Here is a 576,716-nt window from a genome sequence, read left to right on the forward strand (position 1 = left end):
AAGAACCCGATTTGACAAGGTTTTCATAGATCGGACTTGTCTAGAAACCTTATCAGGGGAGGAGAGAGGAAAGGCAGAGAAGGGAGGGGGGTGGCCACAGGGGGGGCCAGAGGAAGAGGAGAGAGTGGAGGGAGAAGCTGGAGAGGACGAGAGACAGGATGTCCTGGGTTTTAGAAATGAAATGAGAAGCCAGGGCCATACAGAGGGCCTGGGAGGGGACAGGAGAGGTAGAGACTGCAGCAGGATTGGCCAGCTCCTTGCAGATTTTAAAGAGTTTGTCCGATTTGTTAGATGCTGCAGAAACGCGGGCTTGGATGTGAGCTCTCTTTTTAGTGCAGACATAGTCAGTATTGCCTTTGGAGCAGGCGGCAGGACAGTTTGTCAGAGGATGTACAAGATGCCAACCATTTCCTCTCAGCCACCCTATACTTGCTTTTAAGGGTGACGAGGTCTGAGTCGTATCAGGAGATGCAATTGCCTTTAGGCTTCATGCGGATCCTCATGACAGGGGCAAGTTCATCAAGCGTGTCAGAGATAGCAGAGTGGAGCAAGGAAAAGGCTGTGTCAGGGTGTGATTCAGCCAGAGGTGCAGGAGGGGGAGAGAAAGAGGCAGTGAAGAGGTTTAAGAGGTGCAAACCACAATAGCGTCTTTCAATCCACCTCAGAATGGTGGTGCTGGAACCTGGAGGGGAGAAAGTCAGCTTTGCAATCCAGTTTTTGCGGCAGCTCAGAATCAGGCCTTTACTTCTGGAGCTTGAGATCTCCTTTTGACATGTTTTCTTCTTTTTTCAGGTACATCAGTTCTGGCTGAAACCTTAAAACGGGAGAAGCCTAGCTCTATAATCGTCCCACGCCAGGTGCTGCTTTATCCATGTGCATTTAAAATGGGGGAAGCAAAACCACAAGTCCCTGGATACAAGGGAAAACACCTGGACTGTATGAGCAACAGGAGGCTGCTGAAGTGGTAGTATAATGTTTAAGTGGTCGACTGGCCAACCTGGAGAAACACGTGTTGTACCCATTACCACCAATAGGCCCAATCGAATTATCCAGGATCATCATTTTAATCTCACAGTCCTTCTGTTCCTGTACATGACAACATTAGAAGTGCTTAGAAACCCACTGAACACCCGCATTAAGCACATGTTCGAATTTTACTTGTTCGGAAGTCCTTTTTTAGACAAACAGGTGTACACAAATGTGTAAGTCCTTTTTTAACAAGCATTGGCAATGCCAACAGTTTGGGCTTTTGTGTAGGCATGGAAAAGGCCCTTGGTCAGACACAGCCATAGTGATATTGACTACCCATTGTTGGTAGCAGGTGAAAAATGGTGCGAGTATCTAATAGCAGCGCCTGGCAAACCCTTACAAACCGATCAAGTTGGCCCATGTCAGGCGTAAGTGGCTAATTCAATCCGGGTTGTATTTGCACTGCATTATGGTCAGGGACGTCCTCTGAGGATCACCAGGGGTTGCACCTGAGGCCTCCCTTGCTACCCCTAAAAAAAAAGTATTTCTTTTAAATAAAAAAAACCTCCTGGGCTGTGGCCAGCGCCATGTGGCTCTTTGTTTCTGGAGTGGCTGGCTTTCTTGTTCAGGCAGGCCTCTTAAAAAACAGGTGGTTCCACAAGTAAAACACTGAGCATTTAGAGTACACTAAGCATCCATTTCGGACTATGGGCCTGATTCATGGAACGTTTTCCTATGGAATTGCGCCATTATAAAAAACTTCCATGATTCAGGCCCTATGTATTTTTTTTTCTCGCAAGTTGCAGTTATAGCATCTTTTTTTCTTCCGTTGTCTGTGTTACGATCATCACAAGACATTCCCTCTCGTCCTCAGTCACTTGACAAAATACTTGTGCCTAAAAGCTTGTGTACAGTGTAGAAATATTTCACCATAGCACATAAAGTGGCCCTTGATTTTATTGTGTTACAATTAATGCTTTGTTGTAATGTGTCTATCTTTCCTATCTCCATGGCATGCTGTTCAGGATGTTTGTTTGCATGTAGGAGGTAACGAGTGCCCAGAGTACAGGATGCCATGTGAGTGAGCTGCTTTCCCAGCGCTACTCCCAATTCTTTAATACACAGTTATGAACCCTCCCAATGGTATGTATTTTGACAACCTCTGAAGCCTGAAAAGTAGATCCACGCAGGCTTGACATGTGGCCAACTTTGCCCCAGACCTGCAGATGAACTGGCCTGCTGTTAAATCTCAGTTATCAGTCTAATGGTATCCACTAGAGAGAGTAATTTGCATTCTGACTTTGAGAACATTCAGACAAGTAATTGATCATTTTGCTATAGCCACTAAGATAGCTATGGTCGGTAACATAGCTCAGTGGGTTCAGCGATGTGTATGTGTGTGTGATCTGCAGGTTGGAATCTCGGCAAGGCCAACTCAGCCTTTCATCCTTCTGAGGTTAATAAATGAGTACCAACACAGGTTGGGTGATATTGTATGTACATTTGTTCTGCATAAAGCTCTTAAGCGTAAGCGTCATATAATAATACATCAACTTTCTTAGACGTCTGCTTGCATTCACAGTAATTTGGTAATATGGGCCTATACACACTGATATTAACGATACACATAGTGATTCTTTCTTTGATAAATGTATATCACATTACAGTGATATCGTAACCATATTTTTCTTAGTGTATTTAGGAACAATGCTATGTGATGCCACTTCCTGTTTTGTCAAGTGGTGAAAGGTGGTGTTCCATCGCTTCCCATGATGTCACATCGGGGTGGGGTCAAAAGATATCACTTCCTGTCATGTCATCAGAGGTCAAGGGTCATGTAATGTCCCTTTCGCTACCCCTGGCATTTTCGGGAAAATGGAGTCACTGATTCTGGTATTTGTAGTTTTGCTTTTTTAATAAATGTAGCTATACTAGTCCCAGACTGCAATGAAAACCTTCTCACACCAGACGTGAAACAACTGAAAGGCTTTAGTGCTCTCTTGATCACTAGTTCATTCTGACATTGATCCTGCAGTGGTCCTTACTGTTTCCACTTGTTAATTTCAACATTGAACTTTAATGCCTTTTTTAAAACCCCAATCCATGGTATCCATTTAGATGTAGTCCGAGCATACTTAGGGAGATAGCACGATGGGTAATGCACCCGCTGCAGAGATGTGTGTGGTGCTTTAAGGCACTAACTCTGGAGTGTCGGAGAGCTCTTTCACAGAAGGTTATTAACTGAACCACAAATGAAAACTAGCAGTAAAAACCCTCTTTAACTAAACATAAGAAGGCACCACTTGTTTTTTTTTTCTCCAAAATATTTTTATTGGCATTTGTGAACTCGAATACATTGCTCCCTGCCCTCCCCACATCCCTTCCTCCCCCCCAAACGTCCCCTTAACAGCTGTTCCCACCTCTTGGCCCATAACATTACATGGCCTCAGACCAACTCTGGCATAGCCCCACTGTGGAGAAATAGTCACTGCGGAGGAAAGACAGCACCACGCCCCAATCGGCCCCACATTTCTGCAGATCTCCCTGCAAGGAGTAAGTCACACGTTCCAAGGCCACACAATGCCAGATCTTTGTCAACCAGTCGTGGAGTAGCATTGCTGCTATGCTGAGGATCACACATGCCTTCTTCTGAGCTCTAGTTGGCAAGGATTCCCCAGCAAGGCCTCCTAAATGTCTCCATGAGCTTGTATGCCAAATATGCCCGGCATTGTCTTTCGTATACCTGGCCAAAACGGCCCCAACCTTCCAGAAGACCAACAAATATGCCCCCAAGTGCCCCGGGAAGCGCACCCTCTCCAGCATCTGTCTGAAATCGCTGGGTAGCACTTGTGCAACCTTACTGGAGTGAGGTGCCACTGAACCATGACCTTGACCCACATTTCCCTAATTTGGACCGCCGTGGTCAGGCGGGGAATATCCCTCCACACCTGCCCCACTGCATCCTCCCAAGATTTCATGCAAGGCCATCTCCACATTTCTACCTGGGACACAAATATCCTGTAAATGCCCTCTGCCCGGGACACAAATATCCTGTAAATGCCCTCTGCCCGGGACACCAATATCCTGCAAATGCCCGCAATAATGTGTGCTTCCCCCGTGTTGCTCGTTACATACTTCCCAAAGCCAGTGAGGTCCCTTATTGCCGCTTCTACTAACCCCGAGCTTTTCACCCAGTGCCTTATTTGAAAATATCCGAACCTCTCATCTTCCCCAAACTGAAAGTCTTTTTGCCAATGTTCATATGTTTTAACCTCCCCCCATCCATCAGGTCCCTTAACACCTGGCACCCCAGCATTTCCCACTTCCCAAACGCCCCCACCTCCCTAACCAGGGAAAATTGTGGATTGTTAAATATTGGCTCAGGGGGGATGGAAAAGTCGTCGATCCAACCTTCGTAACCAGGGCTTCCCAAGCCTCGCCCACTAGGGCCGTGATCTGACTCCTGTACATATTTTAGAGTCAAATCCCTTTAGTTAGCCCTCACTATGCGTAGAAGCCAGTCTACCAACCCCACAGCCTCCATTGTGCGGAAGAGAAACGCCCACTCAAACAGGTCGACGGCTTTTTCTGTGTCTAAAACCAAAACCGTTGCAGGAGTGCCGGTCAAGGTAGCCATCTCTGTGAAATGGCATACTCTGCGTGTATTGTCCGAAACGTGCCTGTTTTTAATGAATCCTGATTGGTCCGCACCAATAAACTGCGGGAGGTTGCTCCTTATAACGGATCACCGATATTGTGGTGTATAATTTCGTGTCCGGGTTGATTAGGGAGATGGGACGATAGGTCCAACAGAGTTCCGGGTCTTTGTTAGACTTCAAGAGCTGAACCACTTTTGCCTCCTCCATAGACCGAGCGATTCTCCCGATCCCTCCAAAGGAATTGAACAAGGATACCAAAATCAGTATCAGGACCTCCTGGAATGTTTTATAAAATCTGGCCAAGTAGCCGTCTGGCCGTGGGGCTTACCTTCGGCAGCGACCGGATCGAGGCCCGCACCTCCCCTGGTGTAATGCCCCCCAACTTCCCCTTTCCTCCTCGGATATCTTATGCAATGAAGACCTCGCCAAGTACTCTCTGTGGGCCCCTTCCTCTGGTAAATCTATTGCATACAGGCTGGAGTAGAATTCATTGAAGGCGTCTAGTATGTCCTCATTTGAGGTGCACTCCAACTTACTCCCGGACCTGATTTTCACTACCATCCTGGAACCCTCTTTTTTTCCTTAATTGTCTAGCCAGTAATGTATCCGCCTTATTAGCCTTCACGTAAAGTTTTTGTTGGCGGTATAGAAGAGATTGCTCTGCCCTTTTAGTTTGGAGGTTGCCAAGCTGGCCACTAATCACCCTATATTCCTTCCTGATTGCATTACCTGAATCTTTCTCCATTTTGGACATTAGCACCTTTAATTGTTCTTCAAGATCCTTCTGTAGTGAGTTGCTTTGCCTATCCCTCTGCACTTTTCAAGCTATCAACTCCCCCCTCATGGTGGCTTTAAATGCATCCCAGACGGTGTGTGCTTCCATTCCCTGTGAGGTGTTTGTTGCATAAAAAATCTTTTATCCAACTCCTCAGCTCTTGCCAGACCACTGGTTTCCATCTCCAGCATCCCAGGCCTCCCCTCTGCCTACACAGTGAGATGATGATCGGTGCATGGTCCGACAGTGCTATTGCTCCTACCTCAATCTCACTCACTCGTTCCAACAGGGTGTGAGCCACCCACACATAGTCTAGTTTTTAAAAAGACGTATGGACGTGGGAGTAAAACGTGTACCCACTTGTCCCCCTCCTTTAGTTCCCTCCATGTGTCCACAGGATCTAGACTCTGCATCCCCTCTTTCGTTTTTCTGGTTGGGGCCCTCTGATAAGGTATATTCTTGTGCTCCTGTCTCTGTCAGGGTCCCACGCCAAATTGAAATCTCCCATAAGTACTATCGTACCTTTTTGAAACTTCTCTAGCTCTCCCAGAGCCATTCGCAGGAACCCACCTTGCCCCGCGTTGGGGACGTAGATTGTCACCAATGTGTACCCCTCGCCATCCCGAATGATGATGGCCATAATGTACCTCCCTTTGTCTCTGTAACCCATAGACCTGGTTGTGCATGAAGGGCCAGGAGCACTCCGCTCCACTTTCCCTTGTCATTGCCCTGAAACAATTGGGTGTACCCTCTCAACCAGTGATTTTGATTATCCGCCTTCCGAACATGTATCTCCTGAAGCACTACCCTGTCCGCGTTCTCCATCCTCAAGAATTGTTCAACCTTTCTTCTTTTCCCCGGTGAGTTAAGGCCTCTCACATTAAGAGTGATTAACGTCAAATTATGTATGCAATCTGTGGTGAATCAAGCCTGTACACTCCTAGTTGAACAGCCTTTCCCCTCGTCCCTACCCCTCATAACTCCCTTCCCCTACCCCCCCAAATGCTCCCATGCCTTCTTCCCCTTCCCCTCCACTCTGGTCGGGCTTGGCCAGACTCTAGCCCCCCGCACCCGTCCCCGCAGTCTCTGGGAGCCAAATCCCTATAACATGCCAGAGTAATACCCTGTGGGTCCACCTAAACCCATAACCAAACCAAGATAACAGCCCCCAACCCAGGTGCCTACCTATATCACCCTCTCCTGGTCGTGATTCCCTGTTACTATAAAACCCACCATAGTCTCAGACCGGCAGTATCGCTTGCTCAGCCTCCAGCTGGGCCATCTCTCCTCTCCCATCTCCCCCAGGTGAATGCACCCTGGGCCTTGAGGAGCTTGTTGTTTAGCTCCTTTCTTTGAAATTGTTGTCCATTCCCAGTTCTTCCTTTTGATCGGGTCACCCCTTGCTCTTTGCTCGCTCCTTGGAGGTCTCTTTTCTTCCATCCATAGGATCTGCATCCCCTCTGCACACATGGCGATTCTATGCTGCTTTCCCTCCCATTCAAAAAGCAGTCCAAAGGGAAAGGTCCACTTATAAGTCCACTTATAACATATTTTTCCACCCGAGTCAGAACCTGCACCACTGGCCCCATCATCCTACGCTTTGTCAGGGTGGTTTGTGGCAAGTCCTGAAATAGTTGGATCTCTGACCCATTGTATTTTATCACTTTAGCTTTCTGAGCCACCGCCAGGACTCTCTCTTTCTGTCCATACTGATGTAAGCCACCTGTCATGGCCACAGGCCCCAGACATAAAAACCACACCATCCAGTAACAGGGCCAATGGGTCACTTGACTCACTTATGTCCCTTTGAGACTCATAAACACAGGGGCTCTGGCTGGACTCAGTCCTGGCGCCTTTGGCGCCAGGCTCATATAGAGATTTGAGCAGGAACACTTTATTTCAGTGCAGGTGTGCTTTTATTTTACTTCAGTGCACACTTTATTTCAGTGCAGGAGTGCTTTTATTTTACTTCAGTGCTGAAGTGCTTTTATTTTACAAGAACTTTCCAAGTGCTGGAAGCCTTTATTCCAGAGAACATCCCCATGTGCTGACTCATCGGGCGTGGCTCCCTAGGCCTGGTCTTCAGGTGCTGACTCATCAGGTGTGGCAGGGCGTGGAAGCAGGCAGTCCAGAGCTACTGGGCGTGGCCTGGAACAAGACTATATAAACCCACTGATCCCTCAAGCAAACGCTTTGCGTTACGTTGCACCTCTGTGCAACGTGACGCTCACTGCCGCCTGGACCAGCTACTTACCTCGTGATCCTGCAACAACAGCATCCTTGCATGGTCCCTGGCTCGCATCTCACGGCAACGCTCCATCTTCTAGGTAGATCCCGAATCGACGCTGCAACACCTGCGCTCTCTGTCCCAAGAAGCCGAAGTCCTGAAACGAGAAAAGAAGACAAGACAAGGTTAGAAAACACCCAACCCAAGGACGTGCTGCATTTAAACCCCAACGCACACCCTAAGGCACCATTAAAGGCTACTTACCAGCTGTTGGACCATCTCAGCCCCGCTCCTCCGTACTGCCGGCTCCGCTTCTTCTACCACAGCTACCGCTGGCACCACTACACCACCTGCAAGGGGAGAGAGCAGAGTAAAGAGACATTACATACAAAGGACAGAGGAAGAACTTTACAAATACAATTACAACAGGCGGGAGACAAGCGGTCAAGTGGAAACAAGGGAAACACTTAACCACAGAAGAAGTGGACTAGTCGCAGCTGGCCTGGACTTCCACGACAAGGGACCAGTGAAGGAACTCGGTTCCCTTCAACAAGCGCCCCTGCCAGAAGCAGCAGGACGGAGAGCTCATCATCATCATCATTCAGCAGGTGAGCCTCAAGAGTAGTGCAACCCCAGGGAAGCCACATCCAGGGAGAAGAGGTGAGGAGAAGGGGTCTGGGACCACAGGCTGCATACTCATATGACCCCCCTTATATTCACGAGGGAACCGCACTGCTCATCACCGCAGTTCCCTACACAGACACAGAGGGAGGAACAGACAAGAGGAGTTTCATCCCTGGGAGGGCTGCGACCATGCCCCAATGCCTCTGCAGAGACCAGGTGAGCGTAACACCACCACAACGTCCCTGGGTCTGGCCCGGGGCTCACCCTTTCTAGGATTCATGTCCAACAATTGCAGAGTTACGCGGTCAGCAGACACCATGCGGCTGATTTTCCCCAGGAGCAAGCGAGTCAGAGGAGGAGGGTGTTCCTTTCCGATACAGGCTGCACGGGCATCGAACAATCTCCCTAGTAACTCACGAATAATTAGCAACCCATTATTATTCAGGAAACAACTGAAAACCACCCTGTTTAAATAAGGTTGTTAGACTGCCACCATCCAGGTTTCTTAAGCCGCTTTCTTTCTGCACTTTTGCTAGCGTGAGCTTGAGTGAAGGAGAGTAGGGTATCAGGATGTCAGAGGATGAAACCAATTAAGATCCCTCCAGGGGGTACATTTACCCTGGGCTCTTAGGTTGGCCAGGTTTTGCGATCTTCCACGTCATCAGAGTTTGCCTTGTAAGGGTGAGAGAGAGCGTGACAAAGGAAAAGGGCAAGAAAGAGAGAGGAGAACTGGCAAGGAGGATGGATGCGTGAGTCTTCTCTTCCTGAGCTGTGAAGATGGATTTCTCATAACCAGGGCATTTGTCCATTTGTTATGCCAATTTACATCACCAACACTCATTCGCTTCTGCCCCTTTCTTTCCCCTCCAGTAAGGTGCAGGATGAGACATGTTTTCTTTTTGGCATAAAAAGGCTGCAGATTTATTTTCACATATAATAACCACAGCAAACAAATTAGTGAAAATAGCTCCAAAGGTGCAGCGACTGCTCCATATCCAAAAACCCTGCTTCGCCCATTTTCTCCACATCCATAATAGGCCCAACTCCCCCAAGCACTTTGTGTCTGAGAACCGCCTGGCCCTGCAGGTATTTCTGGACTGGGGGAGGGCCGTTTGTTGGGGGGAAGCTGAGCTCTCATTGCTACCACCAGATGCCCCGCCGTTTTAGGCTCCCAGGAGGGGCTGGTCCGAATGAGCGAAGACCCTTCCGGTTTAGCAACGGCTCATTCGGAGTCTGTCTCTTATCATTGGTCACCAAAACACTGCCACGCCAAAGGTGGGTTACCGCCCACCGCGGCTCCCCCTTTTCCTCCTTCATAGCTCCGAAAGTTTAGTGCACACGCTCCAGAAAAACAACTCCATTCCCAATGTTGACAAATGCACTCCATCTTTTAAGTAATACTCCAGGGATTTCAGGTTGATCAATCCATGTCTGATGTGAGGGAAACCCCTGCCTTTGCAGAATTTCGCCATAGCAGAAGTCAACTTCCTCCTTGAATTCTCCACCGCTGCGTGACTTTCAGCACCCCTCCATTCCTGCCTTGGAATGATTTCAGACCTTACGATCTCGGTCTCACCCAGCTGTGCTGCCAATTCCTGCAAGGAAGACATAATTTCCCTCAACAGGCTCCCTCTCCCCAAACTCTTCAAATCGTTGCCACTGAGATGAACCACCAGAACCTCAGGTTTTTGCTGCTTACCCAGCAATTTGCGCACTTGCCCCCGCAGTTGTGCCCATCTCATGCCTGGCACCCCGTGCCACCATACCCGGTATTCAACGGCGGTCAACTCCTCTTGCTTGGCTGTCCAGCTTGCCCCGGCCCTTGACACAAATGAATGGCCCACCACCCAGACGGAGCGTCGCCTTCTTTGTGCCGCCGCTACTATGGAGGAGATGAGAGGGAAGATGTTAGCACCACATTTTTACCGGCCTGATGTACCTTTTAAAACACCCCGATTTCCATCCTCCTATTTGCTTGATTGCCTCTGCACCTGACCCCATCCCTGCTGCTGAAGTGGTCGCCCCTATCCTAAAGGAATGTGTCCCAAGCACCCCTACTGAATACCCGGCTTTCAACAACGCCATGTCCATGACCCCCCTGAATTGGAACCGGTTCAACGCTGCTCCATCATCGTGCACTAGAAATGGCGCCCCCACCCCCGTGAGAAGCTTCATTTGAAGGTATGCTGCCACGCACCCCACTGGACAAACTGTGCTGCCCTAAGTGCCCCCCAGGGTGATGGTCCTGCCCTTGCCTTTCTGATCAGTCTTGGATTTTCTAATCAAGATGCTCAGCTAACCTCCCTCCATGCGCACGTCGAAACCCAGAGCCCCTGCCCTCCTTATTCTCAGGCACCAACTCGCTCACCCTTAGCGCCCCAAAGAACGCCAATGAGAAGGCCACCGAAAACAAGACCCTCTCATACTCGTTTCGGCACACCCCCGCCAAGCACCCGATCATATCGTGCAGCTTTCCTACATCGATAGGCCGCAGTTCATCAGATTTGATCTTAACCTGCTTGGCCCAACCCCTCATAGCCATGACGATGTAATGCTCTTTTGTGGGATCAGCCTTGCCCCCCAATTTGTAGATGTGTCCAATTGCCGCCAGGTGGTATCCAACCAAAGATCTGGACCTCCCCTCCTGCCAACACCACCCCACAAAGGCACGGACTGGCAATTCCCTCTGTGTTTCTGGCAGGGTGTTGCTCTGAAAGGCTAAGAAACGCTCCCAGCACCCTTTGTATCTTCTTTCAGTGTCTGGTGCCAGTGCGGTGTTGATCAGTGAACTCATATCTCCTCAATCATGCCCCACCATTGTGTTTTGAAAGGTGTCATCATTGCGCTTGCTTCCGGATAGCTTCCCCAAAACCTTGCCCACTGTAAAAAAAAGTTTACCCCTGGAATATGTCATGCCCTCACCTCTGTATTCAGCTACAGCATGCTCCTTGGAAGCTCCCTAAGCAGTTTAAGCACACTGCCTTTCTTGCACGTGCCCTGATTAATGATCTGTACCACCGCCAGGTTGTCCGACCAGATCATCACCTTCTTGTCTTGCAGCTGTCTGGGCCACAAATTAAACGCCACTACAATTGGAAACAGTTCTAACAGTGTAATATCCCTGGTGATCCCTTCCTCCTGCCACCTTGTTGGCCATGGTTGCCCGCACCATTTACTCCCCAAAATGGATCCAAAACCTTGTGCACCAGATGAATCAGTGAACAGTTTGAGGGCCTTGCTGCAAACCGACTCGTCTCTCCAGAGCAATACACCATTAAAGTTCTCCAAAAAGGCATCCCACATCCTGAGGTCCTCCTTGATCTCTGTCCCCAATGGTACATGTTGCCCTGCATGCTGTAACCCCACCGTTTTCAGTTCAACACTCTTTGTAAACACCTTACCCACCGGGGTGACCTTTCCTGCAAAATTCAAGTTGCCAGCCAGTGACTGAAGCTCCCTCAGTGTGGCTTTCTCTTTGCCCAATAGTCCCTTAATAACCTGTTTCAGTTTCAATACTTTGTCCCTCGGCAGCTGGCATTCTCCTGCGATTGTGTCCATTTTGATCCCCAAAAAGGTCAACGTTGTGGCTGGACCGACCGTGTTCCCCCTGGCCAGAGGTACCCCCATCTCCACCATCAAATCTTGAAATACCCCCATGAGCACCTCGCAATCGTGTGTCCCCTTTCTGCCGATAAACAAGAAGTCATCTAGGTAGTGTAGCACCCCCCCGGCCTTGGATCTTTGTCGTACTGCAAATTCCAAAAATCAGCTGAATTTTTCAAAATACACGCATGAAATCGCACAACCCATGGGTAAACATTTATCATAGAAATATTCTTGCAGTAACTTGAAACCCAGCAGGTGATAGCTTTCCTTGTGTATAGGCAACAGCCGGAATGCAGACTCTATGCCCGACTTCCCCATTAAGGATCCACCCCCTGTTGCTTTCACCATTTCCACTGCCTCATCAAATGATGCATAATGCACCCTGCATTGTTCCTCTGCAATGCCATCATTCATTGATTCACCCTCAGGGAAGGAAGGTGTTGAATCAATCTGAACTGCCCAACCTCCTTCTTGGGCACCAAACCCAGAGGTGATACAACAACATTCTCCACAGGAGGAGAGGGGAGGGGAAAGGGCCCGCCACCCTTTGCAATTGCATTTCCTTCCCCACTTTCTGTGCCAATACCTCCGGCATTGTCAATGCCGACTTCAAATTGCATGCCTCCCTCAGTCCCCTGTCCCCGGTGAAAGGAATCTTAAACCCCCACCTAAAACCTTCCCAAATACATTTTTGCATTGCCCCTGCCATGGTATGCATTTAAAAAAGGAATCATGGCCTGCAATCGTACCGGTGTGGGTAAGTGATTTTTAATCATGCTTGGCTTTTTCTTTGGGTTTGACACTGCTCCTCGGTTTTCCTTCCCCGGCTATGGAGCTGCGCCCCCCTGAACCTTTGCCCTTTGTGTGCTTGAACCTACACGCATTGCCGTAGGTGCACTTACCCTCGGCAAACAACCAGCATTCTGCTTCCTCCCCCTGGAAGCTGGAACGGTTGTTGCAGGAGGAGTTCCCTCGAAAAGACCCCTGCATCTGTGCGAGTAAGACCCTCTGTTTTTCCCGTACTGTGGCCTCTCCCCTTGGACCTTCTCCCCCAATTCCCTGGCCGGTACCATTTTATGTATGTACCCGCCCACATCCAATTCATCCCAGATCATAGCTGGCCACACCTGCATCTTGAGTCTGAAACCCCTATCATAGTTAATCCAAGCATCTCCACCATGTTTTAGATACTGCTCATGAATGTACTGTTCTTACGCGATCATTGCCACCCCATCCTGAGGGAACTTCTCAAACATGATGGCAGCATACATTCGAAAAACCCTCAACCAATTATGAATAGTGGCCTCCACTTTCAGCCTCTCTCTCTCTCTCTCTCTCTCTCTCTCTCTCCTTCTTTGCCCTTTCCCTCTCGGTTAATTCCCTTAAACCAATGGTTCCATCCTCACCAGATCCAGGATTTCCAAGAACTCCTTTTGCTATAACCTCTCCTTGTATGCTAATAGTATGTGCCAAACTAATGCGTTCACAGCCACTCTGGCTGGTGCAAAGCCAGGCATGGGCCTCCCAAATACCGTGACATTGCTTGCCCCTTGTTCCTGCACCTGCCCTGCAGCTTGTGTCCCAACTGTCGGCCTTCCCTGGCCATCCATCCCTGTTGGAAGATTACCAGGCTTACCCCCTTCTATTGTGGGCCCTTGCCACCACCAAGGTGCTCCTAAGGGCTGTGTGTCTGTTGTAGCTGTCATCCCCTGTGACAACTGCCCTGCTCCCACTGCCTGGCCTACCCAAGATGCCTGCTCCAACCTGCCCTCGGTTACTACCCCTTGACTTGTGGCCATGGTACCCCCATGATGGTGGACCGCCTCAGCGTCCCTACCCAGCTGGTTGAATGCATTGACATTATTACTTAGCATCTGTCCATTCACCCCAATCCCCCATGCTTGCATACATTGCATGAACATACCTCTAACCATCTCCACGGTGGTAGGACCCTCTGCTGCTACCGCTGATGTGGCTACAGGTGCGTTGAGGGGGCCACCCCGGTTCCTTGCGCCCTCCCCTTCCACTTGGGGGTGACTGCCTTGCGTCTCCGGCCAGCTTCCGCCTGTCGTTGGCTGTCTTTGGCTTTCGTAGTCATGACCCTCTTCCTCTTGCTGACTGGTTCCTCTTCCTCAATGTGTTCCTCTATCTCCTCTTCCCTTTCTTCCTGGGAATGCACTTCAACCCATACCTCCTCCAGCTGCGTGGGTGGGAACAAAAGAGGAGAGCCCGCCCTTTGGCTGCGCCCCGCAACCTCGGCCCCCATTTGGGCTGCCATCCGCTCCATCCAACTCGTGCCATATCTGTCCGCCGCCATCCGAGCCATGGCGAGGAAGGCATCCAGGTCCTTCTGTTGGCCCTCCAGCCCCTTTCTCTGGCCTTGTGGATCCATCCTTCTTTTTAAGCCCGCTTAGCGCAGCTTAACTGGGTACACAGTCTCCTTGCCTGTGCTTTGTCAGCCACAGAGCCCGCTTAGAGCAGCCCTTCAAAAAACACTTTGCCGCCCTCTGTGTTCTAGCAGGACTGAAAAGTGCCCCTGCTAGCAGAGCCCGCTTTGCGCAGCTCAGGTGCTCTTTCTGCTTCTCACTTGCATTAGGGTTTAGAAGCAGTTTTCTTTAGCTGGTCCTTAAGTTACTATCTGCTACATCCTTCGCTTTGGAGCTCGGCGTGTCCCCAAAAGCTGTCCAGGCCAAGCCTCTTCCTTTCACCCAGGCGACCCGCTCCAACCGCAACTTTTCCCAAAAATTTCAGCCGTTCCTTAACCCCCCAGGCGGCCAAGTACAGTTGTCCGCTCAGCTTCTCTCCTCCCAGCAATGTCTCATTATGCTGCTGCACCTTACCCGGATGCTCTTCGTGCCAGGGACCGCCCCCTGATCCTCGCAGTACGTTGGCCGCGCTACACTGCTGCCAGGTTCCCTTCCAGGTGTTCTATGAAGTCCGCTGGTGCTGCGACGTGGATCTGCACCTTCCTGCTCTTCCGCCGTCAGCGATGTTGTCCTCCTCGCAGCCCGCCGATTCCTTGCTGCAGACCGCTCACCGAATCGCGCCGTTCTTCTCCGCTGCTCTGGTTGCTTCATCCTTCTTGTGCTGCTCGCCGCCGCAAGCTGCTATTCGCGCCCGGACCCAGCCACCAAAGGTATGGCGCGAAATCCTCTACAACACGGGTAACAAAGCGATCCTTTCTTTCTGCTGGCGGGTAAACAACATCCTCTCCTCCTTGGCGGGTGTCCGGCTGCTGGAAAACTGCAAGTGCCTTCTAGCCGGACGACCGCTGCTTATATTGGGCTTGCCCCGTCCCTTCCTTTTGTTCGCCCTTCGCGGGCTTTCTATGCGCTTTTGGCGCTCTTTGGGGCTTCACGACCTCTCCCGTTGACCCAGAGGGGGGTGGAGGGGGCGAGAGAAGAGGAGGGAGGCCCCTGCCCTGTTTATCGGGGTGCCGCCTCCATTTTGGAATATCTTTCTGTCGTCACCTTCAGTGCGGGTATGAGTGTGAGTGGTGAGCCATGGGGTTAGGGCGTTGGGAAAGAGGCCTCTTCTAGCATGGAGTGAAGCTACCCCCATCCTCCCCGTGAGTGAGTGTATACTGGGGTCAAGTGTTCCGTGTGTCTGAGAGGGATCCTGCCTGCTGAGGCTGGGTGGATGTTGGTCAGCAGTCCTGAAGCCACGGAGTGACCAGGAGTCGTGTGTGTTTGTGTGTACGTTGCTGGAGGAGGAAAGAGGTCTTTTGGAACTTTGCTGGATGACTTTCAGGAGTATTCTCCTTGTGGCATTACTGTGCTTAACAAGCTGGCGAGTTTGCTGGCTGCATGCCCATGTTTAGAACATGAGTGATTGTTTAAGATGCGAGGGTATGTATGCTTTTGGGATAGCTGTGCTCTGCATGGTGCATCGATTTTTTTCGGATGCATGAATTGCATGTCTATGACCCTCCCATGTTCACTGTGCATATTGTGCAATATCAAGGGTACCTACTTGCTATTCTAGTTTAGAAAAACTTTGTGGCTGCGAATTACATGTGTGCCAGGTTAGGCTTTGGTCTTCCAAACAGGGACGTAATTTCACCAAAATGCCAGGGGTAGGGGAAGTAGCATCACACAACCCTTGACCTCTGGTAACATCACAGAAAGGGATGTCATTTGACCCCACCCAGAAGTGACATCACGCGAAGTGGTGGAACACGACCTTTCACCCCTTGATAAAACAGGAAGTGGTATCACATAGCATTGTTTCTAAGTACACTACGAAGTGATATACATTTCATACAAGAACGGATCACCATATGTATCATTAATATCACCCAACCTGTGTTGGTACTAATTTATCAACCTCAGCAGGATGAAAGGCTGAGTTGACCTTGCCGGGACTCATACCTGAAACCTTCAGATCACACACACATTAAACTGGTCTGATAGCACAGCGAGTAGAGCACTTGCTTTGACATCTGTACAGAGACTGCTCACGCAGGTTTGAATCCCAGCAGGGATAAATGAGCACCACAAACCGTGGGTAATAATAAGCAGCACTCAGATGCCTGAGGGTTCGTAGCGCTATATAAATGCAAAATTATTATTATTATTATTAGCAGCGAGCGCTCAATCCACTGAGCTATCTTACCTGCTATAGCTATCAGAGAACCAGCTACTCCAGTAATAAATAGCCACATGTTGCTGGACGCCTCAATTTAAAATACTTTTTTGTGCACATTTTTTAGGGGCTGCAAGGGAGACCACATGGGTAGCAAATGAGACCTCAGGGATCACAGTTGCGAACCCTGGTGACCCCTAAATGACATCCCTGCTTCCAAAGGACACACAAATGCCTCTGTAAAGGTTACCTTAACAAACACACACTTTGAAAAAGCCATGCCTTATAGATGATGCAACAGGATTAGAGGATGCTATGGCATGCGACAGGTGCCAGTGCAGTTTGATGAGGATCGGGGTGATGTGGTTGCAGGATAGAAACTTGGTACCAGCCTTTTTGTGTCTTCCTTGCTATGTGATGTTTAGAGGTGAGGTGTCTGCCGATATGGAACACAAGGGACTTGACGCACGTGGCCAGCTGGGGTATGACCCGCTCAAGCTTCATAGCAGAGAGCCAGGTCTGGCTGTCCGCATGTTCAGTGTTGTTGGTCAGCAGTAGGAATTCAGTCTTGGAGTGGTTGGGCTTCAGGTAAGCAGTGGACATGCATGACTGAATCAATGTGAAGCAGGCCTTGAGCCTGTGGATGTCTTCGATGAAGCTTCCAGGAACTACGTGTATGAAATGTCAATGGAAGATGAAGAGATCGCACCCCAGGGAATTGTGACAGCTGGGGTTGAACAAAAGTCTCCAGAGCAACTCAATATTTTCTACTAGTTTTTCTGCTCGTCTTTAAGGGGATTCGGGCTGTCTGGTGGGAACAGAAAAGATGGAGCAGGCACCATGGCATCCAGCCATCTCCTTAACTCCCTATAGGACCACGGTCTTCACGCCTTCCCTCCCTCCTTTTCTTGAAACCCGCTTCTCCAGTGGTTCAGTTACTCACTCAAAGTCTCTGGTATTTTATGTTTTTCTGGTGTCTTTCTTGGTGGCTGCAGAGGTCATCAGACTCTAACCTTGCTCCTCCTGGGTGCACGTATCAGGAACCCCCACCCTGTGCCCTTTGGTTGTCTGAAGGGGGTCATATGTCAACCAAGTCTCAACAGTTGGACCTCAGTGTATTGGCACCTGTCCCCTACTTTCTCAATGTTAGGGCCATCATATAGTTAATCTCTATCAAGAGGTTGAGTGGTCTCCACGAAAGACTCAACGTTTGTAGTAAGTTTAACAAAGGTGTAATTTGGGAAATGAACACAAAATGGGGACATGATGGTGTTCCATAGCAAGCACCACAGGTTAGAATGGCAGTTCTTCTGATGGGCTTCAAAGCAAAAACGAATGTGTCTTGAAGGTCTCTCCCTGGCATCACTCACGATCGTGGTTCTCTTTTGATGGCCGTGTGATCCGCTCAGAGATTGTTGTTTGATGAAGATGGACTGCAGGTTCCAAAATCCTTGCCAGAGATGCTCCAGCAGATGCCAAGCAGCCTACACCCCCCCCCATGTGAGGAATTATGGGCGGGTCACTGGGCTACTGACCACCTGACTACTGCCCCAACCAGCTCTCAGTCTGTTCCTCTACGGGACCTCTCTCTTGGGCACCTGACTCTTCACGGGCTCCTCAGCATCACCAGATGCATGTACCTCCACCCAACATCTCACACATCGGCGACCGCTGTAGTATAGGGTTCATTTTCCTCTCTTTCAATCTCTTGCTACAATCTTCTGACTTGTTGCTCCTTAGCTTTACTGGTCTCAGCCTCCATCTTTGTCGTTCCTCAACGTTTCAAAACTCTTTCATTCGCCACCCTCTCTTTCCCACCTTTCACTCCTCTTCCTTTCACCTCTTCTGTTCACCCCCTCCTTTGATAGTAATCTCTCCCCCTGCTTCTCTGCTCCTCCAGAATCTCCTTTCCCCAGGATCCACCAAACTTGCGCCATCCTCTTCTTCAAACCTGCACCCTTTCCAGGCTATTGCATCCTTGTGTGCACCCTTTTCCCCATAGGCCTGTCTCTCTATCCGGGTTTGCAGGTGTGTGTGTGATGTGTTTCACTAATACAGGATTAGCTGGATTTCAATGTGTTGTCACACAGGTGCTTCTAATGGAAGTGTATGATGTTTGCGCATCCCCCAGACCATGGATTTTAAGACGCCAGCCCGCCGATTTATTTTTCAATCAATAACCATGTTTATTTCAGATAAAAATCGATAACACTTTGTGACATGGCCAGTAACGTTGCCCTGTCAATAGGGGCGGAAGGAGCCAAACCCGACGTCTCTTGGGTGCCTGGATGTGGACAGGCCCCCGCCCCAACCCAGTTTACCTGCAGCGACGGTGGCCTCTGGGCCGAGGAGGAGACGGGTAGCGCCAGCCAGCAGCCACAGCCCAGGATGCCGGAGAACAGCGAGGGCATCCCTTTCACGGGGAGCGCCGACACAAGACTGGTCAGCAAAAGCCCACACAGAAACACCGCCACTAACCCAGCAGGTATTTTTTTTATTAAAATGAACGCCCAGGAACGTCTAAAGCCACTACACCACCAGGGATTATAATTGTTCTTAAAAGGCCCTGCAGGGCCTTGTATGTTCCGGTGTCCTGGGGCCCAAGCAGGGTCCATGTTGGAAAGGGGGCGGGGCTTAGCAGCCCTTTTGGGACCTCCTATGTCGTTCCCCTGTCAGACCTGCGGAGGCAGGTAAACTATTGGTTAAGGTAAGTGGCCAATCCTGTCAGGGGTGGAGTATTTAAGGAAGTGTGTTGGGTGAGGAGAGAAGGTGGTGGAGGACGTCTGGGAGACCAGAGGAGGCAAGAGTGTTTGTGTGTGAGAGAGAGGAGTGCGAGTAGTAGAGGCAAAGTAGAAGTAGTAGAGTGGGGTAGTAATGGCAGAGGTAGTAGTGATTGGGTGTAGAGGTGGTCGGTGGTGGGAGTAGTGAGCAAAGGCCATTAGGGGTAGAGTGGGAGTTAATAGTAGAAGGGCGAGCATGGCATAATATCACTGGGTTTGAGAAGGGTGAGCAGGGCACGAAATCCTTGGGAGTCCCTGATGGTCAAACAGGGGCTACTAGAGAGGGTAAGCAGGCTCCATATCCCTGGGGTCTATAACAGTGAGAGTGGTGCGCAGCGCACCTTATCTTGGAACAGTAGAGATAGAGAGTGGTGGTAGCAGAGTGGGAACAGTAGTTGTGGTAGTAGCGGGAAGAACCACAGTGAGTGGAAGGATAGGAGTAGATGTTGGTATAGAGTTCAATAGGAGTTAGAACTAGAAGAGCAGTAAGAGGCGGGGAAGTTAAGTGAGAGGAAGGAAGGAGAAGGAACATAGGAAGAGGAATAGTTGGGGATATAAGCAGCAGTAAAAATAGGAATGGGGAAGGGAAGTAAGATCGGAGGGTGGAGGTGGAAAGGCAGAGTGAGAGATTGGAAGGGACAGTAACGTGGTGGGAGGCGAATATTTTACGTGGTCAGATTAGTGAAGGGTCAGGAGTGAGAGGTTGCGAAAGGAGTGTACGCGGCACTGGGTGAAAGAAGGCGATATTCCCTATTTTCCCAGCAACTAACCAACGTTAGGAGAGGGAAAGCTAGAGGTTCCCTAGGGAGTCAGGTAGCCATTGTATCGGGCAAACACCAGAAGAGAAGTAGAAGTCAGAGAGGGGTTATCAATCTGTAGATTACTAACAGCCTGATAGGGACGTCCGGGGCTGGGAGGTGGCTTCCCAAGCCCAGGGAAAGTCGAGAGAGGAAAAGGACGATCCTAGCGCCAATCATCCCCAGTCCCTTAGACCTCAGAGAATTAAATAAAATAGGTAAATGGTGGGGGGAATTTGGGGGAACTCCGCGGCCCCCCAAAATAATGTAAAACAATTCAAAAGGTTTATTGGGAAAAAACTAAGTGGAAAAACACCCATTGTAAATATGAGGTGTCGATGAAATGACATAGAACCCTATCTTGTATGTTAGGTTTACTGACGCATGGTCACTATAGCTATTCTCTTTTATACTCATTCTGATGTTATTTATAAATACTAAGGTTTTAACAAAGAAGTGTTCCAGGGTGCCTGTTTATCACCCTCCACACAATCATTGGTCATCCTCATATCACAATCTCCCAGAAATCACAACCCACTAATACCCTCCTTAAAGGGACTATCTTGACCGTTCATGCACCTAATATCAGCAGGCGGGTAGGACCACCTTCTATCTTTGCCAACACATCTGCAATTAAGGTCACCATATAGTATGATCATTTCATTAGGATCCCCATTAGACCAGTCCACTAACGTGTCAAACTATTCATTTTGGATCAGTTCGCTCCTCCCGGTGGAGCAGATTTTCAACTGCTTATATTTTTTGTTAAAATCAGTCGCCTTAAATCTGCACGCCCCCCTGACTCCCCTCCCTAGAAATGCTTTGGGTTCCCTAGGGCGGCCAACCAATAGGTGGGGTGGGCAGAAACAATATTTTTAATCCAGGGGGGCTTGGTATGAAAAGGTGTGAATACCGCTGCCTTAGAAAAAGGCGAACAAGACAAAGGAGCATTTGCCTTTCAAAAAAATGATTCTTCAAAATAATCAGAGAGAGTAGAATTTCCAATAACTATGCTGGCAAAGCATAAAAGATGCCCACCAAATCCAACAATTTATGATGATATAGTCCATGGAAAACAAAATACAAATATGAGACGTGTACTTTAATGACACTTGTATTGTGTTCTTGTGGGTAAGCGTCTGCACTCGAAACAGGATACCCTGGGCTGAAATCATTAGCTGAACACTTGAACAAGCAAAGTTTTTTTTTTTTAATGACAGCCACAAAAACTCCCTACGGGTGTTGCGTCTGCCCTCGGCTGTCCACCTACATGTATCCTTAACTTGTGACCCAAAATCAACACAGGACCAGAAGCAGGGAAATTAACCCGGCCAGTCTCCAGGACGGCATCCTCTCTTGCCACACCCGCTGCAAATATTCATGACTCACTTGCTGTCTCATCATTTCCACTCCTCACCCCCATGTTTGACTTTCAACCATACTCTGTTTTATAAAGTACTTACACAAATCTATAACTCCTTACAGAAATATGCTAGGCAAAAGGAGTACAATTGTGGCATTATTCGTCCCACCTTGAATGGAAGACTACAAATACCAGAATGCAATTCAATAATAGGCCAAAATAAATGCCATGTGGATTTTGTCAATGTACTTTCAAGACTTAAAAGACTTGTAAAAAAAAAAAGGTAAAGTTTCAGTGTTACCTGTTTGTGTTTCATTGTTTGACAAAGTGAAAAACACCATGGGGACCAATAAAAGGAATCCGAAGCCAGCGCGAGCACGCTTGACAGCAGCTCACTCGGCTAATGCTTCTCGTGCTAACAAGACATACGGTAAGAAAGGGGTCTGGGAGGAAACCATGCCATAATTCTGGTGTTTCCAACAGTCTAGTAGAAGTTTGTTCCTCTTTCTACAGAGACTCTATGAGTACTATCCAGCATACACATAAGAAAATTACAGTAATCCGGGGAGGACGAGCACCTTAGTTTTACTTCTCCGTTTAAAATGCAAATAATATTTAATAGCATGTCAGCTAATGGATAATGGGTTTTTATTTTGTTTTCTGTCCACTTTGGTGCGCACGGATTATTTCTACACGAAATGGTATGTGATTCTTTATTGGCTAAATATTAAAGGATAGTTCCGGGACTTTTTTTTTATTGTCCCTACGGTTCGGCCATGTGTTTTTAAGCATAAATCGGTAGATCGTAGAAAACTTTCCTATGGACCTTACCCGACTTTTCGTCCATTAACGCACTCAAAATCAGCCGCCATTTTCTGATAATCCTATCATTTCCCCCCATCGCCCTGGCTCACCTGCTTTTGCGGCACTAAATCAAATCCCCCGCCCCTGAAACAGACTTTATCAAAACATTCATATTCCCCGCCTCTATCCGTGACGTGACTGTGCTGCGTAGGCAAACGCGCCCAGGCGTCTTCTACGCGACTACAGACAGAACCCGGAAACCAACACAGATCAGCTCACAACACAGCGCGCCACAATTGGGAATATGAAACTGTACTTTTAAATCAAACCGCAAGATTGTAAATTTGGTAAAGTACATTTATTTGACATCAAATGTTTAGAGAATATTCAGCGATTTGCATTTTTATTTGCTCACGTTCCAAAAAGTTCGTTTTGAGGCACGCAATGTTCCTTTGCTGTACACAGGGTCTTAGATCATCTCACAATACAGCGCCACAATTCGGAATATGAAACTGTGGTTTAAAAGCAAACGGCAAGATTGTCCATTTGGCAAAGTACATTTATTGGACATCAAATGTTTAGAGAATATTCTGCGATTTGCATTTTTCTTTCTCTCGATCCAAAATAGTTCGTCCTGAGGCAAGCGATGTTCGTGTGCAGTACACAGGGTGTTGGTTTACGATAAAATAAGCTCTTCGGTCGCACTGATAATCGCATGGCTGTTCCAACAACGAGGCACTAGGCCACCACAACGGTCTGTATGTTGCATCTAGCCGTTAGTACCGCGTAAGGGCATACTTGTACTTGGCGATCGTCCCATAAAATGGTCAGGGTGGTAACGTTGTTCACGCGGAGAAGCAACTGGCGGTTATAAAAGCCATCCGCCGGTGTCTGGTACTCGTGACACATACAATAATGAAGGATGTACCTGTTTTAAAAACATAAAAAATGAAATTAGTCTCACCATCAGATCTTTATTAAAATTATTCATTTTATATATTAGGTCGGGAAATTATTTCATAGCTAGGACAGTGCAACTGGGTATTATACGTCAAGGGGGGGCTGTAGGATACTGAGACAGTCCCCCAGTGTAGGGGTTGACAGGGAGGCAGTGCAGGTGGAGAGTGGAAGGGCCCAGGACCGAGGTCGCAGACAGTGGACCAGTTGTAGCAGGGGAGAGGGAGAGAGAAAGCAGAAGCAAAGAGGAAGGTTTTGAGGTGCTTCCGTAAAAGGAGATGGTTCTCCTGAAGATAGTGCGCGGTACAAAACAATATGCCACATAGAACGAACAAGTACAACTTAACCCGTCTTTAAAGCTACTGTGTAGTAATTAAATTGCGGTATAAACTCATCTAAAGATTTACTTACATTATATTTGCATTTTCCATGCAAGGTTCGTTTTGGTTCTTGGAACTATACACGTTATTCACATGCGGATAAGTATTTGAATAACTTTAAAAAAATAGAAAGATAATTTGACTAAACTCAGAACATGTGACTAGTTCCTTGCATGTACTGTCTTGAACGAAAAGAAATTGGACGCAAAATGATTATGGTACATGGCCTTACCTTGACGAACAAACAGTTAGATGCAGGGATCAGAGTAGTTTCTTGTCGTAGAACAGGGAGCAGTTCACAGGTTGCAAACTGACGAGTTTCCTCGAAGTGGTCACGGAAGTTCACAGAGACGAAGAGCAGATAACCAGCACCTTCACGGGTTGACTAGCAAAGCGCAAAGAAGTTCTCATTAGAAATATGAAGTGGGTTATAAAGAATTTGAAACAGGGATGTGTTTGTGAATGAATGACGTGTATATGTCGTGGCATTATGCGGTTTGCAGGGGGTCGTCCAGCGTGAGGGGGGATGCTTGGCAGGAGACACGGGGTCTGGAGGTAGACATGGGAACAACAACCCATGCTCTATAGACCACTTTGAAGTGTACATGGTCTTTGGCACCTCTTGGCCTTTATCGCTCCCTGACAGCTCCACTTGCCAGCACAACTACCCCGGTGCGAACTGCCTTTGATAGGGCAGGGGGGGGTGGATTGGGGCGGTGGTCATGCAGACAAGACACAGGAAGACTCGTGAATGGAGACACACTTATGTGGATTGCAGGGGGCCGTCCAGCGTGAGGGGGATGCTTGGCAGGAGACACGGGGTCTGGAGGTAGACATGGGAACAACAACCCATGCTCTATAGACCACTTTGAAGTGTACATGGTCTTTGGCACCTCTTGGCCTTTATCGCTCCCTGACAGCTCCACTTGCCAGCACAAGTACCCCGGTGCGAACTGCCTTTGATAGGGCGGGGGGGGGGGTGGATTGGGGCGGTGGTCGTGCAAACAAGACTCGTTTGCCGCAGGGCCTCACCAAGGAGAGGCCATCTAACTGCATGTAAGAGGCAGGCTGCAGGATCTAGTACATCAAAGGCATCGGGGTGAGTTTATAAATACCTCACCCTCCCAGGAGAATATATGGGTGCAGTTCACCCTGGAGACCCTGGATGCCTAGGCAGCTAGTCAGCAGCAGGCTGGCCTGTGGTGGCAAGGCGGCACGGGCCAGAGGGGGTCATCTCTGTACCCGGTGCCCAAAAGGATGATTTATTATGATCAACCATATGGATTATTTACCTATAACCATGTTTTGTATCAATAAAATCCAACGGCCTTCCTTTTATTGCCAACGCTTGAACAAAGTGGTGTGGTAAGTATTTTTGGGGGAGGAGGCAAGGCCTGGAGGCTTGATGCCAACCCGCAAAATAACATATGTATGTCTGCTGCATATGGGTTCAACGGTTATGTGGATTGAAGGTGGGCGGCCAGCGTGAGGGTGGATGCTGGACGGAGACATGTGGTGTGACAAGACAAGGCACAGGAAGACTATTCAATGGAGACACACTAGATTCATTTAAAAAATCAAAACAACCATTGTTAAAATATATGTTGGGTTTTATTTTAGATCTTAATTTCAATTGAACATAAATAATAAACATTACACATTGTAAAGTTCCGGTTGCAGCACATCCAGGGAAAATCTGCGGTATTGTCCACTGTCGCTGGGGAAATGTTGTCTAATGGCAAGTACCGCACAGGCAGGTATTACTCTCCGAACGCGGTGTCCGAGCCTCCCGTGAAGCCACCAAGTGAAGCAACGATAGGCCACCAGCCTGTACCACCTGTGAAAATGAAAGATGCAAACTGTATTAAAATGACAAAACTTTCTTATCACTGTCGATTCAGGTAAAAAATGTCATTCTGCTTTGAAAAAAATTCTATCTAGAAAATGCACAATATCGAACCAATTTACATGCATTCGAATGATATGTAGATGTAATTTTATATGTGGGAGACGACCATGACATAGTAGTGGCATCACTGACATCACAACCAGAGTATACTTACTCGTTACTCGGATTACGCGGACGAACAGTGCCGCGAAGTTCGTGCATAAGCACCATCATCATCCTCAACACGGTCCGTGAGAGGCAGGCTTCCCTGAACTCTGGCAGCTCGGTGATGCATTGCGGACTTGGCTCGCCTTCCGAAATGTAGGCCAAGCACCCGGAATTTTCACGGCAGCAGCAGTTCTCCTCCTCAGTTGGCATTAGCTCGCACCGATTGCACGTGCACCAGGTGGAGACGCCGTCCATGCGACATGGCTCTTCATCCGTTGACTGGTCCTCCCAACTGCCGTCCGAATCCCCATCGTTTTCGCGTGCTTGCCTTTCCAGTAGTTCTTCCTCGGTGTACTCGGGCTCGTACATATGCGGCATTATTGTAGCCATTGTGTGGTAAAGAAAGTAAAATAATTTACAGAGATGGTACAGGTGTTCACAAGGCCTAGAAGCGGCGAAGGTAGCTGACCAGAGCACAGAAACGAGTCACAGAATACTCAAAGTAACAGAGAGAGAGTAATGGAATCGAAAATCTGCTGCTGTGTGTTGTGAAACGGTGTGTTTATACTTATAGAGGAAAGAGGCGTCCTGCCATTTCCATGGCGACACTTCATTAGCTGAGCCGCAGCGATTGTTGACACAAAACGTGCTTTGGCGTTGGGAAATGGGCGGTACGCGTCTGCTAATGTCAGGCTCAGGGGCGGGGGATTTGATTTAGTGCCGCAAAAGCAGGTGAGCCAGGGCGATGGGGGGAAATGATAGGATTATCAGAAAATGGCGGCTGATTTCGAGTGCGTTAATGGACGAAAAGTCGGGTAAGGTCCATAGGAAAGTTTTCTACGATCTACCGATTTAAGCTTAAAAACACATGGCCGAACCGTAGGGACAATAAAAAAAAAGTCCCGGAACTATCCTTTAACTACATGGTTTGCTAATTTGCCTAAAATGAAAAAGCATATGTTTTTATGGAAATTTAGACATATGTACTAAAGTATTGCCTACATACTGCCCTGAAGAAGGTTTAATCCGAAATGCATTGGCAATTAAGTATTATGGGCAACTTGGGATGAAAACTCAATCCTTTATGAACAAACGTTGCTGTAAAGAAAACAACAGGAATGTGAATTAAACATATCCCGTTACTAAAAATCCATTTTCCAATTGACTTTTTATACCCTGAGCAATTTTGTTACAAAATGTTTTTTACCTACTATTGGTAGAAACCTTATGGGGCAAACTGAGAAGCGCCATTCCTAACAAGGTGTTTTTCACTTTGTTTTTTTTGTTTTCGAGGTTTGGATAGGTCCTTGTGCTATAGGACAGATTTGGACTGGCAGCTCCAGGCTAAAGTATTGGAATGCTAAACTGAATTCAGTTATAGAATTGGAGCAACATACAAGTATCATGTGTAGTGCCCTCCTCTCCACGTTTTCATCAATGTTTGACAAAGTCATGCTTCATATATAAATGTGAGAAAAATGTGACATTCTAACTATAATTGTCGCTTTTGATGTGTTAAACATGAACCTAGCTGGGCTAATAAGGCAGATAATTACACATATCACACAAAACAGTTTTAAACTGTCCTGGAGGCGGGCACATATTTTAGGCAGCTGAATTGTACTTTGTATGTGCTCTTTCAAAATAAAAATGCTCCTTTGCGATTGTTAACAAACGTTAAGAACGTCTTGTCCAAAACAATTGTCTCTTAAATTAACCATCACGTGTAAATCGCTCCCACTTTAAATACTCTGCTCAAGTGACTTAAGGCAAAGGTGTCCTGCTGCTGGGACAATGAGTGTGCTGAGCAGGAACACGGCACTGCTGCTCAGCACCCTCATTGCCCTGCCAGCAGGACCCCTTTCCCATTCAGCACCCCTATTATCAATGAGGGTGCCGAACCGAACGAGAGATGTGCCCCGCTCCCAAATGTCCCGGTATGGCCCCTCAAATAGCTACTCAGGGGGGGGGGGGCAAGCTGACCTTCCCCGCCCGCCACTCGCTATCAGCGGACACTCACCATTGACGGCCTGCGGTTCTTGGAGCCCCGCGTTCACGGACCTGCAAGCATCAGATTTTGGATTTCCCAAGTTCCTTCCGTCTAAAGACAAAAAGACAGCATGGTATTCATAGCTTCCCAGTGAAGGCTGCTAAACTATGGAACTTACTGCCACAAGACTTGAGAGCTGACCAACCCTACCTTCACTTCAGAAAAATGCTATCAAACATATTATCTCCACTGACCCCTAGTCTCCTACCCTTTAGGCTGTATTCCTACTCACCCGCTATTCTCACTTAATTCTGTGTCACTGCTTTTAAGTTCATGTGTAATCTAATCTATTTTTTAGATTCAGTGCTATACCCAGTGTGACCTGTATATTTGTACATTATATATTGTTGTATCTACATAAGCCATTATATTGTATATTGTATATTTTGTATATTGTGTAACCTAGAAAGCTTTGCATTTTCTTATTGCTGCGCCCTGCTTCCTACGGGTTTGGTACGCATAAAAAGTGAATAAACAAACAAACATTCACAGGGCAGTAGAAGATATCGAGCACATGAGGCTATGGACGGGAAGGCGGCTCTGGTGGATCCCTTGTGTTCTGCCCTCAAGGACATCACAACCCCTACAAGAGTGAAGGGCTCATCCCATAGCCTCCTGCATGTGACCTTCTCACACAATCCAACAGCCATCACTGTACCAAGAAACACAAATAGGCATGGCTGAAGACAGGATTATAATTATAAATATTATATAATTATAATTGTTCTTTTATAATAAGCTTAATACAGGGACGGGGCCCAGGATTCGAACCTGTGTTGCTTCCAAGACGAACGCGTTGCCCTCAGCTATCCTCCTGGCCATGATAAAGCACTTTGCACAAGAGGAACAGAAAGGAAGGTAGAAGCAGGGAAGCACAGTCACAAAGTGAACCAGCAGGGAAAGAAGGAGCTGTTTGTGTAGTGCAAGATGATACCACCTGTGTAAAACTGTAGCAAAAAATGACAGAGAAGGAACAAACAAGAAACAGGCCACACCACACAGACTAGAACAAATGCCAGAAATAGAAATAAACAGCAGAAGAGGCAGACAAGGGAAAGAAGAACAAGTCGGACAGAGTGGAATATGACAGAGGCATGGCAAGAGAGGAGAGGAAAAGAACAGCTGGGGCAGGTGATTGCAGAACAAACAGCAAAAGGGGCAGATGCAGAGAAACAATGTAAACTGCCATGGAAGGATCTGCAGCAAAGCTGCCTACAAAAAGGAGATGGGATCTGGCAGAGGCTAAACACAGGAGGCACAGTAAGCAAAGGAGATGTTGGCAAATGTTACAGCAGCAATGTACAGCAAGCGCTTGCCTAATGATTGTGAGGTTTTCATGGTTACCCCTGCTTGCCTTTGAGAGCCAGTAGTGCAGTGACCCTAAGGGCATGTGCACCCCTTGAGCTTCATGATGGTAAGCCCAGAGTTACTGCACTGCACCATTATCGCTTAGCATGAGCCCCTTAGATGGATACATTTCCCATAACGCCACGGGACCTGCAACAAAAATAACAACCCTGGAAGGTGGCCCTAGGGAAAATAGGGTCAAATCCACCCCGGGTCAAAATGTGTGCCGGTCTCTTTAGGGAATCCCCCAGATAGAACGGCAGACATTATACAAGCCCCCACGGGACAGGCAAGGGTCCATTTAAGGGAACTGAGGAGAGCAGTCCCACAGAGCGAGCAGCAACTGTTTAATCATAAATCTACAAGAAGACAGAATTAGCAACTCCAAGATGGCGGACTTACTTCCTGAGGCTGCAGTCCAGCAATCATTGGAGAACCACCCAGGCCAGAGAATTACAATTCCAACCACCCTTATAGCAAGTCTGCACACATGCATTTCTTTACCCCCAAACAGAGGCTGCAAGGAGGAGTTAAGGCACTATATAAGCCCAGACTTCCAATCCGTCAGTGTGGGAGCTTGAATGAAGGAGAATGGTGGCTGGGGTAGGAGCAAAAGGAGTTTGAAGGGAGCTGGAGGAAGGAACTGTACAGATCCTGGAGAAGGAGACAGGAGAGGCGGCCCTGGTGGAGGATGGCGAGGGTAAGGAGGCAGAAATTAAATTTACATTTGAGGGGGCGGGGAAAGAGCAAGTAGAGGTATTACTAGAATCTAACAAGGAGGGAGGGATGTGTAAGGAGGCTGGTGGGAAAGATATAAAGGAGGACATTCAAGATTTGTTGTTGGATGAGGTTGTTCAATTAAAGGATGAGGTGGGAGAATTTATGGAAGTGGCTGGCTGAGTCAAGGAGAAGGTCAAGATATTGCGGGATGAGTTTGGCAAGTTGAAAGAGGAGGTTGGGAAAACGCTGGAGGAGGAGATCGGAGACTTGGTGGATGGGTTAGATTTCTTAGAGAACGTGGTCAAAGGAGGGATACAAGAGAGTACGCAGGAGGAGAGTTCAATGAAGTTGTAGGAAGGGAGATCAAGGTGGCAGAGGAGAGTACTAAGGAGTTGTTTGGCAAATATATTGAAGAAACTGTGGAGGAGATTTGGCAGGTCAAGCACGAAATCAATAAAAAGATACAGTATAATCAGAAAGAGGGTCAAGATCAAAAGTGTGAAGAAGAGACTGAGAAGGACGATAAGGCAGAAAGAGATGGACAATGGTTGAGAAAGAAAAGAGAACTTGAAGTGAGTGATAAAGAGTTTGTACGAGAAATGATGAGAAAAATAGAGAAGATGAGGGGGTGGAAGGCACTTGAGAGAAATGACAAGGAGATTAGAATTTGGAAAAAGCTGTAAACAGAGCTATTTAAAAGATATCAGAATGAGATGGCGCAAGAGTGGGGAGACCAGGAGAGCTATATAGTAGGAAAAGGCTTTAAGGCAAGACAGGTATCCAGAGAACATCAGGAGGTACTAGAGGGCAAGTCTGGCCCTATGTGTGACGAGGCAGAAGACGGTGGCGAAGCTGCAAGGAGGGAGGTTTTCATAGACTGGTGCCGAAGAGACGGGTGGCCAAAACCAGGGGAAAGCTTTGTCACCCCAGTAGAGAGGACATAATTCCTAGGAGGCCATCAACACAACCTAAGCCAGGCCCCCTCTTCACAAGAAACAGCGATGCTCCTTTCATGGAGCCCAGGAACAATGAGCTACTTAGGGTTCAGGAACCCCGTAAAACACTTTCACCTGGAAGACCCAAGAAGAGACCATTGTAGCTGAAACCCCATATCAGAGAGCGAGAGAGGGAATTGGGACGTGACCCCCCAGGAGACCACTGCTGATGAACGTTTGAGAGACTTTCTGGTTACCTTCATCCACCCAGTATGTTGCTTTGGCTGCAACCTGAACACAAATAAACTTGTTTCACTTTCAGCCTGATTGTCTGTTATTCAGTGGCGGCAGTCCTAACACTGGCCAGATTCTTTCGTCTTCCCAGTGCAAGCATATGCAAGCAAAACAAACTCTCCGAAATTAAAGTTCGAAAATACACTTTCTTGGATACTTTCCACTGCTATGCCTTCAAACTCGAAAATAACATTTGGGAAAAAATCTTCGTGCATGTATTTGGTTAGTGTTATGTTAGAGGTGTCTCTTTGCTACCCACCACAAATGACTCCACCCCGGCCTGCTTTCTATCCTCTTATGTATGTTCCTCACCCTGTGTTCATGCACTTGATTTCAAATGCTCTAACAGGGTCCACCCACATTACTCCTCATATAGCTTGCTGGCCTTTCCATCTAATTTAGCATGTTATACCAATTGTTGAAAGGCCCCACTGGTCTGCAGAAAGCACCTCCCATAGGGACAGACCACACACGACCGACCGCACCCACACCCCGTCACCAAGGGTGGTGGGTTACGCCAGGAGGACGAGATGCACATGATGCCCCAATACCTAATGCCGTGTTGTACATTTTCTAAAGGTATCAAAATTGATGATAATGGAAGTCATAATGATCAGTATAATTATCAGGGCATCCATGCCATTCCTTCTGAGGAATATCATTTTTCTGTAGTAATATGGCAGCTTTTAGCTACATGAGTGATTTTGAAGTTGTGACGCTACCCATTCCTTGGTTGTAGCCCATCTTAACTTGACTCTGGCTAACTCAATGTCCGAGGTCCCACTAACATTGAGGTTTCCAATAATGGGTGCAAGATAAGATGGAATCAAACCAAAATCAAGAAAATGACTACAAGATTACAACAATTTGTGTGTCGATTATCCTATGATACGTCTCATTTAGATTGGGAGGCAATAGGCACCCTTTTTAGAAAATGGACTAATGAAGTAGCCTCTGTGTGTGGCACCCCGATCGTTGTATCTGGTAAGAGTCACGAGCTCCCATATGACAGAGTGTGTGATTAAAAGACGTTTATACTGTTGTGAACTCTGTAATTTGACGAGATCTTCATCCTCATTGACGGAATATGTCAAACAAAGCCAGCGCTTGAAAAATAGGTATAGGGGATGGTGCAAGCGTCTTCGCTCTGAACAAATCATTCTTAGGTAGCAAGGTTTGATTGCAACCATTCAAAAGGGCGATAGCAGAGCCATATGGAAAGTGTTAAATAAAGCTAGAGGGTACAGCTTGTCCCAGTCTCTGAATGCCATTGGTGAAACGACATGGGTAGACTATATCTCTGCTAATATGTATGACACCCAGATAGTGGAAAAAGTCGCCCGCACAACAGAAGCCTGGCCCCTGGCATTTAACAGAAATGTGATTATTAACATTATAGGCAAACTTAACAACTCCCGAGCTCCTGGCCCTAATGGCCTCGTCTCGGCTGTTGTAAAACATGATCCTTTAAGCTGGTCGTTGGTCTTGATGACATTATATAAAAAGGTTTGTCTAGAAAAAAAGAATACCCGAGTCATGGACCACCTCGATTCTGACCCCTGTGCACAAAGCCGGGTCCAGGCCCATGCCTGGTAATTATAGAATTGTATCTTTACTTGGCACAACAAGTAAGACATTTTCCGCCATAGTTCTCAATCATTTCCAAAGCCGGACAGTTGAGAATACGATTTTTCATCCTTTCCAGTCTGGATTCCGAGCCGGGTCAAGTACTATGTATAGCATCCGTATACAGGAGGCAATTATGACCAGGGCTAAACGGCGCGGTAATCCCTCCGTTTATGTTACTTATGTTGATTGCAGCTCTGTTTTTGACAGGGTCAACAGCAATACATTTTATGGTAGATCCTGTCATCGTATGGCTGTCCTATATAGCTACTAGAAATCTTGATGAAGTTGCATCAAAACAACACAGCCCGAGTTCGACTTGATAACAACAGACGATTAACTGGTTTAATAGAAATTAAGAAGGGAGTCAAACAAGGCTGTTTATTAGCTGCTCTGCCTTTCAATCTGTACAGCGCCGAATTAATTTGGCGCATGGAAAAACATGCACATTGCTCTATTAGATTTAAAACCACTAAGGTCTCAGCGTTACTGTACGCTGATGACCTTGTGATTACTGACCATACTATAAAGGGCATGAAAGCCATATTGGAAGAATTGAGCAGATTCACAAGTGAATATGTCATGACTATTCATTTTAAAAAGACCAAGACCATGCTGGTAGGATCAAGAAAAGTTAATAGACCTGCAATGAATATTAGCCGGGGTGTTATTTTTTTTTTTTTAATTGGTTGGTTGGTAATCAACCTTTCAATTTAATATATAACACAAATTAATCACATTGAACATCAAAATGAATTAAAAATAAAATCAAGCTCAAATCAGTACCCAACAAAACCCTACAACCCCTCTACTTCAGCATTTCATCATTTTACAACAACAAAAAGTGGCAAAATCATAATTCTGGGGTGTTATTGACTACACATGCTCCTATAAATATCTTGGAGTAGAGATGGACATTAAATCTTGTTATCAGCCATTAATAGAAAGGAAAACCCAGTGCGCCAGCCACATTACTAATTTAGTAAGCAACCATGGTTTGCAATATAACGGGTATACATGGAAAGGAATTATGCTGCTTTATACCCAATGGTTTATACCAGTGTTAGTCTATGGCCTTGAAGCCCTTACCCTTGACAACTTATTATGGCTGGACAAAGTTAAAGGACACTTCTGGCAGTCTATATTAAGCCTACCTCCCTCTTGTCCTATTCAATATATAAGAGTGGAATGTGGTCCAATTTCTATAAAAGCCATTATTCAATATCCAAGAGACTTACTCCCGTTAAAAGCAATGTGTCATCCGGTCAGTGATATGCTGAGAATCATGGGAAAAGTAGTCTTCGATCTAGAAAGAAGCAACTATCCAGAAAAGTATTATCTACATTGTATGGATTTGTATGCGGCTCTTAACTGGTCATTAGACCGCTCGTTCTGTGGTAGATACGGTGCCATTAAGAGAGCCTTTATACAGAAATCTTTGATGAAAGATTGGGTTGATAATCTTGAGCGTTTGGGTAAACTGCATAACTATGTATATCTGGAGGGGATTGTTGTGTTGCTTCTCCTTAGGGGAGGAAACCTTCCCATCTGAAAGGTATTGCAAGAAGCCTCATATGTGAAGAGGCCATCCTTTGTGATGTCATGGAATGTTGGTGCATGTTTCTTGTTTTTGTTCTAGGATTGTCAGTTGGTGGAGAGAGCTGAAGGGAAGGGAGCCCACGAGATGTGGGGTTCTTCTTTTCCCATAATTAACCTAAATAAATCCTAATTCCAAACTTATCTGCCTCTGCCGCATCGTCATAACAATGGCGACGAGGATGGGATGCGAGGCCATGGAAGGCAGGTGAAGGGAAGACCCCCAGCTGAGAGCTCTGCTCGCTCCGCCGAGCCCCGCGTTGAGCGAGGCCCTGTGAACTTGTCCCCTGCGTCCTGCCGCCTGCCCCTTTCAGGTTTTGTCCACCATGGCTTGGTAGGTGTAGGGAGACCGATCTCGTTGTGGACGAAGTGAGAAGATCATTGGTGAAGAAGAAGTCAGAATGGGTCACGCGTGAAAACTTGAGGAGAGGGAAAAAGGAGTTATGCGTGGAGTGTGTTGACTGGGTCAGGATAAAGAGAGGAGTGATAAAGAGGAAAGGGGACTCCCTTTATTCGGATCCTGTCATAGGTGTGGCAGTCATGAAAGGGGCAGTGCGAGTTGCCGGAGGGCAAGTGTGGAATAAAGATAGAATTGCCACTGTGAGGAGAGCCCATATGTGAGGGCCATGTGTGAGACGATGTCCGGGAGATGAACTTAAGGAACTGATAACCGACCCATTCATGGCGGCCTGTTTTAAATCAGTTTTATGAAATGTAGCCTAGTTGTTGTAACACATATAAAAGGAGTAAAGTGATCTAATGAAATGTTACATGAAATGAAAAAGTGAGTAAAAAAAAAAAGGGAAGATGTGTTGTGTTGCTTCTCCTTAGGGGAGGAAACCTTCGCATCTGAAAGGTATTGCAAGAAGCCTCATATGTGAAGAGGCCATCCTTTGTGATGTCATGGAATGTTGGTGCATGTTTCTTGTTTTTGTTCTAGGATTGTCAGTTGGTGGAGAGAGCTGAAGGGAAGGGAGCCCCATGAGATGTGGGGGTCTTCTTTTCCCATAATTAACCTAAATAAATCCTAATTCCAAACTTATCTGCCTCTGCCGCATCTTCATAACAGGGATCACTTACATCTATCGTTGTCCTCAACGGTACTTGATTAGATGTCCGCCTACAGCAGTGCGTAGATTTAGGCTGTTTATGCGAATCAATCAACTCCCGGTGAGAGCAACGCACGGAACACAATGGCAACAGGCAACATGGCAAAGGTATTGTCGTATGTGTGATGTTGAAGGTAACCCAAAAACAATAAGACATATACTGACTGCGTGCCTTAAACGTATACCCCTATATAGGTGTATGTATAGCCACAACGTACATAATTATGAATGTGTAGCATCTATACATTACTGGCACTTATGTTTAAATACTTCATCTGAAGTTATGATCATAGCGTTGTACCCTGTATAGAAGATGGCTATGTACATCATTAAAACTGACAAATTCATAAGACATGTATTTATAATTTGCTGCTTGTGTTATGTTACACAACATATGCCCATTGGGCTATTGAACTTGTATTTTTCGATTGCAATATTTATGATATGTACAGTGATGACTATGATCCTTGTTTGTCAACGAGAGTCCGAAAAATAGTAATTATGTTCTCTATGAGAACTATTAATGGTCATTAGAACTATGGTAGAATAGAACTTATTTGTATGTATTTTCATGTGGTTTAATGAATTAACACCTAGTGATATTATGATATTGTTGATATCTAATGTATCTAATGTGTTGCTGATGATGTTTGTGATTATTATATGTGACGTATTTCCTGTTATAAAAGTTAAATTCGAACTATAAACAATAAATAAATAATCTTTCCTTTGGTTTAAACTGGGAAATCAGGTAACAAACAATACAAACTTTAAAACCCTCATCTAGATGTATGGTTAACCAACAGAGTGAGTTGTGTAATACTAAAACCGAAATGTGTGATGAATTGAAGAATCAAAAGGTTGGGTACTTCAAGTCACATAATACCATAAGTACTGGGCCAAGGAAGAGGAGCTCAGACACACAGAACTGCAATACGCAGTCTGGTGTTCTGAACAATCAACACCCCTCAGGTGCGGGTGGATGGTAAGAAGTGGCAGTAATAGTAGCAGAAGACGTTGTTTGTGACCGTGTATGCAGCAGGGGCAGAAGGAAGACGATGGGACCACTTCTGTGTCTCTGGTGGATAATCATGCTGAGAGAGTTGTGAGCCAGAGAAGCTCAAGTTGCAGAGATCACGCAGTGGGAAGCACTGTTTTTGCAGGTGACCCAGTGGGAGAGAAGCGCTCTCTATACTTTGTGTCTGCCACCAGTGGCTGGCAAGCACCAGGACACGAGAGAAGTAATAAGAACTCTTACTCAGGAAGGCGCAAGTCAAGGGACCGAAACCAGGTGCTCCTGAATTGAAGAGCAGAGTAGAAGCAACAGCGGAAGCGAGAGACACTGATGAATATACTTCCAGGGCACCAGTGGTGCAGGGATGAATATCGGTTTCTAAACCATCAATCAGCCCCACACCTCTAGTACACCAGAAGGGATCCAAACAGATTGGAAACCCGAGTCAATTATAAACCTCCTTGTCCGATTTTGGCAACGTGGACGGAATGGCAGGCTTATTTCTGAAAGGTTGTGGATCGCTGGTTAGTTGCAACACAGCAAAAATACAATTATTACCCAATGAGAAAAGGTACTGTCCAGTCAAGGCTGTATACAAATATGTACTTTATTATTATCACAACAGACAGTTCTAGCAAACTACGAAATACAACCCACCCTGTAAGGAATGGAGAGGACAGACAGTTTCAAAAAGGAAACGGGATGCACTCTGGAAACTGACAGGAGGGTAGTCGGTATAGTAATCCATCGCAATAGTTCAAAGATACTTGGTTTCAAAACAACGGGAGAAATGGGTCATAAAATGTCACTAGGGGCCTTCGGAGAAGAACCAGAGGAACAGACTCACTGTAGATGTTCTTGGTGCTCAACACGGTCGAATCAGTTTCAGGACGCTTGGCAGCTTCTGTGACAGAGTTCAACACGGGTCACAGCTTTGGCTATCAGGCGGCAAACAGCTTGGCGAGCGAGGCTGGATGGACAACTGCAGGCTGGCCTACCTAGCTGCTCGGGATCAGGAATCATTGTGTCAGTGCTGGTCGGCGGTTCTGAAGCACTGGTCATCCTGGTCGAGGCATCTCGGCTGGCTTTAGCAACTGCAGGGTAACATTCAGCGGTGCAGTCGGTTGCAGCTAGAGGGGCTCTACTGGCTCGAAAAATGTCCTTTAAGGCAGACATCGGTAGATGCTTGTCGATGCACTCCTCCTAGCTTCTTAACTGGGCTCGTGTCATCCTTTAAGGCAGACGGCCCAACGCTGAGGAGAGTGTTGCAGGCAGCTGCCTTGTCCTTGGGTTGATTCAGAGACTCTCTGGGACTTCCCACCATTGGAAGCTTGCTGCAGAGCCTAACAGGGCATGCTGTGTGCTGGCTAGGTACAGGTTCTGGAGATGCTGTAGGGTCTTCTGTGTTCAGTATCTCCCCTTGTTCGCTGGGAGATGTTTAGGGGAGGGATCTTGCTTCCCTCTTGGAGGTCCTGGCCTTCCTTCACTGGTGGAAGATGGAAGGCAGACTGTACCTTCAGCGAGGGTCCAAGGCCTAGTTCTTCTTGCTACTCCTTGCAAAGTCTTCAGATGATCTCCCTAAAAGAGGAGCTCAGCCTTCTTTTATAGCCAAATGGGCCACAGCGATTGGTGTAGGCTAAGCCCATCTTAATGAACCAATCCTGGGTCCCCACTGTGAGAACCCTGAGGGTATTCTCCCAAGTAAACCCTGCTAATCCCTTATTAAGGTGACCAGGGAAGAACTGGCCCTGAGACGAACAAAGGAGGGTCTCCTGAGTAGGGGAACTCAGGGTTATGCTCAGGGGAATGCCATAGGTGAGAGGCAGTATTATACCGGGGAAGGAAGAAAGGAGGACGAGATCCCTAAAACCTTTGTAGCCTGTAATACATCTGCTTCCCTTCTTCCCATTGAATCCCTCTTGTCCAGACCCAACGACCCCTCTGTATATAACAAATCCCCTAGGATCCCAAACCACGCTGCACCCAGAAACTATTTCTCCCAGAATCCCTGTTTTTCTGTTTCCTACCCAAATACTCCCAATCGTTCTTGCCCACGTCCCTCTGGTTATTTCCCCGAATTCCCAATCTGCTTTTATAAACCACTACCGTTCCCACAATCCCCCTTATTCATCTCACCAACCTAACAACCCTCACCTTTCCGAGTTAACCGACTACCCATTTCCTTAAGACACCTTTTTTTTAACACTTTCCCTTTCGTACACTGTAACAGATAACAGACTGACACCAGAGCCATTTACCTGACATGTCCCATCACACGGGTTAGGCAGAGTCAGGCAACTGACAATCACGCACACCTGATGGCCCTCTAGGAGGGAAATCATAAGACCGGGAGTTACAGCTGGCGTGCAGAGCAACAGATGTCAATGGTACAGGGGGGCCTCCCGCTTTGATAACGCAGGCAGAGAGGCAAGCTGGCTACCGTGGTACTATCCTTGACTCCAGAGAACAAAGAAGCCAATGGGTTCAGCACAGACAGTGAGTCGGAGGAATCTGATATCAAACCGAACTATGTTAAACCCAAGGTTGCGAGAAGCAAAATTATGAATGCAAGAAGAAAGAACTTGTGTGTATGAAGAAAACCCAGTTGAGGTCCAGGTGCAGAGGGGTTCAGCGCCACGTGGGCGCTCAATTGAAAGGCTCTGACCAGGACCTGTTTTGTTTAAAAACTACATTAACCCGAAGGCCCTACGAAAAGGGTGGCGTAAGGCGTTAGAGTGGTGCTACAAGGGTCACGTCAAATCCCTTATACCATCAAAAATCTCTGACCTGTTACCAGTGAAAAGTTAGGAAGAAGGAACCCCCGTTTTCCACAACAATTGTGAACTGTGAACCCAAAAGAGGGATGTCGAAAGAAAGCTAAAGAGAAGGAAACCCTGATTTTCTGATAAAACTGAGATAAACATGAATTGTATTAGGAATGCATACACTGTATACAAGAAGGGGGCCATAGTGAACATGACAGAGGGAGGCCCATTTGCACAAGAAGGATCCAAGCCCAACAGAGGGAGATCACAGGAGCGAGTTTGTACAAGAGGGATCCGAGACCGGCAGAGGGAGAACCCAGGGGCGAAAAGTAATCGTCCAAAGAACCTTTGTTAATTTTGTTATTTTACATCAAGAGTAATACACCCATGAGCATTATGTCGACAAGAGTAACCCCGGTTGAGGGTTGTCCACAGTAGGGAATTGCGTAAAAATACATTTGAGTGATATAAGCAATATGTGAAAGGCTGTAGTTAACCCAATGGAGGGAAGCCCAAATTGCAGGAAGGATCTGAGCCCGGCGGAGGGAGATCCAAAGGGCGAAGAACAATCACCCAAGGTACAAGAGTACCAACGAAACCTGTTTGTTTGTTTGTCATTGTGAAGTACCACAGGCCTTCTGAGACAAGAGACTTTTGCAGGAAAAAGACTTGGCCTAAGAAGGTTTTTGATATTGTTGAAATGAGCTGTGAACCTCATGCTAACAAGGCCAAGGAGTGTGCTGTGCTCGAGAGACCCTCCTTGTCCCGTGATTCAAACGCAGGGAAGGGAGACCCAGCCTTACCATCCTGACTTTCATTTGGTGAACACTTTTCTTTTCTGGTGAACATTATCCCACACTCTTTTTTGTGTGTAATTTAGTAGTAAGGATTGGCAATCATTTTTTTTAGCTTAGGCCCTTTTTATTTGACAAGACGCCACTAGGACTGCCTCATTATTATTTGATGGTCATAGCTGGCTCCCATCTTAGATTTAGGTTTAGATTAGGCCTTTATCTCACCCATTATAAAGTTCAATAAACACCCTTGAACTGTGATCACTTGTGACTGTCTTTATTGTTGCCACCATGAGTTCCTTTCACCACCAACAATCTCCTGTATGCATAAGGTCATAACCAGAGTGCTTTGCAACAGAAAAGGTAAAGGGGTGAAAACATGTAATACTAAGTCCCACCCAACAGTCTGTCTGTTGTGGATCAAAGTGTCTCTTTAGTTAATGGAGCCCTCTGTGGTTCCTGATTAAAGCAGCAGGTCGCCCTTGAAGCTGCAGCGAGAACAGACTTTCTGTCTCTGACAAACCACATACTCCTACCTTCTGAATGGGGTCCCCCTGTGGGGATGACTACTGTAATACATGCAGTCCCAGGCATGACATTTCCCTGTCAATCAATACGGAATGCACAAGCTTGCATCAGGTTGACACAGTGCCTATGAAAGGGTGTTGGGGGTTTCCGGTCCCCTTTGTTAGCCTCTGCAGTGAGGCCCCATGTGGGCCTGTTTGGATTAAACTCTGATTAGTATGTAAAGCTGCCATAAGCAACAGTGCTACACAAACGGACAGGGCAGATCCATGGAGTCTTTGATAGTTAATTAGGCTGGCCATGGCAGGGGGAAGGTTTTGCCCTCCCCCTTCTGAGATGACATGGTGTAATCCTGGCTGTCATATCCCAACTAAATATGACAGGGGGAACTGTGCCTGTAGGCAGTGTCCACCCACAGTACACAGGTCTATGTGTATGTCATGCGGTGAGCATAGGAACATGTGTGAAGATTAGCCCCACACATTTTCCGGAGGTTAATCTACCATCATTCAATTTCTTTTAAAATTTCAAAATACCCAGGTGAATGCACACCCACCGTGCAGATGGGCGAATTCCTCACATGCCCCACAGTCTCAAAATGTGAACCACCACCATACTGAGGGTCTGGTTCATCAACAAGGTGTCAGGTGCTGCTTCATTTCGTCCTCCGTCAGAGCTGCTGAAACACAACTGTTCAAACTTAACTTAACTGATGAAAGGCAGTTGGGAAAGGTTTTCACCTCCAACCAGTACTCGGTATTCTATTGTGGAATGTTACTGTGGCAAGCCACCATTTTTTGCCCTGGGTTACAGCCCACTCCTACATTTTGTGAGCAGGCACATGCTGATCCCTGGAAAGAACAGCTAAGGGAAAATAGAAGCATTTTCTTTTGTCCCCAACTCCCTGCCCCTGACTGAACTCTACAGCGCCTGGATTTTTCCATGCCCAGTCTAGCTCTTTTACCCTACCTTCCGGTCAAGTGGCACAGCGAGTAGAGCGCTTGCTTTGACACCCGTGCAGAGCCTGTTAACGCAGGTTCGAATCCCGGCGGGGCCAAACTCAGCCTTTCATCCTTCCGAGGTCGATAAATGAGCACCACACACCGTGGGTAATAATAAGCAGCGCTCGGATACCTGAGGGTTTGTAGCGCTATATAAAAGCCTAATTATTATATTCCCAAGACCATGACAGTACCCCCACCACAAGGACCTATCCCAGGGCCTTGCCTCAAAGGGTACCTATGATGAAATCTAGTGAGAAGAAGCGGGGCATGGACAGCCTCAGCAAATTCCCAGGATCTATCTTCAGGACCAAACCCCTTCCAATCTATCATATATTGCAACTTCCCTCTACTCTGGCGAGAATCAAGTATGTTTCGGACGTCAAATTCCTCCCCCTCAGAATCAATAATCACAGGAGCCGGTCACTCTGACAGAAAAGTACATTCCACAACTGGTTCAATTAAGCTTACTTATCTTTAGCCCCTCTGGCAATTTAAGTTTTTCAGAAACTGGATTCAACACTTTCTCAATCTCAACGGGCCTATGAATCTCAGACTGAACTTATTTCTAGATTTTAGTTTCAAATTCTTAGTTGATAGGCAAACCTTGTCTCCAATTTTATACTCGGGACTAGCCTAACGATGACGGTCTGCAAATCGCTTCATGGTCTCCTTGCTACCCTGTAAAGCTAACCTGCCGGTTCTACGCTTTCCTTCATAAGGAGTCATCTTTCTTCTACCTCCGGGCACAAGACATCACTGATGGGTTCATGTAAAAAAAAAATTGGGAAGAAAACCCTGATTGCAAAAGAAAAGTGACATTTTTGTAGAAACTTTGGTGACATTATTGAAGCAAAACTCTGCCAACCAAATAATATCCACCGGACCACCATTTGACTGATGGAAATGTTTCTAGCTCTTGATTCACTCTTTCAGTGAGACCATTGGGGTCTGGGGTGATAATCAGAAAACAAGCTGACTTCTATTCCGAGCTCATTGCAAAATGCCATGCAAAATTAAGATACAAATTCGGACAACCTGTCGGAAATTATGCGAGTTGGCAACCCATGTAATTTCACAACTTCTTGCAGAAAGGATCTTGCCAAACTAGAAGCTTACACTTTTCCTTTCATAGGAATAAAATGCCCGGCCTTTGACAGATCTACTACGACTAAAACTGAGGTACACACCCTTTATCCTGTGGTAAATCGACAATAAAGTCTAGCGAGAGTGTATGCTAGGGTTGCAGTGGTACTAGTAACGGATGTAAATAGCCAGCTGGTTTATCATGTTCTCTTTTTGTTCGAGTGTACATTTCACAGGTTTTTACGAAATCGAGCACATCTGTTCTCATCCTTGGCCACCAAAAATATCTTTTAGTCAACTACAAAATTTTACTATATCCTGGATGCCCTGTTAAACAGGTTTCATGGCATTCCTTCAAAGCTTCTTCTCTCAGCCCCTCACTCGGCAGAAAGAGGCGGGTGTCCACCCTGGGTAATCCCTCCTGAATGCTTTGGGCCGGGTCAACCCCTACCCATTCTTGCATTTCTTCCTGATTCATTTGGCCAACTGCAGGGTTTTCTTGAAAGCAACAATCTCCTGAATCCCAAACAATCGGGTTTGATATCTAAACAAGGGACGGAGACTGAGCTCCTAGACCTGAAATCGAACATTGCCAGCACGGTAGATAGCAGCAGTCGGGCACTTCTGATGCTGCTTGATCTATATGCCGTGTTGACTTAGTGGATCGTGCACAGCTTGTTACCAGATTGGCAGAACAGGTTCACTGTTTTCAGTCTGCATCGGCCTGGATCTCTTCCTTCTTAGGGCTGAGAAATGCAAGAGTGGCTAATCCCACACTAATCACATGTGGAGTGCCTCAGGGGTCTTGTTTCTTGCCAACCTTATTTAACATTTATATCATGCCCCTTCTTTCACTCCTTGATGACCTGGGTGTCCGGTATACCAATTATGCCGATGACACTCAGGTCTTTATCAAGCGGTCAGGCTGCTATGCTAGAAATACCCAACGTGTTAACTGCATATATCATGCCATACAAGTGTGGATGGTGATGAACTCCCTAGCATTAAATGCCGACAAGACTGAATTCCTAATAATAGCATCCAGAAATAAGATTTTAAAAACATGGTCCCGAATATGAAGGTTTCACCATCACCAGCAATATTATTGAAGTGTCTAAGTCAGTCAAGACCCTGGGTGTCATCTTTGATGCCAAACTGTCCATGAAACCCATGTGGACCAAGTTCGAGCAGCTTGTGCGCATACCGTTAAACTGCTCAACTATATTCATCCATACATTTCCCTAATAAACAGGGCCCTTCTCGCTACAGCTCTGATTAACTCCGGTCTCGATTATGGTAATAATCTTCTGGTGGTAACCTCCAAAGCCAATCTCAATGTGCTTCAATTTGTTCAAAATCGCGCCGTAAGAGCCGTTTTCAGTCCCTTTTAAAAAAGATCATGTAATGGAGGCCAGACGGGAACTTCAATGGCTCCCGGTTAAACACTGGGTCATGAACAAGATTCTATCTTTGACCCATGAATGTTGTAACAAGTGCAATATCTATGCGATCCGCTGACCCCTCTTATGTTGAGCCGTCCCCTATGCTCCTTTGATACTACAAAACATACACAGCCAAGATTAAGGCTTATGAGATTCGGTGGCACAACATTTGATGTACAAGCACCAGCAGCCTGGAGCAAGTTACCCCTCCATCTCAGGCAGGAAAATTCACTGACCTCATTCAAAAAGGGTGAGAAGACCTTTCTCTTTAATTTAGCTCCTGATTAAACCCTAGATCTGCCTTTCTTCAATGCTGTCTCTGTCCTCTGCGTCCTGTACATATCTATGTACGTTTTGAGGACTATATGCGATTTAGCGTGTTACAAATATTATAAACAAACTTGTTGTTTTTCTTTAGCTCCAAAATCTAACCTTTCTCTCAAAGTAGCACAGGCGAAGCGTTCTTCAGAAATCAAAGGGGTGGATTTATCCTCCTCATTCTTCAAACTGCTTGGAAATTCACGTGAAGGGGTGTTTGCCTTGCCATTTTGTCATCCAGGTTTAAAAGTTATAATGAAATCAAACGCTGAGAAAAATAAAGACCACCACAGCTATATCGGGGTGACAGTTTTAGCAGACTTCAGAAACAACAGATTTTCGGTGATCAGGTAGGACAGTTACTGTACGACGCGTGTCTAAAAGATAGTGCCTCGATTCCTGCTGCTTTTATGGCCAGCAACTCTCAATCTGTAACCATGTAATTTATCTCTGCAGGAGCAACCTTCTTTGCGAAGTATGCTACTGGATGTAATTGACCAGTCTCCTTATGCAGCTGGGACAATACCGCTCCTACAGCCAAATTGGAAGCATCAGCCTGTTACGCTCACCTGGTATCCACAGGGACGCCACCCAGCTGGGTTACTCGCTTGTATGCTTCTCAGCTTTGCCCTGATGTGGTCTGTGGGGAAGGTTCTGCCTGAAAATACAGGAGGACTGTGTTCAAGACTGACCGACTGGGGTAAGTATCCTCCCTCCACCCCCCCGTATGCTTTCAGTCCCTCTGGCACCCTCTCCTCACCTTGTGGTAGAATTAGGCATGCTCTCCGTCCTGCCTTCTTTGCAGGGGCGTGTTGTCTTTCATGGGCGAGTGCGGTCCAGTTACTGACGCCGGCCCTTTTAATATTGTTCAGGTAGGTCTTATTGCTGTTCTTTAGTTTTGTTGCTATCCTACATGCCTTTCTTTGTTTAAAATGTCTCTTTTTTCTCCCTTAGGTATGCAGGGCTTCAGAGCGGCGAACTGGCTTGGTTGAGCCCCGCTGGTAAATGATGGCGCTTTAAGAGCGCTATGATGCGGTAAGTAAGAGCTATGCGCAGCGCTGCAAAGTCTTGCCTTTTCTAACCTGTGTTTTCCTTCCTTGTAGGTCGCGGTGTTCTTCAGCGCGAGTGGAATGTCCGGAGTGGTGCCAGCCAAGATGGGACCAGCCAGGTAAGCCTTTTGAGCAGTTCGTAATTTGTAAATGTTTCTACAGCTTTCTTTAATGTTGTCTCTATCTTCCTCTTTCAGGTCGTTCTGTCCGGGAGGCATGCAGATTCGAGGAAGATGTTCTCAGTAGCTGCGAGTGTTTAAAGATGAAGACTGCAGATAAGATGCTGCTGCTAATGATGTTCCTTTTGTCTCCTTGCAGGTATTGCTTCTCCGAGGTTCGAGGGAATAGCTGGACACGGTGAGCGTCATGTTGCAAGCTGCAAAGTAACACGAAGCATGTTCTGCAGTCAGGGTGTGGTTTATATAGCCCAGGTAAAGTAGCACCAGGGAAAGTAGTTCCAGGCCTGCCACACCCAAAACACTAGACCGCATAGCTAGGTTCTTAAGAACCAAGCTATGTGGATGCCTCAATGTTGGCTGACAATACAATAAAGTAGTTCCCAAGCACATTGTTGTTCATGGTGTATGAGCCTGGTGCCATAGGCGTCAGGACTGGCCCCATGAGGGCTTTTGAAGAGGATGCCAAGCTCTAAAAGGCCTGGGTCCTGACTCCACCAGGTCAATGGGTTTGGCAGAGGGGGTTTTGGGCGAGGGTCGTGACAGCTCTCTCCCCTAAGTCCCCTCCCATGGTGTTCCTTCTGTCTGGCCCAGGTTTGGTTGGGAAGTTCTGATGGAATTTACTGATTAGATGTGGTGCATGGATATTCTCACTGGGCTCCCAGGATCTATCTTGTGGTCCAAATTCTTTCCAATCGACGAGATAATATAGCTTGGTCCTAGAGTATTTAGAGTCCAAGATATCTTTGACTTTGAATTCTGGTTCTCCGCCAACAAGTATGGGCTTAGGTGGTGTCCCCATCCGTGTGCTGGGTTGCATTGGTTTCAGGAGGGACAAATGGAATACCGGGTGGATATGTAGATTAGGTGGTAAATCCAGTTTCACGGCTGCTGGGTTGATAATTGCCTTAATGGTATAGGGTCCTAAGAATCTGGGATGAAAGGTCCGGGTTCCCTTGATGGGTACGAATTTAGCGGCTAACCAAACTTTGGGCCTCATTACACGGTAGGTGGTGGAGCAAGGTGCTATTAGCACCTTGGTCCATGCCGGTAAAATACCGGCACCGCCTTGGAGGAAAGGGGAATTACCGCCCTATTCCAAGGTTGGCGGGGCAGTAATTCCCCCTTTCCCCATTGCCCTTCCCCATTCCCATTTTTGCCCCATAGGGCATAATGGGAATGGGGAAGGTGCTAATTACGGTACCACAAATTGCGGTACCGTAATTAGCACCCTGGTCCCTTTGCGGGTTGGTTTTTAACGCCTGCTAAAAAGCAGGCGTTAAAGTACCAACCCGCAAAGGGACCTCGTAGTAAGGCGGTAAGGGTTAACGGTCACCGGTACCATTACCGGTGACCGTTAACCCTTACCGCCTTCCGTGTAATGAGGCCCTTTGTCTCCTACTTGATAATCAGGGGCCTTTTTCCGGTGTTGGTCGGCGAATCTCTTTTGTTTTTCTTTGGCATGAATAAGGTGTTCCTTTGCCCTTTTGAAAGCCTGAGTAATGGTTGTGTGTAGAGTCTTTACCGCTGGCATTTCCAAGCTGGCTGGAAGATCTAGTTCAGAGGTACATGGATGTCTGCCATGAAGGGTATAGAAGGGCGTTTGTCCCGTGCTTGAATGCAAAGAATTGTTATATGCATATTCGGCTATCCATATTAGGTCTTTCCAATTCCTTTGTTCGTGGTGCATCATGCACCGTGAATACTGCTCGAGTGTCTGATTGGTTCTCTCGGTTTGGCCGTCCGTTTGGGGATGGTGACTGGTGGATAGCCGGATATCGATCTGCGCCATTGCACAGCATTTTTTCCAGAAGTTTGAAACAAACTGGCTGCCTCGATCAGAGATCAGAACCGAAGGGAAGCCATGGAGCTTAACCACGCCCTCCAGGAACACTTCTGCTAAAGTGGCTGCATCTGGGAGGCCTTTGAGAGGAATAAAATGGGCCATCTTCGAGAATAAGTCCACAACTACAAGGATGGTGTTGAACCCTTGGCTTGGAGGTAGATCAGTGATGAAGTCAAGGGAAAGAGTGTGCCATGGAAATGGAGGAATGTCCAATGGTTGTAGGAGACCAGATGGTTTTTGTTTCTGTGATTTATTTTGTGCGCAGACACCGCAGGACTGAATATACTGAATGATTTCCTTACGCCAGGTAGGCCACCAAAGGTTCTCTTTCACCTTAGCTAGGGTTTTGGCGATCCCAGGATGCCCTTCAATCAGTGAATCATGATAGTTTGAAATAATATGCTGTTGTAATTCCTTCTTGGGTACATATAGGCGATCCCTAAAAAAGGGTAGGTGGTCCTTGATGGTATATTGTTCTCCTTGAGTTTTCCATGCGAGGTAGGCATCAGGATTCATTGTCCGTTGGATTTCTTTTCGTAGTTCTGCTTGTGTTAAGGCTGTCGTGATACCCAAGAGTTTGTCTTCAGGTATAATAGGTACTGGGTCTGGAGTTGTATATACTATTTCATCTATGCCCATGCGAGATAAGGCATCTGCCTTTCCGTTTCTGAATCCTGGTCGAAATGCGATTATATAATCATATTCGGCAAAGAAAAGGGCCCACCGTAATTGGTGCAAGGACTGGGCCTTGGCTGTTTTGAGATATTGCAGGTTTTGGTGGTCTGTGATGACTGTAATGGTGTGTCTGGCCCCCAGAAGGTAGTGCCTCCAGTCTTTAAAGGCGGATTTGTTAGCCAGGAGTTCCCTATCCGTGATGGCATAATTAATCTCTGGAGGTGAGAACTTTTTCGACCAGAAGGCCACAGGATGTAGCTGGCCGGTTTCCGGGTCTGTCTGTGAAAGGACAGCCCCCATTGCGAGACTGGACGCATCAGTTTCAACAACATAAGGGAGGTCTGGACGAGGATGTCACAGGATTGGAGCAGAGGTAAACCTTTGTTTAAGTTCCTGAAAGGCTTCTTCTGCTTCTTCGGTCCAAGCAAACCTTTTATTGTTTTTTCGTAATAGTACTGTGATTGGGTGCAAAACCTGAGAGAAGTCTGGGATGAACCGGCAGTAGAAGTTCGCAATGCCCAGCGTGCTTTGTACCCCTTTCAGAGACGTTGGTGAAGGCCATTTCAGAATGGCATCTACCTTGTGCACGTCCATTCTGATGCCTCCTGGAGTAAGGATAAAACCAAGAAATTCTACTTCGGTGACATGAAAAAAAGCATTTTTCAAGCTTTGCAAACAAGCGATGTTGACGGAGCTTGGTGTGGACTGAACGAACTTGCCTGACATGATCTTGTTCCGAGGCTGAGTATACTAAGATGTCGTCTATGTACACTAAGGCGCACACATCAATTAACTCCCTTAAGACGTCATTCATGAAATATTGGAATGCCGCAGGAGCGTTGCATAACCCGAAGGGCATGACTTGATATTCAAACAAGCCGTACTTAGTACGGAAGGCGGTTTTCCATTCATCTCCTTTTCTGACTCAGACCAGGTGGTACGCTCCTCGAAGGTCCAATTTGGTATAAATCTGGGCATCTTTAACTTGGTCTAGCATCTCAGGGATAAGTGGCAAGGGGTAGCGGTTCTTCACAGTGATCTGGTTCAATGCGCGGTAGTCAATACAGGTTCTCAAGTCTCCTTCCTTTTTCGGTAGGAAGAACAAAGGACTGGCTGCGGGGGACTTCGAAGGACGGATAAATCTGTTTGCAAGGTACTGGTCTAAATAGAATTTCAAATGAAGGTTTTTTGGCTCGGTGAGAGCATAGATCCGGCCGCAAGGGATTTGTGCACCAGGAACAAGGTCGATCTGAGAGTCATCGGGCCTGTGCGGCGGAAATGTATTGGCTTGGTCCTTTCGGAAAACATCCTGGAAATCATGGTATTCACTTGGCAAGGTATTAGTTGCTCCCAGGGTTGATACTGTTGCTCCGGGAGTCATGGGGATACAGATGTCGGGTTTCTCCTCTTGGTAATAGCAGGCAGGGGAGCAGTCACCGGGAAAGGTTCATTTTCGTGCACACCAGTCTATCAAAGGGTTGTGAGCAACCAACCATGGCATCCCTAGTATTAGCCTGAACTGAGGTGCCTTGATGAGATCGAATGAAATAGACTCCCGATCTACGTCCTGACACAGCAAGGTTACCCTGGCTGTGCACTGGGTTACTTGTCCGGAAGCGATTTCTGTCCCATCCACGGTGGTTACCTTGTCCATATTTGTCTTAGAACACAAAGGAAGCCCCATCTCTGCTGCTAGTTCTTGATCAATATAATTTCCAACTGCTCCGCTATCGATGTATGCTTCAACGGCATGCATTCTTGACGACTGTTGGTGGTTAATTAAGATCACTGGTATTGCAAAGTGCGAGGTCAGCAACTCTTTCTTCTCACTCGACAAACTGACCTCTATGTTTGTCGAGCTTGGTAGTTTCCCGATTCCTTAGCTTCATCCTTCTCTGTGGTCCCGACTGTTCTTCTTGGGGGTTTTACTGGACAGTCCTTCAGGAAATGTCCTGGTTTCCCACAATACAAATAAAGCTATTGTTGTCTTCTTTTTGTTAATGGAGGCCGTATCCCTCCAATCTGCATGGGTTCTACAGCATTTTCAGGTACGCGGCCGTCTTAGACTGGTCTGCCTTTCGGTCCTGCAATCGGTGGTCTAGCTGCACGACCAGACTTATGAATTCTGCAGTCTCTGGGTGGGTCAACCACCTGGGCTAAGACGTCCTTTAATTCGCCTCATAAGCATCGATGGAATAACGTGGTTCTTTTGTTTTCTGGCCACCTTGCTTCGGCAACCAGTCTGTTGAAGGTAGCAATGTATGTTAACAAGTCCTGATTCCCCTGTCAGAGGGACAAGAGTTCATTGTCTACTGCTTGTTCCTGGGTATGGCGAGCAAAACGTTTTTTCCATTTCTCTCTGGAACCCCCCAAAGCCATGTAATAGAGGATCACCCTGGGTTACCAATGGCACCAACCAATCTGCTGCACTACCACTCAGGTATGATAAGACAACAGCTACCCGAGCTTGGTCATTTGGAAATGCTCCAGGCCTACAAAGAAAATTAAGGCGGCACTGATTGATGAATGCCGCATACTTCTGTGGGTCGCCTGAGAACCTTTCTGGTGGTGCCAGGGGCATTGTTCCAGGTCACGTGATCTGTACCGGAGTGGGTGGTATGGCAGGGTTTTGCATCATTGGATTGCTTCCAGGTAGAGGCGTCTGTCCTGCCTGTAATTGCAAGTATTGCCTGCTAATCTCTTCAGTGCGTTTTTTGGTCACTATGAGGTCTCTCCGGAGGGCATTAGTCTCTTGTCGGGCAGAATGAACCACGAAGCTCTCCTAGTAATTGGGCCAATTGGTCCATTTCTGATGTCTCCATGGCGCCCAGGTGGATTTGTTATGGTAGGCTTTGTGTTCTGTTACACTCACCTGGTATCCACAGGGACGCCACCCAGCTGGGTTACTCGCTGGTATGCTTCTCAGCTTTGCCCTGATGTGGTCTGCGGGGAAGGTACTACCTGAAAATACAGGAGGACTGTGTTCAAGACTGACCGACTGGGGTAAGTATCCTCCCTCCACCCCCCGTATGCTTTCAGTCCCTTTGGCACCCTCTCCTCACCTTGTGGTAGAATTAGGCGTGCTCTCCGGCCTGCCTTCTTTGCAGGGGCGCGTTGTCTTTCATGGGCGAGTGCGGTCCAGTTACTTCACTGACGCCGGCCCTTTTGATATTGTTCAGGTAGGTCGTATTGCTGTTCTTTAGTTTTGTTGCTATTCTACATGCCTTTGTTTGTTTAAAATGTCTCTTTTTATCTCCCTTAGGTATGCGGGGCTTCAGCGCGGCAAACACATTGGTTGAGCCCCGCTGGTAAATGATGGCGCATTAAGAGCGCTACGATGCAGTAAGTAAGTGCTATGCGCAGCGCTGCAAAGTCTTGCCTTTGCTAACCTGTGTTTTCCTTCCTTGTAGGTTGCGGTATTCTTCAGCGTGAGTGGAATGTCCGGAGTGGTGCCAGCGGAGAGGCAACCAGCCAGGTAAGCCTTTTGAGCAGTTCGTAATTTGTAAATGTCTCTACAGCTTTCTTTAATGTTGCCTCTATCTTCCTATTTCAGGTCGTTCTGTCCGGGAGGCGTGCAGATTCGAGGAGGCTGTTCTCAGTAGCTGCAAGTGTTTAAAGATGAAGACTGCAGGATAGATGCTGCTGCTAATGATGTTCCTTTTGTCTCCTTGCAGGTTCTCCTTCTCCGAGGTTCGAGGGAATAGCTGGACACGGTGAGCGTCACGTTGCAAGCTGCAAAGTAACACGAAGCATGTTCTGCACTCAGGGTGTGGTTTATATAGCCCAGGTAAAGTAGTACCAGGGAAAGTAGTTCCAGGCCTGCCACACCCAAAACACTAGACCGCATAGCTTGGTTCTTGGGAACTAAGCTATGTGGATGCCTCCATGTTGGCTGATAATACAATAAAGTAGTTCCCAAGCACATTGTTGTTCATGGTGATTGAGCCTGGCGCCATAAGCGCTCGCACTGGCCCCATCAGGGCTTTTGAAGAGGATGCCAGGCTCTAGAGGCCCGAGTCCTGACTCCACCTGGCCAATGGGTTTGCCAGAGTGGGTTTTGGGCGAGGGTCGTGACACAGCCTCCAGGATAAATGGTTGACTTGGATCAGGGTGAATCAAAATTGGTACCGAAATAAAACTCTTCTTTAGTTCAAGAAACGCTTGTTCCACCTCTGCTTACCAATTGAACTTCACCCCCTTTTTGAGTAGCCGGGGAAATGGGTGTTACCTTCATGGAAAAGTCCTTAATGATTAGTCGATAAAAACTGGCAAATCCTAAAAAACTCTTTACCTTCTTCACGCAGTTGTGAGAGGGCCAGGCTGCTACATCCTGCACCTTTCAAGTGTCCATTTTGAAACCTCTAGGCGAGATCACAAAACCCAGAAATTCCACCAATACAGTATGAAATTGTGATGTTTCCAGTTTAGTAAATACATTGTGTTTGTTCAGTTTTTGTAAAACCTTCCTTACATGTTCCTAGTGTTGGACCTCGTCCATCGATTAGATCAAAATGTCATTGATATAAACTATTACGAATGTCATTGATATAAACTATTACGAATACGTCCACAAATTCTCGCAGGACCTCATTAATAAAGAATTCGAAGGGTGGGGGTGCATTGCACAACCCGAATGGCATCACCAGATATTTAAACAATCCAAATTTTGTTTTGAATGCTGTCTTCCACTCGTCTCCTTCACAAACTCTTATCAGATGGTACGCATGATAAAGATCCAACTTGGTGAACATCTTTGAACCCTGAATTTGATCCAGCATCACTGATATTAATGCAAGGGGATAGCGACTTTTGATGGTTATTCGGTTGAGTGCGCGGTAGTCAGTGGTCGAAGTGTATGAAAAGAAGTAGTGGAACTATGTTCCCTGCTGGTCTGCCCTCTCCCCACAAACCCCATCCCTGCGCCCCCCCAAACACAATCCACACCTCTAAACAAACACACCTGCTATTTATGAGGCTGTGCAGTGCAGTGCACTGATGTGCAGGCTTCAACTTCTTTCTACACTTTTATTTTAAAACGAAACCATTCCAGAATGGTTTATTTTTAAAATAAAAGTATAGGAACAGTGAAGCTTAAAAATAAAAACTATGGGAGCACCGCTCCCGCGCACTTCGATCTCTGGCGGTAGTTCTAACGGTATCTTTTTTCAGAATGAAAAACAGAGGAGAGGCTGCACAGGACTGAAATTGACGGATGAAACCCTTTCTTCCAAATAACATTTTAGATGCTAATTTTCTTCTCCAGTAAGGCCATAGATTCTGCTGCAAGGAATGGGGGCTCCAATTTCCAGATGTATTTTACAATCATAAGGTCTATGTGCTGACAATTCCCCAGCTTACTTCTCGTAGAACACGGTTTATAGTGATAATTTCGAATACCAAATTGTCGAAATTCATAATTTCAACAAAAAAAATAATCGAAAAAAAAAATATCGAATTTCTTTTTCAATATGTTTTTGATTCAAAAAGGGGGGGGTTCCCGCCCAACACCCCTTTTTTTGTGTTACCTTTTTTATTTACTCGCGAAACCCCAAACAAAAATATATAAATAAAAAAATAAAGAATTTGATATTTTTATTCAACATTATTTTTTCGACATTATTGTGTTTCGACATTTTTTTTCGAAATTATGACTGACCATCATCGAACACACTGCAGAATTCGTCATAGCAACTAGGCAACTCACCCATAACGGCACCAATAGTAATACCTGTGACCCCTCCTTCCACGAAACAAAGCCTCATTCCCTTCGCTCCCTTCTAAGGTCACCTGCTCATGTCGGAGCCTTACAACCATAGAGTGCATGGAACAGAAATTTGAGCCAAAACGTAGTCCTCGCTTTTCCCAATCTACAAATGGGTTGTGTAGTGTATACCAGGGCTTTCCCAAGAGCCAAAGCAATTGTGGTGCATTAATTAGCTCCCACACTAACTCCTCCTCATGGCCTTCCTTGATCGCCATCCATAGGGGAACAGTCTCATGAGTGATTGGTCCTGAAGAGAGTTGTGAGCCGTCAACTGTCCCAACTTGTTCTGGATTCGATTTTAGAACGTCAGGGATTCCTAATGACTTAGCCAAGCCCCAATCCATAAAAAGCCCTCTGGCCCCCGAATCCAACATTACTGGGCCCCTACCCTTGATTTTCCCAGCCAAGTATAAGGATACAATCAATGTGAAATGAGGGAGTGTTTATTGTAATGTATTCACCACTACCTCGGAGTTCAAAACTGACATAGAGACCCTATGTTTTACTTTAGGAAAATCTTTCAACAAATGCCCTGCTCTGCCACAATACATACATAGTCCTTCTCTAACTCTGTTCTTGTTCCTCCTTTGACAAAGGCCCCCTAGGCTTAGATGAAACTTGTTTGTTCAGGATTGAGGGTCTAAACTCCCAATTTTCTACTGCCCCCTTAGCTCTTTCAATTCTAAAATTCTGCCTAACCTCAGGACTAGTTCTTCTACGTTCACCTTTACGTTGACTGAGACAAACATCCAGTTGCATAACAAGAGTAATCAGATCCTCACATGAAGAAGGCCTATTCACCGCCGAAGATACAGCATCTTTAAGCTCTTCCCTCAACCCTCTACAGAATAAGGTTGCCCTTTTTTCCCTCTGCCATTTAGTCTCTAACATTAGTGATTTAAATTGACAGATGTAGCTAATCAACTCCTTCCCTGTCTTAACTCCAACAACTCGCGGTCCTCCTCCTGAGATACTCGACATCTGTCAAAAATGTTTCCAAATTCTTTCAAAAATTCTTTTAAATCACTTAGAGTGGACTCTTCTGGCTAACCAGCAACACTCCCCAAGCCGCTGCATCTCCTACTAAAACGAAAGCTACCGTAGAAGCTCCTATAGGGAATACCTTGGGCCGACATAAAAAATGTAACTGACACTGAGTAATAAAGGCTCAGAACTTTCTTGAATCTCCTTCATAACGTTCAGGAACAGCTAACGGAATAGGATAATGACGTTCTCTGCTCCTCAGTATTTTATTTTTACTTGTCACTTCCAGGCCCTCCTCTTGAGTTAAATCCAGAGGGTCTAGATCATCAAACATGTCCAAAGGTAACGCAGTAGCCTGAGCCTGCATCACTTTCACCTTGTCACCTAAACCATCTACCTTTTGACTCAAAGATACATTGCCGCTTCTTATCGCCCTCAGTTCCTGACGTAACTCCAAAAGGACCTCACCCAACGCACTAAGAGAGAAAGCTGTGGGGTCCATAGCAGCTCAGATGGGAAAGATGAACTTGGGCCTTTCATACTGCCAGGTGCTGCTTCATTTTGTCCTCTGTGTGAGCTCCTGAAACACGACTGTTCAAACGTAACTTAACTGATGAAAGGCAGTTTGCAAAGGTGTTGTAAGGAAGACATGGTACACACAGTAAGACAGACACACGTGACCACAGTTCAAGGGTGTTTATTGAACCTAAAAAAAAGGGTTTGAAAAAAGGCCTTTCTAATCCTAAATCTACAGATGGGAGCAAGCTACGACCATCAAATAATAATGACGCAGTCCCAGTGGTGTCTTGTCAACATAAAAGGGCCTATATTAATAAACCTATTGCCAATCCTTACCTCTAAATACAAATTGTGTGGGTAACAATGTTAGAGACCACTTCGATGTACAGTTCTTTGCCACTCTTTCACCTTTCTCAACTCTCAGTTTGATACCTTACAGAGACCTTCGAATGAGCCCATGCATGGTGCCGGACCAGTCTGTCAAGGGTATCTTATCCTTGTTTCAAAGTTCAATCACTCATCTGTTGTTCAATTTTTACTCATGTTGGTTTTCATATCTGGTATCAGTTTCCCCAACTCACCGGCTGTGTTGATCTCACTGGCGCTGATTTGTTGTAGGAGCCAAGGACAAGCGATTCTCCCTGCCTTGGTATATCGACGTGGGAGGGCCCCAGGTACCTCCGACACATAATGCAGGGTTCTTCCGCCTGGTTTCCTGGTCTTATGCTTTCTATTCTCGAGGGTTTGTGAAAGTAACGGTTCCTTGACAAACAGGTCAAGGGCACTTCCCTCCTTGCAATCCCCTTCTGTACTGCTGTCTTTCTCCTCATGTTGAACTGCCATCTTGGAACTGCTACTTCCTTGTGTGCTTTGCCTTGCTCAGAGTGTGCTCTTGTGCTCTGCCCTTTATCCATGTGGGGAAGTGTAATGGAAGTCGGGTGTGTGTGATGGTCAGGAATTGCCTGACCATTGTATTGGGACATGTCAGTTATACGGCTCGGGTGTTAGTCTGTTTTCTCTCATAACGAGCTATCCGTGAGAAAGTGTTTTTGTTGTGAAGGGGGGGGGGGTTGAGTTCCTAAATATCCTACCTGGTAGGATGGGGTAAAGGTGTTACAGGGAAGGGGATGCTGCGTCTCGTCATCCGGTGTCCCACTCACCGAAGACCCCTCACCCAGGTGATTCTCCCGCACTGGTCCACCCCCAGGAATTGGATCCAAAAGTGATGGCCGTGTCCTGGCCATCTGGATGATAGATCCCCGGGGACTAGCGGGTGAGACACCTTGAGGTTTCTCACAGTGTGCACGTCCAAACCCTCTCTTTCTTTCTCTTCGGCAGTTAACTTCTTTCCCTTTTTCTCTTTGTTTTCCCACTCCGCCTCTCTCTGTATTAAGGGTTTCCACCCTTGCCAAGAGTCCCAAATGTCTCCCCCCCTCACCGGAGCTCTCCTTCTCTCTGCTACTTGTTCCCCTTTTCCAAGACCAAGGGTCTCCACCTCTCTGTTCTTTTAATCAGAACAGAGGGGTGGAGACCCTTGCTCACCCTGCTCACCCTGCCACGTTCAGGGATATAATGCCCTGCTTACTTTACAGGGATATAATGCAATGGTATCTATGTGATTAATGTGACCCCAAGAAGCCTGACGGACGAAAATTGCGACTTTATTTTTCAACCCCATTTACACTGCATACATATGTGGGGGGAGACGTCCCCTGCCCCCGAATACTTGTATTATATCCAATACCACCCACACATATATGTAGTGTAAGGGGGGGATCTGAAAAAAAGTCAGAATTTTTGGCTGTCGGACTTCTGGGGGTGACATTTTTGTATTTTCCGTGCAATTCTCACTTTCTCGCTCTTCACGGTAGCAAAATCTGCATCTGGATTCAAGTACTTCTCTTCTGTTACACATCCCCTCTTCTGGGGTCAAATTCACCCTTGGTCTTACTACTTCTCACTACCCCTTCGCTTGGGTCAGGGGACTCTTCCTTTTGGCCTTAAGGGGCTCGTCTCTGCCTCAACACGGGGACCCGCCTCTTCATGTGTCCCAGGGGGTTGCCTCTTCTTAACAGGAGCATCCCCACCTCTGGTATTCGGACAAGGTATTCTCTTTCTCTATGGAGTACAACCCTCTACTTGGGTTTGGGGGTTTCTCCCCCTCACTAGAGCACACCCCTATTCTGGTGTTCAGAGGGCTACTCTCCCCCTCACTTATGCAGATCCCTCTTTTGGGGTTGAGGTGGGGCTCTTTTTCCCTCACTGGCACAAACCCCTCTTCTGGAGCTTCTCTCCCTCTCACTGGAGCAGACTTCTTTTGGAATTCAGCAGGGTTCTACAAACCCTCAGTGGAGCACACCCCTCTTCTGGGGCCGAGGGAGCCTCTCCCCCTCACTGGAGCAATCCTGCGGAGTCCTCACAAAAACCATATCTAAAGTCACCTCCCAGGTGGCCAGGGAAAGGCAGACACTTCCTGATTGTGACCCTGGCAGCGGTGTTAGCAGCAGGGAGGATCACCTGGGAGAAGGGTCCCAGGGGAACAGGAGAACTTCGTAGGACGAGACGCAATATTTACCTTCCTCAAGGAAGGGAATATCCATGATGCCAGGGGTACGGAATGGCTTGCTGTCAGAGAAAGCTTTTATTTTCTCAAATTGACTGTCAGAATAGTGGTGAAGACAATTATAACCTGTCATGTATTAGAAGTAAGAAAGGCCATTTAAAGGTTTCTGACATTAATAGAAATGAAAGCTCCCATGAGTCCCAGAGAAATAAGGAAGAGGAGTCTTTAAGTGTTACCAATTTAATCCTTAGGAAACATCCTTCTTCTGTAAAATCAAATGCTTCATGGAATGCTTATAGTACTCCTTTGGGGATTATATATAAGGAGAGTTATCGAGTTGGTGATGAGAAATTCCTAGAAATAGCTGAATTTAACTGTGTGGACTTCAAGTTCCATAATTCCAAAAATACTGGGACGAAGAAGTGGACTGCAGAGGTGCAGGACTGAAAGTTGCAGTCAATTAGGACTAATGACCCTCACTGGAGAGCGACTGGGAGGCATAAAAAGCCCCCTTGGGTGGAGACATAGAGAAGAAGGTGAAGCAGAGCAGTAGTAGAAGCTGGGATCGTTTTTCTACCTCTACATGGCAGCAGAAGCAGACACCAGGACCTCAGAGGCGTGTGGAGTAAATTCCAGTCATGAAAGGGTCTTCTGGACATGGGTTTTCAGCTGCAGAGGTCACGCAGTGGAAGGCACACCTTTTTGTAGTTTTTCCCACTTTCAGCCCAGCAGGCGAGCTCTGGATCGCTGTGGGAGCCGGGAGATCTCGGTTATTGGTAGACGCAGGCTGTGGGAAGCAGCAAGGAAGAGGTTGCCGGGCCATGCAGGGAAACCAAAGCAGAGGACCCAAAAGCAGTGAGGCGAACGGATGCGCACGCCAGACCCGGTGAGTTCACTGCTACATTGTGACCTCGGAGAGGTCCATAACCGCCCGCTGGCTGAGACCAGGAATATATACTGTAAAATAGTAACAGTAAAGAGAAGGAAACCTTTTGAATTCCGAAAAGATGTGAAGCAGGCTAATTCATTTGTTATAAACCATGATAATTTAAAGAGACGCAGATGGCAGAATAAGGCCTTGATACTCTTCCCAGGAAAGTGTGATTGTGTCACTGTGGGGCATAAAAAGAGCCATCACTAAGAAAGGGCAATATTCTTAGGGAAATAGACAAACCATCATTGCCAAAGCCAAAAGAGAAATGTAGAGCAAATTGGAACTATGTGTTATCAAGTTGGAACTAAAGAGTACTGACGTGGAACTTTGTTGTGACACAGGATTTCCCTAACCTTTTTGGAACTGTACAACAAAATCCTTTTTGAATTTGCAGAAGGGGAAGTCACCCAGATTAGAAGGAGAAACAGTTGTTATGTTGTGAATTTAACTGTCATATTTCTTGCTATTGAACTGCCATATATTACCTTTTTATTTTGTTGTATGTTTAAGTATGAGGGACAGAATCCTTTTGTTACAGTGTTTCCTTTAGTTTATTTTATGCAGGGAAATCATTGTCAGTGGAGGGATAGTGAAGGGTTTATCCAAACTTTCGAGTTAATAACATGGCATCATTTGAAAAACCTTTACAAAGTTGTCAGCCTAACGTTTCTGATCCCTCACAAAGGCCATCTCAAGAAAACATCTAGTAAGCACCCACCTGTGAAAAAAGTTTCCTTTGGGAAAGGGTTAAGTACTTAGTTCTCTTTTTAAACGCTGAAGCTGCAGGAGAGGAATAAAACCGTTCTCGTTCACAAGCACTACTGCTGGAGGGCTAAGGGGTGCTCGCCTAAGTTTGATTATTTTTCAGCTTTTCGTTTTGAGAATCTGCACCTGTTGACTTAAGAATCTCTCTGAAAATGCTAGTCTTCCCCATAGAGTATGTTTCCATCAACACCTGAAAGACACTCAGGAAGTGACGAAAATTGCAAAATTCAGAAAACTTAAAAAAAAACATCTTTATTAATGGTGTGAACTGTGCATTACCAGCGTGCTGTGTGGAAACTGTCTGCCCACAAACTGCCCTCTGCAGCTTAATTAACACTCTCCTCCCAGATGGCTACAAGACCCTCTCTGCACCCAGATCCTCCTGGTCCGGTGGGGGGGGGGGGTAGAACTGATCTTTCCTGAGTGGATTCCTACCTCTATCATTCTCATGCAGACCTACTGCTCTTTTGAATGCCTTGTCTGTTGGCTCTCTCTCTCTCTCCTAGCCATTCTCTTACCATGGCTACCATCTACCGGCCTCCTGGTCAAATCACCACATTTTTCCGAGTGGTCGGCCCTCTCCTCCTCCCTCCTGGCCTCTACCACTCAACTTCTCCTCCTTGCTGACCTCAATATCCATCTGTATTCTCCTTGTTCCTCCTATTTACTCTTCTGCGACCGCTGTGACTCTCTCTGCCTGTCCATCCTCCCCTCTGGTCCGACTCACTCTGCAGGGCATACACTGAATGTCCTGATCTCCTCTTACCTCCCCCTCTCCATCCCTCTGACCACTCCTCTCTCCTGGAGCGATCATTCCTTCCTCTCTCTCTTCCCTCCAGGCCAAGCCTACCCCAACATTGCCACCTATCTTCTCGGACATCTGGCCAATGAAGCGTGTGTCAGTTGAGGCTTTTGCTGCCACCTTCTCACCCCCTCAACCCTCACCTCTGGCTGACTCACATCCTGATACAGCCCTGTCCTTGCTATACTCTTCTATTTCTGATACTCTTGATGTTCTTTGCCCCTGTCATGAGGATCCATTTGAAGTCCAAAGCCAAGTACAACTCCTGGTATGACTCCGACCTAGCTACACTTAAACGTAAGTGTAGGGCGGCTGAGAGAAAATGGAAGGCTTCTTGTTCATCCTCTGACAAACTGGCCTATCGCCTGCTCCAAAGGTAATACCGACTCTCTGTCCTCAACAAGAAGAGAGTCCACATTCAAGCCCATGTCTCTGCAGCATCTTACAACTCGGCCGAACTCTTTAAAATCTGCAAGGAGCTGGCCAACCCTGCTGCAGTCTCTACCCCTCTTGTTGCCTCCCAGGCTCTTTGCAATGCTCTTGCCTCATACTTTATCTCAGAAACGCAGGACATCTTGTCCACCCTCGTCCCACCTCTCCCCTCTCTGTCCATGCATGCTGACCCTCCTTCAGCCACCCCCCACCCTCTTTCTCGTCCTTTCCTCTTTTCGCCTATGACAAGGTCGCTAGACAAGTTAGATCTATGAAAGCTTTGTCGAAACAGGTTCAGCCCTGTTCCTCTAAAACCTTCAAGGACCACATTGATACCCTCGCTCCGGCCCTTGCTGATTTCTGCAACCTCTCATTTGCCTCAGGATCCGTCCCCTCCTCTCTGAAGCACTCTCAAGAAGCCCACAGCTGATCCTTCTTTTCTGGGAAAACTCCTGGAAAAGTTGGCCATCTCTCAGCTTAACCTTCATTCCGATTCTGTTGACTGTCTCCACGACCACCAGTCTGGCTTCAAAGCTGCCAGAAGCATGGAAACTGCTCTCCTGAACATCTGTGAAGATCTGCTCTCCAACCTCAACTCTAACATTCATTCCCTCTGTCCTCATCCTACTCAGTCTCTCGTCTGCCTTCGACACGGTGAACCATACCATCCTGCTCAACCATCTCCATGATAACCTGGGTATCACTGATCAGGCTCTGGCCTGGCTGACCTCTTTCCTCTCTTATAGACCCCCCTGCGAGGTCCAACTTGGGTCCTTCCTATCCTCTATGTCCCTCTCTACCTGTGGTGTTCCCCAGGGGTCTAATCTCTCACCCTGGCTTTTCAACCAATACCTGGCAAGACACTCAACTCATTTTCAGGCTGCCCTCGGCCACCTCCTCTCCTTCTCTTATCTCCGATTGCCTAACTGCCATTCAAAATTGGTGTGCCACCAATGATGTTTGTCTGAAGCTCACCTCCACCCTCCTTTTCCCTCACTCTCTGGCTGGCCTACCTTGGCCCTCCTCCTACCCCCACCTGCGAGGCTAAGAACCTCAGGGTCATCTTCAACTCAACACTTTCCTTCTCCGCACAGATCTCTGATGTCGCTAAAAAGTCAAACTTCCTACTGCACCTCCTCAAAGGTATTCTGCTTTTCCTCGCCTTGCCCCAGAAGCTCACTTTCTCCCAAGCTCTGGTTCTCTCTAGGTTGGACTATTGTAACAGGCTCTTTCTAAGCCCACCTGCCTCTACTCTCCCCCTCTTCAACTAATCCAGAACAGACTGCGAGACTGGTCCTTGGCCTCAAGCCGTGGGATCGTATGTCTCCAGCTCTGAAATTTCTCCACTGGCTCCCAGTGGAGGCAAGGATTACATTCAAAACCCTCTGCATTGTCCACAAGGCTTTCTGGGGTCTGGGTCCAAAATACCTTCATCTATCCCTCTGCGAATACCTCCCCTCTCGAGCTCTTCGCTCCTCTAACTCCCTCAGGGTCAGTCATTTTTCAAAGAAACGAGCTGGGGTAGATCTCGGTCTTCGGCTGGGGCCTCCCTCTGGAACAGCCTCCCTGCCACTCTGAAACTTGAGGAGAACCATCTCCGGTTCCGGAAGCAACTCAAGATCTTCCTCTTTGCTTCTGCCTTCATCCCCCCTGCCCCCTCTGCTGATCTGTTCTCTCTCGGCACCGTACACCTGGCTGTCATGGCCACAGGCCCCAGAACACAAAAACCACACCATCTAGTGATGGGGGCAATGGGTCACTTGACTCACTTATGTCCCTTTGGGACCCATAAACACAGGGGCCCTGGCTGGACTCAGTCCTCTCATAGAGATGTGAGTAGGAACACTTTATTTCAGCGCAGGAGTGCTTTTGCTTTATTTCAGTGTAGGAGTGCTTTTATTTTACAAGAACTTTCCAGGAGCTGAAAGCCTTTATTCCAGAGAACATCCTAATGTGCTGACTCATCGGATGTGGCTCCCTAGGCCTGGTCTTCATGTGCTGACTCATCGGGTGTGGCAGGCAGGCTGAACCTGGTGGGCGTGGCTTCAGAAGCTCAGATATATAAGCTGCTCCATCCTTAAGGCCGGTGCTTCGCGTTACTGTGCACTCGCGTGCAACATGATGCTCACCGCCGCTTGGATGTAACGCTCACCTGACTCCCACGGGGGCGCTGGCCTGGTTCGCGTTGCTGTGACCTCGTCTAAGGTGATGCGCAGGGTTCGGAAGACGGACTGGACAGGGCCCCAGATCTGGCTTGTCTGACTCGCAGAAGTATCCTTCTGTAGGTGAGAATAGGGGGTTAACTGTCTGCGGGGTAATGCAATCGGCCTCCCACTTACCCCTCTCACCCTCCTCAAAACCCTTCTGTGCTTCCCCGTAGCGTCTCACCTTAGGGTCTGGAAGGACGAGCTCTCCATCCTGCTTCTGATGCAGGGGCGCGTTGGTATCCAGTTACGTCACTGGATTTTCGGATGGGTGAGAACCAAACTTGCTTGGCTTCCAGGTAAGTTTTTCTATAAGTGGTTCCCCTTGTGTCCATGCATTAATGTTCTAATGCTAGTGTCTTTTTCCCCATAGGGGCCGGGGTACAGAATGCCGGGGAACAGGCACCGACCTGAGGTGAGCGGTGAAATCCTTGTGGAAATCAGTTAAGTCTTTAATGAGTGTTTTGGTAATGTCTTTTCATTCACTCATTAACGCTGATGTCTTTTTCCCCTTAGGGGCTGGGGTCCGAAAATGCCTGGATGCGGCGCGGACCCGAAATGAAAAGGGAATGACCCAACAGGTAAGTCTTGACATGGAGTTTTAGCTTCCCTTTTCCCTTCTTTCTCTCACCTTTGTTCTTGTCTTTTTCTCCCTAGGCGCGGGGGCGCGACTGCGAATCCGGATGGTCGCTGCTGAACATGGAGGCGCCCTGTAAAGGTGAGTAGAATGCGGCGCTGCAGCGATCGATGCGATGTGCTTTTAAAAATAAATGTCTTCCTTTTCAGGATTGTCGGCGAAATGTCTCTGGGATGCAGATTTAGCAGGTGAGGCCTTTTCCTTCTTCTGTTCTCTTGTTCCCTTCCTTTGCAGGTGATTCAGGATGCTGGCAGGTGTGGCAGAAGTCAAGATGTAGGAGCAGACACGGTGAGCGTCCAGCTGCTAGATGCAGAACAACGCGAAGCACGTGTGGCTGATCGGGTGTGGTTTAAATAGCCTTGGAAGAAGTTCCTAGAATGTGTCCTTCCTCCAATCAGGTATGTATCCTTCCCCGACCACGCCCGGGTGGTAAATGAGTCCCACAGGTAAAGTAGTTCCTTTCAGGCCTCAAGGAGGCCGGGGTTCTGCAGCATGGTCTGCATCAGGTAAGTACACCCAAACACTTTCATAATGAGCCTGGCGGCTATGGCGCCAGGACTGACGTTTTCTATGAGCCTGGCGCCATAGGCGCCAGGACGCTGTCCAAAGGGCCCCTATAAGGGGTTGCTGGGACCTTCCCCGGGGACTTGATGTCCGCTTTTGGGGACGCAGGGCCTGAGCCGGCTCCCCGGGAGCGGGCATCGTGACAGCACTCCCCCCCCAAGGCCCCTCCCAAGGTTGTTCCCTCCGGGGGTTTTGGTTTGTTTGGGAAGAGTCAGTGGAATTTCCCGACTAATCGAGGTGCATGCACATGGTCACTGGGTTCCCACGACCTCTCCTGAGGTCCGTACCCCTTCCAATCAATTAGGTAGAAAAGCTTTGACCTAAACATTTTTGAATCTAAAATGTTCTTCACTTCGAATTCGGGTTCCCCATCTATTTGAATAAGTTCTGGAGGTTTGAGTAGTCGGGTTCCGGGTACCACTGGTTTCAGAAGTGACACATGAAAAACAGGGTGAATTTGCATATTAGCTGGGAAATCAAGTTTAACCGCTACTGGGTTAATTATTGCCATAATAGAATAAGGTCCCAGATATTTTGGGTTAAAAGTTCGAGGCCCTTTGAGTGGTAAATGTCTGGTAGCTAACCACACTTGATCCCCAATCTAATACGGAGGTGCTTCACTCCGATGTAGGTCAGCATTCTCCTTGTATTTTCTCTTGGCTTGTTGTAAATGCGTGGTTGCCTCTTTGAAGGCTCGGGTAATGGTAGAATGCAGATGTTCTACTGCGGGCACTCCGAGGTTCTGAGGTGAGTCGAGGTTTGAGGTTCGAGGGTGATGTCCAAACAAGGTATAAAAAGGACTATGGCCAGTTCCAGAGTGTACCGAATTATTATATGCGTATTCGGCTATCCAAAGAATGTCTTTCCAGTTGCTTTCAGATTGCTGTAACATACACCGTAAGTACTGCTCAAGGGTCTGATTTGTCCTCTCGGTCTGACCATCGGTCTGAGGGTGGTGACTGGTCGATAATCTTACGTCGATTTGTGCCATTTGACAACATTTGCGCCAGAAGTGGGAAATGAATTGGCTTCCCCGGTCAGAGATTAGTATAGATGGGAATCCATGTAGCCGAACAATATTTTCGAGGAATTCTTTGGCTAGGACAGAAGCTGAAGGTAAACCTTTCAAAGGAATGAAGTGGGCCATTTTGGAAAACAAATCCACAATTACCAGAATGGTATTGTATCCCAAACAAGGAGGCAAGTCCGTAATAAAATCCATTGATAGGGTGTGCCAGGGTGCTGGCGGTATGTCTAGAGGTTGAAGGAGACCGGCTGGTCTTTTCTTTTGACCTTTATTTTGGGCGCAAACACCACAGGACATCATAAAAGATTTAACATCTTTTCGCCAAGAGGGCCACCAGAATTGTCGTTTCACCTTTTCCATTGTCTTGGCAAAACCGGGGTGTCCCTCTATTAATGTATCATGATAACCTGAAATAACTAGTTCGTGTAAATCCTTGTGCGGCAGGAATAAGCGTCCTTAGTAATAAGGTAAACCATTATCTATGGTAAAGTCTGATCCCTTTTGTATCCAATCCTGTAGGACTGTAGGGTCCAGGAGTTGTTTCACTCTGACTTGAATGTCTTCAAGCGTCTGTAACGAAGTCATGCCTAGAATTCTCTGTTCGGGAATTATTGGTACTGGTTCTGAGTTTGTATCAGTTTCTCCCATTCCAATTCGGGATAAGGCATCTGCTTTGCCGTTCTTGCAGCCAGGTCGATAGGTAATCACGAAATCAAATTCAGCGAAAAACAAAGCCCATCGGAGCTGCCGTGAAGACTGAGCCTTGGCGGTTTTCAAATACTGTAAATTCCGGTGATCAGTGATCACCGTGATGGTATGTCGAGCGCCAAGCAGGTAATGCCGCCAGGCTTTAAAAGCGGACTTTATGGCTAACAGTTCTTTGTCAGTGATTGCGTAACTAATCTCTGGTGCCGAGAATTTTCTGGACCAAAATGCTACGGGATGCAGTTGGTTGGTTTCAGGATCTCTTTGAGACAGAACTGCTCCCATGGCTAGGCTGGATGCGTCAGTTTGGACGACATACGGGAGATCTGGACATGGGTGTTTCAATATAGGTGCGGAGGTAAACTTAGCTTTCAAATCCTGGAAGGCCTGCTCGGCTTCTTCAGACCATTCAAAACGTTTATTTTTCCTCAAGAGTGCAGTAATGGGTTGTACTATGCGTGAAAATTCTGGGATAAACCTGCGATAGAAATTGGCAAAGCCGAGCATGCTTTGAACCCCTTTTACAGAGCTAGGTGATGGCCATTTGAGGATGGCATCCACTTTTCTTGAGTCCATTCGGACTCCTTTGGGTGTCAGGATGAAACTGAGAAACTCAACTTCTGTGGTATGGAAAACACATTTCTCCAGTTTAGCAAATAGTGTGTGTTGGCGCAGTTTTTTCAGAACTTCCCTAACGTGTTTTCTGTGATCAGATTCCGAAGAGGAGTACACTAGAATGTCATCGATATAGACGACAACACAAACATCGATGAGTTCCCGAAGGACATCATTCATGAAGAATTGGAAGGTAGCAGGCGCATTGCACAACCCGAAAGGCATTACCTGGTATTCGAATAATCCATATTTTGTACGGAAGGCTGTTTTCCATTCGTCGCCTTCTTTTACTCGCACCAGATGATATGCCCCCCGGAGATCTAACTTGGTGTATATGCAAGCGTCCTTCACCTGGTCAAGGAGTTCAGGAATCAGAGGCAGAGGATAACGGTTTTTAACCGTTATCTGGTTCAATGCACGGTAATCGATACAAGTTCTAAGGTCGCCTTCTTTTTTAGGCACGAAGAACAAAGCCGAGGATGCCGGGGACTTTGACGGGCGAATAAAACCATTGGCGAGGTATTGATCCAAATATTGTCTCAAATGCAGGTTCTCAGGTTCGGTAAGGGCATAAATCCTGCTACAAGGGGGTTGTGCACCGGGCACCAGATCGATTTGGCAATCGTACGATCGGTGAGGAGGTAACGTGTTGGCCTGTTCCTTTTGGAAGACGTCCTGAAAGTCCTGGTATTCCGGAGGTAATTGCATGGAGGCAGAGGTTACAGATGCTAGATTAATCTTCAGGTTTTCTAGGTAGCATGTTTGTGCACAATCCGGGAAGGTTATTCTCTTAGCTCGCCAATCAATTCGAGGATTATGTGTCTCTAACCAAGGAATTCCAAGAATAACCTGAAACTGTGGAGCCTTGATTACATCAAACACAACTGCCTCCCGATGGCCATCAGGACCAATAAGAGTCACCCCAGTAGTGGAATGTGTTACCGGTCCAGAGGCAATTTCAGTTCCATCGACTGTGGTGATGACATCTTTGCTGGTTTTAGGGCGGAGAGGGAGGTTAATCCTAGAGGCCAATTCACGATCCACATAGTTTCCAATAGCCCCACTATCGATGTATGCCTTTATTGCATGCAACCGCTTAGGCTTTTCTGGATCTACGAGAACCATTGGCACAATGAAATGCGAGGTCTGAGAGTTAGTTTTCAAGCTCGGCAAGCGGACCCCTACGCTTGTCGGGCTGAGTCGTTTCCCGAAACAGAGTCTTCATGGTTTTTATCAGCGGCTCCTACCGCTTTTCGGGGCGGTTTTGCCGGGCAATCTCGTAGAAAGTGTCCAGAGTTCCCACAACAAAGACATCATTTTAACTGCCGCCTCCTTTCACGTTCCTTTTGAGTTAAGGGTTCTTTAACCCCTCCAATTTGCATAGGCTCAGAGACATCAACTCCCTTGGGGTTAGCGTGGGTCTTGACCAACACCCGGGTCTCAAACCTGGACCGATCTGTTTTTCTGTTTTGACGTCTGTGATCCAATTGGACCACTAAGTCTATATATTCTGTGCATTCTTGGGGCGGATTTACAACTTGGGCCAAGACATCTTTAAGTTCTCCGCGTAGACCTCGATAAAATAACGTGGCTCTTTTATCCTCTGGCCATCCCGTTTCCACAATAAGTCTATTAAAGGTTGCAATATAGGATAGAAGGTCCTGATTACCCTGTCACAGGGATAGAAGTTCGTCATCCAGAGCCTGCCCCTGAGAGTTTCGAGCAAATAACTTTTCCATGCTTGCTTGAAATCCTTGAAAATCACGGAGAATCGGGTCATCTTGAGTAACCAGTGGAACTGACCAATCGGCAGCGCGGCCGCTGAGATATGACAATACAAAGGCTACTTTGGTCTGATCATTAGGGAAGGCCCCAGGTCTGCATAGGAAGTGCAAACGACACTGATTCATGAATACGGCGAATCGTTTGGGGTCCTCAGCAAAGCGTTCAGGTGGGGCCAGCGGCATGTTTCCAGGTAGATTAATCTGCACAGGGTTACTGGGAACCACAGGAGCGGGGTTCCCTCCGGAACAGGGTAGAGGAGTTTGTCCAGCTTGACCTTGCAAAAGCTGTCTGGCCAGGTCATCAGTTCTTTCCTTTGATATTATTAATTCCCTCTTGAGGGCATTAGTCTCTTGACGAGCGGCATGTACTTCGGCCCTTAATTCCCCCAGTAATTGGGCCAACTGATCAGTCTCAGAAGTTTCCATAGCGCCTGGGTGGGAATTTGTAGGAAGGCTTTGCGTTCTGTAACGCTCACCTGACTCCCACGGGGGCGCTGGCCTGGTTCGCGCTGCTGTGACCTCGTCTAAGGTGATGCGCAGGGTTCGGAAGACGGACTGGACAGGGCTCCAGATCTGGCTTGTCTGACTCGCAGAAGTATCCTTCTGTAGGTGAGAATAGGGGGTTAACTGTCTGCGGGGTAATGCAATCGGCCTCCCACTTACCCCTCTCACCCTCCTCAAAACCCTTCTGTGCTTCCCCGTAGCGTCTCACCTTAGGGTCTGGAAGGACGAGCTCTCCATCCTGCTTCTGATGCAGGGGCGCGTTGGTATCCAGTTACGTCACTGGATTTTCGGATGGGTGAGAACCAAACTTGCTTGGCTTCCAGGTAAGTTTTTCTATAAGTGGTTCCCCTTGTGTCCATGCATTAATGTTCTAATGCTAGTGTCTTTTTCCCCATAGGGGCCAGGGTACAGAATGCCGGGGAACAGGCACCGACCCGAGGTGAGCGGTGAAATCCTTGTGGAAATCAGGTAAGTCTTTAATGAGTGTTTTGGTAATGTCTTTTCATTCACTCATTAACGCTGATGTCTTTTTCCCCTTAGGGGCCGGGGTCCGAAAATGCCTGGATGCGGCGCGGACCCGAAATGAAAAGGGAATGACCCAACAGGTAAGTCTTGACATGGAGTTTTAGCTTCCCTTTTCCCTTCTTTCTCTCACCTTTGTTCTTGTCTTTTTCTCCCTAGACGCGGGGGCGCGACTGCGAATCCGGATGGTCGCTGCTGAACATGGAGGCGCCCTGTAAAGGTGAGTAGAATGCGGCGCTGCAGCGATCGATGCGATGTGCTTTTAAAAATAAATGTCTTCCTTTTCAGGATTGTCGGCGAAATGTCTCTGGGATGCAGATTTAGCAGGTGAGGCCTTTTCCTTCTTCTGTTCTCTTGTTCCCTTCCTTTGCAGGTGAATCAGGATGCTGGCAGGAGTGGCAGAAGTCAAGATGCAGGAGCAGACACGGTGAGCATCCAGCTGCTAGATGCAGAACAACGCGAAGCACGTGTGGCTGATCGGGTGTGGTTTAAATAGCCTTGGAAGAAGTGCCTAGAATGTGTCCTTCCTCCAATCAGGTATGTATCCTTCCCCGACCACGCCCGGGTGGTAAATGAGTCCCACAGGTAAAGTAGTTCCTTTCAGGCCTCAAGGAGGCCGGGGTTCTGCAGCATGGTCTGCATCAGGTAAGTGCACCCTAACACTTTCATAATGAGCCTGGCGCCTATGGCGACAGGACTGACGTTTTCTATGAGCCTGGCGCCATAGGCGCCAGGACGCTGTCCAAAGGGCCCCTATAAGGGGTTGCTGGGACCTTCCCCGGGGACTTGATGTCCGCTTTCGGGGACGCAGGGCCTGAGCCGGCTCCCCGGGAGCGGGCATCGTGACATTGGACCAGTTTACTTACCTTTGAAACCAGGCGTTCTCCTGCATACTCACCTCCAGGAAATTGGTGCTTCATCGCTTCATCTGCAGACTCATCTCCTAACATCTAGTGATCTTGATCCCGACGCTGCAGCACCGCACTTTGCATCCACAAACTCGGACCCTGCGAAGAAGAAGAAAGACAAGGTTAGAGCATCCGTCCTAGGGCCGCACCACATTTGAACCCCGCGCGCCCCCTAGTTAACAATTTACCAGCTACTGTACCACTGCAGCTTCCTTCCTTATTCCCTCCGGCTGCCGCCTCGAGCTCCGCAGCTTCTGCCGGGCTGGCAACATCACCTGCAAGGGAAGAAAGCAAAAGAGCAAACATCAAAAGTGGACCGGACAGCAATACAAGACAGCAAACTTTACAATCCAACAAAAACAGACGAGGAAAGACAAAGTCAAACGGAACACTTACCTGAAGTATAGTGGCTTAGTCGCATCAGGACTGGACTACCACAAGCAAGGGACCAGTGAAGGAACTCGGTCCAGATCATACAAGCACCCCTGCAAGAAGCAGCAGGACGGAGTGCTCCCCAAAACTAATCCACAGGTGAGCTTTCCAGGGACAGCGCATCCCACGGGTACCACGGTTTGGGAGAAGTGGTCTCGAAGGGGATCAGGCGCACAAGCTGGCATACTCACGCCCCCTATTCTCCATGCAGGAGCACTCCAGAACAGCATCACCTATTAGCACCAGTCATCACATAAGCACAGAGGGCGAAGTCGGACCCGAGCAACCTCGCCCCCGGGAGGGCTGCAACCATGCCCAAACGCCTCCCCAGAGACCAGGTGAGCATAACACTGGCCTACCCTCGGTCTTCCGGGTCCAGGTACCTGCTTGCCCTGCCACCCTCCTGCACTGCATCCAGGCCACCCTTGCACTGGGGTCTTTATCTGTACCCATACAGTGCCCCCCTTTCTTCCTGCACTTATCAGACATACCCTGTCTGCTGCCTAAACCCAGCACTTGCCTCTTGCTGGCTGCACTACCACTGTTTTTGCCTTAATTATTTATCTGTTTCTCCTTTGCTGCGCACTTACCACTTCTCCCCCCCATCCATGCACTTTTCCCCTCTCCCTCGCAACGTTCTCAATGTCACTGGGCCTAGTAAGATTGTTGTTTTGTTCTCCCCTGTTGCCCTCCCTTGCCTTGTCGCGCTCTGAAACACTTGTGTACGAGCACGATAGAAATAAAATATCAATCAAGAACAATCCGATACGAGTTTTGGATCTCGAAATCTGATGCATTTTAGGAAATGCAGTTCCGAATACCCTGTTACTCTGGGACATGGAAGTGTCTAACTAGTTGCTCTCTCATCGGGTTGGGAATTGTTCACGGCTGGTCCAGTCAGTCCTACTGACACAAGGACTAGGGACTGAATACAACATTGGCACTGCAACTTTGTTACAGCTCCAAGATAAAGATAGATAAATGAATAAAGTCGATGAGAGTGCAACTACAAATAGAAGATGTAATAATGAGAGGAGTGTTAAATGGAGAAGAACTAGGCCTCATTTTAGCACTAAGACTGTTAATCTGTAAAAGAGAATCCCTCTTGAATAATGTGAATGCAGGCTGTGATTAATCCTACAGATCCCTCACTAATTCCCTACCTAAAGTCTCCTCCTTGGTGGCCATGGAAAGGTAGATGCTTCCCAGTTCCGACCTTGAGGGTGGTGTACTGCGGGAGGATCACCTGGGAGGAGAAAGGGACCAGGGGTAGTGGGGGCGCGAGAGGAATCCGTGGGATGAGACTTTGTATTCATCATTCTCTATAGACCTCCATACAAATAAGAATAACTCACTCATGCATTCCTGGACTTGGAAAGAAATCAAGATACTTCTAAAGTTCAGCAAACCTGTAAAGCAACGACCCTCCCTTACACCCAAAGAGGCAGTGAAAAGAAAGCCAGGAATGACAACAATATGAAAAAATTGCCTTTTTCTATACAATCAGGTTTAATGACTCATTCGTATAGATGTCCTTTAAAGAATGTTACCCAGAACAAAGCATGGTTTGACAGTAGAACAGAAGAAAATCAAAATGTTCCTTTAGGGACTTCAAGTCCCAGAATTCCTTCAGTACTGGGAAGATGGGTGCAGAGGAACACTTCCCTTTTTGTCACAGCTAGGCTTCCCAAAGGAAAAACTAACCAGCCAACTAACAACTTTTATGAGTAAAAGTATGGCAGCGGTCCAACAAATCCTTCAAATTAAAATTTTAAGGACCTCCATATACCAACCTCAAATGGGCAGCCTGGTTGAACACTTTAATAAAAAAAACAAAAAGCGTCCTTAAAAAACTAGTGGAAGCTGATGGAAAGAATTGGGACACAATGGTCCCTTGGGCCCTATTCACCATCAGGAAGACCCCCCCCCAAGCTTCCCTTGGTTTCTCGCCCTTTGAAATCCTTTATGGGTGTGACCCCAGGGATGTTTTGGACATTCTAATGGAAACCTGGGAGGAATGGGAAGAAGCTATCCTACCCCTATCCCAAACCACACAGGTGATTAAGGAGCATATGGCTGTGGAAGGAATATCATCTATACTCAACTAGCTAAGAACCAGAAACATCAAAATGCCAAGAAAGCAGTCACTAGATCTTTTTCTGTTGGTCAGAAGATCCTATTGTTGCTTCCTACCTCGGAACACAAAATGCTGTTCCGTTGGCATGGCCCTTATGAAGTATTAGAACCGACTGGCCCTTGTAACTATCACATCTCCTAACCTGATTGAAAGCTTAAGACTATGTTATACCACATTAACCTCCTAAAAGAGTGGAAGGAGGACCCAGTAGAATTGTCCTCCGTGGTAATGGCCAGTCTTTTGTCAGAAGAGACAGATGGGCCCAATTTAGTACTGGTAGACCTTCCACCATCTCCACAACAAAATATTCAAGAGCTTCTAGAGCAGTTTACTGATGTCTTTAGTTGCAAACCTTGGATAGTGATGGGGATTTACCATCACATGTGCACTCCCTCAGGTAAAGGCATTAATCTCAGGCCCTATGAAATCCCTGAAGTACTAAAGGAAATATTTCCCCAAGAGGAGGAAAAAATGCTGTCCGCAGACATTATCAAACTATCCCAAAGTCTGTGATCCCCACCAATAGTCCTGGTGGCAAAACCCGATCAATCGTGGAGCTTTTGCATAGACTTTAGAAAGCTCAATGCTGTGTCCCAGTTCGAGAACTACCCGATGCCACTAATAGACAATGTCATTGATCGATTGGACCGATCCGTCTATCTATCCATGACTGATTTCACCAGGGCTATTGGCAGGTGCCATTAAATCCAGACAAAAGGAAAACCCTGAATTGTCCACCCCTAGAGGAATATTCAATTTCAAAGTCCTTCCATTTGTGCTCCATGTTGCTCCTACAACTTTCCAGATGCTAATGGACCACATTTTGTGACCATATTGTAGTTTTTGTGGCGCTTATCTGGACGATATTGCCATTCATAGCAAAACCTGGGAAGAACATATGTATCATCTAAATGAGGTTACTAGAGCCCTGAGATGAGCCGGCCTAAATGTCACTCCCAAGAAAGGCCATTTAACACAATCAGCAGGTAAATACTTGGGTTTCTTTGTGGGAAATGGACTGGTTCAGCCACAGTTGGAAAATGTCCAGGTTGTTAAAGAAACACCGGTCCCCAGAAGTAAAAGGTATTTGAGGTCTTTCCTAGGTCATACCGGGTGCTATAGGCCTCCCTAATGAATCCACCATTACCAACAGTTTAAATGATAAGTTAAATAACGTAGAGCCACAGAAACTAAGATGGCAAAAATAAGACTAGGCCTGTTTTGATAAATTGAAGTCAATTTTATGCAGCAAGCCAGTCTTAAAAGATCCCAACTTTAAGTTTGTGTCTCTGACGGATACGTCCAAAGAAGGGGTAAGGGCAGTTTTATTGCAAGAATATGATGGTGCGGAACCTCCCGTACTTTATATCAGCCAGAAACTGTTCCCACGAGATAGAAACTATGCCACCATTGAATTGGAAGCTTTAACAATAAAATGGGCGACAGGGTACCTCAAATAGTACCTAACGGGTAGGAAGGTTAAGTTGGTCACAGACTATTTACACCTTACATGGCTTAGTCTTAGAAAAGACACTAACCTGATGAATAATGAGCTGGTTCCTGGATCTTCAACCCTTCTGTTTTAGTGTTGAAGACAGAAAGTGGAAAGAGCAAGGGCACGTTGATTTCTGTCCTGTTTTGCCTCAGAAGATGGGGAAGCTAGTAGCATTAGGGGAAGGGTATGTGACGAATCTCGAGATGTCATCACTTCTCCCTAGGGGGGAGCCCCTTCCCAAGAGGCCAGTGTGGTGAGGCTGCTACCCGATAGTCCCCCTGGGGTGGTAATCAGCAGGAGGATCTCTCGGGAGGAGACCTACCCCCTGGGGACAAGTGAGAACATCTCGGGAGACCACAGTATGTACACCCTCCACCAGTATCCTACACAATCCCTGAGTCATTAGACCCCTCTGTTAACACACACACCCATGAACAGGCTAGGTTTATGTACTTCTGTAATATATGTAAAGTTGAAGGTACTGGGACGAACAAGATCCTTAAGAGCCCTAGGGATTTGCCTGACACTAGTACTCGGATCAGGTGGCTCCTAGGAGGAGTAAGGATTGACTTGTCAGCCCTAATGCAGTTGTGGATGCTGGGCCAGGGTGGAGTTTCCATGATACAAAGGAAACTGATAAAGGACTTGGTGTCTGCTCCTTCGGCCCGCAACGAACCCGGGAGTTTCAAATCACGTGCAAGAAAGAAGAACCAGGCAGAGCGGCAGACCAAGGCAAGCAGCCGTGAAGGTCCCGAGGAGGTCACGCAAGAGGCAACCTCCTCGCCCATCTTGAGAAATCATGTGGAAGCCCCAGGAAACTGAAAGCAGAGAAGAGAACCGCAGCCCCAAGCAGCCAATGAAAAGGAACACTGGTGCTACTTTGAGGGCGCCCATTCCCAGGAAGGACCGGGCAGCTACTTGACCCCAGTAGCAGGTAGAAGGGTGGTCGTGAGGTCCGGTAGGGACACAGGCAGCTGGCAAGAAGGCTCTGCAGGCGAGGAGTGCGTTCTTGGTCCAGTGGAGTCACGAAAGCCACTGACCACCAGAGTGGGGTTTGGGAACCAGATTGAGAAGTGAGCCATCTCACTCACATCAGTACTTGGTGGGAAGACGATCCAATGGAGCCATGCATAAGAAGGAGAGAAACCGGGGTTCGGGACCCCCACCGAGAAGCAGGGCATCTCCCTTGCATCCCTATTTGACAGGAGAGCGAGCCAAGAACATAAAAAAGTGAACCAGGGGTGTGGGACCCAAACCAGGAAGTGAGGTGTCTTCCTAGTGGTCTAACTTGGCAGAAGAGTAAACCAAGTGGGAGTCATTCTACTGGTAACCTGAAATCAGGAGAAGGGAGTCATTCCCTCATTGGTTGTGTTGAACTGTCAAGATACTAGGAGAAGGGAGGCATTCTCCTAGTAAACAAGATGGTACAAATTCAAAAGTCAAGATACCAGGAGAAGGGAGTCATTCACCTGGTAGCCAAGGCCAGGGAGTCATTCCCCCTCTTTGTGTGGAACATTGCCTTTTTGTATTGTAACATGGGAAAGGTAGCTATTCCCTTTATCTGACAAGGAGAACTGTTTTGAACTTTGCCTTTTGAGTGTGTTTCGCCCAAAGCAAGGGAGACCTCCGCCTGGCATTGTGAAAACATGGAGAATAAGAGACCTGAATAGGGGAGACATTCTCCAGGACCCCAATAGTAAAGAAACTATTGGCAATAAGGAATATTGACGTTTGAGACAAACTTTACATTATAAACTTGAACTCAGAACCATACTGTGGGTTAGCATTACAAATTTGAACTTTGTGTTATGCCTGAAAAAGGAATTTAGACCTGGGGAAGGGAGTTGTTGACACAGGGCAGTGAACTATTTATTTGCACAGACATTCTGACAACACCATTAGTTTCTAGTTTTGGTAAAACAACCCCTCTTACAGTTAGGGCAAGATAGGTTTTCTCTTTATTTTCTGGTGCAACAAACATTTATGCCAAAAATCATGCTACCTGTGTGTCAGTCTCCTCCTTCTGCACCCTTAATAAATACAAAACACCAATAAAGTTATCGTGGGTTTAAAAAGGTTTAGAAAAAAACCCTTTCCCCTGAAATGTACACACACATACATTTATTTTCTTACTGTGTCAGTCACCATCAAAATGTCTGAACAATGCCTAGGCGATGTGTGCAATGGTATAGCCTCCAGGGGAATTGGTAGGCCAAGTTCCTCCACAATTGTGGTTCACACATGCAAACAAAGCTGCAAGCCTATTGAATGTGGGGAATCTGTGGGTATTACTCTGAACCCAGCCAAACCTCTTCTGTGTATCCCACAGTATGTGTGACAAATCTAGGGATTCAGTCACTTCTCCCCAGAGGGGGGCCTCTCTGTGAGGCTATGGAGGTGAGCCTGCTATACAATATTCCCCCTAGCGGTGGTGGAACACGGGAAGAAACTCCCCTCTTGGGGACAAGGATTCACTGTCCTTTTGGGAACTCCCTAATGCCCTCTTGAGGGAACCCCCAATATCACCCAGACCTTCCAATATAACAATCCCAAAAGTTTCTGATGTTGCACAACAAACCTATATAAATGGCAAAAGTACTGAGAAGAAGAGGATAGTAATACAAATGAAGAGGACTCTGTGGTTGGCATCCAATCATACTGAGCCAAAGAAGATGTGGAGAGGAGTAAAGAGTGCTCCAAGAAAACAGAACACACTGGTAAGGGACCAGCTGACCGTAGATAAAAGGTAAGAAGGACTAACGCAGGAAGGTCAGGAAGCTCGGGAGCCTCAAAAGTAGAGATGCAGAGAGAATCCAAGAAGCTGAAAGAACCACGGTCAGGACGATGTCTGGAGCAGCACGACCAGCAAAGAAAAGGGCAGGCAGGAAGCTGGCCCGCACAGAAGAAGCAACAGAGCTCAATCTGGTTGCAGTGACCCAGGAAGGGTGGACTGGCTTGTCCATAAACTGCGCTGAGGCCGCTGAGGCCCAGACTGCAGGGGCCAACACCCCGAAGGCAATGGAAACAGAAGATGCAGAAGCAGAAGATGTGGAAGCAGAAGATGCAGAAGCAACGTGTCGGGAAGGTGTTCTGGTCCCCCAGGAAGACTCGGAGGTAGACCTGGTGATGCTCACCCACAAGACAGAAGGTAACCGGTGTAGCATGAGACCTGGGAGGGGACCAGGATATTGTTTCGGGACTCCTCCTACTTGTTCCAGTAGAAGTGTGGGTGCATATTGGAAGGAGAATAAAGAGTATCAAGGGACCAATCCTACTCGCCCCAGTACCAGTGAATGTTGGAAGGGTAGCAGAGTTAAGAAAGATTACAGAAGGACCAATCATACTCATCCCATTGCTAGTGAACATTGGAGGATTAAAGTAGATTACCAAAGGACCAATCATACTTGTGCCAGTACCCGAGAAGGGTGTGAAGTTAACAAAGATTATCAATGGACCACTCATAATCGACCCAATACAAGTGAATGGTGTAAAGATAAAGTCTACCAAGGGAGTGACCAAACTCACGCCAGTGCCAGTCAAGGTTGGGAAGAAAAGGGAAACTATCAAGAGGACAGTGTTGCAAGGTATAAAATAGACGAAACAGTAAAAGAGAGAGAGAGAAGTGGACAGGGATCAATTGTCCAGAGATGCTGGAAGAATTGTATGTGAACCTAAACCCACAGTACAGGGGAAGATCCCAGGTATTTCATAAGTTGACAAGGAACAGAGAGACAGTTACTGGTTTGGAGGATAGCCAGGACCAGGATCAGTGGCTAGAAAAGCTCGAAACGATGCCAGTAGTATGAAAGAGAAGTCCCAGAGGGACAAGAGCCCCTTTGAAGAATTAAAGGAACTTTTTCACAGAATCACCAAATGCCATTCCAAGAAAGACTTGCTGAGGCTATAAAAGCCTATCCAGGAGAAGGGAGTCATTTTCTTGGACATCTCTTTTTCTTTGAGTCTTTTTGAATAGTGATAGGGACAGAATAGGGACAGAATAGGGTATCTTGCAATGGAGGACAGTTTATTACTTTAGACACTGTCAATGATGATGAGCATCCTAGTTAGATTTGCGTTAGGTAAGGCATACATCATACGATTAGGGATAGATAGGTCTTTTACTTTATTATTTAAATAAAACAGATTGTTGAAATGCCACAGTGACTTGGTCTCCTTCTGACCTACCCCATCTGCTATTTCAAAAGAGGCAGGAATAGCAAAAACTGTAATTGAGCTGTTGCTTCAGCAAGGAATTATTGTTCCTGCCCAGAGCCCTTACAATACACGTATTTTACCTGTGAAAAAACCTGGTAAACTACCTTCTCATTTTGTGCATGACCCGCCCGCAGTTAATGCAGCTATTTGGCCCACTTTCCCTGATGTGCCTAATCCTACAACTGTGAGATGTTACATTAGTAGATTTGTACTCAGCATTCTTCTCTTTATCTGTACATCACGTTAGTCAATATTTGCTTGCTGTTATGTATAAAAACCTTAAATTCAAGTTCATGGGACTTCCACAGGGGTTCGTCGAGAGCCTGACTCCCTTAACCCAGATCTTTAAACAAGATTCTGATATGCCCGTCTTCAAATGTGGGGGTCTGTTTTGATCCGGTAGGTTTACTTTTTGTTGACGCCCCGCTCACTTTAAGCCTGTCAACAAGATGCTCTCCGTTTGCGAACAGCTCTTGCTTTGAAAGGAGAAAGGCCTCAAAAGCAAAGCTTCAATTGCATCAAACCAAAATCCATTCTCTTAATTATGATAACTGTAACGCTCACCTTGTATCCACAGTGACGCCCCTCGACTTGGCTGGATCGATTCTGGGCTGAGTTCACCTTCCACGGGGACTCGTGCCGCTGTGGGTCTATTCTTGTATTTCGATAAGGTGCGCTCTCCGTCCTGCTGTTCTGTGCAGGGGCGCGTCATGGCTGGGCACCTTTGGCTGAGTTACTTCACTGGCGTGGGCCCAGAGGTCCAGTCCGGCTGAGACTCCACTCTTGAGGTAAGTCTTTAGTTCTTTAGAGTAAATGTCCGCAATAGTTGTTGCCATGGTAACCTTCTCCTTCTCTCGTAGATGCAGAAGGGTTGATGAAGACGTCGAGCTGATGGAGAGGGCAATGCTCGAGAAGGTAAGAGAATGCGCAAGGCGCGGCGCTATGAGCGTCCTTTGAATCGGGCTAACCTGTGCTATTCTTCCTTGCAGGTCGCCGAGAAGATCCTGGAAGATAGTGTAACGCTCACCTGAATCCCTCGGAGGCGCAGGTCCGGGCTGGGCGATTTCAGTGTCTTCTAGGGTCACGCGCAGGCCTCTGGTAACACCCTGGATGGGCCCTCTCCTCACCGTAATTTTGACCTGGAGGGTGAGGTGTCTGCAAGTAGGAGAACAAGGGGTTAATGTATGTCTGATTGGCCAATCTGACTTTCCCCTTTCTGGACTCCCCATGTTATTCGTAGGCTGAATGTGCTCACCTTAGATAGGTGAAAGCGGAGCTCTCCATCCTGCGTCTGTGCAGGGGCGCTAATGCCAGTTGCTTCACTGGTTAATAGCCCAGCCTCTTGATTGCAGAGGATGAAGTCGGGGAGCAAGGCCGTCGTTAGCCGCACGAACGGTAATTGCTTGAATATGGAGTTTTATTTATATGTCCACTTAAATGTCTCTTGCCTTTGCAGGTCCGGTATGCAGATAAGGTAAGCGAGAAGAATGCCGGAGCTCATGAAGGCACGTAAGCAAAAGAATGTTATTCGAAGTTAAATGCACTTCTTAATGTCTCTTTTCCCTTTTTCAGGCAGCCGTAGCAGCCGGCGTTGGAGATGGACGCCGAGGTACGTGCCGTAGTATGGGCAAGCAGATTACAGCTAGAAGGCACGTGAGTAGTGATGGCGTACAGTGCCCCTAATGATGTCCTTCTTGTTTTTGCAGGTGCGGTTAAACAGCGCTTGGCGGAGATCGAGGCGTACGTGGCACAGGTAAGCAAAATTATCACGGAGGTTCACTAACCAATGTTCTTCGTTTCCGCAGGGTTGCCGGAGTATGAAGAGTGCGGTACGCGGCCTCGGAATGCACCGATGGACGAGGCAAGTGCAGCGCTGGTTTTGCCTTGTCCTAACCTGGTGTCCTTGTTCTCTTTCAGACGCTGCTGAAGACTGAAGACTGGTTTTCCGGGAGGTAAGACTGAAGATTTCTTGTTCACAGATGCAGAAGCTGAAGATTCTCTGGAGCTGACACGGTGAGCGTCCTGCTGCTAGTGCAGAATAACGCGAATCACATTGCACTGATCGGGTGTGGTTTAAATAGGCCACTGGAGTGCTTAGGTGTCTCCTTCCACAGCCTCGCCCAGGCAAGAAAGAAGTTCCAGCTTCCAGAACAGTTCCAGTATCCAGTCCCAGGGAGTGGTGCTGGCCACACCCAGAAGGTAAAGTAGGTCCAGCCAGGAATGGATGAGGATATCATCCTACAGGTAAGTGAGCAGCATGGTCTGCAGCAGGTAGGTCCACCCAAGCACCATTCCTCTCAATATGAGCCCGGCGCTTCCTGTGCCGGGACTGGGTTCCCTTATGAGCCTGGCGCCACTGGCGCCAGGACAAGGTCCAAAAGGCCCCTGTGGGGACCGGCTGGTGCCTGGAATGGAAGTTGTGACCCTGCTTCCAAGGATGTTGGGCTGGATCTGACTCTTTGGAGGCAGCGGTCATGACAGATAGGCAGCCAGACGGAAGCGGAACAGTGCGTGGAAGATGTCCGGACCATTGTTGGATTTCAGGAGAGCTTCGGTAGGTAAGTGGAGGATGGAAGGTGTGGAATCGGGAGATGAACGCTTATTAATTGTCCTCTTCTTTTCTCTCCTCTCTAGGATGTTGCTCGCGGATGAAGACGAGCTCCAGGGATGACCCCCCAAGCGATTGAGGAGCTGGTTGCTGAGCAGGTAAGGAGGAATAATGGTGTTCTTCTTTTCCCTCGTAGATGCAGGCCAAGGATGCTGCGAGCAGGTCTCGGTGAACGTCACGCTGCGAGTGCAGAACAACGCGAAGCGCGTGCCTCAGCTTGGGCGTGGTTTAAATAGCCAGCAGGTATCCCAGGTGCTTTTAGGGCACACCACGCCCTGGATGCTAGACTGCATGGTGCAGTTCCACGCCGAACCTTGTGGGGCGACCCTGTTGGTCCATTCCCCAATGGAAACTCCACCTGTCATATGAACTCGGCACCAAAGGCGCCAGGACTGGCTCCAGGACAGTCGAGAGGGGCATGATTGGGCCCTTGGGGCCTTGCGGGAATACTGTGGCGAGGGCCAGAGACCCCGAGTTCCAAGGGGCTATGGTCATGACAATAACTCAGCTGGAGGGAGACACTTATCTGAAGCCTAAATTAATGTGATTCTCCATGCACAAAAACATCAAATCGTAAAACAAATAAGAGATTTCTTGAATAGTTGGAGTTGAAAATGGTCTCTCTTTCACTTGTGAAAACACTACAGAACCTTAACCTTGATTCAACACCTGAAACCATTCCATGGTCCAGTGAAGCAGACCACGCTTTTATTAAAATCAAAAGAATTGACGAAGGATCTGGCCTTGGGTTTACCAAATTATCAAACATTTCTTACCAATTACTGTGATGAACGTGATGATTTTGCTTGGGGTGTCTTGACACAAATGCATGGTGACAAGCAATGGCCTATCACTTACTATAGTGCATTATTGGATCCCATTGCTGCGACGTGCCACCTTGTTTGCATTCAGTGGCTGTCACTGCTCTGTTAGTAGGTCTCAGGTCTCGCCTAGCATGTAGTGCGCAATGAAACCCTTATTTTATTTTTGTCTATAAGTTCAATATTCTGAATGATATACCACTCATATCACACCCTTCTCAAAATACCCCCCAGGTCACACTGAACCAAGAATCAGGCTAGTTTGTAAAAGCAAATATTTATTTTATTTATTTAATATTTAAATGACACATAAATTTTATATATATATATATATATATATATATATATATATATACATATATATATATATATATATATGAGACAGCAATCACCTACCGGTGACAATCCAATTCAGAAAATAAGCAAAACAATTGAATTCACTCATAATGATGCAGAATAGAACACAGGACAAAGAACAGTTTTGGGTTGTGAACAGATAGCATTTAGGTTAATATTCCCCCTGCAAAGTTTTGTTTAGATACTAATGAGCAACCCTACCAAATGTGAGTAATCAGCAGGTATTCAGGAATGAAGACCATGTCTAGAGTTTAAATGCAGTCTTCCCTCCCCAAACCAGAGAGAAAACCGTTTTTGGAAAATTACACTTTTAAACTGACAGGTGACAATTGCTTTGTAAAATAATGCAAAAGGGTGCAAAAATGCTTAAATGGATAGAAATTCTGAGAAAAGCAACACTAAACAGGTCCTAACACACATGAGCTATAATATAAACAACAGGACACAAATTAGATCAGGATGGGATGGAAGAAGCACTCTGAAATGGGAAAAAGACACATGTAAATTTTTGAAAACTGCAAATTCGCAGCAAACTTTTACTATGCGATATTGAAGAAGTATGGGTCAAATAAACTGGTTTTAGTTGTAGCTAAGGGTCTTCGGTATCAGTGAGAGTTGACATTTCGTTTCTATCTTTAAAATTGAAGAGGTTTTAGTGAGAGGTGTTTTTACAAAATAAGCGCGGAAATGGAACAGGAATTCAGTTTTGAAAATGACAGATAAGTTTTATTACCCTATATTAATGACTATGGAAAAGAGGAGGCCACACATGAATCTTCACAGCTACGTGGCCAGCGCAACCATTCAAGTGGTGGATACTCAATTTCGTTCTGGGATTTACTTTAGTTAAGCAAAATCACTAAGGAGTTATGGTTTTGTAACACAGATGAGAGAAATCAGCGCAAGAAGGATTCTAACAATACTAGGGTTCTGAATTTAAAGATGGGATGGATTGAGATTGGGATAATACAATGCAGATATACTATGGGTCACTATTCTTCCTATTAATACTTACAGACCTTAGTAATTAAATTGGACCGTCAGCTCTGGTCATTGGATCGGGTTGGGTCTACGGGTAGCAGGGCACTTCTGGAGGGATTGGATCAGCAGCGCGGTTCTGGTCAATTTTAGACTGCACCTCTGACTGGATTTGGATGGGCCCTTCTGGTCCCTGGACACGGCAGATTACAGGATGCAAGTTTCAGCAGGCAAGCCTTCATGGTAGCGAGCCAAGCTGAATCATAATTATTCTTTTAAGTTTTGAATGTTTGAAATTATGGCTGGTTAGCAAGAGTTCAGCAATGCTAAAGTCTAGAGTCTGCAAAGAAATCTGGATCTTCAAAGAAGTCTGGAGTAAGCTACAAGATGAAGAGTTCTGGAACATGGTGCTGCGCGGGAATCTGGATGGGTTCTGCAAGCAGTATCTATGTGGAGTGAAGTTCCTATATTTATCATCAAATGACATCACCCAGCTTTATGATGTGGGCAGAATTTCAAAACACACCCCCACAGCTGCTAGTGGCTGCAGGCATATGCTTTTTCCTGGTTGGCGGTCTGAACAGAGCGGTCATCTTTGTGATGCAATTTAGGAACTCCCACATTGATTTTGACCACTATTTAGCTTTCCCATAAATACACATTTTTACAATTATGCCCTCTACTAAAATCAGACACATGCATTACATTTTTATGGTTTATCCTGGCTTCCAATTCCCATCTCTGTGAGAGCTGTCTTTCTCATTCTATGGATTTTTATCAATTTTGACCATAACAGTTTTGATTAATCATTTCTAATTCGGTACATCTCTGGCCGCTTATCAGTGGATCATATACATAACTTCTTGGAAGACACGGACTTAGTAAATAAGATATATCTCCTCATTCAGGCTTGGATGGCATCCCATGGCCTCTGCCTGAACGACGACAAGACTGAGCAACTGATCATTGGCTCAGCGTTGGCTATCAAAAAACTTGACCCTAACTATGCCTCATTTAACATCGACAATAACGTCATCAAAGTGATGCCTGCAGTCAAAACCCTCGGGGTTTATCTTGACTCAGCGCTCACCTTCAAAAAACAAACGAACTCTCTAGCATCCTCCACGGCATATACTTGCAAATTGATCCGAGCATGTAGACCTTTTCTAACTGAGACTAGCTGCATCACATTAGCCAATGCTCTCATCATATCCAAGCTGGATTACTGCAATGCCCTCTATGCAGGCTCTAACAAGTATATCCTTGACAAACTACAAACTCTCCAAAATAACGCTATCAGAGTAGCTTTAAATATTCCTAACAGAGCCCACATCTCCACCTTTAGGAAAAATATCCATTGGCTAAAAATCAAAGACAGGATCACCCTCAAAATACTCTCCCTCACATCCAAATGTCTTAACAACATTGCCCCCCCCTATCTGGCCAATAGAATCCACAGGAGAACCTCAAACCGTCCCACTAGACTGACCAACGCCTTCACCTTAGTGATGCCTAGATACAAAAAGAGTACAGCCGGCGGCTCTAGTTTCCCAATCATAGCTGCGCAAACTTGGAACAAACTCCCTTTGGATCTCAGAATGGACCAACCTTACTCTAGTTTCAGGCGAAAAGTCCTCACTTGGATCCATGCCAATGACACTTAGCTTGACCTTCCCCTCCCACATAGACACTAGACGCCTGCAACCAGCTGAATGACATCCGATCAACTAGACTGAACCGTAGTTCCGCATTTTCTCTTCTTTTCCTTCTGCTTTCCTTCTATACTTACCTTTGATCTAACGTGAACTGTATAAACTGCACTTTTCTTGATTTAACTGCGAACTGCATAAATTGTATTTCTCCTGTAACTAAGTTCTTAAGTAATCTTGTACTGTTTGCGCCCAGCTACCCCTTCGGGTTTGGTTCTGCGCTATACCAAAATACAATCTTAGGGTTGCAACATTAATCGTTCTGCTACAATGAGAATTTTTTCATAACTTTGGTTCCTTAAATGGTACAGGTTTTATAAATGTCTTTAAAGCAAAAGCCTAAAATTAGGTTAACATCTACCAATTTTCAGACTTATCCTTCTTTAGGTTGCACAGTTAAAGAGTTGCAAACTTAACCACAAATACAGATTTAAACACCAAGAAGTTCAGAGTTTTTTTTTCTCCTTTCAACAAACAGCTGTCAGAACCCTTTGATCAGGGTGGGGTGTAGAGGGAAGCATCCTGTCCCTCCCCTGCAGAGCCTGTCATTTGTTTTTGGCTCAGCCACAAGACGAATGTCTAATGAAGTCTCATTGTGCTCCTTGTTGTCAATATGCGGGAACCATTAAGCAGCCATTAGCCTTCCTGTAGCAGTTAAGTGTTGAGCTGAAATGTGAATCTTTCCCAGGCTGGGCTGTCAGATCAGAATTAAATAGTTGATTAGCTCTAGACTGGGTTCCTTTACATTAAAGTCTTTTCATTTCACACATATAAAATATAAGCACGGTTTATAAGGGATTTGGACATTTGAAAAGAATTAGCCCTTCACAAACATGCTTTAAATAGGCGTATTTTGCAATCTCTTCAGGAAAAAGAACACTTTTAAACTGGGTTTGACAGCGAATTTTCTGATGCAGCGGTCAGTCAGTGAGGCCTGGATTCCTCTGATTGCACTGGAGAATCTATGATTTCAGCACACTTTTCCTTTCAATAATTCACAGGGAGAATGACTGAATTTAGTGCCAAAACAACATTTTGAAGGTTGCTATTGATTAGTAAGCTGTATTTAAGGGCAATTTCTGATTTTAGCCCACTTTTGTGGCCTTGATTCATGTGACAGGTAACAACACCCACTTGCATTCTCTCGCAGGGAGTTCTTGCTTTGACATCAACTTGCCTGTGTGTGGCATGGTGTGCAGCTTTTTTGTGGTTTATGAAGCATGCACAGTTTTTCAAATTTGTTGCGCACGTGGGTTAGTGCCTCCATTTTTGGCAGTTTTCTTTCCCCATTGGCAAAGGGGTGTAGTAGGGTGCATTGGCATGGGTAAAAATATTCCACTCATCCCCCCTCCCTGACTCCAGCTTGACGTCCAGTCATGGGGGAGTCGGGCACATGGGATTATTTTCCCTTCGGTCCATGTGAAGAAATCTGCTTGCTTCTCCCGTCAGTGATGGATGCGACACGCTCTCCTTGCTGGTTCTGGTTGGAAGTGGGGCGCAACACTCCAGGCTTTTGGGTTTTTTCTCCTTTTCCCCTGAGGAGTCCTCCTTGGTGATAAGGTGGTCCAATACTAGAAAACAGAACATAGCACAGTTATGGAAATTTCCCCACTACTGTTCTCCGAGCGGTGTAGTGGGGTGGATTCATGCATTGAATAACAATTTACAATATTCCCCACCTATATTTAATAATGGTCTTAACACTCTTTTCTCGTACGTACTCAATGGACATTTAATAATTCTTTTTAGGTCTCTGGATTTTCCCCCTCTGGGGTTCCGGTAGGCTCTTCTATTTGCCGCAAAGTATGCCTGGGATGGCAACTCTTTAGCTGGTTTATGTGGACCCACTTGTCTTCCCCTTCTGTCAAATTTCCCTTGTGGATGCAGATTCTGTAGGCGACTGGTGAAATTCTGTCCACAATTTCAAAAGGACCCCGCCAACTTGGGAGGTATTTGCGCTCTTTGGCTGGGTTTCTTCGGAAATTGTACAAGTAGACCCGGTCTCCTACTTGATATTCCTTTTTAGTTGTATTAAGGTCATAGTGGGTCTTCATACTGTCTGCAGATCTTTCAAGATTCTGCTGAGCATACGCAAAAGCATGTTGAAGGTGTTTTCTCAGATTCTCAACATACTCATGAGTTGTAGAGGCATTTATCAAGGTCTGCTCTTGGGTTCTGTAGAGCAGATGCTGGGGTAGCACCATCCTTCGTCCAGTCATCAGCTCAAATGGAGACATTTTTGTTGCAGAAGAAGGGGTAGATCTGATGGCCATCAGGACAAGGGGTAATCGAATATCCCAACTTGGCCCAGAATCTGCCACAAACTTTTTTAATATGCCCACAATAGTTTTATTGTACCTCTCAACTCCACCACTAGAGGACTGGCGTTATGCAATGGGTAATTTCCTTTTTACCCCAAGTATCTCCCACATCTTTGTCATCACTTCACTAATGAAGTAACTACCTCGGTCTAACTCAATCCTTTGGGGTAGTCCAAAACGCGAGAAGATGTGATTGATCATCAGGGCAGCTGCTGTTTCTGCCTTGCAATTTGGGGCCGGGAGACATTCCACCCATTTAGTAAACAAGCATGTTACGGTTAACATGTACTTGTTCCCCCTAGAGGAGCGAATCACGGGCCCGATGAAATCGACTTGCAATTCTGACCAAGGCAGTGTCATCCCCCTCTTTTGGAGGGGAACACGGTGTGTGAGTGATGTTGGCTGAAATTGTGCACACATAAGACACCCCTTCAAGTATTGGTCGAGGTCCTGCCCCATGTGTGGCCAGTATGCAATCTTGTAAGATTTCTAATGTCGTATGAAACCCCCGATGACCGGCCGTGTCCGCATCAAGGGCGTGACTCAGCATCAGGCTTCGGAATGAGGTAGGGACCACCCACTAGATATGGATCTCCTCACAAACAAACCGTCTTGGATTCGGAACATTTCTGGACATTTCATCAACACTCTGAGGTCCTCTTTCCGAATGCAATCGGTATCCGTCAGAGGAAAGTTCTCAAGGTCCTCAATGTGGTGATAAAACATACCAATTATTGTATCCCTTTTTTGAGCTGTAATCAAATCAGCATCTGGAGTCTCCTTACTCCACTGGGCATGTGAGTTCATTGTGAACATTTGTCTGGGACCTAGTGATAGCAGTGACCTGGATTTCCCCCCAACAGGGACTCAATCTCATGTCGGTCCCCTTGGATGGCTCCGGTTTTGGCCAGCTGATCAACTAGGTCATTTCCAGTTTTGTCTGGTCCCTCTACTTTAGAATGACCCTTGATCTTTTTCCAGTAGATGGCCATCCCACTAGAGGTGACAAGATCATCAATATTCTGTATTAGTTTTCCATGTTTTAGTGGGTTGTTATTAGCACATAGCATGCCTCTGGTTTTCCAGTTAACCAGGTGCTCCACGAACCCGTTCCGGACATAATCTGAATTAGTGAGTATGACCAGTTCGTGGAGTTGGTGTTGGACAGCAGTGAGGATGGACCGATTTTGTACCCAACGGAGGGTTCTGAGGCATCATTCACCCATGCATTCCCCACGCCAGCCACAAGTTCCTTTTCCCTCGTTGTCAACATGGTAAGATCTCCCATCCACATAGACAGTGGGCATTCCCTCACACTGGTCTTCTTCATAGACTGTGTGGGGAATTGAGGTATGTCTCCATGTTGTCCTTGATTTTAAGACTTTCGTCCTCGAGACAGTTTCCTCTGGCACAATCATGCAAGTCAGCCAGACCTTGCGCGAAGGGACTCTTGTTTTGCCCATATCTGACCTCCACAGGAAAGTCTTGCATTGACAGAATCCAGGAAGTAATTCGGGAATTACTCACATTTCCGGCCCGGATTCTGTCGCTTTGAAGATATTGCAGAGGCTGGTGTGGAGTCTCCACTATGATGTGTTCCCCCTTGGATGAACGGGCGGTAATTCTTCAATGCCCACACCGTTGCCAGGAGTGCCTTCTCACAATCGTTGAATTTTTTCCTCCGCACAGGATAAAGTCTTACTCACATAGGAGATGACTTTATTAACCATGTCATGTTTTTGGTATGATACTGCAGTCACGCATGTATTTGAGAACCTTGTCTCCAAGAAGAACTCCTTGTTTTTGACAGAGTAAGCTAGGCAAGGCGCTTGTAAGAGGCTTCTTTTGAGTCGTCTTACTGCCTTGGCTTGTTCTGGACCCCACTCCCACTTGACCTCCCTCTTCAACAGATGGATCAGGGGTCTTGTGATCTCTGCGTAATCCTCAATGAACTTTCTGCTGTAATTAGTCAGCCCAAGGAGGCTCCTTAGCTCCCGCAGAGTTGTGGGGTCTTTTAGTTTCTGGGGTGCTCCTGCTTTCTTTTCCTGGGGACAGAGACCCTCAGGAGTTATCTCATGCCCCAAGAAATTGACACGGGTCATGCGCCACTGCGCCTTTTGGAAAGATAGTTTTGCTCCGGTAGCCCTCAACTGTGTCAGAACATAACAGATCTCCGCTATGTGTTTCTCCACAGTTGAGCTTTTGATTAGAACATCATCTACATAGGCCAGGTTACCCCTTTCACCCAAGTCGGGCATGGCCTTATGCAAAAAGATATTAAATTCATTGCCAGAGTTTATGTATCCAAAGGGAGTCCGGGTCCAAGTGTACTGCTGCCCCCCGAAGTTAAAGGCCAGCTCGTATTGGTCCTTCCTACTGACAGGTACAGTCCAGTACCCATTGGTCAGGTCAATGGCAGTGTATACCTTTGACCCCTGGATCTGGGCCATCCCTTGGTCAATGTAGGGAAGAGGCCATCAGGAATGGATGCGAGTGGCAAGCGATATTGCTTCACAAACACTGGAGTCATGCCAGGGTCTGTGGTAATTGTTGTTGTATGGATTTTGGTGCGACCACAGTCATATTTTTGTCCACCGCAAAGAGATCCTGAAAATCTAAGAAAACTTGTTTCAATTTTTGCTTTTGCTCCAGAGTCTCACAGGCATCAGCTAGGTTGACTCTCTCTTCAACCATCTGCCTGAAGCCCGGAAAGACTTCTGGTTTGGCTATCTCAGCGGCCTCCTCCAGCTGGGTGAAGTCCCTGGTTAAAGTACTGACTTGGACTGATGGCTTCAAGTGGGGAAGGCAGTCCTGGTGGACTTGAAAGATCACCTCATCCCTCCTGAAGTCACAGGTCACCTCTTCCTTACCATAAGGGCAGGAAGAGTACACCAGGAAATTCCCCCCATGCCGGGTGACGATCCAGTCTGGTGTGGTGTCATTGTCGCTATCACTGTCAAAACAGTCATTGGGAATTGGTCCTATCAGTTCATTACCTAAATCTATGGAAAAATGTTGGTTATCAACCGCCATTCCAATAAGGGTGCCTGCGCCCAGAGTGATACTCCCGAGGTCACTGTTATCCACCACTATTGGAATTGTGTTGTGTTCTGTATTGACTAATGGTGTTGGGTTTAACCCCAACCCTTGCTGTTGCAAATGGGCATTGAGGTGAACATATGCTTTAGGATTTTGCAGTTTATGTCATCTTTTAATTTTTACTTGAAGTGGGAATTGTCGGGTCCATTCTGGGATGGTGACTTCCTCTCCAATCTGAACTTCAACTGCATATGGCAGCAGTTGAGCTGACCGAAATGCTTTCTGTGGATCATCAAAGTCCATGGGATTACTCGCTAATCGGAACCGGGCTTTGAAGTTTATTCTCTGGATCATCAAAGTCCATGGGATTACTCGCTAATCAGGACCGGGCTTTGAAGTTTATTAGGTCCAAACTAATGGCAAAGTGATTGAGAATGTCACTGCCTAAATAAAATGCAGCAGGGACATCTCACACGACCCAAAAGTTATGGACTATGCTCTTGTTGCCTGTGGAAATTTTGAGCATACACCTCAAGTTTAGAATTGGGTGTTTCCAGGTCCACTTCCCATTTGTCTATCAATTTAAAGGTGGGAATGGCTGGACCTTTTGGGAGTTTTCAGAACATGTCTTCGCTGATGAAGCTCTTACCGTTGTTCACGCACACTCGGGCGAGAACAGAGTCCTTCCCTCATTTAACTGAATAGGGATAAACAACTGTTCTCCGATTTGTCCTCCCCTCTCCCGGATTGGGCTGTCTGGACTCAGGAAAGTGGGGAAAGAAAGGAGGGTTGTTTCGGGGGTTGAAGTTTGGCAGGTACCGGGGAAAGAAGCTCAACCCGGCATTTGGGGGGTTACTGCCCTCTTGGGGAAAATTAGGAGGGAAGTTTCCTGGGTTGGTTGCTACCTGGTTGGACCCCCCCTAGGGCTGGGGGAGTCCACACATAGCCCAGGATGGGTCTGTTGCCCTTGTAACAGGGGCTGATGTAATCACGGGAGTTAGGGGTCCCATTTGTGGGATTACCTTCCTGAATACCTGTTTGGGATTGGCCCGAGGGCCTTCTGGTTCTTTGATTAGAGGACGGATTCTGTACAGGAATATATTTAGGCCCCCCATCTCCAGATCTAAAATGGGGGCAACCTTCACTTACGCCACCTTGGCAGCAGCAGGGGTGTTGGCTGGTTTGGGGTTTTTATTTGTATTTTTATTCTCTACCGGTTTCTGCACTTCATAAATACGAGTCGCCTGTTCAATGACTCAGTCTAGTGATCTCTTCTCGTGAAAGTCCCTCACCAGCTGGGTCGTGATGTATTTAGGGAGTGTATGAAAGAAGGTATTAATGAACTCCCTACTGTCTGTGCGCGCCCTCCGGGTGGTCTGCGCAAAGGCACGTTTTAGTTCTTGCACAAATTCTTGTGGGGCCTGGTCTTCCCCACACTGCAGATTGTAGGCCACCTTGCAGGTCTCTTGGGGGTTCCTATGTACCGAAAAATGTTTTAAGAAGGCCGCCCTGTAGGTGGACCATCTTGAGTGATTTTGATCCTCCAGCCCCGCAAAGAAGCTGGAGTATTCAGGGGAAAATGTCATATTGGATACAATTCTGGCTATCTTTCAGGTGGAAAGTATCCATCATTTGCTTGTATAACTCAAAGTGCTCCCAAACTGAATACTTGGCCATTAGGAGCATCATAACTCCCTACCATAAAAATGCCTTGATCTGTTTCAAGGGATCTTTCAGTAGGGCCCTCTTAATTTTGTTGGCCTTTTTAGCCTTAGTCACCCGTGTCCACTCAGCCTCTGACTCAGAGGCACTGCTACAGGAGGTGGATATCTGATACTCTAGGCTCTCCCTGATTCTGCGAGCTTGGGAATGGCTTGCAGATTGTGTGGGCCTAGTTTCTTGAGACCTGTGGTGCTCGGAAGTGTCTTCTGACTCTCCCTTGCTGGTGTCCGGTCAAAGGGTTGACTACAAAGGATCGAATGGTCAAAGGATCGACACCAAAGGACCGAAAACAAAAGGATCGATTTTTTTTTTAATTCCTTTTTTTGGGGGGGGGGGGGGGGGGTTTAGTTTATGGAAAAAAAGTGGTTGGGGGGGGACCCCCCAAAAAAAGGAAAAAAAAATGTGATCCTTTTGTTTTCGGTCTTTTGGTGTCAACCCTTTGACCATTCAATCCTTTGGTTGTCGATCCTTTGACCTACAACCTCCCTTGCTCCCAGGATTGGCTGAGTACCCCCTCCCCCCCCCCCACTACCATAGCTGGGAAGAGGTCTTGAAGATACTCTTTATGGGCCTAGTTTCTTGGAGATCCCCACCAAAGTTTACAGACTGATCCTTTGGTAGGCGGTATTTTTGAGGATCCAATTTCCTGATTCTCCCCTCACCGGAGTCTTCCTGATCAGAGAGGCTAGCCCAAACATTTGGGAATCTCTACAGAGATACCCGCCCATCCGTTTCTGGTAGGCGCCGATCTGTCAGTCCCAGGTTTCCCATTCTGCTGAAGTCTACCATCCCTGTGGCCCTTGGTTCATATGAGCCAGTGGACGTGAGGGCGGCAGAGTCCGTGGTACTGAAGGGGTTAAAGTGCCTGATGACAGGGGTTCTGATGTTATGCTCAGGGGTTTCTCTGTCCCTTCCTACATCATCTCTTTCAGCCCCTATTCCCCGGTGACATGTCAAAATCTGACTTTTGCTCCTCTATTAAGATCTTACTGGTCTTAATGATTTGCTCTTGCATGGTGGAGCCTGTCATTCTTTTCACAGAGAGCCACATTTGTCTCTCTGTGCTTCCTGACTGGATTGGAAATACTGGGCCAATTTTTGCTGCGAGACTCACCTCCTCAGTTTTGTCATTATTGGTCTGAATGTTCTTTTCCAGAGCATCCTGCACCCGCCTGGCGTGCTCTAGTAGCTTCTCATGTACAGTTTTAACTTCACTAAACTCCTGAAGGGCCAGCTTTCTTTCCTCTAACGTAGTTAGTCATTGGCTAACTTCCTGGCCTAAGGCGTCCCTCTCCTGACTTAGAGTGCCCCTCTGTTCATCCAGGTCGTCCCTCTGTTTTTTAAACACACTAGATTTCTGGCACTCATCAAATTTCTCTTGAGAGTGGATGTCGTTAATAATTAATGTATTATTTTCCTCTTTCAAGGATTCTGTGTGGTTCTGTAATGTGACTATCTGTTCTGCGCAGCCTCTATTATAATTTAATTGATGCGCCAGTTTCTGTTGACTCTGTTTTAAAGAGTCAACCCTTTCCTGATGCTCATCTTGCAGTGTCTGTAATTTGGTATCTTGCTCTGCCTTCTCTTGCTGTAAGAGAGCCAGATCTACCTTTAGTTTGGTAATATACTGCCTAGCCTCTGTTTCTGATTCTTGGCTCTTCTGGAGCCTTTGCTCTGCAGAGTCCAGATTAGTTTGGATTTTCTGCAGTGTTTCCCCATGCTTCTTTGCCAGATCTATGTTGTCTGCATGCTTTTCCTTTATTATTCCTATGTGGAGGTACAGGTAGGCTGCTATTTTGGCAATTTTACACTGCTCCTCTTTCATTTTTGGGGCCAGGTACAGTTCGCTAAGCGCTTGGTGTAATGGACCCTTGTCCTGCCATATATCTAGGTCTATGGCAGTGACTTATTCTTTTATTTCCTGTAGCCATGCCTGTTCACCCTGATCGGCCCACTCACCCCTGACAAACAGTTTGTGCAGGAAGTGTTCTCTAGCAATATTAATCTTTACTGGGGTCGCCATTTTAGAAATATCAATTTCCTTATGGCTTATTTTAGCGTTAATTTACTTTTGCAAACAGGCCCAATTTTTGGAGTATTTCTTTTGAGAGGTGCTTGTACAGTGTAGCGCAGTACACCAACTCAGCAAGGTGTCTGTACCCTACAGGCTAGTATGCTGTGTTAGACTGTCATGGGTGATATTTCAAATTCAGAATCACGGTACGAGCCCCCAAGCTGTTAAGGATTTCAATCAGGCACACACACAGGTCTCGCCTAGCATGTAGTGCGCAATGAAACCCTCATTTTATTTTTGTCTATAAGTTCAATATTCTGAATGATATAGCACTCATATCACACCCTTCTCAAAATACCCCCCAGGTCACACTGAACCAGGAATCATGCTAGTTTGTAAAGGTAAATATTTATTTTATTTAATATTCAAAGTTTTATATATATTTTAAAAAAACTGAAACCTGATCCACAATGGAACCAGGAAAAAGTTGCCGGAATGCACTCCTTAGAACAGCAGAGAAAGCCAGAATGACTCTTTGCAAAAAGACAGGAACACCAAAGCACTCCCAGACTGACAATCCTTTTATTATATATAAGTCAGCATGGCAAGGAAAAACTGCGAAAACAACGCGTTTCACGGTAGCACACCGCTTGATCACGTTGGCAGTACAAACATAGTAAAGGTGACTTTAAGAAGGCTCATCAGACTCTAGAGTGTCTCCATTTGAAGCTTAATGCTTCTTTAGTTCCAACAAGGCAGACATCTTTACACGTACAGTTAGTGGCGTGGTTACCGAAACCTGATACAGAAAAGTTCTAATCCCATTGCTTAATATTCCAATAGTTTACATTCATTCAAACACTTTAGAAAAAATACAGGTAATTCATGTAGCAGATTCTTGCCAAGAAATGTTTGTGCATAGTGCACAACATTGAACGCGATCAGTTGCTACGTTTAATTTAACTTGTAATAGCCATCCATGCTAGTCATAGATGCAAGCATTGTAATATGGCACTGAATATTACCAATAATATCTGCAAAAAAGAATGCTGTGATTTGTTGCCCATGTTTGCAGCCAGTGCAAGTAAATAGTACACATTTAAATGGCTTAAGTATGAATATAAATGGCAAGAAACACTGGCCACACTAATATGGAAGTGTCTAAGGACTGAGACAAGCATCAGTAAATAAAGTGCTTAGTGCAAGTACACATTAGCATGGTAAACAATTTGACTGGTGCAAATATGCAAAGCAGCATCTAACTGGGATATGTATTACTCCCAGTTAGATATTTACAAAACGATAAAGTGCTTAGTGCCTATAAACATCTCTTGTAAACATTCTGACCAGTGCAAACCAGCAAAAATGTAATGACTATGTATATATGATGCTACCACAAGAGCCGTCACTGCAAGGACTAAAATGTAAAATAATGTGTTCTTAATTACTTACATTTATGGTCCTCACAGTCTAGGGCCTCGTGCTCAGTCCTTGAAAAATGTATCTATATATAGCAATTTATTAAAAATGAACACCACAATGACGCAGCGTTAAAATCTGATAAATATGGAAAAGAGCCTGCCAATGTTAAGGAATCAAAAAGAGTAGAAAGGGAGAGTAACTGATGAAAAGGTCCCAATATGTTAATAACCTCTGTGCACTCCCAAGGGAACAAAGTTAGAAAATAAAAACCAATAGAAAACTATATTTGAAAATTCTAAAAAGCTATAATGAATAGTATCCTATAAAATGTCACCGGTATGGCTTCCAAGAAACTCAGCAATGTAAGATAATATCTACAAGTCAACCAAAAGTATAAATCATAAAGTAACCTGTGACGGTACTGAGCAAGCTCAAGCAAACCCTCAGATCTAAAAAAACAAACAAAAAAAAAAAAGCCCCATCTGGACCAGGGCTCAGGGAGACAGGGCCATATAACAGCAGAAAAGAAAAGACGGAAGTAGAGAAAACCTATTGTGTACTCTTAATAGAGAAAAGAAGAAGAAACAGACAATACAGAAATAGAATATCATGTCAAAAACTTCTAACAGAGTTAATATACAAAATGAGGCTTTGGGCGTATAATGTACCAAGTAGGCTGGGTGCGACCAAAATATGGTTGTGGAAAGGCATGAAAACAAAGCATCACAAAGAGGCGAAGTCCATCTATATGGCTAGAATGATCATATTAATAGATCAGTCCATCATCGTTTGGTTCCTAAAAAGGTATAGTTCTTCATCTAAAATTGTGGCCTCTTGGTTTTTTTCATTTCTAAATCCAGGATGCATTTAGTTTCCAATTGTCTGAGTGTCAATTCTCTGTTCCAACCTCTTGGGTGTTTGGTTATCGTATAAATGACAAAAAATGTAAAGCCATCCAGCTTTTCATTATGTACTTCCTTAAAATGCACAGCCATAGGGTACGTTGGATCCACATTCTTAATGGCCCGAATATGCTGGAGCATACGCAACTTAAGTCTTCCCTTGGTGCTCCCAACATACCATTTGTCACAGGGACACACAAGCATGTAAACCATGTACTCGGTGTCACACATGATTCGTGATTTTATGGGAATGCTCTTTGTCAGGATAGGGTGTGCATAGTTGGAGACATCTTTGGCGTACTGACAGGCCTTACATTTCCTGCACTTGAAAAAGCCTGCAGAGGATGTGTTGAGCCAAGTTAGGCCAGTGGTTAAGATAGGTGAGCTCATGAAGCTGGAGACTAAATTATCTTTTAGGGAGATAGAACGTCAGAATGTGATATTCATCCGGTCACCCAGGATCGCCCCCAAATGTTCATCCAGCTGTAAAACAAGCCAGTGTTTCCGCATGATCTGCCGTATATGCTGGGAAGTCCTGCCATAAGTGAGAATGAGTCGGGTCTCACTGTTGCACATTTCTGGTGATGGCAGAACTTTAGTTAATAAAAGTGAGGAGTGTTCTTGGTCCCTACCTTTATGATAAGCTTGTTCAAGTATTCTTTTTGGGTATCTACGTCGTTTGAATTTCAGGGCCATTCGTGCACATTCTGCATCAAATTTCTCCAGCTTGGAACAGTTTCTTCTGATGCAAATAAATTTGCCATATGGTATACTCCATTTGAGGGAGGTGGGGTGATTGCTTTTGTCGTGTAGCGGTATATTCAAGCTTGTCGGATTCCTGTACAGTTCTGTGACAAGTTCTTCCTGAGCCACCTTAACAAGAATATCCACATACACGATAGCAGTATTGTTATGGCTCTCCGTGAACTGAAGATTTAATTCATTGGTATTCAATTTCTTGATGAAATCCAGCCGTTCCGTCCCAAATAATTAATAAATCATCTATATACCGCAACCAGAGTATTATTTTGGCTGTGTCACAATTGTTCTCTGTGCTCCAAACAACAAACTTTTCCCACCACCCTATAAACAAATTGGTGTAAGAAGGGGCTAACATGGTCCCCATGGTTGTGCCCTGGAGCTGTACATAAAATTCTCTGTTAAACAGGAAGCAATTGTTAGTCAGACCAAGATGGATCATGTCTAGTATCATTTGACTGTGTGATAAAAAGTTCATGGACCTTATGTGTAGAAAATATTTGCACGCCCGCAGGCCATCTTTATGCTTGATGGAGGTATACAAGGATACCACAACTAGGGTGGTGAGCAAGTATGCAGGTTCCCAAGTGATGTCATCAATTTTGTTCAAAAAATCTTTGGGGTCTCTCAGGTAAGATGGAAGTGTAGTCACAAAGAATACCAAAGTCTCATCTACAAACGTAGAGGTGTTCTCATATAATGCCCCACTAAGTGTCACAATGGGACGTCCCGGGGATTTCCTCATACTCTTGTGCACATACATATATGTATATATATATATATATATAGAACAGCAATCACCTACCCGTGACAACACAATTCAGAAAATAAGCAAAGCAATTGAATTCACTTATAATGATGCAGAATAGAATACAGGAAAAAGAACAGTTTTGGGTTATGAACAGATAGCGTTTAAGTTAATATTTCCCCTGCAAAGTTTTGTTTAGGTACTAATGGGCAATCCTACCAAATGTAACTAATCAGCAGGTATTCAGGAATGAAGACAATGTCTAGAGTTTAAATGCAGTCTTCCCTCCCCAAACCAGAGAGAAACCTTTTTTTGTCATGAACCATGTCATGTCCATTCTGGACTTCATGGTCCCTGACCCAGAGGACTGAATGCAGTAATCCTCCCAACATGGCCACCTGATACGGAACGCAACCTGCCAGTCTTTGCACTCCACGCTTTGCACACTACAAAACAGACACGCCCCTGCGGCGCTCAGCGTCTCAACACTACCGCTCGCTGCAGTTGGACGTGTGTTGTCGGAGTTCGCTCGGGGCTTTTTCCTCACTCCCGATTCCCAGTTCCTTGAATCCGGCTACTTCCTTCCTTCCCTCCCTCTAACTTACCTCTGAACTTCCTGGATTTTCGCCCGCGCTCGAGTCACGGCGTTCCATGCCTCCGAGCCCGGACACTATTCCTTCCTGGTTCCGTCCTGGACTTCTGAACGTATCCTGGAGTATAAACATCTTTCTCACGCTGGAATCTGAAGACCAGCGCACGGGCTTGTATAAATCCCGGACCGTGCGAAAGAAGTCACCAAAGAAGGTCACAAGCAAACAAGAAAAACAGGTGAGAAGGGGAGAGACTTGTGACAGATTGAGACGCCTAAAGAACTATACAGCTACAGAGATGGAAGCCGCGGTCCAAGATCTCATGCGAGGCATGCAGGAACTCACCACAGAAGTTCAAAATCATAAGGAAGAGAATGCTGCTTTAAAGCAGCTAGTCTGGTCTCGTGATTCTGCTACTAAGGAAAGGTGTTGTTGGGTGGAGTAGTGGACAAACATGATGGTTCTCCAAAGACCCTTTGTGCCTTCCTAGATTCATGTTTGGTACATTTCACCTTCAAGCCCTACTACTTTTCCACCCCTAGAGCAAAAGTGGGGTTTATGATATCACACCTCTCTGGTAATGCCTTGACCTGGGGAACCCCCCCTAGTCAATTCAGGCGAAGCCCTCCTGGATAACTACAATGGGTTCGTGGAAGCCCTAAAAGCCATGTTTGACCGTCCTGAACAGGTTTACAGCGCTCAAGAATGTCTACTTGGTTTTCGACAAGGATCCCAGGATATGCTTACCTATGTGACTCGTTTCAAACAACTTATGAAGGAAGCTGATTGGTCCCAAGAGGCCAGTTTCACCCTCTTTCGAAGAGGCCTGAATGAGGAAATAAAGGACGGATTAGCCAGGGTAGCTTGCCCAAATTCCTTCCAGGCCCTTTTGGACCTTTCCCTGCAAATCAACTTTCGAATCGAGGAAAGAAGGGCGGAGAAAAAGAAGTCAAATCTTCATTCCAAAAAACTGCCATAGACCATCCTACCAGTCCAGAGCCTGCAGTCTCCCCGACCTCGGATCCAGAACCCATGCAACTGGGGGCCTTCCGTGGACCCATTACCCCACAAGAAAGGATGCGCCATATTCACACTGGTCTCTGCATGTATTGCGCCTCCGATAAACATCTTGTGAGAGTGCCCCATCGCTCCCCAACGGCTTTCGGGAAACGCCAGCTCCCGATCCTAGATGGGACACAGTTTCGGGAGAGTGGTGTCTGCTCCACATCTATTCCTTCCTTGAACTCTCCTGGACAAAACAGCCTTGTGATTCTACAGGCATTCCTATCGCCTTCCAAGAAAGAATCCTACCCCATCATGGCATTAGTGGACTGTGGAGCCATGGGCATATTCATAGATTATGATTGGGTCACTACTCATCACATTGCATATGAAACACGAGAGACTATGCAGCCTGTTGAAGCGATCGATCGGAGACCCCCATCTTCAGGACCCATAACCCTTTAAACCAAGGAGCTTCTTCTTTCCATTAACCACCACCAAGAGAGGATTAAATTTGATATTCTAAGATCTGCCCACTATGCTATGGTTTTAGGCATGCCCCGATTACAGAAGCACAACCCCTACATCAATTGGGCAGCAGGCTCTTTGTTTCTTGGTTCGGAACATTGCATGTCCCACTGTTTGTCCCTAAACACCTTACCAAAGCCCCCTGATGACTTCCAAGAAACTCAGCAAGCACCAGTCACCGTCTCTAACGTCATCCAGATTCCCAGGGCCTACCAGGCTTACACAGATGTATTCTCCACAGCCATTGTTCAACCCTTACCACCCCACAGACCTGAGGATTGTGCCATTGATACTGAACCTTCAGCAGTTATTCCCTTTGGAAGAATGTTTATTTTGTCAGAACCTGAAAAAAGGGCCCTCTGGGAATACCTGGATAACAATTTGGAAAATGGAACTATTGGCCCATCCAAATCCCCAGCGGGCACTTCTGTTTTTTGTTCCCAAGAAGGTTTCCAAGGAGCTTAGGCCATGTCTGGATTACCGCGGCCTTAACTAATGCACTCTCAAGGACCGTTATCCATTCCCTCTCTTCTCGGACATCCTGGAAGCAGTCAGGGATGCAGTCATCTTCAAAAAATTAGATCTCAGGGGTGCCTACCATCTTATTCGTATAAAGGAGGGTGACGAATGGAAAACAGCCTTTAGAACACCCTTCGGCCATTTTGAATACCGGGTTATGCCCTTTGGACTTGCTAACGCCCCCGCAGTCTTCCAACATTTTATGGATCGGGTATTTTCTGACATGCTGTTCCTCTTCGTCATTGTATATCTAGACAACATACTAATCTACTCCAAGGACCATACAAAACATGAAGAGCACCTAAGGGCAGTCCTACAACGTCTACGTGAACACAAACTCCTGGCCAAACCCGAGAAGTGCCTTTTCCATGTATCTACTGTTCACTACCTCAGATTCGTTCTTAGCAAAAAGGGGATTGGAATGGACTCTTCGAAGGTTGATTCCATTCTTTCTTGGCCTGTTCCCACTACTGTAAAGCAAATTCAATCCTTCCTGGGGCTTGCTAACTTTTACAGAAAATGTATTCCAACTTTTTCTGAGACCTTGCATCCTATAGTTACATTACTGAAATAAAGACACTCCTTTTCAGTGGACTTCAGCCCAAGATTGGGCGTTTCAACGGTTGAAGTCAGAGTTCACACAAGCTCCCATCCTTGCTCAACCCGACACTGACCGACCCTTCATTGTTGAAACTGATGCCTCCAACTAGGCCATTGGGGCAGTCCTGAAACAGGAGCTTGCTGACAAGTTAGAACACCCCATCGCCTATCTTTCCCGCACATTGACTCCCAGTGAAACTCATTATTCCGTCCTGGATAAGGAATTGTTAGCCATCTGTCAGGCCTTCACTAATTGGCATCATCTCCTTCTAGGAGCCAAACATCCAGTACAAGTCCATACAGACCATCGGAACCTTCACGTCCTACAATCTCTAGAATGCAGAAACAGTCGTCAAGCCCTTGGGCCTTCTTTTTTGCCCAATACCAATTTCAAATCCACCATTTCCCTGGAACACAACATTATAGCCGATGCCTTGTCCAGACCTCCTGATTATGAAACCCTTGAAGACCGGACCTTTCCTAAGATGTTTCCCAACACTATATTTGTTGCTCAAGCAATTACTCTCCTGGAGGATATCCGAATCCAAACTCACTCCTCGGAACTTTGGAAGGAATTTAGGAGAAACAACCAATGGAAACTCAAAAAGACGGATATCTATTCAAGGATAATCGATTGGTTATCCCTACTCCTGGATTGAGACAAAAGATCACAAGCTTATGTCATGATACCTTCCATTCAGCACACCGTGGCATCACCAACACCCTTCATCTAATACAAAGACAGTTTTGGTGGTCAAGGATGAAGGACATTATCAAGATCCACGTCCAGACTTGTGCAGTCTGCAACCAGAACAAACACGACAATAAAAGACCAGCAGGTCTCCTGCTCCAACCGGCAATATCAACAAGACCATGGGAAACCATTGCCACGGATTTCATAGTGGAACTACCGTCTTCCAGAGGCTACACAACCATAATGGTTACCATCGATTTGTTATCACATATGGCTCATTTTACGACCTTAAACAAGCTACCATCCTCATCCGAACTTGCTGGAATTTTCCTAGAACACATATTCCGACTTCATGGACTACCTTCCAAGATAATTTCTGACCGAGGACCCCAGTACATATTGCAGTTCTGGAAACAGTTATGTCATATACTGGGAATCCAACGTGCCTTGTCTTCGGGTTATCACCCACAGACCAATGGAGTTACTGAACGAGTAAACCAAACCCTGGAGCAATATCTTTGTTGCTTCGCCACCAAGGTCCAGGATGATTTGTCACTCCTAATACCTGTGGCCGAGTTTGCATACAATTCGGATCATTCAGCTACCAAGACTAGTCCTTTCTTCTGTAGTCAAGGATTTCATCCTTCTGTACTGCCGTCCAATCTTCCTCACCCTACCCCAGTTCCCGCAGTAGATTCCTGGATTGAGATATTAATCAATGTGCACAAGGAAGCTAAAGAACACCTAGAAAAGGCCGAAGAGATGTTAACCATTATGCCGACTCCAAAAGAAGACCACGACTTTCCTATTCAATAGGCGATAAGGTCTGGTTATCCTCAAAACTCCTACCACATCACCTACGTCCAAATAAATTGGCTCCCAGGTTTTACGGACACTTTTCTATAAAAGAAATCGTCAATCCAGTGGCCTTTCGACTCCGACTACCAGAATCATGGAAGAGGATCCATACAGTCTTCCACACTTCTCTATTGAAACGATATGTTCAGCCCTCTCGAACCTCTGCAAGATCTACCCCAGTGATTGTCAATGACCAACTCGAATACAAGGTCTCCAGAATTTGTGACTCTAGGTACTGACGCGGTCAACTACAATATTTGGTAGAATGGAAAGGGTATCCTCCTAGTGAACGCACCTGGAAACCCATGTCAAACATTAATGCCCCGAGGCTGATTCGGAGATAACATCTTATCCATCCAGGCAAACCCAGAGGAGCTGGGCTTCAGAGGAGGCATACTGTCATGAACCGTCGCCTGCATCCATTCTGGACTTCGTGCTCCCTGACTAATAGAGGACTGAATGCAGTAATCCTCCCAACATGGCCGCCTGATACGGGACGCAACCTACCAGTTTTTGCGCTCCACGCTTTGCACATTACAAAACAGACACGCCCCCGCGGCGCTCCGCGTCTCAACGCTTCCGCTCGCTGCAGTTGGACGTGTGTTGTCGGAGTTCGCTCGGGGCTTTTTCCTCACTCCCGATTCCCAGTTCCTTGAATCCTCCTACTTCCTTCCTTCCCTCTAACTTACCTCCGAACATCCTGGATTTTCGCCCGCACTCGAGTCACGGCGTTCCATGCCTCCAAGCCCGGACACTATTCCTTCCTGGTTCCGTCCTGGACTTCAGAACGTATCCTGGAGAATAAACATCTTTCTCACGCTGGAATCCGAAGACAAGCGCACAGGCTTGTATAAACCCCGGACCGTGCGAAAGAAGTCAGCAAAGAAGGTCACAAGCAAACAGGAAAAAACAGGTGAGAAGGGTTGAGACTTGACATTTTTGGAAAATGGTGACAATTGCTTTGTGAAATAATGCAAAAGGGTGTAGAAATGCTTACATGGATAGAAATTCTGAGGAAAGCAACACTAAACAAGTCCTAACACACATGAGCTATAATATAAACAACAGGACACACTTTCGAGCAGGATGGGATGGAAGAAGCACTTTGAAATGGGAAAAAGACAAGTGTAAACTTTTGAAAACTGCAAATTCGCAGCAAACCTCTACTATGCGATTTTGGAGAAAAATGGGTCAAATACACTGTTTTTAGTTGTGGATGTAGCTAAGGGTCTTATGTATCAGTTCGAGCTGAAATTTCGTTTCTATCTTTAAAATTGAAAAAGTTAGAGGTTTTAGTGAGAGGCGTTGTTACAAAATAGGTGCGAAAATGGAACAGGAATTAGGTTTTGAAAATGACAGAAAAGTTTTATTACCCTATATTAATGACTATGAAAAAGAGGAGGCCACACATGAATCTTCACAGCTACGTGGCCAGCGCAACCATTCACGTGGTGGATACTTATTTCGTTCTGGCCTTTACTTTAGTTATTCAAAATCGCTAAGGCGTTATGGTTTTGTAACACAGATGAGAAAAATCAGCGCAAGAAGGATTCTAACAATACTAGGGTTCTGAATTTAAAGATGGGATGGATTGAGATTGGGATAATGCAATGTAGATATACTATGGGTAACTGTTCTTCCTATGAATACTTACCGTCCTTTGTAATTAAATTGGACCGTCAGCTCTGGTCATTGGATCGGGTCGGGCCTACGGGCAGCAGGGCACTTCTGGAGGGATTGGATCAGCGACGCGGTTCTGGTCAATTTTGGACTGCACCTCAGATTTGGAAGTGCCATTCTGGTCCCTGGACACGGCAGATTACAGGATGCCAGTTTCAGCGGGCAAGCCTTAATGGTAGCGAGCCAAGCTGAATCAGAATTATTCTTTTAAGTTTTGAATGTTTGAAATTAGGTCTAGTTAGCAAGGGTTCAGCAATGCTAAAGTCTAGAGTCTGCAAAGAAATCTGGATTTTCAAAGAAGTCTGGAGTCAGCTACAAGATGAAGAGTTCTGGAATAAGGTGCTGCGCGGGAATCTGGATGGGTTCTGGAAGCAGTCTCTACGTGGAGTGAAGTTCCTAAATTTATCATCAAATTACATCACCCAGCTTTATGATGTGGGCAGAATTCCCAAGCACACCCCCACAGCTGTGAGTGGCTGCAGGCACAGGCTTTGTCCTGGTTGGCGGTCTGAACAGAGCTGGCATCTTTATGATGCGATTTAGGAACTCCCAGATTGATTTTGACCACTATTTAGCTTTCCCATAAATACACATTTTTACATGCCCTCTACAAAAATCAGATGCATGCATTACATTTTTTTATGGTTTATCCTGGCATCCAATTCCCATCTCTGTGAGAGCGGTCTTTCTCATTCTACAGATTTTTTTTATCAATTTTAACCTTAACAGTTTGGATTAATCATTTCTAATTCGGTACATCTCTCGGCGATTATCAGTGGATCATGTCATACAATCTTAGGTTTGCAACATTAATCATTCTGCTACAATGAGAATTTTTTCATAACTTTGGTTCCTTAAATGGTACAGGTTTTATAAATGTCTTTAAAGCAAAAGCCTAAAATTAGGTTAACATCTACCAATTTTCAGACTTATCCTTCTTTAGGTTGCAGTTAAAGAGTTGCAAACTTAACCACAAATACAGATTTAAACACCAAGAAGTTCAGAGTTTTTTTTCTCCTTTCAACAAACAGCTGTCAGAACCCTTTGATCAGGGTGGGGTGTAGAGGGAAGCATCCTGTCCCTCCCCTGCAGAGCCTGCCCTTTGTTCTTGGCTCAGCCACAAGACGAATGTCTAATGAAGTCTCATTGTGGTCTTTGTTGTCAATATGCGGGAACCATTAAGCAGCCATTAGCCTTCCTGTAGCAGTTGAGTGTCAAGCTGAAATGTGAATCTTTCCCAGGCTCGGATGTCAGATCAGAATTAAATAGTTGATTAGCTCCAGACTGGGTTCCTTTAAATTAAAGTCTTTTCATTTCACACATATAAAATATAAGCACCGTTTATAAGGGATTTGGACATTTTAAAAGAATTAGCCCTTCCCAAACATGCTTTAAATAGGCGCATTTTGCAATCTCTTCAGGAAAAAGAACACTTAACTGGGTTTGACAGCAAATTTTCTGATGCAGCTGTCAGTCAGTGAGGCCTGGATTCCTCTAACTGCACTGGGGAATCTATGATTTCAGCACACTATTCCTTTCAATAATTCACAGGGAAAATGACTGAATTTAGAAGCAAAACAGCACTTTGAAGGTTGCCATTGATTAGGAAGCTGTATTTAAGGGCATTTTTGGATTTTAGCCCACTTTGGTGGCCTTGATTCATGTGACAAGTAACAACACCACACTGGCATTCTCTCACAGGGAGTTTTTGCTTTGACATCAACTTTGCCTGCATGTGGCAGGGTGTGCAGCTCTTTGGTGATTTATGAACCATGCAGTTTTGCAGATTTGTCGCACACGTGGGTTAGTGCCTCTATTTTTGGCAGTTTTCTTTTCCCATTGGCAAAGGGGTGTAGTAGGGTGCATTGGCATGGGTAAAAATATTCCACAGGAGCCTCACAACTACCATGAGATCACTGAAAACCTTTTAACCCCCATAGACGATTTGAAAGATAAAGCAAAACAATAAACTACTTTGCAGGGTATGCGCCTACCAACATCATGGCATTTTTCCAATATCCATATTTCAGTAGGACACTAAATACAACTGTAGACATTACATTTTTATAGAAAAACGATTTGATGTTCATATGCAATTAAATAGATGCAATGTTTTACAACCAATTAAAGGATTTGTTATTCTTTATAGCTATCTTATCTGAACTCATAACCCTTGAGTACTACTGTCTTAATCGCTGGCCAAAATGTGTTGCACTCTTTTCTAGAACTTTGTGATCTTAATGAGACTGTACTCAATTGCTTTATATGGTAATCTGCATTACAGCTTAGTTCAAGTAGCTATAGATTTCTAATTTTTATAAAGGTATCAGGATGATCCAACTTCTTGTTTTTCAATGGATTTGCTCAATTTAAATAAGGCTTCTGTTATTGTAGGTGTATGCTTCCTAATGTCATCGATCAGAATTCACGCTAGAGTGGCGTTTTTAATTCCATTCACGTTTGGACCCAGTCAGAATCTTCTGGCACTTTGGACCATGTTGTAGACTCCATTGGAAGTTGGCATGTTTCATGAGGTCAATAGCTATGCCCAATGTGATTTATTCCTGGAGTCTGTTAGTTCAGTTTCTTAAGCCATATTAGTAGCCGTGGTCTCACGCCGGTCCTCAGTCCAAAAACCTATTCGCTATTTGTCCCTACCACTGTGGAAAAACAACAAATTAAACCAGCACACTATGCTTCTGGGCCAGGCTTTGTTCATCCCAGGTTTCGGTAATATCTCTTAGGATATTATTCTCAGTTCCAAATAAAATGTTCAGTGTCAGTTCACCAAAGAAGACTCTTTAACTCCCCCTTTACCTTCCTTAGGAAGTCTTGATAAAAATCCAAATTCTGATAAGGATGTTTCCTTCATTCCTTTTCCACTGGTATGGTTGTTCCCCTCTTGGATTTTATTTTTCTTGTGTGAACCCTCCAGGTTCGCTTCTACTCAGATACTTTATGTCACTTGTTTCAATAGGGTTCTCCTGACCTCTGATTCACTAGTTTAGGTGATCTCTGTGGATGTGGCCAATATTCAGGACTCCGTTTCTAGAGCAGCTCTAACCAGTTCAGGCTTTCTGCTCGCTTCTTTCCACTCTCTTCCCTTTGGCCTGTGTAAAGACTGGTAGGGGGTGATCTGTACTTCTGCTCTCTATAATGTAGAGGGGAGGCACAGAGGACCCCAGCCTAGATTCTCTATTCGGTAGCTATGGTCGAGCAATCAAGGCCTAGCTTCTCAGGAGGTGATGCAGGCTGGTTCTTAAGTACAGTGTAGTCCCCAAGCCCCCACAAAGGAATATCCACACACTGTATTGGTTAGAACAGTCTTTATATAATCAATATTCAAGGTTATGTACACTTATCATAATAAACTCACTTTGTACTTAGGAAAATCAACAATGGCAAATATATACAATATATATACAATTCTAAAGTGGTACCACACTTTGTATTAGATCTCATTAAAGTGCAACAATACTGTAACAATGTCACACAGATCAATAGAGTGAAACCAGCAATAGAGAGAGGAGAGAAAATAAGATGGTTAGCAATAGGCAGAATACTGGCCCCTACCACTAGACACAGTTCTGTGTGGAGATCCCCCCACCTGGGCAACCAGTAAAATAAAGATATAGCACAAGCCCAGTCCATATATTGTTCTGCAAGTCTTATTACCTCCTATAATGTTTTTACCCCCCCCAATGTACCTGGTGGAGTCGGGTTCTTCGAAGAGGCGTCGACAGATCCTTCTTGAGTGACCCCCCTTTCAAGCGGGAGTCACGGATCGTCGAGAAGCGTCGAGAAACTCGGCGTTCAGCGGCGGGGAATCGACAGCCCTTCTTGAATGCCCTCCCTTTCAAGCGGGAGACACGGGGCGTCGAACGTCCGACAACAAACAGGGTAGAATGGCGTCAATGAGGCGGCAGCTTCGATCCAAGCGGTGCTCGTCGACGACGGAGCGTTGGCGTCCTGCAAGGCAGAGGCGTGCGGGGCACCTCGATGACAATTGTTCTGGCCCGCAAAGATTGTGAAGACGGGGGCCCAGCAAGGGCGTCGAGTCGTTCGAGTCTTTGTGGTCTTCGGGTGGCGGGAAACCCACCGGCAGGTTTCTCCTCGGCGCGTTGGTCGTCCTCGACTTTCTCCGGCAGGATAAAGTGGCCGACGGTGCAGACGAGGGAGTCCTTCGATTCAACTGTTCTTAGGCAAGGAGCGGACGGCGTCAAGTGGCTCCCACGGCTGGGCAACACAACTTCCACGGGCCTCCAGCGGTTACACAGACCTGCGAACCCTGGTCGACGGCAATGGACTTCGACGGTGGCGATGTCCGGGTGCTTCACTTCGATCTCCTCAGCGGTCCCGTCTCGGGTCGGCAGCCTTTCGAGGGTCTAACTTCCAGGGCGCTTTGGCGAAGATGTAGCGGTGCTCGATGATCCCTCGGAGCACGGGAAGAGGGCGCCTTACCAGGTCCTCTCTCGGGTCAGTCCTCGACGAATTCGGCAGCTTTCAGATCGGTCGAAGCAAGTGCAACAGCAAGTCTTCTTCTTCCAGCTGGGCGTCGAGGATCAGCAGCTCCAGTTACTCTTAGAGTGGAGACTCAGCTTGTGAACAATTACTAGTGGTGAGAGGTCCCCAGATATACTATTCTGTCTCTCATCCACACTGCTGGCACACACTCAGCAGCCCATCATACAGAAGGGCATTCATGCAGTCAGTCAGCCAATCAGGCACACAGTGCATTCAGGCCACACTCCTCCCTTTCAGACACTCACATCAGGAATGTGGATTGGGACAAGTACCCAGCCATTCAACACTACACACTGCATTCAGGCCAGTTTCGGGCAGGGCTGTCTCATTCTTTGTCTCACATGCCAGAAACCAGACAACCACAACAAGGAGTGTATATTGGTCACACACTCCATTCACCCAGGTCCCACCCACAGGAGGTACCCACAACATACAGTCACTGGGAAGGCTCCAGTCAGTCTAGCTGGCCTTCACAACAACACCATATATGGAACTTCCACCCAACAGCCAGTCAGGGGGAAGGGACAGAGTCAGGGCTTCCCAGGACTTTGGGAAAACAAGGTAACAGGCAATAGAAAGCAAGAGGCCACAGGGCCATCTTGTTTCCTATCAGGAATCAACTGATCCCAATGGCAGGGCCTGGGTATCCCAAAATGGAGGACACCCAGAGCACCTGTCAAATTCAGCATGGAGCTGCCACCAGCCCATACCCTGCTCTGTGGGCCACCCACAGGTGCCCAAAAACATACACTAGGGGCACAGGGTTGTACCCCTACCCATGGGTGCCATAAGGGTATCCCATGGGTCTGTTCACCAAACCAAAAGAGAGAGCTGCACTGCCAGGAGTCCCACATGGACTCCTGGGCAGAAAACACGACAGAACACACAATAAAAAGCAGTAAAGGACAAGGATTCAGAGGCACTGTCCCTCTGATGCATTTCCAGCATCACAGCCTGGGCAGCCCTTGTACCTCTGCTACCATCAAGTCTGCTCCTGTGGGATAGCATACAAGCGTGGTGATTTTCACTCGTTCTCCTCACTGGCTTCTTCGGAATATCAGCGCATGCTCTCTGGATTCTGCGTGTCTCGGTAGTTCCCTTCCTCGTATTCGGATCAGAGGATACATTCTTTCGTGTCACCCTGGTTTCGGCATCATTCTGCAGGCCACAGATCCACCACCAGGAGAGTTGGTACTTGCGTCCCGTCTCAGTCACAGCTCACTTGCCACTCTCCATGATGGCCTTCCAGTGTCCTTCCTTGCTCCCCTTCTGCCTCCACGCTGCTGGTAGCTTCACTGTGCAGTGTGGCTTTGCCCCTCCAGGACATTCTCACATCAGAGGCTCACCTCTGCATAGGAGTCCATCTCCTCCATTCAAGGCTCCTCGTCTCTTTATTTCAGCTACCATATTTGAAAGGGGCGCGTCGTTCCTCTTTGACTGTGGAGTTCAGGGGGAATCCAGCATTAACTGAAGCCAAAGAAGCCCTTCTATTCCCTTAGATGCCGAAAGTCTATTCTTGATAGGAAACTCCTTATCGGAATGGGAGTCCTGGTCCCCTAGAGGCGAGTCACTCCCAGTGAGGTCCCACTTTCCCCATACTACTAGGGGGTGTCTGGATTAGCGGGCTCACCTCCTTACCCTCAAAGGGCGTGGCTCCCCTGTGGGGTGAAAGGATGAATAGCCCAGATTCATCACACCTGGTGGTGTCACAGGGTCTAACTGCTGAACAAGAGAAGATGCAGAGTTCTCTGAAAAACTAAGATATGTGAAAACACACTGTGGTGCAGTCCAGATGGCAGCCTGATAGCATTTAGACAGCTTCTGTCTTATCTTGGCTCACTCTACTTTTCCCAAAATATGGCGGCCGTGAATGCCAGGCAATGCAAAACCAAGAAAGGACTAGCGTAACTATAGCAACGCTAGTATACAGGAGACTAAAAAGAAGGCTGCATCCATTTGGAACAGAGCCGACGCACGAAGGCTAAACAAGATACATTTCAGGTAAGCCCTAACTCGGCTAGATGAATCGCACGACCGATGCATCTCCAAATATATGTGGGCCTCACACGAATGAATAACAGGGTTTCAAAATACCAAACGGGTCTAACAGTGCCAATTGTGTCACACGCGGCGGTAACAGTAACTAAACCTTACCCCTGCACTAACATTGTATTGGTTATCCCACACAGAATGTACTGTAACCCGGGCTAACATAATTATGATACAGAATGCGCAGAATACCATTACGTCGCTAGTAGCCCTAGAAATTAACATCATCTTCACCTTTTTTTCATATGGAAACAGAGTCTGCCAAGCGCAGAACAGTAAAAGAATGAAAAGTCATATACAAGTATTCTCCAGAGTCATTCCAACAAGATGCACTATATATGTTCTCTAGGAGGGATTTTACCGTGGACACCCAAGCAAGCAATGACTGTAGACATACATGGTCCTGAACTAACCCGAACAAAAAGATTCTACTGGTTAGAAAATGGGTTTCTTTGTGACACCTCAAGACCAATTTATAAGTTAAACAAACAAAAACACCAAAACAGTTACCATTTTCATGTTGTTTTCTCCAATTTTCTTATTTCCAAAATCTCCACCCCTTTCCCCATTCCAAATCTCTGGGGCAAACTGTGCACAATATGACTCAATGTTACAAATGCATTTGACTCTTAAAGTGTTTTATTGAATTCGTTTTTCATTATGTTTTTCATTGGTTGCATTTGCAATGCTTCTTTTTGTACTGTTTGATTTTTTGTTGTTCCACTTTGAATTTTGCATTTTCTTCAAATATATTTGCCAATAGCCCTGATTGAAAAAGGCACAGTACGTGCCGAAACACACGTCTCAAATAAGGGCTATGATATATTAAAACAAACACTCACTACAATTAACTTCTGTTGAAGAGTTTTTTGCTATAGTTTAAGTTTCAAGATACTATGACTATAACAGAGCAGGGGTAACTCTGTACCTTCAAGGGCAGGCGACACACTTTCAAGAATGGGCGCAGGGCATCCAGTCATACTCTTATCAGCGAAGTGCTCAGAGATATTTGCAAGGCTCTGAATAGTTCCCACCATTTCAAATGTGCACAGGAGTAAAGTCCTAAAAAGAAAAGTGAGGGGGCTCATTAACATAAGCAATGGAATGGGACGCCACCAGAAATTAGCATATCAAGGTGCAATATGCACATTTCCTTCTATTGGCTTTGCAAACCCATACAAATAGCACAGGACGAATGGCATTTGCCTTTCATAAAATCAACACACAAAAATCAAGAGAGGATATTTTCTTCTAATAGTGTTTTGAAAATGTTAAAAGGTGTGCATGTTTCAAACTCCAAAAATCAATAATGTTTTCCCTGAAACATACAGTCCTGAAAAGTGACATTTCATCTTTAGTTGTTTATTATTTTTCATCAGCTTTGCACAGACTTCGAACCTGGCAAACGCGGTTTGAGTCCAGAGGACGGTGTAAATTCAGAAGTTGCAAAAAAGACAGTCACTCGTTATGAGTGACTTCGCCTCTAAAAACCCAGGGTGACAGCATCCACCCTCTGAAAAAAGTGGTGACGCCATCCATCCTAGTGTACCCTCGACTTGAGCCCTGACTGTGCATATCATTCCCAATCCAGTAGGATAGTAGAATGCAAAAATGGATATATAAATATTTGGCCAACATGTCAAGAAACTGCTGGCCTCTGCCATTAGTTCTGTTTAATATCTGAAATAAACCCAACCAGAAGCTCAGACTGTCGCTCCACAAGATAATAACTGGACACACTACGCATATGGGTATGGCCCCTCCCCCATCTTCAGACAGCGTGAATCTCCATTTAGGGTATTAAACAGTTGTAAACTATTGCAAATCCCTTGTAAAAGCTATCCGATTTCTCTAACCGGAGGTAAAGGAAAGTTTGTCAGAATCGGCTAACAGACCCTGTTCCTCCTTTTCAAACGAGAAGATTGTGCATGCAAGCATGTGCACAAGAAAAATCAGCACTTCAGCGACATTGGCAAGGACCCCTTCAGATTCCTGCAACCCCAACAACCATAAAGGGAGAAGGGCATCCAGCGTGGGTTCATGCTTCTTCCTGCAGAAAGGTGTAGCATCCAACAGAAGTATCAGACACTACTACGGCTTCTAGAGACCCTGCTTCTCTCTCTCTGCTGGAGCGATTACAGCATCCGGAAACCCCTCATCTGAACCTGTGGGCATATACGATTCTGATGGACCTTCCAACAGTTATTCCAGATCAGGACGCACCTCCAGCATAGGCTTCATTATCAGCTTCAGTCGACAGTGTTGTTTCACCACCAATGAACCCTGATATGTAAACAGAGGTAGAGCATCAATGGGCCTCTGTTCTCCAAGGTTTTGATCCTTCATTTTATTGCAATTATCATTTCCATCTTCGCAAAGGAAGGTGATGCCTGTTGTCGGCCCCTTTGAAAATTCATTACTGCCAACACAAGATAACCCTATTGACATAAAATCATAGCTAATGAAGTGACAGAGTGTAAGGTAAGGAATACAAGGCAAAGAAGTAAAGAATGTCTCTGCACCAGATACTCCCACTCTATAATATCATCACTGGGATGATCATGCTCACTGTTGGAATTCCAATTTTGATACTGCCAACTTCCTTGTTTCACTTTTAGCACATCCAGATGACCATCTCCGTTTATGGTCAGCATTGTTGTTTTTTCTACTCAGCTGCTTACCAGCTCACTGAGAAGCTGTTAAGAACATTAGAACCTTCAAACGTCACCTGACATTTTATACCAGTAGAGATTTGAGTTCAAAGCAAACACTAATAAAGATCTTTAATATTTACTGATCTTATTGTCAGCCTCAACTGCAAACTCTTTCCACGCTTTCTGTCAACCCATTAAAGGGCCCAAATGCACATCCTTGAATGAAAGCAGGAATAGCGTCCAGATTGTCACCTAGCAACATGCCTGTATACAGAATATGACAGAATGTTGGGTCTGTCCACATCTTCCTCCTGACATTTATTCAGGATTTGCAATGGCAGTTATTTGTAGTGGCTTAAGATTCGTTTCCAAAGCCTCGGGTCCAGAACCCTGCTCTGGCTATCATTTAATACTTTTTCTTCCAGATCTAGTCATTTCTTTTGCCTCTTCATTAATAGCTTTGCTAGAAACCTGCTATCAGACCATCACCTCCTGCAATCATGGCACATTGTTTACGGGGTGTTTGCAAAGAGTTTATGTCCACTGAGGGGAAACATTGATATTCCTGGTGTATCTTTCACTTTTGGCAAAGGGCTTTCTTTCATTGAATCCGGTTATGCAGTTTACCATGCTACTTACTTTATAAGGCTTTTCAGCGTACAAGTGGCTTTCAATGAATAGGGATGGGTTTGTAAGGTGTGCGTAAGGATCCCAGTTTTCCACATAAATACAAATGCAAATCATTCTGTTTCTTTACAAACGCTCACATTAAAAAATCTGCTGCCATCCTGCATTCAGAAAAAACACCTTTACAGGTTTGCCCTGGCTCACTGATTCAATTGGATCACTTTGTGCTTCGATAACTCATGGCATTTTACAGGTGTTTGCTATTTTCGGCGGAATGTATCGTCTATATCTGCCAATCAGATGTGTTTTCAATTGTCTGGGGGGGGGGGGGGGGGGGAGTATTGTGAATAACTAAGGTTCAGGAGTGGCTGATGCTTATGAAGATGACTGAAGAGAAGAAGTCCTAGTATTTCAGAAAGAGAATGGTTATTTATGAGTGATCATTCAGACCATTTAAGAGTTTGAGGCTAGTTGATCACAAAGGTAGGATTCTCTGAAACAAATGTGAATATATGTACTAAGAAAGTCGATGAGAAGTGCAATGCATTTTGGCATAATGCTATAATGAGATGCAAGTTCAGATGAGAAAAACTAGGCTTCAGTTTAGCACTAGCCTTAACTGAGCAGAGAAATAGAATCAATACTAAATGTGAATGCAAGCAGAATGGAAACCAATAGCTTTGCGATTAACGATTTATTTACTCACATGTTTGCAACTGCTGCACCAGCACAATTGTTAAAGGAATGCTCTCACTGTTAACATTATATATGGGCATACTGATAAAGTTGCTTACGGACGAACAGGTTTGGAGAAGCTTCAATTGTAGTTGTATACAGCAGCGAAAATGTATAAAATTAAGGCTTGGTTTTGAACTTTGATGACTTGGAATGGACAGCCTTTTGGAGCCTGGCAAGGGGTTAATTTGAAAAGATCAAAACCCTCCTTGATGAAGAACTAGTAAGATTCTGCTCACTGCACTGGAACCAATGGAAAGAAAATGAGATGTTGATTCAGGGGTTGGGGGAACAGTTTGGAATTGCATGGGGGCTGGTTTGTTCTTTTGGTCTGTGTTCACCTGCAGTGCTGGAATTAAAGATTTGATAAACAAACCTGACCCGAGATAAGAGTCTGTGCTTGTTTTGCCGTGACAGACAGATGAGGCAAACCACTAAAGAGCTCCATGGATATCAACAGGGGTTAGAATAAGAGAAGAGTGGTCCACCATATAAAAGGCAACCAAGAGGCCAACTAGGATTAAGGTGGTGGATAGTTTGGAGTAAATAGCAGAGGTTATAGAATTAGAGATGTGGTGAGGAATGATTCTGTGGAGTTAAGGCTTCGATAACCATGTTGGAGCAGGTTTTTAGGATTATTAAAGTCAAGGGAGAGAGTGAGAGGAGAGATACAGGCCGATGATTGCCAGTACTCAGCTCACTCACCATCCTCCTCAGAATCTGCTCCTTCTTTTGCCACTGATGGCTGGTGTGTACCATCCCAGGAGACAGAAATGTAACTGAAAGAGAACAGGGGGACACTCGTAAAGCATCAACCAGAACAACTTTAATAGCCAGTGTACATTTAACAGTTTAGTAATGAGGTAACGCATTATGTCCTGGCTTCAATGATCTGTGAGCAACCAGCATTTGTAGCTTTACATCCCGCAGAGCCAAGTCAGCACTTCTTTTCATGGACAATACATTGAGTAAAATTAAGTTGGGTAATACGAACACCTTTCTTTATAGCACTTGGAAGCAGAAGGCATCTGCTATGAAGCGCTAGCGCGATATTAAAGTTAAATTGTAATATGGTGGTTACACTACCCTAAGATCAAAAGGGGGAAGAAGGAGGGAAAAGAGGTGTTATGAAAGGGAACATGGAGCCTAATGCTTTGTCGGTTTGGCTGCATGTAAAGTGCTTTTAAACTTCCTACGCCTGCTTCAAAACGCTCAAGGGGAAAGAGAATTAGGGGTTGTTGCAATAGAAAGATGTTTGTTTTGGCTGCTCAGAGGGGCTCCAACAGTGGTATTGAAACCTTTTAATGCTGAACTTCCCTTGAGTAAAAATATTGTTGCCAAACCCACCTTGCGTAAATATATTGCTGCTCCCCAGATGGCATTTCTGCATATATTTTCCTGATAAAAGCAGTCACTGTACTCCCTTTTGCAAGAGCCTTGCGCACCCCATACCTTGGTTGGGGGAGTGCAGGGGGGCAGCCCACAGTTTGAAGACCACTGCTCCATTAGCATTTCGAAATACAGATTCAAAAGGATCACACCACGGCAACCGCAGTGTGCCGAAAACTGCACTGGGGCACTACAATGCCCGTTATATAGGCAGAGTAGCTGTGCGACTACGAGGACACAAGTCCAAAATTGAGAATTACATACAGAGTAAAAAAAGAGTGGTCCACCATATAAAAGGCAACCAAGAGGCCAACTAGGATTAAGGTGGTGGATAGTTTGGAGTAAATAGCAGAGGTTATAGAATTAGAGATGTGGTGAGGAATGATTCTGTGGAGTTAAGGCTTCGATAACCATGTTGGAGCAGGTTTTTAGGATTATTAAAGTCAAGGGAGAGAGTGAGAGGAGAGATACAGGCCGATGATTGCCAGGATTGATCGGGTCAGCGACAGCTTCTTTAGGATAAGCAGGACAGTTGGCACATCAAGCAAGCGAGAAAGACACCACGGGTAAGAAAGAACATAAAGAGGGAGAAGAGTGTGAGAGGTGCAATCCCCTTGTCTATGTGGGGAAAATGGGTTGATGAGTGGAACAGAGGTTGTCACTCAAGAATGGGACATCATTTGAGATAAGGAGAATGGGCATACGGAGGAGGTGGCAGAACTAGATGGAGGGGGAGAAGGCAGCATGGAGAATAGCGAGTAGTGAGGGTGTCCTGGGTGTTTTCCATTTTAGACCGGAAGTGGAGTAGTGGGCAGTCACTGGAGGAGAGAGGAAAGAGATTGCCCTTGGGCAGTCAGCATAGGCTTTTGGCACAGAGGAGAGTTTACATGGATGAGAGCATAAAGTGGTGATATGATAAGTGAACTAGTATGCTTTGGCAAGATTAAGGGCTGAGGTAATGGAGAGGGGCATTCTTGTACACTGGGGAAAAAGGAGGGGTCATTCTTTACACCACTTCTTGAGATACTACTGCATTACTGTTTTGAGGGGGCGAGTATCAAGGCCAATCCAGAGGTCTGGGGGCAGGGAGTAGAAGGAGTGAATGTACAAGTGGAAAAGTGGAGGTTAAAGGGTTGGACCAGAGTTACCAAATTAAACAGACCTATTTATCAGATCCCAGACACATACACACAGGTAGTGCATTAGTATTGCACAGATCTCATAGAAACACATTATCATTCTTCACAAAATCGCTTACCAGGAGAAGCATGCTTCAGTCACGTCTCATATGGAACACAAAACAATGCTCATTCCATCAGGCAAACCGACTTGACATTCTGATTGCAAAGTAATGCTGCAGAAACAGATGCAAGCAATATGATCTCTCTGTGAAAGAACGATAGGAGACCGAGACACCATACACAAATGTGCATTATATTATGCAACATACTTCCGTTAACTCACACTCTGGGATTCCATTACGATGGTGGGAGAGCTAGAAGTCTGATGGTGGATGTTCAGCGACCACCCACATCCCTACGTGGGACAGCCAGGTTGGATGACGAGGTCATGAGAGCCTCCCCGAGGCAGATCGATCACATAGGGAAGCAGACATTCATTTTCCAGTGGGCAAGGCTGTTCAGTGTGGTCGCTTGCACTTTGGGATGAGAAACAAGGTCAACTTGTTCTACTATCTGAGAATAAGTAAAGCACCACTCCCCTTTTCCCTGCACTGCAGTCTGTGAACAAAAGGAGGTGATGTGAAGTAGTAAATTAAAAAAACATGAAACCATTTTACTGTGAAGAACGGTTTATAGTCATAATGTCGACAAAAAAATGTCGACAGACAAAAATGTCGAAAAAATAATGTCGAAAATAATAATGTCGACATTCTATACTTTTAATGTAAAAAGTCATAATGTCGAAAAAAAAATGTCGACATTTTTTTTTCGACAATATGACTATAAACCCTTAACACTATCAACACCTCACCCAACACCCTCCTGCAACCCCCCCACACCCCACACCACCACCCTCCCACCCCTCATATGCAACACATTCTAATTATTTATATATTTATTTATTTATTTTTTCAATAAATAACCAACAAAAAGTATCATTTACTATGGGGGGGTCCCCCCCCAACCCCCCCTCACCCAACACCCCCCTGCCACCCCACCACACCCCCTAACCACCCTCTCACCCCTCATACTCAACAGAATCTAATTATTTATTTATTTATTTATTCAATAAATAAATAACCAAAAAGAGTCTAATTTACTATGGGGGGGTCCCCCCCCAACCCCCCCTCACCCAACACCCCCCTGACACCCCCCCACACCCCCCCAACCACCCTCTCACCCTCATTCCCAACACATAGTAATTATATATTTATTTATTTATTTATTATTCAATAAATAAATAAACAAATAAATAAAAAGAATATCATTTACTATGGGGATGTCCCCCCCAACCCCTCTCACCCAATACCCCCTGCCACCCCCCACCCCTCATACTCAACACATACAACACAACAATAAATATATATTTATTTATTTATACAACATTTCGAAAAAATGTCGACATTAATGTAAAATGTCGACATTTTTGTATGTCGACATTATTGATTTTCGACATTAATTTGTCGACATTTTGACTGTCGACATTATTGATGTCGACATTATGACTGCACACCGTGAAGAACAAGAGGAAACAGTTAAAGGAGGCAGGAAAGCAGCAAGTACGAGGAGCATTTGGTTACTCTGGATAAAATTCCAGGTGGCATCGGGCAGAAACTTCATAGAAGTTCATGGATTCCTGGTGCTTCTGCTCTTTTGCCAAGTGTGATGAGGGTGTCCATTGCTCATCAGTGGATCGGTGGAACAGGGAAGAAGAAATGTCAAACTCACACAATGATGGATGATCCTATGGGCATTGGGGGATCCCCAAAGAGGCCAATGTCTCTGAAAGATCAGTAGGCTGAGGGGAGTTGCTGGACTTGCAGTGAACTGCTGAGCCCTACTGGCCTGTGAAGGCACATGTCTCACACCAATTATGCCAGGCTCTGGATCTGTCCCTCCATCAATGCACCGTCCTGCCACTGGAGTCTCATGGGCTTTTCAATGTAGAGTCTAGAGCAACCAATGACAAAGACAGTAAACTCTGCTGAGAATATGCGGACAAAATCAGGACACATCCGAAGCGTTACCAGTCACCTCTTCCTTGGAAACTGGCCCTGAAGGCTTCCTCTTTTTTTCCTTTTCTTCCTCTTGAGGTTGCCAGAGTCCAGAGCACCACCATCCTGGGGGTCGCACCCTTGCTGCACCTGAGTTACGGCCCCACCCGGCACAAGAACTGTGCCATTGGCCCCGTCCACTTTGGCTTTCTTTTTCTTCTTCTTACATTTCTTTTTCTTGCCCTGGTCTCCAGTAGCGCCCTTCCCAGTGGCTGTTGCGGGGACTAGCTGTGGTACAGGAATGGCACTGTGCTTCAGAATGTCTGTGCCGGATATGGCTGCCTCCTGGCATCTCTGCCACTCTTCATCACTATCACTGCAGGGTGGGCAAGAAAGAAGGCGGGTGTAAGGGGATATCAATCTTTTCTTGGGTTTCTTAATCTGCTGCCATACCACTGTTGTGCCTGCTGCAAATACTGGGATCCCCTGGCCTCCTGACCCCAACTATACCTCTGCCACAAGGACCAACTAGCAACCCAGAAGTGATCTACCTCCCTCAGGGAACCTCCGGCCCCCACTCAGTGATTTTAACCCTGCTTGAATTTTCCCCATGCCTCCTTTTTGCCAAATTATCCCTTGCTCCCAGCCTGAGTAAGCGCCTATACCCCCTACTCCCCCCCCCCAATCAGCCCTTTACCAACCACAGGTAGCCCCCCTCTCCCTCAATACCCTGGCTCCACATGCCTCAAAGCAATCCCCCCCTTCCACTATTCACTGGGAATCAGTTTTCAGCCGGGCTGGAGTTATACACCTTGGACATGTCTATGCAAAACAGAGGTCACAAGACCAACCATGGGTCCCAGGTCTCACCTGGAGCTGGAAGGCAGTTGACGCTTCTGAGGTATTGGGGTAACATCTTCAGAGCACCCTGGAACGGAGGAGAAGAACAAGCGGAAACCTGAGGACAGAAAGAAAACCATCACAATGCAAGATGACTGCAGCTGGTATGCTGGTGCCCAATTCAACCACATGTAGATAGCTAGTACTCAGCTCACTCACCATCCTCCTCAGAATCTGCTCCTTCTTTTGCCACTGATGGCTGGTGTGTACCATCCCAGGAGACACAAATGTAACTGAAAGAGAACAGGAGGACACTCGTAAAGCATCAACCAGAACAACTTTAATAGCCAGTGTACATTTAACAGTTTAGTAATGAGGTAACGCATTATGTCCTGGCTTCAATGATCTGTGAGCAACCAGCATTTGTAGCTTTACATCCCAGCAGAGCCAAGTCAGCACTTCTTTTCATGGACAATACATTGAGTAAAATTAAGTTGGGTAATACGAACACCTTTCTTTATAGCACTTGGAAGCAGAAGGCATCTGCTATGAAGCGCTAGCGTGATATTAAAGTTAAATTGTAATATGGTGGTTACACTACCCTAAGATCAAAAGGGGGAAGAGGGAGGGAAAAGAGGTGTTATGAAAGGGAAAATGGAGCCTAAGGCTTTGTCGGTTTGGCTGCATGTAAAGTGCTTTTAAACTTCCTACGCCTGATTCAAAACGCTGAAGGGGAAAGAGAATTAGGGGTTGTTGCAATAGAAGGATGTTTGTTTTGGCTGCTCAGAGGGGCTCCAACAGTGGTATTGAAACCTTTTAATGCTGAACTTGCCCTTGAGTAAAAATATTGTTGCCAAACCCACCTTGCGTAAATATATTGCTGCTCCCCAGATGGCATTTCTGCATATATTTTCCTGATAAAAGCAGTCACTGTACTCCCTTTTGCAAGAGCCTTGCGCACCCCATACCTTGGTTGGGGGAGTGCAGGGGGGCAGCCCACAGTTTGAAGACCACTGCTCCATTAGCATTTCGAAATACAGATTCAAAAGGATCACACCACGGCAACCGCAGTGTGCCGAAAACTGCACTGGGGCACTACAATGCCCGTTATATAGGCAGAGTAGCTGTGCGACTACGAGGACACAAGTCTATTTAAGTCCAAAATTGAGAATTAAACATTAGTATTCCTGCAAGCACCTATAACAATTCAGAACAGGTGGTTCTGCCTGCTGGGGAATCCCATAACATCCCACTAGCTAGGGCCTACCCATGGCTAGGTTTTGCAACCCATACCTGCCATCAAGAACCCATTGCATGTGTACCCTGCTCAATTTAGCAATATTAGTCTATTCCGGACCTTTATGCCACCGAGAACCAGCTTGCTACTTCTAGCTCACTGCTACTAACCTAGTCCTGGTGATGGGTTACTAAAATCTGCTAGTCTCAGACGCATATCACCTGAACTCATATAGTGAGCCCAGCCCGACCTAGTCCCATCATGCCCCGCCAGTAGGACCTCATTTCAGTTGGTTACACCGCAACCCTTCATGCCTGGACTACTGCCCTGTACAGCAGGCTCATTCACCCAGGTGGGCCTTGCTCGACTCAAGTGCCCCCGGCACCGCCCTCTCGCCTCCCAAACACCCTTCCTCCCTAAAGCACCCCCTGCCCTCCACCAAAAACAGGGGCTCACATTGTCGCACCATTCACTACCCAGCCCAGAGAGGTTACACGCCCCATACACCTAGCCAGAGCCCCTTTAAACACCCACCACACTAGCACCACCACCGTACCAGCTACCATTACCACATGTCTAGGTGCATAACGCCCCATTTCTAGAACACCAGCCACACCACCACTCCCATCCACCCGCCTCATTTTAGGGTCCGTAAGGTGCTCCAGGCTCTCCTCACGTACTGGCCCACACCACCCCCACATGTCCACCACAGATTCATCCCCCAATTTCCTACTCTGCAGAGTCTCCAGGAATCAACACAGCCGAAAACACAAGCCAGCAAGTCCAAGTCTCCTCACAGCCCGAAAGGCTTACCCCACCCATCACCCCCGACATACCCACAGACACCTCTTCGCCACAGGCAGCATCCAACCCCAGCCTTAAAGTCGCCCTTCTCGATGTGCAATCGCTAGGTGCGCATGCTATCGACATTCACGACTTACTTCTGGACCAACATCTAGACTCGTGACGGAAACCTGGCTTCACCAAGCGTCTGGCCCTCTATTAGCCCTAGTCATCCTGCCTAACTACCATTCTAAGGCCGACCGAAAGGATACCTCTGGAGGAGGTGTGGCTATGATTGCCAAATCCACACTACAGTTCAGATCCTGCGCACTCGACCCAATACCCGGTTACAAGCTCCTACTACTCTAATTTACAACTGACCCTAAAACCACAACCAACTTCCTGATCATTTACAGATCACTGAATAATGCCAACCACCCGGAAGCCGATATCCCATTACGCCTCACACCTCTCCTCAAGCCGAATACTAAATTATCATTTTATGTGACCTCAACCTTGGATTTAATGACAAACTTTATCACAAGGCCACTGCATTCCTTGCAGCCCTTCAAGAAATGCATTTCACCCAATGGGTTAATTCACTCATTCCAAGGGTAGAATCCTGGATTGGATTCTAACCCAAAATGCCAACCTATCAATGGATTCCATCTCCAACATCTCGTGGACGGACCACTACCTAATAAGCTTCATCATGCTGACTCCGATCACTCAGAACATACCACAACCCACACTTGTCCCCATTATGGTAAGAAATACTCGTAAACTCACAGCAGATAATCTCACCCCTCTACTGACCGACTCCCTCAAGACACTTCCCACTGCATCCACCAATCCTGACAATATTTCCGCTATCTACCATGACTGTGCTTCCATTAACACAGCTGCCCCGCTCACCTCCAAAATACCCTGTAGTGCCAAACGAACTAACTTCTGGTTCAATGAAGAGCTCATTGATCTTCGCTGACACAAGAGCGCTGGAGCACTCACACAAAAAGACCTCGACCTCCGTCTCAGCCAACATACTCCAGATAGCAAACAAATCCTATAAATCAGCAGTCCTACCACATAAAGCAAACTCCCTGAATTCCTGCATAAACAATACCTCCAACACCAAGGAGTTATTCTCTATACTTAGAGAACTGAAAGCCCCCCCCCCCCATTACCGTCACCACCCCCCCATCAACTCTAGCAAAACGTGGTGCCCTACCACCCAAAAGGCACTTGCCTCCAAAATCCTCACACTTCAAAACCGAATACAAATTAAAAGGAACCTCTTGGCCAGCAAAAACCTTCCCTTCCTTGTGCCGGATGCCTGTGCCTTAGAAACTGCCACCTAATTCAGATTCACCAATGTCTCCCAAGACCAGGTGCTGAACACTATCTCCACATTGAAACCATCCAACTGTAAAGGCGACAGCTTCCCAGCTCGCCTAGTCAAACTTTGTGCCCCTACTCCAGCACCCATCATTAATGCCTCATTCAACACCAATTCTGTGCCCGCTAGCATTAAAGAAGCATGGGTCACCACTCTTAGAAAACCATCCCTAGACCCTGCCATACCCACAAATTACCAACCCATCACAACTTCCTTTTCTGCTGAAAATAGTGGACAAGATAGCCTACACCCAGGTCCAAGAATATCTTGAAAGTAATCTCATGCTAGGAGCCAGACAATCTGGCTTCCGTCCCAAATGAGGAAAGTTTTCCTACAGGACTGGTCTACGCTTAAATGTAAACATAACAGCTCCCCTCCACCAAAGTACGAATAAATAAAAAATGAGCACTTTTGTTCTTTCCTACCTACCATGTACGCCGAAAGAGAGTAGTAGACTGAACCCAGAGTAAACAGGGGTCACACTTGTGCACAAAAGGAGTAGGTATAACCATTTTTATTTTGGGATCAACACAGAGTAAAGGTCATAGGTACACAGGATTCAACATGAACAGAAACGGCTTACATGCACTGTGGCATCCGTACCTCTAACACCAAAAGCTCTACCCTGCAGAAGTTGTCGAGTAGGAATAGGAGTGGCTAATCCCTAGGATAGTACGGTAGCTTTCCCTGATTGCTCAAGCCCATCTTGGTCTAGTTGGGAATCCTTTGTTTGAAGTTGCAAGGACCTCGTATTCCCTCCACATCAGTCTTCGGGTCAGTGCAAGGTGAGAAACTTCCCAGGTCCTAAGGGGGTGAGTGCAACAACAATAATAGGGAGGCTCTATGGGCAGAGTGTCCGATATGTAGGTAACCGAGTAATGTCCTATTCTAATTGGACCTAGTGTCAAGATTCCACTGACCGTTCCTAACCTAGATGACATGTTCCTGGGGCGTCAAACATACACGCGCTTTATGTGTCCGAGCACATTTCTTTGTTTTGGCCCTGTCAGAAAATCCAGACATTCCAGATAATCCAACCAGGATGCTGTAGCCATTAAACTCATACTGAGACACGTCTTGTTACCAATCTTGCCCTACGGGTTCCTAGGATGCTTTACAAAAAGGTGGGACCTTTGGCTTTCAGTCTTGCCCCAAGGGCTTTCCAGTATAAGAATTTACACCCACCCCCACCTGTGTGCTCATCAGGCTGCAGTGCTTACGATGCCTCCCACCCACAGCGAGCAGCTACCACCAGTGTCTGGGCTAGTGCACCCAGCTACCTATTCCCCACCTCATAATCCCTGCACCTGCCAGCCTTTGTGCCCAGGGTCCTAGCAGGCTTTCTAGAGTAGGCTTCCCTTTCAGCCTGGCCTGTTCTAAATTGTGGCTCACTTGGCTTACTCTTCTTGTGTTCAATACGTACCCCAATAATTAGCCTATTTTGCTTGGCCAATGCAGATTCTACAAGCCCTGCTCCTCCACCATTCACTGCAACACAACTCACACTCTGCAATGTCAAACTACCATCCAAGTCAGGACGGATATGCCTCATTGTGATCTCTGCTAATATGTGTCCCAATGAGTGCACTGGTTGGTGGGTTCTTTTCCCAATTGGTAGATTTGCTCGCAACAGGTTCTTCCATAAGTGTCCTCCCCACTGCCTCCCCAGTTCATATGTGAATTTGTTTCCTGCTCTCAGCAACCTCACGCAAAGCACGGAAGCTTGATCTGTGAGTTTCTGGTATTATCATGCTGAGGCTTGCGCACCCGGCACGCGCTGTTCACCAAGTCCAGCTCTGTGTGAGGAACTATGTACAGGGAGCAAAATGCTGGTCAGATCATTCGCTTGAATCCCATGAATGCTAAATCTTTGCTGGCACTGGTTTCCGCTGTGTTTCTTTCTTCCTCTGGGAAGTTGTGCTGACACTTAAACACAACGCTGGAGGCCGACCCCACCCCCACTTTGCATTCTCATGAGGCACATTTCCCCTGGGGATGACATGACTTGATACGATAGGTTATTTATAAGGCTGAATACCCAGAGGTTTCTTAGCACGGCCCTGGGGATCGAACCTGTGTTGCTCCATGTCGTCTTACTTCCAAGGCGAGCACATTACCACTGAGCTATCCTCCCGAGACATGAGAGGGCTTCCCTGACCCTGGAAACAGCTGCACTTAAGGGAGGGCCAGGAAGGCAATGGGAGATCCTTAATTTACCTCCTCGAGGGACTGCATCAGGCGGCACCCCCGGGAACCCCAAAGATCACCAGTCTCCCTTCTAGGGCAATGCAACAGTAACCTAGGGGAATTGCCCAGCTTGGTCCTCACGCAGAACTTTACCGATCTAAAGCTCAGGAGCTACTCTACCCTAGTACACATCCTTGTTGCTCTACAGAACCCAAGAACTTTAAGCAAGGGTCCTTTCTCTTCAAGCCCAGCTCACCCTTTTATGTCATCATCCCTTTCATTTAATGAAACATCACCTTGCAATATTATTTTAAAGGAGACACAAGTTCATTTGCATTTTTCAACCTACCAGCCAAATATGATACACGTCATCCTGGGTTGAATGCTGTTCAAGCACGAATGGCATCCTGTTCGCTCCAGTTAAATCAAGGCCAAACCAAAGATAAGAAAATAATTTACTCAACCTCCAGCTCTCTCAAAATCTTTTGACTCTACCTACATGTCGCAAGAAGCGATTTGTAATGTGTTTTTTTCCATCTTTGAACTCTCCCCTACTTCAAGGGCATCTACATACTTAAGCAAGTTGAGTGGAAAGATGCCTGGGGGCCTGCAGATCTCAGGCAGCATTCTAAAAACAAGCATTGGCAAAGCCAATCCGTTTGGACTTTGCGTAACATTTTACAGTTCGAGGCAAGAACATGCAAACTGAAGGGACGATCAGCACATGACTATTATTATACTGAGCCATTAGCCTCAAGCGGCCGGATTAAATATTTTGAACATTTTTAAATATGCAGCTGAGACGTGACGTCTCTAGATTACACATCCATTTACGGAGGGTCATGAAATGCTTTTGATCCCTGCATCATCTGGCATGGTATCACCAATAATATTGAAACACACCTTTAAGCCCCAAATACCCAAGCTGTAAACGATGTCCGGCAGAACAGTGCAACCCCAAACAATCGGCTTACGTCATCTCAAAAAAGTAGGATCGTACCACTCTGAAATAGAATACAGTCATGTATAATACCCAGAACCATAAGTAGCAGAGAATGTACTTCTAAACAACTTTCGTTTGCAGAAACATGAGAATATTGTGTTGAACCAAAACACAGCACAATTTACCAGCCACGCTCAGGAATTCTGGGCATCAACATTCATGCAAACATGCTATTTACGAATGACTTAAGCAAGATAAAACCGCGTGGAGGCCATAGGCTCATTCCCAACTGAGAAACATTTGATCAGCATTCATGCATTTCATTTACTTCCGGAACAACTGGAGCAGCTGCTCTACTCAGTCCTTGCCTGCAAGTGCCACGCTCAATAAAATAGCCTAAGTTCCAAGCATACCTCAAGACTTCCAGTCAGGGCTTTAGGTGGGCGGGGGCTGGACGGAGCCAAGCCCCATCAGTCTCCAAAAACGACTTGCGGAGTGGCCTCTGCTGGGCTCCCATCGTTTCCACCCACTCATATATATATATATATATATATATATTTTCTGGAAATGTTATTGCATCAGTCTTCAGTCACCGGCAAGCAGATAAAACGTGAAGTGTATTCCCGATTGGAACCTCTTTATAGGTTTTGGAAAGAATACATGTGGGTTGATCATCGCGAGTGTAGAGCAGCCAATGTAGAAACTCAGCTGGGTGTGGAGACGGGGATCCTTGTGGCAGGTGCCAGAGCAGAAGGATGATGGGACTCCCCCCCGCCCCCCCCCCCCAAGAGCCTGAAAAAGAAGCCAGAAGCTGCAGAGCCCACCAACCCAGGACTACAGACACAACCCCAAGATAAGAGTAGCCGCTTTCCCTTCAGCAACCTGCATTGACTCTTCTGTCATCTGCTATGCCCAGGGAAGATTGTCTCAAAGTTGGCTTTTTTGCCTCCCGATCCAGCCTACACATGGATGTACAATGAGAGTGGAGCCCACTGGACTCTACACCAACTTCCCTAAAAAATACTAAAGTACAATAGACTGGGTACATTGTTTTGCTTCGAGACAAATTAAAAGTCCACTTGAAGCACTGCATCCAGTTGTCAAATGTAGAACTACCACAAGCAAAACCATATGCAGGCTTAGGCAGTGGTAGCTTCAGCATAAACAGCAAACATCTCTTAGATGGCTTCATATTTTATGCTTTCTGTGTCCAGCCACCTTAGAAATAATGTGTACAGCCTTTCATTATTTGCCTTTTCTTGACCCACTTCCACCGTAACAGGCACTACACTTTCCAGTCAGAAAAAGGGAAAGAGAGAAAGAGTGCAAGCAACAGAGAACAAGAGACAGCCAGCAAGAGGGAGATAAAGATGGACATATGGAGGGGCAGGGGGGGGGGGGTAAATGAAAAGGTAGATGAAGTGATGCAGAGTGGAGAGAGAGAGCAGAGCGACTGTCTTAAGACAGACAGCGACCGCGCCAGAAAATATCTGACTAAGATAAAGGTCCAAGACAAATTAAAAGGTAAGTTAATGTTTTTTTTTTTTTTAAACGTGTTTATTTTAAACAGGCAGGTTATGGCGATACAAAGCTTAATCACTTGCGACATGTAGCATACAGTAATACCATTTGACGCTCCTCCCACCCCACCCCTCGGACTCAAGTGCCTTCTTCACTTCCCTGTAGGGGGTCTCCATCCCGAATAGTTCTGGCCAGTTGGGGCTTGAAAGTCAGGGCTGGGAACCTTTGGTCAAACTCCAATACCGGACCCCAGATGTTGCGAAAGCGATGCAAGGTGCCTGCTCTGGAAGCCGTCACCTTCTCGGCGATCAGGATGTCCCTGACTTTCATCCACCAGAAAGGCATGAGAGGGCCTTCCGTTTTCCAGGTGCGGGCTATCACGTTCCTGCCCGCAAGTAGGCATTGTGACAATAGTTTGGCCTTGGGGCCAGACCTGGGGTAGATCCCGGGGATCGGCTCGGGGGCCAAGGGCAGTCGCACCTGAGTGATGTCCGCTATCGTCGCCAGGCATCGTTTCCAAAAGGCTTGGGCCTTGGGGCAGGTCCACCACATGTGGAAGAAGGAGCCTATTTGGCCGCATTGCCTCCCGCATTGAGAGTTGATCGTGGAGTTCATGTGGTGGAGTCTTAGGGGAGGGTAGTACCCCCGGAGGAGGATCTTGTAGGCGCACTCTCTATTCGTGATGCATGATGAGGAAGTGAGAGCACGGGACCAGATGTCAACCCACTGTTGATCATCAATCGGATGGCCCAGGTCCGCCTCCCATAGGGCCATATACCGGGTCTTGGAGGTTAGGAAGTCCGTTTGGAGGCGCCTGTACAGCATGGAGATTCTTCCTCGAGGCGGAAGCTCCTTAAGGGTCAATTCGATGGCTGTGGGGGGACAAGTAGCCGCCTGGCGACTCTGAGGATGGGTGCACCAGTGGCGTAGCTGGGTATATGTGAACCTATCTCGTTCCTGGATCCCAAAGAGTTCTTTGCATCGCTCAAAGGTGCAGGGTTGGCCCCCTTCAAAAAGTTGACCCAGGGTCTCTAGGCCTCCTGCAATCCAGGCCTTAAAATTCCGTGGAGACAGACCAGGAGAAGGTCGGGTTCATGAACACTGGGGAGAGGGGGCTGAGCCCCGTCAGGATCCTCTTCTGTTTCAACGCCTTGTCCCACACCGAAATGGTGCGTTTGGTGGATGCCAGGAGATTCCGCCAATGTCGCCGTTCCAGGGGGGGGGGGGGTACATGCGGGAGAAAGCATAATGGGAGGGGCAGCTGCGCTTGCTCGAGGTCTACCCATCTGGGGCGGTTGGTAAGGACTTGCAGGGATGAAGGTGCTGGTCTTAGACCAAGGAGAAGGATTTAAAAAAAGGACTATGGCAAAGGAGAAGGACTAGATGAGTTGCTATCTTGAAGGATTATGGTGAAGGACTAGGATAAAAGATCTATGAAGAAATAGGAATATGAAGAATTATTTTAAAAATAAAGGGCTATGGCCAAGGAGAAGAAAAGAATAAATGGCTGAAGGAATATGAGGGACAAGAACTATGATGATGGAGTCTGACTAGGATGAAGGAGAAAGACTACAACAAAGGAGAATTAATAGGATGGAAGAGTATGTTGATTGGGAAGGAATGGGACAAAGGAGTATGTTGAAGTAGGTCTATGGCAAAGGAGAAAGTAGGAAGATTGAGGAGGACTAGGACTAAAAACAGAAGGAAGGATACAGAATAGGACATATGAGGGGGAAGGAATAGGATGAAGAACTAAATGGGAGTAGAAGGAAGGGGATGAAGGAGTATGTCAATGGAGAAGGACTATGACAAAGAAGTATGGTTAAGGAGAAGGACTGATTAATGACTGTATGAAAGAAGGACTAGGATGAAGAAAAGCGATTAAAAGGAAGGAGAAGGACTAGGAGAAAGGAGGAGGAGACTAGGACAAAGGAGAAGGAATAGAACAAAGGACCTGTGAAGTGAAGTAGAAGGCAAAGGATGAAAGACTGATGAAGGAGGAGGACTATGATGGAGTATGGCGAAAGAGAAGGACTGCGACTAAGGAGTAGCTCGACTGAGAAGTACTATGGTTGGAGTATGTCAAAGTAGAACGACTATGATGAAGGAGAAGGGCTACGTCGATGGACAATGATGAAATACTATGACTAAAGACTGCAACTAAGGCGTATGACAAACATGAGAGACTAGGACGAAGGACTAAGACAAGGAAGGACTAAGACAAAGGACTAGGCAAAAGGAAAAGGGCTAGGACAAGACTATGGAGAAGGGCTTGGACGAAGTACTGATGATGGAGGAGTAGGATGAAGGACTACGAGCAAGGGGAAGTCGTCAGACTAAAGATTATGCCAAAATAGAACCCTGCCGAATGACTATGAATGGGCTATGATGAAAGTGCCAGGACAAGGGAGAAGGACTATAATGAAGAAGCACTAGGATGAAAGACTAGCATGAGGGAGAAAAACTATAGTGAAGGATTATGACAAAGGAGGAGGACTGAAAGGTTCATGCCCAAGTAGCGCGAGATGGAGTTACTGTGTGACACATTGCTATACAAGCAACAAGCGTGTTACAGTCTTATGTAGCAACAGTCATGTAACAAACACAGCCCCTCTAAAGAAATCATGTACTGTGAGGCAACTGCACTCTCGGACAAAAGTTTAACATACTACACTAATCACCCCTTGTTCTGAGTGCCAGTCTTTCAACGTATCCTAGAATGAGGCAACAGATTCACAGCAACCCATCTTTCCCTTTGTTCTCCAACTACATTTACTTATAAACACAATCTACACAATGCATTCTTGATTGGAGCACAAGTGGCGCTTCCTAGTTAATTATGTAAATTTCATACTTCATCAATATATTTTGCAGCTGAGATGCTACTTTTGAACCTCTAAATACGGTCTTAAAAAATGTATGCACAAATAATTATGTTATTTTAGTTGGCTTTTCACATGTGCTAGTCATCATTTATGCTATGTTAACATTGTATTATACTGCACCAGTTAACGCGCAGAGAGATTCACGTTATGGTATGTGATAAGGAACAAGTTACTTACCTGCAACTGTTGCTCTCCAGCATGGGTCTGGCATGGATTCACATGCTCATGAATATTCCGTCGTCAGGCTGGGAATCCTCGGTAAAGAAAAAAATCAATATCAGTTTCGTTTCTGATCTGTCTTTCTTAGTAGTAACCAATCACTGATCTCTGGGTCATACTGCCCCCAGCCAATGACTGCCCTCTCCCTAAGTCCAGCCTCTGGCAGCCATCCTCAGATTTGGGTGCACGCAAAGTGGCAGTATGACCAAGTGAAGAGCCGCAGAGGGGAAGGCAGGAGGGTTCACATGTGAATCCATGCCAGACCCATGCTGGAGAACAACAGTTACAGGTAAGTAACTTGTTCCTTCTCCAGCATGGGGTCTGGCATGGATTCACATGAATAAAAGAATACATAGCAGTATACACATGCACAACCACGGGAGGTGGCAAAGGCTCAACATTAAGCATTACATCCAAAACTCAACATTAAGCAATTCTTACCTCCTCATGAGGCTCACCTTAGGCGAACAGGTTGCGCAGCACTGCTTGGCCGACCCTGGACTCCTCCCTGGAGTCCCGATCGACGCAGTAGAATCTTATGAAGGTGTGCGTCGACCTCCACGTAGCAGCCCTGCAGATGTCCAGCAGGGGCACACCAGACAGGAACGCCGTGGTAGCGATGATCGCTCTGGTCGAATGGGCTCTCGGACGGCCGGGCAGCGGTCGGTTTGCCAATGGGTGACAGTGCATGATGCAGCCAGAGAGCCATCTGGAAATGGAAGTCTTCGAGAGAGCCTTCGCTTGATTCAAAGACCCAAAGTTCACAAACAGCTGACACGTCTTCCGAAAACTTTGTGCGGTCCACGTAGAACTTCAGCGCTCTAGCTACATCCAGCAAGTGCAAAGTCCTCTCGGCCGGCATCGAAGGCGACAGGAAGAAAACTGGTAACACCAAGGGCTCGTTGAGGTGGAAGTCCGACGGCACCTTGGGCATGAAAGAGGGGTGCATCCTCAGCACCACCCTCGTGTTATGAAAAGTCAAGTATGGAGGCTTGCAAGATAGGGCCTGGATCTCTCCCACTCGTCGTGCGGAGGTGATGGCCACTAGGAACGCCGTCTTCCATGACAGGAACTTCAAAGGCGCCAAATGCATAGGCTCGAATGCCCCCCCCCCCTCCCATGAGCCTGGTCAGCACCACATTAAGCTCCCACGCCGGGGCAGGAGCCTTCACCGGCGGGAACGATCGGAATAGTCCCTTCATAAATTCCTTCACCAGGCGATGAGACCACAAGGACGCCCGTCCCGTAGTCCTGGTATATCGGGAGTTGGCAGCCAGATTTATTTTGATGGAGGCGTGAGCCAGTCCAGCTTTGGCCAGCGACAGTAGGTACGGCAGTACTTGAGGGGCCGTAATCCGCAGAGGGTTAATCTTCCGTGCACGGCACCAGACAGAGAACCTCTTCCACTTATGACGTAACACTTGAGAGTTGAGGACGCCCTGGCTTTTGCAAGAACCTCTCTGTAGTCAGCCGGGATATCGTACCCTCCAAACTCTAGTGCTGCAGGAGCCAGGCCTGCAAGTTCAGCGACTGTGGGTCGTGATGAAGAATGGCGCCTCCTTCTCTGGAGAGAAGGCGGAGCAGCAACGGCAACGGAGGGAACGCATATAGAAACAGGCCGCCCCAAGGGAACGAGAAAGCATCGCTCATGCTCCTCGGCTGCGGGAACCTGCTGGCGATCCTCTGGCACTTTGAGTTTGTCGCCGTCGCGAAGAGGTCGATCTGGGGTTTGCCCCATCGTCGAAAGAGCCAATCCACCTGGTCCTGACGCAGTTCCCACTCGTGGCACGAGCGCAGATCCCTGCTGAGTGATTCGGCGATGGTGTTTTTTATTCCTGCCAAGTGGAAGGGAACCAGTAACATCCCCTGGGCGACGGTCCAGTGCCAATAACTTGTAAAATTACTGTGTTGAAAACACTTGGAACTATTTAAACAGTACACTGCCATGGTCTGAACATACATTATAAATGGAACATTACCTTGCAGAGAAATGTAATTGCATAGTAGTGTACACTTTCTGCAACTAAGAGTAACTGAATAATCTAATTTCCTTATCTCACATACAGTGGATATATCCGCCAGCATATGAGGCACGCCTTGCACTGGCCTCCGAGGCAGCCCTCATTTCATTTTCTCACTGTGGCTCTACCACCCTCTGTGTCTCGGCCCACTCTACTTAGCCTCCCTGTCTCTCCTATCCGTCTTTCTTTCGCACTCTCTCTTTCTCTGTGCATTCCTTCTTTGGCCATCATCTCTCCATCCATCCATCCATCCATCCATCCATCCATCCATCCATCCATCCATCCATCCCCTTTGTCTTTATGTCCATCTCTCTCCGTTCCCCTCTCCATTTCTCTCAGTCCAGCTCTTTCTGTGTCTTCTCGGTAGCTCTCCTCTCCGTCCATGTCGGACTCTCTCTTCCTCCGAATCCATCACTCTTGCTTTATCTACCAGGTTCTCTTCAAAAGAAAATCCTTTTAATTGCAAGGTTGGTAGAGTGGAAATGTTTTAGCATGAACTTGCCTTAAGTGCAATGTTAAAGTGAACTCTTTTTCTTAACAAAAGTGAAGGCATTGTTGCATGTTTCAGCTCTCACTTTGTTGTGTTTAATTAGGTTGGAGTGTCTTGTGGAAAGAAATCTCACTGGCATATTGCACTGATATTTATTGAACGCTAAAAATTAGGTCTCGCTTCCATGGCGGCTTCTGCAACCGCAATGCCTGCCATGCAGTCAATAAAAACAGGCATTGCCTGCATTGCCAACACTGCGATTGCTGAGAGGTGGTCAGTAATGACTTCCATGTGCTAATAATAGATGCTGGTTTTACCAAATGCATTGGTTTACATTTTACAGACTATTGAGGGCTGGAGAGCTGAGTTGGTGTCTGCAGGTTGCACAGAGATCACTCGACCAAGCGCTGAACTAGTTGAGCATGGAGGCAGAGAAAGGCACAGCCCATTTGAATGACATCTCAACCACGCCTCACTAAGGGCAGACAGTGGGACTGGTCCACCGAGTACTTAAAAGGAAGACCACAGAAAGGTCCTGACTTTGCAAAGAGTGAAACTCCAGGCATATTGTTCTGCATTTTATAACTTTATTCCTCCCCACGCGACCCCCAGTGATCAGCTGTTCCAGCACTACGAGCTCAAAAGAGCTCTGCTCCAGCTTGCTTTTTCCTTAACTTAAGCGCATTAAAGTACAGTCAAGGGTCGATGACTACAGACGAACAAGTTACTTACCAACTGGTAACGTTCTTTCGACTGGATGTTCCTCCAAAGTATTCCACATCTTTGACATATTATGCCCACAGCTGTGCTGCTTCGGAGATTTTTCAGCAGAGGGAGTCCTGCGTCGAGTCAATGTCCCCCGAAGGCCTCCGTCGAGGGTGACGTCATCGGAGGTTATAAGTAGCACACACGGCGCCCGTAGCCTCAGTTCTGTTTTTCCGCAAACTTGTTTGCTTCAAGAACTCGGCGCTCCTCATGTTATCTTCTTCGATGAAGTCTTCTTCGACCCCGCGGTCTGGCTTTAAAAAATGCAGGGACTGCAACTCCAAAATGTCCAACACGGACCCTCACCGTATCTGCTCATGGTGTCTGGGCGAGAACCACGATAGGGACGACTGCTCGAAGTGCCAGTCTTTGACTGCCAAGGCCTTGCGGGAGCGTAAGGGGAAATTGCAGGTAGGTCGGGTGTCAAAACCCCCTAAATCCACCCAAAAGTTGGAGGACACAATCCATTCGAAACAGCAATGAGTGAATGACTAGTGCTACTTAGAAGGTATTAAAAAGAGGAGACGAGGGGGTGCATAAACTGCATGCCTTGTGACAGAATGTCTAAAATCAGTGGCATTTCCTGACACTGCGTTTCTTTCCGGAAGCATTTATTTTTTGTTTAGTTCACATTCATCTGCAAGCATGCTGGTAATTGTAGGCTTACATACAGTATGGTAAAAATAAATCTAGAAACATACTCTCTTTAATCAAATGTATCATCAAATGTGTTTATTATGTTGTAGTGTAGTTGGCCTTGGCCGAGTCACTTGATGGGGGAACAAGGGAAGTGACGACAGGGAAAGGGTGGGGTGGTGGGCAAAAGGGGCAGGGTGTTGAGGGGAGTTGGTCAGTTGGAGTAACGGTATGATACAATAAAGTAATTGTTCAAACCGCTCCTGTTTCCGCCCCTTATTTACACCTGCGGTGGATCGGGGAGCCGTGTGGGGGTCCATGCTGGCAAGCGCATGCTGTCGTCCCGTGTGGGACATTAAGCCAGCAACGAAGTGGGCAGCCGCAACGCGATCCCCAATAGGGGGAAGTGGGTAAATCAGGTGGGCAGGCGCACGCAGGGCTGCGTCGCTGCTCGAGGGACTGAGCGCCCCGCTCACATCCTGCTGGAGAAAACAATACGAAATACCGGCGTTGGCCGGGAAGGAGCAACGTGAGGGTGCACAACGGAGAAGGTGCAGCCTGCTCTGAGACGGCTGGGAGTGCACAACCCGAGCCTCCCCGCCCATTCCATCCCCATCGTCACGTTGGCTCTTCCACCACGTGACACTGACTGGGGGAAGGACGCAATCAAAAATATACAAAGGCACGCTGCCAGGCTGGCAAGATCCATCTGGCGGCCTGTTCTCTGCGACACGTACCACACTCAAGGTGATGAGCAACAGGGAGCCCCAACATGTCGGGGGAAGAGGAGAATCTCACTGTAGCCATTACCCCGCCTGCAAGTTTGCCATCCCGACTACAGGTCACTCAACTGCCCAAGAATTTTGATCTGTCTGAGACCAGCAGCCTAAGCCCAAGATGGAAGCGATGGGTGAGGGACTTCTACATAAAAGCCATAGGACCAGTGGGGGAGGAAAAAAAGCACAGCCTGCTTACCCTCTCCATTGGCCCAGATGTGAGAGACATAGTGGACGAACTACCCAGTGGATTCACCGACACCTACACCAATCTGAAACACCCCACACCAATGTGGATTACGAACATCCACACAACAAAGCAAATGAAGGGCGAATCCATGGACACGTACATGATGCGTCTGCGCATCCGGCTCAAACACAGCGACTTCAAATTTACTCAAATAATGAGGCGTTGTGGTCCCAGATCATTGCAGGATGCGAATGTGCAGACTTCAGAAAGCAGCCGCTCCAGAAACCATGATCATTAAAGAGATCCTTCGCGTGGCAAGATCAGACACAGCGTTAGCACTCCAGGTGGAGGGCCTCAATCAAAATTTCTCAAGGAAAATCAGAGATTGTCCAGAAAATGGACGCTATGACACCACACAAAGGCAAGAGAGCCATTCTGTTACAACTGTGGGTACAAATTGCCCCACGAAGGTACCTGTCCTGCCGTTGGCCAGCAATGCTCAGCCTGCGCAGGGGACAGCCATTTCAAGGCCGTATGCCGCATGTACCGCAGTCAGGCATGTGGTAAAGGGGGCGGTGGCAGGCCAACAGAAAGCAGAGACAAGCCGACAAAGTCCCCCAAGGGCTGCAAGCCAATAATATGAGCCACCTCATCAGAAACAGAGAGGGGGCGGACACCAGAAAGAATGCCGGCAGAATGGCGCTCAAGCAAGAAAACAATCTCTAAACCCAAAGGGCGATCCAGAAGGTATGCCTGTTACCTGGTAGAACAGTCACAGACAGACAGCAGGTCCAGTGCATCATCTGAAGAAGACTCGAGAAGGAGAGAGCCCTGTTGCGACAAATCCAAACGAAAGGGCTACCTATTTGCTGTTCTGCTCACCTGGTCTCTGCGGGGGCGTCGGGGCACGGTTGCATCCCTCCCAGGGATGAAACTCCTCTCGTCTGTTCCTCCCTCTGCATGAGGAACTGCGGTGATTAGCAGTGTGGTTCCTGCGTGACTAAGGGGGTGGGGGGGTTGTACGAGTATGCAGCCTGCGGTCCCTGACCCGTTCTCCAGACCCCTTATCCCTGGATGTGGCTTCCCTGCGGTTGCACTACTCCTGCGGCTCATCTGCTGAATGAGGATTATGAGCTCTCAGTCCTGCTGCTTCTGGCAGGGGCGCTTGATGAAGGGAACTGAGTTCCTTCACTGGTCCCTTGTCATGGAAGTCCCGGCCAGCTGCGACTAGTCCACTTCTCTTGTAGGTAAGTGTTTCCACTTGCCTGCTTGTCTTCCGACTGTTGTAGTTGTAAAGTTCATTCTCTGTCCTTTGTATGCAAGGTCTCTTTTGTCCGCTCTCTCCCCTTGCAGGTGGTGTAGCGGTGCCGGCAGTAGAAGAAGCGGAGCCGGCGGTACGGATGAGCCGGGCTGAGATGGCCGACAGCTGGTAAGTAGCCTTTAATGGTGCGTGTTGGGTTTTAAATGCTCCGCGACCCTGGGTTGGGCTTTTTCGGGAGTTCCAACCTTGTCTTGTCTTTTCTCATTTCAGGACTTCGGCTTTGTGGGACAGAGGGCGCAGGTGCTGCGGCGTCGATTCAGGATCTGCCAAGAAGATGGAGTGTTGCCGTGAGATGCGAGCCAGGGTCCAGGTAAGGATGCTGTTGTTGCAGGATCACGAGGTAAGTAGCTGGTTCAGGCAGCGGTGAGCGTTACGTTGCACAGAGGTGCAAAGTAACGCAAAGCATTTACTTGAGGGGTCAGTGGGTTTATATAGTCTTGTTCCCAGCCACGCCCAGTAGCTCTGGCCTGCCTGCTGCCACACCCGATGAGTCAGCACCTGAAGACCAGGCCTAGGGAGCCACGCGCGATAAGTCAGCACATGGGGATGTTCTCTGCAATAAAGGCTTTCAGCACCAGGAAAGTTCTTGTAAAATAAAAGCACTCCAGCAGTGAAGTAAAATAAAAGTACTCCTGCACTGAAATAAAAGTGTTCATGCTCATATCTTTATATGAGCCTGGCGCCAAAGGCACCAGGAATGAGTCCAGCCAGCACCCCTGTGTTATGAGTCCCAAAGGGACATAAGCGAGTCAAATGACCCATTGCCCCGTCACTAGATGGTGTGGTTTTTGTGTTCTGGGGCCCGTGGCCATGACATATGCACTGGGGAACCCCACAGGGACTGAACCGAGTCCAATTCTACTCCTCCAGATGAACAAGGCAGCTGAATGCTTAGTCGACACGGAAGCCACTGTAAACGTCATCAGCGAGGAAGTGTACCACAACCTCCCACAGGCTCCACGACTCTGATCTGTGGAAGTGAACCTGTATCTCTATGGGTCGGAAACTGTTGCTGTGTAAAGGCTACTTCATGGCACACTGCAAAGCCAAAACTCAAGAAAAAAGGGTACCCATGCACGTGATGGAGCCGCAACAGACAGTGGATGCATACTAAGCTTCAAGGCTGCAATAGACATAGGTCTCATACATGTACTGTACCGACTCATGGCGCACAAATACATTGATCCATCGGCCAAAATAGAACAACTCTTCCCCAGCCTATTCAAAGGTCTGGCCAAACTCAGAAATCACCAGATCAGACTACACAGATGACAATGCATTACTTACCGTAAAAGCATTTCTGATGGTTGTATCTGCTTAGATTCACATGCTGTGCATAGGTCTGACATCCGTGGTCACTGCGGAGTATTGCATTTTGTTTTTCGTAGTCGAAAAACTACCGGGGCATCCCAGTGAACATTCAAAGGCAAGTGGAGGAAGAGCTGCACAAACTGTTGGCCGCAGACATCAAACCAGCGAGGGGACCCACTCTATGGGTATCCCCAATTGTTCCAGTCCCCAAAAGAGACTCAAGACATCACGCTATGTGTAGACATGCGACAACCCACCTAAGCCATTCTGAGATAACGTCATCAGGGTCCACCTGCTGAATGGCGCCACTGTATTGTCAAAATTAGACCTAAACAAAGGCTACCACCAGCTAGAACGGAGTGAGGAATCCAGGTACATAACGACATTCGTTACTCACTTGGGACTCTACCGTTACAAGCGGCTCAGCTTTGAAGTTTCTTCAGCCACTAAAATCTTCCAGGCCGAAATAAAGAAACATATTCCGAACTGCCTAAATTATAGCAAAGACATTCATGGCCCTGCACATCTCACACTCAACAGCGACAAGTGTGAGTTCGGTAAGCACCCGCTCCAGTTCTTTAGTCACGTATTCTCGGCTCGAGGCATGACACCAGACCACGAGAAAGTAGCTGCTCTTAACGAGGCAGACCCAACCACCAATGTGTGGGACCTTAGGTCCATTTTAGGACTCACCAGCTATGTCACCCAGTATATAAAAGACTTTGCATCAGTAAGTGAGCCGCTGAGAGCACATACAAAGCAACATGCAACGTTTGAGTGGTCGGAAAAGTGCCAACAAGCATTTGAATTCATTTGACAATGGATAGTCGACGCCAAAAACATGGCTTACTTCAACATGGCGAGAGAGACTGAGTGGTGGTGGACGCCAGCCCCATAGATTTGGGGGCCATACTCACACAAATTGACCCAGTGGAAGGCGGGAAGCATCACGTCGTCTCATACGCCATTAGGAACCTCGAGTACAGAACAGGCCTACTAGCAAACGGAAAAAAGAAGGACTAGTGGTGGTATGGGTGTGCAAGCATTTCCATGTATTCCTCCATGGGAAACCATTTACGGTAGTTTGTTTGGTTTGTTTTTTATTATTTATAAAGTAGTCACGGGCCATCAGGCACTGCTGTTCCTATCGGTAACCCACAGGCAAAATTGCCCCCCAAAATTGCGAGGTGGGGTCTAAGACTCCCAAGACTACAGCTTCTGCATCATTCACCGCCCAGGAAAGGAGTACAATCCAGCCAATTTTTGTCTCGGCTTCCATGCAAGAGTTCCACTTCACCACCCCGAGAAAGTGGATCAATACATACATTTCGTCATACATGCAGCTGGACAGACAGGGGTAGACTTGACCCGCATTGCACAAGAGACTGAAAACGATCAAGCCATCCAGATCATCTTCAAATGCATTCAATCAGGCTGATGGAAACAGGCCAAACAGATGGGAGAGGGCATGAGTGCAGAGAAAACAGGACCTCGGGAGCCTGATGACAGTAAGGGAGGAGGTGACCAGATCAGAAGACTGATTGCTACTCAAGGGCACCAAGCTCGTCATCCTTGGGATGCTGCAAAGGAAGGTTCTTGAACTCGCACACGAAGTACCTTGGCAAATCGTATCCACGAAGAGGATGCTACGGCAGAAGGTCTGGTTTCTGCAGTTGGCCACCCGGTGGAAATGCTCCTCAAACAATGTGCCACATATATTTGGCCCCGGACCAGACCAGACCCTTTACACATGACACACTTACCTGAGAAGGCATGGGATGAGATAGCAATTGACTTCTTCAGACCCAGTATATACTAGTGGCATTGGATGAGCACTCTAGGTTCCCGGACGTGCAGTTTGTACCCTCCACAGCGGCACACCACACCATACAGGCGCTGGACAGGTGGTTTGCTGCTTATGGAATACCAAGAGTAGTCAAGTCAGACAATGGGTTCCCTTTCACTGGGCAAGATTTCAAGGCCTTCGCAGAATATATGGGGTTCACACCGACAGATCACCTTGCTGTGGCCTCAGGCCAATGGGACTGTAGAAAGATTCATGAGCAACATAAAAAGAAACCTCTACGGTTTACACGCCTGACGTGAGAACCCATAGAAAATATATTACACCAACTCTTACGAGACTACAGAAATACTCCTCACAGCACCACTGGAAAGGCACTGTCAGAGGTAAGGTTTGGGAGGAGCATTCGCACACGGATACCCCATGCTGCGGGCCCAGGAGAAGAATACAAAAAGGACTTTTAGATGCAGAGACAAGACAGGGATGCCAAGGAAAACATGAAGGTGCAAGCTGGTAGGGCCAGGAAGGCTTGTGAAAATGATAAGTAGGGGATGTGGCGATAGTGTGCTAACCCCAGACCCACAAGCACACTGCTGCTTTCGTAAGAGAGCTGTTGACGGTCACCCAGGTGAAGAGATCCCTCATCACGGCGGAGGAAAATAGCTCTAAATGAATTGCACTTCGAGAGAATGCCTGGCATTGTCGTGACACGAACCCAAGAGGAGGACGCTGACCCAAGGGAGTGGGATGCTCACACTTGAAGGAGATGGACAGGGCACCAGTGGAGAACAGGACGTAGCGCCTGCGCTGAGAGGTCCAAGGCAGTCACAGGTGAGTGAGACCGGAACACCTCAAAGGGCCCGAATGCAAACACAGAAACTCAGAGAAGAGATGGATTAAAGTAACGTTTTGTTAAGAAAGGGGTGTGGGGGGGGGGGGGGGGGGGGGTTTGTGGTGTAGTTGGCCTCGGCCGAGTCACGTGATAGGGAAAAAATATAGTTATTTCCATTCTGTGTTTTTTTGGACACTTTTTAGAAATGCATCACTTGCCTGCCATGACTCCATCCCAATCACCCTACCCTCCTGTGTAATCCCAGTGTATTGGTCCCCTTTTTCCAGAGTTGCTTGCCCCTGCTCACAAACATTCTGTGCCTAATCCTCCCACCTCGGACCTCTCTGGGAGGTTGTATGATAAATGACGCGCCAGACAGGCATACGGAAGTGGCCACAGTCCGTGCGCAAAGACGCATTCCTGCGTGCTGTGACGAGGTATCGCCTTGCCATGATAATAAAAAGGAGGGCTTCATGTGCATTGGAGTTAAAGCTACAAAGGCGAAACGGATTCAGTTATTATTGTTAATCTAGCACACATGGTTTGTTATTGCTCTTAGCAGTGCTGAGGAAGTAGGCCACGCCCACCTGGTACAACCCAAGGTCAGAGAGGTAGGGCACAACAACTGGCAAAGAGGGGTGAAAAATGGAGGTAAGGCCACACATACTCTCTCACCTGCCACCCCCAAGTCAGCTTCAAGAATTGGAATTTAGAATACAATATTTCTCAGGTGCTTGGGCTCAGGTGCCAACAACCCTGTCGACTTCCTGCTGTGCCATATCTGAGAAGCCACTGCACAAGAAGAAAAGGCTGCAACATGATGGTGGCAGCGAGCACTCCAAAGGGATTATTCAGTAGAAGAAATACAAAAGGGGGGCTGCTTCCCCATGCAGTACATCAGCACTGACTTTGGGTCATTACCAATGGGCCAGTACATCCTGTGGTAATTTCATGTGAGTTTACGCACGGATTTCAGCAGATAAAGACCACGCTGGATTTGGACTTTCCGCATTTCAGAAAAATACAAACCCCTTATTTCCTCTCTGCGAGGGACCTGTACTGTCTGTTGTCTAGTTTCCTCCTCGATTTTCCGGATATCAGGTAAAGCATTTACCTTGTGCATATTTATATAATGTGTCTAGTTTCATGCATTACCCTATTGTTCTTTGTCTTTGCAGATACCTGGGGACGGTGCAAGGGCATAGGATCCTGGAGGGGCCACAGCTGGCTGGAGGTTTTTTGGACAATACTCTTTCAGTCACTTGTGATCTAATTGAGGTTTGTGGGGATAATTGTTGGCTCTATCCAGATCCCGACAGATTGAGGCGCCTCCTTTCCGCCTCTCCCCAATCAAGCACCAGACCCAGTGGCTGCTATAACACAAGCCTTGGCGGCCTTGCGTGCAAACATCAACATGCTAAACGCATGCCTTGATCAGATAGACCCTCTTGCCTCATGCAGCCCCCAAATTAGACGAAGGGGCGGCGGCAACTCCCCCTGGGTCACGGCTCCAATGGTAGGACTCGGAGGCACCAATCCCATAATTGCTCTGCCTTTTACATTGGCTCGACCCGAGCGCTTTATGGGGATGGTGAATCCCAAGTCGTTCAGGGCTTTTCTTAAATCAGCTGTACTTTGTAGGTCGTCCATCAGCTTCTAAAGCAGCCTTTTTGCTATCATATCTTGGAGGTGTGGCGGCTACATGGGATAACTGAATTGATTAACTACCACACGGAGTCAGTAAGTAGAATTACAATCATGTATTATTTGGCAGCGAGACGGCACAGCATCATCTTTCCAACTCTTCCCAAGCTCTCTCTCCCAACTGTCTTCCATCCCACGTTCCACATTCCAACCCCTCGCGACAGCACTAGCACTTCATACAAATGCCTACCAAAAGAATAACACCCTATCAGAGAGCGATGCCCCCCACCCCCCTTCTACACGACTTGAGAGGCAATTATTAAAAATCCTACAGTATCTGATACTCATAATAACTTGCATCAGGCTGCAGACATGAAGTTGTTGGAGTTGAAACAAAAAGACATGGACCTTTATCAGTACCTGGCACCTTTCAACCAGTTAACTGCCACTACCGTTGACCGGAGCACAAGAAAACAGTTTATTTTTATTGTGGTCACCGTAAAGACAAAAGATGCCTTATCTATTGTTCCTTCCATGCCCACCCCATTAATGGAATTCCTCGACCTAATATTACAAATAAACAAACATGGATATATACGGAGCGTCACTCCCCTACGTTTAGGGGAACCGTACCATCACACTTGTCAGGAACTGGAGAGGAGACCCAGAGACGAACAAGAACCCATGCAAATAGGAGTCAGGGGATCTTTAACCACCCAAGAAAGAGAAAGGCAGATTAAATCCGGTTTGTGCCTCTACTCTGGCAAGGTAAGCCATTTCATACTTGAGTGCCCCAAAAGGTCGCTAGGGAAGGCGGGAAACACATGCACCCTTCACTAAAAGGAAACCAAGTATATGTGTGGTTCCTTTGGAAGTTCCCGTTTTGCTATCAAAAGGTTACAAGTCTCGGTACCTCATGTCATTGTACCGATCACTCTATCCTGTGATGGTTTGCCACCTATTGACACAGTTGCATTATTACATTATGATGCTACTGGCAATTATATTGGTATTGCATATGCTAGATCCTTACATATACCCACATTGACAAAGGAAGTACCTGAACCCATACAAGTTGTGGAAGGAAAGGACTGGTCATCAGATCCGGTGGTGAACACACCAGAGTTTCATAGGACATGTAATGCGGAACATCATGAGCTCTTGGCTTTTGATTTGATAGACGCTGTATTGTTCGGGGTTACGTCTGTGTGGTCACGTCTATGTACTGACTGAGAAAGAAGATGCACATCTTTGTCGTTATCTGGAGGACTGTTTACAAAACGGCTTAATATTCTAGTTGTCCCGCGGCTCCTACTTTTTTGGCCCAAAAAGGACACTGACGAATTACAACCTTGTATTGATACATACATACATACATACATACATACATACATACATACATAACCAAGCTGGACATTCATGGTGCATATCATTTAGTGCGCATATGAGCAGGAGACAAATGGAAAATTGCTTTCTACACCCAATACAGTCTATTTGATTATTAGGTAATGCATTTTGGGCTATGCAACGATCCTGCTACATTCCAGCATTTTAACAATTTATTTAAAGAAGCATTAAACTGCTTCATGGTAGTTCACCTTGACGACATCAGGTATATTCGAAAACATTACCCAGACATAAAAGGCTTATCCTGTGGGTGCTTAAGACCCTCCAGGAAAACCATCTGTATGCCAAGCTAGAAAGTTTTACCTTTCATCATACCAAAGTGGAGTTTCTCAGGTTTGGTTGTGTGGAGTTTTCGCGAGGAGGGACGTGAGGTGGGTCTGTGGATGCAGAGCTGGTGTCTTTGTGCTGGTGAATCATGCTGATTTTGTCGATGAAGATGTTGATGGCATTGGATTTTTCAGTGGAGTATGGCAGGGGCGGGTATCAGGCTAACGCAGTACTTGACCACTTTGAAGAGGGCTCTGCTTTTGTTGTCAGCTTCTGCTATGGTGTTCTGATAGTAGGAGGCCTGGACTGTGTTAATTAGCTGTCGGCAGGTTACTCAGAGTTCCTTGAGGAGTGCCATGTCGCATGCGGTCATGCAGCAGCGGCAGGTTTTCTCTCGTTTCCTGAGGACTTTTGTGTTGAGGTCGAGTTCTTGCATGTACTCTTGCTCTTGTCCGTACGGGAAAATGTATGGTTGTCCACGAAAGACCTACACATCGCTGAACTTATTAAGCTGAACTATGTGGGACCCTACATGATCACTCTGATGATCAATCCTGTAGCCTATGCTCTTCGTTTACCTCAAAAATGGCATATATCTCCAGTATTCCATAGATCCCTCCTAAAGTAGTATCACCCAGGTACACATCTGCCTCCTTTAAACAAAGAATGGGTTCCCCCTCAGATAATGAATATGAAGTTGAATACGACCTTGCAGAAATACTAGACTTGCGCCTGTACAGAAACCAACTACTGTACTTAGTGTACTGGAAGATTACGGAACGGAAGACCGTTTTTGGGAACCCGCTGCCAACGTTCATGTTAATGATTTGGTGGCACGATTCCATTGCCGTTTTCCTACCCACCTGTGCTGTACACGAGCTTTGAAAAGGGCAACTGTCATTTGCGCATCCCTGCAGATCACTCCTTATGGGGTACTGCATGCCTTGTGCCCAAGCCGGCACTGGTTATTGTGCAGGGGCCGGGTCCATGGGATTGCGGCATTTGCAGGGAACACATTCTGCAGCCATACGCAGATGATGACATGCATAACATACGGTGCAGCCACGCATTCTGAACTGCTTATCAAGCCAAGTGCATTGTACTTTGGTGCTCCTCAACGTCTCCTGTTTTTAGCGTTTCATTGAGGAGCCTCTTCACGTCATGGTATCTCCTTGCCTCTTCATGTCATGGTATCTCCTGGCTTTTTGGATGTTTTAGGTGAGAGTTTATACACTTCTTTTGGATTTCTGCAGATAATGCTAGATTTGGACTTCCGTCTTAGGATCAAGTTGTTCTTTAGAATAAAACAAACCCCTGGCTTCCTCTCAAGAAGGAATCAGGCGGTCTGTTTAGTTTGCCACTGAAGCATCTAGTTTCCTCCTCGATTTTCCGGATATCAGGTACAACGTGTTCCTTGTGCATATTTATAAAATGTGCCTTGTTTCATGCATTAATCTATTGTTGTTGGTCTTTGCTAGCTGGGGACGATGCAGGGGCATAAGATCCTCGGCCCCTTAGGGGGTACACAGTTGACTAGGGGTGTCACGGTATTGGTTTTATGGCGGTATGATAACCTTGTTGCCAAATGACGGCATATCATGGTTATCGCAGTATAGCAGGTGGAGTTAACTAATCTTTACAAATATTTTCTTAAAGGTCATAAATTGAAACTTGTCTCTGCACATTTTTTAGCTGATTCTCCAGGAATGTAAGGCGGCTGCAGATGTTGGTCTTTCATGGCGCTCACTCTTTGATCGCCTTGAATGAAAGAGTGACTAGTGGAAGTGTTAAAATGCACATTTTGAGCAATGTGCTTGCTGCTCAGTCACAGGTCATCGCTTTGAAAATCGGCCTCGACCTGCATTATGTTGGAACCACATGGCATGGGCATCATGACCCTCGCTGCTATCAGTCTTAAATGTTTGTTTTGATAACGCTTTACCCCATTAAAAAGGGAGAAAAGTCACTCATGTGAGGTCAAAGCCCATGTCATTGTGTTTCTTTTGTCAAAATGTCATAGCCAACACACACACTCACCGAAAGGTTGCATATTGATCAAATCACTATAGCTGGTTTACCATCTGCCTGGTGTATTATAAAGGTCTGATGTTGGAGTCACCACTGAAAATGTAATCCTAACAGGACAGCGTTCAGTGGGCGCTGTTTATTTGTTTCTTGATTCTTGCAATACATGCTCATTTACCTTCCTAAAAATAGTGGCACAAAAACCTTTTGAAAATGACCAAGTTAAAAAAACAAATCGACACAAATCTGGCCTAGACCACCACAGCTCCACCATTACCATTTTCCGACAGGTCTGAGCGCATTAGGACCCTTGTCATGTGAGTTGAGACGGAGGAATGCTTTCATGGGTGGGGTCACAAATCAAGGATAGACCTGAGAAATCTCTCACCCCCCCCATTACTCTGGATACTTCAAATTGAACGTAGAATCTGTCCTTCCTGCTGGAGTCCAGTGCCATATGCAGAAGGCAGGTGAAGGATCGAGCGAAGCAACAACTCTAGTGCCAATGTGTAAATCTACACGGAGGACAGTGCGGGGCGGGGGAGGCAGTTTATATACTAGCACAAAGCACTGAAAGCTCTGTAGACTGTATGAACACTGGACCTAATGTTTTTTGTGGACATGCATCAGAAGGGCATCCAATTAATTTCCCCCTTTGAATTCTGGGATGTGTAGTTCCCCATCTTTCAAATTGGTGGGAAAACTACAAATCGGCTGATCTTTAACCCAACTCTACTGATCACAGAGAAAGAGCGGTCACAGCATCAAAGCTGCATTTACTAACGTGGCCTCACTTTCCCTATGCTCTTGTCTGCCAAACGCCGCAACCCACAGTAAAAGTTCCAGAATGCGCAGCACTTGCTTACTGCAGGCTTTCCAAATCAGATTGAAAAGCTCACTTACTAGCTGCAGGCCCTAAAACGGTATACCGGTATAAACAACGTGACGGTTATTATAGTTCAAAACTGTTCACGGTATCTATAACGGTATACCCCTACAGCTGACTGGAGTTTTTTTTTTCACTCCTAGAAACACTTGTGTACAGGCGCGTTATAAATGACTTATCATATCACATCAATACTCAGTTTGTGATAGAATTGAGGTTTGTGGGGAAAAGCGGCGACCCGACCCAGATATTGACAATTACGTAAAAGTTAATCTTCCTAAGCACGACGTATTTCTCAATCAGTATAAACAGTCTAAAACACTGATCTACTGTGCTTGTGCTCTGTCGAAAACCTGTCTGTAGGTGGTTTATCAATCCCCTTTCATCTAGTCTTGACTTTAATCTAGCAAGCAGTACTCGTGCAAATATTATTCTCGTAGAGTCAGGCAGGAAAATGGACGATCGTGGACTGCTCTTGCCTACCTTTCTTATAGAACGGCACGATTCCCGCCGAAGTCCAAGATTGTGGGACACAATTGCATACCAATATGGCATTGAAAAGCAGGGGTAAGTAAGGGGCCCAAACAACCTGCTCAGATTTCAAAACGTTCATGGGTATGTAATCGGGAGTAGGTGCTTTATTGTTTTTGGGAATTCAATATTGTGATGAATCCAGTCGAATCATCACCGATTTCCTGGCCATGACCTTCCCCTATGGGGCCAGGGAGCAGCAGCTGCTACCCGATCCCGACCCTGGGGATGGATATATGAAGGAGAATCACATGGGAGACGACAACCTCCGGAAAGATGTGGCGCCATCGGAGGAGACATGATATCCCCCATTTTCACCTGAAAATATCATCCCATGTCTGAAACTGTCATGGCATATTGTCATGTATCCACTCCTTTTCCTATGAAGAGCAAAACCCTTTTACCAAATTGGACGACCAACCTTCCAACCTGGGACGGGAGGATAGCTCTGTGGCAATGTGCGGGTCTTGGAAGCAAGTAAACGCAGGTTTGAATCCTGAATCCGCACTTGGAGAGAAAAAAAAAAAAAAAAGCGCTTTATAAATAACCTGCAATTAAACTAGTGCCTAGATATCTACAGGTTATGTGCTCTGTAAATAAATGCTAAAATAAACCTTGGTCTACCTTGCCAATGTGATGAAATCCCCTTCCAATTCCTATAACTGGCGTACCATCAAAACCTTTTAAAAATGCTCATCCAAATTCTATAAGTCAATCATTCACAATGGATTTCTGTTGCCAGATTTCACGAAAAATACTGCGAAGAAGGAGAAATGTGGAGCAAAAGAGATCGTAAGCCCAGTGAGTGTTCTAGAGTTTTCTGGCACATACCTGTGCCTGGGAAATTTAAGCAGCCCAAACAGAGAATGGAAGACAGCTGCTGTGGTGACTGGCAAGAGAGGGCTCCACCTCTCCATGCGGAGGGGGGAGCCGAGAAGCCAGGACCGGCGTGGTGGAGGCAGGAGGGTCAAACACTGGAGGAAGAAGCAACTGCTGCACCGAGAGATGCTGCAGGAACACCAGGAGCCAGTGAAGAACTCATGGGCATTTGCAGAGGTAAGAAAACATTTTGCTCAATGGAGCGAAGACGACAGCAGGTGTGGGAGTCGAAGAGGACCAGCAAATGAAGGAAAGGAGGACGCGAGACGGAAGCAAAGGAAATACTTCACCGGCCCACCGCAAGAGAAGAGTCCTTCCAAAAGCAACGGGAACACTGGGGCGTATCGGCGAATATGCCGAGTGGGAATGATTTAAAGTTACCTGAGAGAGCGAGAAGAGAAATGGACATATTGAAAAAATGTTAACGTAACCGTTTTCTAATGTGTAAATGTACACAGTGCCAATAAGAAAAAAGCAGAGAGAAGATAATCCCATCAGGTAGATACATTATCCAATACTATATACAAACAACTTTGGGAGCGGGCGAAAAACCTGAATGAACAGAAGTCCTGGCAGGGGAGTATACCAGGCATTTGTAAAGGATTGCGTTAAACAAGAAAGAAGTAAAACACGTTTTGCGTGCAAGTGTTCTACTTGGCCAAGAGAGGTCCAAAGAACTGTTGTGAACAGAAGGTCAAGGAGTGAAGAAGAATTCAGAGGAAGGGAACCACCCACTGGAACAAAGGCCTTTATCCTTGAGAGGTCAAGAGAACATCAGTGTATGAAAACCTCAAGGATTAAGGGAGAATCTAGGGGAAGGGAACTAACCTCTGTAAACAAGCACTTTATCCTTGAAGAAACTTTTGTTTAAGTAATTTATGCTTCCTTTATGAACACTTTTCCAAATCACTGAAGGTTAAAGACGCTTCCCTTTTTCACCTTATAGTTCCGTTTATAGTGCGAGAGTCAGAATAGAACTTGGACACAGGACAGTTTTTTTTTTTTTTTTTTTTACATCCTGATACAGACAGAGCCTTAGCTTTGTTTAGGTAGGGAAATTCCTCTTAGCGTAGGGTCAGAGAGGCCCTTTCCCAACCCCTTCTGTTTTCAATAAACGTCTTTAACGAAAAACATGGCAAACTTGTGTCTGGGTTTCATTCCAGACTCCTCACAATATCCACACCAACCTCACTCAGCATAAATAACAAAGGTTCTGTCAGCTAATCCTCTGATGTAGCAGGTCTATAATTGGGAACACCAAGTCTCTATTCTCACAGTACAAATCTCTGAAGTGGTCAAACCACAGTTTCTCAGAGATGTACATTTACTGTGTCCTTGTTTCTTAGAGCTGCATGTTACTTCTCATAAATATTCTACATATTCTCTTTTTCCTTGTGATGACTTGCTTATTGTCTAATCTTGCAAAGCGCAAGTACCCACTATCTGTCTTCCCCCATGTTTTTTGCACACTGAACTAGATGTTTTGCGTCGTTTCAATCCTTATCATACCACAGAGACGTCTTAGTCACTAGGTTCTTGATTACTTTATGGGACCAAGTAACCAATGGCTTGATCCAATCCACAAGTATCTTGAACATTCCTAATAACACACACTGGTCCATTATCTTTCCCCAGTGCCACTTCTAGGGAGGGGGGGGGGGCAATTTTTATTTATTGGGTATTTATAAAGTGCCTATTCAACAAATGTTTTAAGGCGCAACAAAAAAAAAGGGGGGGGCCAAGGAACAAAACAGTAATGTTCTTACTAGGCCTTGTGTCATTTGGATCATGCAAGTGCAGTAACAGGAAGTACAGGGGGAGGGTAGTGGGGGGCCAGTGCCGGTCGGGGAGGAAGGGATAATGCTGGGGTGGGAGGGAAGTGCGGTGCAGAGTGGAGGCATACCAATGTGGAGGGGAAGAAGAGGGCCCGTGGGGCTAGGCAAGTGCTATGGGGAGGCCAAGTGGGCAAGTGCCAGGGGATGCAGGGAGTGCTGGGAGGGAAGACCACATGCTAAGTGCGAGGACGGGAGTTGTCCAGGCTCGGTAGGGAACCCTGTCAGGCTAGTGAGGGGAAATGGGCCCAGAAGGGCAGGTGCTGGTTGGTGGTTCGGGGGAAGACTGGGCAAGGAGGGATTGGTGCCCTGTAGGACTCAGAAGGGACCAGGCAGCCAGTCAATGAGGCAGAGGGGGGCATTAGCAGGGGTGGGGGGGAAAGGGAAGGAAGAAGAGAAAATGAGGGTAATGAGAAGCCTTTAGAACTTAAGGAGATCTGGGTCAATCCGGAGAGGGGCAGGGAGGCCATTCCAGAGAGAGGCTCCTGCTGAAGAGAGATCTATCCCCAGCTCTCTGCTTGGAAAAGCATCTGATCTGCAGGGAGATGGACTACTGGGCTCTAGCAGGGAGGTATTTGGGGAGAGAGTTGGATCTAGCTGGGTCCCAGGTCCCAGAAAGCATTCTTGATGATGCACATCATCTTGAACTTGATCCAGCCGCCAGGAGTCAGTGGAGAGATGGTAGGGTTGGAGAGATGCAGTCCCTGGGCTTGAGGCCAAGGATAGGTCTTGCAGTCCTATTCTGGATTAGTTGAAGGGGGGGGGGCGAAGGGAGGATAATAGGCAAATTGAGGAAGAGGCTGTTGCAGTAATCCAGCCTAGAAAGGACCAGAGCTTTGGAGAAATTGAGTTTCTGGGGGAAGGTGAGGAAAGGGAGAATGCCTCTGAGGAGGTGCAGCTGAAAAGGGGCCTTTCTTGGCAAGTTTAGCGATGCAAGGAGAGAGAGGAGAGAGGAGAGAGAGGAGTGGAAGATGGCGCCAAGGTTTTTAGCCTCAAAAGTGGGTGAGGGAACCCATGGAGAGCGTCCAGAGAGTAGAAGAGAAGGAGGGAGCAGGGGTCACAATGAGAAGGATCTCAGTCTTACTGGCATTAAGGCAGAGATCGAAGCAGCGCACCATACCTGAATAGCAGTAGGGAATCGGAGAGGAAGAAGAGGAGGCAGTGGAGGGAATCTTGAAGGAGAGTTCTATGTTGTCCCCATAACACTGGAAGTGAGGAGAGAAGATGGAGATCAAATGGGCCCGAGGGGCAAGGTAGATATATGCCTAGGATAGATTTCGTTATATTTCCTAGGCAAAATGTTTTCTTGATTTATTTTTATCCCATTTTAATATGTGCATAGCATGCCCTCGTATGACAATTGGTTTATTCCTTATATTTTCCCTACCCGGTGAATTGATATTGAATACTGCCAGAAGGGGTACATGACAAATTCTCCAGTTATCCTGAGGTGGAAAGTGTAGACACCACTGTTGCCGCAATGCTAATAACTAAGCTTTGAAATAAACCATGTACAAAAAATAAAAACAAACAAAAAAAAAAGCCACTAAGCTAGAGAGGATATTTGCAACCCATGGACTGCAAGCCACCTTGAATGGCGGACAATGTTCCCCCGTTCCAGGAGAATATGAAGTTGTTCCTGGACTAGCTTAAAATGTGTCACTGGGGAATCATCCTATGCTGGCTGCAAGACAACCGTGATGCCGAAAGATTTATGCATACTCTTGACAAAGTGCCGAGACATGCAGTGGATCAACATGATCATTCAGAAAGATCCATATTCAGCTGGCCAGTCTCCTCCTAGGCCGAACACCCATGACAACTATTCCCATACTGCCCTTATGAACCCTCTGGATAGGACAACAAAGCTGTGAGGCAACGCAAAGGAAGAAACCAAGAGAAGAGCACAAAGAGGAGCGTGAGCGAGCCAATGTTGCAAAAACCAGCGTGGCCATGGGAAACTCCACATTCCGTGAGGGCCCCGTGAAGGCATCCAGCTCAGAGCATCACAGAGAGTTGCCAGCCATCTTAAGACACTTTTCAAGGTGATCAACAACACCCGGGAAGGGAGAGATAGGGCCATCGTGACAGGCGAAACACAGCATAAGCTAAGGAGGCGCAGATAGATGTGCCAACCCGAACGGATGCAAGTGCAGGGAGAGTGGTCACATTCCACAGGAACTCCCACAACAGTTGCACCCAAATACCCACCTGCATTTTGAGTGCAGAAGAGATTGCCAGATTAGACTATTACTGTGCAACTCTTGACAAGACAAAGAAAATGCCAGTGAAGGCAACTGAACTTTGATGTTCAAGACCTTATTGGATGGTGAGTGGTGTGGTGTGGTGCTGCATGACACATGATGCACCGGGCCAAGGTACTGCAGAGGTCAAATCCTGTGTGTCCACAAGCAAAGATGCATTCCAGAACACTGATGAGGGATCTCCTCACTGTGTTCATAAAAGGAGGAAGGTATCCCGTGCAAAGGCGGGAAAGCTGCGAAATAGGAATCAGTCATTGACCTTAATTCAGCTTAAACTGTTGCTGATTGCTACCAGCACCCAGACGAGGGGGCCCCCTCTGGCAGAACCCTGGACAGAAAGGTTGGATACAACACTCAGCACTCTTCCCCTTTCCAAACTCTGCCTCTGGCCATGCTTCCGCCCACATTCAATCTTCTTCACTTTCTCTCCCTTTCTGCCCCCCACTCTACACGGGTTGCTTATTCCGATAGATCCACGTCGCCTCTCCATCCACCTAGTGCCATATTTCATCTGATGCCCCTTGTCCACACTGCATACATTACCTGTCTAGCATTGCACCCAGCTTCTTGGCCACATGGGTTCTGAATTCGGGGGTGGTCTGTAGCTCATTGCCATCCTGCTCATGTTCGTCTGCCTTAAACCTGTCACGATATAGAAATATGTCGGTTTGTGGAAAAACTCCAGGTTTTCATCATCTCCCTCCTCTGCTGGCCAGAAACATGCCACCGGCACCCCAACCTCCCCCCAAACCCCATTACACGACAGTTGATGATAGCACACTGCAAAGTGCTCGACTCAAAACAAACCGCATAGTATAACCCTAGATCCCTACAACGCAGAATGCTTTCTGACTGTTGTGCACTTACCTTGCGCTGGGCTGAGCCGCTCCACAGGAGGAACTGTTCTTCGTACTGGCTGGACAAAAAAAAAAAAAAAAGCATACAGTAAAGGTGAAGCAACTGCAGGCCTAAAATCTGGAATGTTTTTCAGACCACACACACAGCTTTCCCACAGAAAACATGTCACAAATGAAAACAAGAATTAATGCTTTAAGTGGGATGAGAACTCCAGGGGGCAAGGGGTCTAGTAAGGGGGAGTGGCCCAAGAGCTTGTGTGGCCTAATGATGTGGCTTAGGCATGGGTGACTTGCCCCAAACAAAAAAGAACTATTCAGGGTGGTGTTGGCAGGTGGCTTACTTTGTGTCATTCTGCATAGTCCCAGGGAGCTTGAAAGCCTGGACTTGCTCAGCCTCTCACAGGTACCAACCGGAGATGTTTGCAACAGCGTGCATTCGATTGTGATGCAAGACACAAACAAAATATACGTACAGCAAGTTGTGGTTTTCAGTTAAAGAGCATCGTTTTGCTTTGGTAACAGTATGGTAAAGTGGTTTATCGGTAAATTGGGATACCACGCTATCAAGAACTACAGTGTATATGGTGTGCATTTAAAGGCCCCAAACAGAAGTCCCTTTCACATGATGGCAGGCAGTTTAAAAACTGACACAAAAACGGCCTGGCCTTTGTTTTTCAAGTAAAACTAAAGAGCCATGTGTAAAGGGCCCTACCTGTCATTACCAATTGATGAGCAGCATTTTAATTTACAAAAGGCAGGAGGAATCAAAGATCCCTGTCACACGAAAAACAGGATTTTAAAAACATTGAAAACAAAACGGCCTGCACATGTGTGCAAATAAAAACGGTTTTAAAAAGTAAAAGTGGAAAAAATATCACTGCTCACAGAATAATGTCAGGAAAAGATGTGCAGGTTGACCGAAAGCAATGTATATTAGGTTTCACCTACCAAAACTCCAGTGACATTTGAGGCAGACCCTTTTGCTGGCTGTGGGCAAAACATCACAAGGAAAACTCCCACTCTCAAGACTAGATGTCATATCTCCCATCTAATGACCAACTGCAACAACATGTCCTGCTAAAGGTGTCGAAATTCAGTGTTCTACAAATCTGATGGCTCTGAAAGCATGGACTTCAAGGAAAAATCACGATTGGCTGGAGTACGACTAATGTGTGAAAACGAAGGCACACACAAAGAGCAAGCTTGCACTTTTTCCCCTTTCCCTTTCCCATGCACTTGCACGCTCTCAATGTCACTGGGCCTAGTAAGATCGCTGTTGTGTTCTCCCCGGTTCCCCTTCCTTGCCTGGTCACGCTCTGAAACACCTGTGAATGAGCACGATACAAATAAAATATATCATATCAACACAAAGATTAAAAAAAAAAAAAAACCACTGTGGGCACAGGCCGACAGTGAAAACAAATGGCCGGAAGGCAGGAGTCAGGGTCATTTCTCCCATATGAAGATTCACAATTCATTTTAAAGTACTATCATTTAGGCCTTTTTCTCAGCCATCATAAGGCGGATGGATTTCATCCATTTACCATTTCTTATGTAATTTCTAGGTGATTTTGGGGTATAAGATCCATCCACGTGCGACTCATGGAACTGTAATGGCTATCCAAGATGTGTTTGTCTGACCTAAGCATGATCCAAATGTGAGAGTTGAAGAGCGGGTGGAAAATGAAATGAGGGATATGCTTAATAAACTACATATTCATAACTGTTGTGCTTTAAGGAAAGGGCAGAAAGGTGCCACATGCACGTGCTAAATGATACGGATTTGGTGGTCGGCTTATCCAATTCCCCATGAGTAGCTGAAACAGAAAATAGGTTTAGTATGGCAGTTGCTAGTAAAATCATTAAGTTGTGATACATAACTAGATTTTGCCAAAACATTGAAAGGAGAACAAAAGGGCGATTACCAATGGGAATTGCCATATGTTGCACCCGACCCCTAAACCAATCTTGATTTGGAGGCTGGGCTTGGGAGGAGAGAGAAGGGTAACTGTCCAATCTAGTGGCAGGGATTATTGTAGGGTACTTCCAAGATTGTAAAATTGGTGGTGTCATCGCTTTTATATAAGGGGGACTGCACTAGGACAGGGGACAGACAGTGAGGGACACACAGAAAAAGGAAAGAGACAGGATAGAGAGAAGGGACAGACCATCACGAAGGCTGCTGAAACTTACCATCTGACAACTGTAAGAAGACACCAGAGGAGATTGCTGAGAGCGTATCTGGGTGGAGCCGTCTATCCCTACCTAGGAAGGCCTCAAGCTGACTGGGTCCGATGGTGGAGAGCGGGAGGCCATCTTTGAGAGTGGAGTGACCACACACCTTCCCTATCTTTCCATAGTGTCCTGAGATGCAGCTGGCCTTCCTGAACCTTAAACAGAGGCTTGCTATGTAAGTAGAACTGAGCCCTGGTTACCAAAAGGTGGGTGAATCTGCTTGCCTTGAATCTTTCCCTTTACAGTGAGGGGGCGGGGGGAAGCAAAACTGTAGATCCTTAGCCTATTTAACCAAAAATATTAATTTAATTATTTGCCCATTTGGCAGAACACTAGAGGGTGAATTTTGTTCAAATTCGAAATTAAAAAATGTTCACTTCCCAGTGTGTGCTGAAAACTATAGCCTATACATTAATTGGGTAATCCTTCTTGTCCAGCTGATCCGGACTTCTTTAAGGAAGTGGGGTGTCTTTTTTCTTAAATCAATCCAACCTTTTTATCCAGCTTCCCCAACACAGGACTTTCAGTGAAGGAGGTCTGAAATCCAAAATTCCCCAAAGCATTCCAATTTTTCTGTCAGACTTCCCAACTTAGACCAAAGCTAGGGGGTGGGGAGATCTGAAGAACAAACCAATAAATCACCCTGTGTTTATTTTAAACCAAAAGTGTGGGTGAAACCATCATTACAAATCTTGAAATCCTACTGCTAGCCTTTTCAGCCTGCAGGAAAATCAAAAATCACACAACATTACATAGTGCCTTCTTTATTGATCGGTGTAATTATTTTGTGAAGTGAAATTTACAGAAAGTGAAGAATTGAGATAGTGTTCTTTTTAACTCACTTTTGTGATTTGTTTATGCCGAGATATGTTGATTGTGTTGTGCCACGGATAAAGTGGCGTTTTGACCTTTTCGTGCCAATTTCTAATAAATCAATACCAATATATTTCCCGTACACCAGCCTGGTTCTTGGCTCATTGTTAGCTCAGGGGAGAGGGATCAAGGGGCATGATGCGTGTCTGAGATGGGGCTAAAAAAGAAACTTAGTTTGTTGCATAACCCCGTGAGTGGGGAGGGAAGGAACCCGTGTTGAGGGTGGCGTCTCAAAACGTTACAATGGCTAATTTTTTTAAAGCAAAAAGCAACACATGATATGAAGAAGATTGCGTTTCTTGCTGCTAGCATTGAAAACACGTTATTCCAAAGTTTCTAAAAAAATAGACTAAGTTACAATAGACTAAATTAAAAAGTAGAATAAGTTTCTAAAAGATAACACTAGATTAAATGGGGCCTTTAACACAGAGTGAAAGCCCCACCTGCTGTCACACGCAATTGTATGCAGTATGCTCAGCTAACAGAACATGACAGCGGGTGGGATTAAACGTTGACGTGTTAATGGCCCCCACCTTTAAACCCCAGAGTTCCTGTATTGCCTGCTACAGGCCGCCATTAATCAGACACGTGCGCTGGTCCGAGGATACAAATGCCCCTCTCCACAATTTGGCTGTCTGAGGCTTGCCCCACAGTCTGCTACTACCTAGAAGAACAGCTCTCCAGCAAATCGCATTGCTCAAATAAACTGGGACCGAACAAACTGGAACAAAACCATGTACACTTCTCGTTTTAGCGCACAAGAGTTACAGCAAAACTAGGCAACCCCAAAAAAGCCCCCACTCAAAAGCAGTATTTGGAGACTGCTGGGGCTATGTCCAGGTGAGCCCCCTTCTCACTTAAAGCTCTGAAAAGCACAATTAGCATTTACTCCTTAAGTGATATATATATCTATATCTATATCTATATACACACACACACACACACACACTGAAAATCTTGAGTTAAGGTGATCCAATTCATCTCCACAAAACCCATGAAATCAAGTGGATGTGGGAAGTGATGACAATCTTTACTTGGAGCTCCCCCATTGCTGAGTTATGAGATCACAGCAGGGGCCACCACACAGATAAAAAAAAATGACATCACAGGGGGCCTCCTACATACAAATGTCACTTCCCGGACCGAATACATTTTATAAGCTTTGCTCAGATGAATTGGATCATCAGAATTCTGCTTAAGCACAGCTTTCTTGCTGAATGTCAAGGGTTTAGGTATGCTGCATCTTCTTCTGCAGCTGAGGCCGCAGCCCACTATGCAATAATGAGATTAAAAGACCATAGCCCACTAGCTTTTGCCAGTGTTTACGACCTATATCCCCCTCACTAGTCAATAACCAGATCCACATGGCGATGGCCTTTGGCCACAGACAATGGTAGCTGCCCCTCTGAAACACATAGGATAAAAGATTGTGGCACAAATAAACTGGACAGTAAATAACCAGTCCCCTAAGGGCCATGGCCACCATCTACCCAGCAGCAATAAGGAGGAAACAGTGGCCCACTGGCCTACAGGCCTGGCCTCCCCACTTGTAATTATATTGATCCGACCAGCCATAGCTTTTGGCCGTGGCCATGTACCACACTGCCAAAACAGGGTTTGAAATTAAGATTTGATGAGCGAGACTGAGACCAGCTCATGGGTGTCCGGCATCACCCAGTAGGAAGGAGCAACCACTGGGGCACCAGGAGCGAGTACACAGCGCACTGCAAATCTAGCTTCCACATGAGATGTACACTAACTTTTTCCCCCCATTATTTATGATCCGTTGCATATAAATGTGGCCTACATGCATCTAATTTCCTCAACACCTATTATCACATATGCATGTTTATAAGAAACAGTTGGCCTGGGAGCCAAAAAGGTAGCTCCTGGTAACTGTTGGTTTTATGCTAACCAGGAGCTCCCAGGGTAAAAGCAAGAGCCAAATAGCTCCCATCTCCTAGAAATTTAGAACCCTACCACAATCATGCTAAATTATCAGTCCATTGGCCGTGTCTCTTATCCACCCTCCCTACTAAATAAACAGATTTTGCCAGCCACGGCCTTTGTCTATGAGGCCACATTCCACAGTGGCTAAAACACTATGGCCCATGTCCCCCTCACCCCGCCCCCGCAGCTTTCATTTCTGCAGTAGTTTTCCCTGAAAATTTCCTATGGAAACATAACTGCGATCACCATGAGGCGGCCTCATTTAACTGCATTAATCATTCCCACCGTAAAGCAGCATTTGCAAATTACCATGGTAAAGGGAAAGCATACAAACATTTAAAAGTCTTCACCAGGAGGTGAACAATTCAAGTTGAAAGTTATTAGCCACCCACACAAAAGTCACTTGTCACCTCAATTCTATATAGATACACATAGCACACCTCAACGGCATGAGTCAAATATCACTAGCCAATGGCTAGTGGAGAGAACATTTTGCACTCTGGATTTCCTAATCCTCACTCAACTAACCCTTTGATCTTCTTTCATCATCCCCACCCACAACCTGACATGAAACCATCCGTTCCCTTCATCCAAACCTCATTTTGAACCTTTTTCGGTTTCTGGAAAAAGGGAGTGGGGGTCCATTTCTGTAAAGCCACAGTGCTGCGCTACACCATACAGGTTTTTTGGGATAGGAGGAACTCTTCTCTATCAAATACACTTAACTACTGAACGGATTCATACCAAACCAAAAAAAGGAATATCGTATTTCTTATTGTAATTGGTTATTTATAAACGGACCCGGACATCGAACCTGTGTTGCTCCGCGTCGTCTTGCTTCCAAGGCGAGCACATTGCCCCCGAGCTATCCTCCCGGGATCTTACTTGGTGCAAATTTGTCCAGAGGTTGTCTTACACGTTTTCAATGTAAGCACCTTTTGCCCAAATTTTCCATTTTCAGGTGGCGCATGCTAGACATTTGTTTTGGAAAAAGTCAGCCAAGTCTGTCAAAAAGTATTCGCAATAGAATTATGAGTAAAGCCAACGAAAATGTATTTTGTTCCAACTACAGGGTGGCGATTGCCGACCTAAAATATATAACGGATGCAGCATGTATAGAGGAGGAATAAATCTACGAGCCGACAGATTTTTATTGGCTATAGTATATTAACATGTGTAGTGTAAAATCATTTTGTGTTTATCGTTTTCTATGCCCATCACTCTTGCTTTGTTAATTTTTACAAACCCTGTGATAACCAATGGGTCACCAGTCATCATAATGTTCACTTATACATGTTTTTTCCATATATGCCGGTAGTAAACATTACATATTTGTTTTACCCAGCTTCTTTAAGTATAATGGATGGTTTGCACACTTATGTTTGAACTGGGGAATACTGATGAAGAAAAGGAAGCAAGACAAAGTCAAGAACGTCCGGTGCAGGGCAGCGACACTGAAGACGAAGTACCTAGAACAAGTCGCATGGACGATCTATCGACTTGGTGCCAATACCAGTATGGTGAACTGATGCCCACATAAGCAGAAAACATTGGTTGCCAAGAGAATTCAACTTATGGGGTGTAACAAACCGTAGAAGATTCCCCCCCCCCCCCCCACCACAACAGTGCATTACGTTGTAGAAGGACTTTAGGGACGGATGCCTTATCCGGGTTATTGTATACGGACAACATTGATGAATGAACTAGGGGGCACCAACTGCCCATGTGTTCCCACTAATGACTGAATAAAGCATTACATGAATAACAATTCTACAAACCTTAATGTACGCTCACCAACTCCACTGGCTGTATGCATTTCATGTGACTATGTTTACATTAATAACACATATCCTTCTACATGTGACGCACTTGGCATCCATTCTCACCCACAATAGGACTACACCAGATTTTAGTATGCCTGCTTATCAAGGTCTATTTATTTCAAATATTCTTTTGGGGTTCCCTTCCACAAGAGTTCAAATCTTCCAGCTTTTCAAACACCACAACTCCTTGGGACACTTCCCAGCTCTTATGATACTGTTATTTTTCCCTAGTTCACATAGGCAGTTCAGTTTCTTGATTTCAAAAAACACATAAGAATTTGTTGTAGTATAAACACAAGCTTCTTTATGGGTGATTTCAGTAGCTTTGTCCATACAGGGGTGAACTCGGTCTAGGCGCAGTTTTAGGACCACATGGTCCACCCATTACAGGTCACGCAACCGCCCCCCCTTCCTTGCTGCTTTTCCAACAACACTAGGCCACTGCTTCTACTTTACAGTGCTGCTTGATTTATTCGCATGACTCACATTCGCCCGACACTATACAGTGGCTTGGTAGGCCACAATGCACTTGTTACACTTTCTTGTACTCTCCTGGCTCTTGCGTGTGTCCTGATAACATGCAGTTCCATGAATTCTCTTGGCTGCTGCCAATGCTTGTTTTCTCATAACAGTTCCTTTGAATTTCCGTGGCTTTGGCCAATGCCAGGTTTCTCATACAGTACAATTCATTGCATTCTCTTGACTTTTGCCAATGCTGGTTTCTCAGGCAATACCGTTTTTTTTTTATCTTGGCACATTTCACAAAACGTCTCTCGCTCCGCTCGATATTCAAGAGTGCTCAAATCTTGCTTTCACACCATTAGGTATTCAAAAGTACTTCTATTTGCCTTCACTCAAATCAGGATTCATTGAAATGCTTGTGTCGGTTCAAATCAATGTTCATTGCTTGCTTTGCATATTCGCCTGCAAGCCCTGTGTTCCCCGTTCCTGGTACACTCACTGGTTGGAGCTTATGGCTTCTCTGCAAGGTCCTCGTCTGCAACGAGTTCTCTTCTTCCCGTGCAGTAACTTGCTTGCTTACCCAGCGGCTCTCTGTGGGTTCGCTAACACAGCGATGCTCCTCCTGCATTTTGGGACTCGGAAAACCGCTTTGCTCGGTCACGCCAGTCTCCCTCTCACAGTCTACCCCCGGCCCTCAGTATCCTTCGGCTTCGCTTCCCGCTGCATAAACTCTGCATCTTCCAAAGGGTCTCCGCTCCACTTGCCATATCGCTGATCCGTAGAGGTCTGCCTGCTGTAAAGGCAACAGCATGAAATAGACAGACACCAAATTCAAAGTTCAAACAAAATGTATTAATTAACTTAAATGTCAGGATGGTGTAAGGCAGACTTGTCCAACCTTTCTGAATGTGGGGCCGAAGCATTAACTTTTTGTCACCCATTGGGCCGGCGAGCCAAAAGTCAACAACCTCACCCAAAGCAGTATATTAAAAAGCAATTGTGTGACCTTTGACACAATAGCATCACAGGCAGCGATAGCCATGCAGTCCCAAAGATAGCTTTTGGTGTCATGGGCAGTGTCAAAAGTTAGTTGCTTGTGATTTCTTTGTGTCTATGTGTTAATATTTTTCTGAAATAGTGGGGGCGACCGAGCTATAAGGTTCTAGGGAGGGTTTGAGGGGGGGGGGGGTTCACCCCCCCACCAAGAATTTTTTTTCAAAAAGGAGGTTGAAATGGTGCATTTTACAGCAGAAAAGGTAACCAAAACGCCATAAGTTTACAATCAGTTCTAAGGGGGAACATGAAAATTCCATGTCACCAACAGCAGAAAAGAACATTTTACAACACAACACATTTTAATGATCAAAGTGTCCAAAGTGTAAGACAGCACGGTCACTGATTTAACACATTGTCATGCTGGTTGTACCCAAAATATGCCTCTGTAGCAACATGTCTATGCTGGCTGTTCCCAATTTAGGCCAGCATTGTCCTGTACAAAGCAGGATTGATGCTGCCTGAGCATGTGCAGTGTGCCCAATACATATGGTGGCTTATCTCTGTAATACACATTACTTCTGTGGTGATGAAAGAAGCATACTTCAATTCAACAGATAAAATGTGGAAAAGCGATCACCCAAAGGTGAACCTAATTGAATAAACGCAATGTGAGCACAATCTTAAAGTATGCAACCTAGCAGGCCTAGTGCACACTTTACCTTTTCTTTCACCAATAAATCGGGGGGAGAGCACAAACGCAGTCCCCCACTACCAGAAATAATGCAGTTGTGTATCCCGCATTTGGAAACATAGCAGGGGTCAGCAAATCCGATGTGCAATGGGTAAGCCTCACCCTGGGAGATCTGCCCTTGAGATCAGATTCTCCCCTGCCAGCTAAGTATGAGTTGCATGCAAGAAGGCAGGGGTTGGGTCAGTTCTGGGAAGCCCTGCTAAGCGAGGGTGAGAAGGCAGGCCCTGACCCAGCCCCAACCCCCCACACCCCGGAAGCTCCGAGCATCTGCAGAGCTGCCTGTCCCGCGTGTACGGGGAAGCTCCAGCAGGCAGAGCCCAGCAGAAGAGCAGATTGTAGCGCAGTGCCTTTCTCCCATCAGGCCCTGCTCGGCCCGAGATTTGTATAAATAGCAGGATGGCTCGAGCAGGCCTGTTGCAGTGTGCCCACTGGCCTGTCGGCCCCACACGGGCCCATGGCCCACCTGAGCAGAGCTGCTCAGCGCTGGCCCCATTGACACCATCATAATCATCTGGACCTCGACGCTCCACCACCCCTGAATCTCAGAGTTCTGCTCAATGACAATGCTGGAGCTTTGACATCTTTGCCGTAACCGTATGCCGTGTTGTGTCAGCCGGGCCTGCACAGCGCCAAAGGCAAGTATTCCCTTGTCCGGGCCCAGAGGTCACCGAGTCTTCCAGTGCCATCCACTTGGCACGGCCTACTGTTCCCAGTGTCTTCTACCCGCAAATCAGCACCACTGCCAAACAGAACTGCATCATTGGAGCCCATCGCTGCTGCTCTCCGACTTGACCCCAGCCCAGCGCAAAGGCACCCATGCTTCTGGTCTGATGCTGAAAAGCCTGGCTCTGCCGAGAACCGAAAGACAAGAACTAAGGTATTTTGGGAACATAGTACTATTGTATTTTGTGTTGCAACTGTATCAGCTCACACCTCTCCTGAAGGGTATAGGCTGCCCTCAGACTGTGCTACCAAAAGAGTGAAATTAAGTTATACTTGTTGGGCTTGCCTGTTTCACTTTTATGATTGGGATCACTGCTGCATGGGTATTAAGCGTGTTATAAATAACCCATCATATCAATCCATGGATATTTTCATCAATCCGCACTGTGCTTAGAGGTAAAGGTAACTGAGATCCCGCTGTTCTTTGTCTCGAGACGAGGAAAAAAGCACTGCAAATGTTAAGTTTCTCAGCTGAAGGTTCATCTTCGGTGACATTCGCAATTCAAAAGAACTATTTTTTGGGGCAGACAGGCTTTGTCGCCGCAACCCCTGCTAAACATAGGTCCAGAGATGACATACCTTGAAAGTAACTCCGCACAATGGCCCTCTGAGCAGCGGCCCACGGCTAATCAGGGGTTCAGGAATTCCGCCGTGCTGCCCACGCCGAGAGGAACTCCTGCACAGCACCTGTCCACATAATCCTTCGCCCGGGCCAGCACTCTTCTCCTCACTTCGCCACCTCCTCCCTTCATCTCGGTTCGCCTTTTGCCCCTCGGAGCACAATGCAAGAGAGGAACGGACATGTCTGGGCCCGTTCTTCTCTTGCATGGTGGGTCCTACTTGCCTGAAATGGGATGTATAAATGCAAAGTAATTGCTACTATATTTATCCCATTGTTCATAGTTTGTGGGAGTACTGGGCAATTGTATGGACCCGCGCTAACTGAAAATGAATGGTATTCCCGAGGTAACCCTCACTATGCCGTGATACAAATTAGTCTCTCCTTCCTCCATCATCAAGTCCCAAGATCTTCTTGACGAATTTATTTATTTATGCAATGTTTGTCGGATATCCGACAAACATTGCATAAATAAATAAACGCTTTGTGGCTGAGGACTGTAACTACCTCCGTTGACCCCATGGGGTCACCAGAGGAAGTTACAGTTTTGCGCACAGGCCCATTAAAAAAAACAAAACATTTTTTTGGTCCAACATACGGCCTCGCGGGCCACATAAAATGGCTTGGCGAGCCGCATTGTGGTCCGCGGGCCGTATGTTGGACAACCTTGGTGTAAGGCCCAACTTGCCCTATGCCAAGGTGGGATTTCCCTACCTAAAAAAACGGATTGAGTCAATAAGTTCAACTTAAAGGTTGGTCTGTGTCAAACCCTATACTTGCACTCACAACTAAAGCTTAATACTGTGTAGGGATATCAACCACAAAAGAAGCAGTGTTCCCAATAAAGTTCTGAGCTCCCAGCTCCTGGCTTGCTTTCCAGCTCCCTTTCCACAAGTTCAAGACAACATTTCCACAAAGGCTCTGGGTTCCTGTCTCCAAGTTCAAAGAAATTCCCAAAAGACCTCAGGGTTTTCTTCCCCAAGAAGACAACAAATTTGTGAAAACGCCCAAGGGTTCCCTTCCCCAAGTTTAAAGCAGTCTCCAAAAGATCTCGGGGTTATCGTCCCCAAGAAGAGAAAACTGTTCCAAAAGGGCCCATGGGTGCCTTTTACCCAAGGTGACAACAAAGGTCACAATGTCTTAGGTTTCCCTTCCCCAAGACCTCAACTTGTCCAGCTTGCCAAGTCACACTCAGTTCAAGTCTCTTAATACTTAAAACTAGTTCCAACGTTTAACTCCTTCAGACTTTTCATTAGTATACACAGATTGCTATCTTCTGTATCCACTTCAGCAACCTACTTCATAAGTGAAGATTCTTGATCTGTATTTTCCTTGGCTTTTCAGACAGTATCCTTGGGCTAGGCGCAGTTGTCGAACCACACGGTCCACCCATTACAGGTCATGCAAACGAAAACCCTGGTCTTTCTTGCCCACACAGGTTTCTCTGCCACTACACCTGTGCTCTGGTTCACATTCACTTGGATTTCTCCTTGCCAGTCTCTTGGCTTTGTAACAAGGTGTTCTTCCACACAATTCACTCCATGGTACTCACCCTCTCTTTCCTCACCTTACTTTCATCGTCTTTAGCAAGGTTCATTACTTGTTTTCCAATTTATTCAGAAAGCTTCATTCTTTGTCTTTCAGTATTCATTCTGTTTTCGCACCCGTTTGCATTCCATTTGTATGCTCATCAAAACTTTCCTTCAGTTTGGTATTCAATAATACTTAATTTACTTTTTTTCATTTAAAGTTCAACTTGCTTACACGGTTTATTAAAACCCCTCACTTTTATCTCTTCGTTCTACGCACCTGTTGCTGTAGCTTTGCGAGCAGTGCTTGCTTCTCTGCAATCTTGCTGTGGGCTGCCGATAGCTCAGCCCATCGCTCACGGTGGCCTCCACAGTCACTGCAGTCTCTTCCGTGCCCCACAGCTCCAGCTGCGGGCAACCAATCAAGGAGGCTCAGATATGAGTTTACCTTTCCTGAATAAGGAAATATCTTCCTATCTAACCTCTTCCTTGTGTCAATACATGGATGACATGTTCTAGGGTCATTTTAAAAGAAAGTAAAGGGGAAAGAATAACAATATTCCCTAAATGCTGCTGGGACTGAAGGTACATCATGAAATGGAAACTGCAGATACTGTGCCTCACCCCAGGACATCCCCTTTCCATTCCCCCCAAAGTCTCCTCTATCCAGGTGCCAGTCCCTTGCATATCCACCCCCAGGGTCGGGATCCAAAAGCAATGGCACTTCCCTAGCCACCTGAGCAGAGATTGTGGGAAGAAGGAAGTGAGGACGCCCTCGGGTGTCTCACACTGCATCCAGCAGTCGGTAGCCCTGCTTCCATTTCCATCACCGTTCCAGATTTTAAAGTTCTTGCCACCATGCTAGGTCCATAAAGGTCTAGACCGCTCACTGGTGAAACGGCATTCCTGCCTTACTCTTGCTGTCCTCCTCGTCTCAGTACACAGCGGAGGCCGGTATGTGTGTGTATTAATAAAATGAGGATGTGTTTCTCTCATTGGTTTCTTCCTCATCCAAGTACTGAACTGGTGTTTTCTGGAATGTTTTACGGGAAGAATAGGGGAAGGGCTGAAAAATAAAAACCTATAATGGCTTGTGGGATAGAGGGTTTTATGAAAAGGAAATGGGGATACCATGTCTCACTTAAGGATGTCCTCTTCCCACGTTCCCCTCACCCAAGTGAGCCTCCCTCGGATATCCACACCGAGGGTCAGGATCCAAGAGCGATGGCCTTTACCGGGCCACCTGAGGGGAGGATGGTTACGCTCATCTTGTTCCCACAGGGGCGTCGATCGGACCCGGACAGCTGCGGTCTCCACCACCGTGATGCGTAGTGAAGAGATGACAGTCTGGACTGGCCCACCTAATCTTGTCTGCTGGACTCGAAGTATTCTCCTGCAAGTGGAGAAAGGGATTTAGCCACCCGTGGACTTTAGTGATGCCCCCCCCCCCCCCCCAACAGTTCTCGTTCTCCCCACTAATCACCTCCGATATCCCCTTTTGGTAAGCTCACCTTATGTTTTTAAATGAGCTCTCCATCCTGCATGGCATGCAAGGGTGCGTAGATATCAGTTACTTCACTGGGTTGAAGGTACTGGAGGAGTTCCGGAGGAATATTAACTCCAGTGTCTATAAAGTTCAAAGAGTTCAATATGTCCGATGTTCACTCTTGTTCCATTCCCTCGTTAGGTTGCAGCTGGGTCCAAAAGAATATTGCCTGGAGGCAGCTGATGGCGTTCAGGTAAGAGTCTGTATTACCAAACACTGTTCGGTAAAAGTTGCATGAGTTTAACTTGCTGTTTTATCTCCCTTTATAGGTGGGGCATAGGAAGATGCGGCAAATTAAAGAATACCACCTCCGGTGGTAAAGCAGGTAAGCCTATGGTGGCAAAGAGATCGTCTTTGTCGGTTTTCTCGGCTCACCTTGTTATTCCTTTTGTTTTCCCCCCAGGTGCTGGATTTCGACAAAGAAAATGGAGGCAGCGCCGAGTCGAAAGATGCGGTGGACTGGTGAGTATATCGCGGCGCTGCTGCTGGCGAAGCAACGCGTGCTGAAATGATGTCCTTTCCAGGCTCAGAGATGTGCTGGGTCCGGAATCAAATATTGTCTGTGATCTAACCTCTTCTCCTTTCGACTAGGAGCTCCGGATTCGAGGCGGGCGTGGCAGAAGACTGGATGCTGACTTGCAGACACGGTGAGCGTCACGCTGCTGGATGCAAAATAATGCGAAGCATGGGCTGCTGTTCGGGCGTGGTTTAAATAGCCTGCAAGTAGTCCCAGGTAAGAAGTTCCCCAGAACCACACCCGAGTGAAAAATAGTTCCTGTAATAAAATAGTCCCATCCAAGCCTCACGTTGGCTTGGACTCATTTGCAGCATGGTCTGCATAAGGGTCTGCATAAGGTAAGTAAAGTCTATGAGCCTGGCGCCTAGACTGTTTTCTATGATGAGCCTGGCACCTAAGCTGCCAGGACTGAATCCAAACAGCCCCCAGCCAGGGCTGTTGGGGTTTTAATGAGTATCTGGATGCCTGCTCCCAGGGCTGATGGACACGATCCGGGGCATCATGACAAGGATACAGGGGGAAAAGGAGCAAGGACACCCTCAGGTTCCTCACACTGGGCAGTATACAATGTCAAATTGGTCAGAATACAATGCCAATTGGCCAAGTGAGCACTCTACTACCGACACCGGAATAAAGTTAAAGGGTTTTACTAAGCAAAAGTAAAACATAAGACTATTGCATGGGAATTGTTTCATGATGGCTGTAACATAAATGTTGTTGGGGGGGGGAAACAGTCCTTAAAAGCAGAGCTATATATGAAGGACAGCAAATGAAAAGGCACACAAAGTTCCAGACAGGACAGTCTCTTGCAGTGATATTTAGATATCAGTTCTTATCCTTGTGTCTGGGCACACAAGGCCACTCTTCCTCTGCCTGGATTTTAGGGTTTCCTCACTTTGCCAAATGAGGCAAAAATACTCCCCTTCTTGTGGCACTCCTTCTCTTTGGTACTCATTAACCTCTTCGAGGGCCAATGGGGAGCAAAATGCTCCCTTTCTTTCTCTTCACTGTAGCACACCCCTCGTCTCAGCTGAGGGGGCTCTCCTCCCGCCTACTGGGGCACACCCCTCCTATGGGATACAGTGGGCGCTCATCTGTTACACATCCGATTTTGGGGATCAAAGTCACTCTTACTACTTTTCAATCCCCCTTCTATTGGGTCAGGGGTGTCTCCTGATCTCAAAGAGTTCTCCTCCTCAATGGAGTACACACACCCTTATGGGTCCACAGGGCTCTCTACCCCCCTCACTAGAGCACACCCCTCTTCTATGGCCCAGGGGACAATTCACTGGAGCACCCCCAACCCCCCTCCCCCTTCTGTAGTTCATTGGGTATTCTTCCCCCTGCCAGAAGCACACCTCTTCTGGGCTCAAGGGGTTCCCCTCCTCCTGTGCTCCGATCATTTTCAACAAACTCTCCTCAGCCCTTAGCTTAGAGACACTCTCTGCTGATCTTAGAGTGAGTTTTAAAGCCCTGACCATCCTCCTGAGGCAAACATCTCAATTGATTGGTTAATTGGCTTCCTATGGCTAGCCATGAGAGGAATGTATTTAAAAGGCCACCATTTTGGATTTCTCCAAGTCCGTTTCCTGTGCAGGAGCTGGCGTTTGCCAGCTGCTCTTCTCCTGCCTTATCTCCAGGCTGTCCCCCTGCATAGAAGTCGTTTTGTGGGTGTCTGGTGTTGAAAGACCGACACAATGGACAGGAAAGCCTCTGGTAAGATGCCACCTTTGCAAACACTTGAGGGAAGGGAGGATTTCGCTCTATAAATGCTGCAACTACAGCAGAGAGAGAAAACTGTTCTCCTTCACAAGCACTGCTGCTGGGGACAGAGACGAGTTGGGACGAGTTAGGTTTTTCCCTTCGAGGATCTGCACCGGTTGACTTAAGCGTCTCTCTGCATGTGCTAGTAGTTACCCATTGCATTTCCTTCACTAAATCCCTGAAAGACATTCTGGAATCCACTCCAGATTTGGATTTGTAAACATGATGAATATTGGGAGATGCAGTCCCTGAACATCCGGGTTCTTTGGGACCCGGTATTACCTATATAGTTGCTCCCACTGTTTGTACCGGAATAGTTCAGGGATGGTCCAGTGGGTGGAAGCATGACTAGCACTGACTTTGTCACAGCAATGAAATAGTGGCACACTACAAAATGTAAACATTTTCTTTGGAAACCAATTGTTTCAGTAGTGCAGACAGTGGATTTTCTTTAGTAAAAAGTCTTCATAGAATGTGGATTTTCATGAATATTTAATTTAAAATGGTCAAAAGTTGTGGCTGCACAGTGAAGCATCAAAATGTCACCCGTTGACCAAAAAAATAAAAAATCCTGTGCTAGCACGTTGGCCCTGCACTGTTCATTGCCCAGTTTCCCCGGATGTCTGTACTATCCTGATAGCACCTGGTTGTTTGCAGTCAAGCTATACGGGGCCCAAGCATGGATGTCTGTCATGGCTAATACAATGCCTCGTAGCCAACACATTAGCTATTATCTTCCTCCATTTTAGATCACTTTCATTGAAGAAACAAAGCCAGATGACAGGTTATGCTCAACTCAATTATTCTGGTATTTTTGTATTGCACTTGATGAATGAAGATGAAGCTAAAAGCATTCTCCTTTTGCAGAACACTTTTCTGCAAATTGTCACGATGGATTATTATGTGATTTTTTCAGTTTCCAAGTAATTGCTACATAACAGGTTATTATTTTAGTTCAGAAAGACAAACATTCACAAATTATTTCACCTTGCTGTAACAAGAACTGGATGGCAATACGGCCATGTGCGGAAATAGCAGACAGACTTTAAATATCTTCACCTCATAACCAAAATGTGTCATACTGGGTAACTCATTAAGCTCATGATGTCCAACCTGCACAAAATCGCCAGTCGCTCCGTCATTTTCATTTGTCACCCCCCTAAGAATGATTTGGTTGTCAGGGTAAGCCCTTCCGAAAAGCAGCACCTTATAATGTTGCTTCACATACAGTAGTAGTGTACATTGATATATTGCACACGTCAAAGTAATGTTTCTTAGCGTATTAACAGCAATATGTCCCTCTTCCTAATCTCAGTCAGCGCCGGTATGCGTACGCCTTCTTATCAGTAGCCATGATCTATGATATTTTATGTGTGCGTTCCTCGCTGCTGCCAATCTGCGTCCTGTATCCAAGCATTAGCACCTTTAGATCGCCTGTGGTTGGTAACCTTCTGTGTCTGTCGGAGCGTGTAGACCTTTTCATATGGCTACTGATCGTGCACGGTTAGGCGTTTACCAGAGAGGCGCTGTAGAGAACGTCTGTGATGCAGGAGTCCAGTGAGGAACAAAGGCATTGACACGTGAGCAATTAACCGAAGCGACAGTGGCTAGTGGGGCCAAGTGCATGCCTTTTACACCGTTAAATACATTGAGGCACTACAGTACAAGGCTGCTGGGGGTCTCATTGTTTCGGCACCACCAAATGAATCCGGCAGACACTACAATTAAATGTGCTTCAGCCATCTACGCCCATTTTTATGGATCAATGTATTTATTTTTGATAGGAGAAATATAGAAGTTTCACCACAAAATGAGTTCTTTGCACCTCTCGCTGGTCAATAGCAGGTGCCGACTTTTGTGACTTTGATAAAAGATATTGCATATGGGAGCTATTTCTGGCCTTGACATTCCATGCGCCAAGTTTACTACAAACCCAAGGTGCGAGGATAGAGAGTTGTGATGATATGTACATGGGGGTCACAGGTGCACTTGCCACTGGCTAGTGATAATTGTCTCAGTGAGTAAGAAATGGTGTGTTGTGTGTATGCATAGAATTGTGGTGGCGAATGACTTGATGGCTGGCTAGTAACTTGCAACTTGAAATGTGTACCCCTGGAACAAGGGATTTTCATAGTAGATTTTTTCTACACAAGAGTTTGAGAAAAAGAAAAATATATCCCTGGTTTGATTAGTGAAAGGCTTCAAAGATGGCAAGAGGAAAAACAGAAAATGGAACAGATAGTTGTGTAAGGATTTAAAGTATTGTGTTGCAAATAAATTCATGGCGTGGTGCCTTTTGCAAAACTAACTGTATGAGCCATTAGGTTTAAACGTGTACTAGATGTGCTCTAATTCTTCTATGTTAACATTCTCAAAATTAATGTCACACAGGCATGTTTGAGAGGCGCCAGTTGTCCCGGGGAGCCAAAAGTAGCTCCTGGAAGCTCTTGGTTTCAAGCAAGCCAGGCTCTCCTAGAGTAGAAACAAGAGCTAAAAAAACTCCCTGCTGCTAGCAATTTCGAACCCTGCATCTGAATGTGAAATGCATTGGACCATACTTGTTGCCATTATACAGTTCTATTCACAGCAACGTGGTAGCAGACTACAAATGATGGTACCCCATTCCTTGGGGTGACATGCAGTTCACAATTCATGGGTTCAAATCCTGGTGGACCACAACATCCTTGATTTTGTAAGACGTTATCGAAATGGATACCAACGAGTGTGCTCACAGCCTCTTTTAAGCAGTGCAAGGCAATTCAGTTTGTGGTCTGTGAGCTGGTAAAATGGATCAGCGGGTTAAACTCGGTGGCTGCGATCTGCAGGTTCCAGGTTCAAATCCCAACAAGGCCAACTCTGCCTTTCATCCTTTCCAGGTCGATAAAGGAGTACCAATTTCGATTGGGTAGTAATGTATGTAAATATGTCCTATGTAAAGCGCTTTACATTAAAGCGCTATATAAAAAACAAATTATGTAAATGTTCAATGTAGATTACATATATAAAAAACACAATGGTGGCAGAAATCGAAGATCTCCTGGACATTTTCTGCTTGGGTGATCATTTACTAAACCATAGGTTCAACAGTTCGCAATTATAGAATGAACCGAGGACCATACATGACAATTAACTTCAGCATCTTGGCAGGGTTTCACTGCCAATTACTGATTTAGCAACGCTCCCATGGTAAAGTTGTCTTGTCTGCTCTTGAAGACAGGCTTCAGGGTTAGAGGCAAAACTAAAGTGCAACAGCTCCCTCTGCTGCCAACCACGAATGACAGCACTACTTACTCCCAGAACAGAATACAGTCTATTGGAAAAGCTATAAATAGCAGGTCGCCAATGGCGCCCAACCTGAAAAACGCACTCGAATTTTTCAGATTCCAGTCACATTGGCAACTGTTTTGGGCAGTCTGGAGGGCTGCACCGCAAGAGAAATGTCAAATAAAGCTTACGAATTACATAATAAAGTAATAGTAAAATGACCAAATTAAAGACATGCCAACAGTCCAAGAAAGTGCTACCTAAAAAGTGCCTTAAGGGAAACAAATAAACGACTCTTTATTGTTTGCAATATCAATTTTATCATTGGAACTCCCCTAACAGGTCAACTTCCTGGCAAAGTAAACATATACCTTCAAGGGAACAGAAATGTAAACCGTGCTTTCTTCGTTCCTGGAAAAAAATAGTATTGTGTTTAAGAAGTTGTCACCGATGGCTCACCGAATACACCAACACCATGAGACATACAAGGGTTTCTCGATCTTGGTCTCCAACTCTCTCGCGCTCTCCTCATTAAGCACCTCCGCCCAAACCCAGGCGCCCCAACCAACCGCAGGTTAGTAGAGATCGAATATTCTCCTATCGTCTAAGTTCTAACTTCCACTGGAGATGAAGACCTAAAAGCTCTGTGCCTCCCCCCTCTAAAAGGGTAGTGGGATGAGTCTTCCAGAACCTGTCTGACTTGATCTATGTTCTATCACACCCACGGTTTCCTCTCGCTATGTTATGTTGACTTGTACTGTGCACCGCTACCACCCCAGGGGTGGTCTCCAGGTCACTCACGTGGCTCTGCAAGAAAACAGGGAGGGGTGTGTTTGTGAGGATGGGAAACTCAATAAACAAACATTATAGGATAGCTTCGGAAACTGGCGTCTGTGTGTGTTGTCATGCGTGCAAGTTGGTTGTGCGACCTGGCTTGTAACCATAACGGTAAGACTCAGTGCCTCAGTTATGTGCTAGTGTTTGCGTTGGCTCTGCGAGTCATGTGCAGTTAGGGTGGTAGTATAATCGTGCACGCTGGTTTGCTGTATCCATAAAGGCCACAGTTCAGTGCCGTGGTTGGTGTATGCATGAGAAAGTTATGTTAGTGTGTGTTTAAGTGCGTTTTGTGTGCGATATGGCTAATGTTTTTATGGTTGTATGTACTGATAGGTTCCGTCAGTATGGTAGATCCTTGGTCTGGGATGTTTGTTGAGTGTAAATGTTTGTAGGTTTTGGTGTGTGTATGTGTAGTTTGGCTAGCCCATTAGCGTGTATAGTAATTGCAGGTTATGTTGGAGGAGCAAGAGTAAGGAAGATTAGTTAGAACACTGGTTACTATCTGCAATTCCCCCCAGTAAGTCCTCAGGGCTCATCCAGTTGCAACTCAGTGGTACCCTCCAGTCGTTTGGATGAGGTCTGCCAGGCTCCTCCGCCACCTCTCCAATCTCAGAGCACTACCTTCTCCTACAGGTTCCTCTGAGTGCAACACATTGGCTGTTCCCAGTTGGTCCCCATTTGTTCAGCAAGACTTATTTGGTACACGGGTGCTTCACAGCACGGTCTAAGATTAGCAGCTAAAGTGACGCATGGCTGATCTTCACAAACCTTCGGGAAGTGATACGTGTCTGATCTACCCAAACTATCTAGAGTGACGCATGGTTAGTCTACTGTGAAGGCATCATGAAGTAGGACACAGACAACAGATTCAACTTTTAAGTATACATTTTAATTTTCCTTGAATGTCAGGATGGAGCACTGCCTAACTTGCCCTATGCCAAGGTGGGATTTCCCGACCTAAAAAGAATGAAGGATAGTCTGTGTCAGTAAGTTCAACTAGCTTTTGGCTTAAGTTCATCTTCCCCTTCCCCAAGTTCAACACAGTTCCAAAAGGCCTCGTGGTTCCTTTCCCCAGGAAGTCACCTCTTCCAGGTTGTACAATTCACAAAGTCTCAGGGTTCCCTTCCCCAAGAAGTCAGCACCCAGTTCGCAGGGTTTTCTTCCATGTCTCAAAACAACAAATAGTTCCAGTTCAACTCCTTAATCATTCAGGCTTTTCAATAGTTCACAAAGGCTGCTTTCTCTCTGTATTTCTCATGCACAAGCAACTGTGGCAAAATGCAAGCTTCTTCACATTTGCTTTCTTAGGCTCTTTTCAAGTAGGGGTCACTCGGTCTAGGCGCAGTTGTCGGCCCACACGGTCCACCCATTACAGGCCATGCAACCGATAACCATTGCCACTTTGTTATGCTTCTGTATTCTTTAGATATATTGATCAACACTGATTTCAGATTCACCGTGGCATTCTCTTGGCTTTGCCACAACGTGCATTTCATATAACATTACGTGGTGTTCACCATTTCCCACCACCTTTTATTTATTTATTTATTGAGCATGTATTAGGTGCCTATACAATCAATGGTGCTTCAAGGTGCCACAAGACAGTGTGGGGGTGGGCGGGGAGAGGGAACAAGGGAGTAAATAACAATGGCAACAGTAAATATATAATCGTGGTCCTACTGGGCCTTGTGACATTTGGACGTGAAGTGCTATAAAGAGAAGCGTGGGGAAAGGGAAAGTGGGTGGAGGGGAGACGGTAAGGGAACATGCTGGTGGGAGCCCGGGAGGGAAGTGCCAAGGGGTGCCAGGGTGGAGGCCACTGGCTAATTGCTAAGGGTAGAGTAATCACAGGACTGTGATGCACAGCTACCAGGGGCCTGCAAGGGCATTGCTGAGGGGGAAGCGGGGGGTGCTGGTGTCAACTGGGCAAAAGACCGGGAGCGTGTGCTATTCATGAAGGACCAGGCTGCCATTCTCAGCAGCAGTGGGGTGATTAGCAGGGGAGGGAAAGAGGTAGAGAAAAAGAGTTTTGAGATGTTTCCAGACAAGGAGGTCCGAGGTGAAGGGAGGCTGTTCCAAAGAGGCACAAGCCGAGGAAAGACACCTGCCCCCGACTCTCTGCTTGGAGAAGCGTTTGGCAAGCAGACAGTTGAGGAGCGGAGGGCTCTGGCAGGGATGTATTTAAGTGAAAGTTGGATATAGCGTGGTCCCAGGCCCCAAAAAGCCTTGTGGATGATGCAGAGGGTCTTGAATTTGATCCTAGCGGCCACAGGGTGCCAGTGGGGAGATTTTAGGGCTGGAGATATACGGTCCATGGGCTTGAGGCCAATGATAAGTCTTGCAGCCCCATTCTGGAGTAGCTGAAGGGGGCTGAGGGAGGAAAGGGGGAGCTTCTGGAAGAGGCTGTAGTAATAGTCCAGCCTGGAAAGGACCTGAGCTCCGGTGACATTGAGCTTATGGGGAAAGGGAGAATGTCTCTAAAGGAGGTAAAGCTGGAAATGGGCCCAAGATTTGGGGGGAGGGGAGGAGGAAGAGGAGTCGACGTTGACCCGCCCCCCCCCCCCCAGTATTTTGGCCTCACAGGATGAGGGTAGAGGGTCCAAGGAGAGCAGCCAGATGGTATGAAGGGAAACAGTGCACAGGTGTCCCAATGAGAAGGATCTCCGTCTTACTGGCATTAAGACGGAGATCATTAGCCACACACCATACTTTGATGGCGGACAGACAATAGGGGATGAGAGAGGAGGTAGAAGAGAGAAGTTAGAAGGAAAGCCGAGTGTCATCAGCAGAACACTGGAAATGAGGGGAGAAGGAGATCAGATGAGCAAGAGGAGCGAGATAGATAATGAAGAGCCATGGCGATAGGACGCCACAGGTAGAGCGTGAGGTGGTGGAGGAGAAAGGGCCCAGTTGCAACTGGGAAGGGCGGTTGGTGAGGAAGGAGGTCAGCCAATCCAGTGACTGGTCAATGATACCAAGGGCATCAGGTTTTATGAGGATAGAGTGGTTGACCGTGTAAAAGAAGAAAAATCGAGGAGAATGAGAACAGCAGGAGCATTAGAGTCAAGATTTGCAAGCATGTCTTCACGGGTGTTCAAGAGAGCAGTTTCAGTGCCTCTGGATGCCGGGATTCCAGGTTGATGGTCATGGAGGCAACCAACAAGTTCACTATGGAAGGTTAATTGAGTCAACTTCTCCAAGAGTTTACCCAGGAAGGGGGTGGTGGAGATCGGGCCATAATTAGCCGGTCAGGAGGGGTCCGCAGATGGCTTTTTTAGGAGAGGGTGCAGAAGGGAGTGCTTGAGGGATAGAGGGAAAGAGCCAGTGGTGAAGGAGTGGTTACAGAAGTCAACATTTGCCAGGGCGAGAGAGGAGATGTTGTTCTTAATGGTCCTAGAAGAATAGGGGGGGGGGAATACGTGTTTAGAGGGGCCCTTCATAGAGAGGACAGCTTTGGAGACCTCATCAGGTGTTATGGGCATAAGGGAGGAGAGTGCGGGGGTGGGTGGAAAGCGGGGGGGGGGAGCAGGAGCAGCAGGATGGGGCTGTAGAGAGGGTATCCTACATATTATCCCCACCAAAAATATCGCCGTACATATGATTGTTTGTCTCGCCATAGGCGATATTTTTGGGGGCGGTGGATGGAGGGAGGGGATAATTTGTGAGCGCGCAGGTTGCCGGGGTGTCCCCCGCAGGGTCCATGGCTCAATATCACCGCAAAAATATGGCGATATATTTGTATCGCGATATTTTTGCGGGCATATTAACACATGGAACTGGAGAGAGTGAGGACAGGATGTCATGAGTCTAAGAAGTAAAATGGGAGGCCAACGTGGTGCAGCAGTGTCAGTGTTGTTAGTGGCTCCAGAAATGGGGGCTTAGATGTGGACCCTCTTCTAGGAGTGGATAAAATAAACGATAATGCCTTTGGAGCAGGCGACAGGCCAGTTTATCCAAGGAGGAACCCGAGGTCTGCCATTTCTGTTCAGCAACTCTGCACTTACATATCAGAGAAGATAGATTGGAGTCATACCAGCCATTGCACTTGGATTTAGGCAGATCCTCTTGGCAGGGGCAAGGATATCAAGCATGTTAAAGATGGAGAGGTGAAGGTTAGCGAGAGCAGAGTCAGAGGAAGAATCATAAGTAAGTGTTAGAGGGGGTGGGGGATGAAGGTGGAGGCAAAAGCAGCGACTGACACTCGCTTCATCAGTGGAAGGAACAAGTTACTTACCTGTAACTGTTGTTCTCCAGCATGGGTCTGGCATGGATTCACATGCTCATGAATATTCCCCGTCGTCAGGCTGGGAATCCTCGGTAAAGAAAAAACCAGTATCAGTTTCGTTTCTGATCTGTCTTTCGTAGCAATAACCAATCACTGGTCTCTGTGTCATACTGACCACAGCCAATGACTGCCCTCTACCTAAGCACCGCCTCTGGCAGCCATCTTCAGATTTGGAAGCACGTGAAGTGGCAGTATGACCAAGTGAAGAGCCGCAGAGGGGTAGGCGGGAGGGTTCGCATGTGAATCCATGCCAGACCCATGCTGGAGAACAACAGTTACAGGTAAGTAACTTGTTCCTTCTCCAGCATGGGGTCTGGCATGGATTCACATTCTCATGAATAAAGAATACATAGCAGTACACACATGCACGACCACGGGAGGTGGCAAAGGCTCAACATTAAGCATTACATCAAACCCAACATTAAGCACCTTACCTCCTCACCAGGCTCACCTCAGGCGAACAAGTTGCGCAGCACTGCTTGGCCGACCCTGGATCCTCCCTGGAATCCCGATCGACGCAGTAGAATTTCGTGAAGGTGTGCGTCGACCTCCAAGTAGCAGCCCTGCATATGTCCAGCAGGGGCACACCAGAAAGGAACGCCGTGGTGGCTGCGATCGCTCTGGTGGAATGGGCTCTCGGACGGCCAGGCAGCGGTCGGTTTGCCAACCGATGACAGTACATGATACAGCCGGAGAGCCATCTGGAAATGGAAGCCTTCGAGAGAGCCTTCCCCTGATGACAGGTCCAAAATTCACAAAGAGTTGTGACGTCTTCCGAAAACACTTCGTGCGGTCCACGTAGAACTTCAGCGCTCTAGCCACATCCAGCGAGTGCAAAGTCCTCTCAGCCGGCGACGAAGGGGACGGGAAGAACACAGGCAACACCAAGGGTTCATTGAGATGGAAGTCCGACGGTACCTTGGGCATGAAGGAGGGGTGCGTCCTGAGCACTACCCTCGTGTCGTGAAAAGTCAAGTACGGGGCCTTGCAGGAAAGGGCCTGGATCTCTCCCACCCGTCGTGCGGAGGTGATGGCCACAAGAAAGGCTGTTTTCCACGACAGAAACTTCAACGGGCCGAGTGCAGAGGCTCGAACGGAGGTCCCATGAGCTTGGTCAGCACCACGTGGAGCTCCCACGCCGGGGCCGGAGCCTTCACCGGCGGGAACGATCTGAACAGTCCCTTCATGAACTCTTTCACCAGACGATGAGACCACAAGGACGTCCGGCCCGTGGTTCTGGTGTATCGGGAGATCGCAGCAAGATGAATCTTGATGGACGCGTGTGCCAGTCCAGCTTTGGCCAGCGTCAGCAGGTACGGCAGTACCTGGGGAGCCGTAATCCGTAGAGGGTTAATCTTCTGTGCGTGGCACCAGACAGAGAACCTCTTCCATTTGTGTCCGTAGCATTTAAGAGTCGAGGACGCCCTGGCCTTTGCAAGAACCTCTCTGCAGTCGGCCGGTATGTCGTATCCTCCAAACTCTAGCGCTGCAGGAGCCAGGCCTGCAAGTTCAGCGATTTCGGGTCGTGGTGGAGGATGGCGCCTCCTTCCCTGGAGAGTAGATCCGCGTCCACCGGCAGCTTGATTGGCGGGGACGCTGATAAGTCCAGAAGGTCCGGGAACCATATCTGCCTCGGCCACGCAGGTGCGACGAGGATCATCCTGCACCGTGACCTCTTCAGCTGGTTGACGAGCCGGATTAGCAGTGGCAAAGGAGGGAACGCGCAGAGGAACAGGCCCTCCCAGGGGAACGAGAAAGCATCGCCCATGCTCCTCGCCTGGGGAAACCTGCTGGCGAACCTCCGGCACTTGGAGTTCGTCGCCGTCGCGAACAGGTCGATCTGGGGTGTGCCCCACCGTCGGAAGAGGCGATCCACTAGATCCTGCCGTAGTTCCCACTCGTGGCACGAGCGCAGCTCCCTGCCGAGTGAGTCGGCGATGGTGTTTTTTATCCCTGCCAGATGAAACGGCACCAGAAACATCCTTTGGGCGACGGCCCAATGCCACAGGTCCTGCGCCTCCTTGGACAGTGCTGGGGACCTGGTTCCGCCCTGTTTCCTGATGTAAAACATGGTGGTGGTGTTGTCGGTGAAGATCCTCACCACCTTGCCCTTGAGGGACGGAAGGAAGGACCTGAGGGCCCAGAACACTGCACGGAGCTCCAGGACGTTGATATGGAGGGACTTCTCCGTCGGGAGCCAAAGGCCTCTCGCGTGCAGATTTTCGGTGTGGGCTCCCCACCCTTCCAGGGAGGCATCCGTAGTCACTGTCTCCTGGTGGTCTGGGGTCTGGAAGTCCATGCCCGCCGTCAGATGCGCGCGGGTGCCCCACCACCGGACCGCTCGGCGGAAACTCTCGTCGAGTGTGATCCTCTCCTCGAAGCCGCCTGTCGTTTGGATCCAGCGCGCGTCCAGGAACTCCTGCAACGGGCGCATCCGGAGCCTGCACATGGGAATGAGGTAGATGCAAGAAGACATCATTCCGAGGAGGGACTTGATGGACCTCACCTTGGCCGCGTCGGAAACCAACATCCGCTGTACCTTGCCCAGGATGGACCTGGTCCTTTCCTCCGACGGGGAGGCCAGAAGGGACACTGTCGAGCTTCGCTCCCAGAAACAGTGCGTTTTGCGCGGGTACCAGGTGGGACTTGGCGTAGTTCAAGGAGAATCCCAGGTCCGTGAGAAGTTGGACGGTCCTTGCCGTGTGCTCCACGGCGAGCTCCCTCGTCTTGGCTCGGATGAGCCAGTCGTCCAGGTAGGGGTAGACGTGGATCCCCTCGCGGCGCAGCTGCGCCGCCACCGGTGCAAGGCACTTGGTAAATACCCTGGGTGCCGACCGTAGTCCGAAGGGGAGGGCTTTGAACTGGTAGTGACGCCCTTGGACCACAAACCTGAGGAATTTTCGGTGCCCCTTTAGGATGGGAATATGGAAGTAGGCATCCTCCAAATCCAACGACGACAGGAAGTCTCCTTCCTCCAGCTGACCCAGGACGTGCTGGAGGGCGACCATCCGGAACTTCTGCGCCTTGATGAATTTGTTCAGACGTCGCAGGTCTAGGATGGGGCGCCATCCTCCCGTCTTCTTCTTCACGAGGAAGTATCTCGAGTAAACTCCGGAGCCCCGAAGCCTCTTTGGGACGAGTTCGATGACGCCCTTCCTGAGCATCGCCTTTACCTCCAGGAGAAGCTGAGGGACGTGAAGCTCTTTCCTGGCCACGGGGGGGGGGGGGGGGGGGGGGGGGGGGAACGCGCGGGCACCTTCTTTGAAACTCGAGCGCGTGGCCCCGGGCTAAGGCGTACAGCACCCAACGGTCGGTGGAGATTGACTCCCACACGGTGACGAAGCTCGCCAGCCGGCCTCCCACCGGGGTGCTTCGGTGGGGGCCCGACCCCATGGCCGGTTCAATCCTGTTTCGACGAGGCTTTGCCGCCTTGACCTCCTTGGCGACGACGGCGGGGTCCGCCGGACTTGCCTCGTCCTCTGTAGGCCTCCTGAGACGACGAGCGGGCCGCTTGACGGTAGGTGGAGAAACCGCCGCTGGAACCTTTGGAGGCGCCCTTGCCTCCGCTGCTCCGAAAGGGCGTCCGTCGTTGCTGCAGAACCCCAAGGGCCCGGGCCGTCTCAGTGTCCGCTTTAATGGCCTGGAGGGAATCGTCCACCGTTTTCCCAAACAGGTTGTTCCCATCGAACGGCATGTCCAGGACTCTGGTCTGTACGTCTTGACGGAAGTCCGTAGCCTTGAGCCATCCACGCCGCCTAAGGCACACGCCGTTGCCCAACTGGCGAAACCCAGTGTCGGAGATGTCCGTCGCAATAGTGATGGCGTGGTCCGACGCCACCTCGCCTTCCTGTAGCATCTCCAGGGCATCCGCCCTCTTGTCGTCCGGTAGGAAGTCCAGCAGGGGAGCCAGTTTGTACCATAGCTCCCTGTCGTAGCGGGCCACGATAGCCAAGGCGTTGGCTGCTTTAATCGTCGTCGCTGCCGACGAGATGACCCTGCGTCCCATAGCGTCCAATTTCTTTCCCTCGCCGTCCGGTGGGGAAGTCGATGTGGAGGCCGCACCCCCCCTCCCCCGCTTTCTTCCTGGCTGCCGCGGAGACGACGGAGTCCGGGGTAGGCTGCGCCCGGAGGCACAGGGGGGCCGCGTCCGGGACTTCTTCTCGTACCGGTCTCTTCTAGCTGGCGTCGTGGAAGGGTTCTTGAGGAGGGCGAGGCCCTCATCCCAAATGTCGTCCAGTAGAGGCACCGCGAGGACCGTCTTCCTCTTGGCCTCGCGCCGTTGATAAAGGAATCCTTCCTTTTTCTTCTCCTCAGGGCAGAGTTGGAAAAGCTCGGATGCCCTGGCAATCATGGAGTGGAACGATCCAATCTCGTCGGGCGGAGAAGCCCTGGTGGGAGGTGACGACGGTAGATCCTCGTCGTATACCTCGTCGTCCGTACCCGTCGCTGCCGTGTCAGTCCCCGTATCATCCCCTCGGGTGGACGGGGAGGAGGGCTGGACGGGGCGCGACGGCTGAAAAGGAGGAGGAGGGTGAATCCTTCTTTTCTTGGGCGGGGGAGCGCCAGAAGGTCCCGGTTCAGGATCCCCCGACGGGAGAGGTTCCTCCGTCGGCAACGGTAGTCTTGTCCTCATCTCTGAACATAAGGACTGTATAGCCAACAAAATGGCCGCCGAGTTGTCTTGCGGCGCTGGCAGAGGGGAATCCGACGGGCGATCAGGGGCCCCGTCGGCACCCTCGACGATGTCGTCGTCACCTGCGTCGGGATCCATCCCGACGGGCCGGTCTTCTTCCACGCCAAGGCCGTGGCTTAAGACCTCGATCAGCTCTTCCTCTGAGGTTGAGGCCGAATCTACGATGACGCCCTGCCCCCTTTTTCTTCCCCGCCGGGGGTTTCACGGGGGTCCCATCGATGGGCACAAAAGAGGACTCCCTCCGAGGTGGCAGGGAGACTCTGAGCCCCGAGGTCGCCACCACTGGTGTAGCCTCCACAGGCTGAGCCAGGGCCGCCGCGACAGTATCGATAGAGGGCTTGGCCGGATGGATTAAGGCCTTCACCACCTTAGGTGCGCTCACCTCCTTATCCTTGAGGGGGGGGGGGGGGACACTGCCTCGCTCCCCCTCCGATGGGGCCTTCGAGCTCGACCGGGGCCTCTCCAGGAGCTTCGCCGGGTGCTCGCCCTTCCTCTTACCTGACCCAGAGCGTTGGCTCGTGGCTGAAGGTGCCGGGGAGGGTGCGCCCTGCCTGGCGCCCGTAGAGCCCGACCGTTCGGCGCTCCCGGTGCCAGCGGACTCGCGGTGCTTGGCCTTGTGTTGGACCCCCGTCGCCGGGGCGTCCTCAAAGGTCTTAGAAGACCGCTCGGATTTCTTCCTCTTCTTCTCGCCTGACGGGCTCTTCTCTTCCAGCCAGTTGGCGAGACGTTGATGGCGGTCCTTCATGGTCCGCTCCGACATGTTGCCGCAAAACGCACAGTCCTTCTCCACGTGCGTCTTGTCCTCATGTAAGCAGTAGAGACAAAAGGAGTGTTCGTCCTCCTTAAAGACGTTCTGCAGCTGGCATCCAGGGCAGATCCTGAACAGCTTTCCGGGCGTCGAGCTTCCCTTCTCCTGGGCCATGTCCGGGCCCGAGAAACTTCTGGAATCCTCCAAAAGCGTAGCTCGACGAAATCTTCACCCTTGAGGGGCGCAGACGAATCCGACACGGGTCCCCGTTGATCGGATGAAGAGTCGGTGGAGCGTGAGGCTCTTTTGACCGAAAAAAACCCGAAGTTTTTGAGAAAAACGTGAAAAAAATAGCACTAACGCTCGAGAGCAATAGCACGAGGATCCCAACACATGAACGTGCGGTAAAAATCTGAAGATGGCTGCCAGAGGCGGTGCTTAGGTAGAGGGCAGTCATTGGCTGTGGTCAGTATGACGCAGAGACCAGTGATTGGTTATTACTACGAAAGACAGATCAGAAACGAAACTGATACTGGTTTTTTCTTTACCGAGGATTCCCAGCCTGACGACGGGGAATATTCATGAGCATGTGAATCCATGCCAGACCCCATGCTGGAGAAGTACAGAGTTTATATGGCGCCAACGCTCACCTGAGCCTTCAAGGAAGTTCCTGTGATTTCAGACCATAAATGCTGTAGAGGCTCTATCCCGGAGTCCTCAAAAGTCCCAGCGTACAGATCAGTTACCCGAAATGTAGATTCTACAATAAAACAATTCTACAACAGTAAAAGTGTAGTACTGTTTCATTGATTCCAAAAGGATACTACACTTCCATTGTTGTAGAATCTACATTTCGGGTAACTGATCTGTACGCTGGGACGATTGAGGACTCCGGGATAGAGCCTCTGCAGCATTTAAGGTCTGAAATAACGGGAACTTCCTTGAAGGCTCAGGCGAGCGTGGACTCCATATAAACTCTGCACTTTACAGCACTAAATCAGGAATGATGTGTATGGGTGCGCTAAAATATCATAAGTGCTTCAAAGCGCGAATTAATGCTGTGGCTGACCATTTGTTTTAAAAGAAATCTCCTCATCCCCTAGTTTGCTTCCATTGAATACGATTACTGGCTGAAAAATAGTTGACTAGGCCAAGTAGGCTCTATGGTTCTGCCTCTCCACCGCACTGATTTGGGTGATAAACAAGAAAAGGTTCTAAATACATTGGACACACAATTTAGATGAGTTTCTTTTGTTTGCTTCGATGAGAGTTTCTTTTGTTTGCTTCAATGAAACTTGATTTATCACATACACTAACAAATTCCCTGAGGCATGCTCAAGGTATACCAAAGGACTTAGTCTGTAAACCTCTTGGCACGTTGATTTATAATGAGATGTAGGACTATCACCAGGGTGATATGCAATATTTTATACATCAGAAAAAAAGTTATATATCAGAGATTGGGTCTGTTTGCGTTTTTGTCAGCAGACTTTTGTTCCTGAAGAAGGGGAATATATCCCTGAAACGCGTTGATGTTACTTGAACATTAAAAGAATGATTAACAAAGCAAATTGGAAGACACCAATGGAATTTTGTTAATTGGACACTGTCTTGTACATCTTTAACTTTGCCAATTGAGAACAATTTCATGAATGCAGACTTCTATGTTACAGGAACCTATTTTGTTGAACAACAGAAACAACGCGTCTAAACCCCTTCAACTCAGTACTGCGCACACCAACCTGCGGAATTCCATATGGCTCATCACTGCTCTTCAACATCTACATGACCCCTCTCATCAGCCTCATCAAAAGACATGGTCTGACATATTACAACTATGCAGGTGACACAGACATCTACAAAATACACTAGTGGAGAACAAGATCCACCCGTATCAACTGCCTCACAGAAATAAACCATTGGACGAGTACCAACAGCCCTAAACTCAACCCAGACAAAACAGAAATCACGATCACGCTAAACTACCTGTCGAGCCAACACCACATTGCAGGACCTACCAAAATGAGAACTCGACCAGAACCTTCCAAAGTGGTTAAAAACCTTGGAATATTAATGGACAACGGCTTGACACTCGAATTGCAAGTCAACGCAGTAGTGCTTCTCCCACTTACACACAATCAGGTGGATATTACCTTTCACCTTCCCACATAGAACACTCAACATAGTCAGGGTTAGACATTGAAGGGGAGCTATGTGCTATTTAGCTTCTGCTTATAGCATTGAAGAGCCTGGCAAGTTTAAAGCCAACAGTTACCAGGAGCTACCTTTGGCTCCCCAGGCTAACTGGTGCACACACAACTATGTGAATTTAACTATGTGCATTTGGGACAATCTATGAATAAACATTAGGACACATCTATATAAGGGGTCATAAATAGATACAATTATATGTTTGCATTTTATGTGGAAGTTAGATTTGTGTAACGCTATGCACAAGCTCCTCATTACCCAGTGCAGTGGTAGCTCCTAGTGACCGGTTACTGCTGGTTACCCAAGAAAGAGCCGCTTGTAGCTTCTGCTTATCCAATCCTAATTTCGAGCCCTGCATATCCCTCGTCATGTCAAGAAGAGACTACGCCAACGGTATCCATCTCGGAATTCCGGACTACTACTCCTTAAAACATCACACCAGCACTGAAAAACCTACATTGGCTACCATTCCCAAAAATTATTTTCTTCAAAACACTCTGCATAGCCCACAAAGCAATACACTGCCAAGGAGTAAAATTCATACAGGGAAAAATCGCCATCTACAAACCAAACACAATGGTCCAGCATTGACATTTGTCTCAAACCAAAACAATACTGTCAAAGGGTTAATCCTAAGAGATTGAGTCAGAAGGAGTTGTCCAGCAACACCAAGCATCACAGCAATGAAAGGGTGAAAACAAGTAGGAGGTTCTTAGAGATTTGATGGACAAGTCATCAAACAAGTAGAAAATGATCTACCATCCGCGAGGGTGCTTTTTTCTTTTAAATTCTTTTTTTTATTAGGCAGCGTGGCAGCAAAACAGCAGGCGAACAGCGCCCAGCAGGTAAATACTGACAATACAGTTCATGGTGCAGTCATACGGAGATTACACACAAAATGATTCAGAGACAGAATTACAACGACATGTGAGGAGGGGTGGCTGAGCAACATAATATGGGAGGAGCTCTCACACTAGTGAGAAAGAGCAGGTGAGGGGGAAGCAGCTGGAGTCATGTCCAGGTCGGACAAGTAGGAGCGGAACCTAAGCCAGATGTCCCTAGGCCTGGAGTGGGTAGGTAGCATGTGAGACCAAGTTTCCTCGGAGTCAGAGGCCCAAGTAACCGCTTTTAACCATTGGGCATGTGTGGGGGGAAAGGGGCGAAGCCAACAGAGCAGGATGGACCGAACCGCTAAGAGCATGCAGAGGCCAGCCAGTTTTTTGGAGTTTCGAGGGAGGCCAGGGAGTTCGTGGAAGAGACAATGCTGGGGAAGGATCAATGTGGTGATCAAGCATAGCAGATACCGTCGAGCAAACCGCTCCCCAGAACAGTGAGAGGCGGGGGCAAGACCAGATCATGTGGATGTAGTCCGCGTCGTCATGCCCGCATCGAGGGCAGCTAGACGGATGCCCACTGGACATGCAATGCAATCTGACCGGAGTATAGTGGAACCTATGCAGCACTTTTAACTGAATGAGTTTAAATCGGGAATTGAAGGACACCCGGTGAGTGCGGTCGCATAAATGTGCCCAGCGGTCAGGTCCCTCTCCCAAGACCCCCTGAGTTTAGAAAATTCCGGGAAGGATCTGGACTGCAGCATGAAGTATAACCTGGAGATTTTACCTTTCATGGGTGAGGGGGAAGCGAGTTCCCCAATGGCCGGGTCGTCTGGTGGTACCGCAGGGAATGTTGGATAATGACGCTTAAGGGTCTTACGGAGAGACGCGTATTGAAGCCAGACACTCCGGTCACTCCTCAAGGGTAGGGGGAGATCAGTCCACTCAATAAATATGCCCTGGACAAACACGTCCCGCAACAGCTCATAGCCCGCTTCGGCCCAGCGACAAACAGTAAGTGGTGCCACCTGGGGGACCCCCGGGAGGAAGTTCCAGAGGGGAAGGTTGCCGTGGAAGGCGCGGGGTACTCCAAGCAGCTTCCATGTTTTGGCTAATGCAAGGGATGTGCAGGCGACCGGACTCTGTGAATCCAGTACCAGAGGAGCGGGTTGTATAACCAAAGAGCGGATTTCGCGGTCACAGACCGCAAGTTTCTCGAGCCGGACATGGGGGGGGGGGGGGGGGTCAGTTGTGTTGAACCAATGAGAGATATATTGGATCTGGGATACTAGCCAATATTTAAGAAAATCAGGGGCACCGAAGCCCCCCCTAGCCATGGGGGTGGACAAGGTCTCATACTTAAGCCGAACCGCTCCTGAGTGCCAAAGGAAGGAGTTGATTGTACGAGTCAAGTCGCGAAAAAAGTCAGCGCCTGGCCACAAGGGTACGTTGGCAAACTTGTAAAGCAGCTGAGGTAACACCACCATTTTCAATAGGCCCATTCTGCCCGCGAGAGAAATCGGGAGCTTGTCCCAGGCTAAAACCTTAACGGACAGATGTGTAAGGTACTTCCGAAAATTCTCTTCGAAGGTTAGTGCCCGTTGGCGCGTCACTGCTATTCCCAGGTAGGTGAATGTGGATTGAGCCCATGTGAATCCCAGAGTGTCAGGGGGGGGGAAAGAGTGCATTCCGTAAGTGGAAAAAGGGTGGATTTCGAGCAATTCACCCTAAGGCCCGAGATCCGGCCAAAGTAAATGATATCCTCCAGCACTGGAGGCAAGTTGAAAGATGGAGAGCGAATGAACAACAACGCGTCATCCGCATATAGGGAAACTATGTCCGCCCTCCCGGCAGTACGGAGGCCTCTGTGGGCATGGCGGTGACGAAGCATGTCCGCGAAGGGCTCTATGGCAATTGCAAAAACCAAGGGAGAGAATGGGCACCCCTGCCTCGTCCCCCTGGCGATCTCAAAGGAAGGAGAGCAGTGGTCACCTGTACGGACCCTAGCCACGGGGGACGAATAAAGTAGCTTGACCCATGAGAGAAAGGAGGAACAAAATTTACAGCTCTCGAGAACCCGCCAAAGGAATTGCCATGATACCGAATCAAAGGCCTTTTGCATGTCAAGCGTGGCCGCTACAGCCTGAGTCTCTGGGCTAATCCTGTCAATTATATTAAATATACGCCTTAAGTTCAGGGAGGTGGACCGCCCCGGGACGAAGCCCGCTTGATCGGAATGAATGATGGATGGTAGGATGGGGGCCAACCTGAGAGCCAGGGCCTTTGCGTATATTTTGGCGTCGCAATTTATAAGGGAGAGCGGACGATACGATCCACAATGCGAGGGGGGTTTGCCCACCTTTAGCAATACTGTAATCGTGGCCTCACGTAGCGAAGGGGGGAACACACCTGTCTCGACCGACTCCTCCCACACAGCCAACAAGTGGGGAAGGAGAAGTGACTTATAGGACTTGTAAAATTCGACTGGGATGTCATCCGAGCCGGGGGCTTTCCCCGAGGATAGGGAATCAACAGCGTCGGAGAGCTCCTCCAGTGTAAGTGGGGAATCAAGAGAGCCCGCGGCCTCAGGAGATAAAGTTGACAAGGGAAGGGAATTGAGAAAGGAGTCGATTTCTTCCACTGGTACTTCGTCCGAATTGGAGTATAGGGACTTGTAAAAATTAAAGAATTCCGTATTGACGTCCCGGGAGGAGACAGCCAAGGAGCCGTCCAGTCTCTCAATCCCAAGAATGTGTGGGGAACCTGTCTCATGTCGGATCAACCTCGCAAGGAGGCGACCAGGGCGCTCGCCCTCCCTGTATTTCCACGCGATGCCTGGGTTGTCCAGAAACCTCTGTTCACGATCAGCCAGGGAGCGAAACGTATCCAATTCCGCCCCAATGGCCGCTAGGTTACCCGGGGAAGAGTGAAGTGAACACGCAGCCTCCAGGGTCGACAACCTGGATTCACTCTCGGCTAGATCTCTCCGAATCGATTTGAGGACTCCGTTTTCCTTGGAAAGTGCAATCCCCCTAATATAGGCCTTGAAGGACTCCCATAGTGTGGCTAGTGATGGTACCGAGCCTGCGTTTAACTCAAAGAACTCTTCAATAGAGTCCTCGAGCTCGGAATGAAACTCTGGATCGAGTAGGGCGAGGGGTTTCAGTCTCCAACAGCGGGACCGGCCAGGATCAGGGGCCCAGCTCACGGTGATGGTCACAGGAGAGTGGTCGGACAAGGTTCTGGGTAAAATCATTAACTGTTTCACGTCTTTAACCAAGACATTGGAGATCACCCAGCGGTCAATTCGGGAGTATGAGTCGTGGACTGAAGAGTAGAATGAATAAATGCGGGAGTCGGGGCAAAAGAACCTCCATGCGTCCACCATGGCCAAACGGGGTAGGGATGATAATGCAGCATAGGCTGCCCTGGAGAGATGACGGGGCTTGGACCCAGATCTATCAAGGGCTACATCGAAGATAGTATTAAAGTCACCCCCCCAGAGAATTGGGACAAGGGGGAAGCCATCTAAAAGGGACGTGACCTGTCTGTAGAACTCAGGGTCATCGAGGTTGGGGCCATAAATGTTCAACAGAACCACCTCTTTCCCTTGAAGCGTGGCGTGTAACAGAACATACCTGCCCAGGGGGTCAATGTGTGAAGAGAGGAGGGTGAACCGGAGACTCTTGTGGATAAGGGTCATGACCCCACGACTTTGAGTAGAGAAGTCGTTGAAGAATCTATGAGGGCCCCAGGTTTTGGCGAAACGCACGCATTGCTCCATGCGAGCATGTGTCTCCTGCAAAAAGAGAACCTTGGACCCGTGGCGCTCAGCCTGCAGCTGGAGCTGCCTCATCTTTCTATAGTTCCCCAACCCCCGAACGTTCCAGCTCATAAAGGTTAAGTCCCCCTCAGCCATAGATGATGGTAGAGTCAAAAAAGGTGTCCAAGACCAGTGGGTGAGTGCTGCACCACGGTCCGTCTTCGCTGCCAGCGCCAATTTTCTGATAATAAAACCCCAAACATGTCCCAGTCCCACCCACATCCCCCTCCCAAACAGAGGAATGACAATCCCAAACCCCTTCAACCAAAACCAAACTAGAGGCATCAGCGCCTGGGGGCCGGTAGGCCGGGCTGGCCGCAGCGCTCCGGGTCGCAGCAGGACCAGTAGAGCTTAAGGTGCAACTACAAGCATTGTATGTAACTTAAACAGGGTGTCTTGCACTTAGCAGTATGGTACATCATTGAAGTGAAAGGAGAAACTTGAACAAGCCGAATCCGGGAGTGAGGATCAGTGCGGTGACGGGGGAAGGGCCGGACCCGGCCGCCCCCCGCAGGGCCCAAGGGGGAAGCTGCAGAACTGTGGACAGAAGAAGGAAGTCAACCTGGGAAGTGTTCGTCCATAAACTTGGAGGCCTCCTCCGGGATCGTGAAGAAGAACACCTGATTAGCATGTTCTACGCGCAGTTTGGCGGGGTAGAGCATGGCATATTTAACGGAGTGATCTCGCAGCCTCCGCTTCACAGCTTGGAAAGTTTTGCGTTCACGTTGAACGGTAGTCGAGAAGTCGGGGTAAAGATGAATCCTCGCACCCCCCAATAACAGCTCGCCCTTGATCCTTGCGGCTCTGAGTAGAGTATCACGATCCCGGTAGTTCAGGACCCGGGCGATGATGGGACGAGGCGGAGCCCCGGGTTTGGGTTTAGCGGAAAGGGCACGGTGCGCCCGCTCAATAGCAAAGTGAGGGGAGAGCTTGGGCGAGTCCAGAAGTAACATTAAAGTGTGCTCAACAAAGTCCTCCATTGGCTCGTGTACCTCGCTCTCAGGGACCCCAACAATACGAAGGTTATTGCGCCTTGAGCGGGATTTTAAGTCCTCGTTCTTCTTCTCCACCTCGAGGACTCGGCCCGAGAGAGCGACAACCTCGGAACGCAGTGCACCCAGTGCATCCTCGGCGGAGCCGACCCGTGTCTCGACCTCAGACACGCGACTATCGGTCCTCTCGATGTGGGCCTTGATCGAGGATATTGTGCCGTTCATATCGTCCAGTTTTGAATGTAGGGCAGTGAACCCCTCCCTGATAAAGTCCATCATGTTTTGGGGTTCAGGTGCCACTACGGACGACGACGCAACCGGGGCCCGCTCGATGGAGTCCTCCGGGGATTTCGCAGCTGTCTTCGCAAACATGTTGATGGAGCTCTGTTTCCTCGCGCCCCCCTTGGTCATTTCGACAAGGATGATGGTTGAGTGGGGTAAAGGGGGATCACAAGCAGCCCCGAGAGGGAGACGGGGAGATCCCAGGCCCTGCAAGCCAATAATCCAGGTAGGGTACGTGACAAGAGAGGGAAGCAGGGAATGTCGTGGCCACGCGACTATGCCAGAGAAGTGTAGACCGCAGGGCTCCAGCCCGATCGGGAAGGTGTGGAAGACAGCAGTGGGGGGCCTTGAAGGTGGGAAATCCCAGCGATGGAAGAGCGGGGACCAGCGGTATTGACAGCACCCCTCTGCAGAGTTTCACTCCGGGTGGAGTGGCAGTAGCCTCCAGAGCAATAAAGCGGGGAGAGGCCAGCCCCCCGTGAAGGCCACACAGAGCAAGGGATACCAGCCAAGGTAGAAGTAATGTGAAGTTGGTGAAGGCCGAGTAGCCCCCCAAGGGGGGGGGGGGGGGGGGCAAAAGCTGGGCTTCACAGCAAGAGAGCCAGGAAGGTCAGGGCTCACCAGGCGGAGCCGGCAGTCGCCGCCCGCGGGCCTCCGGCACCCCTCACCGCAGAGGGGAAGGCCCGCCAAGGAGGGGCGACCCCAGAGACCCGAGGCAGGGGGGCGGTAGTTCAGGCGCAAGAGTCAACGGAGCCTCCTCAGCTCGCACCCGGAGGCCGCGCTGCTCCAGCAGCGCAGCGCGCGCAGGCCGGGGAGGAAGGGTCCCCACGACCCCCCCGCCGGTCTCCAGGAAGGAGGGAGGGAGATCCCACGGCGACTCCCAAGCTGGGAAGAAGGAGCAGTCCAGGTGACTCGCCAGGAATGGCGGGGGCAGCGCGTCCCAGGCCCCCTCCAGGAGATCGCAGATGTAGGAAGGAGCTCAGCGAGGCCCCAGGAGGATTCATCCACCCTCCGCCGGGGCTGGCCGCGGCTCACAGGATCACACCAGGTCCCCGATCAATGTCCAGGCCGGGGCCGCAGGAGCCCCGAGGCGGCGGTCGCAAGGTCGCCCCCGGAGGCTGCGGGGCCCCCCGCAGCACGTACCTGGAAGCCGCGCCAGCAGCGCGGCGTGTGCTGTCGGGGGGGGGGGGGAAGAGGCTCCAGCGACCTCCCCAAAGGCCGCGGAGACCCACCGGAGAGGGCAAGGAGGCCCCGAAGTGAAGTCTGCAGCAGGGAAGAGAGAGCGGGGCGGCCGCGCCACAGGCCCGACGTCCCTCCAGGGACACGGGGGCAGCGTACCCCAGGCCGCACCGTCCCAGAGGAAGCCACAGCCCAGCCGGCGGGTCACGGTCCCAGGTCTCCGTCGACCCCGCCGCCGGGAAGGATGAGGCACGCCGGCCCCCACCGATGCCCGGCAGATGTGGGAAGCAGCGCGGCAGGGCCTCGGGCGGGTACGTCCACTCCCCGCCGGGGTTGGGTTTTAGGCGCGCAGGAGCGCCGCAGGCGGGGGGATGGGCACTACGGAGTCGGGGAAAGCCCTTCCCGGCTCCGATTTGCAGCAGAACCGGGTCCACAGGATCCCCGAGGCAGTGGCAATAAGTCGTGTGTCCCGTACACGGCAGCAGTCAGGGAAAGCACCATAAAACAGGGTTATGAGGTCCGCTCGCCACGGAGCTCACGCATCAGGCGGCCATCTTGCTCGGCGCACAACAGCGCCCTCCCCCCCCCCAGGGTGCTTTTTTCTAATACGGTGTTGTTCATTGACAGGGATCAGCTCTGCTGGAGGAAGAAGTCAGTTACGAATGGGTGTACTGAAGCCCTGTGTGGAAGAAGTGAACTGATGATCTACTTGCGTTTGTTTGATTCATCAGCCACGTTGGGATGCGTTTTGAAAAGGAAAGATTGGCGCCTGTTGCGTTGAGTGCGCACGTTTGAGGAAAGCTGAGGAGATGCCTTCTCCGTAGATTAAGGGGGACTGCCGCTGAAAGCTACGCGGCTCGCGTTCTCGGCCTGCCGTGTGAATCTACTGAGGGAGCGGTGATGGAGAAAACCCCATTAGCCATCGCCAGAGCGGAACAGCTGAGGGGGTGTGTCATTTCCCTCGGCAGCCGCGGCTCTCAGCTGGCAGCGGAGGCATCGGCCGTGACAGCCGCATGAAGAAAGAGATTAGACCAGTGAAACTGACTAAAGGCAAGTTACGTGCGACGAAGCTGAGAAAGAGAGAGAGAACGTTACGTTTGAATATCGAGTGAAATAACCCCTTTTGAAAAGGAAAGAGATGCATCTCGGTTATGAAAAGAATTAAAGCATGAAAAGTTTAAATATGCTTTTGAAGTAGAAGAGGTCATGGGTTACAGAATAAAGAGATCGTTATCTCGGAGCCTGAAAGACACCAAAAGGGGAAGCACTCAATTAAGTCTGAAGGCACTGGAAAGCGAAACCATGAATGAGATGAGAAGTGTGAATATTTGTTCAAACCCTGAAGAGACCACCGCAAGAGCAAAAGTCTAAAATCGTCTGGGACATCACTACAGTGGCAGTTTATCCTGATGCAAGGAGCAAGACGACCTTTTGATTATGGACTGGGATTCCCTGTATATATCCAGCGTGACGAGGACAGGAAGCTAAACTGCTGAATTCTGTTTTTTTAAAGTTGAAAATAAAACTTTATTACTTTGAAACAATAAAAGAGTGTTGTCTTTTATCCCACCACGAAATTGTGACAAATACTCAAAGAATAAATTTGGTGGATCAGCTTTTTCCTGCATCTCTGCAAAACTTTGGAACTCACTCCCGAAGAAAACATGAACAGAAGACCAGCACCTTGATGCCTTCTGGTCTTGTTCGCGCTGTCTATGTTACAGCACAATACAACACCTAAAATTCAGAAAATTGCAAAAAACATTGCTCTTTTAACTCAACAAGCTAAACAGAAAACAACTGTCGAAGGGAAACCGTCAACACAACACAAGAGAAACACACAAAAACCTAATGACCGCAACCCGGATGCCCCAACAGAAAAAAAGCATTTTGACCCAAACTACGAAATGAACCCTACCAGACCAACATAACCACTGCAAGAAGGGCACAGACTACTAACATGACTAACTATCCCTACTAAAAACGTGCCAATATCCAGCATACTCACCGTCAAAACACCAAACAAAACACATACATACCTATATCACAGTGCATACCTAAAACCTTCACAAAATGCACACTCAGCAAAAACAACCGACTACAGAAAACTAAACCCATTACACACAAATCATCCCACACACACACACCACAAACACCACCTAAACTTTACCAACTAAAACTATTATTAAAAACAAACCCAGCACACAGTGACCTTTTTTTCCTAACTGAAATTGCCAACAGCACATTAAAGCCCCCTAGCACTTTCCCTCTCTATCCCACTAACTAAGCCCTCTTTCCTTTTCAGACCCGCAGTATAAATCACAGTAACATACCAATAGGTTGCCTCTGTGTTACTAAAATGATCTTGGCTGCAACGTTATATGTGACAGGCATTATTTATTTGTGATGCGAGGACGTCAATTTCTGTTTTGTGTTTGTATGTGGCTGTTTTGGGTTGGGCTCTGTGTGTTAGTTCATTTGTATCACTATGATTAGTCTTGCTTGCATAAGGTTTTTCCAGCAGGTTCTGACAACCACCTTCCCACCTCCCCTCCCAGAGTAAGGTACTAGACAATGGATCTTGTTAGCACGTAGGATTAGCACTAACAGTTACCTAGGTCATGGACCCATTTATTGCCTTGTGGGTTGTTGAGATTGCATTATATTATTTTATGATAGGCATTATGCTGACTCTGCACGAGTGTGAGCAACCTGCAGTGGGATTCCTATTCACAAAACAAGGTAGGAGTGCACCCACAGCCAGACACGCCACCGTTATCCATTCCATTAGGGCGACGTCATTCCAGTCCTGTTTTTTTTCCCCATTCCCATTACAAATCCAGGACTACAAGTTCCAGAATGCAGAGTTAAAACCAGTACTGGACTATCATCACTCAAATCGAATGGATAATGCTGGTTTGCATGGCTGTGGGTGCACGCCTTGTTTTCTGAATAGGAAACACGCTGCGGGTTGCTCGCACTCGTTCAGAGTTGGCGTAATTCCTCGTGGTTCCCATTGTTTATGCATTTTGCTCGGTCTTCTTGTGCCACCCTGTGTTTACATTTTTGCTTTGACAATGCAGGGTATTGCAGGTGGCTGGAGTTTTATCCCAGAGTCTTGTTGGCCTGTGCTGCCGTTAGGCTTATGAGGATACCCGAGAGGGTTACAATCTTGGCATGCATGAGGCTCAGTTTGAAGAGCACTTCTGCTTGACAGTAAAGTCATTAAACCTGTGCGTGTGTGTGTGTGTGAGTTTACTGCACACTTATGGAGGTATAAACCTGTTGGTTTCATGTAGAAGGGTTTGTTGGGTTGCTGGATGGATCATGAACATAGATTCCCGCTTTCCCCACACATCTTTACTCCTCTCTTTCAAAGCAACTTTCTTTTCTGATGCTTTCACAAAGAATGCTCTTTACATCTGATGTGTCTTCCCCATCCACACGCATGAGTTCAGAACGTGGAATGCTGTGCGAGTGAGTTGCTGAGTGTTCTATGTATGAATAGAGAGGCTAGTTCTGGTAGAGGGTGCACCAGTGGATATCCCGTTTGTCCTTGGCTACTACTTGCCTGTCAGAACCGGTCCTACCTCTGCAGCCAGTAACTACATCAATAAAGACTGGTCCTTTTGTACCAGTGGATTCTGTCTTCCTTACCCAATTATTTACCTTAACAGAAACCCATCAGTCTCTAAGTCACGTACCCCCCCCTCACCAACCTAAACCACAGACTTACAATATGCAAGAATGGACACGGAGCAATAAAATCAACCAGAATTCATGCCAAGTCAACTTACTTCTTCTACACCTATGATGGGGGAAATCACATGTTTAGCTGCACAGGAAAGCAAACGTTTCCAAGGTTGTTTCATCTGCCAGCATGGCATCCAGAACAGACAATTTACAATAAAATGTTACCACTCTAGATTTCTATTAGCACTCTCTAGGACCTGCGTGTTCGGTTTGCCGTTGGAAGATACGGCTGCCGTTTGCACACACAAAACATGAGCTTACCTTTCTCGGTGGCTCCAGCCATGGTATCTGGCGCGACCTCCCAGGTCGCCTCCCGAAAGTGCTGAAGATCTTCGCTACTCTCAGAATCCGAATCCTGCTGCATGGTAAGTGCAGGGGGTGCCATGCTACAAGCGGATGCCTGCTTCTGTCTTGAACAAGAAAGGGGACAAGAAAGATGTTACCAGGGACTAACTAAACTGTCAGCCAAGGTAATGCGCACCTTGGAAGTATCTAAACACTGTAATTATCTTGTTTGAATTTATTAAAAAGAAGTCACGAAATATTATGCATTTTTCAACACTGTGCATATTTGTTTAATTTAGAAAAATGTTCTAAAAACGCATTCCATGTATCTACTCTTATTTAACGCTGTGTTTAAAGACGAATCCCTCAATGCAATTTGGGGATCATCACTGGTGGAACCGGAAGCCAACGAGGACCTTCTGTAATTTACATGTAGTTTACCAAGGACGCGCTCATCTTGGAAACAGTTTAATACGGTGTGGGACGCCAAGACGTCGTCCGACATGTGTCGGAGCGCCCCACTTCATAGCTCTCGGCTCCCAGGAACCTTTCCGCCCGGAACCTTTGTGCACGCTGTTGCGGTGTACTGTGTGCTTGAAGCGTCCAACGGCCTTTGCCAAGTGGGTGGTATGCTGTAGATGGGTGGTGCTTCCTGTCGGGAAGAGTCAGCTCTAGGTGGACGATCCGGAGGAATAGAGTTGAGGTAAGGACTGCTTTCTTGTTTCAGCTGGCGACCGCAAGTCCACTTCCCACGGTCCGTGCGAAATTAACTTCACTGTCAGTGCTTGCTCCTTCCCTCACAGGGATCATGCCCGGAATAACTTCTACTTTGAATATTAGTTCTCCTGAAGCACTTGCAGTGACACTCCTGACCCCATCATTAATGAGCTCACACTTTCATAGATCTACTGAGTGTCCACTGACCTTTTTCTAATATAAGCTGTCCATTGCTTTGGTATGTTATTGCAATTTGTACCACCCCAAGTCAAAAAGGACGATCTTCATGGAATCATTCTTGAGTCATCAGGCGACTCCATCCTAGAGTCATCCATAGCTAGTTCAGGGAGATCATCCAAAACCATCCTTAAGTATGTGTATAGGCTGAAATATTCAAATGAGATGACTCTAGAGTTATCACAGAAGCTACTCCAAGAGGAGTTCTGATTACTTCTAGTGATCTTGTATTACTCCAGGTTGACCCCCATGGCACTTCTGGAGTAATCCGCACCATCCTGGATGACTTCAGGGATAGGTGGGGGATTACTCCAGGGTGACCCTCTGACAACTTTAGGATGGGTTTGAAATTGTGAACGATTATTGCAGACAGCTTCAGGAGGACGTTGCTTTCAAACGATTTAGGAAAAGGGTTTTGATGCCTTGTGTGTAAGATGGGTGGTATTACTATAGGGTTAGACTTATGGATAGTGTACTGGAAAACATGGAATTTGCAGCCGTTACTTGCCATCTTTGCTAGAGCACTCAAATGTCATTAACTAAGGTTTGCTGATTTAGCATACAAAACTACAAATCCACCCCACGTCACGAACCAACCTCTAAACTCCCTCATTTCATATCTCACCTCTAGCTACCATGGCATCACACCCAATAAACTCCCACAATTACAAATCACTGCACTAAAATAAACACTTTGTGAACTAAACAGACGGTCTACCTGCATGACAAGGCTGTCGATCACTACACCCAACATTACTATGAGCAGCTAGCAATTAGTTCGACCATTCACCACACCGAAGAAAACATCAGCTGAACCCCAACAGAAATCCAATAGCACAAGAACCATTTACAAGTTGGCACCAACCTACAAAGTCACCAGATCAACTATAATAGTTCTACACACAAGATCACTTGCATTTTCAGTTTCACAGAGCAGCATGGGAGCTACAATTACATCGTAGATTAGCAGCAGTGGCTGGCGTAGAAACCAGACTCTGTTGTGGGGATGTTCCAATTCCATTGTTTTTTTTAAAACCGTAATCTGAAAGATTGCACAGGTGTGTGGTAACGTGTAGGTGTCACTTCATGGTCCAAACAAGCATGACCGTCATACTGTAACAAGAACACACTTAAGAAAGACGTGGTGGTGATAGAGTTGAGCTTGTCAAATTAGATCTAATTTGACAAGCCAGACAGATCAGTCCGACAAAACATTTGTAGCAGATAATGGACGGGTTACTTTACAGTCCAATATTTTGCAGTTGTTGCACAGCTACATCTCTGCAACATTACACAGACATCTGCCGATTTAATGCTGTGTCTATCAATTGTCCAGGTGAAGTAATAGGCAGGTCAAAGGAAGGAATGAAGAACACTAGCCAGCCCTGCCAAAAAGTTTTTCCAGCTTTTGTGAACATCCATTAATACATTTTGGAATAGTCAGTTTTCACCCATCAGCTTTTACAATATAATTGTTTTTTTTCACTGCATCTTCTTTTTCCAGATTCCACCAGTAGCTGCGTTTTCTCCTCTACCTTTCTTTTTAATGCCTCAATTATAGCTTTTCGTTATTTCAAAGTGTTTCCTGTGTCTTAATACTGTTTCTTGGCTGCGGGTATGAAAAAGGAAAGTTGAAACTTCATAATGTGACCACCAATACAACAAACATTTTGCCTGAGCTGTATACTGGGGGGGTGAGACTACCCCTAAGTGTGACCCTATCCGCCCCCTTGGAGTTTTGCTTATTCTTGCTCTCTTTGGCGCTTTCCCTCCCTCCCCATGCAGCTACGCACAACTCAGTGTAGCTGCACACATAATGTGTATGGGTACATACCTTTGAGAGTGCGCCGTGACTACTATAATTTATAAATAGTGGTGAGCTGCATTCCACAAGGTCTACGCATAAAGACCTTGAATGAATAGGACAGAAAACGGATTGGTATTTGCGAATCGCGCTCTACCTTGGAAATCCTAGATTAGTACCCCAACCCGTGGACTACATTTTCAGGATTGCATCTAAGGTGTAAAAAAAAAAAAAATATCCAGGATGTCCAAGCACCACTAAAGACTTTTAGCACAACGCGCCAGCCATTGACAGGTCTCAACCCTTTAATCATCAAGTACTATCAGAAAACTGTTTCAAGATATTTTCACTATCAACTTCCAAACCTGGTCACCATACCAAGTGTTCAATTTCAAGGCCTTGAAGACGGCTAAGGTCGAAACATGTGTCGGCTGACTTTATGGGAATAAATTCACCTACAGATGAATACCCTGATGATATTGTTTTACTTTCATTCTAAAGACTGTATACCTAACTTTAAGGAGCTAGAGTGCGATTCGCCAATAGCAATCCATTCTCTGTCCTAGCTGCACACATACTCTGACCTGGACTACGGTCCCCGAGGGCGTTCAACCCATAGCGCTTCGCCAATAACATAAGAGAAATCAGTAGACCATCTATAGTTACTCTAGAGCAGGGGTCTCCAACCTTTACATTGGCATGAGCTACTTTCAGTGGAGGGCCAACAGGGGAGAGCTACTTGCGGGTGATGTTCATAAACATTGGAACTTTTACGCATTTTGTTTGTAGCCGTTTTTCTCTTTAAATGTAGGGAATAACATATGCCTTCACGATTATGTTAATAAAGTTCAAGCCCTGGTCATTTCCTAAGTGTTGCAGGCTAAAACAGTGCCCGTGTGCAAGACAGTCACACGGACACCGTTTCAGCTTGACACACTTAGGAAATGAGCAGATAGTCACTTGTTCAGGCTATGTTACAGCCGCGCTATAGCCAAATATTATTCAAAGTGCAGTAATTATCATTTGCGATTGCGCGCCACTTTTTCTTTGGTCCATGTGTCGATTTTGGGCCCGATTCATGGAATATTTGCCCACTTCAAAGTGAATTTGCACTGCCGACACAAACCCCGATTCATGGAACTGCGGAGAGTTTATTTTTGCAGCACAAAGTTATTTTGTACTGCAAAAATGACTATGCCCGGACTTGCACTGCAAAAATACACCTTGCACGGTGCAAAGAATCAGGGTTTGCAGTGCAAGGTCACTTTTCAGCAGTCCAAATTCACTTTGAAACGTGTGCCCTGCGGTGGGAGACTTTAAAGTGCAGCCACCGCTCATGTCAGCGAAGAGACACAGATGACCGATAAGAAAGGCAGGTCAAATATGCTTTCTGGAATCTTGAAATGAAATAACAGGTTAACAGCGCTAGTAGCATCAAAGTGTAATTTCATAAATATGTCAATAATTCCATGCTATGCGCCTGTTGCATAGTATCAAGCCAGCAGAAACGTGTGAATCTTTGGGATAGCAGAAAGTTGATGGAAAACTTTTAGGATGATAGTAAAAACCCTGAAGGGAGCACATGCCTTATTTGCGAGGAATGAGTTTTGAAGAAAATAGAAGAAAAAGTAACTTGCTGGAGAATGCGGGCATCAATCCCACTACCTCTCGCATGCTACCCTAGCACTCCATCATGAGAGCTAATCACCCTTCTGTTCAAACGTCCTTGTTACACAGCTCCAGAGCTAAAGTACAGTAGACAGCGCACACTTGTTCGGCTGTCCAGGCACCCGTAGTGCATAAAGTTGCTTCTCCGTCGGTCGCATAGGAAATCTCAATCGCACCCTTTTGCCCAAAACAAAATACCCATTACCTTGTTTTCAAAAGTCCAAATGGGGCTTCTGTAATGCAAAATGAGCCCAGGGAGGCATGCAGCTATCATGCTGAATGTCTCCGCTTCACTCTGGGCTCATTTGCAATCATATGAGTTACTATAAGAAATGGCAGGGCTCTGGCGAGGAAGTCCCGAGAGGGCTTGGTCGCCAGAGCCCGGTCATCTAAAAATAGCTAACATGATGCTAATGAGCCCAGGGTGAGCGGAGACAGTAAGCATCATAGCTAAATGCTCCGTTTCACCCTGGGCTCTCTGCCTAGCTGCCCACCCCTCCTCCGATGGCACAAACAGATGTGCACACATGAGAGGAGGGGCCACAGTAAGGCACACAAAAATAAAAATACATTTTTAAAGAAATTCACAATCGCCACCTCACCCGAACCAACCTCAAATTCTGCTTCAGGCAGCCTCCGTCCACACTTTAAAGCCACAGGGCAGCTCCAACATGGGGGAAATGTGCACCATTGTGCTTTTAAAAGAGAAAGCCCGGTCTTACCAACACAGCACAAAAGGAAACAACTGTGGCCAATGGCAGAACAGCTTGCAGCAGCAAGGAACTTGCTCTGGCCAATCACAGGACGCATTCCATATGGTTACAGATTTGCAGGTCTGTGATTGGTCAGAGCACTTCCTTGCATCATTTTCCTTCTTTGTGAAAGTCGAACGCGAGCGACTTCAGATGCTCCAGCGAGCTACCAGTCGCTCACGATCGACCGTTTGGAGACCCCTGCTCTAGAGGAAAGAGATGTTGTAAATGAGGTGGGCATTGTGTAGCATTCATCTGTGTGTGAAAAAGAGGAACGACTCCACATAGGGACGTCAGATGTAATGTACCCCTCTCCCCCCAAACATCAAATAGAGAAAAAGAAAAAGAAATAAACACATTGCTTACCCAACTAAAAAAGCATGACTCCTTGAAATCCTATTCTTCACGTATTTCTCTTCTACTTTCATCGATGCCCTCTATCAGCAATTTCCAATTAACTTCACCAGGAATTGCAAAGGCTCAAATTCCCCATCCTTTCAAATGCACAGGGAATTGTCTGAATCAAAGAGTGCCGTGATAATTTGAGTTATTGTCTAAAAGAAGAAATAAAATGTGAATTTAGTATGTGCCAAGTATTTGTTAACCAGGTCTGTACCCAAAACCATTAATTTATAGTGGGCTTGTTATGGATGTTCCTGCCCGGTGTGTCCCGATTTATGAGTGAAGTGTCTCTTGGTGCTTGATAACTTCCTCCAAGACTTCCACCCATTGTGGCTTTAACTAGTTGCATCTGTTCGCAAATTTAGAGGTGTGTGTTCTGGAGAGGAAATACGTTCTTAACTGCAGAGCTCTTGTACATAAAATGCTGCAGTCATTTTGTGTGTGACCTTTAAAAGACAAACACACGTTTCAGTTTCTTAAATGTAAACCATAGAGCACCCCACCTTGAAGACAGCAACATGTACAGGAAATAGGAGGGTATGCAGTGACAGAACCCATGACCATAGTGATCTTTACTGGGGGAACAAAGAGTAAACATTACACCCTAGCAGGAAGGCCTTTGCTAATATGAGCCAGGCACTATCCTCCAGAAGGGTCTCAAGTCCCCCCAATCCCCCATAAGCATCGCTAATGTGCAATAAATTATGCAATACAGCTGAACTAGTGCAGCGCTCTTAGCAGTGGAAAAATCCTGCAATAAAGTAAACAAAGCCATGGGTAAACTTTGCAGAGGCATGGTTTCTCACACATGCACCATGGCTTGATACATGTAGATAACCTATTACGTAGAGGGTCGGGTGCACCTATCTGAGGAAGGCATGGACTATTTGTGTGGAACATTGTGGGTGCATTGGAGCAGCAACAGCATTGAAGCCAGAGAGGGGCAGCCAGCCAGTAGGAGCATTTATCCCCTATTTGGCAATGGTTTGAAAGCAATCAGCCTGATCCGTATAACAGTCAGGCTCTTTTTTTAGATGGATCACTGGTACCAAGTGAAGAAAATATCTTTTTCACTGTTTGGCTAAGAGATGGGTTGGGGTTATTTCTGCCTCCGTTTGGCACCCATGAACCCAGTTTAATTTCCTAATAACTGCTGTCAGCACAATGGAAGCATTTATTTGTAAACATAACATCTTTATGAATATAAAAAACGCAAAGCAAGGGGCACACAAATTGTAATGGTGTGGTGCTCAGAGAAAAAAAAAAACATATACACACACCTCAAAGAAAACTAGTGAACGCAGGTTTCAGCAGCGTTTTTGAGTTTGGAAATTACTTTTTACCTTTGAATGTGTAAAACGCACATTTGAACAATAATGTGTCCAGCATGTAGAATGCCTGCTTTCAACAGTGACCACACCCCTCCCTGCCACAGTGATGTTCATGGCCCATTGATTTCCGTGGTGTCCCTTTCAGGACAGAAAAAACAAACGGGATGAGCAAACAGAGCCAGGAAATGCACGAGTGATGGCTGGGGAAAGGAGCCCTGCTTAGATTAGATCACTGAGCCCCCAGCTTCCCTCGGCAGAGCTGGGGGCTTGATAAAGCCTGGTCATGGCTGAGGCGGGCCAGGTGCCGAGATGCAGCCAGACATCTGATGCCGGATCTCGGATCCGGCCAGCGCTGTCCCATGGACCAGAGGAGTGATGAGGCAGGACAGCCAAAGCAGGAGAGACCGGTGTTGTACTATATCGGGCTACCCCACGGCAGATTGCCGGATAGCCCAGCAATCTGCTATGGGGGAGATGGATATCATACAACACTGGCAATGCGTGCTTCCGTCGCCGCTCGCCTGTTCTTTCCCCATGACCAGGCAAGGTGGGGGCACAGAGGGAGAGGGGTCCAGGGGGAAACAGCATTGCAGTGATCCAGCCCCCCTGCTCACCTTTCCCCACGCATTAGCCTTTGTGGGTCCAAAGGGGGAGAGGGAAGCAGAGGGACCGACAAAAGGCCTGAAACGCTTGCTTCCCGGCACTCAATCCAACTGTGGTGTGGCGGTCTGAGCCGAGAAGCGGCATCCCTTACCAGGCAATAAGATGCTGGCGTCACCAGCAGGAAGCAACAACGCAGCGTGGACACGCGATCCAAATTCAGGAAAGAGCACGTCCAGGCTGCCTTTATTTCCCGCGCCCTCATTGCACTGATTGAGCATGTATTTTCTCTTTTCTCGCTGTCCTGGATCACACGCCCCACAGATTGAAGACCCCTGCCTACAGTATGGCTATTTTTTAGGGCTAAATACTCATGGTTATCTTGCTGGCAAGACTACATAGGAGTTTGCATTTTCACTGTATACTAGCAAAGCAACATGCAGGTACCTAGTCAGTGAGACAACGCAGGTAAATCAAGGAAGTCGCAGGGAAATGAACGAAGTCGGTCCTAAACAGAAAGAAATATGGGAGCGCGGGGTGGTGTGGAAGAGAGGTCAAGAGACATCTTGTGATACAGACTCTGGCCGGTACAGCTCAATGCACTGCCTGGCAGCATCGAGCGGTAAAGTCAGGCACATCTCCCTGCAATGTTCATAACCCCTCACCTCGTAAAGGCATTAAAGTTACAGAAATCATACCAAGGGAACTGCATGCCGTCGTAGTGAGCTCATTGCGGTTATAACAGCGAAAGCCGTGTCGCGCAGATAACGGCAGCAGTGGTCATTGGGCCGGATCTCGGACCCGACAGAAAAAAAAAAAATATACAGGTAGCAGTCAAACATTGCATGAATAAATAAATACCCCCATTATCATTGAAACTATCCCACACAATGCAGCCACCCAACTACTTTCAGAGGGGAGCTGCAGGAGCTGTGCCAGGTGTGGTTCAAGTAAAAGAAAACGTTGCTTATGGCAAACAGAAATCAGCAGGTTTTAAGAGTGAGGTTGCAGGACAATCTCTCGGATTTCCCCACAGATTATCTGATCTTTCACCATTAGCTAGAGTAATTGCTCTTTTTAATGATTCTTTAACAGTCTGCTTAAAATAATCCTCTGCATGAGCTCAGATCACAGTGTAGACTAACATTGCTGTTGGTAGTTTAGGTGCACAGATGGATGGTACGGTTTGCTCCCTTGTACAAGAGCGGGTCGGACTGGGCCATAAAATTGTCTCGGGCACCAATGAAAAAGTGGCCCATAGTTGTAAATGGCAATTCATTCCTTTTCTGACCATGTTTGAATAGTACCCATGGGTGGGGAAGGGGTGGAGTTTTTTAAAAAAAAATAAAATGGGATGCAAATTGTGCATTTTGAAGAATATTTACTCAGCAACACTGGTCAAAACTATTATTCGCATAGCGAAGTAACTCATCACCAGTGCCATGGAAGCGGTTTAAAGTGGAATTGATATATAGTTTGGAAAAGAAGCAGCATGAAAGAAATTGCGCCGTTTTAAACTATTATTTTGGACAGATCCTTTGAGCGGAGGTCAACTGCCAGCTCCACCCCCCAAACCCTGCCTCTTTGGGCACCAGCCCTTCAACTCTGCCCCCACCCCAGCCCTTGTGGGACCCCCCCAGCCCTCCAGATAAGCTGCGTATAGGGCCATTTTACGCATGTAATTATGGTCATTACGGAGCATTTATTCTTCTGCGTACCGTTTACGCTTTATTTATTTTCATTAAAAAGCCTACTTTCTGCCACTAGATGGCACCAGAGTGCAAAAGGTGTCTTTGATCTGCACCAGCAAACATTTCTTTTATCAGTGGCAGAGCCTTTCATATGCATGATAGTTAAAGTGAGCAGCCCAAAGCGCACATTTAATTATGTGCTTATATTAACACATCATTAAATGGGCGCTTTATATATCTATGATGTCTGCTAGACATTTTGGAAAGGGCACATCTGCGAGTATTTCGTTTTAAATGAGGGAGGTGCATTGTACCATTAACCGTCTGTTTCCACTGCATAAAGGTGGCCCCGGAAATAATGCCAAGAACGGATCCATACGGAAGGATCTGGGTGGTCCCAGTGAAAGGTAAGTGCTCCCAGGCCGCCTGCTTCACGGCACTCTTGGTGATCGGCCAAACCATATCAATTACTGCGCTCTCTTCCCAGCTCGAACATCCATAACATTACCAGCGAGGTTACGGAGTCCATGGCATTCTGTGGAAATCATTCTGTAATATACCTCCGAGACAGCTCAGCGGGTTAATTCTGATGTTGTAGACATTTCAATGGAGACAGCCAGGTCAGAAGGCAATTCCTAGTGGAGTGATACGGGTTTCTCGCCTTTGAGTTCAATAACATGGCTTGGAAATATAACGTCTGTGATGGTTTAGTTGTGAAACTTTGTAAAGCGCCTAGACAGTTTGGGCAGAGTGCTGTGGCTTCTAGCAGTGGTGTGGGTTGAGGGAGCAAGTAAAAGCTAGCTAACCCTAATTTTGCACTGTGTAGATTGGTGGAAAGAATTTAATGCACTCCCTCTGCACAAAGAGATTGGAGCGCTGCCATTTCTCGAAGCTTTCTCTTTTCCTTGATGGCAGCATTCATTTATAACAGCAGTCATTTATAAACCCATCGATCGAGGCTGGGAAAAAAGGCACTGGCACAAAGCGCACCTTTGCCAATAGATGGGATTTTCCGAAATCACCCTCTGCATTATGAGATTGATTGCGACAGTGTCAGGTGATGCTGTTCTGATGAGCGATCTATACCTTTCTGACATGCGATTGTGCTGCACATTTAAATAACCCATCTGTATGTCATTCTGTTGTGAAGTATGACAGCACTTATCAAACGTGGAACATGGGCATATGCAAGTTGCCCCTGAAAAGATCCTTTTCACGCTACGAATAAAGTTGCTTTAAGTGACTAATCAAAATGTTTTCAACATCATGAATAACAATGAGCTGGAGGTTTGTTGCAAAGAATCTCCATGTCTGAGTTTATTATACAACAACATCTTTTATTACATGTCTTAAATCACTGAAAGTACTGTGGGGTTAACTAGATCTTTCAGGTTGAGATTATCTTGCATTATGGGATTTATAGTATAGCATTCAGGACGTGAACATTAAAGCCAAAATGATATTCTTTTGGTTTAACACATAGCTGTAAGGATTTACACGTTGTCATGTGGCGTTATTATGCAATTTGTGTTTTTTGTAAGTAAACTCTATAAGACATCATTACTGTTGGCCTTGAAATCCAAACTATTTGTACCAAGTAAACCTTGGAAGCTGTGTGGTCAAATTTGCAGAGTGGGTTAAAATCCCTGCCTCACAGTTCAGGCAAGGTTTGTGATGCTGGTCACGTCCCACACTCCCCTTGCCTACCCGCCCCATCTGTCTGGCCACCTGTAGTGATACACGAAATTGCAACCTTGCCAATCAGGGCTTTAGATGACAGCATTAGCCGCTGAAAGCCAATAGTGTATTCAAAGTATGTGCTAAAAATGCTGACAGTAGTCTGTTGTAGCACTTCCATTATGCAGTAGTGAGCTACAAGGAATATGCAGGCCTAGTATGAAATAGGTCAAATTAAGCATTGTTGATAGACAGGCAGGGAGGGCCCCCAGCTATGTAGCTAATAGGTTTTTGGAGTGTTTGGAACATCATGGCACCTATATAGCGCTTAGATAGCCAGTCTTAAGCGCTATAAACACTAAGCTATGAGTGCATGCCTTTTAGAGCTTGCAGATGGGGTTAATACATCCCTGCTTCCCTTAGAATATTCAGCCTCACTAACGTTAGCCCTGGCTCCAAGCTAATCTTCCTTTTCTCTGGGAAGGTACTGATAAGACATTCCTCAGCCAGCGCAGATGGGAACAAGGGAGGGGGTAGGAGCGAGCAGGGAGCATCTCAGAGAGAGCTGGGTTTTTTCCATGAGCCAGTTGCACAGGGAAAGTTCTGGAACTGTGCGTCATGGTGACTGACAGCAAGAGGGTATAAAATATCCATGCACACATGGATCAGGGGGAGATCGCCTGTGGACTTGATTCGTGCAGAAACAGGTGCCCGGCATTGGCTCATACGGTGTCCTTCAGCATTGTCCTCTGAGCGGGGCTTGTTTACAGCTAGCTTATGAGGGCCCAAGGTCTCCCCAGTGCTGATTAAAGGGACGTAAGACTGTGTTTCTCTATGTTTCTCTATATTTCTCTATGTTTCTCTATGTTTATCTAAGTTCCATGTTTCACTATATTTTGCATTGCTCTAAGTGTTATGCTTTGTAATATTCTGTAACTTGAATCCCAAATGTATATGAAATTCACTGCTTAGAATAAATATGCTAACACTTTGAGGGTGTCATTTGTCACTAGCATGAGATCACTGCTCAGCACAATAGAACCTGTATTTTGGGCTGAATTGGGTATTTTTGCTCTCAAAGGGCTGGCCCCGAGGAAGATTTTGCCCAATATCAAGACACCACCCCACTCCCTCCTTTCTGGATGCAGCCAGAGTACCAGTAGTTCCTTTTTTCCACTTCCACCACTCTTTAACCCCCCTGATGTGATTAGCGATTACGGGATAAAAAGGCTGTGATGCGTGTCATGCCAGAGATGCAGATTCTTGACTATCTTGGAAGAAACCTACCAGGCAATCAAGACTGCTCACCTATGATGGAAGTAGAAGATGGGGGAAGGTACACGAGATATTAATACTCGAGTAGTTCATGTGAATTTATATTAAAGAAGCAGCAAGGAGTAAGTCACAAGACATATACACTTTGGGCCTAATTCACAGAAACCTTTTAGAATGGCAACAGCCCATTGGAAAACACTCAATGAATTAGGCCCTTTGTCATGTGCATTATATAAATGGTCACTACGATTAATGGTATAGTTCAAACAGTGGAAAAGGGGTCAGTCAGGCTTTTTTGAGTAGTAACTAGTTGGCAATAAATCACTTGTTATAGACATTTCTGTTTTTTGCTAAAAAGGCAGTGGCAAAATTAGTTGCCCAGGATCACACACTTTAGTGTTGAAGCAGGGATTTGGGACCAGTCTGCAATTTATGCACTTGTCTGCATTTCTTCCCAACTGTAATTGCCAGAATCATGTTTTTGGTTTTGTACACAATGTGGGGATCCACATTATTTTTCTGCAGCAGACAGCAGGGAAGGTAGCTTAGCAGGTTGCGACTGTTGCCGAGATTATGTGTTCAAGTTCCTGTAAGTAAATCATACGCCAACACTTGCTTACTCACACTCCCTCTGCAAGCAATACATTAGTCTATCTATAGTAGTCTTAGCAGAGTTTCTAGAGTCCATAATTTTGAAAACTAAGCTGTGTACGTAGCACGTACTTACAAGTTATTTTATGGCAGAATATTTTCCACAAGTGTAATAAAATGGTTAAAGGCAAGCCAGACAACTTTGATCTGCAACTCTTTTGGTCAACGGGTCTGATTTTACATATGCATTGGGTGTATGTTGGATACGTTTTACTCTCTTGCAGAGGAGAATACTCATTTTTACTCTCTTGAAATGGCATTTACTCTCCAATTTGAAAAACCATGCACCTCAAAATCTTATCTGGAGCACTGGGGAAGCCCCCCCCCCCCACCAATTTTTTTCAGTTTCCACCACTGGATAAGGGTGAAGATGGTGGTACAACCCGACTTGCTGCTGGCAGCCAAATCTGCCCTGAAATTTCCTCGGCGTGTATGGCACAGCCATAAACCGCTCTGTTTGGGGGCGGGTGGAGCCAGGGATGAGGATACCAGCCAGGAAGACACAGAAAGATCTGCTGTTGGTGCAACTAAAATCAAAATAGAAAAAACAAACCCATCAGTGTTTTGTTCTCCCCGTTCCCCTCCCTTGCCACGCTCTGAAACACCTGTGTATGAGAGCAATATAAATCGCAATATAGTATCAGTGATACCCAGGTTTTCACTTGTGAAAACCTGGGTATCACTGATCAGGCTCGGACCTGGCTGACCTCTTTCCTCTCAGATCGACCCTCCCAGGTCCAACGTGGGTCCTTCCTTTCATCCATCTTCCTCTCTACCTGTGGTGTTCCCCAGGGGTCTAACCTCTCGCCCTGGCTTTTCAACCAATACCTGGCAACTCTCGCCCACTGCATTGCCATTTTCTGCTCAAATTTCCAGTGCTACGCTGATGACAACTCCTTCTCAAGCTGCCCTCTGCCACCTCCTCTCCGATTGCCTAACTGCCATTCAAGATTGGTGTGCCGCCAATGATCTTTGTCTGAATGCCAGCAAGACGGAGATCCTCCTCATCGGCACACCTTCACCATCCTTTCCCCTCACTCTCTGGCCGGCCTCCCTTGGCCCTCCTCCTAGCCCCACCTGCGAGGCTAAGAACCTCGGGGTCATCTTTGACTCCACCCTTTCCTTCTCCGCCCACATCTCTGAGGTCTCTAAAAAGTCACATTTCTGACTGCACCTCTTCAGAGGTACTCTGCCTTTCCTCTCCTTCCCCCAGAAGCTCATGGTATCTCAAGCTCTGATTCTCTCTAGCTTGGACTATTGTAACAGCCTCTTTCTAAATTTACCTGCCTCTACTCTCCGCCCTCTGCAACTAATCCAGAACAGGACTGCGAGACTTGTACTTGGCCTCAAGCCCTGGGATCGTATCTCTCCAGCTCTGAAATCTCTCCACTGGCTCCCAGTGGATGCAAGGATTAAATTCAAAACCCTCTGCATTGTCCACAAGGCTTTCTGGGGCCTGGGTCCAAAATACCTTCAGCTATCCCTTCTCAAATACCTCCCCTCTCGAGCTCTTCGCTCCTCTACCTCCAACTCACTCAGGGTCAGTCGTTTTTCTAAGAAACATGCTGGGGGTAGATCTCAGTCTTCGGCTGGGGCCTCCCTCCTGAAACAGCCTCCCTGCCACTCTAAAACTTGAGGAGAACCATCTCCGGTTCCGGAAGCACCTCAAGACCTTCCTCTTTTCTTCTACCTTCGCTCCCCCTCTCCCCTTCTGTTGGCAACTTGCACCTGGCCACCCTCTGTCTTTTGGGCCCAGGTACCTGCTCATCCTGCCACCCTCCTGCACTGCCTCCGGGCCACCCCTTGCACTGGAGTCTGTATCTGTACCCATAGAGCCCCCCCCTTTTTTCTTCCTGCACTTATCAGACCTACCCTGTCTGCTGCATTAAACCTAGCACTTGCAAATTGCTCGCTGCATTACCACTGTTTGTTGCCTTTATTATTTATTTATTGTTATTTATCTGTTTCTCCTCTACTTCGCACTTTCCACCTCTCCCCCTTCCATGCACTCCCCCCACCCCCTCTCCCATGCACTTGCGCGTTCTCAATGTCACTGGGCCTAGTAAGATCGCTGTTTTGTTCTCCCCTGTTCCCATCCCTTGCCGCACTCTGAAAGACTGGTGTACGAGTACGATAGAAATAAAATATCAATCATTAAATATACCTGGCACTTCTCCGAGATGAATAATTATACATGCGCAATAAAAAATAAATACCTGCCCGTGCACGGCGTGGAGCACTCCTTCCTCCGTAATCCTCTTGCTAAGCACGCAGATGTCCCACATGAAAATGTCACAACGACGTAACAGATACACGTCATTAAGCCGTAAAGGCATTTCAGAAAGCATCAGCAAACTTTTAAACAAACACACAATGCTATCGGGTCTCATAGGGACTTTAAATGTGTGATTGATGCAATACCACGCCTCCACACATGGCAAATGAACCCCCCCCGTGCAGGAGAAATAAATAACTGAACAGTTATGCTGGAAATTCGTACCCATATGCGTCTGTCTGCATAAGACACATATCCCCATCTGCTGCACATACCAAATCCTCGAACCCCCTGCCTCCCCCCTCCAGCAGGGAGGATAACTAACAGTTCGCTGTACTGTTCACTGTGCCCAGCCCCACTCCATAAAACACGTCGCACACATACCTGCCTACATTTAAAAAATCAAAATTCCTGAGATTTATGCCCCACCCACAGTCACACAAAACTCTGCCCATTTTCACATGACTCCACCCACATGTCAAAAAGGTAAACTCTGTTGTAATATGATGTGACACCAGAAATTTGCAGTTCAAATTAAAATATGCATATTTCATTAAATTGCCTTTTCACAACCAACCAAATTGCATTCGCCTTCCATAAAATCAACACATTAAAATGTGCACATGTAAACGCCAAGAACCAACACAAAGGTTTTCCCTGAATTTTGTAGTACAGAAATGGGATATTTCGCCTTTGTTGTTTTTTATCGGGTTATGTAGTGCAGTGGCGAGTTGTCCCACCTGCAAACATGATGGCTGTGGTTCAATGGGGCCGAGTCCACCCTAACCTGGGAAAAAGAAGGAAAGCAAAATAAACTTGCGTTCGCATTGAAAGTTGGCAAAAAGAATGAAAGGTGAAGCAAAATAAACGCGCGTTATTTTGCTTCACCTGCATTCTTTTTGCCAATGTGCTGGAAGCATTACAGTCATTGCTGCAGAGATAAAGTCACACTCAGGCAGGGAGTCCGAGGCGGCGCAGTCCTGCAAGCATTAAAAAAAAAAAAAAGCAATCAGTGAAAGCTGTCTGCCACCAAAATTACTGAGATTCCAGGCTCTTTCCCGGAGAAATGGTTAAAATTCCTGAGTCTCCGAGAAAAATCCGGAGATTAGGCAGGTACGGTCGCACACCTGCATGAAAAAAAACCCAAAACGAACTGAATTCACCTGTACTTTAAGTAAATCTCAATCGCAACCCCAAAATACACAATACCCCTTCGCCAATATTGTCTCACCCCTGTGATGCACATTACATATCCCAAAAATACACTGAAATAACGAAAAAAAAAACCAGAAGCCGCCTGTATTTTGAGTAAATGTTACCCCTGATGCACATTATAAACCACAAAAATACTTTAAGACTTACCAGAAAGCAAATAAGAATCAACGATACGAAATGTGCTTTGCAACGGAGGAATCGCTCCCGCAACTTGCCTTCTAGCTCGTGCAAAAATGATGAAAGACTTGAACGTTGAAATCCACGTGATGCAGGGCAGTCCACGTGATGAAGCGGACGTTGAACCCACGTGATGCAGAGCAGCCCACGTGATGAAGTGGAGGTGGTCCTTGCTATGGTCCGTTTCTCGAATGGGAACTAGACACTACCTTTTATGAATCGCGCATGTCCAGTTTCCAGGCAGCATCAGGTGAGTGTAAGCGATCCAGCTCTTGAAGTGAATTTTATATGCATTTCTTTTAGCATCCATCAACTTAGAAGTTCTCACCCCTTTTTTGTTATTGTTATCTTGATTGAGCTCAAGCCTGAAAACATATGCTCTCTATGAGCATTATTAAACATGAACTCTCCATTGTTTCTTGGATGGAAAAATGTGCCTTGCTTTTTAATCCCCGTAGCCCACTGCAGTGAATCTTGCTGGTCTTTAAACATTTGTTGTGGTGGTACCGAAGTTTCAGATTTTGTCCTATTGGCTTTGAGCCGGTTTGTGCCCAATCTTTATGGGTTTGACCCTGCAAAATCACTTTATAAGGGAGGGGTCTCCAACGTTCATCTTTATGAACCAAGTAGTAAGGTTCTGTAAATAAGCAGGTGGTCTTGTGACATACAACGTCCGATCTGTATTTTTTTCTCTCGTTTTTTACTTTAACTCATCTGGTTTCTGATCTAGGTGTTGGCATTTATAGAATTGATTGTGACCAAAATGGAGACTCCACAGTTTTGGGCAGGATGCAGGCTTTCTGTTTTTCTCACTTTGTGCCTCCCCATGAACACCTTTTTTAGCCTAGTGCGCAATGCACTGCCGACTCCCTTTATCAGCCCTTTACAAACCTGTGACCAAAGTCCATTAACCCCTGGATGAGAATCAGATGGTGGTTGTCTACACCTTGATTCCAGTCCACAGGGACATGGTGAACATGCTATTTGCATAAATTAAGATTTGCATATTCGCTGCAACGCTTTATTTCCAAACTTTTTGCCAGTTTGCCACATTTTGTAGCTCACATTTTATCTGTTTACAAATTCAGAAAATTGTTATACAAATTCTTCAACAGCTTGTCCTTGTTGTGAAGCTGATTTAGCACAACTGTGTCAGTATTAACAAATTATAGGGCACAATCGACTCTGGACTCATTAAAATGCTTACCACCCAAAAAACAAAAAAACAAAAGAGGAGCCCTTTTGCAACCTCTAGGAATGAACGTTGAAGCTGTTATTCCTTGTGTTGCACTTACCACTTGTTGAAATTAAATATTGTAAATACGTGATTTTCTAAACATCTGGTTTTCAAATTGCACGGGGCAGCCTGTTGTTGGCATAGACACAGTAGCTGCTCATTTACGGTACGGTTCAGGCTCTGCAATGCCAGCAGAGGCATTAACTGCTGTGCAGCTGCTACACAGACCCTGCTCCTCTGGTGTTAGTGACATAAAAAATACCTGCACGGGCTAATGCTCGAAGAGGCCGTAATTGCTGTGCAGCTACTACACAGACCCTGTACATATATAATAGTACCTGCAAAGGCTAATGCTCGCAGACGCAGAAACTGCTGTGCAGCTACTACACACACCCTGCTCTGGTGTAAGTGACTGCATATATAATAATACCTGCACAGGCTAATGCTCGCAGACGCAGTAACTGCTGTGCAGCTACTACACAAACCCTGCTCTGGTGTAAGTGACTTCATATATAATAATACCTGCACAGGCTAATGCTCGTAGACGCAGTAACTTCTGAAAGTGCAGCTACTACACAGACCCTGTACATATATAATAATACCTGCACAGGCCAATGCTCGCAGACTCAGTTACTGCTGTGGAGCTACTACACAGCCCGTGCTCTGGTGTAAGTGACTACATATATAATACATGCGCGGGCTAAGGCTCGCAGACGCAGTAACTGCTGTGCAGCTACTACACAGACCCTGTACATATATAATAATGCCTGCACAGGCCAATGCTCGCAGACGCAGTAACTGCTGTGCAGCTACTACACAGACTGTGCTCTGACTACATATCTAATAATACCTGCACAAGCTAAGGCTCGCAGACGCAGTAACTGCTGTGCAGCTGCTACACAGACCCTGCTCTGGTGTAAGTGACTACATATATACTACCTGCGCAGGCTAAGGCTCGCAGACGCATTAACTGCTCTGCAGCTGCTACACAGACCCTGCTCTGGTGTAAGTGACTACATATATAATTATACCTGCACAGGATAATGCTCGCAGAGGCAGTAACTGCTGTGCAGCTGCTACACATATCCTGCTCTGTTGTAAGTAACTACATATATAATAATACCTGCGCTGGCTAATGCCTGATAAAAATCAGTAACTGCTGTGCAGCTAATACACAGACCCTGCTCTGTTGTAAGTGACTTTCACAAAGTGTTTGTGTAGGGGAGATGGATTTCTTTCTATGAATTGTTTGCCGAGTCCTGTGGCGTAGTATTATCTTTTATTTTTTAATTTATTTATTTTTTTGCTTTGAGGACTGTTGCTTTGTACAGTTTGAGTTGTCTTTGGTATTTTATTTAGTCTTGTCTGGTGTATTGTTTTCTCCATTTTGTTTCCGTTTTGCCGTTGTTTTTTTGGTGTTTTTTCAGTTCTTCTGTGAACCATTTTGCTGCCAGTTTTTTTGGTGGTGTTGCTACGAATGTTTTAGCTGGTGCTAATTGGTCAATGGCCTTGGTGATCCAATTGTTGAGTGTGTCCTCTGTTTTATCTATGTTTGTATCGGTGGGATCTCTTTCACCTAGGCTGTTGTGGTGGGATGATAGCATGGCGGCCTCGTCCGCTAGTTTTGTTGCAAAGTTGGGGTTGTAAGAAGATGGTCTGTAGATCAGTAGGAATATTATGTTGGATTGGTCGTTGAGTTCTATCTTGATTAGGAGGGATTCGTACTCTTCTGCGTTGGTTGTGATGATTCGAGATGCTCAGGTGTGTTTTTTGTGTATAATTGCGATTCCACCTCCTCTTCGGTTTTCTCTGTTGGCGTGTATTAATTTACAATTGTCGGGTATTGCTTCGTTCGCGATGGCTTTATAGTTGTCTGATAGCCAGGTTTCTGTAAGGAAGAGGATGTCTGGGCCTCCTTCGCTTAGGAGGTCATTGGTTTCTGTTGAGTGTTTTGCCATGGATCTAATGTTGAGGAGGCTGCAGTGTAGTTTGCTGGATTTCCCTTGTGTGTTGTTGTTAGTATTGCTTCTTCTGACCAGTGTGTTGTTGGTTGGGTTTCCGTTCCAGGTGGGTTTTTCCCGGTTGAGTCTTTTGGGTGGGGTGGTTCTTTGTTGGTCAGTCTTTGTCGAGTAGACTGATGAGGTTTATGGCGGGGTTGGTTCGTTTCCCGGGTGGTAAATTGGGTCGCTACCCCTTTGTTGTTCCAGTCTTGGTGATATAGGGGTTGTAGAGTGAGTGTGAAGGTTTCCAATTTGTTCCTTGTTCTGGTTGGGGTATTGTCCATGGTGGAAACCGGGTTGGGATGGTTTATTATTTGTCATCCGTTTGGTGTCCTGGTTGGGTCTGTATTCGTGAAGCTTGTTGGCTGTCGGTTCATTGTTGCTGTGCTATTTTTGTTTACCACGTTGTCGTATGTGGACAGGTAGCGAGCATTGTAGTCTATCTTTGCTCTGTTATTTGTATGTCTCCTTGGGCCATCTCAGATGTTTGTCGAGTTTTTTGGGGTTGTGGGATCATGCTGGTCCGTGCCTTCCCGAGTGGTTTGGGATTTCTTATTATTTCTGTTGTCTTTTCTAGCTTCTTTGTCTTTCTTGTGGCGAGGCATGATGCGTGGGTTGTGTTCCTTAGTGGGCGTCCTCTCTCGATTGGTGATTTTCATGGTCTTTTGGGTTTAGTCTTTGCTGTTTGTGGTTTGTTGTTGGTTGTATTTGGTAGGTTGTGGGTAGTTGATGGGATTTTGTGGTTCCGTTTATTGCTTCTTTCTTTTTTGGATCCTTTTCTTTTGATTATTTTTTTTATCCTGGAGGTACATTTCGTTATGGTTGTTGATTATTGGATTTTGCGCAAAGCAAACATGAATATTGTGTGAAGGAGTGCATGTGAATACTGGCATATATTGGTGCAGTCATGTTAGGGAGAATTCTCATTTCTGTGATAATTCCCTTCAACCTTAGAGACCCCCAGCTCTTTTGCTGGACTGTAGGACTTTTTAATTTTAACCCTGGAGTGAGTGAGACCCTTTTCCCACTGCATCATGTGTTTTGACCTTTTGGATTATGTGTTTTCACTGTTTTGGGAGTCTGACAAACTCCATATGCATCTACTTTTTGTATGGTGACACACATCAACTTCAGTGCAGTGTCACTGAGAAATCCTTTAGATTTCTCATAAGGTTTAAAATATCTTTTCTTGTGTGAACTACTGTTCCCAAGAATAGTAAAGTGAAAATGACTTTACTTACCTTTTCTCTTTGTGGGTCCAGCACACACCATTTTATTTGGAGTGCTGGGGAGTTAACTAGTAGCCCCTTATCCTACATTCTCATATAACATTTGTATGTTGCCCTCCCTACTTTTAAATGACTAGTGGCAGTGGTTTAATGTTTCCTACCATTGTGTTTTTCTACCGCATGCTGATCCCTCAGCTGCAGTATATCACCCAGGGGTGACCATTTTATCAAAATGGCCCTGTCTTCATTTTTTTCCATTTTCTGTTTGTGAGGTCTTTCTTGGGTTTTACTCTGTGCGTCAAACAGATTGAAGCCCTTTGTTCGTCTTGCCGTTGGCGCACTTCAGCCCTGAGTCACGCCTCTGGCTCCAGTTTGTCTGTAAGGACAGAATGTGAGGGACGGTCCCAAAACTCCCCTGTCCTTTGTCTCTAGGAATGCCTGAATGCAACCAGTCCTGAATGGCTGGCTGGCTGTCCTTTCAGGACAGCGACCCTGATGTGTGATTGACAGCCTAGGCTGTGCATGAATGGGAGAAACCTGCTTAAAAGTCGAGGGTTTTGGGACTACAGGCAGAGTGACCACTGGGAGAAACACCAAACGAAGAAACCGTGAACAAAGCTTGCTGCATCCTCCTGGACCTTTGAATTTCCCGGTGAAGCCCTGCTGCTGTGCTGAAACTCCCTTTTCAGACATAGAAGCTCCGGAATGGACTTCTCCCCTTGGGTTAGTGGGACCAACTAACCCAGAGACGAACTCCACTGGACCATCTTCCCTGTCTGGCTGTACTTCTTCATTGCTGCAAGAATCAAGTGCCAGGGGTCGAGTAATCCGTAGTCGAGTGAAACGTCTGAAATCTGGCTAGATGCTCCAGGAGTCTCCTAAGGACCCTCCAAAAGCAGGATGACCAGAGCTAGAGTCCCCTCACCAGACCCAAGGACTGAAGGAAGCCCAACCGGCACCATAGATCTGCAACAGTGCTGTTTACTAAGCACTGAAACCCGCAAAATGCTGCTAAACCAAAAAGAGCCTGTAGCCGCCAACAACCTCTGAAGTACCACCGCAGGAGCCCTACAGATGTCCTCCCTCTTGTCCCCACGACTAAGGCTCAGGAATATGGGGTCTGCAACGCTGTAGCAGGACAGAAGCCAGCTGGACCACTCTTCTTCAAACCAGAGGTACTGTTTAGACTTAGGGTACTTACCCCATTGTCTTGTAGCCTTGCTTTTCTCAGTTGGGAATTTTTAGAGTTGATTCCAACTCTGTTTTCACAGCTTGCGACCCTACCAAGTGATTTTCTAACAAACTCTCTAACTTTGTGCAAGACATTTGATTCTAAGAAGTGCCTCAGCTCCATAGACTGTTTCAAATTGACTTTGGCTGTCCTGGGTCCCTGCAGACTCTTCTAGGCCACTGACTTTGATATGGTTTGCCCTCATAGGTGGTAACTTGTTTTAGACTGTAACTGCTGGGAAAGGCTTGTCTAGATTTCATTGGAAGATTTATTTGTCCTCACATATACTGAGAACCTGTTTAACCTTTTTCCTTCCTTAAACATTTCCTTTCTGCAACCTCAGAAACTGCAAAGTATAAGTAGTGTGATATATAAATGCCATTACTGTCCTTGTGATTGAAGTCACCCCATGGTGTAGCAAATGTGTATGAAGCATATTCAAAGATTATCCACTAACTTGCTCTGATTCTGAAAAGTAATACATTTACATTGTTACATGAATTGCCTTTCTAAAGAACGCTTATTAAAAAAAAAATGATGTTAATTAAATAAATAACTATTTATAACTGAAACCTTGAGTGTAAGTGTTACTTGGCTACTTGTATTTACAGATTTCATTTGTACACCTCTACAGCTCACAGTTATCCCTCTTGAGATAGGCCTGGCTGCTCAGTCACACTGCCAACCTGTGTAGTTCAGACCTATACCAAAAAGTGGGCTTACCTAATACCAAGCAGATAAGTGTTGTGTAGTCTCACACAGTGGGACAACACCAATTCTTACCTAACAAGTCAGCATGGAAATGTATTGATTGTGAGGGTGCTGGGTTCCTGCTTTTGACTGGGATGGCAAAGGATTCTCACCCGGGGGTGCATGCTATGTTTAGGCCTCTTTCTTCCACTTTGGCCCAACATAGTCTCAGGCTTTGTCCATGCCACATTGGGGATTGTGAGGGTTATGGGTGCCTGCTTTTGACTGGGATGGCAAAGGATTCTCACAGGTGCATGCTATGTTTAGGCCTCTGGCTCTGCATTGGCCCAACATAGTCTCAAGCTTTACACTTGCCACAGTGGGGGATCATTCAGCATAAGTGCAACTAAGCAAAAGCAGAATGACGATCTGCATTGGTCCGCATATCATCCTACAAACTCTGATGTTCTGAAGTAATCAGTAAGTCATCCCCAAATCATCAAGAACAAACATGTTTCATGGCAATGCTCTTGAAGTAATCAGCAGGTCATCCCAGAATCATCCCCAAATCATCAGGGACAAACGTGCAATCTCTTGAAGTGATCAGTAGGTCATCCTAAAAGCATCAGGAACAAAGCGTTTTCTAAAATGGGGATAATGTTAGCATATTCATTAGGTCATCCTAAGCTCATCCCCAAATCATCTTCCACCATTCTGAGATATTTGCTGATGACTTTAACAGTGTGATGACGTCTGATGGTGTGGGAATGACTTCTAGTGTAGTTTGAATGATCGTCAGATGACCCCAGGATGGTCTCTAAAGTCATCCCTTTAGATCAGGGATGCACTGCTGGCATTTTCATGGTCTACAGGTGCTCTGGCAAGGAAGAAAGATTGGGAGGGCATAGTAGGTGGGATAGAGAGGGGAAAGCTTTAGAGAGCTATGATGTGCTGTTAGCTTCAGTTCTGAAAAACTGTCACTGTCTGCTGGGTTTGTTTTTAGTTATGGTTGGTCATTTTTGTTGTACCAGTGTCGTGTGTAATTGGTTTTCTGTGGCGTGTTTTGTTTAGTTGGGTGTTTCTGAGTGTGTATTTTGTGGTGGTTTTAGGTTTCAGCTGCAGTAGAGGTATGTGTGTGTTCTGTTTGTGGGTGAGTGCAGGCTAACAGAAACTTTTTATAGGGTTAGTTAGAATTCTGTGTTCATCTTTGTGATAGTTATGTTGGTCTGGCAGGGTTCATATTCTTCTGTGGTGGTTTGTGTTAAAATGCTTTCTTTAGTTGGGGTATCAAGGTTTCAGTTTGTTAGATTTCGGTAGTGTATCCTCTTTAGCTTGGTGAGTTAAAGAGCCCTATTTTTAGCAATTTTCGTTGGTCTTCTGTTCGTAATTCCTTCGACAGTGAATTCCAAAGTTTTGCCGAGATGTAGGAGAATGCTGAGCCACCAAATTTCCACTTTCAGTATTGTTTTGGTTCAAGCCGAATGTCTTTGCTGGGCCTTCGTGTTCTGTTTGGTTGGTAGATTTTTCCCTGCTTGAATTCCGCCCTTTGGCCATGGATTGCTCTGTGGGTTATGCAGAGTGTTTTGGGGATTATGTTTTCGACTGGTAGCCAATGTAGGATTCTCAGTGTTTATGTGATGATTTGTTCTCTCTTAATGAGTCTGAGAAGTAGTCTTGCTGCTGCATTCTGTATTTGTTGTAGTTTTTGCTAAGTTAGTCTGGCATTCCGAGATGTTGTCATAGTCTATTCTTGACTTGATGAGGGAGATGACAGCGATTGTTGAATGTGGGAAGGTGAAGAAAGGTAGTAGTATCCGCTTGATGTGCGTATGTTGAAGAAGCACTTCTTTACTACTGCATTGGCTTGTGGTTCGAGTGTTAATTCATTGTCCATTAATATGCCATAGTTTTTAACCACTTGGAAGGTTCAGGTCCATTTCCCATTTCGGTAGGCCATGGAATGTGGTGTTGGTTCAATGGGTCATTGGGCGTGATCATGATTTTTGTTTTGTCTGGATGAGTTTAAGGCTGTTGGTGCTCATCCAATGGTTTATTTCTGTGAGGCAGTTAGTAAGGGTTGGGTAGTGTTCTTCACTAGTACTGATTTTGTAGAGGATTTGTGTGTCGTCTGCATATTTGTAGCAAGTGAGACCATGTCTTTTGATAATATTGATAAAAGGGATCATGTAGATGTTGAAGAGCAGTGGTGAGAGTGATGACCATTGCAGGTTGTTTTGCAAAGTACTGAGTTGAAGGGGTTTAGCCACATTGTTTCTGTTCTTTCTGCTACGAAGGATTTTAACCATAGTAACACCGCGTTGCAGATTCCTATTCTTTGAAGTCTTTTGATGAGTGTTTCGTGGTGGACTGTGTTGAAGGCTGCGTATATATCTAGTAGTATTAGTGCCGATGTGACGTTGGAGTCTGTGTTGTTTTTTAGATCATCCTATTTAGATATCAATGCTGTTTCCTTTCCTCTCATGGGTCTAAAGCCGACTTGTGCCTGGTCTAGTATCAGATTGTTTTCTACATGTTGCAGAATTTGTTCGCAATCCTACCTTTCTATGAGTTTTGCCAGGTACAGGATGTTTGAAATTGGTCAGTAGTTGATTAGGTCTTCTATGTTTCCCGATGGGTCTTTGAAGAGTGGCTTAATGTATGCCGATTTGAAGGCTGGTGGCACATTCTGCAGGTGCTTTTTGGGTGAGGATAGTGTGGGATATATTGACCCAACTCAGCTATGCTTCCCCACATCACAAAGCTGAATTTCTTCAGAAACAGCAAAATAGCTGCGCTGGCTTCTGTGAGCTCCATGGCCTCAAAACTGTGTTTTGCAGCAACAAAAAGATGGCTGCACCGTCTTGCCAAGCACACATTGGGCAGGATGGAACAAGGGGACACACGGAGGGAGCGTGCCAGTGTGTTCTGACATATACAAATGGAATAAAGTGAAAAAGCAGCATTGCTTTGCTGCCAGCCCAAAATCCCCATTAAAAAGTAAACTTTTTCACCTTTAAAATAATGCTGCTGATGCTATTTTCATCTACTCTTCCTTAAACTACTCTTATTAATGAGGCCCTGCCATGCCCAGTATATCCCATTGTGCTTGAGCAAAATCAAGCATGATTTCTAATTGACAGGGTCTGTCAAACCAACTCTGTGAAAAATCAACCAAGGAACTTCACTTTATATCGCACAGGGAAACGCGTTCATTTTCTTCAACAAGTATCAAAGATCAGTAGTTCAAAGGAACTCCAGCTATCTGGGCCATGTCATTTCCAATGTATTTGTGCTTCAAAGCAAACTCTGGCTTACAAGAAAATAACTATGGCTGCAAAACAGTGTGGGAATCTGATGGAGATGCAAAATTGAATTTAAAAAGAAATGTCAGCTTGCACCACACGTCTTAAAAAAATAGGCTTTGCAAACTAAAGGAGAAAAATGCCAGTTTTCAAAAGTACAACTGTTGAATGAAAGCCTGCCATTACCTAGCCACGTGAAGGGGTTGGTTGCTGGTGAAAATACACACATGGGCTATTTTATTCCACAGGCTTGTTTTAATTCAGGACCAAATATAAGAAAATAAAGGTTTTAAACCGGCTGGGCTGGGTTTTGCAAGCTCTCAAAAACTGGTTATTTCAGTTGGCGGAGCTAAGGCTTCCCCCAAAGAAAGGGAACCACCATAAACTCTCAGCAGATACTAACACCCCAGTGATAATTACTGGGTTGGACAGAATCTGTTCAGGGCTGAACCTCTTGACAATGGAACTCCCAGGACAAGGTAATGCGAAGTGGGGCAGTGGGCAATAAACCTTCAATCAAGCTGGGAAACCCCCACCTAGCTCTTGAGGAAATGACAGTTGGTGGCAGCTGAAGAGAAAAAAAAATGGTCCAATGACAGACAAAGAACTGCTATTTGTTTCCAAAGACTATTGATTAATAAAAATGAAAAGACTTTTATCTCTGCAGCAAGACTTTGTAAACGTTATAAAATTCTGCAGTTTAAAAGTGATTTTGTGGGGTATAATTTGAGACATTGTAGAATTCGCTGACACCTTGGGTACAGAAATGGCAAAGAATAGGGGATTATAAGAAAAGTATCCATGATCCCATTGCAAATGTTCATACTTACTTACCTCCCTTATGATAATCCACACACGTGTATAAAGTTACAGAATTTTGGGCCGAATCTTTCATACTCAAAATTACCAAAATGTATTAGAAGGGCGATACAATGTCTCACAGATTTCAGAGTTGGAGTGGAATGTTCTGCATGAAATATGTAAGTTGCGAAGAGACTTCAACTGTATAAATGTACCATTTGTGGCAAAATCGGATTTTAGCTAAAGTAACTGGGAGGTTTTTGAACATTGTAAAACTCACATCATAAATCTGACATTCTGCATTGAAATCCAACCAGATGAGAGCGAGGCGGGGTCTAGCACCCCGGTCCAATCCAGTCAGTTAGCGGTGTGCTTAGTTAAGCCTGCCCAGCCATATACTTTGATAATGTCACTATGCATTACAAATAAGAGTCCCTGACAAGACAGACACTCTTCCTGACTTTCCTGCGCCGGCGTTCCTGTTCTATTTATCCTGCTGAGTCTAAATTCCAACTACAAGGCCTAAGCATTGCTGACCCTTCCAGCAAGGTCTCAATTCTAAAATTCCAAATAACCAAAGGGAGAAAGCTGTATTCTTTGGGAAGTATCCTGATACCACTAATTGCTGCCCACTAACTGCTGCCCACTAACTGCATCCAGCGGTAGCTGTGCCATCCAGTGACTAGAATTACCATCCGGTGACCCGACCATGCGCAGCTGTCTTTTGCCGAGCTGTCCTTTGCCAGGCGCGCTGCCTTGTGGCGACCAGAACCTGTTGACAGTCGAAAAATCCCAAACTAAAAGTGGACTGTAAGTATAATCCCTACCCCATAGAAATCCATAGTCTATCTTGTCTTACATTCGTCCTTATCCCACACTCTAAGCTATTCTATCTTTATCCTGATAACTTGTTAAAACTGTCAGAATTATCCGTGCAACCCTGCCCTTGATTTTAGTGCTAGCGCCATCTCTTCATTTTTTTGTCTGGTGTAAACTGTAAGCCCTTAGTTATATTTTGAGTAATCAACTAATTTACATGTATTTTATTGTTGGGGTTGAGCACTGGGGTGGTAAGGTTGACCTAGCAAATCAACCCTGGAGCTTACTGTGTGCCTCTTCAACAATATAGTCTAGATAATTCATTTCAAGTAACATTTGCCTTTCTTTCAAAACTGAAGTCTTCATTTTGACCGCTTTGTTTTCCGAAAACTGAACCCCATTTTAACCGGAAAATCTCTTTCAAAACTGCAGCTACCCCATTCTTTCACTTCTGTAATATCCCTGTGATGTACCCCTGTTCCCCAGACTAAAAGCCGCATCACGATTTGCAATATTTCACCCGTTTCTTAAAGAAACCGTTTGAGTAAATGTACACGGATTGAAAGTAAGTGCAACTTTTACACGTGTCATTTGGCTGCAATCCGTTTTGAACTTTCCACTCGTTTTTCGATTTGTATGCTCTTGGGGATCCATTGTTTGTGATTGTTAGTATCTTTGCATTGTTGCTTTAGTGAGGAATTGTATTTGTTTCAAGGTTTTTAACACACATTGTTTGTTTGTCCATTTCCAAGTGTCCTTTCATAACATTGCAAGGTGTTTCCCCTCTTATTAGGGGAGGAAAGGTTGGATTATGATTTCATTTCCTGCCTCTTATTCCTGATTACCTGTTGCTTCTTTGTATCCACTCAGAATTGATTATTTGTAGGTTGAAGGGAACATTGTAGGAGGAAATTCTAACTTGGGTGCTATCTTTCCTACATCAAAAGTGCTCCTATTCCCTGGTGTTTTGTATATGTTCCACTAGAAGGTTAAACCAAGTGCATTGCTTACATTCTCATTGTAATTATCACCCCATTGGTGATTGCTGCCACATATTAAAAATTGTATGATTTCTTTTGAATTTTAAAATAAATAAATATTGTATTTCACCAACCAGCCTGGTTCATGGTCTATTGTGACCCAGCGTATTTGAAAAGCGGATGTGATACGAGTTGTGTACCATCTCAAATTTAATCTCCATAAAATAAGGAGAAAAGCATCTCAGTTGTGCACTACATACTAGGCCGAGACCAAGGTGTGTGTCGCCTGATTGAAATCCTTAACAATAGTCTTGTAAATGTATGATGGGCTTGGATCTCCTGGCAAGCTGGCTCTGTTGCTTTTGTTCACTATCCTGGTGAATTCTTCTGTCAGAATTGGTGAGTAGTTGTTAAGTCTTGGAGTTGGTTCTGGCGTTGGCTGGTTAGGGACGTTTTTGGAGTTTTTGGACATGCTTTTGATAACTTGCTGGTTATTTGTGACTTTGTTTTTGAGGTGGTCTGCAAGGTCATCGCATAGTTTTATGTGAGGGTTTGGGTGTGGTGTTGCAGTCTGTTGGGTTTCTTAGCTCATTTATGATGTTGAACATCTCTTTCTGGGTTTTGCTTGATTTGTGATATGTTCATTGTAATTCTTTTTTGCTTTGAATATTTCGGCTTTGTATAGTCATATCTGTCTTTGGTATGTGAGTTCTTCTTCTTTTTTTTTCTGTTGATCGTAGCTTTTTCTGCATTCGTGTTCCAGTTTCCTGTTAGTTTTCTTCAGTGCTCTGAGGGGATGTATACGCTTTGGCCGTGGCACAATTGTCCGTGGCCAAATTGACCATGGTCAATTCGGTTGCGAAGCCAGTTTTGCTGCGTCCAAAAAGGCCCTAATTAAACCCCCCCACCGAGCCCTACTTACCTTTTTGCCGTCCGTGCACGTTTTTACCCTGCAGCGTCGGATCCGTCCCTGCTACAGGATCGGCTTTTTATTTATTTATTTATTTGGGACCCCCGCCTCTAGTCCTCCGGAAGCGGGGGACTCCCCGCTAGCCCCAAAGGCAATCATCACCAAACATGGGGAGCAGGGACAACTCCGTTACCCATTTTTGGTAGTGATTACCCAAATTTGTTGTTTCAAAACAACCAAATGTACTGGTGGAATTCAGCCAGTTGTACCATACGACCAATTTTGGTAATACCCTATGAGGTGGGTTGTGAACCATCTCGCCATTGTCTTCTTTAATGAAGGGTTGAAACATTTTTATGTTGCCAAGTGATCTATTTGGGGGTTTTCTGGGTTCTTTCTTTGTTGTTGGATGAGCGCATGGCGATGATTGATGGTTTTGTGGATTCCAGTTTGATGTTTAGTTCTGCAAAATTTATAGATATCCAGTTTCTTTTCGGAGTTGGAGGAGTTTTTGGGAGGTTAGTATTAGCATTGGCGGGTGGATTACAAAGGGTATTATGAGGTGGTTGCTCCAGAGGATCTGCATTGGGGTGCAGTTGTGACCAGGTTTGTTTTGCAAAGGATTGCATGTAGGGTTTGCCCTGCTCTGTATTGTTCCCATGACCAATCGCTATAGATGCATTGTTGCTAGTTAATTTGTTAGTGTTTTAGGTGAGTTGGTGTTTTCTTCTTCAAACTAGATGTTGAAATCTCCAAGTATGATCAGATGGTCATATTTTATGGCGGTGTTGCTGATGGCGTTCACAAGTGTGTCTGTGAAAGTAGGGTTGTATGTTGGCAGTCTGTAGATGAGTAGGAATGACAGGTTGGTTTGGTGGTCTAAAGCTAAGTGCAGAAGGAGTGATTCGCAGTTTGGGATGTTAATGGTTGTGCTGTTGTCATCTTTAGGTGATCTTTGTATGCAACGGTGAGACCCCCCTCCTATGTTGGCTTCTTTCAATTTGAAGTTGTTGGGTAGGGATTCTTATGCGAGTACCTTGATGTTTTGAGTTAGCCAGCTTTCGGTTTGGTGAGGAAAAGTATGTCTGATCCTCCATTACTTAAGAGTTTGTATATCTCTGCGGTCTTGACATTGACCTAGCATTGGCTAAGTTGCAGTGTATCTTTTTGTTCTCTGGATTTTGTTTGACTTTTGAGGGTAGCCTTGGTAATTTGAGCTAGTTTTGTTGCTTCTGTTTCTTCGTTGAGTCGATCTAGAAGGTTGCATTTTGAGTTGGTTTTCTTCAGGGTTGTCCTTCTGCTTGTGTTGATGATTTTTGTCTCGCTATTTTTTTTATGATGAACAGTGTGTTGAGTTTATTTTGTTTGGTTGTGCTTTTGTGTTTCTGTGGATTTCATGTCTGTCCTTTTGTGTTTCCAGTATTCCTCCTTACGTGTTTAGGGTGTTTGTGGGCGGTTGGTTGCGCAGGTCGGTAGTAAGATGATGGGTAGCGCGATAAGTAGAATGATTTTGGTCTTGTACCAGCTAATGGACTCTCTGCCAGTGGGCAGTTAGCTGTGCTGTTTATTGGTGTTGTGTGATGGTTTGAGATGGTTGTTTTTCTTTGGTGTGTTCTATTTGGGCTGCTTCCTGTGTGTCGGTCTTTCCTGATACAATGCATTTATGTGGTATGGGCTTGTTGGTTAGAGGCTAGGTTTGTTGTTGGAATCTGGCTGTTTTTCCAGTTATGGTAGTTGTCTGGGTGTTTTCCTGGTGGGGTGTCCAGTTTTTTTGTTTTCCTTTTTTTCCTCCTTGAATCCAGTTACACAGGGTTTGTGGCTGGTGGCTACTTTTCCTTGGTCAATGTCCCTTGTCTGTTGGCATTTCAATGGCAGTATTTGCTTGAGCTGGGTTGGTTTGCTATTCCAGCACAGAATGTGGGCTGTAGTTTGTGGAATGGTATTAAAAGGTTGTAATATTCCAAAAACCAAACTGTCCCAGGGGCAAGACCTATCTCAAGGGCCTAAGTATCCCAGTGCAAAGTATCTTAAGGCAAATTATCCCAGCAGCAAACATGTCCCATTATCCCAGGGGGTTGTTTTGTTGGTGTGGATTTCCTGTGGCGGAGGCTTTGCAGTTTTAGATGCTTGTGATGGTAAGGTCTTGCAATAGCAGATTCTCTGAGTGGTAAATCCTCACTGTGTTAGAGTCTCATTAGGCGTAAGATCCCATAACAATGGTTCCTTGCAGTGTCAAGTGGCTCAATGTGGCGTTGGCTTCCTAATATTTGGGCTCCACTTTGTTAGGGCCTTGTGGTTGTCTCTCAGTGGGAAAGTCTTGTGGTGTGGGAACCCCCGCTTCACAGTGGTAAAGTGCGAAGCAAGAAGTTCAAAGTGGCTTAACAACGTGAATCCTTCAGAGGACCACAGCACGAAATTACCTTTTTTATTTGTTTTAGTAAAATGAAGACTGGACTTTCCAAATGAGCGTTACTTGAATTTTAAAATATAAGACCCTATATGATTAATGTGTCTTCTCTAGCGGTGCACCCCCTTTTTTCAGTGCACTACCCTGTTTCTTGTTGCACCCTCAACAAATCTTCACTTTTGCATAGCTGCCAAGTTGCCCACTTCTATGCGGGTTTCCTCGAGTCAGTCCTGATTTTCTTTTTTACTACTGTTTTATTATTTTTTACCACTGCATGCTTGGACTTGGCCCATCCTTACAATGGGAAAAACGAAGCAACAAGTTCCAGCATGCAGTTGGTAAGAGGTGGAGGCTGGGGGCGAGGCAGAGGTAGTGTGGTGGGGGTAGCACAGGTGACTTGCCGGTAACAAGCATCCCCCAGTACTCGTGCACTGAGTCGTTTTAGACCACAGCAAAAGCCATATTAGACTGACTTGTTCATGCCCATGCTCTTGCTACCGCTCGCGTTTTCAAGCTGACAGCATAAAAGGTCAGATAATATATAACGGGCCATTATAGGCTGTCAGTACGTGGCGACATAGTCACAGATACACACATAGATGCTACTTGTTTGATGTCACTTGTCTAGCAATGTGAGAGAAACAGGGCTGTTTGCATAGATCTGTGTGTGCCAGTGATTCCTGGGCGCAAGGATTCGTCTGGATGGTGCTCCACTCAAGATTCAGGAGATGGGTTGGGAGGGGGGATCCGGGAGGCTGAAGCGGAACAAGCCCCTGTCAGACCTCTGAAACGTCCAGGGAACAGATAAGTACTTGCAATCCACCATCAAGTGGGCACTGCAAAGCCGGAAGGGGTTAGCGCATGAGTGGAGGGTCCTGTGTACATAAAAACCTTACGACCTTCCAACATTGGAACACTCTACCAGCAGGGGTCCATGTTCACATGATGGCCCAGGGGCTGTATCCTCACAGGATTTGCTCAGCCTGATAAAACTGACACCCGCAGACCAATCTGGTGCTTTGGGGGCCTCTGTGGGGCTCTCGGCAGCAGTGGCGGAGCGGTCTGGGTCGCTGACTGGACCTCCTATTGAACGATTGGGTGTATCAGAAGCCCTACCAGCATCTACGGTGGCGGATTCTCTGTTCATACTCTTCTCAAATCCATCGGATCGTGCCATCATTGAAGTTTTGGAGCACTCTATTGGCCGTTTATTTATGGAAAACTGCCAAGATCAAGGCAGGGAGATTCGGTTGGAGGGAACTGCTACGGTGAAGGGCGGTGAGGAGTCCTGCACTAGCTCGGAGAGTCCACTTGTCTCCTTGCAGATGGCTTACCCCGCCTTAGGGAGTGGCTCTCTGCTACAGAAATTTGCAGAGATTCCCGAAGTCACAGAAGTAATTCTGGAGCGCCGCGGCACCCAAGGGTCCAGTACTACCACAGAAGCGGCTCATAGACACCAAAACGGATCCTCTTGGGGCGGTCGGTGCCCAGTGTTGGTGAGAGATACATTACCCAAGGCTCTTAGTCCAGAGATGGAGCGTCAAGATTGGAGCTCTGCAATGTCTCCACTTTTGGTTACCAATGGGTCGTTGTGGTCAGAGGGGAGAGATGGCACGGATGAGACAGTACAGAGCCCAGGGGTTGTCTCCTGATCACCCCTCCATCCGTTTATGGAGAACTTACTGCAACGCCTGTATGACCTAGAAAGGACTATATGGATTCAAGATGAAGCTAGGACTATTGCCACTAACCGCTTGGATAAATGCCTGGGAATTATTCATTGGCTCCTTGAAGGATATTGTTGCCCAAAGGTCAGGCAAGTTGACGCTGTGAGACTGAGGCAGAAAATGGTGGAAAAATCAACGCAAACGTCTCAAATGCCTGAGGTAGTGCAAGGGGTTGCTGTTTTGATTCGAATTAACCAGCCACAACCTGCTTCTGTAATGGTAGCCACAGACCTCAGAGCTCCCCCATCAGCACCTCCAAGCGCAGTGGTGGTAGATTGCGGCTGTGGCATCTGTAAGTCTGAGTGTACTCCAAATGTGGGATTTGCGCCACAACATTTGGTGGGCACAGCTCACCAGATGAACTCTCCTGAGAAGGAATCGCCCCTGCCCTTCGGTGGCCTCATTTAAGGACTCTACATCTGATTTGCTGCAGGGTTGGTGATCTATGAACTTGTACTTTTAACTGCATGCCGCATGGCAATAAGAATGCATGCAAACTTGCCCTTGTCAAGGCCCTGTCGTAAATACTGGAAGTAAATTATGGTGTTCTTGGATTCAGTTTTTAAGACCGGTCCTCTGCACGATTCCAGACATGACCTCATTGTAGGTAATGTAGCTGCTCTTATGCTATTCGCTGGGGCAAGGATGCAGGAGTGTAGTCAATTGCCTTTTGATAAACAGCTAATTCTGGATTTTCCTAGCAAAGTTTTAGACCTCGCTCTGAAGGCACCTTTTCCCGCAGTGAGTAGATTTATATCACATGGTGCCTCGTGGAGAGCGTTTTGTTGCATTAACTTTGCCCACCTCCCCCACACCCAGAGTTTGATGTTGCTTCAAGTGTCAATGTGGCGAGTTTCGAGGCTTAGCACAAGGCCCCCAATCGTTTTAATGGTTCCGATCCATCCTTGATCCAACATGCCCCTACAGGCAGGAAGCTTTTCGTCCGTCTGATAACCCCCCTGTTGGCGACCCTCTCAAAATTCTATCGTGGAATATTAATGGGCTTGCTAATAAACACTCGGATCCCGATTGGCATGAACTAATTGACAATCATATGGTTATATGCCTGCAAGGAACTGGGTTGATTGGCTCAGTCCAGAAGTCCAATTATTATACTCACCAAACCAGCAGTTAAAGCGAGTAGAGGGAGACCAAAAGAGGGATGTTAATCTGAGCCCTCTTGCAAGCAAGTGGAACTGGAATGTCTGGATTTTCTCTACATGCTGCTGGATATATATATATATATATATATATATTTATTTTACATAGCCATGGTAGTGGCTGTGTAGTTATGGTTAAGTTGATGTGCTGTTTCCATAGGAAGAGCACTATTTGGGCCGCCTATAACTCCACTCCCCCTGGACGAATCCTCTCCAAACTTTGCAAAAAAAGTATATGGCCCACTCTGAATTTTTCTCCAAAGTTTGGTGATGTTTGGTCCGGGAGGGGGAGGTGTTGACTTATAGGGGGTGTCCCAAAACGTGTTTTTTTCCCATAGACTAAATGGGGGAAAAACTTTGCCTACAGGCCAAACCACTGGACAGATTTTCACCAAATTTGCGGCGAGGCAGGGGCTTGCTCCCGAAAGCGTGCTTTTGTAAATTTGGTGACAATCCGTCCAGTAGTTTCCTTTTAAAACTACCAAAAAGTAGGTCACACTTCTCTGTTCGCTCCGCGGACAAGATACTGATTGGCTAAGGGGCTGGCGTCATTACCGCAGACACGTGATGTCTCCGCTGATTGGCTGCAGTGAGCCGTGTTGTGCGTCAGATTGTTTGGATGCGCCCCATATCTTGGATTCGCCAACAGCACAGCGGCGACCAGAGCCGAAATGCCTTTTCGGAAACTCTTTTGGTGTGTCGGAGTGCTTGGGGAGGTTCAGAGAGTAAGAGATGGGTGAAATACTGTATTTGTTTAGGCAGTAGGTGGTAATGATGCATTCTCTATGCCCGCCTTGTCCGGGATGTTTGTAAGTACTGAAAATGAGGGGTCTCATAAGGATAGTGCTTCAGTCCGTGCTGTGCGCAGGCAACTTGAAACTGTTCTAAGGACACGCGTGGTGTTAGCGAATATTAAAATTGAGTACATGCCATAGTTAACATGTTTGTTTCTATGGGTGTCCTCCTGATTTATACACCACCATGGGTGTGATATGCTGCAGTGGTTGTGGCGAGGGTCTAGAGTCTTGGGTGCATGGCCGTAGGCCGTAGGCCATACTCCCAAGACTCTAGGCCCTGGCCACAACCACCGCAGCATATCACAGGAATGGATACACCTGTAGTATTGCTTATCGATCAGATGGTTGTGGGGAGCGTGTACAGTCTTGGGTGCATGGCCCAAGGCCATGCACCCAAGAACAAAGTTATAAACACTGGAGTTATAAGCCACTGCACACCCATGCATTCAAATATCTATGGACATACACCTAAGACTCTAGGCCCTGGCCACAACCACTGCAGCATATCACATGCACCCAAAACCAAATTTAGACTTAGTGAAGTTAGAAGCCCCAATGGGTGCGATATGCTGTGGTGGTTCGGGCCAGGACCGAGAGTCTTGGGTGCATGGCCAAAGGCCATGCACCCAAGACTGAAGTCGTAATCAGTGAGGTTATAAGTCAGCATGGGTGTGCTGTGGTGCGGTGGTTGTGTGCACACCCTAGATTCTTAGTTGCATGGCCGCAGACCATGCATCCAAGAGGAAACTTATAAGTAGAGAAATTATAAGCACCATGGTTTTAATATGCTGCGATGGTTGTGGGTAGGACCTATAGTCTTGGTTGCTTGGCCGCAGGGTGTAGGTGGTAGGTTATACATCAGACGCTAGGCCCTGCCTACAGCCACTGCACCATATTACTGCCACAGATTAGACGTATATATTCGAATATGTATGACATGTGTGAAATTATACTTAGTGTTTACTTTTGTTGAGATTCCATATATTTCTTACGTGACTTTAGTACTTGGCGGAAATATCCTTTTTTAAATTTCTGTGATAAAAGAAAAGAGCATGTTGGTGTTTGTATTTTATAAAGACTTATTACATTGTATAATACACATTTTTACCCTCATATTTAGTTTACAAACCAGTGTACTGTGCATTTTGCTCAGTTTCTGTGTTTGTTTTTCAAATCCTTGGGACTGGGGGAAAAAATCCTTGTCGGATTAAAAAAAAACTTAATTTGCTATGCTACAAACTATTTCTTTGTTTCCTTTAAGTGTTCACTTGTTGTTTCTGATTAATGTTATGTCTATTGGCTTGTTGCAGATTTTTTAAAACAGTTAGATACCTGTTGGCGTATTCTAACTGTGCATTTTTTTGTTACAGATCTGTGGTATTCATTTATCTGTGTGGTTGTTATACACTCTTGGGCAGTTAGATACCTGTTGCTGTATTATAACTGTTTATAGTCTTTTACTTGAATTTTTGTTAATGTTGAAGTGCACATTAGTTATTAAATTTTGCCTTTTAAGAATATTAAATAAGCATTATTATTATTATTTGTAAGATTAGCTGGCAATCTCTGCTTTAGAGGAATGGTGCTATCATTACATTCGTACCATCCACATTTCTTTTTAATGTGTGCAGTGTAGTGACCTGCATTGGTTGTAGCTCCTGCATGGTAGATTATACCTATTGTTGTAAAGGTTTTCTTCCCAAGTGACACTTGACTGTGTGTGAATCCAGTCAGCTTGCAGTTGTTTTTGGTACCATCTGCATTGTAACGTTGAAGCATAAGTATTATGTAGTTACTATGTGTTTGTATCAGTAAGGTGGAGCGATTATCTGAATTGCACATAGTACATAATCTGCCATGGTTTGCATTCTGTAGAAGTTGCTGAAATGGAATGGATTCACAATTAGATATGGATACATACACAAATCACTCATTTGGGATTTGTTCCTGTATGATATTGTTACAGAGAGTGCATGTATGTTTCCACGTGTATGAAATCTGCAAGATTTCATTTCTAGTTATGTTTTTGTTTTCCAGTACTTGTAGTAAGTACATTAAACTCGCAAGAAGAACCACAAGAATTTCTATAGTGAATCTCACCATTCCAGCACAGTAGTCCAATTCTTGTCTTATTCCGTGAACACTGTATGTGTTGTCAGGATGGTTTGTTGCGTTTCTATGAAGGACTAACATTTGCAAACACAATTGGTCTGTACTGTGTAAGTAAATATTGTTAACAATTGGTGGCAATTGAAATAGATTATTCATTGCTACATTTGCATAGCAGCTTACACCAGTTTCATTTGACAATTTGAATGGACCAGCTAGTTCTGTCTCTGAGTGCTTTTTTCTGAGTTTTTCTTCCTTCTTTGAAGAAGTACCTGATTTACTTTCCCTAATAGGTTCTTCTTTGCTTGTGGTAATTGATGAAGTTTTAGCTTCTTTTGTTTTCTTTGAAGGATTTGCCGTCGGATTCTGTTGCATTTCTGTTTGAATTAGTTTTCTTTTACCACGTTTTACTCTTTCTGGAACAGGATATGATTTCAGATGGGGGGTGTACAGTGAACGCAGTCTATTGTATTCTAAAATGCAAGGAATATCAGCGTTCAGTTTACTTGCATCAAAGTTGATTAGAAATAGACCGTCAAGTGTACTTAAGCTTGATAGTGCTCAGGCCTTCTTTAAAGACTGTTTCCTATATCTATCAATGCTTTGTCTAGGGTAAGACCTTGGGATTTATGAATGGTGACTGCATATGCAAGAGTTAGATAAAATTGTTCTCTACGTACATAAATGTCTTTGAAGAGAAGGAATCGAGCAGTTGAGCGCCCTATCCTTTTGAGTTCTGAAAGTTTGTCGAAGCTAATATTGACAAAATTAATGTTGTTGTCACGTGGGTATGTTTGAAAGCCAAAACCTGTACCCACTGCCCCATTAACTAGCCCTTGCTCCACATCCAGGTTACGTTTAAGCATTACTCTACAATTTAAGGATAATTTTAATATTTTTTCCAGCCCAGCTGTGTTGGAGATTGAATTTTCTAAGGTATTTAGTCTTGTTGTGGCTTGCTCACACATGGGTAGTGGCATACCATGTACGTCCAGTTTATTTCCTATGCTGCCAACAGTTTTACGGCAGAGTTTGTGTCCTAAGGTTTTAAAAATAGGCTCACCTTTCACTGGTGTCAATTGTAGAAGATCTGCAAAAACGATAATGTATTTCCCTGCAAATAGTTCTTCGTAGTTTGTTTTAAGTACTTCTTGCAATCTGAGGTGAATCAAAGCCAACATTAGGTTGGAGACCATGCTCACTTCATCTATTAGTAGCATTTTTATGTGTTTTAATACTGCGTAGTTCCCTTGCAGCTTCTGCAGAAAGTTTGTAATAGTCAGAAAAGTGGTGTTCTACTGGAAGGAGTAGTAATTGGTGTAAAGTGACCCCGCCTATGTTGTAGGCAGCTAAACCTGTGGGAGCAGTTACAACAGCTGACAGTTTGTTGTTTGTCAGTTTGTTTGTCAGTTGTAGGCAGCTAAACCAGTTTGTAACTTTTCTGCAGAAAGTTGTAATAGTAGAATAGTGGTGTTCTACTGGAAGGAGTAGTAATTGGTGTAAAGTGACCCCGCCTATGTTGTAGGCAGCTAAACCTGTGGGAGCAGTTACAACAGCTGACAGTTTGTTGTTTGTCAGTTGTTAAAGGAACTTGCTGATGATTTTGATTAAGAATGTTTTTCCTGACCCAGCTTCACCACTGACGTACAGCAGTATAGGTTTGTAATTTTGGCAGGTGCATTCTTTATTTTCGTGTTGTACACCATGTGCAATTTGTTTTGTTACTTTTTCAAAAATGGTGCGCTGATCTTTAAGTTTTGCTTGTTGTACATTTAAGTCTTCTATATCTTCTTCATAGTGACACATGGTGTTTTCCACTTCTGTCATAGCTAATTCTGCCTCATTTGCTATTAGTGGCTGTCCTAGTGGTTCTTGGCTTCCTGTTACAGAAGGTTGACTACTATAGGAAGTGTCCTTATCTAGTTGGGCCTGAAGTAGTTCTTCGTGTTGCTGTTCATTGTGCAACATTGTTTTGTACTGCGTAAAGTTCACATCGGTGATGGCGCTTTCATTTGCTTTGAAAGCATCTTCATAGCAGTCATAGTTATCTAGTATCTCTTCCTCTTTTCTCCATGGTTTAAAAAGTTGTAGCAGAGACATGTAATATAGTTATTTTTGTTGAGGAGTTTTTAATGACAATTTGACATGATTAATGAAGCTTTGTCTGGTAAGTTTCACTAAACTGCCTTCACAATCTGTCACTCTATATCTACCTTTGCTTTCATCAAGTTTTATATTATTTTAGTATGCAAAGATTTGAGCTATGTGTATTATAGACACATGGTTTCCAAAGTGGTACTCCTGTTCGGATAGTATGTGTCCAGTAAATATTTTTTTAAATGTCTTGGCATTTGGGATCATTTCTGGAAATTGTTTCTATGTCCTCATATGATTTCAGAACTCTTTTTTTAGATTTAGCAGGACCAAGACTTAGCCATACTATGTTGTCTGATTTTTCCATACAGAGCTGTACCGGTTAAACGATCTACTGCTTCATAGGCGCCACATTCTCTATGAGAGAGCATTTTTATGCCTAGGCTGTACAATTTCTGAGATAGTGCTTTGTCTGATGATGGGTCATTCCAGAGGTCTTGAAGCTCTGTTTTTTCTGCTTTTGTTAAGTAGGCTGTAACATATCGTGCAACTGCAGTGGAATTGTCTGCAATGTACTGCACATCTATGTTTGCATTCCATAAGAGGGCAATGATTGCATTGTAATCATTGATATATTTTGATTCTTCTGTTCTTTTTATGTAATACGTGTTCTTAGGTGATTTACCTTTAACACTATGTCAAACTGAAGACATGAAGTTGTTCACTTCACCTGTTTCTGTAACTGGTCTAGGGAAACCAAAACAGCATTTGGTGTAGTATTTCCCTTTGCTTTTGTATTTGCGATGACAATATTTGCCACATTTGTGTCTTTGAAATTGTAAAATCTGTCCATGCAGGTCACTATGTGTCCGTTGTGAAGGGATTTTACAAGTGACATATTTTTGGATGAACTGCAAAACAGTGGCATCACTGTTGTGACCAAATGTAGGTGCACCTTTGATCCATAAAAGCATGTGAATATGTGGTGCTCCTCTCGCTTGATATTCTTTTCTCCAAAAGAAGTGTTTCACTTCTCCGAGGGGAGGAATAGTTTTATTACAAATAAAGTGTAGCATAGCAATGAAACGATGATGAAAATATCTTGACGCATTAACTGGATCTAGAGAACAAAGTTCCCCAGGTGTTAGTATATCTATGTTGTTTTTTTTTTTGTTTGATATGCATAGGAACTCATGTAAATCTTCCCATGCATACTCTGCACAACTTAGTGTAACAAACCAAGTCGGTGGTCCAAGGTTTCTGATCATACAACGTACGTGTCCGTGCCGTCGGAACCAGTATTCTTTTGTACAAGGCATGTTTGCAAACAGATTTGTTATACTTGATTGTAAAACCTCATCTTTTTCTTGTACTTTTTGTACTAATTGCGTAGCTGAGATATTTTGAAAGTGGGTTCCAAATTTCAAAATGTGTGCAACTCCGTAACATAGGGTTGCTAGTTCACTTTCAAAAAGTAGGTGGAATATGTATTCCACATTTTGTCTAAATCTGAGCTCTTGAGAATACATTCGTAATGAGCGGTATTCTGATGCCGTAATCTGAGTGGGTCTCTCATCGTATCTTCCGCCTTTGCCAGTAGGAAGTAGCAGTGCAAAAGCACGTGCTTCTATATTTTTTTCCCATATGCTCATTGGTGACCCTTTGGTAAGTTTCTAGTGCATCATCAATACTTTCATTGGAATGCAATGGATGAATTGTGTAATGGTCCAAAAGAGTGGATACTGCATCAGGATCCAGAAGTTCAAAATAACCAGTTTCTGATGACTCTTGAATTATTTCAGTTGTTTCCCTTAAGCTTTCTTCAATTTTTATTTCTTTGTTGTATTCGTTATTGTCTTTCAGATATTGCAAGGCTTGTCTAACTTTATGTAAGTCCACCAGTTGTTGCCAAATTATTTTGTCTTTTGTTGGTACACCATTTACTAAGACAATTAAAGAATGCTCTATTGGACGTTGCACTCCTAGAGTGTGTACATTTTCTGTCAGATCTAATGGCAAATAAACTACTTTGCCACGAATGCCTTTCACCAATTCTGAGGGAGGTAATTTTGCTGTTTTTGGTTGAAGGCGTATTATTGCTTGAAATGGGTGGTGAACTGTTTGAATTATGATGCTCTCATACAAATTGAGTTGTTGCCGGTGTTTTGGTAGTGGGAATAATTCCAAATTATTTGTGATGGCACATGAAGGAGTTTGGTTGTTGTCCAGTTTGGTAGTGCAGTAACTGCAACATATTAGGGGTTCACTTATTTGGTATTTGTTTTCTGCTAAAAGGTAGAGCGCTAATTCAAACCATTTGGAATCTCCATTGTCTTTTATTTTGTATGTTACGTCTATAGTTTTTGTGTTCCTTTTGTAAAACGTTCTGCGGCAACACACACACACATGGTTTGGTACTTCAGCCGATGCACTTTTAAATTTTAGTATTTCTTTTTTGTATGTGTGTAATAGAAGGTTGCTATGTGCAGAATTGTTGCTAGTCTGTTCTAAAACTATTGCATTTTGTAAGTGGCTTTCACTTCCAAAATATTTTCTCTGGATACGGTCTATTTCCTTTTGTAGGTATTTGGGTGTACCAGGTAGAAGAGTGTTATTTAAATTGGCTAATTCTAAAGCTGGACTTTTAGCATAGTACAGTTTATACACTAGATTTCTTACATTTGAATGATTTATTGATATCCTTTTGATATCATGGAAGGTGCTTTTGCAAATAGGTCCTGAAATGCAGGCTAATGAATGTCCTTGTAGTCCTGTTTATTTGCGCACTGGGCAGATATCCATATTTTGCAGCACTTTCATTTTGATTTTGTCTTTACCTTTCACATACTGATTGAGGAACTGACGTAAAGATTTGAACAATTTGTTAGGAATGCCACACACTGACATGCATGGCCATTTGTATACTAGACGGTCTGGTTCAGTCGAATGTAGAGGTAATTCTGAGTTTTCAGGGGATACTTTGGTAAGCAGTGTTTCTTGTTCCATGATGGTATTATTGATTTTTTCATACCCTCGTCCACTGATATGGATGGCAATTGTGTTTGTTTGATTTTGTTTGTATGCTTCTTCATTAAAATGTGGTTCTGTGAATGTTGTGTGACTCAATTCACCTCCACAAATATTTAAGAAGGTATTTTTGTTGACATTCCGTTTATTGATAAATTTCTTTTGTAGTTTAGTACTTAGTTTTGTTAGTGGTTTCATCCTATTTAACACTAAAATAAATAACTTCCTTTTCAGAAGGATTGCACTGTCTACGAGAGCTTGTAGGATTAATTTTCTACGGTAGGTTTTAAGTGTTGAGGATGATTTCGGTCCTCTTCTTATTAGATTCTGAAGGACCCTGTGGCAAAACATTTTTGCTAAAACCCTTTTTTTTTTACTATGGGTTCTTGTTACTATATCGGGATTAATAGGAGCATTGTTAGCAGTACCGGTAGCCGATTTTGTAAAGCGTTTTCTGTTTCGTGCCACATTTTGCTAGAGGAGCCAAAGTTTCGGTAGTTGAACCTTCCTTTTGACTGTATTAGCTGTTTTGTTCCAACATTCTCTACAAGCTCTGCTACAGATGGATGCTTACTTTGGACACTTTTTTATTTTCATTTGCTCTATTTCTGCGTTCCTTTCTACAGAATTGCTTTTTGGTAGGCATTCTTTGGGGTCTGTTGAAAAAAAAGAAGGCATGGTTTGGTCTCTTGTACAATGTATGTATGCTGTGTGCATGCGTGCATGAGTGTGATGGGGAAGCTGCTTGTGGTGGTGTGTGAATGTGCATTGGGCAGTTACAATGAGTTGGGAAGGCTATTTTTCGGTTTGTATATGACTACACTGTGCTTCAGATGAGTAGAAAGTGAGCTAGTGGTGAGGTGAAGCATTAATAGTAAACGTAATGGTATAAAATGAAAACAGCTATTTTTTTTCTAGTACTAACATTCTAAGGCTTCCACATGTTGTTTGTGTTCCAAAAACACATGGATTTCTGAGCCATTCTGCTTGTTATTCTTTCTTTAATAAATAGGGATTTGTGGGTAGAATGGTTCAGAAATCAATGTTTGTTTTGGTGCGCAAATTACATAAATAACCCACACAGTCTCTTTGAGCAACAGTAAGAATATAAAGGTAGTACTGTACTTACTTTTTTTTGCGGAATGACCAGGTTTCTTCGGATATGTCGTCTGCAGTGTAGATGCTGTTGATTTTCAGGAGAGTAGTCTTCACTGCAATTGTAAAAGGAAGAAGTTAGGAACTTTGTGTATTTAAAGCACTGATGTTACTGTACACGTTCATTTTGCACCTTTCGAAGTATTCTCCTTTGATATCTCAACACAGTGCATGTGTGCATTTCATTTCACTATGTGCTGCCTTTATATGTTGTTTGCAGTATGTTAGTTGAACCTGATTCGCAAATGAGTCCAATTTTCAGTTTATGAAAATGCCTTGTTTTTTTTTAAGCTGTGTTGTCAATAGTAGTGAAGTTTGTAAGTGATGGGTCATTATAGTAGATGGGGGAAAAATTTCACTACTTTCATATAAGTACGAATCCGAAAAATCGGGAGACCCTCAGAGGGAGATGTCACCACAGCAATCGGGAACGTTTATTTTTCTCATACGATCGCATTGGAAGTAGCATTAATTTAGGCGGTACACAGTAAAAAAATTGTGACATTTTCTAATGGAAAATCGAGTTTCGCGCCTAAATCGGGAGGGTTGTTACGTATGTATAGTTATGCGGGAGACAGTAAGTAGTAGTGCGCTTTGTCAATGAAAAATCGGAAGTCTTGCACTTAAAGGGTGAGCCTTGGTATGAATTGGTTAGCAGATTTAGTGGCATTAATTTGTTTAAATGAAATCATAAGGGTTGCACAGCACATGTTCTACGATTAAAATATGCATACCTGTACTTAGTACTCGTGCATCTGCGCATGCATGGAGCTGTACGTAGAAATCCGTGACACCTGCACAGTAATTTTTGAAGTAGGTGCTTTGCAATGATATGTGACTTGCATTTAGAGTGATCAATAGTACATTTGAAGTGTGAAATTTTGATGATGGAGTTAGATGTAGAGATGTTGAATGTGATTGGTGGATGGCTTTGTGACTGCTTAGCTGTGTCCAATGAGGGAATGGACTCGCGAGTGATGTGGAAAGGGTAGAAGGACTGGCTAAGAGTTACGTGCTGCACATAGACAACGCTTGTCCGTGGGTAGGGCGTGCCACATACAGGGTTCTACAGCAAATCCAGCATGGAAAGGGGTCTCTAGGCATCAGCCAATCGGATGTTCACATTGTTCATTTGTGTCAAAAGACGGTGCGTGTACTGAAGATGGCAGAGGTGGAGACAGTCAGGGTTTTGGTGCTCGGGGATATTTTTGTCCATGGTTTACAGCACTATTCCGAAAGTAGGCATGTGGCACACAGATGTGAGAGGAGTGGAGGTGGTGTGGAGCGCCGAGACTGATCGCAATGTTGCAGCAATTCTCAAGTTTGCAGAGATATGCGTAGGATGACCTGTCCCGATGTGATACTTTTGCACTACGGTGCTTGCCATTTGGGCTACGTGAGTTCATGTACTTTGTTGGGAGATTTGGAACAGTTGGTGCAAGCAGTCATTAACCTCTTTCCAACTGCGAGTAATTTTTTCTGGCTTACTCCCTAGAGGAAAATAGGACAACGGTTCTGTTTTCTGTCCTGATCAAAGTATTGGGAGGTGTAACATCAATCACGGCATGCATGCTTTCATGTTACGAGCTGGTATGTTTTTCTGCAGCCACGAGAACATTGTTCCTAGAAATGCGGCTTATTTTGAAACAGATGGTGTAGTGTTATCTTCTTTGGGAAATGCCATGTTATTTTGGAATGTAAGGCTTGCTTTGGAGAAGGTTCTGTAATGATTGTAAGAGTAAAGTAAGAAGATTCTTTTTTTTAAAAAAAGGTATCCTGTAAGGCATCTGCCCAAAAAACAACAGAAAAAGGCTCTTTTCAGAGCCCACCTTAAAGGGGAAAAAGGGAATGATATTTAAATGTACAGTCTTCATGCTCAGATCCTCTACGTGTCCGTGGACATGGCGGTAGTCTGCAGGCAGCACATATTACCAACAGGGTTTCTGGGGTGGAGACGCATGCAGATGAGAATGTGCGAAGCTAGGGATTGGTCATTAAAGTTCAGTGGGTGTGTTCTGAACGGAGAAATTTAGTGAGAACGTCTTTTACCTGACAGGAGACCAGACTGCCATGGCTCTGTGTGCTCAAACAGATTATCTGGATTTTGGGAGACTCGTGGATACATTGGTTGAAGGTGCATGCAGACAGTTGCAGATCTTGGATTTTCTCATGTGGAAGTGCACTGGCATGGAGTGCGTGGAATGAAGTGGCTGGAATAGGTACCTCTCTGTGCTACTTTACAGACAGAGCGTCATCCTGATCTAATTATCATTCATTGTGGAGGAAACAGTTTAGGCCATGTCTCTGGAATTTCTTTGCAATTTGCAATGAAGGAAGGACTTGCGAAGGTCATGGACATGTTTCCAAATTGCCAAATAGTTTTTTCCCGTATTGCACAAAGACAAATATGGCTGCATTTTTCTGCATTTGGTCCACAAATGGAGAAAGCGAGGCGCAATGTCAATAAGGCTGTTTGTGCCTTTAAGAGATGTTGGCATGTCCTCATTCCACAATGAAAACATTTTGTTTCGTAGCACTTTTATTTTTCGCAGAGATGGGAGTCCATCTCACATATGTTGGCAATCAGATTTTTCTTCGCAATGTACAAAATGCATTGCAACCTTTTTTGGATTCATAGTCACCTATTTGGCAATCAATTTTTTCAAATCCACAGTTTTTGAAACACACAAAACACCACAGAAAGGCTCTTTTCAGAGCCACCACTTCCTCCCAGCAAAAAGTGCATTGGTTTTGCTCCGCTTGCACCCTCTATTTTTGTGCGTGCTACGACCGTCCGCAGACTTTTTGAAAAAGGCGCGGGGGCCTACACCGGTCACTTGATAGTTCTGTTGTTATACTGAGAAAGGCGGCTCTGAAAAGAGCCTTTTTTGTAATTTTTGTTGTTTTCCAGTTTATTGCTTTTTAGCACACAACACACTAGGAGAGGAGGGTAAAGGAGGGTAAAGGAGGGTAAGGAAGGGACACCAACCACAGGGATAAGAAAGGGCAGGTGGAGAGAGAAAGATGTAGGGTGGCCTTTACTTAGGTAGGGAGCCGTTCTTCTGGTGCTTCGTGACCGTAGTCTCAAAAGCACTTCAAAGACTCTTCCCCCCAGCAGAGTACTGCGTCGCAGTACATACACAATATTGTGACCCTCTCAAGGTAAGGGTCAACAGCATCGCAAATGGCCTGTGAGGCAGCTGGAGGGATGCGCTCCCCCACAGGAGTGTCTTTTGTGGTGAGAGGATCAGACACGGAGGATGCTGTGGAGGAACTCGATCTACTACGTTCTTCACATGGTACCACCTTGCGAATGTCCGCACTTTGGAACAAAGTTAGGTGTCGCTTCATGGTTGTCGTACCAAAGCTGTACGCACCAGGTCTCCCGCGACTCAGCACCAAGTTGCACTGCTTACACCTGACCTGGTTCGCATGTGCTTTTGGTACGTTTCCAAAAACGGTAAACAACCGCCACACCCACGACTCCCGGCGAGTGCTTGTAGTGCGGAGTTCCTCCACCTCATTCTCTTCTTCCTCGCTCTCTACATCCTCACCCGTATTTCCCTCTGCAGGCCCTTGGGGAGGTGGTGGAGGGTTTGGGGGTGGTGCTGAGGCTAATGAAGCAACAGCAGCCATGGATGCCATAAGGATTTATCAGCTAATGTTCTGTACAGCAGTAAAGGCAGCACAACTCAATCTGCTATAGCCAGAAGCACAATGAAGATGAGCTCGGGGGTGTGGCCATTTATAGGGGACGGAGGGGTGCAGCTCGTGACCATATCGATCACTCAAAAGCGTTGCAAAAATTCTAAACAATACATTGAAAGTTAGGGCCATTGTATGGGACATGTGAAATTGTGATCTTATACTGTAAAACAATTTCCCATGTTTGTATAAGTTCTTTTGAAATGATGCGGAAGCAGACAAACTGCGCAAATTAGTCCACACGCTCAGCGTGGGTGCGGTCACATGATGAGGTTGTGAACATATCCACGAAGGAAATGGGTGCCCGCTGGACACCAAATGCAGAGTGATGGACGTACACATGCGCGCGGGAGTTGTACGGAGAGTGTTCGGGTCCTGAAACTAATTAAAAGTTGCGACACAAGTGAGACGGACAGTTAGGGACAGGCGCGATGGTCGCAGTACTTATGGGTGTGGTGTGGTGTGCATGTGCGTAGATGTTCTGCTGACTGCACGGCCAGGTGCAGTGTCCTTAGGACACCTCATTTTGTTTGACTACAGACATGCCGGACACCACGCCTGTTCTACGGACAGTTCCATCTTGGCTGCGGACGGTACGGATAGGTATAGTGTTTTTGGGACACTCCCATTTTGTTCATTTACAGACATCCCGGGCACCTGGTGTGTTCTAAGAACATGTTTTATCTTGGTTGTGACCAGTACAGGGAGGTCTAATGTCCTTAGGACGCCCCCATTCTGTACATTCACGGACAACTTGGACACCTGGTGCATTATAAGATTAGTTCCATATTGGTTTCGATTGGTACGGGTAGGTGTATTGCCCCTACAACATCCACAGTATATTGATTACGGCCAGCCCGAACAGGTGTGCTGTCCGCGGACATTTTAACTCTTTTTTTAAAAAAACAACTTTTTAATCCAAAACATTCCTCTACAACTAACATAAACAATTTTTTAATACACACACATACATCAATCAAGAGAAATACAGGGGGAAGCAGATACTGAAACGAATATAGGGGAATTGGGGTTTAACACGGGCTGGTTGTGAGGGGATGAAGGGATGGATGTTTCGTCAAAACGTTTATGTTCCTCTTGAGAGTTTGGGGATGGGTCACTAGGAAATGGAGAAGGGGGACAGGTACAAGTGGGATAGTGGTATCTCATTGTTCCTCTCACGTACTCTTCCACAAATTGCCTTAAGCTGTTAAAATTCTCATTCAGTATGGCCATTTTCTGTTCTATCCGTTCCAGGCTGTCTTGCCCTGTGTCCTTTGGTGCACTTTGTTCTTTTTTTACCTGTTCTGTTAAAAATGAATATATATATATATATATATATATATGTTACAAAATGCCCATAAAATACTGACTGTTTATTTGCTTATGCAAAGAAGTCTGTACCATTATTATCGCCATCTTCCAACATTTCCCCACGCGGAAAATTCTCCTCCAACCACTCCAAAGTACTGCACATTTCTGTATCAAAACAACAGAAATACATTATTTTTTCTGTACCTCATACAAAAAAGTACACACACACATTAAAGAAAAATGAAGTTCACTTACTATTTTCTTGTAAATTGTCTTCGTTGTGCTGTGTGCGTCTACTGTCGCTCCTGGCTGCACAGTTTCTGTGAGGTAATTACGTTGGAGGCATATCTTATTTTGTTATGGTATAATATAATCCATTTCATTCTACATGGTATTTAAATGCATGGGTAATGTGTGAGACGTGTACGTTTAATTGGTTACTTATTAGTACTTACAATGTGTTTATGTGTTCTTTTTTAAACTTGTGAATTTCTCATCTGGCACAATAGTACAATTTCAGATACCCCGACTGTTTGGGTAGTGTTGATCTCGTCCGCGCCCGTCTGCAGACAGGCGCTCAGTCTGTGTCTTTCAAATATCATTAGCGAGGGGTGTTCGGTATGTTCTATGTTACATGTATATAAAGTAAGGGAATTATAATACATATCTCCCAAATTCACATGATGAAAGTGTACATTCAATAAAAAAACTTTAACGGGATGTTATGAGTAAGTTGCCCTACTAAAAAAACTATGACATTCACTAAAAAACTTTGTTGAAGGGACGTTATGGTTAAGTTGCCCTACTAAAAACCCTTAAATTCACTAAAAAAAAACTTTGTTAAAGGGATGTTATGGTTAAGTTGCCCTACTAAAAACCCCTAAAATTCACAAAAAAAAACTTTATAAACGTGACGTTATGGTTCAAAGTAAAACCGAAAACCCCCTGAAATTCGCCAGTTATGGTAGGCTAAGCAACCATAACTGCCCACACCATTGTGCACTGCTAACACTAACACCCAGGACATCAAAGATGACCTCACAAATGTCATTGATGACATCACTGATGACATCACATGTGTAGCCCCTTCGTTTTTGTTCACTGCCATATCTAGGCCAGGTGGGTTTATTGACTGACAGTCAGAAACGTAACTTTCAAAAGGTATTACATTTATAGATATTGCTATTCTCACAGGTTCATACACTACTTTCCTTAGAATTTAATCGCATCTTATGATGTACATGTATAGGGGAAGAAGCAGCCCTGAAATAAAGCAATCATTTTTGTGCGTGAATACAATCATGTAGATTATACACAGTTGCTAATGGTACTGCCTCTTGTATGCTTACTTTTCTCTCCATATATAAGCCCCATCTTTGTATACATTGCAGTCTATTTATGTTTTGTGTGTATTACTAGAAATATGTAGTAAGTGATGCATTATTAGCAACTTAGTACATGTTTCACAGACCAAAAAAGTGTGATACAGAAACATTCACCTTTTTATTACAACTTTGGAAGTACAAACATAGCACCTCTGTGGTGCATGCTGCAGCCAATAGCTACATTTCTGTATGAGTAGGTTCCTGTACTAGAAAGAACACTGCAATGGAATTTTCTTTAGAACACTACATTGCGTGATGAAGTATGTAATTTATGACACATGTCCCGATAATCCCTGATACTTTTTTGCTAAAATGACATTCACAACCCCTCGTCTGAAAAGTAAATGCACATGTGATGTCATCAATGACATTTGTGATGTCATCTTTGCTGTCCTGGGTGTTAGTGTTAGCATTGCACAGTGGTGCAGGCAGTTATGTTTGCTTAGCCTACCATAACTGGCGAATTTCAGGGGGTTTTCGGTTTTACTTTGAACCATAATGTCACGTTTTATAAAGTTTTTTTGTGTGAATTTCATAGGTTTTTAGTAGTGCAACTTAACCATAACGTCCCCTTAACAAAGTTCTTTTTAGTGAAAATATATATATATATATATATTTCTGAGGCTTGTGGAATCTGCTTAGATCACATGCTGTGCATAGGCCGACATCTAGTGGAAGCTGCAGAGTATTACAGTTTGTTTTTCGAAACTCTAAAATGGGTGTCGGGTATAGTAATACTATCCCTACTGTGACGTCCACTGTACCCATGATCCCTCACGCGTGTAGGACCCTTAGATTGTTTTCTTCCGCCATACTGGTCGGAAGCATTTTGCGGAGTTCGCTGGCCTTAGCCATACTTTTGCAAAATATCGTTATATTTTCCCCATTCTCCACCCCAACGTCGAGCCACGGAACTTCCACACTCGACGCCGGCCCGGAGAAGAAATCGACCGTCGAGAGCTGCACGACGGATTTGGGCCTCGGCCCGGGCTTCGGAAGGCCTCTGGCCTCGGCCCTGCAAGTAGGGAGAGTGGGGGGTGGACATACTCTACACTCTTTTAGTATATAGGTACATTCTTATATATTCCTACACTTATCAGCCTGCTGCCACAAGGTGCGTATGGAGGGTACCCCTTTCCAATTCTGCCCCAAGTGCAACCGCAAGTACCCTTGGGTTGACACATGCCACGTGCAATCTCTACTTGCCGAGGGACCACCCCGAGGCGAACTGCAGAGCGTGTAGTAGGTTTAAACCGAAAACACTTAATGACTGTTCGATCAAGCGTTGGGCCTACCACGCCAGGCGTCAGGAGGCCATGGCAGCGGAGGGCGCCTTCAGCGATGGCAGTGACGCCGTGCTTTCGGACGGCGAGGGCAACGTGGCGTCAAGAGACAGCCGAGCGCAAGTCCCCGACCTCGGAAGGTCGTCCAGCAATGCGGCTATGGGGAAGACCCCCGGCGACACAAGCGCTACCCACAGCACTTCCACAAAGCATATGAAGTCCAACCGAGACTCGACGCGCACGTCGAGTTCTCGGAAAGAGGCACATAGAGAACAGTCCGAATCGGTATCCTCTGGGCGTTCTCGATCTAGATCGCTGCATGACTTCAGGCAATCATCCACTGTTGCGAAGAGCGCCTCGCTCCCCAAGGTAACGGAAGTTCGATCGTCGGAAGACGAAGCCGACTTCCATTCCCAGACCACACTCCAGGAGTCGGTGCCCGCAGATCGCGTAACGGCGGCTCCCGAGTCCCTACCTCCACATTCAAAAGATAGGGACACTACCCCCGAACCGAGACGCCAGGTGTCAGAAGGCTCCGAAGGGGCGAAAAAGCAGGGAAAACACTCTTCCACCCACGGGGAGGGAGAAAAACAACAAAGGAAGCAGTCTCAGCCTCCTTCCACACCTCTAAAACTTTCCACTCCACATAAACAGACAGACAAGTCCCGGTCTTCTGTTATCCCAAAGACCCCTGCTAAAACCAGTAAGTCTAGTCAGGATAAGGCGGAGAAAGTTCCAGAAAGGGTCATTCCCAGTTCTAGGAAATGGCCTAGTGGTGACATAGACAGGGTTATGTCAAGGATGTCATCATTGGCAGATTTTTACGCAAAAAACCCTGAACACTTTCTCTCTTATACTCCCGACCGGTCAGCACCCTCAGGCTCTAAGGATCCAATACCTCCAAGTAAGAAGTCCCGGTTTGAAGCCCCAACACGGTCTTCGAACCCCTTCTATATACAGCCCTACTCTCAATATCAAGGGGATACATCCTTTTGTGAGGATCCAGATTTGGGCATGTTGGAAGAGCAAACTGGTACGGGCTACTATGGGGATGATGAGGACCAGGAAGAGGAAGACCCTGAAACCTACAGAGTAGATTCCACGGTAGAGAAAGAACCCCCGGTTACCGACTCCCCTGTCGACAATCAACCTCTCCTGAATGAAGTTCTGTCCCGAGCGGCAGAACACTTCCACATTGACACCCAGTGTGCTCAAGAAGAGAGGGACTTCCCTGAGGAGTTAATAGGAGAAAGGAGACCTGTTGCGCAGGCCATCCCTATCCTTAAGTCTATTCAGAGAAGAATAGACCCTTCACTTGTAAATCCCAACCTCACCAGGGCAGTGAACCCAAGGATTGAGAAACTTTTCAGGGCAGCCCAATCAGACCCACTATACATAAGGGGGCATCTGAAGCCGGACTCCCTGGTAGTTACAAACACCCGTAAGAGGGCGGGAACACCCTTGTCATCGTCCGAAGCTCCTCCCGACAAGGAGAGCAAGAAACTATATGGTTTGGGCAGGAAGGTAGCCTCCACTTCAGCCTACCAGGCAAGGATTGCCAACTCCACCACCCTGTTGGCCAGTTACAACTGCCACCAGTGGGAAGAAGTCACGGCACTCAGAGACTCCGCCCCAGAACCCTTAAAGAGCCAATTGGCACGAGTTTCCGCGGAGGGAAGAGCCTTGTCCGGCTGCATTTTAAAAGCAACCCTTGATGCCGCGGATAACGCCGGCAGATTGATAGCAGAAGGGACTGTTATCAAGAGACACGCTTGGTTACGGCAGTCTGGATTCAAAGCTGAAACCCAAGCATCATTGTTAGATAAACCGGTGGAGCCGGATCTGTTTGGTAAGGCGGTCGAGGACGCGCTTGGCATTTTTCAGGACGAGTATGAAACACTCAAATCCCTAGGCCAACTAACCAATAAGCCCCCTAATCAGAGAGGGAATGGCAATTTTCGTCGCCCACGCGGACAAAATTCCCAGAGCGGATATAACTATTCCCAGGGGCAGGTTACACCATGGAACAATAACAACCAGCAGTCTACCCAGGGTTATGGCAGGGGTAATAAAAGAGGACGTGGTAAAGGTAGAGGCAGCCCCAGTAGAGGCGGCGGAACGCCTCCACCAAAACAGTGACGCTCCGTTCAGGGTCCCTTCTCACGCAACCCCAGTAGGGGGACGCATTTCCAACTTCACCCAAGCTTGGGAAGGGATCACATCAGACAGATGGGTGCTGTCCACAGTATCTGCAGGGTACTGCATAGAACTGTTAGAGCGTCCCCGAAACCATCCTCCATGTCAAAAAATACATTCTTTCGACCACCAGAAGATCCTCCTCGAGGAGATCATCCATCTGCTAGCAAAGGACGCGATAGAACTCATCCCGGGACACCAGGTAAACAAGGGTATTTATTCAACTTACTTCCTTGTGCCAAAAAAGATTTGACAATGCGCCCAGTATTGGACTTATGGCCTGCAAACAAGTATGTCAAGCCCCAAAAATTTTGCATGACTACTCTCCCAAGAGGTAATCCCCTCCTAAAAAAGGGGGATTACATGGCAACATTTGACATGAAAGATGCCTATTTTCATATTTCCATGTTCCCAGCGCACAGAAAGTACTTGCGCTTCAAGGTGGACAGTCGGCACTACCAGTTCAAGGTACTGCCCTTCGGGATAGCTTCGGCTCCAAGGGTATTCACCAAGCTACTGGCGGTGGTGGCAGCACACCTACGCAGGGAGGCAATCCTGGTGTACCCTTACCTGGACGACTGGCTCATCACGGGGGAAACCCCAGTAATTTGCAGAACAAACATTCAAAGGACGATCGACCTCCTCTTCGAATTGGGCTTCTCAATAAACGAGAAGAAGTCAAGTCTGGTACCAAGCACCTCCAAACAGTTCCTAGGAGCTATCTTAGACACTCAAGAGGGGTTGACCTTTCCATCCGAGGAAAGAATTCGGAATATACTACTGCAAATTCCGCATTATCAGGCCAGTCACCAGATAACGGTACGCAAAGCAATGCGTTTGCTGGGTATGATGGCGTCATGTATTTACCTGGTCCCCCACGCACGCCTGCGCCCCATGCAGGAATGGTTGGCGAAACAGTGGTCTCAGGCAAGTGGTCAGTGGGACGATCTAGTGGTCGTTTCGCCAACACTTGTACAAAGCCTTCACTGGTGGACTAGAGAAAATCTGTCAAAGGGGAAACCCTTTTTACGATCCCGAGATACAGGCGGTAGTCACAACCGATGCATGCCTGACAGGGTGGGGAGCTCACCATCTCCACCACACAGCTCAGGGTCTCTGGTCTCACTCAGTGGCCAGGAATCATATCAACCTAGTAGAGCTTCTGGCGGTATTCAGAGCGCTTCAAGCGTTCGAGCCCTACCTGCAGAATCTGTCAGTGCAGATCCGGACGGACAGCACTACAGCCATGTTTTACCTGAACAAGCAAGGGGGGGACTCGTTCGCCAAATCTGTCTAAGCTTGCCCAGAAAATGTGGATATGGGCACTCAGACGGAACATCTTCCTGTCATCTCAACATGTTCCAGGAGATCTCAATTCTCTGGCGGATGCTTTGAGCAGAGACTCCCTTCTAGAGGAACACGAATGGTGTCTACAAAGAGAAATCGTAGAAGATATCTTCTCAGTGGGGTTCCCCCACTATAGACCTATTCGCCACGAGCGAAAACAGACAATGCCCAGGATTTGCATCCAGGTTCCCCCAACCAGACTCCCAGGGGAACGCCCTGTGGATGAACTGGTCAGGGATGTTTGTGTACGCTTTTCCACCAACTCCCCTCATCAGGAAGGTGGTCAACAAGATGAACAGAGAATCGATGACGCTAGTCCTAGTTGATCCCATGTGGGCCAGACAACCGTGGTTCCCACACCTACGCAGACTAGCAATGTGCAAACCCATCAGACTCCCAGGCTGGTACAACCTACTGTCCCAGCACCAAGGGCACAAGGTGCATCCTCAACCCAACTCATTGAACCTGGCAGCATGACTCCTGAGGTCATAGAGTTTGGACATCTCAATTTACCACAGAGATGTATGGACATCCTAAAAGAATCTAGGAAGCCAAACACGAGGCACTGCTACTTTGACAAATGGAAAAGATTTGTTATCTGGTGCCAAAATAACCAAATCACTCCTTCAACAATTGCCACATACATGCTCCACCTACTGGATGCAGGACTGGTTTTTAACTCACTAAAGGTACACCTGGCAGCTCTGTCAGCATACACCACCTCCCGTAACAAGGTGTCGTGGTGGAAAGTACCAGTTGCTAAAGCCTTCATGGAAGGAGTAAAGAGACTTCACCCTCCTATTTCAAACCCACCACCAGGATGGGACCTTAATGTGGTGCTATCTAAGCTCATGGGGCCCCCTTTTGATCCCATGCATAAAAGCAGTGTCAAACACTTGACTTATAAAACGGCCTTCTTAGTAGCAATTACATCTATAAGAAGGGGCAGTGAAATTCAGGCTCTGTCAGTGCAAGATCTTTTCTTTACAGTTCATAAAGATAAACTGGTTTTATGCACACACCCTAGGTTCTCACCTAAGTTTATTTCTAAATTCCATGTGAACCAGTCCATCGAGCTTCCGGCTTTCTTCCAAGACCCACAGAGCTCGGCTGAGGTGAAACTACACACCCTAGATGTGCGTAGGGCGGTCATCTACTATGTAAACAAGACCAGACCGCTAAGGAAAACAGACCAACTGTTTGTCTCTGTAGCTACAGGCAGAGAGGGGGATCGCGTCTCTAAAGGTGCCATCTCTAAGTGGATTATTAACTGTATCCAGCTGTGTTAATCCCTTTCTGAAAAACCTCTGCCTTTCACGCCAAGAGCCCACTCTACAAGAGGCATTGGGGCCACTCTGGCTTTCATTGCAAATGTACCCCTTGACACCATTTGCAAAGGAGCTACTTGGAGCTCTATTCACACTTTTACTCAGCACTACTGCATTGATACCCATTCCAAGACAGATACCCAAGTGTTCAAGCGGCTCTAAGACATTTATTTGCTCATGACCCTTCCCACATCCCACCCCCCTTCTTCAGGTACTGCTCGCTAATCTATGCACAGCATGTAATCTAAGCAGATTCCACAAGCCTCAGAAGGGATACATTACTCACCGTAATCGTATTTCTGATGCTTGTATCTGCTTAGATGCACATGCGACCCACCCTTCCTCCCCTCTGAGAGAAGGCACATGGATGCTTGAAGTCTTACCTTTCTTTCTATCTGCTTGGATTATCTGTACTCGCGCTACTCCTCATGCTACCTCATGTCAGAAAAAAAAATACAATCTGAGGGTCCTACACGCGTGAGGAATCATGGGTACAGTGGACGTCACACTAGGGATAGTATTACTGGCACGCCCTGTGTCGACGTCCCATTTTCGAGTTTCGAAAAACAAACTGTAATACTCTGCAGCTTCCACTAGATGTCAGCCTATGCACAGCATGTGAATCTAAGCAGATACATGCATCAGAAATACGATTACGGTGAGTACACACACACACACACACACACACACACACTCTCTCTCTCTCTCTCTCTCTCTCTCTCTCTCTCTCTCTCTCTCTCTCTCTCTCTCTCTCTCTCTCTCTCTCTCTCTCTCATATATATAACATTTCTTCTGGAGCATGTAGCAAGTGTTCATGATCGGTTAATAATCTCTTTATCACCTGAAACATTTCACAGGGTAGGTACATGATAAAGACGTCTTGCTCTCTGGTCCTAAGAATTTGAAGAGGATAATGACTCGGAGGTGGCCTACTCCTGCCCCTAATGCCTTTATTGAATCGATATACAGGGCCTTAATCCCGGAAATTGCAGGTTAATCTGAGATCGATCCAATTCATACATATGGATTTCTATGACCAGCTGGTGGAGAGGATGGATACATTTGTCACAAGATTAGGCAGCTCTAGTCTGGCTCCCAATTTCAAGCCCCATTGTTCGTTTGACATTGAGTGTAGATCAGCGAAGGCTAGACTTGTGAAGGCACTCAGAGAAAGGAGGGCAGAATACTGGGAAGAATAATGAGTTTCAGGCACGAGTATAGGTCGGTTTTTGGTCAGAAAGAAGGCCAAGGAAAATAAGAATATCTGGCTGACCCTGGAGACTGCAGCAGGGTCCCACAATAGTAGGGAGTTCTGGCACTTTTTTAAAAGCAAACATTAAACCTACCTTAGAATTTGCCCAAAACAATATTTATTTTGATGAGTGGTACAAGCATTTTCAACCTCTCTAGTCCCAGTATAGCTCACCATTACAGAGGGGAGAGGCCACAGGTCTGGTAGTTATAGTACCAGAGATCACCCTGCTATTTGGAAATTCTGCAAATAGTTCATCACGTTGTTAGGTAAAGCAGGCAAAACTCGAGCAGCAAAGTGGTAGAGCACCAGGTCCAGATAGTGTTCATCTGATTTGTTCAAAAATGAACTTGCTATCTGGACTCCCTTTCTTGCGAAGTTTCCAAATGACTTCTTCACCACGAATGCACCACCACAAATTTGGAGGGAGGCGGTCATTATTCCCATATATAACAAGGGAGATGAGCACCAACCATCGAACTACAGGCCTATCTCACTGATAGATTCCCTGCCAAAAATCTACTTGAGGATCATTTTACATTGCATGGAGGATTGGGTAGCTGAGTGTGACCGCTTCTCTCATGCCCAAGCGGGTTTCAGAACAGGGGTCTTGGCAATCGATCAAGTGATGAGGTTGGACCTCATTTTACAAACCAGTGATGTTGACCTCCCAGTATATATACTTGGCGTTCATAGATCTCCAAAACCGCCTTTGACACGGTGCCGAGAAACCTCCTCTGGGAAACCTTGGATGACTTGGCAACTTCTGTAGGTCTCTCCAATGCAATGAAGTCCTTGTACCATAGAAATAGGGCTCCCATTTGCTGAGGGTCGCATGGCAAAACAACTGACCCAATGCCCATCAACATTGGAGTGAGGCAGGGCTGCGTCCTGGCTCCATTGCTATTTCTAGTGTATATTAATGGTATGGCATCAACATTACACGCTGTGGCAAAGGATGGCCCCAGCCTGGGTAGCCATAAATTGAGTCTTCTTTTATTTGCAGATGATGCGGTCCTGCTGGCTAAAACACCGGCCGGGTTGCAACTTGTAGTGTATGGGTTCCAGACAGAGAAGCAGGAAGGACTGTGGACGCCCTTAAGTACAAACAGGAATCCGCTTTATTATGTTACAGGGATTAAGTAAGAAGGGAGGCAAGAGCTATAGTAAATACATCCTTCTATGTTCATCTCCCATCCTGTGTGTCCCAACCGTCACTCCTGGAACCTTGAGGTAACATAGGGTTTCAGCCCCACCAACATTCTATGGCTTGCATTGTGTACATCAATGCAAGCCCAATACCACAAAACATCAACTCAATACTTTTGAGAGTTTATGTTGCACCAAAGGACTGCGCATCAACAAATCCAAAACTAAGATCCTGATATGTGCTCTGGCAGGACGTGCTTCCAGGTCATTTGCAAAATGTTTGTGAACAATCACTTATTGGAATTGGTCGACTCCTATACATATCGGGGCCTGACTTTTTCCAATAACCTGAAATGGGCAGACAAATGGAAAAGAGCACTATGACATGCGCGCGGCACAGTGCTTTAATTGCAACCCTGGCATCACGCTTGGACAGTAATGTTGTATCCTTCCCTCTCAAGATCTACAGGGCTCAGGCAAGTCCAGCAGTTGTATATGGTGCCGATCTATGAGGCTACACCTCCTGCCCCTCCATCCAAATAGCAGAGAATACATTCTTAAAGTGTCTCCTTGGTCTAACATCAAGCGCAACCTCGGTTACCGTAGCTTGCAAGGTTGGCCTAACAGAAATAAAATATTCTAACATGCACCAACCAGTTTTGTATTGGCTTAGAATTTGGATCTCTGTGGCGCTGGTGTTACCCAGAGAAGGACTGGAGGGGGTGTTGAATAGAGTGGGATGGAAAGTCAGTGCCGTGGTTTAGGCATTAGCAACATGAAAAACATATTAGCAAATATTGGGCTCGAAGATCTATAGGAAGATCCAAATAAACGTGGTAGTAAGTACAAATACAGTGTCAAGAACAACTTCAAAGCCTGGAGACAGACGATTGATGCTCGTAATGAAGGAAGGCTGGCATCTTACTATTTACTACTTAAAACAAATTGGGGGCTTGAACCGTATATTACCACTCAAGTTCAAAGTTGATAAGCATTCTCACCAAGTTTTGCTAAGGAATCTTGCCACTTGCCCAATTTACTGCTAAAGAGAACAAGACATTTTTATCTAGACCTCTACAGGGATCGAAATTAAGATTGGATAAGCAGAAGCTAAAAGCAGCTCCTGGTATCCAGCATTAACCAGTGACTAGGAGCTACCACTGGTGAATGAGGAGCTAGTAAATAGGGCACCACAAATCTGCTTATCCCCGTGCTACTTCCTTCCTAGCCTACAACCACCACCGCTACCACAACTTCCTTATACTCACGTTGCAACCGTGGTGCGTGATGACCCTAAACAGGTCTTCGTGTCAAGCACCTCCTCTTAGCCCTATAGAATGGATTCACCGATTTGCTTTACCGCCTACGCCTTGGATCCCATGCCCAGTGAAGGACAGAAACCTGAGACTTTGCTCCCGGCTCCCTCTCTGTAGGACATTCACGAGAAAAGACCACCAACCGTCATCTCCAAACCTGTCCCCTGCTAGCCTAACCCCTAACACAGATAAAACCCTAAAAGCAACTCACAGCATAGCTGAACGCCCTACCATCAGAGGCGCTCTCATCAATGCTCGGTCCTTGGTGGCCCATGCGCTCGACATTGCAGACCTTATCTCCTACGACGACTTACACTTCCTGGCCATCACCAAAACCTGGCTGCAGCAGGCTCGGCACTATCCCTTGCCATACCAGATGGCTACTCAATAATAAGGAAAGATAGAGACACAGGCAAAGGAGGCGGCGTAGCATTCATTGCTAAAACATCCCTAAGCCTTAGAGCCACCCCGTCTGCCAGCCTCCCTTCTTCTGAACTTTTGACAGTCAAGATCCCACTCTCAGTGGCCCAAACAATTCTTATGCACCTTATCTACAGGCCTCCAGGTCACATCTTCGAGGAAGACATTTCCGACCTCCTAACCAACTACATCAAACCAGGATCTCAAATCATCCTGCTTGGTGACTTTAACTTGGGCCTCTGTAATCCCAATGACTCAAATGCATTATCGCTGGAAAACACAATCTCCCAACTTGGATTCAACCACTGCGTCACAGCACTGACGCATAATAAAGGCAGAACCCTGGATTGGTTGGCAGACTACAACTGTGCTACCACCATCCTCCAAAACAAACCAACTGCTTGGTCCGACCACCACGTCATCTCTTTGTCCATCCAAGCAAATGTTCCTACAAGCACTACACCGGCCATCGCTCTGCAAACCCTTGCTAGGAACAACCAAACATAACGTTGCAAAGCCTACACCCACTAATCTATAATATCCTTGTCCCTGCAAACTGCACAGACTTAGATGCAAATAAACTAGTCAACCTATAGAATAAAACGCTTGAGGAAGCAGTAGACCGCATCGCTCCCATTAAACTTACCAAAGCTAAACCAGTAGCCCATCTTAACAAATGGTTTACCCCTGAACTTCGGAACACCAAAAGAGTGGCAGAATCCACCTGGAGAAAAACGCCCAACTCCTCTAACAAAGCGCTCTTCACTGCAGCTGCTTCCACCTATGAAACAGCTATCCTCACTGCTAAGAAAGAGACCTATGACAATACAATTCTCAATGCCAAATCTAGAATGAAAGAGCTCTTCAATATCCTTAGGGAACTTGAGTCTCCCTCTACACCAGCGGAATCTTGTGTGAAAGATGCAGGCTGGTGCGCTAAAATTCAAAAAGCTCTTGCAGACCAAATTGCCCTGCTCCAATCCAGAATTGAGCAAAAAAAGAATAGCTTGGCTAAAAACGCCGATACCTCTCCACACCCCATCCACAAGAACCCCTACATGCCCACCCTTCTCCTTCTCTCCGGTTTCGGCCAAAGAAGTAGAAAATATCATCAAAGGCCTCAAGCCGTCCAGGTGCCAAGGGGATTTATGTCCAGCCACAATCATTCAGGAAGGCGCCAATGACTTGGCCCCTTTCATGACAGCCATAATCAACTCTTCCTTCGAAACTAGCTCAGCACCTAACAGCCTTAAGGAGGCCTAAAAAAAACTAGACCCCAACAATCCCGCTAACTACATACAGGCCTATCACCACTGTTCCCTACATCCTAAAGATTTTAGATAGGCTACTCTATCTACAAATCCAGTAACACCTGGAGGATAACAGTTTACTGGGCCTCAGGCAATCGGGCTTTAGGCCAAGGCATGGAACAGAAACAGTCCTTCTGGAACTTAACATCCAAATGGACGAGGCGAAGGATAATGGCAAGCTAGCCATACTCCTGCTGCTTGACCTTTTGGCAGCTTTCGACCTTGTTGGCCATCGGATCCTCACCGAGCATTTGGTGTCAGCAGCTGCCTTCTCTAGTGAGGCTTCCACATGGGTACAATCTTTCCTTTCTAATCGCACCACTAGGGTCTTCTCACCTTCAGCATCAGCTGACCCTATTCCCATCTACTGCAGTGTCCCTCAAGAATCGTGCGTATCGTCAGCCGTCTATAATATTTTCACAAAGCTCCTTTTCAACTGCCTTGACAACCTGGGTGTCACATACACAAATTATGCTGATGATCAGGTCCTCATCACACTGTCAGGGTGCTACGAAGAGGACTCCAAATTGATTAATGACTTATACCTGGAGATCCAAGCGTGGATGGCAGACCAGAGTTTGTCTCAACAATGAGAAAACGGAGCTTTTGCTCATCGGATCCCAACCACGACTAAACAAACTAGACCATCGATATGCATCCATCAACATTGATGGAAACGTGATCAAAGTGGCCAAAGAAATCAAAACCTTAGGGGTATACTTGGATTCTACTCTCTCTCTCAATAAGAAAGTGAATGTCACTGCATCTTCTACGGCATACACAAACAAGCTGATCAATGCATGCAAGTCAATCCTCTCGCCCAATAGCTGCATTACCTTAGCCAGGTCACCAGTGCTTTCCAAAATTGACTACTTTAACACCCTCTTCCTAGGCACTTCTGAACGCAACCTTAACAAACTTCAGGTTCTTCAGAACAATGCCTTAAGAGCTGCACTGAGCATTCCTTGGTCCTCCCACATCTCTAGCTTTAGACAGGACGCCCACTGGCTCCCAATATGAGACAGAATCGCCCTCAGATCACTTGTCATCATCCATAAGTGCCTATCGAACACTGCTCCCAAGTATTTGGCTGTTAAATTCAACAAACACCAATCGGCTAGACCAACCAGAACCATGTACTCACATTGCCTCACCATTCCTAAATTCAACCTAAAAAAGTGGATGGTACAAGCTTCCCGGTCCTAGCTGCCAAACAATGGGATGCTAAACCCCTAACCTCAGAATGGAACCATTGTTTTGAACATTTAGAGCCAAATTAAGACCTGGCTCGCTAACCAGAACTGCTAAACGTGTGACTGATTCACTCACTGGATCTCACCTTGTATCTCACCTTGTACTGTACTTCACTTTGTACCAACTCTGCAACCATCATGTAACCCTGGTCATTTGCACTTATCGTTATTGTCATTGTTCCAGTATACTATGAAAATGCATGTAATTTGTTGAACTTGCTTTAAGTCTCTGGCGCCCAATTACCTCAGGGTTCAGCGCGCGGTATAAATAAAGAAACTAAAGCAAACTTCCATATAAGATGGAAACCTATCCTTTAGTCCATTATTTAGGACCCCTTTCACTTTAAACGTTGTATAGATGTGCCCAAATGTTTATCGATTGTACCAAATGCAGAGAGTTAAATTCACATAGGTGGGTTTGTCCAGCATCAGTTGGCATTGGGAGCTAAAAGTAGCTCCTGGTAGCAGTTGGTATCAAGCCAACCAGGCTCTTCTAGGCTACAAGCAGGAGCTCCCAGCTCTCCTCCATTCCGAACCCTTCCTCTGTGTCCTTTCTGCCCTACCATGATTGAGGGCGAAGTGCGTTCTATTTTCCACGGCCCCATGTACTCACCTGAGGAGTCCAAATGGCTAAGACAAATGTTGATCCAGATTAATGTACGAACCATCTCTGCTGCTCTGGAAGTGATGACACGATGCCCTTCCCACGTAGTCTTTCCCATAGATCGTGTGGCCCTACCAGCACTTTTAAATCTTTATTTTCTTGCGTTTATCCTCTGTGTTATTATGACTTGTATATGATTGTTTTGATATGTGGTCTTTTATGACGTTTTTTGCCGAAATAAAGAAGTTTGTTGTTGTTTGTTGCAATTGGCAACAAAAATCAGGACTGGCTCGAGGTGTCCCGCATGGGATTGGGAAACCTGGCAGCTATGCTGTTGGTGCCTCCTCTGTTTCCGGCACAAGCACCCACACTGCTTCATTGTGGGTGCTCTCTGCGCATCTTTCATGTTTCTCCAGCTTCCATGTAGAAGGTACTGTTCCCCGTCAGACTGTGCTCTGAGCTGTAAGGGGTGGGGTGGCAATATCTGTCTGTCTATGCTCTGCCCCCCCCCCCACCAGTAGCATTGCACCACCAGCGCAATATGCCACCCCCAATGGTTAGATATGCCAACATTCGGACACGGTCAAGCACCGCAAGACCACTACGAGGTGACGTGCACAGTATAAACCTGGGATAACATATGTAACTAATGATGTGTGTGCTCCCCAGGGGATGGAGGAGCTAAAAATAATTACTTACGAAGTTACAATAGTGTTCATTACACCCATCAATTTCCTCCTTGTCACGGTCCATACACTTGAAGGCAGTCTGCCTTTCACCCCAGTTGTTCTTGCAAGAATTCCCTCCAAGTATCTCTTTATTTTTGCAGGCAACGAAACACAAAAGATATATGGAGTGGAACTACCCACGATCCTCTTTAACATATCTATCTAAGGAAACGCAGCGATCCCGGGGAGGGAGATGCAGGCGTCGGGCCAGTGACTGAGAGGATAGTGACTAGTTATAATGATGCTTACCAGTAAGTAATCCGATCATTACCCCCACATCCACTCTTCCTTGTCCCCAATCCATACATGTGTACCAAAAAGAACTTCCCGATTGACCCGCCAGCCCATGAAATTAACCACAGGGAAGTTTCATGACCCCTTCTTACCTCATTAAAGGTGATGAACAAACTGTTGTAGAATTGGAAAGAAGCAGTACTGTCCAAGTTAGTCAAGATGGCAAAGCAGACATCTAGAGTGACCCACAGGCCCCCCTGATCCCCCACCTCCACTTATAAGAGGTCAGCCAGCAGAGAGGGGAGGATGTCGTTTAGTGAGATTGAGTAGGCATGAACGTAGGATCACACTGAGAGTAACCACCTCTTCTAACTACCATGTAATGAGGGGTACAGAGAGGACCCCCCGCCCCCCAGTTCACCAGTCCTCCTGTTAGAAGTGATTGCTACCAGGAAGATAGTTTTATGGGTAAGTTATTGCAGGCCTTTGTAAGAGAGAGGCTCGAAAGGAGGGACCTGTAGAGGCCTGATTTAAAAAAAAAAAAAAAAAAAAAAGTGAAGGGCCAAGGGAGGTGTAAGGGACTTAAATCTAGGGCGTTCAGATGGAAGATCTGTAGGAAAGAGTTTTCCTTGGGAGAACCGTCCAAAAGGACAGCACACTAAACGCGAGGATTTTATGTAGGTCCACCCCTCATATCCTGAATGGATGGGAATTATATATTTAGAGGTAGCTGAAGGAAATTCTTTGGTGAATGTCTGATGGGGGAGGAAGGCAGAATACCTTCACATCGGTGGACTGAGACAAATAAGTGGGGGTAATGAGTAGGTAAGTGATAACACCCCCCTCCTTTCTTTGGAACATTTGTCCTGGTATTAGTAGTCGCAGGGTGCACAATTTACATTTGCCTTTGATAGTGATATTTGACTTTTGGGAAGCACAAAATAGTGTGCTGATTGTATGCATATAATTGAAGTTGCGAGTGGCTTTTTTATGGCTAGCTAGGAGCTTGCAACTTTGCCCCCTGAGGAGAATACTACTGTCTATTAACACAGATACATAGAATCGTTACGCGAGTGTTTTTTCTTGCACTTGTTTTGACTTATTTTCCTGTCAAAATAGATTTTGCATGAAAATGACTTGCACAGCGTTTGAATCCACAGTATTTCAGTTCTAATGTCCTACTATTTCAAAAACCCTTCCTCAGGTGTACCAATTTAAAAAAATGTACAGAAAATTTAAATTACAGATTGCTCAAAACAAATGTCAAGAATGGCTGATCCACATCATCATGTAACCAATCACCTAGGACTAGTGTGAGAAAAACAATTGGGAATACTACTGTGTTTCTTGCAGCATCGCCATATAGAATTCAACATGTAGTCCGTTACCTATGTTTCTTCATGGTTGCAATGTGATACAGGGATCAAAATTAAGATTGGATAAGCAGGAGCCAAACGCAGCTCCTGGGTATCCAGCATTAACCAGTGACCTGGAGCTATCAGCGAGGCATGAAGAGCTAGTGCATGGCATTCTGAAAATCAAACTCCTACATGAGATGGAAACCTCTCATTATGTCCATTATTTGTGACACCTTATGCTTCAAATGTCATATAGATGTGTATTTGTTTTATTTATAGATTGTTCCAAATGCACAGAGATACATTCACATAGGTGTGTTTCTTTGGCATCAGTCGGCCTGGAGACCCAAAAGTAGCTGTTGGTGGAAAGCTAACCAGGCACTTATAACTCCCAGCTCCCCTCAATTTCGAACCCTTCGATATGGTGAGATGGAAAACCTACCAGCATTGTTAAGATTACTTTGCCTGAATCCCATCTATACCGTTACATACAGCAACACCAGACTTTGATCAAGATATTTCTCAAATTACCAAGTTGTACTTCGATGGGTTTATTTATAAAGCGCGTCCGAACCCTCAGGTAGCTGGGCGCATGATCATGTCCACAGCAGAGTTGTGGACATGATCATTACACGAACATCATAATACAACAGACAGAGCATACATTGGTCCAGACTCTGAATGTTTACATACAAAAGTAGAATATACCGAGAAGATTATGTACAGAGAATAGGCACAAAATAGTTACAGTGGCGAATGAGGACCGGGTTACAGGTTGGTCCTGAATAGGCTGTAGATAGAGTAAATAATACTGGTTGCATTACAATTACATTGCAGGTAGAGAGCGGCAGCTGGCCGGTCGTGTCGGTGAGAGTCTAGATATCTAGGCTAGTAGCCAAGATTTTACCATGGCTCTGAATGGCCAGAATGCGGTTTCCGATTTAATTGTAGGGGGGAGGGAGTTCCAACATTGTGCTGCGAGCACTGGGAAACTGGAGCCTCCTGCTGTTTTTAGGTTATAGTTAGGGATCTTTAGTTGGTGCAGGTAAGGAGTTCTGGTGGGTCTAATGGGGCAGTGTCTAGAGAATTTGTCTGAAAGGTAACGTGGGGCAGTACGTGACAGGCACTTGTGGGTGATGACCAGGGTTCTTAGCTTAATTCTGTTGCGGATCGGGAGCCAGTGGACTTCTTTGCAAACCGTGGATATGTGCGCCTTGCACGGGAGGTTGAGGGCACATTTTAGTGCATTATTTTGCAGGATCTGAAGCCTGTTCATGTTTTTTGTGGTAGTGCCTAAGTAAAGTGTGTTGCAATAGTCTAATTTAGACAGTATCAGTGCTCTAGATAGGGTGAGGCAACTAGAGGTGGAGAGAAAAGGCCTGCAGGCATTGATCAATTTATTGGTGTATGAGGTAGTTGAGATGGTAGTGTTTATTTGTTTCTTTAGTGACGAGGTAGAATCGAGGTATACACCTAGTGTTTTGACCTCTTTGGATACTTTTATGATGTTGCCATCAATGGTAAAGGATTGGTACCTTTGGTCCAGTTTGTTGAGGCGAGCCTGGGAGCCTACGATAAGCAATTCTGTCTTATCGTCGTTTAAGCAACGACTGTGTGTAGCCATCCAGGCTTGGATTTCTAAGTAGATATCATTAAGCTTTGCAACATCTTCTTCATAGCTACCAGTGAGCGTGATGAGGACCTGGGTGTTGTCCGCATAATTAGTGTAGCTGACACCCAGATCGTCAAGACGGTCAAATAGGAGCTTCGTGAAGATGTTGTAAAGTGTGGGAGAAATGCAAGAGCCTTGGGGCACTCCACATTTTATTGGGATAGGGTCTGCAGTCGCAGTGGGGCGAAGACTCTAGTCGACCTGTCAGACAGAAATGACTGGATCCACTTCGTGGCATTCAGAGAGAATGCAGCAGCCGAAGAGAGGTGTTGAGTGAGGATCTGGTGGTCAACCAGATCAAAGGCAGCAGAGAGATCCAACAAGAGCAAGATGGCCAGTTTGCCCTTGTCTTTGGCGTCATCCATTTGGATTTTTAGATCCAAGAGGGCAGTTTCAGTCCCATGCCTTGGTCTAAAGCCGGATTGTTGCAGGCCTAGGAGGTTGTTGTCTTCCAAATGTTGTTGTATTTAGAGATAGGCTACCCTGTCCAAAATTTTGAGAAGAAATGGGTCTGTGGTGATGGGCCTGTAGTTTGTGGGGATGATGGGATCTAGGTTAGGTTTTTTGATCAGGGGTAGGACCCACGCTTCTTTAAGGTTGTTGGGGACCACTGAGTTTTTGAAGGAGGAGTTGATCAGAGAGGTGATGAGAGGTGCTAACTCATTGGCACCGTCTTTGATGACAGATGCGGGACAAATGTCACCTTTGCAGTTGGATGGTTTGAGACTGGTGATTATCTTGATTATTTCCTCTTCTGTGACTGGTGAGAAGTGGAAGGAGGGGCAATTAGGGGTGGTGTGGTTAATTTTGCTGCTGGGGTTCTGCTTGGAGGCAAGGCTAGCTTTTTTTGCTTCTATCTTAGTTTGTAGGAGGGCAATTTTGTTAGCGAGGGCGAGCTGGATATTGTTACACCAGGCCTTGTCTTTGATGCAGTCCTCTGTAGGAGGCAATGGTGATTCAAGTTCTCTTAGTATACAGAAAGGTTCTTTGGTGCCAGATTTGGCATTTTGTATTCTCAAGTTATAGATCTCTTTTTTTAGCATTTAATATGGCGGATTTGTAGGTGGAGGCAGCTGAAGCAAATTTGTCTTTAGTGGCGAGGGAAGGGGCTTTTCTCCAGCTAGTTTCTGCAGTTCTTTTAATATTGCGGAGAGCTTTTAATTCTGCTGAGAAACATTTGTTGGAGTGGGCAATAGGTTTGGCTTTTCGTTGTTTGAGAGGAGCTATCTGGTTGAGGGCTAGTTCTAAGGTATTGTTATATAGGTCTACTATGGCAGTTGGGTTGTTATTTTGCGTAGGTAGGTTAGCTTTACTGATGGGCGCGAGAAGAGGTTTGAGGTTATATATAGTGATGTTGCAGTTATTTCTGGAGATGATTTGAGGTAGCTTAGTGGGTCGTGTGGTCGATGGTGAGGATCTAGGTAAAGAGAAGGTAATAAGGTGATGGTCAGTCCAAGGACAGGGAGTGATGTCAGTCAGTGAGAGGTTGCAATTGGCATCTGCAAGCCAATCCAAGGATCTTCATTTTGTGTGTGTAGGTTGAGTAATGTGTTGGGTGAAGCCTAGATGAGTAATAGTGTCATTAAGGGAAGTGGCCTCGTTGTCATTGGGGTCATTGAGTCCCAAGTTGAAATCTCCCAGAATGATGATTTGGGATTTTGGTTTCAAATTGGTAGTGAGTAGGAGAGAGATATCCTCTTCAAAGGAGGAGGGGGGACCTGGGGCTCTGTATATAATATGGAGCAGGATGGTTTGTGTGTCAGATAATGGGAGTTTGACGGATAAAAGTTCAGCTGAAGGTAGGGTTGTGCTGGTTACTTCTCTAATGTTTAGGGTGGATTTCGCATTAATTGCTATTCCTCCTCCTATTCCATTTTTTCTGTCAGCTCGGATGATGTTGTAGTTGTCCGGAGTGGCTAGAGCTATTGTGGGACCCGCTGCTGGGTGGAGCCATGTCTCCGTGATAACGATAAAGTCTAGGTGGTTAGTGCAGATAATGTCGACGACATCAGTAGCGTGGGCTACCAATGAGCGAGCGTTGATGAGAGCTCCCTTGAAAGATGTCTGTGGAGGGTTGGCTTTCGTGTGTGGTGGCGAGTGAGGTATTGCTGGGTTGAGACTCGGTGGGAGGTCAGTAAGTGAGATAGGTTGCTTGGGGTTCTTAGACTGATTGGAGAGCATTCCGGTGAGTTTTGTATCAAAATTAGTGCGATAGCTGAGTCTATCGTTTCTAATCATGGTCGGTGGGGCTACGTTCATGAGTGTGGTAATAGGTGCAACAAGGCGAGAACCTAGTCTAGTATTTAAGGGGTGTGGGACAGGGTATGCAGGGTGAGGGTGGGCTGGCAAATTTGTTTATCCATTCTGTTGGAGATAGTAGATCAGGGTAAAGTGGTGGGGTTGTGTGGGCGCGGTTCTGAGGAGAGATATTCTGGAGCAACGGGAGGAGGGTAGCCATAGTTAGAGTGGCACCTCTAAATGTGGCCATTGTGGGTGCTCTAAAGATGGGGGCAATGAGGTTCATAGGTTATTAGCAAGAGTAGTTTGTGTACTCAATTAGCGTATGTGTAGACACTAGATAGGCACTGCAGTAGTAAAGTACAGTAGTAACTACGGATAAGGCACAACACAATGTGGTCTACTAGCGACCATGAGGCACAACACCAGTCAAGTGTGGTCTATTAGCGACTAGAAGTGGCAGTGGCTGGGCTCACTGGACATAATTGTTGCACTCTAGACATTCTAGACATATCAAGGCAATCTAACTGCAACAGTGCACCTGTGTGCTAGAAATGGCAGTGGCATGGCTAGCAAGACACATCAATATAGAGGCAGGGCTGACTAGACGCATTGGGCAGTGTAAGAGCGCCTAAACTCCTATGTGCCGGAAATGGCTACAATAGTGGGCTAATACGACCTTGCAGGCAGATTGGGTGCTCCTAGGTATCAATGAATAGATTATTTTACCAGTAACATTGAGGAGGCAATCAGTGCAATGTTTTAAAAGTTGCAGATAATGTTGAGCGTCATAATATTTCATTTAATACAGTGGTTTACATAGGTAAGTAGTCAGTACAGTACACACATCCGTGTATAAAGCGGGACACGTATGGGATGCATGGAGAAGGGAGGGCAGTGCAAGTAGACTGCTATGCTTGACTATTGTGGAGCGAGTCTCTGGTAAGGGGGGGAGGGTACCATACCGTTAGTATTAACATATATAGCATTCAGTAACGTGTCTCACCGTGATAGTTAGCAGACCTGGAGCGGTGATAAGGCAATGCACAACAGTGGAGCTTAGACCTGCAGCAGGCCCCAGCGCGGCACGTTCAGTCACTCGGTCAGGTGCTTTGGATCCTTGTTCGTAGTTGTAGTTGTCATGGGCAGTACCAACAGGATGTTAGAAGTAGCGACAGTATGTGGGCACCACAGCGAGGGAAGGGCCAGGGTATGGGCCCTGGGCACTGGCGCCACTGGACAAGCACAGGACAGGCTAGGTCCTTTGAACGGTGGTGCGGCTCACGCCTACCGGTTCAATAATTGGCTAGATGAGGATCAGGCCAGCCAATCCGGCTGCAGGGATCAGTGGGTGTGCTCCACCAGAGCAGGAGGCAGCTCACGTCGAAGTGTCGGCCATTTTGGCATGGGGAGAGCCGCGTGTGCTGCAATGGCGGTAGTACGTACATGCCTGTAAAGAAGAGGTCGTAGATGCGGTCTCAGCTGATGAATGGAAAATAAATCAGCGCGGCATCTCCATTGGAATGTAGGTGCGCTTCGTGGGTCAAATGAAATTAGGGAGCAGTGACAACGGTGAAGCCCAGTGGCTTACCTAATAGCATTCAGTCAAGTGCACAATCTGTGTTGGACGATCATTAACATCAAAGTATAACGCAACTTGCAATCGGAGTACGTTGGAGCCTGTTATACTGTTATTTTTTAATAAAAAAAAAAAAACATCGTTCTGTAACGGTGTGCCAGCTACGTATATTTTGCCGTCTTTTCTGCTAACCCAAGGAGATATGCCCCTCTCAACCCCCACCTCCCCCACTCCCCCCAAATAACCATCACTACTTCAGATTGCCAGGTTTGGTGGATTGACCAAACATGAATCCAGAGATGATGCTTAAAACCCATTTTATTTACAAAAGGGAGTTGATTTGGGATAGCCTCCTCTGAGATCTGGAATCAGCAGCGTAGCTATGATGCCTTCCTTGGGGTTTTTCTATATTAAGCGTCAGAATAGATCAAATAATGGTGTTTTGGATACTGGTCTCCCACTGGGTTCTCTAAACACAGGAGACTTGGGAATATAGTGCCCAGCCGATTCTTTGCCAACATTTCTCTTCACTTATTGCTGGTCCAGAGTATAGTGCCATTGTTCTCTGTCCAGCTTTTTCTTGGCTTTGGTCGGGAAGCACTACAAGGTCTTGGTCCTTGCCACCAGCCAGCCACCTCGAGGGTCCCTGTTCATGCTCTTAATAGATTTAGGTTGTCACGTTTTCTTTGCAAAATGTTTGCGCTCTTTTAACGTGATTTTGAAACCAGTGTAGAAAGTTTAGTAATTAGTAATCCACAAGAGATTTATTTCAATAAATCCAATAGTGCGTCATGTTTCAAACTCTGACCTTTTTTCCAAGCAGTGAAACAACAAAATAATGTATAAGCTTGGTTTGAGGTGAACACTTGGCTATGCCTAAATGTATTATAAATTAATGAACTGAAAAGCACCAATGTAATCAAGTAGTCTAACAATGAAAGGAAAGGTTTTGTTAGGCAGGTATGAAGACTGAGGCATTTCCCTGTAAATTAACTTCAGGTTGCCAGCAAATAATGGTGCCCATATCGTGCTGCGGTTTTCAAAAGAACTCTGGATCAAGCAGATCTTGGTGAGTAAGAAATGGTGTACCCTGTGCTTGTGGAGAATTGAGGGGGCACGTGACTTTGTGTGTCTGGCAAGTAGCTTACAACTTGAATTGTTTACCCCTGGATGCACTATCTATACAATCAATGAGTGGCGTCGTCTCGCTTGAGCTTGGCAAAGTCATGGCGTTTCATAAAGATATGCAGTGGGGTCATATGATCTGTGCAATCTGTTGATGCCATCTGGCATCTACAAACATTAGCTGAAGTTGCATGTAGTAGAAATAAATAAGATCATGGTAAATGTATCTGCATGTAGAAAACAAACAGAAAATAATGTATAGAAAGAGGTAAATAGAACATAATGTTCGGGAGAATTCTCATTTCTGTGCTAATTCCCTTCAACCTTAGAGACCCCCCAGCGGTTTTGCTGGACTTCAGGATTTTTCAATTTTACCCCTGGAGTGAGTGAGCCCTTTTTCTCACTCACTCTTGTGTTTTGACCTGATTTGGATTATGTGTTTCCTTTTGTATTTGGAGTCTGTCACACTCCATAGGCATCTACTTTTTGTATGGTGACACACAGCACCTGCAGGGCAATGTCACAGAGAAATCCGTTAGGTTTCTCATAAGGTTTAAATAACTTTTCTTGTGTGAACTACTGTTACTTTACTTACCTTTTCTCTGTGTAAATCCAGCACACACCATCTTATATGGAGTGCTGGGGGTTACTTAGTAGCCCCTTATTCTACCTACTCATGTAACATTTTTTATGTTACATGCACTACTTTAAATGGCTGCTGGCAGTGTTTTAATTTTCCCAGCGTTATGCTTTTCTACCACATGCTGAATCCTCAGCTGCAGTATAGCACCCATGGGTTCATTTTTTGAGGAGCAAAATCAGAATATCTCAAGTTTGGCTGATAGAATTTTGACATTTTAGCAGCATTCACTGCATTTGGTTCAGGGCCTAGGTGTAGGCCAAATCTCACGAAAATCGAAGCTGACCTTTTTGAGATTTTGGGCTACACCATGCAGTTTGCAGCTTCTGTATATATCCCCATGCAAAAAAGCATGTTTCAGCATATTATTTTAGGCATAGAACTTCAAGCGGAATTAAAAACCAGAGGTTGGCTCGAGGGAAATCCCCCATGCCCAAAAAAGCAGGGATAATCGCACACATTTCTACAGCTTCAAAATGCACTCTCCGCTCATTACAGGCCAACAGTGAGGTTTGAAACTAATATTGCCCCACAACTAAAAGTTACATTCCTGGGCTTTAGGTGAAATGGGATTGGGTGAACAGTATATGCAGAATTACAGCCTATAGGGGACAAATAATCTGATTGGTTCTGGCCAGGTCTGGTATCTCTGCCTAGCATCACCCCCAGGAGGTCCGTGCAAGCCTAGTCATTTTAGGAAATTTATCGGCATGTGCAAAGAAATGGTAGGGGGTAGGATAACCTCAGAGCACTGCCTGTTTCCCACTAATGTTACCACCTCTCTGACTTCTCTGGCCCTGAGCAAGGACACTCCAGTCTCCACCTGTATGCTGTTACGTTTTTGCATCTTCTGTCTGCAGTATGATGGGAACAACAATTTCTGTTTGCCTCAAATGAATAGGCCTTGTTCCCCAGCTTAAGATCACGTGTTCAGGGACTGTAAAATTGCTTGCATCTATGAAGAATTTCAGCCTTCTGCCCTTGCAGGTGTTTCATCTTTTCTGCTGACTCAAACTCCCTCTTCCAGCGCCCGTGACTGCACTTCCAGTCTGCTTTCCGTTTCTCAGGGAAATCGGTGTGCCAGACCTCTCCCTGTGCTGTTAGCCTTCCCAATTCATTTCAATGCAGCTCTGGATTCCATTTCATTTTCATGGCTGTTCATGGTAATTGCTTTTAGATGTCAGCAAGCAGTCCATGTGTGTTCTTTTGCACCTGGCTAATGTCTCTACGGATGTGTTCAGCCATGTCGCCTCTTCATGATTACTTTGGTGCTGTCATCCGGTTATGGCCTGTGGGTTGCTTCAGTGGGTGGCATCTAGCCTCTTGGGGGCTTTGCTTGGGGGGCAGGGTTTGAGGACCCCTCAACAAAATGCTGATGAAACTTTGCCAAATTTGGCATGAGCGTTCTGGCTTTACCAGGTCGGTTGCATGCCAGGATTTCATGAACTTTCACAGACTAGAAAAAGTTGGAGGAAAACCTTTTTGCATTTTCTTATGTAAAGTTGGATGTAACATTAACATAGATTCCCATTTCGACTCTATAATCTATGTAAGTTGTATATTGGGGGTCACAAATAGCCATTGTCTAATGATAATTGATTCTTGGTGAATAAATTGGTGTGCTGCGTGCATGTGTAGCATTGCGGTGGCAAGTCACTTTTTATGGTTGGCTAGGAACTTGCAATTGTTAACCTTGCTGTATTTATTTGAATATGGATCAGTGGACTGTGTCCCTAAGTAGTGAACAGAAGGCATATTAACAGGCTGAGCCAGGGTGCAGAATTTGCGCTCGCCATAGGCAAGTGAAATGTGACTGTTGGTGAGTAAGAAATGGTATGCTGCTTGTATATATAGAATTTAGGTGTCGAGTGACTTTTTATGGCTGGCTAGTAGCTTACAACTTGAGTTTCTGCCCCCTGGATTGAGCATTCCCATTATAATGGCATTCATGCCCTGGGTATGGCCTTTTCGGGCCTCAGCTCGGGCTGTGGGCCGTTAAAGGCCACGTCTGCCAGTTGGCAGGGCATGAAAGCCATTCGCACCCTCAGGGGTTCGTCTGGGGTGTGAATGGCATTAAAACATTTTCATCGGGAGATCAGCGCTGCTAGCGCAGCTGATCTCCCGATTAAAAAATGGAGACAAAAAAGATGGCTGCTGCCATTTGGAAAAGGGACTGTGTCCCTTTTCCATGTCTGGCGGCAGCCAGACTGGAGGAGCTCTGGGACTGGAGCGTAATGCTCTGGTCCAGCACAAGTGGAGGGGTTGGGGAGGCAACGGGGGGAGGCTCCCTGTTGCCTCCCTATAATCATTTTTTTTTTTTAAAAGAAGAAAAAAGCGCCACCCAGGGAAGGGCATCGGGTGGCTGTGGCCGCGGCAGGAATTGTTATCTTACCACCTGATTGGCAGAGCGCCCTTCCCCTGCTGCCAATGTCTTTTTCACACAGTCTGTGCATGTTAGCTGCTACATAATCCTCAGTGTGATGGGGTTGGGAACAGAAAATGGGGACAGCATAGGGCAGAACATTAGACCAACCCTTTCCCTCCACCCCAACCCCCCGGGCATCCCAACATTCTAGTGGCATTGGTTTAAAAATGTAATTGGGTTTGGTACATTTACCGATTTTAAATACAAGAAAGAGGTTCATTGCTAGGCTTAAGCAGCAGTCCTGGTTACCACTCTGCAAGGAGATGAGAAAGTATGGCATTGTGGTAGAGATCAGGGAGGAATAGTATCCCAGGTTAAGGGTTTGATCTGTTACTTGGAGTCTGTGTGCTCATTGTGGAAAGATAAGCAAGCTTGCTTCAAGAGTTGGTGTGGACCCCAGAGGTGGTTGCAGATGCCTGTGTGCATTTTGTATGAGGACAGGCAGTAAGAAACTCGGACTTTGGTGTGTTTACCATCTGTGAACCTCCAGCATTTCACTGTCTCTGCCTCTATTTTTAAAATCGGACTTTGGTGTGTTTACTTTCCATCTGTGAACTCCCTGCATTTCGCTGGGTTTTGTGCTGCTAATTTGACTTTGCCTACAAAGCCTCCTGGTGAGTTTAGCTAGAACTGTACTGTGCAGCCACTCTTCTCTCTTTCATTGGCCAATCCACTGCCATCCTACTGATCTCTCCATTTCTCCCACATTCTCTAACTGCTACACTATCACCTATTCCCTCCCCCCTTCTCACATTGTCCAGTTAGGAAAAAGCACAAAAAGGATATCTTGAGTGCAAACCCTGGACTTCCCATCGCAGACACATATGTCAGTGCTTCCTTTTAGAGGCATTTTCAGTGATATCTTCTTCTCTGACCCCTCTCCAGATCTATGGACCGCCCCCACCTCATTTCTTCTCTCTCCCTCCACATGCTCTACCATTAACGGTGGCAGCAAGTGGGAAGTCCTCTTGGCAGGCTTCTCATCCTCATGTTGCTTTGTAAGTGACTTCAATCCAGCAATCCAACTAAATCAATGCCTAGTCTGGGATACCCAATGGAAGCCCTTATCTATATATATTTTTATGTCAAAGTTCTTAAATCTGGATGATGAACCCTTATATAACGCCCCTCTCTTTGAATCCCCCTGACCTCACTGAGCCAAGAAGTAGGTTTGTTTTGCAAATTAAAAGGTTTATTGGAAAAATTAAACAATATATATTTATATATATATATATCTATCACTTTTATTGATATTTTTTATTGATACAAAATATCTGATAGCACACTTATGAATATAATAGTGGTCAACAATGGGTAATATTACAATAGCACACTCTCTTTAATCAATGAGGAGTTGGTATAGAAAGGATAAGGTAGCAGAGAATACTTTGTATGGTTTCAAGGAAATGCAAGATATGAAAGAATGCAGCACAGAAATAAACTTGATATGGAGTCCACCGCAAAGATATCTTGAAAATCCAAGAAAACTTGTTTCAACTTTTGTTTCTGCTCCAGAGTCGCACAGGCATCAGCTAGGTTGACTCTTTCTTCAACCATCTGCCTGAAGCCTGGAAAGACTTCTGGTTTGGCTATCTCAGCGGCCTCCTCCAGCTGGGTGGAGAAGTCCCTGGTCAGAGTGCTGATTTGGACTGGTGGCTTCAGGTGGGAAAAGCAGCCCTCATGGACCTGGAAAATCACCTCAACCCTTCTGAGGTCACAAGTCACATCTTCCTTACCATAAGGGCAGGAAGTGTACACCGGGAAGTTTCCCCCCCCATGCCGGGTAAAGATCCTGTCTGGTGTTGTATTGTCATCACTATCACTGTCAAAACAGTCCTTGGGGGGATTGGTCCTAACAGTTCATTTGCTAGATCAATGGAAAAATGTCGGTCATCAACCGCCATTCCAATAATGGTGCCTGCGGCTAGAGTAATACTCTTTAAGTCGCGTTATCCACCTCTATTGGAATGGTTTCATGTTCTATATTGACTAATGGTGATGGGTTTACCCCCAACCCTTGCTGTTGGAGAGAAGCATTTAGATGAATATAAGCATCAGGGTTTTTCAATTATTGTCCTCTTTTAACTTTCACTTCCAGGGAGAATTGTCGTGTCCTTTCTGGGATGGTGACTTCCTCTTTAATCTGAATTTCAACTGCATAAGGTAGCAATTGAGCTGACCTAAATGCTTTCTCTGGATCATCAAAGCCAATGGGATTATCTGCTAATCGGGACCAAGCTTTGAAGTTTATTAGGTCCAAACTAATGGCAAAGCGATTGAGAATGTCACTGCCTAAGTAAAAGGCGGCAGTGACGTCTCGCACGACCCAGCCATTATGGACTATGCACTTGTTGCCAATGGAGATTTTGAGCATACACCTGCTTGGCAGGAGATGTTTGGAATTGGGTGTTTCCAGATCCATTTCCCATTCGTCAATCAGTTTGACTGTGGGAATGGCTGGATCTTTTGGGAGTTGGCGGAACATGGCTTCGCTGATGAAGCTCTTGCCGTTGTTCACACACACTCGGGCGAGAACGGAGTCCTTCCCTTCATTTAACTGAACAGGGATGAACAACTGCTCTCCAATTTGCTGAACATCAGCCAGGCTTTGAGCTGATTTCACATCTCTCTGGACTATAGGAGTGGGAATGTCTGATTGTGGATTGGTAAAGAATTTCAGAGTGTTTCCTTCCAGTGTGGAATACCACCTTAAACTGGAAGGAAGGTTGATTTTCAGAAATAGAGAAGACCCCCCATCACCAGTCTGTTGTCCTACTGCTATTACTGTCAGGTCTGGAATTTGGTTGTTCTGGAAGTGAAATTCTACTTGGTCAGATTTTTGTTCAACCATGTGGCACGTGCCGTTTAAACTAACATGGTTGACACTCTGTTTTAACTTTATTGGTCGGCTAATCTGGGACCAGAGGACCTTGTTTACGCAATCTATTAGGGGTGACAACCTTCTCAGGAGGTCATTCCCTAGTAAACAAGGGGTGCCCTCTGGAGTCACTACTATGACCGGGTGTTTCACCTTGTGTCGCCCAATTTTAATGTCCAAATCTGCAGTCCCCTCGACAGGAATTTCCTTCCCGTCAAAGTTCTGAAGTTGTCCAGGAAGAGAGGTGAGAGGAATTTGGTAATTCTCCCCCCTCCCTGAATTTAGTTCATCAAAGGCCTTTTTGAACAGAAGGGTAGCTTGGGATCCAGTGTCCACCAGTGCCAAAATTGTACCCTGCCCCTGTACTTGTACCGGGGCATAGTATCTTCCCTCCTTCTCCGCAAGGGGGCACAGATAATGCACATTTTTGGACAACTGGTGGGCTAATGTTCTGGTATTGGACATTGAAAGAGAAGAGTTTTGGGCAGAATTCTGTGGAGAGTCTTGGGAATCTGAAAGAAAAAGTTGGCAACTGGAGATAGAAGTTTTGAGTTCCCCTGGTTCCGGTTCTGGGCCGCCCCCCTCCCCCCTTTTGGAGGCAGTCACCAGAATGGGTTTGAACCAGGGGATTTTGATGCTGTTGGTTCTGGGATGAGATTATGGGTGGCGCTAGCTCAGTCCCCACATCTACCCAGTCTGGATGTGAATCCCTTGGAACCCATTTTTCTTTGGGAGGAGTTCCCCTATCTCTGGAGGAGAAGATCCTTTTCCCAGGATCCTCTGAGGATCCCTCTCCCTCAAATTGGAAGATCTGTACCTCATCCTCAAAGTGGGTCTGTTTGGGTCCTTTGTTTCTCCTACCTCCTCTCTGCTCCTTGGGTGGCAGACTTTCAGGGGTAGGAGATTTTGTTTCCGGTTCCTAGGTTTCCAGGGGCTGTTCACAAGTGGGGAAGGAAGCTTCCTCCGAGGCTTTACACCCCCCTTCCCCTTGTGCCTCCTCCCTGGGAACCGGTGGGTTATCGGGGTGCTGCCCCCGTCATTGTTCTGGAGCACCAGGTCCAGAGTTTGGGGCATTCTGCGCCGGCATGCTCATCTGGGGGTTCTGCTGAGCCCTCAGCATGCGACCCAGATCCTGTGCCATATTTTGGACATGGCGCTCTAACTGTGAAACCCGCTCAGGCTGATACGGGGTTCTGTTTTCTCCCCTGGGCTGATCCTGGGAAGGGTAGCTATCCCTTCTCTGGTAGTACCCGGGTTGGGAAGATTTGGGTACCCCTCCACCCTTGGCCTCCCCTCTCCCGGATTAGGTGGTCTGGGCTCAGGGAAGTGGGGAAAGAAGGATGTATGATTTTGGGGTTGGAAATTGGGTGGATACCTGGGGAAAAAGTTCTGCCCAGGTTTGGTGAATTTCTGCCCTCCTGGGGGAAGTTAGGAGGGAAGTTCCCTGGGTTAGGTGCTTGGCTGGCTCCCCCCCCCCCTTGGGCTGGAGGAGTCCACACATAACCCAGGATGGGTCGGTTTTCCTTGTAGCGAGGACTTACATAGTCAGGGGAGTGAGGGACCCCATTTGTGGGACTATCTCCTTGGCCCCCTGTCTGTGACTGGCCCGAGGGCCTTCTGGGCTTGGAATTATTCTGTGCAGGCAAGTTTTTAGGCCCCCCCTATCTCCAAATCCAAAATGGGGGCAACCTTTACCTCTGCCACCTTAGCAGCAGCAGGGGTGCTGGTCGGTTTGGGGTTTTTCTGGGCGTTATTTTTATTTTCTATGGGCTTCTGCACCTCATAGATTCGGGTGGCCTGTTCAATGACCCAGTCTAGTGACCTTTTCTCAGGAAAATCTCATTAGCTGGGTCATGATGTATTTGGTTAAGGCATGGAAAAAAGTGTTAACAAATTCTTTGCTATCAGTGCGCACCCATTTGGTAGTCTGCGCAAAGGCACGCTTCAACTCCTGCACAAATTCTTGTGGGGCCTGATCCTCCCCACATTGCAAATTGTAGGCTGCCTTGCGAGCCTCTTGGGGATTCCGGTGAACAGAAAAATGTTTCAAGATGGCCGCCCTATATGTAGACCATCTGGAATGATTTTGGTCCTCCAGCCCCGCAAAGAAACTGGAGTATTCTGGGGAGAATGTCCATTTTACGTAATGAATGCAGCTACTGCTGTCTTTCAAATGGAAAGTCTCCATCATTTGCTCAAAGAGCTCCAAGTGTTCCCAAACAGAATACTTGGAGTTCTTATGATAAGGAGTGATGACGCTCCTTATTGCTTTGATCTGTTTTAAGGGGTCCTTAAGCAAAGCCCCTTTTGCCTTGTTGGCCTTCTTGGTTCGTGTAACCCTGAGGTGCCGTCTGATCTTCCAGGTTTTCCCGGATTCTGCGAGCCTGGGAATGGCCGGCAGAATGTGGGGGACCTAGTCTCCTGTGTCCTGGGACGCTCAGAGGAGTATTCTGACTCCTCCTTGCTCCCAGGATTTGATGGGTACCCCCCCCCACTGACAAAACACATAATTACACTTGCACACCAATTTTCAGTAGAGATTCCAAAAAGAATGGACAATAAACATACTTAAGGTAAGGTAATTATATTCAAGGTGCAGGGGAGAAAGGCTCGGCCTTGGTATCTAGGCCGGAATATAATAGAAAACGCAAAGAAATCCAAATTATGGAGAACTGCGTCCCCTGCACACTTTCTAAAAGGTTAAAAAGCCTAAATGAATTGATCATGGTCTTTAGAGTTTTTTTGAAATATACTAAATGTCTCTTTGGAGTCAAAGTTCAAATATGTAGAGAGTCATAATAAAATTCCATAGACGATTTTCTTTAGAGAAAGGTGGTCTTCTCCTTTTTATTTTTTGTATGCCCAACGTGTTTCGAGATTCAATTTCTCTTCATCAGGGGCTTACGTTTCAACATAAACTTCCAAAGCATCTATAAAGAACATATATAGATTATAAATTAATCATTTTTTTTAACAGAATCATACCTTACTCAGCAAAATAGCTTGTTTTGGCAAATTACTAACAATTCTAAACAATAATTATTATTGTAGTCAAAATTAAGTATAAGATGGACAGCATGTCCCTTGTGTCATTGATACCTAACAAATGTCTTCAGTCATTTGGGAGGACGCCCACCATTAAAAGACTTACTTGGTACAAGGTCTGCAGCGGAGACACGGTCAGGAAGCTCAGCTTTCGGACCGCATCTTCCGCTGCTCTGTTTATAAAGGGTGAGTATGGCATTTGACGTCGCGCACGCGTGCTCGAGCGGCGTCAATTCTTGTGACGTCACTCGCACACGCGCGAGCGACTTCAGTGTTATACTGATGAGAACCAGAATTGTTAAAGTTTTCAATGGGTTTTAAATGTATACGACGTCACTCACGATCTCGCGAGCGACGTCATGAGGTGAGTAAGTACTAATGAGGGAGGTGCAGAGGATGTTAAGTATAGATAGTCAGATGGTAAGTATGAAATATGACGTAATGCTCGCTTGCGCGAGTGGCGTCAATGATTGTGATGTCACTCACGCATGCGCGAGCGTCGTTGGTGTAATTCAAAACCGGAAACTAGAATGGTCATGTGCTTACGCTGGCGACATCGCATCATTGATGAATATAAGATTCAATAAGTCTGAGAAGACGTGTTAGCTAATGAAAGTATCCGTGCGATAGACAATTATACAATTTCATTAGATTGTACACCCATCTGTTTTGGGATAGACAATTGTAGTAATGACTTCACCTTAAATAGTGTAACACCATGCTATTTTTCAATACATCAGTACCTCTACTCACTTTAACCCATTCTATACTATTTTGCTTACATCATCGGCTATAATTTATAAACACTTTCCAGTTAATAATGTTTTTCGCCTTTTGATCAGAATCTCTTCACATATTTTTTCACACTATGGTATGTGTCTCATTTCTTCCGTATCTCCTACCACTATATGATCATAGTTACCCTAGCCCCGACCCAGTTATCCTCTCCATCATTAATATTTTTTTTATTTTTTTATGGCTGACCCGATGAATGACAGGTTATTTACCCACCATTTTTTTAAAAAAAAGTTTCTATATTTTCCTTATTCACAATTCAACTCTTAAAAACTCTTTCTAGGTAACATCAGGACCTGTTTTACCACTGTTTTACCACTGTAGCCATACTTTCATTTTCATTAGCTAACACGTCTTCTCAGACTTATTGAATCTTATATTCATCAATGATGCAACGTCGCCAGCGTAAGCACATATGACGTCATGACCATTCTAGTTTCCGGTTTTGAATTACACCAACGACGCTCGCGCATGCATGAGTGACATCACAATCATTGACGCCACTCGCGCATGCGCGCATTATGTCATATTTCATACTTACCATCTGACTATCTATACTTAACATCCTCTGCACCTCATTAATACTTACTCACCTCATGACGTCGCTCGCGAGACCATGAGTGACGTCATATACATTTAAAACCCATTGAAAACTTTTTTAACAATTCTGGTTCTCATCAGTATAGCACTGACGTCGCTCGCACGTGCGCGAGTGACGTCACAAGAATTGACCCCGCTCGCGCACGCGTGCGTGACATCAAACCCCATACTCACCCTTTATAAACAGAGCAGTGGAAGATGCGGTCGGAAAGCCGAGCTTCCTGACCGCGTCTCCGCTGCAGACCTTGTACCAAGTAAGTCTTTTAATGGTGGGCGTCCTCCCAAATGTCTTAAGACATTTACTTAGACATTTCTGTTTTTCTTATAAAAATACATTTTTTTAAGAATTGCATTTATTTTCTCATAGGAGATTGGAACCCTCTTTCCTTTCATGGGACCATGTTGACAATCATGGAACTACCGTATTGAAAACGTTGAGGATTTTTTTGAAACCCTGTTACATAGTTTGCCTCTTCAGTACTTCTAAGAAGGGTGCGTTTACTTGCTCTCTTCCTTCTTCACATCTTCTTTTTTCTTTTCCCTTCTTTTAGACAATTTACACGTGCAAAGCCTGAGTAGGGTACTATTTAACCCACTGCACCCTAAACAATCGAGCAGGGATCTTTAAGCATATATCAAATACCGAACAAACTTATGTGATTTTTTTCAGATGTTTGATTACTAGATGGTTCATATCTAAGCATTGTTAGTTATCAATGACACGAGGGACATGTTGTCCATCTTATACTTAATTTCGAATACAATAATAATTATTGTTTAGAATTGTTAGTAATTTGCCAAAACAAGCTATTTTGCTGAATAAGGTGTGATTCTGTTAAAAAAAACTGATTCATTTATAATCTATATATGTTCTTCATAGATGTTTTGGAAGTTTATGTTGAAACTTAAGCCCCTGATGAAGAGAAATTGAATCTCGAAACGCGTTGGGCACAGAAAAAATAAAAAGGAGAAGACTACCTTTCTCTAAAGAAAATCGTCTATGGAATTTTATTATGAATCTCTACATATTTGAACTTTGAATCCAAAGAGACATTTAGTATATTTCAAAAAAAACTCTAAAGACCATGATCAATTCATTTAGGCTTTTTAGCCTTTTAGAAAGTGTGCAGGGGACGCAGTTCTCCATAATTTGGATTTCTTTGTGTTTTCCACCCCCCCCCCACGGACCTAACTGGGCAGAGGTTTTCAGAATGCCCTTAGAGGGCCTACTCTCCCGGGATTCCCCACTAAATTGCACTGTACTTGGGTGCCCATACCCAGACGCCCGCCCATCCATTCCTGGGAGGTACCGGCCTATGCGCCCCATACTTCTAACTGGATAGTAAATCTGCCATCCCCGTGGCCTTGGGCTCATGTGCGCCAGGGGACATGGGGGTGGCAGAGTCCAGGGACTGGGAGAGATGGAGGCCTCTGGTACTAGGGCTCCAGAGGTTATGCTCAGGTGTTTCCCTTTCCCAGCGAACCTCATCTCTATCAGCCCCTGCTCCCTGTTGCCCTGCCAGAGCCTGTGCTTTCAGTTCCTCAATGAAGGCCTTTTTAGACTCTATCAGTCTCTCCTGCATGGCTACCTGTTGCTGGAGCCTATCATTGTGCTGACAGAGAGCTTCATTCTCTCTCTGTATTCTCTCTGTGCTTCCTGGTTAGTCTTGGAGTACTGGGCCAGTCTTTGCTGCAGGAGGGCTATCTCCCGAGTCCCATCCCTACTGGCCTGCTCCTTTCTTGTCAGAGCATCGTCCACCCTCCTGGTGTGCTCTAACAAGTTCTGATGTTCTTTTTGGAGGTCACCCAGTCCCTGGAGGGCCAGGTGATTTTCTTTCATTTTCTTTAAGTGGCAGACTTCCTGGCCTAAGGTATCCCTTTCCTGAGTAAGAGCCTGCATCTGTGCCTCCATGTCGTCCCTCTGCCTTTGAAGGGAACCAACTTTCTGGCGCTCTTCCTCAAATTCTGTCTGGGTGTCCAGGTCTTTCAGAAATAATTTGTTGCTCTCTGCCTTCTCCCTATATAGGTGGCTTTGCAGGGTGACTACCTGCTCAGCACATACCCTATTGAAGTCTAGTTGTTGCTCCAGCTTTTTCTAGCTCTGCAGTAGGGAGTCCAAACCTTCTTGGTACTCCTTCTGCAAGGCCATAAATCTGGTATCCTGGTCTGCCTTTTCCTGTTGCAGGATACCCATATCCTCTTTTATTTTAATGATATACTGTCTACTATCATTTTCTGACTCCTGGCTCCTATGCAGCCTCTGCTCAGAAGAGTCCAGGTCAGATTGGGCCTTCTCTAATGCCATCAGTTGTCTACTTGCCAGATCTTGGCCTTCAGCACATTTGTCCTGTATGGCTCCCATATACAAAATATGCCGCTATCCTATCTTGTCATGCTCATCTTTGGTCTTAGGGGCCATGTATAGTTCAATCAGGGCCACGTGTAAGGGGCCCTGATCTCTCCAGATATCTAACCCGGTTGCAGTGACCTGTTGTGTGATTGCCTGCAACCACACATTCTGGTCCTGTTCAGCCCACTCACCTCTCGCAAATAGCTTATGTAAGAGGTGCTCTCTCGCTATCTTGATGTCTACCAGTGTCGTCATTCTGGAAATTGATTTCCTTCCTGACTTACAGAAGTTTGTATTTTATTTTGCAAAACAGACTGTATCCTGAGAGTGTTCCCTTTTGAGGGGTGCTTTTACAGCGTAACACAGCGTGGTGATCCAACAGGATTTATGTATCCTATCAGTTAGCACACTGTATTAAGCTGCACAAGTGGTAGATCTAATCCAGAAGTCCCGGCTACGAGCCCCCAATCTGTAAATGACTTCAATCCAGCAATCCAACTAAGTCGATGCCTAGTCTGGGATGCCCAATGGAACCCCTTATTTATATATATTTGTATGTCAAAGTTCTTAAATCTGGATGATGAACCCTTATATAACGCCCCTCTCTTTGAATCCCTCTGACCTCACTGAGCCAAGAAGTAGGTTTGTTTTGCAAATTAAAAGGTTTATTGGAAAAGTTAAACAATATATATATCACACTTTTATGAACAAAATAATATCTGATAGCACACTTATGAATATAATAGTGGTCAACAATGGGTAATATTACAATAGCACACTCTTTAATCATTGAGGAGTTGGTATAGAAAGGATAAGGTAGCAGAGAATACTTTGTATGGTTTCAAGGAAATGCAAGATATGAAAGAATGCAGCATAGAAATAAACTTGATATGGTTTCAATCACAAGATAGTATGGTCACTTTTTCCCCTGTGATTACTCACTCCCCCCCACTATGCAATATAAAGAGATGGAATTGAGAGCACACAGGTTTCAAAAATACAATCACTATATAGTTCAATTCCAGTTTCCCCAGCAAGCTTAGAGAAAACAGGGATGATTTTAAAGCATGCAAAATCCTTTTAAATGTGATTGCAATGAGGTGAAAATGTGCTAAAATGCTTTTAACTCACTAAAGGATATTCAGAATAAGTGATAGTTACTTAGATTGGTTCAGGTCAACACTAACAATGATTCCTGAATGGTTATCTGATGGAAAACGAAATTCAGCAGTGGTAAGCAAGATGCAGCTATTTTTACAAGTGGTGAAATTGAGCTAAATTGCACTTTTTCCACGTGCGTAAATCGCGATTACGAAAACTATAAGGAGTTGGAATGTCGTTTTAGGTTGTTGGAAAGCTGAGGATCTTAGCTTTAAAATGACAGTTAAATTTCGCGTGGTTCAAACGATACGTACGTTTTTGTGGAGGTAGATTTTCAAAAATAAAGTCAATCTTTCAGAATGACAAATGCATGTTACAGATTTGAAATCACCAGGATGGACACAAAATTCTAAATGCAGTTCTGGACAGGTTGAAATGGATGGGATAAGATTATTTTAGACTAAGAGATGACTATGCACAGTTCTAGACTAATACTCACTCCTATTTTTGGAATGGAATGGAAATGGGCCTCGTCACCGATCTGGTCAGGTTTGGACTTCACTCGCCACAGGACGGTCTCAGGCACTGGTTCTGCTCACAGCACGGCACGGTGGTCTGGTCTGGCCTCTTGGACTGGATCAAGCGGGTTCTGGATACAGCGCTGCTTTCTGGGTCTGGATCTGGTTCTGGCACAGGGTTCTAGCCAGTCGCAAACAGCACGGCAAGGCTGTTGAATAGTTTGGTTAGGTTGCTGGATTCTGAGGCCTGCTGAGAAGAGTTCAGCTTTTGGGTTAGGCTCCTGCTTAATGTTCTAGAGCTGGGTTCTAGAGCTTTGTTCTGGATCTGTCTGGAGTCCAGGTTCTTCTGGATATTGTCAGGATCCGGTCCGGCAGAGTGCTGCGCAAGAAATCAGTTAAAGTGGAAAGTGAGAGTCCCTATCTGGGTCTCAGTGGTTCTTTTTATGTGTTTTCAAAGGGGGTGTGAAGGCTTATTTTCTATGCCCAACCCTCTGAGGGTCCTGATAGGTTAGAGGATTCTCTGTGCCCTGACTGGAGAATGGAGTAGTGAGTCATCCTATGTCATCAGGTGTCATGTTTATGGCTTGCGGAAAGAACACTCCCCTTTGCATTTACTTAGAAAACTGTTTTTCATAACCAAACATGCTTCCCAGATGCACAAGTTGTTGAGAATACATGTACACATCACAGATTAATTAAGACAGGTCTCTGTTCAACCCTGATCTTTCTAAGAGCTTGGATTCAGAAATGACTACTTATCCGCGATGTCAGTGGGTTTCGCAATATTGGTCCGGCCCCCAATTTTACACAGACCTACACACCCTCTCTGAGCATATTACTGGAAGTTCTTAGGTTTCTAGCATAAACACTGCATCCACAATATTAATAATTACGGGGCTTGGCCTCAGAACATCCCACGGCGTCCAACTTAGTCTTGAACTGTGAATGCATTTTTCATATTAAGAATCCCAAAGTTGTACATTTCTGTCAGCTTGATACAATATTTTAGAAGCATTTTCCTTAAACATATATTTGGTGCAATATTAAATCCACAACCCAGTCTGGTCCGCCCCTAGGAGCTTGGCGAGTCAGATGGTCACATGTCTTGCTTCTCCCAGAGCAGGGTTGACAGTTACACCTCAAATCAGCATATTCTATTCATCCCAAAGCCCCCATTGTTCCTTCCTCCGGGCTGCAGAGAAAATCTCCTCCTCTCCTGATTTACATGTCAATGCAATATCCTGTGCTGTTGGTGGTAAGACCAGGTGTGAAGGCTTCCCAGGGACAGAAGGCCTCTCGAACTTTTAATTAAATCAGACCGCCTTCTAATCAATGGCAACTTAGTTCCTTGTGAAAAAAATATAACAACTGAAAATAAGTAACATATCTTTAATCAAGTCTTTTTCCACATTAAATCAATGTGTGGCACTCTATATGGCATTTTGATAGACTTCTCTGCTTTGGCATATTTAGCTTCTGCAAGATAGCTCTCCTGTCAGGATTTCAAAATCGCCAGCACCTGTCAGAGGCGAGCACCGGTACTGCACCCATTTTTGACAGCTGTCTTAAAATCAAATGTATTTAACATGGGATTTTGTCCTAATAACATATGATTCTTGCTGACGTGGTACTGATGTGGATTCTTGCAGTAGACTAATGTAGAACACCCAACAAGAAGTTGTATCCTTTTGGTGGTTTTGTGAGCCATGATTTTAGCAATTTTGACACCAAATAAAAATGGATTTTTGAACAGCTCTGTATTCCTTTGCACTGATTTTGCTCTGTGTGCAGCCAAAGGATGGGGTCTGGCAATGGTCTCCTGTATTAACACTGACAGAGGCAAAAGTGGATGGTGGCCTATCTGTCAGGTTTTCACTGCACACTTTCTGGTGATTTCTGGCCAGCAGCATGCTTTCCGGCAGCCATTATGATGTTTCCGCTGCCAGTAATGCACACTTCTGTTGTAGGGCTTGGATGAGTGGGTTAAAACATCCCACAGCTTTAATGTCTATCACACTGGCACTACCTGGTTCAGAGTCCACAACCCAACCAACTTCTCTTTGAACGGATCCTGCCTTCTCTCATTAACTTAATTCCTTCTCCTGCATCTCCGCCTTCTACTCTCTCCCCCCCGCCCTCCTCTGACTGATGTTCCACGCCCCTGTTCACCACCTCTGAATACGTTCAAAGGCACAGACCTCCTCCAACTGGCAACTCTTAACGCTCGCTCATCGAACAAACACTTTGCTGAAATCTTCTCTTTCTTGAAGACATTGAACATGACATTCTCGCTCTTACCGGGACATGGTTCAATGCCAGTTCAGTCACTGCTTTTTACTCCCTCCTCCCTGACGGCTTCAAGATCATTTCCAAGCCTCGACCTCACTGCAATGGCGCGGGCAGCGTTGCCTTAATCTTCCCTGAGTGGGTACATGTTTCCATCTTACCTACCCAGCTCTTCTCCTCCTTTTGAAAGCCTGGTTTGCAAGTTGGTCATCTCTCTCTCTCTCCTCCACCCTGACCATTGTCACCATTTGCCGGCCTCCAGGCTCCACCACCCTGTTCCTCTCTGAATGGGTTGAATTCTGCTCTTCCTTACTTTCCTCCACATCCAACCTCCTCCTTCTGGGTGACTTCCCAGGCTCTGCATCCATTCTCTTCACTAACTTCCGCACCCCGCTTTCCCTCTTCATTCTCCCATCTGGGCCAACCGCGGGACACCCTCTGGATGCCCTCATACACTCTGACCTCTCTCTCCTGGTCTGACCATGCTCTCCTCTCCACCCACTTGAGTAGCCTTGGTCCTCTTACCGCCCCTCCGCCCCGCCGAAAGTCCCGCCAACCTCGTTTGCTAACATCCACCCGATGAAACGAGTGTCTGCACCTCCATCTTCATCCACTTTTCCCCCACCTCTAACTCTACCGCTGACTCTGCCCTCAGCTACCTCCACCTTTCAATCACCAATACTCTTACTCATCATGAGGATCTTCTTGAAACCTGCCTCTAAGCGGAACACCTGGTATGACGCTGAACTTGCAGCCCTGAGTGCAGGGCTGCAGAACGGAAATGGAAAACCTCAGGCTCATCCTCTGACAAACTTTCCTGCCGCCTTCTCCAAAGGCAATACAGACACTCCATCCATGCCAAGATAAGAGCCCACATTCAGGCACAGGTTTCCAGTGCATCCAATAAAACGGCTGAACTTGTCAAGATCTGCAAGGAATTAGCCAACTTCTCCTTAGTCTCCTCCCCTTCTCCCTCCCAGACCCTCTGCAATACGCTGGCCTCACACTTTGCCTTGAAAACCCAGGACATCCTCACCACCCTTGCTACACAAGCTCATAACCCGTCCCACACCCCTTCCCCTCCATTGTCCCCCCCTCCATCCTCCTTCCTCATTTGCTTCCTTCACCCCTGTCACAACTGAAGAAGTTACCAGAGTTGTCATCTCTATGAAGGCCTCTAGTAAGCAGGTATCCCCCTGTTCATCCAGGACCATCAAGAAAACCATCAGCTCTCTTGCCAATGTTCTCGCTGATTTCTGCGTCACTCTTTTGTCACAGGATCTTTCCCCTCCTCCCTTAAGCACTCCCTTGTGCGCCCACTCCTGAAATAACCTTCAGCAGACCCCACATGCCCTGCCAACTACTGCCCTATTTCCATCACCCCCTTCCTGGGGAAACTGCTGGAAAGGTTGGTTTTACCCCAACTCAACTCTCACACTGAACTTGTTGGTGCTCTCCACGACTATCAATCTGGATTCTGATCATCCAGAGGCACGGTAACGGCTCTTCTGGACACCCGCAAAGAACTGCTCGCGTCTCTGCACTCCAACACCCCTGCTGTCCTTATCCTTCTTGATCTCTCTTCTGCCTTTGACACAGTCAACCATTCCATCCTCATATAAAGGATCCACGATACCCTTGGTATCTTGAAACGGGCACTGGACTGGCTGGCACCTTCTGCTCTTTTACTTCCCTCTCCACCTGTGGTGTCCCCCACGGTTCTATCCTCTCCCCCTGTCTCTTTAACATCTACATTTCTCTGCTTCCACGCCTCATCTCCTCCGTCTCCTCCAACTTCCATGACACACAGCTCTTTTTCAAACTCCCTGCCGACCCTCTTGCACCCTCCATCATCCCGGACTGCCTATCTGCCATCCAGTCCTGGTGAGCCGCCAACGATCTCTGCCTCAACGCCTGTAAAACTGAGATCCTTCCCATCGGGACCCCTGCTCCCTCCTTCTTCCCTTCACTCTGGCCTTACTCCTTGTGCTCTCCCCCTGCGCCCTCTTCTGAAGTCAGAAACCTTGAGTCATTTTTGCCTCCTCTCTCTCCTTCCTCCCTCACACTCAGGACATTGCCAAGAAGTCCCACTTTCAGCTTTTCCTTCTTAAAGGAATTTGCCCTTTTTTCACTTTCCCCCAGAGGCTTAATGTGACCCAAGCCCTGGTTCTCTCCAGGCTTGACTATTGCAATCGCCTCCTCCTGAATCTACCATCTTCCACTATGCAACCGCCTTCAGCTAATCCAGAATAGGGAAGCAAGACTTATCTTTGGCCTTAAGCCCAAGGACTGCATCTCTCCTGCACTAAAAAGTCTCCACTCGCTCCCCGTTGCTGCACGGATTAAATTCAAATCCCTCTGCATCAGCCACAAGCCGGTCTAGGCCCGAGGACCACACCATCTTCAACCTTATCTTATTAAATACTCTCCTTCTAGGCCACTACGCTCTCTGGTTCCAACTCTCTGCATGTAAAACGTTTTGCTAAACAGAGGGCAGGTGGTCGTTCACTTTCCTGTGCTGGCTCCCTCCTATGGAACAGCCTCACCCTGCGCATTAAGCAGGATCTTCTTAAATTGCAGAAGCTGCTTAAGACTCTCCTCTTTGCCTCCTCCTTCCCTTCTTCTCTCCCCTGCTAATCACACAGTTGCTGCAATTGGTGTTCTGGGCCCTTATGCATCCTCTGGGCCCTGACCCCTCCCCCAATTTGCCCAGCTTCTGTCTGTCTTCTGCACTTGCACTTACACCCTCCGCCCTGGAGACTCGCACTAACACCCCTCGCTGCTCCAGGCCGTGTTGCACTCAGCACCCAAAGCACTTCATCTGTGGCTCACCCATAAACTCAGACTCCCCAGACCTCCTCCTGCCCGCTTCCTTGCTTCACTTGCATGTTCTGAATACTCGCAAGGCATGGTAGGTTCGTCCTCTTTTTCCTCTTTTCCGCCCTGTGCTCTTAAATAATGTGTTTTTATGTATTGCAATGTACCTCCCACCCCTGCTCCCTCCCTTGCCCTGGGGCGCTTTGAAACAGTATTGTCTTATTGTATAAGCGCCTAACGAGCAAACAATAAATAAAAAAAGAATGTAAGTGCTATAGGTAACTTTTGAGGAACCACAAAGGAATGCTGCCTGGTTAGTGTGCTCCTAACTCTACATAGGCGTCTTATGTGACCTAGATGCCCATTTTAGCTGTCCTAGGTTTGAGACGTGCTTATAATGTCTCTGTTCTGAATTGCATGAAGGTGTTTCTGAGGTCTTAGTTGAAAAAATAGTTTTCACCGGACCGAAACAAAAGAAGATTGATTTAGAAAGACTGAATAAAATTGATAAATCAGTCTTTCTAAATTGATCCTCAAACCCCTCTCCCACCCACCTAAACCTCTATCTCCACTCTCACCCTCGAAACCCCACCCGTCAACGATGTCCTCTTGGTGGAACGGCCATTTTGGGAATGACCACTGCCGCATGAGATGCACACGAGTGCAAGGGTGAGGGACGTTGCGGAAGCAAGTTAAGTGTTTGGATGTGTGGGTGTGTGTGTGTGCATGTATGTGAAGGAGAGGTGTGTGAATGTATGTAGTGGGAATGGAATGGGAGAGGACGAGGGCGCGGGTTAAAGAAAACATATTACAAAAAAAGTAATGACTGGTGTGACTGGAAAGTGTGGTGCGGGACAGAAGAGGTTTGAAAGGGGGGACTAAAGGGGTTAAACCTCCCGAATACCTTAACCCTGGTGAATTTTTCTTTCTTTTCTTTTTCTTATGATATGGCTATTTTGATGTTCACAGAGAGCATATTGTGTTGCTAAGGACCTTTGACACTGAAGCACCTATAATTTGAAATTCAGTAAATGACTTGCCATGACGTAGTGGTGGTGACTAGAAGTCGAGTTGGGGAAATAAAATACCAGATTTTCTTACAAGTCTGACTGTTTCCTGGATCACTTGGAGACACATTTGTTGATGGGCCATGGTAAACTGGAAATAAATTAAAATAGTTTTTAAAAATGACTGGGCAGTCTGTTTCTGGGTCGATGGTGACTTCTAGAATGTTCACTTTGGTGCAGGTTATTTTTGACTCCACTCATTTTCGTTTGTAAGGTTGTTTGGTTAAGAGTTTAGAATTTGTTAATGCAGAATACTAGTTTTCTCTTGAAGCTATCCAGCTTCTGTAAGCTTCTTATCCGTGTCTCGGTGGCAGTGAGACTATCCATTTTGTTTGGTGATTTTTAGTTTGCTGAATATAGCCGTAGTAGAAATGTGTTGTTCGCTTAAGAAAGAGGCGAAGCTGCAGGTTGAGAGCATGGTTGAGTTGGTGATCATTGAAGGGCTCTGCATGAGAACTGGCAGGAGCCAGGGTGCCCGTTTCAGTTCTGGTTGTAGAATAAGACTGCAAACCAGTTCAAGGAGGGAGATTTTCGGTCTACAATGCAAGGATCAAAAGAAAGAGTTGGTGAGCAGTAGCTAATGGCATCACACAGTAGAAAGTATCTCTGGCGAACAAAGAGCTAGTACGTTACATGCCAGAGCTTTATCCTCCCTCCACATGTTTGCGAACGATACCTTTTTGCCCCTTGTGTATAACCAGTTTGACTTTAAATGTCTTGTAGAGGTGTCCTAGTGTTCATTTAAACACATTCTCAAGCACACACAGATGTTTATATGCCACTAAATGGCATGTTTCTGGGATACAAGCAGGAGCAAAATAGCTCCAGGCAATATCAATCTGTGACACTTATCTGCTGCACAGGGGGAACTTTGGGCTAGTAGGCACGCATCGCCCTCTTCAGCGATATCCAACATTTGAAGGTGACTGTTATACAATGCTAAGGGAGAAGACTGAGGGTTGTTTAATTTCTTTAACTATAACTAAGTTATTATGCAAGCCTCAAAATGTGCACCCTACTCTCCATTGACTAATGATAATTGACTCTAGGTGAGTAAATCTATGTGCTGTGTGCATGTGGACACACTTGGGCAAGTGGATGGGCAGTTATCGGCTAAGGGATATATATATTTTTAAGTAACCGTGTCCACTACATACACTTGTATTATACTGCTGCACGATGTTCAAATATGGTGCCTTTTGTTACTTTAAACGTGTTACTATGGGGAAGTGGCCACTCTATATATTACCATAGAGTTATTGAGGTTTAAAACGTAGCCCATTATCTGGGTTTACCCTATCTAGGTGACCAAGCGGTCAGAATACCGCGAAACGCATTGTTTGTTACCCAGGTTTCTTTCTCCAATGCACATGCAATAATAAAGCAATTTTTGTGCTTCCTGGAATTGCTGTCAAGCTCCCTTATTGCTGAGTGGACACTTTCATCTCTTAGCTGCCCTCAGGAGTGCATTCCGCCAGGTCTGCCTTCTCATAAGGCTTTTCATTTTTTGATATATCATTTTATTGGTGTGTTACAAACTTTTATAATATCTCACAGACTTTTTAGATACATGTTACAATTTTTTTCTTTCACAGATTTTATACAGTTTTTACTTTCCATTTGTAGCTTCTGTATCCATCTCGAACATTCTTATACATAATTCCTTCTATAAAAAATGTCAGTGCAATAGTCATTTTTCAGTCACTTTCGTCAAAGCATGCTTGCCACCATTCTTCTGCATTCAATGTCTGTCTTTCTCTTATGAAGCATCCCAAGTGCCTTGTTCTTTCATCTCTCAATGACGAACAAAACATTATTAGATGCGTCATCCTGTTCTTTGCAGTCTACAACTCATTTCAGTTTTTTCACAGTTTTTCCTGCGATTTAGGGCTTATTTGTTCTTGAACTGATTCAGTCGAGATTTCAAGAAAATCAGCCTTCGGTGTTTATCAGGAAACTTTTCCAAATATTTGGCGGTTTTATTTAGTTGTTTCGCTACACTTGGAACAAGTTGGATTCGTTGATCAACGGTGTTAATCCAACCCTGCATCCATAACTTCTTCTTAGCAATATCTGGATTCGTTTGCAGGATGTGCTTATTAATGCTAAGATCTTCAAGAATTTGTTCACATCGCTCAGTACATAGGCAAAGGATAGAATCTTTGTTAGAGGCGCTTGGATCTTGTAGGATTTTAAATTACAGACTCAGCGGTTCCATGATCATTTTTCGATACAGTATTCGTGTTCCATGCTACTCCCGCGTTTATGGATACTAGGCTCAATTCATACCTAATACACACTGTGGGCACACCCCTTGGCAGCAAAAGATGTGTTCTAGCGTGGACCAGAGTTCTGCACTACATCCTAGCGCACTCTCGACCCCATGAATCAATGTGGTAACCAACTTTTGTTTGTAGAAGTCCAAGACTGGCTTCATTGAAAATGTTCCACATTTTGTATTCAACACAGAAGCTTGTATGGCTAATTGTTTGCATTTGGTCTTGATTTTTTCAGACCATGACGCATCATTCAGACTGGAGCTTATCCACATTCCAAGGTAACGTGTGTGCGTTACCAGATGAAGAGTCTCTTTACCCAAGTGCCATTGTGACCCTTTCTTCCGTGTCCCATTATGTTTTCTTAGATCTTGAAATGTGAGGATTTCAGTTTTGTTTGAGTTAATGCAGAGACCATTTATTTCCACACATTTTTCTAAAGCATATAGTTTATGTTGCAGTCCTATCGGTGTCATGTCCAAAAGGACTAGGCCATCTGCATACAAAATCCAATTTAGTTGGTTTCCCTTGCCCTTGATTTTAGGTGGAAACGTGGGGATGGTTTCTAAGTGCTCACCAATATCCGAAAGGAATAGGTTAAAGATGATCGAGGCCAAGGGGCAACCTTGTTTGACCCCGCAATAAGTTTTTATTCGGATGGATAATCTTCCTTTTCGATCCAGTCTAACTTTGATTTCAGTGTCTGTGTGAAGATCTTTTATAGCCAAGAGTAGACTTGCAGGGCAGTTCCATGTTTTCATTTTTGACCATAAGATTTCCCGATCGGTGCTATCGAAAGCTTGCGATAGGTCTACAAAAGCCATGTATACTTTCCTTCCTGATTTTATTGCTTCCATCTTTAACAAATTCAGTAACAAGAGGTTCAGACCACACCCCACTCCTCTGACAAACCTGATTGTCTTGGGTCGAAATGGTTGTTAGATGTAATCCACGCAGTTAGTTGTTTTTGAAGCTGTGTAGCATATCATTTTCCCAAGATGTCTAGGAGCGCGATGGGCCTGTAGTCTTTAGGGTCAGGTCTATTGCCCTTTTTAAAAAATGGGCACAACTATCGCGCTTTTCCATGTTACAGGTGTTGTACAGTCAAGCGCTATCTTCGAAAATAGAATCGCGCACATTACTGCCCATCGTTTTGGGTTTTGTTTCAGAATAAAGTTGGTCAGCCCATCCGGACCTGGGGCCTGTGATGTGCTGATACGTTTAATATCATCCAGGATGTCTTATTTTTCAAATTGCAACTCCCATTTTGTTATAGTTGGCAAGGTTGGTTCTTTTGCTTGACCTTTTTTTTCATATAGCTGTTGGAAGTGGAGAGAACCCATTGAGTTTCAGTAATAATGTTTTCCTGAATGACTCGTTGTTGGCAGCTCTCATCGTTGATTATCTTCCAGAACTCTTGTGGGTTCTTATTGCTCAGGCTTGTCATCATAATTTCTGCATCATGTTGTTACAAGATGACTCTGTGGGAGATTAACCAATTTTTATACTTTTGCTTATATGTTTTTTTTGCGGCCACTTGCTCACTTTTATTTTGTGTTGTTAGTTGTCTAAGTTCTTTACGTAATTGTGTTTTTCTTTTAACAATTTCCAAGTCATATGCATGTTTTGGTTTAAACGCACAATTTTTGACACCATGATCTCTTTACGTGTATTGGCTCAACAGATGAATGTATTTAACTTTTTTTTTGTTGTTGGTATTAGACACCAATTCTCTGCAGTAAGCTTCTTTGATAGATGATACATTTGGCATAATCCCGTTCCTCTTTTGCCTTCTCAACTTCCCTTGTGAGGGATAATCTGTCATTGGGCGATTCTTGTTCGCCATTTTGATTCTGTTTGTTGGTCTGGGGTTCAGGGCCATCATCATATGTTGACATGTTTAATAACTCATTTGTTTTTGTCAACATCCTCATCTGCTATCTCCACAGCTTTCACCGACACAGTAGATTTCAGCGAGATCGCACTTTCTCAGTCTTTATCTTTAGTACCCATCGTTTGTTCTGCATTTAAGAAAACAAAACGTTCACTGCCTTGATGTTTGTTAGAAATTTTCTGGAATTGTTGGATTTTCCATTTTTTATTTTACTTTTATTTTAATTTTATTTTTTCTTGAGCTGGTTTACTCATCGTTTTCTTTTTCATCTGAAATATGGGAAAGCTTTCATTAATTATTATCTGAGATCGCATCATTTTTTGACATATCAGGTTTGCCGATTATACCCTGCCCATTGGCAGATGTGGAAGGTTTTGGAGTTTGGTTCAGTATAGGGCGATTCTACCTGCACTGAGTTAACAATTATTGGCTGATTAGATAACTGTGTCTTTTCCAGTATTTGGACTTCTTGAAATGTTTGTGCGGGGTCCAGGTCAATCACCACTTTCCCAGATTGTTCAGTAAAGATTTTATTACTTGTACAACACTCTTTATGTTTTTGTTTGTCACTAGGCGCTCTTTCATCGGATACAGAATTAGGACCTGACATGTTGTGTGGTTTAAGGCATTGCTTTAGGGGATTAGGCACATTAATTACATTCTATGATTGCACAATTGTTGGTGTTTCAGTAGGCCCAGAGCCTCTCTTGCAACTTCAGCGAGTAGTTTTTTGTCATTGCTATTGTTTCTTCTTTGATCTGCTAGATCTTTAAGGCTTTGTTCTATTCTTTTATTATCTTCCCACTTTTTCATCTTGATGGAATCGCATTCATTTTCAATATGTATTAGTTTAGAGTTCATTAGAGCTGATAACGTGGTGAGATCCTTTATGTTCTCATTAATCTGCTCGTACATTTTTATGAAAGGCGCAATTGAGATTGTTGGTGTCGACATCATGCAGGGCTGTAGTTCTTTTATGACCCCTTTCACAACTTCAGAGATATTAATTTCATTATTGAAATGACTTTTCGCCTATGAGCCAGTGCGCCTGATTTTTGGGAATTCTCTTTAGATGAAGGATGAGTCAGCTGATGACTCATCGGAGGTGTCTTCACCGCATCTCGGGTCAACCTGGAGTCTTAGGGACCCGCCTTCGTTTGTCTCTGTTTTTTCTCATAGTTGCAGATTTACCCCAATCATTAGTTATTTTTTGCTGATGGTTATTTCTCCGTTGGGAGCAATTCAGCGGTGGTGACGTACTGGTGTCTATGCGTCTTCTTTTTTGTGCCCCAGTAGACCACTTCTCACCTCTATACCTGGAAGAGGGAAGTGTAATTATTTTTTCACTCGTTGTTTTTTGCATATCTCCACTTTTGACTTCAATTGATTCCTTTCTGCATTTCTGACTTTGGGCATTGGTATTCATTCTACTGTTCATTTGGGTTAAGTCCTGCAAGAGTTTAACCACGGCTAATGAATTCCTCCTTTGCTCTGCTTTTCTATTGCCCCACAATGGGTCACCTTCTATTTCATCAAGGTGGTTGGCAAAGGCACCAGGAATTTCAGCAGGGGCGGCTGATTCCAAGAGTGACTCTCTTAGGATGTGCCATCCCTCACTTCCAGCTTCACCAGGGGGACAGCTAAAGGCCCCCAAAACAGACCCTTCAATTGACTTGGCGGCAAGGGCACAATATGCGTCCTTAACTTCACTGCGTAGGGGTACGCTGCCGCCTGCGTTTTTTGGATTGTTTGAGTGGACAAATTTCTCTGACTACCCTTGCATATCTCATCCGCACAAGCTCCTACGGCTCTAACAGGTCGCGGCGGAGGTGTCCTCACCTCCTTTTCTGAGCCACTACGGTCTGCATTTGCAATCCATCCACTTGCGCTTACTGATGTTAAGCGGCACTTAATCGCAATATCACACCGTGCCCGTGGAGTACTCAAACCTCTGTACTGACTAGCTTGCCAAGCAAGCACACGGAGCGGCAGCACCACCCCCTCCTCACGCTCGCAACAGCAGCCACTCTCGCCATTCATTGGGTGGCAGTGCCTCTGCTGGCCAGCACCCCCATGTACCCTCGGATCAACCGCTGTGCCAGGTACCACAGTAAGTTGCGGTGGGGGAGGCCGAGTGTTCTATTTTAAAGATTTTAGGCTTTCCCTGCCTCACAAGAGACTTGTACGTTGCAGCGAACAGTTGCAATATTGCTTTTTGCACAATTAATGTCATTTGCATTACATGTTAGGGTTTCGTTTGCTCTCTGACTCCATTATGGCATGGAGGAGAAGGTGGAGCTTGGCCCAAAGCTGACAGCTAGAATCCCAAGACTCTGCACCGACTCCACCTACAGGGATATATTCCACCTCAGGGTTATAAGTGACGATCTAGCTGGGATTGTGTGTCAGATGGCTACGCATCTATGATTTATGACATGCAACAGATTCTGAACTGTATAAAGGTGTGGTAAACTAGGGTGAGATTGAAACATAATGCCTGTGACTTGGGTGCATTTGTTTGAAGCTTGGCATCTTTATTGTGGAGCCCCCTCTTGCATTATGTAAACATATGATACATTTTTATTTGAACTGGATACCCCTTCACAAGGCCCCGGAACCGCCATCTAAACAAATCCCCCTAAATGTTAGGCACTGCTGGATATTCCAAAGTCTTGTGGTGGATTTCCAGTATGCAGGACTGTTCATACTGGAAGAAGAAGCACCTTACAGACTACATCTGAAGTGTTGCGCCCCTCAACCCCCAGAGTCGCTCACAATAGAGCTATTTACAGAACGCATCTAGGCCACCAGTTGCGATTTGGGGGCGGGGGGATCAGGAAGCCACTTTTATGTAGCTCCTTGGATTTCCAGCAGCTCTTTGAAATGACTCCAGGGATATAAACCAGAGCTTATGAAATATTTGAAGGGCTGTATAGGATCACTGGTAGAAGCTTCAGTGGGACGGTTGCAAATGCTTTTTACTGTAACCATCAGTTGCAGGTTAGGTTTAGACATTGGACTTTATTTGTTCAGTGGAACGAGCAAAGAAAATTCTACTGGTTAAATGAAAATCCCAACTAAAGCCAATAAATGCCATTTGGCTCCATGGATCAAAAAAAAATGTAATGGTCAGGAGCTCAAACCAGTGCTTGTGTCTCGGACAGCACCCAGTATATTAGACCTGCTAGATCGCATGTAGCAAATCTACCTTCCATGTGAGATGCACAGTATAGCCTTTTGTCCATTTTATATCACACACTATTTTTAAAAATATTTTCTGGAGTTGCCCTATTGCTTTTAGATTGCATGGCAAAAACTTCACATGATGCTATTTTCTGACTATCGCACCAAATAATTGGCTCTTTTTGGGGATTGTCCTTCTGCATGCTCATGAAACACTATCAGCACATTTGTATTAAGATCTCATCCACTTTTTCAAAATTATTGGCACTCTGGGATGGACTATGACTCATGGAAAGAGTAAAGTCGACATATTTATTTAAAAAAAAAAAACATCCACAAGACAGTGATGCAGTTGTTTCCAAAGGGTAGCTTTTGTTTATCCAGTAGGTGGCATGGTTTGGACCAGTATACCAGCCGTTTTACCAGTACTACATAGGACTGACCAATCACAGACCGCGTTGAATGCACTGCTTTGTCTGGTCAGTCATCTGAAGGCCCAGCCAATCAACTGCCTTTCTCCTGCGCAATTGTGTTATCACATCAGGACGTCAGCAGCATGAGAAAAGGTTGGGGGAGGGGGGGCTTTTAAAGTGGATTACTGTTACCTCCTCTTCTGCCACGCACCAACTGCTGGCAAAACATGGAAAACTGTACGATTACCTGTGTTGAGTCTTAATGTAAGAAAGCAAATGTCTGACCCATCTTGAAGAACGTTGGACTGATGAATCCATTGAATGCCTTGGCATAGATTGGGACAGAGGAAAGGCCATTAAATGGTGGATGGAAAAAGGGGTATCAATAAAGGGTGGACAGTAGGGGATATAAAGACCACCATCAAATAGAAAAGGAGGGGAAGCAAATTGAGAGAAAAAGCGGGTGTTTTCTTTTTACTTTTTCTTTTTTTAGTAGATATTCTTCATAAAGTATTTATTTAGCAATGCTTATATAGCGCTTTTATCCAAAACGCTGAACAAAGCAACGGTACAATAATAATGAACAGTGAAGAATAGGCATGATTCAGAGGTAATTAACATGTCAAACATCAGCATTCCCTCCTGTGTCAAGCCATTCCTCCAAACAGCTTAAAAAGCACTGGTAGTATCCCACCTGGATGGGACCAATGCCCTCCTCTAAGGTCTCCTGTCATCCTTCCTTGTGCACTTGAGAAGTGTCCTCGTCAAGGGTCTACGCAGATACGGCCACATCACCCCGGCCCTCATCAATCTTCACTGGCTCCCACTGCACGCACAAATCACCTCCATCTATAAGGCAGTCGCCCTCAAGTCACCTAGCTATCTCGTGGAGAAACTCGGCATCTCCGGTGGACAACGCACCACAAGAAGTCAGGACAGAGTTGAAATCTGCCGCTGCAAAAAGGAAAAGACCAGAAAACAAGCCTTCTCTGTCTACACCCCAAGACTATGCAACCTCATCCCCAAGGATGTCTCTCCTCCTCAACACCTAGGCATTCACGCCGCCCCGTGCCACCTGACTCTTGTTTGCCCTGCCAACCTGTACAGCTGTACCTCTCCTCTGTGCCCCTCTGTATCCTAGCCCCGCTGTCTATCTGTTCTGTAACCTCTGTAAAGCGCTCCGTTATGCATCTGTATTGTTGTATACCTCTGTAAAGCACTCCGTTAGATAGGTCTGCGCTCAATAAAAACCATAATAATATTGATAAATAATAAATAAACTACATAGAAAATAACCAACTAGGAAAAAGCAGTCGTTAGTAAATAAAGTTTAAAGCGTTTTTTAAACTGAGCGAGAGAAGGGCAGTAAAGAATATCCAAGGGTATAGAGTTACATAGTTTTGGGGCAAGAAGCTGAAATGGCCTAAAATGTGACGATGAACAGAAATGACGGGGGACATGTAGAAGAAATTGAGGCAGAGCTGAGCTCTCTAGTAGGATGGCAAAGCAAAATCGGAGAACAGAGATGGGTAGGGGCCATAGCATGAATACTTCTGAAAACTGAACACACTGATAATCGAAACGCTGGTTGACCAGAAGCCAATGAAATCAAGCAAGGTATGTGGAGATATTGGAACCTTCTGCGGTGATTGTAGGACAGAACGTGGGGGCGAGAAAGAATAGTTGGGAAGACCCACATACAGAGAAGAGCAGAAATTAAGGCAAAAAAGAACAATATTTTGTAGAATCCATGGTAAGTGGTGACAAATTCTTTTGATGATAAAGATTCAAACGGTAATGCTGGACTACAGCCGCAATCTGAAATCAAACTACGAGTACCTGTTGTCACGATGGCCTTAATACTCTTTGCTATCAAGCTTTTCTCTACTTATTATTTTCTTTTACATCCAATGCAGGAATCTTTGCCTTCTTCATCTACCCCCCGTTTCGGCACGCCCAGTTTCCTCACTTACTGTATTTATTTTGTTTAACATCTTAGTGCTTGCTACACTGTTACTCCTTCAAACTGATTGTTATTCTCTTGTTTCTTCTGCTGATATGACTTTCCCAATCTCATCCTTCTATACTTCTCATGGCTCTGCTCCTTGTTTATCTTCTCGTAACCATTCTATTCTTATTTACCCTCCTTGTTTTTCCAATTCACCTCCTATTAATCTTGCCCTTTTGAATGGCTACTCGTTCTGCAATAAATCCCATTCGGTTCTTCACCTTTTTTTCATTTTAATATTCATTTTTGTGTATTACAGAAACCTGGCTTTCATCTTCTAACACAGCTAATCCCTATAATTTATCTACCTCTAATGCTTCTTTTTTTCACACACCCCGCCTTTTTGCTCGGTACTGGTATTGTCTTTAATCCATGATTTGTTTCTATCCCAGTTTCTTCATCTCTCTCTACTTTCTCTTCATTCGAATTTTCCTTGACCACCTTTTCTAAACCATACCCTTTGACTTTGTTACTTGTATATCGCCCTCCTGGTCCCTTTTACTTTCTGTTGTTCTCGGTCCCTCACCTCATTCATGCTTCTGAGGGATTTCAATCTTCATCTTTCTTCAGTACGTGCATGTTAAGAAAATGAGTTTCCAAACACAATACTTAAAAATGATCTAATCCTTTATTTAGATCATATGTATAGAAACGACCCCCAGCTAGGAAGGCATCAGCTGCTCCCTTCTCATCAGCAACTGCTTCTCTCCCCTGCACAATGCCTCACAGAATCAAATGATGTTAAGGTGGTTCCATAGTTGCCATGTAACCAGAATCGTAACAAGAACTAATAACAAGAACTAATCATCATAACGACTATTTACAAGATATGAAATGCATACATTTGTATAGCGTGGTAATTAATGATGAGCATAAGAATGCATTATAATAACTTATCATTCCTTTTAAAACATTTATTTAATGATTTCAAATGCAATAAAAAGAAAAAACAGTTATGAGTAGTTTAACAAGAAATGCTTTCCAATGCTCAATAATACATCGGGAAACATGTCACGGCCAATAAAATACATCAAAAACATCTATAACACTCCCATGCAATACAAATTCCTTCTCCCTATACATAGTAACCTAAACAGAAATCCTCCGCACATAAAACACCACTACCACACAGATACAAAGACACTCCCACAGACAGGACAAACAAACAAACAAAACACAGAAACAAACAGACCTAAAGATCCCAGACCAACATCACAGTCCTTACCACCAATCCAACAAATAGACCAATTCCTTTCTTCTTATCATGCTCTATATGGGGATGTTTTCCCCTAGCTGAATGCTGGATTTACTGTGATCTTCTTCACTCTCAATCCTCTCATCCTTCTTTTCTGTCTTCTTTTCACAATAATCTTACTTCTTGTCTGTTGGCTATTGAATCGTGGATGTCTGATCACTTTCTTGTTTTGAATGCTGCTAAGACTGAAGTTCTCTTTTTCCTGCGATTATATTAATTCCTTCTCCCTCACCTCCTACTTCTATTTCCTTTCCTCCTTCTTTACTTCCCGTTTCTAGTTCTGCTTGTAATCTTGGCCTTTATTTTGACTCTCACTTATCTTGCTCTCACCATAGCTCTATAATTTCACTGTCTTGTCATTTTCATCTTTTCAATTTTCGTAAATCTATGTTTTTCCTTACATTTAAAGCCACTAAATCTTTGATCTCTTATTTGTTCTATTATTGTTCTACACTCTTTGGCCTTCCTGCTTCACGCTTAGCCCTGCTTAAATGTATTGTTTTTTATTTTATTTATCTGCATTCAGATTGAGTCAACAATTTTTGGTTTTGTTTAACTCATTCATTCGTCTATTATGTTTACTTTTGCCTTATGACTCTATTTCAATGTCTCTATCCTCTCTTGAATGGCTGTCCTTTCACTCTCTTGTTGCATGTGCATCGTTTATGCAATCTGTATATGGTCTTGCGCCTAATTATCTTTTTGTTCTTGTCTCATTTTATCTTCCTTCACGCTCTTTGCATTCTCAGTCTCAATTTCTATTATCTGTTCGATGTCCTCTGTGTGCCCAATCCCGATTTCGTTCTTTTTCCTTGCTTGCCCAATTCCATTGGAATGCTCTTCTTCATTATATTACTACTTGGTCTTTATTTCGCTCGACTCTTAAGAACCATCTTCCGCATTCTTAATGAAAAATCTTGTATAAATTATACATTTCATTTTATTGTACCGTGTGTGCCCTAATGTGCTTTGTTGAAAAGCGCAAATTAAGTTCCCAATAAAGTACAAAAAATACATATCAACTCTCGAATACAGTTCAAGGTTTTTTATTGACATTATGGAGACAAGCTTAATTAAGGGCCGCCCCTCTCTCATCTCCTGTGGGCTTTTACTTCTCTTCCGAGATGTCCCTAAACCACAAGATGGTCACTAGAGATTGGTAACTCTGCTCTCTAATAGTGACTGGCTGGTTACGATGGCCCAAAGGCAAACGCCTTATTTAGCTGTCTCTCGCTGAGAATTTCTAGGTGGGCCCTAACCAAGGGTCCCACAAGTATAAAAATTGGCTTCACATTTGTAATAGGTGCCTTACATTTACACATGCTCCTCTTGTCCTTCTCGTTCATGCCCTTGTATTCCTCGCCCGATTTGTCTCCTTCCCTGCCTTTTGCTCTCCTCCTCCCATCATCTCTCCTCCTCACGTCTCCCCTGCATTCTGTTTCTCTCTCCCCTCTCCATTGCTCTACACTCAGCCCTAACCACCACCCACAGTCACCCTCCTTCCACTGTCCTAGTCACCTTCCCACTTACTAGCTCACACACACCCCTATACTCTCACAGTCTGTCTCATGCACCTTACACATGCTCTAATATCCAAGTAACACTTTCTCCCACCAACGAATACCTCCTCTTGCACACACACACTATAATCCTCCGCCACACTTTTCAGCCTGTTCTTGGTCCACCTTCTTTTCCCTTGATGTCAGCCAAACAACCCACACTGCCTTGAACCTTCTTCCCCCCCCCTTTTTTTTTATAATCCCCCTTTCCTTCCATTGTAGGAGATATCTATAGGGCAACCATTAATGCAGGGAGTTTGTTACCCCTCACCCCCACAATCAAAAGTGCCACAGCATAAACCTTTTTTCTATAATTCAATGTAGTCCTGTCTCTGTACCAGATCACCATGTAGATCCCTCACCTCTGTGTCATAGATAAACCAAGAATCAGGCCGGTGCGTCGAAAGAATATACATTCGAACACCCTAGCGGGTGTTTGGAATTGCTGATTGGTCAATCTGCGGGCTATACGCACTTGTATAGCCCGCAGATTGATTACAGCCCGTAGTTTGAGTTGCATTCACTTATGTGAGCACTCCGGGCTGTGTGCAGGCGGGGAAAGCAGCACAAGTGGACGCGTTGGTTGGCGTGTCATTTTGAAATGGGAAGAGTTAAATTTCCATTCCGAAAAGCACGTTACAAAACCAACGTGTCCACGTAGAAAAGTACAGGGAAGTGAAAGCGAATGCAACACTTTTGTGTTGAATGTAAATAGTGAAGCCGTTAGATATGTGGAAAAGGGGCAGACATCAGCAGCACTATGCAACGTGGTACGTGTGGAGAAGCGTTGTGTTTGGCAGCAAATGGAAAATTAATTTTTCACGCACCTCTGAATGTGCAATGCAGCAGGGATATGGCAGTGTTGCAGAAAGGCACAGAAATGTAAGTTATTCACCTGTTTGTGCCATGTATGTGTAAAAGCATTTTGGAGATGTAAAGTAACTGTAGGATTCTGTTAAGTAATTGGAACCTTACATTTCTGGGGAGGGGTGGGGGGGAGTAAAAAATGCACAGCTGAATTAAGCTTAATTAAAACAGAGGGCCGGCATAGACACACCTGGTTACACTTTACTAGCATACTCCTCCCACCACGCTATAAAAAAAATGAAACATGTTTATTAATTGTACTTCAATTAAACATGTCACATTCATTCAACTTTAATTAAACAGTGAAGGTTTTCTAATAGCTTTATAGACCTGCAGCGAGGGCCGTACCGGTCGTTATGGTCCCTCATACCTTGTTAAATTAACTCGGCCTTCAGGGCCCATAGCGCCCGGTACAGCCCTCGCTGCAGGTCTATAAAGCTGTATTAATGAATAGAAAAATGAATGTTTGTACAAAATCACATCACCTCCCTCCTGTGACCCAAATGCTTTTCTTTCCTAACATTCACTTTCCCACAAATTGAAAACGCCAGTAGTTTTAGGATAACATAGATCCCAGACTCTAACCCCACAGCATGTAGAGTTTTCCTTCTTTGGTTATTTCCACCCTGGTTACATAAAAACACAGTTCTATATATTACTTCAGATGCCTGGGTCACTCACAAAATACTCCTAATGTACAAAATTATGCAAAACCCTGGCCATGACAAAACAATTGAACTTTACAAATTTCTTTTTCATGGGGTTTACTTCAAATAATAAGAAACACGTTTCTGTTGGTAAAAAGAAATTTGACTTGCGCAGCACTCTTTATTTTACTCTTCCTGTGCACATGGCAATGCTAGCAGTGTTATAGCACAAAAAACTTGAGAACACATTTTTCATATATAGAACTTTTTCTACTCTGCCCCATGCAATGAAGAATCTCATTTATCGGGAGTCACTTTCTCACTTACTGCAGAGATGTGCTTTTAAATCAGTGACTTCGCGCTGTTTAACTTTGGGAAGACACTTTTCTGCCACAGCTCACACCCAGATATTCAGTTTACTATAGAAGCCCCTCTGCTTTAAGGCAGGGTCTGAGGAATAGGGAGCAGTTGGGAATTTCGTTTGTGTGCACAACACCCATTAGGGAATTTTGGGGTTGGGGTTGGCAAAAGAAATTGGAGTACCCAATGCAGGTTCGAATGACAGATTTTCATGATTCATTCCAAAATTATACACAAAATGTTCTAAAAGCACTTAGCAAAGAAGTACAACATCACCCCCTGACTCATGTGACCCCTCGGTTGTCTGTCAAATGTCATCAGCTCAGTGAGAGGGATCACAGATTTTCTTGAATTTTGGGAAATTATTCAGAGTTCACATTCATTAGCATTGTTTTCACAGTGTGGGTTAAATCGCCCCCCCTCTCCCCCACTTAAAATCCCTCCCACCCAGGCTCTGCTACTTTTTAAAGACATTGGGCCTCATTCCGAGGTTCGCGTTAAATTACTGACTTTACCGGCATGGCAGAAATACCGTATCTGCGTTGGTAGCAGGGCGTAATTAGCACCATATTCCGACCTCGCTGGCACGAGCTTTGCGCCATGCCGGTAAACCCCCTAGCGCCATACCGGTAAAGGGCGCGTCAAACCCCTTACCGACAACAACCGAGACGTAACTAACACCATCGCCCTCCACGTAGTGCGTAAATAGCGGTGCCCGTAATTAACGATGACCGTAAATTACGGGCACCGGTAAAAACCGTAGACGGAAATTACGTCATCGAACAGGAACGGGAAGCATCATGGCGGCCATCTTTAAAATCACAATCCATTGCAATCCTCTCCATACAGGACTCGTGGGCATATTGTGATAGGCAAAATAGACTCCAGAGACCAGCATCATGCCAAAAGCATTAAAAAAGGGTGCTGCGCGCATCAGGAAGGAGAAATTCTCCCAGGATGAGCTCCAGGTACTCGTTGATACTCTGCATGAACATGCTGAGATTGTTTTCAGCAGCGACATGCGCAGGCCCACCATCCTCAGGAAGAAGGAGATATGGGAGCTGGTCTCGCAGAGGGTGAGCGCTGTCGGAAACACCCCCCGCAGCACGACGCATTGCCGCAAACGCTGGGATGACCTCCGTCTGAGGGTGCGGGCCATCCTCTCAGCAAACCGCAATCTGGCCCTAGAGACAGGAGGAGGCCCAGCCTCACCCATAAAAATGATGCCCTGGGAGGAAACATGTGCAGAGATGATGGGCACAGAAGCCATCGAAGGTGTTGGCGATATGGATTGCGGTGATCCTTCATCAGCTGACGCAGGTGAGTGCCATGAGTGTAAACAGTACATGCATCCCTAATGCAAGTCATCGCCAAGGGCTGGTCAAGCAGTCACATCATGTTTGGGTAAACCCCCCCCCCTCTCCAATGATGCCGTAACAACTGGGACCCAGGATGATGTCAGGTGCAAGGCTGACACCCATATTGGGCATGCCACACAAAAAGCTGGTCAATGTCAGTCACCACAGTACTCCGCCAACATGAGTGACCCTGCCGACAGTATGCTTTTCCCATCCAAGCAAAGATCACAGTCCCACTCAGCACCCAAATGTCACCAAAACGCTGCTATCCCATCGTAATACCATTGTCTGGAAGTAATTCTGACCCCCAGATCATTGCTCATGCTGTCTCTCTCTTGCCCCCCACAGGCACCGGTCATGAAAGTGAGGACCAGGAAGGCCCCCGGACAAGTACCTCCCGGGGCACAGGCAGGGGACAGCGCACACCTGCAAGCAGGAAGAAGGCACATGCCACACCACCTGCCCCAGCAACCCCCATGGAGGGTACACAACCCCCATCCGCGGCCCTGGACATGCCTGCAGTTCTGCGGGACACATGCCCCACGCTGCACCATGAGGAATCGAGTGCGTCAGGGGAGAATGCTGCCATGTGCATCCTCGATGTGCCAGGCAGCACATCACCAAACACCATCGACAACGTGGAGGAGCCCAATGACTATGTACAGAGCCCAGACACTCCCTCGTACAGCCAGGTTGCCCATAGCGACCCTGGGTCGAGTGACGGCCCAGGGCTCACAGGCGAAGGGGATACACCTGTCTGTCATGAGCCCACTCCCCCTGCAGGAAGTCCTGAAAGTCCTGCAGGCACAACAACACGAAGCCTGCCGACCACATCGGCTGCAGAAACAGTGCGCTGCCAGCACCTCACGGGCATGATAGAGGAGTTTCTCCGGGACAACCGGGAATCAGGGTCGGTGCTTCATAATGACCTTCAGGCTCTGGCCGAGATCATCAGTACCAGCACAAACCGCATCTGAGAGATGCTTGGCAGGATTGCTGATGCCCTGGAGGCAGCACCCCCCAGACCACAGCCCCAGCAGGAGGTGCCACCCTCCCAGAGCTCCTCCACGCAGACCAGCCCGGTCCGTAGGTCACTGCGCACGATGCGCCGGAATGGAAGGGATGCCCCAGGCTCTGGCAGTGCCCATTGACCGTGCAGCCACACACATGTGGCCAATGCTGCACTGATGGGAACATTGTGGGGTTGTTGTGGGGGGAGGGTGAGGGGGTTGAGGGTGTGTGTGGGAGTTGGGGGGGAGGTTGAGGGGGGTGAGGGTGTGTGTGGGAGTTGGGGGGGAGGGTGAGGGGGTTGAGGGTGTGTGTGGGAGTTGGGCGGGAGGGGGAGGGGGTTGAGGGTGTGTGTGGGAGTTGGGGGGTAGGGGGAGGGGGGTGAGGGTGAAGGATCTGTTGTACACGTTTGGACATCATCATACAATACACAGTTTGGTCTATCCTACAATACAGAGTGGACATTCATTATTGTGCATGTGTCTTTTAATGTCTCACAGTGCATGTAGTACATGTATCCCCACACCCAGTGCCCAATGCCCTGTCATCCTCACCCCCTCAGCTGACTTGTGATTCAGAAATATTGCTCGATCAATGCTTGTCGCACGGAACGTCCCTCCCGTGCATCGGCACCGTGTTGCTGTTCTGCCATTCCTTCCTCCACCTCCTCCTCCTCATCTGGTGGTAGTAGTCCCACGTCAGGGGGCAGTGGCACGTTCCGACGGATGCACATGTTGTGCAGCATTACACATGCCATGGTGATCTTGGACACCTTCTCGTGGCTGTAGATGAGGGCCCCACCTGACCGCCTGAGGCAACGGAATCGTGCCTTCAGAAGGCCGAAGGCCTGCTCTATGACCACCCGTGTACGGGTATGAGATCTATTATAGTCCTCCTCGTGCCTGTTTTGGGGGTTGCGGACCGGGGTCATGAGCCACGGTTTCAAAGGATAGCCAGCATCACCTGCATGAGAGTGGAATGAAGGTAAGTGTTAGTACATTCATGGTGGAGAACTGTGCTAGTCTTACATTGCAGCAGGTGATGACTGGCCATGCACACATGTCCCTGGATACAGTCAACCCTTTACTGGTCCGGCCATGTGTGCTGACCAATGGAATGATGGAGGGGGTAGCTTCTCCCTGATGGGTCATCGTGCGCACTCATGTCTTGTTGCATGTGCATCGTTTATGCATGCAGCAGTGTTGGACTGCATTAATGGATGACTTGCATAAGACTTGCTGTAAGGGTGTGTTGGTAGTAGTTGGTAGCATACCCTTCATTCAGCACTGATCCCTATCATGGTGATTGGCAGCTATCCTATGGAGGTGCCGAACCAGTCACACGCAGTAGGATCCCTGTTAGACTAACCTCTATGCACTCCCATGGATGACTGTCCTTTGTGTTGAGATGCAGGAGTCAGCGACATGGTGCTATTGCACTGCATGGTGCACGATGACCTTACGGTGTGTAAGGTCCACCGATGTGTGGTGCATGTGTCGTGGTCTTTGGCCAGGGTAACTGTTTGTCAGGTACCATTAGGTGTTGGCTCGTATTCACAACTGTGTGGTTAGGTGGTAATGTGGCGTGCCACTTGTCATGGGGCACAGTGTTCTGTGAGGTGCACAACGTACAATAGCGTTGACATTCCCTCCCGGGTGGAGTATGCATCCCCCCCCACTTTCCCTCCCGGGTGGAGTATGCATCCCCCCCCCACTTTCCCTCCCGGGTGGAGTATGCATCCCCCCCCACTTTCCCTCCCGGATGGAGTATGCATCCCCCCCCCAACTTTCCCTCCCGGGTGGAGTATGCATCTCCCCCACCCCCTTTCACAGTGGGGTATGCTGACAACCTACTCAGAGCCCCAATGCACTGCCATGGCCCTTTACGGTTACTCACCAAGCAGCCAGGTTCGTTGTCCGGCATGTCGGCCCATGTAGCCTGGTAGTGTTGAGTTCCGCAGGACCAAGGAGTCATGAGTTGATCCGGGGTACCGAGCATTGCATTGTGTGATGGCTTTACTGGCATTACACACCATCTGGACGTTGATGGAGCGGTATTGCTTGCGGTTGCGATACGGCACCTCCATGGCATGAGGAACCACCAATTCTACGTGGGTGCAGTCGAGGGCACCTATGCAATTTGGCATGCCTGCAAGTGCATGGAAGGCAGCTTTGGTATCATATATCTCCTGTGGAGTCCGGGGGAGGCATATGTAGTCCCTTCTGTGCTTGAGGAGGGCATCCAGCACTTGGTTGAGTATCCGGGAAACTATTGGCTGTGAAATGCCATGCATGTGCCCCACTGTATGCTGGTAGGTGCCTGTGGCAAGGAAGTGGAGCATGGACACTACCTTTAGTACAGGGGGGGTGGCAGTGCTGATTTCTATGAGGCTCACTATGTCGGTATGTATCAGGGCCACTATGGTGGTTATGGTGTCCCATTCAAGCCGGTACAGGGTGTGGATCTGCTCTGGTGTGAGGTTGAAGGGGCGGCTCTGATGCGGGGAATTGGGGGCTGCCGGCGTGGTAATGGTGGCTGCACCGGTAGGGCATGCTGGCCCTGTCTCACCCTCCTTCTCCTCCTGTGTATCCTCTGTGGTGGGGGCTGTGGTTGCTGTTGTTGCTGTTGTCGTAGTTGCTGCCTTGCAAGCAGGGCCTCCAGCTCCAGGAATGCTGCTACAATTGGTATCATCTTGGTGTGGGAGGGGGTGTGGTGTGTGGGTGTGCTCCTTTTGTGCTGTGCCAGACTCTATTGCCTCCACCTGTTCTGATTGGGTGCACCTGTTCCTCTTCCAAACACTGATCAGGGTTGTTAACACCTTCCCCGCGATGCCGGTATTAACGCCATGGCGGTAAGGTACTTTGCGCCCTTGTGGAGGTCGTTATTTCCGTGTTCGCTTTGCTTGGAATCGGAGATGGTTTACGCCTTCCCGTTATTTCCGCGATGGTGTGTCGGGCGTGCGACACTGGTCCGCTATTTACGCCATCGTAGTTTACGGTGGCGTAAATAACGGTGTGGCGGGTCAGAATGGCCCGTAACGGTAAAGGAAGTCGTTATTCCTTTACCAGCCTCGTTTTTCCCTTGACGCCGGACTCGGAATGACCCCCATTGTACAGATAAAGTGAAGAACATAGCTTGACCCTTGCTTCTGGTGGGGGAAGGTGAGCAATTTGGGTGTTCGAATCTCATGAGGCTTGTTGGGCTGAAAACAGTTTTTATTCATGCACAGAAAACTCATACTTTTAGATGTTAACATTGCTTTACACATGAGGCCTTTTTTTTTTTAAAATAACTCGCAACAGGCCATCAATGTCAAGCTTTAAATTATACTTTATATTAAACTGGCAAAGGCACTGGAGTTTCACTGGTAAACAGTTCCTTTCAATTCCAGATGCAATGGTCTTCATTTAGCCTGCTGTAGAATTAGTTAATTTACATTTTTCCATGGCAGCTTTCTTTGTTAGCAAAGCTGCACTTTAGGCATCTGTGTCATTTAATGGAGAGTATTTTCAGTCCTTTGGCTTAGTCACTTGAAAACCGGGTCCGTTTAGTGTTTGTATTTCTCTTTCTCTGTAGGGGGCTGGTATGCCCAGACGTGGGTCCCGTGCCTGCTGGGCCTAGAGACCCAAGCTACTCCTCACTGATGAGGCCCAACAAGGCTGAAACATGTTTGGGGATGCTTGTGGTCTCGTGCAGAAGGGATGTGACCTAGCAGTTCGGGCCGGACTGCCCCTTTTGGGGTGTGACTAAGCCTGATTTGCATATGGTCTTTCCCCTTCTGTAATGGCTTGGCAGGCAAATAACTATGGTCTGAAGGGTTGCCCTGAGCAATGCCAGTGGTTAAGATTCATTCTAAACCTTGCAGCCACCACCTCTTTGTTTTTGCAAGTGAAATGCTACCTTTTTGTCTGTCAGCCAACAGTGTGCCTTTTAATTCTTTAGTTTCATATTTACAATGTTCCTTGTTCCAAGCTGCAGAATGCACGCCTTTCCTTGGTCTCTCTATTCTAGCAAATGAACCACCGCTTTCATGGTTTTGCAGTTGAAATGAGCTGCTGGCCCTTTTTCTGCGAGTCCACAGTGTACTTTCCAATGACCAGGAAGTATTTCTGCACTTTTAGACCCAACATAGCCAGGGGCAGTACATTTTTGTTGGGGCTATATTTACCCCACAACCTGATCTGTGTCCCCAGGCCAATAACTTGCATCCTTTTCCCCAAAGGTCTGGTTGTAGGCATAAGAAGAAATACAACGTGCTGTAAGGCCCGCCCCTTGTCATATATGTGGATCTGACAACTTTTGGTAATGGCTGCCTGCTAACAGTACAGTCAATTTCAAAGTTTATTTCTGACTGAAGCAGAGTGTCTGGATTTCTGGTTTGATATGCGTGACACACCGCTGCTAGTCTGTGTGTAGGTCACTAAGGCAAACTGCTGGTTTGGGATTTCTACTGCTAGGAATCCTGGTATGTGCGGTCTTATGTAGAAGGAGGAAGAGCACTGTAGTAACCTGGTATGTGCGGTCTTATGTAGAAGGAGGAAGAGCACTGTCAAATGTTGTGCGCAACAGGCATGAGGCAAGATGTAGTGGTAATCTGATCAATATGAGCAGGCATATGTCAAAGAGACATAAACTGGGGCTTTCCCAACTCCTGCCTCTGGCACAGGACTGGCTATGATGGCAAGTACCTTGGTAGACCTCAAGACCCCGGCTGAAAGGGGTTCCCATCTCTTCCTTTGACAGGGCCAGATCCCTGACTCCGTCACGCTGAGCAAATGGTAGCTATACATGGCCTTTCTATGGACATATGGTATCATACCTGCACATCGTGGGAATACGTGTGCTTATTGCATTGTGTGACCATAATGGAAATCCCTAGCAAATAGTTTGATTATAGGGGCATATAGAGGGAATAACGTCCATTGTAACTTATTCTCCCTTTGCACACCCGTTGCTTGCATGCTCCTCTACGTACTTCCCTTCTCTCCGTGTGTGTTTCCATTACTGATCGTGTGAACGCTTCTTTCTGAAGCACCCAAGTCAAGGATTTCCCTATTTTCATTCATTTGCCGGTTGTTGCCACTGTTTGTTTTAGGTGAGACTCTGCATTGCGTGTTTGTACCACCTTCCTATGAATGTTTGTTTGAAAGTTATTGGAGAGTTGTGCGTTGAATGCGTGCATCATAATCGTGCACCTCCTAACTCTATAATAGCAGTCTATAAATAAAAAAAAATAGATTTGACAACAACTGTAATGGGGGTTAGCTGCTAAGCGGGTAACCCGCAGTTGCACTTTATCGCGTTCTGTCAAGCTCCACGGCAGGGTTCCTTTAGAACCAGTGGTCCTGTCATCATCTGGTTTTGCCGTCTGCTGGGGGGCCTCGCAGGAGAGCTCTTTCTGCCTTGGCACTTGAGCTCCGTATTATCGTTCATTAGCTCTGCTAATGAGTTAACCCTTCGGGCACCTGCGGTTACTGGGATGTCATAACGATTGCCCAATGGTTGCCGGGGAGGTGTTGAGCTGAGGTTGCATCAGCTTTCCTCGGAGTTGACTTGCATCACTGTTTCATCTTTTACTATGGCAATACAGCATCAGAGAGGCAGGTTATGTGCACACTATGTTCCTTGGATGTAGCGTGTTTTAATACCAGTTTTTACACTACGTGAATCCACATGTGTAGTTTGCATATGGGACCAGTCCACTGAGCTTTGAACTTGTCTAATGTAACCAGCGTATATAGGGGTATGGTCCACGCAGAGGTAAGGTGAGGGTTCTAGTAGGAGATGGCATTCACACAAGTGCAGTGGCACATTGTGTGCATCTTTTCGGAACCCATTGTGTCTCCTCGCACCACACTTCATGAAACTCAATGCCAGGTTTCATCCGCACATCTTTTGGAGAATTCAGAGGATGAGCCGGTGTGGCAAACGAGCTCAATGTGTTTTACCAGGCAGAGGCTCTTCTGTGTTCATGCTGGCTTCTTATACTGAATGTCATAATTTACATATGGTGATTGTTAATTCAATGTACTTGGAGTGTGTTCATTGGACTGGGAATAGTAGAAATCCCATATTGCATAAGGCAGATATTCACTTTGTTTGTCGTTGGTGATTATTGTAACCTACTAACACTTTGTCCTCTCCAGAATCTCCTCTGTGTGGCGAGTTTTATAAAGTTTCTATACCCAACCTTTGGAAAGTCGTTGAGATGAAGCCATGTATTATGTGATGAGTGTCTTTCCATTCCTTAAAGCTGGCCATGGACTCTCAAATCAGTCAGGACTTGTACAGAGAGAGACAGACAGACAGTACTCTTAATGAAAGAAGCCTCCTATTGGCTTTCTTTCCAGGGTGTCCCCCTTTGACGGGGTCAGAACTATGTCCCTTTCGCAGGATGCAAACTTGGAAGAGAAAAAGACGCAGGAAAGAAGGTGTTGTAACATTTACCGAGTCTTAGATAGAAAGTAACAGAGAAAGTTCTATATTGTATTCACACATGCTGTTAAACAGAGACCATGTGATTGTGATTAAAAGGGGTTTCCTTTAGTCAAGTTATTTTTTACAGAGGGCTTCGTTGGCTTTGTCCTGATAGGGCTGCGATTGAAGGAACTAGACTCTGTGAACCAGGGTCCTTTGCCTCCCCTCACCTGGGACTTTAGAGCCAATAAGGAAGCGTCAGTACTGTTGCCTGTGGGTATTGAGGAATAGGAATTTGGTAACTGCGTGTACATTTGAGACCCTGAACCACTCGCCCACTGGCAAAGTCTCCCTTGGATATATTTAGTTTGGTTATTATTTTCTACATCAAAATGAGATTCTTCTTTATGCAATTACATTGACAAAATAGATGGAAAATAGGTAAGCCTTGAGCGGTATAATACGCCTTAGCTAGAATCTTTACTGTCCTCCCCCTTCCTTGGCATTCGTACCACCCGAAATCTCACACCCTCTGCTCTGCCTTTAAAGTGCAGACCAAGAAGCAAGTTTTAAATGATCCCTTCTGCTGGTGTGACTTAGTTTACGTAGCATAACACAGTGGAATCCTGCTGCGCGATTCCCCCACATCCTGCTGGAGCAAGTCATGTGCCTTTTACCATTTGTCCAAATAGAATCAGACACTTTGACCCATATCCTATTGTGAACATCGATTCATTAGCCTCAGTATCAACCCATACATAACACAGAAAAAACGAGTGTCTGCCATGTTGGTTAAATGTGGTAGTGAGGTGTACAAGATCTAGAGGCATATATAAAGAACATGGTATTGACCTTTTTTTTTTTTTCTTATTTTGTTTGCCTTTTAATTGTGGTTGTTTGATATTAGACACTCAAGGACTTTATTTCTATCAATTATTCACTACATCACAAAGTTGAGTCCCAAACAGAGAATAATTGCTGTGATGTTTGTGTAGCGTGAGATGGATCTGTTGGCGCTTGGCGAGAGACTGGCGCAGGTGGGCATGGTAATACCGTTTTTCTGACCTATAAACCTGTGCTCCAGATGAGATTTTGAAGTGCACGTATTTTGCTCCCTATTTTTTAAAAATTGGGAGTAAAATTATTTTTTTGGGAGTAAAAATATAAGTCCAATTCCCAATGGGAGTATTCTATAAGCAAGTAAACATGTTTCAACTGGTAAGCAGAAATGTTTTTGTAATAATTATTTCTTTGCCCCTAGTTATTCATACACATTAAAAGATACATGTTTTGTTTACTTCTTCCTATCAGGCTGTAGTATTAGAAATGTCTTCCTGTGGTACTGCATGCACTGCTGGTCCAAACATATCCATGGAGCCGTGTGGGTGAAAGAAGGGGCACACGGTCATGTGTCTGTTTCCCATTTTTTGTTGGGAGTATTTGTAAATCTGGCCGATACACCCCTTAGTTGTAGGGCCGCCTATAACTAATTAACCCACCTCTTACCTATCTCCGGCATTTATTTGTAGGGCGTCAAAGCACACAGGCATCAGGGCGCACAAACACAGGAAACGGCAACAAAAAAGACGGCACAGGTGACCAACGTGGGCAAGAGAGTCAGAAGCGGGACGGGTTCTATTCAGAGAGGTATGGCTGTAGAGAGCGTTAGCTTTCCTTTACCAGCCTGAGCTGCAAAGGCAAGGCATTCCAGATTTTCGCAGCCTTGAGGGGGAAGGATCTGCCTAGGCAACTGGAAAGAGCGTATTTGGAGATGTTCACCAGTGCCAAGGATGAGGAGCGCAACTTCCTTCGTGGCTCATAAAAGGATACCAGTTCTTTAATATAGACTGGGACAGAACCATATAAAGCTCTATGGGCTAGAGAGGCAGCCTTAATTCCAGCCGGGAGGCCACAGGGAGCCAATGGAGATCTCGCAGATTATCAGAAATACAATCTCTTCTAGCTCTCTTCGTGATAATGTGAACTGCATCATTTTGAAGGGTCTGAAGGGAATGGATGTTTTCCTTGTTGGCCCCAATTAAAAATGCATTGCCATAGTCCAATCTGGACATCACAACCGCACAGGCCACTGAGGAGCAACTGGATGCCGACCGAAGGGGACGCAGGTTTCTCAGCAGCCTGTAAGAGCCATTTTTTTACTATCTGGTTGATACAAGCGTCCGCACTAAGCAGGGGATCAAGATAGAAGCCCAGAGTTAAACACTATCCTCAGCTTTGGGCTGTCCATCTTGAAAGGACGCCATGAGCCCTGCGAAGAAGCTAGGAGTGCCACACAAGCATCAACCAATGTCCATCTTTTAAGACAATTTTCGAGGCAGTTGAGCCCTTGAACGCAACTGGCTGCACCACTGACTGTTGTCACGCTGCTGTCACTAAAGCCATCTGAGACGCCTCGACCAGAGTTCCAGATACGCCAACCAGCAGAAGCAACGATTCTTGACCCCGAGCTGCTGTGTAGGCCAACGTGCAGCCATGCCTGCCGCCTGATACCCGCAGCTGTCTCCCTTCTTGAACTCTGTCGCAGGAGCTGCAAAGCGTCCTGGAACCGACTCAACGCTGTCGAGCATCAAGATCATCTCAAGCACAAGGTACATTGTGGTTCTGTCCCCCTGGTCCTTCTCCGAAGGACCCTAGTGACATTTACAACACCTTGCTCCCTTGGTGCTGAAACCAAATAACCTTGAACAGTTGCTTAACCGACTACCCGCCTGTCAGTATCCAGAGTGCATCCCTTTCCTTCGTGAAACTGTCTGTCCTCTATGTTCCTTTACAGTGTGGGTTGTATTTTGTAGTGTACTAGAATGGTCTGTTGTAATAGTAATAATAATAAAGTAGATATTTTTATACAACCTTGGCTGGACAGCCCCTTTTATCATTGGGTAATAATTGTATTTTCGCTGTGTTGGAACTAACCAACGATCGAAGACCTTGCGGGGATAAGCCAGCCATTCCGTCCATGTTACCTGAATTGGACAAGGAGGTTTATAATTTACTTGTGTTCCAATCTGTTCGGATCCTTTCTGGTGTACTAGAGGTGTGGGGCTGATTGTATGGTTTAGAAACCGATATTCATCCCTGGACCACTGGTGCCCTGGAAGTTGATTCGTCACATTGGTGGCAAGTGGTTGTATCAGTTGGAGCCTTGTGCACAGCTTAGTCACCATACGATAAAAGTACTGTTGCAGGCAACTTTTAGTCACTGCTAGGTATTAGTAATAGTAATGGATCTTGACATGAAGACTGTAAAAGGCTTGACCAAGGATGTGCTGCGAGTCTTATTTCAAGAGAGGGGACTTCCCCACAGCTCTAAGGTTAATAAACCTGAGTTGCTGACCAGCCTCCAAGCTCGGGAAGAAGCGAGGGCGGTTGGGGCGAAGACCCCAGGGGATGGGCTAGGACCTGTGTACCCAAACGTACAAGACCTTCCAGAGGGGGAAAATGGCGAGAATGACCGCATGAGCAGTGTTTCTCGCCAATCATCCCGCCAGGGGGCAAGTGTGGTTTCTCAACACTCAGTGTCCTTGAGGACAGGGGTTAGTGTGGCATCCCGCAGGTCCCAGGCCTCAGCAGAGTCTCTTAAGTGCAGATAGGTTAACAGTTGTGTTTGAATAGAAACCGGTGCGCTTAATAAATAACCACCTCAAGAATACCAAGGGTTTAACCGGCGGCGCACTCCCCTCCACAAAGCCCACCCAAACCGGGGCCTGAATATTGTGTAGTTCTGGATAAAGTTTGAAGAGGAGTAATCGTGCATGGTCTAAAGGGGATTATGACCATTCATACTTTATTTCATCTGTGAACTTATAGACAGTGCGCGATTACTCCTCTTCAAACTTTATTCAGAACAGTCACTTAAGTGGCCCCGTAATTTTTCCAGCTATTAATGAGGTAGCGGCTAGAAAGCTCCTGCTTGAGAAGAGGAGACCAGCACTAGAGGAACAGAAATGGCGGGACAAGGGCACCACAGAGTTGCACAAGCTGGTGCTTGAAGAGCAGAAGGAGCCCAACAGATCCACCTCTAGCAAAAGCAACAGTAGTGGCTCAAACCAGAGTACCCGGGATAAGCCCCGGCGGCACATCCCCAAAGACTTAGTACAGGCTTATGAAGTGTGGAAGGATATTTTTGACTGGTTTGAAGAGCTAGAGCTGGCTTTCCAGCTACATGAGGTGGATGAGGTACTGTGGGGTGCAGCCCCGATGAGTCGCGTACCGACACCAGAGACTGATGCAATTCTTCAGTTAACTCCTGAGGAAAGGCCTGTTTGAGAGCATGAAGGGAGCAGAGCCCTCAGGAAGTTCTGTAAAACCCCAGAACCGTATCTCAAGAGCTTCAGAGGACTCAGAAAGAAAAGTGGTCAGACATTTAAAGCATTCAGACCTGTCTATCTGAGCTAGTGGGTGACTGGTAACAAAGTTGACACATTTAAAGGGGTGTACAATTCGATTGCATGTGAGCATGTATTGAAAAATGGTTAGGTTTACCTACACCAGCATCTTGTGGACGTGACTGTCACAGACCCTAGGGAGCTTACAGAGGCTGCCGAACGGTTTGTGAGTACTCAAGTCCAGAAAAATGCTCAGGCGAGCACACCCAAACCGGAAGAGAACTCGGCGGACAAAAAAACTAAACAAGGATGGGAAGGACAAAGGTCCAACCCATTCCTATTTGTCAGGCCCCTAAAAGAAAGAAGGGAAATGCCAAAACTCTAGTTCAGCCGTGCACATCGAAAAGAGTGCAGGCAGCCCTAACACTGGGACACCTGCGTTCTCACCACCCAAAAGTTGTTTTGTGTGTAAGGAGCTTGTGTGTAAGGAGCTAGGCCATAGGAAAGGGGATCCTACTTGCAAGCTCTTACCCAAGCTCTTACCCAAGCAAGCCATAGTGAATGTTGGACTTGTGGAAGAGGCCATCATTAGTGTGGGCCTCTTAGAGGAGGACTTCCCACTAGGCTAGGGAGTGGCCGAATGTGGATTGGTTACACTGAGTGGAAATGGTACCGGGTCTCCAGAAGAGATCCCAGTTCCCAATAATACTCAACTCTGTTTAGAACATGTGTATATCAATGGACACAAAACTCTTGTGGTCCGAGACACTGCGACTAGCGTCACTGCTGTCACCCAGCAGTGGGTACAGCCAGGTCAGTATATTAATGGGCCCGATTGTAGTGTAAGTGGATTTGATGGGAAGAGTAAGTGCCCCTTGGCAATAGTAGAGTTCAGCTGGTGAGGTGAAATGACCCACACTGTGTAGCGGTGAAAGACTCCAACACAGTCCCATGTTTGTTGGGTAATGATCTTCCTAAACCCGAGATAGTCGCAGCTGCTACCCGATCGAGGGCCAAAGAGATCGCCAGATTGAACACTCGCAGAGCCTTAGGACCTGGAGTGCTTCCAGGGGGCTTTTTGGAAGGTCCGGCGTGGCCGGTAGCCTCTAGTCCAGTTCCACAGACTACTGAGTCACCTACTCCTGTGGGAGAGGGGGTAGTGGCCACTGAGGACCCTACATTGGTAGCAGGGGACTCTGTGACTTCAGAGTTGCATGGCGAAGCACAGGAACCTGAGGTGGAGGATTGGGTGGGTGCAGATCTGAAGGGCCTGCCCAAGCTGGATGAGTTCACATCAGCTGGGGTCCCAGGTAAGACTGACTTCTTCACAGGCCAGAAAGAGTGTCCCACTCTGGTGGGTCTGCGGAAACAGGCAGAGGAGCAGACTAAGGGCGAGGCCCCTGGCCTGTTCAAAGTTTATTGGGAGGATTGACTCCTGTACAGTGAGCCAAAAGACTGAGGGCGAGGGCACCAGAAGGTTGGTGATTTCCCCAATGTCACAGAAAGTTCCTATTTGGATTTGGCTCACTAAATTCCTTTAGCGGGTCATTTGGGAGTGACTAAGACATCAGAACATTGTCTGCACACTTTTACTGGCCCCAGTTCGGCGTAAAGGTTAAGAAGTCGGACAAGACCACACAAATTCATCAAGCTTCTGGCAAGTCAGGTGGTGCCACAAAGGCCCCCTTAATTCCCACTACCCGTGCTTGGGTGACCTTTCCGAGAGAATAGGCATGGATATTGTGCATCCTTTGGATCCTCAAACCAGCTCAGGGGGCAGATATATCTTGGTGGTGGTAGACCACGCCACAAGATACCCTTATGCTGTTCCTCTGAGGAGCATCAAAGCCCCCGTGGTTGCAAAGGCTGATTGGGATATTCTTCTGTGGGATATTCTTCTGTGTTGGATTCCCCAAGGAAGTTGTTTCTGACAGGGGATCACTATCAGCGTATATGAAGGCCATGTGGGAAGAGTGTGGAGTCACCTATAGGTTCTCTACATTCTTCCATCCACAAACAAATGGGCTTGTTGAGCGGTTCAACAAGACCCTGAAAGGCACGATAGGTGGCTTAGAAAAGCACCTGAGGAGAAAATGAGATACTCTCCTTCCAGGACATCTGTTCACCTACAGGGATGTGCCACAGAACGGAGTAGGGTTTAGCCCCTTTGAGCTTCTGTTTGGGCACCCTGTATGAGGTCTCCTCAGCCTAGTGAAAGCAAACCTCCTTCCCCTACACAAGATGTGGTGGATTATGTACTCGGCCTTGGGCTAGAATGGCAAAGTACATGGAACAGTCAACAAAGAACCTAAATGCCAGTCAGGGGCTGATGAAGCACTGGCACGACCAAAAGGCCAACATGACAGTCTATTTTCCAGGCCAGTGGGTGTGGGTTATGGATATGGATTATGAAGATGCCGAAGAAGATAACCCAGTGCCCTTCAGGACACGTGGTTTGGGCCTTTTGTGCTAGAAAATGTCAGTGAGGTGAATTATCTCATTGATGTGAAAGGATCTAAACAGATGTGCGAGGTCTTTCACGTCAACCGGCTAAAACCCCATTATAGCAGGGATGACTTGGTCATGGCATTAGTGAATGATGGGGAGACTGATGAAGAGACAGATCACCCTCCCAGACCTCTTGCACACTGAAGCCACAGATGGGCCATTTGAAGGTGTCAACCTTGCAACGGACCTGTCAGAACAGCAAGACTGTCGCTGGTTACTGGGACAGTTTGCCGTTCTGTTTTCTCTGACTCCTGGTCACGCAGATTGGTGCACCCATGATGTGGACACTGGAGACAGTAAGCCTGTGAAGAGCAGGATTCACCGGATGTCTGATAAGATCTGGGATACCATCAAGGTGAACGTTTCCAAGATGCTGTCCCTTGGAGTGATGGAGCATCCCACAGCCGCTGGACTTGCCCAGTGGTACTCGTCCCTAAAAAGACCAGTGGTGGGAAGACTGAAGTTTGCTTGTGTGTGGACTACAGGGGGCTCAATTCTGTCACGAATACAGATGCTCAACCCATTCTTCAGACAGATGAGCTAATTGTCAAGCTCGGTGCTGCAAGTACATGAGTACCTTTTTGATCTCACAGCAGTCGGCTCTACGGATGAAACGAGAGCGCGGTCAGCATTCTCAACCCCGGAAGGACATTATCGGTTCACTATGATGCCTTTCGGATTGAAGAATGCCCCTGCCACTTTTCAGCGGATGGTTAACCAGGTTTTGTCGGGTCTGGAAAACCTCAGTGTCACCTATTTAGACGATATTGCTGTCTTCAGCCACACCTGGGAGGATCCCTTATCCCATCTGAAACAGGTGCTTCAGGTGCTGCAGAATGCAGGTCTGACTATCAAGGCCACGAAGTGCCAGATAGCGCAGGGCACAGTGACTTACCTAGGCCATCTGGTCGGTGGAGGTAAGAAACAAGCAGAGGTACAGGCTGTGAAGGATTGGGTCATCCCCACCGCACAGACACAGGTCTCACCAGGTACTACCGGTCGTTCATCGGAGGGTATGGGACCATTACAATGCCCCTAAATGATTTAACTTCCAAGATGCCAAAGAAGGTAACTTGGACCCCTGCCTGTCAAACCTCCTTTCAGGATTTAAAGGATGGATTATGCAGGGCCCTAGTTCTGAAAGTGCCAGACTATGGTCAGGAGTTCATTATCCAGACAGATGCCTGTGATTTTTGGGATTGGAGCAGTGTTAGCGCAGCTGAAATCTGAAGGGGTAGAGCAACCTGTCCCCCTACATTAGCAGGTGGTTGACAAAAAGGGAAAGGAACTGGGCTGTTGTAGAAAGAGGTGTACGTGGTCGTGTGGGCGGTAAAGAAGCTGAAACCCTACATCTTTGGGTCTCGCTTTACAATCCAGACAGACCACTGGTCTCTGCGATGGTTAATGGCGTAGCAAGGGGAGAACCGTAAGCTTTTCCGTTGAACCATATCCCTAAAGGGATTAGATATGGACATCCAGCACAAGCCAGGCTCACAGCATGGAAAAGCAGATGGCCTCAGCCGGTACTTTTGCCTTGATAACGAACCAGACCCTAAGTAGGGTGGTGGTTCACATGTTGAGGCTGGGGGGCTTGTGAGGAATTCGACCATCTGCACGGGGAGTGTGCGCTTGCCTGGGCTTTTTTGATTTTTTGGGAAATGAAAATGAATGATGGGAGAACAACCTCCGAAAATGTATGAGGCCATTACGCGCACACATATTCCCTGCTCACTGCACAACAAACTCATAGTCACGTGTACTCCGGGAGGACACAGCCTACAGGCGCCATCCTCCCCTGTCATGATATGGCATTTATAACGCGCCTATACACAAGTGTTTCAAGGCACGGAGTTCATGTTCAGCTGGCATGTGACAGACATTGGTACATCAAAGCATCTGAAGAAGGGGGAAGGCAACACCTTTCACCCCACCACCAGGATAGCACAGGGGCAACGTGCTGGTCTTGGAAGCAAGACCACGCAGAGCAACAGAGGTTTGAATCCAGGATCCGCGCTTAGAAACCAAACTCTGGTATTAAGCGCCAGAGGCGTTGCTAGGGGGGGGGGCTGAGAGTGCTATAGCCCCGGGTCTTTTGGTTGTAGCCCCAGATAGAAGCTCAGGGGCTACAACCAAAGGTCTATAACTAGCCCCGAGTCTCGCCAGTCCCTACATTAGTTTAGCCCCTGATCTATTCGAGACCTAGCAACACCCCTGTTAAGCGTGTCATGAAAAAGCAACTAAATACATATTTAAACCAAGGGGCATGATGGTGGTATTTTCTATCCTAAAATGACTGGATGGTTAACCCCGGTTGCCCCTTCTACGTTCTATACACATAGCATAAAAAAAATGAAATGAACTGGTTTACGCTGGGATCCGATGCATCTCACTAAGCAGGGCGGCTTTCTAGAGATTACAATCTAATCCCCGCCATCTCACGCGGAAGTTCCAGGAAGCTAGTGTGTGGCCTGTGTCCACTTGGGGTCGGTCCACGACTGGCGGGTGTGTAAGACACGGCCGGGCCAGCAGCTGCTTGCTCGCAGCTCTTCGGGGAAAAGCCGGCGCATGATGTAACTGCATGAAAAGCGCTGCGCGCATAAAGGGTACCGCGCTCGTCCTCCCGGCTTCTTCGCTGCAGCTGCTTCGCGCTCTCGTAGGTCTGCTCCGGCCTGGCCTGCAGGTGCGCCGCGCACGGTGACTTTAGGACGCAGCGTTCTAGGGGCCCACTGCCGGTGGATCAGACGCTCCCTGCACCCCGACCCGCCTCGCTTCATTACGCTTTATTGTAATGCTAAAGCTGCAGAGCGCAGCTGTTGGGCACTTCTCCCACACCTTTCGCGCCGCGTCCCTGGCAGGTGCTGCAATACGTGGCAGTGCGCACCGGGAACCCGCCTGCTGGTAAGTATAAGACGATGCAAGTACATGCTGCCGTGTCTGCCAGTGCCCCCGTTCCCTTTGAAGAATGAACTCTGGAGTGGGAGTTTCTCGTCTACTGTTGGGGACGTGAGTTGGTTTGTTTTTCACTGTCAGTGGTTTCCCCTCGAGCGGGATTCCTGCCGGAGCTCTCGCCCCGCCCACCTTACTGTTGAGACCCTTTAGGCCGCAGGAGGGATTAATGGGTGTGGCACATGGCACTGCACTTTGGAAACGGAGTGATCCATACCGCGGGCCAAGCTTCCCCAGTTTGTGTTCCGTAACTCAGGGTTGCACCTCTGGGTCTGTGAGTGAACCGCGTCGTGCCAGCCCCAGGGCTCAAGAGAATCTGCAATGCTGTCCCAACATTGGACAGACTATTGTTACTCCTTTACGGATTCGCTTCCCAGCTGCCAATCATTGCAGCGTCCCACCCACAGAGGCCAGGTTCGGCCCATTTCTGCGGAGTCTGAGCACATAGATTGTAATTTTAGCTCGCGCTTTTTACTTTACTCGCTAGGGCAGCTTCAGTGCGCTTTGTGGGGGCATGGCCGCTGTCAGAAGCTTAATACGATTCATGGAAGGCGTTAGTAAATAGCTAGTCTGAGGTTTAAATTGCTTGCTAAATTTCAGGAAATGGTCTATTCTGCATCTTCCGGGAGCTGATTCCAGCGCGTGCCTCAATAGGCTGCATGTGTTCCTGTCCTGCCATTCTTCTGAATTTCACCAAAGGCAGGGCGATGCAGTTTTCAAAGTGTCATTTCCTGGTGGGAAACCTGCCTGGAGCCTGATCAGTGGCTGGGTCGATTGCCATGGGTAGCTCTGCGCGCCACACAAATGGTCTTAAAATGTACTGTAAAAATGTACTGCCAGCAGTCATGCACTGCTTCATTGCCATTTCCTTAGCACGTGCATGCTCTCATTTGGTTTTGGAGGCTCGACTCAGTCGCTGCTTCTCCAAGGTGATGGGGGCGCTCAACTAGTGTGACATCACTAATCGACCCCCATAGCTCAATTTTGACAACTAAAACCTTCTTACTTTGTCTTTCAGGTTTCTTGGGGGAGTGGGCATCATTTCGCCCTCCTCGGGTCTCGCCCTGATCACGGAAAATGGCAAGCGCTGGGCCCAGCACGTCGACCTCGGCTGACGGCTCCAACACGGGGGGCACCAGCAGCAATGGCTCCGCCGAGAGCTCGAATCAGGACAGCACGTTTGAATGTAACATCTGCTTGGACACAGCCAAGGACGCGGTCATCAGCCTGTGTGGACACCTCTTCTGGTGAGTCGTCGCCTGCTTTACCGGGATCGTTGTGCAGAAGCCTATAGACACTCTACGTGGTTGGGGGGAGGGGTGATGGTTGCCCCTCGTTCTCCTTTCCCACTCTGCTAGCACCAGTTCACCCCACCCCCTGCTTTCATTCCTTTGAGGCTTCGGATGTGGGGCATGGGGTGTTTTCTTGCCTCATTCTCAACAGGGAGGTCAATATTGCACTCTCTGGTGTACCTGTGGATGGGACTCTGGAGAGGGAAGGATGGTAAACATGCTTCTACCAATGGAATCCTTTTCTAGGCACAGCTCTGAGTGGGAGACTCTGAAGTGTGAAAGGATTTGAGGTCGGCAATGAGTACCGGACCGCTCTAGAAGGGATCGTTTAAGTATACTGTTTCCCCTTCCCACACTAGTATCTGCAGACCAGTCATGCCCACTTCCTGTCTCTTCCTCCTGCCCTCTATTTACATGCAGCACTTCAGGCTACCGTGGTAACTGGGGCTACTACCAGGTGCACATCGCCTCATTTCATTGGTTACATGGTTCTGCTGGCAGCACAGGGGGCATCAGTGTTTGAAGGAGAATCCCTACCCCTGGTGTTACGGTGTAACTGTGATTAGAGATACTGGGTGGTAAGGTGCAAACCCGAACATTTGTTGAACCCAAGGCAACCTGGCCTAGGCTTCCAGCAGATCCTGTAGATCTGGCCCAAAGAGGGTGGGGTCTCCTTTAAGAGTACTCTGGATGCATGAAGTACACCTGTAATGATATGGCATGTAATTGCTCCTTGCCTTGGAGACTGCTGGACTCTTACACATAGCCTACATCCCGAGACGCTATCCTAAATCTAAGAGACTGATAATGCATATACCTCCTAAAAGGACAAAAGTTGCTGATGCACGCCTAAGAGACTGATGGGTCCTATGTCTTAGAGCAGTAGAAGAGGCCAGCATAAGCCTACGGACTGAAATAATTGAGGAAAACCCATACCCATTTAATAATGTTATAGTTAATACTTCAAGCTTATATTTGAATTGGTCATATGCCACTTTATCCATCTGCCACACCTGATTTTGTTATAAATAGAAAAATCCTCACCACATCCATTGCATAGCAGGAACATCCCTGCCAGGCTTTTCCCTGCTCTTCTCTGGTGGCTCAAGCTCTGGCTACACCTCGCTGCTTCTGGGATGCACAGGGGTGGATGGGGACACAGGTGGGCAGCCTAACATCTTTAGCTAGTGGACGGTACCTGGCACTATTAGCCCCAAAGGTAGTTTGATCAGGAACGTTTTTAGGCTCTTTGGGGCTGCAGAAAACCACTTTCTTCCACATAGTACCGTTCACCCTTCCACTTACTTTCCTGACAAGGGAATTGGTTGTGTTGATGTCCATTTGCTCGCTGCCACTTGACCTTACTATATTACTATGAGTAGATGGGGACCATCTAAGCCATTTATTCACTTTTGCAGCATTTTCTTTCTTTAGTATGGATCTCCCGGCTCACTTTTTCTAGGCTATTTTCTTTTCAGTTTCTCAACCCTTATTTTGGTTTCTCTTCTGTTCTTTCTTTGGCATTTGATCTCCTTAATTGCTTTGATTTCTCTGCTATTTTTTCTCTTATTTTCAATCTGTTCCCTCTGACTTTGGCTTCTCTTCCATACTTCCCTTTGCTTTATAGCTGGGGCTCTGCCATTCTTGCCCTTTTGTTGTATTTCTGGAATATTGCCGCTGGTTGCGTGTCTCCAATTAGGTGTAGCTATTCACATGCCTCACTCTGTTGCTGAATCATCAAAGCCCTGTGTAATACCAAGATGTTTGTTTCTCTCCGTCTTTCTCTCTGACCTGTGACTGATCTCCTGGGAACACTAACAGTTGGCCGTGTTTGCATCAGGTAAGATCTGTTGAATTTCTTCTCATTAGCATTGCTTCTGCGCACTGCCTTTCTTTTTCCACAGTGTCTGCCATCTTCTCCACCATGCCCCAAACTGACCTAGTCCCATGATATTTGGGTTGGCATTGTCGCTCCCTGGTAAAACCAGTGCAATTAACACTTTGGACATTGTGGAAGCAGGCCTTCTACCACAGGTAGCTGACTTTGGAAGCACCTTGTACATCCATAGGGTGGGCAACTGTGATGTAGCACACAGTCCGACGATCTGGTTCAAAACCTCTATTCAACTTTTTCGGATGCACTGCCGGTAAAGTTAAGTGGGGAAAAGAGTCTTTCCACACCAAACATTTTTCTTCTTTGAGAACAAGTTCATCAAAACAGTCCATTTATTACACAGTTACTGAGTTATAGCATCCAGCCGGCTTCTTGGCTCTAAACAAAAGATAGGGAGAGTTTAAGCTAAACTCCTATAGGTTCTTCGGTCAACAAACTAGAAATCCTAGGGTTTTACTATTGTAAATTGTTCAGAATAGGGCAAAGCAGTGCGCCTTATAGGTTTAACTATGAGAATACCAATCTTCCCTAATCTTATATACAGTCTCTGGGATGAAGCGGCCAGGAAAGGGTTAAACTCCTGTGTCTTGCTGCAACGTCCTTCTGTGTATTTCTCACATGGTTGGCGGTTGCCATAGAGACTGAATCAGCAACCACGATGTACGCAAATCAACTCTCGTCTAGGACGTTAACTCCGTACCAGACATCGCATTACCATGGTAATCAAACATGCATTAGCAGGCAATCATGTCCCTGCTGAGAATGCTACTCCTCAAAAGACCCGGCTGCAATGGCGGCAGCGCTTCTTATTGAAGTAAGATCCATGTATTCACTTTGTACTTTTGAATCCTGCTTTTTGAACCTTCCTGCTTACACAATCTGCTTTTGGATACTCCCTTTGTACTGGCATTGCCTACCGATCATTTGTTAATGTACCCAGCTTTCTCACGAACAAATTGCTTCTGGATTTTCCTATTGTAGCAGCGATCTGGTAATCATCTGGTACTGTGAGACTTATGATCTTTGGATTTCTGGGTTGGAGTTTCTGTTGTGTTTTGAACCTTTTTTGGAATTTGAACTCTACTTCTTTGCTACATAGAATTACCTTATTGGCATGCTATATGGATGCTTTGCTCTGGAAAGAAGTCTTGCCAATAACCGTATAGTGGTTCCTCGTGCTGCCCGGGAACAAGTCCCATAACCTACTAACCATTCCCTTCCTTGGTGTCGTAGAGGTCCTTCTCCAGTTCCTTATCTATCCATCCTACGTTTATTAACAAGCCAAAAATAGGTAAGCCCTAGTCTTTTTGTTTCTAACTGATAAATTTACATTGTCCGCTAGCGTATATTTGTTTGATCTACAGAGCACTGAGCTCATCTACGGAGCCTAGACAAATATTACTGTAAGAAACCCAAGGGTGTTCTAACGGTTCGACCCTGAGGATCTTTTGTTCAGGTGGACAGGGCACGGCCATCGCCTTTGGAACCAGACCTTCGGGGTGGACCAGTGCGGGAAGATTACCTGAACAAAGGATCCTTGAGGGGGACTGCGGGAGGAATGCCCTTGGGAGAGACGCCGTATTCGCCCTTTTCTGACACCCCCCAGTCTACATGGGATATGTTAAACCAAGTCCCATCCTACCCCAGAGCATCATGCAAAACCAGAACGCATGTACCCACAACCATACATCTACCTTCCCCAATCCGACAATAAGCTACCGAATTTTCCTATAATTACCAGAAAACCCTAAGACTTCCCAACTCTTTCCCCAACCCCCTTTTATTTTGTACAAGCACAGAGACCATGAAGATCACTAAGAAACACACTCCGACACAGAGGACAGACTGTTCCTTTTTAACAGACTGTCCTCTTAACAAGGACAGGCAAGGTCGGGCCTCCCTCTACAACCACTCGCACCTGATTCTGGTTGACTCTCCCAGGGAATATAAAAGGTGGAAAATACAGGCACACTCTGAGCAAGCTAGGGATGCTGGATGGTGCACGGAAGCGAATTCAAGCTAGAGAGACCCTGGAAGGCCCGGAGGAAGGACTGCCTGATTGCTGAACCTGTGAGTACAGGGGAGGCTGTAGTGTGGAGAGGGAACTGCACCTCCCAGGGAGCCAAACCAGGGGCAGCTGGGTTTACCTGGCAGTGCCCACACCCGAGCTCCTCCCCTGGGCAAAGTAGGAAAGCCAAGGCCTTTGAAGGGCAGGTGGCAAGACCCTGACCTCAACAAGTATTTCCTTGAACTCCTGCAGCTCCCAATGGCAGAGTTGGGGAGGCGAGGCCAAGCTTGTGATATGAACCTTGACTCAGGAATTCGAGCTACAAAGACAAGAAAGGAATGAACAGAGCCAGTGAGTTGGTGAGCATCATGAAAGGCCGGTGTGTGTTAAGCAAAGATTGAAGTTGCAACAATATATCGCACAATTAAAGGCTGCACACGTGGGGATGGGACGCAAAGTAAGGCAGACCTGTTGTGAGCTTTGAATTACTGATAGCTGTAAAACCATAGATACCGAGTAGCGCAGTGGTCCGGTGAAAAAAAGTAGTCCACCCGAAAGTACTGTCAAAGGTGAAATGTTTTTTGTTATGAAGCAAAAAAGTGAATGAACTATAAAAAGTGAAGTGATCAATATTAACCCCGGGAAAAAGGGGGAAAGTAAAAAGGTGATTGTTGAACTTTGTGCTTATGACCTCAAACTACCCAGACCAAGAGACACTGGGGCAAGTAACACAAGAGTGTGAATTGAATTGAAGGGAAAGTCGAGTGGTCCTGCGGAGGTCTCTAGTAAAATCCACACACATTCGAAAGTCTTCGACATCAGGTAAAGGTCTCTAAACCCGGAGTGAGACCGGAAGTGTGGTAAGTTAGGGAAAGGGAACCCCTAAAGGATGTGAATCAAGCTTGGGGAAGGGAACCCTCTGCAAGTGCTGTGTTTGAAATGTCCGAGCCCCACTGCGGGAGACCGACGTTAACTTTTTGTTGAACTATGTTTTGAAAGCTGGAAAAAGAAACTTTAACGTGGAAGGCCAGGCGGGCCTAGATCCACGTTTTGAACTGCCTTTGTTTTGAGAACCTGCACCAGAGTGTGTCATCCTGTCTATGGGGACCGCCTTACTCCGTGCTGTTTTAACGTGGGGAGGAGAGCTGACTCTGCCACATTAATTCTTTATATTCAAACACTGATTTCCTTTGCATACATATTCTCCTTTACACACATTTTTATACAAAAGATGGGGCAGGCATTTGGTTTTGTTAGTTTAGGCCATTTCGATTTGACAGACTCAACTAGGACTGTTCTATTTATTATTTGATGGTAGAGACTACTCCCATCTTAGATGTAGGTCTAGATAGGCATTCGTCCAACCCCTTTGCGAGAACAATAAAGATTTTTCAAACTTGGCTTTTGTGTTTGTCTTACTTTTGATACCATGGGTTCATCACATTACCCGGTTCCATCAACAGAAGCATAGTGTCCATAAATGCAGTTTAGCTACAGTACCATATGTCTTAAGTCCTGGTATATCCTCATTTTAATAGCATTATCTGTTTTCTTGCAGCCTGGCACCTTCCTGGCTCTTTTTTTTAATCACTGTCTTGGTGATATTGCTCTCTTATGATTCACCCATATAGCTATCTGTGGGTGAAGCCTTGCTTCATAAGAAAGGTCGCCCTCTTTTGATGAGACCCTCTTTTGGGTTCTAAAATTGAGCTGCTGCTGTGAGGATTTGACACCAGCAATCTATGGTTAAGCTCAGTTCTTGGGATAGTGCCTTATTCGCTTCTTGACAATCCTGTACCAGCAAGTACTTCTTCCCCATTGCTAAATTAGTAGGAATTATCGGGAATAGATATTCTCAATCTGTTGCCATGGAATTTACCTCCTAGGGCAGTTTCAATACCTTGTAACACACATTGACTAGCAAGTATTTCCTCGCTTTTGGTTTGAGTTTCTGTCAGGTTCTGACTTTGTTACCCTCGAGCCAGAGCTCGCCTTACTAGGCCTCTTGTTCTTCTGGGACCAAATACTCGAACACACTCTTGTCAGGTTGCCCAAAACAAGCATTGACAAATCCAGTATTAGCTTTGGCGTTTGCAGTTGTTTGTTGGATTTTATAATTATAGTTATGAATTTGTCTGCCCCATAAAGAAGCGGCCTAGCTCAAAGAATATACAAATTAAAGCGCTGCTCATCACATGGCTATTTATCAGTTATAAGACTAGGCTGGCTGATTAAATGGTTCTAACACTTTACTTCAGCAGTTGAGGCATGAAACCTGTAACCTATACAGTCTGGTTCAGAGGCCCATCTGGCCTGACATCAATAATGTTCAAACACACCTTCAAGTCCCAGTTACGCAGGGCCATTAATGATGTACAACAGAACGGTGGAACAACTAACATCTTGGTTACTACTGGGCCACAAGTTGGTCTGCACCACTACAAAATAGAATACAGACATAACTGATATAGGAGGGCATGGCATTCTTCATAACTACTGTTTGCAGCATGATCAGATAATGTGCTGTACCACGCTTAGCCACACTTTACCAGCCATGCAAATGCAAAGGGGGACTTCAACATTAATGTAAACATGCTTGTTAAAATAGGTATAGATGGATCCAAAAGTGTAAATGATGTGCACCCATTTCTGGCTGAGTAAAATGTGAGAGGCATTCCCATTTTAACACTTGCTTCTGTGCTAACTGAAGCACCTGCTTTACTGTGTGCTTATCTCCAATAAGATGTATTATCGTTATTATTATGAGGGTTTCTGTTGAACACAGGCCTAGCTTCAAGAAGCAACAAAGCACTTTACAATCATAGGGGGACGAACATTGTGAGGAGAGCAGAGAAACAAGGGAGTGGGGAGCTAGCAACAGTGAAGGGGCAGGACGAGCAATTTGGGAGCGAGGGCTCATCAATCAACCAGGAGAAGAAACAGCTCAGATCAAATCACCCTGACTCTGGGGAGTGAAGGGTATGTGGATCTAGGTGATGAGGAGGAGCCATTTCTTAAAGAGGAGGGACTTTAACTCCTTCCTGAACTGAAGAAGTGAGGGGGCAAGTCTAATGTTGGGAGGAGGTTCCAACGTATTTCCTTCGTGCACCGTCCTGGTGGATCTTAGACCTCCGGAGATGCTGAGTTTCTCAGTGGAAACTTAAGGGTGACAGCCTTGTAGATGATGCAGCAGGATTTAAAGACATAATAACAAAGTTTAATTTCAATGCATACCTCAAACCACCAGTGGTCCAGTGTAGAGATGCCACATGCAGATCCATATGTAAGCTTGGCGGTAGTTTCATCATTAAAGATGGACATTCTCATAGATTACCCCGGGTTTTAAGCATTCAGCATCCAGTCCCCTTATACATGCTACTTGCAACATGTAGTCCTTTCTTCACCTCCTTTGTGCTATTTGCATCTCGACCAGGTCACAGTCCTCTGCGAGAGCGAAGTAAAACTAGAGCAAATAAGAGAAAAAGAGTCTGAGACTGCGAGACACTTGGAGGGAATGAGACTAAAAGATCGATGCATCAATAAACAGGGTGGGGGACCGAGAGAGTGGGAGAGGCACACTGATGAGGGACAGACCGAGAGATAGAGAAAGAGAGACAGACAGAGGAGTAACAGAGGGACTGTCACAGTGATGATTGTAGCCATTGCGCTTTAGTAGTGGGATTCTTGTTTAACTTGTGCCAAAGTTTTGAATGTAGTCAATACACCAGCAACCCTTTTAATTGTTGTTTTTCAGCATATAGTGTCATTACAAAAGGGGAGAAACCAAATGCATATCAAGTTTTCTTCCACTCCAAAAGGGGCAGTCCTGCCTAATCGCCTAGTTCATATTGCTTCCGCATGAGAGCGCAAGCGTCCCCAGAAATGTCTCGCCATCATTAGCGAGGTGTAGGTAAATTCGAGGCACAGCAAGCCTAGGGCACATGTTTAGGCATCACACTCTGGGTGACTTTCACAACACCAAAAAGTGTTGGCTGGAAGGCTTTAAATGGATCTAAACGGATGGCATTGCCCAGGGCAGCCCTCCAACCGAGAACAATTGTCACTCGTGAGCCTGGTGTGGCGTTTCAGAAGTGGAAAGAATATATGCAAATCTGGCTCACATATCGGCAGTGGCTTCGCCAGGAATCAAATATAGGAGGGGCCACAGACAAAAGTAGGGGCGGGGGGCGCCTACAAAAGGGCAACATGTGATGTCGGAAGAACTCCTTCAGAGAATCTTTTGTGCACACCAACTGCCACACCCCTTTTGTGCACCTCCCCTCCAATCAGAATGTAGGCACTAAACCATTAAGTCACTAATGACCCATCATTAGCGCTTTTATGCTTCTGATTGCTGGGGCTGCTCTTGGCTGCAGGGTGACTTGAATGTTAATATTTTTATTTAGCAACATAGTCAAACAAAACATTACAATAACAGTCAAATATCAAACAGTGGAATATAAATGGACTAATCGATACAAGTGGACAACAATTAATAATAAATGAGCTAATACGTTCTAATCAATGAAGCAAGGGAAAAAGAGAAAGAGGAAGGAAGAAAGGGAAAAGGAGTCATTAAAAAGTTATAAATAGGAAACATAAGCAATATCAGCTCAATTCATGAACAAACAAAAGCATCCCTCAACATAATCACCTCTATGGATATGATCTCAATGGTCTATAGAGAAAAGAATGAAAAAGAAATATTGCAGCAGAGCAGGAAACCTTGCAACCAGTCTTGAGTCATTAGAAAATAGAACTGTATAAACTTCTATATATACACATTAGCCATAGGCATCAAGGAAACTCCCCCATATGTTCCAAAACGTATCAATGTCCCCTGCTTGTTTGGAGATGGCTCTTTCATAGGTGGAGACGGTGAGCAGCTCCTCCACCCAATCGTCGATACAAAAGGACCTTAAGATCATCTTTTTCTCAATCATGCATGCTCTGAGAACCCAGATTTTCTTGCTGAATGGAACATCCTCTACTAGAGACACATCCCCCAGTACCAGTAGAGTGGCAGTCATTGGGATTGTACAACACAGGATCAAACCCAGCCTTTCACAGACCCTCTCCCAGAATGCTTTAGTCTGGACAGAACCAGATCAAATGACAGAGGGTGCCCATTGCGTTTTTGCACTTCCAACATAGTTTGTTTTCCAGAAGCTGTCTTTTAAATAACTGTACCAGCGTCCACTAAGACCTAAAAAGGAGTTTGGTTTGCGATGCTCTTAGGCCCCAGTCCATACTCATTAGGTGCATATTCCCACAGCAACGCTGCCAGCAACTCTGACCAATAACTTCTCCTAGTTCTTCAGCCCAGATGGTCAGTAATCTCGGGTCTCCTTTACGACAAGCCTTGACAATTCCATAAATAGTAGCAGCAAGATAAGATGCACTCTTGCAGGTCTGTAAAGCTGACCAAGCTATACTCTGAGTTGCCAGTTTTGATACGGCCACACTTGCAGTAATAATGTTCTTCAATTTTCTGTATACCGCGTAAGTGGAATCAGTCATGTTCAATGAGCGGCGCAATTGTGCAAACGGGATCCATTTGTCACCTTCAATCAGATCTTTAATGTATTTTATTCCCGCTAGAAACCACACTGGCCAAAATAGGACTTTACCCTGTGATTTCAAAGCCAGGTTAAGCCAGATCGAAGCATCAGGGAATAAATAAGGCTTAGTACTTATGCGTTTAGATATATCGAACCAGCAGTCCTGCAAGAAAGCAGTCACTGGATTTTGCCCTTTGGAGGATCTTTTACTGGTTGTTAGTAGGGCTTTTGGATCGAACTGTGATAATGCACGGCTCTCCCTGGTTATATCTGCTGCTTGGTCTCCGTCCATTTCGATGACCTTGCGGTAAGTTCATTCCCCCTTGTTTTGAGGGGAGCTGCATTTTCCACAATGCAAGTCTTGGCGGCTTTCCATACCAGATGAACTTTTGCATGATCCTGTCAATTTCCTTGAAAAAATGTCTTGATAAGATTTTTGTTATACAATTGATCTTCCCTCATGTGAGTCCCCACTTATCTAGGTCTGATCGAAGTTTTGGCAAGATCTTTTCAAGATTCATTTTAGTCAACTTTACCACTTCTGGACCTAACCAGATACCCAAACACTTCATCCTTTCTGGACACCAGGTAAACTGGAATTGATCACAGGTATGTTGCAAACAAATATTGTTCAATGGGAGGATCTCAGACTTATCCCAATTCACCTTATAACCAGACACTGAGGAAAATTGTTGGATATCTCGCATTAGGTGAGGTATGCAAATTGCTGGATCCTGTAAGGCCTCCAGCAGATCATCTGCGTAAAGCCAGATAAGATTTTTATGATCATTCCCAATTATCATTTGAAGACTCATCACCTCCAAGTAGCACTGCCAATGGCTCCATTGACAAGATGAATAATAATGGCGAGAGCGGGCAACCTTGGCTGGTACCCCTGCGAACCCGGAAGACGTCCGAAATAAGACCATTTGTAAATATGCTTGCAGATGGTTGTGTGTATAACGGCCGTACCCAGTGTTTGAAATCTTGGCCAAATCTCATTTTGTCTAAGCATGAAAACAGGAAGGCCCACTCCACACGATCAAACTCCTTCTCGGCATCCAACAAGACCACTGCAGCTGCATTCAGTTGTTTATGTCCATGTTCAATTGTTAATAGCAAGCGTCTCATATTATCAGCCACTGCTTTTCCGGTGACAAAACCAACTTGATTCCCATGAATTAACAAAGGTATCACTGATTCCAATCTCATAGCTAAAGACTTTGCCAGAATCTTGCAGTCTGTATTAATACAACCGATTGGTTTATAGTTTTCACATCTTGTAAGGGATCTATCTTTTTTCTTTAAGATTGTTATCAGTGCGTGCCGCATCGTGTCTGGCATAGATCCAGTCTCAAAAGCGTTGTTATAACCATCACAAAGAACTTGCAGAGCGGTGTCGGGTAAAATCCTATAAAACTCTACAGGCAATCCATCTGTGCCTGGTGACTTGCCCACATTAAGTTGGAAGATGGCCAGACGAATATCTTCCATTACAATTCCCCCTTCAAAACTGGTTGTTTGATCATGTCAGTCGAGACATTTCTAATGAATTTAGGACATTTTCTATCACATCCAGCTCACTGGTCAGATCTGATCTATAGAGTATTTCATAAAAGGCATGGAAAAGTGCTTTTATTTCCTTTTGTTGTGTTTTCAAACCATCATTAGGAGTTCTAATTGCAGTGATAAAACGACTACTCTCAGCTACCTTCAGCCTGTGTGCAAGGAGCTTGCCTGCTTTTTCTCCGTTCTCAAAATAGATTATGCTTTGTTCAGGCAGAGGATAAACTATCTGATCTGATAGTCATTTATTTAGTTCATATTTCGCCTTCCTTCTCTTATGCTTACCGGTTTTAGACATCAGCACACCACGAATAAAACATTTCATTGCTTCCCAAACTGTAGAGACTGATATAATCTGTACTATTGATTCAAATGAAATCTTCAATTTCTTTCACAATTTCATCTTTAATCTTTTGTTTTAGCAGAATGTTCGAGTTCCTTCTCCATCTTGAGGATTTGACCAGAGTATATTGCAAAGAAAGACGCAGGGACACGGGTGTGTGGTCTGATATAGCAATGGCCTGATACTCGAATCAAAGCAACTTGGTATTACTTGGCTGAAGTCATAAAGAAGTCAATACATGAATAAGTGTCATGACGCGATGAGTGAAAGCTATAGTCTCTTTCAGACGGGTGCTCCAAGCGCCATATGTCCACCAGATGGAACTAGTTTAGCAAATGTTCTAAATACCTCCTGCTCTTCTTCGGTATATGTGAACAGTCTCCATTTGAGCTGTCTAACGCTAGATCCAACACTTGGTTAATCACCGGCCAACACAATTGCACCAACATTACAGCTTTGAATTAATTGCGCAAGTTTGTGGAAGAAAAGGGAATCATCCAAGTTGGGTGCATACACATTGCATAACAACATTGTTGTATCTTGTATTTTGATTATGACACAAATAATTCTTCCTTCCTTGTCTGCTTTGCTGGAGAGGACTGTTGAAGGCAGGTTTTTTCTAATTAGTATCGAGACGCCTCTTTTGCTGGTCGAATATGTTGAGAAAAAGCTTTGGACTACTCACGTCCGTTGAAGTTTCTCAGCTTCTTTATCATCCAGGTGTGTCTCTTGGAGGAAAGCAATGTCGCAAGATGTGGATTTCAAATAAGATAAAACTTTTGTTGGTTTCACAACATTCTTAAGACCATTCGCATTCCATGAAACCATGTTAAGCTGATTAACAGATCTAGAATTCATGCTGTAAATCCTAATTAGAATCAAATAAAGAGTGTGATCAATAAAGAAAAGTGAGAAGAAAAGAAAGAACAGAGATAGGAAAAGGTAAAAACCCACACCCAGCCCGGGCATGAGTTAAACAGATAACTCTGGTAATAGTTACAAATAGATGGCCCACTCGTCGGATGTAACGCTGAGCGAAGTACAAAAAATAAATATTCTTTAACAGCAACTGTACAAATTAAACCACCAACCTCAGCCCCCCCGCACCCTGCAAATATATATTAACAGCTGATACCAATGTGTAAGAAAAACTCGCACCCTTCAAACGCCTCCAACTCCCAAGTACTTTTATCTACACGCTGTGAACCAATATCAGGTTGAAGCATTGACCCATCACACAAGAAATATCCATTGTAACAAGCAAAGTTCAGCAGTGGCTGCCAACAAAGCACACCCATAGTCCAACTAGAACATGTTAGTGAGCAAACAACCCGATATTCGGAGGCAAAGCAAGTAGAGCCAGTAGCGAATGAATGAGTGCACCTGGTCTACACGTAAGATGACTCAGTAAGTTAATGTCACCCCAAACATCATTCCCCATGGCAAATGTCTTCTTTTAATAGACGATTTTACTATGGGACCTGCAGCAGTGGGGGTTTGGTTTGAGATTGACAAAACGTAAGTAAAACCGACCTACGCAAAGAGAAGACTCAGGCAATTGCAATTGACTTAAAAGGTTCAATACAGCTGTTCTTGCTTTGTGCTTGCCTCGTTTAATGCTTACACTAATAAATAAACAATTGTCTCCCTCAATTCCAACCCCAAACAAAGGATTGTTAACACTTCAAAACACCGACCAGGGCAACCCCAAAATGAGCGCTATAAAAGGAAATGTCCATGTAGTAGAAGTGGATGACAAAAGCACAGCACGTCTGTGCCACTCAAAACGGTGAAAGCGCTGCCTCTTCAGGAGCCCCTTCTCATAAGGACTCTTTATACAGAACGAGACACGATCATCCATTGCAGAATCACAAGAGTAAGATCGCCCTGAAGGGTGACTGCATAAGTGAACAAGACTCCCGTAAAATACTACTAAACCAGACAAGTGCACCTCCAAACCCAACCCAAGGAGACCAATGCCACCTAGACCAGTGGGATAAGGGACAACGGCGGTAATATCAACACAGCTTGTACGCAGGTCCCCATAGAGGCCGTACCCCGTGTCCGCAGCATAATGTTAAAGCACGTAAATAAGGGCATTGATAATAACAATCACCTAGTTGTGTGTCTGGGCGTGCCACCGTATAGTACGGGTGTATTGACAACTATCATATCTGGGCCTGTGTGACAGATTGTATCTGTCCGTGAATGTAGGGGTGAACACGTGTGAAATTTCTCCATGTCCAGATAGGCAATTTCTCGTGTGCAAAGTTGCGTGCAAGTTGGGATGTGTGAGAGTGGGTATGTACGCCACTACCATAGTAGGTGCATCCATGGTGAGGCGCGCAAACAGGCTCACTGTAACCTCGGACTCCGGCAGAAACTCGCCCTCCCGCCCCATGGCCCGCAGTAGAACAAATACGGCATACAACTCGAACGAAAACATTAAGCATTGGCCGTTTATAGGTACACCTTATCAATCTTAGAACCAAGCCTACCCATGGCCTAATGACAAAGTAACGGTTATCTACGCCAGCATTATTTAGTCTCATCCCATTAGTATCCTGCCGTATCTACCATGTAAAATGCACTTCTAAACTAACAAGGCAGTCGCAACGTGATGCAGCGGGAGCGAAAGCGTGACCAGGGCAGTCTCGTGCTCGCCGGTGCAGCCTCCTTCAGACCGACCCGGAAGACACGCATATACGTAGTTCCCAAGACTCTCCATCGCGAGAGCGTCTACGTGACTACGTTACGCACGCGTGCCGCTCTACCAGAGGGCCTTTTTTTCATCAGTAGCTACGGGACAAACGAACGCTACGATGCGCATTAATGACTAACAAGTTTGCAATAAAAAACGAATAGCAACCGTTAAGTGCAAAAAGCCAAAGCAAGCAATAACCGAGTTAAAAGTAATTGTAATGTCCTTTCATCATTTCATCACGGGACCTTTCGCGAGCTCCCGTGATGGAAGGGTGAATAGAACATAAAGATGTATGTTCTGAATGCGAGATTCAAATGGTCTCATGTCAGTTGCTTTCCACGGTCGGTGGGGCCGATTGACTTTCACTTAGCTGTAAATGTAAATAAACAGCTTGCCTATAAATCATGTCTTCCTGCGTGTAATTGAACACTTCAAGTGGCGACGAGGATCTTCAGGCCCCACCGCCCCTTTGTGTGCCCCAGGCGTTCATCTTATCCTGAATTGTTTACCATCTTCTATGCTCGGGTTGCCAGCCGTGATGATTGCGTGAGCTGGCCCTGCAGCTGTCATAAAAGCTGTGGCCGCTCCGCTCCACTCCACTTCCAGCGACGGCCAGTCAAGGTCAATTATGTGAGTGGTTTTCTTTAATCCTGCTTGTGTTTACCTTTAATGTATATGCCGTCCGGACACGCCTTTTGGCCTGTGCTGCTAGGATTACCGTATTGCACAGAATAGAAGTGTTTATTTTCTGTCTGTCACAAGTCTTCCATCTACCGTAATCCTCAGTATAAAGGCGCAATCACATGGAAAGAGGAGGTACATTGAACTTATAAGCGTTAAAAATTGCAATTTAACATTGCAGTATGTCATATTGTTTGGCTGATAATTAACCATTTCAAGCCCTCCACCCATATTCTCTACACAGTGTGCAGTACAATGGAAACAGAGAACTAATGTGATACATTAATGCACTGCAGCAACTTCCTGTAAGTGAATTTAGAAGAGACATTAAGGAGACCAGATTTCACATATTTTGGTCAACACTTTTCAATTTTGTGACACATATACTGAGTGGTCAGCATGTCTTTCAATAGTGTACCACCGCCAATGTTTTTCCTTTCGGATGTTGGTGAACCAACTATTCCATGGAAAAGATGGATTAAATCATTTGAACATTACGCTGGCGTTGTATGTGGTCAGAATTGCAGCGTGGAGAGGAGGAAATCTCTTTTAATGCATTGTTTAGGCCCGGCGGGGCAGGAAAAATTCGAAGATCTACCAGAATTACTTTCTGATGAAGATAATGACTTAAATGAATATGAGCGGTCGGTGAAGAAGATGGGGAAACATTATGAAAAGAAACTGAGCACTATTTTGGAACGTTATAAATTTGGAAAAAGAACTCAAGGAGAGGGTGAGAGCATAGAACAGTACATCACTAGTTTGAGAAAGCTAGCCAAGACATGCAATTTCAATACTCAGTTGGACGAGAGGTTGAGAGATCAATTCATGCTGGAGTGTAGGAGTAGCAAAGTAAGAGAAAGATTATGGGCTGAGGACGACCCCAACTTGGACACAGTTTTGCGTGTGGCTAAGGAAGTGGAGCACACTGAGAAATGTGTTAAGGAATTAGAAAGCAGGATGCAAAATACTGATATTAAACATGACATTTCAAAAGAGAAGCATAATGCACTTACTACAGGTAAAGAGAATGAACCCATTGGCCAAATTTCAGGAAATTCCAACAGGAGATACAAATCAGAAAGAAACGGGAGATTACCGTGGAATGATAAAAGAAAAAAACCAAGCTCCAGAAATTATAACAGTGATGTGAGAAAGAAAAGTCCGCACAGACATGGAGACGACCCCAGAAGGAAGAACACAGGGAGATGTTTTAGATGTGATAGCATGGATCATTGGGCGGATAACCCAGAATGTCCTGCTCTGAAAATTATATGTGGGAAATGCAAAGGCAAGGGGCATTACGCACGATGTTGCAGAAGGCAAAACACTTCCACTAACTGGATAGGAAGCGATGAAAATAGTGATGAAGGTGAAGAAGAATGTGTGTTTGTCGTGACGGACGAAGAAAATGAACAAGAAATTGAGAGTCCCAAGGCCGTAGTTTGTGTTGATGGAACCAACATGCACATGATGATTGATTCAGGTGCAAAATATACCTTGATACCACAAAATTTCTGGGACAGGAAGAAACATGAATACCTGCATGAATCAGACATAAATCCCAGAGCATATGGCGAAGTTAAAATAGATGTCATTGGATGGTTTTGGGGAGCACTCAAATTCAAGGAGAGGAAAGCAAATGGGAAAATATACATAACAAAGAAGGGGAGAACGCCCTTGTTAAGTTGGACTCATCAATGTAAACTCAAAGTGAAGTTGGATGCTGCGTCGATGAGTCTGTATATGCGGTTGAAAGTAACGCTGGAAAACTTCAGGGAAACAAAGAAGTCACCAAGGAAGCTGATATGATGAAAGAAATTTTCAGGAAAGAAATCGGATGTCTGCGTGGATTTGTTCATGAGATCAAAATGAAGCCAGGACATGTTCCTGTTGCGCAGAAGTTACGCAACATTCCACTTTCAATGAGAGAAGAAGTAAGAAAGGAAATTAAGTTATTGGAGGATCAGAAAATCATCGAGAGAATAGATGCCAGTGAATGGGTCTCGCCATTAGTTGTATTAAGAAAAAAATCCGGAAAATTGAGAATATGCGTAGACATGAGAGAATTAAATAAGTGCGTGATCCCGGACAGACATCCACTCCCCAATATTCAAGAGATTGTATCCACTATTGGACCCTCGAAGTATTTTTCCACTCTGGATCTAACATCAGCATACCATCAAGTTAAACTTCATAGGGATTCTAAGAAAATGACAGCCTTTATCACGCCTGATGGGCTGTATCAATACCGAAGATTGCCATTTGGGTTGGTGTCAGCTGCTTCAGTGTTTCAGAGAATCATGCACAAACTATTTGAAGGTGACGAAGGAATTATTTGTTTTCAAGATGACATACTAGTACACGCTGTCAATCAGAAAGTGCATAATGAAAGATTACAACATGTCTACAAGAAGTTATATGAAGCAGGTATGACCCTTAGTAGAGATAAATGTAATATAAATCGTAGCGAGATCGAATATCTAGGACATACCATATCTGCTAGCGGCATAAAACCAAGGAAACAACTTGCAGATGCCATAATGAACATGCCAAGACCAGAGTCAAAGGAGGGCGTGCGTACGTTCATTGGAATGGCAGAGTATTATTCTAAGTTTATAAAGGATTTTGCCATACATACTGTTCCGCTACGTGAACTCCTAAAGAAGAAGTCATTTGAATGGAACAGGGAGTGCGAAAAAGAATTTGAAAATATCAAATCAGAATTAAACGGAGCACCATCACTGAAGAATTTCAAGAGTGGGAGGAAGACTATAATAACAACAGATGCAAGCAACCGAGGGTTAGGAGCTGTTGTCACGCAAGAAGTTGAAGGAAAAGAAGTTCTTATAGCATTTGCATCCAGATTGTTAAAGGGTGCGGAAAGGTCGTATGCTGCAATAGAAAAGGAAATACTGGCCATCAAGTGGGCAACAGAAAAGTTTAGGAATTTCATCTGGGGAGTGGAGGTGGAGATTCGCACTGACCACAAACCATTGATACATGTCATTATGAATAAAGGTTTGGACAATGTATCTAACAGAATTAAAAGATGGGTAGTACTTCTGCAGGAGCACAACTGTACAGTACGATATGTACCAGGAGTGAAGAATCGTGCTGCTGATTGTCTGTCGCGGTTTACCAACAATTCTGAAGTAGATAATGAAAGTGAAGACAATCCTGAGGTTGTTTTGAACGTCGAAGCGTTTTCCATATCCAAAACTGAGTGGGAAGAAGCGGAAAGACAAGATGATAGTATAATACAGTTGAAACAAATTATACGAAACAATGGAAGTTTAAAGAGAGTTATGTTTGAAGAGTCCGGTCTCATCGAATACTGGAGAGTTGCAGATGAACTCAACGTAGCGAGTGACAGAATTATGAGAGGAGATCGGATAATTCCACCTACAAGTTTAAGACAAAGAATCATCGATCTGGGCCACGAGGGTCATCAAGGAATTGTGAAGACTAAACAGAGAATACGTGATGATTTCTGGTGGCCAGGATGTGACCTACAAATTGAGAGAACCATCAGAGAATGTATCCTTTGTAATCAGAGTGACAGGGCGTGTGTGAGTGAGAATTACCCTATGGTGATAACGAATATTCCAGGGAAAGTATGGGATGAAGTAGGCATGGACATACTAAGGCCTATTCATTGTGATGGTAAACAACAGTTTTGCTTGGTGGTCATTGACCTTCTGACCAGATGGGTAGAAGTTCTAATCAAACCTCATATGAGTGCTAAAATAGTGATAGATTTTTTGTCAGAGATATGCACTAGAGAAGGTTTCCCAAGAAGCATATTAACTGATAATGGTGCCCAATTCAGGTCAAAAGAGATGGAAATGTTCTGTACCAATAATTCCATTGTGCACAAAACTAGTGCAATATATCACCCACAAACCAATGGGGTGGTTGAGAGATTCAATAAGGTGCTCAAGGATGCTATTCGGTGGGCTTGGTCAAATGGGCTCAACTGGGAAGAAGCAGTGAAAAGGAAAATAATTGCTCACCGTTTTACTCCCCATAGTACTACTGGTCTATCACCTTTTGAGTTAAGTAGAGGGCGCAGAGCAAACACCAAATTGACACCATCTTGGTTGGAGAGGGAGACCATAGTAAGAAAAGATTTTGGAGAGGCGGTAGAGAACATTAGGAAAATCCAATTTAGGAACAAGGTAGCTCACGATAGTTTAATGAGCAAGAGGAAAAGAAACAAGGTTCCCAGAGTGGGGGGTCTGGTAAGAATTAAACTACCCCCTGTACTAAGAGATGGACCTTGCAAATGGTCCAGACCAGTGAGTGTGATTGAGGTTTTTAGACATGCGGTGAGAGTGCAAGATGGCAGAGTTTGGAATATGGAGAGAGTATGTGTGATGGAGTCGAGTAAGGATGTAAATACTGGTGAAATGGAACACAAGGAACAACTCAGTAGGGGTGACAATGAAAGCATGATAAGGAATGTTCAGCATGTGAGATCTAGGTCGAATAGAAATGAAATGTCAAAAATTTCCTTGCCAACATCTAAACCAGATCCTCTGCATATGTCAAGAACAGGAAGAGTGATCCGCAAACCAAGCCACATGAAGGATTTTGTTTGATATTACTGGGGATACAGAAGAAGCCTAACAGACTGTATTTCATGAATGGCAAGAGACTAAGGAAGGGAGATGTAGAAGAAGACTACTAGACTATGTTCCATAAACAGCAAAAGACTAAGGAGGGGAGATGTGTAATGTCCTTTCATCATTTCATCACGGGACCTTTCGCGAGCTCCCGTGATGGAAGGGTGAATAGAACATAAAGATGTATGTTCTGAATGCGAGATTCACATGGTCTCATGTCAGTTGCTTTCCACGGTCGGTGGGGCCGATTGACTTTCACTTAGCTGTAAATGTAAATAAACAGCTTGCCTATAAATCATGCGTGTAATTGAACACTTCAGTAATCAATCAAAGGTACCAATGACCTCAATGTGCATATCCGTTACATACTATCCAAGAAGGAAAGAGAATGAAGGGGAAGCATACACAAACCCCCTAAGGCGGATAATTCTTGTTGGGGTATTTTCTAAGCCAAGCACAAGCCTGATCTTGGGCATCAGTGAGTGAGGTGGGGGCACACAATGGGGCCCAGGATTTCAGAGGAAGGGTCCGAGCCCCCCAGCACCTTCTAGTGACGCCACTGCATATAGGTGAGACGCCCCTCTTTGGTTTGTAAGGATATAACAAGGGCCTACCATTGGTACCAGAGGCTAGACTTTTTACTCGCCCCTGCGCTGAGAGGTGCAGGGAGAAGAAAGCATGGAATAACGTTAATTGATGCAGGCAATGCCTGCCATAACCTGGGCATTTGTCCAATAGCTATGCCGTTTGTATCCAACCTCACTCATTCTGTCAGACCCTTTGTTTCCCCTCCAGTAAGGTGCTGCATGAGACATTTCCTTTGGTTTGGCATAACAAGGCCGCAGATTTATTTTTACATATACATGACCACTGCAAACAGGTAAAAATTAGTTCCAACAGGTGTGGCGACTGCTCCTCGTCCTGCTTCCCCCTTTTTCCTCCATACTGATTGCAGGCACAACTCCCCCAAGGCCCTCGAGTCTGAGAAACCGCCTGCCCATGCAGGTCTTTGCGGACTGGGGGAGCGCCGTTTGTTGGGGGGAAGTTGAGCCCCAATTGCTACCGCCAGACACCCCCGCTGTTTAGGCTCCCAGGAGGCGCTGTCTAGAATGGGCGAAGCCCCTTCCGGTTTAGCAATGGCTCATTCGGAGTCTTTGTCTTATCATAGGTTGCCACAACCCGCCTGTCCATCCTGCGACAACGACGTCCAGGCTCCGCCATAGCTGTAGGGTGGGAGGGTGGGAAAAACGAAGTCCTCCTCTCTTGACGGGCGCCCGGCTGCTGGAAGAGCTGCAAGTGCTCCTGTGCCGGGCGCCCGCCGCCTTTATGCCCCAAGCCCCGCCCCCTTCTTTTGTTGCCCTTCGCGGGCTTTCCTGGGCTCTTGGCGCCCTTTTCTCTGGCTCCTTTGCCGCCCTCTCCCCTGCCCCTGTGGGGGAGGGGCAAGAGAGCGTAAAGGAGGAAGGCCCCTGCCCCGGTTATCGGGGTGCCTCCTCCATTCGCCGCACTCTCCCCTCGTCACCTTCAAAAGCTATGCCATGGCTCGAGTGACTTTGTGAAAGGTGAGCCCAACTCGAGCGAAGCGTCGCCTTGTCCAACCTCTGTAATAGAGTAAATTAAAGCAACACCGCCACCCGATGACCGTTAACATAACTGCATGTAATTACCCACTGTTCTCAAATTCGGCTTTCTGGGGTCTTTTTGACATGCCTCCTTGTACAAAAAAGACCAAATGGTACAGCACCTTGGGAGGAAGGAGTGGACATATGTGTGTCTTGCGGGCTTGTGCATGGATCTTCCCGGTTCTATGTGTTTTGATCGTAGAGAGTTGGTCGAATGCAAAACCATCGATTTTTTTTTCCTTTTTATATTTTGAATTCATTTGGCCGTCATTATATACGGGCGCAGGGATACCCACATCCACTAGTTCCCTACCCACACCCCACATTTATTTTCGGTCAAAAATATGCAATGGGTTTGCTTTGGATCAAATCTGCTGCGCTAGAAGTTTCCTATCGCATCTTTCCCTGAATTCTCTGCCCCCCCACACACCCCTACTTCTACACGCCAACCAAATATTCTGCTGGTCAACCTGCTGTTCCTTCCCTGCCGTTTTGTTTTGTTGTTTTGTTTTGCCTGCAAGCTGGCGATAAAGCGCAATCCTGAGCCATATTACAGCAACTTTGCACCAGTGCAAGTACAAAATTGCACATTATTCACATTGGGGCTAAAATTACCCTAGTGCAAAAAGCATATAGTTTAAATGCATTTGTACACTGGCAACGTTTACCCTGGTGCTAATACCATTCCATATTAACACTAGGGCAGACTTTGCCCTGGTTCAAATATGCATTGAAAGCATCTTTTTTTTTGTCTACCGGTAAACTTTGCCCCAGTGCTAATATCTTTCAACGTTTCTGTAATCTGGCCCCAAACACTAAAAAGAATGGGATGTCTAGCGCAGGTGTGCAAGCAACGGTGGTTAACGGTGTAGGACACTTGCACATCCCCAAAAAGCTCGCCTTCCGACATCAATTGTTCGCCACAAACTGCAGTAAAAGACGATACAATTCCATGTTGATGGCTCAATGAAAGCACATTCGCAAAGTGTGGGTGATGTGGTTCAGCCCAAACTGGAGTTGATGTTTACGTTTAAATAAAAAACAGTATTACACATTTTTAAAAAACTTGAGATGGAGTCTATCGCTATGTTTGTTTAAATTTCACATCTACCTCCTCACACTTCAAATTAATGTCCCCTTTTAGCCATGGGATCCTAACGGTCCCAAATGAGTGGATAACTAGAGGAGCATCTCCTAATGAAAGGAATTGCAGCGTCATTATTTGATTTGCATATCTGTTCTTAAATTGATTTATACTTTTTACATGAAAGCTATTCCTACGAATGTGCAAACTTAAACGATTTGAAAAGTAGCGCCTTGGCATAATAGCTGAGAAATGATGTCTGGGTTGAGGTTACAGTGCAAGTGGGGCCACTCTGGCGACAGGTAACATGTACTATAGTAAAATAACTGAGAGTAAAAAGAATGGGAAACATCATTAATTAGCTGTGCCCACTAAAATCAGAATTTTCAACTTTGGCATAGTAGTTCACCAAATCAATTTTTTGTGAAATTTTTTTATCCTAACGATGCTCCACCAAGGAGTGTGTAGACCTGCGAAAGGGAAATTGATACTGCTTCAGCAAGGTGACTAATGAAGGAGAATTTTGAGGGATTCTAGTTGCATGCTTGGGGGTAATACGTTGTTGGAACAGAGGCAATGTAGACATGTAATAAAACATGTGATCTTTCTACTTGTGAAGAAGCATGGGGGTTTCTGGACCTTGAGGTTAATTTTGGAAGGCTTCCTTTCTTTACTTTTGGAAGTTGCCCGATCACTTTTTTTTCATACCATTAAGTATGCATGACCAGTGCCGGACCCAGGTCTGCCAGCGCCCTCTGCAATATTTTTCGGTGCAGCGTGATTCTTTTAATAGGCGCTAGGCCATACCGATATTTAAGTTTACATGACACTGAGCTGGAGGCAAGGCACCCTTTATTTGCTGGGGTGGAGGGAGTGCCCTTGTGCGGCTGCACCCGCTAAGCGCACCTTGAGCCGGCCCTCTGCATGACCCATTAAAAGGGTACATTTTGTACACTAAATGTAAGGCTGTAGAATGTGATCAAATCTTCATAAAAAAGGACATGGATTTGTCATACTAATGTACTTTTCAGTGATGTCATGTGTGATGCCATCAGTGGGTTCATGGGCTGCGCAAAAGGCCGACACAAAGTTAAGGTGGGGTAGCTTCCAACCCCTACAGAACCAAGTTTTTTTGGTTTACACTGGCACTTAACATGGCTTCTACTAAAGTTTTGTTCACTGAATTGCTGGAGATTTGTTATGGTGGTGGTCTACAGATTTTCTGTTGATATATGCAATGTCATCAGTATGTTTCTAAGCCAAGCATCATGAGATTTTCCACATTGCGTGCCCATGAGCACCAGGCCATGGTCTGTGGTCATTGCCAATGGTGTGGCCTTTTGACCAGGCCCCCCTATACCGCCCGAAGAGGAAGGGGTGGGGAGGAAGATGGGGCTGTGATTACCTTGAACATTTGGTGCAGCCTTGACACTGATGTGGAATACAGAGCATGTCTGATCGGTAAAAGAAAGGATGAGAGAGAACTTCAAAGGCTGCTTAACAATACTCGGTTTACGTATTCATTAAAAAGTTGTAGTTCGGTCGGAATTTGATGTTAAAGGGCTTAACACATTTAATGAGACACATGCCCCAAAAGTACACTGGTAGACTTTGCAGGGGCAATTTATTAAAGATACAGGTTGTGGTGTTCTAGGAACGAGACAGCTGCCTGCCCCCCCCTTTCCTCAGCTCTGTACTTTCACCACAGATCTGCCGCGTGTTCGCCTTTCTGCTACACAGCTCCATGTTACACATCCTACTCCTCACTGAGGTCTCCTGTTGCCGCTCTCCCTTTGTTTCTCTGGCTTTCCTCTGTTTCTTGGCCTGTGGCACTGCTTACCTCAAAAAGATACTAATCTACTGCACTCGTTTACTAACTGTTTAATGAGGAAACCTCATCAGAGACTACAATCTCTTTTGTCTTCTGCACCCTATGGCTCCCCGCGCCTCCTTTTCTTCCACTGCCGGCTTCTGGATTTTTTGTTCACATAGCTTGTGTTTTCCCTCTTTTGTCATATTTTCTTTAGCCTTCTGTTTCCGCCAAAAGACTGCTGGCTTCTGGTGGTGTTGAGGTAGAAGCTGGATTTGGATTGAAGGGTTGCCTGCTTCCTAGTGCCCAGGATGTCCTGAGAGTGGAGGGGACCTCGGATCACAGCATTTTCATGAGATTATTTTCAAGTTTGCAAATGTTAATTTTGCTTTCATTGAGCCTCTGCCTATAGCAGGCACGTCAGGGTTTGGCGTTTCCCCATTTCCTCGAGTAAGGACAACGGAAATCTGCGGTCTGGCGAAGGGTGGAGTTGAGCCTATGAACACGCGTGTCTGTGTCGGAAAAGGAAAGGGATTCAGAGAGGAGTCCTCTACAGGAAGCATGGTATTGCAATTCAGGAATGATCTGAAAGGGATCTCGGAGGTTTGCTTTAAGATGGATGCAAGTGCGTACCGTGATCCTGTGCTGGTCTGTGCCGTCTAGTGGCGTTGCTGCCAGGGAAGTGAGGACATGATAATGCAAGGTATTTCCCTTGATGTGTATGGGTTGCTATGCGATGTGAGGTTTCCTGCGGCGAGAAGTCCATTGCCGGGGATGTTAAGCTGAACACAACGGGTATTGCGAGAATTGGAGAGTGCAGTATTTGACAAGTTCAGATAGAACATGTTTATGGTGGCCATGCAGCCTGCAGATCAAATGGAATGGGCAGGGGAGTGTGCAGCCGAGGTGAATTTCTAGGTGTTTGAAGTGGGCGGTGAAATGACGGACCAGCAGGGTTGGTGAATTCATCAAGGAATGTCTGTTTAGTGTATTGCAGTCATCGGGAGTGACATCATCAAGAACATGGGAGGAGGTTGGTCGAAGCCACACGTGGAATGTGAATAGGCTGTCTGTGTTGTTAGCAATTACCTCACTTTTATGTTTATCTGCCGAGCAGGCATGGATGAGCATGAAGGCAATGCTGTTGTTGTGGGAGTTGTTGCCTAAAGGCGTGTTAAAAGAAAGTAATAATGTTAATGACGTTGTTGGCTTTGCATAGGCATCTCTGGTAGGTGCACGTGTGTGGACCGAGTGGTAGGCGGTAATGATGGGAATGGGTGATGTAATTGCAATAAGACCTCTTGGTTTGTTTGGTACTGTTTGAAGCAACAGGACTAGTGCAGTGGAAGAGAAGAATTCTTTAGAGTATCACCCAGAGGTTCTTATATTGGAATATTGTTGAATGTTGGGGAGTTCTGCAGTAGAAGATACTTCAGGAAGCATAGCCCCTGCGGTAAATATGGGTGAAAGAGGGTACATGTAGGTCTCCGTATGAGGGTTGTTATTGTTGGCTGTTGCAAGGAGAGCAAGTATTACTTTTTGAGTGAAGTTAATTCAGGATATGGATTTTAATAGGAAACTGTGGAATAGAAGAGCATTACCTTAGTAAAGAGTCAGAATGAGTAACACCCAGTGTGTCAGACTCCTGGTTTCACTTTTTAATATCCTCCTGCCACAAGATGGCTTGATCATTCCACAAATGACAAGATACATGGGAGGGAACAGAAAGCAGAAGGCATGTCTCGGATCTAGAAAAAACATCCTGCTTGAAGGTGTGCCTCGAGGCCTACCCGGTTCAGGACGGTGGCAGTGTCTTGGAAGTGGACATGGAAACAAAACAACTTTTTATGTGGAATTGGTGTTTCCTGGGCTTGCCATTTGATGCTGGAGATGCAACAGCACTCCTATTCCAGATGAGGTTCTCACCATTTTATAGAAATTCCAGGGGACAAGCAGGCAAACAATGGAAACACGATGCCAACCCCAATCCTGAGATGTGGGGGTGGGGGGGGGCACAACATTTGATCTGGGTGTACTGTTCCCAAAATGACAGGTGCTCAATTCGTGCGCCACTAAAATAACTGGAGAAGCTGCAAGACCCCCGTACAGGATACGGTGATGAAGAAAAAGGTGCTGTGGGAGTCTCAACATTTTTATTATTATTGTTCTCCAGCATGGGGTCTGGCATGGATTCACATGCTCATGAATATTCCCCGTCGTCAGGCTGGGAATCCTCGGTAAAGAAAAAACCAGTATCAGTTTCGTTTCTGATCTGTCTTTCGCAGTAGTAACCAATCACTGGTCTCTGCGTCATACTGACCACAGGCAATGACTGCCCTCTACCTAAGCCCCGCCTCTGGCAGCCATCTTCAGATTTTTACCGCACGTTCAAGTGTTGGGATCCTCATGCTATTGCTCTCGAGCATTAGTGCTATTTTTTCATGTTTTTTCTCAAAAACTTCTATTTTTTTCGGTCAAAAAGAGCCTCAAGCTCCACCGTTTCTTCATCCGATCAACGGGGACCCGTGTCGGATTCGTCTACGCCCCTCAAGGGTGAAGATTTCGTCGAGCCACGCTTTTGGAGGACTCCAGAAGTTTCTCAGGCCCATCTCGGACATGGCCCAGGAGAAGGGAAGCTCGACGCCCGGAAAGCTGTTCAGGGTCTGCCCTGGATGCCAGCTTCAGAATGTCTTTAAGGAGGACAAACACTCCTTTTGTCTTTACTGCCTACATGAGGACAAGACGCACGTGGAGAAGGACTGTGCGTTCTGCGGCAATATGTCGGAGCGGACCATGAAGGACCGCCATCAACGTCTCGCCAACTGGCTGGAAGGGAAGAGCCCGTCAGGCGAGAAGAAGAAGAAATCCGAGCGGTCTTCTAAGACCTTTGAGGACGCCCCGGCGACGGGGGTCCAACACAAGGCCAAGCACCGCGAGTCCGCTGGCACCGGGAGCGCCGAACGGATCGGGCTCTACCGGCGCCAAGCAGGACGCATCCTCCCCGGCACCATCAACCACGAGCCAACGCTCTGGTTCGGGTAAGAGGAAGGCCGAGCACCCGGCGAAGCTCCTGGAGAGGCCCCGGTCGAGCTCGAAGGCCCCATCGGAGGGAGAGCGAGGCAGTGTCCCTCCCCCCCAAGGAGAAGGTGGTGAGCGCACCTAAGGTGGTGAAAGCCTTAATCCATCCGGCCAAGGCCTCTATCGAGCCAGTCGCGGCGGCCCTGGCTCAGCCTGTGGAGGCTACACCAGTGGTGGCGACCTCAGGGCTCAGAGTCTCCCTGCCACCGCGGAGGGAGTCCTCTTTTATGCCCATCGACAGGACCCCCGTGAAACCTCCGACGGAGAAGAAAAAGGGGGGGGCAGGAGGTCATCGTGGATTCGGCCTCAACCTCTGAGGAAGAGCTGATCGAAGTCTTAAGCCACGGCGTTGGCGTGGAAGAAGACCAGCCTGTCGGGAGGGATCCCGACGAAGGAGACGACGATGGCATCGAGGGTGCCGACGGGGCCCCTGACCGCCCGTCGGACTCCCCTCAACCAGCGCCGCAAGACAACTCGGCGGCCATTTTGTTGGCTATACAGTCCTTATGCTCGTAGATAAGGACGAGACTGCCGTTACCACCAGCGGAGGAACCGCTCCCGACGGGGGACCCGGAGCCAGGCCCTTTTCAGCCATCGCGCCCTGTTCAGCCCTCCTCCCCGTCCACGACTCGTGGGGATGATACGGGGACTGACACGGCCATGACGGGTATGGACGACGAGGTTTACGACGAGGATCTGCTGTCGTCACCTCCCACCCGGGCTTCCCACCCGACGAGATTGGATCGTTTCACTCCATGATCGCCAGGGCATCCGAGCTCTTCCAGCTCTGCCTGGAAGAGAAGAAGGAAGGCTTCCTTTATCAACGGCGCGAGGCCAAGAGGAAGACGGTCCTCTCCGTGCCTCTACTGGACAATATTTGGGATGAGGGCCTCGCCCTCCTCAAGAACCCATCCACGACGCCGGCTAGAAGGGGATCGGTACGAGAAGAAGTACCGGGTCCCGGACGCGGCCCCCTTGTGCCTCTGGGCACAGCCGACCCCGGACTCCGTCGTCTCCGCGGCGGCCAGGAAGAAAGAGGGGGGGGGGTGAGGCCTCTACGTCGACTTCCCGCCGGACGGCGAGGGAAAGAAATTGGATACGATGGGACGCAGGGTCATCTCGTCTGCAGCGACGACGATTAAGGCGGCCAACGCCTTGGCTATCGTAGCCCGCTACGACGGGAAGCTGTGGTACAAACTGTCCCCCTGCTGGACTTCCTACCGGACGACAAGAGGGCGGATGCCCTAGAGATCTTGCAGGAAGGAGAGGTGGCATCAGACCACGCCATTACGATTGCGACGGACATCGCTGACACTGGATTTCGCCAGTTGGGCAACGGCGTGTGACTTAGGCGGCGTGGATGGCTCAAGGCTACTGACTGCCGTCAAGACGTGCAGACCAGAGTCTTGGACATGCCGTTCGATGGAAACAGCCTGTTTGGGAAAACAGTGGACGATTCCCTTCAAGCCATCAAGGCAGACACGGAGACGGCCCGGGCTCTTGGGGTTCTCCAGCAACGGCGGCCGCCCTTTCGGAGCGGCGGAGGCAAACAGGGTGCTTCCAAAGGTTCCGGCGGGGGATTTTCCACCTACCTTTAAGCGGCCCGTTCGTCATCGCAGGAAGCTTACAGGGGACGAGGCAAGTCAGGCGGACCCCGCCGTCGTCGCCAAGGAGGTCAAGGCGGCAAAGCCTCGTCGAAGCAGGACTGAACCGGCCGTGGGGTCGGGCCCCACCGAAGCACCCCGTTGGGAGGCTGGCTGGCGAGCTTCGTCAGCGTGTGGGAGTCCATCTCCACCGACCGTTGGGTGCTGGACGCCCTAGCCCGGGGTCACGCGCTCGAGTTTCAAAAAAGGTGCCCGCGCGTCCCCCCTGTGGCCAGGAAAGAACATCACGTCCCTCAACTTCTCTTGGAGGTAAAGGCGATGCTCAGGAAGGGCGCCATTGAGCTCGTCCCAAAGAGGCTTCGTGTCATGACCGCTGTCTCCGAGGAGTCAGACCCAGCCCAACATCCTTGGAAGCAGGGTCACAACTTCCATTCCAGGCACCAGCCGGTCCCCACGGGGGCCTTTTGGACCTTGTCCTGGCGCCAGTGGCGCCAGGCTCATAAGGGAACCCAGTCCCGGCACAGGAAGCGCCGGGCTCATATTGAGAGGAATGGTGCTTGGGTGGACCTACCTGCTGCAGACCATGCTGCTCACTTACTTGTAGGATGATATCCTCATCCATTCCTGGCTGGAACTACTTTACCTTCTGGGTGTGGCCAGCACCACTCCCTGGGACTGGATACTGGAACTGTTCTGGAAGCTGGAACTTCTTTCTTGTCTGGGCGAGGCTGTGGAAGGAGACACCTAAGCACTCCAGTGGCCTATTTAAACCACACCCGATCAGTGCAACGTGCTTCGCGTTATTCTGCACTAGCAGCAGGACGCTCACCGTGTCAGCTCCAGAGAATCTTCAGCTTCTGCATCTGTGCATAAGAAATCTTCAGTCTTACCTCCCGGAAGATCAGTCTTCAGCAGCGTCTGAAAGTGAACAAGGACACCAGGTTAGGACAAGACAAAACCAGCGCAGCACTTACCTCATCCATCGGAGCATCCTGAGGCCGCGTGCCGCACTCTTCATACTCCGGCAATCCTGCGGAAACAAAGGACATTGGTTAGTGAACCTCTGTGATTATTCTACTCACCTGTGCCACGTACGCCTCGATCTTCGTCAGGCGCTGTTTGTCCGCACCTGCTAAAACAAGAAGGACATCATTAGGGGCACAGTACGCCATCACTACTCACGTGCCTTCTAGCTGTCATCGGCTTGCCCATTCTCCGGCACGTACCTCGGCGTCCATCTCCACGCCGATTGCTACGGCTACCTGAAAAAGGGAAAAGAGACATTAAGAAGTGCATTTAACTTCGAAAGGGAAAAGAGACATTAAGAAGTGCATTTAACTTCGAATAACATTCTTTTACTTACGTGCCTTCACGAGCTCCGGCATTCTTCTCGCTTACCTTATCTACATACTGGACCTGCAATGGCGAGAGACATTTAAGGGGTCATATAAATAAAACTCCATATTCAAGCAATCACCGTTCGTGCAGCTAACGACGGCCTTGCTCCCTGACTTCATCCTCTGCAATCAAGAGGCTGGGCAATTAACCAGTGAAGCAACTGGCATCAGCACCCCTGCACAGACGCAGGATGGAGAGCTCCGCTTTCACCTATATAAGGTGAGCATATTCAGCCTATGAGTAACGTGGGGAGTCCAGAAAAGGGGAAGGTCAGATTGGCCAACCAGACTTACATTAACCCCTTGTTCTCCTGCTTGCAGACACCTCACCCTCCAGGTCAAAATTACGGTGAGGAGAGGGTCTATCCAGGGTGTTACCAGAGGCCTGCGCGTGACCCTAGAAGACACTGAAATCTCCAAGCCCGGACCTGCGCCTCCGAGGGATTCAGGTGAGCGTTACACTTCGGGGCTCCGGAGTTTACTCAAGATACTTCCTCGTGAAGAAGAAGACGGGAGGATAGCGTCCCATCCTGGACCTACGACGACTGAACCAATTCATCAAGGCACAGAAGTTCCAGATGGTCACCCTCCAACACGTCCTGGGTCAGCTGGAGGAGGGCGATTTCCTGTCGTCGTCGGACTTGGAGGATGCCTACTTCCATATTCCCATCCTAAAGGGACACCGAAAGTTTCTCAGGTTCGTGGTCCAAGGGCGTCACTATCAGTTCAGAGCCCTTCCCTTCGGACTAAGGTCGGCACCCAGGGTGTTCACCAAGTGCCTCGCACCGGTGGCGGCGCAGCTGCGCCGAGAGGGGATCCACGTCTACCCCTACCTGGACGACTGGCTCATCCGAGCCAAGATGAGGGAGCTCGCCATGGCGCACACGGCAAGGACCGTCCAACTTTTCACGGACCTGGGATTCTCCATAAATTACGCCAAGTGCCACCTGGTGCCCGCGCAAGACGCACTGTTTCTGGGAGCGAAGCTCGACACAGTGTTGCTTCTGGCCTCTCCGTCGGAGGAAAGGACGAGGGCATTTTGGGCAAGGTGCAGCGGATGCTGGTTGCGGACGCGGCCAGAGTGAGGTCCATCAAGTCCCTCCTCGGAATGATGTCTTCTTGCATTTACCTCATCCCTCTGTGCAGGCTCCGGATGCGCCCGTTGCAGGAGTTCCTGGACGCGCGCTGGATCCAGACGACGGGCAGCTTCGAGGAGAGGATCACACTAGACGAGAGTTTCCGACGAGCGATCCGGTGGTGGGGCTCCCGCGCACCTCTGACGGCGGGCATGGACTTCCAGACCCCCGGCCACCAGGAGACAGTGACCACGGATGCCTCCCTGGAAGGGTGGGGAGCGCACACCGAAAATCTGCACGCGAGAGGCCTTTGGCTCCGACGGAGAAGTCCCTCCATATCAACGTCCTGGAGCTCCGTGCAGTGTTTTGGGCCCTCAGGTCCTTCCTTCCGTCCCTCAAGGGCAAGGTGGTGATCTTCACCAACACCACCACCATGTTCTACATCAGAAAACAGGGCGGAACCAGGTCCCCTGCCCTGTCCAGGGAAGCGCAGGATCTGTGGCATTGGGCCGTCGCCCAAAGGATGTTTCTGGTGCCGTTTCATCTGGCAGGGATAAAAAACACCATCGCCGACTCACTCAGCAGGGAGCTGCGCTCGTGCCACGAGTGGGAACTACGACAGGATCTAGTGGACCGCCTCTTCCGACGGTGGGGCACACCCCAGATCGATCTGTTCGCGACGGCGACGAACTCCAAGTCCCGCAGGTTCGCCAGCAGGTTTCCCCAGCCGAGGAGCATGGGCGGTGCTTTCTCATTCCCCTGGGAGGGCCTGTTTCTATACGCGTTCCCTCCATTGCCATTGCTGATCCGGCTCATCAACCAGCTCAAGAGGTCACGGTGCAGGATGATCCTCGTCGCACCTGCGTGGCCGAGGCAGATATGGTTCCCAGACCTTCTGGACTTGTCAGCGTCCCCGTCAATCAAGCTGCCAGTGGACGCGGATCTTCTCTCCAGGGAAGGAGGCGCCACCTCCATCACGACCCGAAGTCGCTGAACTTGCAGGCCTGGCTCCTGCAGCGTTAGAGTTTGGAGGATACGACATACCGGCCGACTGCAGAGAGGTTCTTGCAAAGGCCAGGGCGTCCTCAACTCTTTAATGCTACGGACACAAATGGAAGATGTTCTCTGTCTGGTGCCACACACAGAAGATTAACCCTCTGCGGATTACGGCTCCCCAAGTACTGCCGTACCTACTGACGCTGGCCAAAGCTGGACTGGCGCACGCGTCCATCAAGATTCATCTTGCTGCGATCGCCCGATACACCAGAACCACGGGGCAGACGTCTTTGTGGTCTCATCATCTGGTGAAAGAGTTCATGAAGGGACTGTTCAGATCGTTCCCGCCGGTGAAGGCTCCGGCCCCGGCGTGGGAGCTCAAAGTGGTGCTGACCAAGCTCATGGGACCTCCGTTCGAGCCTCTGCACTCGGCTCTGTTGAAGTTCTTGTCGTGGAAAACAGCGTTTCTTGTGGCCATCACCTCCGCACGACGGGTGGGAGAGATCCAGGCCCTTTCCTGCAAGGCCCCGTACTTGGCTTTTCACGACACAAGGGTAGTGCTCAGGACGCACCCCTCCTTCATGCCCAAGGTGCTGTCGGACTTCCATCTAAACAAACCCTTGGTGTTGCCTGTTTTCTTCCCGTCGCCTTCGTCGCCAGCTGAAAGGACTTTGCACTCGCTGGATGTGGCTAGAGCGCTGAAGTTCTATGTGGACCGCACAAAGGGTTTTCGGAAGACGTCACAACTCTTTGTGAACTTTGGACCTGTCAATCAGGGGAAGGCTCTCTCGAAGGCTTCCATTTCCAGATGGCTCTCCGGCTGTATTATGTACCGTCATCGGTTGGCAAACCGACCGCTGCCTGGCCGTCCGAGTGCCCATTCCACCAGAGCGATCGCAGCTACCACGGCGTTCCTATCTGGTGTGCCCTTGCTGGACATCTGCAGGGCTGCTACGTGGAGGTCGACGCACACCTTCACGAAATTCTACTGCGTCGATCGGGAATTCCAGGGAGGAGTCCAGGGTCGGCCAAGCAGTGCTGCGCAACCTGTTCGCCTAAGGTGAGCCTGGTGAGGAGGTAAGAATTGCTTAATGTTGAGTTTGATGTGATGCTTAATGTTGAGCCTTTGCCACCTCCTGTGGTTGTGCATGTGTGTACTGCTATGTATTCTTTATTCATGAGCATGTGAATCCATGCCAGACCCCATGCTGGAGAAGGAACAAGTTACTTACCTGTAACTGTTGTTCTCCAGCATGGGTCTGGCATGGATTCACATGCGAACCCTCCCGCCTACCCCTCTGCGGCTCTTCACTTGGTCATACTGCCACTTCACGTGCTACCAAATCTGAAGATGGCTGCCAGAGGCGGGGCTTAGGTAGAGGGCAGTCATTGGCTGTGGTCAGTATGACGCAGAGACCAGTGATTGGTTACTACTGCGAAAGACAGATCAGAAACGAAACTAATACTGGTTTTTTCTTTAACGAGGATTCCCAGCCTGACGACGGGGAATATTCATGAGCATGTGAATCCATGCCAGACCCATGCTGGAGAACAACAATTACAGGTAAGTAACTTGTTCCTTAGTTTGCATTTATATAGCGCCTTATGTACCATTGATATGGTCTGAAGGCGCTGCTAGGTTGAACGCCCTTGGGAACCAAAGTTCAGATCAGCAGAGAGAGTCAAAAGGTATGTGTGCAGCTCGTGCGGTATTCGTGTAATGGCTGCTTTCTAGCGGTAGGTGTGATGGTTGAGAGGTCAGGAGTATGTGTTCGTTCTGGCAGGATTTATCCAGACCGGATGTGGCTGCGTTAGGCCTGAGGCGAACGCCTGGCTGGGGGGGGTGTAACCAGCAGTGATTACTTAGAATGATGTGGAGTGAGCGGTGAATGTTGGTATGGGAACAGTTCTACCGAATGGTGTCATAGTATCTCTGTGTTCTAGTTGAGTGGTGATGTAAGGAGAGAGTAAGCGTGGTGGTGAGATATGATGGGTTATATGCCCTTTCAGACATGTCTTAGTTACTTACCTGTAACTGTATTTCTCCAGCATTGGTATCTTTCATAGATTCAGATGCTTGAATATTCCCCGTCGTCAGACTGGGAATCCTCGGTGATAAATTTAATAATACATTTTTTTTTTTATTTTAAATATACACACATTGCTACCTAGCAGTGCATGTACATAGCCCATTATGGCCTATGAGCCATTTCATTGTGTAGTCCCTCCACCTCACTTTGGTCCTTTATGGCCCCAGCCAATGAGGTGGCAGGGCTTAAGCTCCGCCCCCGGCAGCCATCTTTAGATTTTGAACCGTAGAGATTACAGTATGATGGATGCCGAGCATAGAAGCAGCCTCTCAGGGGAGGCGGGCGGGCGCATGTGAATCTATGAAAGATACCAATGCTGGAGAAATACAGTTACAGGTAAGTAACTAAGACTTCTCCAGCATTGGATCTTTCATAGATTCAGGTGCTTGAATAGAATACCAAGCAGTTAAAACATGCTACCATTATATATATATATATATATTTCTGAGGCTTGTGGAATCTGCTTAGATCACATGCTGTGCATAGGCCGACATCTAGTGGAAGCTGCGGAGTATTACAGTTTGTTTTTCGAAAGTCGAAAATGGGCGTCGACACAGGCGTGCCAGTAATACTATCCCTAGTGTGACGTCCACTGTACCCAAGATCCCTCACGCGTGTAGGATCCTCAGATTGTTTTTTTCCGCCATACTGGTCGGAAGCATCTTGCGGAGTTCCCTGGCCTTAGCCATACTTTTGCTGTTATTATAATTTTAATTCTTATTCATTCCCTTCCCCACCCCAACGTCGACCCTCAACCTCGACGACGGCTGGAGAAGTCATCGACCGTCGACTGCTGCACGACGGATCTGGGCCTCGGTAGGCCGCTGGCCTCGGCCCGGGCCTAGTAGGCCGCTGGCCTCGGCCCTTACAAGTAGGGAGAGTGGGGGGTGGTACATACTCTTCACTCTTGATATATAGTTACATTTATATATATTCCTACACTTAGCAGCCCGCTGCCTTAAGGTGCGTATGGAGGGTACCCCTTTTCAATTCTGCCCCAAGTGCAATCGCAAATACCCTTGGGTCGACAGGCACGCCACGTGCAATCTCTGCTTGCCGAGGGATCACCCCGAAGCGAACTGCAGAGCGTGTAGTAGGTTTAAACCTAAGACACTTAAGGACCGTTCGACAAAGCGTTGGGCCCACCACGCCAGGCAGGAGGCCATGGCAGCGGAGGGCGCCTTCAGCGATGGCAGCGACGCCGTACTTTCGGACGGCGAGGGCATTACGGCGTCGAAAGACAGCCGACGAGCGCAGGTCCCCGACCTCGGAAGGTCGTCCGGCAGGGCGGCTATGGGGAAGACCCCCGGCGACGCAAGCGCTACACACCTAACACACACTAAACACACTAAGACCAACCGGACCTCGACGACGTCGACTTCCCGGAAAGAGGCACAAAAAGAACGGTCCGACTCGGTGTCCTCTGGGCGCTCTCGATCGAGATCGCCTCACGACGCAAGGCAATCATCCACTCTTGCCAAGAGTGCCTCGCTACACACACTAACGGAAGTTCGATCGTCGGGAGACGAAGACGACTTCCACCCCCAGGCCGCGCTCCAAGATACCGAGACCGCGGTTAACATCAGTGAGGCCCCACGCCCGAAGCACACAGATACCTCTCCAGACCCTCGACGCCAGGCGTCGAAAGTCTCTGGGGCCCCCAAGGGACAGGGAAAACATTTTTCCACGCACGGAGAAGGGGGGAAACAGCGGAAAGCACAGCCTTCCACCCCTGTAAAGCCTAAGCAGACAAGCAAACACAAGTCTACCCTTGAAAATAAATCACCTGCTAAAGTAATACCCTGTTCCAGGGAATGGTCCAGTGAGGACATAGACAGGGTTATGTCTAGGATGTCTTCCTTGGCTGATTTTTATGATAAGAACCCAGAACACTTTCTTTCATATAACCCTCAAGGGGCCACACCCTCAGGCTCCTCCGATCCTATCCCGCTAAGTAAAGAGCCCCGGGTCGAAAGACCTGAACCCTTCAAGGTTCAGCCTTACTCCACTCCATATTCTACTCCACTCCCCAGTTATCAGGGACAAGTTTTCCCTGAAGAGGACCAGGAGTTTGCATTTATGGAAGAACAAACCGGGACAGATTACTATGCAGAGGATGAGGACCTGGAGGAGGGAGAAGATGAGCAGGAAATTTACAGAGTAGATTCCCCAGTACAAAGCGAAGCCCCAGTTACTGACTCTCCAGTTGATAACCAGCCCCTCCTTAACGAGGTTCTCGCTCGAGCAGCGGAACACTTCCACATCGACACCCACGGTGTACAGGAGGAAAGGGACTTCGCGGAGGAGTTTGTAGGAGAGAGAAGACCGGTCGCTCAGACCATCCCTATCCTCAAATCCATCCAACGAAGAATAGATCCTTCCCTGGTGAATCCTAACCTCACCAGAGCTGTCAACCCCAGAATTGAAAAGATTTTCCGGGCAGCCCAGTCTGACCCTCTGTATATAAAGGGACATCTTAAACCAGATTCCCTAGTGGTGACCAACACTAGAAAGAGGGCTGGCACGCCCTTATCTTCATCAGAAGCTCCTCCCGACAAGGAGAGCAAAAAACTTTACGGGTTTGGCAGAAAGGTAGCCTCAACGTCCGCCTACCAAGCAAGGATTGCGAATTCCACCACCCTGTTGGCTAGTTACAATTGCCATCAATGGGAAGAAGTCGCGGCGCTCATTGCCTCTGCTCCAGAACCGCTAAAGGGCCAGCTGGCTCGGATCTCGGCAGAGGGGAGAGCCGTGTCTGGTTGCATTTTAAAAGCAACTTTCGACGCCGCTGACAACGCAGGGAGATTGATAGCAGAAGGTACTGTTATCAAGAGACATGCGTGGTTACGGCAGTCGGGATTCAAGACAGAAACCCAGGCTTCTTTAATAGACAAGCCAGTGGAACCCGACCTATTGTTTGGGAAAGCGGTCGAAGACGCACTTAAAAATGCCAAAGATGAATATGAGACTCTCAAATCCCTTGGCCAGCTTACCAACAAACCCCCTAACCAGAGGGGGAACAATAATTTTCGTCGCCCACGCGGCCAAAATTCACAAAGAGGCAACTATGCCCAGGGACAAGGTACACAATGGAATAACAACCAGCAGTCTACCCAGAGTTACGGCAGGGGTAACAAGAGAGGTCGTGGAAGAGGCAGAGGCAGCCCCAACAAGGGCGGGGGCACGCCTCCACCAAAACAGTGACGCTCAGTTCAGGGTCCCTTGCCACGCAACCCCAGTAGGGGGACGCATTTCCACCTTCACCCAGGCTTGGGAAGGGATCACCTCAGACAGATGGGTGCTGTCAACAGTATCCGCAGGATATTGTATAGAACTACTGCAGCGTCCCCGGAATCATCCTCCACGACAAAGAGTGCACTCCCTAGAACATCAAAGGATCCTTCTCGAGGAGATCGCCATTCTGCTAGAAAAGGACGCGATAGAACTCGTCCCAGGACACCAGGTAAACAAGGGTATCTATTCAACTTACTTCCTTGTGCCAAAGAAAGATTTGACAATGCGCCCAGTATTGGACTTACGGCCTGCCAACAAATATGTCAAGCCCCAAAAATTCCGTATGACCACGCTACAAGAGGTAATCCCCCTCCTAAAAAAGGGGGATTACATGGCAACCTTGGATATGAAAGATGCTTATTTTCATATTTCCATGCTCCCAGCGCACAAAAAGTACTTGCGCTTCAAGGTGGACAGTCGCCACTACCAATTCAAGGTACTGCCCTTCGGGATAGCTTCAGCACCAAGGGTATTCACCAAGGTACTGGCGGTGGCGGCTGCACACCTACGCAGGGAAGCAATCCCGGTGTACCCTTATCTGGACGACTGGCTCATAACGGGGGAAACCCCAGGAATTTGCAGGTCAAACATTCAGAGGACTATCGACCTCCTCCACGAATTAGGCTTCTCCATCAACGAGAAAAAGTCAAGTCTGGTGCCAAGCACCTCAAAACAGTTTCTAGGAGCTATCCTAGATACTCAGAAAGGATTGACCTTCCCTTCGGAAGAGAGAATTCGGAATATACTTCTGCAAATTCCGCATTATCAGTCAGGTCAACAGATAACAGTACGCAAAGCTATGCGGTTACTGGGCATGATGGCGTCATGCATTTACCTGGTCCCCCACGCGCGTCTGCGCATGCGTCCCATGCAGGAATGGTTGGCGAAACAGTGGTCTCAGGCAAGTGGTCATTGGGACGATCTAGTGGTCGTTTCGCCAACACTCGTACAGAGCCTACACTGGTGGACAAGAGAGAATCTCGCAAAGGGGAAACCCTTTTACGATCCCGAAGTACAAGCCGTGGTGACTACAGATGCATGCCTGACTGGGTGGGGAGCTCACCATCTCCACCACACAGCTCAGGGTCTCTGGTCTCACTCAGTAGCCAAGAACCACATCAATCTGCTAGAGCTTCTGGCAGTATTCCGAGCGCTAAGGGCGTTCGAGCCCCATCTACTGAACTTGTCGGTGCAGATCAGGACGGACAGCACGACAGCCATGTTCTATCTGAACAAGCAAGGGGGGACTCGTTCGCCAAATCTGTCCAAGCTTGCCCAGAAAATATGGATATGGGCACTCAGACGGAACATCTTCCTGTCATCGCAACATGTTCCAGGGGAGCTCAATTCCCTAGCGGATGCTCTAAGCAGAAACTCCCTCCCGGAAGAACACGAATGGGTCCTTCACAGAGACGTAGTAGAAGATCTCTTCTCTCAGTGGGGTTTCCCCACTATAGACCTATTCGCCACAAGCGAAAACAAACAATGCCCAGGATTTGCATCCAGGTTCCCCCAGCCGGACTCCCAAGGGAATGCCCTGTGGATGAACTGGTCAGGGATGTTTGCGTACGCTTTTCCACCAACTCCTCTCATCAGGAAGGTGGTGTACAAGATGAACAAGGAATCTATGACGCTCATCCTAGTTGCTCCCATGTGGGCGAGACAACCATGGTTTCCACACCTACGCAGGATGGCGGTGTGCGAACCCATCAGACTCCCAGCCTGGTACAACCTACTGTCCCAGCAACAGGGTCAAACAGTGCATCAGGAACCCAACTCTATGAACCTAGCAGCATGGCTCCTGAAGTCATAGAGTTTGGACATCTCAAATTACCACAGAGGTGTATGGACATTCTAAAGGAGTCCAGGAAACCAAATACAAGGCACTGTTACTTTGATAAGTGGAAAAGATTCGTTATCTGGTGCCAGAATAAACAAATCAACCCGGTTGATTGCACTCCTTCCAACGTTGTGACATACATGCTCCACCTGCTGGATGCAGGGTTGGTTTTTAACTCGCTGAAAGTACACCTGGCAGCCCTCTCGGCTTACACCACATCCCATAACAAGGTCTCGTGGTGGAAAGTACCAGTGGTTAAAGCCTTCATGGAAGGAGTAAAGAGACTTCACCCTCCTATTTCGAACCCACCGCCAGGATGGGACCTCAACGTGGTGCTAGCTAAGCTCATGGGACCCCCATTCGAACCCATGCATAAAAGTAGTCTCAAACACCTGACTTATAAAACGGCCTTCTTAGTAGCCATTACCTCCATAAGAAGGGTCAGTGAAATTCAGGCTCTGTCAGTGCAGGATCCTTTCTTTACTATCCACAAGGACAAACTGGTTTTACGCACACACCCTAGGTTCTCACCTAAATTCATATCCAAGTTCCATGTAAACCAGTCCATCGAGCTTCCGGCTTTCTTCCAGAACCCGCAAAGCTCGGCTGAGGTGAAACTACACACCCTAGATGTGCGTAGGGCGGTCCTATACTATGTAAATAAAACCAGACCGCTAAGGAAAACAGATCAACTGTTTGTCTCCGTAGCTACAGGCAGAGAGGGGGATCGCGTCTCTAAGGGCGCTATCTCGAAGTGGATTATCAACTGTATACAGCTGTGTTACTCTCTTTCTGACAAGACTCTGCCTTTTACGCCAAGGGCCCACTCTACTAGAGGCATTGGTGCCACTCTGGCTTTCATTGCAAATGTTCCCCTCGACACCATTTGCAAAGCGGCTACTTGGAGCTCTATTCACACTTTTACTCAGCATTACTGCATTGACACTCATTCCAAGACAGATACACAAGTGGGACAAGCGGTTCTAAGACACCTGTTTGCTCATGACCCTTCTCACATCCCACCTCCTTCTTCTGGTACTGCTCGCTAATCTATGCACAGCATGTGATCTAAGCAGATTCCACAAGCCTCAGAAGGGATACATTACTCACCGTAATCGTATTTCTGATGCTTGTATCTGCTTAGATTCACATGCGACCCACCCTTCCTCCCCTCCGAGAGAAGGCGCATGATTGCTTGTAGTCTTACCTTTTCTGTCTATCTGCTTGGATTATCTGTACTCACGCTACTCCTCATGCTTCCTCATGTCAGAAAAAATACAATCTGAGGATCCTACACGCGTGAGGGATCTTGGGTACAGTGGACGTCACACTAGGGATAGTATTACTGGCACGCCTGTGTCGACGCCCATTTTCGACTTTCGAAAAACAAACTGTAATACTCCGCAGCTTCCACTAGATGTCGGCCTATGCACAGCATGTGAATCTAAGCAGATACAAGCATCAGAAATACGATTACGGTGAGTAATGTATCCCATATATATATATATATATATATATATATATATATGCATAAATACAGAAAAAACATATTTCTGATCAAACCTTTACCATGCAGCAACACAACGGTTACATACTTCGGGAAAGGTGGGAAAGGAGGCTGGTCCTACCTTATACAAAGAGATGGCGGAGCACTGCCTGTCCAACTGCAGCTTCTTTGTTGGTATCTTCAGTCAGGCAGTAGTGTTTTGAGAAAGTATGCAGAGTGCTCCACGTGGCGGCTCTGCATATGCCCTTCAATGCCACCCCTGCGTGGAATGCTGTTGACGCCGCCCTTCCTCTGGTGGAGTGCGCAGACGGCGGTCTAGTTAAAGGGTCGCCTTTCAACTGATGGCAGTGGGTGATGCAGGACGATACCCAGCGTGCCAGAGTTTGTTTAGATATATGCTGACCCTTAGTACGGCCAGAGAAAGAAATGAATAGCCGGTTTGAGGAGCGGAACTCCTTGGTTCTTTGCAAGTAAAACTTCAACACTCTAGCAACGTCTAGAGAATGTAATGTTCTTTCCGCTTCAGAAGCGTGATTCTGGAAAAAGGTTGGTAAAACAATGCGCTCAGTGAACGACATCTCCGAAAGTACCTTGGGGAGGAACTTCGGGTGAGGCCTTAAGATGACGCGGTCCTTCTGGAACAAAGTAAACGGGGGTTCAGAAGACAAAGCTTGTAACTCACTGATCCTTCTCGCTGATGTGATGGCTATCAGGAAAGATGTCTTCCAGGACAAGAATTTCATTTCGCATCTGTGTATGGGTTCGAAGGGAGGTTGCATGAGGGCTGTTAAGACGGTGTTGAGGCTCCAGTCCGGAACTGGTGTAGGTGTAGGTGGATAAGTACGCATCAGTCCTTTCAGGAAGATTTTAACCGCTGGTAAGGAAAGTAAGGCTTGCGTCTCCGCGGTTACTGTGTAAGCCGCTATGGCTGACAGATGGACCTTGATAGAGGACAGAGAGAGCCCTGATTTAGCCAGGTGCAACAAGTAGGGCAGAATCTGATTAACCGAGGCTGTGAGGGGATCGATTGCAGAGGTCTCGCACCATTTGGAAAACCTGGTCCATTTCCTGGTGTAGGTGACTTGCGTGGACGGGGCTCTAGCGGCCCTGATGATATCCCAGCATTCTGATGGTAACTTTAGGTGCATCAGTTTGCGCTGCTCAGGAACCATGCTTTGAGAGACAGGCTCCTCGGGTCGTGGTGGAGGACCTTGCGGTTCTGTTGTGTCAGTAGATATTGATGTGTCTTGAGACGAATCGGGGGTTGACAGGATAGATGCCTCAGCGTCGGGTACCAGACTTGCCGTGCCCAATCCGGTGCAATTAGAATCAAAGAACAATCCTGTTCTTTTACCCTGCGAAGTACCCTCGACATGAGGGGAATGGGTGGGAAGGCATAGAGGAACTTCCCCGACCAATTCACTGAGAACGCGTCTCCCAGTGATTGGTGCTCCGGGTATCTTGAAGCAAATCTCTTGCATTTTTTGTTGTTCCTGGTGGCAAAAAGGTCGATCTGCGGATGGCCCCATAAGGCAAATATCCGTTGGGTTTCTTTTTCGTCCAGCTCCCACTCGTGGGACGCTGTGTATTCTCTGCTTAGCCTGTCCGCTAGGACATTGTCCACTCCTGGAAGATGCTCTGCCCTGATCTGCACCCCGTAGTGCAAGGCCCATGCCCAAAGCTGTTGGGCTTCTTGCGACAGGATCTGTGACCTCGTGCCTCCCTGCTTGTTTGTATACTGCATGGAGGTCGTGTTGTCTGTCTGGACTGTAAGAACTTGACCAGCTATCACAGGTAGGAAGGCTTCCAGCGCAACCTTACGGCCCTGAGCTCTAACACGTTGATGTGGAGCTGGGACTCTTGTGTCGACCAAGAGCCCTTGGTTTGGAGGTCCGCAAGATGAGCGCCCCAACCTGATAAGGAAGCGTCCGTCCTCAGCAGAAGGGTCGATGTCGGTGCCTGAAACGGCATCCCCTGCAGAAGATTCCTCGGAACATTCCACCATCGAAGGGCCTTGTGCAACGTCAATGGAATCTGGACAATGTCTTCCCAGCCTCCGAAAGCTTGTTTCCATTGGTGGTCCAGAGCTTCCTGCACCGGTCTCATGCGAAGCCTGCAGTTCGGTATGAGGAATATGCATGATGACATCATGCCCAATAGGGATTTGTAAGAGCGTACGGATGTTGTCTCTTTCTGTAGGAAGTTCGAAGTTGAGCATAGAATCGCTGCTATTCTTTCTGCGGATGGCCTCACTCTGGGAATGCTGGTATCGAGTTCGGCTCCCAGGAAGAGAGCTACCTTGCTGGGAACGGGGAAGGACTTTGTCTGGTTTATGGAGAAACCTAACTCTTTTAGGAGGTTGACAGTCCTCGACACTGCCGAGCGAGCCTTTGCAGCGGAACTTGCCTTTATCAGCCAATCGTCCAGGTATGGAAAAACGTCCGTTCCTGCCCTCCTGAGACTTGCCGCTACCGGTGCCAAGCATTTTGTGAAAACTCTCGGAGCCCATTTTAGCCCGAACGGGAGCACTTAAAACTGAAAGTGAAGCTCTCCCACCGTGAACCTGAGGAACTGCCTGTGCGCTGGATGGATTGGTATATGGAAGTATGCGTCCTCCAAGTCTAAAGTGGCTAAGAAGTCGTGCTTGTTTAACCAAGGTAGCACCCCTTGTAAAGCTACCATCTTGAATGTTATGCGCTTGATAAATTTGTTGAGTGCCCTCAGGTCCAAGATGGGTCTCCATTGACCGTTTTTCTTTCTGACGAGGAAGAATCTGGAGTAGAAACCTTTTCCCCTCTGAGAATAAGGAACTGGTTCTACTTCTGCCTTCTGGAGCAGTTTTTGCACTTCGGACATGACCTGTCTTAGCATATGCACTCTGCGAGATGTTGGAGGCAGGGAAGGAGGTTGGTCCAGAAATTCTAAGGTGTGACCCTTTCGGATCACCTGCAACACCCAGTTGTCCGATGTAATTGATTGCCAGCGCTGGAATAACTGGCTCACCCTTCCCCCCACCGGGGTGTGGTGAAGAGGGGAAAAAAATTGGTCGTCAGTTTTGCTTGCCTTGAGACTTCCCTTGGGCGGAGCCACGTCTGCCTCTATGGGCGTATCTGTTGGATGACTGATATTTATTGTCTTGGTACGTGCCGCCGTGTGCTTTTTGACCATACGAGGAACGACCAGTATCCTCTGAACTTGGAAGATGAGCCTCTATGAGTGTCTGTCTTGATTCCCTTCAAATGATCGTCTATCTTCTTTCCAAAGAGATCTTGTCCATCAAACGGCATGTCTAATATCTGCGCCTGGACTTCAGGTCTAAAGTTAGTAGCCTTCATCCAGGCCTGCCTTCTGAGCACTGTGCCGTGCGCCATCTGCCTGAAGCCTGATTCGGCCACATCAACCGCTGCGTCGATCATGTGATCCGATGTTGCTTCACCATCCGCGATTATCGATTTTGCCTCCTCCTGGAGCTCTGGTGGTAATTGTTTCGCCAATTTAGACATGCGGAGCCAAAGCTCGCGATCGAACCTTGCGGTCATGGCCAGCGCATTGCCCGCTCTGATTGTAAGCGATGAAGAAGATGATACTTTCCTGCCCATGGCTTCCAGTTTACGTCCGTCCTTATCCGGTGGTGCCGACAACGGTGAGGAGGGGTTGGCGAGTTTCTTTCTGGCCGCCACTGTGATAACCGAGTCTGGTTTCGTATGACCTCTCAAACAAAGAGGTGCCGAATCCAGAGCTTTATATTTCTTTTCTGGCCTGGACACCAGCGCCGGAGTCGATAAAGGTGTGGATAGGATCTTGGATCCGGAATCCCAGATGGTATCGAGGAGAGGAATTGTGGTCACTGTCCTCCTTCGTTTGTCCCTGTGCTCACTGATTTCCTTTCCTCAGAAGAAACCTGAATTTTAAACAATTCTGCGGCTTTACCTATAATAGTGTGGAAAGAGATGAGATCATCCGGCGGTGAGGCCTTGCCCGGCGAGTCTCTCCTCCTGGGCTTCTCGACTACGTAGTCATCCCACTCACTGGATGCGTCTGGCTCCTGTGTTATTTCTCCTTCTTCTGGTTCCGATAATTCTCTAAAAGGATCCTCCTGCCAGTCTGATACCGAGATGGTGGATGGTACCATAGTAGGGTCCACATCCGGAGATTGCGGTCTGTGCGATGACTGTGGCGACGGGACTCTTGTAGGTGAAGCACTGTGGGTGCTGCTCCTTGGTCTTCGAGCAGGTTCCGGTGATCTCATCCGTTTTTGCGGTCTACTCCTGTGAGGAGAACAACCAGATGTGCCTGGAATCGGAGATGACTCTCTAGGAATAATTCCTGATTCTATGGGATCAATCGGGATTTGCTTCTCCTTTTGCCGCCTGTAAAATTCTTCTACAATCCTCTGCACGGATAACATGAGTATCGGGTCATGAGGGTATTCGGATTCTCCCGTGGACGGTTGCCAAGGAGGCCTGTATTGTTTCGGTAAGGGACCGGTGGACTCTTCCACCACTTCCGCATCAGAGAATTGTTCCTGAAGAATTACATCCGGAAGTTCTGCCATGTACCCAGTGGTTCAGTCTCAGTATTCTTCTCAATGACATTGCTTTCAATGACAGGAGTTTCAAATGTGGAAGGCAGCAATTCCTCCGTAACTGCCGAAATTTGTGGTGCCGCTGAAGGTGTTATGGACGATGCTATCTTCGTCGACAAGCATCCCGTATGAGATTTCGTCGACGACTGAGATTTTCCCGTCGACGAGGGCTTCGCCGTCGACGACTGAGGTTTTCCCGTCGACGAGGGCTTCGCCGTCGACGACTGAGGTTTTCCCGTCGACGAGGGTTTCGCCGTCGACGAGAGCTTCGTTGACGAATGTGGAATGCGTTCCGTGGACGACTGCGTCATGGATGAATGCTTCGTGGACGAGTGGTGTTTCTTGCTCGTCGACGATTGCTTCGCGGTCGACGTGTCCGATGACGATGATCTTATTGTCGACGATGTCTTAAGCGTGGTCGTCGTCGTTGCTGGTTTCGTCGACGGTATGGCCGATGACGGGCCTTTACCTTTCCCTTCATTCGTGGGCGGTTTCCCCGCCGACGACTGCCCCCCCCCCCCCCCCCCCCCGTTTTTTGCTCAAACAAGTTTGCCTAGTGCACACCTTCTAATTTAAGTGAGGTGAGAGTATTACGATACTTAGTGGGGTGCAGAGGAGAATATCAACCCTGACACTAGGTTGTATCAAATTATGTGAAAACAGCAGGTGTCCACAACCTTTGTGGAACACTCCCGTCCCCTGCACACCCTTGTAGTTGAAAATACAACCAAAATTTCAAAAATTGAAATTACTCAAGAGAATTTGGTTGTATTTTCAACTACAAGGGTGTGCAGGGGACGGGAGTGTTCCACAAAGGTTGTGGACACCTGCTGTCCCCCCCCGTTTTTTGCAAACTCCTCCTTACCTCTGGAGGCAGATTTTGCTGACTTTTTCTGGCTTGGTAAGTCAACTGGAGGCAGAAAGGGTATCAATTCCAGCTTCCTCTTTTTGGACTTGGGAGAGGAACTCCTTTCCACTGAAGAGGCCCTTCTCTTTGAAGTTTGTCTCTCAGATGGAGTGCTGGATTGGACAGGAGCTGTTCTGACAGACTCTTTGTCCGAAGATTGATCCCTGGATTCCAGGTAAGAAAGGAGTCTTCTATGCCTGTCATGAAGGGTCTTGGTGGAAAAGGTTCTACAAATCTCGCATTTTTTAATGTCATGTGGGTACAGACAATAAATGCAATGCTCGTGGGGGTCTTTGTTGTAATCCAATTTCTTTTTGCACCTCGTGCAGTCCCTGAACAGGGAAGGCTTCCTGACAGCCTGAGGTGCCTCCATTTCTGAAGAGAAGTTCAGTCGACGATTTTGAGAGGAAAACAACAAGTTTTGTCTCCCAGGTTAATTGGAAACAAAGCCCCTGAGAAGGGGAACAAAATGGAATATATTTACCAAATATATTCCACACAAAAGTAGAAAGAATTTGAAAAAGCTCAGAGAGCTTGAGGATTCCCTATGTCTGTTAGACTGCGGTGAAAAATCTAAAGATGGCTGCCGGGGGCGGAGCTTAAGCCCTGCCACCTCATTGGCTGGGGCCATAAAGGACCAAAGTGAGGTGGAGGGACTACACAATGAAATGGCTCATAGGCCATAATGGGCTATGTACATGCACTGCTAGGTAGCAATGTGTGTATATTTAAAAAAAAAAAAAAAAAAAATTATTATTAAATTTATCACCGAGGATTCCCAGTCTGACGACGGGGAATATTCAAGCATCTGAATCTATGAAAGATCCAATGTTGGAGAATCTCTGTATTCCAAACCATACTATATACGTCATACAAATTGTATGTGCTCGAGTCCGTTCCATGCACTCCTATCCACTCCATGCACCCCAGTCTGCTCCGTACATTCCGGTCCGCTCCACACATTCATGCATTCCGGCTTGCCGTGAGCGTTCGAGTCCTCGGCGCGCGCTCCAGTTCGCCGTGCTTACTCCAGTCATGGTGGGATATATGCTCTTTCAAGCACTCACCCCCTCTACGCACTCGCCCCCTCTACGCACTCGCCCCCTCTATTCACTTCTCCCCTCTATGCACTCGCCCCTTCTATGCGCTTCTCCCCTCTACGTATTTATCCGCTCAATGCACACACCCCCTCTACGCACTCGCCCCCCTCTACGCACTCGCCCCCCTCTACATACTCGCCCCCCTCTACGCACTCGCCCCCCTCTACGCACTCGCCCCCCTCTACGCACTCGCCCCCCTCTACGCACTCGCCCCCCTCTACGCACTCGCCCCCCTCTACGCACTCGCCCCCCTCTACGCACTCGCCCCCCTCTACGCACTCGCCCCCCTCTACGCACTCGCCCCCCTCTACGCACTCGCCCCCCTCTACGCACTCGCCCCCCTCTACGCACTCGCCCCCCTCTACGCACTCGCCCCCCTCTACGCACTCGCCCCCCTCTACGCACTCACGCTTTATATGCACCCCTCCCTTCTACGCACTCACGCTTTATATGCACTTCTCCCCTCTACGCACTTCTCCCCTCTACGCACTTCTCCCCTCTACGCACTTCTCCCCTCTACGCACTTCTCCCCTCTACGCACTTCTCCCCTCTACGCACTGCTCCCCTCTACGCACTCCTCCCCTCTACGCACTCGCCCCCTCTACGCACTCGCCCTCTCTACGCACTCGCCCTCTCTACGCACTCGCCCCCTCTACGCACTCGCCCCCTCTACGCACTCGCCCCCTCTACGCACTCGCCCCCTCTACGCACTCGCCCTCTCTACGCACTCGCCCTCTCTACGCACTCGCCCCCTCTACGCACTCGCCCCCTCTACGCACTCGCCCCCTCTACGCACTCGCCCCCTCTACGCACTCGCCCCCTCTACGCACTCGCCCCCTCTACGCACTCGCCCCCTCTACGCACTCGCCCCCTCTACGCACTCGCCCCCTCTACGCACTCGCCCCCTCTACGCACTCGCCCCCTCTACGCACTCGCCCCCTCTACGCACTCGCCCCCTCTACGCACTCGCCCCCTCTACGCACTCGCCCCCTCTACGCACTCGCCCCCTCTACGCACTCGCCCCCTCTACGCACTCGCCCCCTCTACGCACTCGCCCCCTCTACGCACTCGCCCCCTCTACGCGCTTCTCCCCTCTACGCGCTTCTCCCCTCGACGCGCTTCTCCCCTCGACGCGCTCTTCCCCTCGACGCGCTCTTCCCCTCGACGCGCTCTTCCCCTCGATGCGCTCTTCCCCTCGATGCGCTCTTCCCCTCTACGCACTCATCTGCTCCCCCACTTGTGCTTTTCACGCATTCAACAGCTGTATCCTGTTCTATATATTCATCTCTTCACTCATCTGTTCTATACCTTCATCCGTTCTGTACACTCATTCTCTCTGTACACTTATCCACTCCTCCGCTCTATCCACTCCTCCGCTCTATGCACTCATCCGTTCTGTACCTTCGCTAGGTCTACACACTCTCTGCACTTCCATATTCATGCGTTATCCATACTGATGTGCTCTACATACTCATCTCGTCCACATACTCGTCTGTTCTACACACTTATCCCGTTAACGCTCATCCATTCTGGACATTTATCTGTTTGATGCACTCCTGCATTCTACTTGCTTTTCTGTATTACGCACTCATCCGCGCTACATGCTCGTCCATTCTATACGTCCAGCCGCTCTACACACTCATCCATTCAACCTGTTCATCCATTCCATACACTCACCTGATCTACATATTCATTCGATTCACACATTCATTCGGACTATATAGTTATCTGTTCTAAGTAATTCATTGACACCATTCACTTTGTTCACTCTGGATGCATTCTGCCCATTTCGGGAGTTTAAATCTCTTTAATGTTTCCGTATGATTTACTCTTATTAACCCTTTCACTGCTTTGATCTACTTTATTTGTTTAATTCTGTTTGTCCTTTTAGTTTATATTAAGGGTTGTAAGCTGTCAGTTTTTTGCATCAGGTGGTTTGATGGATTGGTGTCCTTGAGTTGCTGTTGGTCTGGTTGGGTTAGTTTGGTACAGGTTGGTTTTAGGGGAAGAGCCAGGTTTTCAGCAGTTTGCGGAAAGACATTAAATCCTCAGTTAGGCGGATGTGGGGTGGGAGTGAGTTCCATAGCGTGGGGGCCAAGGCTGAGAATGATGTTCCGCCTAACCTGCTTGTCTTCGGTATGACTAGGAGGCCGGCTGAGCTTGATCATAAGGTGCGTGGGGGGTGGTGGGGTTTTTAGATTGTCTTGAAGATATTGAGGTCCGGTTTTATGCATTGCTCGATGGGAGATGCACAAGGTTTTGAAAGTTACCCTTCGGGCTACTGGAAGCCAATGCAGCATCTTAAGGGCTGGGGAGATCTGGTCTCTTGGGCCAAGTGCAAGAAGCAATTTGGCTGCTGCGTTTTGTGCCCTTTGGAGTTAATTCAGTTGGTACACGTGGACTCTGAGGTATAGGGGGTTTGCGTAGTCCAGTCTTGATATAACGATTGATTGGACTGCGGAGAGCCTGTTGGGAAAGGAGGGATATAGAAAGATGCGCCTAAGGGTTTTAAGGTGGTAGTGGCAGGACTTTGAGACGTTGTTGACTTGGCGCGAGAGTGTTAGGTCTGAGTCAAGGGTGCATCCAAGATTTTTCACTGTGTTGGAGGGAGTCAGTGAGTTGCCCGTGGCGGATGGCCAGGGTAGTTAGTGGTTGTGGAAGAAGTTCCAGGTTGCCACATACCATGATTTCCGTTTTGGAGGGGTTTAACAGGAGGTGGCTTTGGGACATCCAGAGTTATATGTCAAGGAGGCAGGAGGCTATTGGGCACACTTCTACATTCACAGAGAGGCTATTGGGCACACTTCTAAATTCAGAGAGGCTATTGGGTACACCTCTAAATGCAACTTCTAAATTCAACTTTTCACAGAAGCTATTGGGCACACTTCTAAATTCAACTTTTCACAGAGAGGCTATTGGGCACACTTCTAAGTTCAACTTTTCACAGAGAGGCTATTGGGCACACTTCTAAATTCACAGAGAGGCTATTGGGCACACTTCTAAATTCACAGGGAGGCTATTGGGTACATTTCTAAATGCAACTTTTCACATGTATAGGATAGAGGTGCAAATATACTACAGATATGATGAATTTACAATGGTGATGCTTTGTTAGATGAGTGGTAGGGTAGTATGGCGTGAAGTAATTGCTTCAGTCCCCGCCCTTGCGACACTTACTAATTGTTGGCTTCTTGCTTCTCCTGCGGATACGTTCTGGAGCCGCCTTTGTAGGAGCCATCCTTTGCCTCGGGGTCCTTAGCCGATGGGGCTGCACGGGCAGAGGGCTGCCCTGCAGTGGCCACTGATGTCCTTGTTGAAGGGCCAATCAGGTCGCAGGACAGGCTCAGGAGGCGGGAGTGGGAAGGTGCGCGGGGACGGGGGACGATGCTGGGAGATTCTAGCAAATTGGACCAGAGGTGGGGTCGTAGGACAAGGCACTACTCGCAAGGCAATCTTTGTTGAAAGGCACCGGGTGGCCTGGATCTGGCAGGACACTCACCTTCTTCCTCACAAGGAAAGAGGGGCCCGGAACCGCAAGAGACTCGAATGGCTGGGAAGAGCTAACCAATCACAATGCAGTGGGCGCGGTGGGAGGCGGGAGGGAGAGGGAACCAGGAAGGGGAGCGATGGCGGTCAGGGGACTTCACGGGCCTTTGGAGGCTAAAAATTCACACAAAATGGGGTCGGATGTGGAGGATTGCATGCTCACTCACCTTATTTCGGTGGAGGAAAGAGGGGAGCAGGGCCTGCAACAAGTCACTAGACTCGAATGGCTGGGAAGAGCTGACCAATCACAATGCAGTGGGCGGGGTGGGAGGCGGGCAGGGGACTTTACGGGCCTTTGGAGGCTAAAAATTCACACAAAATGGGGTCAGATGTGGAGGGTTGCGTGCTCACTCACCTTATTTCCGTGGAATGTGCATAGCATACGCTCAGCAGTCGCGATGGGGAAGGTGGCGAAGTTTACGCCACGTTCCTGCTGGGGCAAGAAGAGGACTACATCTGACAAGGCGTCGGAACACAACAGAACTAACAAATGGCCTTAAGAATACCAATACTCCAGAAGATAGTTAAAGGGTTTTTATTTGTCTATAACTCAAATTATGTTGAAACCTGATGGTATGCAAGGGCAGTAGGAGACATGAAAAGCCATCCCGGTCTCTTCCCCTGTGGGCTTCTGTTACAAAGGTAAGGCCACACTGGGTCATGTTCAACAAGAATGGTTTATTATTAATGAACTCTGCAAGCAGAAAGGTTAATGGGGCCCCAGCTTCACTGCATCAGTCCTTCCCCTGGCTTAGCTACCAGCAGATAACCCTTCTGAATCCAATGCATGTTTACAGAGGCTCCAAGAGAGAATCTGCTATGAGTTCCATGCAATGAAATTGAACTATATGCAGGTCACATATATAACCGCTTCCCGCCACCCTAGCTAAAGTTTCTCTGTGTTGGCAACTAGAGATCGGTAAGCCCTGTTGTCTAAAATACTCGACTCGAGTAATGGCCGATGGGCCTCAGCCTCCTCTGTCTCTGGGGTTCTTGTAGTTGGGCCCTATTCTAATATCTCCCAGAAATGTCTGGCTCTCACAATAGGATGTGGTGTCTTTTTTTCGACTGCATGGTTGCATGTGTTTGCCGCCTTGCTTTCCCACCCATATGATCTTTCCTTCCCCCTCCTCTTTCTCCTTTACTCCCTCGTCCCCCGACTGTCTAGTTTCCCCTCTTTCTGTCGCTGACATCCCTCACCTACTCTTCCTCTGCTCCCTCCAGTTCTCTCCCTAGTACTCCCCTTTCCTCTCCACTCTCCCATTCTCTCCACTTTATTCCGCTCTCTGCCCTCTTCTGCTATCCCCTCGACTCAGCCGTCTAAACTCTCCTCCACCCTCTCCACCCCTACTTAGTCTTCTTCCCTCCTCCCACTTGCGATCGCCCCCTTTCACCTTCTCATCCATACTTCTCACCCTCACTTATTCTCCTACTATTTTTCTACCTCTCACCCATACACAAACTCTCACTCACAAGTGCTTTCTCTCATAGTCAATACCTCACCTTTAGCAAATTCTGTCTACCCCACTATCTGCTTCACTGTCCTTCCTCTGCAGCCTGGTCTCTTGGCCCCCCTCCTCTACACCTGACCTCTCGAACAACCTACACGCTGCCCCTCCGTCTATATGGTCCATCCTGTAGCTTAGCCTCCCCACCTTCCTCTTCCTATTGGTTGGAGCACTTGCCTGCTCTTGTGAGCTAATCTCTACCTGGATTATCCCCAGGGGCTGTGTTACACAAGTGCAAAATTATAAAATGCTCTTTAACGCCTGCCCCCTTTCCCAACGTGGATCTGCCGGTGCTCTGGGATGACAGCTCAACATGGGAATCAATGGTTCCAGTGTTAGTAGTCTGCCACAGTGAAGCATCAGTGTTACCAAGGTCTTAAACGATCTGACCACGTCTCCGTTGCCAGACAAAATATCCACTGGCTCTGAGTGGAAAAGAGAGTGGTCTTTCAGACACTCTGTATTACACATCAATGCCTCCACAGAGATGTCCCTAGATATCTTGCACAGAAGCTGGTCCGGCTGCCAGAAAGAAGGGTCCTTCAATCTAACAACTCAAATCTTCTGCCCCTTCCCAAGGCAAGACTGGCCATGGTTGCACAGAACTCCTTTGCCCACACAGCCCCTAGGCTATGGAATTATCTCACGCCTGACCTGAGAGCTTGTAGCAGCTTTCTGAAATTCAAATAGGTACTCAAGACACTCCTTTTCTGATAGATACCTCTGCCTATATCTGCCCTGTTTCTCCATTCTAAACTATGTTGTCCTATCTGTGTGTCTCTGCGCTCTTATGCCTACAGGCCCTGTCGACATGCATTATAAATAAATACGTGTGTGATACATTGTTGTTTGCATATTCTGGGTTTCTCACCACAACATTTTGCTATGGGTTGGATAATTTCTCGCTTCCTGCAACAGTTTCTGGTGATGGGAGTTCTGAAAAGGAAAAAAGAGCACACCGGCCAGCAGACATTGGGTGATTGACAGTGATAGTCTCCACTTGTCACTGGTACTCTACACTTGTCACCAGAAGCAAAAGGTGGCAGGGGGCTGTCGGAGACTGGGGTCCTCCTAACTCCCTCGCCCACCGCTGGGGCAGGACTGGTTCGGTAAATGCCATGATACCTGACCATACCACATAACGTTGTTCCTGATGGTGAATACAGATCTACGGTTTTACACGGAGAGGTTTGGGGCCCCCAGATTCATCAGCCAAAGGGCCAGACCTCTGGGAGTGGGCCTTGTAGGTTGAGCTTCAGAAGTAGTGTATCTTGGGAAGAGGCTTGATAATTATATTTGGTTGGGTTGAGGGGGATTGGAGGAGAGGGAGTTAGGGAGGGGAGAAAGTGGCCGTGCTGAAAAGGCATCTTGAAGGTGACGAAAGCACAACTTGTATTTGGTTTAGAGATTGGTGGCTGGAACACACCACAGTTATGTGCCTTACACTGTAACTTGACAGGCCACCAGCCCTGTTATGATTAGAGCACTGCTCAGCAAGCTGACACTGAAATGACCGATGAATCCCGTGGGTGTATAATTGTGTGATTCCATTTGCCACCATGTCATAACTGGTGATGGCTCATATTTTCAAACGTATCACCAGGATGATTATTTTTGAGTCATCAGTACAGACGAGTAAAAAGACAACTCTGTCAGTTGACACTTTGTGTTCCGGCAGCTGTTGGTAATGCACATGTGACCTTTGAACCTGCCGTGCTTCTACAGCAGGGCAGTTGCTGTAGATGTCAAGAGACGGTCACTGCAAAGACATGAGAACACTATGATTTTTGGCATGGAGTATTATGAAAGGGTGGGTCTGATTAGCAGACCTTCCTGTTGAGGCTTGTAAAAACCATTTAACCTAAAGGGCAAGACGGGGTTTCCAACCTAAAAAAGACCAGACTGTCTAAAGTGGTACCAATGACAAAGCAGCCTGGTAGTGAAATGCAGTTATTCCCAATAGTTTCCCCTAGAGAATACACCACACTGGTATACTGAAAACATACATTTTATTATAAATCAAACACAAATCTCTATCGGGTAAAGTAATAAGTTTCTGTATAGGACACATTGTATGTATAAAAACAATAATGGGCCATAGGCCAAACCTGCCCACTCCCATTACCTGGTGGTTGGCACAACACATATAAGGCTGAGGGGTGGTGAGCAAAAGGAATCCCTAAATCAAAGTAAAGCACATTTACAGAGCCCTTATCCGGGACTAAAATGCCACATATAATTCTCCAGCATGGGGCCTGGCATGGATTCACATGCTCATGAATATTCCCCGTCGTCAGGCTGGGAATCCTCGGTAAAGAAAAAATCAGTATCAGTTTCGTTTCTGATCTGTCTTTCTTAGTAGTAACCAATCACTGATCTCTGGGTCATACTGCCCCCAGCCAATGACTGCCCTCTCCCTAAGCCTCGCCCCTGGCAGCCATCCTCAGATTTTTACCACACGCTCAAGTTTTGGGAGTCCTCGTGTTTAGCTCTTGAGTTTTTTTACTGCGTTTTCACCTTTTTCAGAGATTTTCACATTTTTTCAGTTTAATCGAGTCTCAAGCTCCACCGTTTCTACTTCCGATAGCGGGGGCCCGTTTCGGAATTCTTCTACGCTCCTCAAGGGTGAAGTTTTCGTCGAGTTTATACTTCTTGGAGGATTCCGGAAGATCTGCGGCCTACCTCAACGGACATGGCCCAGGACAAGGTAAGCTCGACGCCCGGATCCAAGCTGTTCAGGTGCTGTCCTGGATGCGGATTACAGACGTTTTCAAGGAGGACGAGCATTTGCGATGTCTCTACTGCCTTCATGAGGACAAGACGCACGTGGAGAAAGACTGTGCGTTCTGCAAGAACCTTTCTGAACGGACCAAACAAGACCGTCGTTCCCGCCTCGCCGCCTGGCTGGAGAAGGGCACAGCAGGTGAGAAGGCGAAGAAGTCTGAGCGGGCTTCTAAGTCCTGTGAGGGTGCCCCGGCGACGGGGGCCCAACAGAAGGCCAAGCACTGCGATTCCGCAGGCACCGGAGCGCCGAAAGGTCGGGCTCTTCGGTTGCCAAGCAGGGGGCAACTTCCCCGGCACGTTCGACCACGAGCCAGTGCTCTGGTTCGGGGAAGAGGAAGTCCGAGAACCCGGGTAGGCCGCTGGAGCGGACCCAGTCGATCTCGAAGGGGGAGCGAGGCGCTGACCCTCCCCCCAAGGCGAAGGCCCAGGGCGCACCTAAGGTGTTGAGGGCTTTGATCCACCCGGCAAAGGCCTCTACCGAAGTGGTCGCTGCGACCCTGGCGAAGCCGGCTGAGACTACGCCTGTGGAAACGCCCTCCGGGCCCAGAGTATCCCTGCCACCGCAGAGGTATTCCTCTTTCCAGCCCATCGCTAAGACCCCCGTGAAGCCCCCGGCTGAAAAAGAGGGGGGGCCGGTGGCCATTACAGACTCGGAATCAGCCTCTGAGGAGGAACTGGTGGAAACCGAGAAGGGCCTCAACGAGAGGTCCTTGGGCCTTAACGAGAGATTCATAGGCCTCATCGAGAGGTTCGAGAAGGTTTGATCCCAGGGGGTGGTCCCTGCTGACGTGATCGAAGATGGCGACAATGAACAGGGCCCAGTGGAGCGGCCATCCCATCCGTCGCAGCTATTGCCTGAGCCCCAGGATAGCTCAGTGGCCATTTTGTTGGCAATCCAATCCTTATGCACCGAGATAAGGACGAGATTACCACGCACCCCGACGGAGGATCCAGAACCAGGCCTGTCGGGAAGCCCTCCGAACAAGCGGAGGAGAGTCCACCCCGCTCCGCCCTCCGTGCCTGCGAGACCGGTGGACCCCTCATCCCCCTCGCCGGACCCTAGAGAGGATACGGCAACGGATACAGCGACGGGGACGGACGATGATGGCGGCGATGACAAAGCAGACATCCCGTCTTCAACCCCCCACCCTCTGTGGGCGTCTCCAGCCGACGAAATTGGCTCTTTCCACGCCATGATAACCAGGGCATCCGAGCTCTTCCAGTTCTGCCCTGAAGAACAGAAAAAGAGGGGTTTCTGTACCAACGACGAGAGGCCAAGAGGAAGACAGTCCTCGTGGTGCCTTTACTCAACGACATCTGGGACGAGGGGCTTGCTGTCCTCAAGAACCCTTCCACGACACCAGCCAGGAGGGACAGGTACGAGAAGAAGTACCGAGTCCCCGATGCCGCCCCCTTGTGCCTCAGGGCCCAGCCCACGCCGGACTCTGTCGTCTCGGCAGCGACTAAGAAGAAGGCAGCGGGTGCGGCGGCTTCAACTTCCACTTCCCTGCCAGACAGCGAGGGCAAGAAGTTGGACTCTATGGGACGACGAGTCATCTCGTCGGCGGCGACGACGGCTTCAACTTCCACTTCCCTGCCAGACAGCGAGGGCAAGAAGTTGGACTCTATGGGACGACGAGTCATCTCGTCAGCGGCGACGACGATTAAGGCGGCCAATGCCTTAGCGATCGTGGCCCGCTACGACAGGGAGCTCTGGTTCAAGATAGCCCTCCTGCTAGACTTCCTGTCTGATGACAAAAGGGCGGAGGCCCTAGAAATTCTGCAGGAAGCCGAGGCGGCGTCGGATCACGCCATAACGGTGGCAACGGACATTGCCGATACCGGATTTCGCCAACTGGGCAACGGAGTTTGCCTCCGACAACGAGGATGACTCAAGGCAACAGACTTTCGCCAGGACGTCCAGACCAGGGTGTTGGACATGCCGTTTGACTGCAACAACCTTTTTGGTAAGGCGGTGGATGAGTCCCTAAGGGCCATCAAGACCGACTCGGCGACAGCCCGGGCCCTGGGGGTGCTTCAACAGTGGCGGCCCTTTCGGAGCTCCGGAGGCAGACAGGGTGCCTCCAAAGGATCCAGCGGTGGCTCTTCCACTTACCGCCAGGCGGCCCACTCCTCTTCCCAGGAGGCCTACAGAGGTTGCGGCAAGCAAGGGGGTTCCCGCCGCCGTCGCCAAGGTGGCAAGGTCGCCTCCAAGCAAGACTGACCCGGTTGAGTTGTCGGGCCCCCACCGAAGCACCCCGGTGGGAGGCCGGCTGACTAAGTTTGTCAGCGTGTGGGAGTCCATCTCCACCGACCTTTGGGTGTTGGACACCCTGGCCAACGGGCACTCGCTGGAATTCCAAAAGAAGTGCCCTCGCATTCCTCCCGTGGCCAGGAAGGAGAATCACGTCCCTCAACTACTGTTGGAGGTAAAGGCGATGCTCAAGAAAGGTGCCATCGAGCTTGTCCCCAGAGGGCTCCGGGGTGTACTCAAGGTACTTCCTCGTCAAGAGGAAGACAGGCGGTTGGCGCCCCATCCTGGATCTGCGTCGCTTAAACAAGCACATCAAGGCGCAGAAGTTCAGGATGGTCACCCTCCAGCACATACTGGGACAGCTGGAGGAAGGCGACTTCCTATCGTCTTTGGACCTGGAGGATGCTTACTTCCACATCCCTATTCTAAAAAGGCACAGGAAGTTCCTCAGGTTTGTGGTTCAGGGACGCCACTACCAATTCAGGGCCCTACTGTTCGGATTTAAGTCGGCACCCAGGGTTTTCACCAAGTGCCTGGCACCAGTGGCGGCGCGGCTGCGTCTGCGTCTGCAGGGGATCCACGTTTAGCCCTACCTGGACGACTGGCTAATCTGGGCAAGGACAAGGGAACTCGCCGTCGAACACGCGGTGAGGACTGTCTGGTCACTCACGGAGCTGGGGTTCGCCATCAACTACCCCAAATCCCACCTGGTTCCATCGCAGATAGCACGGTTTCTGGGAGCGAAGCTCGATACAGTGGGGCAATTGGCCTCCCCCTCCAGAGGAGAGGACCAAGACCGTCCTGGGCAAGGTGCGGCGCCTGCTAGCCATGGACATGGCCAGAGTGAGGTCCATCAAGTCCCTCCTCGGGATGATGTCCTCATGCATCTATCTTGTACCCCTTTGCAGACTTCGGATGCGTCTGCTACAGGAGTTCCTCGACGCCCGCTGGCTTCAGGCGAGGGGCTGTTTCGAGGATAGGATCCCTCTCGACGAGGAGTTCCGTCGGGCGATCTTATGGTGGGCCATCCGTGCTCACCTCACGACAGGCACGGAATTTCAAATCCCGGCGTTTCAGGAGACGGTGACGACGGACGCCTCTCTGGAGGGTTGGGGGGCCCACACCGGAGACCTCCACGCAAGAGGCCTTTGTCTCCCAGAGGAGAGGTCTCTCCACATCAACATTCTGGAGCTCTGAGCAGTGTTCTGGGCTCTCAAGTCGTTCCTTCTGTCCCTCAAGGGCAAAGTGGTGAGGATCTTCACCGACAACACCACCACGATGTTTTATATACAGAAGTAAGGAGGCACCAGATCCCCAGCCCTATCCAAGGAGGCCCAGTATCTGTGGCACTGGGCCGTCACCCAGGGGATGTTTCTGGTTCCCTTCCACCTGGCAGGAATAAAAAACACCATTGCAGACTCATCAGCAGGGAGCTGCGCTCGTGCCACTAGTGGGAACTGCGCCAGGACCAAGTGGATCGACTCTTCCAACGATGGGGCAAACCCCAGATCGACCTGTTGGCGATGGAGACGAACTCCAAGTGCCAGAGGTTCGCCAGCAGGTTCCCACAGCCGAGGAGCATGGGCGATGCTTTCTCGTTCCCTTGGGACGGCCTGTTTCTAGACGCGTTCCCTCCATTGCCGTTGCTGCTCCGCCTCATCAACCAGCTCAAGAAGTCCAGGTGTAGGATGATCCTCGTCGCACCGGCGTGGCCGAGGCAGATCTGGTTCCCGAACCTTCTGGACTTGTCAACGTCCCTACCAATGGACGCGGATCTTCTCTCCAGAGAAGGAGGCGCCAGTCTCCATCACGACCCACAGTCGTTGAACTTGCAGGCCTGGCTCCTGCAGCACTAAAGTTTGGAGGGTACGATATCCCGGCTGATTGCAGAGAGGTTCTTGCAAAGGCCAGGGCGTCCTCGACTCTCAAGTGTTACGGTCATAAGTGGAAGAGGTTCTCTGTCTGGTGCCGTGCACGGAAGATTAACCCTCTGCAGATTATGGCCCCCCAAGTGCTGCCGTACCTACTGTCGCTGGCCAAAGCTGGACTGGCTCACGCCTCCGTAAAAATACATCTGGCTGCCATCTCCCGATATACCAGGACTACGGGACGGGCGTCCTTGTGGTCTCATCGCCTGGTAAAGAAATTTATGAAGGGACTATTCCGTTCATTCCCGCCGGTGAAGGCCCCTGCCCGGGCGTGGGAGCTTAATGTGGTGCTGACCAGGCTCATGGGAGCACCATTCGAGCCTATGCATTCAGCGCCTTTGAAGTTCCTGTCATGGAAGACAGCGTTCCTTGTGGCCATCACCTCTGCACGACGAGTGGGAGAGATTCAGGCCCTATCTTGCAAGCCTCCATACTTGACTTTTCATGACACAAGGGTAGTGCTGAGGACGCACCCCTCCTTCATGCCCAAGGTGCCGTCGGACTTCCACCTCAACGAGCCCTTGGTGTTACCAGTTTTCTTCCCGTCGCCTTCGACGCCAGCCGAGAGGACTTTGCACTCGCTGGATGTCGCTAGAGCGCTGAAGTCTAAGTGGACAGCACAAAGAGTTTTCAGAAGACGTCACAACTGTTTGTGAACTTTGGGTCTGTGAATCAAGGGAAGGCTCTCTCGAAGACTTCCATTTCCAGATGGCTCTGCAGCTGCATCATGCATTGTCACTGGTTGGCAAACTGACCGCTGCCCGGCGGTCCGAGAGCCCATTCGACCAGAGCGATCGCTGCTACCACGGCGTTCCTGTCTGGTGTGCCCCTGCTGGACATCTGCAGGGCTGCTACGTGGAGGTCGACGCACACCTTCACAAGATTCTACTGCGTCGATCGGGACTCCAGGGAGGAGTCCAGCGTCGGCCAAGCAGTGCTGCGCAACCTGTTGCTTAAGGTGAGCCTGGTGAGGAGGTAAGAGTTGCTTAATGTTGAGTTGTTGTATTGCTTAATGTTGAGCCTGTTGCCACCTCCCGTGGTTGTGCATGTGTATACTGCTATGTATTATTTTATTCATGAGCATGTGAATCCACGCCAGGCCCCGTGCTGGAGAAGGAACAAGTTACTTACCTGTAACTGCTGTTCTCCAGCATGGGTCTGGAATGGATTCACATGTGAACCCTCCCACCTACCTCTCTGCGGCTCTTCACTTGGTCATACTGCCACTTGGCGTGCTACCAAATTTGAGGATGGCTGCCTGGGGCGGGGCTTAGGGAGAGGGCAGTCATTGGCTGGGGGCAGTATGACCCAGAGATCAGTGATTGGGTACTACTAAGAAAGACAGATCAGAAACGAAACTGATACTGATTTTTTCTTTACCGAGGATTCCCAGCCTGACGATGGGGAATATTCATGAGCATGTGAATCCATGCCAGACCCATGCTGGAGACCAACCGTTGCAGGTCACAAACCCACCTCCACCCCATCTCCTGGTATATACTCCCATTAATGATGCAATTTGACACTATATATTACATGTAGCACCTACAGGTGGGAAAGGGGGTTGACAATTAACAAACACTACCCAGAGGACCACCAAAAGATAGTATAAAGTTTAGTTTTATAGTGCCGACCCATAAGGTCTCAATACAATCCTAGAATGTCATGGATGCGAAACATCCAACAATTCAATATTGTAATCGCGCATTTCGATAGGCAGGAGTGTAATGCAGAGATTTAAAAATACATAGAAAATCTGGGGTGCAAGCTGAAATTCCAATTCTTTGATCTAAAACTCCAGGTATCTTATTGGGGCACATGACAAATGTTAGTCTTATGGTAGGTACCCTCAAAAATTGTTTAAGTTGAGTTAATAGTTCATTAACATTCCACCGTTGAAATAAAGGGGACAAATCTGCGATTATGGAACAATTTCAGGTCAGTCTGAGTTCTCCTCCACCGGTGCATAGAAGTTAGCAACCAACCCCAGGGGATGCTAGAAGAGACCCTCTTGAATACTTTGAAGTTATCCAATTGCACGATTGAGACCCAGATGCCCCAAGAAGGTAAACCAAGTCAATTCAGGCCAATGCAAGGCAACGGTGAACCACAGTAGAAGGAGGCATGCAGAAACCCATCACCACAGACTGGGAACCCAGAGGGTATGCTTTGAATAATACTCCACTACCTGATGACCTAGGGGTAACTACTCGCAGTGCCATTTTCGGAGAACTCTGCGGGAGAATGGCGAAACAGCCTGGTAAGTACACATTTTGTTTTGCAGGGAATCTACAGGATTCTGTCACACAGGTACTTGAAGCCTGGACCAAACAGCGACTCAAATAACCCAAGAAAAGAATATTCAGCCTTCCTAGGAAGGTGACCCACCCACCAGCATTGCAATGCCTCAGAGGGCAAAACAGCAACCAGCCAGCAGAACATTGTACGAAAACGGTGGCAACAGTGGAGGTGCCCCAAGACGGTGCAAATTAATAGCAGATGCAGGGTAGTAGTGTTCTACCAGTTCTTTAGGCAACCAATGCCTCCTACCTTGAGGCGTTACAACCAGGAGGGCATGACACGAAGACCTACAAAAAATGGCCCAGAAACAGTCCGAGCACGAGACACCCATCCATCATCAAGTGAGGCGATCAAGGGTAGGATGAAGGACAGCCCAGGAAGAATGTCCAGTAGCCAAAAGAAGAAACCAGACCTAGGGGAGAGGAAACAGTGCCCAGCCAGTATGGCCAGACATGGTCCTAAAAAACCAGCAGCACAGCTTTGTGGCAGAAAGCACTTAGCAATATTGGAGAGTGCAACAGCAAAATCCCAGGGTCTACCCTAGATATAGCCATTCAATCCCGGGTTTGCTTAAACCAGCCCTCTGATCGGTTGTATGTTCATTCATCTACAGTGGTTTTATTTCTTCTTTTTTTTAATGGTTCTTTTGCCCAATGTTTTTTCTTTGGAAAAACGAATCTAAAACTTTATTTTTATTTTGGGGTGTTCTCCCAAGCCCCCACTCCCCTATTAATTTTACACTATTCCTGACCCACCCCTTTTATATCCTTAACCACAACCCCCTATATTTTTCTGTGATTATTTTTGGGGTGGGGGGGGAATATTCAGCAAGAAAACCACTGTCGATGAATGAACTTCATACCCTCTGATCACGCAAGGTAGAAACACAAAGAGTTGGGTGGCCAGTCAATCATGCTGGCCCTAAAACGCCCAAACACTTGGTTCTACTGACAGTTTGTGTATTGTCTTCCCTATGGCCAGGGACCAGCCTAAAGCAGTCCAAGCTACTACAGAGGGTGCAGGGTACAGAATGAACCCATGTTTACACAACAGCCATTAAAGGCTTGCCTCATAATTTCCCCAAACAAAGGAATGACGCAAAAGAAAATGCAGATGAGTGTCACGCCGCTGAGACCGTGGAAGCTATGGGCAAGATGGAGGCGTTATTAGGTCCTGATGGTCTGTCGGTGAGCGGTCCAGTCTTTTTGGTAGTCGCGGCATTTAAGGAAGCCACGCCCTCCCTGCGAGTTGCGTTGCAACTCGCTATGCTGACTTTCGATTTCGAGCCTGCGATAGCTCCTGACCTACCGAGCTCCTCTTTTGCTTTCTTGTTTGCTCTCCGCGGCCCTTCGCCTTTTCACCAGGCGAAGGCCGTTCTCTCTTGCCTTTCCATATTCCTTCGGTCTTGCCATCCCTCTCTTTCACTCCTATTTCTTTCGTGTACTCTGGCATTCACTCAACCTCGCATTCGCGCACTCTCATAGTCACTTGCTCTCTCTCATTCTTACTCTCTCGCATTCACTCAACCTCGCATTCGCGCACTCTCATAGTCACTTGCTCTCTCTCATTCTTACTCTCTCGCATTCACTCTACCTCGCATTCGCGCACTCTCATAGTCGCTTGCTCTCTCTCATTCATATTCTCTCGCGTTCTCTCTCTCTCACCCTCACGGACTCTGTGTTACTCTCCTTTGCTCTCGTGCCTTCTCTCTCCATACCTACTTACTTCCGTCAGCAGTCCTCGGAGCCTCTGTTTGATCCTGCGGAGTCTGATAAGTCTTCCTTCGTGGCTCCTCATCCCATCGCCTCTCCCAAGGCGCCCTCATCCCTGCCAAGGAATCACAGTCCTGTTACTGTCTTATCAATTGGACATTAGTCTCAAGACTCTTACGACATCTGGATCCGCTGTTCCTCCAATCTATCCTCGCCAACAGCCTCACAGGGTTTTTTTTGCCTTACTGGCTTTTTCCCTGTTTTGGGAGGGGCAGACTCCCCAGGGTTCACCTGACGGTGTATTCTAATCACGGTCAAGGTGGCCTCCGGAGGAGACCGTCCCTATCTCTTCGAACGCAAGAGGGGTAAAGGACTCCTTAAGAAGGACACTGAGGAGGAGAAAACCCCGAAAGACCGGAGGAGAAGACAGAAAGCCACCAGTCACAGTGAAGATCAAGGTGAGGAGACTCCAGGGGAAGGAACTTTGGGAAGTAGTTTTGACAGTTTGCAACGCCCGACAAATACGATGGCCTCCTTGGAACAATACCAGGAGATGGTAACAGCGATTCAGGGTCTCCAGACGGAGGTTCAGAGCCTTCGAACAGAGAACATCAACTTACGGCAGCAGGTGGCAACTCGAGAGGATTTCCGAGGCGACCTGCCTCCCCTGACGTTTTCCTTCGGGAAGTATGATGGCAGTCCACAACTCCTGAAAGAATTTTTGGATGCCTGTATGATTTACTTTACCTTTCGACCTAAGGCCTATGAACTCGATAGGGCCAAGGTTGGGTTCTTGGTCTCCAACCTAGTAGGTAATGCTTTAGCGTGGGCTACTCCCTTGATAGCGCAAGCAAATCCTGCGATTAATGATTACGCACAGTTCCTTCTATTGATGCGGAACAGATTTGAACGACCAGAGGTCCAATATTCTTCATACGAAGCCCTTCTGGATCTCCGTCAGGGGAATCAAGGAGTACAGACATACGCCTCCGCATTTCTGAAGTTGGCGACGGAGGCAGGGTGGCCAGATTCAGCCCAGCAGACCCTCTTCCGACGAGGATTACATGATGAACTTAAAGACGAACTAGCCCGGATGGCACGTCCTGCTTCCTTCCCAGAGTTGGTCACGCTGTCCCTGCAATTGGAGTTTAGATTACAAGAGCGAAGATTAGAAAGGAGGAAGTTCAGACCACATCAGACCTTCGGAGTACCCGCCTCAAACCCTTCGAATCGATCGCAGCCAGAGGAACCTATGCAAATAGGATCAACTAGAGGCCCATTGACTCCCGAGGAACGAAAAAGACGCAGAGAGCAGGGTCTCTGCATGTACTGCGGATCCTCTAAGCATCTGCTTCGGAGTTGTCCCGAAGTTCCCCCGAGACGGTCGGGAAACGCGTCTCCCCGGTCTTAAGCAGGGAAAGGCACCGGGTGGAATCGATTAATCCCTGCAGATCCAGGCAACTGGATAAGTCGAAGGAGGACCATAGACTCATGGTATTTACAGTACATCTGACGTTCGGATCTCTTGCCTCATTAGAAACTTTGGCTATGCTGGATTGCGGTGCTGCTGGAAATTTTATAGACATCCAGTGGGTTCGAGAACAAGCTATTCCCCTAATCCAGAAAGTCTGTCCTTTACCGGTAGAGGGTGTAGACGGAGCTCCTCTCTCTTCTGGACCTATCACTCAAGAGACTTGTCCAGCCACTATGTCCTTGTTCCAACACCAGGAACAAATAACCTTTGATGTCATCAGAGCTGCCCATTTTCCCGTCATCCTGGGCATACCCTGGTTGCGTAAGCACAATCCCAGGATAGACTGGGCTACTAATACTGTGAGTTTTCAGTCTTCATATTGTTACACTTCGTGTCTTCCCCGGACATCTCCTTTCAGGGGAAAGGGAGCTGCTATTCCAACCTCCTCGGCAGTGGTTCAAACAATCCCTCCTTATTATCAGCAGTATGCCGAGATATTCGAGGACAAACTTCCCCGTACGTTACCTCCTCACCGTGCAGAGGATTGTGCCATCAATTTGAAACCCGAAGCATCTGTACCCTTTGGACGCATGTATCCGATGTCCCTACCAGAAAGAAGGGCATTGAAGGAGTATCTAGATGCTAATCTACAGAACGGCCTGATCCAAGAATCTCATTCCCCCGCTGGGGCTTCAATGTTCTTCATCCCAAAGAAGGGCTCTACAGAACTCAGGCCGTGCATTGATTATCGCGGATTGAACAGCTTGACTATAAGGGACAGATACCCTATGCCTCTCATAAAGGAGGTACTCGAAGCAGTAGAAGGAGCCTCCATATTCACCAAATTAGACCTTCGGGGAGCCTACCATCTGCTGAGAATAAAGAAAGGGGATGAATGGAAGACTGCCTTTCGAACCCCTCTGGGACACTTTGAATATAGAGTCATGCCCTTTGGTCTGGTGAATGCCCCGGCAGTCTTCCAGCGCTTTGTAGATAAGATTTTCTCTGACTTACTGTATGCCTCAGTGGTAGTCTATTTAGACGATATTTTGGTCTTTTCCTCCTCTCTCTCGGAACACCGAAGACATGTCTCCCTAGTCCTCCAAAGATTAAGGGAAAATCAGCTTCTGGTTAAGCCAGAAAAGTGCATTTTCGAGGCTGCCTCAGTGTCATACTTAGGTTTTATCGTCTCCAAGGAAGGGGTACAGATGGATCCTGAGAAGGTAAGGGCAGTCCTTAGGTGGTCTGTTCCGAAGAGTCCTAAGGACATACAGAGGTTTTTGGGTCTTTCCAACTTCTACAGAAGATTCATCCCAAACTTCTCTGACATAGTCTTACCCATCACTCGTCTTCTAAAGAAGGGCCAGAAGTTTGAATGGGATGAGGATGCAGACCAAGCCTTCTTGGTACTTAAGAAAGCCTTTACTACAGCCCCCATTCTGGTGCAACCTAACCAGTCTCTCCCCTTTGTGGTTGAAACAGATGCCTCTGGAGGGGCTATTGGAGCTGCCCTTCTACAAACCGGCAAAGATGGGGTGGAACATCCAGTGGCTTATTATTCTAGAACCCTTACACCTAGCGAAAGGAATTACTCGGTTTTGGAACGAGAGTTACTGGCTATCCGACAGGCCTGCATCGAATGGAGACATTTGTTACAGGGAGCTGCCCATCCCTTTCTGGTTCGTACTGACCACCGGAATCTGAAGATATTGCAGCAAATGGAGTGTCGTAATTCCAGACACGCTCGATGGGCCTATTTCTTTTCCCAATATGACTTCGAAATCACATATCTTCCCGGAAAGGAGAACGCCTTAGCAGACGCTCTCTCTCGGAGCCTGGAGTACCGAGAGGAAGAGAAACAGGGCCAGGATGGGATGTTTGCTGGCAAGAGAATCCTGGGAATGGTCAACTCTTTCCTACAAGAAGTAGAGCTTGCCACTAACCATATCGAGGTGTCTTCAGAGTATCAACCGCTTCTGGAGAAGAAGGGTGGTTTGTACTTTCATCAAGGCGCTCTATTTCTACCGTCTAAGGAAATCCAAACGCAAGCCCTATATTGGTGTCACGACCTTCCGTCTGCAGGTCACAAGGGACAGAGGGCAACCCTAGGCCTGGCTTCTAGATATTTCTGGTGGCCGACAATGGTAAAGGACACTAAGACCTACGTGATGAGTTGTCCAGTCTGTGCTGCCAACAAGAATACCACTCACAGACCTTTGGGCCTGCTCCAACAAGAGCCTCTACCATCCCAGCCTTGGATACATGTATCTACCGATTTTATTGTAGATCTTCCCCCCTCGGGGGAATACACAGCAATCATGGTTACTATTGACTCCCTGAGCAAGATGGCACATTTCTCTCCTTTACATGGCTTGCCTTCTGCCCCTGTGACTGCCGAGGTGTTCCTGAGAGACGTAGTGAGACTACATGGCTTGCCTCGGACCATTGTGTCTGATAGGGGTACCCAATTTACCTCCCGTTTTTGGTCAGCATTATGCAACTCTCTGGGGATTCAGAGGGCATTGTCATCTGGTTACCATCCCCAGAGTAACGGCCAGACCGAACGCCTCAATGCCACCGTTGAACAATATCTACGTTGTTTCTGCAGCCAGGAGCAGGATAAGTGGCAGTCCTATCTAGCACTGGCAGAGTTTACATATAACAACACCCAACATTCTGCTACAGGTATCAGTCCCTTCTTTTTTACCTACGGGTATCATCCGAGACACATACCTCTTTTCGAGAGTCCTTCTACTACTGTGCCCTCGGTGGATCGACATCTTCATGATCTCCGTATCATCCAAAAGGAAGCGGGACAGAAGTTGGAGGCATGTCGGATACGTTACAAGAAGTATGCTGATAAGAAGCGATCCCCCAACCCTAACTGGGTTGTAGGAACCAAGGTGTGGTTATCAACCAAATATATCCCACGTTGGGTTCACCCAGGAAAATTCTCGGCCCGCTTCATAGGTCCGTTCCCCATTGCATCCCAAGTAAATCCTGTGGCCTTTCGATTACAATTACCACCCAAGATGAAGAGGATTCATCCTGTTTTCCATACGTCTCTCCTAAAGGCTTACGTTCCCGATCCTACGAGTCATCGTAGACCCTCTTCTTTAAGGATCGAGGACCCGGACCCCGATGAGTATGAGGTGGAAAGGCTGGTGGATTCCCGTTACAGACATGGCACCGTACAATACCTGGTCCATTGGAAAGGATACTCCACAGCAGAACGATCTTGGGAGCCCAGACGTAACATCCATGCCCCACGCCTTCTCAGACTGTTCCATCGCCTTCACCCAGGGAAGCCTGGGGGAGAAGGGATAAGGAGAGGGCATACTGTCACGCCGCTGAGACCGTGGAAGCTATGGGCAAGATGGAGGCGTTATTAGGTCCTGATGGTCTGTCGGTGAGCGGTCCAGTCTTTTTGGTAGTCGCGGCATTTAAGGAAGCCACGCCCTCCCTGCGAGTTGCGTTGCAACTCGCTATGCTGACTTTCGATTTCGAGCCTGCGATAGCTCCTGACCTACCGAGCTCCTCTTTTGCTTTCTTGTTTGCTCTCCGCGGCCCTTCGCCTTTTCACCAGGCGAAGGCCGTTCTCTCTTGCCTTTCCATATTCCTTCGGTCTTGCCATCCCTCTCTTTCACTCCTATTTCTTTTGTGTACTCTGGCATTCACTCAACCTCGCATTCGCGCACTCTCATAGTCACTTGCTCTCTCTCATTCTTACTCTCTCGCATTCACTCAACCTCGCATTCGCGCACTCTCATAGTCACTTGCTCTCTCTCATTCTTACTCTCTCGCATTCACTCTACCTCGCATTCGCGCACTCTCATAGTCACTTGCTCTCTCTCATTCATATTCTCTCGCGTTCTCTCTCTCTCACCCTCACGGACTCTGTGTTACTCTCCTTTGCTCTCGTGCCTTCTCTCTCCATACCTACTTACTTCCGTCAGCAGTCCTCGGAGCCTCTGTTTGATCCTGCGGAGTCTGATAAGTCTTCCTTCGTGGCTCCTCATCCCATCGCCTCTCCCAAGGCGCCCTCATCCCTGCCAAGGAATCACAGTCCTGTTACTGTCTTATCAATTGGACATTAGTCTCAAGACTCTTACGACATCTGGATCCGCTGTTCCTCCAATCTATCCTCGCCAACAGCCTCACAGGGTTTTTTTTGCCTTACTGGCTTTTTCCCTGTTTTGGGAGGGGCGGACTCCCCAGGGTTCACCTGACGGTGTATTCTAATCACGGTCAAGGTGGCCTCCGGAGGAGACCGTCCCTATCTCTTCGAACGCAAGAGGGGTAAAGGACTCCTTAAGAAGGACACTGAGGAGGAGAAAACCCCGAAAGACCGGAGGAGAAGACAGAAAGCCACCAGTCACAGTGAAGATCAAGGTGAGGAGACTCCAGGGGAAGGAACTTTGGGAAGTAGTTTTGACAATGAGTAAGACTTAAAAAAAATACATTAGTAGCCCAGTTGCCGCCATAAAGCTACATTGGGCTACTAATATGGTATAATCGGCTGCACCCCCGATGAACCTAAACTAAAATGCAGCTGCCAGCAGCCTACGCCACAAAAAACATAGGAAGATATACCGCACTAGATCCAATAAGGGATGCTTAGAAAGCACCCTTGTCCCAGGAGACAAATAGGCTACCATAGGACTATATGGTGAAAAGGGTTGCCGTGGCAAGGCACTTGGGTAGAAATCATTCTAACCATAAAAAGAAGTCTGAGATCTAGAAAACCAAAGGGCAAACTTTTGTTTTCAGAACCTCTAAAGTGAAACTCTGCCCTAGGCTAGCATTGTTTAACCAGACTTATTTTGGTCCCCCACCCTCCCACATTAGTGTGATTTAGTACTGCCTGTGCTTTGCATTACTGAATATCACTATGTGTACACTAAAGGGGGGTTGCCCTTTGTGTAGGTTCCCATGTCTGTCTGTATCTACACATGTGTGTGTATAGGTTCTGCATTTTCCTAGTGAATAGTACTGATGACTTAATGCATGCGTTTTCTTTTTAATAAATAGTGTTTTTTTATGCATTTGTGTCTCTATTCAGTTACTTGTTAGCATTATTTGAGGTTAATATACCTGCCACCAATTTTCCTGATTTCCTTAGTCCTAAGCCGTACTACTCAGCCTATGCTTCTCAGAGTTTGGTAAGACCAACGTGTGAAAAACTCTTGCAGGTCCACTAGGTTTGCTAGGTTTGCTTTCCCCCCGATCAAGGCAGACACTGACCCTAATCCAGTCTGCGCCATTGTTGTCAACTGCTCTCAACACTGGTTGCAGCATTGCAGGTCTGGGGCTAGCATATGCAGTGGGAGTTTCTTTTGACAACTTCGAAACACTGGGTCTGGTGGCTCCAGTTTCCATCAGCAACCTCACAGTTCTGGAGACCACCAGGCTTGGCTGAAAATGAAGGATCTCTACTTCGGATTCCAACGATGCTGGTGAAGCGCTTTGAAACACATTGTGTATAGGCGCTATATAAATAAACCATCATATTGTATCATAAACCATCATAACCACCAGGATGCAGGTCCTGCTGGCTCAGCAAACCTTCTACCACCACAAAGACAAAGGGCACAGGAATCTGGCTCCAGCAAGGCTTTTTTTTTTTCTTGGTGGAGAACCGCTTGGGTATGAGGTCTATATCCCACAACAAGGGTGCACTGCAATTTCACTACCGCAGATGTAGCCCTAGGGAACACCTAGAAAGAAAGACTCCGACATCAAGGTTTGTTTAAAAAGTGTAGTGTGTGTTTTATTTATGTGTTCAGTGTGTGGTTTTGCTTCTGACTACTGAACCATCCAGCCCACCATGGGGCTGGATGGAATGCTGAAGGAGGAAAAAAGAAAAGAATAGGAAAGAACTCCCCTGCCCAAGAATGAGCTGGGCAGGGGAGAGAGAAAAAGAATCCAGAAGGATTTGAAAAAAGGACAGTTGAAGAAGACAGTTAAAGAAGAGGGAGAGACATTTACCTGGGGGTTGTTGTCCTGAGCGGCCCTCTAGGGTCTTAATCCTTTGATTGGCTCTGGGCGGCGCATGGGGGAGCCCCCCAGAGACTGTTTGCAGAGATGCCAAGCTGGTATGCCATGGGCAGCGCTGTCGCCTTTGGGCCATGGCGCTTGCCGGCCAGTCTGGGCGCCAGCCCGGGCGGGCACGGCGAGATTTGTGCCCAGGCAGCAAAGTCCTCCCGGGCTGCGTATGCCAAGAGCAGCCCATAAGGTGACGCAGAGTGGTGCACTATTCCAGTGGGTGGAGCGGTGAAGAAAAGTCCCGGTTTGGCCTTGGTGGCCAACCCAGGTGAAAAGAGGAGGCGTGAAGTCCCGGTAACGCAGCTGCAAGTTACTGCAGAGAGGAGTACACTGACCTTTTCCTGGTGGCAACTTTTTCGATAAACGGAAAGAACACACATAGTGAATATTACCTCCCCGTTCACACCACAGCCCTTTTGAGTCTTCCCATGGGTATTTAGAGGAATGATGAACATACCTCTAAGATACATAAATATGGTGGATGTTTTACCAGTAGTGGCATAAGGGGGAACACTCCTTCCTTTTACCCCAGCTCACACTTTTGGCGTTAGTCTGGCAGCATTTTAAGACTCCCCGTGCACCAATTCTGCCGCACGATACATATTGCAGGCAGTGAGGAATCACTTTCACCACTCACGTCCTGATGAAGGCCATCATAATTGAAGGCGATGAAATTCAATCGGCCGAAACACTTTCGTGTTGACTATATGTTTGTCTGTAATGTGCCCAAAATGACAATAAGAAACTGTTGGTTCTTGATATATTGTGTCACTGTGAACCCTTGACAGCAGAAGGTGGATCTGTTATAAATCACCAGATATGATTTGTTAAAACTGTTTGTTTCATGGTGATGGTGTTAGGCTCACTATTACCTGGCAGTTTATGTCATGTATATGTTGCAAAATTACATTGATCTATGAATAATACACAATAATTGTGGTTATAAAAAAATTTTTGGGAGTAGATTCATTCTCCTTTGTACGGGTGTGTCTTGTCCAGAAACACCCTGACCTATTTTATTTGGTTACATTACAGTGCTTGGAGAGAGGGAAGCCACATACTAAGCATTTTAAAAATGCACATTTGATGGTGTCTAACCTTTTGCGTGCCTGTCATCTTCTGTTGTGTCTACAGTCTTACTCCTTTCTTTTGTCTGTTCTGCCTACACCAAGTTATTGTTAAATTATCTTTCTTCTGTTTTTACCACATCAGTGTAAGTACGAACGAACTCAGTGCTGCTTGTATTGGATTTTTTATTAAATTATTTCATTGTTTTTTATGTAATCCTAGTGGTTAGAGACCAGGCCGAACCGACAGGTGTGCCCTGTGTGCAAAGCCGGCATCAGCAGAGAAAAGGTGATCCCGCTGTATGGCAGAGGCAGCACTGGACAGCAGGACCCCAGGTAAGGAAACATTGGCCTTGAAATAGGCCCAGGCAGAGGGTAAAAGGGGAAAATGAGCACAAAGGGAAGGGGGCATGTGTGGGCTTAGGGTAAGTTGGAGAATGTTAAGCAGCAGTTGTCAAATTTGATGGGTGTTTTGGTACATTGGTCGTGTAAATTTCCTAATGAGACAAAAGTATATGTATGGTTTTTCCGGAAGAAAGTAGGTGTCGTAGAGATGGGAAGCTGGCACATGGAGTGGCACAGTCATACTTTAAATGTACTCCCACCTTTGCACATCCATACCCATGTCAATGACTTTGGGTTTCCCCGCCCAAACCGCACACTCCAGGGATCTCTCTGCATTTATTCAATTTCTTGGATTTGCCTCACTGTCCTGACGCACCATGTGTTCATGCCAGGACTAGGCTTGCTGTCCCCTCCTCCTGCTATGTGCAGTGCCAGGACTCTGCCTCTTACCTTAACCTCACCCTCTCCTTCTCCTTTCTGTGACACTCCTTGGCCACCGCCTCCATTTCCTTGCTGAGACAATCTAGGAGACGTATAACACAAATTGGATGAGTAGATTAAGGATGGCACAAGTCACTTAGGTTTATAGTCAAATGTTCAAATACATAGTTTCGAACTACAATACATTCGAACCAAAAGGATCGGAAAAAAAAATCAAATGCACTTATTTATTTGGGGGGGGACCAATCATTTTTCCCATACCAAACCCAAGAAAGAGAATGTATTGTATTCGACCCTTTTGTATTCGAAATAATGACTGGACACCGTCACTTATTCTCTTGTTAATTCTACAGACAATTTTATTTCACCAATAAAAAAATATATATACTCTTCACAATTATTCTGCAATAAATTTTGAATATATTCATGGCTCAGTCATTTCTCCTGTCACATTCATACTCTCATGTACACATCATATCTAACCACGGAAGTGGTTGCTGTTGGAGAACGCTGTGAATAAGAAATGAGAAGAAAGCAATTTAAGCCTAATGACACATAATGTGTTATAACTAACAGAGGAAAAGAGGAACTGTATGAAGAATACTATCCATTTAATACAAAATAAAGAAAACCAAGACTAATGGGGAGATATTCACCCTCAAATAGGGGATGTGAATTGAGTTGAATCTACACGCCTTACTATCATAATAAGTTCACTGACCCATAGATGAAAAACAGCAGGATCCGATACCTGGCTATCCATGTTAAAAGTGAGAGCCAAGATACAAATGTATATCCAAACATAAGATTCAGTGAGGGATTTACTCCATAACATCTGCACGCCCACCGACAACCATATGTGGAGATGGTGTGGCTCACTCCAGCCTATTGGAAGCAAGATACAATTAGTTCTTCGCTTTGCGTCCTGATGAAGGTTGAAGCAACTAAGGGGTGAGAGTGTTAGTGCCCAGTGTAGACAACTGAAACACGCGTCAACCCAGAATATTGTTTGTAACGTTAATGGACAGACATTTACACCTATATTGAAGAAAGGGTTGGAATATTGTTTTTGAGATGGTGTTTGGCATTTATATAGCGCCTTATATTACATTGGTATGACCTCAAAGCGCTGGTAGGTTGAACGCCCTCTGGAACCGCAGTTCAAGTCGGTAGAGCGAGAGTGTTGTATGGTGCGTGGGTGCACCGGATGCGTGGGTGCACTGGATATGTGTGCAGCTGGTGTGGCTGTTGCATGATAGCTGCTTCTTAGCAGTAGGTGTGCTGCTGAGGAAATCAGTCGGATGTGTTCAGTCTGGAGGGGGGAAACCCAGACTGAGTTCTGGCCTGAGGCGACATCTATGCTAGCCAGAATGTGCTCAGCTAGATGTGTTTTAATAGGATGATGAGGTGTTCATGGGGTCATGTTAGTATGACAACGGCTAGACCGAATTTATCATGGTATAGCTGTGTTCTAGTTGAATGATTGTGTATAGGAGAGAGTAAGCGTAGTAGTGTGATATAGTGGTTATCAGTAAAGCGCCTGCGACCAGGCACAAGAGCAGGACGGGGGGGGCGTACATAGTTGCCTACATATATAAAGCGACACGATGGATAGGGGTAAACATGTGATACAGATAACATGGGGATACAGGTACATGGCATATATAAAACTTTAACACAGCAACGCTATTAGGCACACTTTTTAAGTACAAACTTTAACACAGTGACGCTATTAGACACACTCAATGATACTTGGGCACACTATCTAGATGAAAACTCAACACAGTGGAACAGTTTGGGCACACTATCTAGATGTGAAGCTCACCACAGTGGAACAATTGGGCCACAGTCAATGATCTTGGGCGCACTTTCTAAGTTCAAACTTTAACACAGTGAAGTTATTAGGCACATTCAATGATGTTTGGAATACCTTCTACACTACATGCTATTTGGGCAACTATCAAGCTGTGAAACTCGGCACTGTGAAACAGTTGGGTACATTGAGTGATGTTTGGGCGCACTATCTAGAAGTGAGACTCAACACTGTTGAAACAGTTGGGGTACCCTCAATGCTATTTGGTATGCAATCTAGATGGGATACTCAGCACAGTGAAATAGTTGGGGTACACTCGATGATATCCTTTGCTCAATGTTGTTGGGCACACTTTCAAAATTCAACTTTAACACAGTGGCGCTACTAGGGAAAACCTTCAAATTCAACTTTAACACAGTGACGCTATTGGACACACTCAATGTAGGTGAGAGCACAGTCTAGCTGCAAGGTTAAATATAGAGATGCTATTAGGGTGCAAATAGTCGTTTGACCTTAATATGTGACTGTACAATGTAACACAGTAGAACTTTAGAACTTTTAAGATTTTTAATTCAGGGTGGTAGGGCTTTCTGGCGTGAAGTAATTGCTTCAGTCCCCACCCTTGACACACTTACTTTTTGGTTGGTGCTGGTTGACGGCAGGCTACTGGCTTCTTGCTTCTCCTGCGGATACCTGCAGATACGATGTGGAGCCGCCTCTGGGGGAGCCGCTCTTTGCCTCAGGGTCCTTATCTGCAGGGGCTGCCGGGCAGAGGGCTGCCCCGGGAAGGTCTGTAATGGTCAGTGGTCAGACCAATAAGGTAGAGGGGTTGGGCTGAGAGGAGGGAGAAGGAGGAAGTGGACACGGGGGAGGGACCCAGATGACAAAGGGGCTGCTGGGTCGACGGAGCGCACCCAAGATGGTAATTTTCGGGCAATAATGGGCCCAGGTGGCTCTAGCAGGGCTCACTCACCTGCTTCCAGCAGTTGTAGGGAGAGTTGAGTCACGGAGCAGCGCGGGCCGTGTGACGAGAGAAATGACTGTGAGCCAGGAATATATTCAAATTGATTGAAATTTATTGCAGAATAATTGTGCAGAATATATATATATTTTTGGATTGGTGAAATAAAATTGTCTGTAGAATTAACAAGAGAATAAGTGAATTGTGTCACCCTTAATCTACTTGTCGAATGTGTGTTATGTTTCCTGTACATTTACCTGAAGGACCAGGGATTCATTGCAGGTAACCTCTATATTTTGTGAGGCAATTTAGGAGACAGCCATCATCAGCAGCACCACAGCTTGCCTAGTACCAAACATGCTCATGCATGCTCTATTGCTGTCTCCGCTGTGGTCTCCCTCTATAAAAGGGCAGCCATCAGTTTTAAAATGGTGCTGGTTATCTTTTGCTTGCTTCGACTTCTGATGCCCAACCTCAGCATTACCCTGTATTTTTACCTGGGCGAACAGTGACTGTTCCAGACAGCACAAACTCTTCAGCTTTCACATTATGCCTCTAATCTTCAGCTCCGCTCTTTCTGTACTAGGGTTGTTGGCTTTGCTTTTGCCAGTGCTTGAGGTTACCTGTCAAGCGTTCTAAGGCTATGCATTTATTAGGCTAGTGGTCCAGGTATAAGCCTATTTCTTAGCAGAGGTCTGTTGCTGCTATCGTTACCAGACTCTAGTCTGTGGGCAGGATTCCCTCACCTCTGGCCCCAAAGTTGGTACTGGTCCTGGGTCCCCCACTTCCACCATTACCTTTCTCTGATGGTCCTGGCCTAGCTTGCCCTTCTTCTACTGCTATTGGCCTTTCGCAACCCAGACTGCTGTTAAATGACCTGAGTGTTACTGGTCTGACCCCTCACAATACTGGCCTAGGTAAAATCCTTCTGCTCTTCTGATGCCGAGCGGCTGTTTTGATTGGAAACCTAGAACATAGAAAATCGAGACGGAGTCGTCAATCCATGCGTTGGTCCCCAATGTAAACATACCTTACAATGCATGGTGGTTAGGTCATTTTAAAATTTTTCAAACGTGGGCTTGGTTGAGGTTATGGAGTCTTGTTCATTACTCAAGTGAAACGGTGGACTTTTCTGTTTCAGCCTGTTTACCCAGAGTTTAACGCCTTCATCTAGAGCCTGCCGAGTCCTTTATAAGTTAGTAAATAGTCTTAGCAAATTACACAACTAAATTAAGAAAATTGTATTTAAAAAAGAAATCAACCAAAATTTCAAGAATATGGTAAAGTTTCCTACTTACTCATTTACTCTTATCCCGCCCAGCATGTATTCCCCTTCTCCAGTTTACCAACTACCCCACTTGCCTACCCGAAAGAATGACCCACATCTCAAGACCATTGTGCCCGTTATCATTCAACTTGAACATTATAAAAATGGTGCATCCAGTTGTTATTCCTCGGTAAAAGGATACTGCCTGTCAACCCCGTTAATGTCTTCAGTGATGTTCCACTGCACGTAAAGGACCTCAGCAAGGGAACAATCTGAGAGCCGCTGAAACCGCAGGTAGTTGGCCCAGTGCTGCCTCTCTGCGCAACACTCTTAACTTTGTGAGCATGCATAGGAGATAGACTGCTTCTCTCACTGGTTCTACAAGAAGAAGCTGGGGAGCGCATGAAAGCAATCGCTCTGTGAGGCACACCCACAACTTTCATATAGTTTGCAAATGGTGGATACCGTTTTTTAAACCCTCGGCCACCACAGCAACTATGCTACCAGTGTCTACATGGAAATTATGGTCAGGGACACCTGGGAAGCATATTGCAAAGCCAGAGAAGCCCTAGGAAGGAAACCGGGAACTGTAGGAATAACAAATCTGAATCCCAGAAAACAGAGAATAACCAATTGAGTTATAGAGTAAACTAGATAAACAGCAGCAGTATAAGAGCAAGGCCTTGCAGCGAGTGTTCAGACTTTACCATAGAACTGGAAGCGGCAAGAGAGAACGAAACCCAGGGAGAGACCAGGGAAGAGAGCAAAGAGAAGAGGGAGAGCCAGAAAGCGCAGACCCTGCGGATGGCTATATCTCAGACAGTGGCTGAGACCAGACCAAGAAAATGGGAGAAACCGAAGCATCTTAGTGCTATTTCGCAGATCTGCAGGGGACGAGAACACAGGAAAGAGCTTGAGTGCTTTCTAATGGCCCAACAAACAAGGTTGACTCCTGACTGGTGGGTTGCAATAACAAAGCCTGATAAAAGCCCTTAGCAAATACTTTCTTTTAGTAGTGTGTTGAAAGATTTGACGCTGGCCCAAAAGGGCGACCTGCGGATAGAAGTTGAGAATAGCTGGTAGAAGTGGAGAATTGAGCTGGGCACTGCGACCCTGAGACTTTACATTAAATTGGGGAACCAGGGAGACGATGGGTATTTTTGTATTTAAGGCCAGCAAATACATTATATTCTCCCAGAGTATAGCCTTTATTGCTTATAATGTGATTGCCTTAGAACCTGCAAGAGTTCTTCCCACCCATCCTGCATCTGTTATACATGAAGTTCAAGACTTTTTATTGACTTTTTCTGCTGATTCCTTCTTGTTAGGGAGAATTCTCAGAAATGTGCTAAATCCCTCCACCTTAGAGACACCCAGCAACCTTGCTAGATTTTAAGGACTTGATTTTTTTAACCTGGAAAGAGTGAGACCCTTTTTCCCACTCTCTCGTGCATTTTAATGTGATTTTGAACACACGTTTCTTTTGGTTATGGAGCCTGACAAACTCCATAGGCATCATCTTTTACATTGCGTCACACAGCACCTTCAGTGCAGTGGCACAGGGAAGTCTTTCAGATTTTCCAAAGGTATAAATACCTTCTCTTGGCTAAACTACTGTTTCCAAGAGCAGTAAAGTGAAATTGACTTTACTTACATTTGTAACTTTCTAGACCCATCACACACTATCTTACAATAGGGTGCTGGAGGGGTTACCTAGTATCCCCATTGTCTAGCTTCTCATGTAACATTTTTTGTTATCCTTTCCTCACTGAATGGCTAGTGGCAGTAGTTTAATTTTAACTACCGTGGTGTGCATTTACCGCGGGCTGTGTTTGCAGTTACAGTAAAGCACCCAAGGGTGCCATTTTTATCAAAATGGCCTTGGTTTTCTTTTTTCGCCATTTCTTTGCAGAAAGGTCCTTCTTGAGATTTACTCTGCGCTCCAAAGCAGGTTCCGTCCCATTGCTTGCCTCCAGGGTGCCTCGGCTGGGCAGGAAGTGAGGGAGGTGCCCGAAACTCCCTGTGCTAAGTCTTCTAGGAGACCCAAATGCCCTCTCTTAACCAAATGTGCCTTTCACCACTTGATTTATATGCCAAATTTCTCTGCTCATCTAAAAACAAGTGTTGACAAAGTCAACATTTGTGCCTTTTGTATTGGTAGTGGATAGATATTTTCCAAGCATTGACATCATATGCCAAGTCACTTACACTATTTTCCAGCTGTTGCCATCTTACGGCCAGGTAGTACCCCTCATGGCAGCTCGTGGCAAATGCCTATGCCAGGGGTATGCAACCTGTGGATCTCCAGATGTTTTCAGCTAAGACTCCCATGATCCTTCACCATTGGCTAGGGCTGATGGTAGTTTTGATCCAAAAACATCTGGAGAGCTGAAGGTTGCAGACACCTGGCCTAGCCCATGAATATACAAAAGCCAGAATTGTTGGTTTTTCAAATGCTTGTTGCGTTTGGCACATTGGTGACATAAGCTCACGTTATGATCCAAAAGTAGAATTCGAAGGGATTGTGTCCTCCGACCTATTACACATCTATGACAGTAATCACCACAGCTGTGCTGCTTTGGAACATTTTCGGCGTCGGTGTCAATGACGTCGATACGCTGTCCCTCGAGAGCCGATGTCGCCAGATGTATGTAAGTAGGACGCACAACGCCTCCAGCCTCCGTTCCGTTTTTTTCCGCGAATGTGTCCGCTTCGGAATCTCGGCGCGCCTCGGTTTTACTCCTGTTGAATCGGTTCTTCGTACTTGGTTAATTGTGAAATATGTCTTTGTCTTCTTCTACCCCGAGGTCAGGCTTCAAGAAGTGCCGGGACTGCGGTTCCAAGATGTCGCTTACGGACCCACACAACGTCTGCTTGTGGTGCCTCGGAGAGAGCCACGCAACTGATGACTGCGACGAATGCCAGTCCTTGACGTCAAAGGCCTTGCGGGAGTGGAAGTAGTTGTCTGTAGGTAGGGTTTCCAAACCCCGTAAGTCGAAATCCACTGGGCTTTCGACCGACGGTTCAAGGGGCGACTCCACGTCGGTGTAAGTCCAGGGGTCTTGGTCCTGGAGTGGTTCCTGCCATTCCTCTGCTTCTAGACATTTGCGGAAGCGCTGTCACTGGTCGACTTCCCCGTCCTCGTCGAGGACTCTGCCAGACGGCGGGTAGCTTGTCTCAACAAGTATTCATCTCCGGCGGAATGGGACGCATTTCGCAAGGAGAATATGGCGATTTTTGTATCGCAGGGCACCGTTCCGTCCGTGCCTTCGAGAGAAGCTGGCAAGGAACACGCTAGGGCCATCGCTTGCTGGCCTTCAGGCTCGGGCGGTCAGTGCGATAATCGGTAGCCGTCGAGGTCCCGATCGGAAAAGGTTGATCGCACTAGCCGTGCCAGGTCCAGGTCCCGGTCCTCGATGCCCTCGAGACCGTTGGAGCCTGTGAGGCCTTCTAAGAAGGCATTGACGCCGTCGGCGCCATGTCCGTCGAGGGACTCTCTCAAGGCTCTGCCTCTGAGGAAGTCGTCGTAGGCGAGGCCGTCGAAGGACACGCGGGGGCTCCGGCCTCGAAGCTGTTGTCGAAGTCGTCGGCACCTTGTTAGACGCCGATTCCGTTGATGCCCTCGACGCCTTTTGAAGAGACTTTGTCGGAGGTGCCCCGGAGGCCGGTGGACACTCCGAGGAAGGCCCTGAGTAAATCAGTGAGGCCCACGTTTGAGCCTTTTTCTGTACCCTCATCCAGGGATTTATTCCAGCCTTTGGATTACATATCGGAGGTGGATGAAGGGTCAGATGTGGAGGGGTTTGGTCCTCCTGAGGTTCCTGATGACCTGTTATCAGGTCATAGCCAGATGGAAGACCTGCGTCGATCCTTACATGACGCCAGTGCTCTGGACAACTCTCCGGAGGTTGAGTTTCGCAGGCCTGAGCCTGGTACACACGCCAAGTCGTCGTACAGGCATCTCATGTCGAGGGTGAAGGGAGTACTTTGGGTGGTCTGCTCCAACTATGGATTTTCTGAAGGATGACCTGACAGATATTTTGGACCAAGGTCCATCCACTGAACCGGTGCTGCCATTTCATATGGCCTTACAAAGAAGGGTGGCAGCGGCTTGGACTGCTCCGGAGAGTCTCCCGGCAGTGAATAAGTTGCTACTGAAAAAATACCGTCCAGCCAGTGGCGACCCCTGCTACTTATCTACGCACCCCACTCCGGAGAGTCTGGTGGTCCAGGCGGCTACGACCCCAGCAAAGCAGGCTGCGTACCCAACCATCCCTCCGGATAGGGACGACAAGCGCTTTGACGGTTGGGCGAAGAAAGTGTTTTGATCTGGGGGGTATGGCTTTAAAGGCAGCCAACTCCGTTTGTGCCTTGGCAAGATTCAATCACACTCTGTGGAACTGTTTCTTTGGCGGCTGAACATATTCCCAAAGGGGAGGAACGGGATGGCAAGGATGCCATGTGTGAATCCGTTCAGTCGGGTCTGGACGTGGCAGACTGTGTCAGCCGGTCCATGGCGGCGTGCACCGTGATGTGCAGGTTTGCGCGGTTGCGTAAGTCGGGATTTGCTCCTGATGTACAGTCCCGGCTTCTCAAAATGCCCTTTGATGGTGTCCATCTTTTTGGCAGCAAGGCTGTCGAGAGTCTTGAGAGTTTGCAGACCTCCAAAGCTGCAGCAAAGTCATTGAGCGCTGCAGTACGGCAACCTCCGCCTTTTCGTTCTAGGGGACAGCAATGGAGGAGAGGTTCCTTTCGATACTACTCTTCCTTTGGTAGAACGAGGGAGGCTGTCAGTGAAAGGGGCCAACGTAGGAGTACCAGAGGTGGAAAACGAGGTACTTGAGGTGCCAAAGCCGTGCAGGCAGTTGGCTCTTTGCCCTCAGGCACTGCCGCAGCCGCTTCCGCTCAGTCATGAGGCCATGTCCCATGGTTCGTCGGTTGGGGGAAGGCTGGCGCAGCATCTTTTAGAATGGCGTGCCATTACTTCAGATGTGTGGGTTCTGGAGATCATAGCCCACGGCTACTGTCTTCCTTTCCGGCAGAGGCCTCACGACAATTCACCGGGGAAGCTCTCTTTAAAGATTCGGGATCCGCTCCTTGCGCAGGAAATCAAATCCCTGCTGGAGAAAGGCGCCATAGAACTGGTGCCTGTAGCGGAGAGGAACAAGGGATGGTATTCCATATATTTTTTGATCCCGAAAAAAGACGGGGGATTGAGACCCATCATGGACTTGCGTGGTTTGAACAAGCTCCTCAGGAAGGACAAGTTTAAGATGGTTACTCTCTCTCAAGTCCTCCAGGCCCTTCAACTTTAGGACTGGTTGGTGTCTCTCGACCTCAAGGATGCTTACTTTCATGTGCCGATTCATCCCAAGCACAGGAAGTACCTGAGGTTCACGGTTGGCGACTCGTATTTTCAGTTTCGGGTCCTGCTGTTCGGATTGACCTCCGCCCCGAGGGTCTTCACAAAGCTAATGGTGGTGGTGGAAGCGTATCTCAGGAAAGGGGGGAATCATGTCTACCCCTACCTGGACAATTGGTTGATCAGGGCGCGCTCTCCCGAGCAAGTCCTGGATCATCTGTCAGTCACCTGCCACTCCCTTCACAGGCTGGGCTTCTCCCTCAATTTAAAGAAGCCACACTTGACACCTACTCAACGGCTCCAGTACATCGGAGCAGTGCTTGACACGTCCCTGGTCCAGTTTTCGCCTCCCAGGTGAGGGCTCGTCACATTCTGCAGTTGGTGGACAAGTTTCAACATGCCCAGAGTCTCCCGAGGTGGAAAGTTCTTGAGGTTGCTCGGCCTCATGGCATCCTGCATTCTACTGGTGCCAGAGGCCAGGCTGCGGATGAGGTCTCTGCAGTGGGCTCTCAAGATGCAGTGGTCGCTGTCCTCCGGCAGGATGTCGGATCCCGTTCAGGTGCCGCCCTCGGTCGCCCAGGATCTTCTGTGGTGGGCCGTCGAAGTCAATCTGATGAAGGGGGCTCCATTTTGGCTACCATGGCCGGAGGTGATGATCGTGACGGACACATCCCTCACGGGATGGGGAGCTCATGTCAACGAGTTGACAATCAGCGGCCGTGGTCTTCGTCGAAGTCCAGACTACATATCAATCTGTTGGAGCAGAGGGCCGTCCGGCCAGCCCTGAAGGCTTTTCTGCCGTCTGTGCGGGGGAAGAATGTCCTGATTCTGACGGACAATACAGTGGCCATGCACTACCTCAACAAAAGGGGGGGGCAGGGTCTCTCCCACTCTGCGGAGAGGTGATGAAGCTCTGGTTCTGGAATATCGATCTCGGCAGTTCATCTGGCCGGAGACGAAAACGAGGCAGCAGACGCTCTGAGCAGGGAGAGCACGGTCTCGCACGAGTGGGAGCTGGCTGAGGAAGTTCTTTTGGAGCTCTTCGCCCTTTGGGGGACCCCACAAGTGGATCTCTTCGCCAACAGTGTCAACCGGAAGTGCGAAAGATTCTGCTCACAGGGATTTTCCTCCAAGAGGAGCCTTAGGGGACGCGTTTGTAGTGGAGTGGTCCTTCGCACTGCTGTACGCGTTTCCTCCAGTCCCTGTCATTCCACAAGTGCTGCAGAGGTTACGGAGATTCAGTTCCCAAATGATCCTCATTGCTCCGGCATGGGCCAGGAGAGCGTGGTACCCGGACCTTCTCGACATGTCCATCTGCCCTCCATGCCGTCTTCCCTACCGAGACGATCTGCTCTCATAAGGGGGGTCGGGTTCTCCATCCAGAGGTCAAGTCTCTCAACCTTCATGCTTGGTTTCTGAAAGGTTGAGGTACAAGGATTGGGACCTCCCTGAAGACTTGATGGAGGTGTTGCTCTCGGCCAGAAGGCCAGCAACAAAATCCCTGTACCGTTGCCGTTGGAGAAAGTTCTGCGACTGGTACAGGGTACAGAATGTGGATCCTTTTCAGTGTTCAATTCCTGTGGTTCTGTCTTTTTTGCTTTCTTTAGCCCACAAGGGCCTGCAAGTGGGTACCATTAAGGTTTACCTGGCGGCGCTGTCCATATTTAAGCGCTCATCTGAGGAGTGTTCTTATTTTAAGATTCCTTTGATTTCTCAGTTTCTGAAAGGGCTAACTAATGTGTTTCCTCCGTCATCTTTCCAGGTGCCCGGTTGGGATTTGAACTTCCTGATGGGAGCTTCGTTTGAGCCCTTACATTCTTATCCATTGAGACTGTTGTCCTTTAAGACTGTATTTTTAGTTGCGGTTACTTCTGCTCGCAGAGTGAGTGAGTTGCTGGCACTATCCGCCAAGCCACCTTTCAGGGTGTTCCATAAGGACAGGGTTGTCCTCAGGGTTCGTCCTTCTTTTCTTCCGAAGGTTGTGTCGGAATTTTATTTGAGCCAGAAGGTAATTCTTCCGCCGTTCTGTCCTCCTCCGCATCCTGGTAAGGAAGAGGAGAGGCTCCATAGGTTGGATCCTAGGAGAGCTTTAAGTTTCTACATCTCGCGCATGTCCCGGGTCAGAGTGGCCGATCAGCTATTTGTAGGATACGCTGGGAGGCGTTTAGGTCAAGCTGTTTCTAAGCAGACCTTGTCACGTTGGATCATATTGGCAATCTCTGAATGCTACCGCCTGGTGGGTAAGGACCCTCTGGTGGACTTACAGGCTCATTCTACTAGGGGTGTGGCTGCCTTCACTGCTTTGCAGAGGGATGTTCCCATTCGTAATATTTGTGAAGCAGCCACATGGACCTCTGTCCATACTTTTATCAGGCACTATTCCCTGGATTCCATCCATGGGCAAGGGTTAGCCTTTGGTAAGGCGGTCCTCTATATTGCAATTTGATTGGGCATTCTAAAATTCTAAATTCTTTTCCCTCCTCCATACGTTGGTACTGCTTTGGGAGTCTGTCAGAGATGTTGAATACGTCGGAGGACACAATCCCTTCGAAGAACAAGTTACTTTCTTACCTGGTAACGTTCTTTTGATGGGATGTTCCTCCAACGTATTCCACATCGCACCCTCCCAGCCTGCCCCTCTACAGAATTATTTATGCAATTGCAGCTTACGTTTCCGCAAGGCTTTCTGTAGTCCTACTGGCAGAAGATTGGTGCCACACGTTCTGGGGAAAAACTACAACTGAGGCTGGAGGCGTTGTCCGTCCTATTTATAACATCCGGCGGCGTCGGCTCTCGATGGAGGCCCTCGAGTGACAGCGTATCGACGTAGGACACAGACGCTGAAAATTTTCCGAAGCAGCACAGCTGTGGTGATTACTGTCATAGATGTGGAATACTTCGGAGGAACATCCCATCGAAAGAACGTTACCAGGTAAGAAAGTAACTTGTTCATCTAGATTTTCAGAGAGGGTAGGAGATGGCTTGAAGAGGAGGGGTTAGCTTGAGGATGTGCACAGGCATACTTTGGATTCTTTCCCACCCAAAATGCACAACCATACCCAAGGCGTTGATATTGGCTATGGTACGGTACGTCACTGTCCACCCAAATCACTCCTCTATGGACCGCCTTGCTATCGCTGATTTTGCTGCTCTGCTTTGTGTGTCAGTGAGCTTTCTTTTTAGGGACCAGTATTTTGTATTCTTCATATTGGTGCATGCTTTTTAGTCAGTCTGTGTGCCATCACCTGTGCATGCTCTCGTGTGGTCTCTGTTGATTCATGCTACAGAGGAGAGATGCTGTAAAGATGAGATGGGTTATAGGGCTCTTCCCAGCCTTTCCCGGCTCATATCTTCTCATTTGTATTGGCTGAAATAATCTAATATCAGGAGGGTGCAATGCACGTATCTTCCCGGGATGTACTGTGTACTGCACTCAAAGATGCAGTTGACCATTTCTGTTTTTCTGACAATTTGCCCGGCTGAACATTCTACTGTACTGGACATGGTAGTCAAAGTGTGTGTGCAAGCACTGCCTCTACCATGATAGTATAATTTAGTCTCTACAATTTGTATTGCATCTTTACTGTTCTTATGGCTGCTTCAGGGGGTATTCCTTTCCCCCAGCCCCCTCGTTACCGGGGCTGACTGACCACCTTTTGCAGTAAAATATTTCACTGCATTTTACCGTGGTAGGTTTGCAGTGGCTATACGTGTTGGATGAGGGGGTAAGGTAGGAAGAAAATATATGGGGTATGGAGGGCTGGCTACCCCATTAAAACCGCTGCTATAGAAAGAGGTCTCAATCGGTTAGATGGGTGTGAGTCACTTCGGGTTATCTATAAAACTATGTAGACTGCGTCAAGGGTGTATTTATGGGTATAGTCACTAACATGATGGCAGCACCAGATAAACTGCTAAGCCCCATCTATATTTTGCGTCATTAAACTCACATCTGTTCTTGCAGCTTCCCCATTTGCCTTACTCCACACATTGCTGCTGTTGGTTCCACCTGCAAAAATCAGGAGGCCAAACTGCTGTTGCGGTGGGGTGCGAGGGCTAGTAACTTGAGCATCAGCAGCATGGACCTCTTTTTACCAATAGAATTCCGTACTTGTAGGTCCACCTGAGTGTACGTTGCTTTTGGGCTTGGCTTTACCCCACCCTCCCTCATCATTTATCCATGTTTGAATCGGGAAGCTGGCAACAAGTTTAACATTTTTATTTATGGATTGTGCATTTGTAAGGCACTTATACATCAATTAAATTGTGTTTCAAAGCGCCCACAGAGCAACAGGGAGGGAACATGGGAATGAAAAGCAGATATGACCATAAAAGAAAGAGGCAGACCTACTAGGCCATTCAGAACGTGCAAGTGCAGAGAGAGAAAGGTTGTGGGAGTGTTTGGGGGGGGGGGGTAAGGGGGGGTGTAAATTCTAGGTGTACCAAAGAGAGAAGTTCTAGGGAGTACGCAGCTGCTAAGTGACTTGGTGAGCGTGTTCAGCTGCCAATAAAGGGCAGGCCTATGGTGGCATAGGCCAGTGGGTGCCAAGGCAAATGCTGGGAGCGGGCAGAGGCTGAAGGCGATTGGGTGTGGGAGGCCGTGACCAAGGAGTACACATAAGGGCCCTGTCACCAATCTCAGCAACCATGGGGATTAGCAGAGTGGAGAGAAAGGGAAGGAGGAGAAAAGGAAGGTCTTGAGGAGGTTCCGGAATTTGAGGAGAGCCACCTCAAGACGAAGAGGAAGCGAGGCTGTTCCATAGGAGGGAGCCTGCCAGGAAATTAATCAGCAACCAGCTCGCTGTTTAGCGAAGCGTTGATGCACAGAGTTGGTGCCGGAGGAACGTAAAGATCTGGAGGGAGAGTATTTAGTGAGAGCCAGTTGTAGATATTGTGGTCCCCGGCCCCAGACAACTTTATGGATGATGCTTAGGGATTTGCATTTGATCCTTGCAGCACCCGGGAGCCAGTGGAGAGATTTTAGGCCTGGAGAGATGCCGTCCCTGGACTCGAGGCCAAGGATAAGTCTCGTAGCCCTATTCTGGATTAGCTGGAGGTGTCGTAGAGAAGAAGAGGGTAGATTAAGAAAAAGGCTATTGCAGTAGTCTAGCCTAGAGAGAACCAAAGCTCTAGAGACATTGAGCTTCTGAAGGAAGGTGAGGAAGGAAGAATTCCTTTGAGGAAGTGGGGTTGAAAGTGGGCCTTCTTGGCGAGGTCCTAAATGTAAGGATGGACGGAAAGAGAGGAGTCAGAGAGGATCCCATGATTTCTGGCTTCAGGTGAAGGAGAAGTGGGAGAGCCCAAAAAAGATGGCCTGAGTGAGGGGAAGAAAGAGGGAGCAGGAGTCCCAATAGGAAGGATCTCAGTCTTGCTGGCGTTGAGGCAGAGATCATTGGAAGTACACCAGGTCTGGGTGGCAGATGGACAGTCAGGAATGATGGAGGAAGTAAGTACATGATCAGAGGGAAGTTTGAAGAAGAGTTGTGTGTCATCTACATAACACTGGAAGTTGGAAATGAGGTGTGCAAGCGGAGCAAATTAGGTGTTAAAGTGCCAGGGAGAAAGGTTGGAGCCCTGGGGGACGCCGCAGGTGGAGATGGAGATGGAGGTGGGGGAGGTGAAAGAGCCCAGAATAACCTGTGACGGAAGGTCATTGAGCAAGGAGGTCAGCCACTCCAGTGTCCGCTCCGAGATACGTAGGTTGTTGTGGAGCCGTTTTATGAGGATGGAATGGTTGACTGTATCAAATGCAGAGGAGACCATCCCAACAAAGCCGCGACCCTCACTTTCCCATATATACCAGCAGACCAGGAAGCTGTGGCACTGACCTGTGTAGTCTGCTTAATATGCACAAACCAGTCCACCAGAGCCAGGCTGGCGCGATCTCGTCGAGCATTCCATGGCTTGGATGCAAATAATAGGGGTTCACGTTTGCTTAATGCTGATTTCTGTATGTGCTTCCTAGGCTCTATCATTGTTCATCAGCTCCTAGTGTTCAAGCATCAGACATTTCATAAGCCCTAGTTTAAAGGTTTCACAAATAACTGCAAGGTAGTGTGAGCACACTAGTAATAGGCAGTAAAACAACTTCTGTACACCATGGTAAACTGAAGTCGTACTCCTGTTTTAGGTCGGCAAGGCCTAGCTTGCTGACATTTGAGGCCTTTGAAACGTAATTACTGGGTATATAGGGCTCAAGTATTTCTACTTCTAAATGTGCAGTTCATTAAACGATTGTAAACACTAAAACCGTTAGCTTTGCTAGTGTGTGTTTATTCAAGTTGCATTTCATTGATGACCTGAGAATGAAAATGATGTGCGTTCTGGAGAAATTGATCACATAGCTGAAACTTCAAATAGGTGAATTAATTGAGCCAAAAATAAACATCCATGACTGATCCTATGGCAGAAAAGTGTAAGCGCAAAGAATATGAAGAGAAAGCTAGATTGTTGGTATATGATGTATACTTATAATGGAGGGGGCAATGTATGAGGAAAAGCAACGATAAATACAAGCTGAAATCTAACCTTATTGCTTTTTCATGTACAGAGAGAAAACCCCTCCTCGACCACAAGGACAAAGGCCGGAGCCAGAGAACAGAGGGGTGAGTAAGGGTCCTAGTATCACATAATTGGCATGTATGTTTAAAATATGCTGGAACACGTAACTTTACTCGAGGAGAGCACTTTCGTACCCGGTAGTATGTACAACAGACTCAATTGTCAGAGTGCGAGTGAGAATCGGTCATCTGCAGAACCCTTTCTATGAGGTATAATCCTGAAATGGGGCAATAAAAGAAGGGTGTGTATAATGGAAGCGTAGTCCCCTGTTCCTGTAGGAATAATCTACGACTCTACTCCCTCCATTTATCTAGACTGTTCCATCCTTCACTCCTATCCGCTCTTCTACTTCGTTAGCACTTCAAGCAGCCTAAGGGGTTACACTGTATAGGCAATTGGCACATAGACCTGTTTTTACTTCCTTCTTTCCTGTTCCCTGCTCCTCTCATGTCCTCTCACCCTCTGATATACTAGCAACAAAACCGGACAAAACAATTGCTGGAGATATCACAAGGAATTTGGCAGGAGCAGAATGTCTGTACTGAAGACTTGTTTCTCTGTAGCAGTTTTATTGTAGTCTGCTGAAGGACTGTCTTTGATGCATATACTTTGGAGATGCTGAAGTGCTGCTGCAACGCATTGTATCTGCAGAATCCGTATCTGTACTAACGGGAGGCTGATTTTGCCACCTCAAAAATATCTGCAGCAGCTAGAACTTCTTTCAACAGACGTCTGTGCATTTACTTGACTGTTGCCACTGCAGTTCAATTTCAGAGTGATGCCGGATTGCTTGGTTGATCCAAGATATTGATTTCCCTGCGTCACCAATCTCTCTCTTCATTACACTTCCCACCAGATCACCTGGTGAGCCCTATCTAAAGCACGACTAGACGGAATTCTGCAACTTCAAGTCGAGGTTAGCATTAGCCATAACCCTGTATCACTGAACCAAGCTCTTTCTAGTATATACATATCCGGGGCATCTTCCTCGACTCCTATTAAGCCATATCTGATTACCCCAGCTTTCACCTAGACCAGCCACTTTATTCCTGCTCTGTCGGGCACATTTCGGGTCACTACACTCCCATGTTTTTATAATATCCAATTAACTGTCTCCAGCTCTACAAGATGGCCATAGACAAGCCAACTGTTTGCTTAAGTGCTCCTAGTGCGGAGTCACCTTACTCCTGCTGGGTCTAAGCATTCGTATTACATCTAACTATTGCACACCACGTTTCACTCACATGACTAAATCATTTAAGCTCTAATACACCTTCCCCATAACTCTAGCACAGAAGGACACACCTAATCCGCTCATTCTAGCTGTTTGTGACAAAGTGCCTGTAATATTGGTGAACATTACGCTGATCCTAGACTGTTGAATAGGTGATGTTTGTTACCTCTGTTGCTTATAGGCACCCAGCCTTTAGTATGAAGGCAAATCTAACAAAGGCTTTATTAAAAACAATCTAACGGGCAATTTACTCCTGAAAGTTCTGCCCCACAAAATATCGCTTGATGTTGCCAGAAAAGAATCCTTTTCATACTCTTTACCAACCAAAAAAAAACGGCCTATACGGAGGTGTTTATGTGCCGCATATGAATTATGCATGATTCCAGTGAAGGTAATGAATAGGTACAATCTGTTCTTTTTCTTATACAACTCAATCCAATGAAGAATATAAAACCTTATTTGTTTCCAATGTGGTTTATTTTGTGTTGCTAAATATATTTTACCATGGTTGGTGATGGGTAGAATTTCCATCTTGTGTGTAACTCTCTCTAATTAATGAGTCCCCCAGCACTTTTTGCTGGACGGTTGGGGGTTTTCCTGATTCTCCTGAGTGAGTGGAAACCTTTTTCCTCACTCACTGATTCTTTTGCTGTGATCCCGGGAACCCTTTTTGGTTAACTTTGATGGTGTCTGCGTTCCTCCATCTTTTTCAGTGGCATCTGTATTTTACTATTGCAGCAATCAGCATCTTCTGTGCAGTGTTGCTGGGAGCTCCATGAGCATTTTCCTGTGCTAACTTAATCCAGCAGAATTGTGAGATCAGCCCACCCCACCTTATGTGAAGGACTGAGGGGATATGTAATATTTATTTTCTCACTTACCCTGTAACTTTCTAGTTACAGTGGCAAGTCTATCTGAGTGGCTGGTAGCATGGGACATTTTCTTGTGATTTGTACACGCAGGCTGCTGTTGCAGCTTAGGTAAAGGACACAGGGGTCACCATTGACATAAAATGGTGCCTGTTGAGATTCCAAGATGGCAGCCCTGCTGTGAGGACTTGCTGCTCCGTGCTACTTCCGATAGGCCGACATAAGCAGGCCCTCAGGCCTTTTTGTATACAGATCAAGTGGTCATGACCAATGTGGGCCTTGAATTACGTGGTCGCCTGCAGGAGCAAGTGCATGACACTGGATTAGTAAGCGAGGGAAGCTCCAGAGTTAACGCAGACTAAGTTTGCTGGGTGTGGCTCCCCTTCTCGTGTGTGTAGAAACAGGCGCTGGAGGTCTTAAGCTATGTGTAGAAGGTGAAAGCAGTTCAAGCACTCGTCAGCTGAACGATGGAGGGAGCCTGGAAGGGTGTCGGAAGAGAAGTGAATTGAAACTGAGAGCGGGACGCATGAATTTTGGCATCGGCCCAGTGGAAGCTCAGCATTGGCCTGTGCCCGGAGGAAGCACCACCAGACTAGTGGCGGAGAGCGATGGTGATCAGAGAGGAGAGCCCTACTCTCCCCTCGCCCCCCCTCCCCGGTCTCTTTCATCTGTGCCTCAGTGCTTGCAGAGACAATTGGTGGCCCGGTGCGGCGGGGGGTTGTTATCTCGTGGCTTGAAATTTACTTTGACATGGGGCACATCCGCCCCCCTCGGGGAAGCAGGATTGGGAAGTGTGAAGAAGCTGGCAAAGCTGGTGTGTGGGGCTCGGCCCCCTTCCTCTCCCCTAAGCAGGTACTGGTGACCTGATGATCGATAGAAATAGCTTCCGGGGAAATGGGATAACGGCTCCATAGAAGGATACACAAGTAGCAAGGGGGGGTGGGCGCCGCCAAGGTGCAGGTCTAATAATTATAATTGGTTATTTATAACACGCTTACTACCCAGAGGTTTCTAAGCGCAAGCCCAGGGATCGAACCTGTTGCTCCGTGTTGTCTCGCTTCGAAGGCAAGTGCATTGCCACTGAGCTATCCTCCCAAGACCTGAATACTCAGTTTGGAGGGTTGCATATCTTGCTCACCTTAGAAACTTCAACTATATACAACGGCTCACCCGGGATCAGGATCAATTTAGTGGCAATACTATTTCACCGTTCTTGACGGAATGGTTCTAGGAACTTTAGGGGTGGTTGTCCCGCTTCTCTGCAGCAGGGCCAAAAGCAACAAACATTACCACGTTTGTTGTGCTGCTTCAGGGGGAGTGTGGCGAGCAGAGAGGAGAGAGTTCTTTGATGCCATGGGGCAGAAAACCCAAGCCAAGTCTAAGCCACCTGTAGAGCCGCAGGGAGGACAATTAGAATGATGTTGGCGTCGACAACAAGAAGAGAATTTACCTGTGGGTGAGGGGGGGGTTGTACTAGGAGTATTCACAGCGAGGCGGATCCCCATAGAATGGCTCTGAATAAAGATGAACTGCTGGAATCTCTTAAGGGATTAGAGGAACGGATGGTGACCTCTTTCCAGGACCAGATAGAGAAAATGAAAAATGACTTGCATGGCTTGCTTCAGGAAGTGCGTCAAGAAGTAACAGAATTGGGCGCCAGAGCTGATGTGACTGAGCGTGGCCTGATGGAGGTGTCAGAGGAAGTCAGGCAGAACAGTGAGCTGTTGGAACTGGTGGCTAAAGCCACTTGCAATCTTGAGCTACAAGCAGAGGACCTGGAAAATGGTTCACATAGGTCAAACATTAGGGTGAAAGGTCTTGATGAGACTATCTGGGATGAGTACCTGAAAAGTACCATCCTGCAATGCTTTAGCAGTCTTTTCACGGATACGCAACCAGAAGAGGTGCGGATAGATCGGGTCCACAAAGTAGGACCCGACATTGGGTCCCGGGCTAAGACCACGAGATGTCCTGGTGGCTCTCTTTTCTTACACTCTGAAGGAGGACATACTGCGAGCTGCCCGTACCCAATCAGACATAAAGGGGAACAGGATCCAAATTCAACTATTCCAAGACCTGGCACTATCTACGCTACAAAAACGGAGAAAAATGTATTGGGCCTCATTCCGAGGCTGGCGGTAAGGGTTAACGGTCACCGTTAATGGCAATGGTGACCGTTAACACTTACCACCATATTCCGAGTTCCCTGTTACGGGTTGGCATTTAACGCCTGCTTTTAGCAGGCGTTAAAAATCCAACCCGCAAAGGGACCTTGGAGTAAATTACGGCACCGTAATTTACCGTGCCGTAATTTACTCCTTCCCCATTCCCATTGAGCCCTATGGGGGCAGGAATGGGGATGGGGAACCGGTATGGTGAATGGGGAATTACCGGTCCCTCCAACCTTGGAATGGACTGGTAATTACTCCATTCACCATGCCGGATTTCCATGGAGTAAATAGCTCCATGGTTGCTTACCATGGTGCTCTTTACTCCATGGATAGCGCCAGCCTCGGAATGAGGCCCATTGAGTGAATAAAATTAACAAATCACATACATTTCCATTTGGGCTTGTTTTCTCACGGGAGGGCAGGCATCATTGTGCGACTAGGTGTGAAGAGGGTTTAGCTATCATGCACTTGGAAGAAGGTGAAGAAGTGGTAAAGCCCTCTAATAAAGCAACCACAAAAGGTTTCAGACCCTGGGAATGGTCAAACACTTGAGGTTGCAGTGGCAGCAGACATCTGAAGTTAAAAGGGCCACTGAGCAAAACTAGTGAATCAAGTTATCTGGGCAAGATCAATATTTAAAGATGGTTCTGGTGGTGCTTGATTAACGTTGGGGATAGTGTTACAGGCACACCCATGTCGACGTCACCTTTAGATCCTGGAAAGACAAGATGCAATACTTTACCACTGGATGTCGGACTACATGCACAGCATGCGAATCTAAGCAGATACCATCATCAGAAGTGCTATTACGGTAAGTAATGCATGTCTTACATTATACAACTTTATTTTGTAAGTGCCAACAAGGCCAGTGGGCTTCTGGACAGGCGAGTCCGGAAGGCCGAGGCTAAACACACTACAGCCGGTATAAAACAGCCGGATGGTTCTTTAGCTACGGAGTCAGGAAGAATAATTAATTTCATTCAGGAATTCTATACAATGTTCTATACATCGGATAACCTAGACCATGCAGCTGTGACAGAATTCTTTAGTCGTCTTGCGCTGAAAAAGATTGCACCATCTGATAGGGATCTCCTGGAAGAAGAGAGATTAAGAGGTGGAGGCAATAATAAAAAGTACCTGGGACCAGATGGGTTTCCAGCATCCTTCTACCAATTATTCTGTAGCAAATGGAGTGCTAGATTGGTGTGCCTCTTTAATACGTTTGGCCAAAAGGGGGTGGTGACCCAATCGATGACAAAGGCATGGGTTGTACTCTTTGGCAAGCCCAACAAGGATTTAACATTGTGCAGATCTTTTAGGCCTATAGCGCTCTTAAATCTGGACATGAAGATCTACACGGTGTACTGGTGGCCAGACTATCTGCCCTACTCCCCGCGTTAATTGGAACGGAGCAGTCAGGATTTAATAAGGCGAACCAACCAGGGCCAATACTAGGAAAGTGGCTCACTTGATAGAGAAGGTGGGTATCTGCTGGATCCCGGCGGTATTGATTGCTCTTGATGCTGAGAAGGCCTTCGACCGGGTCGAGTGACCTTTCCTCTTCGAGGCAATGGAAGGCATGGGGGTGGGCCAGAGGTTTCTGAACATGGTGAAAGCTAACCAAAAAGATCCTTCGATGCGACTTTCAATTAACTCTCAACTATCAAACAAGACAGGGGTTGCGGCTTTCGCTGATGATATAGTGATGATCTTGACAAAGCCGGGTGCCTCACTTCCTGCATTGGTAAGTGAGATCTCCACTATGTAGAAGGTTTCCGGGTTGAAAGTAAACCTGAACTATTAAGATTGAGGACTCCAGAGTTTCAGACTGAGGATCTCTCTCTATCACCTTGTAGAACCGGCCAGAAAATTGTAACTTATATGGGGATACATTTGGTGCAACTATCTCAGACCTTTTTGGTGCAAATTACCCGGCACTGCTTGCTAAAATAAAAATAGACCTGCAAAAATCGACGCCATGCGAATATCGTGGATAGGGAGGATAGCTACAATTAAAATTATTACGCTCACTCGAGTATTATATCATTTTCAAAAACTTCGTTTAGAAGTCCCGTGTGCATTATTTACAGCACTTATAAAGTAGTTTTGCTATATGTTTGCCAGAATAAGCGACTGAGGCTGGCGTTAACATTGTTGATGGCCTCAAGACAGAAAGGGAGCTTGGGCCTTCCAAATTTCTTAAAATATTATGAAGCAGCCCAATTGTGGGTGGTGTGGGAATGGCTCACAGACAAGGTGACGAAACCATGGGTGAGGATGGACCAGGCAGTCGCCACCACTTCACTGGAGGGACTCTTATGGTTCGAAAAGCAGGATAGGACCCGGAATGTGGGGCTTAGTCAGGTCTTGTCGGTGACATGTTATCTATGGGATATCCTCCTTAGGCAAGGGTACTTGACCACTCGTCCCTCCCCATTCACCCTTTTGTTTGGGAACCATCAATTTTCCCCAGGGGTGGTTCGGGGATCCTTTAAGAATTGGCGGTTGGCAGGTTGAAAGAAAGTGGGTGATATGATTTTAGAAGGGGGAAGTCCTGGTTTTTGAAGAATGCAAAAATCAACTTGACCTGACGGAACGAGACAGAATGGAATATAATAAACTGAGGCACTGAAACAACCAGAAGTTAAAGGAGAAGCACTTGGGTATCTCACACGGTTTGAGAAATGTATCATAACACATGCACGCGAGAGGCGATTAGTATCTCATTTCTATTTTATCCTACAAAGGCAGGGGTCAAACCATACTTGGCCTTAAATGCAACGATGGGATAAAGTCTCTGGGAGAAGAGATTCCAAGAGCTTTTTGGTAAAATCTATGTGATGATGTACCTAAGCTCACTAGATCCATTCAACTTAGAGAGGCTTGGTATAAGATCATGGTGCAGTGGCAATACACACACAAAAGAATGCATGCAAAGTTTCCGGCAATAACACAGGAATGCGAGGGGCTGCTCTGGGAAAGGCAATTGGCTACCTGTATGGTGGAATTGTCATGTGCTGAAATTGTTCTGGGTGGAGGTGTGTGGTCAGGTGCAACAAATGATTAGTTGACCCCCATCATAAGCTTGGAGGGAATGGTTATGTGGCCTATCGGATCTGGAATCGCAACTCCCAATGAAAGCACAGCGTAAAGCTTTCGTGGTCCTGTTGATAGCGGCCCGGTTGGTACTTGGATGGAAATGGAAGCAGAAGGCACTCCCAACGAATATTGAATGGTTACATACATTATGGAGGATCATTGCAATGGAATGGGTGACCTGTGGGCTACGATTGTTGCTTACCTTTAAAGTGGTTACCTTCAACAATGGTGCCCTCAAAGTCTGAAGCTGTTGGACATAATGTAGAGGTTTGGACATTCCTCATGGGGCTAATACCCATGCAGACATTTGTTGAGCCAGACCATGCATGGCAATCTGGGTAGACGGGCTAGGGAGGCAGGGGGTGAATTGATTTAAAAGTGCCCTATTTTTCTTTTTCCTTATGTACATTTTGAAAACTCAATAAAAACCACTGTAAAAAAAAGATTGTGCCAGTCTTCCTTTTTCGCCAACTCACGTAGCTTGTCCTTTCTTGAGCCTTCTCTGCTAACCTGGGTGTGGCAAGTCCTGCTCATTCCCTTGTCTTCAACAGGCTCTCATTGGGAAGCCCGCTGGGAGGCCACAGAAACTCCTCAGGTCTTTATCCTCCAGTGTGTCTGCCTTGATCCAGTTCTGAGTGCCTGGCTGTCCCAGTAAGACAGCCTGGTGGTTGCCCCACTGGCACACCCAAGGTTTGAATGTTGCATACGTGCTGATTGTCTGGTTTCCCGCATTAAACGCAAAGATCTTGATGCTGAAGCCAGAGTCGACAACTGGAAGAAACATTCCAAAGAATTACATCTGGAGCCACCTCCAGCGACCGCCATGCCAACTGAGTGACCTCTTTAGTTCGAGCACTTTCTTCTAAGCAACAAGGGACAATCCAGACCGGATGACTACCCCCCTTTGTCTGGTGGGCCTAACCAGTCTCGAGACAATCTGCAATTTGAGCCATCCCACAAAGTGCTGCGACCTTGCAGGCCTGCAAAACCCGAATAGCGTGGGACCTCTAGCACTGCTGCTGTGCATAGTCTCGTCAAACGTGGTTTCAGCTGCAAACTTGTGGCATCTGCCTGAGCCTACAGAGACTCCATCCTGATCGTAGAAATCCCCCAGAAGAGTTGAGGTCCGAGAGAAGGAAGAAAGTTTGCCGAGCGACAACTGTCGAGCCTCCACATCCAAGTGCTGCCAAGATTGTCTGCTGGGAATCCCTGTGACCGAGTCTGACCGTCTGCTCCCACCAAAAGTTCTTCATCCAGCCACCAAGGCAAGATATTCAAACTGGAGCTGCTTTTGTCTTACCTTGGGGACCCGACGGTGACATCGCTCTTCATCCTAGAAGGTGATGTCTAACTCCTGGGTACTTATCTGGACAGTTTTTGTGTTGCTGTTCGCTCCTCCTGAGCTTCGGGAGTCACGTTGGGGGGGGCCCGACCATGTTCTGTAGGCCCAAGGATCCCCGTCCTAGAGCCTGGAATCCTTCAGGTGGCATACTTATTCCCCCAGAACCCTTTGAATGAAAATGTGTGTTGCTACGAAAAGCTGCATCTGTGCATTTGACAACATTGACAGTGTCTGCCTTCCTTTGTTCTGCTGCCCACAGGTTACTGGTCCCCCAGTGCCCCATCTCACTTTTTGAGACACTCCTTCCCCATATATAGTTTGACTTCTAAAGATGATGAGGCTTTCATTGAGTTGTTAACTTTTACAGCCCTTCTCCCTCCAAGACTAAGCCTGGCTGCTCAGCCATTGCTACCAACATGCTTGTGTAGTTCAAGCCTTTACGAAGAGTTGGATCGCTGTGCCCAAGTGTGAGTCTTCTACAGTCCTACCACTGGTGGACTTCAGTAAAACTCCCTAACAGTTGGGAATTATATTGGCAAATGCCCACACAATTTTTATACAGGCAGAGTATTCTAATCCTACCTCAATCATGTCCTGGGCATAAGGTGTCAGCTTAACATTTCATGTAAGACAGCAAGGGCTTGCGGCCTGCTAATATCAGTTTTCACACTGATGTCCCCATAGCACTATTATGTGCATTCATTTTTCAACAATAGAGAAAGGACCAAAACGTTGCTTCATTTTACCCCATAGAGTCCTAGTCCCACTGGTCTTCTGTATTTATTGATTGACGCACACTTTTTCAAAAGATTTAGTAATTTTGACTTTTAGTCCTTCACTTCTCTATACATCTTCAACACAATGGTTTCTAAGCTTTCGTCGTTGCACAGATAACCATCATGAAATGTGCCTGATTCACTCAACATGCTTTAAAACCAAGCTCGTATATAATCAAAACATCAGTGTTTTAAAAGAAATCTGTCCAGCCCCATGATAGTATTTAGGTTCAGAGTGATTTGGAACCACTGACAACCGGTTTCATGTGGTGGACTGTAAGGTAAGCAAGATCATTCCCTCCATCGCCTGCATACTGATATTTGTAGCCAGGTTTGAACCTTTGATACAGAGCACAGATCATTTTTGCAAAGCATAGAAGGAGCAATGGAAGCCTGGACTAAGACACTGGTCCATAGTGATGTTCGCAACACCCTTACGCACACAATTGCTTCCATACTTCAGTTCCTTCTCTCGGCTCAACCACTTTAGAACACTTCATCTTCTCTGTCTTTTTTTATTACATGAGCATCTGACCTGTAAGACATTTGCAGTTCTTTCTACTGGCACCAGTGTTATACGATGCCTGGTACGCTCTGCACATTTCTCGGATGATCATCACAATCTTTCTCTAGTGCTTTTTTCCATTTGCCTAATTGGCCTGGCTTGGCCCGTCATGAATCCCTTTTGTTTCAAGCCCTCAAGAACACACTTTACCCTATGTAAGGGTGCAGAAGTAAGAGTCTGCCACAGAGGTGGCATATTGGTTGGTATAAACTTTTATTTGCAAACAAAAAGGAAAAGAAAATCCTATTGTGCCCTATTTACTATGACGGATTGCCCTACCTCAACAATTACACTAAGGACCAGGTCTGCATGTCCATAAAGTAAAATGTCCACCGTCTGTCTGTCCCTTACACTTTCAACTAACTAACTGAAACTGGATGGCTTATTCACCCAGAAGGAGGCCCTTCTCACTCTGGATGTAGACTCCAAGGCACAGTTCTTATGCAAATAATATATGGTTAAATGTGTATTGCTTGCAAGTTCAAACTAACAAAAAAAAACACTTCTACAAACTCCTGGGAGGAAACGCTTCCTTGAATCTTGCTAATGTTATATAATTCCTCAAATCTTCTGGAGGAATCCTTTTCCGCAGTTCTTTAAGCGGAATGCACCTTTCCAGTCTTGCATCACCTCTGGTTCACTAACCTGCCAGACTTGACTTCACAGCTTTTAGACCCAAAAAGATGTTTGCATTGTCGCTTGTTTCATGTTTTATTTTTCCTTTTCTAGTCAGGGTCTCCCTGACAGATTCTGTGCTCCAGCCTACTGGCTGTAGTTATTTCTGCACTATTGAGGGCCTTCGGCCCTTGGAAAAGTCACTGATGATCGCAGACCCTGCTGCACACTGGCGGGGCTTCCTCACTCCAATATGGGTCCCATACCCTGTTGCTCTGCTTCTGTGGGATTTCCTTCCCTCCTTTACATGGTATCCACTTGGACAGACGTGGTATATTCTACTACCAGGTCTTATCGCAAATAGGTATCTTCCTATTGTTGGTATCAGCTTGAGTACTCTCTCTGTTATCCCCATGTAACCTTTGGAATGGGTTTATCTGCTTTACAAGGTTCTTGTCAAATATAATGCTTCTTGTATCACTCTGTGCTCTTTGGGATGTGTTGGCATGGTTCACAAAGTTTGTATCAAATATAATGGCAATCGTGTCCCCTTGTGCTCTTCTGGATATGTTTGTGTGGGTTTTCAGCTTCTCCAACTTCCTCAATGCACTTGCCACCGGTATGACCCTTTTCCCTACCTTTGGGAATCACTGGGTGGTCTAGGGTCTCTTCGGGTGGTGGAGCAAAGCTTTGCTGCTGCCACCCTACTGGCGTTCTCATTCTCGTATTTCCGCAGCTCCAGATTCTCCCTCACATCTTCGGCTGCCCACACCTTCTTTCTTGCTCTGCTTCTGCTGGTCTGGCTGTTTTCCTTCGAGTTGCCAGCCAGGCCCACCTTGCCTGGACCTCTATGATCGCCACAACTCTCCAGGTCTCGGCTCTCAGCATTGGGGGCCCCTGCCACGGTACAAGCGTCTCACTTGGTGTTCCTCCAGTGCCAGTCCGACAGACCATGGAGTCCAACCTTCCCTTTTGACCATTTGCGCTGCCTCTTGCCAGCTGTACCGCGTGGGTTGGTTCCACGGTGGGCCTGTGCCTACTTGTTCAATCCTCTTTGTTGCAGTATTCTTTTTGCATCAAGTTTGGGTACGTTTCCCACTTCCTCATCCAGAGGGACCTGAATGGGGGATGAGGTGAGTGGGGACGCCAAAGGAGTAAATAGATACCACGTTCTCCCAGGACCATCGCCACCGGTCCCATGCACGATTTCTCTCCCCATGAGATCCACCCGCTGAGTACCACCGCTAGGGGGAATATCTGGTAGCAGCCTCGCCTCCCTGGGCCCATGAGCAGGTGCTTCCCCCATGGAAGCAGTGACAATAGCCTGGGATTCGTCACACCATATATGAAGCTGCTCAATACTGCAGCTCTTCCAGCCTTGGAAGACTTACTTGTGAGGAAGAAGGTGGTGAATAAACTTAATTTTCCACACCATTGATTGTATTTTTTCCAGACAAGCAGCAGCTAACTGTTCTTTGCAATGTTTGATCCAAAATACCAAGCAGACCTTATTACTAACTCCAGAGCAAGCTAGCTCCTGGGTCCCATTGTGGCTTTCTTCCAGGGAAGGCAGGAAGGGGTGGTGCGCGAGCCAAGGTGGATGTTTGCAGATATTCTGAAGACTAGAATGGTTCTTTCCGCAGACCTCATCTAATGAGGAGGCTGCACTTGCGGCACATTCACTCCCAGGAAACGTACTAAGGTCACACGCTCATGGTCCATGGTTGCATCCGAGACCCTTTTAGGATCTTCCTTCCCTCTCACACCCACCTACAATCTATAATCTCATAGCCCAAAGCTGGGTTCTGTAGAACCTTGGTACTGACCGTGCAGAGTGGATTGCCCTTTGGCAGCTGGCTTTCAGGGTGCTGGAAGCCCTGTTCCATGAAAGCGGTGTCTCACCTTCAGTTCGTATTACTCCTAACCTAGTCTCTGCCACACTGATATTAAGGCTAGGTCCAGCAATACAGCAGGAAGTGCAAAAACAAGCAAACCATCACCAAACCCAGAGGAGCACTCTTTTGCAGCCCCCATCTAGGATGGATCTGTTCTCTCCATTGGGGGCTCATTTGAGGGAGCAGGTAGACGGCTCCTAATTTATTGAATTTTTGTTCTTTCTTCAGAGGAGAGCCCCTTGTCCTATGGGACCAGGTTTGAGACACCCACCCAATACCAGAACAATGCAATCCAATGCCAAGTAATGTATTCATTGCATGGTATACTCAACAAATGTTCAGCTTTACATATCCAGTTGCTGCCATCATATTCTAAGTGCATGTCAGGAGGCAGGTTTGTGTCTTGGTGCCTGTCCTCACAGACCACAAACTGCCATCATATGCTAAGTGCGTGTCAGGAGGCAGGTTTATGTCTTGGTGCCAGTCCTCCCAGACCACAAACTAAACCTCTTTGGGTGGAAATGATTTACTTTCATCCCCAAAGAAACAAAAAGGTGGGAAGATAATTGAGCCAAAACCTAACCCTGGCTGCTAAAAAGCAAAGAATTACTCCATGTCAGCAAATTATAATGTTGTACAGTATACAGTGTTCTTGTGTTACGGTGAATCCAGGGAATGTGTCCCTTTCCCCCAGGGGGGAGCCACCCTCTGTGAAACTGGGGTGGGCCCGCTATGTAAATGCCAACTTAGGGGTTTGGGCATGCAGATCACACTGGGAGGGACCTTTAGGGGAAAAGGTTTCCAATCTCTTAAGATTCTAAGATCTCCTTTAAACCGATTACCCCAGTGTTCTGGGCATATATGAGAATAGAGGGAAATGTTGACTTAATAGGTTCTTTGCCCATGGTTGGTGTGAATGCTGACCCCTCCTGGAAGCTGAAATGCTAGGGCCAATCGGATATAAGGAATCCTACACTTACCTGGAGTGAGGAAAGAGCTGACGTGATTCAACTAGCTGGAGGAAGGACGCGCCAAGTGGAGGTCTCTGCTGCCTGAACGTGCAACCACAGCCTGTACGTGGTGGGCAGAGAGCCCGTGCAACACTGTAACACTGCCGAGCCCAGGAACAGCAGAGGAGCAAGGCTCCTGGCTCTCAATCAGAGAGCCACCCCTACACCGACAAGGTGTAAGACCGGCGTGCCTGGGAACAGGCACCTACTAGCGGCAGAACCGAACCAGCATCCCGAGAAGGTGGAGACCGCCGCTGACTGAAGGACTATCCCTCCCAGGAGAGAAGACCGCAGAACAGCAGGTATGCAGTGTGCAAGCCAAAGGGGGAGGGGGCGGTTGAAGTTCAGAATCTCATAACGCGGAGGCCTGACTGGTCCAGTGAAGACACCCGCTTCAGACCTAAAAAGGGGGAGTAATATCCCTCATGACTAAAGGGTCCCCTAGAAAACTGAGCACAAGAGAAATACCGCCAGGGGAGAGCCAGAAGAGTATTCACCAGAAGTGCGTGTGAGTCAGACCGAGCCGAGAAAATGACCCCAGAGAAGCCAGTTTGCCCTCAAGAAATAGTTGAAATAGAAAGGCCCAAATCGACCAAATAATCAAAGCCATTAAAAAAAGCCAAAGACCTTTAATCGGCGCTGGGGAACATAATCTAAAGGTCCAGAGAAGACAACGAGAAATTCCCCCAAAGGTGGTGAACTATGAGGGAAGATCTAAAGGGGCTACCAAAATGACCCTCAATGTTACAAAACCTACTAAAACAAGGGGGAAGTACACTTGTAAAAGTTGTCAGGAGTGCATGGAAGGGCCCAGCAATCCAACCTGTTCGTTTGAAGCAAACAACATTTGAGAATGTCATGATTATGGTCTACAAGATTCTGAAAGGAAGATCTCGGTTGTTTTATTGTGGATTATAAAGACACTGAAGGGAAACCAGACAAGAGGAGTCATTTCAGCTTTGTACAGGACTTTTTAGATTTGTGTTGGAACTGAGACGAGAGGTTTGAGAAAGCAAAGGGTATCTCACGTACTAGTCCCTGGGGATCTCTCTCTCAGGAGGCCAGGGCACAGCCATCGCCTTTGGACCCAGACCCTGGAAGACCAGTGCAGGAGGATCACTTGGGTGAGGGGTCTTCGGAGAATGGGGGTGGAGGGGGAGGCGACCAATGGTGAGATGCAGTATTCCCCCCCTTTCCATTACCAATGACCGCTCCTATTTCATAGGATTCTCCGATGTCTCAACTCCCCCCTCTGCCCCTTCTCTACACAAACACTGGGCCGAGAGAGAGGGCGACAGAGTAACAAGGATAAGCCTTAAATATCTCATTGGACATGTCCCGCTAATTGGGTCAGGCACTTTACTTTAATCACATACATCTGATACCCATCAGCTCTCCCTATACGCATAAAATGTGGAACATAGAAACACACTCTGAGCAAGGTCGAACATGAGAAGCAGCAGAACATCTGGGGTGAAGGTGAACCTACTGGAGCAGAGCGACGGATAGAGGGACGAGAACCCAAGGGTAAAGGAACCCAGGAGTTCCCTGCAGGAGGTCATTGCCTCCAAAGAACCATAAGCGTTACATGGAGATGGCCAAATCCCAGACAAGAACGCATTGTGTTTCAAAGACTCCTGCGAAAGGAAGTAGCCCACTCGAAAGTCTCTGCGAAAGGTGAAATGCTTTTGTTATAAAGCAATGAAGTGAGTGAACTTTTAAAAGTGTGATGATCAAGATTGACCCCGGCAAAAGAGGAACTGAAAAGTGAATATTGACCTCTTCTGCTTAAGATATTGAACTACCAAGAAACACTGGGTCAAATAACACGAGTGCAAGCTGAAGGGAAAGTCGAAGTGGTCCTGCGTAGGTTTATAGTAAAAGCCTTGCACGTTCGAAAGTCTTAGACATCAAGAAAAGATCAGAGCCTGACTGAGGGAGACCGGAAGTTTGACAAGTTAGGGGAAGGGAACCCCTAAAGAATGTGAATTAAGCTTGAGGAAGGGAACTCCTACAAGTGTTGTGATTGAGGGATCTGAGCCCGACAGAGGGAGACCTGCATGAACTTTTGGTTGAACTCTGAACCCTTTTGTTGAACTGTGAAATAACTTTTGAAACGCAGGAAAAGTTACTTTAATGTGGAAGGCCAGTCAGGCACGATCCACGTTTTGAACTGCTTTGTTTTCAGAACCTGAGCCAGAGTGTGTCATCCTGTCTACGGGGACCGCCTTACACCGTGCTGTCCAACGTGTGGATGAGAGCTCACTCAGCTCTTTTGATTCTTTAATTCTAACACTGATTTTTCTTTGCATACGCATTCCCCTTTACACACCTTTTGTATAAGAGATGGGGCAGGCATTAGGTTGTATTAGTATAGGCCATTTTGATTTGACAGAAACTGACTTGGGCTGTGTTTTCATTATTATTTGATTGTAGAGACTACTACTACCATTTTAGCTACAGGGCAAAGTAGGAGTTTTTCCAAACCCCGTGAATTGAATAAAGGTTTTACAAATTGTACCTTTTTGTATCATTGTCATTCATACTTGTGACCCCCATGCCACATGTAAATGATTCTGTACTAAGGGATATCAAAGGCAAATACGTGAACTGCAGCCATGAGTACAAATAAAAACACAAAGAGTGTAAAAGAATTTAAGGAAGACATGCCAATTCAGTCAATGATTGTCCCCTAAAATAATCGATTTTAGGACCTATAAAACCGTTGTAAGGAATCAGGAGCAAGACTCTGACACATGGGGCATCGCAATGGCTGCTATAGACTTTTAATAAAGAAAACAGAGGGTGGGAGAAAGACCTATCTATCTCTATAGCCACGAGGGATTTCACTGCCCCAACGAAACGAACATATGTCAATGTCCGTATGTCCAAAAGTAACTAGATCTCTGTTCTGTGTCCAAAGTCTTAACCAGACCTTTACATGCTAAACTCAGAAAGTGTAAAGGGACAGTCTTTCAACTGGCCATATACAGTGTTTTCCAAAGTTCTAAGGTGAAAAAGTAAACAGAGTTCCACAATCCTCAAGGGGGTATGGGGTCCCCATCTCAAGAGTTTCTCAGGCTCTTTAAAGTTCACAATCACAGATCTCCTTAAGATGTGCAGTTTTCCAATGCAGGGCGTATGGCTCCCTTCCCCTGGATTCCACATAGTCAAGGGGTTCTCTTCCTCTCCTTAGCTTCCATAAATTATTCAACTTTCCAGTTCAGGGCATGTGGTTCCCTTACCCTGGATTTCACACACCTAAAGAGGTTCTTTTCCTCTTCTTTACTTTCACAGTTTATTCACAATTGGGTACAACCTCTGAGAGTCTCGTGGCGGTGCCAGTTGGAGCTCTTCTGCTCCCCGCTACAGCTGGCTTCTTCATCGCTTTGCGACCCGCGTCGAGTATAGTGGTTCTCCATCTTCCTTGGTGTGTTGTGGTTTTAAATGTCCCGGTACTTATCGGATCCATCCAGCCACTAGAGTGCATCTCTATTTCTGCAACTTCAGCATTCTGTTTTGCTCTTGTGCTGTTCCACATCCCAATCCTTTTGCAAAAAGTATAGGAAAGAGCCCTACTGTCAGTGTAAAGAAACTAAACAAGCTACAAATAATTCAAAACAATGCTATCAGAACCACCCATCCCTAAAAATGACCACATCTCCTCCGCCAGACGCAACCTCCATTTGTTGCCGGTCAGAGATCGTATCAAATTCAAAACCCTCTTACTAACACACAAATGCCTATCCAACAAGGCTCCAATTTACCTAGCAAGACAAATATCAAAAACCCTGTCTAACAGACCTACCCGTTCAACTTACGCATGCCATATTGCCATCCCCAGGTTTAGACGTCAAAAAGAGGATGGTTCCAGCTTCCTGGTGCTTGCGGCCAAACACTGGAACTCTGTCTTTAGCCTTGAGACCAGACCATCCTTCACCAAAGAGCATAACCAACCTAAGGTCTGATACAATACAAGCAACTAGGAGCTGAAACTTTTTGTTTGATTTACATTTTCTCCCAGCATGTGACTTTGCATCAAATTCCCTTTAAGAATATGGCTTTTATGACCCCGGAGTGAGGCAGAAACGGGCGGTAATGGGCCACCAGCCCGAGCAAATGTAGGCCTATTCTAATGCTGTGGGCCATTACTGACCATGTCCAATACCTCCCTCCCCCCACCAGCCAGGATTGTGAAAATTATTTGCATCGCAGGGTTTATTCAGGGTTCAAATGTTTTGTTTTCATGCCTCAGGAGATTGGCTGCCTGTCTCCCGAGGAAAGGGGAAAGAAAAAGAAAAAGATGGACCGCGGCCATATGGAAAAGGGACTATACCCCTTTTCCATGTCTGTGGCAGCGGTCGGGAGACGGAAAGAGCACCGGGAACGGAGCACAAAGCTCTGCTCCAGCAGGTAAGTATGGGAGGTGGGGCAAGGGTAATTGGAGGATTTTAGGGATGGGGAGGCAATAGGGAGAGGTTTCCTGTTGCCTCTCCACATTAAATTAAATCAACAGCGCCATCTGGGAAAGGACATCGGGTGGGTGGAAGCAGAGGGCTGAGAATTTCTATTCGTGCCTGCTGTTCCAGCCTCCTGATTGGCTGATGGCTCTTCCCCGGATACAAATATAGTTTGTTTGATCTGGTTTGGGGAAGTTCTATTCATTTTTTTTAAACACTACCTTTTCACTGATAATGCAAACATCACACTTCATCAAATCACATCTTTAAGGTATAATTCTCACCAGCATACTCTGCGATAGTGAGGATCTACAGTTGAATCTTTAAATGTCATCTTTGAGAGTTGTTTGCGCTGTTTGTGACATTGTGTTGGGGTTTATTGGACATTTAACAGTTTCTAAGTCATTATCCTGACTGTTGATGGCAGCACCAGAAAGAGGCTGTTTTTGAAATGTAGGCCACTGCCATACCACCCTTCCCGCCCGCCTCACCCCTCCTGCCCCCCCGACACACACACACATGCAAACGCACTTACCTGCTGGTCCCAACACCTGCAACTTCCCTTTTCTGACCCGACTTTGTGGCCAAATGTTGGGCAAGATTGTGTGCAATATCCTATGGAAGACTACAACAACCTTGGGCTCCTGGCAGTAGGAACCCAAACTTTGGTATAAATCTGTACTACACAGGTTGGTAGTGTGGCTGAGGGTCCAGGCTTATCTCAAGAGGGGTCTATGTGAGCAGTAGGGTTGTAACACAGAGTTTCACAGTGACGGGTATTCAAATAAACACTTGCACTCAAGGTTTCTTGATTAAACAATTATTAATTTAACAGTCGGTTATACAAGCCTTCTTCAGAAGGGAGCAACACATGTGACAATTATAATATACTTCAAAAACACACTCTGTTACTCTAAATAAGATGATACCCATTGAGGATGGCACACAGATACTTCCTACACCGAAGGTGACTTAAATAGCTAGGACACTGTGGACATTGATTTCTCACTGTTATATTTAGAGCAATACTGAGTTTGGTGCAAAGGTTAGATTGGGGAATAAAAACAAAGGTTAACAAATAATTAATGAACAGTAAGTACTTTTAAAACCTTCCAATGTCAAGTAATTGTAACCCTTTCCCGGGGGAAAGGTGAAGGCACAGAGTCAGAGGTAAGAAGAGTCTCTCCGGGAGCCAGGACAGCCAATGTTAGTTGAGCAAAGTCTAGGGGAGCTGAAGATCTTCTTTGTAGGTAAGTAAACTTCTTGCACAATGTTTTTAGAGAAGCTTGTAGAAATAAGATTCACTTGAAGGGCCGCAAGCTGGGAGTCTTGAGGGGCAAAGCTTCAAGCAATGCTACAATGGCAACCAAGACACGTCTGAACTGAGAGCAAATAAGGCTACACAACAAGAGGTAAGTCCTCTTAGGTTTACACTACCTTTGGTTAGAAGAAATGGGTCCAGCTGGCTTCTGTTCCTGTACAGCTCTGCAGGTCCTGGTGTTCCTGGGCCTCAGACATGGGGACAAGAGGGACGACGTCTGTTGACTCCTGCACTGCAATGGGAAGGTCAGTGGCAGCAATGGGCAAACTTCAATTCAGTGGCACTTCGCGGTTTCAGCTCCTCACGCCTACAGCAAATGGCAACACTGCGGTTCTCGGATACCACTTCAGACTTTCCTCGCATCTGGGTTCCAGCACTCTTTTGAGATGGCTCAGTCTTGGTCAGTCCTGCCTCAGGGAAGTCCGGAGGATCTTCCTGGCGCTCGGGTCTGACTTAACAGCGATCCACTCGGTTTGGTGTTCCTCTCCCTGGCACTTCGGTTCCAGCAACAGTGGAAGTACTACCAGCTCTGAGAGGATGTCTAAACGAGTTCACTTTGGGGTTTATTGGTCCCACCAACCCAAGGAGAGAAGTCCTTGCAGGGCTTCTCTAGTCGAAACGAATTTGAAGCTTCAGCACAGCAGCAGGGCTTCACCGGACAAACCAACGGTCCAGGAGTTGCAGCAGGCGTCTCTTCCAAGTTCTTCTTCGGATTCCTTCGTCCAGTGGTCGACTCTAAAGCCTCGCCTTTTATGCAGGTTTCTTCCATTCGTTCCAGCCTAGTCGTCAATCACACAGCAGGGTAGCTGCCTCCAAGGAAAGCCAGCTGGCCAATCACCTGTTGGGTGCATTCCTGTAACCAAGGGGATTAAGCACATGGAGTTTCGGGCACCTCCCTCACTTCCTGCCCCTGCCAGAGATACTGGTGCCAGAGGCGGGCTTCACTCGTGAATCCCGCCAAAGACAAAATGAACAAAGGCACCAAAACTGGTTAGGCGCGCAGAGTCATTCTCAAGAAGGACCTTTCCAACAAGAAATGGCGGAAAAAGAAGACGAGGGCCATTTTGACATAATGTGCACCCATGGCTGCCTTACTGCAGCTGCGAACGCAGCCCGCGGTAAAAACACAAAATGGTAGTAAAAAGTAAACCACTGCCACCAGCCATTCATTGTAGAAAGGATAACATAAAACATTTTTTACATGAGAATCTAGACAAAGGGGATACTACGTAACCCCTCCAGCATCCTATGGTAAGATAGTGTGTGCTGGGTCTAGAAAGTTACAAAATGGAAGCAAAGTCAATTTCACTTCACTGCTCTTGTAAACAGTAGTTTCACCAAGAGAAGGTATTTAAACCTTTGGGAAATCTAAGAGACTTCCCTGTGCCACTGCACTGAAGGTGCAGTGTGTCACAATGTAAAGATGATGCCTATGGAGTTTGTCAGACTCCAAAGTCAAAAGAAACACATAGTTCAAATCTCAGAAAAATACATGAGAGAGTGGGGAAAAAGGTGTCGATCTCTCCGGGTTAGAAATTAAAAGTCCTAAAGTCCAACACAAGAACTGGGGTAGAAGGGAATGAGCACATTTCTGATAATTCTTCATAACACCGACTTTGTTCGGCCTCCAACAGCCAGAATTATGGCAATATAGGGAGGATTGAACCCCCCAAATCTCCCTAGGCGCTGCTCCCCATCAGCCCCCGCCTTTTTCAATTGTTGGGGGAGGGGGGTAAAATGCCCCCCTGAACCTCACTTTGCTTCCCTGCATCATCCCTTTGCTGCTACTATGCTAGAAACATAGACCACCACCCAACCACCCCTCCCCGACACACAGCCATGCAAACACACTTACTGGTCCCAGTGCCCGCAACTTCCCTCTTCTGGTCTGGCCGTGCCTGTCGGGCCCCCGCATGCCCTCACATGTGCGGCGTGGCTTGATGGGCAGGCACGCTGTCTTTTTTACCCCCTATCAATAGATGGCAGGCAAAAGGCTGGATACCTTTTTAACTTTACGAAATCCCACGTTTAAGCTGTCCTTCCTCATTGTCCTACTCCGCTTATAGCGTAGTAAACAAAACTAAAGAAAAATGCAAATTAAGCTAGGTTGACCACCATTAGTTGGATCAAGGGAATAAGGGTAATAGCGGTGCAAAAGTACAACATCCTTGTGTACCTCCATAGTGTTTCGGGGCATTACAGGGATTCTTTTATAATACAGCTGAGTATGAAACTGGGATTGTATGTGGTTTTTTTCTTTCCTCCTTCTTGACCATTGTTTCACCATATGTTTTCTGCCTGGTGCGAAGTGTAATATTCAATACTTTGAATTATCTCGTAGTGAAATTGGCATTACTTTTTTCATGAGTTAAAGGAGGACTACAGTGATCCAATTTTCCTAGATCAACATATATTTTGATACTTTCTTTTTTAGTTTGTTCAGCATTTTATGAATGCTGTCTTTGTTGTAGATCTTTCTGCCATGTACGTGTAAAAGGTTAACCTTAGCAGCACTCTATCAGCCTATCCAATGGGTCCCAGTTCTATGCAGCAAGTTGTTTTGATGCACTGTTGCAAGAGTCTGGTTTACCACTTAACTATAAACTAACTCATTGATGCAACCTTCTTGAGGCATTCTCGATTGATGTGTGGCGTTGGTCATTGAACCTTTTGTTTGGGAAATTTAGTATCTGATGAAACCATTGCATTTTGCAGTGTAACTGCACGAGGGTTCCACAGGGATGTCTCCTGTTCTCAGACTAATGGCTCCTGAGGGAGATGATTAAGGCAACTGATGGTGCAGAGAATGGCAGTCCTACAGCCTTCATGCTCCCAGTGCACTTTGCCTCAATATCAAATAAGCCACATCTTTAGAATTGTTATTAAATACCCCTAGATCTGACTTTCCATTATAATTGAAGGTAAGGGCCATGCAAACCTACCTGCTGCAGACATTGGGCAAACTCGCCCGGTATGGAAATAACGGTGGCGGTAAACCCACCGCCACCGTTGTTTCCATGCTGGGCGATCACAACTCCTGCAGGCGGGAAGTGATGTTCCCGCCAGGTCTGACCTGGCGGGTTGAACACCTCCCGCCTGCAGGCGGACGAGGAAACACCGGCACCATCACAAGATGGTGCCGGTGTTTCCATGATCCCCATCGGGTCCCATGGGACTCAATGGGAATGGGGATTTACACCATTCCGCCTCCGTGACTCCCGGGACACCGGGGCAGTAATGCCACGGTAATTCCGGGAGTCACGGAGGCGGTTTGGTAATACGAGTCCGGCGGTAACCAGGAGGCTTTACCGCCTCGGTTAACGCTGGACTCGTAAAGAGGCCCATTGTCTTAATTATTGTAACTGACTTTGTTCATGTGCATGGTCACGATATTTCGCCAATGAGGTTTTTGCTCTAAGAGTATAACTTCTATAGTCAGCTATAGGATATGGCCTGCCTTGCAAGATTACAAGTCAAGGCTTGCGTTAGGGAGATGTTTCCACAGCACTCTAGTGAGGAATGTGGGAACAACTATCCTAAGGGTAAACCGGTTTCCAACTATAAGATGGAGCAAAATCACCCTCTGGGGTAGCAATGGCAGAGCAGTATTGGCTTTTCCAAGGGGAGGGCAGAAGGATGACCAGTAGTTCCACTTAGACCCAATAGAGTACTCATGAAAAATATATTAGATTGGTATCCTGATAAATATATACACTTTATTGCACTATTAAATATTAAGTACCCAGAAGTGCAAATAAATACTAGAAGTATTTTTAGCAAGAACACAACATAACACAGCGAAAACAGTGTATTTATAAAACCAGTAAAGTGCCTTCGGACCCACTTTTCCCACTCCCAAGCCATTCTCATAACTAAATCCTGTGGTCAATTCTACACTTTGTAGTTTCTCGGGAAAGGGGAGAAAAAGGGATCGCTAGGCACGGCTGAAGTGCTTACACATAGTCACATGAATTTGCAACGCCGTTACACGACTGAATTGAACAGGTGTTCCTTGCAACCTTTTAAACACGACAAATAAACCTAAAAGAGAAAATGTTAAAACAGGTACTATATGGTTAGTGCAAGAACTGTTAGTTCAACTAGCAGATTCGTGAACCCGTTGAAATGTGCTTACTGTAAGCAAGCTAGAGTACTTCCAGGAACAGGACAAGTAGTGTGGAAGGAAGATAGGCACGGCAGGCTGAGTATGGCGAGGCGTGTGTATGGTGGTGGCCTGAAAAGACATTCCTGAGAGAAGTGTGAGGAGCTGAAAGTGGGTTACCCAATTGAAAAGGGGAGCTAGCGGCATAAAGGGACCCATCAGGAAGTTGATGGGATGAATCAGCGGAGGATGCACAGCTGAGGGCGAAAGGAGGCTCTAGACATTCCCACAGTAGAGGAGGGGGGGAGGAAGGGGCCTTGGAGTTCTGGGGTGTTGATCCCACATGATGCAAGCAGGAGCAAAGGGCCCTGATGGGCTGAGAGACTGCAACGCAGAAACAGTGGACGGGGGGGGAGAGGGATGGGGACGGGGGATCAAGTATGATTGATAAAACCATTTCATACATATAATTTATCTGATAGTGAAAGGATTAAAATAACGAGAAACCAGGACCTGGAGGGACACCCAAAAAACCCAGTAAAAATGGGATACAATGTACTCATCCTGAATTGGTGGCCTCAGTTCAGAGCTAGATGAAATGAGATTCACAACGGAAACATTTGTGATGAAGAGTCTGTGGTGTTCACTAGTAAATCACTGGTACCTTCTGAAGCAAGGTTTTTGACAAAGAACCCCAGGGACCCACTGGGATCAAGGAACATTCAACTCCAGATAAGTAACTATTTTCGCTACTTTCAGAAGATTGTAAATATTTTGTCCCTATAATCAATGGGACAAATCCCATAGCCAAACTGTGGTTATGGGATAATGTCAGGCAAGTACCAGTTCTACCCCACCAGTGCAGCCAGAGAAGCATCCAAACCGAGGGAACACCAGAGGGGACCCCCAAGAAGAGCTCCAGCTTGCAGGTTCGTGACCTCAGCCGTCTGAGAGGGATGAAAGCAAAGCAGGACTTCAGTAAAGCAAGTCCGTGATGAAACGTGTTGGAGGACTGCCAAATACCACTACTCCTAGACCAAGGGGATCTTGATGAAGATTTTGAGGAATAGAACAGGACCCGGGTAGAAGTACTCACAGTGCCAGTCACTGTGGTTTCAGCCCAGGAACAGTAGGAAGACCTTGTAAGTATGCTACAGGTCTGAAGAAGTGTTTTGCTACCTTAAATCGGAAGACTGCACACCAGGCAGAAGCAGAGACAGAGAAGACCCCAGGAAATGGAGCAGCCTGACAAAGGGTTTGGATCAGCTCAAGGAGGCAGCCAGTTAGCGAAAAACAGTTCCACAAAGGGAGCGGGAGTTGGAGTGGACCCAAGACGAAGCTGAGGTGAATTACAAGTGAGCCACCATTCATCCAGGCCACAGAGCTTCCCCCGTCTCAGGGCGCCTGGTTGTGCATCTGCAGCACATTAGTACTCAGGTTGACCTGGAAATTATCCTTTCCCTCCATTGATTGCTGTGGGATCCCCGGTCTTTTTCCTTATTTTTTAACCTTGTCCTGATTTTTGGAAATCAGTATAACTTCTGCTTTACTTCCCTTGCCTGTTTTTCTCATTCTTATGGAGTAACTGACTAGTTCCTAAGGCTATCAGTGCTGAGAGACTTGTTGCTTTTGGAATTCTTGTATTTTTACAATTGCACACATCACCTTACAGTTAAGTGCAGTTAGGATACTTTGGATCCGTATAACTTTGCACCTAATGGTGTTTTGCTTATTTTGACAGTGTGCCTACAAGAATCTAGTGGCAGCTATGTGATTTGTACTGTTTTTGTGAGATTTTTCTCCTCACTTTTGCTTTTATTGCAAGTGGCTACTAAAGGTGGCTAGCACCCTAAAATGGCTGCACCACGCGATTTCTGCTTGTGCTTTAGCCATCTTGTCCTTTTGCCTTCATCCTGCCTTCTCAGGAAATGCCAAATGGGTAACCCCTTTCCTGGTAAAAGCTGCTACTTTCTCAGGCTTTGTGCGTGTGAGCCAGAGGAGGGGGCTTGACTGTCGGGTACCAGTCCACATCGTCTTGCACCCGAAAGTCTGTTGCTGGATGGATGTGATGACCAGTGGCTGTCCAGGATTTGATAACCTTGGACTGTTAGAATGTTGAAGATCCTTGCCTTTGGCGTGCTTGCACCCAGCCTGAATTGTGGATCGATGGAGAGCTCCTGCAGCTATTCGACAGATAATCGTTGGAACCAAGACTTGTACGAGGAAAATCAGCCCACTAACCACCGGAGGACGACTCCTGCAGTTGACAGTGATCTTCTCCAGTTATTGGCCTGGTAAAGCCCAGCTCCTATGCCTGATCGCCGAAGACGCTCATTGGTGCTTGGACCCTTGGACCGGTGTGAACAATCAGTCTTGATTCCTGGATCCACATCTTGGAATGCTTTTAGAAGTGTACATGGACCACCAGTTCCCTTTTGGGCTACCTCGTTTCAGTGGAAGCTGTGCTGGGGGTGCTTCTGTGTTCGCTGCTGGAAGTTTGCCTGTTGCCGCCTGACCATGGTGACCTGCACTGGAATCCGCTCTTTGCAATCCTGTGAAGTGTCCTGAAGGGTCTGCACCTTTTCTTCATTTGGGAGATAGTCTTCATGAAGCTGACCAGAACAGTTTGAGAACCACAACCAACTCAAGACCTGAAAAGTGACCCCTGCACCTGTGACCTCTGGGCTTCCCTCACCCAAACCAAGAACCGAAGATTGTGCCCCCAGCAAATTCCAGAAAACCTGCAGTATCTCCTGGAACAATCTGAGTCAGGGACATAAGTGAACGTAAGTAAGTGAACATACCTCTTTCTGATTTCCACCCCCCCTCACCCGCTGCCCTGTCTCCTATAAGGTAACATTGGGCATAGTCGTTGTACCCAACTCCCTCCTGCCTGATCTTTGGTCGTCGAACCTGGGCTTAGAATCCTTTCTTAGGACTTACCTTGGGAATAGAATAGAGAGGGGTACCTACCTGATTTGAAGTAAATGCTTACCTTACTTTAAACAAACTTTCAGAGCATCACCACAGCCCAATTCATCAGTTCTGAAATCGCTTCCCTGAAGAAACCATAGTCTGGATTTTGTGACTTTTGGGCACTAGGCACCATATGTCTTGGGCCTGGATTAATAAGATGGAGGGAACTGGGTTTGCGCTTCTATAACTATTCTGACTCTTTTTCCTGCATCTGGTTTCTCACCTGTTGAACACTGGTTTATAATACTTATGCATTTCTATTTCGAAGGTTGAATGTGTGTGTATATATTATAACGTTCGAGGATTGCATTACTCGCCTGTGATTCATTTTTGCTTTGTGTTTTCCTAAATGCCCAATACATAATTGTTTTTTTATATACTGACTGACTAACTTGAATTATGGATTCTATTTTATGTGGACGTGGACTCCTTGTAGCCCTAGACCACTCTTACTTTTCCTGAGACTTAGCCTTGGCTGTTCATCCACACTACCTTGATTGGGTTTTGGCTAACCTCTGTGTTTTCCCTGTTTGTCAAAAATAGGGTGGCCTCCTAAAATCCCCCCAGGGGACGGATTTTAGAAATCCATTTTAACAGTAGCATGCCCCTCTTAAAATACTCTTGAATTTTGACTTTCTCCAGTTCCCTTTTCGTTGCCTGCATCCACATTGCTTTGTCTCCATCTTTTAGTCTTCTGTGCTCTCTCATTCTTTGTTTCACACAATACGAGCTTTACCTTATTACCCACTCTATGCATATCCTCCAACTTCAACTTCATTTCCTCTTCCTATACCTGTGTCCCAGCTATTGCCATTCAGCCTTCTCTCTACCTCTTTCTCTCCATCACACTGTATCTTTCTTCCTCTCCCTTTATAATTTCCTTTCTGTAGTTACTCCATTCTGTTTTTCCTCCCACCACTCAATCACCTTCTTTTCTTTTTCTCTGTTCCTGTTAGGGCTTTCAAGGATTTGGATTCGGAGATGGGGGATTCCAGATGTCCTTTGGAATTGGAGCTTTTCCTTTTGGGATTTTTGCCACAGCCTTTAATATCAATGATGGGCGGCCACCTCCAGGTAATGGTAAGGCATGTGTTATTTTGGGAAGGTCCCTGGAGTGCATATGCTTGCTTTGCTGTTATGATGAGGTGTAAGCAGCGGTCATGATGAGGTGTAAGTAGTCAGTAACTTGCTTTATCTGCATGCCTCGAGCCGTGTGTGTCTGTGTGTGTGTCTGTGTCCCCGTCTGTGTCCCCGTCCGTCTGTGTCTGTGTCCACGTCCGTCAGTTGCTAATTTTCTGGCTTTTGTGGTGTGCAAGAGATGCCAATGTAGTAGAATTTGGAAGTAATCTATTGCCTCTCCCTTAGTTGGATCTGAGTGTTGGATGAGGGAGTGGCGCTGGATATCTGTGCGTACCCTCCTGATTTTTACTCTGGTTATGTATGGGACGAGTTTTGTCTTCAGGCTGAATTTTTGTTTCATAGAGAAAGCCCTTATTCATGACTTCTGCTTGACAGTGCCTGATATGAATGTATGTTGGATTGGATCCGGTTGACCTGTTTCTGGTTGTGGGATTTATTTCTGTTTGCTCATGAAGTGTCTCATGTCAAAGGTGCTAACTCTGTCCTGCTTTGCTTTTCAGCTGTCCCGGGAACACCTCAATATGTGGATGAACAATTCCTATCCCGTCTCTTCTTGTTCGTGGCATTGGTGATCATGTTCTGGCTGCTGATTGCATAGCTGGCATCTCTATCCAGCTCTCACTGGAGAGAGCAGACTTTTCCCAGGTCGGCATTGAACTATGAGCTGACTGATATCATAAACATCCCTATGTCCCTTGTCTCCTCTGAACCCTCATTCAACATGTTCGGGCTGATGCCATAATTTATCCTGGTATCCAGGCTTTTGGCAGAGGCAGCAACACAGCCACAAATTTCACTGGCCAGAGCTTCAAGATCGTAAAATGGACTAGGGGAGAGCCGAGCACAACTGAGACCATTGGGCTGATAACAATGGGCAAAATGTCACCCCAGCACAAACACGTGATAACTTTGTGGATGAAAGGCCTGCTCACCCAGCATTCATGTTGGATTTGATTCTGGAATAAGAAACCGAGTAGTGCGTCGGATGCCTAAGTAGACCCCTACTTGGAACGGATCTAGAATCTGAGCGTGTACGCATTTGTCATGTTTGGAATGCACAATGATCTGGTACTTACTCTAAGAGATCGGGTGACTCGGACTGAATCAAATACTTGGGTACAGAAACCACCATTCGCAAAGCAAAGACCTTTAAGAGCTGCTGGAAAGTTTGTCCAACAGAGGAGCAGTAGCGTTTTTCTTTCAGGGAGCTGGAGAGGGAGACCATCTTTGCACAGCAACCAAATGGAATCAAAGACTGCACGGGGAAACTGGCCAGCTCAGCAACAAATGGGAATCGAAATACCTAAACGGGCAGTACTCTAGCCAAGCTCATGTTGGCAGAGACTGGGAATTGCTTGAAGCCATGCCTTTTAGCAGTGACCCGACATGGGCAATTATACGGTTGAGGCCATGCCTTTTAGCAATGATCTGACATGGGCAATTATACAACTAGTTCTTGGTGGGCAGGGGTACCCTATCCTGGGAAGCTAGAAAGCCCTGCTCTGCCTCGGAAAGATCTGCAGGAGGATAAGTAGCGGGACAGCTCCATTCTAGTTGCCTATTTGTAGTGGTATATTCACTGCTGCATTTGCGTATAAATGAAATCCATTTCAGTACAGATCACTCATTGCCTGTAGGACAGAAATCTGTGTGCGAGACACTGCTTAGTCCCTCTCATAAACTACTTGTCATTTTCGTAGCAGAAACCTGGTGAGAGAAAAAATATGTATATTAAACTTTATTCAGCAAAGGAACTGCACAAACGGGTTGTTGATATTTGGGACATTTCCACAAGTGCAAGCAAGAGGCCTGTTAGGATGTTGTCTTAAGTGTAGCATTACATAATTGTGTTAAACCCCTTTTCTGGCTCTAAAGGAATGATGCTTGCTGTCTCATGTCACAGCTTGTGATGTTATGAAATTTGGTCTTGTTCTGGGTTCAGTAAAAAGAATTATGAGGGTGGAATTGGAATAGCAGTCTGAAGCAGGATGGTCTGGAATGAGGTGCTATAAACTGATGACTCTAGGTGCCCACCGTTCCTGAAGGTTGTGCTCTTTTAGTTTCTCCAGGGAAGAGGCGATTTGTGGGCTGTCTTCTGTACCCTGACCTGGTGGAGGAAGGCTTTGCCCCATCAAGACCAGCTTCCCTCAGCCAGAGGTATTGCAATCAATCGCAAGATGTGAATGGGCATAGATTAGGTGACACATGTATCTGACCTTGCTACGAGGTTAAGACACTGCACTAACGAACAAACCGAATTTTATTAAAAGGTCCAAGCTACTAGGTAGTGTATGCATCCTCTGGGCTCAGCCATTCAGCAGAATGCACCTTTAGAAATGTTGGTTCTATAGCTATGGTGGATGAAGCAAGAGTGCAGGCAGTAGATGACTGTGTAACTGGGATGGTCTGAGTGAGCTCACTGGCTTCAAGTACCAGATTTTGGGAGATTGCATAGCAGATGAAAAATGGCAAAAAGGGCCTAGTGCAGGGGTAGGTCCCTCCAATCGAGAGACTCTATAGGAACATACCTCAAAGCATAACGGCAAAGAATGATTTTGCTGAACAAGTATTGTAGTGCCCCTCATTCAGTTCCGGATTGAATGTGCAAGTACGGTAGCTCTTCTCATTCAGTTTTGAGTGAGCCTGTCTGTCATTCAGCACCCTGCCTAGTGAATGTATGCGATTCATTGTGCACCACCAGTCGCCACTTTTGCCCTGCTTTCTTTTATATATTATGCTGACTTTCATTTACTCCAATGAGGCTGTCCCTTTTTTGGCTAGCTGCCATAACAAATCATTTGTGTGGATTGATTTGTCCCTTTATCCAGTCCCATTTCACCTACTTTCTGACAGTTGCTTCAGTGTATTCTTTGCAAAATACCAATTGAAAATTGCTTGGATCTTTTACCTTGCGGTGCAAGCTGTGCCTCTCTGGCTTTCTATTTATTTTATTTTTTAAGTTCCTTGCCTCAAGCATCCCGTGACCAGAAAATTGGGACCCTTCACACAAGGCCTGACTTCGTTTTCTGGGTGAACAGTACAACCCCTTCTCTCTGCATGTCCCTGGAGCAGATGGGGACTACCATATTTGCTGTGTTAACACTGGGCTTGGTAGGCCTGTGCGTTTCTTTCTAGCTCTAATCTGGTCGGGTGGAAAAAAAAAATCTTCTTACACATGAGAAATACTTTTCTGGCATCTCACAATTTTAGCTACTGTTTGAACTGTTTAATTGCCAAGTGTTTTCAGATTTGAAAATTAACTACAATAAAAACAAATATTTTCAAAAAATGGTTTGTTCCTTTTCTTCCTTCCTCCCACGCTAGCGGTAAGCAGGATGCTTGCAGAATCTTGCCAGCACATGGTATATGTACGAGCGTTGCTTGGCAGAAATGGGGCCTTCAGGGGGCGGGGTGTGAAGGATGGGAACGTGGTCATCTGTAGTGAAATAACTTAGCTTTGCCACATGTCTACGTTAAGCACAGCCACACTAAGGCCCTCATACTGCTGTTAGCACACGTTTGGTCTGGTTCTGGCACTCAGTTCCTAGTTTGGCTGATGAGAGTGCTTTGTTCATGGTTAGTGAGATGCTAGCCTTCTGTGCAGAGGACTGTACCGCAAGTCAGTGCTTGGTGCTATGTGCCAGATGTGGAGTGGTGCTGCAAATCTATGGCCCACAGTTCTGAGTACTACCATTCATTGCTTGATGTCAGCACGCAATGCCTGGTGTTGCATAGTGTTGGTGCACAGTTTGCTTAGGTTTGATGGATGGTGTGCTAATGTCAGTCCCACTGCCTCATATCTGTTATTGGAATCCATTACCTGATATGTTGTATGAATGCACTGAGTCAATGTTGTACTTAATGCCGTCACTCTGGCACCCTGGTGGGGCACATCGTTTTCTGGTGTGTCCAATGCTGCCACTCAGTGCTGAATGTCTGGTGCTGCCCTCTGCAGCTCTATTTTTAATAGAGGCAAGAGAGAGACTGCAACAGAGAATGAGAAAGATGGCTACCTGGCACAGTGAACCCTATCAGCCAACCTGGACTGTTTGGGATTGGGGAGTGCTGGTGTGGACCCATACATGGAGGTGAAAACGTAAGGGTGTTGAAGGAGGGCACACAGGTGGCATGATTTTGGCTATAGACCTTTATTTAGGAAAATGGAAAAGAGGTCCTTCGCTATCCCTAACCTCTAAAGGGGGTTTCCATGCCTCAAAACGAATACTAAAAGGGTCTATCAGAATGTCTGTCAAAGTATAAACCACTGTCCTGTGTCAAAAACCTCCTTCTATCCCGCACACTATAAAACTAAAGAGTAAACTAACACAAAGTTACTTCTTTAAAGAGAGTTGCTCCTTTCCCCTGTTTCTGGGTTGTCGTTTAACCAAAATGTTCCTTCAAACATAAACACCAAGGAGAATGACTCCCTTCCCCTGATTTGCATGTTTCAAACATTCTTTACACAATGTTTTTTTGCATGAGACTGGCTCCCTTCTGGTGTGATTCTGCACAAGTTCCAATAAAACCAGGGGGAATGACTCCTTTCCCCTGGTGTCACCAACTTGACTTGTATATATTTCAGGACCAAGAGAATGCCTCCCTTTTCTTGGTCTGCTCCTGACACGCAAAGCCAGGGGGAATGAGTCCCTTCCACTGATGTGTCTCTAACATTAACATTAAGGAGTCTGTCAAGCAGTCTAGACCTGTCCTCAATAAATGGTCTTAGTTGTAACGTAGGTTACACTGACTTGCAACAGGCCATATGGTGTAATATCTGACTAATAGTAGAGGATAGGAGGTACTGTTTTTAAGTACTCTGGTTAAGAGGTGATTTAGATGTTCGTAGCCAAAACTGTATTACCAGGCTATACGGTCTCTACTAGATTAGGAAATTACCCATTTTGGAATATAAAAGGCAACGGGGAAGAGAAACGAGAGCTCCCATAAAAAGAGAGGTGCAAGAAATCTCAATAAATGAATACGCTCCAGTCGATATTCTCATTCAATCCCTCCGGGTAACTTTTTGTTAAGAAAATCATTTTTTGTTCTTGTACACTTAATGTGTGCTTATCATGACTCGAGGTATTAGTCTGTCCAATTTTCAGAATGACTGTCCACTTAAGTTCTTCTGCCTTGTGTCCAAGGCTATTAAAGTGGCCCACTAAAGGGGCGTTTAAGGTCTTATTCCTTATACAGCTTTTATGTTCTCCTATCCTTACTTTGACCTTTCTTTCTGTTTTGCCAATATATAGCCTATTGCAAGGACACCAGATGGCGTACACCACCATCGTAGAGTTACAATTAGTTAAAGTTCTTTGCTCCCATTTTTTGTCTACACCTAGATCAATCTCTGGTTCTACTGGTTTGAGCACATCAAGTGCACTGTCCACACGGGCTATGGCCTGTGGGTCTCGGGAGACCCCAACTCTCGGTTAGGGTCGCTTGTGCACTGTGTTGCAAAGTTATGTTGTTTCTAGTGGTAAGTTCTTTTAGATTTTTACTTCTCCTGGAGGCACATTTGGGTGTCAATAAGGGACATTCTCCTTTTTCTAGAACATGCCAGTTTTGCCTCACGATCTTAGTGATTTCATTAGACAATGGACTATATGGATCTTGTCATCATTATCTTTCTTCTGCTTATATTCCAATAAGGCATCTCTATAATTGTTGGATGCTCTCTTGTAAGCTGTTTTAACAATTTTTTTTGGGTAACCTCTGTGCAATAGATTACATGTCAAATCATCGGCTTCACTCACAAAATCACCTTTTGTACTACTATTTCTCTTCATGCGTAGAAATTGACCAAATGGTAAATTTTGTCTTGTATGCTTTGGGTGAAAACTTGAGAACAATAGCAAGTAGTTTTTGTCGCTATCTTTATGAAAGGGCCTGACTTGAAGTACCGATTGCTCTTTGTTTACATAGTCAAGTCCAAAAAATTGATTGAATCATTGCTCACAGTTTTAGTGAACTTCAAAAAGGGATTTTGTGCGTTCAGCCATAGTAAAAAGGAGTCAAAGTTTGACATGTCACCTGACCAAATCAGTAAAATATCTATAAATCGTTTCCACAATTTGATGTACTTTCTGTACGGAGTCAGATCTGTCATGATAACATGTATCTCAATAGTTTCCACATATAGATTTGCCAAAGTAGGTGCTACTGCAGAACCCATCGCGGTGCCATGTATTTGCTTATAAAATTCTCCATTAAAAGCAAAGTAATTTTCACATAGAACCATCTCTGTGCACCAGATAATGAATGAATTAGGTGTTTTACCTGTGTTTCTCAGGGTTAACAATTTCTCTTCTATCACAGGTGTTTCCATTTGAGGGATTTTGTTATACAAAGAGACCACGTCTAGGGTTACCAGTAGATCCATAGTATTTATTTTCATTCCTTCCACCAGTCTGATTACCTCAGTAGTATTTTGTATATAGGATGCCATTTGTTTAACGTAAGGACTTGGGAAACGATCTGCAAATTTAGATAAAGTCTCTAAAAGTGAGCCGCAGCCAGACACAATTGGTCTACCAGAGGGATTAACAAGAGTTTTATGTATTTTGGGTAGAGTGTAGAAATTTGGAATGGAGGCATCAAGTAATCTGCTTCCTGTTTGGAAATCCAGTTCCTTTCTGCTGCTTTTGTGACTTTGCAGTTAATCAATGATTGTAATCTTTTGGTAGGGTCTGTAGTCAGGAGTTCATAACAGGAGGTGTCACTCAATTGTCGTTCGCACTCTTCGATGTAGTCCTGTCTATTGAGGATGACTATGGCTCCTCCTTTATCGGCTTTTTCAATTACTATATTTTGGTTAGATTTCAAAGTTTGTATAGCTTCTCTTTCAGCTTTGCTGATATTTTGGAATTTCCGCAGACTATTCCTATTTTCCAAACATTTGAGATCACTCAAAACTCTCCTCTCGAATACTATAGATTTAGGAGTGTGGACAGTAGCTGGAGGGTTAAAGTCTGATGGGCGTCTTAGTCCTGTTTAATTTATTTCACCAACGTAAGTGTTTGTGGAAAAAAATTGTCGTATTTGAATTTTTCTGAATAGTATCTCTAAATCAGTTCTATTCTTGAATGGATCATAGCGGGTAGTGGGAACGAAGCTAAATCCTTTTTCTAGGATATGTTTCTCAGTTTTGTTTGGTGAGTAGTTGGATAAATTAACTAGTAAAGTGTCTTGCTTCTCAGACGTCGTGGTTCGAAGTCCCAATTCGATTGGTCCTGATCTAAAAAAGCAGAGTTAGATCTTGAATTCGCTCTACCTCTCGCTCTTTGGGATCTTTGCGGTTGTCCACGTCTCATTCCGTTATGTCTTCTACCTCTTTGTGAGCCTCTATTCTTGGAGTAATTATCCTCACAATCGTCAAAGTTATCGTCGCTGGCACCGTGGGACCTGTAAGATGTATTTCCAAATCTGACTTTCCGTCCTCTTGCTTGGATTTGATCTTGCGGTTGACTTGGTTTGTAATTCTCTTGCACATAGATAAAGGCTTTCTCATGGGAGAAGTTAGTTAAATCTTTTTTCATTCTTCTCACTCTATCTCTGGTAGTGTACTCTTTAAAGTCATCTATTTCTTTGTTGATTTCTTCAAGCCTTTCTTATAGATATCTATTGATACCAATTATTTAATTTCATCCTCCAGTGCCAACAGCTTGGCTGCAAATTTGTCTGTCATTTCCTTGGTGGTCCAATCTCTACCGCATTTGTTTGCAATATAACTCCACTGCTGTACAAATTGTTTGTTGTCTAGGAATAATCTCGGTTCATTGCAAACTACTAAACCTTGCCGTAGAGTCCCATTCCTGAGGTATTCAATCATGATCACACCATGCAATTCTGTTCTGATAAACCTTTTCTTCAATTGGGCTGATTCAGCCCAGTTGCTTACATTATTAATAGTAGTGTTGCCATTGTCTGGATCTAGAGCAGTGGCTCGTGCCAGTAGTTCTAATACATATTTATCATCGTAACTTTTCACTTTATCTGCGGCCATGGTGGGGTTTATTTCAAGTTAGGCTATTGGGAGGGCCTGAGTTCTTTAGGTATGCTACAATATATAGGTGAGGAAACAAAAAACAAAAAGAATTCCCACGACCGATGGCCTTACTAGAAGCTATAGACAACTGGGGGGAAAACAGGTATGTATAAAGACACCTAAGGAGCCCCCCGTGTTTTTTGTTTAAGGAATGTTTTTAGGTACCTACACGAGTGGTGTTGAATGTATATCAAAATACTAGTAACACCTGTTCATTATCAGGCTAATATACCAACATTAATGGGCGCTTCTCTGTCTTCTATGGCTTCTGTAGAAGACTATTCCGGGCTGCTCTGCGCAATCTACATATTTTGAGTCAACTAATGCAGTTATGTGGTCGGTTGTGTCTGAACAAGCATTCTCAAAAGCATTTACCAACAGGTCCATCTGTTCCCATGCCCCCTCTATGCCAGCCAACCCTCCTACAAAGCAGTTCCATATGGTAATGTCTAAATGTGACATGGCCGAGAGTGCACGCCACTATTGACACTAGGATAAAGTTAAAGGGTTTTATTGACACAAAAGTAAAACATGAGACTTTTGCATAGAAATTGGTTCAGGTTGGCTGTAACATAAAGGTTCTTGGGGGGGAAAAATCCTTGAAAGCAGAATTATTTATCAAGGCAAGCAACAAGCAAGGCATACTGTCTAGATCTGCGTCCCTATTTCTTATGGGGACCACAACGCCTTGCTGCCTTTCGCTGGATTTAAGGCTTCCCTCCCTTTGCCAAGTGTCTCAAAAGTCCTCCCCTTAACTGGGGCTCTCATTTTCTCTCACTTATTCCCATCTTCCTGGTCCAAGGCATTGTCCCCCCTCTGTTAAACATCCTCTTTCCCCCCCCACCCCCTCTGTTAAACATCCTCTTTCCCTTCACCTAAGAATTCACCTACGCTGGGATTCATCTGTTACACATCCCCTGTTCACGGGATCAAAGTGTCTCTCTCAATACTTTTTCACACACCACCTTTTTGAGTCCAGGATCTCTTTCTTCTGGTCTCAAGGGACTCTACTCCCCCCTCACTGGTACACACCCCCTTCTGGGCTCACAGGGCACTCCTCCCCTACACTGCATCACAACCTTCTTTCAATGAAGTTTGTCCTCCCACGTATTCCTCATCTTTGATTTATCCATATCTGCCTGCAACTTGCTTCGGAAATATTTTTTCATAGGGACGAGCGTCGTGCGGCGTCGAGTCATGGTCTTCGACGGCCTCCGTAGTGTCCCTCGCCATAACATTGATGCTGGTATATGAAGAACGCGCAGTGACTGTTATTCAGTTTGTTTTTTCCGGATGCTGTGTCCTTCAGAGCTATCGCCTCACTGAAATTTTGATTGCGTTTTCACTTCAAATCAAGTCAATTCGATATGTCCTTGACACCGAGGATGGGGTTTACGCGGTGTGTGGACTATGGGGCATATGTCCACCGCAGACCCACACCGTGTCTGTCTGTAGTGTTTGGAGATGGGCCACAAGGCGGACGACGGTGGCTCGTGCCAATCCATGACAGTCAAGGCCCTGTGGAAAGGAAGCAGAAACTTGAAGCAGGTAAGCCCTCTTCCCAAATCCCCTTCCATTACCCCCGAGGGATGTATCTCCCGAGAAGAAGCATCCTAAACACTAGAGACGCTTGAAATTGCGATCACGAGGCTCGTCGTCTTCTCACAAAAGAAGTAAGAAGCAAGGTCACAGGTCCTCGTCGACTTCATCCTCCAATCAGATAGTGTCTTTGGCTACAAAATCTGACTCCTTACGGAATGGGTAGATTTCAATTAAAAAATGCTTGACATTTTTCAGAGAGGGCTCCAGTGATTGCCCCTTTCAAGGAGTCAGGAAAATCGAACCACCCCTCCGCATCTCTGAGGACCATTAGGGAGTCTCATGTGTCTCCTTCGCACGCCCCTAAGAGCCGGGAAGAGAGGCTCCTTGACACAAGTCGAAGGAGTCTTCGTTGACGCATAGGAAAAAACATCTTCCTCCTCAAAGCCTTCATCTCTGGTCTCAAAACCTTGGCATTGAAGTTATTGAAGCCGTCGAGTATGTCGCCTGAACCATTGAGGCACATGATCAATTGAAACCATTGAAGCATTCAAAGCTGTCGGCTCATTAATCGACGGCTTCTGTGAAGTCGTCGAGACACTCTGCTCCTTCAACACCATCTGGGCATTCTGTGCCTTCAAAGACTTTAAAACCTGTAATTGACTTGACTTTACTAAGCCTTACGCACCCTTACCTCGAACAGCTTTCTTCAGGTCAATGGGTTCCATCTTCCAGGAAGATGAGGAGGAAGACCAAGCTCCATTTGGGTGTGAGTTTGGAACACCCAATGTCCCAGAAGAGCTTATATTTCCAGAATCTATAATGCAAAATCTGGTAGAGACACTAAAAGAGACCAGCAGTTGGGAGAAATCGCCAGTGACTTTTGGAACGCAGAGGTGGCTGGATATTCTGATCCTTCCTATAGGTCAGTAATAAGTAAAGTTGCTGAGTATTTAGGATGGTCAAAACCCACTGCAATTGTGGAAACGGATGACCTTATTGATATTTTAGATCGTGGTCCAATAAAGGAAGCTTTGTTACCTTTTCATGCTGCTTTAAGGGTGAGGGTAATGGACAATTTTCTGAAGCCATATTCCATACCCCCTGTAAATAAACTGTTCACTAAAGTACTTGAACTGCTTCAGTAGATCCTTCCTCAGCAGGCACACAACACCATAGAGTCTGGTGGTTCAGGCAGCAACAGTATCCTCGAAGTCTGCGGCTTACCCTTCAACTCCTGCTGACCAGGATCATAGGAAGGTTGACTGGTTGGATATTGGATAAGAGAATCATTAGTGCAGGAAGCATGACACTGAAATCGACCAATGCTACAAGTGCCTTGGCGAAGTACACACAAACTCTTTGGAGATTACCAACCATTGCAGCAGACCATATACCAGAGGGAGAAGAAGCGGATAGGTTTTTAAACCTAATCCAAGATGGGAAGGATGCCATGAGGTACGACTTACAGTCTAGTCTGCATACTGTGGATTCAGTAATTAGATCTATGGCTGACAGTACTGTGCTAAAATCATGGCTCAGAGTCAAGTTTTTTGGTGTTTGTCCAAACACGTTTGCTGGACATGCCCTTTGATGGTACTTACTTTTTGTCGCAAAGGCTGACAACAGCTTGTAGAACCTGCAGGCTTCAATGGCAAAAGCTAAATCTTTAGGGGTGGCAATCCGACAACAAGGGCCACCCGTAAGTCAAGGGTGAAGAGGACACCCTTTTTGTTTTTATTCTTCCATCTCTAGACAGTTCTCACAAAGAACAGTTATCACAAAGGGGTCAAAGGAGGGCTCCTCGTGTAGCCAGAGGCAGAGGAGGTAGAACTCCCGTGCAACACCTGCTGAATTACCCTGAGCTGCAAGTTGAGCAGCAAAATGACTCTCACCCAGAAGTCTGTGGTAGGAGGCAAACTGTTGCAGCAACTCCAGAGTTGGCAAAGCATAGCTTCAGATACATGGGTGCTACAAAGTTTGCTGACGGTTACTAACTTCCATTTCTAAAGAAACCCCCAAATTTCTTCCTGAAAGCCAGATATACCTTGGTTCCAGATCCGCTCCTCCAACAGGAGATTCTCATCCTGTTGGAGAAAGTTGCAATAAAGCGGGTACCTGCATTGGAGATATCCAAGGTTGGTATTCTCTCTACTTCAAGAAGGACAGAGGAGTGCAACCCATCTTGGACTTCAGATGCTTGAACAAGTTCCTCAGTAAGGACAAGTTGTAAATCTTTTGCAGATCCTTCACGGCCTTCGACTCCAGGATTGGTAGGTGTAATTGGACCTTCAGGATGCTTACTTTCATGTGCCCATCCATCAGAAGCACAAAGTGCCTGAGGTTTGCGGTTGGCAGTTCTCATAACCAGTTTTGGGTTCTGCCGTTTAGGCTCACCTCATCCCCGAGGGTCTCCACCAAGTTTATGGCATTTGGTGGCAGCAAGTCTGAGGGAGGGGATTCACATCTACCCCTACCTCGACGACTGGTTGATCAGAGCTTGCTCTCTGGAACAGCCTCAGAATCGCCTAGCCGCTTCCTCCACGGGCTGAACTTCTCCCTGAACTTCAAGAAGTCCCTCTTGACACTTTCATAGAAGCTTCAATTTATTGGAGCAGTCCTGGATTCAGCACAGGGAAAGGCTTTGCCACCCGAGTTGAGGGCTCAACATCTCTCACAGATGGTCCAAAAATGTCAGAGTGCATACATCGCCCGGCCTTCGACTTCCTAAGGTTGCTCAGCCTCATGGCATCCTGCATTTTTCTGGTGCCAGAAGCCCGTCTGAGAATGAGATCTCTTCAGTGGGCACTCTGATCCCAGTAGTCTCAATTCTCTCTCAGGATAACAGATCTTGTTCAGGTCCCGACAAAGGTTGCCCAGGAACTCCTTTGGTGGGCCTGCCGAGAGAATGTGATGAAAGGAGAACGCTTTAGCAACCATGGCTGGAGATGGACAGTTGTGACAGACGCCTCTGTCACAGGTTGGGAGCACACATGAAAGATATTTCAGTAAGCGGACACTGATCTCAGAGTCCAGACTCCATTTCAAACTTTTTGAAGTTGAGGGCAATCCGACTAGCGCTGAAGGCCTTCCTGCCCTCAATACGGGGGGAAAGTGTCCTGATAGTGGAGAACAACACAGTGCCCATGCACTACCTCAATGAGGGGAGGCGTGGAATTGCTGCCCCTGTGCAGAGAGGCAATGCAGCTCTGGTTTTGGGCACTGAGAGAAGGAATGTCTCTTCTGGCAGTTCATTTAGCCAGAGAAGAAAACACAGCAGCGAATGCTCTGAGCAGGCAGAGTAAGATCTCCCACTAGTGGGAGCTATCTCAGGAAGTCATTCTAGAGATCTTTGCTCTTTGGGGAAACCCTCAGGTGGATTTGTTCAGGACCAGTGTCAACAGGATGCGAGCAGTTCTGGTCCAGGGATTATCCCCAAAGAGGAACACTAGGGGATGCGTTCGTAGTGGACAGGAAGTGTCCTCTACGTGTTTCCTCCTGTCCCCGTCATTCTTCACATAATCTGGAGATTGAGGAAGTTTGGGAAGACCATGATCCTGATTGCTCTGGATTGGGCAAGGAGAAAGTGGTACTCGGGCCTTCTAGAGATGGCCCCTCACGTAACAGCACAACAGCAGGCGAATAGGGGAGGAAAGGACTGTTGCCAGTAATGTACCCATGCCTCAATAGTATGTACTGCAGTTGCAGGTCACTAGCTCAGTGGGTTGAGCGCTCGTTGCTGTGATCTGCGTTTGATCTGCTGGTCACAGGTTTAAATTCCGGCAAGGTATACTTAGGTCAAGTAAAAGAGTACTAGCTTCGATTGGGTAATAATGATATATATACATATGTTCTATGTAAAGGGCTTTGGACAAAAGTGCTATGTAAATAACACTTATTATTATTACGCGCTACATGACACATATAGCTAGTTTAGGGCTAGAGAGTTGAGTTTATACACTGTTCGCTTCACCTTTTAGTGCTGGGGGTCCATATGGGTGAGTGGGGGAGGCCAGGGGTCTGGCATTTGTCTTGGAAGCAGGACAGCGCAGCACAACACAGGTTGGAATCCCCATTTTCTGAAATTAAGGGTGTTATAAAAGAACAATTATATTAGATGGCTGAGACCTTGCTCCTAAACACGCGACTAACAAATCTCAAAGCTCCCAGAAGATACACGTGTTCATCATAACGCTACAGTACTAAACCTCTCTGCCAAACATTGCTTAAACTAGCAAATGTATCGTGTGACGTGCAATAAGGCAATACACTGTTTACTATGGAGGGTCAGACTATGGCCTGCAGGACTTCCATGCAACCTAGGGCGCATCAAGGTTATGCCAGTGGCATTTAGGCACTATACAAATATCACATATGATTGCCTGCTTTTGAAGTTAGAAATGACAAATGAAATAGACAATAAAGAGGTCAGAAGTTGTGTTGTTTGAGGAGTGGGCTTCAGGACATCCACACCTGCTTTACATCTTTTCATTCTGGCTTTTGTAGTATTGTTTTTCCCTCACTATCAGCCCAATACTACAAGTCCCAGAATGCAAAGTCCCAGTAGGTAGAGTAAAGGACAAGTCTAGGACAGTTAATGATCGTTAACATGGACCATCTAAGAGCTCTGCTTATATGTATACCAGAGAGTATAATGTGCATAGCGATGGAAAGCACTCAGGGTAGGTCCCATTCCAGGTGGAGAGCATTTAAGGTGAAGCACCCCAACGACACCCCATCTCGTCCGGTCACTTATCTGCATACGCTGTATAAAGATCAAAGTATTTCAGCAGGATTGTCACACTTAGGTGGCCTCTCCACTGGGTACCTTATAAGCTATTACTGTGTTGTCTGTTCTGAAATGTGGTAACTAGGGCTTGCCACTCACTCCCTGTCCGCTTGCTCTTGTCTGTCTCCCCCCCACCCTCCTATTCCATGGTGCTCTCTATTTCGCCTATCTTCTCTAATTGCTTCTCTATCGACTATCCTGCTCGCCTGACTAAATCTGGTAGGAAGAAGTTTAAAAAGGACATCCTGGTCTCCAACCCAGGCCTCCCTATCACTGACACCTACACCAGTGCCTCCTCAAAGGAAACTCTCACTGACATCCTCTTTTTCATGCCTTCCCCTGACCTATGGACCCTTCATATGGTCTCTGTGCTCTCTCCTTTCTCCTCTTATCCCATTAATGGTGGCACCCACTGGGATGTCCTCTTGGCCTCCTTCAACTCCTCTAAGGCCATCATTAATGTCTACGCAAATGGGACCGTCTTGGTCCAAGGCCCTCAGGCGAACCTCTTTGATAGACGCTTCTCGTGCCTCATCAACTTCCTTTCCTCTCCTGCTCTCCCCCCTCCTCTATCCTCGGCTACCTTGGCTCCACCCTCCCTCCCTGCCCCCTCTTGTGCTCCCTCTTCACCTCCGCAGGGCGTACCTCTGATCTGTATCCCTCCCGGAAGTCCTTCAAGGATGGCAACCTTCTCCACATTGCCACTCTTAACTCTCGCTCTGCAGTCAAACATTCCTCTGACATCTGTCGCCTCCTTGAGGAACTTGACCTTGACGTCCTCGGTCTCACTGAGACATGGTTCACGGCCAGCTCTGTCACCAGCTTTGACACACTCCTACCCGACGGTTACAAGATCCTCTCTGTGCCCAGACCCAACCGCACTGGGGGGATGGCCCTTATCTTCCCTGAGTGGATTCCTGCCACTGTCACTCCTACGCAGACTTACTCCTCTTTTGAATGCCTTGTCTGCCGACTCTCGCTCTCTCCCCTAGGCCATTCCCTTACCGTGGCTACTATCTATCGGCCACCTGGTCAAATTTCCTCCTTCCTCTCCGAGTGGGCGGACCTCTCCTCCTCACTCCTGTCCTCAACCACTCAACTCCTCTTTCTTGGAGACTTCAACATCCACCTGGATGCCTCCTGTCCCCCCTCGGGACTCTTTCGCGACCTCTGCAACTCCCTCTCTCTCTATTCTCCCATCTGAGCCGACTCATTCTGAAGGGCACACTCTTGCTTCCCTGATCTCTTCTGACCTTCCCCTCTCTGTCCCTCTCTCCACTCCTCTCTCCTGGAGTGATCACTTTCTCCTATCCTCCCACCTCATCTTCCCTACCCAACAGGCAAAGCCACCCTCATCACTGCCACCCTCCTTCTTGGTCAACCGACCCATGAAGCGCGTGTCAGTTGAGGCTTTTGCTGCCACCTTCTCGCTCCCCCTCCCCCTTCGGCTGACTCCCACCCTGAAACAGCCCTCTCCACGCTCCACTCTGCTATATCTGATACTCTTGATATCCTTGCCCCTGTCATGAGAATCCGCTTGAAGCCCAAAGCCAAATGTAACTCCTGGAATGACTCGAATCTCGTCACCCTTAAACGCAAGTGCAGGGGGGCAGAGAGGAAATGGCGTGCTTCATGTTCATCCTCTGACAAACTGGCCTGCCGCCTGCTCTAAAGGCAATACCGGCTCTCCGTTCTCACCAAAGAGAGAGCCCTTATCCAAACCCGCATCTCTGCAGCATCTAACAATTCGGCCGAACTCTTTAAAATCTGCAAGGAGCTGGCCAACCCTCCTGCTGTCTCTACTTCTCCTGTCCCCTCCCAGGCCCTCTGCACGGCACTGGCCTCTCACTTCATTTAAAAAACTCAGGACATCCTGTCCTCGCTCTCCTCCTATCACCTCCCCCCCCTCTATTCCCTCCTCTTCCTCTGGCCCCTCTGCAGCCACCCCTCCTCCCTCCTTCTCTGCCTTTCCCCTTTTTTCTGCCGATGAGGTTCCAAGACAAGCCCGATCTATGAAAGTCTTGTCAAAACAGGTCCACCCCTGTTCCTCCAAAACTATCAAGGACCACATCAACTCCTTGGCTCCTGCCCTGGCTGACTTCTGCAATCACTCCTTCACCTCTGGAGTCTTCCCATCCCCCCCTCAAGCACTCCCTTGTGCACCCCCTTCTTAAGAAACCCTCTTCCGACCCCTCCTGCCTGGCTAACTATCGCCCAATCTCTATCACTCCCTTCCTGGGCAAGGTCCTGGAGAAACTGGCCATCTCCCAGCTTAATCTCCATGCCGAATCTGTTGGTAGTCTTCATGACCATCAGTCGGGCTTCAGAGCTGCCAGAAGCACGGAAACCGCTCTCCTGAACATCCGTGAGGACCTGCTCTCGAACCTTGATTCTAACACTCTGTGTGTTCTCATTCTGCTCGATCTCTCTTCTGCCTTTGATACTGTCAACCATACCATCCTGTTCAACCATCTCCATGATAATGTGGGTATCACTGGTCAGGCTCTGGCGTGGCTGACCTCTTTCCTCTCCAATCGACCCTCCCAGGTCCAACTAGGGTCCTTCCTCTCTGACATCTTTTTCTCTACCTGTGGTGTCCCCCAGGGATCTAACCTCTCTCCCTGGCTGTTCAACCAATACCTGGCACTCCTTGCCCACCGCATCGCCGCTCTCTGCCCCAACTTTCAGTGCTATGCAGATGATACCCAGCTCATTTTCAGGCTACCCTCGGCCTCCTCTTCTCCTTCCTTCATCTCTGACGGTCTTTCTGCTGTCCAGGAATGGTGTGCCACAAATGATCTCTGCCTGAATGCCAGTAAGACTGAGATCCTACTCATCGGCACACCCACTCCCTCTTTCCCTACAGCTCTCTGGCAGGCCTCTCTTGGCCCTCTTCCTGCTCCTACCTGCAAGGCAAAAAACCTTGGGGTCATCTTCGACTCCACACTCTTTCTCTCTTCACATTTCTGACGTCTCTAAGAAGTCTCATTACCAGCTACACCTCCTCAGAGGTATCCTTCCTTTCCTCTCCTTCGCCAAGAAGCTCACTGTCTCTAGAGCCCTGGTTCTCTCGAAGCTGGACTACTGTAACGGCCTTTATCTAAATCTGCCTGCCTCTACTCTCGGCCCTTTGCAACTCATCCAGAACAGGACTGCGAGACTTGTCCTTGGCCTCAAGCCCAGGGACCGTATCTCTCCAGGACTGCAATCACTACACTGGCTCCCAATGGCTGCGAGGATTAAATCCAAAACCCTCTGCATTGTCCGCAAGGCCTTCTGGGGCCTTGGGCCAAAATACCTTCAACTCCCTCTTACTAAATATCTTCCTTCTCGAGCTCTTCGCTCATCCGCCTCCAACTCCCTCAGGGTCAGCCGCTTCTCCAAGCAATGAGTTTGGGGCAGATCTCTCTCCTCAGCAGGGGCCTCCCTCTGGAACAGCCTTCCGGCCTCCCTGAAACTTGAGGAGAACCATCTCCGGTTCCGGAAGCACCTCAAAACCTTCCTCTTTGCCTCTGCTTTCTCTCCCCCTCTCCCCTGCTAAAATTACTGAAACTGCACTGAATCTGCAACTGGGCCACTTACCGATCTCGGTCCTTGTCCCAGCCACTCTCCCCTGCCTCCCTGGCAACCCCTGCACTGCGGGACTGTCTCTGTATCCCTATAGCCCCCCTTCCCAGCACTTGTCTGCACTTACCTTGCACTTGCCACCAGCTGGCCCTTAGTATTTATCTTGTTGTTCTACTAACCCTGTACTGCACTTTCCCGTCTCCCTTCCCCCTTGCACTTTTCCCTTCCCCTCTACCCTTGCACTGACACCTGGCCTAGTAGGATCGTTGTGTGTCTCCCCTTGTTCCCCCCCCCCGCCTCGTCACGCTTTGAAACACTTGTGTATAGGTGCGTTATAAATACCATATCATATCATATCTGTCCTCCAATTCGTCTTCCCCCAAAGAGAGGATCTACTCTCGCAGGAGGGAGATTGCATTCTTCACCCAAAAATCCAGACTCTCAACCTTCACACCTGGTCTCTGAAATGGTGAGATACAAGGATTGGGACCTTTCGGAAGACATGATGGAGGTTTTACTTTTGGCTAGAAGACCAGCAACTAAATACCTATATTGCTGCCACTGGAGTACATTTTGCAGCTCGTGCAGGGAAAAGGAATATGATCCTTTCACATGTAAACTTTCCACTGTTCTGTCTTTCTTGCTCCACTTGGCCCATTCTGGGTTACAAGTGGTCACGTGAAGGGCTACCTGGTGGAACCATACATTTTTAAGAGATGAGGGATCGTACTCTAACGTGCCGATTGTAATACAATTTCTTAAGGGTCTAATACATTTGTTCCTGCCTACTCGCTTTATTGTGCCAACATGGGACTTGAACTTGGTATTGAAATGTCTTATGGGAGCTCCATTCAATCCTTTACATCTGTGTCCATTGAGGATGCATACAATAAAGATGGCCTTTTTAGTAGCTATCGCGTCTGCCCGCAGGGTAAGTGAGCTACAAGCCCTGTCTCCCAAACCGCCTTTCAAGTCCTTTTTGAGGGACAAAGTAGTTTGAAGATTTCGATCTTCCTTTTTTCCGAAAGTAGTGCTGGAGCTCCACCTTTCACAACATATAGTATTGCCAACCTTTTATACTCCTCCTCGCCCTTTAAAAAAGGAGAGGCTCCATTGTCTGGACCCTAAAAGGTTACTAAGTTATTAACATTCATGGACCGCAAATGTTCGGCAGGATGACCAGCTTTTCGTTGGATATGCTGGACACAGATTAGGTTTAGCGGTCACAAAACAATTACCAGATTGATTGTCATGTGTATAACAGAATGCTACTCTTTGGCAGGAAAAGATTCACCCAAAGGTTTGAGGGAGCTTTCCACTAGAGCAGTGGCTGCTTCCTCTGCTCTAGAAAGAGAGTGCCAGTGCAGGACATCTGCAGAGCAGCAACATGGTGGTCCCTTCATACTTTCAGTAGATATTACTGCATAGACTCTTTATCAGGAGACACTACATAGGCCGGCAAACGCCATGACTCAACAAAGCTCAGCCCTATGAACAAAAATGTCTGAAGAAAGCTGCAGGCAGACTTGAATATATCAAAGATGAGGAATACGTGGAAGGAACATCCAGTCAAAGGAACGTTACCACTGGGTAAGTAACTTGTTCTTCTGGGTTTCTAGTGGCTCACCTCTTGCTCACTGGAGCACACCCCTCTTCAACAAACTCATCTCTTTAGCTCCCAGGCCCAAAGACTATGTCTGTGGATCTTAGCCTCAGTTTTAAAGCCCTCACCATCCTCCCTATAGACTGATGCAAGCTTTCATATTTATTAATTGGTTTCCTAATGCAATCCCAGGGAAGGCAGCCTTTAAAATGCTTGCCATTATTTTGCATTTCTTTCAGTTTGTTTCCAGTGCAGGAGCTGGTGTTTGTCTGCTGCTGACCCCCTTCCTTGACTCTTAGCTGTTCCCCCTTCCCTTCAAAAAAGTTCTTTTTGTGGGTTACTAGTGTTAAAAAGACCACCATAAGATACAAGAAATTCTCTAGTAAGGTACCACTTTTGACAGGGGTAAGGAAGCATTTCTCTTTAAATGAAGCAGCTGCAGGGGAGGGATAAGGGAGTTCTCCAACATAAGGACTGCTGCTGGATGGGTTGGAATGAGTTAGGCTTTTCTCTTCAAGGATCCACACCTGTTGACTAATGGGTCTCTCTGAAGGTACTAGTGTTTCCCCATAGTGTATCTCTCTCTCTGAATCCCTGGTAGGCATTCTGCAATCCACTCAAGGTTTTATAGTTCAAAACATGTGTCCTGGGAGCTGGAGCCCTGAAGGTCCTGTTTCTTTGGGACCTGGTAGTTCCAAACGTTTCCTTCAAGGGGAATGTTTTGGCCTCTATCACTGTTTCTGTGCAATTCACCTGCATTGTTTAGCATTTTTTTCCTCTGAGTGAGTGTTCCTGTGTGTGCTTGCACACGGCTTACTGTTGTGTCCACTAGGCATTTCTCTTCTTCTCTAGGTTCCCTCTCACTCTGTTGGTTATTACTGGTGTCCTCTAGGCCTTTTTCCTCTATAGGCTGAGCTGAGCCTAGTTGGTTCCCACTGCTTTCTCCACTCACTGCTTGTTTTCGGCCTGTGTTTACTCATCTCCGTTCTGCTGTTGCCTGTTCTTCTGTCCCCCCTTCCCTATTCCCCTCCTGTGCACCTTGTGTGGCGTAGCTCTGTGCAGTTATCCTACTCCTCCTACTAAGACTGGAATGTAAAAGCTCAAAAAGATATCCTGGTCTCCAATCCTGGCCGTCCCGTCACTGACACCTATAGCAGTGTCTCCTCCAGGCAGACTCTTACGACATCCTATTTGTCGTCCCTTCTCCTGACCTATGGACCCTTCTTATGGTCTCACTTCTACTTCCTCTTCTCCCTACCTTCTTATGGTCTCACTTCTGCTTCCTCTTCTCCCATTAATGGTGGCACCAGGTGGGAGGTCCTCCTGGCCTCCTGCCTGTCATCGAAAGTAATTAATGTTCATCTAAATGGCACAGTCATGGTCCAGGGCCCTCAGCCCAATCTCCTTCTATTTGATAGGCACCTCCCTTGCCTCATTAACTTCCTTCCTTCTCCTGTTACTCCTTCTACCACTTCTTTGGCTACTCTGCCACCTCCCTCTTTGGCCTCTCTGACTCCTTTTCCATCTCCTACCTCTCGGGCCCCTCAGCCACCTACGTCCTCCACCTATCTGGCTTCGCTGCCATCTACTGCATCTCTGGCTCTCTTGGCAGCCACCTCCCCTCGGCCCACTTGCCACCTCCAGCCTCCACCCCTCTGGCTTCCTTGCCATCTACCTCCTCGCTGGCTCCTCTGCCTCATTCCACCTCTCTGACTCCTCTGCCACTTCCGATGGGTACTCCTCTCTTGTACCCCTTCCCGGATATTTTTCAAAAGTGGTAATCTGCTCCTCTCCTAGCTACTCTCAACTCTTGCTCTGCTGTCAAAAACTCCTGTGACATCTGCCACCTCCTTGAACTCCTGGACCTGGATGTTCCCGCTCTTACGGAGACATGGTTCAAGGCCAGCTCTGTGTTACGCTCACCTGGCTCCCACAGGGGCGTTGATCGGAACTGGACAGCTGCGGTCTCCATCAATGTGACGCATAGTGCAGAGATGACAGATTGGACTGGCCCGCCTAATTTCGTCTGCTTGATCCGTTGAAGTATTTTCCTGAAAGTGGAGAAAGGGAATTAGCCACCCATGGATTTGAGTGATAACACCCCACTGTTCGTCCCACTAATCACCTCCGATATCTCCTTTCATAGTCTCACCTTATGTTTATAAAAGATAAGCTCTCCATCCTGCGTGGAATGCACGGGTGCGTAGATAACCAGTTACTTCACTGGTCCGAAGGAGTTGGGAGAGTTCCAGACCAATATTGACTATGAGGTCCCTGGCGAGGAACCGTAAGTATATAGTTCGTAAGAGCTCAAAAATGTCTGATATTCACTCTTGTCCGATTCCTTTTATCTTGCAGCTTGACCCAAGAGAAGATTGCCTCGTGGCAGCTGGTAGCGTTCAGGTAAGAGTCTTAAGAGTCTATATTACCCAACACTGTCCGGTAAATGATACCTGTGTTTAATCTGTTGCTTTCCTTCCTTTTACAGGTGCGGCGTGAGAAATTATGACGTCTTGATGAATAATGCCTCCGGCGGTAAAATCAGGTAAGTCTATGGTGGTAAACAGATTGTCTTTGTTTATTCTCTCGGCTCACCTTGCTGTTCATTTGTTCCCCTTAGGTGCCCGAGTTCGGCGAAGATGAGATGGAGACTGCGCCGGACCGTGGAGATGAAAAATGCCTCCGGCAGTAAAATCAGGTAAGTCTATGGTGGTAACAGAGATTGCCTTTGTTTATTCTCTCAGCTCACCTTGCTGTTCTTTTGTCCCCCTTAAGTGCCGGAGTTCGGCAAAGGTGTGATGGAGACTGCGGCGGATCGTAGAGGTGCTGCGAAGGCTGGTGAGAATAGCGCGGCGCTACAGCGGGCGATGCGACGCGCATAGAATTAACGTCTCTTTCCTTGTTTGAAGGCGCAATGGATCCGGAATCGGGTGAGAAATAGAAGTAGTGTTCTTGTTCTAATCTTTCCTCCTCCTTTCTAGGAGCTCCAGACTCGAGGCGGGCGTGGCAGAAGGCTGGAGGCTGACTTGCAGGCATGGTGAGCGTTACGCTGCTGGATGCAGAATAACGCTAAGCGTGTGCTGCTCTTAGGGCATTGTTTAAATAGCCTTCAAAGTAGTCCCAGGTAAGAAGTTCCCCCAAGACCACACCCGAGTAAGAAAATAGTCCCTGAAGTAAAGCAGTTCCCTTCAGGCTTATCGTTAGCTTGGATTCTTAGCAGCATGGTCTGCATGAGGTAAGTGTAAGCATATGAGCCTGGCGCCTATGGCGCCAGGACTGACCCCTTCTATGAGCCTGGTGCCTACGGCACCAGGACTGTACCCATATAGCCCCTAGCCGGGGCTGCTGGGCCTTTACTAAGCATCTGGATACCTGCTCCCGGGACTGATGGGCCTGGTCCGAATGCCCGGGGGTAGGCATCATGACACTCTGTCATGAGTTTTGACACACTCCTCTTCTAGCACAGGCCCAACAGGCCCAGAGGTGGAGTGGTCCTGATCATCCCCACTCAGACCTATTCCTCCTTTGAATGCCTGGTCTTCTGGCTCTCTATTTCTCCCGGACTCACTCTGACCTTGGACACCATCTACAGGGCACCCTCTTCCTCTCTGAATGGGCTGACCTCCCCTCCTCGCTCCTTTCCTCTACCTCCTCATCCTTGGGGATCTCAACATCCACCTGGACTCCCCAGACCCTTCCTCTGGCTCTTCCGCAACCTATTCCTCTCCATTCTACCCTCTGGCCCGACACACTCAGCCGGACCCACCTTGGATGTTCTCCTCTCTTCATAGATTGCTTTCTTTAATCCTCTTACTACTCCTCTCTCCCAAACCGACCACTTCCTTCTTTCCTCTCACTTGAAGCTCCCTGTCCCCTTGGCAAAGCCCCACCCAGCACTGCCACCGTTCTTTGAAGTCATTCGACCTATGAAGCGAGTGTCAGTGGCCGCCTTTTCCTCCACTCTCTCTCCCCCACCTACGGCGGACTCCCACTGTGACACAGATCTTTCAAACCTTCACCTTTCTACCTCTAACACTCTGAACATTATTGCCCCTGTCATGAGGATCCGCCTGAAGCCTGACACCAAGTGTAACTCTTGGTACGACTCTGATCTGGCTGCTCTGAAAGGCAAGTGCAGAGTAGCTAACCGGAAGTGGGGGACATTGGACGCACCCTCTGAGAAACTGACCTGCATCCTGCTCCAAAGGCAATACAGACTTTAGATCTTCTCTAAGAAGTGGGGCCATATTCAATCCTGCCTCTCTGCGGCCTCTAAGAACACGGCCAAACTTTTCAAAATCTGCAAGGCGCTGGCCTAGCCTACTGCAGTATCTACCTGTTCTACACCCACCCCGGCCCTGTGCACAGCTCTGGCTTCTCATTTCACCACTAAAACCCAGGACATCCTGTCCACACTCCCTTCTCCTCTCCCGCCCTCTTCCTCTCTCGGGCCCTCCTTGGTCGCTCCGCCTCCCCTCCTTCTGGCCTCTCTCTCCTGTAACACCTGATGTTTCTAGACAAGTTCAGTCTATGAAAGTCTCAAACAAGCAGGTGAACCCGTTGCTCCTCCAGAACCATTAAAGACAACATTCTCCCTCGCTTCAGCCTTGGCCGATTTCTGTAATCACGCCTTCGCCACTTGTTCCTTCACCTCTCTTCTGAAGCACTCCTTTGTGCACCCTCTACTAAATAAAAGCCATCTGCCGACCCCTCTTTTTCGGCAAACTATTGCCTGATTTCCATCGCCCTTTTCCTGGGCAAACTCATGGAGAAGTTGGCTATCTCCCAGCTAACCCTCCACACTGAATCTGTTGGTTGTCTCCATGACCATCAGTCTGGCTTTAGAGAAGCCAGAGGCATGGAAACTGCTCTCCTGAACACCCGTGAAGACCTGCTCTCTAACCTCGACCCCAGCTCCCCCTCTGGCCTCATTCTCCAGACCTTTCCTCTGCATTTGACAGTCACCCACGCCATTCTGATGAATCGTCTCAGCGAGACCCTTGGCATCACGGATCAGGCCCTGGCGTGGCTGACCTCCTTCCTCTTGGACTCACCCTTGCATGTTCATCTTAGTCTTTTCTCTCCACCACCTCTCTCTCCTCTTGTGGTTTTCCCCATGCCTCTATCCTCTCACCCTGGCTCTTCAATGTCGATCTGTCCCCTTTGGTCGTGATCACTACCTTTTCCTCTAACTTTCAGTGTTAAGGATGACACGCGGCTCTCTTTCAGACTACACTCAGCCTCCTCCTCGCTCATCTGACTGTCTATCCGCTATTCACACATAGTGCGCCTCTAACAGTCTCTGCCTTAATGCTAGTAAGACTGAGATCCTTCTCATTGGGACCCCTGCTCCCGCTTTTCCTCACTCACTCTGGCTGCCCTCCTTGAGCCCTCTCCCCTTACACTCTTGTGTCTTCTCTGTCCTCTTTGGGCTTTTCTGGTTCTGTGCTTTATTGGTTTAAATCAGTTACATGTCTTTATACCGAAATATTTTATAAAGAATGAACATATATTGAATATTTTATAATGACAGTTTTTATAGCGAATGCACTTTCTTTTGTTTTTTGGGGGGTTCCCGCCCAAAGCCTGTTTCCCACCCCTAAAAACACTCCCCAAATCTTTCCCAAAAATATTTAACCCTTTACCCCACCCCTTTACCCTTTACCCCACCCCTAAATGCGTTCCCTATAAACATTTTCGTTATAAAATATTCGCTATAAATTCATTCTTTATAAAAATAATATTCGATATAAAGACTGCATACTGCATACCAATTAAATCTTATCTGGCCGATCGCACCTATCCGGTTTCCTTGGGGGGGTACTGTCTCCTTCATTCCCCTTTCGCACAGGTCCCATAAGGCTCTGTTCTTGAGCCCTTACTTTTCTCACTGTACACTAAACCCCTAGCTGCTTTTATTTCCTCTTTTGGTCTTTCCCACCACTTTTACGTCAATGACACTCCATTCTTTCTATCTTTGTCTTCTTTCTCTTGTCAGATCCATGCTAACATCTCCACCTGCTTGTTGGCCATTGAATCATGGATGGCTGAACATTACTTAGTACTCAATTCCTCTAAGACCGAGGTCCTATTTGTTCTCTTCTCTACTATTTCCCCCTCTTCCTCTTGACTTTCTTTTCCTCCCTCTTTCTTGGCCATCTCTTCTACTGATCGAACTCTTGGGGTTCAGTTTGACTCTTCCCTTTCCTTCTCCTCACATATCTCCTATCTTTCCCGCTCCTGTAGAGTCCACCTCTTTCAATTCTACTAAACTCTTAACCTCTTCTCTGATAGATATTCTCTCAACTCTTAGCCGCACTCCACTGGAATGCACTCCCCTTGGCCCTGCGCTCCCTTTCTTCTACTCACTGTTTAGGTCTCCTCTTAAAGATCACTTCCTTTCCTCGTGTTAATTCTGACTGCTTCTCCATATTGATTTGGTGTACTGTTTTCTTTTTTTATTGTACATCGCTTTGGTGTGAAGCGCTATTTCTAAATACAAATAAAATGCAGATCTTTGCCCAGGCTCTGGCTCGGATGGCTACAGCACCATCAGAGTCCACTGCGCTGGGATATGCCGGCAGAGATACAGAGAAATTACGTGACCATATGCCATGGGATTCGGCTGCATTGAAGATGGACAAAAACCCTTCTGACGGCCACACCTCTGTCTTCGAACGTCTGTCCTCAGACCGCAACATTACCCTCAGCAGCGCTGACCGCTGGTGATGCCGAAGTTCCTTGGGCGTATGCTCTGCTCCCTAGGTGTGCATTCATGTCCCAAATGCAGGACATTTATGATGAGGACGGGGCCCCCATTCCCTCTGGATTGGAATTCCTACATCCCAGGGAAGTTAGGGACTGCCAAAGTAATTCTATGGAGAGGAAGGTGATTTGCTAGATCTTGCTACTGATTTTCTGTCAGAACTCACCTGAGGACTGTGAGGAAGGCATGGTATCAACAGTAAAACAGACACAAGTGATCACAGTTCAAGAGTGTTTATTGAACTTCGATTGGGTTTGAAAACACCTATCCAATCCTAAAGCTATGACCATCAAATAATAATAACGAAGTCCTAGTGTGGTCTTGTCAAAATAAAAGGGCCTATACTAAATAACCTATTGCCAATCCTTACCTCTAAATATAAAATAGTGTGGGAAACCATGTTATGCAAAAGTAAGTGTTAAAGAAAGGATATGTCAAGATATTCAAGCCTTTGGCCTCCCTTCCCTGTGTTTTCAGCACGGTACAAGGCGGCACACTCGAGCTTAGCACAGTCTCTGGCTTCTCTAGCACTAGAGTGCAGTTCAAAACTTCCACATCACGGCCTTCTGTGCCAAAGTCTCTTTGCCATTCAAAGTCTCTTCTTCCAGAGGCCTGATGCAACAAACAATGATGTTCCTTTCTCTTTTGTATTTCACAGTTCACGATTTTCTTAGGTGATTTACTATTCACCTCTGATCCCCCTCCCCTGGGCTCAGATCCACTTTAACACAATACTCTGTATTTTCTTGTTTTTGTATTTCTGGGGTGATTCACAGTTCACCCCGGAACCCCCTCCGCCAGGCTCAGATCTGCTGACACAAAATCTTTAATCAATCTCCCTCTGCCGGGATCGGACCAATTTATCTATTGTAACACAAAACTTGCTTTAACCCAAAGCTTTTAAATTGATCTCTCTCTGCTAGACTCTGTCTCTGGCTTCTCTAGCACTAGAGTGCAGTTCAAAACTTCCACATCACGGCCTTCCGTGCCAAAGTCTCTTTGCCATTCAAAGTCTCTTCTTCCAGAGGGCCTGATGCAACAAACAATGAAGTTCCTTTCCCTTTTGTATTTCACAGTTCACGATTTTCTTAGGTGATTTACTATTCACCTCTGATCCCCCTACACTGGGCTCAGATCCACTTTAACACAATACTCTGTATTTTCTTGTTTTTGTATTTCTGGGGTGATTCACAGTTCACCCCGGAACCCCCTCCGCCAGGCTCAGATCTGCTGACACAAAATCTTTAATCAATCTCCCTCTGCCGGGATCGGACCAATTTATCTATTGTAACACAAAACTTTTAAATTGATCTCTCTCTGCTAGATTCGGACCAACTTTATCTGCTTTGTTATAAACTTTCTTTACTGTATCAACATCGAATACTTTCGATTGTACACAGGATTTTGCTTGACCCGTTGCAGGACCACTACGATTCACAATCCTTTGCCACTTTTTCACTTTCATCAACTCTCAGCTGGATACCTTACAGAGACCTTCGATTGAGCACACATGCAGTGCCGGACCACTCTGTCAAAGGTATCGTATCATGGTTTCAAAGTTTCTGTAGTTCAACTTCACTCATGATGGTTATCACACGAGTTTCATAAAATGTTCTTTCCAGTGCTCGCCATGCAATGTTGACGCTTGCAACCTTGGCTTCGACACAGACTGGTCTTTCATCGGTCACCCCAACTCACCGGCTATGTTGATTTCACTGGCACAGCTTTGTTGTTAGAGCCAAGGACAGTACCACGGCAGCTGGCGATTCTCCCTGTCTTGATTATCGACACGGAGGGCCCCGGGTACCTCCGACACACAATGCAGGATTCCTCAGCCTGGTTTCCTGGTCTTATGCTTTCTATTCTCGAGGCTTCTTGAAAGTAATGGTTCCTTGTTGAAAAGGTCAAGGGAACTTCCCTCCTTGCAATCCCCTTCTGTTTTGCCATTTTTCTCCTCTTGTTAAACTGCCATCTTGAAACTGCTGTTTCCTTGTTTGCTTCACCTTGCTCAAAGTGTGCTCTGGTGCTCCACCTTTTATCCGTGTGGGGAAGTATAATGGAAGTCAGGTGTGTGTGATGGTCAGTAATTGCCTGACCTTGCCTGACTATTGTATTGGGACACGTCGGGTTTGTGGCTTGGGTGCTAGTCCGTTTTCTCTCATAGAGGGCTATCTGTGAGAAAGTGTTTGTGTTGTAAAAGGGGGGGGGGTCGAACTCCTAAATATCCTACCTGGTAGGATGGGCTAAAGGTGTAACAGGGAAAGGGATACCGTGTCTCACCATCCGGCATCCCACTCCTCAAAGATCCCTCACCCAGGTTATTCTCCTGCACTTGTCCAGCCCCAGGAACTGGATCCTAAAGCGATGGCAGTGTCCCGGCCACCTGGATGACAGTTCCTTGGGGACTAGCTGATGAGACCCTTTTTAGTTTCTCACAGGACTCGTTGGGGCCACCTGGGTTGCTGGTAATCCTGGCCGCTCCGTGGCATCCACTTGGTTGCCGCGGATCGTTGTGCATTGCTGCACACATGATGGCGTTTCCTCTTCCGGTTCCCCGTACAGAGACGCCAGTATTTATTACTGCCAAAGAATGGGGTAAATGCACCGTATTGTGTGCCCCCTTGTTGTTTTCCTCTTGAACCTTTCTTCTTGTTCATGCTGCCTCCTCTTCCTGAAGCCTTGTCCAGTGTTCTCCTTCCCACCTGCAGCACCTGCCCCTTGTTGCTTTCCTGCTGCCCTTAACTCCAGTCTTCCATTGCCTCCTGTCTTTCGTCCTCCTTGCTTCAGGACTCTTGCCTGTTGGGCCCTGCATCCTGTATCGCCTTGAGGTTTTTTTTCCCATTTGGGTTTTCCCTCTGATGTTGGTCCCTGTCTTCTGGGATACCTACCTGGTCGGTGTTCTACTGCCAGGGGGTGGCTTCGGTGGACGGATGACCGCTATTCAGCAAAAAGAAAACCAAAGCCCCTGAGACACTTCACATCTTTCTTCAGGACACAATTGGTCTGGGCACCTCGCCAGAACTGACATACTCTTTGCCCCTACTTCGGATAAGCCTCAAGTGGCTTTTCGCATCTGATAGCTAAATTCTTTGTTGACAACTAGGGGTTATTGGCCCCCACTCGACCCAAGCCAACTGACATTCTAGAGAAGGACCCGAAGAAAGAGACCCTACTTCCATTCAACAAGGCAGTAGAAGCACCATTCCTTGAACTGTGCAACAAGCCAGCCGCAGTTCTAAATGTTGCATCAGATCTAGCCAAAAAGCACAGAGCAACATCTTCGGACCACTGTTACTGTCCACCCACGCATCAAACAAACTCGGTCTAGCAACCTTAGTAAAATACGGGAGGTAGAACAAGGATGACTAAGACAGTCTGTTATGTGTTCTGATTCACTTAGCAATTTCAAAACGACAGCGTGTGGAGAAATATTTGGCGTTTTCAATTCGGGTGGAGTTCTTCATTCCACAATAACGTCCTCGGTGTACACTATCAGCAATTGTGAAAACTAACTTGTCTAGAATGGTAAGCCTGCTACCCCAAACCTTTTTGAGATATCAGCTTAGCAGACTCGTGTGCTGTTATGTTCGTTTGTTGTTGGAGACTGATGTTTCAAAGTCTATCATAGTGAACAATTGTGTTGAGTCACAAGGAAGGCGTTCAAAACCTCATGTAGCTCAGAATCCTGCGATGTCTTGTATTTAACTAGTGTAACTAATCTACACAGTCACCTTTCATTGAGTTGAGTGTGCACGAGACACTTTGCGATCAGTGGAAGATCTAGATTTGCACTTTTTCATCAACAAACTCTGTTTTTGCACCGTCAATTTTCAATAACTGAATTGTACGAAGCTAGAAAAGACAAATGCTTATTTTTAACACTATGTGGTAATAAATAAAAGATGTAATTTTTGATAATATAGAGATAAGACTGACTTATTTATCTTGCCAGTTGTGGAAGACGAATCTCCCCCTCAAACAGGGCTGTCGCCCACACACGTTTTGTTGTTTGCTAGTAAAGGTTTAAGAACCTGTTGTGGGTCAGTTCCCTCGGGCCGCTTGTGGTTGTTGTTTGTTCACCCACGCATCACCTCAAAGCTTAGTTATCCAGGCCGCCAATGGCGAACCTGAAAACATCTTTTCCCAGTTTGCCCCTGGATAGGGAGAGCAAGAGGTTGGATGACTGAAGAAGAACATTTATTGGCTCAGCAAGCCTTTGGCTGAGATGTATCAATGCCCTCTGCTCCCTAGCCAAATTTTCACTTGGACTTGGGGCCGTTATTTCAGAGGCAGTGTTGATGGACTTCTAGAATCTGGCCTGGTGGACAGATTTTAGGAGGACACCATAGTTATGGTGAACAGGGAGCTCTGACAAATTAGCCAAACCCCAATCAAGATAGCAATGTAGAGCAGTCAAGGCTTAGTCTCAGGCGACCCTGGGTGGGGTGTCATGGGTCCTCAATGGGTTCACACAGAATAGCACACAATAATTCAATTTAGACAGTCAGTTATACAGTTCTTTGTTTTAGGCCTTTAGAACACATTGGAAAATCAAACTAGCCAGTAGTACTATCACATGACACTCTATAATACAAATATATACAATCACCAGTATGTTCAATTAATATACTTCATCAAATAACTCAACCAAACAATGCAGATAAATAATGCAGATGCATTAAACCAATCAACAGTATCCTAACTTTATAATTCCAAACCCTTAGATGCTTGGGACCTTGTGTCCAAAGGTCACATTGTCCAACACAATGTTTCTCACAGGTAAGTATTCTCTTTACAAAGGATGCAATGTGCTTGTGATGGCAATTCGTTTTCAAATTTAGTTTCAAACTAATTAGAACTTGTACAACAATTTACCAGAATAAAGGGACATGTTCTCCCTTCTTCCAGACCCAAGGCGGATCCAGGGGCAGGATAACCCGACCCAGGTTCGGCGACCAAAGGTGAGTGGAATTGAGATATGAGACAACGGGACTTGTTCCTAATGTTATTCTATGAAGTACAGAGGGGACAGGCACACTTTGAGTGACGCTTACCAATTTTACGAAATGCTTTCTGTTTTTGTAGTTAGTCCTGTTTAAATATCTGTCTGCCCTGAAGAAGACATTGCTGGTATGACAAATTCCTGGATGTCATCACTCCTCCCTTAGGAGGAGCCCCTTCCCCTGAGTCCTGGGAGGTGAGGCCGCTACTTGATGGTCCCCGTCAGGGTGGCACTCAGTCGGTGGATCTCATGGGGAGGGAAGCTCCCTATGGGATTAGTGATGACCTGGGGAGAACATGTAGCCCCGTAGCCAACCCAACCCTAAGACACCTTCCTACACCACTTTCTTTCGTGTTCCTATGTTTTTGCCATACCACCAATATAGGAAGTACGGGGATGAGGAAGAGTGTGGACTACTCAAAGAGACAAGTATCCCATATGTACTGAGCAGAGGGAGAGACCAATTGACTCCCTGGAAGACCCCAAGATTGGTACTGGGATGAAGAAGTAGTCAGGAAGCGTAGGGAGCACTTCCAAGAACTTGAAGGAACACTCTAGTTTCTCTCAAAATCTGATTAGGCAGAGGCCATTCAAAACTGAAGAGGGAAACCAGGAAAGGGAGAGAAGCCCTCCCTGGAGAAACAGCGAGACAGGAAGCAGACCGTAGCAGAGAGAGAAGTCGTTGCTGGAAACACTTTCCTGCAGGTAGAGCTGTCCCTATCCGGTCTGCCTTGGAAAGACCGACTGGAGCCGTGGAGAAGCAGGCGTCCAGGCACAGGGAGCCGCTGGAATGCATGGTTAACAGGAGATACGCAGCCTGCGAGGATCCAAATACTGAAGGCTTCACTTCCCTTTAAAAAGTCACGGCAGGATATAAAAGAATGGGGTTCCATAGGAAACGAGGGAAGGTTGCAAAAAGAAAATCTTTCCTTACTGGCGGCATAACACATCCTTACAGGTGACATGGGGGATGGTTTTGTAGCCTTGGTGAAGGATGGCAACAAGGCTTTAATTTATTGTATTTATTGGTCACTTATTAGGCGCTTATACAATTAGCAGGAGTTAAAACTGTTTCAAAGCGCCCACAGGGCAAACAGGGTGGGGACAGGGGAAGGTAGACAATGAATTACAGCAAGGAAAAATAATTGCATTAATAGTACAAATAAATATTGAGAAAAGACGGAAGGGGAGACAACCCTATTATGCTTTGTGAGTGTTCCGAACGTGCAAGTGCAGAGGTTAGGGGTGAGGGATAAGGTGCTTTGATGCTCATGGAGAAGTACTCAGGGTAAGTGCTGAGGAGAAGAATATAAGTGCAACCATCGATGAGTGGGTGAGTCAAGTAAGTGCAGTTTAATTCCCACCAATTCCTCCAATCAACCCTCACTGGCAGGGGCAGGGTTATTTGCCCCTTTTACTCATATGCTCACAGAAGCAGATGTCAAGCTCCCTCAGACAACTGGGTGTAGCATCACCCCAACATGCGTCAGGAAAGGGGTGCCACTAGGGGAATCCTTTCAACCTCTTCTTTGCCATCAGTTGCCTTGGTGCAAAGCCCCTTTAAAGGAAACTTCTACCATCCCTTCCCTGTGGAAGGCAGATTCTTCCAGTTTGGCAAGGAATGGAGCCTTGCCCCTTCCGAGGCCTGGGTATTACAGGGCGTTCACCGATGATACCATCTACCAAATCCTGCCTCCTGACCCCCTACTTCTGGTGCTCTGTCTGCTTCTAGCAAACAGGGCCATAGATCCAGTAACACGCTTAGAACAAGACAAAGGCTGGTATCCAACTGATTTACTGGTTCTGGAGGAGGATCGGGGTCTGCATCAAATCCGACATCTGAGGCTCTTGAAGCTGCGATTACGCAAAGATAAATTCAAGATGGTCACCCTAGTCCATATTCTTCAGGCCCTAAACCGGCAGGGTGGTCTCCTTGGATCTCCAGGGTGCCTACTTCCATGTGCTCATCCACAGGAGGACAAAGTATCTGAACTGCCACTACCAATTAAAGTTACTGCCGTTCAGCCTTTCTTCAGCACCAAAGGTTTTTACCAAACTGCTGGTAGTGGTAGTGGCTTGCCTCAGAAGTGAAGCATCATGTCTTTCGTTTTCTGGACGACTTCCCCATCTGAACACGCTCCCCTGACCAGGCACCAGCACATTTGTACTGGGCATGCAGCCTGTTGCACAGTTTGGGCTTCTCCCAGAGCTTCAGCAAGTCTCGGGTTTTGCTGTTCCAGTCCCTTCATCAGGGCGGTCTTGGACACTCCCCTGGGCAGAGCCTTCCCGCCCGTGAATTGAGTACTGAACATAAAAAATATGGTGCATGTCGTCCAATTGCAGGAACATGTTCATGCCCTAGCTTTTCTGTACTTGCTGAGTATTATGGCCTCCTCTATTCTTGTGATGCCAGAGGCCCAGTTATGCATGAGGTCGCTACAGTGGCTTCTCAGTTGTCAGTGCTCTTGGTTTCAGGGATGCACCACAGATCTTCTTCAGGTCTCAGTGGAAAGTCCCCAGAGACCTGGAATGGTGGTCCCAAAGAATCAACCTGCTGAAAGGGATGTTCTTCCAGAAAATATGGCCCCAACCAACCCTAGTGACGGTAGTGTCCCTGAAAGGCTGGGGCGCTCACCTACAAGAACTGACAGTGAGTGGCCTGTGGTCTCCATCGGAATGCAGAAAATACATTTGCTGAAGTTGAGTGATCCAGCTGGCCCTGGTAGCTTTCTCACTTCAGTACGGGGCAGGACAAGTGCCCTAGACTACATCAAATGTGGTGGTGTGGGCACCTTGCCTCTTTGCAAAGAAGCAGCGTGGCTGTGGTTCTAGGCTCTGGGCAGCTCATCTGGCCAGCGGGGAGAATGTGGTTGCGGATGCCTACAGCAGACCGACTTGGGTCTCCCGAACGAGTGAGAGCTCTGTGGGCAAGTTTGGAGAAGCTGTTCTCCCACCGGGGAAGTCCTCTAGTGGACTTCTTCACTTCCAGTGTAAACAGGAAGTGCAGGTGGTTTTGCTCCAGGGAATCTGGAGGCACCTTGAATGTAGAGTGGGACTTCACCCTGCTCTATGCGTTCTGCTGAGCCCTGTCTACCGCCAATTCTCAGGAGGCTGCACTTGCTCGGGTCCACAAAAATCTTGATTGCTCTGGACTGAGCCTGCATAATGTGGTACCCGGAGTTGCTAGACATGGCCATCTGCCCTCCTTGGTGACTTTCACAGAGAGCAGACCTCCTCTCCCAATCGGAGGGATGAATCCTACATCCACAGCTCAACAGCCTGAACCTTCATGCTTGACTGCTTAAAGGTTAAGGTAAAAGGAGTAAGTTTGGTCTGCAAATTGCCATTGTGGAGGGATATCTTGCTGCAATTTTGGTTTTCAAGAGGACCCCAGGGATGGGCTAGTTTTTCACAATCCCCACTGTCATGCAATGTTTTGCAGGGATTGTTTGTTTGTTTGTTTTATTTATTTGTAGAGCGCTCCGGACCCGTGGGTAGAAGGGCGCTTAAGAAGGCGGTTAAAGGCATAACATATACATTACATTTACAAAGTACAATAATTTACAAAGCAAGGGTTTACATACAACAATTTACATATAATACAAGTATGGTTGCGGCTGCTAGCTTATTAGAGGTGGGGGTAAATGCTACTCATTGTTCAGTAACCAGCCAATAACAAGTTTCCTAAAGATCGGGAAGGATTCCGTGGTTTTAATTATGAGTGGTATGGTGTTCCAAAGTTGGGAGGCTAGCACAGTGAAGCTAGTGCCTCCTGCTCTTTTTAAGGCAAATCTGGGCACTAACAGGCATAAGGAGTTGGAAGATCTAGTGGTTTTAGATGTAGGTTTTAAGGTGAATTTGTTGGAGAGGTACGGTGGAGCTAAATTGTTTAAGGCCTTGTACGTGAGGCAGATAGTTTTGAGGTCAATTTTTTGCTGTATGGAGAGCCATTTGCACGCTTTCCTGGTTGTGGAGATGTGCTCACGCCTTGGGATGTTGAGTGCTGCGCGTAGAGCATTGTTCTGGAGAACCTGGAGTTTGTTAGTTACGGTTTGGTTGGCTCCAAGGTACAAGCTGTTGCAATAGTCTAGTTTGGATTGAATGAGTGCTCTGGCCAGAGTGAGGCAGCTGTCGGGGGATAGGAAGGGTCTGCTAGCCCTGATTAGCTTACCCGTATAGGCAGTGGCCGAGGCGGTTGAGATGATTTGTTTGACGAGGTTGGTGTTGGCATCAAGGTGGAAGCTTAAGGTTTTCACACTTTTAGCAATAGGGATGGTGTTACCGTCTATGATAATGTTCTTGTAGCTGGGACTGAGTTTGGACAGGTTATTGGGAGAGCCGACCAGAAGAAGCTCCGTCTTCTCATCATTCAGGCAGAGGCCGTGGGTGGCCATCCATGCCTGAATGATGGAGAAGATTTTGTTGATCCGGATGACTTCCGCATTGTAGTTGCCTGGATGGTGAGGAGAATCTGGGTGTCATCTGCATAGTTGGTGTAGGTGACACCCAGATGGTCCAATATGTCAAATAGAGGCTTCGTAAATATATTATACAGGGTGGGGGAGACACGGGAGCCTTGTGGCACTCCGCAGGTGATGGGGATCGGGTCAGCAGCAGCTGTGGTGGAGAAAACTCGCATGGTTCTATTTGCTAGGAAGGATTGTATCCATGCAGAGGCAGAGGAGGAGAAGTGGGCTGCGATAGATAGGTGGTTGCATAGTATTTCGTGGTCGACTAAATCGAAGGCCGCTGAGAGATCTAAGAGAAGTAGGATTGCTGCATTGCCTTTGTCTTTGATTTCATCAATCTGAATTTTGAGGTCAACCAGAGCGGTTTCAGTTCCATGTTGAGGTCTGAAGCCAGATTGACGCATACCTAGCAGTTGGTTAGATTCCAGGTACTCCTGAATCTGGATATAGGCGACTCTGTCCAAGATTTTTAACAGAAAAGGGACAGTGGTGATTGGTCTATAATTAGTTGGTATGGCTGGGTCTAGGGATTGTTTTTTTAGGAGAGGGAGTACCCAGGATTGTTTTAGGTTGTTGGGCACAGAATTGTTATCGAATGAGAGGTTGATTAGCTTGCTGATAAAAGGGGAGAGGTCTCTGGCAGCGTCTTTTATTATTTGGGCAGGGCAGCTGTCCCCTTTGCAATTAGAGGGTTTTAGGGAAGTAATGATTTTTTGGACTTCCAGGATAGTCACTTTCTTAAAGGAGAAGTCTATGTTGGCTTTGTTGGGTGTTGGTGGGCTTAAACTGGGGTTGGTGGTTTTGTTGCTGAGGAGTTGTTGACGTTTGTTCTCAATTTTGGTCTGGAGCCCTGTGATTTTATTGTTGAGGGCATTCTGGATGCTGGTGCACCAGGGTTTATCTTTTGAGCAGTTGTCTGGAGGGGTATTCGGGTTTTCTGGCTCCTTTAGAATTTTAAATAATTCTTTGGTGGAGGAGCCTGCCTAGTCAATCCTGATGTTATAGGCATCTTTTTTGGTATGAATTATCTCGCTTTTGTATAGCGTGGAGATGTTTTTGAGATTGGATTTGTTTTCAGGTGATGGGTTGGTTTTCCATATTAGTTCTAGTTTAGCTTTCTTTTTCCTGAGTAGTTTGAGTTCGGGAGTGTACCACGAGTTCAGGTGGTTAATTGGTTTGCTTTTGCGTAGTTTCAAAGGGGCAATGGTATCAATGGCGGTAGCCATGGAATTGTTGAAGGTGTCAACTAGTAGGTTAAGGTCAGCCTTGTCCGGTAGAGCATTAAGGGTGGGTAGGACCAGAGATAGTAAGGCTTTGGGGGTAATGTTATGCTTATTTCTGGTTGGGGAGGCTGGAGCCAGGGGGCGTTTCTTAGGCGTGGCCCGTTGGTGTGAATTTCGAGTGGGATAAGGTAGTGATCTGTCCATGTAAGAGGTTGGGGGGCCTTGCAGGTGGTGTTGCAATTAAGAGTTGCTACCCAGTCGAGAATTCTGCCTTTCTGGTGGGTCGGTGAGATACTAAGTTGGGCGAAACCGTGCTCAGTGAGGGCGTTTGCTAAGGATGCGGCTGTTGCGTCTTTGGGGTCGTCATACCCCAGATTGAAGTCGCCGAGGATGATAGTTTGTGCTAGTGGCTTGGAATTTTCAGTGATGAGCACTGTAATGTCTTCTTCAAAAGTTCCTGGAGGGCCTGGGGGTCTGTATATAAGGTGTAGTGTGATCGTACTTGTGGGGGAAGTTTGTAACTTGATTGTGAGTAACTCGCAGGATTTAAGTGAAATGGTGGATACTAATCTACAGCCTAGCGGCGATTTTGAGATGAACGCTACGCCTCCTCCTTTACCATTGGGTCTGTCGGCTCTGAGGATGGAGTAGTTGGCAGGAATGGCTAACGATAAGTGTGGTCCTGAGGCCTTGTGTAGCCATGTTTCCGTTAGGGCAAGGAAGTCAAGATCATATGTTAGAATAGTGTCAGCAATTTCTGTGGGGTGAGCGGGCAGGGATCTGGTATTGAGTAAGGCTCCTTTTAGGGGGAGTGAGTCGGGCTCATTAGGGGTCTTCAATTTCTTTTTGGCTTTGGTATTGAGTTTGGCAGGGTGGATGCTGTTTGTAAGGGGCAGCCTAGTGCCTAGTCTGTTGTTGCGGGCAGAGAGGTCAGGGTTGGTAGAACGTAGGGGTTCTGGAGATTTTCATGCGGGGGGCACCGAGAGACATGGAACACTAAGTTTACTGTGATTGGGAGTTTTGTTAGGGGTGGTTTTGGCAGGGGACCGGTTGTCTACGGAGGTGAGGTGAGAGTGGTGATTAGGTGGAAAAGGCGGCTGGGAGGGTAAGAAGGGCGTGGGGCAGGGGATCGGGTAGTGCCTAGGGCAACCTAGATTGGCTAAGCCGTTGTTGACGGTTATGAAGCTATCGCTGGTACAGTGTACATTGTCCGGTATGATGCAGAAAGGGAACATAGTGAGAGTGAGCCAGGAGATCATGGTCTGGACGCACGGCTGCGCAATGCGAATCTGGTACACACTTGGGCTAGGATACAATGAGGTAGTGCCTAGATTAGAGTACAAATAAATGCCGTGCGGTAGCAGCTGGGGGTATATGCTAGACAGGTGTAGGCAGGTACATGGAACACATCGAGGCAGTAAGTACAATGACAGCAGTGGTGGGAGCAAAAACGGGCTAGCAGGCGTGTTGCTTATCAGCAACGGTCGGAAGGGACAAAGAAGATGCTAGGTGCAGAGTCACTAGTGCAAGATAGTAGGCTGAAACATGCTAGAATGACACTACTTAAAACCACATATTGTTTACTTGCATGTAGGACTGGTCTGTCACGGTGTCATGTGCCACAAGTGGCAAGTAATATGCATGGGATAGCAGTACAAATGGTTCGTGCACGATCATTGGCCACAGTTTGGTTTGCTGGTCTGCAGGGTGCTAGTTCAAAGGAGGTCATATAGAAGGAGTGGAGCATACACATCAGTCATAGAGCGGTTTTCTACTAGCTGGTGACACTTATGCGATCAAGAGGTGCAACAGAGGATCAAATGAACAGGTTATACTACAAGCGCATGGACCACAGCGTTATAGGCGTTAAGTCTGTTTTGGAGTGCGAGGGGGGGCGGGTGCCTGTGTTGCGAGCCTTCACGAGGGCTGGGAGTAAAGTTACTTGTAATTAGTTTCCCCCACACCAGTTTGCTGTTCCATCATTAGACAATTTAGTGTGAATGTTTCTCATGGGTGCTCTTGTTGAGCCCCTCCATTCTTGTTCATTAAGATTGCTCACTCTTAAGATACATTTCCTGGTCACCACCACTTCTGCTAGATGGGTGAGTGAGCTACAGGCATTGTCAGTTAAGACTCCCTAGTTGGTTTTCTCCAAGGAACGTGTGATTCTGAGAGCGAGATCTTCCTCCGCCTGAACTTTGTCTCTGATTTTCATGTCACTCAAAATATCCATCTTCCTGTCTTTTTTCCTCCACCTCAACCTTACAAGGCAGAGGAACGATTCCATCGGCTGGTGTCATTACGGTCCCTCGGCTACGAAGACTCTCGCATGAGCGAGGCCAGCAAAGATGACTAGTTGTTCGTGCTGGTATCTGTGCTGGCAGGGCCATGGCCAAACAGACCCTGCCGAAGAGGATCATCCTCTGCATCTCGGAATGCTATGATCTGACTGGTAAGGGTCTCTATACAGATTCCATCAGAAGACTATGGACTCTCCATCGTGAAGTCTCTATTCTGTATATTTTCCAGGTGACTGAGTGGGCTTCTTTGCACACCTTTGCTAAACACTACTGCTTAGATTCTGTCTGGTCAGGATGCTTGTTTTATTAAAGCTGTCCTTCAGAGTTTTCTGGTACACGGCAGTGTGCTTGCTCTCCTACCTCCTCCAGATCTATGTACTGCTAAGGGAGTTTAGTAAAGATGAGGAATCAGGTAGAAGGAAGGAATACATTAGAAGAACAAGTTGCTTCCTTTTTGGAAATCTTCTTTCTGATGGATGTTTCTCACATGGATTCCTCATCCTCCTAACCTAGCACACTTAGCGTATAGTGAGTACCCTTTGGGTCCGAGGTCCTTCAGCATGAGCGTGCTAGGGAAAAAGGGTGAAACTAAGGTCACAGGGCACAGCACTTCAACTGGCCCGATGTCATATCCACCATGGGATGTGCAGAGGTATAGGGCAGAGCCGTGTTTCTCCCCATAACGGCAGAAATGTTTCTGAAGAGCAGCTGCGCTGGGACTGTGGGATGTCTCAACCCACTGGTCCAGGTCCTGCAACATTACTGTGCATTGCTGGCAGCAGAAACCTCAGAAATGGCCACTGGAAAGCATGCTGCTCACTAAAAATCACCCAAAATTGCGCAGTAAAAATCTGAAAAATAGGCCGCCATCCACTTTTGCCTATCTTAGTGAGCACAGGACATCACTGCCAAAACCCACCATTGGGCTACACACAAAGTAGCCTGAACTCACTTGAAAAAGCAATGCTGAATGCCAAAAAGAAACACAGAGCTGTTTGGAAATCCGTTTTCTTGATTGTCAAAAATTTGCAAAAATGATGGCTAAGAAACCACCCAAAAAGATCCAACCTCCTTGTTGGGTGTTCCACATCATTATACTGCAAGAATCCACATGAATATAATGTCCACAGAAGTATATGTTATCTGAACAAAGTCCACTTTGAGGATTGCTTGCTGGAAGAAATCTGTCAAAAATGGGTGTAATACCCGTTACTCACCTCTGTCAGAAGCCGGTGATTTAAAACCAATCTTGTGTAAAGTTGAACATTGAACTCAAACTATGCCAAAGAAAGACTTGCTATCAGAAGCCTAAGAGGTGGATACAATTCAAAACTATATTCGAAAAAAGGCTTGAAGTAAGAAATTGGTTGATGTATTTGTGAAACATGTGAGTTATATTTTAAGGCAAGACAATTTCAGACATTGGGTTTAAGAGTTAAAGTTTCACACACTATGCTTCAAACACATTCCACACCTTCTCCCTGAACAAAAGAAACTTCCCCCTGCCTTGTGCTAAGAGAATGGCAGGCTGGTGTGAAAAGGAACTGGGAGTGGCACCCTGGCCTGTTGCTCTGAGTGCAGATAATGGAGTCCTTGAGCTGAATAGGAATGGTAATTTGGGTGTGACTGACAACAAACTGCTCTGGCAGGAAGGCAGGCCATGTGACCTTCTGACTCAGCCCAGCTCTGGAGGCGGGCCAGACTGAAATTGTTGTTTTGACATTGAAGTAAATGTATGTTTTATAAAAATGCTTATAGCAAAGTTTACTGAACTGACAAAAATATGAAATTTAGGGATTATTAAAATGAAATATTCGCTCACAGTTTAAGACTAAGCTGTAATCGGTGTGATGTTCTGAGGCTGAACCCCGGAATGTATTCATATTGTAGCCATTGTGTTTATGTTAGGAACATGAAAAATTACAGAAATGTGCTCAGATGGGATATTCATGCATGTATAAAAATTGGTGCAGAACTAACATTGAGAAACCCACCAAAAGCGCAAATAAGTTGTCATTTACGAACCAAAGCTCGTAGGAACATGGGACTTGAACAGAGACGTGCCTTAATTAATCTGTGATGTGTATATGTAATATTAACAAGTTGTGCATATTGTAAATATGTTTTTATGAAAAATAAGATATACTATACAGACACAAAGGGGACGGTTTTTCCCTAAGCCATAAACATGACACAAAATAACACAGGATGACACACTGCTCGTTTCTCAAATCAGGGGTCAGGAAATTCCCTGACCTATCCAATCCTTAGAGGGTTGGGCATAGTAGAATCAGTCTCCCATCCCACTTTGGAAATACATAAATAGGGACTGCTGAGGACAGGCAAGACACTTTTTCCACTCCTCAACTGATTTCTTGGCGAAGCACCCTGCAGGAATATCCAGGCTTCAGACAGAGATCCAGAGACCAGACTCTAGAACCAAACTCTAGAACTTTGAAGCAGAGCGGCCTAGCCCAAGAAGCTGAACCCCTTTTCAGCAGGCCTCAGAATCTTTTGCAACCTGATTCTAACCCCTAAACTTCCAAGGGGCACAACACAAAATCCAACAGCCTGGCTGTGCTGTTTTGCTGTTCTTGCTAAGAACCCCGTGCTAGAACCAAGATCCAGACCCGCAGAGCAGAGCTGTAACCCAGAACCCGTCAGATCCAGTCCAAGAGGCCGTGCAGACCAGAGTGCCATGCTGAAAGCAGAACCCAGGGCCTGAGACCTGTCCAGTGGCAAGCGAATCCCAGCCAAACCTTTGACCAGATCTTTGACGTGCCCATTCCATTCCAAAGCCATAGTTGTAAGTATTTAGTGTAGAACTGTCCATAACCAACATCTTAGTATTAAGTAACCCAATCCAACCATTTCAACCTATCCAGAACTGCATTATAGAATATTGTGTCTATCCTCAATTCTTCTCTCCTCCACATAATCCTTGATAATTGTAGCATCAATCATCTATGCGCTGATATTTTTCTGAAGAGGGACAAGTGTTTTGACAGACAGAAGTCAGAGCGGAGATGCCGCTGTTCTGGTGGCTGCCCATTGAGTTTCTTGCTTCTTCATAGCCCCTTAGGATAAGCCTATCCTTGTTGGTAAATCTTTAAAGCGCAATCTTTTCTTTTGAAATCTTGACTCTGTTTCTGAAAAATTGACCTTACCAAAAACCTCTAACTTTTGAACCGCATGTCCTAGAAACGAAATTTAAATGTCATTTTGAAGCTAAGATCCTCAGCTTTCAAACACACCCAAACAGCTTTTCCGCAATTGCATTTCCCGCACGCGGAAAAATTGCTGCGATTTGCAATTTGGCTAAATTTCACTCCACAGAAAAACAGCTATTTCTTGCTTTTAACTTCTGAATTTCGTTTTCCATCTGCTAATCATTCTACAATCTTTGCTAGTGTTTACCTGACCCAATCCAAAGCAACTCCCACTAAGTCTGAATCTCCTTTAGCGAATTAAAGTCATTTTAGCATTTTTCCATACATTACATATCACATTTAAAAGCATTTTGACCTGTTTTTAAAGCATTCCTGTTCCTCTCTGCTTGCTGGGGGAATTGGCATCGAACTGCATTGTTGATTGTATTCCTGATACCTTTGTGCCCTCATTCCATCTCTTCATATTACATATTGGGGGGAGTGATTAATAACAGGGGGAAAGAGTGATCATATGGTCTTTTGATTGAACTCATATCAAGTTTTATTTCTGTGTTGCATTCTTTCCTATCATTGCATTTTCTTGAACCCACACCAATTATTTTCTGGTACATTTTTCTTCCTATTCCTACTCCTAAGTGATTAAAGAGATTGTTTATATTGTAATATTACCCATTGCTGATCATTGTTCATATTCATAAGTGTGATATTCAGTTATTAGTCATATTCATAAAAGTATAATCTATATATTGTTTACTTCTTCAAATAAATCTTTTAATTTGCAATACAAACCACCTTCTTGGCTCAGTGAGGCCGGGGGGATTCAAAGAGAGGGGCGTTATATAAGGGTACCTCATCCAGAATTGAAAGAACTTTGACATAAAAAATATATAAATAAGGGTTTCCATTGGGCATCCCATACTAGGCATTGACTTAGTTGGAGTGTTGGATTGAAATCACTTACAGGACATAGATATCAAAGATGAGGAATCCATGGGAGGAACATCCAACAGAAAGCATTTTTTCTTCGCCATGCACAAGATGATATTCAGGGTGCTTATCTGGTTGGGTTGGGATGTGTGCCTGGGTCCTGTCAGCCCTACTTTCAGGTTTACAGGGAACAGGATGTGTGGTTAACCCTGTGACCTTTCACCTACCACCACCATTTCTCTCTATCTCCCCTTAACTTTTCCTATGCTAGAGGATTGGCACGGTATCTTGTTAGATATATGGGGCATACATTTACTTAATTTCCCAGTAGGTTGACTAAAAACCAGTTCTAGCTCCATGGGAGGTTTTCCACAATAACCTAGCTTTGTCGACTCCTTCATATCCCAAATCAGGTTCTTCTTTGGCAGACCATCTTTCTATATGTTCTTTAGAATCCAGTTTGGTCTGCATCATCGGAACAGCAGTCATTGGGCAGGTGATTAGTCTTGTAAGCCACTGTTTTCTGTGCATCACTTTCGACTTTGGTAGCGGTCTGTCCAGCTCTTCTCAAAGGGGTGCCAGAGGCAGATCCTCTTAACTGGTAATTATCAAACCGCTTTCAGATGTCTCTTGTGCTGATGGTCCGATGTTCTCTCAGTTGGGTTGTTGTTCTTCCTTATCTTCTATAAGAAAGTTAATCTGCTCTAGTAAATCCAGCTTTTGTGCTTCTAAATCTATGTGCAGGGATCTTCCAATATACTTTTCCAAAACCTGGACACCTTTGGCCTGGCCCAATGGGTAGATCCTCTAATCATGTTGGACATTCAGGATCCTTTGGATTTCCTAGTATCTATTATCTGGCAAGTTGCCTGCAATCTCCCATGTTCTTTGCCATCTGCAGGACACTGTGACCATACTGACTCTCTTCTGGTTTGGAGTTCTCAAAGGAAGTGTTTTCTCCTCTGTTGTTCTTTGCTCTTCCTTCATCTCTTGGGTGGACTCTCTTTACCAGACCATGTCATAGTGGAATTGGGTGATAATGTCCCCCTTCTTAATCTTCTGTTGGGTGAAAAATAAACAGAGAAAACAGCCAGAGTGTTTATGGTTTGTAGACACCATTGTAGTTGACACCTTGCAACGTCTATCAAGAGTGGCATCATTTGAAGATATATCCACAGCAATTGGGGCGCAGATCTACATTCGGGTCATATTCCACTAAAACCTTCTTTCTCCCTGTTATCCAGTATTCTGAAGCACAGTGCATCTCATGGCAGTTTTATTCTGCAAGATTATTCAGGGCAAGAAAGGTAACCAAATTGGCACTGTATTTCTCAGACAGATTGATGCGGCACCAGTTCTGCTGGTGTACAATTTTTACAAAACTGACACACTCTGGAAAAGCTTGGTTACATACATCCTACTGATGTTCAGGAGACATTTGTCTTGGTTATTGAAAGGAAAAGAAGCTGTTTTGCATCAATTGCATTCCAATAAGGACCTTACCGACAATCTATCCAAGGCCATCATTTCATCAGTTTATATGAGAAGGCATGCCCATTTAAAGACCTCATCTCTGCATGTGGATATCCATGGTAAGGTGATGGATTTACCTTTTGGTGTGAACACTTTTATTCTCCTTCCTGTGATAAGGTACTGCAAACTTGTAAAATAGGTGGGATTAGACATGGTCACTGTGCACCATTTCTGTACCCTCCAGATCAGGTTACCAGCCCTCCACCGACTTCATGGGGATTCAAAGCAAGACAAACAGCTAAGGGTAAACCTCTGGTGGTGCTTCTTCTATTCTTTTGGCAAATCCAGATTTAGATTGCAATCTAAACCAGCCGTCTACTCCACTACCAGCCAAGACATTGCTCCAAAATCTGCTTGACTCTGAAGTGGGGGCGCATACTCTTTCTTTTTTTTTATCCAAGCATCATGCATCCCAGTAGGAGGGTGCTTTCCTCCTTTTGCAAAGTCTGGTCAAGCACCACGCAAGATCCCTGGGTTCTCTCGATCATCAAGTAAGTCCTGGCCTTAAACATTCTATCCTTTCTTCCATCATCTACCAACATTTCAGAGGTCTTTTACATTTCTCACACATGAGATTCAAAATCTTCTCTTTGTGCCGAAGTCACAGTGCCAACATCGCATCTAGTGTTCAGTCCACATCAGAGTAGGACTGCCATTACTAGCCCTGAATGATACCCAAACCCCTGATGTAGCAACTGGTTAGAATGGCCAGATTCCCAAAAAACACTGTATTCAGGACTGCATCTCCCAAAAATGCATGACGTTTTAGATATCCACCACTCGGCGCAGATTCTGGAGTGTCTTTCATGGATTCAGGGAACCATACGCTATGGGTAATGTGACAAATCTGTTGAATTTGTCTCTTCTCCCCAGAGCGGAGCCACCCCCTGTGAGGTTAGGGCGGTGAGCCCACTCTGCAAGACCCTCTTTAGGAGTCTAGGCAAGATTTACTTCACTGTGAGTGACTTCCCTCTCTTGGACAAGGACTCCCAGTCCGATTAGGAACTCCCAGTCCGGAATACATTGCTGCCTACATGGGACTTGGAAAAACAGTTTTTCCTCCTGTTTTGGCTCCACCAACCAGTGACATTCTTTCAATCTCTTTGGCTTCAGGTAATGCTGGGTGGAAGAGCTGATGTCAAGAAAGGGCTGACCTAAGAGTGACAGACGGGGAGAGTTTTTTTGAATCAGCTGAGCTGGGAAAGTTGGCAGAGCTGGCTGGGACTTGAGTGCGAACAGTGCTTCCAGAGGCGGATGCTGTTTGTCTCCCTGTGTGTGTGGGCTCCATAGATGCAGTGTGAAGACAGCTTGGCAGCCCAGGCAGAAAAGGCTGTGCCTGGCTCCTGACATTGAAGTAGGAGATATTCTGGGAGCTGCGCGAGGGAGGTTTCCATTGATAATGCTCCGACGGCAAGAGCTTTAAACTTTGCCTGCCTGGGTGAGTGAAGTTAAGTGAGGAGTACGTGGGATGGCTGACATGTAATCAGATTAGCTTACGATGCTGAAGTTATAACAATAAATGTGTTATATTTGTGGCTTTTTATTTGCAATTGTTTAAAGGAAAAGACATGAATTCGTTTTTCGGTTGCCATGTACTTGTGTTCTCTTCTGTTTGTTTTTATCTTCTAGAAGACGAGATTGTATTTGCTTTTGGTAGGCAAATGTGCAAGTGTAATATTTTGTATTATAGTATAATGAAAATGGGGGTAGGAATGCGCTTGACACTGTTAAACTAAAGTAAATCAACAATCTTGCTGAATACAATGTTTTTAATAATAAAACTTTCTTTGAAGAACAGCCGACGCGTGTTTCGACACTTAGGTCGTTTTCAAGGCTGGTTAACACACATCGTAAATAAGAATAATATAGATGTTCAAAAAGATAACAAAGAAATAATCATTGAATACATAGCAGTAGAAAAATAATTGTTAAAATAAAGTACACATCGATATTCCAAAAAGATAACGGAAATGCAAAAATAAAATAAAATGAATAAACATACCAGGAAAACATGCAGAGGGCGAGGTACAGCATTTGTGAATCAGTAAAAACACAGTGAAATCAAAGATGACAAGAAAAGAAACGATTTAGAAAAAGATATAGACAATGTTCAGATGAGAAATCATCCATACATATTACAGTTGGTACTCAAATATCATCTTAAAGCTAACTGTAGCCAGTACCCCGTGGCACAACCACATGCGAGCCCAGACACCAGACAAAAACAAAGTGCTAATCACAGTCCAGAATAACCCAAAATTAAATGGAGGGATATTGTAAATACAGCATCAGCTAATGTTACGTGATACTAAATAATTAAAAGATACCAATTATATAGAATAGCATAAGGATAATGCAAAATTCCTTTCGATGATAATATGATACAGAAAAGTCACTTACCACACAAAACTAAAGATCATCAATTAGCTGGTTATATCCTATTCAAAGTAAAAATATATAAAACAAAAATAGAACTCAGTACAGGAGCTATGAAATCAATTGAACAAAATGATGAGGACTAAAATAAATCACTCACCGGATCAAAATATTGAGAAAGTTCCCATCACTTGGGAAATATGGCGAAATGCAAAAGAACAAGGTACTAGTTGCCGTATTGGCCGACTGAATTATATAGCCTGAAAGGAAACCGGATCTAATAAGAAAGCTATCGATTTCAATCAGTTAAAGATTCAATATTCACAAAGAGGAAATTACTTACTCGATGTATCGAGTGAGAAACATATATACCAGGATAAATTCAACCATCAATGATCGAAAGCTTCCAAGATAAAGTGTGTCGCTAAAGACGTCACAGAAGTGACGGCGACGTAAGTGGAGGCGCGTTATGTCGCTCTGGTGACGTATTGTATCAACAAGGTGACGGCGGCCGTACGCAGTGCGCCCCGGTCGCAGGCTATGACGTCAGATATCAACATAGTTTCGAAAAGGTGACTTACAGTGCCCGATAATTGCCGGAAAATCCTCACAACCATTTAACGTGAACTCCATGAATATGGTATACAAACAGATTCCAAATTAGACTAAAGAGTAATATAAAAATTACTGGTGGTCGGACACGCATGAGAGGTGAGCCACGGTGATAACTGGCCCCAATCAGATAGATATTCACGTATCACGTAACATTAGCTGATGCTGTATTTACAATATCCCTCCATTTAATTTTGGGTTATTCTGGACTGTGATTAGCACTTTGTTTTTGTCTGGTGTCTGGGCTCGCATGTGGTTGTGCCACGGGGTACTGGCTACAGTTAGCTTTAAGATGATATTTGAGTACCAACTGTAATATGTATGGATGATTTCTCATCTGAACATTGTCTATATCTTTTTCTAAATCGTTTCTTTTCTTGTCATCTTTGATTTCACTGTGTTTTTACTGATTCACAACTGCTGTACCTCGCCCTCTGCATGTTTTCCTGGTATGTTTATTCATTTTATTTTATTTTTGCATTTCCGTTATCTTTTTGGAATATCGATGTGTACTTTATTTTAACGATTATTTTTCTACTGCTATGTATTCAATGATTATTTCTTTGTTATCTTTTTGAACATCTATATTATTCTTATTTACGATGTGTGTTAACCAGCCTTGAAAACGACCTAAGTGTCGAAACACGTGTCGGCTGTTCTTCAAAGAAAGTTTTATTATTAAAAACATTGTATTCAGCAAGATTGTTGATTTACTTTAGTTTAACAGTGTCAAGCGCATTCCTACCCCCATTTTCATTATACTATTGTTAACTTTTGCCAGCCTTTGTGGATGGGTTGGTGGGTACGGAATTGCTGCTAGACACGCCTTTTCTGAATATAGTAGTGATAAATAGCGCACAAGTATTCTGTTTGTGACTCCACACATTTTCTTGTCATAATATTTTGTATTGTGTATAACAAAGACCAATGATATTACAAAAAACAAAGCTGGTGCAAAATGTTTGCTTGGTTTACTTTGTTTCCTATGTTTACTGTGTGAGGGAACAAGTCACTAGGTAACCACAGTGTTTTACCACTGTGGTAAAGAATATTTTTACCACATTATTCCACATTATTAGGAGCAAGGTTGTAAAAGAATATATATATTATGTTAGACCCGACAAAGCCCGCAAGAGTGAGACGGGTAGTCACTTGTTCTGCCTGTCTGCTGCCCTCCTGTCCATGGATATTTGAAAAATAAAGGACTGTTTTGCAGCAGATTTTTCCCTCTGGGATTTTCCTTGGTCTCATCTTTTTATTGCCTGAGTGCCGCTACTATTTTTGGACTGTCAGCCCGCCATGCTTATCAATATATATATATATATATATATATATATATATATATATATATATATAATGGGTGCGTGTGTGAATGCGCTTTTCTCTGCATGCTGTGAAGAGAATGCAGTGCCTCACAGCACATAGGTTTCTGAATGTAAATCAGTCAGTAACACAAGTTACATGCAATAAGTGCATTCTGCATAAACTCACTCGGTTCCCTAAAGGTGCTAGGTCCACGGATTACCTGCAGACAGCCATAAGTGGGTCACAATTGTCATGAGGGAAAGTTTGTTTTATGATGGGGCGATAGTATAAAAGACATGCTCACCACCATACCCCAAAAATAAGGTAATTCTAGAAATACCACCAAACATTACCACCAATATAAGCTAACACTATATTATCACCAAAATAGGGTAATACTGAACTATCTATAATGGTAAGGCCAATTTACCGGCAAATTACTACAGTAAGAAAATACTGCCAAATCCAGAATTTGCCCCAAAAGACAAATTCTCCGACAAAATTGGTGCGTTGGCCGGGAACAGACTGTAGTGTAGAGCAACTACTGGGCGTGGCAAGTGGGATTGCATTAGCTGTAGACATTGTAGTGCCTACTATATCCCCAATAATAGTCATCACCACAGAGGCCACAAGTAATACTGCCACCCTCTTTCCCCTCCTTTTCTTTATACCAGCTAAATTCAAACATTGCATTACAATGTCTCTTATCGCCTGCCTAGCATCCTCTTTTCTCAGTTCTAGCCAATCCTTGGTCTGGTCAGCCGTATTCACAGTTTTATTAACACATTTCGCAATCAAATTGTCCGGATTTATGGGAACATACACATTTTGATAGATCAATCTTCTGTTACCCAGAATAACCCCAGGTGCTTCCTCCACTGCAATACCAGATGCTGGTCCAGGCTCAATAATGACTTGTGCTCCTGTGGTTTTGAGACCCACCACTATCAGCTTAACCATCATCCATGTCACCGGCGTGATTATCATTGTCTTCCTTCCTGCAGACTTTGCCTTATCCCCCATCTGGGACCCTTGGTCTCGCAGTCTCCGGTGGTCCAGCTGTCCCCGGCCTATCAGTCTCCAGTTCCTACCAGGACAATAGGTTAGTAGACTCTAAATCAAATAGAAAAGGAACAGATTAAGTACATAATACAAAACAATGTTCTCTTCCTTTCACCACTTGGCCAAAAATAAAATGTGGTCCAAAACATCATAATTCTTTAGATTTGTCACTTTTGGATCTGCAAATAAACACACATTAGAGAAACAAACAATATTTACATCTCACATTATTATACATCACAACAATCTGCATGCAGACTAACTTTACAACACTGTACTATAATCTTTTTTTTTAAGGCTAAATGTGACAATCTCATTTGCTTCTTCATTTGCTAATGTAGCACTATATTTTTGGAGTGAAACACACCACCTTGATTTTAGGTTAACCAAATGCATTATGAAACTGCCCTTCATTGCATCTGCTAATATTAAGCATACTGTGCTCTCCATTCTTTAAGACAACTTTTTTTTTGTTGCAACCAGTACACTTCACCCGTCTCCATCTGCTCAAGTCTCCTGATTTCATGCTTTGGGTGGCAGGGCTTAATTTGGTTAACATGGTCAAACTGATCTGTCATCATTTCACACTCTGTCTTTAATATTTTATACACTACGGGGATATCTTACCTACAATCTTAAATTGTCCTTGCCATGCTGCGAGAAATTTTGAATTTTTATGTTTGTTTTTACCAAAATGGAACTTGTATACCTGATCAGCTATCTAATATTCTCTCACCAATGTCTTTCTTATCATAATAGGACTTTGCGATTTCATCAGCCCTTTCCAAATTTCGCTGTGCAAACGCAAATGCATGTTGTAAATGCTTCCTCAATTCTTCCACAAACTAGTGAACTGTAGATGCACTCACAAGTGTTTGCTCATGTGTCATGTGTCCTGTACAATAAATGTTGTGGCTGTACCATTTTTCTTCCTGTCAACACCTCATGAGGACTGATACCTGTTGCTTTAGCAGGTGTCGAGTTAATGGCCATTAACACTAAAGGTAAGCATAGATCCCAACTGGAACCTGCCTCTGCCACAAATTTCTTTAGTATCTCCACAACAGATCTATTGCTTCTCTCTACATTTCCCGAAGAGGCGTGCCGATATGCAATTTCCTTTTAATCCCCAATATCTGCCACACATTGCTCATCAAGGTGGTCGTGAAATAACTTCCTCTGTCTGACTCTATTCTTTGGGGTAACCCAAATCTGGAAAATATGTCAGCAATGTAGCCGCCGTTTGTGCACTACAATCTGGCGCAGGAATGTATTCCACCCTTTTCGACATTAAACATACCACTGTCAATAAATATCGGTTTCCCCTACCTGATCTCTTTACAGGCCCTACATAGTCGATTTGTAAATCCGACCATGGAAGGGTTAAACCTCTTTTCATTAACGTGTTAAACCATAATCATATAGTGCCTCCTTATTATGAATATTGGCCTAAACCCATTCCCGTTACACAGAAAACTGCGTTCATAATGTTCTGCTTTTTGATTGATGTCACCGCCATTTTAAGAATCGTCTTCCATTTTGATTTCAACTCTTGTTTCTGTATTCTAAAATGGTGGGTTGCATTTTCAACTTGCAGCCAAGCTGAACGATCTTTGAGTTCTGTTAATGTTTAGGCTGACCGAGAGCAGACCGTTTGACCAATGCAAAGAAACCTTGTAACTCATATGAATTGCAATCCAAGTGTTGTCTGCGCACACACGCCCCATCCTTATGTAAACAATGAGACAATGGAAAGCAAACACAGATTGTGTGGTCTGGCTGAACTGCATTGTAGTGATTTTTGAAACAAGGCTTACCGTGGATTAGAGAACCAATAAGCATCATTGTAACTTCATGGACATGCAAACTTGTTTAATCCCTCGTACAATATTGTAATCTTTGTCATATGAACTAGACACCAACTCTAGGCAGTGAATTATTAGCTTGGAGAGAGGCTGGACATGGTTTCAAAAATGGTATAAATGTCTGTTTAGATGTCCAGCACTCTCACCCCTCACTGTGCCTGCTGGTACACACTGCAAGGTGTTGGGAGCCAGATAGCGATCTGGTTTGCTTTGTAACTGTACAGTAATAAAAGATACTTGTATCTTTTTATCCTGTGATTGGCGTATTTCATTTGTGGTACTAATCCTCGATGTTTCTTTGGTCTTTCAAACAGAGTTCTATGCATCAGTGAAGCAGGTTTAAATTGTGCACATACCAGACACCCCCTGGTATATAATTCCACATCTTGGGACATGTGTGGCCAGTAAGCATAGTATTTCAGTATTTCTAAAGTTTTTTGTGAACATCTGTGTCCTGCAGTTATCGCATCATGTGCATGGTGTAACATTAGCCCTCTAAATGAAAGAGGTACCACCCACTGTATCTGCCCTATTATGGATTCCCTGATCAACAGACCATCCTGTAGTTTAATTCATTTTTTGTTCTTTAATAACACTCTCAACTCTTCTTTCCCTGTATAATCATTTTCAGTTAAGGGATTTTGTTCAGGGTCTATCAAATGATTATAATAAACCCCCAATATTGGGTCTTCTTTTTGTGCCTTAATCAGATCCTGATCTGGTGTATCATAACTCCATTGCACTACAGGTTGTGTAACATCTTTTGGAGCTTTGGAGCGTGTAACTGCATCTACTTGTATTTCACCATTTAGGTGTTCAATGGGTAACAATTCTCCCATAACAGCCCCAATCTTGGCTAATTGATCTGCTCTATCATTTCCCTCCTTATCATCTCCTGGTGTTTTCAAAAGTCCACACATTTTTCTCCAGTGTATTGTTAAACCATTCTCTGACACTAATTTGTCTATAGCTTGAATCATTTTCCCATGTTTAAGGGACTTTTTGCTATATGTGAGCATACCTCTTGCTTTCCAGCTGGGTAAATATTCTACAAAGCTATTTTGTGCATAATCAGAATCGGTCACCAGTACAATTTAACTGAATTTGTTATCAACTGCAGTAGTAATTGCTTAATAAATGGCTGCTAACTCTGCTATTTGGCTATTCCTGGCCCCAATTCTCATTCATATACTAGGAATGTCCTCACATCGCAACCAGACATTTCCTATCCCTGACACCAACTGTTTATTGCTGTCATTTTCAATGTGAAAAGCACTCCCGTCAGCATACACAACTGGCAAATATTTACACGTATTTTCATCAAAAGCTTTGTGTGATGATTGTTCAAACTCCTGCAAACTGGACTCCACCTCATCTGAGACACACCTAGCTGCACAGTCATGTAGATCAGCTATCCCTTGAGCAATTGGGCTTTTTTTATTCAGGCCAAATCTCACCTCTACAGGAAAACCCTGTAATGCCAATGTCCACGAAGTAATTCTGGCTGCCTGATCTAATCTTTTTACTCTGTGAAAACTGCAATGGTTTATGATTTGTCTCAATGATCACCTTTTCCCTTTGAACAATGGGACGAAAATGTTGCAATGCCCATACAGTAGTCAGGAGGGCCTTTTCACATTCACTGAATTTAGTTTCAACCTGAGAAAATGCCTTACTTGCATAGGCAATAGTTTTATGATTCACATCATGTTTTTGAGATGACACTGCTGACATACACTGCTCAGAGAATCCAATTTCTACAAAAAAATCTTTATTCTTCATAGGATAGGCCAAGCATGGCGCCTTTATGATACATTCCTTCAAATTAGCAACTGCCTCAGACTGCTCCTTTTCCCATTTCCAGGGTGTTTTCAGCTTCAATAGTTTAGTCAATGGTTGAGTGATTTCAGCATAATTTTCAATACATTTCCTGTTATATCCTGTCATTCCTAATATACTTTTTAAACCTTTCATGTTTTTAGGATCTTTCAATTTCTGTATGGCCTCCACCTTTTTCTTTTGTGGACTTAACCCATGTTCAGTTACTTTGTGGTCTAAGAAAAGTACTCTCTTTTTGCACCATTGGGCCTTTTGCAAGGATACTTTGGTTTCCGCTTTCTGTAATTGGCCAAGTACGTGTCTAATTTCATCAAAATGACTTTTTATGCTTTAATTTTTTATCAGGACATAATCAACATAACTATGGTCCCTCTTTCTGCCGCATCTGGCATAGCTTTTCTCAAAAATATGGCAAATTCGCTCCCACTATTGACATACCGAAACGGTGTTCTAGACCAAGCGTATTGCGTTTTATCAAATGAAAATGGAAACAAATTCTGAATATCTTCTGCCAATGGCACACACCAGTACCCAGATGTAAGATCTAACGTGGTAAACACCTTTGACCCATGCACCTGAGCAAGGCCTTGATCAATGAATGGCAGCGGCCATCTAGACACTGGCACTCTTTTATTTAATTCCATCAGGTCTGCACACAGACGCCATTGACCATTTGGCTTGAATTCCCCCAAAATGGGAGTGTTGGAGGTACTATGAATGGGCCTTATAATTCCTCTAGATTTTAAGTCTTTAATTATCTCTGCCAATGACTCCAAGCATGGTAGTGGCAATCGATATTGGCGTGGAAATATTGGATTTCTATCATACCCTTCTGGTAATGTGGCAATATGTAAATCAGTTAAGCCGCAATCATTTGCGTCTTTGGCGGAAACTTCCTTAAATTCCATAAATATTTTTCTTAATTCATTCTTATCTTCTTCGCCATCACAGGCATCTGCTAACATAATTTGCTCCTCTAACATTTTTGAACATTCTGGAAAATCCTCCAATGGAGGAACCTCTGTGCTTTCTTCCAACTGTGTGACTGTATCTCTCTGCAGAGTTGCCACTTTTAAATATTTTGGAATATCAGCCTCTTTTCAATGTGCTGATCTCCTGTTTCATTTTGACTTAAGTCAAATAATATGCAATTCTCTTGGTGACAGCACACTGTCTCATTGAAATCATAAGGGTACAAAGACTGAATTTTGAACATACCTGAGAATCCAGGGACTCTGGCAAAACATCCGGTGCATCTACATATCTCTCAGGGATATTTCCAGTCACCACATTGTTGAAATCTGCTGTATAATGTGATTTTTGTATTGCCATTCTTAGCACGGAATTCTCTTTTAAATGAACATCTTGACACCCTTTATTATCCACCATGGTTTTGACGGACCCCTCCCCAATATCTACCAATAGGGTATATTTTGAGTTCAGCCATTGCTGCTTCATAGATTCATTTAAGCACACAAATGCATCAGAATCCTTAATTTACTGTCCATTTTTACACTTTGTTATAGCAACCTGCCTGGTGAATGCAGGAATTTCATATCCTTCTTCTCCTGTAGTTCAAATGCATATGGCATCAATTGTGCACAATGATGAGCCTTTCTTTTGTCTTCAAATTCGGGAGAAGGCCCACCTAGCCGGGACCATACTTTTTGGTTAAGGAAAGCTAACACCATACACATCCTGTGCATTATATCATTGCCTAGGTAAAAATCATTTTGTGTTCCACTCACTGAACAGACATTGTGGTAGATGGTTCTCTGTCCTACAGTAATCTTTAGCATGCACACCTCCCTGCAATTCGATTTTCAAAATCTGAATTGTCCAATCCATAGATGTATTGGTTTTTAATTCTAAACTTCGGGATCTCCTCCCTTTCCATTATTTTCTGAAATAATTTCTCATTAATAAAACTCCTTTCCTGTTCAAGTGCCTTTTACCACTTCAGAATGGCTATTTATATCAACATGAATACATGGCTGCTCATCTTCAATATGTATTTCAGCAAGGGTGGTGATATTTTTTTTGTGTCTGCTTTAATAGAAGCGCAATGTGTGTTCATCTATTTCAGTTTGCCATTTCATCCTAGGATCCAAACAAATCTGCACGCATTGTTTTTCTTTTTCACTTTGCATTTTGACATGACACATTAACGTAACTTTGACACTAGGCACAAAGCTATTCTGGAGATACACTTCCACTGCATCATTTGATTTAGCAACAGTATGGCATTCGTTTATACTGCTGTTTTGTGCCTTTATTTTCTTAGGCCTTAATGGTTTTTTGGTTAAAGACCACAGGACCCCATTCACTCCATCAATGAGAGGCAACAACCTTTTCAGGCAATCTGTTCCCATCAAGAATGGAATTTCATAGATAGATGTGATCAATACTTCCTGTCTCATTCTGTGTTTTCCTATCTTTATGTCAACTTCAGTGACACCTTCAATGGGTACCTCCTCACCATTAAAGTTATGTACTGGGCCTTCATTTTGTCTCACTTTGATCTGATTATGTGGGGATCTCCCTTCATTGATACTTTTCACCAATTCTTTGGACATAATTGTGGCCTGTGCACCTGTGTCAATCATTGCAAATGTTTTGCACTTCTCTTCCACAGTAATGGGAGCATAATATATGTCCTCATCTTCCTCCAATACACACAGAGTGCACATTTTTACAGATTTCAGGACTCACTTTCCTCAGCCCCTTCTCACTCTTGGCTAAGCACATCAGTAAATTAAAAGACATTTTTCCCTCCTTTTTTCCCATTCCCATTTGAAAAAACTTGCCCATCTCTCCATGTTCATAGGTCATTTGGAGTGTGGCCACTGTTCGCCCCTCTGTCCTGGGATTACCAGCGTTCACCCTGCAATTCTCCAACTGAACATGCTTATAAACATCACATAATAGGTTGTCATTTTCTAATTCTGGATACTTATTGGTATTTGGCATGATATCAGCCTTTTTGATTTCCTCAAAAATATGTGGCTCAAAAAACTTTTCAGGTGACTGAACAGTACCCTCCTTTTTAGTACTTATGTTTCCTGTCTGCATTTTATCAGCATCTTGATTGTCTAGGGAGGGTGTCCTAATATTCACATCTATTCCCCCATTAGTTATTTTTATCAGTGCATAGGTTGTCTTTCTTGAATCTGTCTCTTTGCTCCTTTGGAACTTCATGTTTTTCTCCTTTTCCTTTTTCATTTGTACAGACTTCCAAAGTTTGATTCAACGCCAGGTTAAACCAAACCTCTTGTTTAGGTGTGGTTGCAATTCCGGCATCATGTTTTTGCAGGCTTTTTCTTGTTTAAATCATCAAGCAGCTCAGGACCATTACGCACAACTCACTCATGGAAATCTGTCCTTCTATTATTGCAGGTTGTTATCAGAAGCCACCAGGTCACTTCTATGACCTTCTGCCCCCTCACTTGATGACTATCTTTGAACCGTATAGAGTTTCCCTATTTGTTCAGCCAACATTTTTACTTGGGCCTCAAGACATTGAAACCTGTCCATTTCTGTAGACTCTTCTCTTTGTGGCCTAGACCGGTATTGGTTGTTCTCGCCCTGGTTAAATCTGTTCAGATATCTCTCAGGGGATTGGTTCCTATTTGAATTGTTTCTGAACTCTTGATTCATGTGAGGCGGGGAACAGGGTGTGCCCATTCTTTGGTTGTAATCCCCTGGTGGCGGTGATTGATTGATTGTATTGACGTCGTGCATAGTTCATATTCTGCCTCATGTTCTGTCTCATTTTGTGAGTACTGTTCCCTATGCTGATTCCCATTTTCAATAAATCGATCCACATACCGTGGGCTGTCCTGGTTACCATATAACATTGTGTTGGGATCAAATCTGCTCTATGTCCCCAATGTCTGGTAGGGAGTATTACTTCTTTGATCTTGATTTGTGTCTGATTGTTGTTTATGCCTGACATATTGGGCCGGTATCCCACCCGGGGTCTGTCTCCTAGGTACCCAGGACTAATGTAACTCTCTCTATTACTTGGATCATGTGACTGAAACATCTGTGCCGGGGATGGCAGCCTCTGTGGAGTACCCCTTTGTTCATGTGTCATATTATTTTTGCCTGAAGTTTGAGCGGACTCAAGTGACATTTTAGTAGATCTGATCTCCATTACTGTTGCTGAGGATTCTTTAGATTTTGATCTTGTTTCTTTTATTGTATCTCCCTCTCTACCCTGGCAGTAGGGCACCTCATACAGTTTGGTACTTTGGTGCACAATCCATTCATGGGACTTCTCACGATCAAACTCGCGAATTAACTGTGATATAATGTCTTTCTGCAAACCATAGAAATGGGCAGTTTTAAACTAATTGGAATTGGGATTGAAAGATACATCAAAGCGAGAAAAGGCTCTTTTTTTAATCTTGGAGAAATTGGCAAAGTGGCATATTTGGCCTAGCTGTCATCCTATAGGCAGCTTTTTTTTAGCATCCTGCAATGACTGAAATGGGGAAAAGTGATGCCTAACCTCTTTTTCAAATTCTGCCCATGACGTGTTCTCCTGTTCATTCAATCCTCTGATGATGCTCTCTGTGGGAGCATCCAGAGTTAAGTGAAAGTATTGTCTGTATTGTTCCTTGGGTATGTTTAAGGCTTTAAATATATCGTGCACCACTTCTAAGTTGTCCTCTATACAGCACTCCCCTCCTTTTTTGAATGGTTTGATCAGGGCCTTGATTGACTTCATTATCTTGATAGGGCCACTCGGTGTTATGTTTGGAGTTGTATTACTTTGTGGTTCAATCCTTGTCTCAGGCGTATGGGATTGGTGGCAACCCCCAATGGGTGAGTCAAACCCCCCAAAGGCGCTGCAACCAAGTCCAGACACCGCCACAGCCACCGGGACACTATTTCCCCATGTAGAAATGGAGTTAACCTCAATCCCATTGAATGTGGTGTCCTGTCGCTTGTTCTGGGACCTGAAATCGCATATCTGCTGTTCCAAATCTTTGCACTTTTTAAGGAGCCGTTCTGCCTCCTTACACAGGTGTTTTCATTGCCCATTTTATTAATCACATTCTGCATATCGCTCATCTTTATTTGGTATTCATTAATCTCTGTGTCCCGCTTGTCCCTTTCTTGAAACATTTAAGCTATCTCTTGTTCAACAGCTTGGAGCTCACCTTCTTTCTCTAGATTCTCTCTTTGTAAAGCTTGCATCTCTAAAATAGCCTCCTCGTTGTCTTGTCTAATGTAGTTTACCAACCCTTTCAGGTGTTCACATTCTTGTTCACTGTCCTCAAACTGTTTTCTTCTTTGAGATAATTGGGTGTCAAATCCATTGCATTTTGATTGCATGTCTTTTTGACATACCTCCAGTTCTACTCTCAACTTGTTCTCCTGTTCACTAGCTCCATCTAATTTGACTTTAAGTCTGCTAATTAGCTTAGCATCATTTTCTTGCATTCGCAGAGTCCTTTTTAAAATGAACCACGTTTTGGCACAGAGCCGTATCAAACAGTCTTTCTGTGCATGTTTGTCAGCAGCAATACATAATCTCAGAAGACAGACCTGGATTATGCTGCCCTCTTCAAAAATGCTGTCCAGTGGGTCTTTCTGAACTTCCCCATAGATACGGTCATGCCATTCTATGGCATCATTTGATGACCATGTTACATGTGCATATAATTTTGCATCTAAGTATTTCACCAATTCTGGGAATGTGGCATCAATTTGAGACATCCTGAGATTCACCTTCAGTGTCACCTGATCTCACAAAATGAGTTCCCTTTAATGCACGTATGGCAGTGTGGGATACACTTGCCACACCCAGTAGTTGCTCTACAGTCTGTTCCCACAAGGCCAACGCACCAATTTTGTTGGAGATTTTGTCTTTTGGGGCAAATTCTGGATTTGGCGGTATTTTCTTACCATAGTAATTTGGTGGTAGATCGGCAAATTACTACGGTAAGAAAATACTGCCAAATCCAGAATTTGCCCTAAAAGACAAATCTCCAACAGAACCACGAAATTGGACAATTGTAGAGAAAGAGAACCAGGAGGGTTTCAAGCACCTAGTCGAGGCTGGGAAACTTGTATGAGGAAAGCCCTGCTTTTTCTGAGGAAGAGGGAACCGTAAGAAAGACATTGGGCCTCATTACGAGTGCAGCAGTAAGCAGTTAACAGTGCCGGTAAGGATGCTGGTGCCGTTAACCCCCTTACCGCCGCATTCCGAGGTCCCTTAGCGGGTCCCACTAAGGCCGGCTGGTAAAACCAGCCATCCTTAGCGGGAGCCTCTAAGGGACCAGGGAGCTAATAACGGGCCTGCTATTTGCGGGCCCGTTATTAGCTCCCTCCCCATTTCCATTGAGACCTATGGGGGCTCGAATGGGGATGGGTATTTTGAATGGGGACTTACCGGGTCCTCCAAGGTTGGAATGACCCGGTAAGTCCCCATTCAGAGAACCCGGACACGACTTTGAAGGCAGCCATGGTGCTAATAGCACCATGGCTGCCTCCAAACTCGTAAGGACCCCCATTGACTTTTGACAACTTAACCTACAGAGATGTTATGAACTGTCTTTTGAAATGCTGATGAACTTTGTACATAAGCAACAGAAACTCCAGTGATTGGGCCAGGCAGAAGCCGAAGACGGAGGCAATTGCTACGGCCTTCTTCTTTTTCTTGTTGTCTTAAAGTGGTAGGGCCAGTTAGCGGAATAGGATTTGGACTAAGGGCTGTTTTTTTTTGGTGAGCACCATTAGTTTTAGTTCCTAGGTAAGGTTCACCACAGTAAACACTTGCACATCCAGAGAGACCCCTTAGTCAAACTTTGCAGATCCTAGAAGGGGAAAAAAAGCATAACTTATGACAGCATTTCTACCAGCCCATGCACCCCACAGCCATGAAGGAAAAACATTTTCTCTCACCCCTGCAGCTGCAGCATTTTTCACTTTTTTTTCAAACGTTCTTTATTATTTTCCATAATACACCAAACATGAACAGTATTCCCCTCCCCGACCCTCCACATCGCCCCACAAACAATAAGCAGCGCAACCCAGTCCAGAACACAGCACAGAAAAACATATTTCCCCTAAGGTTGCACGTCAATCCACCTCCCACCCATGCCCTCACTTCCCCCAACCACCCAACTGTCCAAGCTTCCCCATACACAGCTCCCATCATCTCCACAGGCCAAACATCAAAAACAGAAGTTTAAAGCTTTCGGTCAGCTTCACCAATACACGAAGGGAAGTGAGTATTCCCAGCCTGTCCAGTATCATCCAAGTCTCCAGCAAGCGGGGATCCGGCTTCCGTGCTTTCAGTGTCTGTAGCCACATAAGTTCTGAGGGGGCCCCAGTAGTCTAGCGGCCTGCCTCATACTGCGTCTCCCTCTTCTCACACAAGTTCAGGAGATTCAGCCGACCCGAAAACATGGTTCCGTGCTCTTCCCACAAACCCTAGCAATTAACGTGCGTGCTACAGAAGATGCCATGCCCAACAGCTTTTTCTCTGCACAAGATCCCTCTTCTACCAAGGACAGCAGCCACAATACGGTAGTATATTGTATTGGACAGGACAACATCTGGGCCATAGCTTCACTCATCTGATTCCCACAAAGGTCTAATTTGTGCACAATTCCACACCACACGCATGAAGTCCGCCGGGTCATAGGAGTATCAAAGGCACTGAGCGGATCTATCAGGGTAATATCTCTGCAATTGGGCTGGGGAATAGTAAACCTGATGCAGGAATTTGAAATGAGTGACCCTGAAACGTGTGTTTAAGGACAGATTGTGAGACTGCATACATATGACTCTGCATTGTATCTCCGACACCTCCCAACTCCAATGCGGTCTCCCATCTGGCCATGAAGCATCCCTGTTTATCTACCTTCTGTTGTTTGATAAGTTTATATAATGAGGACACCAATCTCGTACTGCGTGCTGGTTCCGTAACAAACTGCACTAGCGCGGAAACAGGGTGAGCAACCCGATAATTGCCATTTTGCCTTCAGTATCTCCCGCAATCTGAAATACAACAGCATAGTTTCTGCCATCCAGTCCCTTTTACGTTTAAGTGTATCCCAGGTTACCATTTTGCCATTTTGAATCATACCTGTCTTCAGAGTGTGCACCCCTAGTTTCTCAAAGTGGGTACGAAATATCTTTTCAAAAGTGCGTTCGACCCCTCACACCCCGTGGATAGAAAATATAGAAGAAATAAGTTCCCCCAACCCTACCATCCTCTTTAAGTGATCCCAAGCCCTACACGTGGTGTCGGCTGGTTGGATCTCCATCCTCACCGCTCCCACAGGATCCCCCATAGCAGTCCCTTCAGATTGTCCAGTTATGTGGTCGCCCGTTCCAGCTGGGTATGGGGTAGCTCTTGGGTTGTTGACCATCACCAAACTGAGTATTGGACCTGCGCCGCAAAATAATGTGTGTACATGTCAGGGTATACAGGCCCCCTTTCTCATATGGTTGCGTTAGCACATCATAGGATATCCAGGCTGTTTGCCTGCCCAAACTAATCAGACTTCAGTCTGACCCAAAAACTGCTATGGGGGCGGTGACCGGTACATTATTAAAAATATATAAAGGTTTTGGGAGGACCACCATCTTGGCCAGGGAAATCCGAGCAGCTTGCGAAATGGGGAAGACGTATTGTGAACAACTTGAGGGCGTCCTCACATTTCCCCTCTCCGATATTTTGCTCAGGTGGCCAGGGAAAGACCATCGTTGTTGGATCCCGACCCTGGGGGCAGACAAGCAAGGAAGGATCACCTTAGTAGGGGGTCATTGGGGAGTGGTAAGAGGATGCCTGAGGGCAAGACACAGTATCCCCTTTTTCCCAATTATTCATCACCCCACTCTCCCTCAGCCTTTATGGGCTATTATAAATCCTATTCTGTTTGCCCCCCGCCCCAATTCCAACACACACTGAGATGAGGAAGAGGCGTCCGAGAGTAAGAAAGATTAGACATGGGAAAAGTCCCTACAGTACTGTGAGGGGGAAGATTAATGGAGAGGCCTACTACACCACACTACCAACATGTCCCTCTAACAAGATCAGGCAGAGTCAGGCACTTGACAACAGCTATACACACCTGCACTCTATTACCTACCACTCTGGTACTGCGATGAAGAAAACAAAACCTAAGTCAGGCATGTCAAGTCCCATAAATTGGTCTAATTGGAGTCAGGCAAGGGAGACCAAGGACTCAGACCTTAAACCCCTTGACAGGACTCAGGTGTATAAAAGGTGGAGCATTCGGCAGAGCAGAGAGCAGCAGCTAGGAGAGCAACAGGGAGGCTGCATGACTTTGTCCAGCAGGAGATCCCTTTTTGCTTTTAAGCCAGTTTTGCTAAGGAGAAGAGAGCGAGCAGTGGGTGCTGAGCAAGCCGTGGAAGCTTTAGGCCAGGAAGATGCGGAGGAGAGCGAGACGCTGAGACACTGCCCTGGTGTGCTGTAATGGTTGCACCGCAGCGACGGAGCCGTGACTTCAAGGAGCCGGACTGGGGCGTATGCAGTCCTGGGGCCCGTGGCCAGGCAGATGCTCATTCCCCTGGTAGGAGTCCAGGTCCCAGGGGTGCCTGAGGGGCAGGTGGCGAGACCCTGACCGCTGTATTGAAGCCAGTGAGCCCTCCTGATCCCCTTCTGTTAACCAGTGAGTTTCTGTATGCTGAGAACCCCGGTACGAATGTGAGCCTGGAGGGGGAGCTTTAAATGAAGAAAGAAGTGTGCGAGTGGTACGACATAACTAAAAGGATACAGAGATGTGCGAGTGGCACGAAAGGAGAAAGCGTTGAAAGTTTGTAAAGAAAGGACAGAAGTGAGAGGGTGCAAGTGACCCGAAAAGGAAAGCAAGCAAGAAAGAAAGTTTACACTAGCAAGCGGTACAGAAGAAAAGAGGAAAAAGGAAAGCGTGCGAGCGACACAGATGAAAAGAGCATGGAAGAAAAGAGGCATAGTTAAGAGGCAAGAAGAAAAGAGTGCAAGTGGCACAGAAAGACAGAAGGAAGGAAGAAAAGAAAGAACGATGCAAGAGGCATAAGATAGGAAACAAAATGAGAGAATAAAGAGGGTGCCAGAGACATGGGGAAAAAACAGAATCCGATGTATTAGAGGCACCGTGGCAGCCAAAGTAAAACAAAGAAAACAAGTAAGAAGAGGAGGGGGGCCTGTGTATCTGAGTGGTCGCTCATAGGCAACAGTCATGCATTCTCGAAAGTCTCTGATGTTGCCCCAGTGTTGAAAGGAGGATAAAAACGGCGCCACTTGAGAGGTGGTCAAAAAGGGGAGCTAGACTGAAGGAGAAGTGGGAGAAAAATCCCCAAAGGGTTGTAAAAGACTGTTGAGCTTCAAAGAAAGAATTGTGTTTTAAGAGTGAATTTTGGAAAGCTGAACCTTTGTGTTTTGGTGAACTTTGTGGTGAATCTTCAACCAGAGGGGCCTAAGCTTGGGGAAGGGAACCTTGAGCGGCCCGAAAGAGACGGATCTAATGTTTTAAAACCAGAGGGGCCTAGGCTTGGCGAAGAGAACATTGAGAGGTCCAAGTGGGATTTTGAGTTCAACTGTTGAAACAAGAAAGGCCTAAGCTTAGGGAAGGGAGCCCTGAGAGGCCTAAAGGAAATGTGAACTTTGAGAAGCTTGGGGAAGGGAGTCCAAGCAAATTTAGGAACCTTTGTGAACTGCTTTGTTTTAAAGCTACAAGAACCACCTTGTCTGGGAGATTCCAAGGGCACTTTTAGATTGAACTATTTTGAACTGGCAAAGCTGAACTTGACGAGAAGGCCACCTGAATTCAGTCTTGTTTTACACTTATTTTTGGAAGACTATTTTTCTTTTAGAGAAACCCTGCACAACATTTGTTTCCAGAGTGAGGGCAATCATAGGTTTGACACAGACAGACTTTGTTTTGGGACTTACAGACCTCGACCATCCTTAGAAACATCAGTTAAGGGAACCCCCAAACTAAAGATTTGGCAAGATAGGCATTACACCAACCTTGAATATTTTAAAGAAAGGTTTTAGAATGAGATCACCTGTGTCTCTCTTGATACCATGCCTGTCTCAAAACATCAACGTCTCGGCTCTATGCTCCAGGAGATATACCACTGCTACGTAATTCCCCACACACACAGCCGCAGGCGAAAGTGCCACCTGTAAACCTAGGTAGCGAATGACCTGTGGGCACCAGCAGAAGGCATCCCCCACATCAGCCTGCCTCACCTCATGGGTCACTGGGAGCACCTGAGACTTTGCCCAGTTTATTTTCAACCATGAGAGCGCTCCAAAGCGGCTAATTTCCTGGACTAATGGTTGAAGGTTCTGCCTTGGATTTTTTACATACTACAGCATATCATCTCCATAGAGAGATATTACTGAAAAATGTGAATACATCTTAACCCCCCCTATGAGCATGGTATCCTCTGAGGTAGTAAGCCAGTGGTTCAACAGCCAGGGCAAACAATATGGGGGACAGGGGACAAAGCTGTCTTGTTCCTCTTGTGTGGACTATATAATCTGACAGCATTCGATTTGTGTGAACTGCAACCCTAGGTAAAGTGTAAAGCCAAATCCACTGGAGGTAGGTCAGACCAACCCCGTCCACCTCAAGACTTTGAAAAGAAAGGGCCCCTCCACAGAATCAAATGCTTTTTCGGCATCCAATGCGCCGACAGCGATCAGGACTTCTGGATTAACATTATGCATTAAAGCAAACAGTCGTCTCAAATTATTCTGGGTGGGCCTCCCCAGGATAAACCCTGCCTGATCGGGAAGGACAAAGGCTAGCATATGGGGCAAGTGTCTATCCACCAATAATTTAGCCAGGATTTTATTGTCCGTATTGATCAACAATAACGGTCTATATGAAAAGCATTTCAGGGGATCGTTATAGGGTTTGAGTAAGACCATCACCGAGGCTGTTCTAGTCAACACTGGGAGATCCCCAGCTGCTCCAGCAGGCTCATACATATTATGCAAGTGTGTTACAAGATCAGCATATTCCTTGTACAGTCCCCCCGTTATCCCGTCCAAACCCAGAGCTGTGCCACTGGGAAGAGAGAGTACCACTCACTGGATTTCTCCATTAGTAAGGGGAAAATGTAGCCCATCACCTTGTGTTGGGTCCAGCCAACCTAGCGCAAACCTGTCCAGGTATTGCGTTATCGACTCATGTGGCAGTGAAGATTGGGATGGATATAGGGGCTCATAAAACTCACAAAAGATGTTATTAATTTCCTTGAGGTCTCCAGTGGGACTACCCGCTGGGGCCTCGATCTCTAATATGGGGCTCTGTTGAGGTTCCCGCTCTATAGCCCAGGCGAATGTCCGGCTAGGGTGGTCGCTCTCCCCGTAAGCAGCTGCGGCAATGGGATTTCCCCAGGAACCTCTCCTCCCCACTAGCCAGCAAAATCAAAGCATCCCTTTTCTCCCTGAGCAGGGTGCGGCAGAGGAGTCGTCACAACCCTATCGAAGTTCAAGGTCCCTGATTTCATCTTCTAATTGTGCTATAGACCTACAGAGCGATTTCAGTACCCCCCCACCCTGCCCCCCTACAAGTACAGCGCCCTCTGATGCATAGCTTAAACGCTTCCCACACCACCGCAGGGTTGGGAACTGATCCCGTGTTTACTAGAAAAATCCCTCTAAACCACCAACATATGTGTTGGGGGTAGGGGGATTGAACAGGGGCAAGAAGGTTGACCACCACTGGAGAGTGGTCAGATAATGTCGGGGGTAAGATCTTTGCCTCCGTTACCATCCTAGCAATGTCTGCAGAGACCATCACATTGTCAATTCTGGATGAGGTGCCATGTATCCTGGAATAGTAAGAGGATTCGCGGGCGGTCAGATGCAAGAATCGCCAGGCATCAAGCAGCCTGTGTTAATCGGCTATAGCCGCCCACCTGGAAGTGTCCTTAGAGAGCATATGTTGGGTTGTAGAAGACCTATCTAAGTCTAGAGACAACGCAATGTTAAAGTCGCCAGACCAGATAACCTCGTAATTTGGTCTCTTATGCAGGTGACTAGCACACATCTGACAGAATTTCAAGCCATGTGACAGAATAAGAAGGAGATGACGAATATAAATGTTAAAGAGAATCGGAGACAGGGTGGATCCCTGTGGGACTCCGCAAAACAGCGACATGGATTTTGAACAAAAAGGAAGCAAAAAGACTGATTGAGACCAGTCAGCAAGGCCGCAAGGGCATGGAATCAGTTGACTTGGGCTCTTCGAGCTACTACTGACCATTTGGCCTTTCAGCAGTCTTTGAAGACCTTCCTCTTTTACATGTTGACTCTGCTCAATCAGTTCCTCATCTCCACTACTTAGCGCCAAGATGCCCTTGGGCGTACGTGCGCTGTACAAATATACATAACATAACATCTGAACGAAATATGGGCTTTTGACGTTCCAAGCATATATGTTCATGAGGAGAATCCGGAGTCCCCCACATTCCCCTGCCAGGATCAGAAATCGTACGCATCCCCAACCGGTACATGTAGCCGGAAACCCAGTGATAGGTATATGTATATGGCTACCCCTCTAGAGTGGGAAGTGAAGGAGGAGCCATATCTATGAATCCCCCATCCCGGGGCACTGGGGAGTCCATTATCTTTTTCCAGATGAATTTCTTGCAAACATAATATATTTACTACATTGTTGGCGTGATTCATAATCATCCTAAATGTCTTCTGATTAGTGAAACCCCTGATGTTTCAGGTCATTACAGTGATACGCTCCCCCTTAGCATATCTGTTGTCATTTTACGGGTGTTATAGCCATGGACTGCATGTGGTTGTGGTTCCAGGGGGCTGCCCGGTTTTACCAGGCCCCTCCAGGGTCAGAACCTGTGCAACTTCTTAGGGAAATGAACACAAACGCATTTGCACTGCAACTTACAATTCATACCCAGCTAGGGTGTCCAGATTTTCAAAACAAAAAACCGGGACGGCCAACAACATAAAAGAGGGACTACCCCATCGCAGCCCACCAATTACCGCCCCTCTCCCAACACGCCCCCACAACGACCCCCCCAACCATATTTCCAGCACTTCTCCTTTCTATAAACTGATTTACAACTCATTTGTGCAGTTTTGTCTGTGAATCGTAGCATGTTAATTGAAAACGAGCGTTAGCTCTAATTGATATCACATGGCTTGCTGTACAGATATTTCCAAGCCAGTCTCTGTGGCACAGTCAGTAAGTGTTCTGACTGGTACCTGAGAGGTTGGCGGTTCGAGCCAAACCTCCAAGTATAAATTCCGTTATTTTTGTGAAAAATAATTACGGTTTTAATTACCGTAGCCCTCCAAACATGCAAACCCCGGACGCGGTTTCAAAAATGAAAAAACTTTCGGGACCCCGGGACGGAGGGTGATTTCCCCGGACTGTCCCGGGAAAACCCGGACGTCTGGCCACCCTATACCCAGCCCCCCCAGCGTTCCCCCCTCTCACCCACATGAAAAACGCAAACTAACTGGCCCCCTAGCCTTACCCACAACACTAACCAACCCCTTTAAATAACACAGAACAATACCCACAATGCCTGCGGAAGTGGGGAGCTGTCGGCAGCTGGGTTAGCTCCCTATTTGCAAAAACCCAGACTAACATACATACCCGATTAGCCTACACACACCTTCTCACCATCCCAAGATTCAAACTGCAAAGTAATCGCAGCTAAACAGTGGAACTCTATGGCACTCTTGCTCAGAGCAGACATGCTTTTTTGGTCATTCTGCAAAGGTCTTAAAACGTGGCTCTTCGCCCAAGGAGCGCCACTAACCTCCCCAGGATTAACTTGCGGATGTGTAAATTTTGGCCATGGCACAATTGTTTGCGGCCGAATTTTCGGCCGCGCAACCAATTTTGCCATGCTCAAAAGCCCCCACACACACACCCCACCCACCCCCTACTTACCTTTTCACTGTCCGTGCAAGTTGTGATCCTGCAGCGTCGGATCTGACCCTCGTACGCAGGTCTGCTTTTCTTTATTTTATTTATTTATTTTCTTGATTCCCCACCTCTGGAAGCGGGGGACACCCCCGCTACCTCCAAAGGCAATCACTACCAAACATGGGGAGCGGGGACACCCCGCAATCCCTGCTCCCCATGTTTGGTAGTGATTGCCCAAATTGGTTGTTTCTAAACGACCAAATGATACTGGCCGAATTCGGCCAGTTGTACCATACTGTCAATTAGAAACAACCAATTTGGGTAATACCTAACTTGCCACCACTGCTAAACTGTACATGCAATCAATCGTGCAATCTACGTACCTACTCTTTGCCAAACTGTTTGTAACTCCTATGCAAGTCCCGTGGTACGCCTTTAACCCACGTCCACAGCTAACGAACATGAAACCGTATAATCATGCAATCAATGTATTCATTACATGTCAAACTGTGTGTAACCTAACCATTTTGCAAGCTCTGTGGTACGACTGTAACCTATGTCCACAGTAAGCGAACATGTAACCGTATTCTTAAGTTTAAGTGCCTAGATGCCCCAGGGCTTGGTGTGCTATTTCAACGTACAAATGAATAAATAATATGACGGAAGGGATGTTACAACAGATTTGCTTTGTTTCCAATACAGAATGAGGCCTCATCACCATGGGCAACATGCAGTGGGTCCATGGCCACCCATAGATAGGTTTCCACAGTTATCGAACAAAACGTGATACCATCAGTTGATCAACAAGGTGAACGGCGGGGAGAGCCACCAGGGTCAGGAAGTTCCAATGCGAATTGTTCAGTGGTTTCAGGGGACATGATAAACGTTACCCTGCCCTTATGCAGCATCACTCTAGGTTTTGCCAGAAAGAGCATCAAATAGCGCACCTCTTTCCTTTGCAGGATGTTTTTCAACAGCCTGAAAAGTGTTCCTTTGTTCCTGCACCTGAGGGCTAAAGTCTGGGAAAAGACGGTTGGTTGCTGACCCCCAACACAAATCCTTCTTATCTCTGGCAGCCCGTAGCAATACGTCCCTGTCCCGGTAATTGAAAATTCTGGCAATGATGGCCCGCTCTGCCGCTCAAGGGAGGAGGCCCAAACGCCAACCATCTGTGTGCCTGCTCCACCATGAACATATTTGTGACCGCCGCACACTCTAGGACCGGCATGAGCAATTTTTCTGCAAAACTTTCCATATTATCAATGGGTGTCGATTTGGGCACCCCAGGATATGAATATTGTTTATTCTAGATCTTCCCTCGAGGTCATCATTCTTTGCTACCACCTTCTTTACTGTTTGCTGGAGTAGTGCAACCTCTTGTTGCAGAACTGCCACCTTATCCTTCCCATCGCTGATCCGCCTCGGTCACACAGCCAAAGCACTTATCGATTTGGTTTGCAGAGACATCAACCATGCATGTAAGGGCATCAAGTTTGGCTCCAAGTTTATCAGTGCTGTTCTTAAGGGCCAGCAATGTATGATTTGCAGCTGAGAAATCCAACTGAGACGGGCCAGGTATCATGCAAGGGGTGGTGGGGTCCTGATCTGCTCTAGCAAATTGGTCCATTTTGGCCTGTTTTTTGGGATTAACCATGTTGGGGCGATGGGCTATTGTCGTTCCTAGCCTGTGCTGCAACTATTTCTCAATATCTCACCCAGTTAAACCCTGTCTCTCTTGGTGGAGACCAACCACTGCGTGCCTCTGCACACTAGTATCAGTGCACACTCAATCCAAGGACCAACAGGGGCCAGCCTCATGGGCAACCCGGCACCCGCAGCAGCTGCCCAGTACCTCTGCAACCCCTCGAGAGGCACTGATAGCCAGGGTACCCCCCCTGGACAAGGCCCAGACCAAGGGGTCGGCACAAGTGCTCTCAAAGGACAGTCACTAGTCCATGTGACAAGGAGAACAAGACCAGTGGAGTGCCCCAACAAGGGTCCAACCAGACCACCACCGGCCTCTCCCATTGCACAGCCACCAGCTAAGTCCACATGCCATGCAGCGCCGGTCTAGAATAAAGCTTGTTGCCAGCTATGGGAGAGTATCAGTCTCAGAGCACCCAAGACTCCTATAAGCCAGCTCCATCCTGAGGAACATTCCACAGTACCTCAGACCCTCACAGGAGTCCTCACCCAGGTCCCACATTCAGGGGAGTTGTTGGAGCAGATCAACGTTGGGGCACAGGTTCAGCCCCAGATAATCACCGGGGCCTCAGGATCCATTAAGTTTGTGTCACCTGCAGAAACTCAAGGGGGCAAGGCCGAGCAGACCAACTGGAGAAGCACCCTCACGGCAATGACAACTCAACTCATAGTGGAGGCTCAGCATTGTCTTCAGTGGCCTTGAATCTTCCTCCCCAGTCACCAGCTGGGTTCATTAAAAAAAGGGTGGTGCAGAATAAGCGGAAGACCCCGCAGTAGCTCTGGTCCAGGCCTGGTGAAGCCAGCACGGGGCTCAGGATACACTATGATGCTTCGGCCAGGCCCGCGCTCCCGCTGCAGTTGTTGGGCTCCTCACATGGGCTGCGTCGTCTGGCAGTGCCTCAGGACGAGACGAGACTCCTGGTGCGCCCGCCACAAACCTCTGCACTGTCCCGTAGCAGGGTATCCTAGCTGGCAGGGATACGTCCTCTGCTGCGCATGGGCAGCTCCGGCACAGAGCGTCTCGGTAGGCCAGCGCTACAACGTTTACTAGGTGAGGCACTTCCTCTTAAATTAAACATTGTCTCTTTTTATTATGTCTAGTAGGGTATACACCAGTAGGCACGTGCCTGGAGAACTACTGCTTGTAGTGTAATAGTGTGTTTTATTCAAGAAATAAACCTTCCGGAGAAACAATATGGCACATTTTTTTTACATTGCTGGTGGGATCCGGGTTAACCCAATATTAACTGTGGTAACGCCATGAAATGGTGCCCCCCTCGCGCCCCTAGTTTTTTTTTTTCTTGTGGACTTTTATTAGATAACCCCTTTTCTGTCTTTGGCTACAGACAATACTTGTCCTGCGACATACAGAAGGACACATGCCCAGGGGCTAGGACTGGCAGGCTCCAATCCCCTCTGGGGTGAATGGAACCATGCTACAGGCCTGAGCACAGCGGGATGAAACCAGCCTGACCTGGACTACACAATGGACTGTTGTAAGAGAATAGAAGTGTTCATAAGGGTAGAGGACCTGTACCTCTTTGTTGAGGAGGGGAGACCGGAAGCATTTCTCTGAAAGGGGTCCCCACCTTCCATTGGCTCACGCTCAAGCGGAAGTACATCAGTATAAGTCACTTCCGTTCATAAGCATTATAGACTGACTCGTATCCTGAATGAATTGGCTTAATGTTTGGCAGGGGGTGGGATAAACATGCTGGAAGACCTAGTCAGAGATGTTCTCAAACCTTTCTGGCACTATTTGTTACCACATTATGATTGTATATTGGAGACCTTGAAAGAGCATGTTTTGGTGTGTGAAACACATGTTGGTACATCGTTAACCTATTGCTTAACTTTGATCCTGTCAAATATCATTGAACATTAAATAATATTTTCTCAACTTGAATCTGCCTTGAGTGGTATAGATTTGCAACAATCTGTTTAGAAATTAGCTTTAAGAGGAGCGTGCCTATGAAACAATGTCTGGGGCAGGGCAGACAAATAGTCCCTAAGAGTACACCATAATGGGGAGATTTCAGAAGAGTCAGAGGTGGGGTGGGGGCATGACTCTTCCCAGTGTTACTCTTTCCAACGTATTCATATCCCCACAATAGTACTGCTGTTGAGGGAACAGCTGGAGATGGTGCCAGCGCTGTGGGTGGGGGAGGGGCCGGGGGGCGTCACAAGGAGGTTTGGGCTCTCACTGATGAAGTAGAAACACCATAGACTATTTGGAAGCTTGGAAATGCACAGAGAATTTGTTAAAGGGAAATCAATCCAGACAAAGGGTTTGGCCCTGTTTGGAGAACAGCTGGATCAACCCAAAGTGCTATGACGAGGTCCCCTGTCTCAGTCTCAAGACCACATGTGGGGGGCGACGGGGGGAGGGGGTGAGCAAGGAAGCCGGTTACCTCCCCAAGCTAGTAGATGATGGGCCTGTGGGGTGGTATGTGGAGATTCCATGGTGGCCACCCTCCTCTGTCATAGGTTGGGGGGCAGTCACAGCAGAAATCTGTAAGGACTTCCACAGTGTCAAGTGCCTGAAGGCCCCCCCCCCCCGCCATACCCAAAGTCCCACAGAAAAGAACCCAACACAATGCATTGACATTCAGCTTTATACATTTATACACAAGATATTGTCAAACTCCACATTTACTAAGCATTGTGGTTATTAACCCACTTCAAAGGTCAAGAGATATTCTCCGTGAGATCCCGCACGTGGTGCAATGTTGAGTCCGTGTTTTTCCGGCAGCGTTTACAAGCTTACCCATCCATTGGCTGCCGGCAGAGATTTCCTTCACGGGTGATACAAAGTAGCATTTCTTTCACATTCTGAGGGATTTAAGAGACCAAAAGATTTATTAGCATTAGGTTCTTATTCTGGGGAAGCAGGAGAGTGGTGGTCCTGATGCAGTGCTCTGCAGTAACGGGAAAGTAGAAGTGAATTGCTAGATGGCAGTCTGCCAGATCTAGGCTTCATCCAGCCCACAAACCCCAGCCAATCCAAGGCCCTCGCCAATTGCAGACTCTCATGAAGAGCCTAGCCCAGTGGGAATGAATACAGGGCCACACAATCCCTCAAGCTCAATCTCGCGAGGTGGGAGTTTGGAGCCAGGGGTTGGATCTCTGATCCTATGACCTCCATTTCTAAATTGTTTGAAGAAATAAAGAATTGTGGATGATTTTCTGGGTATGAACAATTCTTTCAACACTTAAGTGCTGGGGTGGGCGGCGCCTACAATGATTCCTTATGGAAATCCAGAATGAACCTAGATGCCCTGAGCAGTTAAGGGTTTGCCAGTAGGTGGGTTAGATGAATTACAAAGGTTGTGTCTCAAACGTTTCCCATTTAGATGGCAAAGGGGTACACCACTTAGGATTAATGTTGGCTGTCTCCTTGATTGATCTAGAACAATGAAACTATCTGCCTCAGAGGAAAATGATTGCAATCTGATACTGGCATGGTCCAAACTATCATTGGTCTTGACTATTAAAATTAATCTTCTTCCCAGAATATTATTTCATTTTCAAACGTTACCTATTAGTGTCCCCGAATAGTTCTACAGACAGGTGATAGATAATATGAAATGATATATAATTTATAAGACGCCTATACACAATTGTTTCAAATGTTCAAGTGTTAGGGAAAGGATGGAAGGTGCACACACTAAGATTTAGAGTAATTGCTTACATATACCAATTTAACAACAATTAAGGATTTTTAGGGTGCGGGGGAGGAAAAGCAGCCCTGGCACAGGGATACTGAAAATACAAAAGAAGAGAAAAGAGGGTCCAAAACGGAACCCTCCCGTCCCCTGCACACCTTTGGGTTGCGTCAGTGTGACGCCTTGAAGTTCAGTTTCATGCAATAGTCAATTAGATATATATTCAAAAAAATAATTTTAATAGTAACGCAAATTTGAGTAAATGCATTAATGACATCCAGTATAAAGAGAAAAAGATTCTTTATTCCAAACGCAAAGTCCGGGGGGGGATTCAATTCATTTGATAGTGGCTGACGTGTTTCGAGAAATTCGTTCTCTTCATCAAGAGCCCAGAACAATGAATCAATCACTGAAAATAGAGAAATATATACAATCAGATATTTTACAGCTCTCCAGTTATTTGCATCATACATTTGGAGTTAATGTTGAGTTAATAGTGTGTTCCCAGAGAAATCTGATCAACCAAATCTTCAAACTTTTTTGATAGGGAAACAAAGTTGAGGTAACTACAATAGGTCAACTTGACCAGACGTTATGATTCAATTGTATCCAGAGTCACAACAATCTATGCTTAAAAGTCTACCGTACAGTCAAGCCTTGAGACTAAAACGCATAATCTCGGACCCAGCAGGTTTAGACACAGAAAGCAACACACTATTGGAAAAATGTTCAGCCAGAGGCTATCCCAACACCATCCTAGAGGAAGCCAAAGAAAGATCTGGACTAATTAATAAAGAACAACTGCTGGTACCTAAAACCAAATCAAAGGATACACCATTACTTTATATCAGCAAATATTCCAGACAAAGCTTCCAGATAAGCAAATCCATCAGGAAACATTGGAGTATTCTCCATAATGACCAGACTTTGAAGGAACTTTTCCCTAAAGCTCCCATGATGGCCTTCAGACGTGGCATGAACCTTAGAGACACTTTGGTCAGAGCAGAAATACCACCAAAAGACAAACAGAGGGTCTTATTTGGTGGTATTTTTTTGAATATATATCTAATTGACTATTGTATGAAACTGAACTTCAAGGCGTCACACTGACGCAACCCAAAGGTGTGCAGGGGACGGGAGGGTTCCGTTTTGGACCCTCTTATCTCTTCTTTTAAATGTTCAAGTGTTCCCATAAAGTGTCTATGGGATGGAAAAAAGCAGAGACTAACTTTTATTGCCTTGTGTCTTCCAAAGGAAGGGGGAGTCTGACTGCCATGTTTCGGAGCGTGTAACATGGCTTCTCGTTTAAGAGTCTTGATTGACCATTTGCACAATATTACCAGGAAATAATGATTTGTTAAAAAATCAAATGTAGTCCTCATTACAGTGGGTGAATGGCTCTTGGTCCCATTCAGTAAGTTGCCAAGAAGAGAGGGCGCATGCGGTCTTATTGCTGTATTGCAGTAGTTGTGGCGTGATCGAGGGATGCACTTTATTTTTCTACTTGGACCTTTACATTGAGTTACATTAAGACTCCTCTGATTCTAGGCCCGAGTCAAGAGTTACTAAGATGCTGGACTTGGTATGAAGCAGGTCTGGAAAGAGCAGGCCAGTTGGGGGGAGAATAGCCAATACAGGACTCTCCTGCAGCTGGAGCAGTCCCTAACAGTGAACCTCTTTCACTGTTCTAATATTCACAAATAAAGGGAGTGAGGTCAAAGTTGTTGCGAATCCGAGATTTCTAGAAAATGAACTCCGTTTTTAAATAAAAAGTCTTGCATATTGAAAACGGATTTTGGGAGCTCCCCAAAAAAGCTAGGGTCTGTAAAGAACCAGGCTTCTCAGCCACAAAACTTCTAAAACCCTCACCGCTCCTCACACACCTCTCACACTCTAACTAAACACAACCAACCACACCTCTTAAACCGCAGCAACCCGCATGCACTTCACCACAGCGCAAAAACAAATACAACACACCACACAGACCTTCACACACAACACACAACGGATTCCGACTGGATACTACACCAGAAAGCTCAGCGAACGGTGTCAACCCAACTGAAGCTGCCAACAGTACATCACAGCTCCCTTGCTCCTCACCAAACGTTGCCCCACTAACACGCCCCTAACCTACCCCCTTCTCTTTCAGATCCGCCAGAGCACCAGGGGACCACTCCTGTTGTGATGGTGCGCGGTGTAAATATCCTTTAACATTAACACAGCAGACTATTGATGTGGACGAGTAGCATTCCGATTCCATGCACGGAGCATGGAAACCCAAAGAGCAGAATTTACACTCTATTTTGAACCTCATGAGGGAAATTTTAATACAAAATGTTTCGAATGTGTCAATGCCTGCAAAGCTTTTTTTTTTTTTTTTTTTTTTTTTACATCTGGACCATTTTAAACCCTAATATAAACAAGTGCCTAGAGGTTTCATATACCTATACTGGGTACCTTGTGTTGACACTCCACATGTGTTGTGGCTGGCATTGATTGGGTTCTGCCGAGTGTTGCGGGTTTTAACCCCTACTACCCAGTGCAGCCTCTTGGGGTGTCTGGTGCCTGCATTCAGTGCCGTACCAACATTTGGCACCTGCTGTGTCCCATGCCAGCCCTGTTTGCTTGGTGTTGACACTCTGTACACACTGTGTACCTACACTTTATACTGATATTGGCACTCACTGCCTAGTAACCATAGCGCATGCACGGTGTGTCCCTATTATTGTCACTCTCAGGGTTGGCCTGATGCTCGCCCTCAGTGCTCAGTGTTCCCGATTCCAGCACTCTGGTCGTTTTGCCCTGTACTCCCTTCCCCTTGCTTTGAGATCGGAGCCTTCCTACACCTTGTTCCGAAAGAGATTGAAAACCCACCTGTTTCATTTGTAGTCCTTGCCCTGCTAACTGTTGTAACTCCCTAAACTGTAACCAGCGCCTAGACACCCACCGGTTAAGGGTGCTATACAAATGTATAAATACAGTGCACAGTGTTCCTGACTGCGTAAGTCAGTGGTCAGCAACCTATGGCTCTCCAGATGTTTTGGACTACTACTCCCATGATTCCTCACCATCGACTAGGCTACCTAGAGCTGCTGGGAATTGTAGTCCAAAAATCTGGAGAGCCACAGGTTGCAGAACCCTGGCTTAAGTGCAAGGACAGGACTGCAAGTTTGAAGTTAGCCCCCAGGATGGAATATTTTTGGTGAAGTGGCCCTCAGGTGGGAATGATGCACAGGAACTGGCATGCTGTGCAAGGTTGGGAGGTTGTGATGTTGCACCTGGGAGCCTAACCGGCGAGCGGACTGCAAGGGCGGCGCGCTCGTTTTTCTTCCACAATGCAGCGTTATCATTTCTTTCCAATCTTAGCCGCCAACACCCAAGCCCTGCACCCAGAAAGTAAATAGCCTGACAGCAGCTGATAACCCGGTGCTGCGGGCTCTGAACTTCCCAATCTCTCGTTCCCAGTCTTAGTCATGAATGAGCTTGATTTCTGGAGTCAGAATGGAAGGTGAGCATGAGGGCGGGGCAGGGATGGAATGAGCTCGTACTGCCCTTTCTACTGACGTGCTTCACGAGGTGGGAGATTGATTTAATACTGGTGTGCTCGAATCCCACATCTTGACAGAAAGCAAGGGAATCCTGAGAGTCCCTAGCAAAGGAGATTGCATGAAATGACACCACCAATCAAATGCTCGAACATCACAGGGAAGAGGGTCATTGTGAGAGATCTTGGCCAGGAAAGGTTCCATTGTGGGAGACAAAATGTGGTGTATAAATTAAGGTTAGGGCGGCTCCAGTAATCAATATATGTTGGTCATCAGACAACAAGAATGCCTTGTTTACAATAAGTTGACCAGTGCCGTCCAGCGCAAAGTTTAGGAATGCAGAAAATCCCAAAAGTATCATCTTTAATGCTAAGAACTTTAAGGCTAGTATATGGGTCGCAATCATTTTTCTTACATGGCTTTCATGCCGCCACATGTGAAACTCAACCCCTGTTACTTTTGAAGTATGTCGACCCCTGCGGACTGAGCCTGTTCCATCTCTTCCATTTTAGGAATGGCAAAGCATAAGGATATACATATATGTATACATGGAATCACATTTTTTGTTGTTGTAGCCAATGCCATGTTTGCCAAGCCACATCAAGCAGTATGATTCCCTACTCTTTGACAACCAATGATTGCCTCTATCACTGAGTGTACACACACACACACATGCGAGGAGAATCATGAATACTTTCAGCTTAGGGTTGTACAGCTGTGCAGTAGGAAAGACAGATATATGCAGATAGGATAACGGTCAGTAGGTTATTTGAATAGAATATATATACAATAGGCATAAATGAAAAATCATAATAAAATTAAAGGTTCAGCGACAGCTGGGCAATAGGATAACTATATACAATTCAAGGTACTGGAATGCATTAATGGTCATTTTCTTTGATCCAATTGATGGTATTATGTCTAAAGTTCCAGTAGGTTTGGTCCGCCCTCGGGGATGGTGGTAGGGAGTTCCAGAGCTGTGCAGCTTTGACTGTGAAACTACTATCCCCCCCGCCCCTCCTCCCCAGCTTTAGTGAGTTTGTACCTTGGTACAATCAGGCAGTTTGTATTAGCTGATCTAGTAGGCCGACTGGAAGTTTTTCTATTGAATCTCTCTATGAGATAGCGAGTGGCAGCGTTGTTAAGGCACTTGTGTGTTACATGTATGTATGTGATGTATGAAATGTGAGCAATGGCACAAAGGAGAACCCATTTTGTATTGGTTAGCATGTGTTTTATGAGTTCTCAATTGGCTCAGGTTGGCAACTAGGGGAGTTTTCTACAGATGGCAGCTCCTTTGCACAGAGTCAAGGATGTGGTGAAACAAAGTGGGGTTCTTAATGTGTTCTCCATGACTTGCAATGAGGATTTCCATGCCCATTAGTCTCAAACTTAATCTTAACAAGCCTCTGTCCCTCCAGGGACATCCTACGCCAACACAGTCCAAAGGAGGTGTCCAACAGAAAGGTTCAGCCTATTTTTAGTTAAGTCCTTTAACCTCCTGGCTAACCATGGATTTATGACAGAAATGATCCAGATTCTGGCTGACAGAAATACGCCACAAACATAATCTATCAATGTCCAACCCAAGCCTACAAATAAACATAAAGAATGATTCCCCGGAAAACCTTCCTCAGCAGTTAGTCACAATTCTGACCTCTCCAGAGTCATGGTCGTCTTCAGACCTCTCCATGGCCCTTCACTGGACCTCTCCACAGTTTGTCTCTTCTCAGGACCTTTCCACAGTCCTTCATGTGGGCTCCTCTACAGTCATCCTCTTGGTTTCCTCTCAACATTCAGGTTTTCTCAGGCCAGGGTACTGGCTCCTTCCTCTGCCTTTGGGTTAGAGGTGGTGGCTTCGTTTCTCCACCAGACACCTATTCGCTATCTCTAGATGCAAAGAGTATTTCTCCTCCATCAATCAGTGTCCTTGTCAGGCAAAGCATATTAACCCCCTCCTACCAGGATTATCTTCCTTTCATGTTGCTGTCTGGATAGCCCATCCCCCAGGCTCTCCTGCTTCCTCTGGGTCTCTGAGGTACAGCATGGCTCTAGGCTCCATCGTGTGACTACCACTGGTCCTTGTGGTGTAATCGCCAATTTATATCAAGTAGAACTCATCCTGTATGACTGACAGATGGTAAGCTGCCTAGGCACTGTTAGTGGCCTCCATGTTTCCCCAGGAAGCAGTGAGTACCATGGCTGTGCCCTTGTGTGGCTTCTTATCCTTTTAAACACCTCAGCTGGTGGGTGTGTTTTGAAAGCAGTGTTTACGGTTTTCTGATTCGTCTTTTCGCCACAGTTTCCCTGATTGGTTCGGTTGTATACGAATTGTTCGAGTCACAATTGTTCAAATGGCAGTTGACCTTTGCACAATTGACTGAATTTTGAAGGTCAATTGTTACATATATGCGGGCGAAACCCCCCGCAACCCCCACCCAATGCAAAAACCCCCATAAGCCCATACATATATATATATATATTTATGATCATTCAACCTTTCTAACTAGGCCATGTTGCTAGAGTGACAGGTTTACGATCCACTGCACTTGCACTTTATATTGTAGTTTACTACATGTTTTATTATTGAGACTGTATTCAATAGATTATTTTTTAAATCCTCAATGATATGCTTATGTTAACATGGTTGACTAGGCTACTTGGTTAGAATGATATGCTCATGGCCTAATGCACTTGCACTTTATATTGTAGTTTGCTATATGTTTTTATCTTGAAGGTTGCATATAGGTTTGTCCGAGCTGTGTTCTTATCATGTACTATATATTATATACTACCATGGTTAGCGAAGATATGCACTTGCATTTCATACTTCTATATTTTTGTATTTATATTTGCTAGCTATTGGCACGATTAGCCTCCAAGCTTCCATAGGAAGATATTTGTACTTTATGTCACAGCTGCGTTCTTTATATGAATTTTAATTTTTGCTTATGTGTACTAATTTCTGTACAGCAAATGTTATTGACAATCATTATATTGCCTGCTCCTTACCTTTATTCACCTTACATTTCCACATTTCTTATGTGGGCTTTTAACGTACTTTGCATTTTACTGCTGTGTCTAAACTTGCACTCTTTATGGTTAATGCAGCTTTTGACCACATTCTAAAATGGCTGCCATGGTATCATGCAAGGTTGTGAGCTTAGGTTTGTTGGCAACATGGAGGAAGGACCAATCTGCAATATCTACCTTCATTTTCTACACGTTCTCCTCACGTGATCAAGCGCTCAGGGAAGCGCGACACGCGTCGTTAAGGACACTGTCTAGGCGTCCTGTATTGCTTGCTGTGTGTTTTTGCCTTGTATTTTTTACCTCCCATTAAACTCGGTTTTTCCTCTTAACTGGATTCGAGTTTTTCTCATTTTTGTTGGGATTTATAGACCTCATGCATGGAGTGCAGGTTTTTTCCATCCTCCATGTGTTAACATATATATATATATATATATATATATATATATATATATATATATATATATATATAGTGTTGCTTTGTGCCACGGTATAAAGCTATTGGAGTGCACTCCAGAAAACAGACCTGCGTAGAAGTTCCACACTAGACCCAGAGTTAAAAAAAAAACAGGAAGCTCCAAGCATCCAAAAATATTCTTTAATCAGTAAATGTCATGGACAAGAGAAAAAGTGGATGAAAACGACGCGTTTCGCGGCAAAACTGGCCGCTTGATCACATTTAGGGTGCAGAAACAAAAGAAAGTCATTTAAACCTGCGTGCTCTCTATGGTATGTATGGATAGAGTAACGTGCATAATTGTAAGCATGCATTTACACAGAATCCGCCATGTTTAAACATGTTGTGTACCCTTGTGGGTCGTGTGAAATACACTAAAATGCATGAAAACACATTTATTTAAACCATCGAGTAAACCGTCAATGTTTCTCTTTTCTCAGTATTTGTAAAACGTGCACAATAAGCATTGTTATATACGCAATTTGCACATGCTGCACACTTAAGTTAATTTCATGCTAAAATTTCCTCGTGTTGAACCTGTTCTTCATATAGAGCTAGTTATTAACCTTGTTTATCGATACGGACATTTTGAACTATGTCCGTGTAGATTTGTAAATCCAACCCGTATAGAAACTACTTGGTGAATTCATGAACGAATGGCCAGTTAACTTTGAAATAAATGTTAAAATAAGTGTTTATCGTAAACCATGTTATTTGACAAGATAACATAATATTCCTAGAATTCACATTTCGAATTACTAATGGCAATGTCAGGACGTGATCTGTGTGGTTTATTGGAATATTTGTCCAAATGATTAATATAATAATGGGCATTGCTACTTTAAAATGCAAATGCCTCTGTGGACTACCTGTGTAATTAAGCCGCGGCCAGTCTACTATTAATATAATGCTCAGTGCATATATATATATTCAAAAAAGAAGAGGAAACGGCGAACCGCACTCCCGTGGGCCAAGGCACTAATGCAATATTCCAAAATCCAGAAAAAACAAGAAAGACAGAATGTAAAAATTATTAGTGTCTTTAATGTTGTAACAATAAAAAATGCATCGTACAGAGCGATGTACAACACAACAGCAGCGACATAGAAACAAACAAGAGCAGGACGCCATGGCGTAACAGCCTGCAGACAACGCGTTTCACGCTACACTGATCACTTGATCACGTGGGGGGAAGAGAGTTTCACAGATACAAATACACATGTAAGCAGCAGTCCTCTGACTATGTCAGTGACATTAACAAATTAAGGCTATATGAGGAACCAAGAGTGGCCATATTGAAAGGGAGTAGGAATGCATAGAAACTCATAGTGCCAATAATAAAAGCACTAAGCGAACCCCTCAGAAAAATAACAATAAAGGGGAAAGGCTAAACAAATATATAAATGCACAGTGCCCAGATGGTTTATATACATATCACAATATTGCGTTCAAATATGGATAGCCAATGACATGACAGAGTAAAAATATGCACTCCTAACCTGACATCACGTTAAGCATTGATTAAAATAAATATACACGATTATTAAATCGGCTAGATCTATCGTCTGAGATAACACATAATCAAATACCTGGCAGCAAATATGCACATAAAAACAGCACAAACCCCATATTCGCAAATCATTAATATATAAGGATAACAATCATCCAATATTAAAATCATGAACACAAAAAAGGGGAATGTTACCATAGCCAGAACATACACAATAAAACCGCAAATACTAATAAGCCTCATTATATAAATCAATTCATCATGTTGTGCCCATAAATCAAATAAAAACAAGAACAAGCCAGCCATAGTATTTGTTGAGAAGGTCAGTGAACATGGCAATTCCAACATTATGTGTCCAATAAAGTGCCAGTGCAGTAAACATTATTTTTCTGTGCAAAATGCAAACCTAGCAGCAAGACAGCAATGCGTCTATCCAGCCTCATAAAATGAGGATGTACTAAAGTTCAAATGCATAAGCAACAAGAACATGCCCAAAGGTAAATACCATGATAGGGGATGGTAATAGACACATAATGTTAAAAGCCCAAAATCACACGACCAGACATAATTGAATCAACGGCTGAACAGGCAAAATCAATGATTAGAGCACAATGAACAAAGACAGTAAAGAAGAGTCACAGACATACAGAAGACCACATATGGACCTCCAAGCGAGGTAAACATTATATGTGTATCACTCCCCCAGCATTGCAAAATAATCAGCTAAATCATGAAAAGAAAATTAGAACAAAAGAATGAAAAATAAAATAAATTAATCAAACAAAGCCTAAACAAGAACAAACATGTAAACCAAAAATATAGTCCAAGTGGACATCCCACTGCAGGAACAAGACGCTGTAAAGAAAGACAACAAAGCAGAAATAGCAAAAAATTGCATGCATAGGTGAGAAACAAGATAATCAAGTGCCCAGGAAAGTGTACAACTCTTTGTCTACATTGTGGCCCTTGGGATACTTAGTATCGAAGTTCAGAATAAATCAAGTTGTCTCAGCTTCAAAATACAGTCACCTCCCCTAGGATGAGGAGGTACATGTGCCACTGCAAAGAAAGTTAACATTTTCACATAATTGTCATGTTCAGATTTGAAGTGTTTAGCCATAGGGTATGTCGGGTCAGAATTCTTAATAGCTCTTAAATGTTGCAAGATTCTGAGTTTCAATTTACATGTCGTACTCCCGACATACCATCTCAAACAAGGGCAGGAAAGCACATAAACAACAAAATTTGTGTTACATTTGATAGAAAATGTTATCATTTGCTGAATTTTCGTGATTGGATGCACAAATGATTTCTGTGCAGTGGCATGGGCACAGGCTTTACACTTCATGCATTTAGTGAATCCCATAGAAGAAGCTGGGAGCCAGGTAGTAGAAGGCTGATTCTTACCACCTAGAGGTAAAAAACTGGACACAAGTTTATCCCTCAAGGAGGGCACACGTTTGTACATCAATGTAGGATGATTGGCCAAAACAGATTTCAAGTCATTGTCTAAAGTAAGAACATGCCAGTGTTTTTCAACAATTTTTCGAATGTCATTAGAAGCGGTATCAAATGAGATAATGAATCTAGGGTCATCATTGGTGACAATTTTGGAACTGGTGTCATATAGTAGTGTATCCCTGGACATTCCACGCGCTCGAAGATAAGCCATATGAATCGTTTTCTTATCATAACCTTGTTTCAAAAATCCCTGGCTGTCAATGCACAGTGATGGTCAAAGCAGGCAATGTTAGTACAATTACTTCGATATCGAATGAATTCACCGTAAGGAATGGATTTTTTGCATAATATAGGATGACAACTGTTCACATGGAGCGGTAGACCAGTATTTGTGGGTTTCTTATGTAGTGCCGTGTGGATACCTGAGTCATCCATCATTACAATGACATCTAGATAAACAATCTCTGACCGACCATGGCATTCAGTAAAGCTAAGATTAGCCTGATTGTCGTTATTGCTTTTAACAAAGAAAACCAGTCACTTTCGGTACCCTTCCAAATAATGAACACGTCATCGATATACCACCACCAAGAAATAATCTGTGTTGGAAAGCAAGATAATAGTAAGTCAGACAGGAAAGTAGCCTCCCACCACCCCATCGTGAGATTAGCTTAAGATGGTGCAAAGGTACTTCCCATCGCAGTCCCCCTCACTTGCCGATAGAAGGAACTCTCAAACAGAAAAACATTGTTGTGTAAGCAGACAATCAAATCATAGACAGACAGATATCCAAAATCATAGAACTGTGTCCAAGATAGTTGAGGGAGAGGGTGTCCAAATAATATTTGCATGCATTAATACCGACAGTATGACTAATAGACGTGTATAAAGAAACTACATCTAATGTGGCCAAAAGCAAACCTTCCTCCCAAGGTGTATTAGCAACATGTTGTAAAAAATCCTTAGTATCCCTCAGGTAGGATGGTAACACTGATACGAATGGAAAAAGTGTTTCGTCAATAAATTGGGCCAGATGTTCCAATAATGAGCCACATAAAGTAACAATAGGCCTACCCGGGGGATGATTCAGGCATATATATACACGGTCAATTGTGTAAAGGTCAATTCGAACCCTTGTAATTCGGTCAATTGTGAATTCGAACAATTGTGTTCGAACAATTTGGGTAATAACATTTGTTCTTAATATAATTATTGTAGCCATTTGGTAGGCGGTAGATTGGCGCTATTAGTTTCAATGACCTCTTCCACATCTTTAAATATGGCCCATGACGGCTGTGCCATTTTGAAATGCTCTGTGTTATTGTTTGCGGCTGCGCCGCGTTCCACGTGTATCTGGGGTCTCTGCGCCAGTGGCTGTGGCGTCGCGGCCTGACTGCGCAGTCGACAGCCGGAAGCAAAGTCAATCTTCTACACTGTGGATAAGCTGTTGATGTTGAACGTTTGTGGTTATAACTCAACTCTTCTTGGCTGCCTGCCCTGCTCCCTGCTAAGGGTTGCTTAGACTTGTCCCTCTGTGATGCTTGAAGTGTTATGATGATCTTCAATTGGGGTTATTGTGGTACTAGGTTTCAAGGAGGAAACAAGCCCAGGGAATCCCACTCCATCCACCGTCTTGGAAGAACATAAGATAGAACCATCCCAGTCTCCAGTGGCTCAGCCCTCTCATTACAAAAGTTGGGCAGTTCCGCTAACTCGCCACAGTGAGGAGATGGCAGTAAATGGTTTTCTTCAACTTCAGCAGAGGAACGACTAAGGATGACTTTCATAGGTTACTGCGACCATCGCATAACATTGGCAGAGATCATCTGTGGTTAGGTGACATGGGTACCAGTTACAGTTGTGCAAATGGCAAACACCAGCTCTTGTGCTGGTAACACTAAGCAGAGCCCTCCTCCCAGTCAGTGTGGGAACATGATACTACAATACCCAGTCTTCTTTGCACCAGACTTTGGGATGTGTATCCCATGGGTATTGTGGGACAGCGGCGGACACTCTGTCGGCCTCAAAGGTGCTGGTGGGCCCAGCCCTATGTTGGTTTGCTAGTGTCACCCGGACTTACAGGTAGTGCGGGCTGGAACCCTGATAGGCCGTGAGGACACAGGCCTTGGTGCCAGGGGCACCATGGATGCCGGGAGCATCCAGATGGAGGGTGCTGGGCTGGACCCAGGGCACCAGGCTGGTCTGTGGGGCCCAGACCAGCAAGAACCTGCAGGACCGTGATCACACAGTGTGAACATGCAGGCCAGGGCTGCTGGACCGTGATCACACGGTATAGGCCTGCAGCGTCAAAGTGAGAGACGAGACAAAAGGACTTCCATTGTTGGAGTCTGCAGCCATTCTGAAACACGTGCCTGCAGTTGCTACTTTTATTAGCTCGGGCCATGACACAGGCCCATCTTAAAAGGGCAATACACTTTGGAATTGTAGGGTAAACGAATAGTAGGATATACCAATGATACATACACAGGGACTTAGGTAGTTGCAGACATGTGACACACATATGAAACACTCTACACATATTCAGCGGGTGACAGTCTTGGTTGCCGAACTGCTGGTGGTATGTTGGCAGTTCTACCACATTTTGGAAGACCCTTTATTAACCTGGGGTAAGTGGAACTTCAACCACTGAATGACGCCATTGCTAGCTGCTGGCCCATTTAGAGCATGCCTACAAACATCAGGAGCACAGCTTCGCACCCATGTAACTGAGACCACTTTAGGCACATAATTTACACGCAGGCTCATCTAAACACGTGTTTACTGAGTCTTCTCCGAGCACTTGCAGGGCTGCAGGAGACCAATTCACTTTGCATCAGTGTCCGTTCAGGATAGTCCCTACCACGGGTCAAGGTCCGTTGATGGCATAGTTCAAAAGCTGGCAAAGCCACACCTAGGAGCACCAGGGGTCACATTGGCTTAGTCCCTTGATGTTGGGGCAGGCAGCGAGACGTGGGTAGCAGGGCGTCTAGGCTACGCCACGTTCAGGCTCTGCCCCTTGATTTTGGAGCAGGCGAGACGCGGATAGCAGGGCTTCTATGCTATGCCAAATTCAGGCTCAGTCCCATGATGTTAAGGCGGGAATGTCCCTGGGTGTTGACAGGGCAGGGGTGACAACATGTTACTCACCTCCCTTCATTGCAGGTCTTGCAGTACTCCTCCTGACCTGGCCGCACAAGCACTATCCTGCTCACTTGTCGGCAGGATAGTTGCTCCTGATCTCTCCCTCCTTCAGGCAGGAGTCCTGGCCAGTCCTAGGGTGTCACTGGTGACACGGTATAGCTGGTCGGAGTGCCACATTCCTTATTCAGCTCCCCCAGGCAGGAGTGTTGTTCTTTCTTTCGCTCTTCCCATTGCAGCAGGAGGCCGCTCTCAGCCTCTCCCCACCTCGGCAGGAGATGTTCACGTCACTACGGCAGGTGCAGTATATTGGGAAAAATCTGCGGCCTGCATCCACTCCAGCCTTCCCCAGTCCTCTTTCAGTGTCACAAAGCTTCCTCCCCTTTGGGATCTTTACTTACAGAGACATGGAGCTCACAGTGTGTTGTTTTAGCTATGGAGAGTTTCCTTTCTTATGTTAACAGCTCCCATTCAGAAGACACTGAACAGTTCCTGAGTACCATGGCGGCAGCGGAAAACACAGTTTAATTATTAATTTTTTTTTCATAGCCACTACATGGAGTGCTGATCTGTTCACCGCCGGAGCCCCGGGATCTGCAGAGACCCATCGGCCAGGGGACACACTGAGTGAAGGGAGACCTGTGGTGTACGCTGCCGTAGCCGCTTCGCCCAGCAGGCCTCCCTGGGCCCACGTATCCCCACCCCACCCTACAATAGGAACCAGAACAGCTGGGGCACCCTCCCAGGCCCACAGATGCCAGCAGTTAGGAGATGGGCATGGGGGAGGGAATCCAAGGTGCGAAAAAGGTGAGTTGGGAGGGGAAGGTGAGCCCACCCTCTAAAAAAAGTACTTATAAGCACCAGGACACAAGGAAACACCCACTTTGGCGATCTGACGGGGTAGAAAGAATTTCCCGCCTGCCCACCCTCAATTTGTAATGTATAATGTGAATTGTTTAATTGGTCATGATTTGTATTTAACAGCAGAACCGTTGCAGTGGAGGTACATAGTGCTCCAGGGTGGTAGGCCTGCTGGAATCCACAAGGGACTGGCAGTGTCCGAGATTGTCAGCGGCAGAGTAGTTAACTTAGCAGGCCACGGGAAAAATGGGGGAGGAATGTGCGGGTGGTGGGATTGAAGGGGAGCGGAAATGTGAAAGGATCTAGAACATTGGGGGACAAGGCGGGGGACTAGGCAACTAGCGGTAGGGGCTGGCAGGTAAGAGGTAACAGGGCGCCGGGGAATCCAGTTAGTCGGGAAAAGGGGTAAGGGGTAAGGGGTCAAAGGTACAGAAAAGCAGTGCAGCAACTTGGGGAGTTGGTAGAGGACTAGTGGTCAGTTATCATGGGGGAGGAGAATGGGGGGGAGCAACCCCCAGGGGAGGGAATGAGGAGTAGTCAACGGGGGTAAGGGAAGGGGGCAAGGGCAATGGGGAATGAAGGAGAACAGAAACCTAATGGGGGCATGCCAATGGGTAAGACACAAGCAACAGGGAGAGAGTAGTAGGCCTGGAGACCGGGGGGAAAGGGCAGAAGTTAGGTACCAAGGGAGGGGAGGGGTGTAAGAATAAGAAAGGGACCTGGAAGCTGGGGCCAAGGATATGAAGGGGTTGGGTGAAGGGAAAGTCTACAGAACGTACACCAGGCCAACAGGGAGCAAGGGGGGATGGCAGGGGGTATGGCAGGGGTGAAAAGATGTTTAACGATCCTGCACCTGGGAAAAGTAGTAAAGTGGAATCAGCAGCAAAGTGAAGCTGTTGCTGAAATGGGGAGTGTTTGAAGTTTGAGTTAATCTATCTATATAAATAAATATGTAAATGTTCGTTTGTTCAAAATCTTAAATCTCTGAAAGTTCTTCACTGATTGCTTGGATATTTTGACACAATGTTGCATTCGAATAGGCGCGTGTTTTTATATACCTACTATACATAGATGTCACACCTGTGACAGGTTAAAACATGCTTTTTCTGAAAAACAGCGCCATCTGTTGGACGTAAAAGCAACACACGCTATTTTACGATTACATTTCAATGTTTCCGATTTAGAATGGCTCAAATATGTGCCGAGGAAGCAGCAGAGCGACGTGCAGCCAGACTTTAGGATGCATGGTTGCGAGTACATCGATCGCGATCTGCAGCTTCAGATCTGCTTCGTTCTCAACAGAATGAACGCGACAGGCTAAGAGTGGCTGAAAGATGTCAACGAGAAACAGCAGATCAGCGTCAAACACGACTCCGTGCTCAGCAATCACGTGATTACAATCGCCTTGCATTCCGGTACAACCCAGCTGATGATTATAGTTTGAGCCGGCATGTTCTCATCGGCACCATGACTGAAGTGTGTCCTTATTGCAAGGCTCTGAAATTTAATGGAGAAACTAAAGGAATGTGTTGCGCCGCCGGGAAAATTAAACTGCCTCAACTTGGAGAACTGCCAGAGCCATTAAAAACTACCCACAAGCATTGTTAAATTAAACATATTACAAACATGCGCTTTCTCTTTTCTTTCTTTTCCATTTAACCAGAGTGAGCCACAGCAACGCGTGGCCAGGTACAGCTAGTAAGTTGATAAAGTGGAAAAGTTAACGGCGTCCGCTCCGCTCAACGGATGCTGCCCGCCATCAAGTGGGAAAGTGTAAGGGTTTGCAGCTCAGAGCAAAACATCCTGATGCTGCATTACCGAGTAACAAGTAACGGAGCACCTGTAAGCTACCTTCTGCTTAATAAAGCAACTGCGGCCTGTACATCCACAACCTGAGTCAGTTTCTTATTTCCAGGTGGGGGTGTTGGTGGAGGGCTGCAAGGTAAACCAAGTGGAATTTGAAACCAGGTAAACCAAGTGCAGGGGCCCGGGGAAGGCAGGTGTGGGGTGTTTGCGGCTATGCATTTTTCCTACTTCGACGTGAAGCTGCCGCACAATGCTCCGCTGGTGAGCCCGGGATCTGGAGGGTGGTCCGTTCCTTTTGTTTTATTTACGCCGACGTGCAGGCTTCATTTTATTTTCACCGCTGGGCAGGGGAGTTGCTAGGTCTGGAAAAGACCCGGGGCTAAGCTGATGTCAGAACTGTTGGGACTGGGGGCTAGCTAGTCTTTTGGCTGTAGCTCCTGAGATTCTATCCGGGGCTACAACCAAAAGATCAGGGGCTATAGCCCCCTTAGCCACCCCCTAGCAACGCCCCTGCCGCTGGGTAGCCTGGCTACACAAACAGGGGACACACTTCAGCTCCAACATAGAGCTGCCTATATACTCACCGCCGGTCGGCCCGGGGTATTCTTTTCTTCACAAGCTCCGGCATCGGAGCACATCTGAACTTTCTTTGTGCCGCATGGGGAAGTTTATTTTTTATCGTTTGCTCCGCTGTCAGGAGCAGTTAAGATATTCACTGCCTCCTGACCCGGGTGCTCTTACATCTACGCTCCAACACAGGGCTCTTTACTTCTCACCGCCGGGCAGCCTGAGATTGCTGGAGGACCATCCACATATGTTTTATTGGATTTATTGGATATTGTATTGGATTTATGGGCACACATCGCTTCATTCTTTTCACCGCCAGGCGGCCTAGTTTTTACTGTAGCTCGCGACCACGTTCAAAGGGGCTGGGCTGCACTTTACTTCTTTCCTTCTGAAGCTCCGATCGCGGAGCAGGCACTTTCCCTCCCGGTGATGGAAGCAAACCCAATGATTTGTTAGCAGATACTGCAGGGGCCATGCTTCGCTTCAGAGCTCTGGCCATGAAGCTGGGTTCTCTCTGCCTCCGGCGAGAGCAAAACCACAGACGTGGCGGCGGATGTCGCGGGCGCTTCAGTGAATCCGGGCTGACCCTCGCCCTGGCCGCATGAGCAGCCTCTTCGCAGAGGGCCATGGCCAGGGGGGATCCGCCGGGAGGGCCCTGGGCATGGAATCCTCTTCTTATCATGCGGTGGATGACGTTTCTTCCTTTCCCCCTCATGCAGGCGACCACCCCATGGGGGTCCTTCTCCTCTTAGTCGCCATTATTGTGGGACAGGTGGCGGTCACGCGGCCGGCCTCACAGGTGCTGGTGGGCCCAGCACTATGTTGGTTTGCCGGGGTCACCCAGATTTATGGGTAGTTGCAGGGCGTGACCCTACAAGGCTGTGAGGGCACAGGCTTTGGTGCCAGGGGCACTGTGGATGCCGGGAGCATCCAGATGGAGGGTGCCTGGGCTGGACCCATGGATCCATGGCAGCAGGCTAGTCTGGGGCCCAGAGCAGCAGGGACCTGCAGGACTATGATCACACACTGTGGGCCTGCAGGCCAGGGCTGCAGGACCGTGATACCACGGTGTAGGCCTGCGGGCCCAAAGTGAGAGACGTAGACAACAGGACTTCCATTGTTGGAGTCTGCAGCCGTTCTGAAACACGTGCCTCCAGTTGCACCTTTTATTAGCTCGGACCATGACTGTAAGAGCAATACACTTGGGAGAGACAGGGACGGAGCATTTTTACACACCAAAACCCTCCTTATAATGGTTTCATCCCCACTGAGCCCACTGTGCGGCAGCACCCACATCTGCTTCAGCCCACCATACCTCATCACACTTTTTTTCCATACCAGCGAATTGGGCATTACGCCGCCCTACGGGTTTTGCGCGCTTTACTAATGTACAAATAAATAAATAAATGCCTTGCTTTTGGCAAAGAGTATTATTGCTCTGCGGTCCCTGAAGTTTCATTTGCTCTGTCTTGTAACTCAGCCACTTTCCTTCACAGGTCCTCTGTGCTTTGTGACGGCTTTCAGCACTCTGTGAACATTGGACATTGTAACCTCCCACCACTCCTTTTTGAGAGATCTTCAAGAAGAAAAAGCTAAACTGAGCAAAGCACCTCTTCTATAGTTGTGGCTAATAGGTGGCTCTGCGAGCACTGTCTATAGGCTGCAACTATTGGTATGGAAAGGGAATATAGGAGACAGATTGGAATGTGGGGGCCGGAGGTGATAGGTAGCCTGTGGGCCTGGTTTAACTTTTTACCCTCTGTGATGAGGTCCGTTGCTAGTATTTGGAGGTGCCTACATGGTGATCTTGCAACGCCCTGTCTCCTCCGCAGCGCCTCTACGTCCCCACAGCAAAAGACAGTCACATGGCTCACATAATAGCAACTCTTCCACATAAAAGATCTCTGCCCCCAATTAGCCAGGCCATTGGGGGGAGATCACAGAAGAAAACTACATCTCCCAGAATGCGCTGCTGAAGGAAAACCAGGACTGGATTTAGAAACCAACTTCATTGTTGCAGGGACAGGAGTGTAAGCCTTATCTCACTTAACTCGCTGCATAGCGTGCTCTGTAGTACACGGACAGGTGCATAGAAGATGAAAAATGAATGTGAGAAGCGCTAGGTGCTTTTAAGCACTAGTTACAGGCCCAAAGGAAAAACATGTGGAAGGAAACTTTTTGAAACAACCTGTGTGATATGCAGGGCGCGGCTACACTACCACTGTAGTGTCATATCTGAGTTCTTGATTTAGGTGTGGCTGTCACATGTGTGACCCTGGGCAAAATGCAACAACTAAAGAAAGGCAACATCCTGCAACAATAACAGTTAGAAAACCTCGAAATAATTGAACCAAAAATAAACTTGGATTTCTTCAGCTCCACCTGAACATTAAGGAAAGATTAAACCAACAGTGAGTCCGAGAATCTGGGGCAAATTATACTAGCAGCACATGTAGATTTTAACCCCAAAAGGGTAGCCTTTATATTCTGCATATAAACCCACAGTATCAGACCTCACACAGAAACATTTAAATGCAGGAAACAAAACAATCCATCTTCATCACAATGAATTTTTCCAAACAGCCTCCCAGTAAAAATGGACTTTATCTGAAGAGAACTCTATAATGCTGGCACAACATTAAGAACTTAAGGTGAGTATTATTCCACTTGAATACGAAATTCACATACAAGTTAATTTCTACTTATTTACAATTCATTAACTTATATTAACTTATTAATATTGACCTATATAAGCTGCAGTCTGGCAGAAATAGGAGTTCCCTGCTTACCGGTGTCCCTGGCACGGCTCCCAGTCACTGAATGCTTCTTTTCCCCGCTCTGCCACGGATGGCTCTGATGAGAGGCTAACCTCTCATGCCCTCATGAGGGAGGACAATGAGGTGTGTCTCCCTGGCTGGGGAACATTTTTTTTGGCTGGGCGCTAGTGGCTTTGTCCAGAGGATTCCTCGCAGACTCAAGTAGTAGGGCCTGCAGGCAGAGGTCTCCCTGTGAGGGAGGGGAAGAGAAACACATGTAAATCTCTTTACTTGTTTGGAATACCCTTGCAGTGGCCAGCAATGAGCTCTTGAGGCTCTCCCCCCTGTGGCGGAGATGAACTCATACTGGGTTGTATTATTTTGGGAGGAGCCACCATGGGCTGCAGGTGATTTTAACCCCCTGTTTCTTCTTTTTCACACTTTTGTCCCTTGCTTTCTGTGTATGTTTTCATTTAACATATCCCTGCACTGGGCTTGTCTTTCCTTGTCTTTCATAGTATTTCTTTTTCTTCTGGGTGGCATTGGGGTAGACTCACTTTGCACTCTTCATTTTCTGGTGTTACTTTATTTTCTGTCCTGCGCCCCGCAAACCGCGGGTGCCTTCATGTGGATTTGGTTTTCTGCTGGTGGTGGGTTTGTGGTCGTTTCTTCTTCTTTTGTTCTTTCTCTCTAGCGCCTAGGAGGCACTTTGTTTAAGCCCAGGTAAGCTCTCCTTTTTCTGTTTAGCTGACGGGACCCCCAATGGGCGCACCAGATGTCATAAGAACAAGCAACTTTATTACACCCCCTCTTCTTTTTGCTACTTGTTGCTTTACTTATTTTCTCTTTCCCTATAGTGCCTGTAGGAAGGAGGTACGCAGCGCTAATTTCCTTGTTATCTCCTTTCTCTGGCATATTTTGGGCTTTCTACTGTCTTTAGTTTATACTTTTCAAGGCACAGATAATTCCACCATAAAGCTCCATCCGGCACAAGGCAGAAGCATGGGTTTGTGCTTAATTCATTTCTTGCAGAGAATTAAAAAACGGTGGTGGGGTGGGGTGGGGGGGGGGGCTGGGGTAACGTCCTGGCATTTCCCTTCTTGCAGTTGATCTATGCTGGTTTTCTTTTCTTGCCTGCCCTTTGCTTTGTCCTCGACTGAATCTCTCTTTTTTATTTTCCATGCTGACTTCAGAGAAAAAAGGAAGGGCTGGAGCCGCTTTCTTTTCTTTGCTGTTCACCATTAGCTTCATGCCAAACTCTGGCAATATATAAGCTGAGCGGGACTCACTGTGAACGGGAGATGAGCGCCCTATTTAGGCCAGCCTGCGAGGGGCACAGTTCATGAGGTGATAGTTTGCCCCCTGATTATTTCCCTAACGCCAAAGGGGCTTCCAAGCGCTTGTTTTATGTTTTTCTTCTTAAGCACTAAACATCCACTTCGCTTTACTCTGTAAAGGTGCGGAAGAGGGAGACTGACACACAGGTGGCATGATTGTTGCTGAAGACCTTTATAAAGGAGCAAAACCCCTAAATCTGAGGGGTTTCCCAACCTCAAATTAATACTAAAGAAATATCCAAATGCAATAGTCCACCGTTCTGTGTCAAAACCTATTTCCTTCCCTTTAAATCTAAACTAAAGGTCAAATGTTGGGGAGTCTCTTTAATGTGCAGAAATGTCTCTATTCTTCTAAGTAGACTTCTGTGCCAGTAGTCGAGAGAGACTATCTTCTGAGGGAACAACTCACTTCTCTGGGTTGCAGACCCCCTTCAAAAGGCACCAAACAAAGTCTTGGATTGTGAAGACTCAGTTCACAAATAAAGCGAAGTTCCAAGTTCGGATGACTCCCTCTGCTTGATCCTTCTCTGGCTTCTTGCAATGTTCCCATTACCAGGGGCAATCACTCCTTTCCCCGGGGTCTTTCTCAGGTTTCTCAAAACGCCAAGAGAATGACTCCCGTCCCTTGGCTTTTCTCACAATGTTCATAAACACAAATCCAGGGGAATGTCTCTCCTCCCCTGGCCTTTCTTAGGCTTTTTTTGGCAGTTTAACAAAGGTAGTGGAATGTCCCCCTCCCCCTGGCCTTTCTCAGGCCTTTGCTGCCAGTTCAACAAACGTGGAGGAATGTCTCCCTTCCCCTGGCCTATCTCAGGCTTTTCTTGGCGGTTCAACAAAGGTGGGGGAATATCTCCCTTGCGCTGGCCTTTCTTGGCAGTTCAATAAAGATGGGGGGGATGTCTCCCTTCCCTTGGCCTTTCTGGGCAGTTCAACAAACAGCCCTAGTGTACTGCCAGGGACTGTCTTGGGGCCTAGACTCCTTCGCAGCTTTATCACACACATGGGTCCCAGACCCCTTTTACTTGGTTACTCTCCTTTGGGTTCCAGACCCCTTTGTGATTCCTTCTCGGGTTCCAGACCCCTTTGGTTTGGCTTTTTTTTGTTCAGGCCCAGACCCTTTGACTTGGATTCCAGACCCCTTTGGTTTGGTTTCTCTTGTTTGCGTTCCAGACCCCTTTGGATTGGGGTCTCTTATTGCTTGGGTCCCAGAACTCTTTGGCTCAGTTTCTCTTGTTCGGGTCCCATGCCCTTTCATTTGGGTCCCAGACTCCTTTATGATTCTCTCTCGGATCCCAGACCCCTTTACACAGCTTTATTCTGCCCCTTTGTGGTCCTCGGGCAGCTCCCATACCTTCTGTGTGGGCTCCTGGTTGTTCTCCTCTGTCTCTTGCTTCTCGGCACTTCCAGGGAGTTGGGCTGCGTGTTGCTGCTCCACCGTCCCTCATCTACACCAGGATCCTCTGCCTCTTTTGTGCTGGGCTCTTCGGACCTACTAGGAGCAGGTAGGGTTGCTGTGACTTCCCCCCGTCGAGTCCTGGTGTGAGGGATTCGACCATCCGCACGGGAAGAGTACGCCTGCCCTTTTATTTGTTTGTTTAAAATAATGACTGATGGGAGATCAACCTCTGAAAATATGTGGGGCCATTCCCGCTCATATTTTCCATGCTCACCACACAGCAGAAAAATAGTCATGTACTCTGGGAGGACACCGCTTACCAGCACCACCCTCCCCTGTCATGTGCATCTGACACCTGACAGCTGCAGGTACATCAAAAGCCTTTGTCCCTGGGCAGCCTGGCTAGAATTTCAGGGCCCCATGGATTTGCATCTCCATTGTTAAACCTTGCTGGTGGCAGTCAATACTGAAGAATGTTAATTAGCAGGCCTCAGGGAAAGCCTGGGGGCAGAAAGTGACACTGGAGACCAGACGCCAACACCTCTTAGTAATGCAATTTGTCAACTTGGTACTAACACCCCTCCTTGGTATGAAAGCGCAGTGAATGTCCTGTCTGGAACCACTCCTTTTAGAGCAGGGAAGTATGTGAATTGTAGGGGATGAAAGTCTGCCTGCAACCCCCTGCTTCAAAGGAGGCCCATGTTGTGATCATGCGCCTCAAAGGGCTCAGTTAATTAGGGAGACACTTTGATGTACAGCAGACAGGAAGATGGGTGGAAAGTAGAAGTATATGTTGTCATCCTTCCCCTGTCTGTTGCCAAGTGCTCTAATTCTGACCTGAAGCATCACTGAAGATTGTGGTGGAGACCCAGGATTGGCTCACTTAAGTTAGGCTTGGCCTACACCAATCCCTGGGCCCCGTTATGCTTTAAAAGATGGCTGAGCCCATCATTGATGAGATCATCTGAAGACTTTGCAAGGAGTAAAAAGAAGGACTCATTTGTACCCGAGCTGAAGGTACATTCTACCTTACATCTTCCGCCAGTGAAGGAAGGCCAGGAGTTCCAAGAGGGAAGCAAGATCCCTCCCCTTAAGATTTCCCAGGGAACAGAGGGAGATACCGGACTTAGAGGACCCGTCCAGCAGCTCCAGAACTGGTATCCAGTCACCACACAGCGTGTCCAGCTAGGTTCTGACAGCAAGCTTCCTAGGTGGGAGGTGCCAGAGAATCTCTAGACAAAGGACAAGGCCGTCACCTGCTGACACCCTCCTGAGCTTTGGGCCGTCCGCCTTGACAGAAGAAGCTAGGAGGAGTGCCACACAAGCATCATCCAGCGTCTATCTCTTTAAGGACAATTCTGAGATAGTCGATTCCTCGAACCGCATCCGGCTGCACCGCTGACTGTTGTCCTGCTGCAGTCACCAGAGCCGTCCGTGACGCCTCGACCAGCATTCTAGATCTGCCAACCAGCACAGAGACAACGATTCTTGGCCCGAGCCGCTGCACTGGACAGCCTGCAGATGTCTGTCCAGCCTCGCTTGCCGAACTGCCTGCCACCTGGTACCCGCAGCTGTCTCCCACCACTAACTCTGTCTTATGGGTTGCGAAGCACACTGCAACCGCCTCAATGCTGTCGAGCACCAAGAACTTCTTCAGCACCAGGTACATTGTGGTTCTGCACCCCTAGTCCTTCTCTGAAGGCCCCTAGAGACAGTTACAACCCTTTGCCCCTTTGGTGTTGAAACCAAATAACCTTGAACAGTAAGACTGATTGCTTTACCAACTTCCCTCCTGTCAGTATCCAGAGTGAAGCCTTTCCTTTGTGAAACTATCTGTCCTCTGTGTTCCTTTATAGTGTAGGTTGTAATTGTAGTGTACTCAACTGTCTGTTGCAGTAATGATAAAGTAGATATTTGTATACACCCTTGACTGAACGGTCCCTTTTATCATTGGGTAATAATTGTATTTTCGCTGTGTTGCAACTAACCAATGATCCACGACCTTGCTAAGATAATCCTGCCGTTCCATCCACATTACCAAAATTGGACAAGGTCGACTTATAATTTACTTGTATTCCAAACTGTTCAGATCCCTTCTGGTGTAGTAAAGCTGTGGGGTTGATTGAAGGTTTAGAAACCGATATTCAACCCTGGACCACTGGTGCCCCGGAAATTGATTTGTCACACCCGGTCAGCAGCTGCAGGTTCAGCTTGTCTGTATGCGGACGATCCTTTCTGCTGGCGGTGCCTCTGTGGAGGAACTGACAAGTTGAATTGCCCGTCTTCCCTTTTTATCTCAAGTATGATATGATAGGTTATTTATAACGCACTTAATACCCAGAGGTTTCTAAGTGCGGACACAGGGATCGTACCTGTGTTGCTTCGTGTCGTCTTTCTTCCAAGGCAAGCACGTTGCCGCTAAGCTATCCTCCCGGGACAAGTGGTTAAATACTTTGTTTCAGGTAACTGGACCGCTCATGTTGGTACTGCGGAGCAATTGGTATTGCCCCGTGCCTCTTCCTCGTCTCAGTATTAGTGCTCTCTTCCTCCATTAAGCTACATGCGTTCTTCTTCATCCCAGTGTTTGTATGTGATTCGCATATGAAGTCCCTACTCTTCCTCGTCCCAGTACCTTTTAGGTAGGCCATATTATCTACCCAACAGTAGCACATGGAAGTATGGGGGATTATGTAAAGGAGCTTATAATGGACGGACTGACGTGATGAAAACAAAATAAGGCTAAAAGCGTGTTCGGGGGCAGAGAGCCTTCCAGAAGCACACAGGTAATGAGAGCTGCAGGCAGAGGGAAAGAAGGGCAGTCTGGTGAAACCCATGGTGCCTGACCCACCTCCTATAGCCTTTCTCCTATTAAACCCACCCTCAGAGGAGTTGCATGTAAAAAGCTGCTGCCCCCAGTCAGGGCTGGGGCCTATTACTTTGGAGGCCCAGCACAGGGAGGGGGTAATACTCTATAAAAGCAGTTACAATTCCTGTGAGTTTGTGGGTTGCTGTGGAGGAGTGCAGACATTGTTTGAAGAGTGTTGAAGTAGGAGCAGTGCAAAGCAGAGAGGAGCAGGCTGGAGGAGCAAAGTGTGGTGGTGAACTTGTAACATCTTAGAGTGGTCAAATGAGGCGGGAGATTGCTGGTGTAGAATAAAAGGAAGGAGTTTGGAAATAGGAGTTTATGAAGGCCTAACAGCGAGAGTATCTTTGGAGGTGGGAGGAAGAGAAGGATTAGAGAAGAGATTGTGATTTGGGGGAGGAGGAGGGTGGACAATTGACAGAAATACAATGGAAGGGTCCCCTGGCACGAAGATTAATCCTTCTCCCTCTTCACCTCCTAGGCCACCCTGGCATGCGTAACCCCAGAGGGCCTTTTCTCTTCAGGGCCCACAACGAGCCGACAGGGTGCACGGCCATATCGCTCTGTTTGGACCGCATGGAGCATGCACCTAAATAGGTCAGCAGTGTCTTCTACCACCCCCCCCCCCACTTGGCTGGGCCTTTTGGGGGTTGGGTGCTTGGTGCGTCTGGCTCTCGGGCCAGCCAACAGCCCCACATCCCTGTGGATGCCCAGGTTGCTCTGGGCACACAGCCAGTGCCCACAGTAATGACACTGGTTCACTCCACACATGCGGTCCGGCTGAAATTGTCCATAGGCCCTGGGGGGCTGCTCAAGGTCCCCCAGAGAGCTGTCTTTTTCACCTGCACTTTCTTCCTCTTTCACAAGGGAGATTCTGTCATGATGCATACTCCCGGAGAGCCAGTCCAAGACCGGCAGCCCCAGAAGCACACATCAGGTACCCAAGGGAAGGTCCAGCAACCCCAAATAGGGGCCCTTTGGACACAGTCCTGGCGCCGTAGGCGCCAGGCTCATTTTGGACATCAGTCCTGGCGCCGTAGGCGCCAGGCTCATTTTTTGAGTGCTTTTGGTGGACTTACCTGATGCAGACCATGCTGCCAGATCCAGACCTCTTTGAGGCCTGAAAGGAACTACTTTACCTGTGGGAGTATTTTGCCATTCGGGCATGGTCAGGGAAGGATACATACCTGATTGGGGAAGGATACATACCTGGGACTTCTTTGGAGGCTATTTAAGCCACGCCCAGACAGCAGCTCACGCTTCGCGTTGCTCTGCTCCTAGCAGCTGGACGCTCACCGTGTCTGCTCCTGCATCATGACTCCAGCCACGCCTGCTTCAGTCCTGGAACACCTAAAAGGAAGAAGAGAGGAAGAGAAGGTGAATAAAGGACATTACCTGATATTGCATGGGATCCGGAGCCAACACGCCGATGATCCTAAAGGAAAAGACATTATTTTTGGATTCCTCGCATTGCTCGTTGCAGCGCTGCGCTCAACTCACCTGTCCACAAGGAATTCCGTACTCCTACGACCATACGCACGTTCCGCTGCATTCCAGCACCTAGGAAGGAAAAGAGAAGAACAAAAGGTGAGCCAGAGAAAACATTGGGAAAAAACTGATTTGCCAGAAGGCTTACCTGGCGATTGGTGGGGGAGAATCCTTCCTCATCTCGGGTCAGCATGCCTTTGGCAGTACCGCGCCCCGGCCCCTATGGAAAAAAGAACACGCGCATTAGTGGGTGAACATACAGACATTAGAAAAACAACCCCAACATAAGCTCACCTGAATTATCCACAGCAAATTGTCTTCTCTACGTGGAATCTTCGCTCTGCACCTGCGCTAAAAGACTAAAAGCAGTCCATTGAAAATAAAGGCCAAAAAGGAAGGGAGAACAACCCTTTGTTACGCTCACCTGACTCCCACGGAGGCGCTGGCCAGGATCGTGCTGCTGTGACCTCTTCTAAGGTGTTGCGCGGGGCTCAGAAGATGGACTGGACTGGACTCCCAACTCCTGCTTGTCCGGCTTGCAAAAGTATCCTTCTGTAGGCGAGAATAAGGGATTAACTGTCTGCGGGGAATGCTACCAGCCTCCCCCTTTCCCCTCTCACCCTCCTCAAAACCCTTCTGAGCTTCCCGTGGCGTCTCACCTTAGGGTCTTGAAGGGCAAGCTCTCCTTCCTGCTTCTGATGCAGGGGCGCGTTGGTATCCAGTTACCTCACTGGATTCTTGGTTTTATGAGAACCAAACTTGCTTGGCTTCCAGGTAAGTTCCTTGAAAGGTTCCCCTTTTGTCCTTGCATCAATATGCTAATGTCAATGTCTTTTTCCCCATAGGGGCCGGGGTACGGAATGCTGGGGAAAAGGCACCGACCCGAGATGCGAGGTGCAATCCCTGTAGAAATCAGGTAAGTCTTGATGAGCGTTTTTGGGTAATGTCTTTTCATTCGCTCATTGACGCTAATGTCTTTTTCCCCATAGGGGCCGGGGTCCGGAAACGCCTGGATGCAGCGCGGACCCGAAATGAAGAGGGAATGACCCAACAGGTAAGTCTTAACATGGAGGTTTAGGTTTCCTCATTCCCTTCTCTCTCTCACCTTTGCTCTTGTCTTTTTCTCCCTAGGCGTGGAAGCGTGGCTGCGAATCCGGGTGATCGCTGCTAAACATGGAGACGCCCTGTGAAGGTGAGTGGAATGCGGCGCTGCGGCGGTCGATGCGATGTGCTTTTAAATTAAGTGTCTTCCTTTGCAGGATCGTCGGCGAGCTGACTCCGGAATGCGGATCTTGCAGGTAAAGTCTTTTCCTTCTCCTATTCTCTCTTTCTCTTCCTTTGTAGGTGATCAGGATGCTGGCAGGCGTGGCAGAAGTCCGAATGCAGGAGCAAACACGGTGAGCGTCCAGCTGCTAGATGCAGAACAACGCGAAGCATGTGCTGCTCTTCGGGTGTGGTTTAAATAGCCTGTAAAGTAGTTCCAGGTATGTATCCTTCCACTCATGCCACACCCGAGTGATAAAGTAGTCCAAAAGATAAAGTAGTCCCATTCAGTCCTCAAGAGGGCCTGGATGTAGCAGCACGGTCTGCTTCAGGTAAGTGCACATTAAAACACTTACACACATGTCTTGCTTTATGAGCCTGGCGCCTAAGGCGCCAGGACTGGGGTCCAGAATGAGCCTGGCGCCGAAGGCGCCAGGACTGCGTCCAAAAGGCCCCAACTTGGGCCCGCTGAGACGTCCTGCCTCTGTGGTTGCTGGGCTGGGCCTGGCTCCTTGGAGGTAGGCATCATGACACCCTTGAACTTGATAAGTCATATACTTACGAAAGCGCCTTATTCATCCAAAAACCAGTGAAGCAACTGGACCTGAATGCCCGTCCAATAACCAGTGAAGTAACTGGATTCTACCGCACCCCTGCACCAGAAGCAGGATGGAGAGCTCATCATTTCAAATCTTAAGGTGAGAATTAACTGGAAGGTTCAGAGGTGGTTTGAAGAGAGAGTAAAAGGGGAAAGGAGGGGTTTGACTCGTCACTCCGCAGGTGATTAAAATCCTTTTCCCCATCTACAGAAAGATCTTCCTACGCATCAGACAGGCGAGGTTTGGGGGTCCGGCCCAGTCGGTGTTCTGAGTCCTGCGCATCACCTTAGAAGAGGCCGCAGCAGCCCAGACCTGGTCAGCGTCTCCGTGGGAGTCAGGTGAGCGTTACAGATTCCCAATGTTTTCTCTTTGGAATTATTTCTCCCTTACCCAACCCATTCTTGGTTTGATGAGTTCTGTTCTTCAGTGTTCTTTCTTTTCCTTTCTTCCTTCAACATTCCATCGAGCCCATTGATGGGCTGGATAGATCAGTCTGGTTAGTCCGTCAAGCACATAAAAGCACATACACAAACACTAAAGAAGTTTATTTACTACACTATGGTGTCTGTGTCAGTGTTTCTAGATTTCACTTAAGAGACACTTCCAAACAGTTTGGTCTTTTCTAAACAGGTTTCCCCTAGCTCCTCCAGAACCATAAAGGACAACATTGGCTCTCTTGCCCCTGATCTCGCTGATCTCTGCAACCACTCTTTTGCCACTGGATCTTTCCCATCCTCCCTCAAGCGCTCCCTTGTGCACCCGCTCCTGAAAAACCTTCAGCAGACCCTACTTGTCCAGCCAATTACCACCCTGTTTCTACCATACCCTTCCTTGGGAAACTGCTGGAGAAGCTGGCCTTTCCATAACTTACCTCACACACTGAACTTGGTGGTCTCCACGACCATCAATCTGGATTCCGAGCATCCAGAGGCACAGAAACTGCTCTCCTGAATACCCGTGAAGAACTGCTTGCATCTCTGGACTCTAACCCTACAGCTGTCCTCATCATACTCAATCTCTACTCTGCCTTCGATATGGTTAACCATTCCATCCTCATAAAATGGCTCCATGATGCCCTTGGTATCTCAGAGCGGGCACTGGATTGGCTTACCTCCTTCCTAACTGACAGTTCATCCCAAGTCATTTTGGGCACCTTCTCCTCACCTACTTCCTTCTTCACCTGTGGTGTCCCCCAGGGCTCAAACCTCACCCCCTGGCTCTTCAACACTTACCTTGCTCAGCTAGCACTCCTCATTTCCTCCTGCTCCGCCAACTTCCAGTGCTAAACCGATGACACACAACTCTTTTTCAAACTTCCTGCTGACCCTCTTGCATCTTCCATGATCCCTGACTGCCTATCCGCCATGCAGTCATGGTGTACTTCCAACAATCTCTGCCTCAATTCCAGCAAGACTGAGATCATTCCCATTGGGACCCCTGCTCCCTCGTTTTCCCCCTCACTCAGGCCATGCTCTATGGGCTCTACCCCTACCCCTTCTTCTGAAGCTGGAACCCTTGGAGTCATCTTCGACTCCTCTCTCTCTTTCCTCCCCCACACTCCGAACATTGCCAAGAAGTCCCACTTTCAACTCTTCCTTCTCAAAGGAATTCTCCCTTTTCTCACTTCCCCCAGAAGCTCAATGTTACCCGAGCCTTGGTTCACTCTAGGCTTGACTACTGCAATAACCTTCTCTTGAATCTACCTTCTTCCACTTTATGACGCCTACAGCTAATCCCGAATAGGCAGCAAGACTTATCACTGGCCTTAAGCCCAGGGACCGCATCTCTCCGTCCCTTAAAACTTTTCACTGGCTCCCAGTCGTGACACAGATTAAATTAAAATCCCTCTGCGTCATCCCCAAGGCTGTCGAGGGCCTGGGACCATGCTATCTGCAACTTTCTCTTACTAAATATTCTCCATCTAGACCTCTGCGGTCCTCTGGCACCAACTCTCTGTGTGTAAAGCGTTTCACTAAACAGAGGACTGGAGGCCGATCACTTTCTTCAACTAGCTCGCTCTTATGGAACAGCCTCTCTCTCCCTCTTCGTCTTGAGCAGGACTTCCTCAAATCTCAGAAGCTCCTCAAGACTTTTCTCTTCACCTCCTCCTTTCCTTCGCCCCTCTGCAAATTTTACAGTCACTGTAATTGGTGGCCAGGGTCATTATGTATCATCAGGGACCTGGCCTCCTAAATCGCCCCAACCTCTGCCTACCTCTCAGAACTTGCCTCAGCACCCACCGGGCCTCAATCCTGTAGGCTTGAACTTTCTACCCAATGCTGCCCAAGGCACATAGCACTTACCATACTATGCTTTTATTCTGCTGCTCACCCACGAGCACAGACATTCCAGCACTTGTCCCACCCCCCACCTCCCCTCTTCTGGCTGCACTTGCACGTTCTGAATACTCACAAGGCATAGTAGGTTCATCTTTATTTTCCACTGTATTCAGTTTTTCAATCCCATGTTCCCTCCCTGTTGCCATGTGGGCGCTTTTAAACAGAATTGACTTACTGTAGAAGCGCCTAACAAATGCACAATGAAACAAATAGATTTGGGCCCTGTAAGGGTCTGCGGGGGAGGGGTGTTGGGTTCCTCTGGAATGCCCATATCCTTCTTTGCCCAGGAAAATATCTGCAAACATGTATACGTGGCCAGTGAATGTTTGAGTGTGAGACTGGAGATTAGGGGCACAGCTTACACCTGAGTATAAGCATGTAAGCTGACATTCTGCACAAATACTTTGCCAAATGCCGGGATTCAATCCCGAAGCTCTAGGCTGAATGAGTCTCTTGACCACTGTGGAAGAGGCTCTGCACCATCGCCTCTGCATCTCCTCTCAACAGAAGGAATGCGGGGTCAGTCACATCACCACCTCTGCAAGCCGTGTTATTGTTACTCGGAACTCCGGATTCTCCCGTGTTGCCTGTCCTTGATGTGGGAGCACTGCTTCCTTCCAATGCCCCATTTTCAAAACAAGAACCGTTTTTCCAAAGAAAGCACAATATAAATCGCACAATAAGCATTCAAATCTAATACCTTGAGACCTCAATGTTACCAACCTCTGTACTTGTTTCAAAATATGGACAGAATTTCAGAGTCAACCACCTTCCCTGTGAACTAAGCAAACAAAAAAGATTATTCACTTCACATTCATCTCTCATTCATTGCAAGTACTGCAACAAATCGAAGGAATTCGTCACATCTCCCCAAAGGAGGGCTTTCCCCATTGAGGCTAGGTAGGGAGGTGAGCCCGTCCTGCAAGACACTCCCTATGCGTCTGAGCAAGTGGGACCTCACTGGTAGAGACTCTCCCTTAGGGGACAATGACTCCTGTTCCTCAAAGGAACTCCCTAACCCCTCTTGCGTGATGGCATACATGGGACTGCCTGAGATGCTTAACAGCAATAAAAACCAAGACTGGGCTCATACATCATTAACATGCACCATGAGATTCCAAGAAAAGAAGCTGTCTCTTTAAGAGCAAACCTCAACTTCACTGTGATGAGGATGTTTAAGGAGGAGGACACTTTGAGATTGAAGAGGGAGAGAACTGTACGGCAGCAGGGGAGACCCCCTGTTAGAGTAACTCAAGTAGGAGGCAGAACTGAGAGCCGCGGAGCCCACAAAGTTCCTAATGACTCTGAACTACAGTATCAGATGCCGGAAAGATAGCGTACCGAATCAGCAAAAAACGAAGGGTCTGAGAACCCTGAACGCTTTGGTGGTGTGACCATGAGTAGTTCATGGTGGGCAGAGAGCGTAACAAACTACGCCAACACCAACCCGCAGAGATATCCGCAATGGCACCGGTTGCTAGGAGACATGCCGGACCGTAGCATGAAAGGGAGGTGAGAAACTGGCTAAGCAAAAAATGGGGAAAATTATAGCCAAGCAGCAAAGAAGGTCCTGAGCGACTGCGGGCCCCACAGATGTTCCTCCATGACGAGAGAGGTAACGGGGAGAACGGGCAGACCGGGAAGCCAAAATTGAATTGTTATATGAGTGGAATTGTTGAAAGTCGAACTGCAAAGTTGATAAATCTTAACTATAGCGATATCAGGAGAAACGTCATATGTAAACCTGAGAAAGACAATATTATTAAGCCGAGAAGACCACACAGGGAAGTAGGGAGAAATCTCCACATTCAAGAGCTACCAAAGGGAGCGTGTTAAGGGGAGAACTGTACGAGATTAAAACAACTCGTAATACTGAAAGGGATGGAAACATAAGCACAATGCTAGGGAATTTAAACAAACCAGAGGAGAGGATGTTTAATGAGAGTGTCCAGTTAGGTTGTGTCCAGGTAGCTGTGTGACATAAATCCTGGAAAGTTACCCGACTGCTCAAGAAGCTTGCATGCTTCCCAAGGATTTACCCTATATAAGTGGAGGAAATGACATATGCAGATTCATAAACAACTTGCCCACTCAGGTTTGCAGTGGAAGGTTTTCTACCTTTGCCCACTGTCCTGAAGTTGAGGAGCAGAGTGTCACATATAGGGTTGGATGACATGCGTTTCATGTATATTCTAATACTCCTTCCCACATGGCCGATCTCTAGGTGGGAGATCGGGAACCATCAGAGGATACAAGCGAGGCAAGGACAATGTCCCGGTTCAGGTGCAATTCAGGGATAACGCTATGTTGCAAAATCTACAATCATTTGTGGCTTTGCTGTCGTAACTTGACTCGTTGTGAAGAATATATGGACCTCTGTCCCCAAGTTCCACACGGAGAGAAGAAAAATCACTCCCCGTGCGAGCCTTGAGGCCACAGGTGGTTGTTGTTGTTTCGCAGGAACAGACGCCGCCGAGGACCCCAGAGCTGTGGAATGAATTAGGTATTAGTACAAACAAACACAGTACTGTCAACAATGTAACTGTTATTGAAATAGGTCTTACCCTAGGGTTATATTCTAACTGCCAGTAACTCTGAGGCTGTGGTGCAGGGAAGCGTGGGTAATCCTTCAAAGCCAAGGCGCCAGAAACTCAACGCTGGCTACCACCTGATGATTCTTGGAAGTATTCTGAAAACTGTGGTAACTTAGCAGTTCGAGGAACTCTGGAGAGCGTAGAATACTTGACAAAGCAGATAAGGATAATCCAATCAATCCATGAAACGTGAGCTAAAGTCAAAAGGTCCGTAAATCCAAGCAGAAACCAAACGCCAAATCCAAGGAACAAGAAAACCCAGTCCGTAATCCGTAAGATTGATATCTGTAACAAAATGATTCCAGCGTGACTTTAAAACGCCAAACAGTGTCGCGAAACAGCTGTGAAGCGACGAGTGATTCAAAGTGTGTCGCTTTTATACCTGTCGACTCCTGATCACGTGAGCGGACCTTAGGGCACGTGACCGAGAGTTTGGCCCGGAACCAGGAAGTAGTTGTTGTCGATTACTCTTGCTCCAGCCCTCTCACAATCTCCATGGCAGTTGCCAGCGGAAACGAGGGAACAAATAGTATCGCCCTCTGATAGAGCCTGGAAGTTGGTGACGCTTCCCTCGCACCACAGGTAGCGTGACCATGTGAAGGGCTTATTGTGACTTGGAGATTCTCGCTGTGTTATGTTTCAGAGAATCACTGCGGGTATGAGTGTTCTGTAAGGCGGTGTGCCTGGTGTGCCTGACCTTCCTACTGCGCATGACAATTGCTCTCTTTAGATCTTATTGCCATTACATCTCTGGTTGGCCAAAGGTTAAAGCGTAGCCTCATTATTTGCATGCTGATATTTTGGAATTTGGTTAATCATTTTCAGAATAATTAACCCGATTTGCTGAATTTCATACTGCTCACATTTTGTCCTTGTATTAGCCCAGTCTTTGTACCAAAATTTACGTTTGGCACGATCAGGGTTAGATAACAGTGTAGGGTTGTCTATATCAGCTCTCTCCATATGGCCCTTACACTGTTCTTCCCAAATATTTATCATATCGCTCGACCTGGTCTCAAGAGTATGCAATATAAAGGATATAATGGTTGATTTGAACGTATCTTTCATCAAACATTTCCTGTATAGTGATAAGGAATTCCAATCCACAACTGCTTTGAGAGAAATCAGCCCTAGCTTGTATCTAATCAATGCAATGGGTAAGCTCTTGGGCAACGGTGGTAGTGTCATCCAGAAAGAGCCTTCTTGATAGTCCTAATTTGGCTGACTTTCTGTGAGTTTCGATTGAGCTGCATATAATAAAGCAGGAACAACCTTTTGTTTATAAAATGTCAGGACTCGTATGCAAGAGTATTTGCCATACTTGTAATGGATCAATTTAGCTTGAGAGCCTGGCGTTGACATTTTCTGTTTCATTTCGGCTTTATACGGGGCATCAAGTTTATTGTCATTTATATTGAAACCAAAATACTTGTTTTCATGTACTATTGAGAGCAGAGTATTACTAATGGACCAGTTAATTTTAGATGTTTTGCTTTTCACTCCGGCTGACTGGATCTTTAAGATGTTAGATTTAAATGTATTTATTTTAAATGTATTCTCTAAACCATAAACTTCGAGAGCACCAAGTGATCTTTGAAGGCCAATCAGGGTCTGATCTACTAAGATGAGATCATCAGCGTATAGTACACATGCTATTGAATGTGTGCCTAGTCTAAGAGGAAAAGTTCTAACTGAAGCAAAATGTTTCCCAATGTCTCTGATATACACATTGAACAAAGTGGATGCAAGGCTGCATCCTTGCTTAAGTCAGCGATAAGCATTAATGGGTGAAGATAACAGGCCTTCGCTATTTAACTTCACTCCAATGCTAGTCCCGCTGTAAAAGTGTTGTAATAAATTCAGCATATAGGGGGTACAACCAGCTGATTTCAGCTTTTCCCATAGCAAAATGCGTGAGATGGAATCAAACGCTTGTTTGAAATCTATAAATGCGATGTATAGTGGTTGTTTATTCGCTATCGTCTGTTTTTTAAGGCTGTTACTGTAAGCAAGTTTGGCGCCGTTCCCAGGCCTCTCACAAATCCATAGTTGGTTACATCTCTCAGCCTTGCATATATTTTCCCTGCAGTGTCCAAAAGTGCTAGCGGTCTATAATTGGTTGGATTGTTACGGTCTCCCTTTTTAGATATGGGTATTAAGATGGACTGTTGGAATGGTGCCAGTTTGTTTTATGTTTTGATATATGACATACAGGATTTGTGGCCATTATATTGGATGGGCCTTTATGGTTGCATTGAATATCCCATCGGGGCCAGGAGCTCTTGATGAGCTTAATTTTTTGATTTGTAGACAAATATCTTGAATATCAATCACTAAATTGGCTACAAGATTTTTACTTTGTTGTAGGGCAAAGGGGAGTAGTCGGGGTGTCTGCAAATAGAGCAGTGAAGTGATTGATCCATTCCTGTTCACCTACAGCATTGAGTAAAATAGAAGGTGTTCCTGTTTTTGCTCCTTCTCTGAGAAGATTCCAAATGTGTGCACTTGATTTACTAATGAATGCCTGAATCATCTTTTCATTTTCTCTTTGTGTCTTTCCAATTTTATATTGAGTTTTGAAGTTCTTATACTATGTTAATATATTTGCAGCTTTAGCATTGTATTCTGAGTAATTTTCAGCCCTGATCATTTTTTTAAATCCTGCCTTTTCTTTAATTCTCGTATTCCTGAAAACATGATCATATTTGCATATTGGCTGTTGTGTCAAGCGATTATTATGATCCATTTTTTGAGGACGGAGGAATGTCTCCCTCTCCACTTCCATTTAGTAATGTCATATTCCTATTAGTCATATTCATCAATCTAACAGCTTTAGGAGCAAGGGGTGTGTCATTTGAGGAGAAGCACCTTAAATTTAAGTCTCCAATTAGCATCGTTTGGATGTTTGGTTCATTTGCAATCGCATCGAGCATGGTGTTTATGTGAGCAAGAAAGACATCGGGCCTCATTACACGGTAGGAGGTAACCAATGCCACTATTAGCGGCATCGCTACTCCCTTACCGGATACCGGGTCGGGGTAGGCAGTATGGGGACTTACTGGGTCATTCCGACCCTGGAGGACCCAGTAAATCCCCATTCCAAATACCATTTCCCATTCCCATTGAGCCCCATAGGGGCTCAATGGGAATGGGGTAGGAGCTAATAACGGTACCGCAATTTGCGGTACCGTTATGAGCTCTGAAGTCCCTCAGCGGGTCCCGTCATTAACGCCTGGTCAGACCAGGCGTTAAGGATGGGACCCGCTGAGGGATCTCGTAGTAGGGCGCTAAGGGATTACCGGCACCTGTGACCTTACCGGTGCCGGTAATCCCTTAGCGCCTACCGTGTAATGAGGCCCATCATCACTTACGATGGCCGGGTTCCAATATACATTAAGTTTTACAGTTAATGGTGCCAAGAAATGTGAGTTATTATTGATTTCTAATTTGAGTAACTGTATGCAAGGATGCGGGGACAGCCAAGAGGTACGTTTGCCAGTAGCATCCATCCTTAAAGCTGCAAGGAGACCTGCCATGGGTCTCCCTTTGGTTTGTTTCACTGCGGGTACTGAGCATACTTGGTAATTTGGCCACATTGGCTGAGAGGTTATCCAGGTTTCCTGCAGAAGTATAAGGTCATATATATCCAAAGGGTGGGCTATGTTAAGTTTCATAATGTGAGAGAAACCTCTCGTGTTCCATACCACAATTCTCACTTTATGGGGTTCATATTTAATTGAGCATTATTCGTTGTGTCTATGGTGGGCTTCTTCGATGGCATTTTGACGCCAACTCCATTTCAATTCTTTGGGGGGTTTTCTTTCACATTCAAAGTAAACTTCTCTCTTGTGCTGTCCTGTGGTACCTTGACAGTTTACTAACACGGGTCTGCATTTGTTGGGGTTGTGAGGGTGTGCTTTCATTGAGTCACTCTCTAACCTGGCTTTTAGTTGTAGTTTCTTGTGCTTTTTTAACTGATAAATGAAAACCTTGTTTTAATAGGATATCTTTCTCATTCAATATTATTTGTCTCACTAAAGAGGGAACTGTCAATATTGCTGCATCCATTCTTTTACTTTTGATGATATACAGGGATTCAATGTCATGTGTTTCTATTGAATTTAATCTGGAGATATTTCTGAACAAGGCCAATGTGGTCCTTCGGTGTGAATAAGGATCTCTGGTACTTCTCTCTCATTGTTATAGCAAACATGACAGATCCTTTCAGATTACTGTCATCATCTTTTGTTTTAGGCTGGTGAGGCAAGCTGATGTATGACTCAGCGAGGGTAGGCTTTGTGTGTTCTATGTTGTATTTACTCACCAAATTGAGTGGTTTTTTATGCATGTTGTCATCTTTATTCTCCAAGTTTTGATTACTCATTAATCTGTTTTGTTCTAGTGTTAAAACATGTGTCATCTTCCATACTTTGATTATGTAATGATGATTTAGTTATTTCAATTAAGATTTCACTTTTAGATGCTTGTGTATCTGTGTTTATAGGCAGTGAAGTAATGGAATACGTTGAGTAATTCATTAGGTCGCTTAGCTCATTTTCTTGTATTGGATGTTTCTCAGAGAGACATATGTCCTTATCTCCTGAGGATCCTTTATTGCTAGCTCTTTGTTCCCCTAGTCAGATGTTAAGACATGTGGTATTTTAATATCAATGTTGCCAACCCTTACCGGGGGTGGTGTAGTTAGTACATTGATATATCTTTTAGTCCCTGAAGTATTAGATTTTTTACTTGCCATTGTGTTTTTGTTTTTCTTCTTGTAGCCATTCACGGCTGTAGCCCGCTTGGCTTTTCTTTTACATTTTGAATTTAAGAAGACTTCAAATATCGGTTCTTGTGCTTCTTGCTGATTTACAGCAGAGGTTTCACTCTCTAGAATTGTTGTTTCAACATTAGGGTCAGTTCCATATTCTGGGCTTTTCGCACATACAATAGGCACTATAGGGCCATCAATGTCTAGTATATTGGTTTACATCTATTGCATCATTTAAGCCCGAGGGCAGAAGCTGATCTATCCCAACGGTCATAAAGGGCAATTGTATTGTGGAAGGTGATATATGGATAGGTCTGGTTGGATCAGATATGTTGCAAATTTCTTGCAATCTTTAATTTTGCCAATTCAATTCAGAGAAAACATATTCAAAGTGTAAGGTTATATTATTTGATAACACGGTATTCCATTCAATTCTGTTTTCAAGATACTCATATATTTTGGTTAAACTGAATATTCCATTATACTCTAAACATGCAGCAGCAACCTCAGAGATCTCATTCTCAGAGGCTGTACTGCAGTAGTTCAGCCAGGGCTTGTTTGCTTGCCCTAGACAATGATGTATGCACAACAGCCATGAAATGACCAGGGGGATGGAGGGCCATTCACACCCATAAGTGAGGTGGCACACTTATTCAAGCTGGCTAACAACAACTATTTTCTCAAACCTAATATCAGTTTTGCGTTCTGTAATTTAAAGTATGTTTATCTTTTGTGCGAATATGGTGGTTTTTCACATCATGCTTAATTAAATGGTTAACTTTATCAAACAATAGATGCCCAGTGATTTTGCTTGAACACAGATTTCTGAAGATAGTGCATCATCTGACTGGGAGACCTTACAAATTACATTCAGAGTATATATTCTGCTGCATTAACTACTTGAGAATAAGTGAAAAGATAAGGTTGATAGTAACAAAATGTAATTCTGGAGGGAGAGTGTAGTAAGATAAAAAGTGATATATGCAAGGCTTTGAATTAAACATTACCACTATCGTTGCTCTGCACAACATACCATGCCAAAATTCTATTGTATATCTGTACCATTACAGAAGGAGACAAGCCATTAGCAAATTACTCTTGGTGCTGCCAGCAAAAGGTGCAGTTCAATTTCAATTGCAAGGCCATGTCACCTCTGCACTGGTAGACAAGTAACCACATGCATTTTAGGCCTTGTGGGCTTGCAGTTTGGGAAAGGCTTCTCACATTAGTGATGGTGCCAAGGTTGATTTTCAAACAATGGTATAGAAGGCTGGACAGAGCAATGCCGGTGGCTATAATTGCTTCAGAGACCATTTCCTCTTAGGCGCAAGCCAGAACTCACGCAGATAGGATGGAGATAAAATGTGGGGAGAAATGCACATTTTATGGGCGTATTTGGCCATTTACCCACCCAATGACTAGCCATGGCTATGTTAAAGCCCCTCACCACCAAAACGTAACCTTTCTGGAACTCTTTGAGCAAGCTCTATCACAAAGTAACACCAAATGTGTTGCTATATAGGGCCTCCCAGTGTTATATCTAAGCATTCTTTTAGTGTTTCATTACTTCATTGCCATGATAAATGAGCTCCTGGGTTGATACAAAATGTCGTAATGTGTGTCTTCAGCCAGTTGATTTTAGAAGCAGTATCTTTGCCAATGCCTTTGTCCCTTGCACTAAAGTACTGTCTTAAACAAGTAATCGCAAAGCCAACAGTTTTGGCTTGCATACAGGTATTAGACTTTTGCCAGGCAATGCCATCATATGCCCAGGTACTCTCACTGTTTTACGGCTGTTCCCATTTTATGGCCAGGTGGTACCTTTATGGCAGTGCCTGGCAAATGCCTATCTATGCCTGGGCAAAAGTCCAAGTTGTTGGTTGTGTCAATGCATGTTGGCTTCAGTTTGTCTCCTTAAGTGAATGTATATATGCCCAGATGTAAGTGCCTGGCTTGGTATGCCTAGGGAATCAAGCAGCACCTCACTGAGTTGGCACAACATGGCCCTGCCTGAAAATCATAAGGCTAGGATGGCAAGTATGACCAGCTTCAGATCTTCTCATGCATACTTAACAGTGGGGCTCCGACCTAAATAGAATGTATCTTTGTCTGTGTGCTAGGCTACTCTGCCAGAACGTTTCATGATTCAAACCAAGTACTGACTTGATAAGATCATTCTCTTTGAGTAACTTAACAGAGTTTGCATTCAAACAGAACACCTCATGTGTATTGTGAGTTATGTTCGGAAAGTATGATGTAAATCCTGGGTGCTGGGTGTTTAGGCAGTGCCGGAAATAAAACATGAACGCCTTTAAAATAACACAATATAAGAGCATTTTCAATAATGTTGCGCACAAAGTATAAAAGGTGTACATCTTTTAAAACTAAAAAGCAGTATTTAAATATTTCCTAAAGAGAGCAATCAGAGGTGGATTTAACATTTGGACCAGGGACAAATTCCCATGCCCCCCTGCTCTGCCTCCACCAAATACGAACAGCCAGGGCTACACAGGCCCGCCCAATGAGGTCCTATCTTTTTAACATGTCTCAAAGGCAACCTATTTACAACGGGGAAGTGATTAGAGATGAGAAAAGGTAACAGGCAGTGACCATTGCTGTGGCACTTTTTCTTTAAATTTTATAGGGTTTTAACAAGCTATTTAAGTGTCATTGTTGGATGATTACAAATTAAGGGGATAACAGAACAAGCTGTGTGAAACAATGACCATGTCATGCATTTCATTTCACTTTGTGTCTGTATGAAATTTTTTGTAAATTCTCATTAATGTCTGTGCTGGAGCCTACAGGATGGGGAAAATAAAGCTATAATCATAGGGGGTCATTTTCCAAGTGAAGTGGAGTGGAAGAAGTGGCGATAAATGCATTTATCGCCACTTTTTATGACCTGCAGATTTTGTAGGATTTGGCAGGTGAAGTTGGAGAGCAGAGGTCCCCCTTGCCAAATCGGATTGGTTTTCAACCAGCATGTATTTTTCTTTTGGCAGAAATCCAATGGATTCCTATGGGATCCGCCTGACATTTATACTTTCCCAGACACGTAGTGGAAATGTAAAGAGCAAAGGCGATTTTTTCACCTGTGTTTTACACTTTACTTTTCCAGTATTTGGTTGAAGCAATTACAATTAATGAATTGCCCCTTTTGCAAAAAGAACAAATAGGAGTGGTCCCTTCCTGTTCCATTTAGGATTCAAAACAAAATGCCCCCCTTACTCTTTTCATCAACATGTTTCTGCAATGATGAATACATTGTCAGGTTGATTTATCATGTGACTTGTGCTTTTGTAAAGTAATCTGTATAAAATGGAGTATTATTTTAGGTATTCAAACCAAAGTTCAACACATATTTGTACCAAGTTGAGCTTGGAAGATGCATGGTCAAGTATCTAAAATTCTAGCTTTACCATTGGCAGGGGAGCAAGGCCCACTCTTCCCTGCCACTCCCCACCAGGAGTCATACCAGGAGGCTGGAAAGCCCCTCAACCTGCACAGTCTGCCTCCTGATGCAGCTCTCCCAGGCCTAGCACTCTCTCCTACATGCTAGCACTCCCTCACACACACCCTCAACTGAATTACAATGTGCTGCACAAATGCAGTGTAATTTTCTAAGAAACAAAATCTCCTATTCCTTGCTTCAGTATTCTGGAGGGGGGGGGTCTATCTTTCACATATGATGGAGGGACCACAAGCACCTCCTCTGGGGCCTGCTGGGAGTAGCCACAGTGTTCAGGAAGGCATTGTTGGGCGAACACCATCTGAGATGGTACAAAGAGTGGGGGTCTCACTGCTCAGCCCTCTCAGATGAGGTGGAGGAGGCATCATCCTTGTTTTCCCCCAGTCAGCTTAAGAAAAATGTGCTGGGGGCTGGTCGAAGTAGGTGTTAGTGGAGGTAAATGGGGAATGGTGGTTAGGGGAGCTGAAACAAGGTGACTGGGGGGGTAAAAGGTGTTGGAGGATAGGACATAATAGGAAGGGGAGAACAGATGGGAAGGGAAGATGGGTAGATTGATATTGCAACAATATTTTCCTTGCTACTCCTTTTGCTCTGTACTGTTTTTTATAGATGGGTGCAAATGTATTTTTCCAGATCTGGGAAGACATTTCTTGCTGGATCACGGATCTGGAAAATCTGGATCAATGGCAGCACTTTCTTTCGGGTACTCCTAGACCCACACCCAATGGAATTTAGGCACCCCCGATCACAAAACTGGCCCACCCAGATGAATATCCCAGGAGCCAGGCCTGGCGCTGCTCCATTTTCTTTGTTTTAATAAAAAAACTACTGGTAGTAATAGTGCTTTAACAGGAAGGTCTTACTGTGTAGCACTGCGATAATCCTGTCAGGAAAGAAGGATTGATTTTCTTCACTTCTGTTGATGGACATTGAATGATTGTTGACAGACTTTGGAGGCGAGGCCGTTCCACCTCGAAGGAGTATGATCGGAAATGGCTTTTGCTCCTGTTGACTGAGGGCAAAACCCAGGACTTGATTAGCTGGAGGAATTTGCAGGACAAGAGGGATTGTACAATACTTTGCACAATAAAACCCCTGCATACCACATAAGAAGGAGCTGCAGCATTACCTTTCAAAGAAGGGATGCAAATGCAGCTGAAAAGCGAATCCCAAATAATGGCGGCAGTAAGAAAATCATTCCCATAATTGGTTTGACAGAATGGCCATCTGTTGAGGGCAGGACAGCCCAAGCTTTTGTATTTTTATTGTATAAATGGATGCAAGTAGTTCTGTTTCTGAAACCGAAGTCTGCTAATCGGAGCCCCCCTTTCATAAATGCTCCACGCCAAAATCATAGTATATACATACCTTTGGTAAAATAGTCCACTGACACCTGGCACAGTGCATGTTCATAGGTCGCATGCATTCCTCAGACCCTCCAGCTTATTTAGTTTTGCGATAGCGTGAAATGCGGTGAAAACAGCATTGAAAAAAGACAGTAAGTGCCATGTTCGGGGGCGGGCGCAGGTGTTGAGGTGTGCTAGAGCATCCCATCACTTGCGCCCAAAAAAAGAGCAGCCAAATCTCTAAAGGTCATCTGAATAGGTGCATCTTAAATGTGCACATTCAAATGCTCTTTTTCACCCTGTGCGCATTTGTGCAAACCAGGTGCTTTCTGCGCATTTAAAAGTGCATCCAGATATGTCTGTTTTTTGGATCACATTTTAGAGTGACCGGCCCTTTAAGGGTCAATGATGGTGAAATCTGCTCCCAGCACCCCTGTCGGTGCTGGGAGCCTGTAAATATTAGTGTCAGGAGAGCAGTGCTGACACTAATTTATTCTAGGCAGCTGGCAAGCACATCATTTGTGCTACAGCTCAGCCTCCTGGAAATGCACACGTCACCTTTCAGAATAAGGTGACCTGCTCATTTCCAAAAATGGGGCATATAAAAATATTACATCCTCTGCTCTATTTTTATAGGCCCCATTTTCTAAGGATCTGGGACAAAATCTGCATTTACATTTTTTTTTAAAATAGTCACAATATGAGTGGGAAAGGAAAGCGAAGAGGAACAATGGGCCACCTGGAGAGTGGCGGGCAAGAAAGCAGTGGGAGAGCAGTGGGCCAAAGTGGAAAGCGGTGGGCAAGAGAGCAGAGAGGGAGTAGTGGGGCGATGGGACAGAAAGCAGTGAGGGAGTGGGCAGATAGAGGGGGACTGGTTGGCCGGAAAGAGGCAGCGATTGGGAGAAAGGATGGGGGAAGAGTGCGATAGAATGAGAAAAAGGATGCAACATATAGAAGGAGCGAGAATGAAGGACTGTAGACTGCAGGAAGAACTGGGGAGCGTAAACACTATTCTGTCAAGCCAGAGACACCTTAGACTCTTCTTTTTGAAGTGATACAAAAGGTGCAAATAATGAGAACCTGGTTTTCTAGCAGCCTCACACACTGCCTCTTTCTTGCAATTTGCCAATCTTACACCCTCCAGTCAATAAAAAATGTGTCACAAAAAATGCTGTGCCCTAAAATCTACTTTATGCCACAAAATGTTCTATTTCCTGTCGAAATATCCTGGAGGGTGTTATTCCTGACAACTTCTGCAACATACAGTTCTAGCAGGCAGAGCTGTTTTTTTTGTTTTTATCTTCAGCACCTCTGATTGAAAACATAATAATTGCATACCTTAGTCACCACGGTGGCATGTTAATCTTTGAATAAAACCCATGCCTTGTTGTGGTATGGTGGCTGCTATGGGCAGACAAGTATACAATCCAGTAATTTGATGTACAGTGTCAGCTTTGTAAGTAGGGCCAGCTATGACAGTGCAATGTACATTAGCCTACTGGCCTGGATGTCTCCACAACTGCCATGTGGGACAATGACCAGGAAGCTATTTCTCCAATCCTACTGTGGGAAGGGTAGCACCTTCCAGGGCACAGGAACCCTCCTTGGGTGATTTCCTGAGAGGCAGTGCTTCAAAAACAGCACTAGCTTATGTAAGGGCATAGAAGTAGAAACGGGACACAACAGTGGCATGCTTGTGGGCATAAACCTTTATTCAACAGAAAGTAAGGAAAACCCCTGTCTATCCCAATAACTAAGAAGGGTTTCCCTACCTCAAACAAATATAAAGATGGTGTCAGAATGTCCATCAAAAGAAAAATAATCAATTGTCATGTGTCCCAAACCTATTTCCATCCCTTACGCTTCAAAAGAAAACTCTATAACTAGTTCCGCCCTGACTCTAGAAAGTGGTTTCCTTCCTTCTGGTTTTGCCAGAGGATATCTCTCTCCCCCTGGTCTTCTGTTGACTTTTGCCAAAGGATATCTTCTCTCCCTTTGATCTTGTTTTCCAGTTATGTGGGTCACAGACTCCTTTCTTAGGCTTATAATTGTCATGACCCGGCGAAATTGCCCCTTCTGGACCTCATGGTCATTGTCACGAAGGGCTTGTACTCCTTGTTCCTCCCAACATGGCCGTACCAAGCTCCGTGCTACGCACTAGCTTTCACGTCGTGGCACGTACTACAAATTGGTCACGCCCCTGCGGGTCCGCGCGTCTCAACACTATCTTCGGTAGTGACCCGACGTGTGTTTGCTCTCTACATTGGTTTCCTTGATCCTCTTACTTCCTTCCTTGCCTTTTATCCTGTTCCTGGATTTCCCCCCCTACTTACTCGTTCATCGCTAATCCTGGATACCCTGGAACCACGAACTTCCCGGAACTCTGAACGCGTCCTGCAACCTGACGAGGCTCGGGCGAGCCTATTCAAGACCCGAACCATCCACAGGAAGAGTCCTGCGGCCGAACAAGGGAGATCCCGATCACAGGTGAGACGGGGGAGATTTACAACAGTTTGAGACGCCAAACGATCAATACGGATTCTACCATGGAGAATGCTATTCAGGACCTGATGTGCGGAATGCAAGAGCTTTCCACAGAGATGCAGAATTTAAAAGCCGAGAATGCAACGCTAAAACAGCTTGTCTTGTCACGTGACTCCGCGAACAAGGACAGCGTATTATTGGGAGGAGTGTGTCATAAATCACCAATGTATCAATTGAAAAGGATACGGTAACCAAAAAAGGATATAATTGGTAGGGCTCTTCCGGATCCTATTTTCACACGACTTGATTGTAGGTAGGTCAAATTAGACCTTCCAAATGATACAACTCTCTGACTGAATGAAACAGGCAGAGAGATGGATCACTGGAAAGGGCGTGGGAATTGTATAGGAAGTATGCCTAGGATAGATAAAGTATCATAAGAAACTGTCCCAAACTCAAATTACTAAGATTACACAGTATTAGCATTAATTCAGACACTGACCTTATGGCAAAACTGAAGTAATCCACGAAAGTCTCTTGAAGAAAACCAGGAGTTGAACATACGACAAAGGAAGGGAAGATTAGTAAGGGAGACTTATCCCGAACGGCACGAGGCTCTCGCTAGATACCGGGTTGGTGCACCACAGGATAGCGTCCAAAGTACTGTGCACAATCACCTTCCAATAGTTCATGAAATACTCCCTTTCCCACGAAGAACAAAAATTAGAATTTCACCTGTTAACTGTCACAGGTACCAAAGGTTCAAAGTAGTTCAGAAAACCACGTGCAGGATTGCACACAACAGCATACACGCAGCCAGGCCAGCCGTGCTTGGAGACAGTGTTTCCGCGTGGAGATTTAGCACGTAAACTGGATACACGCAGTCCAGGACAGCCACGCTTGAAAACAGCGTCTGCGTGTGGAGATTTGACACGCGAACAGGATACACGCAGCCTAGGACAGCCACGCTTGAAAACAGCGTCCGCGTGTAGAGATTTAGCACGCGAACAGGATACACGCAGCTCAGAACAGCCGCGCTTGTAAACAGCGTCCGCGTGGAGATTTGGCACGCGAACAGGATACACGCAGCTCAGGATAGCAGCGCTTGCAGACAGCGTCCGCGTGGAGATTTGGCACGCGAACAGGATACACGCAGCTCAGGATAGCAGCGCTTACTGACAGCGTCCGCGTGGAGATTTGGCACGCGAACAGGATACACGCAGCTCAGGACAGCCGCGCTTGCAGACAGCGTCCGCGTGGAGATTTGGCACGCGAACAGGATACACGCAGCTCAGGAATTAGCGTGTGGAGGAAAACACGCTCCAAAAGGCCAAAGAAGTTGCTGAAGGGAATGCGAGGATGCAGGTCCGGAGTTCAGCAACAAAACGCCAACAAAGAATTAATCAGAAGCAGCGATCGGCGTTTCCAGGCTGCTTATGTACGTAATGCCGTGATACACGTGATGGAACTAAATCACGTGAATTTAACGACGTGAAGAATGCAGACGTCGTTTACCGGGCAATGCATCGAACAACCTCCATTTCGAATAGAATGGTCTGGCGGTTCCTTGGGTGTAACTCATTTTGTATGGAGAGGTCGTTCCTGGTCCAGAGATATGACCAGCAGGCATGACAGAGTGGTTGATAAATACGACAGTTCAACAAAGACCTTACGTGGATTCCTGGACTCTTGTTTGGTACATTTTACCTTCAAGCCCTACTATTTCTCAACTCCTAGGGCTAAGGTGGGCTTCATAATATCGCATCTTTCCGGTAATGCCCTTACATGGGCCACTCCTTTACTCAATTCAGGGGATGCTCTCCTGGATGATTATGAAGGGTTCATCGCGGAACTCAAGACCATGTTCGAACGACCAGAGCTGGTCCACGGTGCTCAAGAGAAGTTACTTGACTTCCAACAAGGATCCCAAGACATGTTGACCTATGTTACCAGATTCAAACAGCTAGCCAAAGAGGTGGACTGGCCCCTGGAAGCCAGTTTTACCTTGTTTCGCAGAGGTCTAAATGAAGAGTTTAAGGACGAGTTTGCCAGGGTGGCACGTCCTAGTTCATTCCAGGCCCTCCTGGACTTGTCTATGCAAATAGACTTCAGAATCCAAGAAAGAAAGGCAGAAAAGAAAAAGAATAAAGTATCAATTCAAAGAAACTCCCCAGAGAATACTACAAGGACAGAATCTGCCAAGAATCAGAGCACTGATTCTGAACCCATGCAACTTGGAGCCTTTTGTGGACCAATTTCCCCGCAGGAAAGGTTAAGAAGGATACACACAGGCTTATGCATGTATTGTGCCTCAGATAAACATCTAGTTAAAGAGTGTCCTCTGGCTCCTCCCCGACGCTCGGGAAACGCCAGCTCCTGATCCTAAATGAAGCAAGGTTTCGGGAAAGCGATGTTCGCTCCACATCAATTCCATCCTTGAACTCTCCTGGACAAAACAAATTGGTGATATTACAGGCCTTTTTATCGCCATCCAAGGACAAGGTCTACCCCATACTGGCCTTGGTGGATTGCGGAGCAATGGGAGTCTTCATTGATCAAGATTGGGTCAGAAGTCATAACATTCCATATGTAGCAAGAAGTTTTTCACAGCCAGTGGAAGCAATTGACAGAAGACCTCTTTCCTCAGGACCCATAAGTCTGCAAACAAGGGAGATCCATCTTTCCATAAATCATCATCAAGAAAGAATTGTGTTTGACATTATAAAATCAGCCCATTACCGCTTGGTTCTGGGCATGCCCTGGTTACAAAGGCACAATCCATATATTAACTGGACGGCCGGATCCTTATTCCTGGGTTCGGAGTTCTGTATGAACCATTGTTTAAACCTGGATACCTCAGTCACAGCTCTTATAAGCCTACCAAGGTGTCCACAGACACCACTCATGGATTCCAATATTGTACAAGTTCCAGAGATCTATGAAGGGTATGCTGATGTATTCCCTACTGCCATCGTTCAAGCCTTACCTCCACATAGATCCGAAGACTGTGCCATAGATACTGAACCCTCAGCAGTGATTCCCTTTGGCAGGATGTTTATCCTTTCAGAACCCGAAAAGAGAGCCCTCCTGGAATACCTAGACACTAATCTTGAGAACGGCACCATAAGACCTTCAAAATCACCAGCTGGTGCTTCATTGTTCTTCGTTCCAAAAAAGGATACAAAAGAGCTTAGACCTTGCCTGGACTATCGGGGCCTAAATCAATACACCCTGAAGGACAGATACCCACTACCCCTGATCTCGGATATCCTTGAAGCTGTGAGAGGTGCAGTGATATTCACGAAACTGGATCTCCGAGGTGCTTACCATTTGATCCGTATCCGGGAAGGAGACGAATGGAAAACGGCCTCTAGAACACCCTTTGGTCACTTTGAATACCTAGTCATGCCCTTTGGTCTGACTAATGCTCCCGCAGTCTTTCAGCGTTTTATGGATAGGGTTTTCTCTGACATGTTATTTCTCAATTTTATCGTCTACTTGGATGACATATTGATCTTCTCCAAGGATTCCTTGAAACATGTAGAACATGTAAAAGCAGTACTTCAACGTCTCCGTGCAAATCAACTCTTAGCCAAACCAGAAAAATGTTTGTTTCATGTTACATCAGTTCACTATCTGGGATTTGTCCTTAGTTCAGAAGGAATTAGTATGGACCCTTCAAAGGTGAAGGCCATACTGGCTTGGCCCGCCCCAACATCTGTCAAGCAAATACAATCCTTCCTGGGGCTTGCCAACTTCTACCGGAAATTCATTCCCACCTTTTCCGAGATTGTTCATCCCATTGTTAATCTCCTGAACAAAGACGTTCCATTTAACTGGTCTATACCACAAGACAAGGCATTCCAACGCTAGAAAGAAGAATTCACTCAGGCCCCCATCCTGGCCCAACCTGACATAAATCGTCCTTTTCTAGTGGAAACTGATTCCTCCAATTACGCGATAGGAGCAGTTTTAAAACAAGAATCCGATGATAAGTTGGAACATCCCATTGCTTATCTTTCACGGACCCTGACCACCAGCAAGACTCACTACTCAGTTCTGGAGAAGGAGTTATTGGCCATTCGTCATGCCTTCACTGAATGGAGACATCTACTCCTGGGTGCTAAATATCCAGTTCAAGTCCGTACTGATCATTGAAATCTTCAGGTCCTACAATCTATGGAGTGCAGGAACAGTAGACAAGCTCGATGGGCCTACTTCTTTGCTCAATATCAATTTCAAATTTCACATGTTCCTGGATCGCAAAACTTGATTGCTGATGCCCTTTCTCGGCGTCCCGACTACGTTCCCTTGGAGGATAAGATCTATCCTGAAATGTTTCCACCCACAATCTTTGTAGCTCAAGCGATCAATCTCCTGGAAGAAATCAGAGTTCAGACTCAGTTATCTGAACTATGGAAGGACCTATCCGAGAAAAATCCCTGGCGTCTGACAATCAAGGAAGGATATTTATTCAAGAACAATTCAGTGGTCATTCCGACAAAATAACTTCAACAGAAGGTAATGAATCTATGCCATGATACTCTTCACTCCGGCCATCGAGGAGTAACCAACACCTTCTGTCTTATACGAAGACAGTTCTGGTGGCCAGGGATGAAGTCCAGTGTAGTTCAATACATCAAGACCTGTGCTATTTGTAGTCAGAACAAATACGATAATCAGAGGCCGGCGGGTCTGCTTCTACAACCTACGTTGCCAACCAGACCCTGGGAAGTTATTCCCACTTACATCATTGTTGAATTACCACCTTCCCGAGGATATACAACCATCATGGTAACCATTGACTTGTTCACTCATCTAGCTCATTTTACACCATTGTATAAAGCACCATCTTCCTCAGAACTTGCTGGAATTTTCCTGGAACATATTTTTCGTCTTCATGGCATTCCTTCCAAGATTATTTCGGATCATGGACCTCAGTATATTTCACAATTCTGTAAACATCTGTCGTGTTCTAGGAATCCAACGTGCCCTTTCTTCAGGCTATCATCCACAAACCAATGGGGCAACGGAACGAGTAAATCAAACCATGGAACAATATCTTCGTTGTTTTGCCACCAAGGTACAAGACGATTGGTCTCTCCTTATACCTTTAGCCGAATTCTCCTACAATAACTCAGATCATTCAGCTCTCAAGATCAGCCCTTTCTATTGCAGTCAAGGTTATCATCTGTCTGTTTTACCATCAGTTCTTCCAGAATCTACTCCGGTACCTACCCTTGACTCTTGGATTCAGACGCTGATCGACTTACAAAGAGAGGCCACGGATCAGTTAGAACAGGCCCAGACTCGAACCAAAAGATATGCGGACTCTAAGAGAAGCCCATCACCTTCCTATTCAGTTGGCGATCAAGTCTGGTTAGCCTTGAAAATGTTACTTCGACATCTACGACCAAACAAATTGGCTCCTCGCTATTATGGTCCTTTTTCTATAAAGGAGATAATCAATCCTGTCTCCTTCCTACTTAAGCTCCCGGATTCCTGGAAGAAGATACATCCAGTCTTCCATACTTCCCTGTTGAAACCCTACGTTAGTTCTACTCGAAAACCCTTCAAACCCACATCTGTTGTTGTGGACGACCAGTTGGAATATGAAGTGTCCAGGATATGTGATTCCAGGTATAGGAGGGGTCGACTACAATATCTGGTCGAGTGGAAAGGCTACCCCCCTAGCGAGAGAACATGGGAACCAGTTTCTAATTTAAAGACCCCTCGTTTGCTCAGAAGATTCCATCTTATTCATCCAGGCAAGCCTGGAGGAACCAGTCTTTGGAGGGGGCATGCTATCATGACCCAGCAAAATTGCCCCTTCTGGACCTCATGGTCATTGTCACGAAGGGCTTGTACTCCTTGTTCCTCCCAACATGGCCGTACCAAGCTCCGTGCTACGCACTAGCTTTCACGTCGTGGTACGTACTACAAATTGGTCACGCCCCTGCGGGTCTGCGCGTCTCAACGCTATCTTCGGTAGTGTCCCGACGTGTGTTTGCTCTCTACATTGGTTTCCTTGATCTTCTTACTTCCTTCCTTGCCTTTTATCCTGTTCCTAGATTCCCCCCTACTTACTCGTTCATCGCTAATCCTGGATACCCTGGAACCACGAACTTCCCTGAACTCTGAACGCGTACTGCAACCTGACGAGGCTCGGCGAGCCTATTCAAGACCCGAAACATCCACAGGAAGAGTCCTGCGGCCGAACAAGGGAGATCCCGATCTCAGGTGAGACGGGGGAGATTTACGACAATAATGTCTCTCACTCAGGCTCGGTTCACTATGCTGCCAAGCATTGTTTCGCATATACACCTCTCCAATCCTGTTAGCATTTGATTCCCAGACCCCTTTCTCAAGTTTATAATGTCTCTTATTCAGGCCTGGTTCACTAACCTGCCAGGTACTGTTTGGCACATAAAGTCCTCTGGCATTCTTTCAATTACTGGTACGAGGAAGATGACGATTCTTACCCTCTGATGTTCTCAACAACTGAACAAACTGAAACAACTGAGGGATTTCTCTTTTGCCCTGACCTGGTTCAACTCCACCCCTCAGGGTCTCAACAGTGTCTTTGCTCTGCTCCCTGCTTTGTAGAGAAATTCCCAATTCGTTAAAACAGTTATTTTTATGGATTCTCACAAACCCCAGGAGCTTCCTCCTTACCCCTACGTCATGGGTTGCTTCTCTCTCTGGCTCCCAGCTTCTCTGGGCTTCTCTGGCCCCTCGCCTTCCCGCAGACTGGAAGTCATGTGGCAGTTCCATAGCCCTGAGCCCCCTCACAGGCACAGCTGTTCCTCCTTCCGGTCTCCAGCTCACCGCCGGATACCTGTTTCTCCTGCTATGATCCTCGTGTCTCAGAGGCGTGGTCCACTGGGATGTGTCTGCCCAGTGTCCCGGTCTCCTTCGGTCCCTTTTCTCCACACGGCAGCTCCCGGTTCTTCCAGGGAGGATCAGACAACGAAGGAAGTCCTTCCTCTCTTTTTTTGGCCGGCTCATGTGTGGTTGAGAGCTAGTATCTTCGCTTTGGTTCCGCGAAGGGCTCTTCAATCCTCTTTTCTTCTTCTTCACGCCAATATATACAGACCCATAGCTTTCCAAGTTGTCCTTATTCTTCCCCATCACAGTATGCTTTTTCTCATTCTCATAGACAGGTCTACTCTGCATAAAGTAATTTTTAGTAGCAAGAGGAGGTGAAGAGGATCGGGGTGGAAGTATTTGGGCCATAACTGCATTCTCCCTTGATAGTCTTCTCTGTGACCACAGAGGGTGTCCTCTCCCATTGGATCCTCCCGCTGAGTAAAACCCCCGGGGGGGCTATCGGGTAGCGGCCTCACCTCCCAGGCCCCATGGGACGGATCTCCCTCCGGGGGAGAATGATATGATATAATATGTCATTGAATAATGCGCCTGTACACAAGTGTTTCAAGGCGTGACAAGACAAGGGAGGGGGGGGCAGAGGGAGGGCAAGAAAAACAATCTTACTAAGCCTTGTGTCATTCAGATCGTGCAAGTGCGCAACGCAATGTGCAGGGGGAAGAGAAGTGCAAGGGAGAGGGGAGAGGGAAGGGGGAAGAGAAATCGGGGCAGCAATGCTCTGAGTAAGTGTTATAGGGCAGTGCGGCTCTGGGTAGTGCAAGAAAGCAGGGGACTGTAGGGTTACAGTTACAACCTCTAAGTGCGCTGTAGGTCTGGAAGCAGTGCAAAGGGGACTGATCATGGAGGAACATGGTACCTAGTGAGACTCTGAGGGTATCCAAGTAACCAGTCGGTGCAGCAGAAAGGTAGGTTAGCAGGGGAGGAAGAGAGAGAAAGCAGAGGAGAAAAGTAAGGTCTTGAGCTGCTTCCGGAACTTGAGGTTCTCCAGCTCAAGTTTGAGAAGGGCAGGGAGGCAATTTGAGAGTTGACGACATCAAGTGATTTGTCACACATAACAAAACCACCCTCATACCTGTGTGCTGACCACCAGAGTCCCTATGAAGTCATCAGACATGGCAAGGGGTAGAGTTAGAAAAACCACAGGGGAGATGTAGGCTGAGGGAGGGGAACCACCATCTTGGTTTCTGCTAGGGCTCTCTACAACTTCATATCAATCCATTTCCTGCAGGACAAGGTGCTCTGGGTATTATGTCAGAAGGCAAAGGGCACTTTTACAACATCCTGGATTGCATCTTCTACATCAGAGTTGCTTTGGGACGACCCCCTGTGACATTTTACCATTATAAGACAGGGGACCCGCCTACTTCTTTGATTCCAATTTGGACTCTCAAGAGAAGAAGGATTCCCTGGACCTCTGTTTGGAATACAGCCTATTGAAAAGTCCTCTGCCAGAGAGGTGAAGACAGAAGGCCCCCCATGGAAGAGGCAAGATCTGCACCATAACCATCTCCAGGGACAGTGGGGATAACTGATGTGGACCAAGGCCTCTCTGGGTGCTGTTGCACTGGAACGAGGATCCTGCACTGGAGATCAAGGACCTTCGCAGGTGCCAGCCAAATTCATAGAGTGGATGTGCAGAAATGAAGCATTCGCCTGATCCCAGAGTCCCTGGATTATGGGCTGCCAGCAACCCAGAAGTGCAGAAGCAGCTTGGACCTTGTTTCATCGCTTCAAGACATTTACGAGCTTGCTCGACTGTGCTCAGCACATTTTGAGCCGCAATAGGACTCAAAGTGCTGCTTTTGGCACTCTAAAAACCTTTGAACTACTTGCTATGGTTAGAGCCATTCAGAAGCCGTATCGATCCATTGACACGGACTGCACCGACCAATCCAATCGCTGACTCGACTCTGTGGAGGCAACTCATTCACATGCGAACTGGACGTGTTGAACCAGTCAGTCTGCTTGTCTCAAATGCTGACTCGACCCAACAGAATCATCGCCTTCCCGCAGACTCGACTGCTGTAGTGAACCATTGAAAGTCTTCAACTTGATCGTTGCAAATGCCAGCACAACCCAATGGTAACCCACACATTGAACCGACTAACCACAACTCAAAAGGTCTTGCCATCGGCTCGAATGCAGCAAAAGCACCTAGAAACCCAGCTCAACGCTGTTGCCCATCTAAAGACAAGAACAAGGGTATTCTGACAAGGCCACATCCCCATGTCCATTTTAAACAGTGGTAGTGACTTTTAAGTCCCCCTTGCATACCTTCCAAGGATATATCCTTGAACAGTTTTTGCTAACTCTCCTGTCTGACCACCCTTGCTTATCAACCCAGAGTGCCCTTTCACATAAAATATCTGCATTCTCTGTGTTGGGGTGGAGTTTTAGTGTTTTAATTAGTTTGCTTTATTAATTTTATTAAAGTTCTTATTTTTCTAGAACCTTGTTTGGACATTCTTTGATTTTGGAAACATAGTAATAAACCTGGGGGGACGCTGTTGCGTGCAACAAAGATGGCTGCCTAAGAGCTGAGTTCCTCTCCGGCAGAAATCCTTTTTGAAAAAAGGTCCAGTACCGGCGCCTTCTGCACCACTGAAACTCGCGGAGCTGCCTTCATACAATCCCCCGAACCCCTGAGTGAAACAACAGAGAAAATCGGACATGTATAGCACAATCCCCAGCCAGGGGTGCAGAGTCGAGGCGGTAACCTGACACAGTGAACCAGGGATCCTTGGACAGAGACCACGGCTCCAAGAAAACACGCAGGCCCAGAAGTGGGAGGAGCCTACTCTACCACCGACAGACTGCTGCGACGAAATTCAATCAACATAACTGCACCCTCGATTGGCGTCCTCCAATTGACAGAGAGGAAACCTCTGGACCGGGCGGATGAACGAATGAGGAAGCGGGGAAGCACCAGAGAGCGATCCACGCAACCGGACCTCTCGGTAAGAACGCCGCATCCCTCCCTCCCTTCCTCGAGCCCATAAGAGCCCATAACGCCCCGGGACGCCCGCTCCAGATGACAGGGGCCGGAACGCAGACCTGCCGGGAGCATCGGAGCCCCCCGCTGAGTAGTGAGGGAGAAGGGGGGTGGTTTTTGAGACCCTGCCGGCACCCACCAGAGCGCGGGAAGATCTTGCCCCTTGCCACCAATCGGATCACATTGAGGGCCCGGGCAGGGATCGAGGGACCTACCTAATCCTTGTCACGGCATCCCAGGGAGGGAACCTGACAAACAGCAAATGAACTCTGTAACAGGGCTCCAGAAATTTGCATCACATGGGTGCTAAACGCAACGGGCACATCGCATGGCGACGGTGCTCGACTCCACAGGGCGCACCAGAGAGATACGGAGCACACGCAGACCATCAGGCTCCGGAGCATACATCTGGCACAATCAATACAAAATTGCCCGTGGACCTGCTACCAGCTAATCTGTCGACTACCCACGCCGTAGATAGAGCTGGGCACATCTCGGCTTTAGCACAAGCCAGTGAGCGGCCAACATGTTACAAGATGACCCCCCCACGTGAAGGTTGCCTATCCTTATTGAAATACAGATTGAGAAGGGAAAATACATGGGAGGGCACAGTCCATCCTTAGAAACGACCAGACAGCACACGAAACAAAGGCCCGAATAACTGGAATAACAACATAGACTGCCCTAAAGGAATGAAATCTCCGAAAAACCCACACAGATAACTGCAAATATTCACGGTGCAGAGCCAAATATTAGAGATACCAAGCTGAGAACGGCGGTAACTGGGTAACTCAGCTAACGAAGATAAGGAGGCAAACAATACTCCGGAACAGTTTCTTTGAACATCACCGCATATCCGGCGCACACTTGAGCAGATCCTTAGTCTGGCAAATCTACTTTGAGCACTGATCAGACAGGCCCCACTCACCAGCCAGACAGTGTTATATGATATCAACACTTGTGAAATGCCAGGGAAAAACGTTGTGAAGAACAGGAAGACGGGCCCAATGGATTCATATACAAGCTCCCAGACCCCAACTGACATTCCGGATCCACCAGCGACCACCTCCTCAGCTTCCGCAGAAGACACTAAATTCGACCGCCTCCTTGCCACAGTGCAAAATGGATTCCTAGCAGTCAATGTTAAACTAGACAATATCGTCTCAACAATAGGCTCACATAAAGCCTGTGTCGATAAAGAGAGTGCCAGAATTACGGAAGCAGAAAACAGAACTGGCTCTAATGAAGACTCAATTAATCAGAATACCCACGACATAACTCTACTGAAAGGAGAGATGACTAAGCTGCAGGGCAAATGCGATGACTGGGAATCCAGGTCGTGCCACAATAACGTACGGATAGTCGGGCTCTCTGAATCCTTCTGCAAGGGCCCAATGGAATCGCACATTGAATCATTGTTAAAATCCCTGTTCAGTGAAGACTTCTTTTCCCCACATTTCTTGGTTGAAAGGGCACACCTTTCAACCAGTTGTCAGGTATATACCTATACCTGACAACTGCATTAAGGATAAACCTTGGTGCTCGAATATCCAACAAGCATTGAGAGGCAAAGTTGCGACCCTTCAAATAAAAATTAATAATAAAAAAGCCTCACTATCACCCAACTTGTCCAATAATACTACCTCAACCAGTCCCACTATCTCTGACACATTACCTCGATTCAAATTCTCAAAAGTTACTATTCTCGAAACAGAAAAGACAATACTCTCACTCAAACCCTGTAATTGTCATGGTGATCAATGCCCTGCCCAACTCATAAAGGACGCAGCCAGAGAACTGTCACCTTTTATCACCAAATTGATTAACGCATCATTCAGGACTAACTCCATCCCCACTAACCTTAAGGAATCCTGGGTGCTCCCCCTACTAAAGAAACAAACTTTAGACCCTCTAATTCCCACCAATTACCGACCTATTACCATGGTACCATTCCTTCTGAAAATTATAGATAAAATGGCTTATCTACAAATTCAAAAATATTTGGAATCTAATCATTTGCTAGGACCTAGACAATCAGGCTTCCGGCCTCAACATGGGACTGAAACTGCGCTAATTGACTTGAAGGCCCAGATCGATGACCTCAGGGACAAGGGTGACCTAGCTCTCCTCTTGCTCCTGGACTTATCGGCCGCCTTCGACCTGGTCGATCACCAGGTCCTGTGCAGCCACCTGGACTCGGCAGCACACTTCTCCCCAGAAGCCATTGCTTGGATACAATCCTTTCTCAGTGACCGTACCATGAGAGTATTCTCTCCCATTGCATCAGCTGACCCTATCCCGTGCAGTGTTCCCCAGGGTTCTTGTGTCTCGCCCACCTTATATAACATCTTCACCAAGCCTCTTTTCGATGATTTGGATCATCTGGGTATCACCTACACTAACTATGCAGATGATACGCAGATCCTCCTACCAATTACTGGTGATTATGAAAAGGATTTGGCCTTGGTGAATAAGGTTTACCTCATCATCCAGGCATGGATGGCCTCCCATGAACTATGCCTGAATGATGACAAGACAGAGATCATCATCCTGGGTACACAATCTTCTCTCAAAAAACAAAGTCCAAAATATTCTGCCTTCAGCGTCGACAATAACATTATCAAAACTGCTAAGGAAGTAAAAACATTATGGTTTTACTTGGATTCTGCCTTAACGTTTAACAAACAGGTAAATACGCTGGCCTCGGCCACAGCCTACACATGCAAATTAATCAGAGCCGGCAGAGCCTTCCTCTCCAACAACAGCTGTATCACCCTTGTTAGAGCTCTCATATTATCAAGACTTGATTACTGTAATGCTATGTACATTGGGGCGAGCAAGCAAACCACCAAGAGAATCCAACTCCTGCAAAATAACGCCCTTAGAGCTGCGCTTGGAATTGCCAGGAGAGATCATATTTCGGACACTAGAAGAGCTAATAACTGGCTGTCCACAATGGACAAAATAAAACTTAAAGTTGCCTCCCTTACTCATAAATGTGTAAACAAAGTAGCCCCTCGCTATCTTGTGGATAGAATCATTACTAAACCTGAGACAAGATTAACCAGACATTCCAATACTAACTGCCTCTTGACCCCTAGATTAAAACTTGCCAGAGTGGGAGGAAACAGCTTCCAGGTTAAGGCTACCCAACTATTGAATTCACTCCCCACTCCACTCAGACTAGAACAATCATACACAAAAATGCTCAAAGATTCTGACGGCTAAGTGAGAATCTGGCCTTAGTCCATTCTACCAGCATTTACCTTCCTTTACTTCAGACTTCTCTCGGTATGCCCATTGTAAAATCTTGTATAAAGCTCATATTGTATATATATTCTTTGTGCAATCACCTTGTAAATATGTGCTCACTGTAATAATGTTTTTTGACTTTATATAATAACACTACAACTGTAATGTCTTCTTATGTACAACCAAGCTGTGAGTAAACTTTTGCGATGCGCCCGACTACCTTCGGGTTTGGTGCACAATACAAGTAATAAACTAAACTAAACTAAACACCGCACCCTGGCCCCAGTGCCTAAGCCGGGAGCCCCTCCTCGCACGTTTATTGCCAAACTACTCAATTACAGAGACCGAGATGCGGCACTACGACTAGCCAGGGAAATGGGCCCTCTGAACCACGGTGGCGACAACATCCATATCTACCACGACTTCGCAGCGGGAGTCCAGACCCAAAGGCGATCATACGAGCTGATTAAAAGACAACTCAGACTGAGGAAAGTCCCCTATGCCCTGCTGTTCCCTGCAAAGCTGCGAATACAACACGGGGGCTGGGCACACTTCTTTGAAACTCCAGCTGCGGCAATGGCCTATGTGGAGGCCTCCATTCCCCTCCCGCTGGGAAGAGGCGAGCATGATCAAAACGGCCTCAGCAACCGGTGGGGGTGATGAGGAATCCCAACGACTAAAGGCGGCGCCACAATATCCTTTACTAACTTAACTATGTAACAATGATAACCAGAGCACGCAATTTTCTAAAATTAGTTTTGAGCCGGATGAGATGCGCTCGGCTACATGGGCTGTGTCCGCAACACACGCTCCCCCGGGAAGTTCCATAAGTTAGCAATGGGGAGTCATCATCAGGTTGGGATTGATGGTGTGGGTGGGGGTGGGCAAAGGGTGCAGATTATTGTTTTGTTGGATGTTGGGAAAAGAATGGTTGGCTTGGGACAGACAGAGACATGCCCGCCAGTTGGAAGAATAAGTCGACTACCTGAGAGATCCCCAGTTGGGCACCACGAGTTGAGGTTGATATGTTTGAAATGTTTCAAAATTGCAATCACACCATCACAAGCTGCACCATACAGGGAAATAGCTCCTGTTTTAACGTGCTACTTGATCACGACATAATTGGCACGATATACAAGTCCGGATACAAGGCTGAAGCTTAAATTGCTTACGTGGAACGTCTGTGGACTGAACAATGGATCAAAATCCAGCAAAGTCGTTGCTTATATCAACAGACACCACCCACACATAGTGATGCTGCAAGAAACACATGCACTACAGAATGTCAACAAGGGCATTCTGCGACAATAGGGAAATAATAGATATTACACCGAATATTCATCTCAGAACAGATGTCAAGATCCGAGTCCACCTCCCCTTTCTCCTCACCTGACTCCTCTGAGGTAAGTTTGCAAGGGTCCGTCTCAATCTTACCGGGCTTCTCCTTAGCCCTTGCCCCTTGCCTTTCGGTGTTCTGGTCTTCTTTTCGTGAAGGTAAGGTCTGGCCCCTCCAGAGGCCACCTTGACAGAGGAGTGGACCTGTCACCGGGTAACCCCAGGGGGCCAGCCTCAGCTCTAGGGAAAAAGCCCGAAGGCAGAAAAAAACCTATTCCGTAGATGGGTTCAGAAGACAGGTCCTTTAGATGGTACAGATCTTTAGGTTGCAGTTCCAAGATACCAGGTATGATGACGTACTCGGTGTAGCTGAAGCCAGGAATCCAAGAAGAAAATGCCAAGATACGGAGTGGAAGGGTATCAGACCCTGGGAGAAAGGTAGGTAAGGGAAGGTATAGTAAAGAAAAGATACACAGGAGTTAGATACAACAGGAAGGGACTACTGTGCCAAGTCAGGGAGAGGAAAGCAGGAATGCCCCAAGTAGTCAGAAGCAGCGCTGAACCACCACGGCGGAGCAGAAAGGAACACCCCGCCGGAAGGCAGCACGTCGAAAAGGCAGGAAGGTAGGATTAGCAACAGGGGCTCAAGGGAACGCAGAAGCGGCAAAGCACATCGCCTCCGCGCCCGTTAAAGAAAGAAAACACCAGACAGAAGGGCTGAGAGAACAGCCGATAGCGAGACCAGCTGGGAAGCTCCTGTTCACGGACGCGGAGCACAGTGCGAAGAAGCACCCTCGCGGCCGGAGTAAGAATGTAGACCAGGCAGCAGTGGCGTTAAGAAAAAAGGTAGATTGAAAGTTAGAGCGAGAGAAGAACAGGGAAGCGGAGAGGCACCGTACCAGAATTAGCGGCGGCAACCTCGAACAAAAAGTAGAAAGTTAGCGAGCACGAAGACAACAGTAAAGGTAGAGGAAAAGAGATACAGGGAAGGAACAAGGGGAATAACGACTAGAAGAGTAATACACGGGATGGCGATAATCCAAAAGTCGGAGCGTTGAGAGAGTGAAACAACAGAAACAACGCGCCGAGAAGTGGGCGGAGCCAGATTATATAAGCTCCGGCGCCATGTTGGGTGAGGACTCGACCGCTCACCGCCGGAACCGCCAGCGATTCCAATGTTTCCAATCTTGGATCCTGACAGTATACCCCCTTCCTCTCCGGGTACCCCCCGGCTTGCCCGGGTGAAGGCGATGAAATCTTCTTAAGAGCCTAGGAGCATGAACATGGCTAACCGGTTCCCAAGACCTCTCCTCCACGGGATAGCCTTTCCAGTGAACCAGGTATTGGAGCCGACCTCTGTGGTATCTGGAGTCCACCAGGTATGCCACTTCATATTCTTCTGGAACAGAATGTACCTGGGCTCGACTCTTGCGGATGGGTCTAAGGAACGGGTCTACCTTGTATTCCTTGAGCAAGGAGACGTGAAACACCGGGTGAACCCTTTTGAGATAGTCAGGAAGTTTGAGCCGAAAGGCGACCGGGTTGACCTGTTGGAGAACGGAAAACGGTCCAAGATAATGGGG

The 576,716-nt window shown here is 46.5% G+C and overlaps 2 protein-coding genes and 1 non-coding gene across 14 annotated transcripts; 1 reads left to right on the plus strand and 2 right to left on the minus strand.

Annotated features, from left to right (window-relative positions):
• Positions 1-118,848: 118,848 nt before the first annotated feature.
• C10H12orf43 (chromosome 10 C12orf43 homolog) lies at positions 118,849-213,772 on the minus strand. Of its 3 annotated transcripts, none has more exons than XM_069619785.1 (8): positions 213,654-213,772; positions 202,756-202,943; positions 197,188-197,332; positions 154,246-154,294; positions 153,922-154,020; positions 120,546-120,619; positions 120,357-120,444; positions 118,849-119,862 (listed from the first exon to the last, which is right to left on the minus strand). In XM_069619785.1, exons 3-8 carry the CDS (start codon positions 197,309-197,311, stop codon positions 119,523-119,525), a joined length of 774 nt encoding a protein of 257 aa, XP_069475886.1. In that variant the 5' UTR covers positions 197,312-197,332; positions 202,756-202,943; positions 213,654-213,772; the 3' UTR covers positions 118,849-119,522. The 3 variants fall into 3 exon arrangements, with proteins under 3 accessions (XP_069475886.1, XP_069475885.1, XP_069475887.1); XM_069619784.1 differs by having other exon boundaries at positions 197,188-197,336; XM_069619786.1 differs by lacking the exon at positions 202,756-202,943 and having other exon boundaries at positions 197,188-197,336; positions 213,654-213,742.
• On the minus strand, positions 163,315-163,476 carry LOC138496230 (U1 spliceosomal RNA). Its single transcript, XR_011277767.1, has one exon. It is a non-coding gene; the product is annotated as a U1 spliceosomal RNA (small nuclear RNA).
• Positions 213,773-213,816: 44 nt separating the features above from the next.
• Positions 213,817-444,615, plus strand: RNF185 (ring finger protein 185). 10 transcript variants are annotated; one of them, XM_069619787.1, is made up of 7 exons: positions 213,817-213,933; positions 324,737-324,965; positions 326,832-326,850; positions 397,225-397,337; positions 413,741-413,795; positions 441,143-441,266; positions 441,827-444,615. In XM_069619787.1, the coding sequence occupies exons 2-7, from the start codon at positions 324,796-324,798 to the stop codon at positions 441,922-441,924; spliced, it is 579 nt and encodes a 192-aa protein (XP_069475888.1). In that variant the 5' UTR covers positions 213,817-213,933; positions 324,737-324,795; the 3' UTR covers positions 441,925-444,615. The 10 variants fall into 10 exon arrangements, with proteins under 10 accessions (XP_069475888.1, XP_069475897.1, XP_069475893.1 ...); XM_069619796.1 differs by having other exon boundaries at positions 441,143-441,260; XM_069619792.1 differs by lacking the exon at positions 213,817-213,933 and adding an exon at positions 323,230-323,274.
• Positions 444,616-576,716: the final 132,101 nt, after the last annotated feature.

Source organism: Ambystoma mexicanum, chromosome 10 (genome assembly GCF_040938575.1).
Source record: "Ambystoma mexicanum isolate Mex_15411 chromosome 10, UKY_AmexF1_1, whole genome shotgun sequence".
In the NCBI taxonomy this organism is placed as follows: domain Eukaryota; kingdom Metazoa; phylum Chordata; class Amphibia; order Caudata; family Ambystomatidae; genus Ambystoma; species Ambystoma mexicanum.

Bases quoted from the DNA above. Each gene is read 5' to 3' on its own strand.
- C10H12orf43 (XM_069619784.1), bottom strand. From the start codon at position 202,817: ATGAAAGTAGAAGAGAAATACGTGAAGAATAGGATTTCAAGGAGTCAT. The intron at 197,337-202,755 runs GTAAGCAATGTG...TTCTTGTTCAAG, and splicing joins AGTCATGCTTTTTTAGTTGG to ACAGAAGCAGGCATCCGCTT. The intron at 119,863-120,356 runs GTGAGACCTGGG...CCCACCCTGCAG, and splicing joins CAACTGCCTTCCAGCTCCAG to TGATAGTGATGAAGAGTGGC.
- RNF185 (XM_069619787.1), top strand. From the start codon at position 324,796: ATGGCAAGCGCTGGGCCCAGCACGTCGACCTCGGCTGACGGCTCCAAC. The intron at 397,338-413,740 runs GTAAGGAAACAT...TTTCATGTACAG, and splicing joins ACTGGACAGCAGGACCCCAG to AGAGAAAACCCCTCCTCGAC. The intron at 441,267-441,826 runs GTAAGGCATGTG...TTTGCTTTTCAG, and splicing joins GCGGCCACCTCCAGGTAATG to CTGTCCCGGGAACACCTCAA.